This window comes from Catharus ustulatus, chromosome 3, assembly GCF_009819885.2.
Source record: "Catharus ustulatus isolate bCatUst1 chromosome 3, bCatUst1.pri.v2, whole genome shotgun sequence".
Taxonomy (NCBI): Eukaryota; Metazoa; Chordata; class Aves; order Passeriformes; family Turdidae; genus Catharus; species Catharus ustulatus.
This window is the reverse complement of record NC_046223.1, coordinates 114230254-114806969: the sequence shown is the minus strand read 5'-3', so window position 1 is coordinate 114806969 and position 576716 is coordinate 114230254. Positions and strand designations below refer to the sequence as shown.

Here is a 576716-nt window from a genome sequence, read left to right as displayed (position 1 = left end):
ACATAAAAGATGCTTTGTTTCCCTGAGCAGGACATGGGGAGTGCTCCAGCCTCCAGATCTGCCAACGGAGGATGATGCACTCCCCCCATGTGGGATCCATTTGAGCCTGAAAACTTGACAAGGAATGTCATGGCAGCACCAGGATGTTCCCCCATGCAGAAGCTGCTTGTTTGTTCAGCTCTCAGCTGCTGTGCTGTGCACGGGCTCTAAAGATGTGTGGGCAACCTCTGGCTGTGCTGAAAGGATGGGCCGTCCACAGGGAGCGCTTTTGGAGCCACACTCAGCATTGTTTAAGCTCCCAGGCATCTTGTCTGGCTCTCACAAGCCCTCATTCCTCCCAAGCACTTGTAAAACTTTCAAGCCCAGCCATTTCCACCCATTGGGGGTGGCTGCCCTGTTCAGTGGGAGTGCCCCAACCCAGATCTAGCAGTCTTCTTAACTGGGTTTAGGACCCAAAAGGTGATGCTGGATCTGGGCTGACACATCTGTGATTATCTGTTGCTCTTTATGGCTGCAGAGAGAGATACAAGCAATGCCTTTGGCAGTCTGGGAGCAGCCTGGAGCAATATTTCTGAGCAGCTGAGGCTGCTGCCTTCACCCAGGGAAGCAGACAGGCTCACCTTTGGAGAAGGATTTATCCAGGGCCCCTTTCAGCACACCTGTGCTGTGGCATGTGCATCCAGAGCAGCCACAGGTGGTTAACTCTATGTAGTTACCATAAATTTCGTTAAAATAAATTTGCCTTTACATTGAGAAGTTCAGTGTTTGGGGCTCTGTTAGAGGATGTGCATTGTAAATAAATGTGTATAAATAATTCAAATAATTTTAAAATGTATTGGAAATGGCAGAGATCTGTGTATCAGAATCTGATCTGGGTTTATATCAGAAAATGATCTGGTTTCCAGTGTCACTGCTTTATTCTGAAGAGGCACAGGGTGTGTTGTGAGATAATTCTGAAATATGGAATTACACCAAGAAATAATTTAAAACCATTTCTACACAGCCCTTTGCAATCTCTGGACATTGATACTGCTCTCTCTGATCTACACATCACTTCAGGGGGTATTTTCTGCATTCACTGAGGCTATCTGGTATCATTACTCATACTTTAGAAGTGGAAAAGCCCTGACAGGTGAAAAGGCCCACCTGAGTCAGGTAGCTGAAGAGTTCAGAACTGAATTTCAGGTTCTGGACTTAGGAGAAAACCCCCAAATCAAAAATATGTATTGACAGACTAAAGTGATATGTTTAGCTGCCTGATCCTTTCACCATGCCATCCATTCACTGTCTCTGCCACAGAGAGCCTGAAATGAGAAGTTTCTCTTATCTGCTGGAAGCAACTTTTCCTTTGGAAGAAGAGAAAAGGCTCTGTCATGTCACATGGCAGCCCCCAAGGGAACAGGCAAAAGAATAGCTTGGTGAGTGAAAACTCTGCTCAGAAATTACTCAGTCCATGCTGGAGAAGCCAGAACTGAGTTTCAGTGACTTCACTTTGCCATGTAATGCTCATTTGTCTCGGGATGTCATTTGGGATTTCAAGTTGGATGCAGCCCTGAGCAATCTGGTCCAGTGGAAGGTGTCCCTGGCCATGGCAGGGTCTGGAATGAGATGATCTCTACAATCCCTTCCAGCCCAGGACATTTTAGGATTCTGCATTTCTGTGATTTATCAGACTGGCCAGAGCCAAGGGCCATCCAAATCCTTCCTCCATCCTTGGTTCCAGGACAGCACCAGACACTGATGGGCAGAAGCATCCCAAAGGACGTCAGCCTTTCAGGATTTTGGTTCCTAGTGGAAAAGGAGCTGCTGTATTCCCATGGTTTCAGGATCACCAGCCATCACAGATGGTCCCAGCACCACTGGTGTTGATCCTTGGTCACGACTTATGTCACTGTCACCAAGGCTCTTTGTCCAAGCAGAAGGGTTTGGTTTTTTTCACAGAAAAATCCTTGTTGGTTGTGGCACTCCCTACACCTGCAGAGGGTCAAGCCCAGGCTCCAGCTGACCTCACCACGCCCATCTAGGTCATCCTGCAGCTCCCTTCCCTATGGATATTTCCAGAAACTGCCACCCTCTGACAAGCGGTGACTCAAATGACCTTCAATGACAAAGGGAAAACTCCCAGCTTTAAAAACACCTCTTTATTGTTGCTGTTTCCTTTAGTATTTGCATGTTCTGAAACTGGCAGCTGGTGCAGCCCAAGGATGCTGTGTGGCTGCCTGGAATGTGCTTAGCTCTCTGCAAGCACTGCCATTAACAACTAATAAATGTCAAGATAAACTCCATAATCGCCGATTGTTGCATCCAGACCTGAAAACTCCCCGGATTGCTTTACCTTTAAGCAAAACCACTGCCTAGATGGATTGACACATACTTTTGGGGCCGGGAGGCACTATTAGATTTTGAACTTCAACCCCAAGGGACAGATTTCAGGCAGAGCACATCTAATATGCGTGGCAGGTTTGATGGAAAGCGGCGAGGGCAGGGCTCCTGTGTTACTGTGAGCTGCCCATGCTCATGAGCTGATCCCCATCAGAAGGTGACTTTGGAATCTGGTCACCTGCTGGTCCTGCTAAATTATGGACATCTGCAAAATATAAGCCCAGAGACTCCCCACGTCCTTGTGGCACACCAGTTGTGTTTTATAATGATTCCAAAACAGCTCTGAGTGAAAATAAGCCACCCTGCGCAAGAGCTAACGCAGGCAGGGTGCAGAGCTGCAAAAGAACTGGAAAAAATTAACTTCTGGTATATATTTCCTATGGTTCCTTTCAGTTAACTCACCACAATGCTTGAAATGCTTCCTTGCCCTATGAATCTGCTGCGGTGTATTTAGCATATTACCAGAAGAAAATGATGCAAGTGCGAGTTTCTTTTATCAGCAAAGTCCAAACTACTTCCCTCCCTCTAAAGCAGGGATGGAGCTGAACCAAAACCACAGATCTGATCACTCCCTGAGCATTTGGGCAAGTCTGGATCTTCACCCTAGCATCATGTGCATTCTTAACTTGTTAACAGGCCCACACCTAAGTCCTCAATCCAAAAGTTGTTGGGAGTAGAGTTTGTTCTTTTTAACAAAAGCGATCCAAAAATTAATTTCTAGGAGACAGGCTATGAGGGAACTTGGTTTTGACAAGAAACTCATGAGTTTTTCTAAGCAAAACAGAAAGGAGACTGGAATTTTATTCCTTTTGTGTTTGGACGGAGATTTCCTTTTATTCCAAAATTCTCCTGGCAAACAACATTGTTTGGGGCAAACCAGCAAAATTTTACAAGCTGAGGAAATCATATACGTCTTTGGGGATTTGTCTTAAAAGGATTTTCTTTTTTTTTAATGAAGGAAATTGTACTAGGGTTGGGGCGTATTTTTGGCAGGTACAACTATTTTCTCTTGGTTTTGATATCAGCAGAGTGAGAACTAATGGGGAGGGATGAGCAGTCTCAGGACAGTTTGCTCTTTATCTTGGTCACATTAGGGACAACCAGGTCCTTGGGCAGATCTCCCTGATGGTGTTCCCTGCCAGAGTGGCCCTTGCCAGGCTGCCCTGTCCCTCCCACTGCTCCCAAGGATGGTGCAGGAGCAGGCACACTCCTGGGACCACTTCCAGAAGATGGTTGGATGCAGTTTTAAAGCTGACAGAGTTTTATAGGGTGGGGGTAACCAGAGTGTCACTTTCCAAGCACAGGAACAAATCCTGGCAGTGTTTGTTTTATTAATAGAGACATAACCTTTGAGGTCAATGAGACAAACTGGAGAGTTGAAGGCTGGAAGAAGATAAAAGTTTGATCTATAAATCCTCTGCTTTTTTGCTACATGGGAGTAACACAGCAGCATCACTTAATGCTATAGCACTAACCCAAAATCATAATTCTGAGCAACATGTTGAGTTTTCCCTCTGACAACACCTTTGGCTCCCAAACCCAGACATTTGCTCTTTTTTGCCAGTGCTGTCAATGAGACTCATCCAAAGCTCTAGAAATCCCTAAACTCTGAAAGGGAACAAGTCAAACATGTGCCACAGAGTCTGGCAGAAGAGGCACAGATCCCTTCTGTCTATCATGTCTTGTTATGATCACAGAGACATGGAATCATGGAATCATGGAATCATGGAATCATGGAGTCAGGGAATGGTTTCAGCTGGATGGGACCTGAAAGCTCATCTCATTCCACCTCCTGCCATGGGCAGGGACACCTTCCACTATCCCAGGGTGCTCCAAGCCCCATCCAGCCTGGCCTTGGACACTTCCAGGGATGGAGCAGTCACAGCTTCTCTGGGCACCCTGTGCCAGGGCCTCCCCACCCTGGGAACAATTTCTTCCTAAGATTTAATCTAAATCTCTCCTCTTTTACTTTAAAGCCATTCCCCCATGTCCTATACAATCTGTGTGAGTCAGTTTGTACTGACTCACCAAAATGAGCTGCTGAGAACAAGGACAGACAGCTGGAAGAGCAATATTTTAAACCTCCTTGCACAGCTTCCCAGAATAAGCTTATAAGACTCAAATCCTTTTGATTTAAAGCACAAAGTAACTTCTCACATCAGAACACCTTCTGCTCTTGTTTGCAGTACTCAGAACTGCTGTGGGTTTCCAGCAGGTTCCACAGAAACCAGAGAGCAGATTTTTTCCATCCCATGTTATTTCTGTGCATCTATTTAGCAGAAAGGACACACTCCCACAAATAAACTAACCTATGAGTGGAAATCAGGATTTTTTTAGCTCTTCTGGCTTCAAGCCTATGGGATTTTTGTGCATCCAGAGCCCACTGGAAGAGGATGTTCAGCTTCTGGTGGTGGATGGGACCCTCTTTGGATCCTCTAGGTGGAAGCCAGACCTCAGAGGGGTATCCTGACCCAATTTCAGAGTTTCTCCACATCTGTTCCATCTCAGATCTATAAGACTGAGGCAAAGAAGGGAAGAGACTTTAAAACTAACCCTGAGTAAGACAGCATTGCTGTATTTTCAGTTCCTCAGTGTGCTCCTCATGGTAAACCCTTCTGAGTCAATAAAATGTCACCAGCCTCCCCAGAGCCTGTACAAGCAGAGACATCTTGCTGTGTGAAGGTCACCAAGGCATTGCTGCTAATATTTCTGTCGGATTTTTTGGTTGTTCATTTTTTCCCCTCTGAGTTCCCCTCTTGTTTTAGACAGCTTTCATCTCCCTCTGTCTCTTGAGCACTGTCTCACTGTGCATCTGTTTTCCCTTTGCATGCTCTCCCTGCCCCCTCTGTTTACTTTTATAAGCAGACTGTTGTTTTTATTCAATTCCCCTTGGTTTTCTTTGAGTTTTCAGTTCTTCCAATCTCCTCTGCAGCTCTCCCATTCCCTCCACTTGCCTTCCAATCCAGAATGCTGCTGGGGGGGCTGTTTCCAATTAGGTCTGTTTTGTCTTGTTTACTGGAGTTTCCTTCTCCCCTGTGTTTTACAGGAGCCACCTTTTTTTTTATATATATACCTTTTTCCATTTGCTGATCAGAAGCCAGGACACTACTTCTTCACTGCTGTTGGTTTTATTCATTTAGGTGTTTTTCCTTCCCCAAGAAATAGAGTAGATGGTTGTCTAAAAATGTGTAGACTCTCATTGTAGCAACTGCTATGGAAATTACTTTCAAGCATATTAAATTGTGGTAAAAAAGCCCATCTTGACATCCTCTCATTTTCTTTATTACCTTAAAGAACCTCATCAAATACAGACCCAGTCCTATTTGCCACCAGATTTCCTTTCTGAAAGACCCACAGGCTGTGGTCACTGAGCACCACGGTCCTCATCAAACCTTCTTAAATCTGCAACTGAAAATTCAGAAGCATCCTTCTGAGCCAAAAGAAAATACACAAATTTCAAGTGCAATTTCTTGTTTAGGTCTCCTGCAGGACTTGCCAAAACCAAACCACCTCCAGGAGCTGTTCAGATGGGAGCAAACCTGCCTTTCCTAGCAGGAAAATGATCTGAGGAGAGAATTTCTCACTGGATCTGGTTCATAGTCAGTGTTACCTCGTCCTGGGTAGTGCAGCAGGGAAGAGTAAACTTCTCAAGGGAAGGAAAATTTCATTAAAAAGAAAAAACTCAGGGAGCAATGTGCATTTCATCTGCTCATTTCCTTTTATTTTCAAGGAAAAGGAAATAAAATCAAAGTTTCTGCACTTGGCAGCCTTCTGTCCCCTTAGAGCTTAAGGGCTCATTTCAGCCTTGGGGGCTGAAAGTGGGGCTGACCAAGATGCATGATGGCAACAGAATCAAATTCTACAGTAATAAAATTTGTGGGGAAAATTATCCACCAGCTTAGAGAATTCTAGAAGTACTCAAAGCCATAAATGTTTGGCAAGACAAAGCATTCAAGAAATCTGAATGGGTGATATTTGGCTTGGTTCTTTGAAAGCTTTCCTTCTCACTCCCCTTTGTTGTGTTCTTTTTGTGCTTTGTTCTTATGAGCAGAAGTGGTTAACTCAGGAGTTTATGAAACAAGAAACTTGGCTTCCATTCCTGGCTTTTGCATTCACTTTCTTCCTACTCTTGGAAAAGTCACTTAAAACTAGATCTGTGTGCAGGTTTGGGGTGTTCCAGGCACTCAGGGTCTCTGTAAACAGATTACATGAATGGATAGGATTAGCCCAAAACAGAAAGCAGAGCTTAAAAATACCTGAGGAACCTGGTAGAAAATAGGAAGATGGGCAAGACTCAAGACTCCAAGATTCCTGATCCTGGAAGAAGGGATGCAGGAAGACATGGTGTTCAAAAGCTAAGTGTTGAAAAAAAAAAATAAAATTTAGGTGTGGCATTTTGCGATGTGGTTTAGTGGTCCTGGTGGGATTTGGTTGAAGGTTGGACTTGCTGACCTTGGAGGTCTTTTCCAGCCTTAATGATTCAGTAATTCTATGGTTCTGTGGATATCTGGGAGTCTCTAGCTGGGATTTTCAGCTCTGAATCTTTTTTCTAGATTAGTACCTATGTCACCATAGCCCAATTTTATGGAAACCTGTGGGACCATGAATTGTTTTTTGACAGTGAGAGAGGAGTGTGGAGAGCTGTCTTCTCAGACATGCCCTACACTCCTTGGAGGAACTTAAACCCACAACTTGACTTTTGGGGTAGTTTTTTGAGCACCTCTTCAGTGGGGTAGGCAAATGAGCAGGAATTCCGTTCAGTTCAGCCACTGGCCTGTGGGATATGATGGGGCACACGTGGCAGCATCAGAAATCACTAGAAATTCCATCACTACCTTCTGGCTGGGGAGAAGCCAAGCATAACAACAGTGCTCAGAGAAGTACAATGAAAGTACAGCACTCCCTGGAGCAGGTCCTGGAGGAAGGAGCAGCCTGAGAGCTCTGCTTTGCCTCAGATGTGGCACAGGGGCTCAGCAGGATGACAGCTTCCAGGCTGGTGCAGTTTCTCTGGTGGAGACTCGAGGCCCACGGGGCTTTGCCAGCACTAATGTGAATGTTCATAGAGCTCAGCCACAGGAATTTGAAGGATCCCTGTAAAATACCAAGTTGGAAATAGCACTCAGGCCCTTGTGTAGCTTTAGCTCAGAAGCCTGATTTTGTGATCTGTCTGCACCCCTGACTGCTGGATTGCTTTATGGAAGATGTGGATATTCATACAATCCAGTTGTGTTGAGGAGGTGAGCTGGAGTCAGCCAATTGTGTAGTGTGTGTGTGTTTAAATATTTCCTCAGAAGTTTGTTTTGGAAAGCCAAGAAAGAACAGCTCAATGTTAATAAATAATCCTATCAAATGTTTATGATGCCAAAGCCATAATATAAATCAATATGTTTAGATTTGAGTGTGATAAATATACCCTAAAACAAATGAGTTGGAAATAATTTCCTTATTTCCTTACCTGCCAATTTTTCTGTAGAAAGGCCTTTGTTTCTCCAGCTACTCCTGATAACATCAGAGCCACCTGAAACAGCTCTTGGAGCAAACCTCAGGAGCAATCCAGACCTCATGAATCACGAAGACATGTGAGCACAGAGAGAGTGGGCTGTGCTAAAATGCTGTAAAATGCTGACTAGTCACAATCATTATTGTTTTTAACTGGTTAAAGAACAGGGACAAGTGAGTCATCCACAGTTGGGTGACAAGCACAAAATCTTGGCTACCAGCCATGCACAGCCTTGTTTATTCTGCTTGACCCCCTGCAATGGGATGAGGATCAAATGAGAAAAAAAAAAATTAAAAAAAAAAAAGAGAGAGAATGGAAAAAGCAAGTGTTTTCCAGTGACTGGTAAAATGATTAAAGGCAAAACAATTAAATCAAAATTAAATGGTGCCTTGCCTCAGCATTAGGGGCTAGGCATGGGTGTCTGATTTGCTGCTTTCTGACACAGTTTGCTTTTGTTTCTGAGGGCAGACCCAGGGCTCCAGGGCACCCACAGCCAAACTGTCCCCAGGTCACACCTGACATCTGCCAGGGCAGCAGTGGGAAGCAGAAGACACCACATGTACACCTCTGATTTGTGAAAAAACCTTCTACAATTGCATTTCTGGAGTCCACACCACAGCCCTGTCACATAATGCCGAGGCTGGAATTTCTTCCAGTCATCCCTGCCCTATGGCCATTGATTGCTTGGACCAGAGAGCTGCTCCTTCCTGTCTGAAAGCATTGCTAGACTAGAATGACTCCTGCTTTTCCAGGCTGAGAAGCAGATGAAGTTCATGTCCTAAAGCTATGATGGTTTTTCCTTGTTTTAAAAGCTTCCAAGGAACAGATATTTTGCTCACTGTGTATTTTAGCTACTGGCAAATGTCTCTAACCATGCTCAAGAGTTGATCATATCCCTCTCAAGCTTCCAATTTGGACGAAAAAAGCCCTAGTAACAGTTGCTAGCAAAACATTCTGGAATGGATTTGTTGATAGAAGACGACTGCTGTGCTTTCAGAAGGAAAATTAAACTGAAGAACAAGTATATTTAAGTATAATTGCTTTAAAAACAGAACACATGCTGTATTATAATCTGTGCTTCATTGGAAAATGGAATCATCCAGAAAGCTAAATTCTGTATGGGACTCTGGAAATGTTAATTTGCAATGAGTCCTGCTTGATGGTTTTTATCAGAATATGTACAGTAATTTCACGATTATAAGCTGCACGATTTTGACTAAAATTTTGGTCCGAACCCAAAGTGCGGCTTATAATCAGGTGTGGCTTATATATGGACAAAGAACAAAAAGTTGCTGTTTTAGTTTGGAGGACAGGAGTCTGCTGAGAAAGGCAGGAGCTTCTCTTTGAAATGGAGAATGTAAACCCCCTCCCTCCAAATTATTAGAATTTTGAAATCAAGGGGCTCTCAGGCAAAGATATGGGAATTAGGAATAACAGTTCTTTACTAGGGAAATTAAAATAGAAATACAGCACTACAAAGAACAAACCCCAAACCCTGACACAGTCAGAGTACAACCTGACACCCGTCAGGCAGGGTGTTGGCAGCAGTCCCATCCCATGGTGGCTGCATCCTCCTGCAGTGACAGATGTGGCTCAGTTGGAGCAGTGCTCCTGTACAAGGTGCAGTTTCCCTCCGGAGCTCCAGTGGGGATGTGGAGAAATCCGGTTTTCCTCTGGAGTGCAGTGGAGAAAGGGGCTCCCTTAGTGTCCCAAAACCTCTGTTTTATCTTGGTAAGAAATGTTGGGCTCTTCCCCCTGGCTGGAGCAACTCCCAATGGGATGCAGTAATTTTATCAGTGCCACAGTGGGACTCAATGGCCATGAGCAGAAAATGACTGGCTGGAGGAAGGATGGGTTGTGAAAAGATAAAGAACACTGCCCTGCCTGGTTTCAATGGATGGCCCATTAGCAGAATATCTGCCGTTGAGATAAGGATCACTGCCCCCACTCTCAGCAGATGGTGATAGAACAGATACCTTTTATCACACTCTGCATTGTAACCCCAGACAGTTGCCGACACCCAGGCGTGCGGCTTATAATCAGGTGTGGTTTATAATTGTGAAATTACTGTACATAAAACACCTCAGCACCACAGGAGAGCAATCTGCTTGGACTCTGATAGCGCAGTGCAGTAAGACTCAGACGCAATTTTCAAGAACATCACTTTGCAGATCAAGATAATCTTACCAAAACCTGCTTTTTTGCAGGATCCAATTCCTTTTGGTGGCTGGGTGACTAAAATGTGACAGGTGTGCTCCTGACTCAATACTATTGGCCTTGTCTGCGGTGCAGCCTTTCCTCGTTGGGCTACCTCACTATTAGAGTTGTAATAAATGCTAATCACAAATCTTCCCTGGTGAAGTTTTTATTTTCCATCTGATAGGAGATCATCTTTGAGTCACTACCAATTTTCTTCAATTCTGATACTCAAAAAGAGAGTTTTCATTTTGCAAAACTGCAGTTTCTCCACTTTGTACATGAAATGCAGGCAGACTCAAACAAATTCATTTGTACAGCAGGTCTGAGCCCTGAAGGTATCAATAAATGGCTCAGACATCCATGAGCCTAAATATTATTTCAAACCTCCAAATGCACACTGACTGAATAACCCAAAAATATTTACTTTAGCAAACAAATAAATAAACCATGTCAAACAACTCAACAGCTTTTTGCTTGCCTTTTCCAGTTACTTTTTTTACCCTTTCCTCTTACTCCTTATCCTTCATCAGATGGTTCTTGTGCAAAATGGGGCCACCTCACAGGAATGGACATTACAACAACTCTCAGTGCTCTTGTAGGTCAAAATTAGCACTTTCCAAACAGCAAAACCAGATGTAAAGCATGACAGCAGCAGCAAAGCCCATTCTGGACCCAAGTGCTGGAGATGCCAGCAGGTAAATGGGCCTGTGTTGGTCAGACTGCACCACACTGCAGCCTCACTGTGCTGAAAGCACTGAAATGTCAAAAGATACCAAATCATGAGCAACTCCAGCCTTCTCGTAGCTCTGAAGGAAGGAAATAATCCATCTCAAGATGCATGGAGCCTTCTTGTGTATAATAATCTATGTCAAGTCTCTTTGGAGCTTGTAAACCAGGGAAGAATAATAAACAAGGAGAGGCTGAAAGGGTTGGAAGGAACCTGGTGTATATAACAGGAATTCAGCTTTGCTGCCACCAGGGTTTCAGCAGGCCTCTCATGACAGCCTTACACTTACAGCTCATTTCTTCCCAGTCCAGTGAGTTTTGAACAATTTTCCAAAGTTCTCAGATGTAATTTTTGAAAGGTGTTTTAACAGAACATTGCACACTTCATGCTATTTGTTCCCACAAAGGACTGCAAATGTTCAAGGCAAGGCTGGAGGGGGTGTTGGACTAGTTGTCCCTTAGATATCCCTTCCAACTTAAGCTATTCTATGATTCTAACTGCATAGAAACATGGAAACATCCTGAGAAACTGAGGGAAATCAGTGCACTACCTATCTCAGGCAGGTCTGTCAGTGAAACTGGGACTGGTCCCTGGGGATTGAAAGGCTCCATCTGTGCTTAGGGACAGTGATGCTGGGCTGGCATTAGATGAGCTGTGCTCCTTTGGGACCACGATGGCTTGGGGACAGTGCTGAGCCCTTCCCTGGGGACATGTTTGACTCACAGCTTCCCCCAGGGTTGAATTTGGGTGTCAGCCATGTGTTCTGTGCTACATCCAAAGGCCAGCAGGTCAAGGAGAGGATTCTCCCTATCTATTACATTCTCCTGAGACCATGCCAAATCCAGCTCTGGGATCCCCAGAATGAGAAGGATCTGTTGGAGGGAGTCCAGAGGAGGCCACAAAGGTCTTCCAGGGGCTGGAGCAGGATGGGAGAGCTGGGGATGTTCACCTGGAGAAGAGAAGGCTTCAGGACGACCTCAGACCCCCTTCCAGAGTCTAAAGGGGCTCCAGGAGAGCTGGAGAAGGACTGGGGACAGGGGCTTCAAACTGGCAGGATAAGGGGAAATGGCTTCACACTGACAGGGTTAGATATAAGGAATAAATTCTTCCTTGTATGGGTGGTGAAGCACAGAGAATCTGTGGATATCCCATCCCTGGAAGTGTTCAAGGCCAGGCTGGACAGGGCTTGGAGCAGTCTGGAATATGTTCACACAGGAGGCTGGAATTAGATAGTCTTTAAGGTCTTTTCCAACTCAAACCATTCTGTGATTCTGTGATTCTAATCACATTTGGTGGAACTCCACCAAATTTTGTAAGCACTCAGAGATATTTAATCCAGAGCCTCAAGGTGTTCGCTGTGATGAGAAACTTTGTTCTGATCACCTGCTAAATAACATTCAAGACAATGAGGAAATGCATGAGATGAACTGCTTAGATATTCATTATCATGTTAATTAAACCCAGGAAGCTGTATGATTTGCATCTCATTACAGTGATGGATAAACTGAGCATGAACAGTGACTGGGCTTGCTGGTGCCTCTCAAGAGGCTGGATTTGCACCACAATCTTTTTGCAGTTGATCCCTGCTGCCTGGCCCTGCAAGTCATAGCAGGGAAGATCTCTGTAGCCAGCAGCAAATATCCCAAGGGTGATGTTTATTACTGTCAGACATCTCTTACAGTCCCTGTGTATGGAACCCCTGTCCAGCAAGACCAAGGATTATTTTGATAAGCAGATGGTCTCAGCCAATATTAGTTTGTGGGAAAGTTTCTTGGATGCAGCAAGTCTTCTCTACAAGGCTCATTAAATTGCATTTTGCTACATTTACTTCACGTGAGCAGTTTCCCTCATATGGGTTGACTGTTTATGCTCATTTCTCAGCTGTGTTTATTGGTTAAGTTCCATAGCCTTAATCACAAATGCATAACATCCCTAACCAATACAGAGCATCCACCATTTCTAATAACATATGGTCTGACCACTCGATAGTTTGGATGCCATGGTTCATTAATTCTCCACAGGAGTAATAAGCATTTGGTATCGTCTTGTGTTTTAAGTCAATTTATTGTTCCAGAGGGACAAGAAAAAAGGACCTGTTATAGTCTGAGTTTAAACAGCCCCTTGCTTGGTTTGTGCAGATCCGTGCTGCTGTGTGACAATGAAATCAGAGCCACAGGACTTTTGTCTTGGTTAAATAAATGTCACTCCCAATTGATTGAAAGCCTCCAGAGGCAGGACTCTGGTTAATCTCTAATGTCATTCTGATGTTGTTCTTCCCCTCATCCTATTTTGGAGATGCTCCACCCTTAGCATAAGGACACAGGAAAGAAAGAATTGTAAATTTAATAACACATTAATTTAGGACAAGTTAATTGCTGCACTACACCAAAATCTTGGAAAAATCCCACTGTTTGGAATAAAAAACTCAGAATGGTTGAACCTGAACTCACGAGCTCATCTGATTCCTAGACCTATGGAAGGAATATTTTTAATGGAGAGAAGCACTGACACATCAGTGGACTAAGGAAGGACTATAAATGTTATCTTTCTGGACTTTTGAAGTCTTGATGGTCTTACACTTTCTCTTATCAGTTCAGTGAGGTTTGAACAATTTTCCAAAGTTCTAGAACACCTGACTCCAGAAAGTAGTTTTCACAGAACTGATAACTCCTTTGCTACCACAAAAAAAAACCCTGCTGAACAGGAAACATTCAGGGAATGGTTTTAAACTGAAAGAGAATAGGTATAGACTAGAGAAGGAGAAATGAGGAAGAAATCCATCCCTGTGAGTTTATTGAGCCCCTGGGACAGGTTGCCCAGAGAAACTGTGGCTGCCCCATCCCTGGAAGTGTCCAAGGCCAGGCTGGACAGGGCTGGGAGCATCCTGGGACAGTGGAAGGTGTCCCTGCCATGGCAGGGGGGCATAGTGAGATGATTTTCAGGGTCCCTTCCAACCCAAACCATTCTGTGCTTCCATGATAGCAGGCTTCTTGAGGAAATATTTTCATTCTGGCAAATTTGAGGAGGCACTTCATGGCACAGCAATTATTACACAACCAACGAGGTGTCAGAGGGAGGGTTGTGTCCTCCTGTGAAGTTTTAGGGCCTGAGACTGAGCAGCCAACCTGACCCACTGGCAGTGGGATGGGTGCAAGCCATCAGCTGAGCTGTTCAGCACTTGGCTGGCTCATTCTCAGCTTTCTGCAGTCATTCCTCATCCTCCAAGGACATCCCCCACCACAACCCCAGAGGTGCAGCCTCCTTTGCAAATGCTTTCATGTGGGGAAGTTGATTCAGGCACAGACCAAGAGGATGAGACATTGTATGGGCTGTAGGCCACGCTTTGGGGTCAGCCCACAAGATATGCAGGACTGCAGCCAACTTATCCTTAAAGAGAATACTATTGTTTGGGTTTCCTAAATTAATTCCTGAAATGTAAAGTACCAGTAAAAATGTGGTGATGGAGAATGACGTCTGGTGGCTCCAGTCCACTGCAGTCTTTAATTGACTCCAGTCTGAGTCTTTCTCTGCTGGGCTTTGTTAAAATACCCACTTGTGCTGCCCCTGGTGGGAGCAGCAGTGAGATCAAACATTCAGTATTCAAACAAGTTACTCACAGCCACCAGGATGTTCAACCATGATGAGGTGGCCTAGGAAGGGAGGTAATGGGTGGCAGCAGGTTCATAGTGGTGCTCAGACCCCCAGTGTAAATTCAGTATTTCTTTCAAGTGATTCATAGGAATTCTTTAGAATTGTTGACCATAGATCTCTCAGCTATGGGGGTATGGTATTTTGCTTTTTTTTTTTCCCTTTATATATGAGGAAAGAGCTGGTAAAATTGAAGTCTATTTATTCTTCAGCCTTCCACTGGCATTGCTGACCAGAATGAAAAACATCCAAATGACAGCAGATCAGAACTGAGAGGACAAAAGACAAAGGAAGTTAATTTTTACTTCAAAACCTCTTGTCCAGCCTTAATTGGCATTTCTGAAAAAGTCATTTCTCTGTCTTGGCAACAGTTAAAAGCCCTTGTCTGAAAGTCAACTTTGTTTACTTAATTTGTCTTAGGTTCTGTTCCATCTGCTGTCTTCCCCTGAGAGTTGTGAATAAGGTGAGATGTTTGTCACTGTCTCTGTGCTGCAGGACTTGGGGGGATGCCTGAATCCTCTCTGAACTCTTTACCTGCACAACATCCCTCACCAGAGCAACATCTCAAATCTCTCATTTCCCCTCTCATGGCAAGTTTGAACTAGAAAAGCAACCTGGGCACATGGATGAAGGACTTGAGATATTGCACCCAAGCCTTGAGCCCACTGTGCCCCATTTCTGCTGTTAAATGATGGATGAGAATACAAAAATGAAATCATGGAATGGTTTGGGTTAGAAGGAATCTTAAGGATCATCTTGTTCCACTCCCCTGCCATGGCAGGGACACCTTCCACTATCCCAGGGTGCTCCAAGCCCTGTCCAATCTGGCCTTGGACACTGCCAGGGATGGGAATGCTTCTCTGGGCATTCTGTGCCAGGGCCTCCCTGCCCTCACAGTCAGAATTTCTTCCCAATATCCTGGCCAGGCTGACAGATGTTGACCTGCCTGTAGCATGACCTCTCAATCTTCTCCAGGGGATGTTGGAATGGTGCCTGATTTGGAATGATTCCAGGCCACAGAGGGACACTGGACACTGGCATTGGCCCCAGCCCAGAGCAGGCAGGGTGAGTTCCAGAAGGGCAATGAGGAGATGATTTCACTCCCAGGTGCCTTTGGGATGGCTGGCACCCTTGGGACACCAGGCTGTGGTGGGGTATACCCACCCTGCACTCTCCATATTGCCCCTAAAAATAAAAATAAAGACTAATAAAAATCAAAACTAATCACTTCTGTGGAAAATCCTTGAGGAAATAGGACTTTCCTGAAGTGATGAGTTTGTTCTTAGTGCATCATTTCTAGGGGCTGTGCTCAGTGCTGTGAGTTTGGATGCTTGGGAAATGTGTTTGGTTTGGCCTCCAACAAACTGCAACACTCAAGATCACCCTTGAAAACCCCAGCTACAGCTACAGCCACATTTTTTTCAGTTTTCAAATAGAGACTGAGTGGCTGTGGTAAAACCTGCACGGTGTGACCTCAAACAGGTTAAGATGGTATTCCACAAAGAAGCAGAAAGAAATGAGGGTAAACTACTATTGTTCTGTAACAATATACTAAAACAACTGAGAAAAGTTAAGGTTAAATTTCTGAGAAGATACTAAAAATTCTTACATGCCTTGGCATGACTCTACCATTCTATCACTCTGCAGCTTGTTGATCTTCCAATAGTGTGTTTCCAGATATTAATGCACATTGATTAGACTGCCAGTTCTTTTTTAAATGCTACATAGTGAACCACAGTGTATGGTTACCTTTCTAGACTATAGGTTTTGCATGGTGGCCATAGATTTTGAATTCCCATAATATTTGACCAATCTTCTTGACCAGTGAGAAGAAGTGTGTGATGTGTGCTGCTTCTTCACATGGACATTCAAGCCTTTAAAAATATCTCTCTGATCTTCTTCAACTCTACATCAACAATTTCCTGTGGCAGGGAATTCCTTGGGGTGATTATATGCTTTAAACAGAAGTATTTCTTTGACTTTGTTGCCTGTGAAAAGGACCCAGCAGACTCCTCTGGTTCTTGCTTTATGGGGTTGGTTGCAGAGAAACTTCCCGTTGGTTTTTCCACAAACCAGTCATTATTTTGTATTCCATTGCTATTTATATATAAATATAAACCCAAAAGAAGAAATGCACAACAATAACAACAACAAAACAACAACCACCCGCTTATATAAACAGGAAACATCCAAAAGCTTTTTCTAGAACCTTTCCAGTCACTTCCATGCAAGGAAGAAAGAAAACTCTAGAAAATACCTCAAAATGTTAGGTACACCCAGTGTACACAGTAAATGGACAAAACCCAGGGTTTTCCAGCTAGTTTTTTTTCCTCTTTCAGCTGAAAATGTGTTTGTTTGGGCACCTTACCCTGACACTGAGAGCTCTGGCTCCCAGGTCTCTTTTGCCTTCTGTGGGTCTCTCCCAAACCTTCTCCATCACCAGGTTGGAGTAACAGGCTTAGAGAGACCTCCAATAGCCCAGCTCTGAGATGTATTTTCAAGTCAAGATGGTGAAACAGGTCAGTGAACTGCTCAGCAGTGGAGTCACAAACAAAGCTGACAGCCTCCCCCCAGCCTGCTCTGAGTCTGGTGGCTCAGACTGTGATCAGCAGCTGTGTGATGAATTCCACTTCTGTAGGTGCAATGGAAGTCAGAGGGGTGAGAGAGGGTTGGATGGGTGGGAGATGGGCCAGGTACTGCATGGGAAAAGACCTGTGGGAAATGGGTCCTGCTTTACCTTTACTCAAGCTTCTAGCTTTAGTCCAGACCACAGGGGCTCCTTAAAGGAAATGCTGGAAATCTACTGAGGAAATAAAAATACAAAGCAGGAACATCTGACTTCCTCATCAGGAAACATGTAATCACATCCCTCCACGGGGCCACTCTGGAAGATCCATGGAGTTGTGGTGGAGAGGACTGGCCTGTTGTGCCAAACAGACACAGTAAACACTCAGTTACAGAATCTGAATGGGATGGGGTTTATTAAAGTACCACTAACTCCCAATTTACCTTTCAAGAAGGAAAATGTCTATGATCCCAAATCAGGGATTTCAAACGGCTTAACAACTGGGAAGTCTTTCTTCACAATCTCTTCCAAGCTGGTCTCGAAGGTTTTGTGTTTGAAAATCAGAGCTTTTACAGAAAAAAAAATATTTTTTAGCCTTATTCAGTAGCTCAGCTGAACAAGAACCCAACAGTTCTCTGAAGACCTCAGACCTTCAGGATCAGCCTTGTGTCAACCCTTGGGCTGCAGAAGCTTCCCAAAGGCCACCATGCCATACTTGCATCAGCATACATGTGTTTAATCAGGCTCTTGACAGGTAAAGGCTGTGAAAAGAGGACAGTTTGTTCTCCCAAACTGTTCGCTCTCTAAGCCCCCTGTTTATTTTGGAGGTGAATGAATAACATTGTGCTGGAAAAGGAAATTAAAAAAGCAGGGTTGTAATTTACAGTAGAGAAAAGAACAGATTTAGGGTCCTTTTTTTTTTACCCTCCTTCTCCCTCCTCTTTTCCCCCTCTATTCACTGCTCTAGTTCCAAACATCCAAACGTGCTACAGCTGAAAAGGAGGACCTCAAGCTTTCCTTTCTGCTGGCAACAAGAAGTGAGTTACAATTGCCAGTCTCTGTATTCTTGCCAAGAGAACAAACTGCTTCAAGGCAAAATAGAAAAAAAAAAGAAGAAAAAAAAAGGTTTATCAAAACCAAATGCCACTGGAAATCCTAACGCTGCGAAGCCCAATTCAAGATGTACATTGAAACCTATCCCCAGCCATTTAAGGAAAGAGAAGAAAATGGATTCTTTAATAGAATATTTAAAATATAACAATTGCTTTGGAGTGAGGAATTCTACTCTCTCTGGTTCTTATAAAAGCTCTAATTTTTTTTTTTCTTCATCTCTAAGTAAACTCCCAGCAGTTTTCTTTGAAAGTGGATCCTAGGCAGGCACCTCTTTTCCAAAGAGCTCAACATTGTTCTAATGAGATGTGATAGGTGGTTTGGAGCAGGAGCTGGGCCAAGGAGCGGAGGTATCGCTTTATTGTGTGTTTGTTTTTCTTTTAAAATTCAGTGATCTGGCTACTCTTCATTTTCACTTTAATGCTTCTTATTATTTTGTTTCTAACCTGTCCCCTGGATCCAAATCAGATCCAGTCTCCTTCCCCCTTCCAAGCATTCCCTGCAGAATGGAAAGGGGGAAAATTCAAGGCTTTTTATTTTTAGACTAGTGCCAGTTTTGAAGACCAGAGGGAATGAGCCTTTTGGACAATTTATTTAGATTGCTGGACACCACAGACCATAGGATTTCATGCAGTGATTTGTCCATTTTGTATGGGAACTGGAAAACACATTCTGAGAAACCACCCAAGCATCCAATCCTGCAGGAGCCATCACAGCCTTGGGCACACAGAGTTAATGGGTGAGTCTCACCCCTACAAGATGTGCCAAGTTTTTGCCCAGAACACTTTCAAGTCCCAATTCAGGACATTCTAGCTTGCCATAACTTTAGAAGATACATTGTGATGTGATGTGCTTGTCCTGAGTGATACTTGCAGACCATGGCTGGGGCTGTGGCTCCTAAATTTCATTTGAGAAAACATTTGATCTGCCCTGTTATCCTACGAGTGCACAGATGGCATTGCTCACAGGGACACAGCAATCACCAGCAGATGAGACCAGAGTCTGCAGCCAGACCAGCTGACAGAAACACCCCAAAACTGTGCACAGAGGCAGAAACTGCAGAGTCAGGCTCTGGTTTCAGGTGAGAAACGGGGAGTTCCTGGTGCTTCTCTACTGGAAACCTTTCCCACCTTACTCCTGGGGAGGAGTGTGTGATTGTAGCCCAGCCTCAGCCAACAGCACCATTCCCCACCAGGAGTTCTAGCTGGGAAAAGATACCTGGAAGAGGCAAAGCAGTGGGGAGTCCCTTCCTAGGCTGGCTGTGAGCTCAGAATCCACTGCCCATGTCACATGTTGGAGCTCAGGGCAACAGGCTGAACCTTCTGGGTGGATCCCAGGGCTTCCCAACGCTGGCCACAGGCATGGAGGTCTGACAGAGGACACCTGGCAAAACCCAGGGTGAGACAGGCCAGCTCTACCATGCAGACACAGTTTAAATCCCTCCCTAGCTTCTCCACAGGCAGAGTAAGCAGCTTCACTGTCACATCAATTTTTCAGATCCTGAATGACTTATATAATATTTTTCTGAATCTATTCACCCTGTGACTTCCTTGAAGTTCACCAGGTCTGCAAGGCAGCAACAGCCCCTCTAATACAAACAGAGATGCAAGGCCATCTGCTGTACACTGTTTTCCTGCTTATTGCTGGGAATTCCTGCTGATGGGTGCAGGCACTTTGTTTGTCTGTGGCATTTCAATTGATGCCCACTGTCCATGCAACATCTTCAATGTGTGGATGGGCTCATTCTTCCATTATCCCAGTGATGTTAATGGAGAAACAAATCACCTGTTTCAAAACCTTTTTTGACTGGTGCTGAAGTGTAATTTAGCCCAACCCTTCACCATACAAGTGAGTGTCTCCAGAGATCCCTCTGCACATGTTGCCTCTCCCAGCAGAAACACAATGAAGCAATCACAGTGCTTTCCATCACCCAGCCTCATGGCTCTGATGGGGAGAATGCAGTTGAGACCCAGAGAGGAGAGTGCCAGAAGAAATGAGAGGTTCTGGATGCAATCGTGGGGCCTCGTATGTTGACATGAGTTCCAAGTTTTGCTTCCTCTGTAATTGTTACCCTGATGTTTATATTTTCACTTATTAAATCTGTGTCACGTAATAAAATGTGCTATAAATTAAAGGCAGAGTAGGGCCTTTTTCATCTGCTCTCTGCTCCATGTCAGCATCAGGATGTTGCATTGTGGAGCCTTTCCTGGTTCACCAAGCCTCCTGCTCCATTATGTCAAAACTGAAACTGGTGAAACACTCCTTGTTATTAACTGTTAATGTCTGATTTTTTAGGACAAAAAAAAAATAATTAAAAGACACAATGCCCTGAAATGGAAATTGGAGCTGCAGCACATTAGCAGCTGTTAACACGTCTCCCTGAGCTTGTCCACCAGCCGTGGAGCACCAACCCCTTCTGCTCCGCAGCTGAGCCGCCCAGCTCTGTTTTGAATGAAAGCACAGCTCAACTTCAAAGGGGGCATCCAGAGCAAAGCTTCCACGGCACCAAAGGTGTGGACAGGCCCTCTCCAAGAGGCACATCAGCCTCGACATCCAGATCCCTGCGAGGTTTCCCTAGGAGCTGATCGGGATTTGCACAAAATCAGCAAATCAAGGGAAAGGCTTGCTGGGATTTATGTGCTGGATTTGAGAGTTATCTGTTGACCTAGCACAGATTTTCACCCTCAGGTCTTGTCTGGTTTCCCCCAGATTTATGGAGATAGGAGCTGAGGGGAGGACATGATGCTGTGTCAGGGGAGGTTTAGGTTGGATATTAGGAAAAGATTCTTCACCCAGAGGGTGATCAGGCACTGAACAAGTTCCCCAGGGGAGTGGTCATGACCCCAAACCTGCCAGGGTTCAAAAACTGATTGGAAAATGCTCTCAAGGCACAGGGTGGGATTCTTGGGGCTGTCCTGTGCAGGACCAGGAGTTGGACTCGATGATCCTTGTGAATCCTGTCCAAATCAGGATATTCTGTGATTCTGTGACCAACACAAACATTTCCCACGTCTGTGGGTGGAGGTGGTGTAGAAGGGTGGCTGGCTTGGGTGGCACCTTAGGATGGGAGCTGTCTCCTCAGGAACTTTCATAGTGAAGGCACTTGTTGATATTTGGGTGAGCACATATCCCCACTAGAATCTCTACAGAGTTTAAACAGGGTGCCAGCAGCAGAATTTCTTCAGGAGTTGAATGAAGTCATCAACTACCTTTAGGAAACTCAGGAGACCATGGAAACAAATATTAGGACATCCTTGGTGGCATCTCAATAGAGATTTTTATTTTTAAACTACATGTTTTGCCTGGATCCCAACTCAGATCTGAGTACTGATGAGGCTGTGGAAGTCCTAAATCCACACTGCAATAGGTCCCTGCCTTGGCTGAGAAACCCCTGAGCCCTTGGGAAAGTTGACTTGCTTCTCATGTTTAGTTTAAAGCACAGGTGCATTACCACTGAGAGGGGCTTGGGAAGATGCTGCTAATTACTTCTGGACTGCTGTCCCTCAGCTGATATCACATTCCAGGAATGATGGGCAGAGAAAAGGAAATTATCTTCTCTCCTCTTTGACCTGTTCTCAGTGTCCAACTTTAGGTGATGGTGATACCAAGACCTAGAAATGCAGGGGAGGAGGATGAGGATTTCTCTTTTCCTCATCTTTTGTGTCTCTGTGCTCTATTCCAGCAGCACAGCTGATGCCAGAAGCCAAGACTGCAGGGAGGTATAACCACAAGTGTAGGTCTGAGCTGGGCTGCTGGGACCTCTGCCTCACTGCACAGAAAGATCAGCAAATTTATTGATAACTAAATAGATTCACAGCGAGATTTGATACATAGAAAAGCTGTGTCCATTCCACACCACCTCTGAAGAGGCAGAGATCCACACCATCCCTGAAGGACAGTGTCATCCTTCTCTGCCTGGCCTTGAACACTTCCAGGGATGGAGCATCCACACTCAGCCTCACTACCCTAAAAAAAAAAAAAAAAATTCTTCCTAATATCCAATCTAAACTTGGTTGTGACCTGAAAAACCACCGAGCAGCAAAGGGGTCACAGGATTGCCTGTTCATTCAGCTGCAGTGTCCCATCACATACACACTGTGGACAAGGATTTTTTCCTTTTCCATCCCTGCAGATGTAGTTTTGGATCTGAGATGCAAGGAGTCGCCTCCTTTCCCATAGCATTATTTTCAAAGTGATCCTATAGAATAAATGATACCCTTATTTTCTACATACCTTACAGCCATGGAATGAAACATTCAGGGATGCATCCAGCTCATTAAACTCCAGTGGATTTGATTAGAAACAAGTGAAGGGAAAATGAATAATTTTATTGACTGCACAGGGAGTGAGAGGCAGCTGAGTCTGTCTTAAATATGCTTGTTCTGCAAGCCTTGGAAAACTGGAAGCCAGTGGCTCTGAATACGTACAGGGGGAGGAATTCAGGCTAAGAAAATGCCATTTCCTATTAGCTTTTCAGTGTAAGAATCACAGCATGGGAGAAAAATATCTGCCTCTAAATCAGCAGAAAGAATTCCATTGGAGCTTAAAATGAATCTGAGCTGTGAATCTGGGATGCTGGGTATGGAGGAAGAACAGGTTATATAAGAATTTATATTAAAGCCAGTTAAATGTGTCTTTCCAGTGCCCAGACAGTGATCAGGAATGCATGGTTTTAAATTTGTGAAGGAAAATTCAGCAGGTACTGCTATAATAGGGATCTGGGTTTAAGCACCCCTATATTTATGCACTAAAGAAATGTGGTGTTTCCAGGTAAAGCTTAATAAAATTTTTAAAAACAGGAGACAAAGCTGAGCAAAGTGAGGCTAGTATGAATTAGAGACACTAGTAGAGATGCAGAGAAGTCAAAGGCCTTTTTTTCTGTTGTTTTTGGTGAATTATTCTTCAACCATAAAAAATAATAGGGAAATTCCTCCTCTCAGGGAATTTTTATGGAGAAATCTGAATGTGGTCTTGAAAGAAACTCCAAGTTTCAAAAAAAATAAAATAAAAAACTGGGGAAACCTGAGAAGTTAAGGGCAGTAAATCAACAGGAGTTGATGATCTTCACCCAAGGGTATAGAAGGAAATGAAGTGTGAAATAGCAGAGATCTGAGTTTATGCAATAAGGGACCATTCCAGAAGCCACTGAAATCAATGGAAAGACTCTCCATATTTGTAGGAAAACTGGATCAGACCTTCCCAGATTAATTCAGAAAAGCAATGAGCGCCCACAGGAGGCTGAACATCACTCCCTCAGGTGATGGGATGCACAAGGAGGGCTGGGCTGGGCAGGACCAGCCAGACAAGGAGCACTCCTGACTGTATGCAAAGCTCCCTGTAATTACAGAACAGCTCTGTAATATCAGGAATGATGTGACAGAGTGAGCACCCAGCCAATCCTGCCACCCACGGGGCTCTGTGGATGCTCTCAGGTCCTGACCCATCCTGGTGGCATCACCAGATTCACAGCACCACGGGCAGCTCTTGCAGCTCGCCTGCGCTCCGCGCCTTGCAAGGTGGGGTAGATCTGAAAGCTGCTCTTTCTTCCCCAAAATCACCACTGGCAATCGTTTGTCACGGCTAAGGACAACATCTCCTGCTGCTTGGAGATAGGGCCCCAGCACAGGCGATGCCTTATGGACAACTTCGAGTTTCCAAAGCAGCGTGAGTGCGGAGCACGGCCAGAGCTCCCTTTGCAGGCACCGGGAAGCAAACACTCCCAGCTGCCAAGGATTTTACTTTATTGTCATTTGGGTTGGCTCCTTCGGCCCCAGTCGCTGGCGGTCTCACAGTAGCAGGAGTTGAGTAATAATAGTATTTCCAGTGTGCTCACCTCCAAGCAAGGCTTTAGACTGCTGGGAGAACAGGATGAGGACAGTTTGTATTGGCTGTTCCTTCTCTCTTTCTCATCAGACTGTGATTCAAACAAGCATCAAACTACAAACTCCATCACTCACGTCCCCCCTGTGGATTTTCCATGTTGGCTCCTCAGCAAGTGGGGCTGGACTGCCATTTATCAGCCCTCAGAGGTGCTGAGAGGGTCTTCTCATCTTGGAAATTTTGAAACAAAGTCATCCACCAGATTTCAACAGTCCCATGACTTTGCTACACAGGGGCTGGGAATTGATGTGTTTTTCTCTGAGAAGATTTTTTCAGGAAGCTTGCAAAACCTAGACTCACCAGGCTGCTCTCAGCTAACTACACGACACCCCCTCTTCCTGAAACTTTCCTCATGCTCTGAGATATGCAAAACAAATCAAGGCAAGTGTCTGGAAACAAAGTAAAGTTACAGAGTTCTAAAATCACTCCCAAAGTCATCAATGTACTGTCTGAAACAACCTCTAAGTGCACTGTTAATACAGCCCCTGACTGCAGAGATCTAGAATTTGCTATTTCAAGAATTCCAGGAGATCCTCACCCACCATGCTCTTCCTTAACATTGGCCTCCACATTTCCAAAATACTCCTTTTTCTAATTTGGAGGTAAAGTCATGCCATTGTGAAGCAAGATGTTTTCTTGCTTTTCTGGGAGCCAGGAGTCTTTACCTGGAATTAAATCAAGTTGTCTTGCATTTAGTTTCCTAGCCTGTTTTAAAAAGTGAGGAGAAAATGAGGCATTTCTTATGGTAAATAATACTTCAGTCAATACCTTACCCTGATTAGGCATCAATCCTCACAGCCTGAAGAGAACTTGGAGAGAAGGAAAGGACTTACCATTGCTGCCCCAGTTTTTTTCTTTTGTGGCTGGAAATAGTTTTACAAGACAGTGGAATGAGAGATCAGTTAATGCCTTGTTAGTTTGATGATGGTTTTCTACCTCATAACAAAAAAGGGTAATGAAAATTTACACCACTAGACACAGTCTTGAAGCTTCCAGGATTTCTTGGACTAAATTAGTGAGCCTGTTTGATGAGGAAGAAGCAGAGACTTCATGCAGTCCGCTGGGAATTAGGATGAAATCTTTACAGTGTTGTTTTGGGTCTGGCTGAGCTGCAGTTCATTTTCCCACAGCAGCCCTCACAGGGTTGGGCTTTGCATTGGGAGCTGGAAAGGCACTGAGAACACACCAGAGTTTGGCTACTGCTGGGCAGGGCTGGCTCAGCATCAGCTCTGTCTCCCCAGCATTCCTCCCATCAAGAGAATGGGATTGGGCAAGATCCTGGGGAGCACATCCAGTCCAGCGGACCCAAATAATCCAAAGGGATATCCCATACCATAGGACATCAGCTCAGATATAAAAGCTAAGAAAAGGAGGAAGGGGAGATGTTAATTTTTACAATGTTTGCCTTCCAGAGCACTGCTCCATGTGCTTCCCAGGAGGTGTCTGAACTTCACCCACTGATGGGAAGGGGAGAATAAAAATCTTGGGTTTTCCCTTTGCTTGTGCATGCTTAAAGTTTTGCTTTTGTTTCAGTAAATTGCCTTATCTCAACCTACCAGCCATTTTTATCTTATTTTCTCTCCCCTATCCAGCTTGGTGGGCCACAGTTCACTCACCCTGAGTGCTTTTCTGGATCTGCAGAAATTTCCTTTCCCCCTGGTTCGTAACAAGAGTGGGGTGCAGTGTGCAGCTGGCAGTGTGATGTTTCCCACCTGTGGAGTGGGATATCTGGATCTGACTACAATTTCAGTCTTTAGAGCTTCAGACCCCCCATTCCAGCTCCCAGAACAAATCCCTGCCTGCAGGCTCTCATCTGCACCGTGCCACAGAGATGAGCCACAGGCAGAGCCCTAAGACACACTGCCCAAGATTTCATGCACTGGCTCTTCTGGCACTAAAGATCCATTCAAATTCATCCAGAGAGCTTTCCAAGAGGGACAGCCCCCACACAGACCCACCAAGATCAAATGCTCATAGAAAGCTTTCCAGGTAGGACAGCCCCTGGATAGACCCACCAGGAAGATTTCCCCAAAGCCAAGGTCTTCAGCTTTACAGAGTCTGTAGCTGTAGGCTAGGGAGTGATGCCAAAATTTCCAGACAGTCTCTCCTGGAGCCAAGAGCCTGGAAGAGTAGATATAATCTGGGCTCAGCTCCCAGGTCCACAGCAGGGAGCCTGGAAGCTTGGAGCAGCCTGGCCAGAGCCAGAGCTCTCCAAGCACGCTGGTTCCTTGCTGCAAGGCTGTGACTCAGAGCCTGAGCAAGGGGGACAGTCTCTAAGGGTGGGGAAACATCCCAAATGCCAGCTGTCCTCACCTGGACCTAGCTGGACCAGACCATGACTTAGGGAGCTGTGTGCCAGCAGGATGGTGGCTCTTGTAGTAGCAGAGCTTCAAGTGGCCTCTTCTCTTAGCACTTGTTGGGACAAGGAAAATCTCTGTGTCAAAAAATCCCATTTCTGTTCAAAATCTCTGTGTCAACAAATCCCATTTCTGTTCAGAATCATTGTGTTTCAGGAGCCTTGAGAACAGAAATTTATTAGAATTTCAAAATACTCTTTGGGTTATGTCCAGCTTAGCCAGAAATCAAATTTAAAAGATATACAAATAGAAGTTGGAATTTAAAAAGTGAAAAAAGATCCCTAAAATTTTGAAACATCACCTTTTGCCAGAAGAGTATCTACTCTAGGCATTGATGGGAGGAATTGACTAATTTGAACAAAACAGCTTTTTCTCTACATGTTTTTAAATGAACTGATCTAGCAAGCCAAAGACACAAATGTGAGCTGGGTTCCTCACCAGTGTGTGAGTCCAGTTCCACTGACTTCTGGCAGGATTTCCTCAAAGCAAGTTATTCAAGAATGAGTGCAAAACCCACCAGCTGAATTATTCACAACTACAGTCCCTGCTTTATTAGACTTCATTGGGGAAAAAAAAATAAGAGAGAAAAAGAATAATTTATTTTGACTAATCACAAATTCTAATCACTTCTCTAGAAAATGATATGCAAATGGCTCTAGTCAGCTTAATAAGGTTTGGGAGGGAAGCCAGGCATTGATTTGGCCTCCTGGAGCTCTGATATCACACTGGCCACAGTGCAATGGCTAGGGGAGGCAGAGATGCAACAAACTGGATTTTTAGAAATCTCTGGTGGAGGCAGCTGTCTTTGGGAGTGACACCCCCTGAAGTCTCACTCACACAGAGAAGTGTGTATTCACTTGAGAAGTGGATGTGTTCACACTCTCCCCACGTTGTTGTGTGGACACAGTGCTCAGCAAACTGCAAGAAGTGCCTTTCAGACAAGGTGAGTCCTTGCCTGCTAAGCTCTGCATGGGTCTGGAAACTCTTCCCTTCACTCAGCAAGGAGGGATTGATGGTAGTGACTAATGCAAGGTGGGCAGGGCAGGCTTCCCTTTGTGTTTTTCTGTTTAGAAGTTTTTCCTTCCCACTCTTTGACAGGTCTCCATCATAGTGAAAATTTGTATATTTAATGGAAATGCAGGCTCCATCAGCAGAAAAGAAAGGAGATCTTGTGGGAAAAACACAATACTAGGAGGCAGGAGATGTTAGTTCAGGTTCTGGCTCTCCTACAACCTGCCTGTATGATCCCTAACAATTCATCCCATACCTCTGTGCTTCTGTTCTCCTGCTAAATGAGAAAAACAAATTGCAGACTTCCTTCCTCTCTTCAATTTGTTTAGCCTGCAAGACTCCTTGGAGCAGCCCATGTCTCCTGTTACACATTGAGGCAGGGCCTTCCCCAACAGGTTGCAGACTCAGAGAAGATTCCTAAGTGCTACCGTAATAATGAGTCATTTATCCCCAAACTCCCCTAGCAGGTTATTGTAGATAATAAATAAGGGAAAGACTGACCTTTACTGAAAGCTGGAAACTTTTTGAAGGTTTAAAAATCAGAGCATGCCAGGACAGGAATGTCAGTTCAGCTCCCTACAGAAAGAAAGACAATTATCTCCACTTCAGAGATCGAAAACTGGGCAGCAAGAACAAATTATCATTTCCCAGTTCCCAATCCCCTGTGGAGTTTCTGGGAATTAACCATAAATCTCTGTTACAGAGCTCTTACCAACTGCTTTTCTTCTTTGTACTTCAAAACAAAAAAACACTTCTCCCAGGTTCTCAGCAAAGTCGGAATGAGAGGGTGAAGTTTTTTTTTCCAGTCCTTCAATTATTTTCTGTTGAGAAATATTTACAAATTCTAAATCTAGTCAATCATGGGTCATTCTTTATTAAGAAAATGCTAATTTTCTTAATAGCATGCTTAGCCCAGCCACTGGGCTACTCTTCTGTTGCTCAATGAGATTGTGATTACCAGAAATGCAGTTTGAGGTCTCCTACCTCACAATTCAGGCTGGGCAGAGAATGGATTGAAACCAGCCCTGCCAAGATGGACTTGGTGGTGTTGGTGGATGATCTAGAATGTCCACTGGCAACCCAAAAGGTTCATCCTCTCCTGGGCTGTGCCAAAATCAGCAGGGCAAGGAAGGGGATTCTGCCCCTCTACTTGTCTAGGGTGAGATTCCACCTGGACTTCTGCATCCAGCTCTGGGGCCCCCAAAGCATGCACGACACACAGAGGAGTGCTCTGAGGGCTGGAGACAAACTGAGCTTTGGTGTTATTCAGGCTGGAGAAGAAAGGGCTCAGGCAAGATCTTAGAGCCCCTTCCAGTGCCTAAAGGGCTCCAGGGGGCTGGAGAGGGAATTTTGCAATGGTATGGGGAAAAAAGGGGAATGGTTTTCAGCTGACAGAGGGCAGGGTCAGATGAGAAATTAGGGAGAAATTCTTCCCTGTGAGGGTGGGCAGGCTCTGGCACAGGGTGCCCAGAGAAGCTGTGGCTGCCCCTGGATCCCTAGAAGTCTCCAAGGCCAGGTTGGATGGGGCTTGGAGCAACCTGGGATAGTGGAAGGTGTCCCTGCCCATGGCAGTGGGGGGAATGAAATGGCCTTTAAAGTCCCTTGCAACCAAACCCTTCTGTGATCCTGATTCTATAGTAGAATGTGTGTGTATTTCCATGCATGCCTATACATATACTGAAAAAGTTATATACTCTGAATTGTAAATGTTTGTCAAGCATGCTAAATATTGTAAATGGGAACAGCTACAGCATTCTTTCCAAATACATGAATAGCCCTTGCTGAATAATATACATGAATCTTGCCTGTGTGCTTAGGCTTCTCCTGTAGATTAATTTCCTGAATAGGGCATCATCTCTGTAGGAGTCACAAAGCATCTTTTACACTGCTAGGTTCCACCACTATGATGTGGTCAGGCGCTATGGATTTTTTGGGTACCATTCAGGGGGCATTTAAAATGCATATTTCATGAGAAGAGGAGGTGGGAAAAATGTTTTTGGCAGACATTTGCCGGGATATGCATGGGATTCAGGAGAAGATGACTTTTCATACAAGTAGTCAACTCCACTCAATTTAAACCATGGCTCCTGGGAAGCATTTAAAACACAGAGCTTTAATGGAGCTGCACTGTAAGCAGCACAGAGCAAACTGTCCAGAGTGTGTGTGTGTGTATATAAATATATATCTATATTTACATACAGCCAGATGCTCAAGGTCAAAGGCACAGAGGTAGCCCCTTGGGGACTGGAGCTATGAAAGAGTTTGCTGAGACAACTGGCTGTTCAGAGCTCTGCACCCCTGAGAGGCTGCTCCAAACTAGAATTTGTCCTTGGGGTGAACTACAGAATCTAAGACACTGCCACAGCCCCCATGGCAAGGCACATATGAGGAGCTCAGGCAGCAGATGCAGAGAAAACAAAGCTGCAAGTCAACTGGGGTTTAAAGTGTTGTCTTGGGTTACAATACAGAGTGTGATAAAAGGTATCTATTCTATCATCATCTGTTGAGGGTGGGGCAGTGATCCTGATCTCCACGGGAGATATTCTGCTAATGGGCCATCCATTGAAACCAGGCAGGGCATTGTTCTTTATCTTTTCACAACCCATCCTTCCTCCAGCCAGTCATTTTCTGCTCATGGCCATTGAGTCCCACTGTGGCACTGATAAAATTACTGCATCCCATTGGGAGTTGCTCCAGCCAGGGGGAAGAGCCCAACATTTCTTACCAAAATAAAAACAGAGGCTTTGGGACACTAAGGGAGCCCCTTTCTCCACTGGACTCCAGAGGAAAACCGGATTTCTCCACATCCCCACTGGAGCTTGGGAGGGAAACTGCACCTTGTACAGGAGCACTGCTCCAACTGAGCCACATCTGTCACTGCAGGAGGATGCAGCCACCATGGGATGGGACTGCTGCCAACACCCTGCCTGACGGGTGTCAGGTTGTACTCTGACTGTGTCAGGGTTTGGGGTTTGTTTCTTTGTAGTGCTGTATTTCTATTTTAATTTCCCTAGTAAAGAACTGTTATTCCTATTCCCATATCTTTGCCTGAGAGCCCCTTGATTTCAAAATTATAATAATTTGGAGGGAGGGGGTTTACATTCTCCATTTCAAAAAAAGGCTCCTGCCTTTCTCAGCAGACACCTGTCCTCCAAACTAGGACAAGTGTTAAGTCAGCTATCCCTGTACAGCTGCTCAGGACCTTTCACACCAGGACACCTCCTTCCCAAGGAGCTCTAATCAGAGCTCTGATCCTTCCAAATGGTGCACACACAACTACATGCTCAGCATAAGTGCAAAAATCCATCTGTGTCTCGAGGCAGCACCTTGTGAGCAAAACTGGGGGGAGAAAAAACCCTCATATAAAAAGGCACAGCGCAGAGTGAGAGCACTCAGCAGTATCTGGTGCATGGCATCAGACAGGATTTGGGGATGGCATCGAGAGCTGGGGAGCTCAGCCTGGAAAAAAAGAGGCTGAGGGGAGACTTCATTGCTCTCTACACCTCCCTGAGAGGAGGGTATGCTGAGGGTGGTTCTCTTCTTGCCTGTAACAAGTGACAGGATGAGAGGAAATGGCCTCGAGCTACACCAGGAGAGGCTTGGATTAAATATTAGGAAAAAAAACTCTTCATACAATGGGTTGGAAAGCATTGAAAAGGGCTGCCCAGGGCAGTGGTGGAGTCACCATCCCTGGAGCTGTAGGCCCTGAGATTGGCTTGGTTGGTCAGAGCATGGTGCTGATAGCACCAAGGCAAGGGGGCAATTCCCCCATGAATATCAATATATTGAATGTATTCATATTCACCTAAGAGTTGGACTCGATGACCCTTATGGGTCCCTTCCAACTCAGACTATTCTGTAATTCTGTGAAAAAATGTGTAGATGTGGCACTTTAGGATGTGATTTAATGGTGAATGATGGGGCTGCTGGTTTAACAGTGGTGCTGGGGGTAATTTCCAGCCTTGGGGGGGTCTGTGATTCCATGGAAGCTGAAATCAGTCTTGTCTTCTTAAGGAAGTCAGTGGAAACCAGAGGGATGGAGATGCGCACACATTTCATCACCAAAATGGAGGGAATGATTCCTCAGGACACTGCAAGGCTGCAGGAATTCTCATAATCCAATCCTGATGTCCAGACTGCTTCCTATCTGCCCCAGGCACTTGGCTTTTGGCCTGGCCCTGAGCAGACTTAGCTTTGCCTTTCAGAACATTTACTATGCAGTCAAAAGAAAGAAAGACATGAAAGAGCTTGGCAGTCTGAACACATTATTAACAGATTAATATGTTATTAACAGATTTTGGAAATAAGTAACCTGAATATAGTTCCAAAGCCTGTATTTTCTCTGCCTAACTTCAGGCACACAGTGGAGCCACAAAAATTAGTAGCATAATTGCTTTAAGCTTCTCTCTAATTGAAGAGACAAGCACAGACAGAGGTGATGTGACTCTTAACTGGAGGGTTTTGCTCTCTTCTTTTCTACAGTGGAGCATTTTGAATGATCTTTTCTCCTCATTTCAGCCTTCTTGAACTTCCCCAGCCCTGCCAGAAAGTACAGCATTGATGCTCTGGGCTGTTTCTTTAGAGATTCACCTCTTAAACACTTGGACTTATTTTCACCTCTTCTCCAACCATCACCTTTACTTCATTAATGCTCTAGATCCAACCCAGTGCTTTCCTAACTCTGACCAAATCCAGTTTAACCTCTGTTATCAAATCCAACAGTAATTTATGTGTGGTAATGGTTTAGCAAATCTACTTTGTCTGGGTGCCTTCCCTGAAAGAACTGAGAATTAAAATTCTCCATTACTTTAAGGTCAAATACATTGCAGGTCAGCCACAAAGCCCCTTGCTTTGTGGGGCTTTTTCTGTTTTTTCCCCCCCACAAATTCACTCTCAAAAGATGGTGAAAGCAAGTTCATGGGAAGAGAGCAGATAAGTGTATTATTAAAATGAGCTGTTAAGATTAGTCCTGTACAGCTTGAGCTGGTTGGTGAGAGCTCCCAGCAGCCCCCTCCAGGAGCAGCCAGAAACCAGAAAGCATCTGCCTTGGGACCAGCCAGTCGTGTCTCCATCCGCTGCTGGCGCCTGTCCTGCTGAGAAAGGGGCTTGTCTTCACTAATTTCATGATGTCACCATTAGGGGAGTGGGAAGCACCATGGCCATGAATAATAATATGCCATGAAGGGCAGTCTGTGCTCAAGAGCAACGTCCTTGATCACTGTCCAGCCAAGCAACCCAAAGAGCTCTCTCCTCATTGCCTAGGAAAAGGAGTTATTGATTTGCACATTGCTGCACAGGGCAGTTCTTAATCATAATTAAGCCACTGTGAAAAGTCAAAGCATTCAAATAATGCGAGGGCTTTCACCATTGCAATCTGGCATCCATATGTTCAATGGCAACTCAAACAGACTGCTTTAATTTTTCTGTAGGTTTTATTTTTTTTTTTTTCCTTCTGAAGACTCAATATCATTTACTCCTTTAAATATGTCAGTTCTGTGATTTTGGATATGCAGCCCCATATTGTCTTTCAGAAGGCTAAGTTAAAACACAACACTTTATTTTGATGCACTGTACAATAAGAAATCATTTCTTTAAGAAAAATAAGGCGTGACAGTCACCATTGTGCTGTGAGATATTCCCACAAACTTCCATATTTCAATCTCAATATGGGTTGCTTCAGAACCTGACCAAGTTGCTTAAGTAAATTCTGAATAAAAGTAAGAGGAGCCAAAAATACTCTGAGTTGATTGTTAATCTAGTGCACTGAATATACCCTTCAGATATTTCCAGGCATCGCTCAAATATTTCCAGCTGAAAGGTTTAGTGTTCATGTTCGTCTTGGGTTTGGTTAAGAAAATCAGAAAAAAAATAAATCTAACAAAAATCTGCCTTGAAGGGCATCTAAAAGCAGATGAATCTTGGCAGTGAAGATCAGTCCCTCTCATCAAGGAAAAAGAGCTAATGAGTGAGAGAGGGGGTTCAAGTGCAAATGGGTTTCTCTTGGCCTGGAGTGTATTTACTATAAAAATTATATGTATTTTTCAAATTTTCAGATAGCTGAGGTCTGAAATCATCTTACAGTGAGAATGGTAGCAAAATCCTTTGGTGGTTTCAAGGGGAAGGACAATCATTTTATGAAAGGGTTAAGACTCTTCCTGACAGAAGGAACAGGATCCCTGAAACTCTGCACCCCAGAGCCTCCATACACAGGCCATGGGAATGAAGGAACTCCTGGTCCTCCCAGCATAAAGGAATGTCTAAGCCAGGCCTCAGAAATCACTTCCTGGACACTCCAATCTCTTTCCAGTGTCTCTTAAGTGATCACAGTGTGTGTAGGTTAGATGGACAGAGCTATGCCAGAGCAGTTAGATGATCTGAATCCCATTAATGGGGCAATATTTAATTTCCCTTTATTGGAGACATCAACTTTTTATCCAAATCTAAAATTGGAATAAAAACTCCAGGAATTTTTTTCAGTGATTCTGGAGTACAAAGTAGAATTGAAGATGACATTGTGTATTGCATGTCTTACAGAGGAGGATGTGTCTTAACTTGTCTGAAAATCACTGGAACACATCAAATCCATCAGTTCTGCTTTGGGCCTTTCTGCCCTGCTTTCCTTCAGTTCCCAAATACCTCCCTAGGTGTCCTGCAGAGCACGTACCCCAGGTCCCTGGCTTGCAGAGCTAGCCAGCTTTTCCTCAGCAGCACATCACTCAGCAAATCCAGTAGGAAATAGGAAAACAAATGTCATTTTTTTGGTATGTACTCCTGAATCCCATCCCAATGAGGATCTTCTATTGCCTCGATGAGCTGTATAAGCAGGGCTGAAAATAAGGTCATTGAAAGGATAAGAAAATAGAAATTATTAACTTATGCCAGCCTAAAAGCCCCTCAAATGTTATTATTTAAAAATGCTAAAATGTGAGGAGATCAGGGACTCATTTTAAGTACAAGAGAATGTTTAGTGATAGAAAGTCTTAATTAACAACGAAGGGGAGAGTTTTAAATCATCTCAGACAACATTTGAATGGGTAAAATAATAAAAACTTGTCACATTCACCATCAGTTCCTTAGAAAGTAAAAGTGGGAAATTTCAGCAGTGTGAAACCCTGGGGCCACTTAGGGATTGAAGAGCCCTGAACTAAACCTAAAACCTAAAACTCAGTTGCTGGGGCAGGAGTCTGGCAGTGTCTGTTTAGGGAGTGATGCTACGTGACATCTCCTCATGGTGATGAACTTCACAAAACAAACCCCTCTCCCTGGCACAAAAAGGAGAGAGCACTTAACATAACCACACAAATCCCTGCATTTATGGTGGTGCCAGCCTGACTTAGATGATGTCTTCATGGCTCTCCAGCAGCTGTCAGAGCATGGGTTTCACCACAAGAGCCCTTTACAGCAGTGTATTGGCATGACAGAGTTTTCCAGGACAGATTGGAAGCACCACTTCTCCCATGAGGCCTCAGCCTTGCAAACATTGGACAGGCAAAGCTGAAAATGCCTTGTTCTCCTGAAATCCCTAAGCATATAACATTATGCACTGCTCCAGCATGGGTAACCAAACTGCATTTCTGATTTCCTCATGTGAAGCCCAGGCAACCCATGGAAAGGGAAAAGCATCCTCCTGTGTTTTCATAATGAACTACATTTGTTAAGCCTGCTTTAGCAAATTAATTGATTTGATATGACTTAGAAGGACAAAATTTTCCACTTTCTTTTGGCATTTTACTGCCAGGCTGCCACATCTAAAAAACTCGTGGAGGGCAGAGGAGTTAAAATGAAGGACAGCAGAACTGGCAGCTCCTCTGGCTTCCCACTCCCTGCAAAAACAAGAACCATTCTGCATGGCAGAGTCCCCTGTCTTTCCCCCAGCCCAAAATGCTATGAATAAGGACCACAGTTCTCTGTTCACTCAGGAATGCCAGATATGAAACCACAATCAAGCTTCGATCTCTTCAGCACAGCATGCTCCACATGCCAATCTACGTTTGTTGGGAAAAAAAAAGATTCTGCTGGAATAAGTTTCTATTATAAGCTCTCACTGTGTACATTTTTTGGAGTTAGTATATAATTCCTGCAGCAGAAACCAATATCTTTTCTGTTTTACAACTGCACATAAATACAACTGCCTTCCATCTTAAAAAAAAAATAAATATTCACAATGTCTGTTCAGTTTGCCTTCTCGCAGCATCTCTCTCCCTCTGCCCAAATATAATCACACTTTCTAACCCAAATCACTCATGGTGGGGGGAGAGCCAAACAAATCTCACATTCATAAACTCAGATGACAGCCACCCTGAGCCATAGGAATAGCACGGAATTTATTGGAGCTGTTAGCTCAGTACAAAGCAACCGGAGCAAACAGCGACTTCCAAAGCAGCAAAGTTATTTGGAGCAGCTCCAGCATGCAAATGGCAGAGACACTGATAGCTGAGGCAATTATTATTTCCTTTCCCCACACCCTTTTCCTTTTTGCAGCTTGGCCAAATGAGTTTTTCTGCAGATATTGGAGGCACTGGAATCTGATGAAAATTATGTTGTTTTCTATGGTCGCCCTCAAGTTGTCAATACAAGAATGGAAAAAATTTCCAGCTTGCCCATCACCATGAATTCACAGTGGGAACAGTGTTTACACCTATAATAAGTTCACTGGATCTTGGTTTCTTCTTGGAAATGGTGAAGCAGATTGTCTGACCAAGTGATTTAGCTGTGTGGAACAAAAAGGAAAAGGGTCACTTTGGAATTAATTTTTTGGAAAAGTAACTGAGCACCCATAAATGAGAGCTGAATCCCAATGAGTCCAAGTTTAAAGCTTAGACTTGAAAAATAAGATAATAATTAGTATTGGTGATATTGTTACTGTTCTTAGCAGCCTCACAGTTACAATGAAGAAGCTGTTACAATGAGAATTGTGTAAAAAATGAACAGAAAAATAGTCCCAAATAACACATAGTCTCATGCCAGAGACTAACAGGGAAAGTTCAGGGGCATAGGGAGCAGTTGGTAGCCTGAATGGGATGAAATAAGGGGGATTCCAGAGTCACCTTCTTTTTCTGCCTGCTTTCTTTCCCCTCTGTGTCAGCAGTCTCCCTTTCCATGCATTCACACAGCTCCAGGCACCAACTCTGCTCTGACTGCAGATTTGGGGAGGCTTTCAGCAAGTTTCTAAGTGAAAGGTATGCAAGTGGATGAGACAGACAGCCTGGCCTTATGTGTGCCCTTTATTCCTGTGCTGAATCCATGTGTACATGGGATTGTGCCATGTGTTTCCAGTCAATCCTCAGCCATGGGATTCTGCACAGGCAGGTTTCAGCAGCAAAGGGTGCTGCAGCTGATCCTCCTGGCTTCACTGCTGATAGTGCTGGGCTTCTTTTGTGCTGGGAAAAGGAGGAAAGCTGCCCTGGCAGGACAAGCTGAATAATTCTTTGGTTTGATGCTTTGGACACAAATCTGAGAGTGAACCAGTGGGCTGAGCACTGAGCCATGACCTGCCTGATGCTGTTTCAGTTTTTAGTTGGTATCTTTTAGGAAGTTTGGGAATACACATTCCCATGGAGTTTTACCCTTCTGCTTGTCATCACATTTTGTAGTTTTCCTGCAACCCAGACATCCCTAACCCAAGATCTGTTGCACAGGTGGAACATTCAAAGACTTTTGGGCCAGACACAGTTATGCAATTGCTTCACATCAAAGAGTTAATATGCATTTATTATTCCCTTTGTAATGCATTATTAATTGACAGCCTAAACATTGTCCCTCACACAACAGCAAAAGTCTCATTCCTAAAACCATCATAGAAGGTACATGACAACCCTGTAACACATTTATTTAATGCAATGTGAACTCACAAAGTAACTTAATGGACATTGTGGACATTGTTGGTAATTCCACAGCACTCTGCAGTGCCTGACCTGGTCTTGCATCAAAGATTTATAAAGACCAGACTTAAATTTTTCAAGGATAAAGGCCAATATTGTGCAATCCAGTACCTTACAGGGGTGATGCAGTTGATGGAGGCAGAACAGAAGATTTCTACATCAGAAGGGTTGTCAGCACCTGAGCAATTGTCATGCACTCAATTTCTTTTATAGTTTTTCCAGATCCAAATTTTATAATGTTTATCTGTTAGCAGGAGGTATTTCGACCACAAAATCAAATTGATCTCTTCTGAAGAGGTCAGCTAGGAATCCAGTTCAGCTTACCATCACTAACTGGTTTTATTTGCATTTTAAAACTGGACTTAAATGTATTCTGATAGCATTCATGACTTCAGGTTTTGGGAAGTTTTTCAGCATAGAAAGCTGCTGTCTGTAATTCTCAAAGCTCTTTATCAGCTAGATAAAAGCCAGAAATGTGACATGCAGTGTCATCTGGAGATGTTGGTATGTTGGAAATCTTCTGGAACCATATTTGTGGGTTGCAGCAATAGTTGATAGCAAAAGCCACAAAAAATCACCACCTAACAAGGAGAAAGAGTTACAGTGGCTGAAGAGTAAGTTCAGATGAGATTGTGCCTTTCAAGCACCTATTTTATCTCCCAGGGCTGCAGTGGGAACTTGGCTGGGATGCCAGTATTCCCACTGTGGAGAGAAAGAGATGAGATGAATTCCAGGATCAGGGTCAGGCTGTCTCACTGTTTGTCATGAGCAGCCCTGAGAGGTCTCTGGAGGCTGAGAGTCACCAGCCATAACAGTGTGGACTGCCATGAAACCATGAAATTCTCAGATGGATCCATGAGCCTTGACATCCTCAGCACACCCAGCAGCCCTGCATCCTCCCTGCACAGCCAAGCCTGTCCCTTCCTCATGCCTGGATGTTTTTTCCTTATATCTCCTGCACAGCCCCAGGCTACACTCCCAATAGTTTATGCCTCAGGCTCAAGACATTTCTAACTCCTTTCAGGGCTCTTGACCCATTTCCCTGAAAGTCACAGAATGAAATTCTTGGGTTGGAAGGGACCTTAAAAATCATCTCATTCCAACCCCCTGCCATGGGCAGGGACATCTTCCACTATCCCAGGTTGCTCCAAGCCCCATCCAGCCTGGCCTTGGACACTTCCAGGGATGGAGCAGCCATAGCTTCTCTGGGCACCCTGTGCCAGGGCCTCAGCACCCTCAAGTATCCACAGTTATGTTCCTGGGATGCCCTAAATCTTCTCAATCAGTAAGGTTCTGAATTTCTCTTCTCAGCTCCTCTACCTCTATATCTGGTTTGGAGCTTTTTAAAAGCTTTTACTCCTTCTTCCCCTGTCTTCATGTCAGATCCCCACTGCATCTCCAACTCAGTGCACTTATTCCATATCTAAAATTCCTGTACTCATCTATTCTTTATCCCTTCATTTGGCCCTAGATATGCTCTCTTTTCAGTTTTGCATGACAGCCTGAATTTCACACAAAAAAACCCAATTCCCCTCTCTACTTCCACTCTTCTCTATTTGCTTTCAGGAATACAAAAAAAAATTTTGACAAAACTTAAAATAGAGATTTCAGAATTTCAAGAGGTGAAGCATGAAAGAAGCACCATAAAGCAAGGCCATGAAGATCAGACAGCTTAGGACTGCGTTTAGTCGTGTTTATCTTGAATAATGCATCCCTAAGGATTGTAACACACATACACAGAGCCTGGCTTTGCTCAACAGGCTTAGAAAAGGTGGCTGAAAACAACCTGACTGGCTCTTGTCCTGCAGGTGTTCAGGCACTGTTTTAAAGCCACCTTTTACACACTTGCAAGAGGAACTTGTTTTAATCAGACCAATAATGCAAGAAATAAACACGTCCTTTAACCACTAAAAGGTGTCTGTGCAGTTTGTAAAAGTCACCAGCACCTTGAAACCATTTGAAACTCAGGCTTCATCATGTTTCCCCTTCAGCAAAGTACTTGCTGAGTTAATGGGCAAGATTGAATCCAGTCTGGCTTCAGGGTTCCAGCAAGTGGGGTGGGAAATATGAGGAGCTGCTCCTCAGTCAACAGGAGGCAGGTCTTCCAACTGTATTTAAGGTGAGACTTCTGCTGAAAATTCTAATCTCCACATTTACAATCCCCATGTGCTGTGAATCCATATACAAGTATTTAATTCTTCACTCATATTTAAAAAAAAATTGATTGCCTTCACAAACATCAATGTTTTTATCATAACTTTGTACTATTTTTATTGCCTTGTTCCAGTCACTAATGTCCCTTAACCTTAGAAGCCATTAAAATCTGCAAAATATATCAGTTTATCCTCACTTCAAGGGAAAATTCTTTCCAAAAGGAGTACAAAAGATAAACTGCACTTGTTTCCAGATTAATCTTTGCACTGGACTGTTAAGAAATTCTCTTCTTTTGTCATCATGCTCTGTCATTCCACCTTCCTTTCTCATTTCCAGGAGCCCATGACTTCTACTGATAAATTCCTCACAAGCACAAGTTTGGGCTCAGTGCAGGAATAACCAAGAAAAGTCCTGCAGATCCTTTATGCTGAGCTGTTCCTCAGGATTTCCACAGGAAGAGACAATGTGGAACAAACATGTTCTCATCTCTCAGCTTCAATACATATTTGGAGCCAAACTCTCCTGAACAATAAACTCCACAGCCAAATATTCCTTTAGATTGATTCTAACTGAATATCATCCCTACCTACTGCTTTACAGGCACCTCACCACAGTGTCACTGCTTCCACTTGTTCCCCATTTTTGTGTTGCTTTAGGAGAACTGGAAAAAGATCTTCCAGGTAAAACAAAGCAGAGCAGCAGGAGTTGGTTCTGCTCACATCCAGACTTCTGAAGCATCAGAAGCTATCAGATACCTTGCCTGTTGTAAAGATGCTTGGCATCCCAGGGAGTCAGGACCTGGCCTTAGATGACTTGGGGTGTCTTTACCTCTGGAGTTTTCTGTTGTGATTCCAGATGTGCATCTGATAAGCATTAGCTCATATTTTCATACCTGTCAGTCTCAAGACCTGGCAGTGAGTTGTGCCAGAAGAAAACTGTTCTGCACTTTTTTTCAGTCTAAGGGAGAGTTCTGGGGAGCACTGAAGGAAGAAGTCACCCTAAGAGTCCTTTGGCCTGAAAAGATGATGCTCCAAGTCCAAAATGCAGTTTGGGACAACACCCTTTGCTTAGTTTAATCCCAAGATCAGAACCTGTGATATTTTCCTATTATTTTGCAACAGCAAAAGCCTGGATCCACTTTTCCTCCTGCTGAACTAACAGCACTGAGGGTTCATCTCTGTAACTTAAACATTGCCAGGGGACACTCTCTGACCCTGAGATTGAGTGTCACACTCTGTCACACCCCTATTGCGAAATTGCTAAAACAGGGTGGTTGCCTCATCTTGCTTATAGGAAATGGATCACAGACACAAAGTCATAAGTCAAGAGGAGTAAAAAGGCATAAATCTTTCTTTTTTTACATGGTACATCTGTATGTACATTTTATACAGGTATAAAACAACCAAAATCAGGAGTCAAGGCTTTGGATACACCCAGCATTGCTGATGATGCAGCTGACTTCAGCAAGGGCCATTAACCTAATGCTGAGCACTTTTGCCTCAAATAAAACAGCTCAATACAACTATTTTGGGAGAAAATGCAGGAGTAGGACTCAGGCACTTTGGAAACCTATTCTGAGCTTCATCTCTTCCTGTGACAAGGAACAAATCAGAACATTATTTGATGGCACTACTTTTCCACTTAGCAAAGCACTATTAGTATAATAATCTACTAAAATATATAAAGAACAGGAAAAGCAGAAAGCATTGGCAATGCTATATGCTGTTGCTATTATTATTTTATTGTGTAGGTATTAATTTTGGATTTGATCCCCAGGAAATGAAATTTAGAAGCAAAGATAAAAATGGCAAGTTTGACCAGTTCATTCTGGAAAGTACAAGAGCAGTAAAGTGTGAGACAACAGCTATTAGGCATTATATCCAATAACTCCTGAAACATAGGTAATTTTATGGACAATTACATCAAATTCAGTGCCTATCTCCAAAAATAGGGGGAAAAAGAAGTCCTTGACACTTGGCCTGGGCTCAGCATAAAATCCCAGGACAGCTCCTAAAATCTTCATAAAATGATGCCTAAGAATGGTTGTATCTCAATTTGGAAATTCAAATAAAATTACAAAGGATATCTGAGAAGAATTAACAAGAACAACTCAAGACAAATTAAATATCTCTGTGTCATATCCAGTTTAATAAATTTTTGACATTGTTTTATCCGAGTTTCTCATGTATAACCTAAAATAACATGAACAGAGCTACAGTGAAGTGGTTCTGCTGCTGTTCATAATCACAAAGCAGTTAGTAACTGTCACAGTCAAAGTGGAAAAATATATCCAGTAGTTTTCCTCAAGTATCTGATCTGGCTCTGTACAATGTATTCATTAATGACCTGAGTCCTGAACCAGGACTGTAATTGCTAGAAAGTTTGTAGTTAATCCTGGTTTGAGTTTGGGAGTGGACAGATGACCAGCTTGCTAATCTTTGCTATTCATCTCTTTACTGTAATACATCCCAGATGATTATGGCAAGGAAAAAAAATTAAAAATAAGTTTCTTTTAAATAGAGTATGCAATGTTACCAAATGCAGGGTTTGGAGCTTATTCTGCAAAGTATTTGTTCTGTCCATTCGTTACATCCTGAATAAACACTACTGGTTTTCTCTGCTGCAATATTTCCCCCCTGAGAGTTACAGGGCACTCTTCAGAGCCAAGCAGTTTTGCAAACCCTTCATAGATTTTTAAAGCTGAAGGGAACCATTTTAATTATGTAGCCTTATCTCCAGTCTAATACACGAAATAGATGAATACATGAGAAACAGGTTCAAGACATCCCAATTTCTTTTAAAAGAGCAGTAATTATCTGGAACTGATGTATTCATCTTCCTCCCAGGCCACCACCCTGGAATCTTCTTCTGCCATTTCCAATTTACTGAGCTGGACATGGATTTAAGCCATTGCTGACCCTGGAAGAAAACCACAGCTACGCCACAGACTGGTTTAGATTTAGGCCAGGGAGTGCAGGCTCCAGCTTGAAATGCAGAGGTCAAACTTCAGTAACCAGAAATAATCCTCAGAGCTTTAAAATGGCAGGGATCCAAGGATCCAGCTCTCTCCTTGGCTTGATAAATGCTGCCCTGAATAAATCCTGGAGGATTTGTGTGCTTTTCACATCTTTGTCAGCTTCCAGCAGAAGCAAGCCCTCCCTGGCACTGAGGCTGCCAAGTGGGCATCTCTGGAGAGTGGAGATGGGATTTAGTGCCATGGAGCTGTGATGGACAGGAGGAACCAGAGCCCTGTCCCTCTCTCTGGATTGTTAGACACCAATCATGCTCTCACATTTCCCACGTGCAGCAAAGTGGAGAGGTGTGATGGTCCTCAGCTCTCACTCCCTTTTATATCCTTGTGATCACAACAGAGAAGCTAAAGAAGCAGCAAGAGAATTTTATGTTTTAAGTATGAAGGTGGGCAGCACTATCTTTTTTTGTAAAAAAGGGGAAAAAACTTCCTGGATGAATCCTGGTGGAGGGCAGCCTCCAGCAAGAGAAATCCCAGTTCCCCTCCATTCCTCATCATCCCTCCTGCCTTCCCACAAATTTCTCCCTGGTTAAAGCTCTCACTGCAGGCAAGCAGGGTCTCAAATTTATGTCTCATCTGAGCTGTGGCTCTTCTGAGCACGATAATGCTCAGTTAACACAATACCATAGCACTAGATCAGGTATCACCTGAGGGGGAAAGCGTGCCACCTCTGGAGGCACAAATACAACTTCCTCAGCACCTGGGTGTTCTTGGAGAGCTCTTAACTCACTAATTTGTTTTTTAATATGTGCAGCTATTCAATAATGGCAGAGGGGGAGGCTGGGTCTGGGAAGAAAATAAGAAACCTTAGCTGAGCAGAGACGTGGCTTCAGAATGGATATCCAGAGAGGCATGTCACACAAGGCTCACAAAACTCCAACCCTGCTGGGATTTGTTTTCCTCTCTAAATAAATTCTGTGACACAGAGGGAGTGTCCTGCAGGAAACCTAAGCAGGGGATTCCAACTTCAAGTCGAGGGGACAGCATGGGAAAACAAACACAAGTATGAGAACCCTCCTCTGTTTTCAGCTACAGGTTTGAAGACACCTTGGCTCTCCCCAGCCTCTGACATGAATTGGTTTGGTTTTCTGGCTTGCTTCAGAGCTTGATACGAGACAGTGCTTCTATCCCAAAGGAGAAGCTCTGCTTCCTGTTATTCTTGCCTCTCTCAAATCCTCATGCTGTGTGTCCACACACACTGCAGAACAGCAAATTCACTGCACTAACCCCAAGGCACCTTTTGGGAAGATATTGATTTTTTCTATTATCCATTTCCTCTCCAGGCTCAAACAAGGAAGTGAAAAACCAAGGAAAATACAAAAATCAGTCAGCCTTGCTGTGGATACACACCTGGGACTCCCCTAGCCTTAAGTGGGATGTGTCTGTGCATATCTGAAGCCATAATGAGATCCTTCAGTTGTTGTGAGATGAGCTTGCACTGCAGAGCTTTAATCCACAGCCAGTTTTGGGTGCAAACCATCAAATTATCCAAATACAAAATTTGTTTTGCTGTGGCTAATTACACAGCTAGGAAGCTGCTAGAAGGTTTCCAAGATCTGGAGGTGTTTGAGGCGAGGAGCTGCTTAGCTCAGTGCTGATGATGAGGGGAAAGGAAGGGAGAGCCTTGTTCTTGATTGCCTCTGGACTTCCCATTTTACCTGGGACTGCAGGCAGAAATGCCCTGCTGCAAAAAATGTTCTTCACATTCAATTCCCTCTTAAAATGAGATATACTAGCCCCCTCTAAAACACAGAGAAAAACTCAACTAAACACTTTCATCCCCCTTCAAGGTTCAGTTCAAGGTTTTGACAAAGACTTTGGGTCACTTCTGATTTCATCCAACTGTATTTGACCAGCCCTAATTGCACCAGCACATCTGGAAATGCTACACTAAGGCCCTGCCAGCACTTTCATTATAAACCCTCCTGTTTTCATGGGTTTGTAACTTTTCCTGAAGAAAAAAAATAAAGGAACAGCAGAAGGGATGAAACTTGATACAAAAACTTCTCAGCTGGGGAGCAATTTTTGTATGTGTGTTGCAATATTTCAAGGAAATCAAATCAGCCCATTTTGAAAATGACAAAAGAATTCCTAGGAAGGGGTGGGAAGGTAGAAGACCATTTTCTTGAGTTTGCTTTTTTCTTAATTTAAAGCACATAGGGAAAAATATTGTAGCTATAAACCATTTATGAACTCTGACCTGTGGCTTGGATTAGAGGCTTTGGATGACTCTTTCAATGGACAGCAAAGAAAAAGAATGTCTGCCCACAGCACCTGCTTAGAAATTCCTCTGAGAGACAAAAAGCATCAGCATGTCCCTATATTTTGGTGCAAGGTGATGCTGGAAACTCTGGGAGCAGCTGTGATCTCTACTGCTTAAAAAATAATATGGGCTTGTTTAGTAGCAGTATTTGACAGGGGAATTGCTGGAGTACAATCATTCCAGACATGGAGAGAAGCACCGAGCTCTCTTTCCAGACAATCCTTCCAAAGCCCCTGGCTGAGGGAGGGTCCCACTCAGCAAAGCCTGCATGTGGTGAACACAATATATCCACAGGGTGACACTAATTCTGAGGTGAAGATAAATACCAACACCTATGAATCACAGGATCACATTATGGGTGATGAAAATCGATTTTCACAGTCATGGATTGGCTAAACAAAAAAAACCCACAGGGGATGGGTCCTGCAGGACGTTAGGAGGGCACTGCTGAGATGTTCAGAGAATCATAAAATGGTTTGGGTTGGAAGGGACCTTAAATCTATTCCCAACCCCCTGCCAAGGGCAGGATACCTCAGGTGGCACTAAGCAGCTGAATCACACAATATTTATTGTGTGATATGTTGTGTTACTTATTTACTACTAACTGAAGGACTGACTGGACTTCAGTGTTTCCACAACAACTTTGTGCCCTCTAACTGCAGTGGGAACTCAGACACCTCCACCCAGCTACCCAAATTATCCAGAGCCTCCATCCAGCACTCTGCATCAGGAGCCACAGAGTCAAAGAACAATTCTCATTCCTTGGTCTCCTGAAGCAGGAGAAATGAGCACAGTATTTTTTCCTGAATCCACTACACTGACACAGCACTTAAAACAGTTAAAAACACTTGCAAAAGTTATTACTGCAGATCACCCTTGATCCATATATCAGGTTCAGCTTCAACAAAAACACTTGAAGGTATATTTGAATTCTTGCATTGCTCCAAGTTATGGGGCAGATTGTAACCCAGCTTGGCTGAAAATGTTATTTGTAAGTGACCCCCTCTCTCTATTGACTATTGACAGCCCCCTGCCTCAGAGATAAGGATGCAGTGAAGACATTCTTTATTCCATTCCTTCATAATTGTCCAGACACTGCCTGTAACAGAAACTTGAATGCCTGGGAGCACTAAATCTGGGTGTCTTAGCCTGGAGCTTATTAAAGTTAGTAATTTTATGGAGGTGACTCCCAATCCTCACCCACAGCATCCAACAGCTCCTGCAGCATGGCATCAGTCTCTGTGTTGCATTATATCACATTTGCAGCAAACACAGCCACAGGTCAGCTGGCACATGGCAGCTTGAAAAGCATCATAGTTCACTTGTGTCCTGAGTCACAACTCTTAAACAGCTCAGATGCAAATATGCAATTTGTGTTCTCATCAGTTCAAAGACAGTCAAATTCTAATGTAGGTTGATTAGAACTTGATGGAAGAACGTTTTTATTACAGTTTTTAAAGCCTGTGTCTTGTCTAGATGGAGCTGAAAGCACTGTGGAAGCACACTGGGAATTGTACTCATTACACAGACCAGCCTGGCTAAAATCAGAACCTCATTGACATATCTTCACTTGGGTGAGCCAAACTGGAAACTCTGGGTTTGGTGACAATCCTTGCACAGGTACAAAACTATTTCCTTCTGGAATAATAGTCACAGTTCAGGTCACCTGTGATGGGGAAAGATGAACTGGAAATCAGGAGGGTGCAGAGAAGAGCACTGGGATCATCTAAGGAATGTGGAACAGGAGGAGAGGCTTGTTTTAAGTATCAGAACAGAAGCAGAAAGTTGATATGACTATTTAAACTACAGGACAATTTTGGCATGAGGACAAAAGGGTACTAACTGTCCATGAATACACTTCAGATGGACATTAGAAAAGAGTTTCAAACTGTCAGAAGAGTGAGGGTTTGAAGCAGCCTTCCCATAGGGGTAGTTATGGCATGAAACCTAAGCCCTTTTATGAAGGAACACACCAAATTTATGAACAGATTATGTTACGTGGGAGGCTGAGGTAGCATGTGGTTGAATTGGTTGATCCGCAAGGCTCCGTTCAGGCTACCTCCAAGAAAATTTTAGAATTCAATTTTCAAATGTCCTTTATACTTTCTGCATGTAATACTGACTGCAGAAATATTTTCATGCTCAGCTAAGCCCTCTATTGTGTTACTTCCACCTTGGACAAATAAAGGAAGTAATTGGAAAACCACAGGAAAAGCTGATTTTGTGAAATTGCAGACACTATAATAGAATAATAAGGTAAAAGAAATCAGTCCATGTACATTCATGGGGTGATTAACACCCTCTGTAAGATTTTGGTGTTAGACCTTCAGGAACACCTCTGTTTGTCTACCTAGACCCTGACCAGTATGTGACTCTACCTAACTCACATGTTATACACAGGGAATGAGCACAAGAATTAATGCACAATTCAAAGCATGTCAGTGACAGGCAAAGCAACACAGAGGAGAAATACATGGTAAATTATCAAATAAGCTAGTTTCAGAAATGTTTTATATCTGCATTAGCCCAGGGTTGAGCTGTCTAGAATTAGCCATTCTGGAATGGGACCCAGTTCAGTTACATACTAATTTTGTGACAAACAACAAACCACTCAATTACAGTAATTTCATTATTATAAGCCACACCATTTTGACTAAAATTTTGGTCCGAACCTGAAGTGCGGCTTATAATCAGGTGTGGCTTATATATGGACAAAGAAGGAAAAGTTGCTGTTTTAGTTTGGAGGACAGGTGTGTGCTGAGAAAGGCAGGAACTTCTCTTTGAAATGGAGAATGTAAACCCCCTCCCTCCAAATTATTATAATTTTGAAATCAAGGGGCTTTCAGGCAAAGATATGGGAATTAGGAATAACAGTTCTTTACTAGGGAAATTAAAATAGAAATACAGTACTACAAAGGAACAAACCCCAAACCCTGACACAGTCAGAGTACAACCTGACACCCGTCAGGCAGGGTGTTGGCAGCAGTCCCATTCCATGGTGGCTGCATCCTCCTGCAGTGACAGATGTGGCTCAGCTGGAGCAGTGCTCCTGTACAAGGTGCAGTTTCCCTCCGGAGCTCCAGTGGGGATGTGGAGAAATCCGGTTTTCCTCTGGAGTCCAGTGGAGAAAGGGGCTCCCTTAGTGTCCCAAAGCCTCTGTTTTTATCTTGGTAAGAAATGTTGGGCTCTTCCCCCTGGCTGGAGCAACTCCCAATGGGATGCAGTAATTTTATCAGTGCCACAGTGGGACTCAATGGCCATGAGCAGAAAATGACTGGCTGGAGGAAGGATGGGTTGTGAAAAGATAAAGAACACTGCCCTGCCTGGTTTCAATGGATGGCCCATTAGCAGAATATCTCCCAGGGAGATAAGGATCACTGCCTCCACCCTCAACAGATGGTGCTAGAACAGATACCTTTTATCACGCTCTGTAACATGCGGCTTATAATCAGGTGCGCCTTATGTATGGACAAAGAATGAAAAGTTGCTGGCACCCGGAAGTGTGGCTTATACTCAGTGCGGCTTATAATCATGAAATTACTGTACTTTCCTGAACAGCTCATAAGTTCATTAAATGCACCTTAATTTAATCAGAAATTTTTCTGGACTCTTATATGTACCATTCAAATTCCGTTGTGGTCCAAGTTCTAACCTTTCCCAAGTCTGCATGACTTTGTCTTCACCAAAGTCTTTTCAAGAGGGCTTTAGAGTCAGAGGTAACAAAGATGAGGTGGTGTCTTCCTTCTAAGAATCTAAGAGCAGCAGTTCTAAAATCAGTTCTCTCTGTGGTTATGCTATGCACATCTCTTGGAGGAAGGTTCTGGAATTTTTAAGCAGGAAACACACAGACTGAGCTGACTGAATTTTGGGCTCACCACCTCCCAGGTGCTGCAGGTCCCTGGATCTGAGCTTTTATCTCTGCATAGCTCAGCAGCTCTCTCCACAGTAAAAAAAGTAATTTTCAGGCTACTTAGAGACCTCAGCTCAAAGAAAAAGACTGTCCTGGGCCTGAGCAACAAGGAAATTGACCCCTGTTAAAAAAAAAAAAAGAAAGGATGATGATCTAATTTGAAAGCATGAAAGTATGAAAATAGAATGGAAAAGACCATTCATATCTGATTTGGCTTCTGGTCACTGCTTTTCAGTTTTCCTCTAACAACTTTCCTGCCTCATCATTATTTAGGAACAAGATCCAGGAAGCAGCATAGTCAAACTGGGCTTTTCCATAAAAAACTTTTCCTTTTTCATCTGTCTCTTTCACGACTTTGGTCTTCTCTAGATTATGGTGTAAGGCTTCTATTTATTTCATGAAGATGTGCTCCACCATTTATCATACAAAGCTACATCCACTGCCTGGCAAAGTGCTAAGGACCATCATAAAATTGTGAAGAACTTAGAACTCATCCTGCCACTTCTCATCTGTCTCCAGAAATTCCATCCATTTTGTCAGACATGACTTTCTGTTCCAAAAACTTTCCCAATTCCTTTCTATCAGCTCATATTTTTCCAGATGTTTTGTGATCTCATCCTCTGCTAATGTCTCCAAGACCTTGCCTACTGTCAAAATCTAACTTTATTGCAAGCCTGCAACTCCCTGATTTCACCTTAGTCCTCTTCATATGGAATGGGTTTACATTTGCATTGTTCTTGTCCCTTAGTACTCTTTCCTGTTACAATAACTCCTAAGTTTTCTGTAGCTGACCAGTATCCTCTTCCATCATCTCTTTCATGAGATTCAGGTGTGGCCAGCTGAGCCCTACAGCTGTCTCTTCTTCCTGGTGATTTTTTTTTGTTGTATTTTTTTTTTTTTTTTAAGATTGATCCTCAAATTGCTTTGGCTTTCGGAATCTTTTGTTTTAATTTCTGGCGCTGTATTTGGTTTCTTCCAGGAGACCTACTTATCACTGATGGTAGAGGACTAAGGCTGAAGTAATGATGATACATTAGCTAAGACAATCCACAGACTGACCATTGTTTATAGAGCTTTTTATGTCCAGACAAGACTGGTAGTGATAAAAGATAATGAGTATCAGGTGTCTTATTCCTTTATGTGCCAGTGAAAAACTGCTCAGTTTAGTGAAATTTTTGTCTGGAATATCAGACCTGGCAAATTGTTCAGAAGTTCTGTGGTCATGTGTGCTAGCAGAGTGTGTTCATGTGGATGGGATGGTCACAACCAAGGGATGCAGGAGCTGAAAATCAGCTAATTTGTCTACCATGAATGTGTCCAGACCACAAAGAAATGGAATAACAGATTTGCACTGAGACATCCCCTCTTCTCAGCATGGAGGTGAGAGATTTGGGCCAGTCCTGGGGCTAGAGGAGTTATTTGAGTCCAGGCATCTTGCAGTCCTCTAGGATTCCCAAAAAGATGTCACTCACTTTGGAAACACCTTGCAGAATACAAAAGTAGTCAAATCCAAGGGGAGACATGATGACTTCAAAAATGCTTAACATTTAACAAATTGTATGGCCCATTTGTAATTTGTCCTGTCAGATTTTGTGGACAAGAAGCATTTCCATTTTAAGATGATGTATAGTTTTAAGAAACATAGTTACAATTACATAATTTTTTTTTTTTTAATAGAGGGGAAAAAATCATTTTAAAGGCAAAAGCTGAGAGTCTAGCTGTTGAGTAGCCTTACAATTCTTCAGCTCAGGCAAGGACCCTTTTTCATCAGGCCAAACAGAATCTTCATGCTATGAAAACAGTTTGACTGGGTGCAGGGATCCTTGCCTAAACAGGAACCAAGGATCTGCACAAAGCTCTGTTTTCTCTATACCCTTTCCTTAACTAACTAGAGTTTAGCTCTTCATGGGTTTAGTTTAGCATCTTTCCTGTGATTGCAAAGATGAGTAAGTGAAAGGTGAGGAGATTACCTTACAGTGAGGGAGCATAAATATTTTTAATATTCAAGCACTCGATTTATTTAATAAAACCTGATTCCTCCCTCCAAGCTTTCAGTCACACATGGGTGGTTACCACTGTCTTTGTCTCTGTTCTCACAGGTGAAGAGGCTTTTGGGTCACTGAGGTCCCATGGAGTCTGATGATGCAGATTCAAATCTACTTAGCAATAGACTTGGACAATTCCCAGGGGCTCAGGTCCTGCACCAGGGGATTTAGGGATCACAGCTCTCAGAGATGTAGGACTATGTTTGATTCATTGCTGCTCTGCTTTGTAGGAAATTTCCACAAGGACTTGCACAAGGACTTTTTGTTTCTTTGTTTACACTCCTCCTCTCCACCCAACAAGCATGAGCTTCCCAATATAGGTTTGACTCAGCTTCCTATTCCACCTGAAAAGTGGAGATAATGGCACTGTCCTCCTTAATTGGTGTGATTTAAAACAAATGCACTTTAAGCTGCCACTTAAGATAATGGAAGTTGGTGGCAATTTGGTACCAGTAGATATAAATAACCAGTAGATGGGACCCCACAGGCTTTGAGATTTTAGTAAATTATTTGAACAGTTTAGATTGTTCTACCACTCAAATCAGTGACAGAGCTTCCTTGGCTGGCAGTAGGATAAGAATTGTGTAACAGATAAATGTCCTTGAATAAGAGCCCCATACAAGCATTAGTCATTTCTAGCATGTGAGTTATACACAGAGCTGAAACTGGTGATAACTTCCCTTCTTGCTGAGTTTGTGCAAACATTTCCTGAGGCTTTCAGTTTTACCACAATAGAAGGCTTTTAAAGCTTGAATGGGGATAACTTGAATTATTAGCATGGGTCCCCCAGCCCAACCACAAGCATGTCTGAGCAGCTCTTACTGATAACACACTGCAACAACGACACTTGCCTCACACAGACCCATAAAATACGCTGATACTCGTGATCACCACCAAGGAGGAAACCACTGGTTTGATGGGACTGCTGCCCCCAAATAACCTTTCAGCTTCTTCCCTCCATTTTTAGCCTGACCATTTCAACACACAGTGCAAGCAAGTTCTCAGTGAAACCACAGGTTAACAGCTGCTAACCACTTTGTTAGCAGGTATTGAGGGCACCTGGGGCCGGTGGAGTCAGTGGCTCTCTGTGATGACTAACAGCAGCAGGTTTGGTGCTCTGTGACTGCTCTTCACATGGGAGGGTTTCCTCAACTTGTGGCATGCAGGAATGGCTCTGGAAGCCATCCCAGTGGTTTCACCCTGGCTGTCAGCATTGCACAGCCAGAGGGACCCCACAAGTACAGGAGAGCAAATCATAAAACAGAGATTCCATTTCCTTCCACATGTGAGCAGAGCAGTGCTCCATCCCAGCTGAAGGCCAGCAGCATGTTTATCACTCAGTGAACTTTATATTATTTTCTTTCTTGATACTGACTCTCCTCCAGTTTCTCAGTGGCCAGCCAAGGCATCCTCCTCCCATATGTGCACAGACCATCAGGAAATGCTGACTACTCCTTGAGGAACCTCAGTGCTAAACGCCCTCCTGGCCCAGCAGTTCCCTTTTTGGTGCTCAGTTATCTCCCATCACTTTTCCTGTCCAAATTCCTCCACCTGAGCTCACATCTGCTCACATGGCATGACATGAAAGGTGTCAACGAAGACTTGGCAGATTTCTCAGTTTAGGCTTGAGCCAAGCACAGAAATCTGCTCAAGGAACCACCCATACATTTATATTCACCTCTGTGTCCAGGCAGATGAGGACAACAAGGGACAGGTTGTAGCCACAAAAGTCACCCAAGATTTGTCATTCCTTTCCCACAGAGGTTTCCACATACAATTCCAGATTTCACAGGATCATTAAGGTTGGAGAAGACCTCTAAAATCTTGGAGTTCAACCGTTCACCACCATATTCACCACTAAATCATGTGCCCAAGCACCACATCCACCCACCTTTTGAACACCTTCATTGATGGTGATTCCCTGGGCAGCCTGTTCCAATGACTGACCAGGCTTTCAGTGAAGAATTTTTCTCCTGATATCTATTATAAACCTCTCCCAGTGCAGCTGGGAAAGTTGTCTTTCAATTTGACTGAGAAGGCTGAGAGGGGTTCAATATTCAAATATTTTTTATTTTAATTTTTTCTCATTCTTCTCCAAAGAAAGAAAAAAAGGGTTTTTAAAATCACTTTCTTCTTAAATATATTTCTTTTTCCCAAATAAACTCACTAATAATCATCATTATGATGAGCATTTTATTTCTGTCCTAAAGTAATATTTTTGCATTTACAAAAATTTCTGCAGTACTGGTGTAGAAACAGTGGGACTAACAGGAACAACTGAATGTTTGTTTAAGTCTCAGCAAAACATAGCATCCATAATGCAAAAAAGCACTGTAATGTTTAAGAATGAAAGCACATGAAAATGAGGAGGTCAGGAGCTTTTTTAAGAAATAGAAAGGCACACCTAAAAGGATCAAATGACAGCAGTGCCTATGGAGACTTTTAAAAATGAGGTGCCATAACGATTTAAAATATTGATCAACTAAAATTCTCCCTAAAATTTCCTCTGATTTTATCTCCTGTTAAAAGATCAGAAGGGTTTTTTAATATAAAAGGGAGGAAAAAGAGAAGAACATGCTGTATTCAGTTAAATATTAATGCATTAATAAAGCAGGACAAGAAATAATTTGAGGAAACCTCTGCCAAAACCAATAAAAAACACCTTAAGAAAATGTTCTAAATACTTTTATTTGAAAACGTACCTGTCAGAGAGAAATAAATAATGATTCAAAGAGTCCTCAGACAAGATAAGACACAGCAGAAAATCTCAACACTTCTTTGTCAAGAATCAGTGAAAAGTTCTTGCAACAAAATGTTCCTCTGTGTTGGATTAAGCTCAATGAGTGTTATTAGCAGAAATTTTAGAACATGCCAATAAAATTTAGCAGTAAGAAACGGCCAAGATCATTCACTCATGATAAGAAATTCCCATTAAAAACATAAAAATTATTAATTTTGATATGGGGTCCAACACTCACACGGGACCCTGTGCTAGAGAAGAGTACAGCAGCCATAAAGATATTTCCAAAAGCTCCAAACATCATCTTGGGGATGCCAAATAATATTCCATCTTCTCTTTAATGCATGTTGGTAGACATTGTATTAAATTTCCCTGGAAACATTCAAGGTCAGATTGGACAGGGCTCTGAGGAGCCTGATCTCATGGAAGGTGTTCCTGTTCATCACAGGGGTTTGGACTGGGTGACATTTAAAGGTCCCTTCCAATCCAAATAATTTTGTGATTCTGTGGAATAGCAGGATTAGTAAACAGTAGATCTGAATAAAGGAACACAGCACCACATTTCTCAAAAGTCAGGAGTCATAAATTTATTAAAAAACCTCTAAAGGAATAAAAGGGAATGTAGAGTTTGGGAAGCCAGTTGGACCACTCAGATTTTAAGAGATTAACCTTTCATGGTGCAACAAAAATTATCTTGATGCAAAATAATGGCTGAAAAGTTGGAAATGGGTTTGGTGGAGCTTTTTTTGTTTTTTTTTTTTTTGTTTTTTTTTAAATGGGGGAGGAATTTTTTCATGTGGATGAAATGAGAAGGCATCTGAACCTTGTTGCTTGCTTTGCCACTCCCTCAGCACCAGATTTTGCTTAAACTTCTCTGTGCTTTAGTTTCAGGGTACAAAATGAAGAGAACATTTCTTCCCTTTCCTTGGGGCTCCTTATCTCATTGCTCTGTGCAAAGCTGTTGTAAACCTGAATATTAAAAGTGCAAAGAATTAGAGCTCATTGATATTAGCTAATACTGCCTTCACCGCACGTAACAATTTGACTTTGGAAAATCAAGTTACATAAAAAAGAGAAACCCTTCTTTGTACTTGGTGTGGATGGATTATGATCATTCTAGGACTCTAGTTATGTTTGTTGGCATAAACTTAGAGAAGTTTCAAACAGCCAAAGTAAAAATAAATCTTATTATTGTACATTTATACTAAGCAGGGTTCACAGTTTCCTCTTTATTTTTTTTAGATTGCTATTTTGATTTTTTTTTCCCCTGAAAAACAAATACTGGAATATAATGTTATTTTAACTTTGAAATTTATGGTCTTCCTGACAACAGGTAGTCACAGATTGCATTCTTGCAAAAGAAAACAAAATTAAAAATATAGACACAGGAAATAAAATTAATTTTAAAATATATGAAAACATTTATTCTGTGCATCAGCCCAAGTGAACAGACAAGTCTCTGACTGATACCCACCACAGACTGCAGTTTCTTGAATTGATTGATTAATAGGACAGAAATGAGGAGGTGTGAATTTATTTTGGACTTCAACGGGGTTGAACAAGGTTTGGCACAGTTCAGCTGGACTTAATCTGCATTTTAAAGTCTATGAACAGTGACCACCTACTGGCACCCTTCAATGTGTTAGGTCCCATAGAAAGGAAACATTTTGCACCAGACTTCATTTCAGCTAATGTTCCTGGATTTATAAAGGTACTAAAAAGGCAACAGCAATCTGATTTCAAACTAACAAAATATCCCTTTTCCCTTAGCGGGATCGAAACTCAACAGAAGACTCAGGGAGGAAGGAGGAGGGTAGGTGGGATTGGAGAAACAATTTCTCATTGTTTAGAGGTAGATTGTTCTTTTGAGGGCAACATTACCCTGAAAATAAAATTAAATTCCTTTTGGGTGTTTTCACCATTAAGCATCGAGATTTTCATTTAACTGCGTGAAAGGTAGTAAAGAAGTAATAAATAACAGTTCAAATGGGAAAAAGCTGCAGAGGAGAAAAAAAATGCTGAAATGCCGAGAATTTTATCTGAACTAAAAAAAAAAAAAAGAAAGCAGAAAGATCTCACTGTATTTTGCAGCAAGGATAATTAAAAACAAAACCGTCTTTTAAGACAGAGCAAACATTCTCCACCATCTCCTTTTTCTGGCAAAGCCAAGAAACACCCTCTGAAGTAAAATAACCATAACAAGAAAAGGCATCTTCTTGAAGAAATTTTGACTCATAGTTTACTGCTTTATAAGCAGTTCAATAGAAAGATGTTCCACGCCAAGGCAACAAGTCAAGAATTCACATTTTTAATGCTAGTTTAGTCTCCTATGTGATTATTTTTACAACATCTGCAATTAAAGACAGATTTTTCAGCTCCCTGATTGTGACTGGCTAGAAAAGGGTTTGCACACACACAAACACAGAGCGAAGGAAAACACCACCTCTCTCTGTAATGGTCTTCATTAAAAACAGCTTTGCCCAGCTTCTGTTTTATTTCATTTTGATGATTTAAATTTTTCCTGTCTGGTAAGTGGTATTTTCTTTTTCTTCCTTACACTTCACTGATCCAAAGAGAAAATCTGATAGTCCAAACTCTGGCATTTTTAGTCCCTTTTTCAGAAAAGAGTTGTCAGGCTTGAAGGGGATGATGGGGCTGGGGTGGGAAGCAGAAATGGAAAACTTAAAACCTGCAGAATCTCTGCTCAAACTCCAGATCATTGACACTCACAGAGTTTTTGGGAGTTTCATGCAGGTCCCAGTAGCACCAGACACTGGGAGTGGTAAAACTGGTCACCCCTTTGCACCCTATTGCACCTGCTGGAGAGTCAGTGGCTCAAATTCACCTTTCAGGCTCCCTTAGCTGCCCACAAGCCTTTTCTACATTAATCTGAAAACTTTGTCCCTGTGTTTTTCTCAGTTCTCCAGCATGATTTTAAAATAAAAATACATCACTGGCCATAAAATTGCCTACTGTGCCTTTCACTGCTTTGGCACTTGAGTTGCCAGGACTTGCATCTGTCTTTGCAAACCAAAATTGCTTTGTAGAAGAAAAACAGCAGAAAAAAAAATCCAGGAATAATTTTGTCAATTCATTATAGCATTTTTGTAGACACTGATTTGGTTCCAGGTAAAATATGACCTCACAAGAAATTATCATTACTAGTAAACTACACTCCAGGTCAAAATTTCTGTGAATACAATCTAAAAGAGAGGGCAATAAAAGTTATATAGCTTTGAAGATTCCTTCTTTCATTGCCCTTTCTAGACAAATCTGACTCCGTTCAAGGGATGTGTTTGTTCCAGTGCTGGACAGGTGTGGACAGGAGCCCAACTTCGATTCTGTTGGAAACATCCATGGCACTTCAAGGTGTTCCAAATATATGGGGGCTAGGGAGGGGACACATTTGGAGTTCCCACCCTGGTTGCTTGCTAGGATGGGAATTACTCAGAAGTTTGGCGATGTGTCAGGTTATAATGAGGATTTTGGGGCTGGATGAAAAGGAGTAGGCATAGGCAGAAAACCTTCTGTTTCAGCCCCAGCACCCCTGAATGCCACCAAAGAGGAGCTTATCACGGTATTGTATTAGTGTCAGCTGGATCAGCTTTTAACTTGTTGGGCTGGCCCAGACTTCAGTGTTCAACACTTTAATTTGGTTATTTTTAAAAAATAAACCCAAACCACCAATTTCCCCCTTTCTTCTTTAACGCCAAAGTCTCGGAGCTGTAGGCAGCAGGAAGCAGGAGTGCCATGCTGCCCAGACCTCCCTTCTTGGGATGGGTTTGGATTTATAACTGGCCAGCCCACGTCCCAGTGGGAAGGTGGGAGGCTCTGTGTCCACGTCTGTGTGTGTGTGTGCGCACGTACGCGGGAAGCGCTGGAGCTCCTAGGGCTCTCCAGGACCCTTCGGAGGGGAAATCCAGACCTGGAGACAAAAAAGAAGGTAGCATTCATGGCCAAGCACACAGTGGGGTAAACATATTTTGTAAATGGAAGTTTGTTACTCACATTGTAGGACGGGAGCTGCTGTTTACCCACCACCGGTCAGATGCCGGCGTTGCCAGAGGCTGAACGATTCAGCGGCGATCGCTTATAAATAGTGCTGACCAGAAACAGAAACAGTGCAGAGTTTTCATAAAAAAAAAAAAAGAGAAGTCTTGACTATTTTTTTATTTTATTTTAGGTGCAGACTTAAAACTACATGCTTTTATTGATATTCCCTCTTTTTCCCTCTCCACACTTTTGTATCCCTCTTATAATTTTGTTTCGTGGTTTAATTAATTTTCTTTAATTTTATTTTTTAAATTTTCTTATTCTATTTTAATATTTTATTTTTTATTCTATTTTACCTTGTTTCACCACTGCAAAAACGCAGCAAGGGCAGGAGAAAATAGAATAAAAAGAAATAATGAAATGCAGGTAGATCCTAACATCTGGGTATATATTGAAAACTAAAATTCCCATTTTTAAATTAAAACAGATTTCAAATTAAAACTCCCATCTTGTCAGAGAAAAAATTTTGTCATTAAGAAAAAAACCCACATTTTTAAAATTCTTGATAGCAATAATTTCTGGGTGTGTCCTGGTAGATACGAAGCCTAATGTCCGATTTCCCTGGAGTGACAGAGTAGGTCAGGAAAACTAAAATCTAATGGAAAAGTAGATAACTCCTGTGTGCATGAACATTTTCTGAGAACTTCCCTTAAATTCCCCACTCTGCAGGTCAGCCCTGGATGCCATAAGAGAAAGAAAGAGGGTAAAGATGTGGGGAATCTGGATTCTGCAGTGTGTCTTCAGAAACCAGACAAAAGTCTGCCCTGAATCAGTGAGTGGGAGCTTTTCTTGACCAAGGACTTGGGACCACAAAGCACAAAAGCCAGGGCATCTTTCTTCTTGCTTCTTTCAGGAAATCCATGGAACTTTATGAAAATTACAAGTTTTGCTTGCAAGACAGTGGGAAGATGTCTGGTCCTTGGGAAAGAAAGAAAGAAAAAAAATTGAGTGCAGGGGATGGGAAATAAAAGAAGAAAATCAATGACATTTTACTTTTTTCTGAGAATGAGCAGTGGAGGTGTGGGCACTCCAATTCCAGCTCCTTCCCAGCACATCCTCAGCCCATCAGCCCCTTCCCTCCCGAGGCACAGGACTGTTCTTTCCAATCTGGCAGAAAGCACAAGGAGGGAAAGCTGGTAATTTTTTTTTCCCTGTAAAGGAACAGAGTTTTTTGTGTTCCACAAGGTGGCAACATCGCTTCAGAGCTTGCAGCATCCTGCAGGGTGCAAAGAGTGAGAAACTTGCTAACTTTTCAGCTATTTCAAACATGTTATTTTGGACGACTTAAAATTAAGAGCGTAAAAAACCCCATTGTTATAATTTCCACCATCTTTATGTTTTCCAAACATGTGATATAAAATTGTATCTACCATCTTTTGTACATTTTACTGTGTGTACTGCCTATAGGATCTCATTTGCTGCAGCTGTTTCTGTACGGCTCAGCACAGGGAAAAAAGGCTGGTTTAAGACTCTGAGTGGAGGCTCAAATCTTAAATCAAAATGGACAAAATAAGAAATGGAATAAAGCCAAACTTTGATCTTCAAGGTTGATAAGGAACCAAATTTTATTTAACATTTTTAGGCAGAGTTTAATTTCACATTTAAATAACTTCTTAGAAGTCAAACTCTGTGTCTCAGAGACTATCCTTTCATATCTCTCCTTCTTATGTTCCTAACCCCTATTACTTTTCCTAAACAATTAGTTCTGCTGTCTTACACAACGCCTCTGTATTTCACTAATGGCTACATGGCTATTTCTTCTGTGGAATTGAAAGGGAATCAAAGAATCCTGTCTTCCTAAAAAATATCTCTCCCCCTCTGCTTGGTCTGCACAGTAATAATGACATAAAAGTATTAAAGATGTGAAAAATAAAAGACAATGGAGGTTGTGAAGTTCAAGTCCCTTTATTTCCCACTCTGGATCATGCCAGCTCAGATATGAGGGGTGTGACCTAACATCCTATGAGCCCCCTAGATCAGAAGGAAAATGATTTGCAGCCATTCTTGGCATCCCCATTTGGTGAAGACCAGGAGAATCAATGCAAGGGTCCCACCACAATGACACAGTGTGCCCAGGTGGCCGAGAAGGCCAGTGGCACCTGGCCTGTAGCAGCAGTACCGTGGCCAAGAGGAGCAGAGCAGGGATTGTCCCTCTGGTGAGGGCTGTGTCCAGCTCTGGCCCTCAGCTCAGGAAGGACATTGAGGGGCTGGAGCGTGGCCAGGGAAGGGAACGGAGTTGGGGAAGGGTCTGGAGTGCAAATCAACGAGGAGCAGCTGAGGGAGGAGCTGGGAGTTTCCCAACCTTAATGACTCTGTGATTCTTTGATCCTCTATCTACTTGAGCTGTGACTCCAGTCGAGGCTCCTGTAACATTCCAACCACACTCCCTGCCTACTGCATCAGCAGCCTTTTCTTTTACAAGCTCTTCAAAGTCTTCAGGTGTGTCTGCAGCTGTTATCCAGCTCTGGATACTCCACTACTTCTGGGCATCTCCATGGCCAGCTCTAGAGCCAAATAAACATGTTTGGTCACCTCTGTGTACACTGCACTGCTGCCCTTCAACCACGGTATCAGGCACACTTAGGAACAGCTGTTCCCCAAAATTACACCATGCTCTCTGCTAGCAAGGCAAATGGGATCAATGGGAAAGCAAAACTCAAGTTGCTTTCATGCTCCTCATGAGTGCTTGGAACTAGATGAACTTTAAGGGCCCTTCCAGCCCAAATCATTCTGTATTTCTGTGGAGCATGGTACTGGCTCTAGAGAGCAATGTGGCAAATAATGTATTCAGAGATGAGGTTTGTTGTGGATACAGGCTCCAAGAGTGGGAACAGCCCTTCCAAACACATTGCCAGGCTTGTCCCACAGCACTGTTGGCAGTATCAGGCCTGGTGCTGGTGAGATGTTTGTACCTCTCCGTAGATCATTGCTGCTGACACACCCCTGAGATGAGAGCTGAGTGCAGACAATGTCTTTCATTAACCCCTCTGCAATCACCAAGTCTCCTGCTGCTCAGAAGAGGACTGGGAGTGGGGGCTTTCCTTTGGCTGTGCCTGCCTCTTCCCAAACCAAGTTTCTCCACCACTCTGTGAGACCAACCATATGTTTGTTTTTAGTTGGCTGCTGGGCCCAGGGATGCCTTAATAATGGACACTCATTTGATTTGTGTGTAAATGAGTAACTAGAGAGGGAAACTCAGCTCTTATTTTTTACAGCCCTGCCTTCTCCAAGGAAACCTTGGACACTGCTCTTGATTAACAGCACAGATTGGGGCTGGGAGTGCTGATACAAAGCTGCTCCACTGTTAGCAGCTGCACAGGCTTTAACTTTTCCTTTCTTCTTCCTCTCCTCCCCCCAATCTTTTTTCCATTGTAACTCAGAATGCATTTTTGCAAGATATCCCTGAAATTACTATTACTACATCGCAATATTAGATCAATGCAGTGGTAACACACTCCAGATTGTTATGGCATTCGCATCTTGATGCCTTCCATACTGTCTTGTGGAATCTAACCTAATACCACGATTAAAATGCCTTTTCCATTTCTCCAAGACACTCTGCCTGCTGCCATTACATAAACGTCTGCCTATCTCGGGTTTTGCACTGGCACCCAGCACCAGGGTCTTTGGGAGCCTGATGCAAAGGACCCCACTCATTAAAGGGAGATGGAGCTTCTTGCCAAGGCCTGGGATTAAATTAGAGTCTATTTGGTTTCCCTTCTCACTGACATCATTATGAATCAAGAAAAACACTCCATTCAAGTTGTCTTAGAGCAGTGCAAAGGCAGTGTGAGTTCAGAACCAAGGCTGTTCAGTTTAACACCAGCCTCCCTCCATCTCCTCTGGCAGCTTGTTCCCATCCTGCAGCTCACCTGCTGAAAACAGCAACCCTTGGTGCAATACAGCTCCTTCTCATGGGAAAGCAACAAGCTTCAGAGATGGGAACTTTTCAAAAGCCACCCTCAGGTGGGATGGGAGAAAGGAGAAAAATTACCAAAAGAATGTAAAAAGAAAAGGACACATCTGAGCCCCAACAGGGTTAGTGCCACAGTCTTTGAGGGTGGCAGAAAGAACCTTGGTGTCTGCCAAGAAAACTGGGGCTCCAGATATTATGTGACCTTGGGGTGCCTGCAGAAGGAGAAGCAGCAGCCCATCTTTTGCCAGAGAACTTGTGGACACTCCATCCCTGGAAGTGTCCAAGGCCAGGTTGGATGGGGTTTGGAGCAACCTGGTTTAGTGTAAGGAGTCCCTGCCCATGGCAGGGGTTAGAACAGGATGGTTGTGAAGATCCCTTCTTATCTAAAGCATTCCATGATTCCATTCCTTGCTGAGAGCTACAGCCCCAGCCTTTCACCCCTCTTCACATCCCTGTGAGGATTCAGAAAAGCAAAGCAGATGCACAGGGGAAGGCACCACTCACACCACCAGATTTTCCAAACCTTTTCTCCAAAGGACTGTACTCAAAATAGCTGGGAATTCTCACTCTTGTCCCACCATGAAAGCAGATGAGAGCAGCTGGCAGAGGAGCCTTCATTTTTCAGTATCTCTAGGAACAGGAATAAACTTGCTCTGAGATTAAATGTCTTTCAGGAGCTGTGTTTCTGTAGGCATGGCATCCACAGGCTGGTAAGAGCAGTTTGACACTATCTTGTTCAAGAAGCTCCCACCACATTGGGCCAAGGAAGGAAAAAGGAAGCCCTTGATGACAACCCAACAGGTCTTAAATCCATTTTCCACAAATGCGAAACTACTGGCTTCAGTGGGATCCCACAACACAGTTGGCATTCAACTGAGAAATCTTTCTTGGTGGTATAATCTCAAAGTTTCCTACACCACCAGTGAAGAAAAATAAATACTTTAAAGGGGCTGTTTGGGTCTTGGGTGGGAAAAAAGGTTGGGATGAAGCTGGGCCAAGGAGAACAAGCCATTTGGGAAATCAAGTGGAATTTAAAAGACTTGTCCATTAAAATGTTTGTATTTGTCCACAGATTTTCAAAAATCCCTTCCAGGAGGGACATACTATCATTCCACAAGCATCACAACAGCCATCTTGTGCCATTTTCATTTTAAAGCTGAAAAAAACACCTGATTTTCAGGATGACTCTATATTGTCTCCTGTCTGCTCTTCTGACATTATTAAATGAGGTCATGTTTCTTACTTTTTAAAATGAGGGTAGATTTCTGGGAGAATTTTCAGTTTGAGGGATGTTTGTACATCTACTGCCTATGGCAGCAGTGCTGGCTCACAGAATCTTGAATTATTGATTAAACTACAGTGTGGTTTTCCATGCTAGGTAATCTGGGAGTGTTCTCCAAGTGTAACAAAATGGAGTTGGGCACTCCCCTACTTTCTGTGTCTGTGAACCCTGCAGAGGAGCAGAATCTGTTTAATTTGGTTTATAGCAAACTGAAGCACTGGGCCTCACTTGTGCATTGATGTCTGGGCACTGGTGGTGGGCTCTGTTCCATGCATCAGCATCTCTGTGATGCAAATGTTGGTGCCAATCTTCCTTGCAGAGCCATAAGTAAAGCCATGAGATACAGCATAAAAAACAGGGATGTGAAAAAAAAAATCACTGCAATGATTAAAATTATTTATTATTATCTGTAAAGGGAAATTAATTCAGCTGTGTAAAATGAACAGATTTTATGAAATAGGTCTGCAAAAATCCACATCAAGCTCTGCTACGTCTCTCTTTTGTGATAAAGAAAATGGTTTGTTAGTTAGGAGAAAACAAAGAGTTCTCATAGCCACAGTAATATTAAGATCAGAGCTAATAATATAAATCATAATACAGATAATGATAATGATAATAGTAGCAATAATATTATTTCAATTGCATCTCAAATTGAGAAAACCCATAACAAACAATCAACCAGCAAATCATTCTCACTGATAATCTGCATGGACAGCTGCTGGCTAAGTCCTAATGGAATTCATTCCTGGTCCTACCTTGAGTCACTATGAATGCCAACATCTTGTCCTCAGTAATTAAGCATGTAGAAGAGAGAAGCTATTCTTGGCATCACCCACAGGCTACATGGAAGCACTTGGACACACTAGAAAGTCAAGGGGGGTGCAAGGCTGACATGTGTTGTAGATTCATCAGGCAGGGCAGGAAACTGAGGCAGAACTGAGTGGTGCATTGTAATCATGCTGCAATCCACAGCACTCCGACCTGCACGTTCTCCAGCACCAGCCCTTACAGCACAAGCATCACTCCTCATGCACAGCAGCATTTCCAAGTAAAAGCAAGAGATCAAAAGCAAAAGACAGCCTTTCAGAGATTCCATTTCATCTGTAAAGGCAAGCGTAGGAAGATTGAAATGATTATTTTTTTTCTTCTTGCCCATTCGATTAACATATGTTTGTCTGTGTTTCAGTATTTTACCACATATTTATATGAAATCCCTCTGCCTGTTTTTAAATTTTTTTTTCCCCTTGGCCTCTCACAGGCTTTCACTCATGCTGCACCATTCCAAGAAACTTGCCCACAGCACACCATCCTCATCTGCACAACCCCAACCCAGATCCTGCACTCAGTCAGGCAGCATCGAGTGCATCCTGGTCGTCTCCAAGAGGAGCAGATGCTTCTACTTTAAACAGCCCACAGATAATCCCCCATCTCCTCAGTGAGCCCAGGAGTGCTCAGAAGCATGTGCCACCCAGTTGCAGCCATGCCACTGCCTCTTTCCCCACTTGGGAAGGTGCTGTGAGTCACAGCAGATGACGCTCTGTTCTTCTGGCCAGCTCTCAGCATTGCGGTTTCCAGCGATAAATTCAGCCCCTGGGCAATTTACTGAGGAATTACATCGCGTCCTTCCACCACCATTCAAGCCCCAGGAACTGATGAGGTTCAGTGCAGAGCATTCAGATTTGGTTTCTTTTTAATAACACTTACTGAACGTGAACAGCGTTAATAATCCCCAGCAGTCATTAAAAGCTTTTCATCTTCAAAGTGCTCTACATATGCTAATTAATGCTCACAACCGTCCTGTGATGGTATTATTAGACCCATGTGGCAGCAAGGGAAATGGAAGCAATGAGGTTAAGTAATTTGCCTGAGGTCAGAGGGAGCTGCTGATGAAGCCACAGGCAGAACGCCTCATCCTCTGCTCACCGTGCATCTTCCTCCCACAGCCCTGGCTCTGGTTTGTGCTATGTGAGCATGAAACAGGTACCAGGAAAAGGGTGAGAAATGACATTTTGACTTGCATTCCCTCAGGCTCTGGCTGTGCCACCAAGCCTACATGTGTGCCAGCCTACATGCCACATTACTGTTTCATGAAATGCAGCAGCACAGGTCAATTTTCAGGTTAAAGTTACTGGTGCAGCCTCCTAAACCAACAGAGGATTAAAGACTTCCCTTCATATCCTCTAGACCTAGTGGCCCTGTAGTCAGGCATCCCACAACTTGTGCCACCAGCTAATGGCCCACATTGCCTCTTTTTAACCAGTCTGTGGAGTTTTACTTCATTATGTCTAATAACTAAACCTACCATTGAAACCAGCTGGGATAGTGGGGATGGACCTTTGCTTCAAGTCTCAACTCCTGAGTCATAGAATCAGAGAATCTCACAATGGTTTGGGTTGGAAGGGACCTCAAGGGCATCCTGTTCCACTCCCTGCCATGGGCAGGGACATCTTCCACTATCCCAGGTTGCTCCAAGCCCCATCCAACCCCTGAACCCTCCCAGAGATGGGGCAGCCACAGCTCCTCTGGACAACCTGTGCCAGGGCCTCACCACCCTCACAGTCAAGAATTTCTTCCTAACATCTAGTCTAAGTCTTGTCTATTTGTTAAAAACTGTTCCCTCTTGTCCTACCACCACCCGCCCGTGTAAAAAAGTCTCTTTCACTCCTTTTTTATAAGCACCCTTTAAATACTGACAGGACCCAAAATAAGGTTTCCCTGGGGTCTTCTCCAGTCTGAATGAACATGGTGACCCTATCCAAGATGCTCATAGGGAGTAGCCCCTGGCCTGGGCTCACTCCTTAACTGTGTCTGAAAATTGCTGATATACTTTTAGTCTAGGCCAAAAAAGTTTGCTGGAGGAAATTTTAACACTTTAATGGCACAGTCAACCAAGTCTAGTGCTGAGGCCAAGGCTTGATACCATTCAATTTTCCAGTCCATATGCAGCTGTGTGGCCAAAGTACAGCTAGAGCCAGCAATGTGGATACCTTGTCCTCAAGGATTTTCCGAGACAAGCTTCACTATCTCTCAATTGTCACCATATTAAAAAAAAATAAATAAAAGATTGAGAGTCATGATTTAGCCAGGATCATGCACTATGTTTATGCCACAAACATAAACCTCACTTTAACCCACTGGCCCAAAATTCAAGACCAGATTATTTGGTCAGCTTTGTCTTTCCAAAGCACAGGTACCATTAACCTGAGCACACCAGCTTGTTTTGCATCCAGCCCCTTTATGGTGGCTCCAGCTGCCAAGGATTTCCTTTTAGCCCACATGATTAGAAGCTAATGAACTTCTCCCTCTATTCTCTACCCATTGAAATAAACACAGAGCTGCATTTTATTTTTAAAATAAACAAAGGCAGGCTGGACTGAAACCATGGTGGGAATGGCCCTAATTCTGTTCTTGGCTGAACTGCCACTCGTAGAAGGTTGTTTTACGCTTATAGGGAGAAATGACTTATTACTATCAGAATAATAAACTCCTTCCTTTCATGCTTCAAATCAAACTGCAATCTGGCCTATGCAGAACACATTTCCCACTCCTCCTCCTCCTCATTCTCTTCTTCCTCTACCCTGGGCTTCAAACACAGAATCCAGATGCAAGCTATTTTTCCCCCAGCCGAAGGATCTGACTTTTTGGCAAGTTGTGCAAGCTGTTGTGTGGGTGGTTTAAAACTTCCCTCTGGGCCTGTCATGTGGTTAGGGCTGTCTGGGTTGCTCTGAACTTCTGGACACCATTTTCCTTTGACTCACCTTTTATTCCAGCAGAGGCTGGGACCAAGTGTGCATAGCAAATGGGACTGCTCTGTGGAGACAGCACTTGGACACTTTTTTTTGCTCATGTGAAGTCCTTTGGCTGGGTTTACTAGATGATGTTGTCAGGAGGAAATCCCTGCAAATAGCTCTCTCCCTGCCTTTGCTTTGAGCCACTTCCTACTCAGTTTCTGAGTGTCTCTTCCATGGAAATTCATCCTCTGTCATGTGCTACTAGTTAAGTCAGCAGCACAGTTTATTCTGAGTCTATCAGGAAGGTCGAGTCGCAGCCATCAGGGCTGCAGCTCTGCCTTTCCTCTGCACCAGCCTGCCTTTGTTAGATGGTGTGCAAGCAGTGGTTTGCTTCTGCATCTTGAAACAGATGGAGAGATGGCCCCAGTGACTCTACAGTACCATGAGTCAAACGACCATGCCAGAATTTATCTGTTTTCCTTTTCTTTCATTTAAATTATAATAGTGTTCTGCATCTTCCTGGTTAAGAGAAGATCCAGGTCTTGTAAAGCAGCCCCACATATCCAGATTTGCAAGCAGCGTGCTCCAAATTGAGCAAACCACCCTCTTCCATCTCACCTGGACTCCATTTGACATCAGCAAGCCAGAGCCTTGGTAGGATTGGTAGGTCCCCAGCACTGAGTGATATTGTTGATATTGATTTCAATAATACCATTTCATCACAGACCTCTGAGTGTGTGGATTTCTTACCTGCTGTCTTCCCAGCTTTACAAAGACAGACTCTATACAGCAATCTCTAGTCAGGATTATCTCCACTTTAACTGCTTCTGAAAGCAGAAGGAATTATTGCTCTGTGAGCAACCTTTGCCATTTCCCAGAGAAAAGCCCCTGGATAACCCAGGCTGCAGTGATAGGATGGCTGGCACTGCTCAGAGAGGGTGTCCCACATCTTGTGGCAGTTCTGATCCTGGGAGTTGTGATCCAGGGCAGGGCTGTCAGTGCTGATATGTTTGGTGTATAATTGGTAATATTGGCAGTGCTGAGTTAACAGCTGGACTTGATGATATTGGAGGTCTTTCCAGCCTTACAGATTCTGGAATTCTATGATTATATTTATGTAATGGATCACTAACTCACCAGTGAGAGTATTACAGGCAGTTCAAAGTAGATGTGGGTTGTATTTCATGATATACCTCTTCCCTGTGATGAACTGCCTCTAGACACTCACAAACCTCCCCACAGGTTCTTTTGAGGGCACTTCAAACCCTCAAATGTCCAAAATAATCAGAACTACTCCTTGTGATTCTTCCAATGGGGAAAGAACTGATTTAAAACCTTGAAACCAAACCCACAAGTGTTCTGTAACACTGAGGAGGGTACCTGAGTCTCTTCCTGAGCTTGCAAGCAGCATTTTTGGATAAGTTACCCAACCTATATATAGAGTACAGTCTTGCCTGGAAGGATCACAAAACAGCTTAGAGAGTCACTATAAACATTTTAAATAGTGAAATGTTTAAAACCTTCAAATTGATTTGTCCCTTCATGTGGAGAAAGATAATTTTCTAAGAGAGGCTGATGATGTGTGCTACAGAAATGAAAAAAGTCAAATTCACCAGATCACACAATCATTATAACATAAAAAAAATGTAAACACTGGCAAACAGGCCATGACAAGTTATTCCTCCAACATGCATGAGCAGGAAAAGTTGTTATGCTCTGGAGTAGCTCAGAAGCCATGGAAGTCAATTCAGGACATGAAATACAGAAATGAGCATCTTTCTCTCAAGTTATGTTCAAGTGAAGTACATAACTAACCACAAATCTTTGCCCAGAGCTACTTAAATGGTGCCAATCCTGGTTTTTAAAGCTCTTAAAATGATTAACTTCCCTCAGTCTTCAGAAAACACACTGATATCTGCGGTGCCAATCCTTGAGCTCTGGGCTCCCGGGAAGATGGTTATTCCCAGGTATTTCTACACAGTTCAGAAGCAAGGTGAGAGTCCAAGGGGATTTTTATTTCACTACAGAGATTTCCATGGCTGAGAGAACCTTCAAACACACACCTGTATACCAGAATTCAAATGCTTGACTGAGGCCATGCTGTTGGTCTCAGTCCATCTCTCCAGCCTGTTCAGATCAATATATCAATAATAATAGTTACACAGTTACAGAATAATAGAATGGGTCAGGATGGGAGGGACCACAGGGGGTCACCCAGTCCAACCTTCCTGCTCAAGTAGGGTCATCCTAGAGCCTATATTTTATAATAATGCTTTACATAGATATCTAATATTACATTAATTATATTGTATTTATAAAATATAGATTGCTTGACAGGAAGCCTGGGTTTGGCTAAGCACAGATCCATTCCCTTCACATCAGCATGAACTTGATAGATTGTGAACGTTTATTTCAATGCCTTGTTTTGGATTCAGAAGCTTAACTGGCAGCATTCAGGTTTGAAATCTGGCCACAGCTCCCTCAGTACTTCCATTTCATCACCTATAAAATGGAGGATACCATTTCCCTACAGGTGTTTTATAAGGCTTAACTCACTCATGCGTGCGGAGTGTTGAGATACTTGAATGAGCGGCACCGTACCTGAACAATGTCGTATTTTGTGAATACAACCTCCAAAACTTTTCACACCCTCTTAGGCCTTCCAATGCTTCCTGCTTCCCACCAGGCTGGGACAACTCCTTCCAGGACACTTATGTGCCCTATCCTAGCAGGTGGTGAAAGGAACAAAAATGAATAGAGGTGGGAGGAAAAGTTATCCAAATATAGTGGAACCTCAGAAAAAGCTTCAGCCAGGGGTGAAGCGAGATTGAAAAGGCATTTTCTTTTTTATTTTCTTCTTCTTGTTCTCCCATAGAAAGCTGGTTATCAATTCCCATCCACAGCAGTGGCATCTCGTTCCCCATGACCACATCATTTCACATTTTACGCAGGAAGAATCAGAGGACTGTCATCATATCTCTGGGAGTGGGGCAAGAGGGGTCTGCAGAGCTGCTGAGATTATTTTGTGCCTCTGCTCCCTCCTGGAGGCTCCAGGGCATGGAAAAGGGAGGTAATGGCTGAGGCCCTCCTGCCAAAAGTCTCTCTGGGTGTTTTAAAGCTCTGTTAGCTGGTGGAGGGTTAAACCAGCAAAACGACAGATGGGGAATTTGAAAGGCACGAATGTGGTTTCAATCTGGCTCATCCTCTCTGCTCGTCTTGCACCAAGAGCTTCTGGGGCACAACAGCAGCATCCCTCTGACTCCTCCCTGTGCCCAAAATCTTCTGATCCTTCTCCCCACTCAGACAATGTTGGAGCAAGGAGCAGGAGACAAGTGAGTGAATATAAGTACTTTCCCTCACCCCCCTTCCCAGCCCTGACATAATAACAAACAGCTCTCCAAAAAGCACTTAAATTTACGAACAGTTTATAAATTCACAGACGTTGATTTATAGACGTTGGCTTGACCCAATATTAGACACTTTGGTTTCTTTTCTGTTTTCAAAGTGCTGCTGTTATGGCTTGGGTTCCGAGCGCCGTCACACACCAGGAGCAGCCTCCAGGTCCTCCCTGGGGCTGGGGCTGGGGCTGGGCTCCCACCCTGCCCGGGGTGGCTCTTCCCTGCTCGGCAGGATGGCTCCCAGCTGGTTAGCAGCAGTGATGACAGCCTTTCCAGGCAGCTTCATTTCGGCTTCCCTGTCTGCAGGAATGGTGGCTGCGACATGGGGTGTGAGGAGCAGCCCCTGCCTCTGTGTGTGGCATTCCTTGCCTATGAGGCCCCAGTAAGAGCATGGAATTAACCACTGAAAAAAAAAAAACCAAACTCCCACACCCCCCCCAAAAAAAACCCCTCAAACAAAACCCCTCCATATCCTGCCTGGAGCCGCTGTTAATTGGCTAAAAGAAATAGAAGTGAGCAAATTTTTGCTCCAGGAATGTAAAAATTCCGCCCTGAAAAATCGCAGGGCTGGCGTGTCCAGATTTCTCCTCCTATGGCCACCCAGCATGAACAGAGAACCCCATGTGCAGCCCATGCCACCAGGTGAGAGGAGGGTGAGGGATAACCGCCTTCCACCCTGTGGAATTTCACAGTCATGTCTGGCTTGGAAACCCAAAATTTGTGGTAACATACGGAACTGTGGGCTTTGATGGGAGCAGTGAGGGCCTGGCTGGGGAACTGCAACATGTTGAAAGGCAAGAGAGACCAATCCCTCCCCACCCCCTCTACACACACACATGAGCACACAAATAAAAGATGTGATATCTATCAATCCCTGCCATTTCCTACTTTCTGCCTCTGGGCAGGTCACCCGAGTTAATCCAGCTGTGACAAAAAGAAGTGATGGTTCATCCTGCATCCTGAGCTCAGAGCTACTGATAGTGGAGAGAGTTGCCTTTCTTTATTGGAGAAAAAAGAGAGCAATTTTAATTACCTGAAAGGAGCCAGTAGCACTGTGGACACTGGTCTCTTCTTTAGGATAACAAATTGTAGGACAAGAAGAAACAGCCTCAAGTTCTGCCAGGAACATTTTAAATTAAATATAGAAAAAAAAAATCTTTTTTTTTTTTTTTACTGAAGGGGTGGTCAGGCATTGGATTGGAACATTGCCCAGGGAAGTGATGGAACCACCACCCCTGGAAGTGTTCAATAAATGAGTGGATGTGGTGCTTAGGGACATGGTTTAGTGGTGGCCTTGGCAGTGCTGGGCTCTTTGCCATTTTGCCTCACTCCTTACAGTGCCTCAAGTTCCTCACCTTGGTAAACATCCCCTCATTTCCTGATAGACACTTCTCCACCAGGAAGAAAATCTGGTGGGGTCACCAGATTGCTGTGTCATTTCAAACCTTTATCTTGGAGTATGGAGTCCATTTTACTTATTTTTTTCCTCCTCATATAGATCTTTTTACAAAAGGCTTCACTAGTAATAATTATTATTAGCATTTAAAGGCCTAGGGTTTACCATAAAAATAGAATTTTAATGTAAAAATAAAAATTAACATTAAGGAACCAGTTTACATTTTTCTTTGAGAAATCCATGCAATTTTATAAAAACTGAAAGAAAATCAGAACTCTTTTTTGTTTTACTTTTAATGACATAAGACCAGCTGCCACCAGGATTTCTATATCTTAGGGACCTTCTTTTCCTTGAGAAACAAAAAAAAAAGTACTGTGGAAACGGAACATTTAATTTCATCAACTGACCCCTGTACAAACATGGATATTTTGCAGTCAATTTTGCCTCTGAGTAGCCCTTCTCCACTGCCAATCCAGCCCCAGCCATGCTTTGAGGATATCTGTCACCCTGCTGCGTTTTGTAACCAGTATCCAACCAAGATGCACCATTTACCCACGTTAAAAGTGCATTTCAACTTGTGATTTAACACAGGCTCTGAATTCCAGTCCCCAGTTTCCTCAAGAGCCAATAGGCTTCAAACCTTCACTTTCCCAGCTTTGCCAACTCGTATTTACATCAAATACCATCCAGCCCACCTCAGGAACAGGATCTGTGGCCAAGACAATGGACTGGCTTCCAAGAGACCTGAAGGTTAAACCCAAAGGCACAAACTTCTTCAGATTAAATTTCAGTCCTGCTTGAACCTTAGGGAAAGCATCCCTTGGGAAGGGCAGTCCCACCCTGACATTTTTTCAGTGTGGGGAAGGATTCAGTGGAGCAGTATCCAATTGTCTCTGGAGATCCACCAGACCCACAGCAAAGAGAGGCAGGGGCAGAGGGGCTCACCCCAACACTTATTCAGGTGCCATGCACCCATGTGCCTTCCAGGAGAGGGGGGAAAAAGGAAAAAATCCTCATGAAAAAGTGGACATAAAATAAATTGCAGCAGCCTCCGTTCCTAATTGAAATAACTCAGCTCTTCTTTTCGTGTGTGCCTGTGTTTAAAGAGAAACCTGAAAGGCACAAATTCATATTATGGACTAATAGCCTGGAAAATTTCAGTTTAAAAAACAAAGCTGGCTTTGAGTTACACAGGAGAGGCCTGAAAAAAAGCATCTGAAACCACTAACTTCTATTTTTTCCTGCACTTTTTACAACATAATATGGGTGAATGGATTTTATTTTATTTTGTTTTATTTTATTTTATTTTATTTTATTTTATTTTATTTTATTTTATTTTAAAAACTCGGTTTAAAAAAATAATCAACACAAAAATCCTCTCTCTGGCCTTCATGTGCCAAGTTTCAGCCCAGGGCAAATTTTTTACAGCTGAATTATACACCATGAAAAATAAGGGGCTTATAATGACAACATTGAGGGTCCCCTAACTATAGTGGTATGAATGGGGAGGGAGGTATAATAAGAATGGTCCATAGTGTGTAGCAGCAGCAATAAGCGAAGGAGCCCTTACTCAGCATGAGGAATTCTATATATCTTGGAAGGCTTTCATGAACCTAAACATTATTGCTAAGAAAGGAATAAACAGTTTGAACTGCTGTTGCCATTCATCCAGCACTCACACACTGAGGAATACACAGAGTTGTTCTCTCAAAGCTGGAGTGAAATATTCCAGACATAATTCTTTCTTACTCCAGGGCTGGAGAGGATTTTGAGCTGCTTGAAGGGAAGTTGGAGAAATACTCCTGCTCTGGGAGAATTTATTTTAAAATTTTTTTATAGCAATGATGATAATAGACTGTGTGCCTACAGGACACAAAGGATCATTATTGGCAAGGGCTGATATCTGTAAGTGAAGTTAAACCTAAAGAAGGAGGAGAACAAAATCACTTTTGTTTGCTTTGGGCCATTCCATCTTGAACATGGACCAAAACTTATGGCCCAGAAAACATACAGAAAACAGTTTTAAAATTTTTTACCTTTTTAAGACTGCTACTTCCAAAATCAAATTATCCATCAAGTTGGAAGCAGAAGTGGGATTTAGGCAGACAAGGAAACAGGCTGTCTGTGCCAACACAGCTTGGGCATCTCCTTACAAAAGGAGATCAAATGCCAGGATATCCACATAAAGCAGATCCCTTCTCTGCACTTTAACTTCTGCTCTCTAATTACATCAGGTCAATCAAAGCATTGAGCTTCCCTCATTCATCTTTAATTTCAATTTCTGCTCATCTATGTATGAACAGACACACAGACTCTCACTTATAAACAGCTGTACCTACACACATCTCTATATTAAACATCTCCCCACTGTATTTTTATTTCCTGTTCCTTCATGTTTTTTATATTAGAGATCATATCAATATTCACATCAGAATTTTTATAATTTATGAAAGGAAAATTAACCTGAATATTTTTAAATTATGTCATTGACTCCACCCCTATTTAACAAAAGGACATGACTTTAACATGTGATTCTCCTCTCAAAGTGGACATCTAGAAAAGTTGTCTTAAAAATATATTTCAAGTTTTCCTGACTTCCCAAGAGCCTATGCCTTGCTAGCTCAACTACTTTGGAAACACCTATCATTAAATAAGAGAATTTCCACTTCAAAATAGTTTACTATGGTGTCTGTATCTCAAAACTGCTGCTGCCTTTACCCTCTCCCTCATTAAAAACCACAATTATCAGCAACTGCTGATAATCTGGATTTCACCACATTATCATACCAATATGATACAATTTCAGAGCTATTGTCAAGACTGTGATGGAAATTAAATTTATATCTCTTAGCACAGAAATTAAGATTATACTATACTTCTTTCTGTATCAGTTAATGAACCATTTCTCTTTTTTTTTTCTTTAATTTTTTTATTTACTTCTGCTGGAAATCAAGTCCATGAGCATAAATTGAACTTGCAAATAAGTATTTGAACAGAGAAACTAGTTCATAGTCTTAAATTCACACTGCTCAAGTAAACCCAGTCTTTAATCTCTGGAACCCATCTTGGACAAACGTTTCTAGAGTAAGTGTCAAGTTTCTGGCAGTAAATTTGGAATAATAAACAAAAACCTCAGGTGAAGAAACTTTCTAAGTCCCAAAACTGCATGAGTTACAAAGTTAATGTTATTAAGAAGAATTCCTGAGCATGATATTTTTTCCATACCTGTGAAAGAACTAAAGTTTAATGAGTTTGCAAAAAGTTTGGACATGGAAATAAGCAAAAATTACACATAGGTAGGATCCTGAAGGTTTGGACATGTAAATTAGCAAAAACTATACATCTGAATAATCCTAAAAGTAATTTCCTTGAAAGAGCAGTGAATGAGTAGCCAAGCATTTAATTCTTAATTTTGAGAATTTCCTCCCAAAATTTGCCCTAAGCTAGGGCAGAGATTTAACAAGATGCTGGAGAGCTAAACACCAACACATCTCTCTTGAAAGTTTTGGGAGTTACTTTTTTCCTTGTATCACTCTAAAAGACTATTAAAAGAAAATAAGACTGAAAAGGAAAAAAGGACTTTCAATGCATTATCAAAGACTTTTGTTATTTATTTTATGTTAGCAATCCCTTCTTTTTCATAGATCAACAGGCAGAGGTATACATTTGACAAAATAGTCCACCGTAGAGTTATTTGGGTATAAATTATTTTTATTTATATTTGTGCAGTAACCAGAAGATTGGTGGTACGAAATTTTTCTATAAAGATGGAAAGGCTGAAGGCTTGTAAAATTGTGCTGTATTGCTACTCTTCAAAATAGTGGCAAATTTTAGTAGCAGATATTTTGGGTTGAAATTTGTATGCTTAATAAAAAATATGGGGATTTCCCTTCTAAATGAAGTGGAGCAGGATATATGTGCATTGACAATATGTTCCAGGTTATATTTAACCAAAAAAAAAAAAAAAAGAAATTCAAAGCTTTTCAGTGAGGCAAAAATATTTTTCCTGAATGTCTGAAAAATCTTGGAAAGACATTTTGGAAGGGAAGGAAATGTGAATTGAAATGGTGAAAAATGTTTGGAAAGATCTAATGAACAGCACCCTGTCCATGTAAAGCCAAATGTCTTTGTGGAGGCTCAAGTGGAGCCTTGCACCAACCACAGAGAGAGTTTGGGGCAAGGGCTGCCCAAAACCTCTCACAGCTTTCTCTGAATGACTACTGCAGGAACTTTTAAAAGCCAGGTCAAGGACTCCATGAGTGCTGGGTACCCTCTGACCAGACTCCAAAATGACATCCAGCAGGCCAAAGTCAGCTTTCATCTGTCCACAGAAACAGGATGGAAGAGGGACATTAAACACACATAATTATGTTCACAATGAAAAGTCATTTTGCTAAATGTCGTCCATCGGGACATTGTGTCGCAAACCTTCTTGTTTGGGTTGTCCACCTTGCCTCGCTCTCCACATGGTATGGAGTATCCAATCCCAAAAAATCAGGTCTTCTTCACAAGCTGAATCTTTTCACAGTCTTGGCCTCATTTTGTAGCAGCGTGTGCCCACAGTAGCTCACAGGAGCTGCTCAATTTCGTTCAGCTCCTTTTCTTTACACAGGGACTTTGACTGGTCTCCTTCCTCTCCTTCACAAGAAAAGTGATTTTCCTAACGACACAGGCTAGACAGATGACAGATTGTCAGGACACAGCACATGTTTTCTTTAAGTGAGATTTTTATTTGTTATTTTAAGGTTATTTCCAGATCCCTGACACTTATTCCAAAAACCCAGGTAACAAAGACGGAGCTCAGAAACTGAAGTTATTCTTAGACTAATCAGCCTGTGATCTAAATCCACAACACTAATCTCATAATTTGGCACCACAGAGCTTAACCGGTCACATCTGGATAAGGTATTCTGAGCTAACAGCCATATTTAGGCCCCAATGTTTTCAGCTTGTTTACCCTGGGAAGTGAAACACTCAGGCTGTTTTATTCTGGACGCAGTGAGACCTGCCTGGGTGGAGAGAGGACAATAGTGACCCTCAATGAGACAGGGCTGAGATCACAGCTGCCCTTGGAACACACAGCTCTGTATTATTTTGTAGTTCCACATTATGTTGTAGGTTTTTGTAGACTAGATTTGTTTCTTAAAACCTATTGCACCCTTCAATTTTTGCCTGGAAAGGCTGACCTGGAACAGAGACTAGACAGAGTAAAAGGGATAAAATAAGTATTTGTTGAAAGGATACACCTTGGGTGGTGCAAGAGCCTGGCTGGGGCTACACCCAAATCAAATCCAAGATGGGTCCAGGTCACAAGTTTTACACTTTTATATGTTTTGGTTCATGTACTATTGGGGTCAATTGTCCAACCACAGCCCCAGGCTATGAAGTCTCAGTCCCTGGCTTGCCCCCTTTCCCTGTGCCATAATTTCTGTTTTTTGGGTACCAGGTGTCCTTGATTGTCTAGCTGGAAAGGAATTGTGAAGAGACCTTACTAACAACTAATACAAAGTTTCAGAGTTGCGCACTAAGCAGTAAAGATTTTGAAAAATAGAAAAGCTAAAACCCAAGGCATCACAATGAGGGGCTAAAGTAGACTGGTGTCTTCAGCCTCTGTTGGGTCCTCATGTTCAGCAGTTCTGTGCACGACATTGTCACTGACAGGTCCCACAGCAGAAGAAATTAAGCTCCTTCCTTTTGATTGCACCCACTGAAGACCCTAAAAGAAATCCCCTTGTACCACCCACTCCATCCTTTCAACACACAATCCTGAGAGAAAACACGATTACTCTGATTGTTGCCATTACAGTAGAGCAAGCCCAGGTCCCAGCCGTGTCAGTGCTGTGCAAACAAACACGGGGGGCATTCATGCTCCAGGCAGCAAGAGACAAAGGCAATATTATTACCGTGCCCATGAACTGAGGCACGCTGAGATTATCCAACTTGCCCAAGGTCATGCAGGAAGTAAGTGGCAGAGCTGGAAATTGAACCCAGATTTCTTGAATTGCAGGCCAGGATTTTAACCACAAGGCCATCTTTCGTCTCTCTCTCTTTCTCTTTCCATGCCCCTCCCCAATCTTTCTATTTTAGCACACTTTTCAAAAAAAATTGCTTTTAAAAATCCATTCGGCAATACTTTAGGTATGCTGTGGCCTCCACAACTGTATTTAGCACAATTATAGGCTAAAAGGAACTCTTGCAAATTATGTGCAAATAGATACGTCTTTATGTAAATCCAAGTTCTTGGAACAGAAATCTACAGCCAAAAAAATACAAAGGTTTAAGACAGGGAGGAATTAAGCTCCAATTTTTTTCCTCTTCGAAGGTCGGTAACTGAGGAACAGCACTCTCCAGCTGCAGAATGGAAGGCTGGATGCCTGGAGAGAAATTACACCAGCTCTAAAAAAACTGATCTCACCTATAGAAATGTGAAGGCAACAGACTGTTGGTCATTGTTTCAGGGGATTCTGCCATGAGTGTGATTTTTTATGTGCATGTGCCTCTTGTAAACCAGACTTGTGCAAGAACACTGAGAGCCAGGCAACTTCCTGTGCACAGCCCCATAGCAGGCAGGGGAGCTGAGCATTGGAGGGTTGTTGGGTCCAAACTATCCATCAGGAACAGTCCACGGCTTGTGAAAACTTCAGGAGGTGTTAGGTATCCACTACACATGCCAGGCACTGCACCTGGGTCTAAATGCCCAAACCTTTTTCTGGGCAGTGTCAGATTTACCAACTAGGAAGGAAAATTCTCCGAGACTATTTTTGAGTTTAATGTCTTCTGCTCAAAATCCTTAAGCTTGGTCCACTTTCTGGCCAATGTCAGTATATGAGAATTACTTCATTTATTCATCTAAACAGAGCTGGATTTGGTTGGGGTAGCACCAGAAGCAATGGGGGAAGAGGGAATACATGAGGTTAAACAGGGAATTTTGTAGGTGGAAGACAAAGAAGGGCCAACAGCTCATTCCCTGCCCAGGACACTTTCCCTGCCAGACTTATACTTGAATATATATGGTTTTCTGGAAAATGTCAAAAACTAAAGGAACAGGGGAATCAGTCTGGTTGGGAGCTAGGGAGAAATTGCATTCCAGGACCTCTTGTTGGGGGCAGCACTGGGAGTGCAGAGTCAATGGACCTACTCAATTAGCAACTTCTCTGCTTATACCAGCTCAAATGAGCACCATGGCCTGTGTGCACAGTGCACATGGCATCTGCAAACGGGACCAAATGTGAGTCAGCAGTGCCCTGGCAGCCAGGAGGGACTTCCATGTCCTGGGAGCATCAGGCACAGCTGGACAAGGGAGGGGATTGTCCTGCTCTGCCCTGGGCTGGGGCAGCCTCACCTGCAGTCAGTTTTGGCCACTGCAATATAAAAAAGATATTAAACTGCTGGAGAGCATCCAAAGGAGGACAACAAAGATGGTGAAGGGCTTTGAGGGGGAGCTGTGTGAGGAGCAGCTGAGGGCCTTTGGTCTGCTCAGCCTGGAGGAGAGGAGACTGAAGGGACACCTCATGGCAATTAAAACTCCTTCATCAGGGGAAGAGGAGGGGCAGGCACTGATCTCTGCTCTGCAGTGACCAGTGACAGTACCTGAGGCAAGGAAGGTGTGTCAGGGAGGTTTAGGTTGGATATCAGGAAAAGGTTCTTCATTCAGAGGGTGGGTGGGCATTGATCAGGATCTCCAGGGAATGGTCACCAAGTCTGACAGAGCTCAGTGAAGGTTTGGACAATGGTCAGGCACAGGGTGGGATTCCTGGGAATGGTGCTGAGCAGGACCATGAGCTGGACTCGATGGCCCCTGTGGGTCCTTTCCAGCTCAACATATTTTATGATTCTATGATTCTGTTCACAATGAGGATCACTCAGGAATGGCACTGGTGGCTGTAGCAGAGCAATCCAGCCCTGTAATAAGGTAACCTTTGGCAGTACTTGGACACAGGCACAGGCTGTGGAGTTTAATTTCACACTGATCCAGCAGCAGGCAGGAGTACCAGCAATGCTGGCTCAGCACTTCCACCAGGACTGGTGCAACTCGCTCTAACTCATTCCTTCTGGGCTCTTTTTTTAAAGTGCCAGCTGGGACCGTGCTGCTAAGCTGTCCTCTGAACAACAACACTGTTAATAATAATAACAATATTCAGGTCTTACATAGCATTTTTCACCTTTAGATCTTAAAGTGATTTACTATGGAAGGCTTTGGAGGGCTTTAAGAACAGATTATACAGACATCTGTCAGGAATAAACCAGATTTCCTGACCCTGCCACAAAGCAGTGGAATATTTCGATGCTCTTTCCAGCCCAGAATTTCTATGATTTCCCCCATTTTGTATAGAGAGGATGTTAACTCATGCAGCAGCAAGGTGACCTCTGTGGATAACACAGATGCTCCTTTCAAGCCCCCATGGCAGCCCAAGATATCATAAATGGTAAAAGAAAAGAATTTAAACTCTCCCCACCCTAAAATGTGCCCAACAACTGTGGGTGGTCTCTGTGGAAATGCACCAGTATACCTCAGATTGGGCAATTATAAAAAGATAACATTTCCAATGGTAGCAAACCAGATGTTGTGCAGGAGCCTTGAAGGAGGCATTTGCCAATGGCAAAAGTAGGATTCATCCTTTAGGATGGGGATGGACAACCCCCCACCCCTCTCTTCTGACAAAGGGGAGCTGGACCAAGTGATTAGACTGGACACTTGACTTTTTGGTTGCTGAAGATAGATAAGACACACCATGGCCAACGTGGGAAGAGGGAGCAGGATATTCTCCTGGTTTCTTTGCAGATAGACAGCTCCCATGAGCACCCAGACACCTCAAGGGCCTCATTTCAAAAGTCAGGCTACAACGACTCTGAAACGACACTTCACCTGCATTCTCATAAACACCAGGAGAGGCCAAAACTGCTGTCACATAAATTAGTGGAGAGGAGTTTAAAAAATGCACTTTGGCAATGGTAGAATGGAGATCAGGACAGCAGCCTATGCATCGCTGGTGATGGTTTTGTCACAGTGAGATCCTGATGATCTTCAGCTGCATCTCAAGGATCACATTATTCTGTTGCAGGGTTTTTTGGGGTTTTTGTTTTGGTTTGGTTTTGGTTGTTTATTTGTTTGGGGTTCTTTTGTTTGGTTTGGTATTTTTATTGTTGTTTGGGGGCTTTTGGATGTTTTTTTTTGGGGGGGAGGGTTGGGGTAGTTTTTGTGATTTTTTTGTTTTGGTTTTTTTTTAGGAGGGTGGTATTTTTTCCCCATCAAAGAACTTCACTCTTTTGCTTAAGTACAACAAAATTTGACTCCGGTTTAAGTTTATCTAGTGTGTAAAGTGGTGACATGGCCACTGAGCACTCTTAGGAGCAAGAGATCCAAGCACACTGAAGGTGCAAACCTGCCCTGTGCACACTCTGCAGAGCAGTGCATATTTAGTGACCCTCAGGGGACTGGAATTTCTTTGTAAACATCAGTCAAAGAAGCAAAAATCAGCAAGTGCCAACAAAAAGAGGAGCATTCTCAAGCCAAGCACGACTCATGTTCTTTTGCAAGGGACACAGAAAAGTGATGAGGAATGAGAACATTCTGAACTGTAGGGATAAACTCCTCATTGTCACCGTTCAGGGGTGGGGTTTAGTCATCATGTTCTTCCATACCTGTATGCACAGACCAGCGCCTAAAAGGCCCTTGGGAAAGTCAAACAGCAGAGGAGATCTTAGCTCAACAGCTGATCCATTCCAATTTCACAATTTTAAGAACAATTTTAGGAGATAGAAATTATTTAAAACTCTTTTTAGAATAATGAAAGTATTTTAAATGGCCTTTTAATTTTCATGTAAATTTTCTTGTTTTCTCAAATAAGGAAATATAAAAACAATAAACATCAATGTATTCCATTCTACAGTCCATTTTTCTGCTATTGGAAAAGCTTTTTTATAAAAAAGCTTTCAGTGCTCAGTAAATAAAGTCAATGCCTTCTTTAAAATCTTTTTTTTCCTTTTTTTCCCAGGGAAAATCGCCATTTGTGACAGAAGCCCACCATTTTGCCAAAATCAGGTTTTGGTGGAAAATTTTGAGCACCTGTAGAAATGAAATCTGCGAACAGCGCGTAATTTAGGAGTCGGATGAAGATAAATTCAATGGACTGGTTTTTAGTTTCTCGTGTTTCGGAGCCAGGCAGGGATCCAGCCCCTCCATGCCAGCACTTCCACGAGGCTGGGCTCTTATCAAAGCAGTTGGGGCTCTCACAGATCAGGGTTTCACTCAGAGAGAGCCCCACGACTTTGAAAGGAGCAGGAACAGCATCAACCCCAAGGAACACCAGGGCTATGGAGGGAGTTCGGAGTTTTCAAAAATGGCAAACAGAGAACCAGTCCTTATTTTCCCCATGGATATAGGGAAAAGACGTTCAGGCATAGTTTAAAGTTTTTTACCAGTTTAAAAAAAAAGCAACAAAACAACAGGAACAAAAAAACCCCTCCAACAAAACCCATGTGAACTTGTTCACTCATCACCTTGAATAAAAAAGGGCAAACTCTCCCCATTCCATGAAGCTATTCTTGGCCACTGTGAGCTGAAAAGCAGGGAGGGCAGTTTGAAGGGGGCAAATACAATTAATGCTCCCACTTTTGCCATATTTCTGGGCCCAGGGGACAAATCAGGAAACTTTATGTCAGCAGGAATGTGAACAATAAAGGCAAAGTGGGTTGCATGTTAGAAAACCGTTTCATTCCCTTTTTATACTTTTTTTTTATTTTATTTTTTTGCCCAGCAGTATGATGTGTTAACAATTTTGTTGGTTTAACAGTTCACACTTCCAGCACATTTATCCATTGGCACATGGGGGTTTTATGCATTTAACAGTTTTCTTCATTAAAGTGGGTTCCACTGTGTCTTAAAAATTGTTTTCCTTAGCCTGCGTGTTTGTTATTTTATATGGTGTGACTGAAAAGCAGGCCAAAATTTTGGCCTTGGAAAATGCACACTGCAGAGAGGAGCCCAGCGCGGGCAGCAGGATTAGCCTCCCTCAAAGCCCAGCACAAATTCTTTTAAGAACTGCTGATTGCACTTTGAAGCTTTTCTCCCCTAATTGCTGGAAGATTCTTAATTTGTCCTGAGCTTGGGAAAACGAATTGCAGATGTATGTGCTGCAATCAAAACCCTCTCTGCACAGGATCTGTGTGCCTTGGTGTGGAGACGTCCTTCACACAGCGCCTTCCAACCACCTGTTTTTTTACAAAAACAGTGCCAGCATTTAAATTCCTTTATTAATTTTTGAAGGGAGGGCAGGGGCTGGGGGAAGGGAGAGGGAGGCTGTTATTTCTACAGAAGCAGGACTGGTTCTTAGAGGCATGAGAGACACCCAGGTGTTTTCACAGCGAGCCCTGTGCAGGGCCCTTTTGGAGCCCAGCTCGATTCCTGTTTGCCAAACTACACTTTCAAGAGGTGTCAGATATCCAGAACCTGCTTCAAATGCCAAGTCAAGCAACGGAGGGGAAAAAAAAAAACAAGGGGAGGGAGGAGGGAAGAAGGGGGATGTGGGGAAAAAGGAAAGGGGAAAAATGTTCCTCCTCGAAGAAAAAGGTAGTTGTTCCAACTTGGCTGTTTCTTTTTAAAATAATTAGTTAAGCAGTGCATAAAAACAGGTAAGTCTGTTCTGCATTGCTCATGGCCTTGGCAGGCCCTGTCCTTCCCCACGTTGGAGGAATGCCTGTGAACCACGGCTGCACAGGAGAAGGGAGGGGAATTGTATCGCCGTGACCTAAGGCAACCCAGCTTGTAAGGTTAACCATAATTTTTTAAACTAACATGACCTCTGTTAACCCCTCCACTCCAATCTTGAAAAAAAAAATTAATAAAATAAAGAGGTAAGAGAGAGAAACATGTTTACAAAACCACTAGAAGAGTAAAGGGGGAGCAAGAAGCTGAACGCCTCGTTCCTTTGGTGTCCCCTCCATCCATCCCTCACTTGCTCCTTTGTCCCTGTGTGTCCCCAGCAGCAAATGGTGTTTACTGGGCCGTGATGCAGCATGTCTAGGGACTTTGCTTTTTCTAATGAGTCACAGAATCATAAAATTAAACCATTCTGGGAAGCCAAAAATATTCAGCTCCATGTGTGCATTCAGGGCTTCGCTGGAATGTTCATGTCTGGATGTCTGAGTCACATGCTCTCACGGTAAACGTGATACATCCTCTTTTTAATGACACCATTGGCCTGATTTATTTATTTTATTTCCCTCTACTCATCCCTCTCCCCTCATTCTGCAGAAGAACTCAGGCTATTTCCTCCAGCTGGGATGCCAGGTGAACCCACCTCAGGCACTCCTTGCCCTTCCCTCTGCTGTAGCTGCCTTAATTCAAGCAACCAAAGCCAATGCCAGCCCGGCTCTGGGCCAGCTGGAGGTGGCAGGGGGCCATGGTCTATGGTGTAGTCAGCTTTTGTGTCAACATTTGGATGCTGAGTTCATCTTTACCAGAATGTGCCAAGCTCAAAGGAAATCCAAGTCTGCCACAGAAAATGCATATGCAACGCACAGCCCACACATAGACATTGGCTCAGGGATGAGACAGACTTATTTCTGGGTCTCAACATTTTCTCTACAGCTTATTCCTACCTCTGTTCACTTCTGGTCAGTCAGAGTCAGATGTGGCACGAGGAAAAGGGTGCAGGTACAATATGGAGAGACCTGGTTTCATCTCCCACCAATGCACAAGCTGCAGATGCTGCCTGACTGCTCCTGAATGCTCACCTCCTCCATGCTCCACCAGCTCACACCAAACTGACTTCACATGGAAGCAAAGTTAGGCCCCTCTTAAAATATTTTTTCTTTGAAATGCTTCCTTCCCTGCTTAAACAAGCATAAACAAACACTCCTGCTTATGTATTTATAATTATTAAGCATGGAAAATCTACCAGTTAAGTAAAGCTAATGTACAAAGTAAGGGGGAAGAGGCCAAATTCTCAAATGGTATAAACTGGCAGAGGTTCAAGTCTTCACTGGAAAAAATAGGCTTGAACTACCACTCATGTAATATGTAGTGCAGCCCTCCATCCTCATTTACAACTGATTGCTTATATAGAAACATAGAAAGGCTAGGGTTGGAAGGAAGTTTAAAGACCATCTGGTTCCACCCTCCCAGGGCCAAGTGCAGATAAGGTTGCTCAGGCCCCATCCAACCTGGCCATGAACACTTCCAGGGATTTCTAGTCCTGCTGTGGTGCACCAAACAGAGGAAATACCATGTTTTTTGGTATCTACAATGGATCACTCACCCACCAGGACATGCACTGAGCTCTGCTCTCCCCAGACCCACTTTTTGAAGCCAGTAAAATATGGCTGATGTCACTGTCTGCTCTGGGTTGTTTTCCTTTGTAAAAGGTTCCTACCATCCAAGAGAAGACAAACACCTGCTCCCAAGGAGGAAGCTGAGCACCAAGTTTCAGCTTTCTGGAAGTACCTCCATCTACACCAAGTGAAAAGGAGATCTGCATCCTCATGAATTTAAATTAATTCCTCTCACCTCATAACTACTGTCAGTGGCATGAGGGAAGTGCAGGTCTGAGAGCCAGACTCCAGCCAAGGAGGAAGATGGGGAGTGGTGCTAGGGGTAGCAATTATCCCAGAGAAAGGTCTAGGTGTGATCTCACTTTTTGATCTGAGGACCCAAGGAAGGTGTCTCTAAAAGACTTGTAGATGTGATCACTGTGCTGCTCCTGTGTGTGCCAAGAGGGTCCCACCCAGATGTTGAACAGTTTGGAAGCAGCTGTGGCTGGACATAGGGACAGTGACTGAGAGAGCATCTTGGCCTTTGTCAGGTGTTGAACTGAGTCCTAGGAGCTCTCTGGGTGAGCAATGGTTGGCCTAAGCCCTGCTGGACTCTTCTAAGAGTTTACCAGTATAACCAGTCAAGCCTTAGCACCAGGCCTTAATGCAGAAATAGCACATCAGGCCACAGTTAAAATATCTCAGGAGGTCCCACTGGAGCACTTTGTAAGGCAGTTCCAAGGATGGAGCTCAGCCCATTCATCTGTACTTGAATGTCAGCAACTCTTCTCATGGACCATGTGCTTATGATTGCATTGTCTGATTTCTGGACACCAAGAAAACAAAATGTTGGAGACTCATTTTCTAAACTAAGCAAAGGGGAAGAGAAACTGCTGATGGAGAAGAGCAAATTTGTCTCACGCTGAGGACCGCAGTTCCTCCACAAAGGCATCACTGGCACGTGTGTATTTGTCCAAGTCTTCCAATTCCTACCCTTCCTCCAACCTTTTTCTATTCTAAAGCTGTTTGGAAAATACTGTAATTCTTATTCTTCACAAATATTTAGTGTCTCAGAGTTTGAATGAACTGTTTCTGCTTTTACAAATTCACTTTGAGTTGAAGAAAAAGAGATCAGTAACTTTTTCCTCCCTGATTCACTTACAATGATTATTGATTTATGGTGGTCTTGTGCAGTGGGGACTTGACTTCAGCATCTTAACTGGTGATGAGCAACAAGACATCTGTGAGATATCTGTGTTAACAGAGAAGAGTTCCTGAGGCTGTCATAGTAAAATAAAAACCCTGTTATCTGATATAGTTAATACAATGAATACATGAGCATCTATCTGAATATGACTTTCCAGTCTCAGGAAAAAGTTCTAATAATGAAGTTTCACCCAGGTTTGAATTGTTTTTCAAGGTTTGTTTTTTTGGGGTTTTTTATTATTCCCAGAAATTATTTACATTCTCATTCTACAGTTTGTGGGCTCCAGGAGACCTGGTGACTGAAGGAAGGAAAGTGATAGGCGAGGGGCTGGGATTTATATCATGTATTTATAATTATTAAGGATGGAAAGGAAAATGATAGGAAAGGAAAGTGATAGGCAAGGGGCTGGGAGACCTCATAACAGAACTCAGTGTCAGATTCTCATTTCTGGGCCACCCTCCCTGTCCCCTGCTTTCTAATGTCCTCACAGATTTCTTCTTAATTCACAGCCTTGTTCCTTGACATTGTCTCTTGAGGTTTTCTCAGGCAGAACAGACACCAGTGCATGTAAAATTCATTTGGTCTTAAAACAATTGCTGTAATGAAAAAATACTTTTTTTCCTCTCCCTTTCCTGGAACACCTTGAGATTACATCAGAGTCATGAGGGAAGTGAGAAAGAATCTGGGTCATCTTTCCTCACTCTCCCTTTTTGTACATTTTTGCCTGATGATTTAGGTGAAACATCAGTATGAATGTTGAGATTCTCATTCTTACTCCTCAGATTCCCAACTGATGAACAAAAAGCACTGTCATTTGTTTCAGTCCTTGATTTGGACTAGTATTGCATATACATATTTTGTATTTTTTTTTTTTGCACTAAAAGGACATAAAATAAAATTTGAGTAGCATTAAAAGTACCCAAAACTATTTTTAATTCTTCAAAACTTTAAGAGATTTTCTGAAGCCGATGAAATTATTTTATTGTTTCAATTTAAGTAATTTAAACATTAATTGACATCCTGTAATCCCTGCTAAACCAGGCCACAGGTATCAGTAACTGGGCATCTGAAATGATGATCTAATTTGAGGTAGGCTTTACCTTCGCTCTCATCACAGGAACATTGTAAAAAATTATAAAATACTTTAATGTTGAATAAATATGTGAGTACTAGTGTTGTGGATATCATGGAAGGTTCTGCAAGAGTGTGAAGTATTCACTCCCTGACTCTGAAATAAATAGAGCCTGATGTTGAACATCAGAGGAAACCAAAGAGTAGGAGCAGCCAAAGCACCCTGAATAATTCAGGCACAATTGTATCTACCACAGACCTGCTCCACATGTCACTGAGATGGATCCACATGGGAGGTGAGAAAATCAGGGTCCTCCACTGTAATTCTGAGCTGGATGATGGTCAGAGGCCCCTGGGAAAATCCATTGCTCCATCCTCATAAGGAGCCCTTAGATGAGATTTTCAGAGACATTTGCCAGATCTGGATGAATTTTCACTAGAACTGACAAATCCAAACTCTGAGTTCAGAGAAACCCATTCCAAATCTTTGCTCCACAGACCAAGTCTACTGAAAGTTTAAAAAAAAAATTTGCTTCCTTCTTTTTTTTCCCAAGATAACCTAAAAATATCTTTTTTTTCCCCTCTGAAATTATGAATAAATTTAGTTAAAATTTTTTATAAGAACTTTGCTTATGAAAAGAAACCAGTGATGGTCTATACACAACTGGAGGCAGGTATTGTGTTAGAGCATGTTGACCAAATAAACTTCAGAGTCTGATATTTCAATTAAGTTTGATTTATTTTATATTTAATGATCCAGAAGTGGATCATGATTGATCACAAACCCAGTGTGTTTCCCTGTGAATACACAGAATTTTCAGTTCTTTTCTGGGGCCCCAAGAAGCTGCTGTTAAAGACCTGGGGATAAAAAATTTCCCACTGAATTAGGTTGGTAGGAGGAGGAAGCAATCCCTATGGAAAACTAATGAAAATCAAGCTCTGATTCATCTGAATGGAACTCCAATTTGTGAAAAATGCAAAGGAAGGACATTGATTCCCTCCCCCCTCCACAGGAAAAGCAATCAGCAAACCCAAACAATTTCAGCTCACATTCTGCAGAAGCGAAGAAATAAATCTGCATAGCCACTAATAGGATTCCTCTGAATGAACTTGAGCCCAACAGTAGCGTATAGGCAGAAGCCTGCATCCCAAAATAGAAACTCTTGGAATCCACAGCTCATCTGGACAGGATTAGAGAAATGCTCCCTGAACATTTAGTGAGTTGAATTGAACCAATTTACAGCAGTCCTGGAACGTCCCAAACACAGAAGCTCTGAAAACAATGGGATAAGAAGGAATTCTTTGTCCACTGCAGCATAAAGCAACTATTTCAGGCAACAATATCAGTGATGTTAATGGCTGCAACACAATCTTTGGGTAGCTCTGAAGGCACTTTTGAAATCTGTGGCTGGCCCTTGGGTACAATTCTGGAATTGTACCCAACAGAATTTTTTTTCACTGGTTTCACAGTTTCAGGGGAGATTAGTCAGATTTGCCTCTGACTTGTTTTTTGGTCACCCTGAAGCAGAACAATGCATAACATGATGACAGTGAGGTTTGCTGTGGGGAAATTAGGGTTTTCTTTCAGTGGGGTATCTGGAAGGGAAGGGAGAGAGAATTGTCAATGCAGCTGAGTTGCTTGAGCCAAAAAGCTTCTGAAAAAGCCACTCAAATATGACAGGACCAAGATTTAAACACTGAGAAAGACCAAAGTAGCCCATGCCTGTAAAGCAACATAGAATGTTCCCTTTTTCCAAAGCATAATTCAGGCTCACTACCCAGATCCCAGTTGACATTCAGGGAAAGGGCTTGGAGGAGCTGGACTGCACAACCTGGAGGAGCAACACTGTTCTATCAGAGTTACTCCTTCAGAAATCATCCTCTGTTTGAGCAGACTGCAAGTGAAAAAGAGACTCATGACATAAGTATTGTTTCATCAAGGTGGTATTTGGCAACTTTACATCAACATGAAATAGTGAACTTCAACTCCTCTGTCTCCAGGGAAAGACAAGGAGCTCAGATTTGCTCCTGAACAGAACTCACAGGAGCCACACTATTAACATTTAGATCATGGGAATGAGCAGAGTATAAATGCCTAGAGAGGACAGATGAAAATATCAGGGATGTATTTGATCCCAGGTGGTGCAGTAATGTTCCAGATCACATCAAGTGAACAATCTGGTGTCTTCAACCTCCTCCTCCTCCTCTGCACTACCAGAGAGGCTGCAGCCACTCCATCCTGATCCCAATTAAAAGCTGTCCAGATTTATCTCCATCCCTGGTATTTTCAGATTGCATGCTCTTACCAAGAGCTCTTTGTAGCTGATGTTGAACAGAGTTACTCCTGGCTTATGTCAGAGCAGGGAAGAGTCAACCCCTGAGAGATTTGGAGGCTTTTTAAGCTTGTTTTGCTTAGGCTCTGGATGAGAAGCCAATTGCAGTGAGATCAAGAGAGCAACATGATAAACAGAATATCCAGAGTTTTCATAAAGGGGATTAGAAAAAATCAAATATTTTAGAGGGGTTAAAATTCATTTAGTTGGTAAAAAGGGGCAAGGGTTGCCACTTTTCAGATACCAAAAATCTGAAAGTGCAAGGCAGCACTTCATGTGAGTCTCTAGCTCAAAATGGGGGCCTGGATACAGGTACCTGCAATTTCAGTGGAAATCTTCCAGAATTGGGCTCAGCAGGCTGCAAAATGTCATAACTTATGCCATGAGAGATTTCCTCAGACGAAAACAATCCTCCCTTGGGAAAAGAGGCTCACTCAGACACACTGAGTCATTGTCTGTGTTTCCCTACTGACAAACTTCACATTGAGGGGTTTTAACCATTTCAATCAAGCTTTATCTCAAATTAGAAGTCTTAGATGTGTTGCATCCTTGCAGTTTTAAAAATAAAAATAGGTGGCTAGGTGCAGAAGGAAAGACCTCTTAATTCTTCCAGAGAAGAAAAGAATTCATTGTGAACCCAGTTTTTATTAGATTCCATGTAGGGGATGGTAGATGCAGAAATGCCAAATGTCAGGGGCTTCAGACACATCACTGGTTTGTTGTAGTGTGGATTCTCTGATGTCTGATGCAGGGTTAGTTTACATGCACCCTCAGTGCCATTGAGTTTAAAAGCCAACCAACATGAGATACAAACCCTTCAGAAATCAGGAGAAATCAGGGCAATCTGAGTGGGTGTCTAGTCTTAATGCAAATAATTGGACAGATAGATGATTGTTCCTAGAAGGTTTCCAGAGATACAAAAAAAACTCGTGGCAGAGAGGAATAACATTTACAAAACAAGCAAGATTTTCATGATTTTCAAGAATATTATTTCTGTTGAACTCAGTTATGGGGTAAGTACCTCAGCTAGCCTTACAAGTATTGACTCATACACCCTTAAAATATACAAATATGACTATAAAGTCACAATATTTAAAATTATAATTTCACTGAACAACTGTGAGACAAAGACACACATAATTTTCTGATGAGCCAGATAAAGTAGCCACGGCAAACACTAAAGATCATTAGAAACACATTGCAGCTTTGAGAAATCACTTCCTCCCTGGCATGAATAAGAGGTCACCAGACATGCATGCAGAAGGTGTGATGTATCATTTCTTCCATGGAAAAAAGGAAACCACCTCAGGGCTGAGTTGTGCATGACTCTATTTGGCAAACAGTTTAAATATTTTGAAGTATAGTGTTTCTGTGCAGAAATTTCAAGAGATGTGTGTTTATCTTCTTATTCTTTGCAGTCATCTTAGAGAAGGGAAAATATAATTTTCAGTGGAGAAGGTTTGATAGATATTACTAGTGCAATGGGTTATTTGTTGCAGTTTTGTTCAATGCTCAAAGATTTTCCATGATTAGTGGAAAATCCCTCACTTGTGCACTGCGTGGGGATGGCATTCATCTTGTCAAAAACACCTGCTCTGGCACTGATTTTGAGGGGAGGGATTTCATTTAGCTATTACCAGCACATTCTTCAGTATCCCCAGCTGTTCAGGGCCTACATTTCTTAGCTTGCAATATGGGATTTTTGACCAAAACACATCATTCTGAGGATGGTCTCATCTTGGGACTTTCCATGTGTCCTCTGCTCTTAGATTCACATGAACAACTGTTTGTTTTAGGATGAATCATGTCATGTTTTTACGGTTTCTGACACTTATAAATATTTTGCTTCCGCCTGGCGGTGAAGTCAGCCACTTACCGTTATTAAATGTCGTGCTGCATTATTCCCATTTCTGGGGGATGATCTCAGTGGAGCTCTGAGCAAATCCAGCTTCACTCTCAGGTCTCACAGAGATGCTGCTGGTGTGTCTCCCATTTGTAACACCCCTGGTTACCAGCTGCACTGAAAACCTGTGCTAACATGTTGGATTTTCTTGTCCTCTCGAGCTGATTCCAGACCTGTGGTTTATGGACTGCCTTTGTGGTTTGCTAAAGGTCAGGCCCTGGATGCCTCTAAATTTTCTTAAGTGGAATTCAAACACTGCAGATGTGTCTGTGTTCACAGTAGTTGTCTTGGGTGGTTTGGGCTCAGATTTGGTGCTCAGGGTTGGTGCCTCTCCTCTCCTTTGGGGCAGAGATCAGATGTGGGTGTCTCTATCTCTCAGTGCACCATCCATCCACCACCGTTTGTTCAGATCACAACTGCCCCCAAAATTTCAGGCTCAGGCTAGACCCCAGGTCACATTTCAGTTGTGCTCCCACCCCATCCCCAGGCTGGTGCCATCCCTGCCTTTGGCCTGACTCAGTAAATGTAATTCTCACTCTCTTTTTGCTGGCTCGCAGGCAGAGACTGCACCAGCCATAACTCAAAATTGTGAACAGATGAGTAGATTACTTACTTGAACTGTACTCAATCATTACATCACCCTTGTACTGAAAATCACAGAACTGGCTCCCCATAAGATTTTGCATCCACTTTTGGGTTTGGCTCCAGAGCTACTGGATTTACTCACTTGCTCCAGCTTACTTAAAAGAGCTACTTGTGCCTCTTAGACATCCTCAGACTCTGAGATCAGTCAGTGCCGATTTATTGATCATTCCAACACTCTGACTGAAAACTGCTGGTGTTGAAGGCTTGGCTCCTCCAAATGTATTTTGTGGAAATCCCTGCAACCTTCATCCAAGAAGGGGAAGGGAAATAAATCTGCAAAACTGTCCAAACACAAAGAGAAAACATCTTCTTGAAGCTGACAACAGCTTGGCCTCAGCAAAGGGAGAGCTCAGATAGTTTTTTTTTTCTTTTTCTTTCATGAAACCCTTTCCATGTAATCTTTGCATTCAGAAATTTTCCTGACTCAGGAATAGCTGTGGATGCTAGACAGGGTGCAGATAAGAGCAGTGAGGAGCCAGAGGGCTGTGGCACATGAGTCTGCCTGCCCAACCAGGATGGGTAAGCTCCTCAGGACAAGATAAAGGTGTGTAAATCATGAGTCAGGGCACCAGTGATGGTTTTCCAGCCCTGTCCCCGATGTGCAATGAGGAGCACTGCTGCCCACTCGATACAGAGTGAAATTATCCACGAATGCTGCAAGCTGAGCCAGCCTGGGGCTCACTGCAGCAGAAAAAAATCCACAAAATGAAAGCCAGCATTTACAACCAATTGGCACCTTCCTAAACAGGCTCACCTGATGGGTCAAAGTCTGTGCTCAGGTGGGGAGGAAGGGATGATGCCCACGAGTCAGGTCGGTTCAGGCTGATGGGTCTGTGTCTCATCTGTCAGCCCTTACTATCAGAGTCATACACCATAAATCCTACAGCCTAAGGGCCACTGAGGGCAGTAGAAGAAAAAGGAATGGAAGGACAGAAAAGGGAGAGGGAGAAGGAGAGGGAGAGGGAGAGGAGATATGGCTGACAACTATGTAATACACACCTGAACAAGAGAGCCAAGGGGGAGAGACCTCTGGCAGCAGCTCACAGGCAGGGGATGGAGCGGTTTCCATCACAGAAACACAGACCCATGATGGTTGTAAAACCTCTCTATGACCATTGAGCCCAACCATTAGCCCTCTCACCAGTCCCTGAGGACAGGGCTTGGCTCAGTCCTCAGGAGCATCAATGGCAGCAGTTTCACAATCCCAACCTTTGCTTTGCTTCTTCCCAGGCTGAGTTTCAGGGCTCACCAGCCTGGCACAGCTTTGGCACAAGCCATGTGTGGGTCTGGACCTACAGGTTGTCCACTCCTTTATTAGCTCTGCCCTCTTCCAAACTTTGCCACATGTGCTTTTATTTTCTCCCTTGAAGCTTTCCACACTAGGGCTGCAGGGAAGCCTCAGGAATGGCTTCACAAGTACAAGATGTCACACAACAAATGCCAAATGTTGTTATCAAACACAACTCCTATGCACATGCAGGATTGGCAGAGGTGCTGAACTTTAGGGAGGGCCCCCACACAGGTTCTGGACATGTTCAGCTGCAAGGCTCCAACCCTGCTTCACACAATCCTGGCAAAAACTGTGATACTGTCTCGGCTCACTCAGGGAAAGGCAGGTTTGAAGTGAAGGGCTTGGGGCTTGCTGTGAGCGTTCATGTGATCCCCAGCCCATCCAGATGTAGCTCCATTCATTCCCCCTCCACAGATGGCCAGAGCAATCCACTCCCTGTCATCTGTAATGAAGGGCAGGAAGGAGAGAGGATTTTTGACATGTTTAAATATTATCCAAAACAAAGAAATATCTCAAAAGCCAGGGATGCATTTAAATAAAATAAAGCTGCCAGCGAAATCCCATATTTGTTACAGCTCATTCCATTTCATCCTGAGAGCCATTCCCCTGCAAACATGGCAGCTCCAGTAGTTTGGTGTCCAGATGTTCCCTGTCATACACTCTGCACTGCATCAAGAGATTTTTCCTGATGTGACTCCTTAAAAACAGTGAACTCTGATTCCAGGACAACCTGAGTACACTTTTCCATAATGAGGGGCGATTGAAAAAACACGGCTGTTGACTTGGCTAGTGGAACACGGGCTTTTTTGTTCTTCTCTTCATCTTTTTTAATTCTCCAGCTGGCTGCTAATCCAGCATCATCAACATCTTTTTGCATTTTAGTCCTTAAGCCATTCATATTATACACATTCCTGTTTTTAAAATACAGATTTTAAAAGTGATTTGATGTGGCTTGGAATAGTGACATGCTTACACATTTATAAAAAATTCATTAACTTGGGGGAAGGAAAAGAAAAGATTGAATCTTTTATTTTCTTTCCTTTCCTTTCTTCATTTCCAGCATACAAAATTATTTGCTGGTCATTTAGGAACCGCAATGTCAAAATGTGGTTGCCCCATGGGGAGGAAAAAAGACAGTTCATCTTTGCAGTTCTCAAGTCAGTTGTTAAGGAGCAGTTTTGGCAAAGGCCAAAGCCAAATTGATCCTTGAGCTGCGATGTGTAAAGCCTATGTTAGCAATTCTGCTCAGTTATTGAGAACACCTCTTCCCACAGTCCTTAAATCTGCCAAATCCTCACCAGAAGATGATGCTCTACAGCGCCTTTGCTCCAGCCTTGTGAAATCCCAGTCTCCAAGTTACAGCAGCCAGTGATCCTGTCTCTAGGCTCAGCCATTCCTGGACTTCCAGTGAGATCAGCAAAAAAAAAATAGCCAATTTGGAACCCTTCTCAGGAGCACTAAAATACCTAATTCATCTAAGCCATAAGGTGATAACTTGGTGTTATCACCAATTCGTAGAGGGATTTAAGTGGCTCAACTCTCATTGAACTCAGCTGGAGTTTAGGCACCTAAAGGGGAAATCTGGAATGTAGAAGAGAGTTCAGTGTCCTGTGCTCTTATTTAAAAGTTCTGCATCAACTTTAGAGTGTCCTTCCACATCCCTGTGCCATCTCCCTCCTTGTGCTTTATTGTGCCTTACATGAAAACATGACAAAATAATATTTAAAGTTGTTGGGTGTTATTTTGTTGTTATTCCCAGGACACTTCACAAATTGACCAGTATTAAGCTTGAGAGAAAAGTTAGAAACCAAAAACATTAGTTCTGTTTAACTTATAATGTATGCAGACCTCTGGCAAAGATACCCTTAAAGTATGGGCCCAATCCCACTGGCAGGGGGGGAAACCCCATTCCAAGTTGATAGTTCCTATGGAAAAGCTTTTAGCAGCTTATCTTATTACCACTGTATTAAGCCCTATTCTCTCACCACTATGTAAGAAGTAAAAACTACTCCTCTCCACAGCAGAGGAAAATTTTTTCATCTTGGAAGCAATGAGTGATTGAATGTTCTGCCAGTTTCTTGATATGAAATATATTTTTATTATTTTCCAGGCTAATTTTGTCTTTAGACAAAAAGCCCTAAATTCCAGACTTTGTTCTCTAGAAATATTTGAACTTGACTCATATTTTTAATTAAGTTTATTTTATTTGTTATGAAATAATCACAAATCCCATGTGACACTCATATTTATATTCAAACTTATACTGAAAGGACAATCCACAGGATAAAAATGAAATGTTGTCTGAATTTCCCTGTTATTTTGAGTCTCTTGTTGGAATCCCTCTGTTCTAAACCTGTTATGACTGGATTTAAAGGGGAGTGGTATAGAAATTTAGCCTCAATCCATTTTGATACAGTGCTGCCTACAAGTCAGGTGTGCAAGACTGAGGAAGAATTCTGACTGCTTTGTCTCTGTGGCATGAATTTCATACCAACATCAACTTGAAGGCCAGGCAAACCATCACATCTATAAAATATTTACACACATGCTTCAGTTGAGGTGTCAGGATTTCTAGACTGAGCTGGCCTTCAAGACTTTAATGTGCTTTAGTTGTTTAGTAAATAATATAGCATTACAGATATGTCCCTTTTGCCCCTGCTGGTGCAGCTGTCAAAATCAAACCATGAAATATTGCACTGTCCTGTAAGATCTGTACCATCCCAGTTTCAGGTCTGAAGCAATATTTTATGCAAAGATTTGATCCCCAGCAGTTTGCCTCTAAAGTGACAGGGATATTGTGTGAAATACGACTTGCATTCAAGCAGTATGAGGGCTGAAAGAAAAGAATATAAAACAGTCGTGAAGTCTTATTTTTCATTCACACACAAGGCAGGGTTTTCAGCAATCAGTTATCACTAAAGTGTATAATTTAATATCCAGTGTTTGTAATGATTTCAAGCCAACCTGAAGTAGCAGGATCTGTCACTCGCTGGCTTTGAGCCCCTCAGTGAGATGGAGAGTCCATTGATTTGCTTCCAACCAGAGTCTGTGGTTGTCTCATGCCTGTCTTAGATTGTTCACAAGATGACAGTCTAACACCATAAGTTATTAATATCTGAACTATCAAAAACTCAGGGCTGTCAGTTTTTGTTTCAGCCTAAAGTTGCCTTTGAGATTTTTATTTTTCAGCCCATCCGAAGTCATCCAAAGATGACTTTGAAGATCATATGAAAGGGACACAGAAAGGACCAGCTTTGATCAGGGTAATACAATGAAGCTATTAAGGGCTGAGGACAGGGTGAGTGACCCACATGCCATATAGTAGCAGTAACTAATACAAACAATTAATAATAATAAAGTCAGAGAGCCAGTCGGTGGCTCAGTGACCTCACACAGGAGCAATCATCAGCTGGATTGACATTTTGGGCAGCCTGGAGTATAAAGGCTGAAAGAAGATTATCACTAGAGTCTTATAATTGTTTTATGAACCCCCTGGTGAATGCAAACAGGGACTGGAAAAGAGCCTTTCTTACATAAGTTGACAATTAAAGCCTTGGCAGGCCAAACAGTAGTTTCTAGTCTTTCAGCAATGAAGTTTAATGCTCAAAGCAGATCTCTTTTTTGTCTTTTTTTTTTTCACTATTTGGTCATGTTTTCTCCAGCTGGTAAACATGAGTCAGGGTTTGCTCCTGGGGGGAGGGAAGAACTGGCTGCTTGGAAAACAGTTCACCCTAAAGTGGGACCTCTTCACACAGATAAAGGTCAAGCAAAGCTCAGTCTATGTTAGCTATGTTACCTCTGACTTTTCAGACTGGAACGGGATGAAAACCCATCAAGCCAGACTGTAACTGCTGCCAAGTAACACCCTGAATGGTCACCTTTGCACCTGAGTGTCTCAGATGCTGCAGCCACAGAAGCCTGGACTTCATTGTGGATCACACAACTACAGGAAAGCTACTCCATCCCACCCCACCTGCCTACTTTTCTATATTTCCAACAAATAAGAGCTGGGAATTGCAGTGGGAAGTGCATACACTTCCTTCTTCTTCTTCGTCATCTTCCTCCAAATGGAGCACCTAAAACACTGAGTTTTTCTAATATGAAACTTTGTGTGGTCTTGTCTTACCTCATGACCTGAGCCTGCTCTGAGATCTTTTGAGGTCCCCTCCCACTGCAATTATTTATACTCCTATGAGATAAAGATAATTTGACCTTTTGTTGTTGACTAGAGAGTCCCAAAGCCACCACGAACTCCTGACTCCTCTTTGTCCTCCTGTAGCTGTTACACACATTTCTTACAACACCATAAGAGAAATGAGCCCTCAGGCAGTACCTGAAATAGGAGAAGATGATGTCTTTGTGATACAGCCACACCACTTTCAGGGTCATCTGTTTGCCAGACAAATTAGCAATGCTTCCTGGGCTCCCAAGGAACAGATTCAGGTTCTTCTGAAGGTTTCAGAGGAGGAGTTTGGCTTAAGGATGATCCATCAGTTCTTAGAGGAGTTTCTGTTAACTGTGGAAGCAGCATGGAAAGACATACTGGCTGACTTGGGAGACTAAAACTGGATAGGGAAGACATTTTACTTACTAAGTTTGCTGAGATCCTTTTCCAAAAATTATCTACAGGAAGGAAGAAGGGCTCACAGGCAGGAGTGGGAAGAGGAAATGAGAAAACATCTGACTAGGAGAGCTGCTGGAGGGAGGCAGTGGAAAAACATGACAAGAAATATGGGGGTATAAAGATAAGAGCTACAGATATGATGCAGATGGCCACATTTGTTATTTTCTTGAAGCACAGGGAAAGTTTAGAAAAATACTAAACTTTGGTTATTGGCTGATCTAGAATTAGCTAGACTCTTGAATGGTGGATTACACATTGGGAAAGAAATTTCAAGAGCATGAATACTGGGACAGCTTCCCCTAGCAAGGCTGTGTGAGATGAAGAGGAAATCTGGGGCTCTGCATCTTCTGAGCTGGTAAAACTCATGTTTGTACCACTGTGTCTGCATGAGCTCTGCCACAGAGAATGGCCAAGAGGATGTCTCATCTTTTGGGTCAACATCTCCTCACAAAACCCACTGCACAGGAAATATGAGAGGGACTGGGAACAGCTACAGTCTACTGGGATAGAGAGAGAGAGGAAACAAATGCCACCTACACTGTGGGGAGAGAGTTCCAGCAGGGCAGGTCTGACCTCTCCAGAGGGAGAGAAGGTGGCTGGGAGAGGACCAAGTCCTGCTCCTGAGGCAGGTGCCAAATTCAAAGAAACACTTCAAAGATAAAGTGAGTGAGTTTTGAATGCTCTGCCTCCAAAGGAACAGGAAGGCTTGGTGTCTGCTAATTGGGTGGAGGTGCTCTGCTCTTTTATTGGGCTGAAAATGAGATGAGTTTAAGAGGCTTTTACCTCAGCATGCCTGTGGCACTCTTTGTCCTTCTCAGCAGGGAATGCCAGTGGCTTGCAGGGAATTGGCAGGGAATGAGCATCGTTCTTGTCATTAGTTTTGTGAGCAGAACTGCAATTGATACAAACTCCCCAAGGGTGAGGCAACCTGGGCAGAGTTACAGGAGGATGGTGAATGCAGAGACCTGCAAGGGAACCTTCCAGTTTCTCATGGATTACAGGAGCTGAAGATACTGAGGTTTCTCTTCCACTGATTGCTGAGTTACCAAAGCAGACCGAAAAAAAAAAAAAAACAAAACCAAAACATAGCTATGATTTAGCCTGAGGCAAGCGTTAGGATAGGAAAAGAAGTTACAAAACGAACAAGGAGTTTGTGCACCCACCATGTCGTGTTCTACCATTAACCATGTCCCAAAAACTCTGGTCCCTCACAGCCTTTCCCCACTCTGATCACTCCAAGAAGCGTTCAGCCAGGCTGAGCTGAACAAAACCCTTCATTCATTACAGCCCAGTAGGATGCAAACAACTTCACAACTTGATAATCCCTTTCAGCCCTTATTAAATCAGCAACGCGCTGCAGGTGGGAAGTCAGCCTGGAAAGGAGAGACGGCCCTCTACGCACTTTGCAATAAAGCATGGTTTTAGTCACCAAAAAAGATTTCCAGGGCTTTCCCTGCCTGCCTCCCCTCCCAGGAGGCAGATTCCCAGTGTCCCGCAGCCGATTACGGCAGCATCGTGTTTGCATTACGCGGTGGTGATGATGTTTTTGTTCTTGGCACCGAGGGGCTCTGACTCCGCGCCGCTCCAGCAGTGACAGTGGAAATCTTTCAAGCCTGGAGCTGGATTTGCAGCTTCCCCCTCCCTGCTGCAACTCGGGCTCGCAGTGCAGAACACAAGACTCTTTTGTGGAAAAGGAAAAAATAAAAAAGAATCCCACTGAGATTTGTCTTCTGTCAAGAAAGAATGGATTTACAGCCCTCAGGACATGGCCCTGCTTTTCAAACACAGCCCCCAAGCAGTGGTCGGATGCTCGTATCAGAAGTCAGGCATGTATAGGCTGACTTTATGTCCACATTTGTAGATTTGATGTTCCATTAATGAGCCCAGCATATGGGAAGGTAGGAAAGGAACAACCCATGGCTGGTTTTATTGACAGTGCAAATTTTTCCCAGCGTGGTGCAGCTCCTGGAACCACCTACACAGCACTGCTACCCTGTCAGATGTGGCCAGATGTTCTACTGGTTGATCAAAATACGGCAATTAGTTTTAATTGAAGATATTATAATTTTAACATGTGCCTTTTTTTGTTTGCTTTCCTCTTTAAAGTTTTCTAACTTGAGTCTACTTACTACATTTTAGTATTTTCTTCCTTCCCAGTTAAAGGCTCTCAGAAAAATAAGCAGGTTCTTTTAAAAGCTGAAGTGCTAAAGGGAAATATTTAATTTGAAAAAATCTCAACAAGGGTTTTGATCTAAAGCCAGCATTTTTAGTAAGAATGTTTCCATGGTTGGCTTTTCACTTTTTTTCCCCTAAAATAAACAAAATTTCAGATTGAATTAAAAATTTCCATACTGGTTGGAAAGCCAGTCCTTTTCTGTTGGAAAAATACTTTGATGCATTAAAAGGAAGAATAAAAAAAAAGCCTTTTGAAAAACACCTGACTTCTATTTAGATGAAAACTTACCATCTGAAAATCTCAAACCCCCAAAGCATCAGATACTAACCCTATATGCAGTTTTCATTCACACTGGCAGGCAGAAATATCTTTTTCTTCCAAAATGCCCTCAGCTCTCTGCCTGTTTGCAGGCTTGCCTGCATATGGATTTAAGTTTCAGGGTTCTTAATTTATAGAGATATATATACATACACATATACATGTGTCTATGTGTATATATAAAAGTCACTGTGCCTTCATCATCAGACTGTACATAACTGTCTCCTCTCTTGTTCCTGGCATTGATATTTGGGTCCTGTTTGTATGGGGACATTGAGAAAAGGAGCTGGAATGAATTTGCCATGAAGTGTCTTGGGGCCTACAAACAACTACATATGTTTAAACTTGAATTATTTGTCATCTTGGGTCCAAAGAGGTAGCTCTGTCTGGAACAGAAGCAACTCTGTTTCGGGGTTGAAAAGGCACATTTGCACACCTTGTCGTTAATGTACCATGTTTAGTAAAGTTTATGTTTCATGAGGTAAATCAGGGAACAATGACATTTCATGATCTACAGAGATTTGAAGGACTCACGTGCCCCAAAGCACTTTTTCCCTCTCTCCACAATTTTATCAGATGAAATCAGTGAAGAGCAGATATTACTCTTTCCTGCAAAGTTGGCAGTTTTAAGGGCATTATGAAAGGATTTGGCTTTTAGGCAATGCTTTAAATTTCTTTTAATGTTGTATCCCATTTTTCCCTAACCTTTAAATGGCATAAAAGAGAAAAAAAAAGGAAAAACACTACTTTCTTTTAACTGTGATAATCCAAGGTGAAACAACTCTTAGAGGAATCCTACATCAGTGACCTTCTCTTTCCTTGTCACAGCAGCACAGGCAGAACACAAATGTCTGTATTCCCAATTTGCCTTTTGCCTTCTCAGAGTATTTTTAAATCATCACAGATTAACAGGATGGGTCAGATTGGAAGGGACCAAGGTGGATCATCTGATCCAAGCTCCCAGCTCCAGCAGGGCCATCCCAGAGCTCAGGGCACAGGGCTGTGCCCAGACCATTCTGGAATATCCCAGTGAGGAGACTCCAGACTCTCTCTGGTCTCTGTTCAGTGCTGGGTCACTGCCCAGTACAGAAGTTCTGCCTCCTGTGCAGGTGGAACTTGCTGGGATCAGTCCCTGCCCGTTCCTCTGGTGCCACTGCTGGGCCCTGGAGCAGAGCCTGGGCCCTGCTCTGCCCCTCCCTGCACACAGGGACACTCAGGGATGTCCAGGGACACTCAGGGACTTCCCAGGACCTATGGCTGTGGTTCTCCATCGTGTCCTTTTGGCATTTGGAGCATCTGAGAACAACAAGAGTCAGTCTTGCTGCAGCTGCTTCAGGAGCAGAATGCCCAGGTGGTTCAGAGCAGATGTTCATGTTTAACTTGGTCATAACTGGGTGAGGCAAGTTCCAGACATGGTGGTGATGCACCTGGAGTTGGACCAGAGCAGCAGTGATTGGAGCTGGAAGATCTTTAAGGTCTCTTCCAACACAAAACAGTCTATGATTCTATAACCCAATAATTCTTACAGATGCTGCTCATGGTTGATGGTTTGGTTCTGGGGTTGTTTGGCTGCCTAGGAGTTGATAATAAAATTAATTAATGTCACTTCCATTAACAGTTTGTTGGTTTGTTTCTTTCATGAAAATTGCAGCTCCTCTGTTCTCAGCCAGCACAGGGTTTGTGCATCTGTTTCCTCAGAAAGGTTGGAGCTGTCTGGATGGATGCTTTAACAAAACTTTAGTCCTTTCTGTTTGCTCACAGTTGGAAGAAAAGCTACATTAACATTGAGAAAGTTTCATTTAAAAACCCACAATCTTGGGGACTTGGGGATTTTCTTACCTGTTTTCTGCCCCTGCTGCTGTGCTGAGACTTTCCTCAGGGAGCTTAAGGACATTTTGCCCAGTGAGGTTTGAACTCCTAAAGCTGTTGGGAGCCTCTCAGGTGCCATTGCCCCAGGCTCTTTTGCTTAGAGCACTGAGTCAAGACACCAGGAAAATGAAAAGCATTTGCTGAATTTTAGGTGAAGATGGGCTGATTTTGTATCTGTATAAAACTTTTCCACAGAAATAAATATTTAATTTTTTTCACTGAAAGGTGTCCCTGCCCATGGCATGGGGGTTGGAACTAGACACCTTTGAGGTCCCATCAAATGCAAACCATTCTATGATTTTATGATTCTCTCACAAAAAACAAAACAAAACAAAACAACAACAATGAATTTAAATTCAGTCATTCCTCTAATAATTTAGGGAGGAATTTCTTCCATGCACAAACAGTTTAGCAAGTTTGCCTAAAAAATATGAGGTAGGATTATGCCCAGTGTGCATAGCACTGAGCTGGGCAGAGCAGCAGAGAGGTTCTTGGAATGTGTTGAGCAAGGCAGATATAAACCAGATGAGGAACTGTCCTGCTTTATTTTCTTCCCCTATACAGACTTCATTGATATGAGCTAAAATATAGTGATTGGAAAAGACATTTGCAGGGGAAACAGAATGCAAAAATTCGAACTGGGGCCAAGTAAGGGAGAAAAAAAAATCACCTGCCAATAAAACTGACCCACAATGGGAACAATTGCAAGTCTGGAGAGAAAAAAAACATTCTCACTCTGTTCTCCACAGCATGGTATGTTCTCTGAGAGCAGAATGACTGAATTTATTGAGGTCCTTTGGTAATTTGGCTACTGTAATATATTTCACAAGTGAGAGGGAAACAGCCTGATGAGACAGCATGTAGAATCCAGATCACTGGGGGAGGAGGTTTATCCAAATTTATAGCTGCCAGTAAGGATGTGGCTTTATAATTCACAGTTCTTCTTTTAGCATTGAGAAATCTGTCCTGTTAATAGCCTGAACTTAACATTCTGGTGCAAATTCAGATCTCAGTGGTGCTGGAGTAAAATCCTTTGAGATTGATGGACTTGGTCTGGAATAAAATAATGATTTTCTCTATATTTGAAAGCTATTTTGAATAAGCATGAGGTCTCACAGGCTGAGATGCTTTCTTAGAAATACCTAGAATATGAATGAGTGTGGATTAATCTAATGTAGACATTGTCAAGCTCACATTTGTATGAGTTATGCCATGTATGATTGAAATTTGGATAATCTGTCTTGCTTCTGCCTCTCCCTCTGGGCTGCCCCACACTGCACTGCCCTCACCATGGTCTGAATCCTCTTTGTCTTTTGCTTCTGTGTGGGTCCTCAGGTGGATTTCTCTTCTCCACTTCACACCTGAAATAAATGGATCACTGTTTTCCTTGTTTTGGGTCCTGACTCAAGCTGTCCAGCCATTCAGCTTCCATGGATGACAGGGTTTATTCTGTTTATTCTTGATTCCTGTGAGGAGAGCCTCCCTTACTGCCACTTCAGACCTCAAGATACCAAAATGTTCCTGAGATTAAGAGGTGCCACCACTTCCAACATCCAAGGCTAACACAAAGAAAATAGGAAGGGAGATCTATAAAAATGTTAGAGACAATAACAGAACTGATGGTACAGATATTAATTTTTGCAGTATTTAATGTAAGTTGTAAGAGCTTTTTGGTGTCAAAAAAGGAAAATTTTCTTTGCCCCAGGTTGAGAATATTCTTTTACAATTTGAATTCAATGCCATAAAAAAAAATTAAGAAAATAGATGCATAAGCCCTACAGAGCATACAGTCTTTTGGATTTACAGAGCATTTAGAGCAGAAAATGAAAATGAAAGCAAATCAAATAGAGATAAGTTGGATTTTTGCAAAATAAACCGCTCAAATTTTTCTTATTAAAATTATTCCCCAAAATATCACAGTATGAATGCCTTCCTATTAAATCCATTTTTCTTTCTTTTTTTCTTTTTTCTTTTTTCTTTTTTCTTTTTTCTTTTTTCTTTTTTCTTTTTTCTTTTTTCTTTTTTCTTTTTTTCAGTTAGAAGGGTCTGTTTCTGGCATCAATTACACAGGAAACCAGACAAAATTACAGTGGTGCTTTTTGGTCTTAAAATATCTATTTATTAAAGCTTTGATTTCCAGCCTGCACATCCCTCCTGCATGGCAACCTCTGCTTGATAAGATTATAACTATTAATTAAGTCATGCTAATGAGGACAGCAAGGAAGGGTTTCCCCAGCTCTCACACTATATTTCAAGCACTGCCAATGTCAGTTCCCTCTCCTATCTCCCTCCAGCTTTGTGTTTCTTTGGAGGGGAAAGAGAGTTTAAAGCAGCATGTCATAAATCACCAGACATCCTCGTTGTAACAGGATGATCCCCTGTTAGAAGAGGATTTCCCCTCGCCCTGTGAGTGGGAGTAATTGTTCTGTGGCTCCTGGTTTCCCTTTGAAGCACGTGGGAGAGGAGCATCCTCTTTGGAAGCCCAGCTGTGTGACAGGAGCAGCAGCAGAGGAGGGAGATGCTCCGTGGCCAGGGAAGTTGTGTGGGAGAGTTCCAAATGTCTGCTCTGTTGCTCCTCTGCTTGGATATCACCACTGGAGGAAAAAAACATGTGAAAAGACAGCCTGCTGTCTTCTGGAAAGGGGAATAAATGGGACAAAGAAAATGAGAATGAAAGGCGATACCCTGCCTTAAAACATGTGCCTCAGCTTCCCCAAAATTTCTAGGATAATGGCATGATCTAATGAGGTACTGATTGTAGAATCATAAAATCATAGAGTCACAGGATGATTTGGTTTGGAATGGACTTTAAAGATCATCTAGTTCAAACTCTCCTTCCATGGGCAGGGACACCTTCCACTATTCCAGGTTGCTCCAAGCCCCATCCAACCTTGACTTGGACACTTCCAGAAATGGGGCAACCACAACTTCTTTGTGCCAGGGCCTACCACCCTCACAGTAAAGAGTTCCTTCCTAATATCAACCTAAAATCACCCTCCTTCAACTTCAAGCCATCATTTCTTGCCCTATGAAACTAAAAAACCACAAGGTCTGGGTTAATCCATTGCCTTTTCTTCACGGTACCAGCAAAGCCACCACATTTTTCTACATTTCTTCCCTGTGTTGCTGCCCTGAAGCTGTCTGCTGGGTTGGGTTTGAGGCTCCTCAGACCAGCCCTCACATCTTTACAGAAGGGTGATGTCAGTGCCAGCCCCATCAGGCCCCCAGGTGCTGTCACATCACCAACACACATTCACAAATCCCCCTTTTTTCTCTTTTTTTCAGTCAGTCTGGTGGTCTGAGGTTTAATTCATTAATAAAAGAAGCTTGGATGGCAGCAATGGCAGAGCAGCTAGCCCTGGCCCTGTGGCAGGAAGCAACACACGTTTTTCCTTTCAAAAACAAACAAGCAAAACTGCGGAGAAAGTTCCCCTGGGCAGCAGTGGAACATTTGAGCAAGGTCTGTGGAGATTGCTGTCTCCAGCCCCGAGGGGTGGGAATGCTCTGAGGGCTCTCTGCTCTGTTTTTCCCTGTTCTGGCCAACTTCCTATGGATAGGATAAAAATAGGCCCCGAGTCCTCCTCCTTCCGTCCACTTCATTAGAGACATCCCTCTGTGCAATAACAAAACAGGCCCAGAGGAAGCGACACAGACCAAAATACAAGAATGATAATTTTCCTAACACAAATAAGCAGGCAGAGGAACTCATCTAAGGAAACAAGTGAGCGAAGGCAAAGCCACAGATGAGCAAGCAATGGAGCCAAGAGCTATGCTTAGGCAAGGCAAGCCTGCCTCTGGCTCAGCTCCTGAGCCATCCCCAGCTGGGAAAGGCTGAGCAGTCACCTGGGATGGACATCCCTGCAAGGGCTGACCTTCCCTGAGCCCACAACCCACCAGCAGACAGATCTGCAGTGACCCTGTCCTAGTTTGGAGGCCAGGTGTCTGCTGAGAAAGGCAGGAACTTCTCTTTGAAATGGAGAATGTAAACCCCCTCCCTCCAAATTATTATAATTTTGAAATCAAGGGGCTCTCAGGCAAAGATATGGGAATTAGGAATAACAGTTCTTTACTAGGGAAATTAAAATAGAAATACAGCACTACAAAGAAACAAACCCCAAACCCTGACACAGTCAGAGTACAACCTGACACCCGTCAGGCAGGGTGTTGGCAGCAGTCCCATTCCATGGTGGCTGCATCCTCCTGCAGTGACAGATGTGGCTCAGTTGGAGCAGTGCTCCTGTACAAGGTGCAGTTTCCCTCCGGAGCTCCAGTGGTGATGTGGAGAAATCCGGTTTTCCTCTGGAGTCCAGTGGAGAAAGGGGCTCCCTTAGTGTCCCAAAACCTCTGTTTTTATCTTGGTAAGAAATGTTGGGCTCTTCCCCCTGGCTGGAGCAACTCCCAATGGGATGCAGTAATTTTATCAGTCCCACAGTGGGACTCAATGGCCATGAGCAGAAAATGACTGGCTGGAGGAAGGATGGGTTGTGAAAAGATAAAGAACAATGCCCTGCCTGGTTTCAATGGATGGCCCATTAGCAGAATATCTCCCAGGGAGATCAGAATCAGTGCCCCACCCTCAACAGATGGTGATAGAACAGATACCTTTTATCACACTCTGTATTGTAACCCAAGACAGACCCTCACCACACTTCTGGGCACCGTGGCAATGGGAAAAGTCTCCTTTCCCTCAGGGTGGACCCTTAGCCAGCCCTAACTGTGCTTTTCCCAGTGCTTCAGAACCACCAAGAAAATCCATTAAATAGAGAGGCACAGGTTAACAGGAGGGATAGCAGTACTCCAGCTCCAGAAAAAAAAAAAAGAAACAAAAAAAAAGGCTGGGCTCAGCTCACTCTATTATTTGCCATTTGGAGGCACTGACACTGCTGTTCTTCAAAATAACCTCAGCCCAAGTGTTTATTTATCTAGAAATTCATCGTGGATGCTTGCCGTGTGTTGTAGTTCTGTTTGAAAAGCTTCAATCATCAAATCAAGGACAGGAAAAACAAAAGCAGATCTCTCAGCTGGCTGGTCCCCACTGCAAAAAGGAAGCAAAGAAAACAAACGGAGGCTGAATGTTTCTTGCTGTAAATGATCAGTGAATGTCTCTGAACACTAACTCCATCCAAGGAAGCCAAGATCAGTTTGTGAATGACTTGTTAGGTTAAAAAGAACCATATTCATAATAAATAGTCTTTGAAACCATTCTTTCATGCACGCTCCATTTTCACAAAGTCGTTTTTATAGGTAAACAGCCAAGCCCTCACTACCCAGGAAGTTAATGGCAAAGATAAGGAGACCTGAGGCTGTGTCTCTTTTAGAAAATTAAACACGGCCTGGACCTCGAGGCCAACTGGCACAGAAACGCTTGCATCCATTCATTAAACTCTCCCTCTTTCCAAAACAGAGCAGCTGTATCCAAGCTGCCAGCTGGGAATGGTCCCTGGCTGTGCCGGCTGCCGAGCGGTGCCTGGAAACTCTTTGGATGGATGTTAGAGAGCCCAGGCCAAAAGCGAGCAAGGGACCGGTCTAAGGACCAAAAGCAAACTAAAGCACCTGGGAATGCTCCTTTGCAACGTGCAAAGTGTGGATGTTGCCCAGGAATTTGATGTCATGCCTTGGAGCAGCACCACTGGGCCCGTTTAGACAGAAAGCTTTGCTCCTTCATTCATACATTGACTCCACACATCCACTTTGGGGAGGTGTTGGGAAACCAGCTGGAGCTTGGCAGGTCTGAAGGCTTCAGGGCTTCTTTCACATCTGTATTTTCCTTTACCAGTGGCCCCACTACCAAAAAGGGACACCAGGGACATGAGTGTTTCCAGGTAGGGGCTTAAACCTCACCTGTGCTAGAAAGTAAAATTTATAGTACTTGAAAACCACAAAAATTCAGGCACCCCTGGGATTTTAAGTCTGATGTGTCATCCTTGTTAGCTAGCATGTCAACAGGCAACAACACTCATACTTCACATTAAGGGTCCTCCTGGGGAACATCTCAGTGGCACAACCACCTATTAACAGGGGAAAGAATGGGAGGGGACTCAAAATACTTAACAACTACACAGGCATTTCCCACAACCATCATTAAATTAAACCATTGAAAAGCCCCTCTGGGGCTGGCCAGGGCTTTGTGAGATCCCTCGTTTCCTCTGGATTAATGAATTATGAAAGTCAAGAGAAGCTGGACAAAAAGGTGTGAATAAGAAGCTTACTTATTCCCCACAGTAATCACCTGCAAAAGTGTTTAGGAACAACATCTATCAGGCACTAAAAAAAGTAAGAGAAGGAGTAAAATATCTACAGCTCTTTGGTAAGAGACAAGGGGAGACCCAAGCCAGGGAAGTGTCACCTTGACATGAATCTACTGTGGGCACAGAGCACACAGCAGTCATCAAATTGCTCCTCGTGGTCCCAGGATTTGTTCTGCTCATATGGCAGGCACCTGCACTTAGCTGGAAACTCGTTTCCATTCATCTGAGAGAGTCCCAGCTTCAAAGCAAGCCTTGTGATTTTTGGTTCCTGTGTGTGAGAAGGGTATTAATAAATGCTGTATTAATAGATCATCTGCTTGCACGCTTCCCGTTTTAAATAAAGAAGATATTGGATCAATCCCCTTTTCCCAGCACCTCCAGGATTCTTGGATGCTTACAGCGTGAAGCAAATGCAAGACAGCAACAGCAGAAATGGACTTTGAAATCCAAATAAATAAAACCTCAGCCCTTAATGCAAGGAGAGTTCGAAGATCAGTTCATAACTGAGTTACAGAGCATGGATGGATAATTTCTCTTGAAACTGTCTGAATCCAAGCTCAAAATCTAATATTCATCCTTGCAGTTTGTGGAAGTTGGGAAACAGAGCCAAGATCCATTACTCTTCTGGGGTTAACACTCCTCCTGAGCCATTTGAGCAGGGAGGAAAACCTTATTTTGGTAAAAAGGGCTCTCTCCTCATCATCTTCCACAGGATTTTTCCAGAGGACAGCAGACAAGCAGTATCCCAAAGACTGGATCCAGCCATGTCTCCGTGGATGGTGTTCTCATTTTACTACAATCTACTGAAAAGCTAGCAATCCAACATCCTCCTTCTTCACAAAGCTTTGTCTGACTAAATTGAATAAAGACAATACTGGATATTTCATTTCATCATCCAGCTCTTATGTGCAGCATTTAACTGTTGTTGATGCTATCTTTTTGCTTCACATTGTTGTGAATCATTTTTTCATAAATACTAGAGTTGGTTGGAAATATTTAAATCGTTTTCCATAGCAAAAACACAATTCTTAGTAACCAAAACACTACAGGAAAACATTGGTTTCAGTCACTCTCCTGACTCAACATACGTCAAAAAAATAAATCACCTAAGTGCTTTATTGTGATATTAAAGAGAAATTAAGGAGGTTTTGAGAAAATTTGACTAAGTAGGGAGGAAAAAAAAGGAAAATTGCTAAAATTAAAATAAAATAAAATAAAATAAAATAAAATAAAATAAAATAAAATAAAATAAAATAAAATAAAATAAAATAAAATAAAATAAAATTTCTAATTAGTGACATCAAATATTTAATTTAGTGCAAATCAACATTTACAATTTTTGTCCAGAGAAGCTGTGGCTGTCCCATCCCTGGAAGTGTCCAAAGCCAGTTTGGATAGGGCTTGAAGCAACCTGGGATAGTGGAAGGTGTCTCTGCCCATGGCAAGGAAGGTGGAACTGGATGATCTTTAAGGTCCTTTCCAAGTGGAGCCATTCCATGTTTATCTGAAAATATGAATTTTATTTTCCCAAAGTTTAGGGTTTTTTATTAAAATCCTTGATGTTTGTGTCTTTGCTGGGGTGCTGTACTGCAGAGTGTCAAATACTCTAACAAAACAACAAAATTATTTTCTGCACAGCTGTAACATGGATCTACTTTAGGGCAGTGCTACCAACTCTGCTTATAACTACACCTCAGAGGAAAGCACAGGGAAGGCTTCAGGGGCAGGAAAAAGTGGTCTCAGAGAAAATAAATCTGTTTAGCTGACATTTGGCAGCGCACTCAGTGCTGTCTCATGTTGAGGGAAACTGCAGTTGTCACAGCACGCTGACTTTGGGGGGTTATTGCTATGCCTTGCCAGCAGGTTCAGCATGTTTTTAAGTCAGCCAGCTTTCCCTAATGCAGTAAAATTCATCACCAATCACAGATACGTGTGTCCTGCCGGTGTCTTTGATCCTCAGCTTCTCTATCCATTTTGCTCTCTCTGTTCATTGCTCACAGTGAGTTATGGCAGCTGCATCCTACATATTGTCCAAAGCTCTTTAGCTGTCCAGCACATCATGGAAAGTTCCCAGGAAAGCTCCCTGGTTGAAAAGTAACAACTCTGCAACATAATTCTCAGCGCCATGTGCAGTCATTCATCACCAACACTTCTTGTGCAGAATCCAGTGGGCAGATCAGTTACAGAGCAGGGCTGTAATGGGACCTGCCAGAGAGATGGGGATCCCCATGGAGAACTCTGACTGCACAAAAGAGCAGAAACTTCTCCAGGGTTTCTGCAAAGGGGAAGAGCTCAGCACTTGGATTAGTCTGGGCTGAGGGTAAGGGAGTCCCTCTCCACTCTGCACCACTCTGTCGCATAACCAGAGCTTCTAGAAATAAATGAGAAATAGAATTAAATCAAATTATTTTTTAAAAGGAGCTGTTTTCCTCTAGGAATTCCAGTGACATAGTAAAAGAAATAATTTATGCAGTCCTGGTATGTGCCTCAGATTTTGCTGTGCAATCACTCATTTTAACAGGAAAGTCCAGCCAGGATACAGCCTGACATCCACTTTCTGAAATAACACCCAAGACCAGCCTTTTGTTTGATTTTTGCATTCTGCCCAGAAATTTTCTCTTCTGAAAAACCAGTGTATTAAAGCACTGGTTAATTAACACCAGTGTATTATTTTTATTAATAAATTATTTAATAACTTATTATTAAAGTCTTCATTTTGAAAGGAATTATCCATTTTTCTAACTTTTAATATACTGTTTTTCCTTTTTAACTTTACGCTGTCACATCTCAAATTTTAACAGGTTGAAGTTGTGATGCCCAGATCTACTTGGTAAGGAGGTGCTTGAACTGACCCCAAAGCCATGAGTAAGAGGGATATATTGAGAAATATAGGATCTCTTTCTTATAATTTTGCTCTTTTCATAATTTCCCAGCCATGAGGTTGAGCCCAGATATTCATAAGGAAGTCACAATACACGTATGTTGGTGAGCATTTTGAAGGAAACAGTGTTGATATCAAGATTGGTTAATTCAGTGCACTTATGTTAAAAAAGGCTTTAAAAATAAACTGAAATCTCATCTTAATAACTGACTAAAAACAGAACTAAGAGTCAGTTTATGTAATAGAGGGAGGTCACATGAAGTTACATGCACATGAGTGTTGTTCAACATATTCATGAAATCTGGGAAACAGTGACTCATGAAATAACAGAGGTTGGAGATTATGGGATCTCATTTGGATCTTGTGACACTGAGTGATACTCCTTGTTGATGAGATATCATGGCACTGAAAGAAATTCAGTGTTGAGAGATGCAAAGTAATGACTGTGGGCTAAAAATAACCCTAATTACATGCATGTCACAATATTCTTAATTAGCTATGACTGTTCACAGGGAAAATGGGTTTTGTGGCTAATACTCTGAAAACATTAACCCAGTGCTCAACAATCATCAAAGGGCATGATAAAGCACAATGGATTATTAGAAAGAGAACAGAGAACAAACCAGAAAACCTCATTATCTCATAGTAGAAATCTGTGTGTATTTCTGTCTGTCCTGACTAAGCATGCCTGCCAGGCAGACTTCCTTGGAAAACTGCAAAGAACTGGAAACTGTGCAGAGGAAAATGAAGCACATGCTCTGCCTCACTGCCCTGTTGTGTCTCATGCTCTGGATTAACAGCACAAAGGGGGTCCCTGGAAAATGTTCTGGACCAAAATCAGAAAAACCAGGAGTTTTAGGATGTTAACTCTGGTGTTCTCCTGCCCCACACCTCTTGTTACCAGAACCTTTGCAGGACACATTCCTGTGCTGTGCAACTTGTGCTGGATTTCTCTTGTGCTGGGGTCACAACATGAACCAATCACTGCACAGGGCACAACAGAAATGTGACAAAATAATGTGGGTTTCAGAGCCAGAGGGTAGAGCTTTGTAAAGGGGAAATGTGAGATTTACAAAAAAACTGTGAATGGGACAAAGCTGCTGAAAAATATTTGCTAGGTCGTGTAACTAGTGAAAAAGCAGATAAAAATTTTCATATAAACAAAAATTTTCTCAACATTGTTCTCTGTTTTTCCTATCACCATCATAGAAACCTTTTTCATCTGTAGATGAAAATCTTTTTCAGATTTTTCAATTCAGATTTCTTAGCACATTTCTTCCAATCTGCTCCTTGCCATGATCCCCCTTTACACTGACTACAGTAGACACTGAGGGCTTGTTAGAGTAAAAATATCTTCTGTCAAGAATTTTGCTGACATTGGGCACAGACAAATTTTCTCTTAATCCAGTCAATCATGCTGCTCTTGCACCCAGACAAGGAAGATGGTACACATATGTTAAACTTGCTTCCAATGAGATCCTGCTTCCAACAAGTTTTGTGCTGAATTTCCTGCATTTCCAGAGATTTATGGTAAATGCATCAGGACTGTGTTAAAATCTAGAGGAGAAAGATGATGCAAAAAAGGTACATTCCCAAAAAACTTTAACATATGGGGAGACAGAGAGTAGAAGAGGGGGAATATATCAGAGCTCTGTAGGTAATAAGGATTGAGCAAAAATGAAAGGGATGCTCTCTCAGGGGTGCTTTAATCTCTTCAGGGATGAGTGCCAGGACCAGAACTAACACTTGTGAGATCGTCCTTGGCACTCTGCACCTGATGAAGAAATCTGGTGTAAATCTGGGAATGAGAGGGCTCCTCAGGCCATGGCATGCCCAGCATCAAGGAGAGCTCCCAAATTCAGGAGCAGCTGTCAGAGCTGTGTCCCACCCACCAGTGGAACTGGTGCCACCACAGGGTCCCGGTCAGCGTGGCCCCTCTGGCAGCACCAGGCTGATCCTGGACACAGTTTGTGCTCTGATAAACCCTGTCCCACCAGTGCAATCTACAGCAGGAAGGGACACGTGCTGGGCCATCCATCATCTCCAGCAGGATCCTCCTGCAGCTGGCACAGATCACTGCAGAGCAGATGGGACAGGTCAGTGCCTGCATCCTGCAGCCCGGAGCAAGAGAGGAATATTCAGATTAACAGAAAATTTTGCAGTCAACCTTTTTTCCAACACTGATTTTCCTCCAGGGAAGCATGTGGTCCAGTTCAGGGAAATGAGAAAGAGAGCAATTTTTTTTTCTTTAATTTTACATTTCAAGTAATAACAGTTTTCTGGCTTCTTGTGCAGGTCACTAACAATGCTCCCCAGTGAAAAAAGTTCGTAGTTCCCACGTCTCTGACTCACTTGGCTGTAATAAAACCTGGAGCAGAAAAGCTCTCAGACTTGATGTGCATTTATACTACAGCCCTTTCTTCCCCCTTTTTCAGTAGTATGAACTACCCTTCCTGCAGGCATCAATGTCAAATCTCACACGTTATAAAGGGATGTGAGTGTAAATAAGATCCAGCTTCATCCATGTGTATGTCACCACTGAGGGGAAGGACAGCAGAGTACTGACTTTGGGTAAGAAATGCAAGAGTTTCACACAACAGAGGCAGAAAGGAGAACTTGAATTAGGCAGAAATGGATCAGTGCCAAAGTAGAGCTGGGATGTGTGTGTTCCTGAGGGCACAGGGCTGAAATCCTGATTTAAAATTAGCACAATGCAACAACAGTGGAGTTTAAGAGAGTGAGTTTGGGACTGGGTGAAAGGAGTCATTGATGGGGACCCCTCACTCTTTGGGGGGACCCCTGAGGCTCTAAGGGAGGGCTCCAAGATTTGGTCCTTTCAGCATTTCCATCTGTGAACTTCGAAAATAAATTTTGCATCATTACTAAGAAAATGTGTTTGAGAATCAGTGCAGGGTAAACTAAGAGAAAAACAGGAGTATGACCAACAAATCACTTAATAAATCAGGTCAGGTTCAGGGAAAATGTTCAAATGAGCTGAATGTGAATGCAAGGGTTCAAGAACAAAGAATAGAGACCATCTTTTCAAATGGGGTTGTCTCCTGTCCCAGTAAAGGCTTCATTAAGACACAGGAGCTGCAGGTGTTTTGCCCCTGGGCAGAGAGTGATGGTGAATTTCATCACGGTCTCATCTTCACATGTGGTTGGGATGGAAAGAGCTATGTGTCACCTCTGAGCACCTGCAGAGTCACCCAGGCTGAGGGCCTTTTTTGCCTTGGTCTATCAGTGACCCAGAATTAAAGTGCTTGGCTCTGCTGAAGTGCCAAGTGTTTCCTTTTTCAGCACAGACCCCCAGGGAAATGTGGAGCACAACTGCTCAGTTCTGCCCTGGGCAAGAAACAGCAGTGAGAACCTGAGGCCCTTCTCAGCCCATGGCTTTTAGGAAAATAATCAAATATCATTGTACAGATAATGGCAGAAGGAATGGATAGTGGATACAAAGAAATTTTAGGAATTTTCACTGGGAGAGGGGTAACCAGTGAATGCCATGGAGACATGTGATGGCAACAAATTTGTAAATGATCTTGAAATTAGTAGTGAAGTGTTCACTCTTGCTGATGACACAGTATTTTGGAACAGAAAAACTTGTCTGTGAAGAAAAGCAAAAGGGGAGATTTCTACAGTTGTATAAGATGAATGATGTGGAGACAATGGTAGGATTCATTGTTCCCCTCTCTTCTGATGCAAAAATGATGGAATATCAAAGTTAGCAGCTGGCAAGTCTTTACAGAGACACAACATGTAGGACTTGCCAAGAGGATGCTGTGGATGCTGAAAATTCACATCAAGGAGAGACTGGACAAGGAATCCCATCTGCATTTCTAAAAAGAAAAAGAGAGCAATCTTTTGAGCCATAAATTGTTGGATTTTGGAAGAGCAACCTGAGGAAGTGTCAGTATGTGCTTAGCACAGTCTGCTCTTCTTTCTCTCTGCCAAACCATGCTCCTCTTGTTATTCATTCAAAAGAGGAACATTTATTCTTCAACACCTCCACAGCCCAATGCATCTTCATGACACAGAGATGAGGTTTCATCCCCTCAGGACCAGCATCCAGGTTTTCCATCTTCATGGCATGTTCTTTGCCTCTTAAAACTGCTGTGCCAAAGGTGGGCACAGGTCTCATCTTTAATTGTGCTGGCCTTCTCCAGAATTTCCCCTGCTGAAGCCTGGCGTGGTGCCACGTGCCAGAACAGACACCCCTGAGCATTTGTGTGGCTGGAGCTTTGAAGAAACTCCAAGATAAACTCAGAGATGCCTCCAGCATTAAACACCAAAGAGCCAATTCCACCCCAGGAGCCCAGGCTGATGAGCTCAGTGACAAAGAGTTTGAAAGAGATGATGTCATTGTAGCACATTAATACCTATGAGTGAAGAAATACCAGATACTACAAGGCTTTGTAGTTGAAAATGTGGAAAGCACAACAAGACCTGAAAGCCAGGGAAATTCTAATTAGAAATGAGGTACAAATTTCTAACAGGGATTGTGGTTAACCACTGGAACAAACCAGAAAAGGGAAGTGGTGGATTCTCCATCTCTTAATGTCTCCAAAGCAGAAGAGGGTGTCTTCCTGCAGCACAATATACTGTGCTCAGTTCAGGAAACCTGGATGTAATTCAAAGGCTTCACAGATTCCAAAACTCAGGTTAAGTTATCTTGTCCTTTCAGGCCTTTATCAGCTTTAGCTCCTGCAGAAGTCTTTTACAATGGACCTGCAGAGTGAGTTGAGGGTGATCAGGTATGGACAGGACTGGGTTTATTAAGACCTTTTCCTTCAGGAAACTCCCCCTAAAAATAACTAAAAGTGAAACTTTCAAAGACCAGCCTATCATAAAGTAAATCCAATAAAAGACTAGAACATCACACTGGAAAATCAGTTTGCAGAGATAAAAACACAGTTCATATTTCTCTAGTGCCCAGACCTCTGGGGCCATTTGTCCCCAACATCTTTACAGAAGTCTAGAAAACTGCAATTTCATGTTGTATGTTAATTTCCAATGCAAATGGGAAAAAAGAGAGAAAGCTTTTACATGGCTGGGAAACCAAGTCCTACCTCTCACTCTCAGCCCACCAACCCACACAAGCAGCTTCCCTCAAGACAGTGTTGCCACAATTTGCTTCTTCTGTCTCTTTCACTGTTCCACAGCAGTTGGGTTTTCCCATTGCAGATGTCACCTCAAAACATGCACCCACCACCCTTCAAACCACCAGAGCAGCACCAGGTTTTGTGCTTACCTTAGAGAAGGCTTCACACTGCTCAGGCCAAAGGATTCAGTGTAATTATATCTACAGTAAAGATCTGTGATGAATTATGCAGCTCTGGTATCTGCAGATGAATCACACCAATGGAACACAAGGATGTGGTGTCAGAGCCAAGCCTGGAAATGGAAAATGCCTAATCCAGTGTTTTAACGGTTTAATGCAGCCAAGATTTCAGAATTTCAAGTATTTCTTTTTAATCTTTGTTTAAGCCTGGATTTGGGGAGGGGACTGGTTATGGTATTTAGATTATTATTTTTGGTGTAACAGGATTATCCTTTTCAGTAACTGTTAAGTTGCCACTTTCTGCCTTTTCAGTGCAGGAATCAGTTAAGCATCACAGATAGAGGAATATTATTATAACCATTCTACAGCCCAAGAATGGGACCAGGAATGCTGACTCTCAGTCACCTGCTTTCACAAGAAAACTAATAAGTAAGGTAGAAATCTAATAAATGAAGGCACTGTGTACATTAACCCTCGTATAATAGTCCTTATCCCATGCTTGTGCTACACACAGGAGGTCAGAGATGAACAGAGAAGTCCCTGCTGGCCACAAAGCCAATGAACCTATTTTTAAACATGAGGCAACATTCAATAACCTGCATCAGCTTTGATTAACTGTTCTGCAAGATTGAAAGCAACACAAGCAGAACTAACATGCACAGTGGGCAAAAAAGACATGAAAAGCACAGTTGATGATGGCAAGGTTTTAGTGCAGAAATCCTGGATGGGAATCCAGGCTGTGCAGTTCATGCTGACCCTTCTGGAGAAGTTCATCATGTCCCCAGAACATTTTGGCCAAGGCTCTTACAGAAAGGCACTGACAACTGGGCACTGTAGCTTCCTTCAGGTTTCTAGCTAACCCCAGTTTCTACCTCTTAAATACATAAATACATATATATATATATAAGCAAATACTATATATGAGCTGCTATGAGGCAACTAATTTTTTAAACATGCAAACAAGCTTTGCATAAGGTCTATAAAAGAGCTCTGCTTTTTCTGGTATTGATTTTGCTTATTTTGAAGTTAAGCATATCCATAAATATGCTCTTTGGTCCCTTGAGGTAAGTCTCATAAGGTATTTAAAAAGGAAAAAAAAAGGACGAGGAGGAATTTTTTGGCAGCAATTACCATCTCAGATAACCTGCCTGGGGTTGGGAAAGTGTGCCAGCAATCTGCTCAGAAATAGCTTTCATTTGGGCTGTTTATTTTCATATGCTTTGTCTGACACTTTACTGCTGTGGCTGGGTACTTAACTGTCAGCTTCCATTAAACGCTTTGTCAGTTGTTTCCACTCCAGGCAGAAACCAAAATTATTATCTCCCATTATTCATTAAAGCCAACACACTGGCAGGAAGCAAGCAGGATGACAAAGGCACAATCATCTTTGTGCCAAATTGTGAGATTTCCTCAGGGTTCTTTGCTCAGTGCTCCTCTAGTTCCTTGTCCCTTCCTTCTCTTGACTTCTCTTGCCCCAGTCACCTGCCTTATTTCTCTTAAATAAGTGGGGCACTTGGGGAAAGCTGTTCCACTTTAAAGCAGTTCAAAATATTCAGATATTCTGAAAAAGATTAATGTGTTTGCTTCAAATTAATTTGGACTTTCACAGCATAATCATATGGGTGAGTATCCCTTGCTATGGCAAGATAGAGTATGAAATATGAATGGGATGTGAATAAAATATCTTTGGGAGTATCCATTGCATGGTTTTTTTGTTTTGCAGTTTTAGGGGGTGTGTGGATGGTTTAATTTTTTAATTATTTAAACTAAGTTTTTCATGTTCCTATACATGAAGAAAGGGGTGAGGAGGGGGGAAGGGGAGAGGTTAAGCAATTCCAGAAAACGCAAAACAAAAATGTCATTTCAGGCCAAGCAAAACTTTTTAAGATGACCCAGACAGATCCTCCCCCTTCCAAATCTGGTCCTTTCCAACCCAGTGCCATTGTTCCCTGACACTCTTGTTCACCCTGTGAACCAGAGAACCCATTACATGCAGTGCCCTAATTATGGTCTGGTTTCTTTTAATGAGCACATGTGGAACAGTACAAAGGTGGCCCCAGGGCACTGAAAGGGTGGACTCCAGCCTGGACCTGGACCTTGTATATAATTGCCCCGTGCCCTGCCAAGGTCCCAGACATGAGATGTCTCACACTCCTGAAGGAGATCCCATGGATTTTACCATTCCTTTTGGTGTTGTGCACCACCAAGCTGGCCCAGCTCAGGTAAAACCAGTGCACAGCTCCCTGCTGACTCTCCCCTGGTAAGAATTAGCAGAACTCAATAAAATTACCCAGTGGGCCTCCAATAAAAATTAAACCCCTTTCGCTCAAGATTGCAAAGTGCTCACCTCTTGAGCAACAAAAGCCCTACCAAACAAAGCCAAATGTTCCTCAACAGAGGATCTCTATTGCTGTCCTTCTTTCCTAAGGAAAACATTCAGTCTGAATGTATTTGTTCCCACTCAGGCTCCTGGGGTTTTCAATGGAAGTCTTGAAGCTGTGCAAGCAGCTCATAAACTGGAGCCCCTTTCTGATCCAAGTGTGCCCTCCTGTTCAGATTTTGGGAAATGGGATGATTAATTGATTTCCATCATCAGACTCCCCATAAGTCACAAGCCAAGCTGCTATTTCAAGTTTCCATTGACAAAGATTTCATTATAAGAAGCCATAATTTTTAACCAGCGCCGTGCAAACTTTTTTTAGTCTTCAGCCTGAATTAGGCCCATATGTTACAGAAAAACACAGTGAGGGCAAGTTGTGGGGGTGAAGTGGTGAGGGGAAGGGAGCAACTGGTCTATCTCAGTGGCTGAACAAACTTCCACCCACATCACAGCATAAAGGGGCTCTGAATTGGTCGTCTTAACCCTTATCTAAACAAAATAAATCAAAAATACAATTTTCCGATTGACGCCGAAGGATTTGCTTTCTTAGCCAAAAAGCAATTTTAAACTCCCTTGCTGAGTAAGCTCTGCCCAGATACTGAAATCTGCTGAGAGCTCCTGGAGTCCAAGGTGGAATCACTTAATTCCCCTTCTGGCGCTCTGCTGCTGGGATAGAAACGTCCTCAGACAGCACCTGCCACAGGGTGCAGATGAAACACAGCTGGGTGTGGAGTGCAAACCTGGAGCTGGGACACCCTCCCTCCAGAGGGCTTGACAAGGCAGTTGGAAAGACAGGAAAATGGGAAAGAGGCAGAGCTGCAGCCCTTATTCTGCAGAGTCAAACAGGCAAGGTGCATCCCAACAAAGCAAGCAGTTCGCTGTCAATAAAACACTGAGCTCCAAATCCTGCCAAGATCCCTGCACTGCTCAGGATGACAACAGTCTGTGGCCATGAGCAAGGCTCTGAGGCTCACTGCCACCCTGGTGAACTGCCTAGCAGGAAAACGATGGGTGTGAGGATGCAAAGCTCATTCAACCCAACCTGTTTTATTTAACTGCATAGAGCCTTCAGCAGAGCAGAGGTTCCATCTGCATCACCTCCAAACCAAGGACCTGGAGACAGAGGGATCTGGAGACTGAGCACCAACCTTGTATGATAAATGCATCCAGAAATGACCTGTGCTCCATTGTCAGGAGTGCTTGAGCTCTTTGGCAATGTCAGATTATTGTCTAATGGGATGGGAATTCTCTGGGTGACAGGAAAGGGGAACAGCAACATCACTGTAGGGGGGAACCAGAAGTACCAAGGAGCAAATTAAGGAGTTTACATTAAGTTGTGGGACTGATATGGTTAAATCAAAAACTACTGGACAGAGCAACTGGTAAGTCTCAGTCTCTCCTTCTCTCTGATTTGCAATACAGCCTCAGATGAGTCACTGCAATTTGGTTTTATCCCCTGCAAAACAGGGATAAATGATACCAACCTGCCCAAAACGTCCTCTGAGAGATGTAAACAGAACCTGATGAACAAGTGCTGTCTACTCATCATCCAGATTGCCAGGGCAGCTTCTTGGCCCAGTGCTGTCACACAGGGGGCTACAGCACTCAGCTTGGGAAAGCCAGACAGATTTTATATTCATGTTCCAGCAGAACAGAACTATGGCAACAGCACATGCCATGCCAGGATCTGGAAGGGCCAGAGGTTGATTTGAAATTTCCCCAGATAAAGAAAAGTATTTAACAGTCACTGAAAACAAACAGTGATTTTTTCTTCTCTGCCCTTTGAATGATAAATTTAATCAGAGCTCTGGGTCTTTCCTTATTTTCTTTCTTTTCTTATAGACTAACCCAGGCTGGATGGAAACCTCAGAACTAGTGCAAGTTCCTGTGCTTTGAGGAATTTGTCTCAATTCAGTTTGGATTGGTCAAACAGATGATGTTGCAATAAAGTTATGGCAGACTGAGAGTAATACCTACCCTGTATCTGACTTGTTTTCTCTCCTTGCTCAAACTGCAGTCTGCTCATGCAGGTTTTATCATAACAGCCAATTTCTTTTTTTACAAAAAAACATGAGTTTCTCTGTGTTTCAAAAAATTTTGCCAAAAATCTAGTTCTCATTTTGCTTCTGTCCTGATAGCAATATATTTGATGCCACAAAAATGTCATCAGCTTCAGTTGGCCTCAGTATTTTGGATAAAGTCAGGAAAGTTGGACATCAGAAGAGGCAGAGAGTTTTGGAGAATTTCAGAGAGCATGAAAGGTAGAAAAATTACATCTTTCACATACAGGTTTTGATAAGAAACTTCTGGTTTATGTCTCTTGGGCTTCAGAAAGAGGAGTAAGTCCACACAGAACAAACTACCTAACACAGACCTTCAAAGATGACCTTCCCCTCTTCTTGCTGTGACTTTAATGCCTTGTGCTCAAGTAAACCATTTCTTCAGGATGGTACACAGCCTGATTAAAAAGATGAGAGATGGAAAATCCCTCACTTGTCTCCCTAGTTGTGTTAATTATTAATCACCCCTGTAGTTAAAATGTGGCCCTTGTTTCTTGTCAGGATTTGAGCTCAGGTTCTGCTTTTGCTTCCAACCTTTGTTACACCTCTGTGTAGTTGACCAGGAGGTCTCTACTACTGCTGTTTATGAAGATGTTTCACCTGGCATAACCAAACCACCTCACAACATCGCTTTTCACCAATACAGAGCAAGCTCTTTCAAGTCTTCCACTGTGGATGATTAAATTCTTCCAAAACCATCTTCCCCTGGCCCCTGGAACTTGCTATAATAGATAAGGTATCCTAGATACCAAGGCTGAGCCAAATTCCTTAAGAATTTGGTCACTCTCCTAACACTTTGGAAGATAATTGGTTAGAAATTAGGATGTTTAATTGGTCATTCACCTTTAGAACTTCTCACTTAGATTGCATGCTGTTCTTTGTATAAACTTTTATTGGCTGTAGTTTGAATCCCCCCTGAACTTATAAATATGATTGTCTGCCCTTTGTTCTGAGAACCTGCTTGACCACCCTTGGCATGAAATAAAGATTCTTGTGGAACTCGTCAAGTAAGGCTTCCAGCCTTTCTCTGCTGGCTAAATGTGAGCTTCTGAGAGATGGCTGATCGATATTAGCACTCTCAGGTCCTGGTAAAAATACCACCAGGAACCAAAAGGAAGCTTACATTCCACTGCAGCACATTTTCTGTGTCCTTTAAAATTTTTTTGCCACTTTATGCACCTTAAAATAAAAGGTGTGCCTGAAACAGGATCTCTTGTCTCACAGCACGGCACAAGTCACTGGGCAGATCCATCATCTCAGGGATATTGAACCCAAGATGTCAGTTCACATCCCACCTCATAATTCAGATGTGGATCTGTGCTCTCCAGATCATGCTGACACAGGAATTGTGCATTTCTCCAATTTTCCATCAGGTTTCTCTTGAGTTGTGGTTCACGGGTAGTTTCATCTAAAAGCACATCTGAGCCCAAGGTTCAGCATCCCAACCTCAAGCAGACTGTGCTGATGTCTGAGTCTTGGGAATTGCACTCAGTCAGTAGCAAGAGGTGGCTTCAGCCAACCTTTTCAATTCTGGGCATTGGCCTTGCAGGACAAATCTCCACGGAGCTGTTTCTGCATCTCCGGTGCTGGCACACGTAATGTGGAATATGCCCTTCCCTGCGGGACACTCCTCCATGAGTTCATTCCTGGCTTACTTGGAGGAGCTGGATTTTACATTATTAGGTATTGAGTTGCAACATGAAATTACCAAAATGTAAAACATGGGAAAACATACTGTAAATCACTTATTGGCAGGTCTCTCACCTCTTTACAAGTGCACAACTGGATACATACGAGTCTTTTGGAATTTCCAAATTAGAGCCCAGAAGACTTTCCCAAAGAAAGGTATTTTCTACTGGCACCAAAACAATTTTATCTGAGCTAAACAACAGAGTTAATGTTTTAGCATTCACACAGCCATTTGCAGGCTACAAATCCAGACTTAATTTCACCTCCTTCTTGTACTGTAGCTCTATTATTATTGCGTTTTTAAATGAATGTTATTTTTCTTGTAACTCTCCTGCTTTGGCTTTTCAAAGGAATTATACAGAGACCCAAGGGACTGACAGTGAGAATGCAGAACCTTTCACATTCAGGGGAAAACACTGATATCTTGAATGGTCTTATCAGGAAATGACTTTACCTAAAATGAATGTTCTTACTCCTGTGACCTGCAGGTCTTCTGTCCCCACCACTTGTGACCCTCAGCTTGTGGTGACAAAGGATGCTCTGATGGGAGCAAGGAGAGATTTTGTGGTTAAGGCACTAAACTGGGAATCAGATGTCTGTGATTTAGTCCATGCTCTCAGTCTGACTGAATGCAAGTCACTTAATCCTTCTCTGCCTCAGTTTCCCATCTGATGGTATAAATAGAAATGTTTTATTTTTCAGTTCCTTGCCATTCTTGTCCTTGCAAAATTCTTCCTTCTGCATGAAGTTCACCACCAATTCACAGGGCCAGACAATCAGGACATGCTGCAACCTTTATCTGAGATAAAGTGGAGGCAGCGCCAGGAAAGGCTCCCAAAAACCAAAGGATAGTTTGTCCTGCAGCTCAGAACAGAGAAGACAAAACAGGTTTGTCAAATGCAAGTTCTGCCATGAGCTGAGGCAGGGTTTGGAACCCACCTGGCACCCAGCACTGCACGTGTCTGTGCTGGTCAGGGCACTCCACAGCCCTTGGAAAGGAGATGAACTGGAGCCTCCCATATCTCCATTCAGCTCAACACTCATCTGCTTTTTCCTCTCCTTGTTTAGCTCTTAGAACCTGGGGAGTTGTTGGCATGGAACCTGGGCCTCAGTTCTTACACCCCAGGTTTCTGCTCTCTGTGCTTCAAAGATCCCTCCTGAGCCCCCTTTTCCTGTAGGAGGAACTGGCTCACAGCATCTATAGAGAGGTGGGGGTGCTGGAAATGAACACAGCCTGATGGAAAGATATCCATTATCACAGGTTGTACCTCTCAATTCTGATCATCCTCATTTTTTTAAAAAGAAAGGTTATTTAAAATAAAAGGAGTGACCAGGTAGCTACACAGAGCTGGTTGCTTTCTTGCTGCTGCTAGTTATTTTCTCCCTAAGAGAGAGAGACACATCTGCTGGCCTTGCAGAGCACATCAGATCCCCTGGATTAGCAGGTCTTTCCATGGATAACTTGACGTGAGGCTGGCGTCCCACAGGAGCTCCCAGATCACAGCACTCATTATGGAGAACACTACACTTTAGTGCTCAACTTGGATGATGTTTTGAGAGATAAAATACAAAGTTATCCATAAACCATCAAATGTTTCAGGCCTTTCAGAATACTATTTGCTGATTCCCTCGGAAATTTATTAGCTCTACCAATATTTTCTTTCTTAGTTTTGTAAAGCAAGCTCCAAGTCAGCTAGCACTGACTATGCAGAGCCCTGAAACCACATGTTTATTTTCCTAAGTTATAAAAAGTTTATAAGGGTAGCTGGTATCCTTATGGGCCACTGTACAGTGATTTGCTACTGCATTCCACACTGATACAGAAGAGCTCTGTGTTTTATACCAGAGGGAAATCCTTGTGATACAGCTGTCCAGCGGCCAACAAGAGTGCAGACACCTTCAAAAATATACCCTGATAAAAAAAAAAAAAAAAAAAAGAATAGCTGAAAAGGCAGAAAACATCCCTTCTGAGAAAAATCAGTTTGAACAATGTGAAGACCTTGGGCACCATAATATCTGTGTTGTGATACCCCAGTGAACATCAGCAAAGTCCTTTCATCACAGATATAGATGGGGGTTTTATTGTTTTGTTGGGTTTTTTTTGTTTGGTTGGTTTTGTTTTGTTTTGTTTAAACTAGATCACCATTTTTACCTGAAAATGCTGCATGGTCACAATAATTTTCAAAAGTATGATGCAGTGGGTACCTTTTATTTCTCCATCTAACATTTAGCCCCAGACACTCAGTTTTCACAACTTCATGTCGCTTCATTGACATGAGGAGGCTTTGGTCAATTTACACAGCAGAACGGAGAGACTGTTATTCATTTCTCTCTTAAAATAGTGAGTACACAGCTGCACAACCTGAAGAATTAGGTCAGTACGTTGCTATGTCTGTCCTGGAATGAGAAATTCAGAGCAAACAAGGTAGATTTCAGGAGAGAGCCTGGAATGTGTGAAGAGTTAGCAAAACTGACACAGATTCAATAGCAAAAATAAGTAATTTTGCAAATCCCTAAACCACAATGGTTGGATTAGGGCCCTTGTCATACAATTCTTGGGCATGTGAACAATCCCTTTTTCACTTGAGTTCATTTCATTAGCTTCTCTCAGCTACATAAATACTCATACTCTCAATGGGACTACTCACATCAATAAAGTTCCTCAAGCGAGCAGGGATTGCAACCCAATTTTAGTGGAACAAACCCAACCCCTGACTTTGATTGCATCCCTCACTTTTCTAAAAAAACTTTGTTTCCAGCAAGAATGAGCCCACAATCCCTGTGGAGCTTTCTTTCACCACTTCCAAGCACAATCCCAGTTATTTTTCTTGTCAAAATACAAAGGGCAAACTGGGTTCTTCTGAACTCCCCAGCTTCACCTTCCTTCATGAAAACACTGCTGGGCCTTGAGCAGGCCAATTTGGATGTCTTTTAGAGCTCCTGGGTTTTGCTGTGCTCTGATTGATAGATCCCCAGTTGGGCTATCCTGCTCACATTGAATCCCCACGTGCCCCAGCCAGCCAGCAACCTCTGAAAGTCAAAATACTGCTCACTGTAATACCACAAGTAATGACAGCAGTATAAAAGCAGTAATTATTCAGATGTAAACTGCTTTCTGATGAAGTTTGTAGGGGTTTTTTTAAGGTTTTGACACTGTTGGATGGTGTTGACTGTGATTAATTCACTTACAGTCAGTACAAATGTCAAGGAAAACTGTCCCTTTACCTATCAGTTCCTATCATTATTCTGATGGAGTTTAGTTTAAGGTTTGCTTCAAGGGAGACAGCATGGGCAGTGCTGGAGTGAGAAGTGCATTGCACTGCTGGAGGAAGCAGCAAAACAGACAATTTTTGCCCCCAGTTGGCAACAACCACCACAGGGATCCCTAAATCTAAAAACAGCACATATTGAGTTGGACATTTCCTGTATATTTTTCAAGCAGGTTTTTAGTTAGTTCCATTCTGCCAAAAGCAGAGGAGGAATTTCTCTTTTGTCTCCAACTCTGCCTGATCATCCAAAAATACACATGAAGGACTGAACAGAGCAACAAGCAGAATTGAAATCAATAAATCGACTTGCTGGCTTCTTGTGTCAGTATTTATCATCTTATCCAAAATAGACAATAAAATCAGCACATCTAAACTCAGCCATTTCCTCTGTGATCTTGAAAACTGCTGACGTGCTTTGCTTCCACAAATACCCACCAGATGTGGCACATTTCAGGTAAAGGCTTCAGTGGAAGGGGTGAACTCTCCCCTCAGTGTTTTCTCTTCCCCTCAAGGTGGAAAAAAAGAAGTGGGAGGACAATGAGGAAGAAGATGAAGCAAAATTAACTCCTTCCCCTCCCTTTCCATTATGTTCCAAGACTACTAGGTATCTCTAAAAAGTTTTATAGATTCATGGAAAATAAACACACAGAGGTGTTTCAGTCCCAGAGTTAACAAACACAATTAAGTAAATAAACTCTGACTGCACAAAGAGATGGAGGGACCTGTCTCAAAGTGCAGTTATGTTGTACAAAGCACAGATTGCTGGAAATAATCTCAAGGTCAGCCAAGGGCAGGGAAAAAAAAAAAGACTTGGTAAAGCAGAATAGGCAATGGAGTATTTTGGGAGGTTTTATTGTTTTTTTAAGTTAAAAGATAGGAACATACAAAAATGATTTTATGGAGTACTGGGAACTCTGACCCACAGATTCCCTCAGAACCTGAGTTCAGCGTTGCAGCATTAATTCCAATGAAAAGGACACATTTTATCCAGAGCTAGGACTCACAGAAACCATCTGCAGGGTAAGAAAATTCCAGTAACATCCAAACCAGCTTGGCCTCCAAGATCTGTGTTTGTACAGGCTTGTTGTACACGAGCACATGAGTGTTGAGATTGTGTTTTCCAGGGAAAGGGAGAAACCCTTTACATTGTATTGTAGATGTAATGAAATGTAATTTAATATATATATAAATGTGGAACTAGTTTTTGCCATGACTTTCTTGCACAGAACAGCATCTTTACCATTCATACATTCAGATACATATGCAGCATATATATATTCACATACATAAACATGCTGTATTATTTAACTTAAAGCATAAACATGTGCTTAAGAGAGACAAGCCTGACAGCCCAGAGACCTAATCTTTCCATTAGCATCCTTCCATCTCTATTACCTTGTCTCACTGGATTTCCTCCTGTGCCCCAGTGAGAATGGCTTTTGCAGCAGAACAAGCAGAAGAACACTCAGATTTACATAAAGACCTCGCCTGATGTTCCAAGATGCAGCCACGCCGCCAGCCAAGGGATGGTTTCCTCATCCAGGAGGAATCTCAGCTGTAATCATCAGCCTTTCACAACAGATTCCTGGGAGTCTTTTACCTCCTTCACTTGCAATTTGTCCAGCTCCAGAGATTTACATGAAAAGGTTGAACTCAATATTGAGCTTCACGAGGAAATGCTTGATTGGAATATCAAAGGGTATCTCTGGAGTACAGTTATTTTGGACATGGCAAAAAATGAAATCTTTTTCTTCAGCCAAAATACCACTTACAAGAAGGTCACTCAAGCTTGTTACCACTACAATTTCTTGTTCTTTATCCCTTTTTACCTCAAGTGCCTTCAGGACAATTAATACGAATTATACTTTCAGCATTTTAGGAAGTGCTGTGCTAACAAATACAGGGGTCCCATGAGTGGATTCCACTGTCAGGACTGAAAACTGAATTTCACTGCCAGGAGCAAACTTAGATCATCAGCCTCGACTATTAGAAGTTATCACAGAGCAGAATGGAGTGCCAGCAGCTGTAGATTAATAATCCAGAAATGCAGATATAAAGTGAGAGGTGGAAGTGAGATGTGGGTCATCTTGAATGCTTAATACTGCAGATAATAAAAGTGTTTCTCTTTAGCCACATGGATGAAGAGAGAACACTGATAGAATTGTAGAGTCACAGACTCATAGAATATCCTGAGTTGGAAGGGACCCACAAGGATCATTGGCTCTGAATAGGACAACTCAAAAAAATCCCAACATGTGCCTGAGAGCATTTTCCAAGCATTTCTTAAACTCTGGATGAATGAAATAGAGAAAATATGAGGCACAGACAGACCAGAGAATGACTGAAAATTATTAGGATTAATAGGATATGAGGATTTTCCTTTTGTTTTCAGTGGTGATGATGAACATTCTTGGACTCCATGGGAGCAGAAGATTCCCAGGAAAAGCACATCCATTGTGGGTGACACCAAAGCCTCACCTGGGCCTTGCACCTTGCAGCTTGGCCAAGGGCTGGAGACTTTAGCAAGTTTGGGCTTCTGTGAGTTTTCCTACAGACTCTGAGTGACACAAAGGTCAGCCTGACAGATGCCAAGCCCTTCCTGCAAAGTACAGGGGGCAAAAGAGCCATTCACATACAGGTTGTCAGATTTTTTTATGCATATATTTTGTGATTTTGGCTGACATTTTCTAAAATGAATTCAGCCTGAGGCACACACTCAGCATGAAGAATTTAAATCCAAATGGTTAAAGCTTGGCAAAGCTCTGAACAACTGAAAACAGGATCTGGTAATGGGAAGTGTCAGACAACCTCAACAATGGGCAACCAGGGCTGTCTGCAGCGTGCATTGTAACACACTGCTGATGGATGATATCAGACTGGAAATTTCACAGTTAAGTAGCTGCAGCACCATTAATTCCTCCCTGGCAGAGGTCAGTGCTAAAGCCCATCTGGTCTGTGTGCACATCAGACTATGCCCATCACAACAAAATGAATTAAGGATGGAATTCAACATTCCTGTTAAAGTAAGGAGTAAAATTTGGGCACTGGTGATTGACTTGACCTTGCATACTTTGGTTTATTGACAAGTATGAGGTGTGGCAGCTCCCACATATATAAGTTGTTGAGTTTTGGATAATATTTTTTTATTAAGTAAATATTTCTTATGGGTTTTTTTTCCTAAGGAACTGGTTTCAGCTTCCATCTGGACATTCCTATGTCCTATTCCTATGTTCCAAAACATGCAAGGATGGGACATTTCAGGGGTCAATGGAAGAGCATCAAGAGGAACAGGACCTTAAATGTGCACCTGGATATTTGTACTGGAAGACACTGCAGCAATATTTCAATGAAATAGGCATGAAAAGCACCATGTGACTGGCTCGACCAACACATCTCAAATTTTCTTATTCATGAATAAGCCAGAGGGCAAAAAAGTTCATAATGATATTTGCCCAAGCAAGTACAGCATAGGAAACTGCACTTAGCTCAGAGCTATTCCCTCAGCAGGAAAAAAAGGCTACATTTGAATAAATTATTTGTGGTGAATTATTCCATTAGCTGTAGTCATCATAATTCCATCCTGAATTTTATGTAGCATACATAAGAGAATTCTCCTTTCCATATTGTATCTTCACTTAATTTGCTGTGGCTAGAAACAACAATTAAACATTACTTTTAATGAGTATGATTATCTGACAAACGCAGATCTTAGCTGATGTTTGCTCCAGAGATGCTGCAAACAAAAGCAAATCTTACAGTGAAACTGAATAATGGAAAATATTTTTAAAGTTATTCATGAATAGCTCTGTGGGAAAAACCAGAAATACAAGGAATAACACTATGCTGAGTGAGGCTCATCATTGTTAGAAGAGTTTTGTGATTTGTTATCTTGTGGAATATAACAACAGCAGTCTGCAGCAGTTTTCACAGAATCACAGAATGGTTTGGGTTGGAAGAGACCTTTAAAGAGCATCTCATTCCAACTCCCCACCAGGGCCAGGGACACTTTTCAGTAGATCAGGTTGTTCAAAGTCACATCCAGCCTAGCCTTGAACACCTCCAGGGATGGGGAATTTATTTTCTGAGTTCTTTAAAGAAAAACTCAGTTCTTCTCAGTTTAAAGACTTCTTTAAAGAAGGCTTGTGTGGAAGTTTAGACACAAATGCCTCTGCCATGTGCTGGCACCAGCAGTGCTGAGAGAATGCAGGAGGGTTTCTACAGCTTCTGTCCCCGTGCCAGACCAGAGCCAAGGTGTCAAGTGCTACAAAGATCAGAGCAGCAAAAGTGAGGAGGAACAGAGACACAGGCAGAGCAGAATGAGACTCAAAAAGCTACTTCACCTCTGGAGAAGCTGTTTGTATTCTTTTATCCAAGTCAGTGAAACCTCAAAGGGGAACACTTTGATGGCACATCCAGAAAGCCACCCCAGGGCTGGGAATGCCTGAGCTGAGGGAGGTGAGCTGTGGCTAACTCACCCAACAGGCAGGTTCAGCCTGCAGGCTCTCATGCAAATCACTGCTTCAGCTTTGGGTTGTGTGGGCTTATCCCCATATGGTTTTTGGTTTCCTCCAAACCCTGTAACCCAGCACAGCCAAAGCCAATGTGCTCTGCCTGGCTCCAGGTTCTGCCCAGTGCTCATCTGTAGCCATAAACTGGCCCACTCAAATCTTAGCCCACATCTGTTTTGAAAAAAAAATTTTTTTTCATCACAGCAGACCCAAACCAGATCCTAATGGAATCATCACAAGGGGAATAACTGGAAACCACATGTCCATTTCCTTGGCTTTAAGTAACTCTGGCACAATCTTCTAGAGAGAAAGGTACAGCAGGTTTGTCCCAGACACCTGGTTGGATGCAGCTACAATTTGGGATAATCTCCATATTATAGGGTAGAATTGTCCCCAGTTTCTTCTGCACAAACCTGGATGTAATGAAGGGAGGAATCAATCTGGTGACGACCCTTGGTCAATGCCAAAGGTTTACTCTTCCCCCACTCTTCACTCTCCCATTCTTTATTCTTCTTATGGCTGTGCTGATAACACCCTGGTATGAAAAATCCTGCAAATTATAGTGTGCAGATCTGTTTCTATTTGTATTTCTGTTTCTATTTGGTAACACACTGACTTCACAACCTTCTCCATGAACCAAGGCTCTGAGAAACAAATCTTATGAGTAGGGGGAGGGAGACATATTTTTCAGATTTTTTTTTCCCTAGATGTTGACGTTAATACCAATAGGACTGCAAACAACAACAGATGATAAAAGCATGATTGAAAGCCCAGATTTCCTGGTGTGAGTGCCCAGGTAAATCCTGACTCAATCTTTACACATTCAAATGAATAACATATTTATCCAACATGCTCAATGGCCATTGGTCTCAGACAGAGTTGTGGGATACTCTGCACTATAAAAAGAGGTCAGGTATCCTTCTTTGGGCTGGATTTAGTCTCATGTGTCTTTATAGGTGTATCTATTAACCACAGAATTAAATTCCAGTCATATTGGGCTCTCTCCTGTAGTCAATAACAGCACAACTAAGCTGCTTTAGATATTTACCAATATGGGATAGATTCCATGCTAAAAGTATATTTATTTGCTCTATGAAGAGATTTTACACATCCAGGTTACACCTAGACATGGATCATCTGTCAGATGCACCCTACCACAAATAAGATTAAACATGGCTTGAAGGGCAGCATTCATCTGATCAAGTGCAGACAGCTGCAACATGGACAGCTACATACACTCTCTTTTTGTACTCAGTACAAAGAACCAGACATCTTTTGACTGTAATTCATCTAATATTAGTCAGACAATTAAAATAGCTCAGACTGATCACTCCCTGAAAACATCTGAGTTACACTGGAAGGGGAGCCTGACAAGGAGCTGAGGTGGGAATGTTGTGTGGATGAACTCCACACTAAAATCTATTACCTCATTTTGGTTGGAATAAGGAACCAGAAGTAGCCAAAAATTAGAAAGTTCATGACATGATCAAACCTGAGCAGTGTGGGACAACCAAACTGTCAAATATTTCTTGGGAAAACACAGGTGAACCAGCTCAGCACAAACCCCTCCTCTTTTGCAGCAATATCATCTTACTTGGGGATCAGTACACAACCATTAGCTAAAGCTAATAACACAAACTTCTCTGATATTTTGTTGGCCAGGTAAGAATGTGCAGTTGTAGAAGCTGTAATGAGGATAAGCCCAATAATAATACAGTTGATTCTGTATGATATGATTGAGGAAATTAACCCAGCTAGAAACAATTTAAAACATTAAATCTCCAAACCCTCATGGGACCATAGTATTAGGCAATTCTTTAGCACAATGCACATCACCCAAAGCTTATGAAAATATTTTTGGGAAGAGCCACAGGAAGTATTACATCACTGAGGACAGCACAGCCTGTGACAAGTCAGGAAACGTGACTCTGAGCCCATCCCAGCCTCAGTCCCCTCGTTTGTCCCCTGCTCCTCTTCCACTCTGTGCTTGCCTTGCCTGGGGAACTGTGAGCTCCTCTCCCGTGTTTATCCAGGGCTGACCCTGTGACAGCACCTCTTGTACAAAGCAAGGGACTGAGGACCAACATGGATTCACAGTCTGTCCTCTGACAAAAAACCCTCAGCACCTTACTTTGTCTAAGGTGGCCAAAAGATGCACTGGGGACACACTGAAGTCCTTTCATTCTTGCTCCCACAGGAATTGCTGATTGTGGCAGGCAAACTGCTAAGGAAGTGTAAATAACTCTACTGCTGCCAAATCCTTGCTGGTTTCTGCTACCAGACACATTCTCTGCAAAAATAATTTTGCCTAATTATTTTTTTACATAATTTTGTCTGAACCACAATTCCTCCCTGATGTGTTTGAATGCAGGGAAAGGCAGTTGTGTCTCTTTGTAGCAGCTTCTTAGGGAGAAGGGAGCCAGAATTAAGATTTCCAGGTCAATCTCTTAAGTATAAAAGTCACTCTAGAGAGTGACATCCCCAGTGAAGAGCCACAACCAATTTGAATTCGACTCCTCCATAGCAAACACAATCTTATAATCACAGACTCAGTTTCTAAGTCAGACAACATCATTTATGGCCAGTGGCTCACCTTCATAGAGAAGGTTTTTTCTGTCTCATCCACAGTTTAGACTGGAAAAGAATTTCTATCAGGTTGAAAAAAAACCAAAGAAACAAAAAATAATCTACCAAGATACATAACCAGGGAAGCCACGTATCAGAAAAAAACATGATTTCCCATCTCCTATTCCAAATTTCCCTATTATTTCTGATTACCCCTCTTCAAGCATGCAATCTCCCTGAGCCCCCAGGTCTCCAGATGCATTGTAGATTTTGTCATGACAAAGATGTCAAACTGCTGATTCAGACTCCTGATTCAGACAAGTGTGATTACAGTGAAGATCTGAGTTCAATATTTGTCATGAAAGAAAACAGGAAAAATTACTCCAGACTCCAGCATGAAGCCTTAACATGTCAGAGCCTCATGATCCTGGGCTTATTAATTACAAAATAAGTACATTTTAATGCAGCAATGAGAAAATAGTCCCATGTTTTTGTCAAAAACAATGTTTAGGTGGAAATTACATTATAGCCACTGAGCTCTGGTAAAATCACACCTGGAGAAATGTAACATGAAGTTCTAACATTTTAATTCTGCTCTGTCTGGCTGCAGGTAGTGTCATGACAGCTTGGTAAAATGGCAATTTCAAGGAATAAGATGTGCTTAGCTTCAGTCTGCATTGCAAAGAGAAAAAGTTCTTTTTAGATGTACATTCATGGTACCCAACTAAAGAAACTGAAAACTCTTGAATAAAATAAGCTATGTATTTTTTCTATTTCTGCTCCTAGTTCTGTGGTGTGAAGTATCTCACGACCATCAGATTCAATCCTTATCTTTAAAGGATTTTAAATAATGTGACAGTTAAGTCTGTAAAGTTAAATCTGCCTTGGCCTAGGAAATAAAATCTTTTATTTATTTTAAAAATGGTAAAGAAACAACTAAATTACAGGCTATATGCACAGAATACTCATGATACTGTGGTAGGGGAACATAAATCATTTATCACTCAAAATTGACAAAATGCAGTGGTGGAGAAATGGGGATTAAACACAGTTAGAGGAAGGTTTAAATTTTGTACTGCTGCTTAGCACTTAGATGATTTATCCAGGCATAAAGTAATTTTTGCACATCTTACACCAAGATTAAGGTCTGTATAATCCCATACAAAATGGAAGGAGGAAGAATCATAGGGCTAGAATTAAAACTAATTATATATTTGATCATAGGAAATTCCCACAATGGTGTCCATCAACCTTAAACCTAACCCACAATAAAACTTTTATCCACAAGTAATGTCATCTTTTTATTCATTTTCCACACCTTATTCTTTACCTTTTAACCAACAAAGAACATCATTCTCTCTGTCCCCTCCTGTTTGGAATATTTCCTTTCCATCACTTTCATTTCCTTTCAAACCAAGTGTGACACTTACTGCTCCAACATTAATGTTGTTTTTGGCCTGCTCTCCTTCTCCAGTGTTGTTCCCTGTTACAGGAAGGTGAAAGCCTTGCTCCTGGATGCAGGAATGAATCTGCCAGAGGGACCTTGTGTGTTTTCCTCCTCCCCTGCAGAGCTAAAGTTTGGTGACAGAGATGATGCTTCAGGCCTCAAGTTTGCTACAACCCTTGGAGAAACAGCATTAAGGACTCTGTACTACAAAGCACTGAGCAGTTTGTGTGCCCCATTAGAGGGCAAATTATCTGATAAAGAACAGGATGGAATAAACTCTTGACAGGTGACAGCTCTGCAGGAAACAAGAGTAGAACCTGCACATGGTGACATGCCAGCACACCTCTGAATAGATTTTTTTACAGCCACTTCCAAAGGGAAAATGTATCCCTTGCTCCTATCCCTTATTTAACATCCCAGCTGCTTCCACAGGACTCCCACATCTCCCATCTTTTGGACAGAATCAGCACTGGTGCTAAACTCAGGCAGCCTTAACCATATTTAAGGAGTCACTTGTCTTTCTCACTAAGATCCTATAGGATTTGCTTTTCCCCTACTACAGCCTCTCCATAGCCCTGTTAAAAATAGGCTTGGTAATACTTTTCACATTTGTAGGCTGTCACAAATGGTTAGCAGGGAAGAAGTCATTCAAACACACATGACTTTATAATTAAGGCACCTAACTCTTATAAACCCCATTTTTCACAGAAGCAGTGACTTTTAATAAAGTGCAGTGGAGCTGTGGGGGATTCTGTGGTTTCTGTGTGCAGGCCTTGTGTGAGCATTTCGACCCTCAGCCCCGACCACAGAGACCACAGTCATCAGGAGGAATATTTATTTCCACCCCAGCACTTGTCTGGTCTGGTGGACAAGCCCCTGAGCATGGAGACAAGAATGGCAGTCATTTCCCTGGGCTGGCCTCAGTTTCTCCACCTATCAAACTGGGATGATGATTTCTTCACCTTTTGGGAGCTGCCTGGAGAGCAAGGGATGAGCCAGCAAGGTGGTTAAGTTTCCAGGTGGGGTCACTGAGGTGAGCAGAGGTGATGGTAACACTGATGATGGAAAAGAAGCTCAGGAGCCACTAATCCCATTCCCATGTGTGCTACAAGGGATAGAGCTCCTTTTAGTCCCTGGCTTTCTGAGGAGTAGGATGCAAGAAATGAAAACCTGGAAATGAAACTGATGCAGCTCTTTTATCTGGATCAGGAGGAGGATCACATGCTGAGAACACTCTGTGTCTCTCCATGCATGCAGCAACACACTCAAAGCTGAAAACCTGAGATAAAATTTAAAAAGCCATTAGATAATCACTATAAATTGATTTAACTTCACTGTCAGTGATATTCTTCCCAGTTCACCTGCTGGGCAAAGTCAGGGAAAATACCTGGTTATCAGCATGACAAAACCAGGTCATTCAGTGTGAATCAGGAAATCAGATGCTGCAAGTGCAGCCTGTCAGCATTCACTGACCTGTCACAGGTGTGAAAATTAAAAAATGGGATACTGGAAAGAAATGGTCCAGGTCTTGCAGGTCAGGGTGCCCCTCTCCATGACTCCAGCACCTCAGTGCTTCTGTTGCCCAGTTCACCACCAGGCTGAATAATCCTGGTTTTAAACTAATCCTTTGTCTACTCCTTGACTCCACACCAAGTGTGACTTTTGGTGGCCATTTGAACCCTTGTTGTGGGACATCTGTGACAGGTAACAAGCCTTAGGGTGAAGGAAAAGGCAATAGATTCATCACTGGCACTTGCAGACTTCTGACACTGTCTCATATTCACTTTCCTAATCAGGTGAGGGAAACATGGGTCTAGATAAAGTTGCTAGAGAGTGGGGACAAGGCTGCAGATATGTGCACCCAGAGAGCAGTTATCAATGGCTCATTGTCAAAACAGAGAGTGGTGCTGGAAAGCAGAAAGCACAGCCTGGGAGGACAGATTGATTGAGTTACGTTTATTAGCCAAAAGAGAGCCTTGGTGGGATGTAAGTGCCTTTGAGCACAGAAAAGGCTGATCCAGAGCACACTGGTACAATCTGTCCTCACTATTAGGATAAGAAAAGCCTTTACATCGCTAAAAAAAAAAAAGAAAAAAATTCAAACCAGATAGGAAAGAAATTTATGAGGATCTATAACATCAGTAGACTCAAGGCTGTGAAATCTCCATCCTTGGGGGTCTTTAAACACAGGCTGGATAAACCTTTGCCAGGAAAAACAGGTTTAAGGGACTCTGCTTAAGATAGGCAGGGCTGCTAAAGGCTTTCTGTGTGCATTTGAATAATGCCCTGAGGCTTGATGTGCTTCTGGCCAGGCTTTGTGCCTCGGCAGCCCTTGGGTATAGGCTGCTGGTAGCTCAGCACAGCACACAGAGATAATCCACTCTCAGGGTGCCTAAAAAATAGGAGCTTATTTTACATCAGGCAAGACTGGGGCTTTTCTACGAGATACTGTGGTTGTGTGATGCTGCTGAAATGGCACCCAGCAGAAAGCTGCAGTTTAGCCTGGATCATGTGCAGACCTGAGCCTCTTCTCTGGGATTTCCCCAAAGTCATCTCAAACCAGCTCTGGAACAAGAATATAAGTTGTGTGGACATGAGGCATGAAGGACTGGAAAACCACATAAAAAGGCATCAAATATTGCAACCCACCCTGTGTCTGATGTCACATCCCTGACCCAGCCCCTCTGCTTTCATCTTTTGGCAGGTGAGCTGATGTGGATTTCTGCAAAAGAATGATTTTGACTTTTGCTGGGCTGAATTAGAAATTTAAGTTGGGTCTTTGACTTACTAGGGCTGAGTGTAATGTTAGCAGGATTGGAGAGTGGAAAAGGAAAATTGAAAAATCCTCCCAAGAAACATTCAGAGGGCAGATAACACAGAAATCATAACATCAGAGAAGTGTGGAGTGGTTTGTGTTGGAAGGGACCTCAAAGACCATCTTGTTCCACCCCCTGCCATGGGCAGGGACACCTTCACTATCCCAGGATGCTCCAAGCCCCATCCACCCTGACCTTGGACACTGCCAGGGATCCAGGGGCATCCACAGCTTCTCTGGGCACCCTGTGCCAGGACCTGCACACCCTCATGGTTTGGGGGTTTTCAGATGAGTAAACTCAGAGTTTTGGCAACCATATGGGACTGAAATCACTGCACTGCCTTCACATGCACACACAAAACATTTAAGCCTCAGACTGAGGCTTAAGCCTCCATCTGCTCAGTCCAGAGCGTGACCTGGACCCTTGAACCTTGCACTGGCAGAGGGGAGCCCAGTGAGGAGGAACATGAGCCAAAGACTGCTCATCCCAGCAGTGCTGAGGGCTGGTGCTGCTTTGGGATAAACCCAGAGAGACACACAGGAAACACTGTGGACTCTGCTACAGCTCTTTGGAATTGTTTGGTCCACTCAACAGTGAGCTCACTACAAATAAAGCCACTGGGTTCATACATCACACTACAGGCAAAATTCACCCTAAATTGAATGTGTAATGTAAAATAGATTTAAATATAAAATAGACCCCAAACTGTAATTTCTTTGGTCTCTGCTTCAGTGGCCGCTCGGTAGCAGCTGACATCTTGGGGAAGGTGCTTTGCAGGGATTAACAGCCAGATGGGGGTTAACAGGCCACAGCTGCACTGTGATCCTCAACTCCACCCCCAATTAATGATCTTCTGAGGACATATCCTTAAATTAGAGGAAATGACAGGTTTAAATTGGCATGTGCCACACACAGAGCAGTGGCAAGCCCAACAGTTAGTATAATTTTTAATACGGCCATAGAAAACACCTTTTTATACTAATGGAATAAATCATGTTCTCAACACCTGGAGTTTACACTGGCCAACCTGTAATAACGTATTAATGCAGAGCAGTTGCACATCCTGTTCCAGAGCAGCAATAAAATGCTGAGGGACCCCAGGGTACAGGTATTAGCTGAGGCCACGATTCGCTGGCGGCTGCAGATCACCCTCCCAACAGTGCAGCTGCACCTTCTGCACCACACAACAGACCTCAAACTTATTTTGAGATGTTCACAGGCTTATTGTTTTTTCCCTTTTCTTTTTCTTTCTCTGGTTTCACAGTTTTCAGTTCAGGAGAACATTATTAGTTTCAGTCTTCCTTTAAGAGTGTGCTCTAATTACACCAAATATCAAGAGAGTTTCAGGTCAGATGGGTGGAAGATGCTGCTGCTGGTCCTCAAAAATGCAGCAATGGTGGCAAATGCCCCATCCCTGGAAGTGTTCAAGGCCAGGTTGGATGGAGTTTGGAGTAATCTTGGATAAGGGAAGGAGTCCCTGCCCATGGCAGGGGGTGGGAACTGGATGAGCTTTCAGGTCCCTTCCCACCCAAACCATCCCTTGATTCTATGACTCTGCACAATTTGCTATGTAAGGGTACCCCTGCTTAGACTTCATGGAGAAGTAGGTGGAAAAATGGGTCACTTTCTTCCCTCAGAGATGTTCTTCCAAGATGACAATGGTGCCAGGTAGATCTCAGTGAATTGGTTATGTACAGGTGTAAGTGGTGCTCTGAAAACAGCACCTTCTTTTCTTGAATGAAAACCTGAAATTCTGATTTCAGCCATGAAGCTGCTGCTTTCCAGGAGGAGGTGGTTGTACATTTACAAATATCATCAGCCAAGAAAACTCAAATATTACCTTATGTGTGGTGCCTTTACTGTTCAGCAAAAGATCACAGATCTGGAGAGATTAAACCAGAGTCTGTTTTGATAATTACGGAGGGTCTGCATGACATCACACTTTAATTTTTTTTTTTTCTATTGTATAGAATAGAAGAATTACATCCAAACCACAGTGGGAACTATAAGCCAGCAGCTGCCTTTATCAGGACTCAGTGTCTTGCTGAAACACTAAAACATTTGGGGTTTCCAAATCAGAAGAAGCAAACACAGCACTTGACAAAGCAGCTCCAGTGCTGGATTCATCTCTGTCTGTGCAAGAACAAAACTGGTTTTGCAAAGCTGTGGTGGTCAGTTTTTCAGCCACAGAGCTATTGCAGATTCCCTACCACCATTTTTTAATTTGGATTTTGGGACCTACAGTCTTCCTCTCACCATTATTATCAGTACTATTTTTAAAAGACTGGGTGTACAAATTAATTGATGCAGCCATAATTAATTGAGGCACCGAGAGGTCTGGATGGGAGCCCAGGCCTTCAGGAAACCATTTCAGTGCCTTCCCTTCAGCTGTGTTGGTTGAGGGGTTAGAGAAGCATCTGCTCTCCTTAAAAAATAAATGAATCAGTAAATGGGCCAAATCTGATCTGATGAAAAAATCAATCTAATACCAGAGGGAGCAGCAGCTAGTTAGGAAAAGCAGCAAACCCCTTCATTTCTAGACTTGGAGTGGTATCACCAATGGCACCTTTGACAAGGAGGTAAACAGGAAAAGCTGAGTTGGCTGAAAGTTTGTAAGGAACAGGGAGGGAAAAGTCCATGTTTACCACATGGAAAAGGATAGACAAAGGCAGCACAGAGCTGAATGTTATTTTCAACATTCCCAAAAGAGGATGAGACAGGAGAGAGGGTAAAGACACAACAACACTTTAAAAATACTTTAAACAAGTACTTACTAGTGTTTCTTTCTGAATGGATTTAGACTCTGGCTCCCTTTGTCTGCACAAGGCAAGGACAGAAAGAGCCACCAGATCATGGAAGTTGTTGCAGTGGAAAAATTTAGACAGGTTTTGTACCTTTTCTTATCCCTGTTGCCAACCTTTATCCACCCTGAGAGGGGTCTGATCTTGCTTGTGTCCCAAAGACATGTATTTAGGTTTCCTGTCCCCACAACCTGACTGTTTTCTTCCCCTGTACACACAGTAGGATTCCTCTCACAGTTATATAGACAGACTGAATTTGGATAAAACAATTGATCAGGAATTGACAGAAAGAGGGAGATTTATTGGTTATCTAGGACACAGTTCTGCAATCAAGATCAATAAGAAATTACTGAAATATTATAATAACTCTCTTGACAGGCTGAAAGAATTTGGGTTGTTCAGGCTGGAGAAGACTCCTGGGAGAGCTTTGAATCCCTTCTAGTAACTAGAGGGGCTCCAAGAGACCTGGAGAGAGACCTTTTACAAGTGCATGGAGAGATGGGAATGCCTTTGAACTGAAAGAGGGTAGAGTTAGATTAGGTATTAGGAAGAATTTTTTCCCTGTGAGGGTGGTGAGGCTCTGGCACAGGCTGCCCAGAGAAGCTGTGGATGCCCCTGGATCCCTGGAAGTGTCCAAGGCCAGGTTGGATGGGGCTTGGAGCAACCTGGGATAGAGGAAGGTGTCCATAGGGGGTGGAACTGGATGATCTTTGAGGTCCCTTCCCACCCAAACCATTCTATGATTCTATGATGGTTAATGGAACACAACCAGCAGGGCCCTGAATGGTATCCATGAAAAACCTTCAGTAAAAAAAAGACAAACAACTAAATAGCCAATCTAGAGCTTCTGAACAGAACCTGTGCCTCTTTTAATCTGACTGCCTTGGTAACTTGACCAGAGATTTCCTACACTGCTTCATCTGCTGGTGGCCAGATAAACCTGGGGCTGCAAGGTGGATTTGCTTGCCACAGCTGGTGCAGCACATGCAGTGAGGAGCCAGCTGCCTTCCCCAAACAGAGCATCAAAAAGTGTAACCTCAGACTGGGTTCCATGGGTCCCACTTGGCAAGGAATCCTTTCTACCACAAGAACAACAATTTACAGACCTGGGTGAGCAGAAAACACCTACACTCTGAGTTACAGACTGGAATAAATCATCCCATCGACTTCCAAAAGCTCCCAAGCTCTGCACCTGCAGGCTGTCAGTTGTTGACCTGGGAAATGCTCTGTTGGGTCTCCCTGCTTCTCCCACCTAAGCTTCAAGAGCTGTCATTCAAATCAAGTGAAAACAAGGTTTGACTCATGATTACATTTTTTAAAGAAAAAATAATATCTTCTTTTCTGATGTAATTTTGTATCATTAAAGGATTCAAAACATAGGAGATGATTTAAACTTTAAAAAAAAAATATATATATGTATAACATGCAAATTGAGGGACTATCTCTGACCTTCCCAGCAAAGTTAATAGTAATGGTTTTAGTATCCATAAATTTTTGGGTGTCACTTGCTAGTAAAACACTGGACAGGAAAAACAGGGAGAAATAGCCTATCCATATGAAAACAATAATCATGTAATATTTATTGTCTGGGATTGAAATGTTTCAAATATTCAAAGCAATAAAACGTCAGGAAAAGCTAGACTTCCTGATGTAAAAAGGCCATAAATTTCTTCTCTCATAAGACACAAGGAGAGGGGGAAATCGATGTGACATTTAAAGCTAAAGAAAGAAAGAGAAAAAGAAAGAATGAAAGAAAAGAAAAAAAAAACAAAAAACAAACCATACCACACTTAAATCTAAGTTGAAGCAGTGGAGAGCCCCCAGAGGGCACAATCCACTTACCTTTGGGAGGCTGCAGGAAGGAAATGGCAGCCAAGAGCACAACTCATGCACTGTAAAATACAAGGACATTTCAGAACAATTTAAGGGAGCAAAGAGGTATCTCTGCAGTGGCTGGCTCTGACAACTCTGCCCCAGCTCTTTGAGATCTCTCTCCCTCAAACCACATTCTGTTGGACTTAAAAAAACCCCAACAAACCATTACCAAAGGGAAAAAAACCCAACAATTTGTAGACTCAAAAATGCCTTTTTCATACAGGTGAAAGGTGGTTTTTCTAAAACTTCAGAAGGTTTCACAATTTCTTAAAGATTCACAGTATGACATTAAACTTTGAGCAAGAGAAGAATGACAGACAGCAAAGAAATCAAAGGTTACAATCAAATTAATTCCATGAAGTAAAAATATTTTATCTTTACAAGGATAAACCACTTTCACTGCAGAGAGAGGGAGGTATCAAAACAGGGTTATGTTTGCTTTTGGATTTAAAAAGCAGAAATGATTTTTGGAATTCAGGCCTCATGAAAAATATGACTACATATATATTCATATTTATTTAATATATATGCATATAAATTAATACATTTTCTACGCTCCTCCTGCTCACCTATGAATAAAGTTTTAATAACAGCCTCTTTAAGTGCTGCATTAATTTTGCCCTTCCTCCAAGACCACCAAAGAAACCAACCAAGATGCAAAATCCCTTCAGAGTATGCACCACAACTACATACCTAAGTGCAAATAAAACAAGCCTCAACAAAATAAAAATGAATCCAGCATCATCTACAAGCCCAACTTCAACACTGTAAAAAAAACACCTATAAAAACCAGTCATGGTAAAAACTGGGAAGGTTTGGACATTGGCCAAAAATTCAAAAGTTTGGCTGCTTATACCAATTTTTATATTCACTACCATAACTTTGGGAAGACTGTAACCTGCAAGGGTGGCAAATAGAGCAAGGTGGACTAGCTTAAATGGCTACACTTATTTATTTGGGAACTGTGAATAAAAGCAGTAATAACTCAGACTCAAAATACATGTGCCCTGAAATGTGAGGGTTTTAACCCACTAGTCAAAAACAACAGCTGCAGGAGGAGAGAGAGCTCTGAAAGTTGACTGCACATGAGAATTAACTATTCTCAACTATTTCACTGCCAAAGTTCTGATCACTGAAGTATGGAAATAATCATGATGTAATTATCAAATAGGAAAAAAAAAAAGAGTTTCTTCCTAAGCAACCTGCTGCTGAGCCCAAGGTTATTTTATTCTGCCTTACCTTGGAATATTCAGTGTTGTGGTTCTTGATCTTCCACTGGAAGAATCTACAATGTTTTTCCTCTTGGGCTTGAGCCTGATTTACACAGTGAGGAGACAAGTGGGATGCTCATGAGTTTGAGGGAGACCTCAAGGTTGACCTTAATTGTTTGTTGTACAAGTTCAAGCCTACAGGAGCCATGTATCAGTTCTGCCACCATGCCAGAGAAGATGAATAAAAGCAGCACCTTCCATGGAGAAACTGACTGTCAAAGACCCTTTCCAGGTGCTCAAAGCATTCCTTAATAATTATTTCCATTTATTTGTGTTCTGTCTACATGAAAATCTGCTGAGAGTGAAAATTTAGGACTATGTTGATACCATTCCAAAACAGAAGAGTATAAATTCTTTTCATATTAAAGTAAGGGCAAGCTGGCATGGAGAACATTGGACAGATCATGTCTAGTTTGCTGAAATCATTCAGTTGAAGCTACAATAAAATTTGTGCAGGAGCAGCAGATTTAGGCACTGCTGATGAGCAGATACTCAATGATCTGAGCAAGGGAGCTCAGGGGGAAGCTCAGGTGGAGCCTCTCTCCTCTAAACACCTTCTTTCTCCTTCTGCAGTGATTTTTCAGATTTGTTTTCACCTCAGCTTGACACACAGTTGCTGCCATTTCATTTGCAGATCTGAAGAAATCGTGTCAGTACAAGAAAGGCAATAGTTCCTTTGGAGTTTTTTTTTGTTTTGCAGATTAATTAAATACTTATGGAAATGAGAGCTAAACAGAACTGGTTTGAGCCAGTTATTGACTGCTGACTATCTGAATCTCACTACAGCTTCTGATATCTTACATCTTCTCTTCTTCCAGGTTTAGTTACAGGATGAGGATCAGCCACCACACTTCAGTGGCATTTTATCATTTTATCAGGTTTGGACCAAGTTCATCTACTAAAAATTAACATTTTACTTTATCTTTGTCAACACCCATTGCAGCTGCTGCCCCATTTGAAAGAGGGCATTTACCTTTGTTAATTGTGTTTCTCCTCTCATTTCTTTGTACTCTGATGCACTCTGCCAAGGCAGGTTGGGGAGATGAAGGTGAGAATGCTCTGGCACTGCCAAAGCAGGATTTTTGTAATGAGTACATCCTTCATGGTGATTTCAGAAGTCCAGCATAGTCTGGAGGAAGGAAGGTGTCACACAGTCCATGTTAAGATGAAAAGTTATCTTTTGTGTTTCTGCATGGGGTCACCAAGTGCCCATGGCACATCTCAGCCGGAAGTTTTCAGTCTTGAGCCCTGGATTTGATCCAGATTGAGTGGCTGCATTCTTCCATGTCCAGTTCCTCTGGTGGATCCAGCTGGATACTGCTTTTGTCCCTTTCTTCCCCAGCCCTGCTCTCTGACACACCTACTGCTTTCACTGCAGAGGGAAGATATTTCAGAACTGAGAGCATCATTATGGATTTGAGAAATCCAGGTTTCTGAACCACTCCAGGCTTCTCAACATGTGGCCCATCACTCACCTTTCCCCAGAAGAAATGCAGCTAACAACACATTATTTTAAAGCTGTGCTGTAGACATAAACACATGGAAACCCATGAGGCACTCAGATATTACAGTAATCAAACTTATACAAGGACCAAAGATTGACAGATCACATCTTCACTGAACCAGTAAGAAAAGTTTGCAAAGCATCTGGATGAAGACAAGTCCAGAAGTACACAGATATTGATATAAGATTCTTGTGCCAATGTTTCTGTCTGATAGGAATTAAGATGAATTATCAATCACAAATATTGAAGAGAACTATAAAATGTAAAATGAAACCGTATTATTATAATTTTAGTTCCTTATTTTCCTTATTTATCTTTCCATCTCTCACTACTAATCTATCTTGTTTAAGAAAAATAGTATATAAGTATAGTAGAGCTTGATTACTGAGAATAGCTATTAATGTAGTGTCTCAGAGCACTCTCTAGACAGTTGAAAAGGCTTTAACAGTAAAATATGAAGGCTTCCTTCAAATTTGCAGATATCTGCCTTCTAAAACTTTGTTTCAGTAGTTGCCAAGATTTCAGTGATTTATAGAAGCCAAAGAATCTGATTTTTGTCTCCCCACAAGAGATGAGAACTATTTTTCTTATTATTTTGTAAAGGCAATATCATTATCTCAAGAAAAAAAAAAAGAAAAATGTTGAGCTACATTAAAGATACAGCTTTCAAAATAATTTTTAAGGCATCTGGCCTTATTTAAACCATCAAATTTACATTCAATTCCTTCAGGGATGGCTTCACTGCTTTGTGCTGGCTCTGTGCCCTCTGAATAAACCTGGATTTAATGCATGCCACCACTGCATTTCCCTGGCTGCACTGCTGGGGTAGATATATTGCAGAGGTATAAAAAGTAGAGGAACAAAAAGCCCAACTTTGGACAAGATGATTCATTCAGGCAAAAATACCCCCAACTCTGTAACTGTTTAAGTTTCAGCTAGAGTTGGACTTGTGACTAATGTCATTATCTATTTCTTCTGAATTTATGATTAGAAGTGTTTATGTACCATGACACATTCTCTACAAGCTGGACAGGAAACTATAAACCATTTTATGAGATCTACACAGGGCTCATGGTAGAGCCTTAATGCAACACAAAGGTGCATCCACACCAAGAAATGCCAAAACACATTTTTTGTATTTGCCCCCTCAGTGAGATGGACACTTGTCAAAGAGAAGTGTGCCCTGAAAACCCAGGGAGGGTCCTGAGTGTCTCTGGAGAAATATCTGGAGCACTGTCAGCTTCTCCCAGTTTGCAGACAAAGACAGTAGTCTTAAATTTTTTTTGTTTTCTCAGAGGAAAGACTGACAGAGGATGGACCAGGAAATGAGATGAAGCCAAACTAGAAATTTGTGTTGTGGCTCCCTCACCTCTGATGAGTTTTAAGCTGAATTATTATCCCTGTTTTGTGGATGGCTGGAAGAAACACTGAAAAACCAAGTAGTATAACCACAAAACAAGGCAGGCACTGAGCTGAGAGCAAAACTCACACTCCTTGATATGATATACAGTCATATTCCTACTGAAACTGAAGTTTCCCTTCTTTAGATAACTAATGTGAAATCAACATAATCAACATAACCTCATTCAGTACCTATAAATCCTGGCTGAAATAGAAATGATTTGCAAGTTGAAATTACAGAAGTGTAAAGCTATTCATTAACTGCAGCCACTAACTGAATCTCAAGCTGAATTTTATAAATATAAATATAATAAAAATGTGTAGCACCAGCCTAAACATACATTCTGTTTCTACAGCATGGGAAGTAGTGCTAAGAAACACTCCAAGTGCAGCACAAGTATCACTGGTTGCATTTTTGTTTTAAACAGAGTTAAAGAAAACTCTGAAGATGAGGGAAAAAGTGATTACTTCCCAAAATAAGAATAAACTGGGTTAGACCAAGATAGGGAGACATAACATACCTTGTTTGACTCTAAATTCAGCTCCCTCACTTGTGCAGAGAAGTGAAAGGTTATTATATGGGTTTACTGGGCAAACCCAGATTTTATAAATAATTGCCTGTCAGGCTGTTCAAGATAGACAAACACACAGCAGACCAACAAAAACATGATCTGTCATATTTCTGAGAGAAATGTATGTTGAGTCTTCATTCTCTGGGACTTTAAGGAGACCAGTTAAAAATAAGTGCCAGTATTTTTCCTGCTTATGCATATTTTAAAATGTAAAATCTGGGAGAGAGACAGCAATAGAAGGAATTTTGATTCCAGTACCCAGTTCCTGAAATGGTTTCTTCTGTCTGTATCCCTACAGATCGAAACCAAATACAATAAATGCTGGTGTCCTTTTAAAAAAGTCTGGATGTTTACAGCAAGCATATAATTTTCCATGATTAAGGATGCCAACAAAAATAAAGAGTGATGATAAAAAGAAAAGTTTAATCATATATTTCAAGGAGCACAAATGGAACATCAGAAAACTTCCCTCTTCCCTCATTTAATACATTGTACACATTACTTTTAGCCCTTTACACACAGAAAATTTCCAGAAATCAGAAGCGTAAGCAGATAAAAAAGCAATTTATGAACGGCAGCAATATTGGACGTACGATGTTCACTTTTACAGTATTTTGATTGCAAAGAGACATTTTTCCATTTATTTAAAAAATATACATATATTTAAGGTTTTTGCAAGCAGGTCCACGAGAGCAGGATAACGAAACCACCTACAAATGACCACAAGAGCCCAGAGCAGGAGTGAAAATTAAGACCTCACATACTAAGCACAAAGGAGGATGGCTGCATTATATAAAATATTTTTCTGTTCTCCTCTTGATCCCTTGAGTGTTCTGGATTAACTTGAGGCTTAGGTTGGATTCCAAGCCTGAGCTCAGGGCAGCTGAAGAAGACCCCTGACCCGTGGGTACCACAGGGACACCAGCAGGATGTGCCAGCAGATCCTGGTCACGGGCTGCAGCAGGAGCCCTTTTCTCTGCTCCAGCATCATCGTGGTTAGCTCTATATTTGTACAGTTTTTATGGGAAGAAATGAATGAGTTTGTGAGGCCAGCAAAGGCTGGAGGAGCAAAGAGATGGGAACAAGCATAGAGGCAGGGACTGAGATTTAAAAAAAAAATAATCTCGTAAACAAACAACGTTAGCTAAAATATCAAAAAGGGCAAAAAGAGCTGGTTTCTTCTTCAACCAAATCCAACAGTAATGCTGCCTTTGTCAACAACAGGGACAACATCTGCTTCCTGCAGCAAGCACTGAGCAAGCACACAACATCAAGCCCTTGCCTAGAACCACTGAGACAGACACAGTTATTGAAACACTTTAGACTGTATTTTTCCAAACAGGGGTCCAGTCCAGTGCCAAGTCACTGCAAAGGCTTTCTCTGATTTTGGACAATGATGGCTCAAACCTTAGGAGATGGCAATATTGAAAATTTGGGTGTGAGCTCTTAGCCCATCTTTGGGTCTGCACAAAGCCAAGTCTCTAACTGGTCAAGTTTGGTTTACCTGAACTTTTCTGAATATGCTTGCATCCAAACTTGGTATGGCTGTCATGAAATTCCCATCACTGTACTAAAGTGGGTTATAATCTGTGAACACTTACATTAATTGAGAGAAACAAGTGGAAACTAGTGGAAAACAGTGGAAAATTTCTTTTTGTAAAAATTGCAAAGAAAACTACGTAACCTTTATACAACCTAATAAACCAACACAACCTAGTCTATCTCTGGCCTCTTCCTGCCCCATCCTGCTTTACAAAAAAAAACATCTTTTGGAGAACATACAGCCTTCCAGACACTTAAATAAAAATGACATGGCAGTCAGAAAGTCCCCTGCAAACTCCAGCATTGTCTGAGCTGCATTCTTGTCCACCTACACCCTATCCCAAACATCCTGCCATTAATTAGCTAAATGTTCCAGCTAGTAAACAAGAATAACGATTGAGGGGGCTGGAAAAAGAGACAGAGACAGCCAGCAGATAGTCACAACAAACCAGCCCACTCACTGGTACATGGAGACATTGGAGCTTGTATTTTTTTTCCTTCCATGGAGGGGAAAAGAAAATCACCTTAATATAATACTGTCTTTCCTGTTGCTGCAGCCACATCCACATCAGCAGGCGAGAAAAGTCATCCCATTCCTGCGGTAGGCACTCTGTCAGGGAAAGAGAAAATCTGCAGTGAATTATCACATCAGCTTAAACAAGGGAAGGAGGCAGAGAGAAAAGCAAGGCTTTCTTCCTGTTTTGTAGGATATTCTGGCTGCAATCTAATAGTGTGCCTAATCTGAACATTTCTGGTGGGGAAGCTGCAAGCAACCACTTTGCCTATTAAAAAATCAGTGTGGTTAACAAGTGGTTAGTGTCTCTATTTCAGGAGAGCAAGAGATAGGCAAAGATGTAACATCCTCCTTTGTTAATTGCCTGCAAAATAGAGGAGGCCAAAAATATACCATTATGCTGAATCTGTTTGTTCTTTTTAAGCACATATTCTCTACTCACCATGTTCAAGAATCATTTCTAAACTGCCTGAACACTCTGTAAATTATTGACTAATTGCAGTTTTCCAAACTTAATTTATAGTCTGAGTCTAAAGTTATATAAACAGACACTGGTATAATCCCCACCACTCCAAACCAAAATTAATCTTAAAGACTCTCTGGCCAGTAGGAAATAATTTGATATCCCATATATTGTAACCTGGGATGATGTGTTTCCAATGGTAAAGAAGCACAGGAGTCCAGTGGCACTTGAGAAAATAATTTTAAAAGATCCTGTGGTATGGTCTCCCTAAAATACCTTTCATGCATTTTTAACAGCTCTTTCTGAATCAATATAGGAAACTATACCTTTTAATGCCACTGGAAACCCTATAATGTAAGGAGATAGTCTCAGTTTAAAAAATACTTTTTTTTTCCTATTAACAATATCTTTAAAAAAGCAAAGGAATTTAAGTAGTTTTGCTTTATTTGGTTCACCTTCAGCAGCCATCCTGTTTTAAAAATGAAAATGTAGTCATCTACTTCATTGTTAGTGCTTCATCAGATTTATTTTGTACCTCTTCAGTCAAAGCACTTAGGAAGTGCCATATATAACCAGCATTTTTAGTGGCTCTACCAATTTCCTAATTAATTTCAGCCAGATCAATTTCTCCTCTCTGAAACTAGAATTAGAGTAACATTAGGAGTAAAGGATAACCTCAAACAACTTGGGATATAAATAGTATTTATACTGAGCTGCAAAGAAATAATTTCAAAACCAGCAAGGATGTATTCAGAGAGACATTTTACAGACAGTGAATATGCAAAAGGAAATATGTACAAGATGTTCATTACAGCATCCTTTACATTAACACCACACTTCAGTCTGGAGATCTAGCAGCATATGGCATTAAAGTCAAAGAGCAGAACATCAACTCTGGGATATACAGCCAAGGCATGACAGTATCACCACAAACAAAACACAAAATAAATCCAAAAGCTCTATACCCAAACATGAAATGCCCAAAACAGACTAGCCAATAATTTTGAAAGGATCCAATATATTCCCACAACCACAAGCAGAAAGTCCAAGGCAGTTTGGATATTCAGCTTGCCCAAACCATTATGGCTGGCATTTGCAAGTCAATGCTAAAGTAATGTTTTTAACTGCTTGACCCCAATAGTTTCACAGGGCTTTATAACCCAAGTGACAACCTTTAGCACATAAACAAAATATTCAGGACTACTGTGCAGTTTGCTCGGAGACAAATGATCCTGAGTACAAAGCTGGATCTACATGAAAGATAAAAGGTTGAATTTTGCAAAAGGAATTTTGGTTGTGAAGCAAAGTTGGGCTTGGCTGGGCTCACCTGGGAAATAATGAAGTTTAACATTTTCCAACATGGGCAGTGTTGCACAGACAGTTATAGCCCTGCAAAGGTCATTTCAGAAGCCAGTTTCATGGCAGGCAGGATAACACCTTTGGAGAGCTGGGCACACCCACTGGTCTATATTTAGTGATATATTATAACAAGTGTGGCTATAGTTAGGATTGAAAACTATTTCCTACTTCACTCCCCCTTTCACATACTTTCAACTTTCTGAAACATTTGCCCTTGGGCTGAAATTTCCTCTGCTTTAATCTCTGCCTGAAGTTCACTTTCTTTGGAAAGGACCAACAAAATTCCTGAAGCCATTATGAAGTTCACCAATAATGAAAACAACACATTTTTTCCTTCCCAATCCAGACAAAGTGATTCTGATATATGTGTATTTCGTTACGGAATTTAGCCATAATTGAACCATTTTACCCCAAAACCATCCGTACCTTCAACCTCAGGATAAAGGTGTTTTGAAAATCAGTATATCAGAGGAGGGAGTTTGATTCATCCCATTCCATAACAAGATAACACTTTGCTCTCATTTTGATACATTACTAGATAATAAAGGTTAACCTCCAAAATGCTTTTATGCAGAGCAAAAGTATTTTACAGACATCCCATCTTTCTGAGTTATACCAGATATCTTTAAGATCTATACAGCCGAATTTGGGATACTGAAAGACAGATCTTTACATGCCAAGAATCATGAAGAGAAATAGCAAGATGTTTTTCATAAAACTCACATGTGTATGTGCCCTTGCACGAGTTTAGATGGATGTGGCAGACATTTAATGTGGTTGGAGATAATTTAGAGGGTTTGGATGACACTTCTGGGTGCTTTATGCCACTTGGGCAGCATCCACATTTTAATTTTTTTTAAAATATGATTATTTGGCTCAGAATTACAGATAGAGGATGATGCAGGCTCTTGATGTGGGATTAAAATAGCTGTATCCATTTTGCTGGATATGTCTTGCTGTCAAGAGATAACATAAGCCCATGGTTCCTCCTGGACCCCTTTTTGGAAAAGTATCTACTACATCCAAATTTTCTGTGTGTTCTCTGTTAAAATTTACTACCAGGCTGTACTTTGACTTTTCCTGCTGTGGGCTGAGTCTCTGCTATGGTTGAAGTTCTGTCAGCCTCTTGCTGTACCCAATAGTACAAGGGGTGGTGAAGGCTGCAACTTCCAGACATGGGGAATCACCTAACCTGGCACAAATCAGACAGCTTGCCTTCCCAGAATGGCTTCCATGCCTTGAAAAGTTGATGCAACCTTATTTGGCTAATCTAGCTCTCAGAGAAACTCTTCCTGCTCCTTGATATCACACGACAGGATTCTTCTTCCTTTTCTCTGACCTCCTTGAAGGACAGATTGCCGCCAACCAGAGCCAGAGGCTGCACAGGCTGTGACGATGAAAAGCAGAAACACAATCTTCATCTGGCCCAGGCCACTCCTACCACCTGCTCCCATTTAGGGGAGGGTGGTGATGATTTTGCTTCTTAGTCCTCACTTCCCAGTCCTACCCTGACCTAGTGGGTCCATCCCTGCCCATGGCAGTGGGGCTGGAACCAGATCTTTAACACCTCTTCTAACCCCAACCATTCTACGATTCTACCCCATGGAGGCATCTTGTGAAAAACCTTCTCAGCATCCTCTATACAGGAATGTTCCCTTGGAAATGTTGCTCCTCCAAGTTGTCAAAGCACACTGGACTCTGACACAGGATCCTCTCTGGCAATGCTATCATTATTTAATCAGTGAAGGCAGGCTTTTTTCCAACAATCTGAAAGGAGGCACAATGAAGCAGTAAAGATGGGCAGTGTTCACTGCTGTCAGTTGCCTAAAAGCAACATCTTGCTTTGCCCTGTGTTTGGTGAAAGAAGGAAAAACTATCAGCTTAAAAAGCCAGCATGGCACAGGAAAACTTGGCCAAGGAAATCCTCAAATTTCATGAAAAATCATCCATTTTCTCCTCCTTTTGTTTCTGGTTCCATTTCTCTCCTGTAAAGGCAGTGTCATTAAGGAACAAAAAGCACTACTCCAAGAAAAGGGCAGCAAAATTCCTCACAGTAGATCCCATGAAATGGGACAGCTTACTGAAGAGCACATAAGACAATTTAAGGGACAGATAATTGGATAATTTAAGGGACAAGGAAAATGGGTTTAAATTGAAAGAGAGTAGGTTTAGATTGGATATTAGGAAGACACTGTTCCCTGTGGGGGTGCTGAGGCCTTGGCACAGGGTGCTGAGAGCAGCTGTGGTTGCTCCATTCCTGGGATTGTCCAGGGCCAGGCTGGATGGGGCTTGGAGCAACCTGGGATGGTGGAAGGAGTCCCTGGGCATGGCAGGGGGTGGGAACTGGATGATCTTTGAGGTCTCTTCCAACCCACACCAGCCTGTGATTCTGTGATTTACAGAAACAAGTCCCAGCCAACCATGAAGATGTGTGAGTACTCCTCAATGAGAGAACAGAGTAGATTAGAGTACCAAGACCTCTGAACAGGCACCTCAGCTAGAAATGGTTTCCAGTTTACAATTTACACTAGTGCATAATTTCACAGCTGTAGCATGATGAGAAAGAATAATTTTGGCAAGAGAAAGAAACAGCTGTGATTTTTGAGTGGGCTGAGGCTTAATTTTTATTTGGGATAAACTTTGGAAAGTCTGGGGTAGAACATCTCCAGCGGGCACCCGAGACACCAAAGTTTATTGAGCCAAATCCTACATTGGTTGAAGTCTGCAGTTCTCCTTGCATTAAAGTTAAGCACAATGTCACACTGCAGGCCTGTTGTATCACTTAGAGATGTTAAATCCTGAATTATAAGCCCTGTATAAGTGAGTTACAGAGCAGCATTTATAAAACTTGAAGTCTCTCTTTCTTGGTGTCCTCTTGTATGTGTGTGGGCAAGTGGTTTAATTACAGTGCATAAAGTGGAATGGCAGACAGAGACATCCAAATCAAAGAGCAAGCCCTGGCTGAACTTCATTAGCAAACATAAATGCAAATAGGCACATCTTGTTTGTGACATGCCACGGTCCTTTTCGCCTTGGGTAATTTTACTCTATTCTCTGACATTTGCATAAATGTAAATCAAACCATATGACTTGAGCAGGTTTGTGATAGGGGAATAATATGCAAAACTTCTTTCCATTAAATAATTCTCTTCATGCAGCCTTACAATGTTACTGTGAAAATCAGGGAGGGCTGGATCTCAGACAGTGAGAGGCTTTATTTAAGAACAGTGGAGGGAGCCCTGCCCTTTAAATAAGAGACATTCTTGGATCAGACACTGGCTGGCAGGATGGAAAAAAGGATGTAGCATTAACTTTCATTCCACTCCAAATAACCTGGAACCCATAAACCACCAAGATTCTCTAATTTTGAATCTGCTCCTTTTCTCCCTGTCTCTTCTTTCCATTTTATTTGGGAAATGTTAACTTTGAAATTTCATTAGCTTGCCATAACATCAAACAGGTCACCCTGGACAGATTCATAACTCTTTGTACATAAAAACATCTAGATTAAAACCTCTGTGATTAAAAGGTTACTCCTCTAATTTTTCCCAGCCTGAACAGACAAACCACATGCAAAGAAGTGTCAGCTTATTTAGAGATTAAAATAATAATTAGTTTAAGAGGCAAAGTATAAGCAACATTGTTTGGAAAAGAAAATCCATGTGTTGTTTAGAATTAGTTGCTTCTGTTTAAGTTTAAATAAACTTGTGTGGATATAAACTCTCTGTATTAAAAAGTGCATCCATGTTACAAAAGAAATATAATGGATCATTCTCCCTCCAATTTAAAACAATAGCACTGAAGGCTCTAATTCCACAAACCCATCTTTAATCAGTAGCCAAAGCACAGATGTCTGATATTACTCAAAGGATGAGGGAGTGCTTTATGTGTGTAATGTCTCATACATGGTCAGTAATGAATAACACACCCCAAACATGGATCTATGGACACCCAGGTTTAGCACATTACAGACTTCCCTGTATCATCTGCCCTGCTGTAGCCATGAAATCTCATGGATTTCATTTAAGAGGAGGCCAGGCCAATGTTCTGAGAGCTGCAGCATTCATTTATCCATACCTAACAGTCCCTCTGGAAGCACAACCACACTGGTGCTCGCTCTAGATCCCAGGAAAGCTCAGTCAGGTGTAAGAAACACCAACAGCTGCATTCCTCAGGTCTGTTCCCTGAGTCCTCAGCCTGGTGGGACACCAGGGACAGCAGCAGTGCCCATGCCAAGAGTATCTGTCCTCAGGAAGGGGCCAGAGATCACAGGAACACTTCATGTAGGTGCCCACACACATCACACACTGATAAAAACACTGCTCAAATAAACCACCCATCAACTGAATGCTTCCCAGCCAAGTCAGCTATGGGCTTTGGTTGACCTTTTATCTGCCAGTGGTATAAACTTTCAAAATAATTTTTGTAAAACTGGGCTGCTGTGTACAGTAGTGGGACATATCCAGGATATATAATCCAAGTCTGGTAAAGAACAAAGTCTAGATCTCAACTATCCAACTTTTTTATTGTTGTTCTCTGCTTCTGGGATAAATGACATTCTCAAGGCTGATGGAAATGCAGGATCACTGGAAAACAAGGACCAAATGAATTTCTCAGACACCCTGTGCAGTACCACCAGTGGATGGAGAACAAAATGTAGGGCTTGTACTGCTGTCCTCCAGTGTATTTGGCCAAAATTGCAATGCTGCAGTTAACCAGAAAATCTTGCTTTCAGGACTAGGCTGGTATTGTACAAAAGAAAAACAAGGCAAAAGGATCACAGCTTCTGTTGCAGCAAGAACTGGGGTGTGGGACTGGGGTACCAATGTCTGCCAAGAGAAAAAAAGAACAAAATTGGTGGGGGGAGAGGGATCATTTTAAGTCTCTCAGAGGGTACTGTAAACAGCGGAGAAAGAAGGGAAAAACGGAACTATAAAACAATACTTGGCAGCTAGCTTTGCAAAACAAACATATTTTCATGAAGTCTTTCCCATCACTGCCACCAGCTTTAATGGGCTTTATTTGTCTGAGAGCAAGAAACCCTTTTTAATTGTCAGAGGAACAGCAATGCTGCTTTGCACACTGATAGGAATTCCTGTTCTGAGCCCTGCTTCAACCACACACTGCTCTCCATTCCCAGTCAGGGAGAGGAATCCCTTCCCCTAGGCTGCAAAACCTGCAGCAGGGCTCCATCACCACTCTTCTCTGGACAGCATCAGCTGCTTCTCCTGTGTAGAAAGTTAAAATCCAGCAAGTTTCTCTTGCCATGGGTCTAATGGTCCATAACTCTGCCCAGGAGACAGTGCTGGCAAAGCACACAGCAGGTCTCCACGAGATCTTGAGGGATATGGCCTGCTGGAATCCAGCAGAACTGGGAAAGCTTAATCCCCTCATCACCTGGAAATGCAGTGGTTCCTGAGTGTCCCTGATCTCCTCATGAGCAGTGTCAAATAGTTCACTTTTATTTTTACTGCCTCTCCTCAAACTGGTCAAAACACTTGCAGTTGCTCAAGGGTCAAACTCTCCTGATGTGCCTCAACTCTTTGCCTTAGCTGCATGGCAACAATAATGTACACAGGGAACCTTATTATGTCTGAGAATTAAATTAAAACTGGAAGTCTTGAGACTTTAGGTATAATTGGACTCTCAAACCTCTGGTTTATGACTCAGGGCACTGCACAGTCACAGCATTCCCATGTGAAAATATACCACTAACAATAAAAACTCGTTCAGCCTGACAGCAATTCAGCACCAAACAACCTGGATGGCTCCCTGTCTCCAGGGATGACTTTATTTGACCTTTTAAGGTTTTCCTCTACTGCTGTAGAAGCTCAGGATTGTTTCTGCAGGAAGTGAAAGAAAAGGTTAAATTCCCCTCTGTGTCACCACTGCTCATGACCTCAGCATAGGAGCTAAAGAGCAAATTTATTTGGAAACAATATGGTGTGGTACAGTTGTCTGAGCACAAGGGCAGGAGCCAGGGCTGGGCTCTGCTCCCAGCTCTGACACTTACTTGCTGTGTGGCCTCAGACAAACCACTTAGTGTCTCTGTGCTTCCATTTCCCCTGCCTTTGAAACAGAAATACTATCACTCACTGAAAACCTTTTTTTGAGGATTGCTTGATTACAGAGCTCATACACAACACTGAATACACTGTATACTATGCCATAATTATTATTTTCATTGTTTTATATTTTCCATTGTAATGGCTAAAATATCAGATGTATAGAAAAGGATGCTGAAATTGGCAGCTATTGCATAGGAGGAGCAGGTATGAAATGTTGAAATTTGAAATTAAATTATTTGGCAAACCAACAGAGTTCACTTACACTTTTCCCTTTTTGTAATGAAACTGAAATTGTAACAAAAAGCAGCATCTAATGACATTTTTGCAACACACTTCTCCCCCACCTCCTGAAAGCATCCTGCAAACCCTCTCTGCGGAGGGCACAGCACCTCTGCTCTCTCTTTGATTCAACAGAGCATTTCAGTGGAGAAACAAGAGGCCAACCAACAGCTCAGGTCTGTGGAGAGGGGAATTTTCTCAACATTTGCTGGTGGCAGCACTGGGGTGCAGCCACTTCTCGCCCTGCTCAGCCCTGACTGATGTGCTCTGTCTGCAGAGGGGCGCCGGCGCACCGGAGCCGTGGGAGGTAAGAGGAATTAAGGTAATGCATCAGTGGTTGCCAGTGAAGGAGATGGGAAGAGGGGGGAAAGAAAAAAAAAAAAAAAGGAAAAAAAAAAAGAGGCAAAAGAAATATACTATTTCAATCAAAGTCTGAAATTTGTAGAAGTGGTTTTGGTCTCAATATAGAAAAAATATTTATCCAAGAAACTCCTACTCGGGTGCGAACATCCTACTTCTAGTGGGATTTTGTTTGGCAAAGTGCAGGGAAGGAGTGGAAGCTAATACAGAACATGTCTATAAACAAATATATTTATTTAGTACAGATTGACACATTCACTAGAGTATTTCAGTGATTACACGTGTAAAACTATTTCCTATAGTGGTTTCCTTTTGTGATTCTGCTAATTTATTCAATCCACCCCATTTTCATGCATTGAATGTTATGAGCCATTTCAGCCACCCAGACTGAAACACGTTTGGAGACTACATGCCTGTTTTTTCATTTCATCATCTACACATAATTATTTGGTGATATTAGGAATTTGAGCTCAAATGGAAGCCAACCAACATTTTAATAGCTTAAAAATCACACAAAATGAAGTCTGCCCTGAGGTTAATGAATAAGAGCCAAATCTTGAGGCTCTTGCTCAGTTTTTACTCACTCCTTATTCAGGCAAAAGTTGAATCAATTGTAGTTGGACTGATTAAAACCAGAAGAACATATATTTGGACCTTTCTCTCAGGTAAAACAGAATAAATTACCTAGGATTAGGCTGCAGAATGGCATCCAATCGATCTTTCACATGTATTTCTGCAACATGCTGGAGAAAAAATCCAAGTGCTGAGGTAGTTTAACCAGTTAAACCAATATTTTAGCAGCAGAATAAATTACTCTACACTACCAGGTTTTATGACATTTATATTAGAAATAGCCCTGAATCAAAATAGGTTTCCTGATCCCTCCTGGACTTCTGAAATTTGGGATCAAATCCAAACTTAAAAAATGGTTCACTAAGTATGAAAGCCAAATGCCCCTATCCTTCAAAACAAAGCTCCATCCTTAATTTGAACATTAATCCAGGCATGTATTGATACAGGTATTTGATTTTTGATGACAGCAAGCATTCATAATTTAGGAAACTAAAGGTTATTCTTTAATTACATGCAGGATGTCCTACTCCTTAGAGTAGGCAAAGAATGCAATATCCCTCTAAAAAACACAAAGCAGAGCAGTTAATTGCTTTGAACAGTTAACACTTCACTAGTAATTGGTGATAATCACAGAAGGATGCTTCTCCCTTAAGTCACAACTCATTTCAGTATTGGGCCACTCTCAGCGAAGTAATGACACATTTATCCCATTCAAGCCAGACTTAAGCATGAGGATTTGGAAAAGAAAGGAGTATGAATGACAGATTTCTTCAATATATGCAAAAGCAAATAGAAGAAGGAAAAAATGGGTACCAAGAATGAAGTGGTCAATGTGTAGATGTGGCAACTCGGGACTGGTTTAAGTGCTAGGCTTGGCAGTGCTGGGTTAATGGTTGGATTCAATGATCTTAGAGAGCTTTTCCAACCTAATTGATTCTATGATTTGTGAAAAACACCAGATCCCAACTGGGTCTGGGTGACAGTGGCCCTGCTCACTACCTCCTGTAACTCCATCTCAATGCTGAGCACGTGAGGAGCTGGATTTGGGGATGGCTCTGTTTGTAAAGGAGGGAGTTGGGATGTGTGAAGAGAGCAGTGCTCTCCTGGCCATCACTCACACTACAGGGCCAGGTCCTGCTCTCCCCAGCACTTCCTATCTGCAGGACAAACTCCTTCCTGTGTTCAGCAGAGTCTGGTGAGCACAAACCACGCCAGTGGCACACTGGGAGTGTTGGAACAGTGCCCAAAGCCTCACAGGTTCCTGCACTGGCAGCCTGCACACAGGAGAGCCTCACTGCACCTTGAGAGAGCTGCAGGCAAGTTAGGAGCTGCAAGAATGAGCCAAGGAACTTGGGATCCCAAGGAAGGGAAGGCTTTCTGTTACATTACACTTTTTAAACGAGATTATATCCACAATCATATATTGGAAAAGCCATGTCACAAGTGTACACAGACTTCAAGTCTCTCTAATGTACAGCTCAGGTTATCTTCACTCTTTCTAAGTGTCCTTCTGTCCCTCTGTTTCTTACCTGCCTAACATCTTGGCCAAATGGCTCATCCCAGGGACACTGGATAGTTGCTGAGAACAACAGGATTCAAAAATGTTCTTCCAAGAAGTGATTAAAAATTTCTTTTGATAGTTTCTGACTGATTGGCTGTGAGTGGGGGGTAGGCACATAATACTTACTTTGTGAAGCAAATGAAATAACTCCACAGACTGAGAACCTTCATGCTATACCCCCCTACACAGACCCAATTTTACATGTCACTTCCTATGGCACATGTTACTTAAATGAAACTTATTCTGAAATGTAAGGACAGACCAACGCCATCAACAATATCTCAGTGGTCTGACCCATCACATCAAACTCTCTTTTTTCTTCACCACATCTCATCTTTTTCCCTAGTATCCAGTTTAAGAGCAGACACACATTTACATGCACATCTATAAAAGTGATACTTGTCTGAAAACAAAGTGGGCAGGCCAAGAGATTCTCCTGGCTGATTGCCATTGTTCAGTCACTAAATATGGGTTTAGGAATAGGGAGATGGATTACTCGCTTGTAACTCCACCATGGGCTTTTCATGATATCACAGCCCATATTTTGTTAATAACACAGAGGAATATTTAAATCCTGTATGGAAGTTTTTTCATACGTACTTCTTTGATGTTAGAACATTTTGATTTGTGTGCATGCTGACACCAGAACATCTAGATTACTGCATGTTCATTTATCAGAGAGTGCTGGGTCCATCCTGTTTGGATGTGCAATTATTGCATCAAATAGATAGCATGGGCTAATCATGCTGACAGCCACATCCCCACATCCAGTGGCTGGAAATGAAAGAACACAAAAAAAATTACTGTAAATGAAGAGTTAGTCAAGTCACATTAAATGCTATTGCTAAGTAAAACAATAAAAGAGTTTGTATTTTTAAAAAGCAGAAAGGTGGTAGGGAAGTAACTGAGCCCCAAACCTAGAACACATTGCAGTTCCTGGATTTAAAGCTAATGGGACCCAGTGGGTCCAGGCTTTGGCAAAGAGAAAGCTGTTGTCTCCATCACATTATTTATTGTAATGGTGTAACTCCTTTTTCCTTTGTTTCTCCTTTTCCCCCCAGCAGAATGGTTGTTGCTAAGATGGGAATGTGAAATCCAGGTTTTCGTCTCTCCAGTAGCTCTGAATTTCCTGGCTTTGTGGACTGAAATCAGACCCTGAAGTCACTTATGTGCATTTTGTTTTGGGTAATTGACATTAATTTTTAGGTTGCATCACTGACATCAATCAGCACTGCCCTCAGAGGAGTTAAGGGGCCACAATAAAAGAGCATGATATTGTTTCTTTTGTTTTATTTTTGGAGCACTTTGACTACTCTATACTTTTCCAGTGGATGTTACATTCTTTTTGGGTGAGACAGTTTAAAACATTACTGACTGTCTCATTTAAAAGAATACTTTGGCATTACAGTGAATGCCTGGCTCCAGAGGCTGGGACAGCCAAGGCTGGTAAAAATTCAAGTTGATACCTTTTGTCTATGCAACACTTTGAAGAAACTATGAAATGACAACACATTTCTTTAGAGAGAGCCCTGCTGCCCATTACAGATGTTTCCCATATGGTAAGGGGAAGGTTGGTCCCTTCCCCCTCCACTCATCAGTGTTCTCACATCGTAGCAGGAATCTACAAAGACAACCAGGCTGTAAATGACACCGCACAGAAGCCTCCAGCAGCACGTACTGCCAAGGAAGGAGCTGATTTTCATTGTCAGGGCACGAATGCACTCCATCACAGCCCATTGATGGGAGACTCCTCAGCTTCCTGTTTCACCAGTGTATGGCACAAAAAACCCTGGAGTGAACGGCCAAGAGAAGCCAAACCAGGTTTCAGATGCTAAAATGATGAGATGGAGAAGACAGAATAAATCAGTAGAGATTACTGAAAATTATCATCCTGCATCAGCTGGTGAGCTCAACACCTTCTCCCTCAAATCCTCATGCATGGGAAGAAAAATTCTTTCTAACACAAGATCATAATTTTTAGGGAAAAAGAATCTGAGGCCCTTCAGTGGGACTGAAACCTATTTTTTGGGTGCTTGGACGTAATCACACACACAGGTTCACAGGTAGGTCTTGAAAGCAGACAGCCACTGGGTAGAGAATTGGCCTGTTGCCCCATATTTTGCCAAGGAGTTCATCACCCTAGCTCTACTCAAGATGTTAATAAATCCCAATACTTTTTGGATGCTGGAGCTATTCTAACACTCATGTCTTGAATGCAGGTGTGACTTTCTAAGACTTTAATGTGTAATTGAGACATTTTGTCATCTTGTCCACTTCTTTCCCAAACCACAAAACTGTCATCTTATTTCAACAGTAAACTTCAAGATAAATAAAAACCTGAACATACATAGAATTTGTGATGAAAAAAGAAAAATCCTGTTTGCCTATTTCCCTACACTTTTATTTTTAGACAAGGTATGGGACCATCTGGACTAGTCTATATTTAATTTATAATGGACCATTGTTTTTTCATGCCAACCAATCTTCTAATTGGTATATTTTGCTATTGGTTATTATATAATATTGTATAATAGTAATATGATATTCTACAAAATAAACTCTAATGCTGAGATTTTGAAAACCATTTACTGATCTCAGCTGGCCATTTCACCAGTAGCTATGTGGCTAAAACCTTACACAGATTAAGAAATAAAGCTTACATAATATCTAGTTAAATGTTTGGTTTTTCTTTTTCATTATTACTTCCTTCTTCATTCCCCAATAAACAGAATATTTTAAATTTTTTTATCTCATCATATTTTCCTGCTTACCTTTTCCTGTTCCTCACAACAGCATTTCTTCCTAGTTCTTTATTACCAACTCTACTCTGCTTAACTTCAAGGATAGAAATCTGTCCTTCTATTTACCTGTCTTTGCCCTCTAGTTCAGCTTATCTATCCTTCAGTTTCCAGCCCATTCTTCCATCTTTCTATAACTCATTATTTCTACTTCCTTTTGACCAGCCTATCTCTGTCTGCTGTTTTTCTTTCCAACCTGATTTCTGCAGGTGTCTTACCAACATTATCTCCTCTGTACAGAAGTGAAGGGCTTCTGTGTCTTAAAATAATTCCATCCAAAATTTACTTCATCCTCTCCCAACCACATTAAGGGTCTACAAGTGTATCTGCAGATGTAGAAACTAAAAAAACCAGATCTGCTGCTTGTTGTAGGACCCATGAAGAATTTTAGCAATACCAAAGAGGGCATTGACCACACAAGAGAGAAACTCAGTGTTTGTGAAGAGGGGCAGGAGAATCCTAAATACCAATTTGGAACAGCCACCAGCTGTCACTCAGGGCACAACAGAGCCCTCAAAGGCTTGGGGGAGCTTTCATACCTCCCACAAGCTAAAATCCAATCTTGGCTATTGAATATAAATGAAGCATGTATTTTAATATATTTTTTTTCTTTCCCTGTGATTATTCAGTTTGGTTAAGGAGAAAAAATTAAGAAAGAAAGAGAAAACAAAGGCCACTCACAACCTTGGTGTACAGAGAAGCCTGCTGGTGTCCAGTCCATTGAAGAAATTGCTCAAAACCATCTTTGTGGGAACATTCTCCTGATGAAAGGCTGAGGTTTCTATCCCAGAAATGGTGACATGAGGTTTGCTGAGACCGGATAAACTCTCATGCCATCTTTACCGCCAAACTTTTATTTATTCTTGATAAACTGGTGTCACTTAATGTCATTTAATTGCTCCATATTTCCTTCATTTGTCTTTAGCTGGGCATGGTTCAACTAGAAAGCATGGCTCAGTCTCACAGAGGCCTTAGCAAATGAAGAGATACTGCAGCAGAGGTGTTTTGGGGTGGTATTTATTCCTCCAAGGGTGCTGTTGATGGGGTGAATTATTGATTCTGACCCACTGTGAACCACTGATCTCTGTTGGGGAGGAAATTCCTTCATCCTCAAGTAAACAACCCTTTTTTGCTGTGTTCCATGTGGTACTTCCAACAGGTGTTACAGAGAAAAAAAAGGAGACAACAACATATAACAAATAAAGGAATAAATGGATAAAAAGATAGATGACAACAACAAATAACAAATAAAGGAATGAATGGATAAAAGATAGATGAGTAAAACAGCTTGGTCCTGATTGGAAGAGAAGACAGCTGCAGATTCAGCTCTGCCTTTTGAAATGACTGGGCCAGGGAGCCAAACAGGGGAATATTTTTGACTTGTGGGCAAATTTTATCAGGCAGCAGGCAGAGTCAACCAACCACTTACTCACTTGCCCAGTCTGAAAAGGGAACAATTTTCAGTCTTTGACAGATTGCACTTGAACAGGCACCAGAAGTGAAAGCATCTATTGTCCATTATCCATCCCAGCCCTGAGACTTCCAATTCCTCATTTACCATGTAGCCTGCTCAGAAAAGGTTTGTCAAGCAACAGCCTCTCTAAACAAATTACATTGAAATTCCTTATCCTGTGCCACATACTTGACTTGCTGTTCCAGAAAGAGCCACATAATATGTTTCTAACAAGGACACTGGTTATTAAAGCACTCTCAATTTTCTAGGTCAAAGAGGTGAAAAGCGAAGTCAAAATAATTGAAACAAAATATTCTATAAATCATGGGTGTTTACTTTCAAAAAAATAAGAAGAAAAAAGAAAAAAAGATATGAAGAGACCTGCTGTTGCACCAACCAAAATTCAGCTAGCTATTTTGAATTACCATGTTCTTGATGAAAGCAAATTTTAAGGCGCCAGAGTTGGCTTTTGGAAATACCCAAACAGTTCAAAACCAAACAGAGCTTAGCAGCAACTGGATCCTTCTTTCTTTTCCCACTTCTTCCTCAAAAATGTGTAAGACAGACATGGCAAAGAAATACACTGCTAATGCATGCTGTTCCTTTTTTATCCACTTAAATATGAAAAGTAGATGCTTTTTAAAACATGTATGTTTGCTGAGGTAACCCAGGGATTTAAACTGAGGTGCAAAAGTTCTTAATGCATTTTGTGAAGTGGAAATTTTTTAGAATTGCCATCTGTATCTCATACTTTCGAGAAACATTAAGATCTGAGCTTTCTGAAAATAACCTTGCATCATCTCAGTATATTTTGAGACATTTTTTCACAGTATTGCATCTTTATATTAGTACACAAAAAAATATTTTTTTGCTGCAGTTTTCTTCTTTAGGAGACACACCTTATTTATCAACTTCTCAAAGTGTTTGAATCCATGTTTACTGTGAAGACTAACACAGTTTATTCATTTTTTCAAGGAACATGCTTTTTCAAGAATACAGTTAGAAACATCTCCCATTTCTTAGTTTTCTATGTTTTTATCTGTGATAAAATCATAGAAGCATGGAATGGTTTGAGTTGGGAAGGACCTCAAAGATGATCTCATTACAACCCCTTGCCATGGGCAGGGACACCTTCCACTAGACCAGGTTGCTTGTTGATTTAGCAATAAAAAGAAAAAAATCAGGGGGCAGATTGAGAATCTAAAAGGAGGGAAAAGGAGTTGCAATCTGCTTTCTGATCTGAGGCATGGACCAGCCCAACACAAGTGACACAGTGAAATCAGAAGTGGGTAAGAAGAGCTGTGGATGGTCCCACCCAATCAAGACTCAGAGCAGTCACTGTTGGTGGGCTCCAGGGACCCCCAGATGTGATCCTGCCCCACCCCACACTTCCTGGCAAAAAAAGAAAAAAGAAAAAAACCAAAATAGTTGGGGTTGGCTGTGGTACCACTTGCCTTCCTCCTTCTGAATCCAGAGGAGGAAGGGATCAGGATAAATTATAGGTCCCTGCACAAGCTCTGTGTGTTTCTGTTGACGCCATCTGGAAGCAGTGATAATGCCACCATTAGTGGGGGCGTTACTACAGAGGATCTGCCGCCGCTATTGAAACCAGCCATGCTGGGTGCTGGCTCATCACGCATGTTTGCTCTAATTTCCTCCCTGACATGTCATTCCTAAAGCTGTCAATATCCCGTTAACCTTCCTGGCACTGAAACTCTACAACCAAGTCCTACTTCAGCTCTGATTTTGAATCTCAGTTGTGATAAGCAACACCAAAGGCTAAGTTTACAATACACCTAATCTAAATCATGCTATAGGTGGGGGGAATTTTTTTCTTGCTTTTACACATCATAAAGCATAACAATGTGATATCCTAAAACAAATTCCTTGATTTCATGGCAGAATAGCAAATGTTCTTTACTGGTAACTGACAGATCCTGCAGATTTCAAAGGCCAGAAGTGTCCTGTAATCAGGGGAATTGCTCACACTCAGTTCATACAGTTTAAAGTCAGAAGGGAAAATTAGATCATCTAGTCTGACCTCCCGCATACCACAGACCACAGAATTTCAGCCAGTTGCCCTTATTTTGGGCCAGTAACCAGCTTAACAAAAGCATATTTTCCAGAAATTCATTTGACCTCCACTTGGAGTCATCAAGAACGAGACAATGCAGAACTTGGTACTTTGTTCCACTGTTAATTGCCTCGTGCCTTATTTCTAAGTTGAATTTCTCTGGTATTACTTTTCTACATAAATACAAGTTACAAGAACAGCAATTACAACTGTCTCCACAATAATGGTGACATTAATGTGAAAAGAGCATGTCCAAGTGGGATGCTAAGAAGCATTTTGGCCACATGCACAGAAATATTTAAGTACCAGCTGATCCAGATGAGCCCATTATTGGATTTACTGAGATGGCTGAATTAGGTTAAAAAGGATCCATCTATGGGAATATTTTAGTTTGGATCAGGGGTATGCTTTTGAAACAAACCCTCCATCCATCCTCACTTACTGCACATCATTTTGTACTGTAGCATGATTTCAGAGCACCCTACCTGGTCTTTTTTTGAGTAAAAGCAAATCAAAATATGCACTCCAAACAGGCATTCAGTCAATGAGGCTAGATTGGACCTAGTGCTAGACTGAAAGTAAACCCCACTGAAATGCTCATTGTGTGCATGGAGGGTGAGCACCAACTATTTGTTTTCTACACATCTGCTCCTATTTGTACTGCTGGCAAAAGCAGAGAATCATGGAATCATAGACTGGCTTGGGTTGGACATGACCTTGAAGTTCCAAACCCTCTGCCATAGGCAAGGATACTTTCTACTAGATCAGATCACTCACTCACAGCCTGATTCCTAAAATCCCTAAAACAGTCTAATTCCCCTCAACTTCTTTAAGGAACCTCATGCCAGCAGCAGTAGAGAACAGAAAATTAAGATTTAGCAAATAATTTCAGAACAGTAATAGGTGGAATTTATTTAGTTGAACAATAGCTGGGTATTAATCCATAATCTGAAGAACAATGGCAGTGATCAAAAGCTGCTACAGTCAAGAGAGTTCCTTTTTATTTTTCCAGTGGTATCCTTACTTTTAGAAAATAATAAATATTGTAGACAAATTCACCTGGTTTATCCTGAAAAGATCAAGTCAAAAACTACAGGGTTCTAGGAGAACCACCAGGAGAAGATAATGGAAGACACTGACATGGAAAGAGGACAACAAATCTGACCTAATAAATCACGGAATTCATTATTCAGAAATGGCTATTCTGCAACATTTTAGAGAAAATTTGTTCTCTTTGTTACTGGTCAACGACCTTCAATATACTGTCCAAGGGAAGAACAAAGTAACATCTTCAGAACTTGCATCCATTTATCCAGCCCAGAGACACTGGCCAATTAAGTACTTCATGCTAGAGGAGGCTTAAAATGAGACATGCAATTCCACACAAGACCACTTAAAGAAGTTGTTTTTTGTGGCTGCCAGACCAGCAATGTCATTCTCAGCAATAAGTGTTCCTGCATGGGGCAGAAACTACCAAGAAATGAGCTAAGAGCAGCAAGCAGATGGACAGATCAATGTCTTCAAAATATTTTTTTATTTTTGTTTGCGAAACATCCTGGAAAGAGTGTAAAAGCCAATGCATGAGTGACCATGGCAAACCAAGTTTTATTATGGAGCTCTTGAGGGAAGTGATTGGCACAGCAGAAGTAAGTCTTAGTTCAACACAGCTTTCTCCATTTTTCAAATCACCATTCCTGTAAGTATTCCTTTGCAAAAGTTGAGAGTTAGAGGAGGTATCAGAGGGCCAGTATGACCCCTTTTATATCTCAATTCCTAATTATCCCATCTTTTCAGAACACAATAGTAGCATATAACTTCTACAAAGGGAATTAAGAGAAATTTCAGCCTGCATTTTCAGAAGAGCACAACCTCTGATTAGTTTTTCAATTAAAAAAGAAAAATCTTCTGTTTTCTTCGAATATTTGTAACTTTCCAGATGATTGATCTCTTTCTCATTTCTTTTTTATTTTTTTTTTTTTTTTAATTTCTCCTTTCTGGGATGAAGAAAAAAAAAGCATTGAAATATTCCAAAAACAATGAACGTACTTGTTCCAGCCAGGGCCAAGTACCAAGACAAAATACACAAAAGCTTTGCTCTCCCCCTTCCAGCAAAGGTCTGTCAATACCCAAGTCTGAAATGTACTTCATAAAAGTGCAAGTAGAGTTCATGTTGATCTAATCAAGGACTTTTCTGGATATCCAGGACAGGAAATAGGTGCTAATTTAAAATGAGATTTTAGGGTTTTGGATCGTCTGTGAAGATAATTAACATCCACAACTACTTTACAAAATATAAACTTGGCCTTTGAATACTGATACAACTGAAAGAAAAAAGAAACTCCCAACAAAATGGGGAATCTGAAAAGAATAACAAGGTGATTTTGAAATCCTTGTAAGGTTCCGAGAAGTCTCTTTGGTCTTTGACTCTTTGGCTGGTGATGCTGGATATATGCAAACAGTAATCAGTTCCAGGCCTGCAGTAGCAGTGCTCACTCATAATAGAATAAAATTATAGCTTACATAGGAACTCAGAATTGAGAGAAATCTCTGACTATTTGGCAAGGAAAAGTATCAGGAAAGCAGAGGGGTGGAGAAGAAACGTTGCAAGGAATAAAAGAAAATTATACTGTTCAGACTAATTATGCAACATAGAAGAGAAGAGGGGCAGAAGGACAGCAGCACCACAAGGATTACAAAGAAAGCTCAAGAATAAATGGACGTGGCACAAGTCAAAGAATTTGACAAGGGGGACATTCAGGGATCCTGGTCCACACATCATTATCCATGGAGCAATGTCCCTGCCACTGCAGTTATGTTTTCACCATCAGATCAAGACATTGTCTGATGGACTGGCACATGGAATGGCAGACTTCAAAATGAAATTCAATATAGTCCTGCTGCCACTGGAAACCTCACCTTCTTACCCAGTCCCTGCTAATGCAACCAGTTGGCCTGGAAGGATGCCATGTGTGATCATCTCCTGCATTACAGCTTTCTTTGTTAATGCTGGAAATGAAACCTCAGGCACGATAATACCAAGAGTTAACACACACCAGCACATCTATGCCAGCTCAAACCAGTTACATTTTTCTGACTCTGTGGTGGTTTTGAGTTTTCCTTCTCTCCTTCCACCTCCTCTGATCAAGGACACACATGGATACCCAAAAGCAGCAAAGCCTTTCTACCAAAATTACCCTCCTTAAGTAACGAGACCACAAAAGGCTGAAACACACAACACTGTCTGCCACCACCCTACTCTGCCTGATTGTCTTTTAATAGCTACAATAACGCTGTGCAAAGGAATAATATTCCACATCCTCAACTCACTGGTGAAGGGTCTGGAGCACAAGCCTGATGAGGAGCAGCTGAAGGAGCTGGGGGGGCTCAGCCTGGAGAAAAGGAGGTGCAAGGGGGACCCTGTGGCTCTGCACAACTCCCTGGCAGGAGAGTGGAGGGAGCCAGGTGAGGGTTGGGCTCTTCTCCCAGGTAGTAAGTGATAGGACAAGAGGAAATGGCCTTGAGTTGTACCAGCGAACATTTAGCTTGGACATCAGGAAAAAATTCTCTCTAGAAAGTGCAAAGTATTGGAACAGGCTGCCCAGGGCTGTGGTGGAGTCACCATCCCTGGAGGAATTTAAAAGATGTGTAGATGGGGCACTGAGGAACATGGTTTAGTGATGGATTGACAGTGCTGGGCTCCTGGTTGGACTCGATTATTTTTGGGGTCTTTTCCAACGGAAATGATTCTACGGCTCTCCCAGGCAGTACATGGACAATCCCAAAGGAAAGTGTGCCTTAGCTGAATCTGCTACTTTATGACTGAAACAGGAAGTTCAGTTCCTTTTTATCATACCTTTTTATTTTTGAAAGGCTGCCTAAACAGTTCCAAGTTGAGCTGAAGCAAAGTTATTGATGTCAAGAAGCCAAGATCTTTCGCCACGCCTTGCTGAATGAGGAAGGAAGAAACATTTTGTGCTCGGTTGTCCTTTGCCTCTCCAGGCTAACTTGGAGCCAAAGAAGCAGGAAGAGGAGAAAGATGAATAAGTGAAAAGGGATAATGTTTATCTTTTAACAAAATCACAGTGTTCTGCTCCTAGCTCTAGCAGCCAAGACTCACTGTTGCATCTTTAAGACAGATAGTCTCTTCTCTGAGAGACGACAGGCTAATTATAGCCCTCCTGCCAGAGGGAACTCACACATGCAAACCATTATGTAAAATATAATTTTTTTCTTTAAGAATACTCAAGATCATTAGACATGGTTTTTTCAATGCTAGAAAATCAAGCCAAAAATGAAAATAAACAGTTTCAAGTATTCGCAACATAATTCCCTCATGCATTTATGGAAATATAGTAAAAAGTGCCTTAAAAATGCGGTTTGACATTTCATGCTGCTCTGTTTTTCTGTTTTTCCAGTTCTCAACATTTGCCCTCTTGTCCTGTATCATTTCAGTTCCATGGCAGTTTGAAAGAGATGATGATGGCAGCCTTTGTTATTTCTACAGTGCTTTTCAGCCTTGTTTCCATGGGTGGGTGACAGGAAACATCCCAAGGATTTGGCATAGATGACAAAAATGCTTTATAAATTATACACTGCATAAACCAAATGTGAATTCATTGTATGCAAACACTGTAGCACCATTCACCAAGATAATTACAGGTACAGCATTGCTTCCCTAACAACGTGCCTTGGTAAATTCAGGTTAAAGAGATGATCAACTTAATTTAACAGGGAAATATCATACTTTTTTTTTTTTTTTCTGAGTTACCCTTCCTCCAGAAGGTTTTCTGAGTACACTATCTCCTTCAAGAGTACACTAAGATAAACATGGAAAAATATGGAAAAAAAATCCCCAAATCTGGCTATGATGATGTGACATCTCTTTTTTATGCAGGGAGAACTGAACTCCTGCCTATCTAAACTAGTTGGTATTTTAAAGGTTTTGTCCAGTTTATAAAGCATGGGACTATTGACAAACCAAACACCATGGTCTAATGGATTAAGCAAGCAATTGCATGCCACAGATTCCGAAATTTTAATCCAGACTCTCTTGGTGCTCACCTTCTTGTCCATAAAATTAAGATAATATTTATCCTCTACTTCATGAGGGTGTTGTAAGAGTGAGCAAATGTTTGGACAGCTCTTCAAAAGGTCAAGTCCTAACCAGGCACCTGTATTTTACTGAAGTAAACTGTTTCCTCAGATTCCCATGATATGATCACAGCACCTTCTCCAGAGCTTCTCAGATCACTTCAGAATAACCATCCACATTCATAACCATCCACATCCATAAATCACAGAACGGTTTGGGTTGGAAGGCACCTTAAAGATCATCTCATTCCAGTCACTCTGTCATGGGCAGAGGCAAAGTTATGCACTGATTTAGGGCTTAAGAGTGATCTCACCTGTAAACTCATGTATATAAATTATCCCCCTGCCACATGAGTAATTCAGAAAAACTTCAGCTAAGAAACTTTTAATTCATTTCTGAAGCAGAAGTGCCACGTCCCAAGGTGTTGCTAATGCCAGTTGATTTTAAAATTGTCATTCAATACCTGAAGTGCATAAAAATACAGAGTAGAAAAATAATTTATTTTTAAGAAAATCTTTTAAAAATCAATTTTCTTTAGATATGTCAGCAACTGATGCTCTGTAGAGGTTTAAAATAAAAGCTTTAAAAAATCCTCTGCTTTATTAGAAGGGCAATTCCAGAGACTCGACACACTGTATAATCCCATCAGTGGTTAGTTCTCAGCAAACAAGTCACACATACAGAAAAAATACTCTAGACCAAGGCAGGAGGCAAAAAGAGGTTAAATCGGTCACAAGCCAGGTTTTTCCTCAGTTTTAACTCATAAGTGATGACATAAAACCCAGAAAAAACCCAGCTCCAACTTGAAAATGATTTAAATTTGCCAGCTCCAGCCATTTCTGGAAACAAGCCAGCCTTAATTTGGATGTAGGCTTCTCAAAATTTGCACAGCTCTAACTTTAACCTGCTGCAGCCTGAAAAGTGGACCTGGTAAAGAAACACACAAAAAATATTCCACATAATTCTACACAAGTGATGGTCTGTTCTCTCCACGTACCCGAGCTCAGGATCGGCTGCTTCGTTCCAGGAGCGGACGGTGCTGTGTCTTTATGAGCAAAACTGTCCACCTTCAAAATTCCTTCTGCACCAATCTAATGCTGCATGAGGATAATGCTCACAAGAGGGAATAGGACTTGTTTTCCAGGAGGGAATATTTTCAGAGTCGAGCTTGTAATTTCTATTTGCAAATCTCCAAATTCAACAATTTCTCAGCCTCTATAAACTCCTAGATGGAAAGATCCTGTATTTGGAATAAATAATGTCTGAGCTTCACCTTCATTACAGGGCATTTTCTGTTAGAAGAGTGCTATATCCTGACTCCTGGAATACACAGGAGCCCTTTGTGGTAAAGCTATCACACTGGGCTACTCCAAGTGTGCAGCTAAGGAGGCTCACATTAGTAGTACCATGGAAGGATTGGGGGGAAAAGAAAAAAGGAAATATCATGACAAGCATCGATTGGAAATGCTGATAGCTCTCTTGGGATTGTGCCTAAAAATCAAGGGTATTTTTTTAATTTTAATATGTCAAAATAAACTTTTGTTCTTGTTAAAAAAATCTCAACTTTGAAACATAAGTACCTTTATCTTTTTACTATTTTTCCAGCCCTTTCCCCCAAATCTGCTGGTTATTAAAACACTGTTGCATAAATGAAAGTGGTTCTGCTTCATAACTTGCCTTCCCTTTTCCCTGTGTACATATGACCACACAATGAGGTCATTATTTGCTCATTATGCTCATTCTCACAGGGGCAGGCTTTGATGTCAAACAGCAAGTGCTGTCACTTCACTGTAGGTATCCAGACCACAGAAGGACTGTGTGAAAACTTTACCTGTCCACACAAGAGATACCCAGTGCCTGGACCAAAACCCAACAGGAGCTTTGGCGCAGGTCTCTGGCCATCAGGAACATGTAAGAAATATAGAGACCACACTGGGGCACACAAGGACATCCATTGCAGCCACACAATGTTTGATCAGAGGATCTCAAAGGACATCAATCCACCCATTCATGGAATCACAGAATAGTCTGGGTTTGAAGGGACCCTAAAGCTTATCTATTTCCAACCCTCTGCCAAAGACAGAGACACCTTTCACTAGATCAGGTTGCTTAGGGCTCCATTCAACCTGGCCTTTAATGAAATCAAAGAAGACAAACTATGTTCTTACAGGAAAGCAAAATAGAAAAAAAAAAAAAATGTCACCAAATCTGCAGTTCAGACAGCTCTGAGTTAAGCAGCCCTGATGTCTGCAGTGTGCAGTAACTACCATTATTAATAAGTATCATGTGGAAATGGACTCAAGCTGTGTCAGGAGAAGTTTAGATACTAGGAAAAAAACTCTTCACATAAAGTAAGGTAGTGGAACAATCTGCATTGTGGATGCAGCTACCATCCCTGGAGGGCTTCAAAAATGTGTGGCTATGGCACTTGAGGACATGGTTTAATGTTGAAAATGGTCATGGTTGGAAGGTGGACAGTTGGATTTGATGATCTTGAAGGTTTTTCCAACATCAACAATTCTGTGATTCTATATAACAAGATGCATCAGATACTGAATGCAGTTGAAGAGGATCTGACATGCCAGTTCTTCAAGACAACTGGATTTTCTATATTTCAGCAGTTAAGAATGACTTATTTATAAAATAGAATCGACTCCATAAAGCCACTGAGGCAAAGGTACCTTTTCTCAGTGCTCAGACACACGTGGTAACCCCATGAAACCATGCCTGTGGCTGCTCTGAGGGCCAGGGTTTAAGACTTCAGCTTTAGAGCAGCCAACTTATTAAGACTGGACCTCAAGGAATATTCCTGGACCTTCAAAAAACCCCTTCACACTTAAACCACTTTACTAGCCCCAGGAATGCTTTTGGCATGGGGCAACTACCATTTCCCAAGGCCAGGACACAGTTCAGAGGTATTTGGAGGCCAGAAGCAATTCTCAAAAGGCAGTCTGGAGATGGCCACCCTATATTGAAGAATAAGAAAATGGAATAATATAAGCATGGGTCATGCCATGCTTGTTAGCCTGAGTGTCAGAGAGCACAGACACAGTTTATCTCCTGGCACAGACACAGCTTTATGCATAGCTTTATGAAAAACCTCAGCCCAGATAGCTGGAGAATTGTCCTGAGCAGCTAATAATCACAGTGTCAGCCAGCAGACTTTCTACCTTAAAAGCTATTATTTTAATAGTCATGCTAGAAATGTGTTTTGGTGCAGGAGCTGAATGTGAGGCAAAACAGGTATCTTTGTGTTGCCATGCAGGCTGTGTTTTCTATGCTGATAAGGTCTTGTTTCACTAACGATGGGGAAAAAATAGCCTTCACTTCCAGAAAAGCTAAGGGCTTTATCTGACACAGCCTCCCAGGAAAGCAGTGTCCTTGTGCCTCAGGATGGGCAGCCAGCCAGCTTGGGCTAAACTGCCTACAAGGCAGAAGACATAATATTACAGCTAATATCAGAAAACACTGTAATTTGCTTTTTGCTTACAATTTTATCTGACAAAAACAAGGCAGTTGAGGAAAAAGAAACAACAGACAGTGTGCCTGGCTGCTGGCTACTCCTTTGGCCTGTTTAGCAAGGAATGCTGTGCTTGATTCAGAGCAAACTATCACAGGGCTGATAAGGACAGGAACAACAAAAACATTGGGCTGAGATAGCTGTTCATCAGGACAAGACAGAGAAGAGCCCAGCATGGCAGAGTGCAGAGGGAATAGCACCAAAAGTTAGAGAGAAGGTAAATAGGGATCTACTGTTTCATCTCTCATGTAAGAGAAGACATTGAAAAAAAAAATTGATAATGACATTTCACAGAAGCACAGAGTTGTTAGGGATGGAAGGAACCTCTGGAGATTAACCAGTCCAACACCCCTGTCACGGCAGGGTCACTTGGAGCAGGTGACACAGGAACACATCCAGGTGTGTTTGAAATGTTTCCAAAGGGAGACTCCACAACCACTCTGGGCAGCTGTCCCAGGGCTCTGCCACCCTCAATGGAAAGAAGTTCTTCCTCAGGTTGGAAGTAAAACTTTTTGTGTTTCACTCTATGGCCATTGCTCCTCATCCTGTTACTGAGCACCATGGAAAAGAGCCTGGCACCATCCTGTAACACCCTCCTTGGAGATATTTGAGGTTGTTGAGATTCCTCCCAGTCTTCTCTTCTCCAGACCAATCAGGCCCAGCTCCTGCAGTCTCTCCTCATAAGAGATGTTCCAGACCCCTTGCATCTTTGCATTATTTATTTAATCCTATCACTGAGAAAGTTTAATACATACATACTTAGATAGACAGAGTTCTGTTACAGGAAAACCTCTTCCTGAGAGAAAAATCACAGTGATGGTGGCAGACTTTTAGGCATTATTTATTCTTCCATTTTCTATGTTCAATCTCAAGTGCTGTGAGAGACATTCTTTACACTCCACTGCTATATTCACATCCCATATTTGAGTGTCTCAGAGCACAAGAGGCACTTCTGGGATGCAACACTGTGCTAAGTAATCAAATCCAAAAAGAAGGGAAAAGACAGGAAAGTCAAAGGTCATGACCATAAGATCACTAAACACAGAAGCAAACTACCAAGGGCATTTAGAAGCTATTCTGGATGGGTAGGCAAATTCTCTCTCTGGCTTGTGGAAGAGCATATTGAACTCCATATTTGGATTTCTTTTTTTTTTCTTTTTAAACATGCACATCATATAACCTGGTTAAATCATCTATTTTGAGTATATGTGTAATGTACTGAATATTTTGGTTTAAGCTGCAATTTGCAATAGGAAGGCATTTCTGGACAATTATAACATATCTCTGGTATCATTTTAAGGCATGAAGCCAAAAGGCTGGATGAGTTGAAATACCTGAGATGTGCAATAATCTCTTGGAAATGCTCTGGATTGTCTTACAGCTATTACACAATGTCATACTTACATTATGTGCATAAAACCCAAAAGTTTGGCTGTGTATTTATTAAGTTTTATTCACAGTATTCAGCTGCTTTGGATATGGTCATTTACATATGGGAACAAACTTTTTATGAGAGCCTGCTGTGATAGGACAAAACAAGCTGACCTATTTGTTTTAAAGTAAAAGAGGTTTGATTTAGATTAGATATGAGGCAGAAGTTTTTCACAATGAAGGCAATAAAACAATGCCACAGGTTGTCCAGAAGGATGATGGATGATCCATCCCTGTAAACACCCAGGGTCAGGTGTGAAAGGACTCAGAGTAACCTGATATTGTGGAAGGTGTCCCTGCTCATTGCAGGAAGTTTGGACTAGATAACCTTTAAAGGTTTCTTCCCACACAAAACTCTTCTATGATTCTGTACCCTTAAAACCCCAGCCTCCTTTAGCAGCCATGACTGTCTCCTCTCCCCCACTCACCATCCCCTTCTCATCATCCCTTTGGGATTTCTATTTTAAAAACTTGCTTCTTCAATTTTTTTTTCCTTGGTTTTACAGTAATTCAGTCTTCTTCTATGTATCTATTTTTAGGTAGTATCTGTGCTTGCTTTAGCTAGTGACATGAGTACCAATAGTGCTTACACCTGTCTTCAGACTGCTGGCTCCTCTCTCCTGCCTGAGCCTCCCTCTCCATCACTGTCCTTGGCAGCGCCAACCAAATATTTCTCCTTTTAACCCACTTCACACATCTCAGATGAGAGTTGCATTCACTCTGCTCAGCTCAGTGAGGCTTCAGGTTGTAACTAAGGGCTTTGGGGTGTGATTTTAACAACACATGAGAGAAATCACCAACAGTACCATGGATTTTCAAATACCACATTTTGCTATATTTGGGTAGTTGTGCAAGTAAATATCTGTCAATCCACAACACTGAATCCAATTCCTATAAAGCATACTACCTAATTTTTCTACCTATTTTTTATCTAATATTCTGTCTAAATTCTTGACATATAACTTGCTTAAAGGCCTTGGATGTAATAACATTACATAAGAAAAATTAAAAGGAATCCATAAAAAATACTTAGAAACCAAATATTCTGTCTGCATAGAGCTTTCAACAGTTGCTAGTAACATGAAATGGAAAAGCCCAACAGAAAAGAAATCAACTTTCACCTAAAAGTATTTTTTACTAATTACTTTTATAAGTGAGAGGTCCCATAACTGCAATTGAAAGAACATATATTCATGTAATTAACAAAATGGGATTATAAAATTGGTAAGGAAAACACAGAGCCACATTGGATACCAAAATCACTTTTCAAATTACTTACAAACACTGAGATATGAAACAAAAAAAGAGAAATTAGTATTCTAAATGTAAAAATTACTTGCATTATTAATACTTTAGGCTTCATAAACCAAAATTTGTACTGTATCTAGCCATCCTATCACCAACACATTACAGTGCTAACATCACCTTCTGTATCAAAGACATCTCAAAATCTTTTTCACTTATTTAATGGGCATTGATATAAATGAACTTTTTTCTCTTTTGACCACAGACATCTCTCATATTAAGCTAAATCACTCCCCTCCATTTACAGTCAGTGCTGAGAAATATCTTGTTTAGAAGGATGTGTAACTCTGAAAGCACCTTCTCCTACATGCCTGCATTTGGCAAGATCAAATCCAAACTCCTTTTTCTGGAAAATCTGAACTTCTTTATTTCAACCACATGAAACTCCACAATTTATTTGGTTATAGATGGTATTTGAATCCTGTTAGCCCTAAGGAGTTGAGCTTGCTGAAAAAAAGAGTGGCTAATCCTGAACACTTTCCTCAAATGATAACATTATTACTGTTTTCCTTTAAATATCAAGCCAGTTGTCAGCAAATCAGATTGCTAATGGGAACTCCTGGAATTGTAGTTCCTGTTTTTTCAATGACTGACAGAGGGCAGGTTTAGTTTAGGAATTAGATAAAAAATCCTTCCCTGTGAGGGTGGTGAGGCCCTGGCACAGGCTGCCCAGAGAAGCTGTGGCTGCCCCTGGATCCCTGGAAGTGTCCAGGGCCAGGTTGGATGGGGCTTGGAGCAGCCTGGGATAGTGGAAGGTGTCCCTGCCCATGGCAGGGGGTTGGGATGAGATGAAATTTAAGGTCCCTTCAAACACAAACCATCACAATACTCACAATTTTAGACTTCACAAACAGCCCTCCCATCTGCACTCATCTATTTTTACAGACAGGAGGAATTCAGGTCCCAGAGTATGAACTGTACTGAATTTACACTCCTTACAAACTGGAAAGTGAACAGTTCAGAAAAACAAACACCATTCAAATGTAGGATGACAAAATCATTAGATTTATAAAATCTGAGGCTATAATGAGGATTTAGAGAACCATTCTTGTGCCTTGCTTAGACCCCACTACCACAGTATATTCAATCTGAGGCACTGGACTGCATCCTCGGCAAGTGCATCCCACAATACTCACCCATCCCCAAATATTGTCGTATTTACAAACATATGTAAGACTTAAATGAGCTGCAGCAGTGCCCTCCTATACCAGGACACATCTGGTACAACCACAGCCACCTGGGTCCCTGCTGGCCCTGCAGCCTGGTCCAGGTTGGGACCACCTGGGGATGTGTCTTGTGCCTTTGCAGGATAAACAACACACCCTAAAGTCCCATTTTCAGCATCCTCCTCTGACAGTCCTAGCACTGGCATTAGTAGAGAATAAAGGGCCAAAACTAACCTGGCTTTGCAGCAGAGAAAAACAATGTTCAGATAGAATCAATAATAATATTAGTAATAGTAAGTAATAGTAATAGTAATTAATAGTAATAGGAATAGGAATAGGAATAGTAATAGTAATGAATCATTATTATAATTTAATAAATTTTAAAAATCCACTTTTCTGGGAAGGGTAGACACACAAGATTTATTTTATTAATGAACACTCTGCCCACAAAAGTGCACAACTAAGTGTTAAAGCCTTTCAGTTTAATTTAGAAAGAAGAGACAAGCAGATAACCAAATTGGTCCTGAAATATTTAATCCCGGAAATAGTATCTCAAAAAATAACCTTGAAGCCATAAAATAACTGTTTACCAGGGCTTGCTCTACTTTGTTATGAACATTTGAGTCGGTGCTAAATTAAGAAAGCGCCTCAACAAGGCGCAGTCCATAAGATACGTTATCGGGTTTTAGGGCAAAAACAGACATATCTCACCACCAGGGAAAAACCTCACATGAAACCCTCTCAGAAAAACACATCTCTAGCTTTTAGTTTTGTAAAGGTTTGTTTTCCTATGAAAGCCTCTCAGAAAAACACATCTCTAGCTTTTAGTTTTGTAAAGGTTTGTTTCCCTATGACAGTCTCTCAGAAAAACACGTCTCCAGCTTTTAGTTTTGTAAAGGTTACTTTCTGACTGGCCTTTTCTGAAGCACAAACTCCTGCAGAAGGGCCAACTAAACTCCTCACTGCCCATGGATCCCTGGGATTGAAATAACTGAAATTTTGTGCTGCCTCTACAGAAGCTACTTCATAAACATGGATGACATCCAGGACACCCCAGTAATTTGAAAAGCAGAATATGACAGCAAATTCTGCCTTTTGCACATTGATTCAAATTTCAGGCTTCATAAAAACCTACAGTTCTGGAAGGGGAGGAGGATCATCTTTAGTACGTTTTGAGAGCAGATGATGACAGACTGGCTGAGCTTCCGGAGAAGTCCTATCAACACTTTGGTGGCTGGCAGCACAGCTCCTGGGACCAATTAGGTTAATTAAAACTACATGGCATGCAAGCTCCATGTGCAACTCCTAACATGGTTAGAAGGGAGACAAATATGCTACAGCAAAATTTGGACTATAATGGGTACATCTATAAAGCCTTTGGAATACAGGTCTTGAATCCAGGGAATGGTGAGAAGACGAAAACCTGAACTTATACAATCCTAAAATAGGCACCCAACAGCACTGTGAATCTCAGACTCACTGGGGCTGGAAGGCCCATCTAGAGATTGTCTAATCCCACCTGAGCAGGCTGCTGAGCGATGTGTCCACTCAAACAAATGGTCAAACAGTGCCACAATAATTAGAATAAAACATAAAAACCCCTATGCAATCGTGTCTTCCTTCTATACCAAAATAATACCATACATCCCATATAGATAAATTATTTGGGGAGGGATATGTGTGTGTGTGAAACAGGCCTCTATTAATTCACTCCCATCATTGTCACACATTTGGTCTACACTTCATGCACATTTTTGTGACCATTAAAGGCTGCCATCAATGGAGGCGTGGAGTCTGAGGTTTGGTAACATCTTTGACGACTGGTCATCCACCTCAAATTATGGGAAATTTTGCAAATCACAGAATCATTTAGGTTGGAAAAATCCTTTTGGTTATACCAGTTCTGGGCTCCTCAGGACAAGAGAGCCATGGAGCTCCTGGAGTGTGTCCAGTGCTGGTGACAAAGATGATGAAGGGACTGGAGCATCTCCCTGCCCAGGAAAGGCTGAGGGGGCTGGGGCTGTTCAGCCTGGAGAGGAGATCCTGAGAGGGAACCTCATCCCTGAGTGTCCCTGTGTGCAGGGAGGGGCAGAGCAGGGCCCAGGCTCTGCTCCAGGGCCCAGCAATGGCACCAGAGGAACGGGCAGGGACTGATCCCAGCAAGTTCCACCTGCACAGGAGGCAGAACTTCTGTACTGGGCAGTGACCCAGCACTGAACAGAGACCAGAGAGGGTCTGGAGTCTCCTCACTGGGATATTCCAGAAGTGTCTGGACACAATCCCATGTCATGTGCTCTGGGTAATTCTGCTTTATCGGGGAGGTGGGATTAGATGATCTACTGTGGCTCCTCCAACCTGAACCATTCTGGGATTTTGTGATTTCCTGAAGCAGCCATGCACTATGCCACCTCAAAAAGCAGGTGCTTTAATTCCTCCTCCTCCTCCTCTGCTACTAAAAATCCATTCTAGCATGATTAGCATGAAGACAAAATGAGGTTTAAACTAAGACATTATCTTGTTACTGCTCCTTGTACAGAAATTCCTACCATTTGTGCAGAAACACAGCACATGACTGCTGATGTTGGAACTGAGTGTTGTTCATACCTGCACCTTAGATCCACCTCCTCAGTTTGTGTGTGTGGCTGCTGTCAGGATTTGGGCAAACACAGAGTAAAAATGCATGTATGTGCTCAGTATATTCATAATTTACATCTATTCATAAAATAATAACTTATACTAGAAAGTAATACTGAGCCAAAATGTTAATGTAGTCTCTTCCATGTGCCAACAACTCGTGTGGGTATGTACATAAAGAATGTACATACTCAGAGAGACACTAACATCTTGTAATTCAATATGTTTCTGTTATACACACTCCAGACTTCCTAACAGCTGCATATTTTAATATACATAAACCCATACTTGAAAAATAATAAAATGTATTAGTTTTCCACATTAGGCATTTATGACCTAATTTAGGAGAGTATTACATCTTTATAACTTTTAAAAGACCCATTTTGATAAAACATCCCCATAAACAGACTGAGAAAATTGGGGTAACAAGCATCTGTTGCTGCATTGTTTTCTTAATGGGGTAATAAACTAATAACACATTTTTATAACTTTTCACAAGAATATAAAGTATTAAAATTGAAACTGATATTGAAAATGTTCTCATGGTCCATTTTATTTTATTTTTCCACTATGTAAAGTTACAGTACTTACCAGATTAATATTAATATATCTTAATCATGTTGACACAATGGAAATTTGCCAAAGACATTCAAAGAATGGAAATAACTTGTTATTTCCACTACTCTAATTAAGGTGGTGTATTTAGCCCATTTTATTCATAATGCAGGAGTAATATGAATATTTATAAGAATGTATAGAGATACCACATACAGAAATAATGACCCAAACTTTTAGAGGCTCTAAAAAAGGGTTATTCCATTGACTTTTAAAAGCAATCATGATTTTTTTCTCTCAAATCTACCTGTTTTAACAAATAATTATCGAAACTTTATTTCTAAAAACAAATGACAAAAATTACAAAATCAATATCTACTTTCCAAAACCTTATGTTACATTGTTGTGATGTTTATTTTTCTTTTTAGAAAAAAGATCAGGCTATGTTGTGTAATACAAAACTAATGAAAAGGTATCAAAAATTGTAATCTGAAGTGAAACTGATCTATTTAAGAAGGCAAATTTTGAACTATTTCCTTTGAAACTACTAATGTGAACATCAGGAATTCAAACCGAACAAGCTGCTGACCTGCATTCAAAGTGGATTTTCACATTTACAGTTTACCAAAGCACCAGCAAACGATGATTCATAGCTCTTGGGGATGGAAATGACCATCTAACCTCACTGTGCTCATAACACAGCCCACACAATTTTCTTGAATTGGCTCTCCAGAACCAATAGCTGTGGTTGAACTTAAGCATGGCTTTTACAGAAACATCTCCTCTTGATTTTAAATTTTCCAGTCATGGATAATCTGTCACAATCATTGGCTAAGTTATTTCAGCACTTAGTTATGTTGTTATAAATATATATGCCTTATTTCTAGTTTGAATTTGTCTTGCTTAAATGTCAAGCTGCACTAGAAGGACTCCTCACACACATCATCCTGTCAAGGCAGAGAAAAAGGCACTTCCACAGCATGGTCCATTTGACCCCTCTTAAACAGCTACCTTAGGAAGAGATAAATTACAGCTCAGAAATGCTTGTTCCTCTCAATTGACTATAAAGGAAATCATAGGATCATGGAGTGGTTTGCATTGGAAGGGACCTTAAAAACCATCTCATTCCAACCTCTGCCACTGGCAGAGACACCTTCCGCTACCCCAGGCTGCTCCAAGCCCCATCCAACCTGGCTTTGAATCCTTCCAGGGATGGGACAGCCACAGCTTTTCTGGGCAACCTGTCTAGTTGTGCTCACAGGTGTTTGTGACTGGGCAGAGATACAAAAATTTGTGTCTATCCAGAGGAATCCCACCCCCAATATCCAGACAGGTTTGCATGCAAGGACTGAAAAATCCTAAGACATGAGATTTTTTATGGGTCCTTAATGACTGACTACACAACACATTCTTTAGTTTGATGCACTCTTGTTTCTGTGTTGGCATTTTCTAGTGTTTCACCCAATTGTTGAGATTCTCATTAAACACAAGCACACATTTTAGCTGTGCCTGTCCCAGTACAGCAGAAAACTCTTCTATTTCCTACTCCCCTTCCTACCTGCCCAAGGACTGCCCAAGGGCTGCCTCAGTCCCTTCAGATGCAGCACTGGATTGGCCCCACTGCATTCAAGTGATTCCTCAAGACTCAGGACACTTTCAAAATCCCTACTCTGCAAGATACAGCCCCAGAGACTGTAAACGTTGCCCATTTGCTTAATTTGCAGATGAAATACTTAACATCTGGCTCCTCTGGAATGAAAATAACTTGCTTACACTTCATTTATCACACAGTAACTCAGTAACTCTTTGTCACTACCTTGTCCTCTTCATTATTTTACAATCCTCAATTAAGTTCACTCCAAAAACATTTGACAAGGAAACTAGACCCTGAGTAAACTACTTTTGGAGAAATGGAAAGTTGAAGAGTTTGCAATGTAAATTTTCCAAACCTGCAACACTCACTGTGAATGCAGAGCTCCAGCCACTCTGCCTATATCATAAAATACACCAGCATAGGGGACTTCCCAGAGCAACCACCAAAGCCTCATTCATACAATCTAGGAATTATTTATGCTGGAAAAGACCCCTGAGATCATTGTGTCCAATCATTAACCCAGCACTGAACCGCGTCCCCAAGTGCCACATCCACACATTTATTCAACACTTCCAGGGATGGTGATTCCACCACTGCCCTGGGCAGTCCTTTCCAATGCCTGACCACACCTTCAGCAAAGGAATTTTTCCAATTTTCAATCTCCCCTGGTGCACTTTGAGGCCATTTCCTTTTGTCCTGTGACTTGTTACCTGGGAGAAGAGGCAGACCCCCACCTGGCCACAACCTCCTTTCAGGGAGTTTTACAGAGGGATAAAGTCCCCATTTGTTGCCTTTGCACTGGTGTTACAAAGTCAGCCTCAGTTATAATGGTGACAGGCAGAACTTCCCACTATCTAGGGCTGTTCTTGGGATTTATGTCAGTAAGTGCTAAAGCCAAACAGTTCCTGCTGACTTCAGGCAGCTGAATAGTGCCACATCACTTCAATGTGAAATATTACTTTTTTTGGAAAAAGACATTATTAGAAATTTTTAACCCACAATTTCTTGAAAATAAACTTTATGAAGCTGGGAATCAATTCTTTCCATGAAAAAATAATAAATAGAAGGGTTTGCTTCAGCAACCTAAAAGGAAATTGTGCTTTGATTAATTGGGAAGTATGTAATAAATTAGGGGAAACAAATAATACTCTGCATTGTAACCTTTGCTCACAGACATGGTTGTAAGTGTTCCTTACCCTAAAGTACAACCAATAGAGGTTCCAGGCTGAATAACCCAGGTCTGGTTAGATTTTTATGTCCCTCTGAGACCTCTCATGTCAAGCTGCCAACTCAGGCTGAATGTGGATAAACTGGAATTCCTCATCTCTCTCCTACTCCCAAACCTCTATTTCTGTTCATCAATAACTCTGTGTCCCCCATCATCATCAAAGTATGTAACATGGGTTTTATCTCTGAGACTGGATACTCTGTTCACTCCAGGACTGCAGCTCCATTCTATATTTTTGTTTCCTCATTACCATCCTAGTGGCACATAACAGCCTTCCTTACCCTTCATCCACATTCCAATCTGTGGAAGCCACAGAATCACTGAGGAATCTAGCTTTGAAAAACAACATTTTCTTGTTTGTACCAAGTCATAAGAATCCTGCCAAGCTCATTTCTCCCACACCTATCACTTTGATTTTCCTCTCAGCCACATGTGTTAGATGCTGCTTTCCTTTTCCCCTCATGTCACATCCTCCTCCTGTGCAGCAGCACATCTCCCATCAAATGTCAGATTCCAACCTGGATCACCTCACTTGCCACTCTGCTGTGCACACACCAAACATTCAAGCCAGCACCATATCCTGCAGCATCTTTTCAGTAGGAAAAACCAAACAGCAGATGAACAACAACACCCACTGTCCCTTCATTCTTAAAACTCTTCTGTGCTGTGACTCGTACAGGAAAAAATCTCTTACTGACTGGATAATTTATATACTGAGATCACTTCCTCACCAGCTAAACAACACTATCTCCTTTCACTCTTTTGTTTATCTTATCAAATCTTATCATTTGTCATGTCTCTCTATTGCAAAATCTATTGAGGCACCATCAACTTCTGTTCTGCACTTGTGTAAGATAAATAATACAGAAATACAGAGGAATCCTGGATCTTGACTCATGTTCTTACACTGGAAAGCATTACTAATGAGATTGTTTCCCCTCCTTTTTAAAGTTAAATGACAGTTTACTTCTGTTATGGAAGGTAAGACTAAAAGAAAAAAAAAGTCACTTTAAAGAAATGGCATCATGCACCTTCAAAAAACTACAATAAAACCCAATATTGTTCTATGTATTTCAGGTTAAGCATTCAAAATGTCTCATTACTTCTGAGGATTTTGCACTGGCTATAAAATTATGTCTCAAACTTAGTCTTTCTTGATCACATGAATGGCTTTCAGCATGTTGTAAAGAGCTGTAATTAGTAGGTTTTTATCTATTTGTTGCTCTATTTAATATCTCTCTTTTGTGCCTAGTTAACTATTTTTATCACCTAAATATGACTGTACTAAATTATGGACAAAGATGGGCTTCATCTACCCTGTGGGATATTAAATCCCAAGCTTCCTAACGTGGCAACAGCATATACCTTCCTTCTGTACCATCTGCTCTTCAAAAAAAAAAAACAAACACCTCTATGCACAATGGTAAGATTGTTTTAACTTTCTTGTTAACAGATGCAGAAACAGCTGAATGCTTTTTCTCAGAAGCACTTAATCCACACTCCAAACCTCCACTATATCTTCTGAGGGTAATTTAAGCATCATATCTAAACACCAATTAGAACTAGAGTTTTCTTGATGGCAAATATTAATAACCTGTCCTTCTTGCGGGGAAAATAATACCCAAACCCTTCACCACTGACAAAATTACCTCATGAAATTACTGTTTCTCACTTCCAGGCCGTTTGCATTGCAATAATTCTGCTTGCTTCCAGCAGTTTTAGCACCTTCTGCAGTAAAACTAACACATGTGGATCTCTGGAGAGCCTTATTTTTTTCCTGCTGTCCCAGTTCTTTGCCATCAAAAATGACAATCCTGTCAGCACATCAACACTTTTTAAGACTGACCTGTGCCAGTACACAGCCTGGAATATTGCATTAGTACAATTCCTCCAAGCTGGATAGAAACCTCTTCCCCACCAGCCAGTGTTAGCAACCCTATGCAAATATTTATTGTGTGATTTTTCTTATTTTTATTGGTTTTCTCCCCTTATTATTTCTTATTATTACTTGTTATTACTTGTTCTTATTTTTCTCCTAGCATTATTGGAATTTAAATTATGTGAAATTAGAGGTATGTAATTCTTAGGCAGAGCTCCTGGCTGTGGAATTAATTCAAAATTGCTAAAACAGAACTGGAGTCTTTTAATCACTCAGGTGTACTCCAGGTTCCATGGTGATTCTGCAATTGAAGCCTGAAGGAAACCATTTGTTTCATGCACATTCTCAGGGCTCTGCAGAAAAGCTCAGGGTCTTTATGAAAGCCCAATATCTTATATTTTCATCCATGTGCATATTAAGCAACACAAATACCCCCAGAAACAGAAAAGTGTCTTATCAAGGGAAACTCCCTTCTCATATCCCCTCTCCTGAGACTGTCATGGAGGAAAGGGTGTAACTATTATTCTACAAATAAGCAGCTAAAGAATTTAATTGCTGTGAAGGGAACTGAATTAAACCAGGGGGGTTTAACTGGGTGGAAGAGGCTTGGTTTAAAAGCAAGAAAACCATCTCAATTGGGAAATTTTGTCACTGTAGAACAGCACATACAAGGGATGTACCAGAAAGCCCTGGCTGAAGCTCCATCCTAAACTGGAAACCACAGTCACAAATATAAGTACAGCAGCACACAGCATGAGAAAAATGACTGGCACTTGTTTAACTGTTTTCATTTTCTGAAGTAGGATATCTCTTTCTAGAATTTTCCTTCACTTTGTGACTTGTTTTTTTCTGAGCTCTACTAACTCCAAAATATTGACGAGTGCTGTATCCTATTTAAGTTTAAGGTCTTTAAGTATCTTCCAAAACTTTCCAGTAAGCAAAGGTGAGAAAAAGAATCTGATCTTAATTTCATCCCATTTTTATGTCCTACAAGTATGCTTCTCTCCTTTTCTCCTATGTGCAATAAATTAGAAAAAAAACCAAAAAACCCACAACCCTGAAATAACAGATGAATCAAAACTTATATTATTAATAATAGTAGAATCCTCAATTTAGTCCATGCTTTTGTCAGACTGAAGGTATAGTTTAAAAATTAAGCAGATGACTGCTTTGCTGAATTGAGGTTTACACAACCTTGAAGCTAAAGTCAGAAAGCTGGAATAATACAAAACCTCAGGGAAGGAACACAAAAACCCCAAAATAAAATTCACAAAATGTGTTCGGTTGCCTCAAGCCTGATTTTGCTGGAGAAATATTTCCAAGCAGCACCAAGTGTGCAGCCTGAAATGGGTCTGGTTTGGAGAAAACTAAAACTTTAACGTTAAAGAGATTTTCTAGCAGCCAAATCAATGTTGCCTTCTGATGCCTGGAGGTGTATCAGAGGGATGAGGGGAGAATGAACATCTTTGCCTCAGGGCATGAACAGGACAGGGGACACAAATGTGAGGCAATCAAACATCATTTGTACTGCTGCACATTCAATAACTTTTTTTTGTTGTTAGTGGTATAAAAGATTTAAATGAGAAGTGACACCTCACTGAGTGGGACATGATAAATGGAGTGAAATGAAGTACAAAATCCCAGCTTTTATTCAGGCATCTTTTGCCTTTTCCTGTGCCAAGCCGAGCAAGCACTCAAAACTGAGTATTATTATAGGAGTTAAGGAACAACAGTAGGCAACTAAAATGGAAAATAATAGACAATAAGAGTTATAAAAAAATATCTCCACTTGGTTTTGGTGTTCTCATATTATTACCTGCCCCTTTCCAGATTTACTCTGCTATTCCAGAGGTTTTACATTCTTTATATGCAAAGTGACAAGTCAGGTGTGCCAGAGATGTCCATGGGTAAGAGCTTCTATCATGGAATCCCAGAATCCAGAATGGTTTGGGTTAGAAGGGACCTTTGAGACCATCTAGCTCCATCTCCACAGGCAGGGTCACCAGCCACTAGACCAGCCTGCTCCAAGCCCCATCCAGCCTGTCACTTGTATGAGCAGCACCTAAACTGAAGATCCTGCTCACAAGAAATTACAGTTAATGCAATTTTTCCTTCAACTGTAGGTTAATTCCAAGTCAAACAGCATTATTAAAGGATCCTAAAGTTCTCATAATGTTACAGCCAGACAGCTCACATCCTGTGCTACAGAGCTGGGCAGCTCTGCTGCAAGATCACAGCTGCTGCATCTCAGTCTGAGCTGGCTCAGAGCACTGAGAGTGAACTGACAACTACCAGCAGCTCCAGTTCATAAAGCACTTTCAAGGAGAAAAATATGAATGAATGCTCATGTTTAAGGGAAATCTGAAAGAACAGTATAAAATACAACTGCAACTGATCTTGCTTTATATAATGGTGTAAGTACATGGTATTGTCCATGATCTAACAAAAACAAAAGACATGAATCCTGCAGGGAGCAGTGCAAAGACAAGTAAAAAACCTACACTTTCCTTTTAAGATTGTTTCATTTTGTTCTCAGGATTCTTACACAACCAAGTTTCTATTTATTAACTCTGGTAGCAGAATGTACCTGCTGCATGGATGCAATGCCACTGTCTTTACAAAAATTCATGCAAATTATGGAAGAAGGACATACTTATTTTTGTGAAATATCTCAGAATACTTAATTAAGTTACCTTTCTCTCCCAGTATCTACTCTAGAATTATAGTTCTCACCTTACCCTTGAAATACATATTTATGTATTACATGTTAGATTGCCTTGAGCAAAGTACCAGAAGTCAGATTCTCATCCATACTGAGGTTTTTTTAAACCTCTCAGGAGGCACTTAGGAACATACACTTTTAGAAAGTAACATATTCCTACTCTTGGATACTCTTACATCAGTACAACAGTGCTTGAAATGCCTCTAGTACGTATTTGAGACTGGTCATACAGCCAGAAAAAAAAAATTATATAAGGTTTATGAGACTAGGAGTTCCTTTGGTTTATATGAGAGATTCAGCTGATTGCAAACCTTATAGTACACTTATCTTCTCACAGCTAACAAATTTATTTGACAAATCAGATTTTTTTTCAACCATTAGATATGAAAAATGATAAAATTTTGCAGTGTGAGCTCCTGTATTGAGCAAGACACAGGTTTTGTTCAGCACTCCCAGCCTAACAGGTTTGAACAGGCAGTGACACAATGGAGCACAACCCCTTGTGTGACTGCACAAACTGCATTAGCAGAGGCACTCCATGCCAGTGTCTCCACATCTATGCATCCTGAAAGCCTCAGGTGCTGCTTGCAACAATTCATGTGTTGTGTAGCAGGACACTGATCCAAGAATCCAAGAATTTTAAATATCCCCACAGGATATCAAATACTATCCAGACCGTTTGTAAATACTTTCCTACTGCTCTGCAGAAAGGGAGACAGTTCTCTTCCAATCTACTTCAATGACATTTTTGTCTTATCTAAAAATCTATGTTCCTGCTCAATAAAATCATCTGGTCAACTTACTGTTTCATCAGTACTGTGAGCTTGTGCCCCCATTAATAAATTCTGTTGGAGCATTAAAACTACCCCCAGTAGGGACAGCTGGGAAACTGCAATATAAAGTCAAGCAGCACATTTAATGACCAATGAACTTCTGGAAACTTACTCCAAAATGATACATCATTGTGTCAGACACTCTTAAGCATTATGCAGCTTGGTCTCCCTCTTTAGAAACATGAAACCCCCTGAAACTGCTACCACAAATTGGGAACCTTTTAAATTATTGCCAAGCCACCTGCTTTTCTCGAAGAAACTTCATAAAGCTCTCCAAATTAGTAGAGCCATTAGTTAAAGCTTACAGACCTGTTGTTATTCTGAAGGAGTATTAGCTGTTTAGCTTAAGGAAACCAACAGGGATTTCTATAATGGAAAGAACTGTCATATATATTATATAATCTATTCCAAATGAAATGCTTTAATATATACTTGAATATGCTATTCTTTAACATTTTAATCTTTCTGGGATAAAACATTATTAACCATGTTATCAGGATTAAATTTATCTAATGAAGAAGTTCAGGAGAGGAGATATGAAAGATTCTCAATCAGTTTATCGGTCTTCAGATGCTATTAAGAGCCATATAAATCAAATGTCCCATTTTACATTTCTGAAGAAATAGTGCTGGGATCGAAGAGGGAGCCCCATTTCCCTTGTTCCTTCTCCTTTCTGAATGGCCCTACAGAGAGCAGTGAGCATGGATTATAGGAATGCCTTCTGTTGAGGAGTTGGCCAAAACTGTGCCATCTCATCTTGGAGCAATTTATCCAATAAGATGATTTAGAGGACAGTTCAGTGGCACCATTTTTGGAGGCAAGAGCAGAAGGGAAGGAATATAAATCAAAGGTGACTGGCAGGTAAAGGATATATGCAGCAATCAGCCAAACCATGTGCACACTGGCACAAATTCAACAAGATCATTTATAAAAATTTTAAGTCAGGAGTACACAAAAGGGGGTCTGGTGCTAACTAAATCCACAGATAGATTACACGCCACTGAAATAAACACTTCCAGATGCTGGCATACAAAAACCTTTTACAGAAAGAAATGTTTTCTTTCATAAATCTGAAAGGAGGAACCTTGGGATGGGGGTTGGGAGAGAAGGGAACAAGACTTCCAAACTGAGATTTGACTTCCTACTGGTTTTATAGAATAATAACTCATCTTTTTCAAACACAAAGTGTTAACACTGTAGAATTACAAATAACTGCAGACAACAGCTTGAAGTATAGACAAAGACATCATAAATATGTAACTATTTATTCAAATAAAATGCCTTTTTTTGCTTTCAAAATGAGAAGAAAGCATGAAAATGTCAATTTGACTTTTTCTAGATCAGAAACTGAATGTGCAACAGAAGGGAAAGTTTTCAAATGCCTTTTGACATAAATACATACATTTCATTTTTGAGGAGTGATTAAGAATGAAATCCTGACTTCTTCAAAATCAGTATCAATTGATTCTGAATATCAATATGGGCAGTCTATACTTTACAGGACCCTAAGTATCAGAGATTTTTTATTTGGTTTCCATGTAACTAATTTCTTTCGGAAACAGCATTCAAAACTTTTTATGATTCAAGTGCCTTAGAAAAATTCAGCTGTACTTTATTCACATTGTGTCTATTGAAGCAATTATTGAAGATTATATTCCAGAACTTCTTCTCACTACTACTCTGATCTGAAACATGCAGAAAGAAATTTTTTTCAGTTAAGAGGACTAAGTAATCGACCAAATACTCTGGGCAACAATTCCAGGCTGTGGAGCCTCCTTCTCTGGAGATACTCAAAAGCCTCGTGAACATGACCCTGTGCTCTGGGGGACCCTGCTTGGGCAGGGAGCTTGGACCAAAAGACCTCCAATGGTCCCTTCCAACTGACCCATTCTGGGACTTGGTGAATGAGAAGCTGAATTTTTCTTGAAGTTTAAGGCACCTAAACCAAACTTGCTTTCCAAAATGTCCTCTTCCACAAACATCATACTGTCAAATTATCCTTCATATTTCAAAAGTTTCTCTTCTTTCTACCCCCTGAATCTGCTGGTTTAGTCTCTCTTAAGTACAGCTTTGCCAGGTCATCTGCTACTATTCCACAGATTTTTTTTTTTAGGGGAAATTAATAGAGTCAAAACCATCTTTATTATATTGAAATTATTAAAGATCTGTGATGAACCCCAGTGTTTTTCACCTCAGAAATTGATTAAAACATTTGCATAAAAGCTGAGCTCAATCAGGATCAATAAAAAGCATCAGAAGTAAAAGACCTTGACTAAGTGTATAATTTGATTGTGAAACTATAATTACCATATACATGTAAACTACTGCAGTCCACAAGGGATACTCTCATTTATTATTTAAGAACCTCTAAGAGTAGAAGCAGGGAGTTGTAAGGTCCCAATAATTCAAGTCTCTGCCAAATCACATTCTCTGGTGTTACATGTTCTTCGTGCAGGGAATGTCACAAGCAATATTATAAACACAGGTTTGTAAATATTCATTGTTGTATGCTGCATAGGCAATTTTATGAGACTGAAATACTCAACAAGAGAAGGTGTAGACTAGCAAGCCTTTTCATACTGGAGTGTCTGGGAGGCTGAAGGAACATTTTCCCCAAAACATCAATACCCAAGGAAATTTTGGTTATATCCTCTGTTCATTCAATACACTCCATTTACACATGTACAAGCTGCTGAACAATGACCACAGTCTGCCATAAGCCTCTGCAGGATTACAATTTACATTTGTGAACTCAGTTTCTCTTAACTAAACATCTGAAGCACTTCATTTCAGAGCTGGCATAAACTAAAGACAAAGAATCTGCTTTGGAAACATTTTCTTCTTCTTTTTGCCTGTGGTCTTCCACTATTGTAGTTGACTACTTTGCTTTTCATTTCAGGGCAAAGGATCTCAGCTGTCCTTTTTGCTAGAGCTGCTCTCATGGTCACAAGTACCACTTACAGACTGTTCATGCACCACTTACAGCTGCTCCTATCAAGATTCCAGGTAAGCACTGTATATTGTTCACAGAATAAATGCTCTTTAAAGAATTCTTTTTTTTGCTACTCCAACTGTCTGAAAAACAATCAATTCAAGTAACTTAAAATAATTTCTCTAGAGACATTATACTTGTGTTCATGGGAAGAAATATCCACCTAACATTTTTGTGAACACCTTGGCATAATAAATACTATTATTTAGACTATCACTTGGAAGCATGCTAGGATTATTCCTACAGGCCCAGTCAAGCCTGAACATAATTTCATTATGCACTTCCTTAACTTAAATGCACATAGAAATAGACACAGGTGCAGCATATGGAATTGCATTATCCCACATGATGGAGAGTTCCATACTTCCCATTCCTGTCTTACAAAATTACATAGTGCTATTGCTTAATATTTCTCTGATTTTCAAAAGTTTAGGCCATACTTTAAAGTAGGAAACACTGAGCACCACACAACACTGTTAATAGAAAATATTTGGATAAAACACATGTCTAAACTACCTTAAACATTATACAATGCAGAAGAATCCAGAGTACACTTGCTGCTTTCCATTGTGGCTTGCACTTTGAGACTAAACCTAAATGCTCTAATTATGTTAGTCATTCTGACATAGCTATTAAGGTCAAAATAAATGCAAACGGATCATTTTCACTGGTTTAATGTTAGTTCTCATTTACCATATGATTATAAAACTTTCAAAGTGTTGTTTCCATCCAAACCAACATTCATCAATTGCTGCTAATGAATAAATTGTATAGCTTAACTCTTCTTCCAAATCCAACCCCTTAGGAACACTTATCACCAAATCAGATGGAAGAGAGTGACAATCATGATGAAACAGCAAAAAAGGGAAAGATGGGAAAAAAATCACTGTTCATACTTTAAAAATACATATTTACTATCTTAAGAAAACAAAAGTATATGTACGTTTTAAAAACCAAAATATTATCCTATATTTTCTTTTTAAAGAAATTAAATCTAAAATCTATGTATGGGACTGAGCTATTCAGTAGCTTGAAAAGGCATGAAGCTTTTTCACACCTCAACTCTGTCTTTTTAAAAAAGTAGCTTTCCATAAGAACTGCTGGGATGCAATTGGTAGCTCTCTTTCCACATCATCCATCATTGTATAGACAACACAACAACAAAATTCCATTTTTCTTGTTAGAAAACTCATCTCCTGGTGTTTTGGGTTCAGATATGAACTTTCTGAATGCAGCAGCCCCTTGACAACTGCCAGTCTGTTGGTTATTATACTGATCCGTAAAAACATCCCTTCTAGCTGCTTCAAAGAGTTCAGGGCAGGGTTTAAATCCTTCTGATACAATTTTCCCCTCAGACACTCTCAGCAGAGAGCAGCTCAGACTTCTAATATTTTGCCAAGGTTTTGCACTGCCTACATGGGCTCTGTCACACAGGTCCTGCTGCTGAGACCTGAGGAAATGGCCATGCCTGATTATATAAAAATCTGCATCAGTTCTGTTGATTCATTTCCTCAGGTTTGGTTACACACACACCACCAGAGCTGGCCATCATTAAATTGTATTTGTTGTGGAAATCTGTATTAATGCAGATTGCAGAGGGTACTCAGTGCTTCATTCACATTTGTGCCAAATTAAGACCCAGTGTTTCTGTTTGTGCATGGACAAAAATTGTCACAGTCAGGTCCCTCTCCAAAACTCCAGTAAGGGCACTCAGAGGGGAAAGGACCTAAATGCAGACTCTGCAATACCTCTCAAAATACTTTTCCTGAGCCTTCTCATTAAAAGCAGAATCGTGTTACAGCTCTACAGCATCTGTAGGCATCCAGAAGCTGACCCAAGATTCCCTCTTATTCTTGGCTTGCACAGAGGGAACAAGATCTGCTCCTCTCATCAACCACGTTGACTGTAGGTAATGTTCACAAATTAAATTGTTCAGTTGCACTGTTTGGGAAGTTCACAAGAGTGGAGGACATAAAAAACCCCCAACCCAAACCAGGGTATTTTATTATACCTTGTGGTTGAAGAAAAAATTTGAACTTTGGTTAATAATTGACCAAACCACTTTTAGTGAGGGTCAGGGAGGGAAGATGCACCTTTCTGCAGCTGTTTAGTGAGCTCTCTACTTTTAAAAATAAATTTAAATACATTCTTTGCTTCCAGAAGCTATTGGCATATTCTTAACTACATCTCTTAGCAAACTTCTGTTTAAGACATTTTTCTGTTTCGGACTGGAAATTCTATCCAACACTTTACATGATATTAATCTAGCACTTTTGAGTGGCAAAAGAGAAAGGTGAAGTTACATAAAGACAATTCATTGCAATTGTGCATTGACTGTCATTAATAAATCAAATTTTCACTGCCATCTATAAAAGCAATGATTAGTTTTGGCACTAGGAAAATTTAAACTTCACCTTCTCATTTTCTCTTATTTTCTCTTGTTCCTTGCTTCTGAAGTCCCACTACTTCCTTTATATTTATGGCCTCCATATATTTCTGTATCACTTCCATGTAAATGAATTCATCCAAATTCAGAATAAATTTCCTTTCCTAAAATCTCTCAGAAACTGGACAATCTCTTCCTGATTTTTAGGAGCTGAGATCCTGATTGGTGGATTTTGTTTGTTTTTTCCTATAATGATTTCTTTGACATTTATTATTTTCTAAATGCTGATACTCTGAGATAAGCAGGATAAATGCCACACAGAACAGTAGATGAGAAGAGAATGACCCCAATTTATGACATTGGAGATGGACTACTTTCACATTTTCATCAGCTGAGAAAATTAAATAAAGAATTCGTTTGGCTGCTCTGAACAATGGATTTGCAATTTGCATAGAAAAAAAATGATGGCAAAACCTCAGAACCCATCAGTGTTTTACCACAAGTTCAGTTCTATTACATTTCAGTGGAGGTTCAAAGTTGTCTAAAAAAACCATTCTCTTCTTTCCTCAACTGTAAATGTGTCACTTGAGAGTTCAGCATCCAATAGGAGCAGTATCTGAAACAAAACTAATTTTGGAATATAAAGTGCTCTTCACCATATTGGAATACATATAATTTAAAATAACTGTAAACCTAAACTTTGGAAAAACAGAAAATTCAAGCACTAACAAAAAAGCATAATTTGTAATTGAAAGAAAATAATATTTGAAAGGAAAAAAACCCTTTTTTTTTTGTCTTTCCAAAAAGAGACAGAAATTACTAAGCTTTATTTCCCAAGAGAATTATGCCACTTTTATAAAGAAAATTACAGTCACCACAAATTGCTCTCAACAATTCCAAAGCTTCTTCATTTGACCACTTGAAAATCAGAGTTCTTTAAGATTATAAATATAACTTTTTATAACTCTGTTATTACGTACTGTGAATGGGGAAAGGGGGCCAATCTTGTGGCCGTAGCGTCGAATGGCCTCTCTGATGTGGCTGGGCTGGATGGCATCACTTTGAGCCTCCATCCCACAGGCTGCAGTGCTCTGCAACAGAAAAACACATAAATTGTTACTAAATCAAAAACACACAACAGACCTACAGTGCATAAAGTATGAAAATAAACCTTTATAAAACGGACCCTTTTTGTTTTGTTTTTTTTCCTGAGGATACACATCATTGGTGCCACACACTAGATCAGAGAAAAAAAGCCATTAACAAATTAAAGAGGACTTTTACATGAACTTTGCCTAAGAGACCCAAAGAACACCATGTTAGTCCATTTAAATCTTTCACCTCGTGCTGCTCTATTTTGCAATGGAAAAGAGAAGAAAATGCTTGAATTAAAATGAAAAGGTCATATAAGTCACACTGCAATAAACACACAAATTATTTTTAAAACATTTCAGGCTTTTATTGTGATGTCAAGGGGTGGGGAAAATATTGAACAAGCACCCAAAGTGGAAAGTAATTTGACACCAAAATCATTGAATAATATCAACTTGAAATTCGAAGCTGAAACATGTGACATAAGGGTGTTGGATGCAAAAACATTTTAATTACTTCAAACTGGAAAGTTTTAAAATTTCAAGTGACTTTTTGGATTATGGACCCTAAATAGGTAAAAATAAGAATTCACTGCTACTGGCCCACTGATTGGACAATAATTTTCCTGGGATTTTAAAAGAAAAAGTTATTATTTTCTCCTTGATGGTCAACCTGAAATGTTGGTTTAAGTTCCACCTAGACACAGCTGCTTGCCAGAATTCAGATGACTTATCTAATGATGGCTGCTTGGCAACAAATTCATGAAAATTGTAATAGTGAGTGCACTGAGAATGACAAAAACTTTAATTATACTCTGAAGTTTAATGTACACACATCCACGGCCCCCTCATACATTCACATCATATCCTATTACTCTCAAACTTGGGATATTTTGTACAAAATGTTTTATTTTCAAGAGTGCTGAGTCCACTGGAGCCTGTGAGTAAATACAGAATTATTCATAATATGATGGCAGATTCTTCTCCTGCTGATTGACATCCATAAAGGGAATATGAAACTCAAATATCTTCTGCTGGACTAGGACTTCATGGCCTAAAAATAGTATTTTTCACCAAGTTAACTTTTTTGCCTCATTTATATCCAGTAGATACCTAAGCAAATTGAGTAAGTGATGAGAACATTTAATTAAAACTGTGCACTTTTTGGAATAGAATTATTTTCAAAGGCATTTAGTCAAACACAAAGACCTTAAACTCACAGTATCAATAAAATGTAATGTATCAAAAACAACATCTTCAGCTAAATTTCTCCTTCTAGGAATTATAATGAAAATCAGCCACAGGAACAAAACATAATCAAATATAACATAAAAAAGGAAGAGCAAAAAGCAGAAGTCTTTCCAGGATTCACTAAAATTATACAGTGTATTAGAAGGACAGGAAGAAGTTGAACACTTTAGGACTATCAACAGCACTGATGACACCAGAAGGAGAAAATACATTTTTTTCTACCTTATCACTGTAGAAATCACCAGTTTTACCCTGAAGACTGAGTATTTTTTAATAACAAAACACTTGATAAAATCCCAAGTCATTCCATTGCTTTTCAGCAAAATGAGCTCTGCCATCACAATTCTTCAAAATAACCCCAAGTGACCAGCACAGGTTTTCCTATCCAGTTTATTTAATCACACTGATTTCTCTTGTGAGTTTTAGGAACATATATCCCTCTCAGAACACCAACAGCAGACAAGAATTTTAACACTTGCATTTCACACTCTAAATATGAGATGTCCCTGTTTTATGCAAAGTTAACAAATATTTAGCTTGAATGCAAACAACTGGTATAAAAATAAAGCAAGTCAGGCAAAGCTGTTAAAGGCAAGGGCTGCAGTTATCTCAGGCTGCTGGGATCAGGAAAATCACAAGCACCTCTTTGCCTATTCTGCTTACATTTTGACCCATAAAATTTGTGCTTGCTGCCCCTGTCAGAGAAGGGGACAATCATTTGGGGTGGTGACAATTGCTGTGCCTGTAGAGGAGTAGGTTATCTAAGAAACAGCAGTTGTCACCTTAAAAAAATTCAGTTTGTAGACATCATTACGAAAATTTGGCACAATTCTCATAGAGAAAAACACCAAAGCACACATTTGGCCTACAATAGCAATGGCCAATAATATATGATATAGGTTAATGATATAGGTTAAAATTAATATTTAAGATTATTTACTGTGAGAGAGGTGAGGCCCTGGCACAGGTTGCCCAGAGAAGCTGTGGGTATCCATCCCTGGAAGTGTTCAAGGCCAGGTTGGATGCGGGGCTTGTAACCATCAGGTCTAGTGGAAGGGGTCCCTGCTCATGGTAGGGAGTGGGAACTGCATGATCTTTAAGATCCCTTCCAACCCAAACCATTCTGTGAGTCTGTGAAGATTTCCTGAGGATGTTTTGGTTTATTTTTCTTTTATTTTTTTTTTTACTGCCAGGTTTGTGCACCAAATACCTTTTTTCTTTTCCTTTGTTTGGATTTGGTGGAGTCCTGTCCAATTCCACCATTCCCCAAGGCTCCTGAGGGGGTTTTCCCAAGGTGTTGCTGCCCTGCTGATGCTGGTGGGGTGGGTGTAGGGGGTGGTGTGTTCTCAGGGGAGTCAAGACTGGTCTTCACACTCGTAGACTGCCCTAAGAGATGTGGCTGTAAAAGCAAGATGTCAAACAGTCACAATATAATCAAATCACAAATATACCCCACCTCAATTATTTCCTTCTCAGATTCCCTGTTGGAAGAGGTACAATACAGAATTTATTTTTCTCATTCTAGAAGTTACTACAAATATCTGTAAAATATCAATGCATGCAACACAGTACTTAGTGCACTTGCCAGTTTTGAAAACTTTAATCTCCAAATCTGCAACAGAGCCTTGGACACAGAGAGAAGGAATTTTCACCCAAGAAAAGAGGCTTTTTATTTAATTATAAAAATGCTGCTATGAATTTGACATTCAGAACTATAATTTAATGTTTTTCCATCTAAATCCATAACTTCAAAGTTCATAAACTCCATAAGAGAAGTCTGTATCAATATCACATTCAATGATGACAACTTTGGAAGAAAACACATGTAAAAGCAAAACATAAAATGCATTAATATGTGAAAAAGCAAGTTTTACCTCAGTAGAGTTGTGGTACTGTATGAAGGTGGCAGATATGGCATGACTGAATGGGTCACCAGTTTTGGGAGTCATGTCCTGCTTAACCAAAAGGGCCAAGTCCACCAGCTGGAGGGGAAAAACAGGTGGGGTTACTGACATGGTGCTAAAAATGCCATTGTAACAATGGGAGAGTGAGCGTTGTGGGTTGAAGCAGAATATTCTCAGTGTTTCTCAGATGAAAATAAAGTTATTCAGACAGTTCAGCCTAAAGAGCCTTTCTTTTCCACTTCTGTAAATATATGGAGCAATCTATCTACCCACCAGGGCTCAGCTTGGCACTGAGGTAACATTTTGTTTTCCAGGAAATCCTTCTTTCTAATCCAGTTGTGCAATGGCATTGAATGAGCCTCAGTGCACTGCCAAAGGTCACATAGCAAAGTGTGTGGTTTCAGTTTGGACTTGAAAAAGGTTTGTGCTGCACTCCCCTCTCTTCTGCAGCCGTTATAAAACATTTGTTTGTGTGTCAGATGGATGAACACAGCACTGCACACATCTGTCACACAGCAAACTGAAAGGCAGGCTGGACTGATTTTTGAGCTGTTCTAGTGGAAGGTGTCCCTGCCCATGGCTGAGGGCTGGAACTGGATGAGCTTTAAGGTCCCTTCCAACCCAAACCACCCCACAAGTCCATGAATCCAGTTAGCTTGGAGAGCTGAAGCAGTGACTGGATTTCTGAAGGGGCTTACAACCCAGACACTGAGGCTGAAGTACCTCCAGGAGCAATTAATTCATTTCCACTAGAGTTCAATCAGTCTCTTACCTGGGCTACAGTCTCATATGCTAAATATGCCAAAATCTCCATTGCAACAGCATTTGGCTTTATTTCCATACTGCTGCAGTCCAGCCAGTCACGGAACTTGGATGCTTTCTTTGCTGTCAGTTAAAACCATGAGGGGAAAAAGAAAAGTTAATGACAGGTAGACCAAAATAATCCTTTTTTTTTTTGGGGGGGGGTCACAGAAAAACTGCAAAATTGAAGCAATTGGTGAGTGTGATTTGGTTGGCCAAAGAAGGAATTATCAAAATGGAACCAGTGGGGAAAGACTGTTATTTCATACATTTTGGAGACCCATAAGCACATGGAATAAAGAAAAAACACAAGATAATTGATCACACAAGAGATTTCAGAACAATGAAGGGTCAGCCTCCGAGAAATGTGGACTGGACAAACTTGCTTTAGAATGTATTACTATAAAATAAATAAAATTATTGCATCATATCTTTGATGAATTTAAAAAACAATAAAAGAAATCAATACAAATATGAGTCCAGAAAAAATTGATATAATTGCATTATCAATAGCAAAGACAAATGAAGGACAGAAGAGCTTGGAAGTCCTGGTGTTAAATTTATGGCCCTCAGGTGCTGACAAGAGAACCAAAATTTTTTGTACAAAAGTGTTTTTTAAGTGTGCTTTGGATATAAAGAAATAAGCATGGATGTATAAGAACATTCATACAAGAATTTCACACTGGCAATGGGTGAGACTGATTCAGAAAAAGGGCTGAGAAAAATATGGGACAATGAAATGTAATATTTGATCAGAGAGTAAAAGGAGGGAAAAAGAGGATGATCTTACTTAGGTCAGTGGTGGACAAGATGATCATAGAAATCTGTGGACAGAGAGAAGCTATTGAGACAGAGATCTTAATGAGGGCTGTTTGTGAGACAGGACAACCAAAAAGAAGTAAACACAAGGTAAAAAAATCATCTGAAGGAATTGGAAACAACTCTTTCAAAAAGAGATTTCATACAGGACTAAAAAGCTACCTAAAAGTCAGGTATTAAACAGACAAAAGGTCAAAATAGTGGTTATTTTTATTCAGGAGATAATAGAAGGCTACACTGCATCACAAGAAAGAAAAAGAAACAAACAAAAAAAAAAAAAAAAAAAACAAATAAATAAAAATGAGAAGTGTGATGGTGATAAAATGATCACAAAATGTTCCCTAGAATTTAAGTTTGCAATTCTGCAATATTTGATCCTTTGAGAGACATTTTCTTTTGCCTGTCATTAAAAGTGCAGAAATATCTGGAGCTGTGATTATTAATATATATTTTTAGAACAGGTTTCTTGAAGTCCATTCCAGGTTCATTCTCTTGTGACACAGTTTTTATGGGCTTATACTACAGCAGTACATTTCGTTAAACATAGTAACACAATCAATTTTTACTGAAATAAATAAGTAGAAAAAAGTCTTTGGACAAATGTTCTGCATGGCCTTTAGTACGTTCTGTCTAATTGAGCTCATTTTGTGCAATTGAATTTGTGCCCAAGTCTCTCTTGGTACTATTTTCTAACCACTGTAATTCTCTTATTCTTTAATGACATTAAATGTCAGTGAAAAAGAACTATATAGACATGGTCATTTAAAAAGACTGTGAAAATAACACTGAGATATTTTTATAGATCACAATCTCTTGGTCAGCAACATTCTATTTTATTTTGCAAATTTAAGATTTTTATTTGTTCTGTCTCCAGATGGCAATTTTGGGGTTTTAAAAATGACTTTATCACAAACCTCTCATTTCCTGAAGTCACCCTAATCTGAAGTATCATTTATCTAATGGTTCACAGATGTGTGATGCCAAATTATAACTAAATGTAAAAAACCATATTGAATTAGAAAAAGAAATGCTTACAAAACATGTTTTCCTACGTTTGCTGACATTTGCTGATGAAGAACAGTATCTCAAATGTGTCATTTATTTGCCATAAATGAGTCACTCTTTCTTTGAATTTAGAAGGAAGAAGGAGATAAGGTCTCTCCTTTAAAGACACCACTGTGCTCAAGTCTGTGTTGCAGGATCATGTGCCACTTTGTCATGATTTTTACTGGCTTCTTCACCTCCCTTTCTCTGACATTTGACCTAAAACCTTAGTCATCACTTAACTGCTTCTGTAATGATGTTTTGCTACATGATCAAGCCCATTAATTTACAGCTCATTATAGTCGTGGCCCACAAGTACTTCTAGTAAGCTGCTTTTCAGTGCTAGTGAAGCCCTAATTCTGTCATCATGTTATTAGTGTTGGAATGGCATATACTGATGAACTTGGCTAATGGTGAATAAATTCCACAGCAGGAGCTTACAGCTTAAAATAGAAAAGACTCTTTAGTAAGTTCTTTGTGTCTCTGCGGATCGGGAAATAAAAGCAAAACTCGCTGCTCTTCTCTAATTTTAGAGGCGTTCCAAAAATCCTGCAGCCATGAAACTTTGCTAATGTGCCTACTTGAGCACCACCATGACAGACTTCAGGCAAAACTCAGGTTTTAATCCATTAACTCCTCACCAGTTCTATCTTTGCAGTCATCCCCACCAACTCAGTATTTGAGCACACAGAAAACTTGGTAAATATTAAAATGAAACACTCTGCCCGACAGCCTGAAACTGTGCTAAATTAACTGGTCCCAGGAGTTACACAGACAAGTAATTTAATGTTTTATTATTGTGGATGAAACAAAAGTGCTTTCAAAAAACATGAGCTTCTGGCGTGCTCTCTGTTAAATGAAATAAAAATCAAACATCTTAACATAGTGCAGCCATTATGATACTCACAAAAACTCAGTTGCCGACTTTCACAGAATTCTGCATACTGGACTGAGTCCATGGTTCGTGTTTGTCTTTCTGCTCTCTGACAAAAGAGTAAAAGTACATGATGTACCTTATTCCAACAAGACTGCATTCCACAACGGAAATTATAGCACCAAAGCGCCCTCGCCACAACCTTGAAGCAACCCTCCCAAATTAAACAGGCATTGAACAAGTCAAGATGCAGAAATATAAACCACATTGGTTATTAGTCTTGTGAGTTAAATTTCCCAGAGGAGTGTGTCAATTCCTATTTTCAAAACCTGCCTGCTCACCCAGCCCAGTGGCGAGGGCTGAGAGCAGAGAGGTGCTGAGCACTGCTGCATGTTTAAACTGAAGCACATGAGTATTCTGCCTGCGTGTTTACAGAGGGCCAGAAAAGTAAAATGCTCTCCTGGATTGATGCCAACATGTTCTGCACCGAGTAGAACTGAACCTGGGTGCTTCTAAATTGTGAAATGAATAAATTCCATCACACTGGTGTGCCAGGCAAAGACTGGCATTGAAGTGACTCCACGCTCAATACACAGTAATAAATAAATGGTACATATGTATCCTTTTATTTCTCATTCTTAATTTATGCTTGAATTTTTATACTCCTGAACACTTCAGGAAAAGAAAGGAAATTAGATCGAATTAGAGCCTGTGGGAGAAAAAAGATCTTCAAATGTTCACTGCTGCATTTAAGAATGTATTTCACATGGTGTCCAGTGCCAACCAAAAGAATGAATCTCAAAAGAGTAAAGTTACAAAACCACAAACACTATGCACACCCTCCCCTCCACATATACAGGTCGCTGTAATTGAGTCATGTTGAAGCAGCACTGAAGTCCATGGTTAGGTCTGAGCAGGTGCTTGAGTTCTGTTCACTTCAACAGAGCAGGGGTGATTTTCACAAGGTAAGATCTGGTCCCCACAAGAGATTAAACTCTTCACATATCAAAGGCAGGAAGCAGTAGTAAGATTAAAAAGAAGGACTGTCTCTGACAGAAGCAGACAGCTTAGTCCAATCTCTCAATCAAGCAGAAACAACAAGGAAAGGAATATAAACCTAATTCAATGTATAAATCATCACACCTGTGCATCACTACAGATACAAAGTGGTGTCAGGAGGGGTTGATGGCACTGAGACTTGTGCACTGAGCCCATGAAGCTCAAAAGACCATCCACAAAGAATGAAAAGTACAGGTGTGCTCACACCAAGGAAAAAAAACAAGATAAAAACCACACACAGACATGAATTTTGCTCTGATGCCCTGAACAATTTTACATCTGATGAAATCAAAATCACAGAGTTCTTCAATCTGATTTAATAGAAGACAATAGAGCTATTGGTAATATATATGTGTATATCTGCATGCTATACAACTTGAATTTGGCTTTATCAGCTACCAAATCAGGAGGAAAAGCAATTAAATAAAGTTAGCACTTCAAATCCACAGTTTTTTCCTCTTCTGCGCCTTTTAGGTCACTCTATAACCATCCAACCCTTCACTTCTGAGATCTGCTTCACAGTCAACATGTTCAATGTAGCTGTAAACTAAACCACAAGCTGACCAGGAACACACCTGGAGAGTCCTTTCTTTTCCTCTCTACCCAGTCAATCATTTGGACTGTATTTGGACCCTTAGTCACCACAGCAGAAACTGCTCTACTCAGGCATTTTCCAGTTCTCCTATGCATGGCTCTGGCAATCTGATTACATTTTGAGAAGCTGCCATTTCATATCAGTAAAGATTTTCAGTTAATCCATTCCAACAAGATGTTAAGTCTAAATTGAGCTCGTATTCCTTTAAAAATAATTTTCATAATCCATGCTGCAACTTCAACCCTATACAGAACTCAACTTTGCCCCTGAATTATTTCAGCTATACTTTTGAAAACAGAAGGCATCACAGAGATAATCTAATCTGAACTTTTGCATAGTACAGGACACTTCTCACATAATACAGCCTAGAAACAGCAGTCCTAGAATTCCTTGTGCAATTTTACTTTGTGCTTTATAAAAGCCTGTAATTTGGGGTTTAATTTTTCACATATTTATGAGATGTCTTCTTCAAATAATTTTTTAAAGCTGGGGATTTTTGCAGTGTGGTTTAAATTCTATAATCCTTTTTTTTTCTTCTGTTGCCACCTGTATGTTAAGCCATTGGCTATTACTCTTCACATCCAGCCCTCCCAGGGTTTTAAAACCCCAGGAAATAACAAGGTATGGAAAAACAATATCATATGACATGGTAATGTGAGGGATTATTCTGCAAAATCCTACCTGAGATGATAAAAAAACCCAACATGTAGAAATTTGACAAGGATACTTTAACTCTCGAACTCTTACAGGCATCCCATAATGTAATATGGAAACTGCAAAACCAGATTAACCCCAAAAGCAGTTATGTTAAATTAATGATTTAGCAATGGCTACTCTCAGCAAATAGACCACAGGGCTCTGAAAATGTAGACTGTCAAAAGCTACAGGTTTCATTATAAGTATTTCAAGTTTCTTTGTAAGTGAAAAATCTCAAAGGTTTGTTAAAAGAAAGCTGCTGCTGAGGGATTTTTCCAATGGACTTAATTTCTCTCTAAAAATGCTCTACAACAGTTGTCTAAACACTGGATTTCATGCTGCTCATATACACTAAATAAATATTTTCAATTGCTTTGTCTCTGTACAAATATTTTTATTCAGCAAAATTACTTACATATATGTGAAAAAGAATTGTTTTCTTCCTTCAATTCTCTCTTTAAAATAATTCTTTCTTAAAGGTGGATTCCAACCTGATGCTCTTAACTGCCACCAAATAAAACAGTGTTTGTCATAAATAACTGGACTTTGCTTTTTTTTTCTAATACACTTTAACAAAAGAACCCTCACATGATGGCATAGAACCTCACAGTTTGAAGGACAAAGGCAGACATTCCTTCAGTCTTCCCACTTTTAGAACAGTTTATAAAGAGCCATCAAACGTAGCAGAAATGAACAGATGAGTGGCACAGCTGGGTCATCTTTAAGGAAACACCAACCCAAAGACATCATCTTTTTCCTCTTCACTTCTCAAGATCACAAACAATATTTTATTTTTTTTCTCCTATATCATCCCTGTTTTGAAAAAAACGTAATGTTCCTTTACTTTGGCATTCCTAAGGTATATTTCATAAACTCAAAATGAATCAGTGACATGAGATAAAAAGGGAGAAGAAAGAATGAGGACATTACTGTGAACATAGCATGACTCCAGGCCAAAAGAGTTCAAAGAAAATGGGATCCAGCGTTGGGGGTGTTACAGAAAATTTGTTAAAATAATTTTATCTGTAGGTCTAAAGGATACCTACTTATCATTTCTCACAGGTTTGTTATTTTTTTTTTTCTCTCTCAACTATTTTTTGAAAACAAGGAATTATACAGGATGTTTAAGAAACAACTTCAAATTTATACAAGTGAAATTTTCCAAATTTGGTTATTGGAAGGAGCAGCAAGTCACTCCAACAGGACAGAAGTCCTCTTTCACCAGAATAAAAGTCAGTTTGCTGGGAATCTTTCTGACATGAACAAACAGTGACACTTCTAATAAATCTCCACCTTGAAGCAACCTCAGCTTGAAAGCAGATACAACAAATGGCAGCAATGACACTGCTCAATTGGTTTATCAAAAGAATTAAATACAGATAGCTTTTCTCTAGTAGTACTAGTCACTCCAAGCAGTTAAGAAGCTGAGTTATGTGCTGTACAGCAGAGTTAAAATACTTTGCATGCTTTCCTTGGAACATGCTGAAGGATGCAGTAGATAGGACCTGGCACAGTAAATGTCTGCTTAGTCTTCCAAAAATGTGGTGCATTATATCTTTCTTTCAGCATAAAGAACTAAAAAGGGAAAGGAAAGAAAAAGGTAAAGGGTTGCACGTTGTCACCTACCATCCAGAATGAAAAATAATCTCAATTTTATTCCGTTCTGAAGCTTTCACACTTGACATACAAAGCTCTTTGTGTGGGGGGAAGAAGGCAGGAGGCCAAACGTTAACTTGCTCAGCGACTGCTCCGTGTTTGGAGGAAATGTGCCGAGGAGCTGCTAGGCTGGAACATTTGAAAAACGTATGAGGCACGGCTGGACACCCCTGTGCTTGGCAACAATGTTGGGATGAAGGCCCTGGCTTCCCAAACCCTCACATATTCATCTTGTGCCATGATTCCCTCTGCTCAAGAACTCTCACTGTGAGCCTATCACGATTTCAAAGGAGCCAGGTGGCCACTCCAGGGAAAGCCAAAGCTGCCCTGCAAGGGCTGATATTGCTAGAACAGAATGCTAAATAATTTATTTTTTATTTAGACTAGAGAATAACAGGGCACTGTGTGCTGTGCCTGACAGCTCTGGGGTGGGAAGACAAAAACTGCAGGGTGGTCAAGGACCAAATTGTAGGGTGGGTGTAGGGCAATGGAGATGCTCCAAGGGCTGGAGCACATTTCCTATGGAGCTGGGAGAGCTGGGGGTGCTCACCTGGAGAAGAGAAGGATCCAGGGAGAGCTCAGAGCCCTTTCCAGAGCCTAAAGGGGCTCCAGGAGAGCTGGAGAGGGACTGGGGACAAGGCATGGAGGGACAGGACACAGGGAATGGCTTCCCACTGCCAGAGTTAAGGGTTAGGTAAGATATTAGGATGGAATTGTTCCCTGGGAGGTCCTGGCACAGGGTGCCCAGAGAAGCTGTGGCTGCCCCTGGATCCCTGGAAGTGCCCAAGGCCAGGCTGAACAACCTGGGACAATGGAAGGTGTCCCTGCCCATGGCAGGGGTTGCAATGAGATGATATTTTAAGGCCTCTCCCAGCCCAAACCTTTCTGTGATTCTGTGAAAAATTACTAGATTAAAAAAAAAAAAAAATCCTGAGAAATCAAGCACAAGTTAGCTTAATATTGAAGTATTTACAGAATATGCTGAAAATACATTTTTAGTCTTCTGAATTTTGACATTATCTGAGGATTATCACTATCTGAAAACTTCTGTTACATAGAGGAAAAAGGTATTTACTGTTCTGAGAATCCCTTGAATTGGTAAGCAAAAAAAAAAAAAAAAGGGGGAGAGGTTTAAGATTGAGCATTTTCAAAGTCTAAGCTTACTCAGTTTTACACAGAAAATAAAAATGTCACTCAAAGAAAGATCAGTAGGTTTTGTAATATAATACTTGATTTGACTATAAAGTACACACATCCAGGGTTTTTTTACTCACCCCTTACAGAACATACCACACACTCTGCAGCAGCCATTAAGCTGAACAAATCTGCATAGCAAACTTAGGGCCTTTGATTTAATAAAGGATTTGAGTGCTCATGTGCTTAGAACATCATTCCCAATGTTAGAAGAAAAGATGAGGCCTTTTTCTGATAGACCAAGATGGTCTCAGTTATAATGCATTTTCACAGTAAAAATAGTTTTGCTTTTTTTCTCCACAGTATTATTAGCATCATTCCCTGCAATAAACAGAGCTTAAAATCTTTAAAACTTAAAAATCTCAACTGTTACAGAGATTTTAAGGATCTAAAACTGTAAATGACAAGAAAAAAAAGGGTGAATTATTAAATATTAAATATTAACTGAAGTAAACGTTAAAAATTATGATTTTCATTATAGAATTTTTGTCCAGAGACAAAAAATGCATTCACTTGAAGAACTGAAAACCTAATTAGTCACCTAGAGTCCTTTTATTGTAAAAAAAGACATTAGACAGTTTCAGTGAGAAACTTCATTCTGAACTCAGTGTTTAAAATGTCAAATGAACGATATCTATTAATTTGTCTGAAGTTCATCAGTGTGGCCATCAGCAATGCAGCCCAAGGGATGCTGGATTAGGTCAACTTTGCCCAGCTCAGGCATCCTCAGAAAGCCAAATGTTCCTCCTCTGATGAGTGAGAGGAGAGCACCACCAGCACCAACAGGGCAACAACTTCAATTTCAGGGCCAAGAGTAAAGAATGACTCAGTAAATTCGGTTCCTGCTCTGATCTCCAAGCAATTCAAGAATAAACAAAGGCAGCTTTGTGCCCTGCTGCAAGTTAACTCCATTCATCTCATGGAATTATGAAACATGTAATCCAGCAAAGTAGGTGCAGATAAGTAGGGGGAAGGGAGCTGGAAGGACTATTGAATATTATGCAAAAATTTCAAGGGAATTATGAAGAAAGAAAGAAAATAAAATTGCAGAGACAACAAAATGAATGGATTGATTCCCAGCAGTCATGATCTCATTGCTTAAGGAATAAATAAAACTGACCTCCTGATAGGGACTCACTGCCCCTGTAATACTTTGCCCTTGAACATACATACTGTATTTATTTGAACCAGTTCCATATCATATCCAAATTCCTTGTCTAAATTTATTACTGCTAGTCTGAAATGTGGGGCAGGAACCTGGAAACGAAACATTTCCATTTCATGGAATACCTTTGATTTCTACAGGAAAATATTTTTTTCTTCTATAATAAGCATCAGCATGAATTTTGCAAAACTATGTGTTAAATTTATGGCTATCTTCTATCAGTGCTTTCCAAAAAACATAAAATAATTTTGGATAAACTGTGCTACCAAATGAAAAAAGTTATGCGAGATATATTGATATATTAATATATCAAGACTACTGACTTCCCTCACTTTTCTGGTTGAGGACATGGTAGCATTTTCCTGTGGTTTCCATCTGGCTGTACATCAAAAACTTTACATACCATGTTAATATGAGGATACCTTTATATCTTCTGGATAGCATTCCTCTGAAAACTTACCCTGACTCTGTATCCATTCATGAATGAGGTTCATATAAACAGCTTTAGCACCTCACCAGTAAATCCTGCAGTCACCAAAACAGGGATCACTGCAAGGCGTGGGAGACACAGACAGCACAGCAGCCTCTTTTGCATCTTGAGCTTTAAATTTTTTCTCTTAGTGGCAGTCAAAATCAGATATCACACTCTATTTTTTAAGTATTTCTTTTAGCTGACACACTGTTTGGACTCGTGGCCAGAACTCAAGGAATGGCTTTTGCCCCAAGACTGTTTATGGGACAAAATACAGGTACAACACACCTCACACACTTTCTCACCATCCTGGGTGTGGGAGAGAGCTGGGAGATCCAGTCCTGCTCCTACTGATCCAAATGGAATGGCCCAAAGTTAACCTGGCAATCAATCCTAGACATACTCAGTTTAAATGAAACTCAATTCCCAAACATATTCTATCTATGCACCCAGCTACAACCTGGCCAGAATTACTCACTTGGGAGTCACAACTTGTTAAGAAACGCACTCAGTAAAGTTTGTAAACTCAGCAGTAGGGAAGTCTGGGAAGAGCTGGGGACCAGCCTTCTGTCACTCACTGTCTTTACCTGGTAAATGCAAATAAAAGGATAAACCTAACTAAAAATAAAAAAAAAAAAAATCCATTGCAAAACTCTGTCCTGTTAATAGCCACATCAATACATGGTTCTAAAAAGACCTGAGAGTTTTGAAAATGTTAAATGAGAAATGAAAGGAAGGGAAATGAACCCAAGGTATATACTGGTAAGAAACATTTGTGATGAAATTCATTGTCCTGAAACTTCACTTTCACAAGAGGATCATAAGAAGATGAAGGAAAATTTTGACTGGCAGAAAGCAGAGTAAGTTTCAGACCATATGAAAAATACATATTCTTTTGAATCCTCTTATTTTTAAAAATTATAATTCTGTCTTTTCCCTTGCTCTTAATAAAACAGACTTGTCTTGTATTCATTCCCAGTTGAACAGCCAGTTGTCACAGTACCTGCCTTTCTTTTGTCATCCCGCACAAGAGTAATTACCATTCTATACAGAAGATTCACAGGTAATATAATGCTATAGGCATATCCATGCAGGCATGCTTAGCAGGTGATGTTCTTTCAGTCAGAGAATGAAACAGGTTTATAATTAATGTTTTTTGGATTTTTTTTAGTTAGCTTACTTCTTGAAAAATTTAAAAAAAAAATACTTTTCAAAATAATGGTGAAACATACATGCACAAATTAAAAAGAGGAAATTTTTACTATATTTATAAGTAATTTGTTGTGAAATACGCCAATCCACTTGTTAAGTCAAGATCTCACAACTTAGAGGTGAAGTCCTGATTCTGTAATGTCCCCTGCAAAGCTTCAATTAATATCAATCATTGTAAGGTGCCACTCTACAAACAACTCTCCCAGTTTAAGTTTGCACTTAGAATACATGAATAAAACAGTTTAGCTCAGCGATTTTCCATGGCAAGTCCAAATCTGATGAAATTGTGTAAGTGTATTAATAAATGTCTGAAAGAAAAATTAAAATTAAAATTAATTAAAACTAAAGTACATGGTACTAAATACTCATAGATGTTCTCTCCTTGGCATATGACTGGAGAATGCAAAATTACTCAGCTTTATTTTGTCTGGTAGAGTCTGCTGTAACCAGAGAACAATACAGAGTGGCACTCAAAAATGTATTGCTTCCTTAACACCAGAAGCATACAGACATTTCTCAACTTGTGGTATTTACACCACTGACTCTAATTCTGTGGTTGGGGCTTTAGTCTTTTGGAAAAGCCTTTCTAATTTGATAATTGCAAGACATGGAACTCCAGATAAAAATCACATAATGAAATTCAGGGAATAAGTGAGTCATCCACTGACCTAAAGAGGAAATGCTTTCCTTAGAAAAACAGTGACCAGGAGGAATTGCCTCAGATGTGCATGTCCCCAATAAAAGGAGGATGTGGACTTGCTGGAACAGTTCCAGAGGGAGACATGAAGATGCTCAGAGGGCTGGAGCACCTTTCCTATGGAGCCAGGCTGGGAGAGCTGGGGGTGTCCAGCTTGGAGAAGACAAGGATTCAGGGAGAGCCTAAAGCCCCTTCCAGAGCCTAAAGGGGCTCCAGGAGAGCTGGAGAGGGGCTGGGGACAAGGCATGGAGGGACAGGACATGGGGGAATGGCTTCCACTGCCAGAGTTAGGGTTAGGTGGGATGTCAGGATGGAATTCTGAGGGTGTGAGGCCCTGGCACAGGGTGCCCAGAGGAGCTGTGGCTGCCCCTGGATCCCTGGAAGTGTCCAAGGCCAGGCTGGATGGGGCTTGAAGCAACCTGGGACAGTGGGAGATGTTCCTGTCATGGCAAGGGCTTGGGAATGGAAGATCTTTAAGATCCCTTCCAACCCAAATAATTCTATGATTCTATGATTTCTCAGAGCAATTTATAACAGAGAGATGTCTCAGCTCTACTGGCTGAAACTGGCTGCTCTTTGAACAGCCTTTGAACAGCCCAGACTTCCTGATCTGAAAGAGAACCAGACTCAAAATTCAGAACTGCTACCTGGGTTCTGCTACTAACCTGACATCTGTGCATGGCAGAGTGCAAATGAAGACTGAATTAATCATATTGAAGGCTCATTTCAAAAATTACGTTTTATTTGCATTGATTATAAAATAGTGCAAAGCTTGTGTGAGGTGATGCCATGATGCACCACAGCTGGGTACTCCCAGCTTGCACAGGCTGGAGGAGAAAAAAAGCACAATCAAATCTCACAATGTGCCAGGTATGAAGAGTAAGGAAAATACACACTAAAATTGCTGTCTGAAGTGACAGGTTTTGAACAAAAGCATTATGCTCTTTTTGCTTTTAACTGGGCCTTGCTTCACTGAGAACAGAACTTGGCCTGATGTGAATATTTCCTTTGTCAAAAGCTAATTGATTTATTTAATATTGTTATTTAGTTAACTATGCAAAAAATTCTCTGCTGCTATTCATTATTGTTTCTTAATTTCTTTAAATGCAAATTTGTCTTCATACTAGCCTTGTGAGAATTATCTCCACTATATACATGAGAAATAGAATTATAAAAAGATAATTTTCCCAAAGACAGTTTGTTTAATTGGCAAATGCTTCTTTTTTTTCACCCTACTTTCTCTTTTTTCTTTCTAATGTTAGAGAGGAAAAGGAAAACATGAAAATTCTGGGGTTTAACAATATGATTTCACATTCAGAATTAGACTAATTTAAACCATCAGCTAATTTGACTAATTTGGAACAATCTGTTTAGTTAGTCCCTTATACCATGCCCATTGATGAATACACCACAAAATTATTAAGCGTTTACATAAAACCAAAGAAACATATGCTGTCATTAATTCAAAACAATCCTCACCATCCATAGCTACTAGAGAGTTCTCTTATTAAACATCCCCATTCCTTTCTTTGGAAAAAAATACAGGAAAAACTAAAAATAATTTCTTCTTTAAATGTATAAAACTTTTACACCAATACTTAAGTCAGCTACATTCCATTTTGCATCAGAAGCAGAACTGAAGCTTTTCAATGAAACTTTACTGATATATCATTTAAAAGCAGAAAATTCAAGATTTTAAGCTAGGAACACAGGTTTTATTAGTTCAGCTAAGATTGGAGGATGAAAGCCAAAGTCAAACTCACTGACCAGATGAAAAGCTATGCAAGCATAGGCTGCCCCTTTTGTAACATAAATAGTAAAGTAGCAAGCACAGTCCTTTAATAGTGACCTCCCCATGAATTATCTCTTAAATATTCTCACCCATTTCATGGCAAAACAAACCAAGAAGTTGTTCTGCATATCCTAGTCTCATGCTCTGCCCCCCCAGCACCATTTCCTACTACAGACCCTCCATGCATTTATAAAAAATGAGGCACCACAACAATAGTTTGGATGGGAATTTCTTTTTTTTTAAGTGCTGAGATGAGGGGCAGGAGAGCAAAGAGCATCTACTGTATGTGGGTCCATTACCATTAGCTTCACTGATAGTTTATCCTGTTTCCTAGTGAAAGCAAAAAACCCCACCGTGTCTCTATTAAAAAGCCATCAGATTTGGTATCCTGGTGACACTTTAAAGAGCACATTATGTGGGAAAACAAAATAAACATTTACCCTGGCAAATGGAAGTGAATTTGGGTTTTGACATACTTGGCAGGAAGGTAGAATTATATTCATGTCAAGTATGCAGAAAAACTAATATAATATTTAAATATTTGCTTAAGTAATATAGAATTTAAACCAACACATTAGAAGTAAAATTTTTGTGAAATATTTTGAAGTTTTTTAGTATTGCACATGCCATGAAAGTAATACTTTCAGCTAAAATTTCAGCCTTCTGCAGCCTTTGTTACACACTCCTCCACTTGCAAGGTGGGAAAGAGTCCTCATCTTCCACTGACAAGTCTTTATTTATATTTCCAAGACAAAGGCAATTCTTGTGCTGATGGTTTAAACTGATAATGAACATATGCAGCTTTCCAAAGAAACAGCCCTGGAGAATCTGAATCTTACAAATATTGATATAATGAGCTAATGTTAACAGCACCTCAGCTAAACCCTACAGCAGACTTCTGCTGTTCCATAGATGTGTGTGATTATTTCAAACATCCTTTACTTTGCAACAGGACTTGTTTCAGTGAGGACACCTCTTCATATCCCTCACAAAGTACCTGAGTGCCAGTGACCTCTGAAAGTCTCAACTACACTCAATAACATAGCACTCATTAATAAATACAGATGGTTATGGGATGCTAGTTTTAGTTCCAAAAGTAAGGATTTTGATGTGCTGTCTAAATATACAAATAATGGGCTTTCCTTTTTCTAAATCTGAATTTATATTAGTTGCAAATACCCACAAAAATAACATTTACCACAACTTTATATCACAACTATAAGTAATTATGAAATTTCAGGTAGAACATTCCGATTTAGTAAGAGCATTTAAAAATATTTATTTATGATTCTACAATTTATTCTATTCCTTTTATTTATTCTATCTATGACTCCATGATTTAAGGAAAAGCTTTGACTAATTTTACCTCATTTGGAGACATGCATAATTAGAAAATATCTTGAAACATTTATAAATTGCCATAATAATATTGTAATAATTCAAAGCAACACCACCAATCTTCAGTGTAATTGCACACTGTAGAATTACATAAATTTAAATCACTTTAAAATAATTATTTTAAATGAAACCTGATTTGTAAATTTAATTATGAACTATTAAACTAACTGCTGGGGTTTTCAGTTTTTCTAAACCAGCACAGGCCCTCTGAGCCCCATCACAGGAAAGAAATCACTGGTTTATTTCTAATCAATTTAAAAGTGACATAAACAGTATTCAGACTGTTAGATATATTAAAAAAAAAAGCAAATTTGGGGAATTCTAGTTTTAATCTTCCTGATTTTCAGTGTCTGATCATTTTTTATGCTGTATTAATAATGGCTCTTGAATATAATCCTCATTCAATCAGTCTGTTACAGAAATAAACATCAGGACACAACTCCCTGCACACATTCTCAAAATTGCTCACAGTGAAAAGAATCCCTTCCAAAGGAGTTAGCACCTTTCAATTCAGTATGCAAAATATTTAGTCAATACCAGAAGGGGAAAACAGATACCATATAGAAAGAATTTTTTTTTCTACTTTTATGCTACAGTTGGTTTTTAAAAGGTAGACAGCTTTGAATTCAAGAGCTTTGAATACAAGAACTTTGCAAGAGTTCCTCCTGAAAGAAAAGCCTCAGCTTTAATTCCTCTTCAAAATCAGGTATATAAATATTAAATACATGCCATAGTTAAGATTGATACTCCTACTGCTTGTCCCTGAAAGCTTTGTAAATTTAATGTGAAAATGAAAAACATTTTGTTTTTAAATGTCAAAACCTTATCACATTTCTAGGGATTTCTCATATCTATTTAGATTTGTCCTGGAGGTCTAGGTTGACTGAAATGGAGGTGGAGAGGTTATAAAGTGAATCAAAGATCGATCAAAAAAAAAAAATAGTAACATAGCCATATCCAGAAAAAATGAGAAAAAATGTTTTCAGTTCAAAATATTAAAATTAATAATTTAACATCATTGGGATACAAAAACCAATATCTTTAATACCAAGATTCTGAGGCATAGCTTGGAAGGTTGAAGTATATTTATAATTAAAGGTGCAGTAACATAAATAGCCAGGGTCTGCCATCAATTACTTGACTGTGCTGGTAGAAGTTGCTATAGACTCTCATGCCATCACACATCCTGGAGAAAAATTACAGTAATTTCACGATTATAAGCCGCACCTGATTATAAGCCGCACCTTACAATACAGAGTGTGATAAAAGGTATCTGTTCTATCACCATCTGTTGAGGGTGGGGACAGTGATCCTTATCTCAACGGGAGATATTCTGCTAATGGGCCATCCATTGAAACCAGGCAGGGCATTGTTCTTTATCTTTTCACAACCCATCCTTCCTCCAGCCAGTCATTTTCTGCTCATGGCCATTGAGTCCCACTGTGTGACTGATAAAATTACTGCATCCCATTGGGAGTTGCTCCAGCCAGGGGGAAGAGCCCAACATTTCTTACCAAGATAAAAACAGAGGTTTTGGGACACTAAGGGACCCCCTTTCTCCACTGGACTCCAGAGGAAAACCGGATTTCTCCACATCCCCACTGGAGCTCCGGAGGGAAACTGCACCTTGTACAGGAGCACTGCTCCAACTGAGCCACATCTGTCACTGCAGGAGGATGCAGCCACCATGGAATGGGACTGCTACCAACACCCTGCCTGACAGGGAGTCAGGTTGTACTCTGACTGTGTCAGGGTTTGGGGTTTGTTTCTTTGTAGTGCTGTATTTCTATTTTAATTTCCCTGGAAAAGAACTGTTATTCCTAATTCCCATATTTTTGCCTGAGAGCCCCTTGATTTCAAAATTATAATAATTTGGAGGGAGGGGGTTTACATTCTCCATTTCAAAGAGAGGCTCCTGCCTTTCTCAGCAGACACCTGTCCTCCAAACTAAAACAGCAACTTTTCGTTATAAGCTGCACTTCTGGGTTCAGACCAAAATTTTAGTCAAAATGGTGTGGCTTATAATCGTGAAATTACCGTACTCTTCATTGGTGGTATCTTGAATTTCTCAGCGTTTCTGAATTCTTCTGAAATTTTTTGAGTCAAATTTAGCATTTCTCAAAGATGTCTCTGCAGCTTTTTTGTCTCTTTTTTTAAAGCACAGCTCAGGGTACCAAGGCTGGCAAGGCACAAAGCACATCTCACCAAAGCATTCCTATAAATTCTGGCAAGGCACAAAGCTCATCTCACCAAAGCATTCCTCTAAATTCTGGAACCAGAAATCACATCTCCAGCCTTGAGGTATGTTTAGAGTTAACTCCCCTTTTAAGAAGGGTGTGATTAGTAGCTGGAAATCTGCCTGCCTTTACTACATCTGAGGATGCCATTACAATTTTCAGATATAAAATAATTAGCTGATGATACGAGCTGACAGCTAATACATCTACAACAAACACAAAAAAAATTCTTTCCAAGCGGATGTAGGGAACGTGTTCCGCTTCCAGCCTGTTTGATATGGTCTGTGTAAGGAGCCAGGGCTCGATACCAGATGCTGGATGTTCTACAAGCTTTTTCTGCAGATGTCTGCAGCCTGAGAAAATCAACAGTGCTTTGAATAACACCCCCAGTAAAAGCATCTTCTTGTCAGAGTCGCTGTATGATATAGGATATGGATCCCACACAAGTGGATGAACTGATTTTAAATAATACCATCTGACAATGGGAGAAAAAACTCTCAGTAGGTCTGACAAAGTCCTGGAAATGGCTGTTAGCCTTGGGAAATAAAATCCAGCCCCCTGACAGAGACTACCCTTCCTTCTTTTGTTTGATCAAATGGAAACCCAAATTTAATGATTGCTTCCGAAGTGCTGGAGGCAAAGTTTCAACAGCAGTTAAATGCTGCTACCAAGGAGTCCCCATCCCTGCCCCTCACATGTGCCACTCAAAAGCAGAGTGTAGAAAAGATGCTAAGGAACTATCTGAGAATAAAATACATGCATCAGTGTATTTTTTTGTATGACCACTTTGTGTTGCTTTCTTGTCACTGCTCCTGTAGAAATGTCTAAAGAAACCAAAGAAAATCCTGTGTTCTTCCTTATGCCAAAGAAATTCCAAACCCCTGCCAATACCTGCATTAAACAGTTTAAAAAGCTACCTCTGAACACATAAACCCGCACACTGAACTGTGGCCCCTTACTTGACCAAGATCTTACTGAATTCACATGAATTATTACCTAAAATCTCTATCCAAAATCAGTATATTTGTAGTGACAGTATTATGGTTTTGTCCTCTGTGAAAATTTAGGTCTAGTTGTAGAGGTACTTTGTCAAGACAATGCAGGAGCAATGACTAATTTTTGTCATGTTTTAAAGTTATTTTAATGCAAATTCCAGATTATTAAAAGGTACAAATGCTGATTAGAAGGATGTCTGCGAGAATAACCTCTGCATATGCACTCCATGAGGACTTTATGTAAGGTAGCTACATTAAAATTAGAACTGCTATTGTTTTTCCTGATGATCCAAATTAAAAGAACCTTTTCTGACTCATTTAACAAAAGCATCTACCTGACTATGTATCCTCAATTTTTACAAAGATGGGAGAGCAGAAAGAAAGACTAGAGAAGACAAAATTTAAAGTTTGAGGGACTAAAGATAAAAATGAATCATGCTGCCTTGGGTCAAGTGAATAAACTCTGGCAGCACATTACCCATGCTGTAGGGGTGTTGTGGGTCCTTTTCCTGGTGCAGTGGGAGTGGATGCATCTCCCATTTTGCAACATGCAGAGCTTAATTGTACTTTACCATTTCAACAGACACTTAGGATGTTTAAATCTTGCTGCTCCTGGTTCCTTTGCTGCAGCAGATGTGTGAAGCTCTCCCCAAGTGCAATTTTGCACAGCAGCCAGATCATATTCTTACGGAAGAATACAGCAAGCAACATTATAGATAAAATAAACCACAGCGACCGAGACAAAATGAAAGACAGAAAACCCTGTTCCTTATGTACATAAAACATCTATTCCAGGAAATACCAGCAGCTACAGATTACAGAAAGTGCAGAAGCTGGAAAGTCCAATTATATGCTACCTAGATTTTTAAACAGTTTTTAGAAATCTGAGATGGTTTATCATCTATTTTCTTTATAAAAGCCCTTCTATTGCTACCCCACTTTAATATCTGAAATGAGAAACTTCAGTTCAGGATCACAGAATGGTAGAATAATCTAACCCAGAAAAGTTTTGGGTCTTACAGAGATCTCCAGTTTGACTCTTCTCAAAAAAGGTCCAATTAGATCAAATGGTTCAGCACCTTGCCCAGCCAAATTTGAGATGGAGACTTCCTCATCCTCTCTGGCTCCAATCTTTGATCAGAATTGTTTTTCTCCTATTAGGGATCAGTTCCAATTCTGCCCTTTACCAGGCACATCCAAGCAGAGTCTGGCTACATCTCCTCCTGTCATTAGCTGGAAACAGCAATGAAATTTCCCTTTTGCCTCCTCATTTTCAGGCTGAGCAAGCTTTGGCCTCTCAGCCTTTCATCACATGTACCCCCTATATTTCTTAGTGACCCTCTGCCTCAGTATTTCAAAGTCCTTCTTGTACTTGGGAGCACAAAATAGGCCACAGACTCCAGATGTGGTCTCACAAGTGCCAGATCATGGGGAATCATTGTTTCCCTTGACCTGCTGGTAACCCCTGCTGCCACAGCCCAGCACGTGGCTGCCCCACAAGCTGTACCCGTGCTTGGGGTTACATTTACTATTTTATTCCACATTTACTATTGCTGACCTTCGTGTCAGCCCATTTCTCCAGCCTGTCAACAAGGTCCTTGTGAATGCCAGGCCTGCTTTCCACACATTTGACTGCTCTGGATCGTGACTCAGTATTTGTTTGCCATGCAATGAATTACTGCTTTTATTTAGTTTGTAAGATCTAGCAGCTAATCATGGTTGAGTTTAATGCATAAAGAGAATCATAGAATCACAGAATAGTTTGGATTGAAAGGGACCTTAAAGATCATCTGGTTCCAATCCCCTGCCATGGGCAGGGACACCTTCCACTGTCCCAGGCTGCCCAGAGCCCCATCCAATCCAACCTGGCTTTGGACACATCCAGGAATAGAGATTACTTCTCTGGGCAACCTGTGCCAGGGTCTCACCACCCTCACAGTAAAGAATTTTCTTCCTCATATATGATCTTAATCTCCCCTCTGTCAGTTTATGCTTCAAGAAAATGCAGTACGAGGGGAGGCAACTACTCTGGTTCTGAAACGTCCTGCACTTAGTTTAGTTCCTTCTTGTTAACTTATATAGAAAACTGATGAAAGTAAAATCACATTAACCTGCATACCTTGTATTCTTCATTGAACTTGTGTTCTTATTCTTACTCTCAGTACTAAAATCACATCCCCCATGAAAAAAAATCTGCCATAGGGTCCTATCTCAGGGATAGACTGTCAGGCTAAAAATGCAGCTTGTAGTTACAAGTCCTATCAGAATGGGCTTTAAAACAAAAAAAACCTGGTATTTTTCATTCCCTGGGAAACAATTTGTTTACTATTGGATAACCTTATATATTGCTAACATGAAGGCTTAGCAAAAGATCCTTTTACTTTTCTCATTATATCTGAACTTGAGTGTGAATGTAGGTGGGAAGGTTTGGCCCCACACCAAATGCAAAATGCGAACAAAAAGTTACAATATTTGACCTTAGTAATTGGGCAATAGGTAATCAAATCTTGTGAAATTTTGCTTTCTGGTCTGCAATTTGCTCAAAGGAAGATGACAATGTGGAGACAGAGACTATTGAGTGAATCAAGTGATTCTCAATTTTTAGCTTCAATGCCTGCAGCAAAGGGTGACAAAATCCTCTCTGACTTCAATCAAATACAAAGGATCACAAAATCCTATGTGAATGAAATCAAATACTATGGACAATATACCCCAGGAACCAGCAGACTGACCTCTTTATTTCAGAGGAGAAAAGCTGCAGTAGTCCTGGCTAATCCTGTGGTCAGATGGAAAAACAAAAAACATAAAGGCAAACCAAAAAGTAAAAGCAGAAAAAGAAGAATTAAATATACAAAAGGAGAGACAGAACAAATCTCTGTTTTACCCAGGTTCCAGCAGCAGCAAGGCATGTTCAGTATAACTACAAGTCAAGCTTATGATGATTATTTTCCTCAACAGTCATACAGCACATAGTGATCTGTGGCTCAAGCACTTCTTTAACCAAATGCAACATCTTTGTATTCAATAACCCTCTATAGATTTGTTCCCCCTTTAAGTGGTACAGTTCAATAGATCTGAGGTCATTTGGGTTATATTTAGCTGGAGTGCAGCCTGAGAATTACTTCCAATGCTCCTCTATGTTGTCTGTGCTGCAGACTGGCTGGAGAGGCTCTGATGACACACAGCTTGCTCAGTCTGCTCTTAGAGGGCAAATTTTAGCTAGAAAGAAAAGGATTCTCAGTCATTTTGTAGGAGGTGTTTTCATGGTAAATCCATGGGCCTGATTCAAACCAGGTTTTAGTTTCTGGCTAGAGTTTATTTCTGGGGAAGACAGTGGATATACAGGGTAAGGAGAGGGAAAAGAGCTACCTGTGATGTCTAGAAATAACAGATAAATGAACCTTCATATACATGAGCCTGGCACAGCCTTAGGCCAAGGGTCTTACATCAGCCTATGGATGAAGCAGAAAAAAAATTCTTTCCTTAATACTGACTTGTGACTGTTCTTCCCTCTGTTAAACCCAGGACCTTGCCTGTTACACCTCAGACCCTTCTTTACTGCAACAATTGAAACAGAAGAACACCCTCAACTCCCTCTATTTCATTTTATTGTCTTCATTTGTTAGAAGATACTCTTTTCTTTCACAGAAAGAATTTTGTGATTTGAAACTTTAAATGGCAGGAAAGAGGAATTCAGGGGTGTCCTGGAGCTTGGTCACACAGTGCCTGACAACCCAAGGTGCTCTTGTCGATGGAGTTTTCCAGATGGGATTGAGAGAAGCAAGTGGTTGTGAAGATTTTTACCAAAAATACAGGGTCTCTGTGCTGAGATTTCAGTCTCACTCTTCACAACAGCGTCAGAAAATCTCTTCCTTGCAACAGATAAGAAGTGGGAATCTTACAGAGTAATACTGTGTTTGAAATTCTTACATCATTTTAACTTGAGTTACAGTTCCATGAGGTTTTGAGTTTTGTGAATCCTTAAAAAAACAGTGCAAAACCGTCTCAAAAATGGTTTGTGCAAGTGACAAATTCCCTCTGAAAAACTTGAGAGGACAGAACTGTTCTCAGCATAGACCTGGTTAACATCTTATCCTAAGAAATACACAATGTCGTTTTCTCTTCATTCAGAAAGAACTTCAATATTAGGCTTAAAAGAGCTTAAAAGATAACAATTTGCTACATAAAGGTTCAAATATCTGAAAAAATAACTTCCACCCAAAAGTATCTGAGTTATATCCTGTCTTGTAGACAAGACTTGCATTTTTGCACCTCTAAACAACCTCAAAATACAAATCCCTATTAGCACAAATTTAATTACTTTAAACTATGAGAGGAGTTTCAATAACCTTCTACCAATGAGACCTTTGTCAGACTTCAGCATCAGTCCTTGTTCCCAAATCTCCAAAGTTTATATAAAAAATAACTCTGTTGTGAGTACCAATACAGGGTGGTTAGCAGAGCTAAGCAACAAACATGTTAAACACATGTTAAAATACACTCAGAAGGAGAATGTTTTGTTAGTCTTGTATTTGGCTCCTAATCAAATGCTCCATGGAAATGCTGTTTATAAGCATGTGTGTCTACATTTAATCACACATATAAATAATATATATATAAAGTTTCCTTCCAAAATTTGAGACATAGTCAGTGTCAAAAATACAACACCCCCAAATTTTCCTTTTCCTCAGAGAAAGCAAACTGTGGCAAAAAAAAAAAAAAAAATACTCAGAGCTAAAAATCAGAAAAGCAAACACCTTGCCCTCCCAGCAAAGCTGCCTAGATTTGCAGTATGAGCAACATTCACTAAAATGCTCAAAAACCCCACAACTGAAGACCCAAACAAATAAGCCACTCTATGTAACCATAGCAAGCAACCCCAATGAGAGAAAAACCCAATAATGTTAGATTTTACAGTGTAAAAATTCTATTGATACTGGCTGTCACAAGGAATCTTTTCCACTCAAAGGTTTTTTCCCATTCCAAAAAGAATGACACAACATTTACAGCCATATAGATAATAATGAAAAACTGTTTCTGTTTATTTTCTGTTTACTTTTAACCAATTCAACCACTGCCCAAGAGCAACAGTGCTTCCCCACTATCCCAAACATTCCCAAGCAATGTGTAATCAGAAAAACCATTAATACCACCAAGCTTATTTTTATACCAAATAATGCTTACAGATACTTTGATGCCAAGACAGCAAATTTAGAGTTGCTACCAGTTGTGCTTTGCACTCATCTGGAAACACTGGGTGGACTGATGCAGTGGAATTAATTCCTTCTATATTTGCATTCCTAACTTCCATTTTGCAGTATTGAAAAAAAGACTCATTGCCTAGAGAATAAAGGTGTTTTTTTTGTTGATTGATGTTTCATCTAAGTTCTTTTTAATCTTGGCATCTGTGCAAATCAAAAGCAGTAGACAGTATATAGGGAGCTGGTGTGACCCTAAAGACAATTTTATATCATCATTACAGGGGTTTTTTGTATCATCAAGGTCCCACAGCACACACAGATCCTGAGTCTCCAAAGAGAGTCATCCCAGAGGCACTGGAAGCACTTTTTTTAACATCTGACGAACTACACTTGAATGTAATTTAGATGTTGATAGAAATAAAGAAAGAAAAAAAAAAAAAAAGAAAGAAAGATAATTTTTCCCTCTGATCTAAGAAATGAACTTCCCCCTGGATTGTTCCCCTCTCATTTCTGAGTACAGAAGCCAGACTAAGTTTCTGGGATGTTTAAACTTTTAGGCAGGTACCACTAAGTGAAATTCAGCCCAACTTGTGGAAGTGATGAACTGAGCTCCCAAAACAACTTCAGAGAGTGGGAAAATGAGACCCTGGTCTTGTTTTCATCAGTGTACCAGGACTCTCATGTCCTTGGGAAGGGACCTCCCCACTCCTCTTTGAGTACATTATTTAGCCACTATAAATCCTCTTCTACTCTTGCTTGGCCAAGACTCACAGGTGAGGATGATACTGGTTTGCATTTAGGGCTGCAATTATTTAGTCTATAAAGAATGTAAGATTTAAGGAATTTTATGGTATGGTTTGTCCTTCTGTCTTGTCACTGGCATCCCTTTGCCCGTATTTGAAAATGTTTGGTAAAGAACAGCACAAAAACCCCACAGGGATTACACTACCAAATCTTACCCAAGGATGCATTCTTTACTAAGGTGTAGCTGTTAAAATCAAAGAAGGTTTAAGGTTAAGAAACTGTGATTCTAAAAATTAATAATTTATTAGATTTGGGCACAATATTGTGAGGTAACAGAAGTCAGCACTCAACTAAACCCAAAGATTCTGTCCCAGAATATAGATTCTGTCAACAAGAAACTGATATCAGCAAGGAAGTAAAAAATAATTATTTGAAAAGAAAAACAGGTGTATTATCAAAATTAGAGAGGAAAAGAGACATGCACTGAGAATTGATGCTTAGTAAAAGAAAACTTCTTAGTTTGTCTTCCAGCATGCAATTTTTATTAAGTGTGTGTTGTCTCTACTTTCCACATGGGCTTTAAATCAAATTTCAGTTTGTTCCTGATACACCCTGCAGGAACAGATACTCCCTAAAAAATAATGACCCCCTCCCTCCCCAGCACTCACACTGGCATCATTTTGGCCAGTGAAATGAGCACAGTGGTACTAAAAGGTCTCAGACCTCTTCCTAAATCACTTCCTGCTTATTTTCTCTGTACATCTTTTCCAAATTTGTACAATGAATTTGAGAACTTCAACACCAACTTTCAGATCTACTGGGAAAAGAAGAGCTCACAGTTGTTTACTTCTGATTTATGCCCTCCAATTTTCACTCTCTCAGTTAAAAGATCCCGAGTCCATGCACTGTGTCCAATCACCACAGAGCAATCTCTGTCCATGCTAATGCTCTCCTAAGAGGGTGGCCACATCCAAACCGTGTGGTGGGGAGAGTTCCTGGCCTCTGCTGCCTCCCAGGAGTTTACAGTCAGAATGTTTTGGGTTGGAAGGGAAATTTAAAGACCACCTAGGCCCTCTGCCCTGCAGCGAACAGGGGTATTTTCCACCAGACCAGACTGCTCAGAACCCTGTCCAACCTCACACTGAATGTTTCTGGGCAACCTGTGTCAGTGCCTCACCACCCTCATTGTAAAAAGCTTCTTCCTTATGTCTAATCTAAATCAACCCTCCTTTAGTTTAAATCCATTCCCCTTGTCCTGCAAAGTCCCTCTCCAGCTCCTGAAGCCCTGGAAGGTTCTCTAAGGTCTCCCCAGAGCCTTCTCCAGGCTGGACACCCCCAGCTCTCCCAGCCTGGCTCCATAGGAAAGGTGCTCCAGCCCTCTGAGCATCCTCATGGTCTCCTCTGGACCTGCTCCAGCAGCTCCTTATTTTCCTGTGTGGAGGGTCCCAGACTTGGACATTGTTTGGGATGACATGACCTGGCTCAGGTCAAAGTGTGAACACTCAAAAGCTGCTGATGATACTCCAGCAGGAAGGAATCTTCTTGGTCACTGTCTAGTTTAATAATATATTCCAAGTCCACCATATTTCTAAGAGTGAAACAGAGTGAATTCCCAGAGCTCAATTCTTAGAGATAAGTAATTCTTCATTAAGTTTTGATTTCTTCCCATTGCAAGGCAGAAAGGAGCAGAAAGCAGACTGGGAATGCTGCACTTCTGAAAAGAGGCTCCATTAAGAAGAAAGTAGAATTACAACTAGCACAGGATATAAATTCCATTATTTCTTAGGATTTTCCACGAAATCCTGAAAGTGAAACGAAGCCCTAATAGCCAAATAACAAATACAAAAATATTACCAAACACATAAACCTTGAGATGTAGTTTGGTGTGTTCTGGGGTCTTGTGCAAATACAAACACACTGTGTCTCAACAAAGACAAAATTAAATAGGAGTAATTAAAAAAAATGTAAAAAACTATATATTCTACCAACATTTTAATGCAATCTACCATCAATTGCACAGGGGCCATTGCATTGCTGTGAGCTTTAGAGATTTTCCATTAAGTCAAGAATACTGGTGAGCAGCACTAAAAAATTTACATCCACAGTGAACCTCCTAGAATTAAAGTAGGTAGTTATAATTTTTAAATATCTAATTCATAAGACTAGACCTTCAATCATAGAATCACAGGATAGCTTGTGTTAGAAGGAACCTTAAAGATCATCTAGTTCCAACTCCCCTGCAAAAGAATCAGAAAATAGGGATTTAACTTCATTTTTTACCATTTTCCTGGCTTCAAGCCTGCTTTAAGGTAGTCTGTTCTTGTAGGGAAGCTATTTTCCCTCCACTGTTTATTCAAACTTGCAATGTACTGTGAAAGCATTATGGTAGCTACTGCAACTGAATTATTGCCATATAACATGTGAGTGTGGGAAATGTATCCCTAAACTAGCAGTCAGAGTGACAGATGAATGGTGTTTCTCCTAATCCTATGGGAACAGAAGTGAAACAGAGCATTCACAGCATGATGCTTTATGAATTTTTTTGTGTGTCAGTCCAGACTTCTGATGGGAAGACTTTTTCTTGGGGGGAGTCAGCATTAAGGCTTTAAAACAAATGATAAAAAATGGGTATTTGCAGAATGAGAGAGATGTCAGCTTTGCAGTGATGCTGACTAGAGTTTTTAAATAGCTACACTTGATTTAATTACATAACATGGAGAATGTGATGGTGGTTCTCACAGAAAAAAAAGCAGCAGAACTGAAGTTACCATTCATGAAATCACAGCCAAACCTGCAGTTGGTTTAACTATATTCAGGCACCTGAGAGGTTCAGAGAGCAACATAAGGACACAAGCACCCAAAACTCCAAGTCTACTCAAACTGCAAAATGAGGAAAAATTCAAAGATTTTGAACAAGAGCTTTTTTGCCCCACCAATTCAGCCACATTCCACAGGAATGCCACCTCTCCACTCTAAATGATGTTTAAGAGATAGAGGAAAGCCAAATTGCCATCCTCTTGCAAGGTGTCAGTGGATTGTGTCATACAACAGATAAAGGAAGGGAAGTCAAATTTCCAGCTCTGGCTTTTCACAGCCCAATGTGTGCAATAAAATAGGAGTGTGGGTAGACTGCTATCACATGTGATATTTTCAAAAGACTGGCACACATTATGAAGACCAGTTCTATGATCCATCTCTCCTTCCCATGCACAGTTCAGTTACATCCATCTATAAATGTTCTTCCTCTGAGGAGGAACTTTTCACTGGTGCTTTACTGCTGTCTCAGGAGAGCAGGGCAGTAACTGTTATGAAGTGAGACAGAGGTGCTATTCCAGCTTTTATTTTGATTTAATTTTGTCAATACAGTTGGCTGGTTTACCTCTACTTAATGTTATTACTGCAGTTTTTACAAAAAGTCATCTTATCACAATGTATTGATATAATAGTCGTGTGTTAAGGCTAAGTAGTGTGAAATTTGTTCTTAATTTTTGCTCTGTATCTAAAGAGTATTCCACCTTGGATCAATGTCCCTTTGCACATTGCTGGTATTACTGTTCCAGAGACAGTCCCTTTGCCTCAAATTAAACCATGGGAGACATCAGTAAATTCTATAGACAATCCTAGATGAGTGTCTTTTGCTTTTACCATGACAGTGCTGGTGGGTGAATTTCAGCCCAAGAAGTGTAGAATTGTTTGCTCTCCTTTGCTAATGTCCCAAATGGCTCAGAGCTTTCCTGAATCCTCCATGGTGCAGATATGGAATGGACCTCACAGCACTGCAGGCAATAACATGAAGGCTTAGCTCTAATTTTATGAAATGCTTTAAGATGAATGAGTATAAACAATATTTGCATTTTGTATCATAACTAAAACCATACTGCTAAACAATCATATCCTGTTTAGCCCACAATGACATCAGAAATATATGTTTATCATCTACTCTAGACAGCTTAGCATGATTTTGGCCCAAGGCAAAGTGGAACTGAAATCATTTATGGTTATCCAGACTAAGATAACCACACATTTCTGAGGTAATTGATACCTAAAAGGAACACTGCCCTTAGATTGCAGTTCATGATTTAAGTACACTAATTCCTTTAAAAACCCTGTTAAATTGTCTATTGGATTTCCTCCCCAGAATTTAGTGTGGATTAAACAATCTACTGAAGAAAGAAAATGGGATACAGGAGATTAGCCCATCCACTAACAACTCTTCCTTTAGGAATGGATCACATTCCATACTATCTTTGATTCCTTTCCATCCACCTCAAAGTGACAACAAAATCCCAAACAAAACAAAGCCAAAAGTACATTAAACATTTTGAGTATCATATTTCAAACAGTCTTTCATGTTTTGTCATTAGAGACTAATAAGAAAGCAAATAGAAAGTAGTGGCTTCATACCTGCATATAATTCATGAATGTATTCTAAAATAAGGTCTTGATTTTATTTTTTTCTTTTTTTTTAACATGGGAACAGACCAGGAGTTCACAAAAATGTAATGAAGTCAAGTAACAGAGAGAATTACTTTTTATATATATAATACATGCACACTACAGTTCATGAATTACAGTCTAGTGATAAAAAACAAAACATATAGTCAGATGAAAGGCAAATATCTGATTACAGACACACATAAATTCTCATTTGCCATTGTCTGCAACAGAGAACTTCATACTTTTATCAACTTCCATAGTTCTTTAGACCAGAAAAATATTATACAGGAAGAAAAGAAGAGAATGCAAAGTCAAGCACATAACCCATTCATTCAGAAGAATGCTGTTATCTATTTCTGTGTGTACAAACTCAAAGAATTTGCCTGCCTTTATGCAAAACATAACACTTTGTATAAATAAAGAAGTAAGAGGTTAAAGAAAAGAAAGCACCAGTTTCCAAAATACAAGCAGTGGTTGGATACAACTGTTCAATGACACAAATTCTCAGCTGGGGGGAAATGGGACTTGTTCCTAACCAAATTCTTAGAGAGGAGTAATTCTTCATTAAGTTTTGATTTCTTCCCATTGCAAGGCAGAAAGGAGCAGAAAGCAGACTGGGAATGTTGCACCTCTGCAAAGAGGCTCCATTAAGAAGAAAGCAGAATTGCAACTGCACAGGATAAAGATTCCATTACTTCTTAGAATTTTCCATAAAATCCTGAAAGTGAAATGAAGCCCTAATAGCCAAATAACAAATACAAAAATATTACCAAACACATAAACCACTCAGCATCAAAAGGGAACTCAAACTAAAGCCACCACCTTCCAGCACTGAAAGGGTACAGAAATCACTCTACAAATTTCCAACAGTCCTTTCCACTATGTTGATGTCTGAAAATGGATGGAAATTGGCTCAAACACTTCTCTGGAATTGTGAGTGTGCTCCCAGCACAATTTTGCCCTTGACACCCAGTTGTCTATGGAAAATATGAGGAAGAATTGAGCAACTGAGCATGAAGAAGGGTGAAGGACTCTGCTCTGCATTCACTGATTACCAAAACACGAGGGCAGTCCTGCCCACCCACAGAAAATTAGCCAAAAACACAGACTTCCATGCTAACACAGCTACACTCCTTCTCAATCCCTCCTAGCTTTATGGAAGTCATGTAGCACTGCATTTTTTAACGTAGACAAAATTTTTCATAACTACATAGAACAGAAAATAGGACTCAAAAGGATGGAGAGAAGAGTTTGTACTCAAGCATGATGGCACAGAATATTTTAATTTAATCTGTAAGTTCTGTTACATGAAAAGAATCCTCAAATGCTATTGAAACAATTTGCTAAGAAGATAAATAATGAAAAAGGAAAACACTGCTGTGAAAAATGTGCATGGAATGTTTATAAATAGAATTTGTTTTCTTCAGGAAAGAAATACAAATACACACCAGACTGAGAGATCCATAACTACCCTTCTGTAATCTTCCTTCTCAGCATGTGTGCTTAGATATCAAGAGACATTTGAAGGAATAGGAAAAATATGGAAATAGGATTTCTTTAGACCATCTGGGCAAAAGAAAAAACATGTAACAATGATTGAATGTGCAGCATGAAAAAGGCATCAGACCAGCATGATGTATTAAACCTTTCACAGTTTCTCTGCTGGGTATCAGTAAAAGGAAAGAATTACCTCCATCCGCTCCTGCTTGACATCATCAATCTCATCATCTTCAAACATGGCCAAGAGCTCTCCAGTCTGGTCAATGGAGTTGAGAAAGTCTTGGGCCAGCTTCTGCCGCTTGTTGGTGTTATTGCTGTTGAATTTGTCTTCAAAAGAAAAGCAAAGAACAAACTTAACCAAACATCAACTGACGTCCCTCAGGTTGGTTTTAGAACCAGCACTGAGCAGAAAAGGCCTGTTCTTACTGAGCCCCTCACACAAGCTGTGCTACCTGAACAAGGTGATGTCACTGCTCTGCTCCAGTAACAGCAAAACATCATCTTTAATATTTTTTAGTATAACCAAGTAGTTTTTCATAATCTAGAGAAAACTAATCTGCTGCCCATATATCATTACTTCTCACCAAAGACTCCAGAGTGGACACAGCTGCAGAGGAAACAACTCCACTTTGGTTAGAAAGAACTTGAGTCACAGAGCAGAATATATTGAGGAAATGTTCTTCCCTGAACACATGCAGAACTTTACTACAGCCTCAAGCAAACCCTAACACGTCCATTAAGAGGCAATTCCAGAGGTGATGGACCATTGCCCTGCAGTAAAACCTAGAGAATGCTGGCAAGATGATCTCTGTTGTTCTAAACAGCAAAGCAGCTATAAAGGCATTAAATTCACAAAAGAAAATTAATGGCTTTAATTATCAAAGCCAGCTAGAAAAGGCATTCTTGAATTCCAGGATAAACTTAGGAAGCATTTCATGAACATCTAAAAGGCTTAGGGGAATTGTTTATTTGCTTTAAGTATTGACACAAACTAAAGTATTAAAACCCCAAAGCTACCAGGTAAGAAGTTATACTGCCAGATTACTTGCACACATGAAACATGAAAATAAAATGTCACAGGCAAATTAAATCTCAAGTGAGCTGACAAAAACTTATCCACATCTTGATGAAGTCAAAGCAAGAAGTACAATGTTTACCTAGCATCAATGTGGATGCTCAGAGGAGCCAAACACAAGGAATTCATTGTATGGGAAAAAAGAATAAAAGGCTCTGAGAAAGGAAATAAGTTTAATACAGAAAGTTGGACATTGCTAGATGTTATAACAGTATGGTAAGGTTCAGATTTGCCACGATAAGTTTTAACTTAACTTTTTACAATGGAAGTGTTTGTTCTAATATCAATATAAATAAAAAAAAATTAAACAAGGAAACTATATGGCATAAATTAATTCAGTTTTATTTCTAAGAGCTTTTCCTTTAAATGTATTGGCTATAAAATCTGTGACTTTCTCATGGAATTCAGAAATAGAAGTGTTGCCCATTATTTAAACAACAGATCCAAAGTATAAAATGTTAAACCAGACTGAAAAAAACCACTGATGGTATTAGTGTTCAATAACTTCAGATGATAAGGGTTTTTCTTTGAAAATATGTCAAAACCTTTTGATAATAATTTAACAAATGTCCATTCAATTGCAGGTGGTGCATGTAAAATACAGATGCTGAAATAAATTAGCCTTTTAATCAACACAAATTTCTTAATTTAACAGAGCTCTGGCATTAGTCTTACTGTTCATCTTGATAGCAGATGCAAATGTTTACGTATTTCAAATTGAAAAATAGAGATTTTCAGCAAAATTCCACTAAAGAGACAATTCTTGTGTCTCTATCAAGCAAGACAGTAAGACTTTGCATTGAGCTGTTCAGCACTTTTACAAGATATCAAGCCTCTCCCAAATTAAGTAATTTATTTCTTTCTACCTTCAAGGAGGTCATCTTCTTCTATTCCTTTGACAATTTTAGACTTGTAGTCTCGAAAAAACATGTATTTAAGTAGCCTTCGAAGCTTCTTCTGTCAGAAAAAAATACATATATATCTATGACTATTACACAGTTATTTCTTATTTAATAAACTTTGAAACACACAAACATATAAATGCATAGCACATTACTCAGTAAATATAATTTCTAAAATATCTGTCATTTTAAATTCTGCAGAAAATCCATACATAGAAAGTACCTCATGACAGGAGCAAATCCATATTAAATATAATTTATTTGAGCTCCTTGGTACTTTGCTGTGAGACAGAAATGAGTTTCACTTTCAGAAAGGAGAAATTCATATACTGGGTTTCTTTATGGCACTCCAAAATGCTTACTTTGGAAACTCTAGGCTAGAAATGCACATTTCCATGAACTTTGACTCCATATCAACTGCTGTTTTCAGTACAGCCTATCAGCTTTTATCAGATAAAGAAACTGCAATTTATTTTCATGTTTTAGGGGGGGTTAATTTTGAAATGGTTTGGTCATTAGGCTTCACCTATCAAATGAAGAAACAAAAAAGAGAAAATTGTGAGAGAAAGAGGGAAACTAAGGAAGAAAAGTACATGAAGAACAAATAATGCAATTAAAAATAGTTTACAATTTCTTAAATAATTATTAAATTTGAGGAGAGAAAATTATTTTTTACCCTTATTGACTTGCTCTAGTTATTATCCAGAGAAAGCAAGGCCATAATCAAATTTAGAGATTTGAGTGGGATAAAACACAGGAAAAATATCATGAAATAAAATAGAGAGGATTTATGGACAGTCTAAATGACAAAACTATAATGGTCACATTCTTAAATGTCACATTGACACCCTCCATAACTGGGGGAAATTAGAATGATTGATTTTTAATTAAAGGGACATAAAGTACAGAGATCAATATTTATATCTTATTAAGAAATGACTTTGAGCTCTAGGGTACATTATCTCTCCTAAATATTTGTGAAAAAACAATCAATTGATAATTGAAGCTACAGGGAAAAAAACAATTATTATTTCAGACATTACAGAATGATTATAACACGCTCAATCAAATACAACTGCAGAGTAGCTATACTTTTAAATAAAGCTATTCATGATGGATTCCTTTACAAAGATTAAGAAAGCACTTGAAAACACAAAAAGCAGCTGACTACATAAAAGAAAAAATTTCTGTCTTACTGTACCTTATCTTTGCGCATTAAGAACAGGAGATCTTCAGCAGAGATGACTCGAGCTCCTCTCATCTGAGAAACTTCAGCTGCTTGCTGCAACTAAAATAAATTAATAAATTAGAATGGCCTTTTCAGTGTTAAAAATTTTATTCACTGGGGTTTGTTTTAAATAAATTCAGATGATATTTTGCATGGTCGTCCATAGCAAAACACAAGCTGTGCACTAAAACACAAGCTGGGACTCTCAAAGGTGTCACTCACTCGAGTCTTGTTTGCCAAGAAGTGAATAACAATTTTATGAAAAGCCTGAAAGACCTTTGACAAATCTCAAGAAAAAGCTTTTTTGTTTATATTTAAAATGATTGCTTTTAAAAAGTCCTGCTGCCCTTTTTTTTCCTTCTCTTAGCAGAGAAAATGAACATATAATTCTCTCAGGCAATGTAAAAATGCCAAATTCTTGCCATAGCACTTTATCTGCAACTGTGGAGGGGTGGCTGATCCCTCTCCCAATTTTTTAGAATAACAAATACTAATTTTAAACAGCTTACCTAAGTATTTTTTGAAAGAAACTCTACCCATACTTGACTTAGCATTAGTACAAATCAGACTCACACGAAAAACTTTTTCAGGAATGCTCTTATTTCATTTGGGAGAAAGAAAATGAATTGATAGGAAACACCAACTCTCATTAATGAAGGAATTGAAAAACCTCATTGAGCAGACCAGGCCATTCAGCTGTGAAAGTGATAAAGATGGGATTGAGCAAGGAATAACACAAAAATTGATAAGGGGTGGCCAAAGGAGTGTGAACCCACTGTGACAGTGCCTAGAGAGGCTCTGAACGCCTCAAATTGCGCTGTAAACAGCAAAAAATCTCTCTGTAAAAGACTAAGCACATCAGCTTTCAGTAGGTGCAGGAAATTGGGTTTTTTTACACAAAACCAGAAGAGGGTTAGAGACCTGGTAACCTGGGTTATCTGCACAGCTGATGCTTATCTAAATGCTGGGCTAAGGAGGTTCAACCCAAATGTGCACACGGAGTCAATGGGATTTGCCTTTGTTCTGGCAGATCATCATGGAATCACAGAATGGGTTGGAAGGAACTTTTAAAGGTCATCTAGTCCAACCCCCTGTAATGAGCAGGGACCCTCATCTAGACCAGATTGCTCAGAGCCCCATCCAGTCTGACCTTGAGTTTTCCCAGGATGGGGAATCCATCATTTCTGTGAACAAGCAGTTTCAGCATAAAACATAATACCGTAATGACTGAAATAGAAGGGATGTTTCACGCTTTATCCTCTAAATTAAAAGAACATAATCCAAAAAGCAAGATTTAATTGTAAAGTTTTTTGTCTCTAGCTTTGTTGACCCTCCGATGGAAAGCTGACAGTGAGCACAGCACAAAAATCATCAAAGAAGAGACACCTTCAAAAATTCTTGGTATTAAAATTCATACACACCTGTAACATGATCAATAAACAGCAATTTATGTTCAAATAGCTCTATATTCTTTAGAAATGCATTAATGCACCTGAAAATAATTTAAAGAAATCCTATCCTTCATACTCACACCAGCAATGGTTTCACTCAGTATCACTGGCTGAATAAGTATATTATTAATCTGAGCTCCCATGCTGCTATGACTTGAAATAGGCCTATTCAGAAGTTAAAAAGATCAACAAAAACAGTAGCTGTTTCTAATATCCAAAGAAGGGAAAGGGGTTGGGGGGGGGGGGGGGCGGGGGGGGAATTTTCATTTTGGCAAGTGTTCAGTGGGCAAAAGATTCAGTCCATAAATCATAATACTGGACTGCATTAATTTTTTTCCACACTAATCACATGCACACAAAACGTTAACTGTATCTGGTATGCACAACACAAAACATACTGCGTGAAGAGGTTCAGATGTTCCCCTTGGAACCCACTCCTGGCCTTGCAGTCACCGAGACCAGAGAGATTTCAGGAATTCAGAAGTCACAGTAACATAATCTCACTTGAAAAAATGTAAGAATGTGAAAAATGATAGCTCTCTTTTTTGGCATAAGCAAAACTGTTTCTTATTCTGATTAGTTTGAGGGCACGCAAGCTACTTATGTTTCTAACATAAAATATAAAGAGTTGGATAAAAAAAAAAAAATTACCAAGGACGAGCCAATATTCCTCTCTGGTGTAAATCTATTGCAGTTAATGGATTTATGCCAAGGCTGACTTTGGCCCCACTGAGCTTAAAAGTGTTAGAAAACCTGACCTTAGCATGGTGATAACACAACACAGCTTTCCCAAATATCATGTAAAACAATGGCAGAAATATCCAAAGGGAAAGCACTCCCTAGTTCCCAAACATGCACAAGGATGATCTCTTGGCCCCTTCCAATCCAAACCATTCCCTGACTCTCTAAGACATAAAGCTCAGGTATGTTAATTTCCATGTGTAGCTGGAATAGCTTATTTTGCCAAATGATAAACACGTGACAGTGACATTTATAGCAAAGGTTGTGTGTGAGCTCCTTGCAGGAGCTTTGTGCTGAAGGAAGGGAGAGCAAGGAGCAAAGGCCAAATTCACGTCCCATTTGCATCTAAGTAAATCCTGAATAACACTGTTTACTTTAATGGAGTTATTCTGGGCTAAACACAAGATCAAAATCTGGAATAATATTCTCAGTTTCTACCAAGACAATGAAAACTTTATTCTCGTTTTGCCTCAACTTCTGCATCTATTTTATTTTAAGGAATGGACACACAGCATTTAATTTCTTTGGCTTAAAGAAAGCAAAGTACAAAAATAATTACTTCCTGTACAGTTATAAAATATGGATTATTTATTCAAACAGACCATAATGAGTTCTGCATTGGTACACATATTTACCTGGGAAACCGGGGTATGCTCAGGTAAATATGTATCCAAGTAATTAAATAAAAATTACGTCCCACACAGCCGAGGCTGGGGGGAAGATGTATTTATAGTTTAACACACACATAATTGACTCATTGAAACCACAACGTGAGTGCTTTGCTATAATTAGTATTACAACAAACTGTCTCATTTGACTGTCCCAGAGTTGCCATTAATATGCAATAAGCCCCGATTCCCGAATTTCCGGAGCTGAAGGCTTGTTGAGCCATTACGTGATGAAGGGGGATTTCAGGAAGCTGTGCCACAGACCCCATCCATCCCTGAGCACCCCAGCATTTGTCATTCCAGAAAAGCCCTTCTCAGCTCCCCTGGTTGCAGGGGGAGCACGGGGGGCTGCACTCAGGGAGCAGCACTGACTCCAGGTGAGGGGTGCCATAGAAATGCTGCAGGAACTGTTCATCCACCAGTTACCACACGGCAGCCGAGCAGTTATGGCAGGAATTTCCCTCCATCTCCCTTCTCCAAGCCTCAGTGCCAGTCACGGAATTCGTGGCTGCAGCAGCTCCAGCGTGCTCACTCATCTTCTAATTTTTTTAGTTTTGAAATTATTAAGTCCACATTACAAAATATTTTGTTTGGGATGATATTGAAGAACAGCAAACAATCCAAATTACTCAGCTTTTTAAAGAAAAACAGGTTAAATTCCCTAATACCAGCAATGTCTGAGACCTCAGAGTCTGAATATATTTTTTATTACAGCAGAATTATGAACCCCTAAAAGTGAAGTTTAAATAACGGAAGTGTTGAAATGATTTTAACTATAGGAGCGCAAACAGCTCTGTTAATAATTAGGAGTTTATGAAAAATAAGTGCATTTTACAATTTTTCCCATTACAAAGAAGGTAGTATATACAGTAACTATATTTTAAAGCCTAAGAAGAAATGGCTGGGGAATAATATTTTAAAATGCAATCACAGGTTTAATGACTTTATGAAGTTAACTTTCTTGGCAGGATGAACTGAAGTATGTTAACAGTCACCTTACGGCTATTTTCTTTTTGCAACTTCTGCAAATTATAGATTTGTTGAAAGGAGTATTCATTCTCCTGTGACAGAAGCACAGTTACTTCAATGGGACTGTCTGATTTTTTTTCTTTCTTACAGAATTATTTTTTCTTCCACTACCTCCAAAGTCAACAATCACCGATACTTCTTCTACAAAACCATCTTGATGGACAAACAGACAAGAAGCTGGAAAACAAACATACGTGTTGTGACATAATCCTCCCAGTTAAACTGCAGGACGGAGTCGGAATGGTGATGTTTGCATGCCTTGGAACTGCTGGGAGCCAAGAATAATGCTGCAGGAGCTACAATTTTGTTTTCATTATACAAGAAAATTAGATCATAGTTCACCTGGGTGAATTTTTTTTTCAGAGGCAAGAAAGTTGCTGTGTTATTAAATATGCATTAAAATGTCCTATTTTATCACTTTTTCTAGGTAAAAACCACATTGCTGTAAAATTACCAAATAATATTCTGAATTAAGATAGAGTCTTGTAAATACACTCCAAACAGAGCATCCTGATACTTTTATGAAGGCAACTAAATAAAAAAGGTAAATGTAGGTTTTCACATCCATCTTTCCATGTAATATCTGACATGCTACTAATGGTGACACCCAAGCTTCTTGTTCTAACACAGAGAGAGGGAAAACACTGAATTTGCATCCACAAGTCAGCACAGGGATGTGCTTTATGCACTTAGCAGATCTGGGGAGATAATTACATTATGGAGCCCGTTAGAGCACTCAGACAGGTAATGAATGATTCAGGATCACTGCACAAGGGTTCACCAGCATGACTAAATCATCACAAGCTGTTCTCTGGTTTTCTAAATCAGAAAATGTCCATCTGCAGATTAGAAGACAATAAATTTTCTTCTTAACAGATATTAAGTTTCAAATGTAAATATTGTTTTACTAAAGACCATTTAATATAACACCAGTTGATTATGTGTGACCTCTAGACGAGGAAGTTCTGTGTCACATTTTGAGGCTTTAGAGAATCATGAAATCATAGAATCATTTTGGTAGGAAAATACCCTTAGGATCATCGAGTCAAATCAATCCCCCAAACACTGCAAGGCCACCACTAAACCCCATCCCCAAGTGCCACATCCACACATCTCCTAAACTTCTCCAGGGATGGTGACTTCACCACTTCCCTGAACAGTCTGTTCCAATGTTTGACCACTCTTTCACTGCAGAAATTTCTCCTAATATCCAATCCAAACCTATTTTGGCACAACTTGAGGCCATTTCCTCTTGTCCTATCACTTGTTACCTGAGAGAAGAGACCAATGCCCAGCTGGCTTCAACCTCATTTCAGGGAGCTGAGGAGACTGATATGAGCTCTTATTTTATGCTTGACATACAGTGAACCTCAGTCCATGCAGATCATGAGAATAAGAAAATATGAGCTCATACCCCACAGCCCAGGCATCTACTGAGATCCTGGTTCCAAGGACATAATTTACTGTATTTGTCTCTTTATGAAAATCATACTCTTAAGTCTCTGAAGCAAGATCAACTGCTTCAGCTCACCCTCTCTTGACTTCCAGTTCAGGCAGCCCAGAGAGCTGGATCTGGATACAGATCTGGACTCTGCAGCCAATTCCTCATAGCTGGAGAATTACTCCAAAAACTCCAAAAACTGTTGCAATAAGCAGGTTACCCAGGATTCTCTCCCTCTATCCTTCCCTCCCTCCAAAAGCATAAAGAACACATCTATATCCAATGCTCAATGGTTTCAATGTCAGGGGCCACAAGCAGCTGATATAAAATTAAGAACACAGGTTGTTCCAGTCACAGGAGGAAACAGCCCTTCCTTCAGCTGCCTTCAGATGGAAATTGGGTGAAAGTCATTCTCAGGAACTCCAAACAACAACCTCACACCTCAGTCTACATGGTTTTTACCACACCACTGCCATCCAAGAGCTCCACAGATCACTATGATGGATATATTTTCTGAATATTTCCATCTGTTAAACTGAACATCTAATATAAATTTAGATATCAGCATCTCTCCTCATTTGACTCACACCTCACGTACTTCTGATCATATAAAAGGTCGGAGAGGTTTTCTTGGTTTGTTCTTTATGTTTTTTAGCAACATATTCAGTACAGTCAGAGTAGAAAGAATGCAACAAAAGAAGCTACACACTTAGAGAGAGCAAAAACAACAAAGGAAGAACATGAACAGCTTGTATGAGTTTGTGTTCTTTATGTTACAAACAAGATCTTTCTTAAAATACCAAAGAAAAAGAAGAAAAATATCAGAAACATGTAAAACTACATGAAGTCAGCCTGTGTAATGGAATGGGCCAACAGGAAAATACACCTTGTTCATTGGGTTACTTTCTGCATCTATTGGAAACAGACTGATTTCTTTAAAATTATATTAAATAGATCACTAAGGAAAAAAATCCAAGTAAATAGTGAAATTAATACCTCTATTTTGCAAAAGATGAGCTTGAATAAAAATATTTTTTAAAAAAATCTCTTCTTTATAAATAATTTAAGCTTAACTTCTTAAATTAGAGCTTGTTTTTCCATTTTCTGTCACACAGGGAAAAGAATTTAATGCATTTATGAACAATGACTATATTTCAACTTTAGCTTCAGGCATGACTTTTTCCTATTTTTCCTTCTTTCAATTCAAATTCCAAAATCAACATTTTGGACCAACATTTTACAGCTGTAATTCTTCTACTCTCCAGGAAACAAAAGAAACCCTATTGCACACCTGACATTTATAGCAGGTAACACTGACCAAACTCAGTGAATTTATACCAACAACATTAAAACCATAAAGTCTCTAGGTACAGAAAAGTATTCAAACTCACTGAACTCAGTTTTAATGTGGTCAAATTATTCACTGGCTGCATAGGTGTTAATTTAAGATTTGGTGTGTCACTGGGGATGGCCATGCTGATGTTCTCTCCTGCTGCTGGTGGTAACAGCAGGCAAGAAAACAAACTTGGAAACTTCTACTGCGCCTATTATTATTACAAGGGAGGGGGGAAATGCTTGAAAAATATCATTCAATGGAAATGATGGAGTAGTGTTCTTTAGAACAAGCAAGAGACTGTGAAAAAAAAAGCTTTGTAGTGTGAACTTTATAGATATAAAAGATTCATTAGCCAACCTCAAACTGAAAAATTCTCACAGCCAAAAAGCCTCCAACCTCTGCAAACAGATTTCCCCACTTCTGAAGATGAGTGTAGATGTCCTCTGTTATTGATTGTCCCTGTTCTAGGATTGTCAGGATGGTCTAACTGCTGAGGTAAATGGTGCCATTCCATTGTAAATCACTGCCATAGATTTTCCTGTATCTAAACTATATAAACTATGAAGTTTTGGAGGAAATTATTGTAGAATCATTGAATAGTTGGAGCTGGAAAGGTCATCTGGACCAAATTAAAATAAAACTAAAAAGATTTGGTCTGAAACTTTCCCAGTTTTCACAGCAGTATCACTATAGATATTCCAAGTGGAGAATCTTAAAAATAACTACTATTTCCACCTAAGTTACAACTTTGATTGCCTTCATGCTACTAAATATTACTTTTAAAAAATAAGAACATGCAAACTATTTATTAATAAATGAATTCACATTTCCTTTAGTAAAATAAAATCAATTAGAATTTCTTAAGAAATTTTTAAGAACTGAAGATAATATCATTCCTGAATATTTAGTTTATTAACTCAGATTTATTTCCTATCCATCAATTATTTCTATTTCTTTTCTTTCTCCAATATTACTGTGGCATGCAAACCAGCAGAGGTTTACATTATCCCTCAGCTTCCTGTCCTTTGGTTTCAAATCCCAGAAGAAACCACCACTCAGGATTATTCTTACACAGCTTCCAAGGCTGCAAGCAGAAAAACCCCTGTTCTCTGTTGATTGAGAGACCATCTAATATAAACAGGTTCCTTTCTCCCATTGCTGTTGAGAGCACCATTTGTTTAAATCATGTATCCTTACATTGCTCACACAGGAAAATAATCATTGCCCTATATTAGTTTCACCAGAACACTAAATAAATACTCTTCCTTTCCATATGACAGCAAATTGGAATCAGGCGTCACTGTCTGACACAGAGAAAATAAGACATGTATTTACCCACTCCAAGCCCAGAGATAAAGTGCTTTTAGAGGAAGCCTCAGGGTAATGAAGTATTGCTATGAAGAGCTGGCAACCATTAGTGCTCTGAATACAGGGGACCTTGACAGGTTGGAGAGATGGGCAGAGGAGAATTGTCTCAAATTCAACAAAGGCAAATGCAGGGAGGAGGAAAAACCTCTGGAACTCGTACAGGCTGGGACTGACCTGCTGGAAAGCAGCTCTGCACAGAAGGACCTGGGGGTTCTGGGGAAGCACAAACTGTCCATGAGCCATTCTGTGCCCAGGGGCCAAGGCCAGTGGGGTCCTGGGGACATCAGGATGAACATTCCCAGCAGACCAGGGAGGGGATCCTGCCTCTGTGCTCAGCCCTGGAGGCACATCTGGAGTTCTGTGTCCAGTGCTGGGCTCCTCAGGACAAGAGAGCCATGGAGCTCCTGCAGTGTGTCCAGTGCTGGTGACAAAGATGATGAAGGGACTGGAGCATCTCCCTGCCCAGGAAAGGCTGAGGGGGCTGGGGCTGTGCAGCCTGGAGAGGAGATCCTGAGAGGGAACCTCATCCCTGAGTGTCCCTGTGTGCAGGGAGGGGCAGAGCAGGGCCCAGGCTCTGCTCCAGGGTGCAATGAAGGATAAAAACATACTTCAAAAACCCAATCTCAGAACATAAGCAAAACACTGCTCTAAAGTTTTAGAGTTGGAGACAAAAGGAGAAAAAAATTATTCAGGTTCAAACAAAAATACAAACATCAAAAGTACAAAATACAAAAATACCATCTTCTCTCAGCTCTAGAAATTTTTACGGCCCTGGAGAGAAATGCCATCATCTTCATGCTAGGAAATTCCATGGTAATGATGGAAGACTTAAAAGATTTTACTTGAAATTATTCGCATTGGACTTTCTTATTACTTTTTTATCATCTTCTACTCAAGTGCACATGCCAACCAAGTGGGATCTTCTCAGTCTGGATGGGGACTTCAAGTAAATGCTGTAGGATCTCTCAGATTAAACAAAGAGACATATAAGAGATGTAGAGGACTATGGGTTAAAATGGTTTTGGATGCCAGAGAGACCACACAGGTGTCTTGGTTCCAGGTACATAATATTGCCTACAGAATTCTGACACTCAGGTGTCACTTTGCAAGATGCATCCAAATTATCAGTAAAAAAAAAAAAAATCAAAATCATTTAGTTTTAATACTTTTTCAGCCACAAGATATGAAGTTTACATTATGACATTGGATAAAGGCTCATCCTGTCCTGTAATCTTTGATGTCAATGAGGACAAGGTAATAATCAGAATGCACCTCAATATAGGCAGTTCTATGAATTTTTTACAAGAAATGTCACAACAGTCCCAGTCTAAGGCATACCTGTTTTCATGTAAAAATGAGTTAAAGGAAGTCCAAATTTTTCTAAGTATGTGTTGCTTTGCTGCATTTTCTTGCAAATTATATTTCTCACAGCTTAAAAAAACCCAAGGTAAATTGCACAGATAACAGCATGAATGTGACAAATTTTGTCTTGGGAAAATCAAAGAAAGCAAAAAAGGAGGGAGCTTTGCTCAGAGAGAGAAAAGAAAGCACCATGAAGGAACATAAATGTAAAATCTGAACAACAGATATTTGTGTCTGAAAAAGGCCCTGATTTCCTAACTCCTATTTAATGTTCATTCTTTAATTAACATTCATTTCCCAAGGACATAAGTTTGAAAAGGCTGTTTCACATTACTTTAGCACGAAGAGAAAGAATCACTTTTAAGCCATGAAAAGGCTGGGGAAAAAAAATAAACATGCCTTCTGAACATAATTTCCTCTTTATTGCTACTGCAAAGTTATGAAATGAAATCTATTATTTAATTACATTGGATCAAGCAACAGGAAGGGAAGGGAGTGTTTGAGTCACAACATCCCTGTAAGGATAAATTACTACACTTCCTCTTACTAAAAGACAGTTTTAATGAAAATGTGAAAATGGTTAAAATCAAACTACTGGGAGGTAGAAAGATATTGCTAACATTAAAAAAACCCATAAAATGTACTCTGAAAATCTGAACAGAAATAGTGATAACAACATGGGGGAAGACTAGTAACATTTCTGCTAGAACACCAATAGCTTGAAAATTATTACATGTATTCAGATTCTGAAGATAGTTTAAAAACTATACAATAGCTTCTGGGTGTGCTTTGTTTAGTGCTTTGCATTGTATATATTTAGATTATGTACTACAAAAACTTCAAAATTTATCTCCTATTACTAATGACTCCTAAACTTTATTAGCTATGTGGGATTTGCCTTAGATCTGCTTCATAATGTTTACTAGATGCTTCAAATTGAATAAAACTTTTGGAATACTTAAAGCATTTTATTTCTTAAGTAGGTTCTTGACATCAAAATTTGGGAGGGCTTTAAACTAATGAACAGATAGACTGAATTCTAAAATCTTGGAATACTTCACCTGGTAGTGAATGAAAAGCCCACAATTGAGATATGAATGTGCAAATGCTGTGACCTTCAATATAATTTAAATTCATTTTGACTTGGGTGAAGATGCTCTGAAATTACCTTTTGTGGCTATACTATCTTTTCTCAACATTAGAATATACTAAAATATGAGGGAATTTCACAAATAATTTGAATAACAATGGAAAGCATCTTTGAAGTTGTTCAGAAAAGCTCCTTCTAAGCCCAAGGATGGTATGGGAGACAGACATTTCTTTAAAGAAGTTATCCTGGAGGCACCAGAATGATCTCCTGGTTCAGAGACTGGATTGACTTCTCAAGAGTGCAGGATGGATTACATGAAAGGGATGACTGTAAAACATGACAGTTTTTAGAGAAAGATGAAGAGAGGTTTTGAGACAGATAAAGGAAACAAGATAGAAAAATCTCTTTGCAAAAATTTTCTAGATGAAAGACATTCATAGAGTCCTCCTAGTATTTGGTCCATGGTCTACTTCCAAACTTCTAACAATCCATAGAAGTGGTCAAAAAAAAAGCTCTTTTAGACATGTGGAGTACTATAGAACGCCAGGACTCTTGTATTATTTAAAGAAGTTTAACCTTCAATGGAAAATTTAGGTGGTCAGTTGTTCTTAATGGGTAGAAATCACCTCTTGAAGGTAGGAAAACAGAAAATGGGCCGTGAACCTCCTTGAACATTGGGTGCACTACTCCTGTCTTGAAACTCAGGTTATTAGCCACTGTCAGACTGGAACTGACCATGAAGATATTTGGTCACATTCAATGAATTTTTGAATGTTTTACCTAGCAAGGCTTCATAATTTAAGCTTGCACATTCTCTAACTGGGTAGGAACTGGAAAGGCTTTGGCACACAGTCAGTCCAGTCAATCCAAACCACCACCAGCTGACTGAGCCAGGAGGTGATAAAATAGAGCAAGCAGAGATTCATGTCAAGGGATGGAACTACTCGATATTTTGTAAAAACCTCCAGAAACTGGCAACAGGTCCAAGCAGAGAAGACAAATAATTTCCCTGCCCTGAGGAGACTCTGCTTTGGGAATCCAACTGCACAGCTTTGTAATTAAGTGCAGCTCCACTGGAACTGCTCGCGTGCTAAGTTCCGAAGGCTGAGCACAAAGCCAGGATATCCATTACTGGTGCCAGAGGAGTCAGAAGATAATGACAATTATGCCAGTGAGGAGGAGGAAAAGTGTCTCCAGCCTTTATCTTGATCCCTTGGAAGGCACAAAGTGCCAGCACTACAGGTCTAAGTTCTAGAGAAACATCATTGAAATCTTCAAGGGAAGATGAGGCAAAAAAGCAAGGATGTAGAATAACACCCTGATTCTGTGATTCTGTCCATGGTAAAGTCTGAACCTTAGCACAACCACCAGGATTCTAAATGTTCAGCTCCTAGAAAAAGTGTAACACAGGTTTCTACAAGAAGAGATCTTTATGTTTCTGCATAAGAGGAAAGTTTAAAGGGAATGAAAAAAGGACATTCTTCTCTAATTATCAGAGATATTCTCTGCAGTTTACGGAAATAGAGGGAGAATTACAATGGGTAAAGTGCAACAAACAAAAAACCCATAAAACGAAAACACACCAAAACACACGACAAATAAATGTAAAAGTACCTTCATTCCTGCAAAACAATAGGACAATTCCATTTCTCTCAGGCATTTATAAGAAGATGAATGCCAATACTAGTCACAAACTGTTAACTATGTTTACTGAAAAGAGTGAGAAGAAGAGTGAGTGAAACCAACACAGCTGTTACAAAGATAGAAAGAAATCTCTGTTCTCACAATGACAGTGGATGATGCTTCTCTGAAGGACATGAGGAAGGAGTGATCCAAAGGGAAATGTAGAGCATTGGTCAAGAGGTAGCATAGAATAGATGAAGGCTGGGTAAAATTTTGGAAGAAACTTTGTTTATTGAGGGGATTTAACGGGTCAAGAAAGTAGGGGGTAATATTTTCAATAATCAAGACAAAATTGTCCATTAATACAGTTCACTCCCCTTCTGGGCTGCTGTCAAGGCTGGCTCCTTCACTGTGGAAAAGGTACTGTGGAAAAGGTAGGTAACCTATGTGAATTTTACATGTTCACATGAGAGTGGTATCTGCTCTACATCCACCTTACAAACAGGCCAGAGGAGGCATAGAAACACACCCAGCACGTGAGCAAAGACATTTGCTTTTGTTTGCCTCCCTCCTCATCCAAGGAGCAGCACTCCTTCACTGCTAATGATTCACCTCTCTGACAAAAGGAAAAAGCTGCAAAATAATGCAGAAATATATATAACAAATACCTAAACCAACCAAAGTTCTACTGAGCTTAAATTTAGAGTTTGCTGTATCTAAACTTGTGTGCACTCCTAAGCAAAAACTATAAATATTTCCAAGAAGCTAAAGCTGTGAAATGCAGAGGTGATTTAGCAGACATGCAGACCATAAAAACTGTGCCCGATACATTTCTCTTCTAATTTAGAGTAAGTGGACCAGTTTTATATCATATAGAATCGTAATTCTCAGTGACATTTAAACCAAAAACTAACTAAACATTTAAACTAAAGCCCTGCAAACCTCCATAAAGCTTTACAAACAGTATCAGTCATTTTAATATAAAGCTAAGAGACAGTAGCATAAACAATGTCAACACAGTAACTACTTTGCAGCTCAAAACCTGCACCTGGAATAGTAGAAAAGTAAACCCTTATATTCATAACAAGTTACTTTTCAATCAGTGGCTTTTTGAGGAGGAATAGGATCTGTAGCATACAAGAAATCCACACTATTAGAAGTCAAGAAGTATAGGAATGAAGGATTGCCAAAAGTAAGGCTTAATTAAGTTTTAAGTCAAATTAAGAAGCAAAGCAAAGGAGGCTTGAGACATAAACCAGTATTAAAAAAAGATAATCTGTGCTGAATGAAATAGAGATGGAAAATCTAAACATGGTTCCAAAACAGGAGAATAATTTCCACTGAGCATTGAGAAGAACTGAGGTTTTGAGAATGGGAGCAAAGGCTGCACAACTCATGGAAGAGATATATTGGAGAAAATTATTTCTATTGTACTGAATGGAAGTAAAACTCAAAGATTTTAATTCACTCCAGTCATCAGCACCGGATATCTCAGATGTGAATGAACTGTAAACATAACAACGTCTGCTGGCATTAATATTCAAATAAATCAGCTTTGTTTGGGGAAACTAAAGGGATCAAATAATTATAGGCTTCTGCCTATGAATTCTTGTTAATGTCAGATGATTTAATGAGGGATGACAGCAGCAAATTGCGATTTGGAAGAGTCTAGGAGGATGTTAGGAAAACCTTTCTCATGGGAGGACAGAGCAGCTCTGCAACAGTTAAACAGGAGAAGCTCTGAAAAAATTCCTCAGTGGAGTTTCCAAAGCATGAGCTGGACAAGGCCATGGCTGAGCAGATCTGGTAATGGTGACAGTCCTCATCTGAGTGGGTTGGGTCAGGTATCTCCAGAGTTTTTGAATAGAGAAAATTACTGCTGTTCCTAAAGGTTCCAGCACAAAACCCACCTTCTCCTCCATTTAGAACAGAGTGTGTTAACAAAGTTTAAGTGCAGAAAGTCAGAGCCTGAGGGCTCTGCAAGAGACAAAGAACACAGATAGAGGTGAGAGCAACCTCACAACATCTTTGAATTGCTGCTACAATTATCAATACCCCCAGTATCTACAGGAGGAAAAGCCTGCAATGGCACTGTTCATAAGGAGCCAAAGAAAGGTCTGCTCCTTCACCCCAGGCATCCCACTGTGCACTGAACAAGAGGTAGGACACAATGAAATTTGGTGACTCCTTCAGTAAGAACAAATAAATGCATAAAAATAACAGGCTTAGTCACAGCAAGTCATCGAGGTGGAGAATGGCAGTTGTGTGTAAAATGAGTTGAGCAAAGTTATTGGGGTTTCTTTTGATACAACTTGAATGAAAATCAGCTTCCATGATGGTGCAAGTATTCCCAGAGTAGCTTCCTTAATTATTTGCAGCCTTGGTTCATTCAGATAAATAGGCTGTGTTAATATGTGTTTGAGCTTCACTCAGAAAAAAAAAAAAAAAAAAAGTTATTTGTTACAGATGTGAGTATCTCTGTGCTGGGTACTCACCACATGCTGCAACCAACAATAAAATGCAGAGTGGTTCAGCTCGTGCCTCACAGTAAACTTCAGATTTTCATCTAGTTAAGATCTGCCTTCTTAAAACCCTGTAAGCTAAAGCCTTAAGACCCAATGCACAAAGCCTTTTTAATGGATTCATGTATGCAGTGATTTAGGGTCAAGTTACTATTGTTAATAAACTTAAGGCTGTTGGAGTTTTTACATTCTCTTTGGATAGATTTCCCTTTACAACTCACAGATGTAATAAACTGCAATACATCAGCTAATGAGTGAAAGAGATGTGTCTCATGAGATGGCAGCACCATAGAGAGTGTTTCTCCTTTGTAGAGATGCTTGCAGTGAAAATGGGGGCAGAGACAATGAACTGACAGAGATCCCCTCACCAGGACAGATTTCAGGTTGTAAATAAGCAGGGAACACCACAAAAAGTATATATTGCAGTGCCCTTTTTAGTAGTCTGGAAGTACTTTACAAGGAACATTATCCCCATTTTTCTAATTTAATACCTGATGCACAGAAACAAAAACCGATTCATCTACAGTCACTTTACATTTTACTGATTCTATGTCATCACTTCACTACTTGACCCTGTCTTGAGTATGACCCACTGGGGAATACTTATAATTTTTATCCACAACTTTTCAGTGTCAGGGACAAACTGTATTTTTGCTATGTCCCTCCAGTCATCTGCAATCTAATCAGTACAATGGCAATCTGCAAAGAATTACACAGAACACTCTGTGATGCCCACCTCTGGTTGTCCTATGCTAAGTTCAGTGGTATCTAATGTCAGTTGATGAGCATTGAATGATCTATTAAATGACATTTAATGTCAGAAACTGGATATAAAAAGGTAATTTCCTGTGCAGATTTCCCATCTCACAATGCACAGAAAATGCATCTGGGTGCTTCCCATTTATTCAGCCTTCAGTCAGTTGTAGAAGTCCAGGCTTCTACAGTCAATGAAAACAAAATCACCAGGAGATTTCACATACTGTGGCTCCAGGAAACGCACAATCCATCATGATATTGGTCTAAGATGCACATCAGATTTCTTAATGAATTTACATTCATTCTCTGGAAGACTTTATTAACCAAAGTCAAGACAAAGCTAAAGGATCTTTTGATAGATTTGGCCAAACACAAAGTTGAGTGCTGTAGCAGTGATGGGCAATTCTTTTGAAATACCTTATATCCAGACATGGGATGAAATAGTCTCTAGTTTGAAAATCTATCTGAATTTTAATGGATTTATATGCTTAAAAGATTGACAGACTTTTGTAAATATCCTCTTATAATGAAAGGGTTTTTAATTAAGTAGAAATAGTGCTATATTTTATCATCTACAGACTAAAGCAGTGCATCTGATCATTTAAGAAATATTATCTTAGCTGGACAGTGACAAATTCCACATCTAAATATTAACAAGTAGGTTCTACTACTAGCATTTTATCCATTGAGTGCATACAATGGCATTTCTGGCTGCAGTACAATCATGTGTATGTGAGTCCTAGAAAATAAATGTGTTCATACTCAAAATTTTCCTGTATTCCTGCTTCCAGTGCGTGAAGGCTAAGTATTAAATATTACTTTAATTTTTAGGCTTTATAATTAGATCAGAAGGAGCTTCCTACAAACCAGGAAGAGCAAAACATTTGAACTCACTGAGTACAAAGTGAATCTTCTTGATCTCACCAGAACTGTAATGATTTCTTGTCCTGGTACTCCATTTTGTTTTTTTCTGCCCCAATATTTTACACAAGTGTTATTTCTGAAAAAATACACTTCAGTGCAAGTTGGCTTTTTGAAATAATGGTGTAGTCAGCAGTGTGCTGGAACACCTACTTTATAATTACAGGTTGTAATTTCAAGTGTGCCATTCTTGCTACCCATCTGATCCAGAATAATAACGTGCCACAGTTTAGCTCTCTGTCATGGAAAATAATATAAACAGTGTTAATTTCCATGAGGGAACAGGGAATCACAGCACTCCCCCTTCAAAATATTTTTACATATCCTCTTCTCTTTCCTACCCATGTTCCCACCTCCCACATCAGTGGCTGTTTCAGCACTGAGCAGGGTTGGGGAAAACTGAATGGTGTACTTCCCTTCCACCACTGGGACCACAATTCAAACCTGATCTAAAGTACTAATTTACATCAGCACTGAATCTTTAGCTGCCATCAACCTCAAAAATGCCCTGTCCACAGCTGCATGTGAACACCACTGGGCTCAGGAGCAGACAAGCACAGCACAAATTACCAAGCCTAAATTTTACCTCCTGCTCTTCAGGTTTCTAACACAAAGTTTCCACAAAGCAGAGATACTAATTCTCTGAAGTTCATCTGTGTTTTACAATATTCTCAAAATTTTTTAGTATTTCCTCCACACATCTCTTCCAGTGACACCGGTACTGGCTAGTAAAACACAATCTCTCCTCAATATAATTGACTCCTGCTTTTTAAAGAAAAAAACAGCTATGTGTGACTGGATTTGTGATAGCTGAATTTGAATGTCCTATCAAGTTGGGTTTTTTCAACATTCTAAAACTCCTTACTTTTCAAAACGTACTGTTAAGTTTCTAAAAGCAAATTTTACTATAAATTCCTTTCTCATTTACTATTGTTTATCTGTAATTAGTCTTTCTTTTGTCATGTTCTATGCCCCATTTCACTTAAGGAAAACATTCTGGTTGAATATGTGAGAAAATATTGTACTTGGTAATTTTCAAGTTAGACAAGATGAAAATAAATTTCTTACTTCGAAAGGCATAAGCCTGGCTTATATATGTACTAGAATAAAGACTTCTGAAAAAAGTCAATCTTCAGTGAAAAATCATTACAAATACTTAATAAATGTTCCATCAAGTTAGAAATGAGCAAGATAATTAGTTAATCCAAGTTTAAAAGGTGTTTTCTACCATCTTACTTTTTCTGTTCTCCTGTTTTTCTCACGAGGTTAGAAAACAGTTACAGAGCAAATATTAAATATTGTTAAACTGAACGTAAATTTTGATCACAACACTAATATTCTCCTTGAACTTCAAAATGTTCACATCCTACTCTAAACATATAAAGGGGAACCTGCCCAGAGAAGTGGTGGAATCACCTCCCTAAAGTATCCAAAACCAATTTTGATGTGGCAATGAGGGACATGGTGCATTAATGGCCCTGGCAGTGCTGGGTTAACAGCTGGACTCGATCCTAGAGGGCTCTTCCAACCTTAATGATTCTGTGACTTTAAATTCAGCACAGTTTAGGAATGGCACAAAGGAAGATACAGAGAAAAAAATGGGCAGAAGGTTTCGGGGAACATTAGGGCTTTAAGTAACTCTAAGATTAAGGGAGGAAAGATAAGGAGCTTGGTTTATTCCTTCCTGAATTTCAGTGGATAAAAAAGTACTTCTAGGGAAACATGCCAAAATGCAGTCCTGAGTAAACACAGACGAGTTGAGAGCGGAGAGAGAAATATTCGAAACACCAGTGCTAAGATGATATTGAATCCTTGAAAGCAGATGAGGCTTGAAAGGCCACTGATGAAAAGGAAACAGGGTAAGAACAGAAATTTGTGGGATGCCCAAAGAAAGTAAGAAAATTTTGTTGAAAGATACATTGAATTACATAGTAGAGGGAGAGGAAGATTAGAAGAATATGGTGTTTCTCTCTGGGCTGAAAAAAACCCTTTCACTTTAAAGTAAGATTTAAAAATGATGTAACCACTGAGAGAAGAATCACTTCATAGAGGACTGGAGATCAAAAGAGCCTCAAAAGTAGTTTTTTGCAATGTTTTCCATTTCTAATGCATAGTATTTGCCACAGACTTGAGGCACTCCACGGTCAGTTGTCCTTTCTCTTTAACAGTAAAAGAGTAAGAGTAAGAGTAAGAGTAAGAGCAAGAGTAAGAGTAAGAGTAAGAGTTAAGCCCATTCATGAGTATGTGCACTTCTGATAGAAACCACCAATCCAGTCCCCTGCTTACAATGTTACACTTGTCAAAGAGTTGTACTAATATAAAGTTCCACATTACCTTTATCTTCTGTTCAAGTAGTACAGAGGCAAACTGTTTTGCACCTGCAGCTTTTATAAGGCTGGAGTGGGATTTTAAAGGAACTGCTGAAGTGGTTGAGCACTTTATGTGTGAGACCAGCCTGTGCTCTGCTACTTATATTTGCTTAACAAATCATTATCAGCTAAATTAAATTGAAGTGTGAAATATGGCACTCTGGAAAAATGACATATACCACTCTTGTCCACTGGTGGAAAGAATAAGGCAAGAAAATAGGAAAAGCTCTTGCGCCATTCACAGGATTTTGAGTGTTAAACGACCAGGCACAGAGATGCATAAAGGATTTTTTTTTTCTTTAGGGAAACAGCAGTATTTCTTCAGTAAAATAATGTTTAACTCTCTTAACTCTCTTAATCACACAGCTAATTGGATCAAGCACCTCCACCTTCAATCCATTCAGGAGTGGACATTCTCCTAATGCTTTGGCATGACCAATTCCCTCCTCGTTCATCTCTGTGGCCTCACCTCCAGTCCTGTGTGCACTTCTGGGTGCCACAATATAAGAAGGATGTAAAGCTATTAAAGAGCATCCAAAGGAGGGACGTGGAGATGGTGAAGGGGCTGGAAGAAATGCATCATGAAGGGCAGCTGTGGGATTAGGTTTGCTCAGTCTGGAAAAGAGAAGGATGAAGAGAGACTTCACTGGGGTCTTCAACATCCTCACAGGACGAGGGGAAGATGATGTGGTGACCAGAGATAGGACTTGAAGAAACAGCTGGAGCTGAGTCAGGGAAGTTTAGGTTGGCTATAAGGAAAAGGTTCCTCACCAAGAAGGTGGTCAAGCACTGGGACAGTGATCACAGGAGCAGCCCTGGTAGAGTTCAAGAAGTGTTTGGACATGGCTCTCAGGCACATGTGGAATTGTTCCAGTTGCCCTGTGCAGGGCCAGGAGTTGGACTTGATGATCCTCATGGGTCCCTTCCAACACAGGATATTCTTTGCTTCTATGACCTTCAATTCAGAATTGTCTACAAATAGAGATCTCCCTCCAGGCCATGTCAGGAAGTAGGAATGCAAAGGCAAATGCAAGGCTTTGATGAATTTATAAAGAATGGGAGCACCATGGCTAAGCACATGTATCACACCAGTGCCTGCTCCCAGCTGGGCTCATGATGTTCTGGAAAATTGCAACAACCAAGAGCTTTCCCATGAGGATGTACAAGTGCCACATGGAAGCAGAAAGGCCACATGTAAGTGGAATTTGCTACCAATTTTCTGACAAAATGCATTTTGTTTTGAAAATACTCATTCTCCAAAACTATTTTAGAGGAAATATATACCAGTGATTAATACCAGCTATTGCTGCTGAATGCCAAAAGCTGACCATGAAACACTAGCAATCTTTCTCACTCTCTCTTTGAGAATGAGAGAAATCTCTCTCACTATTTGTATCAGTACCTTCTCCTTTTTTATTTTTTTTCAGAAAAAAATATAATTTTTTTTTAAAGCATATCATACACGAATAGACATTTATTTTTCACAAAAAAGTGAAATTATTCACAAAGGTTAAAAAAAACCCAACCAACTAACCAACCAAACAAGAAAAACAGAAAACTCAACAAAAGAGAATGAGACTTTTATGGCTCTCATCTAGAAGACAGAAAACTGGAGCTAAATTCCCATGCCTGAACTGGGCAGGAACTTATGTATCAACCTCCTGTGTACTCCAGGGCACTAAGCCCTGGTGTAGAGGAGGTATTTCTTCTGTAAATACAAATGTAGAGCAGATTTCTTCTGTATTTCAAAGAAATCTTCAAAATATTTTAGTGTCATTCAAATGCAGTAAGGATCTCTTTTCAAGTTTTACAATAATTACTGTAAATAATGGTCACTGAGTGCCAGCAGATTAATTAATTTCTATTAGGTTAGTCACAGAAAATAAATAATTGACATACAGTCAGTTCAGTCAAAAATGAACATTGCTATAGTTCAAGACAACACAGACACCACATGCAATGCAATATTTTGCCTGAAAAAATTCATAAATCAGGCTGTAAGTCTTCTGTGCTAAGACAATGCCATACATAAGCAATGCACCCACATTCAGTCACATCTCAAGTTTTTTCAGCATCATCTTTCCCCACTAAGAGTCATCAAATGCACATTCAGCAAATCTGATAGTTAGAAATAAATGACACCCATAGGCACATGTCCCAAATCCCTCCATTTACCAGCATGGGTTGGAACATTCTCAAAACCTTCCTTGGGTTCTTAGAAATAACTGCCACCTTCAATTTTATTTTCTCAAGATCTTCACTACTTCTAGTTGCAGAGATGTGAACGATGAATCATTGAACTGACATCTCAAAAAGGACTGATCATCTCTCATCTGTTAAAATTACAAGCTGTGGAGGTAAGGATGTCTGCAGTTAAGCATACATCTGATTTCCTTTTCATAATTTTGATTTCTTTAAAACACTTGAGATAAAGCGCAGCAGAAATAGCTTAGCACTTTAGTAGTATTGTTTAAGTGAGTAAAAATAATAAATATTTAAAATCTCTGTGTTCATTTTTGAAGAATGATAAACATCTTTATTCTGCTGAATAAAATGTTGCACTCATTAGAAGGGTTTTGCAATACCTGAGAAAAATCAGGCACCAGATGTGGTTGATTGGAATCACAAAAAAATTGTATTTGCACATGCCAGTGGATAATTGTTTGGAATTCAGAAGCACAATCTACAAAGTTTCCATCTGCAGCAGCCAGAGGGCTGGAAATGGAACAGAATTTTCCCTACAATTTCTTCTCCTAAAAGCTCTCTGTGGCAGCTCTGTGTAGCACTGGCCATATGAAAAGAAAAGTGAATGAGGTTTTTTTCTTATGTTCACAATGCTTTCCCTTCTGACCCCTGAGCAGCCACGTGAGTGACAAGCCTGGTGGGAGAAACCTGTTAGGTGTCTCGTCCTACACGGATGCTCACCAATTAGCACTTACCTAGATCTTATTTATGGTTTCAAAGACATAGAAATACTCCTCTCCAAAGACAGAGAAATGCTGTTCAGAGGCACTGGGTAACTTGTGCATTCACACAATCAAAACCCAGTGCAAACATCAGGAAATTGGTTCTGTCTCCACATGTAGGAGACACAGCACCTTCCCATCAGTGGAGTAACAAAACTCAGAACATCTTTTCTTGTGATTTGTCATCCTATCCTGAGTATCCTGAGGGATTATCAGAACAGGCAGTGGAAGGCCAAGGATGAATTGTTCAAGACTTCAGCTAATTAATGGAAGGAAAAAAGATGGTCAGTTGACAAGGGAAAAGAACCAGCTATTGTTTTGATGATGAAAGATGCACTTCAATAGGCAGGCGAGTTGCCTCCACCCTCCATTATAGTTCAAATAGTTTTCCTGGTGGTTCTTTTATAAGAATTCAATTGTTCCAAAGATATAGAACTTCCAAGGAAAAACAAAGCAAAAAATTCCTACCTTAAGAATTTAAAATCTGAGAATTTTGATGCAGCATTTTGAAGCAAAACCAAAGTCTTTTCACCAGCCAACACTCGTCAATCAAACCAGAAATAATAAACAGGGACAATGGCAAAGGAGGGTGAACATAATGGGGAATTTCATGACAGAGAAAAAAAAAAAGTGAAAAAAAGTCTTAAAGTGGGGCTGAAGCATAGCATATGTGTAATAGCCTTCCTCTATTGAGGCCTGCACTGATTTTATTTTTCATTAAAAGCATTATTCATTTTAATTAGCACTCACGATTTGTAAGCAATGCTTTCTTTGAAAAACAGATAGAGCAATGACTCCAGACTATCCAGTTGGATTTGTGTGTGATATGGCTGCTATACAGTTCAGAAACAAAGAGATAAAAATGCCCTGTGAATGAAAAAATAAGGCAACCCCTCCCCAGCTAAAGCATAATATTAAAGTCATGTACAGAAATACAGCCATTTATGTTTTAATATTATTTTCACCCTGACAATGAGTACAGAAATTTTCAAATCATCATGGACATAGCCCAGTCCAGTTCCAAAAGATCTGATAAACAAAATCTGAACTTAAATTAATTCACTTTTAACAAGTTTGTAACCGTGGCATCTTTCAAGAAAAAAAAAAAAAAAAATCATCCATTGACCCATGCTGTTAAATTCAGGGTTCTAATCCAAAATCAATTGTGCCTCTGCCAGCTTTCTATCAGCTGAGTCTTTTTTTTGGCAAACACTCAACTCAAAATGAAGGGAATGCATTGGGGTGATAATTTGCTGCATGAGCACCTATAGGGTTGTTAAAATAAAGGTGCTGTGCCATATGCAGGTGTTCCAACATTCTTAAACAGTTCCTCCAGTATCCCCAATGCATTGCAATTACAAAGTAAGCAAAACCAGCAACAGCAATTCTTCATCTCGAATTTGGTTTGGAGCCCTGTCTGGCAAACAGCTCTGATTCCTGCTTTAAAGCACATCCCTCCTGTTCAAGCAGTGATGATGGACTGCAAGGAGCTGCATTAAGGTCTCAGACAAGTAAATTACTCTGGCTTCAAACTGTCAAGTAAACTTTGCAGCTTTGTACTTCACAGAGTAGAGTTGGTGATCAAGACACAGAAACCCCAGGCTGCTGGTTTTGGCCATAAAAACATCGATTGAAGTAATCACCCAGTACAGCATGTGATGAGGAATATCATTTACACAGCACAGACACACTCTTGGTGAACTGATACAGTTCCAAACACTCTGAAAATTGCTTTTCCTCACCTACCCCAAAGTCCTTCCTTTGAAGCCTTCACAGGACAGGAACATGAGACAATTTTGATGCTAAGATGCAATAACTATCTGATCACAACTTTGCCAAGTGTCTTTTTTTAAAATAAGTATCTGCTTACACTTAACACTTCTGCTAGTGCTTCAACAATCTTCCAAAATTATGAGACCAGGGAAACGAAGCTGATGGAGGGATCTTAATCACAGAACAGGAGAGGCAGGACCTGGGGATGTGCAGCTGCAGCCTCGCCTCCTCTCAGGCTACGAGATCAGTCAACTCCAAACTCCTCATGCAACAACACAGGCAAAAATATCAAGCTTTCAGTGAGCAAAAGAAATGATCACAAGACATGTTTTCTTAAGATACATTTAAAATAGAGCATTATTTGTTCTCAGTTATTTAATGGGCCACACTATCAGTGCTGAAACATCCATTGCCAAGCAGGGTAGTGACATAAACTCTGCAAATTTCACTACCAAGGCACAACACATCTTTTTATTTTTCAAAAGATAAAACACCTCATTGCCATTTCAGCACACAGATAAGATACCAGACACCTCTCAGGATGGATAAGGGCACTAATTGATGAAATGGAAACTGTTCATGTTATGCTGCTCTAAAAAATGTTTTTGTGCTGATCCAGTCTCCTTGAATAAAAATAACTCCATATACATACCACAGTGTTTGTTCCACTTGCAGTTTTTATGAACTTGGGTGAAAACATTTAAAAGCAAGTACTCAAACTGGATAAAACTGCTTTGGGTAGGAGTCTGCGTGTTAGAGATGAGAACTGCCCTTGGCCATTCAGCCTGCGTGGTATTTATGAACAACACTTCATTTTCACAATCTTAGAACACTTACAATAAACAATAATGATAATAGTTTTCAAAACACTTGCTGAATTTCAAAATATTTTTCCCAGAGAATAATGTTTGCCTCTCTCTGTTTTGATACGTGCCTTGGAGTCAGGCTGTTGCAGGGAACTGTGGAAAGGTAAGAATTTTCTGCTTATGATATTGAACAGTAAATCTTGAACATTAGACTCTTATATCTTTAAATAACATTTACTATTGTTATGTGCATGGCTTTATAGGCTATTTTAGAAAGTAATTTAGAATATGAAGAAACTATATAACCTTTTTCAGCTCAGCTCAGCTCTGAAATTACAATTGCTTTCTCACTCTAAATACATAAATAACACCTTTCTCTGTCAGTTCTGGGATGCACAAATCCTTCCTCTCCATAAAATTTACCAACCTAATAAATACTGACCTAGAATCAGCAATTTTGGTATTTACTAGGGACTCTAACTAAATTCATAAATCAACATAATACCTAAGTGGGCAGTACTACAATCATTTTATATATTCTATATAACTATTTCACATATTATATTTAATGGTCAGAAACATTACACATTTAGCTGGCAAGTCTCTCCTTTAGCATTCAATAAATGCCACATTTTTACATAAGAAAATGTATTTCAATCTAATGTTTATATTTTGACTGCACCTAAAATGTGCTTATTGTAGCATACTGCATCAATAAATGAACTATTATTTCTCAGTGGCATGTAAAACACATAGTGATGTCAGCAGCATTAAATTCTAGTGCCAAGTAGGGAAACAGTTAAATGTAGTTTAACTATAAAATTAATATTATACTAATTTTAATAAAAGGAAAAGATTTACCTTATTATTTTTAGTTCAGACATGCAGTCATGTGCAAGGTAATTCAATACCCACTGTATAAAATCTGAACTATGGAAATGCTTTACAGATGTTTCTAATCAGCTTCCTTTGTTTAACATTAGAGCTAACCTCCAGAAGATACATACAAGCTGCACATCCTACAGGTAATGCTATCCAGATGGGATGTTTTCCCTGAACATCAGGCTCACTAACACAAGGAATAAGGAATAACATAAGGGATATGCTGTGAAGAAAAAGCACCTTGGCAAAGCATTGCTAATGTCATTTCAGATTCAGTGCCACGACACATCTTTTCCAGCCTGCCTGCAGTACTTCTTGTGGAAAACTCCCAAAACATACAGCATAAAAATGTCTTGGGTTCGGACAGCTTTATGTTGACTGCTGGGCTTTAGCAAATACTAAATACAGCAGCGATAGCATCTTAATTTTTAACTTCTTCCTTTGGTTAAATTGTACAATTTCCCAGCTGTTGGGTGTGTAGAATATTTCTGCAGTCCTATCCTATACTGAATTTTCTCTGGATACACCAATTTCATCAGGAAGACAGTCTTGCAATGAATGATGCTAGCACGTCTTCCTCAGCAACAAAGAATGAGCTTCCCTTGCCTGGATGTTGGTTGGCAGGGCGAAGTAAAATATCCCAGCTCCTTAAATTCATTCTTCTCTCATGATTAAATGGCAGTGACTGAGAGAGGAGGTCTCCAGATGAGGCATCACAGAAAAGTGGTAATTTTTGTGTTAGACCACCTGATCCATCTGTGGAACATCATCACCTCAATGCTTTGTCCAGGTACTATAGACTTAGAAACGAAAAAGTTCTGAATTTCCCAGACAGCTCCAGGGATGCTTACAGGAGTGCACCCTGTAGCCCTTTGCTCTGGTGACCTGAGCAAAGGAAGGAAACAAAATCTTCCTTTAGCCCTCCAGAGAGACAACTCAGGCAGGGACCATCATCTGTCCAGGACTTACCCCACACCCACAAACATCTCAGGGGTTCTCAAGTGGAACATGGAGGAATTGAGGCACATAAATGCAGACTCTCTCTTGTCAACCAGGACATAAATATTTTTTTCAACTGCTCATCCACCAAACATAGGTTGTAACCACCAGGTCAGGTTTGCACAGTGAAAAAAAAAAAAAAAAAAAAGGAACAACGAGAGCACAGGAAAATCCACTGACACAAATACATTTTCAAAGAATAACCAGGGACATAAGAAACTCCATTTTCCACCAGGCAATTAGAAAATCATCCTGGTATCACTGTAAAAGCAGCTGTGTTCAGGATGGCTGTAGAAAGACGTAGATGTCTACAACAAATATGCTCTAGATCCTTTCCTTGAATGCATGAAATTCTGAGTCAACAGCCAGCAAAACACGAGATTCACAATCCAGGGCTCCTGAGCTGACTCCTGCCTACTTTAGAGGGATCACATCCCTCAGCAGAGCCTGGCTGGGAGTTCCAGCACATCTAATTACTAAGCACTAATAAACACTAATTAAAGTGTTTCCTGCCTCTGAGAAGGGCAGAACTCTTGTGCATGAACGCAGCCCTGTCTCCCATACTTGTATTACTGAAGCATTTGGAAGTTTAATAAAAATTTGGATTTCAAATGGCTTGTGACAGGTTAAGATTAACATCCTCCTACTGCAATTGCTTAGAAGCAGGGAACTGGCAAGACACAGGCTATATTTCAACCAGACGGGCATGTTTCTACTGACAGTGACAGAAACATTTCCACAAAATAGCCTCCTGCTGTCTCCAGCACTAATGAAACGCACGGCATACGGCAGCGGAACGGCACTGCATTTCCCTCAGAATATGAAATGTAAACTCTGCCTTAACCATCCTCCAGAAATCCACCAGAGCTACAACTTCTGTGTAACATTAAGTCTTTGTTAAATTAACTGCTGGAGTGCCTAACGGCTCATAAACAACCCCACCACCTCCAAAAAACACCCCCAGAATTATGTCATGAAGGACAACTTGAGACAGAAATCCAACCAGACGTAAATCTTACCCATCTCTTGTGCATATGGGGTAAAAAGGGCTGCAGAACTTGTAGTTGCAGGGAAGACCAAAATATCTAATTAAATCTGTGAACAAATATCCCAATCCTGCTCCCCAAAAGAGGTGTTTGTACATTTTCATGATTGCAAGAACACACATTATACACACAAAATGGATAATGGCGAGGTGTAAACCTTTCACTTCCATGATCCTGAAATGCTGATTCAAACACACAGTCCTGCAAGACAGCCTGAAGAAGCTTTGACAGCTTAGATAACTATATCTGTATCTCTATATATCTATATCTATCTATGATATACTAGACCACAGTTATGCCAAAACATCTTAATGAGGGTCTAGAGTCATTTGACGTCCTTAACTTGAAATTCTATTATCCTCAGAAACATGGAATTATTCAGTCAGTGCCTCTTTCATTTAATTAATAATTTTTGTTATATGTTTATTCCATTTTTTTTTGTTGTTTCTAGCATACAGCAATATGCTGATGACACTGGTGAGTCATGGAACTAGTGTTTGCCACCACACAGTCACAAAAGAAAGGACATTGTCACACAAGCTGAGAGTCCAGGTTGAGAGACAGCAAAAGAAACACAAAGAAAACATGCAATGTGGACAGTAAGAGTCACAAAAATTCAACTGGCATGTGCATTTTTGCTGATATCAAAATAGATGGGAAGTTTAGCAACTGCAGTTGGAATTTGGAAGAAGACAGTATTTGTTTCTGAAATTAAACAAAGTGCCTTCTCTTCATAAGGATGTATAGGAGAGAATAAAGTTTACAATACTGACTTTATTCTAACAGGGAAGATTGACATAAATTTTTTAATGGACGTCACCAATCCACCATGAGTTGGGTTGTACCTTCATGACTCTCCTAGGTCCCTTCCAGCTCAGGATGTTCTAGGAGTCTATGAAACAATACAGCAGAGAATTGTGACAAGGGATGCAAATGTGCAATATTAAAGTAACAAGTCCACTGACTTGGAAGTTTGAGTGTTTCTTTCTTTTTTTTTTTTCTTTTTTTTTTTAATAAAGAGCATTTACTTTTTTCCCTTCAGAATTAAATTCATAGAATCACAGAATGGTTTGAGTTAGAAGGGATCTCTGGAAAAAAAAAATTCCATCACTAAATCAGACTACAGATGGATATATGTAATGCTGAATTTGTTCACTTGGCTATGTTTGGTGTTGTATTATAATAATGTAACAGAGCTAAACCTGCAAAACATTTAAAATCATTTTTTGTAAATAATGAAGTTTACCACTAATATGAATTAATTACCATTAAAAATGAATAAACACAAAGCAGTCAAGCTTTTATGAGACCCTGCAGCTATAGCTGAAGCAATAGATTTATAAAAATTAAGCTGAATTTTTTAACTACAAATAATCACGATTAAGGATTATTTTGAATTAAATGCACATGTGAAATATATTAATACTTTAATGATGAGTGCTGGACAGAACCTCAAAATTAGGTATTTTCTTTCCATTGGGAAAATCATATCCCTTGAAATAAACAACTTCGCATGTAAGTACTGAGAAATATTTTAATTATCATATAGAAAAATAATAATAACAAAAGATGTATTCAAAAAGTTGTATTTTATGGCACTCTCTCTGCATATGAGACACTCAGGTTCAACTTTACATTCTTCCAGCAAGCAGAAACTTGAATATTGGTCTCCCCTCTCCAGGGCTGTTGTCCTACACACAGAACTGCTAGCTAGACAAGATTCCTCTTCATCTCAGTAGATTTTTTAAATTTTTAAAAATAAGCTTTTAGTTTTGTTTTGATAAAAAAACAGAGCAAATGTTGAAACCCCTAAATTTTTCAGGAAATGGAATTTTTATTTTCCAGCCAGACACAGTATTTACAGAGACCTCTGAGCTGGAGATGAACCCTGTAATGCTTGAGCAAGAGTCTGAATTTTAGGCTTGCAGTACTTCAGCTGAAAATCAGGCAGCATTTGAATCAAGTCTAACAGGAATATAACAGAAATGCCACCACCTCCTATTGTAACTGCTCCCATACTCACAGATTTGAAGGAGTTTCAAATGTATGGATAAATACTGGAAAAGGCCCAAAATGAACACAAAGGAAATTCAAGTCCTAAAAGCTGTACTGGAGCAATCTGAAAGGCTTGCTTTAAACCTGTTAAAGGAAGGAAATTCACAGTTAAGACTGAAAATCCTGGCTGGAACTCCAGCCTTCAAATACATACACTGCCTTGCAGAAACAGAAAGGGGTAGGCAAACCATACAAATCAAGACCACAGTGTCAGACTGGATTTCCAGTTTTAACTATGATTTGTGACATATTAGAGAACACTTTATTTCATTCTGTTTCCATAAAGTTGTAGCTCTCAAATGGACAGGCCAAGAATAGTCAAACTAGTTGAGGGTTTATTATAGCAGCAAAATCACCACCTTACTTGGGTAGAGAGTGGATTTCTTGCTACAGGTCCATAAAAAATAAGAAAAAGAAAATTAGAAGGAAAAAAGGAAAATAAAAACAAAGGAAGCAATACTTTCAGAAGGCACAGCACTAGATTTAACAATAATTACCCTTTCCAATATAAATCTCTTTGTTTTACCTCCCACAGCACTATCAATCATGATATTCTGTGCAAGTATTTTAAAGCAACTTCTGGTAGTTTACATCAAACTTTGATTAGGCAGTTACACATAATTTTTCCAGAAATTGGGCTTAATTTAATAAATAATTGTATATATACGCATGGATACACACCCATTTATATGTACATATTTAAGAGCTTTCCTGAACAAAGGCCAAAATTAGTTTGAGATCAGAGATATGGCTCAGATGACCTCTTGAGGCTCCTTCCAGCATAGTTCTTCCACATACTTCAGGATGGAAATTCCAGAGCAATCAGGGTAAAAAAATGTGTCATTAACCAAAAGGAAATGCTCAATTTATAACTGGCATGCCACAAACTCAGTTAGTGGAGAGGCCAAGGATCACCCTGGGTAGTGGGGACATGGAACAGGCAAAGTCCTAATACAGGTGTCAGAGTTATTTTACAATTTTAGGGAGGTCAGTGAGCTCACTTTTCACCTGTGAACAGGAATGACAGTGAAATTCAGAACCAATGTGAGGATTAACCAGTTCTTATTGCAAAGGGCTTTGAAGAAAACAGGTGCTGAGTAAAAACACTGTGTATTAGTGGGATGACTAATAAAAATGGTTAGTTACAAGGAGCAAGAACCTACAGCAAGGGGGGTACCACAGAAATCCAAGACATCTGGGGAGGAGAACAAACCAAACCCATGTTATTTGGCAATCCCACATGCAAACCACTTGAATTTTGCACTTCTGGAGATTATGTCATCATTGAGCTTCCACCTTTCACTCTGAAAAAGCAGCAGTTTGGAATACTAGTATTTTAAAGCATATATAAGGTGGCAATGGGGCAGCTGTTCAAGAAAGAAACTACCCTATTTAGTCAAGTCACTAACTGGGACATTGTTAAATTGTTTTACACCAGAAATGAATACACCTCTTCCAGTATTTATAAGAGGGGATGTAGAAAATCACAAATACTCCTTAAGATTTCAAGAACCTCTGGTACAGTTAGAGACTGCAAGTATATTGTGTATTAAACAAAGAAACTATCCACACTTTTAGAATATCATCCATAGCCCTCCATAAATCCTCAAACCCCTCCCACTAATGGTTACTGTGTGATTAATGTTTGTACTGGGCCATTTTAATTAGTGAGACAATTCAGGGTTCTACCTTAAAAAGCAGCTTTGTGAAACTGCAGTAGTTGCAGAATATTTCACTCCTGGGCTTGATAAAACACTAAACCAGAAACTGCTTTCAAATAACTGCCTGCCACAGCACTTTTAGCCAACTTTTGCACCTGGTGCCGAGAGAAAAAGCCAAGTGAACTTTCACTCACTTGTTGCACGTCAGCTTCAATGCAATGTCTTTCTTCTGTTGTGTTTGGGTTTCTAACTGGAAGAGACAAGTAAGCTAAACTAGCAGCCAATCAATCCCTAAATTCTAAGAATGCAATAAAATTTGATACCAATAAATCTTTTCTTTTAACAGCCAAAAGAGATTAACAAAGGTATTTGAAATTTTATCCTCCTCTGTACTTTCAATAGGACGATTACCTGACAACCCTGTTGAATCAAACAGCAAAATTAAAAGAGACACAATTAAGCTTGTATACACAAGGAACAGGATATGCATTTATGCATATCCCTAGTAGGTCCTCCATTATATATTAGCCTTGATGTATTTTTCTTCCTCTTACAATAAAAGTTATTACACCTTTGGACTGTCAAATAAAAATCCAATTGGCTGAGGCACAGACCGTCAGTATAAAATAGCTTCGCACAGCTTCCCTCTTGCTACAACCAGTCGACTTTTTTCAGCTTGTCATTAATTTATTTCATGACTTGGGGAAAATCCACTTTGTCTTCTTTCATTTCTCATCACTAAAGTGATCCATTTTTTTCCCAAATCTGGAATGCTGATGATGGCATAACATCATCAAAGACAAAAATGGTAAGCAATGTAAAAACATACTCAAGAATTCAAGATGCTAAAAAAATGTAATTGCTGAGTACGGTTGTTAGTAACAGTATCTGCTGAGTATATTGAAGTTGAAATACTGGCATCAGGCTGTGTGTCACTACAGAAGTGCTCATTATTGATCTATATATAAGATATATGCTTGCTTGTATGTGATGGTGCAGAGATGCCAGCATTCACAGCTCCACGTGTATGATACTGTACACAGAAGAAGCATTTGTCACAAGACTTCCCCTGTCACCATGAATTCTTTCCCAAAATGTAGAATCTCTTCCTTTCTTCCTCATTTTGTGCTCTCCTTCACACAGATACCAACACCACATTGCACCTGTTCCATCATTATCCACTTAGTTTCTCTGGCCCCATCCGAGATTCAATTTGAAAGTAACACATCTGCTGACTCTCACTCCATTTACCACTTCTTGATGACTTCTCTGTCATCAGCACTTAATGTCCTGTAAAGCTACTTCCCAAACTCGTTCTCCAGACCAGACATTCTGCAGGCTCCAATGCACCAGTCACAGTTTCTCTTTCAAACCCCTCTGCCTCTTATTTCAATTATTCCCATCCTCTTGCTACTGAACATTTGAGGAAGTGTCATGGGAAGTTCTTCCAAACACTTTCCACTACGAGCTTGTTTTCATCTTCCTCTCCCTCACTTCTTTAAACTTCTTTAAATCTTCTGAGATTCTTTGCTGAACCTGAGGCTTTGCATTCCTTATTCACAACCTGGGTTCCACTTCAAGCTCCATAATTCTTCTGCTAAAAGAGAGAAAATAAGCATTCCCACAAAGCAGCTCTTAGTTTTTGTTCCTGAATACCTTCTTTTGTCATAAATTTTTGGCCTTTTTCCCAACTCTGACCCACCTCAGTAGCTGCATCATATCCTCCCCACTTAGTTTTCAATTTTTCTTTGCTCTCTGATACTTTTCCCTCACTGTGTACAGATGTCCTCAGTCTATCCTCTCTTTTAAAGAAACTGTATCTCAATCCAGTCTGTCTTTCCAAATCTTTTCCCATTTCTTTTTTTTCTCTTCATCTATTAAAAAAAAACAGAGGCTATGGAGTTTTCAGCTAATGCACAGACTTCCCCTCTTCTAACTCCGTCTTGGATCAGCTCCAATATGACTTTTCATAAATCTCATCCCTTAAAACTGTTCGTTTTTGGGACACTGTGTGCCTCTTCCTAGCCAGAAACCTGGCCCTACACTATGTCTTTATTTTCTCTGACTTTTCTTCTGCTTTTAACACTGTTAACATCTCCGTCTGCCATCAGAGAAATTCTTGGTTTTCTCCTTTCCTCCTGCATTGCTTTAAGACTTCTGCCTTGGGGGAGGAGTTCTCTCTCAGCTGGCAGTTCTGACTGAACATAGAAATCTACATCTCAGCTGGTCACCCAAAGCATAATTTGTAGTCACTAGACAAAAATCACACTTCTGGTCCAAATGCACCTCACCCTGAAAACAAATCACAGAAACAATCATTGGTTTGGGTACGGGACCTTAAAGATCACCCAGTTCCACCCCCTGCCATGAACAGGGACACCTTCCACTATCCCAGGTTGCTCCAAGCCCCATCCAACCTTGCCTGGAACACTTCCAGGGGTCCAGGGGCAGCCACAGCTTCCCTGGGCACCCTGTGCCAGGGCCTCACCATCCTCACATTTAAATGCCTGAAAGAAGTCAAATAAACAGTATCCTACAAGTAACATTTCTCTCTGTTGTCACTGATTATTTCTCCAATAAGCAGACTCTGATTCACAGGAATATCAACTATTGACAATCAATAATGTTGAAGTACCTCATTTGCCATGTGCACACACAGAGATGCAATGTCTTTACCCAAGATATAACAAAATGGGCAGTGTGGGGATGCAGTGACAGGACATGAGGGCATGGCTTTAAATGGACAGAAGGTGGATTTAGATGGAAATAAATTCTTTACTGTGAGAGTGGAGAAGCACTGAAAAGGTGGCTCTTTGGTGCACTTAAAAGAAAAGTCTTAAAATCAAAAAGAGAAGAATCCTCAAATTAAAGTGAAGTTTAATATACTTTTTCTGTGCTTGGATAGCTTCCATTTTTCTATGGAAGCCATTAGTAAAAAAAAAATCATTCATACTTCTGGATACAGTTATACAAAATTCCTAATATATTATCTTAAACAGTGTAAAGTTCTTCTGCTAACACACAGCAAAATCACAGGTAAAACAGAGAGTTAATTTTACTCTCAGTTGTCATCTTTGTCAGGAATGGGTTACAGCCCATACTTGCTTTGCTCCGTTTATTTGCAAGTCTGAGATAAAAGACTGTTTGTGCAAGTTTTTGTGTGCAAGTTATTTTCTGTCTACTCAAGGACTGTGCAGCCATCAACACTCCTATCAGGTAGAACTCGTGGCTTGAAGATAAAAGAACACAGAAATAAAAAGCATCGACATCTCCCACAATTAAACAAATACTGATCTAAGGGTTTCTGCTTTTATCGCTGTTTTTCTTGGCCAGTGACACTTACAGACACAAAAGGGTTGCATTTGCCAAAACTAAAGCACTTAAATTTTAAGAAAACAGATTTTGCAGCGCTTCAAGAAGTAAAATAGCTTTTGCCAAGTTTTGCAGTAGCTGTTCACTATTTCTATTTCCAAAATAAAATTGTTTTGAATGATGGTAACACCTTTGCCTTCAGCTACTGTTTCCTTTTGCAGAAGAGCAGAACTGGAAGATGTTGACAAAGGTGGAGAACTTCAGTATCAACAGCTGTCTATTAATAACCAAGTGCAGTATTAGAAACTCAGGAGCTCTGAACACTAGGTGTCAGTGTAAGAAATGGAAAAATATCAAAAACCTGTTGTTTCCAATCAGGTGGATTAGCTATGAAACCAGAAGCAGCTGTGACCACATTTCCTTGTAACTCCGTAACACTGTTAACAAGCCAATCTTCCTAAAAAAAGTTACTCAGAAACTATCAGGTTTGCTTGAAATCAGATAAGGTGATCTAAAAATTACAATGAATTTGCTCTGTTAACCACTATGAGATGACCTTCAAGGTTTATGAGTTACACTTAAAGACCATGCAGAGTTTTACACTGCTCTTTTTCCATCACAGATATCCATAAATCAGTTTGTGTCTTTCACAACCTAAAGTTTACAGGTTGTGTTTGGTTTTTTCTTCTCAGAATCAATGACAAACTAAATATCTATAACAAAAATAACAGCTAGTGCCTGAAACCACAGAGGTGAGATGTCTCTCACTTCACTTCAGAAGTCCAGATTTTAAATGCATTGCCAAAATTTTAAATAAGTATGTTAGGACCTAAAGAATCACATCCTTGAAGTGCCCATTTATCTCTTGTGACACAAAAGCTGATCTGGCATTATTACCTCAGCTTTAGTAAAACATGTTTGTTATGTTAGTTTGCTTTTATTTTACCATTGATAAATTTGTGATTCTTTTCATTTCATGTATTAATTTATTTCAGAATCAGAACAATAAGCAAGATGGGTCTTTGTGTGCAGGATGGACTTTACACACCTTTTCATATAATATTCTATTTATACCATACAAAGAAGTTAAAGACAGAATGAAACCCTGAACATCAACTTTCCATTTGGCTTCTGGAGTTGGAATGTAATTATGATTCTCAAAACCATAATCAGAATATTGATTTACCAGAGTTCATCATATTGAGCAATACAAATCTAATGACTACTCTTAAATTTCTTAACTTCTTGATTTGTTAGTGACATCAGTAGAAGTAGGCAAAGACCCTGAACACTGAATCTGTACACTGAATGTCCCTGCTCATCTTATCCAAGGCCTCAACAGCTGTTCATCTCTACTATTCTCCTAAAATTTTACATAAAAATTAAATAAAAGACATATCTGTGTTTTGGAAACACGGGCTGGGTCCAGCTTATCAACTGTTCCATAAGAGCCCCAGAAGCCAAGGGAATTGAGTACATATATATTCAAGAATGCCACAGATTCCAAAGCCCCCATGAGTGAAATTTCATACCTACTTCTTTCCTCTAACCCAACAGCCTAAACAGGAATTTGGTGTGTGAAGGGTGTACATAGAGAAACATATATTCTTATACATTTACAGTAGTCATAAATCCATGAATTGTTATTAAAGGCCCAGTCTGATACAGAAAATCAGGAAATACTGGACTATTGATGCCTGCACTACCTTCAGTCTTTATATTTTATGTGTTACAACCCAACATTTAAGCACCAATAACTTTTTTTTCCTCCATTTAATCTAGTCAACACTTTGAATCTTGTTCTTCACTACCGAACATGCTGGTACAACTTTGTAGGTATGATTATTCATTTCTTTCTGTTTGATAATTTAGGGTTTTAATAACAGTATCTTAGTCTCTTTACATTTATAAGCTCAGTGAAGTTCATCACCACTGGATTCTGAGCAGCATCTCTGCATGGACAGGCAAAAAGCAGCAGCTCTGTGTTATAGCACATGCCAATCCTGCACAGAGATCCATGGAATCAAAAAATCTGATTAAGTCACTAAATCTTCAGTCTCAAAAGAAAGCAAAGAGAGAGCCCAGAATCCCTAACTGGGACTCCTGAATCATCTCCTGAAATAAATTCTGTATTTGAGAATAAATAGATCGGAATATGGTGAACTAGGGGCAGATAATGTTTAAAGTAGAAAACTCATTTCATATAAATTACCATATAAATCTATCATATAAATCTAAATACTGACCACATTGAAATGCTGCAAATGCACAGGGAACAATTAACCACTTGCTAGATGTTAAGCCCCATCTCTCCCTTTCCATCCTACATGGGAAACGTAGACAAACTCACAGTGCTGGTACACAGAGAAATTTTTATACTACAGTTATTTTCCAGTTTGATTTCTTCCAGGGCAGGTGTGCCATGTGTTTGCTGCAAATGTATGCATGTTGTTTATTCGACTCTACAGTAGGAATAGAATGAATAGGGGAAGGATTTCTCCCAGATGGTTTTTGTGAACTCCCTTTATCCCATCCATGTAAACACACAGCGTGTTCCGGCTTGCCGGGCTGTACATCCACCCTGTGACTTAGTACAAAGTCTGAATGTTTAGTTAGCCAGAAGATTGTTTCCATCCTGTGATTCATTAGGTCCCTGTGGTACCCTCGACTTCCTTTATTTTGTACAATCACAAATTATATTAGTTTGTCTTATTTTGATAACCCCTTTAATTAATGTCCTGCACAGGAAACTTTATAACTGTTTTAAAACAGACTCATAAAACAAGGACTTTTCCTGTTGCTGGGGTGGCATAAGTGACAATTGCACGTAACTTTGGGATCAAGAGGGAACAGTGCGTCACACTGTTGGTTTTTATCAGTGGGCAATTCCTGCTCATGAAGGAGCTGCTTTCAATTTTTTCCTTTTTAAAAGGAATGTCAGAAATGTTACAATTATGTATATAAAGGTTACAAGTCGAACAGTTCAAAAACATAGTAAACAAACCTGGAGCTGTGTGAGGTTACACACATTAAAGTGACTGATGCAGCTTGTGAACGAATAACAACTGGGATTTGATTTTAAAAATCCAGGAACCTCTACAAGCAAAAAACCTGTAAAGGACCAAGAAAGCTTTATCCTTGCTTCTGTTTAAATCCTCATTTTTCCTACTCGCCTCTCCCATTGTCATTATCTCCCATTGTCCCTTTTTCTCTGGAAGACAAGTGAAGGTGAGTTTTCCCTTCTCCTTCTTTTGTTTTAAACTGCAATAAAAAGAATAACAGCTGCAGGAACAAGGCTGGGAAGAGAAGAAAGTACACCATGTTGATACAGAAAATATACAGTCCTTTCAAAACATAAAATTAACGCTGTTTATGATAAATAACTTTGCATTTTGTATCAGTAAACTTTTACTTCTGCATTTTTCAGTATTTTCACCCTTCCTTTTACTAGGAAAAAGTGACAAATGACTACCCAATCTTTACTAAACTCACTATAAAAAGCAATTTATTCCTCAAGATGGATCCACCACAGATCTACTCAGGACTCAGGCACACTGCTGGATGTCTGCACCTCACTCTAAGTTTTCTACCTATGCATTACTGCTGCAATTTAATATAACCTACAAATACCAGTATAGACTATTCACCTCCTCACCTGTGCTTTGTGTCCTGGTTGAGACCAAAGGACTGATTCTGAATTAAATGTTATGTGTGTAAGAGAAAATTTATTTAAAATAATAAAAAAAACCCAACAAAAATTATCCCTGTGTACACGCAAAGAGTTCATTTAGCATATATGTAACTCAGGACCCAAATCACGCTCCTACACAGGAAGAGTGGAATATTAATAGCATTAGGTAGCAGCACAAGTTGTATGAAATTAAATACCAGAGGAAGATAAAAGTAACTTATGAAAGAAACTCCAACAGATATCATGTACAATATGATTTTGGGCAACTGAAGTTCCTTTAAGGTGACACTACTGAATTCTAAAAAAAGGCAGCCAAGTGGGTCTGACTTCAATCATTTGACATCAGTTGGAGAGATCAGAGTCCATCTTCCAGCAGACACACATTGGCTGACAGGGAGAAAACCACAATTCTATTAACATGAATTCTACCATTCATGACTGTCTCCATAAGGACTTATCACACATTACAAAGAATTACAGCAGATAAAACATTTAAGGGATGCAGTCCAAGGCTGTTGTGATGTGCTGTGGCCTTGCCTCTGAGCAGCCACTCCTTCATGGACAGACAGGGTTACTTACCTGTATTTTTTGGTGTGCATATGTGTAATTCACCTATTCCTTTGTTGAACTCTGTCCTACTGCTAAAATACCTTTAATTTTGCAAAAACAAATCTAATCTCTTCCCCAAAGCTAAATGAAACAAAATATAAAGGACTGAACTTCAAATCTAGTGCTACACTGAATAACCAAACTCTGTGAAAACAAGTGTCTGCACTACTCCTGCCCTACCCAGTGTGCCTAGAGAATAAACTGCTGGTATTTCATTCTGATAACAAACACCCAGCTGATACAGTACCAGCATAAGGAAAGTACTTCCTTACCAGCTCATCTGATCCAATTAGTGCATCATGATATTATTTTCTATTTGAACGTGACATCTGAAGCATGAACAAGGAGCTATGGTCCTATCAAGAGAAGATACTAATAATATTTAGCTTTTAATATTAGTCCGATGATGAATGGTTCTGGGGCTGGTTCAAAAGAAAAAAAAAATTGGAGAGAACTAGTGAAGGTGACAAGGGACTTTTCCTCTTTCTTAAGTATTATATTAAAAAAAAAGTCCAAATTGTTTTATATCTGTGTATGTGAAAGATTTAGGCTATTTTGATGACAAACCTCTCAACGGTAGTTTAATAAGGAGTAAAAGTTCCTACTCCAGTCCTCTTAATCACAGCTTTGTTTTTTTAATTTTTTTTAACACAAAGTGCTGAATGAATAATACACATTTGTCCTAAAGGAAGATCTTCAAGTTCCCTTTCTAAGGACCTGAATAGATATAAATAGGTTATTATAGAAGATGATGCTTCAAAACTTTCTTAGTGCACATGGAGATTGTATTGGAGATGATGGAAGAAGGAAATAAAAGAGGCCTCACTCCACTTCAAATGGTCAGTAATTGAAAGGCTTGCCCCCTTCTGATTAACACCTTTTTGCATTCCCTGTTGAACTGTTTTTGCAGGCACAACTTTCCTTGTACTACTTGTGCCTAACTATAAAGAAAACACAGCTTTGATTGGAACCTCTAGTCTTAGCCCGCATAAAGAAGTACAGTTTTAGGGTAAGATTTATAGATGAATGTATCTATAAATTCTTAAGCATTTACCTATAAATGAACATTTAGATCTGTACTAAATACTATCAGTCAACAGTGAACTTGATTTCAAATTAAAATTTAAATTCATTGTGCTTATCAAATACATTATGCTTAACCAAAAAATGTACAGAATGTTCTAGTTTAGGGGCTTTATGATTTTCTGTTGCTTGATACACAAAAAACAAAAGATATAATAATTACAATATAAGCATAAAAAATTCAAACTCATTACATAAATATGATGGAATTTATCTCTCACCTTTCATGCCTATCTCCTAGATATTCCAACACAAGCCAGCTGTCAAAGGATTCATTTCTTAGTCAGCTGAGAATATAAATTCCTTGAGAGATACAAGCCCATTCAACTCAGAAAGTAATTTTAGGATGAAATGCATCTTCCTCTGGAGATGCTCATTTCCTCCTATACATTGCTACATACTTCTAGTAGAATTTCCCTTTATGTAAAGCAGTGTGCATATTATTCAAAATACACCCAAAAAATTGATCATAAAATGTGATGCAGACTCTTAAAGACCTGCTTTCCAGGGATTTGCCTTGTTAGTGCACTCATCTGCTACAGCAGCCGAACTCCATGAAGCGCACAGTGGTTTGAAGCAGTGACTGTATAAATCTGCCCAAACCAGACCTTGATTTAATAGAGTTCAGATCAACTCTGAAAATAGGAAGCTGGAACTATAAAGCTGCAAGATATCAAAAGTCAACCAATCAAAGGTAATCATGCTGGAAACGTATTTTTTAATGCAGAGGCTCAAACCTGGACTTAATCAAGAAGAACAAGCTCTTCTTACAAATGCTTACTATGAAAGATGTGTGCAATGTGCCAGCTTTATTGCAGGTATAAAAGTAATTTCTACAATTTAGCTTTATACCTGTATTATGGATGGAAAAATGGACATGAATTAAACAAGAAATCATTAAATTACACAGTGAGAACTGCATACTCCATTAACATGAGCAATATGACAGAATCCAGGTGGTTAGCAATAAATTTACTTCTGCAGTCAGCTTCATTTATAAAAACAGCATTTCTCTAGTACTGGTCAATACCAGCAAAAATACCTACACAGAAAGTGAAAATTTCATGTAAGTGCACAGAACAGCTCAATAAGGATGTGCAGTTGAGGATGACAAATGTGCAAAATTCCCTATCAGAAGCCCGGGGCATGTAAAACGCTACTGATTTAAAGGTTCCGGCATGTGAGTGTCAGAGGTCAAAGCAATGAGCTATTAAAGATACTTTCACTTCCTCAGAAATAAAGTGCTGTCTTGGGCTGGGAGGGGAAAGGTTAGAAAAGCTGTTTATCTGCCTCTCCATTCCCATTCTTCCTTCTGTCAGGAAATTCTACAAGCTCCCGCACCCCACGCAGGGTTAACCCCGGGTCACATCCAGTCCCTGAGTAAGTTCCCGGATTTGATTAAAGTGCAAAGACCACATGGCCACAGGTTGCACTTTCTCACTGCAGGGTTTGGTAAAGCTCAGCTCAGAGAAGCCTCGGTGGGACAGAGCAGCCCAGACTCCAGCACGTTAATGCTGAGGGAAGAGCGAAGCCGCAGCCATCGGTTTGCATAAATTACAGGGGTCATTAACAAAGAGAAAATGTCACTTTGTCTGAGCTAAAGCTGGAATAAGAACTACAAATCCATGGTCAGAGCAGAGTGTTAAACCAGCGGGAAACCCGCAGAGAGGGGAGAGACGTTGTCCCCTCCAAGAGCCACGGGGCACGTTCAGGACAGCCCAAGATGAGTGTAATAAGGAAAGAATCCACAAAGATGCCAGGAGACTGTGGAGACAGGGATACTCTGTTGGGCTGCAGAGGTATGAGCAGAAAGGAACTGCCTGGAGCTGGAAGGGATGCCAAGGCATTTGCTGAGATGCAGGAAACTGCGAGCGGCTGCTGGATTAGGTGCAAAGCTGAAGGAAAACACCTGTTGCAGGCAAACAGTGGGCAAGGGAAGTCTAATTTTAGTATATTTCTATTAAAAATATTAATGTCTTATATGCATGAATATGTAGAAATATATATAAAAAATATATTTTATGCATACATAAATATTTACAATATGTGCTGTATCCCATTCTGAATTTCATCACTTAACAGAAGTTTTTAGTTCTAGTTAATGTAGTACCAGAACCTACCTCGAAACTTAAAAAGCCTTGTCATTGCTAAAAGGGCTCATTACAAAGAAGAGATATAGGAACTTGCAGCTGAAAGCTCTAGCTGATCCAAGGACTCATCAGATGTAAATATTAGTTATAACATGTATTAGCATAATCTATATACATTAGTTCTGTATAATGTCTCTTCCAACACGTGCTGGTAATTTCATTCAAATCACAGAATCATTAAGGTTGGAAAAGACCTCTGAGATTGAGTCCAACCATTAACCCAGCACTGCCAAGACCACCATTAAACCCTGTCCCTCAGTGCCACACCTACATGTCTTTTAATGGCTATAATTAAAAAAAAATACACTTTTATGAAAATAAAGGTGGCATTGTCATATTATACCTTTTTATACAAAGGTATAATAATTTGTCAGATGGCAAATTCATGCCATGATGTAAAATGCCATGATTTATTTCTTAATAGAGCTGTTGAACTTAAATAAAATAGAGAGGGGTTTAAATTTAGAATTGTGTCTGAAAGATGTCATTCAAAACAACCTCATTTATATAACACTTTCATTGGTTTTCAATATATTAAAATATTCCGTATTTTGGCATTATTTTTTTAAAGAAATCAAAACATCACATAGAAGGAATATTAAGACATAAATCCTAAGTAAATAACGCAATAACAAAAATAATAGAACATGAAAAAAAAAAAGACAGCAAGACAGCCTTTAGAAGAATAGCCATATCTTTTCTTTTTAACAACTTAGAGATTTTAACAAAGAACCCATCAGCTTTCTTCTCAGTTTTCTTAGGTGGGTTTGCACATCTGGTTCTACAGATCACTGAGGCCAGAGTATCAACCTCAGTTTCTATGTTTTATTTGTTCCTAAACCTTGGACAATCTGTTATTAGTCATTACATGACGAAAATATCATGTGGATTGAAGGAGTTTTAGAGTGCAGTCTATTTTGTCAGCTTGTTCTTACCAAATTTATCAGCTGAGTGTGGACAATGTCTTCCACCAGAATCGCAGTTTCATGGAGCGGCCTGCGAGCATCGCCCAGGGAAAACCTGAAACAAAGAGGTTATTGCAAGGTTATGGAAATCAGTTATAAAGAAAAGAAGTATTGGTCTCCTGAAAGATAAAAATAAGGAAATATGAGTAATAACAACAAGGTTAATACACCTGCATGTACAGAAATGGATCACTCAGCCTGGTGCAAGGATTATAAACCAAAGTGATGTGATTAGTGGAACAAAAAAGCTGTAAGAATGTACACTAAAGGATGTGTGGAGACAAACTGAAAGACTGAGGAAACAGAGAAAATCCAGTTTGTAGGAACATTTGTGTACAACACTCATCAATAAACTATGCTGGCGAACTTGCACAATGGATGGGGAAAAGACTGACATACTCCACTTTATTGCCTCAGTCTTCACTGACAACCTCTCTTCCCACACTTCTTTGGATGATGTTTAATGTCCTTTCCAACCCATCACATTCCATAATTCTGTGAGAAAATAATTTTTATACATAATAATGTATGTGAGGCTCCTAAAGTCTAGGTCATAAAGAGATTATAGTGTTCCTATAATAACACAAACAAAAGCCAAGGTGAGGACAGCAAGCAGCATTAAATGAACTGTGACAATGGGCTTTGCAAGGTACTTTTTCCTCTTCCTACTTCTCTTACACTTCTTTTTCAGCTATTTGTTCTTCTCTAAGAAATACCAGCCTTACATGATTCTAAAGACAACTCCTATGCTGTTTAGTATTTCCTCAGAACATTTCTGAGAATAAAACATTTTCTTTCCTCCTAAAGTTGAGTTTTTAAAATACAAAAACTTGTACATAAAATATATTCATTATAAATCACATAGCACAGGCCAACAATAACACTATAGATTCTTACAAAAAGAGTGAAAATTTATTTACAAGTAAGACTCAAATCATTATAGGTGACTTAATATATCAATTATTTCCTTACAAAAGTATTAGTCTGCCTTGCAATATAATAAACTAATATTTTATCTATAAACAACTAAAAAGCTCTATAATAGGGTTCTTTATCTAATCATGAAATTATGTCCAGTGTCCTGCAAAGAGCATTTAAAATTTTAATAATAAATTAATAAATTAATAAATAATTAAAGAGCACAACAAGAGCCACTCAGGCAAAATCTGAGCATAATCCACTGTACTACACTGGTCATAGCATGAGGAAATTACACTCTGCATTTGTCGCTTACATTTGTCTCTCTTGTTGGGACTATCAGCATCTTAAAGACAAAGTTGTGTTTTATAAAATGTTGTACATTTCTAAAAGGAGCACAACTCAAATATTTTTTTCTTCATTATGCAGGGCTGCACATGTGCATGGATTAGAATGTCAGGCACTTCCTAGGACTGTAAGGGCAATCCAGCAATCCATTCAGAGACTATTAAATAACTTAAATTGCAAATACATGCACACAATATAGGAAATACATAGAAATATAAATATTTATTATCATAGTACATTGAGAGATTAAAAAATATTTAAATCATCACAGATTCAAAAAAAGTGCTCATACACGATAAAGCTCAAGTTTTGTGGTTTTTTTTAACAGTAAGGTTTGCAAGCAAATGAAAACAACGATATTTGTTTCTAATCAAACAGGGTACATAAAACCAAGCAGAAGAGTTATCACAAGCATGATATACTATTCAATCTTAACTGCTGGTCCTCTATTTTTTTAAAAGTAATTATTCTTTCTTTTTAAGGCTTCAAATATAAAATAAAACAACTATGCAAGACAGTAGTAAACACCTGGTGTCCAACATTATCAGCTTGGATATACATTTCTCATGTTCACAATTTTACTCAACACCTCAAATACACAAATTAAAGGGCTTGGGGTGTCTTTTCCAAAGACAACAAGTGCAAGAACCAAAATCTGTTTTTGAGACAGGATGCTGCTTCTATGCTGAGCTCCCCTCCCCATCTGCATTCAGAAATCTCTCTCACTAGTAATTGTTCCCCAAACAGCAGGAGGGGCAGAGGAGCTGCGGTCATGGTGCAGCACATCGATGCAAAAGGAGACAAAGATCAAATCTCTTTGGTCCCTTTTGGTGGACCATTCAGGATAAAGGGCAATAGCTTCAAACTGAAGGAGGATAGATTCAGAACAGGTACTAAGAGGAAATTCTTCCCTTTGAGGGTGATGAGGCCCTGGCACAGGTTGCCCAGAGAAGCTGTGTCTGCCCTATCCCTGGCAGTGTCCAAGGTCAGGTTGGATGGGGCTTGGATCAACCTGGGACAGTGGGAGGTGTCCTTGCCCATGGCAGGGGCTTGGAACAAGATGATCTTTAAGGTCCTTTCCAACCCAAACCATCCTGTGATAGACCAGAGCTGATGCTGAGACATGAAGAAAGGTTAAAATCAACTGCACTTCTCGATTTAATAGAAAATCAAGTTCCAGATGCACCTATTTTCTCCTTCCCTCACTTCCATGCTCTCTACCTTTCAAAGCTACTTCTATCTCAATTTGCCTTCACTGTTTTCCCATGTAATTTCTGCCAGCTTCTTTCCCACACACAGAAAACTAGATACTGGCATGGTGGTTTCAGCAAAAAGTAAAAACCACCACACCCACCCACAGCCGCTTCCTTTCTCTTTGCAATGGATCCAGGATTTTCAGATACTAAAATAAAAGTAAAGCTTCTACATTCGTTAATTGTATTTGTACAGCATTTGATATGTCTCTTGATTCTAACATGCTTTTAGGACAACATTCTTTAAGATACCAAACACAGCCTTTTTTATGTCTTTCTGCTACCAGAAGTAACAATTAGAAATGCACAAGTAGCTTATTGCTTTAACTCTTACATTTTTTTCCTTCACTTTTGCATTGTACCGCTCCACAGCAGAATAAACACTAAACTACAAGTCAGATGGCTCAGATTTTCCCAAGTTGCAGAATACAAAGTAGTTTAAGAACTAAAAGAAAACCTCTTTTAAAAAAAGACCCCCAAATTTGGTGCCCTTGCTTCTGGGAAGTGAAGCTGAACTTGATGCTTTAATACAAGTTATGAATTTCATTTCACATGTGCTTTGCTTTTATGGTTCATAAGAGGCTTTTAAAGAAACTTCCATTCACTAGACATAAGTCTTCCTATGAAACACATAAAAATTCTGTTGAAAATAAAGAAAAAAAGAGCTGTTTCTCCACAGGTAAATACTGAAGAGGAAACATATCAAAATACAACATTAGCAGGGCATCAAGCAGTAAAGTATTATGGAAGACAGTACTGGTAATAGAAGCATCAACCCATTAGACATGTCCTACAATAACAAAGCCTTCTTAGAAGATCCTATTTCAAAGGTTTGTCTGTTTTAAGGAAACATTTTTACAAGGGGGGGATCAACTTACCCAGATTTTCACAGGAGGATTAAAATAGTAGCATGGAGAAAGAAAAGACTGCTGCAGCGCTTTTATTGTTTACTTTTAGCTTCTATTTCTAATTTATTTAAGTTCCTGTAATGATGTTTCCAGGCTCTTCAAAAGGGTAAATGTCCAAGCCACTAAGTGCCTACATGAAGTATCATGGTACTGTGTGTAAACACACGCTCATACTTGGCACATGCTAAGGTCTGCCTGCTGCTCATGGTGCAGGGACTGACATTTGTAAGAACTTCAAAATGGGCAGCTACAGAAATAGATAAAACACTTTTTGCTATATTTTCGGAGGTTTAAATGCCTGAGAAAGGTATTGGGGCAGGCAAGGCATAGGCTTGGTTCAAACACCCTGATGCAGAGCTCTCCAGGTGGCCAGACCACCAGGAGAGTAGACTGTGGAGACAGAGAGCTGCTGCAACCTCCCGTCCTCCACGGCCTTGAAAAGCTGTCCTGGCCAGAAAGGAACTATAACCAGGGTGGCTGGGAGTGCACTGAGCTAGAATAAACAATTTCCCTCACTGGGGTTTCTACTGAGTTCACACCATAACAAGGCTGCCCCAGCGCATTCAGAATTTACCACCTCAAATAAATGTGATGAATCCAGCCTAGGGAAAGTATAAAAGCAGCCAGGTAGTCTGGTGGGAAATATGTGCTGCTTTTTTTTTATTCTCTTCTAGAAATCCCTAACAATTCTCCTTTTCTGTTTCTAGATAAAGGATGAGCGTGTGCCCAGGTGGGCAGGAAGGCACCTGGGTTGTGTCAGCAGTGGTGTGGCAGCAGGGCCAGGGCAGTGACTGTCCCCTGTGCTGGCTCTGCTGGGACACCTCCAGTGCTGGGGACAGCTCTGGGACCCTCCTGACAAGAGGGACATTGAGGGGCTGGAGCGTGTCCAGGGAAGGGAACAGAGCTGGGGAAGGGTCTGGAGCACCAGGAGAGGCTGAGGGAGCTGGGAAGGGGCTCAGCCTGGAGAAAAGGAGGCTCAGGGGGAACCTTCTGGCTCTGCACAACTCCCTGACAGGAGGGGACAGCCAGGGGGGTCAGGCTCTGCTCCAGGGAGAGGATGTGAGGAAATGGCTTCATCTTGTGTCAGGGGAGGTATAGATCGACTATTAGAATAATTTTTTTTCACAGAAAGGTTGGTCAAGCACTGAAACAGGCTGCTCAGGGCAGTGGTGAAGAGATTTAAAAGGCTTGTAGAAGTGGTTCTGAGGGCCATGGTTTAGTGCTGGGTTAGTGGTTGGACTCAATGATGCTAGAGGTCTTTTCCAAGCTGAGTAAGTCCATGATTCCACGACCCAAACTGCCATGGGGCAAGCAAATGCTTCTGTCCTGAACACAGAGGTATTTACTTGCTGTGCCTACAGCCAGGCTGGGACTGTGGAGCACAGGGATCCATGTGCCTGTCATGGCACAGTGACCTGAGAGGGTGCACACAGTGTACAGGGGAGTGTAGCCCATGACTGGGATTGTAAGAGCCAAAATGAGGGATGTGGGGCTCCAGGTGGCTTTTTAAAATGCTGTTTATTGTATCCAAATGATACAGCAATTCATGGGTTGTGGGTGACAGGAGCCCAGCCCACAGCCTTTTCAGCCTCAGCTGTGGGTTCATCTGAAGCCAGCTCTAGTTCTGGTTACAATGCATTATATACTTTTCATTGCAAAGCATCTTAAAACATTACAACCAAATCAACACCTTTACTATTACCTATGGCCTATCGCAACTACTAACATTACCATATTCATGCTACTATTTTCCAATCACAAAAATTTAGTATGTTACAGTTTAATCTAAAAGTTGTTTTTCAGTTTTCTCATGGTGGAAAATTTTGAAATCTTTCTACTTGCAACATGGCATTTTTGTTTGCCTGTGAAAATCCATTTGCTTGGTAAAAACATCTTTTGTTAGAGGTGGATTAATCTTTTGCTCAGTCATAAGAGCCTCTTCCAACTCACTTGCTCTTTGCATTCTAGTTATCCAGTAAGACTGGCTCAGTAATTCTTTTCTTCTATATCAAAACTTGCTATCATTTCTATTCCTTCTTCAGATTCTACATTCAAAAAATCTTTCTGTTATACATATATATCTGTGAGACTTTCCTGTCAAATCCTTATTTTTTCCAACATTGCGCATGAGAGGTTTGGGATCCATGTAACAATCTGGACATAAATCTGGGCTGCATTTTGGAGAGATCAGGGGGTTTGTGAGTTGGCTGCTGGAGGGACCAGGAGGTCCCCAGCAGCTGCTGGGGAAGCTGTGGGATTTGTTTGGTCAGGCCCCTTAGATGACAGAAAATTAGGAGACTCCTCTGATGAGGAGTCTTGCAACAGACATTTCAACAGACAACCCAGAGGAAATAACAAAAGTATAATACCTTTTTCAAAGCTTCAAAAGCTAAAGATAACTCCTGTTTCTGCTTGCTTTTTTTTTTTTTTCCAGAAAATTGATCAGACACACACAGGAGGACACCCTGTATGGAGAGTGGAAGAGGAAAGAACAAAATCCAGGAAGAAAGTTACCTGAGTAAAAGGATGATAAATAGGGGAAAGAGAGATAAATAATGAAGTCTCAAAATAATTTCCATTTCATGCTAAGATACGTTATATCAGAGAGAGAGGGGTGAGGTTTATGTTTTGTAGACTTCAGTCCCTCCTAATACTGCCTGTAAACTTATTGAGACATTAATTTTAAAAATATATAATCTGGCTTGCTATATTGCCTAATCTTAAGGAAAAAGGGAACAATCTAAAGCACTGAGTTATGTTAACTAACCAGCAATGTCTACCAGCACTACCTGAAAAAGCACTGGAATTTATATTGCTGTTTATATGTTTGCTCATCAGGTCACTCCCACCAAAGCCCTTTTAGAAAGAAAAGGTAATATTCCATAAGAGTTCATAGCTAATATATTTATCTGCTTGGATTAATGAAATCAAGTATGCAGAGGTTTCATACAACATGCTGAGCATGGTTCTTTACCAGGATTTAATGCAAGTGTGATGAGTCAAACATCTCACCTTGATGATGTGAACAGCAGTAACTCCCCACTTTCCTGCTTCTACAAAGACTAGAGATGCTACAGGAAGTTATAAAAACTAATTACCACCTATTTATGCAGCAAGTGAAGACATCCTGCTGCCTTATTTAAATGCTATAATATTAACTCTAAGAATTTGATTATTAAATTATTGAATCATTACTAAAAGAAACTCAGCTAAAGGAAAACACTTTTCCTCAAGTGTGTAAAGCAGTGAGAAGGGCAAGTACAGGAAGAACCTGAAATGTCAGATACAAAATGAGGCTTTCTTCAGTCTAAAATTAAGCCATGATGATGTCTGCAGATATTGGAAAAGCATAAACAACAAGAAAAGAAACATTACATAATACCATTTAATTATTCAAAAGTACATAGTGACAAGTAAAAGGATAAAATTTAGAAAAGGAACATTTAGAACAAATTAGAAGGAAAATATCTGAAAACAAGAACCCTCTGTAGCCATCACAGAAGGAAGAGAATCTTCACTGTGGGAGACACAGAAACTAAACTTAGCCAAGAACCAGGGAGGGGTCTTGTGATGCTAAACAAGTACACAAAGGAAATCTTGATTATGTGAATTAAAATAATTACAAAAGAGGTATAACCCCATTCCATTATGGTATATCACCTGCAACTTTATGATTGAATCTGAAGTAAACTTCACTGATGCTTGTAATAATTAAAATTCTGAAATCTGGAAAAGACTTCATGATGAATAATTATTTTGAGCTCATTGAAAACTTTATAATGCTTTCTTAATAGTTCCCTGCAGATATGCCTTGATTACCAGGGTGGAAAGCATCATCCAAACGAATCACTGCTCCCCTGAGTTAAGACCTAAACAAGGCAAGACCTCTGTTAGAGCAACTTTGTTTACCTGAAAATAGAAGTAGTTTGTTTACACCCTGAGTTTTCAAATGGTGAGGTCTGCCAGGCAGCAGGATTAACAATGCCTAACATCCTGCCAAATGAAAAGTCCAATTCTTCTCACAAAAAGACAAACCCTGCCCTCAGTGACGCCACCATAAATCAAGAATAACACAAAATCCTCAGGGATAAATTTCAGAGATGCTGAAGTCTCCCAGCTCTATGGGAGGTCATTCTGTTTTGACTCAACAGTGTTTTAAGCATGAACCTTCTGAATCATCTTCTTAAGCTGATTTTAAATGCTTAAATAACTTGTGGAAACAAAATAATATCTTACATTTTTTCTTTAGAAATGGCAATTTTTGTTAACGTTCCTTTACATGCAGTATAAAGTAGGCAGTAAGAAATGTCTACCCAATTTTCTACTTAATTTACTCAGCTTCATGACTGCAAAATCAGTCTTGCAGGTCAGAAGAGGGGGAAAAAGGGGGAAAAAAGAAGATACCCCTATATCATTTTTACTCCATGAATCACAGATCAGCTGAGGCTGGAAGTGTGGAGATACCCACTTCAATTCCCCCACCCAAGTAATTTCCTTAGGGCTGCATCCACTTGACTTTTGACCTTCTTCAATGATGGATACTCCACACCCTCTTTGCACAAGGTTCCTATACCCTTGGCCACCCTCACAATATTTATTTTTAAGTGGAATCTCCAATATTTCAATCTGTGCTCAGTGGTTCCTGTCCAGTCACTGGTCATCACTGAAGGAAGCCTGGCATTGTCTGCTTTACTCCCTCCCACCAGGTATTTATAGACACTGATAAGAATTCCCTGATCCTTCTCTTCTCCAGGATGCACTGACCCAGCTCTCTCAAGCCTCTCTTGTATGAGATGCTCCAGTCCCTGAAGCATCTGAGTGACCCTCACTGGACTTGTTCCAGTATTTCTGTGTCTCTCTTGTACTGGGAATGCAGCAGTGGCCTCAGAGACCTAGATGGCACTGTCCAGTGCAGAAGAGAGGGATCACATCCCTCACCTGCCTCATGTTGCTGAAGGTGGTGTCCCAGAGCACACTGCTGCCACCTGTCCACCTGCACCAATGCCTCTGGCCTGTTCAGGTGCCTGGGGTTATTCCTCTCTTGGGGCATTACAGTAATTTCACGATTATAAACTGCACCTGATTATAAACCGCAGTTACAATACAGAGTGTGATAAAAGGTACCTGTTCAATCACCATCTGTTGAGGGTGAGGGCAGTGATCCTTATCTCCATGGGAGATATTCTGCTAATGGGCCATCCATTGAAACCAGGCAGGGCATTGTTCTTTATCTTTTCACAACCCATCCTTCCTCCAGCCAGTCATTTTCTGCTCATGGCCATTGAGTCCCACTGTGGCACTGATAAAATTACTGCATCCCATTGGGAGTTGCTCCAGCCAGGGGGAAGAGCCCAACATTTCTTACCAAGATAAAAACAGAGGGTTTGGGACACTAAGGGAGCCCCTTTCTCCACTGGACTCCAGAGGAAAACCGGATTTCTCCACATCACCACTGGAGCTCCGGAGGGAAACTGCACCTTGTACAGGAGCACTGCTCCAGCTGAGCCACATCTGTCACTGCAGGAGGATGCAGCCACCATGGAATGGGACTGCTGCCAACACCCTGCCTGACTGGGTGTCAGGTTGTACTCTGACTGTGTCAGGGTTTGCAGTTTGTTTCTTTGCAGTACTGTATTTCTATTTTAATTTCCCTGGTAAAGAACTGTTATTCCTAATTCCCATATCTTTGCCTGAAAGCCCCTTGATTTCAAAACTGTAATAATTTGGAGGGAGGGGGTTTACATTCTCCATTTCAAAGAGAAGTTCCTGCCTTTCTCAGCAGACACCTGTCCTCCAAACTAAAACAGCAACTTTTCCTTCTTTGTCCATATATGTAAGCCGCACGTGATTATAAGCTGCACTTCTGGGTTCAGACCAAAATTTTAGTCAAAAACGGTGCGGCTTATAATCATTAAATTACTGTACTTAGGATTCCCCTTTATGGGGATTCATGAGGCTCCTGTTGGAACATTTCTCCAGCCTGGTGAGAATGACAGCACCATGGCAGGGTCCATCAGCCACTCCTGGCTTTGCATCCTCATCAAACTGCTGTGGCTGCACTCGTGTCCCATCACCCAGGTCACTAATGAAGACATTACACAGTGCTGAGCCCAGGATCAACCCCTGGGATCATCAGAAGTAACAGCCCTCTAGAGGGACTTCACTCTGCCAGTACCAACACAGCCCTCCATCCATCCCTTCATCTATTCCATCAGCTTCAGAAGAGGATGTTACAGCAGAGAGGGACAAAAGCCTTGTTCAGATAAAGGCAAACAGCACTTCTGCCCATCCCTCATGCACTGCAGTTATTTCATCATAGAAAGCTGTTGGGTTGGCCACATATGATTTCCCCTTCGTAAATCTGACAACTCTAAACCACTTTCAAATCCTTAACAGGCTCAGAAATGACTTCTAGGATGACCTGCCCAGGGGTCAATGTGAGGATGACTGGTCTGTCATTTCCTAGATCCTCCTTCTTGTTCATTTTGGGGACAGAATTGGAATTTTCTTTCTTCCATGCCTCAGGAATTAACTTCCCCCAGTTGCCATGACTTCTCTTCACAAGCAATATCATACATAAAATCAAAGCAGAATCCTGTATATTATGTTACTGGAAGAGCAAATATGTAAATTAAAGTCTGATTTCAATCACAAAGTGTAGAAAGATTATCTGTACTTAAACTTTTATGACTACTATTAAGACATGAAAAATGATTTTGTGTATATAAAAACACAACATAGAAGATACATTTGAGTAAAAGGTTTTTTTAAGTACTTTTTCCTACCCCGTGGTCAATATGCAAAATGTTGTCAATTTTGATGGAAGATGCTATAGAGGTCTACATTCAACAGTCTATTTATAAGTAACCATTTCAGAGTGAATATGGAAAAATTCCATCCAAAACTAATTTTCTAAGTTTTGCTAAAAGCTCTGCAGAATAATCTTTCTACATATGGTCTTCACTGAACTAACTTGGTTATTCTTTGTAAACTGTGGGATGTACAAAATCCACTGGCTGAGGAGCAGTGTGATTTTGTAAAATAAGTAAATGCTTGAATTTGGACAATCACATCATGTAGGTGCTTTTAGAAGTCCTGTTATTAATGAAAAACAACAGACTTCACCCTCTGGGTTGTTGTTATTGTTGTTTTTTGGTTTTTGGTTTTTTTTAATATTATAGTAAACACTTTCTAACTGCAGAAAATCTGCAGATTTGTCCCAATGCAAAACTGTGCCAAGACCCATTTTCAGTGCAATCATGTACTCATCAAAATACACCAAACTCTTAACAGTTAAGTGTCTTAAACATAAATTAATTTTACAAATCCTTATGACTGGCCAAGGAAAAACATATTATTCCAGTTGTGTAACACAGTATGTTCCATTTGCTCATTCACAAAAAGTTTCAGATTTTCAGGAAACAAATGAGACAACTCTCTTCCTCGACTGTGCCGACTGGACTATGATCAGTCACTTCTGCTCTAGGAAAAAGTTCATCTCAACACAACTGGAATTTAGCAAAGCCAAGGGAGATGGATTCTCAGCCTGCTCTCAAGAGGACAGGGCAAAAACGTGATGAGGAGAGCAGGAAGTCAAAACATCATTTCACTGTATATATATATATATTGTAAGTGTTAAACAAATGTGGAAACCTCTTGGTATTTTAAATCTAGATTAAAACCACAAGACAATTTAAACTAATCCACAAGATACAAAACATAAATGAGGATGAATGCTTTATGCTAATTTTTAGAGAAATAATATTATTCTTTTTTACATTCTCCAAAACATCATGGCCATTTTTCATTGTTTTAAAAATTCACGTCACAATTTTATGAATGAGATGTGTGGGTGTTGAATGATGATAATTATATCCAATTCTCAAACAACACACTTCCTTATCAGATGGTAACATGTTTTATAACATCACTTTTCATATTTTACTACCCTCCCTGAAGTCAGTGCCTGGAAAGGGAAGCAACTTGTCCACAGTGGTCGGTGTCAGAAAAAGCAAGTTTTCCCCCTGGGCCTCCCACTGCCAGGGGGGTAACAAGTGCTCCACTGATAAATCAGGCCTTGCAAATTAGAGTTATTTTAATAGTAAATTAAATTTAATTTTAATAGTACAACAAAATGTTATGGAAAGTCCACCCATGTATGGAGGGAGCCTGTATTTTCATCATTCACCTTTGCAATGCTTGTGTGAGAGAACTGTTGCAGTTCTCATTGTAATAGTGAGGAGAAATAGCAAAAGGTGTCAAAAACCATAACCTATCTCAAAAATTTGGAAATGTTGAGACAAAAAGAGGCTTAAAAATACCAGAATTTCTCATGAAAACTGTAAAACTCAACTATGAAATGAATGTTTGCAGTATTTTATATTTACATTTAAAATATCTATTCTATAAATAACAAAACCACTTTAAAATAATTCATACAACTTTTGGATCAACAATACACCGAGATCCTAGCTTGGAAATCTGTGCTGTAAATGACAGATAACAAATTTTGAGGTAGAGCCTTTAGAGCTATGAAGCACCACAATTATCAAAAAATCAAATCCACTGTCAGTTTTTACAGAGGTTACTCTGAGTTACGAGTGAACCTGTGACTCAAAAATAGAAACTATTTTCCCAACAGTCACAGATAAACATATCCACTAAGAAGAAAAGAGACACAATAATTAACATATAGAATAATTATTTCAAATAGTTGGGTTTAATTTTGGTTTAACTTCAGGAATTTAAGTTTAACTTCTGGAAGTACTGAACACACCAACGATCTTACTTTTCTGAGAGTAAAATTCTACCATAAGATACATCAATGGATAGGACAATGTTTTAAAAATGTATTTTATTTCAGAAATTCAACTATGCAACCTTCTCCCTAGAGTAAGAAACTGGAAGTTCTCTGATAAAATCTTTTCTGGAAAGTCAGGGCAATTTCATATCAATGGTGTGCTCTTTTTCCTGCTTTCAAATGGATTACTCAGATATTTTAAAATGTTATAACCCACAATAATCTGTTCCAGGCACCAACGAAAAGGAAGAAAAAAATTACAGAAGTCAAGATGTCGCCTGGAAGCACTTTATGGCAAACATTATAAAGATAACACAGAGCAGAGAAGCTCTGGCTCAATCCATTATAAATAACCCATTCTTCTTAAAATCACAAAAATGTATTTATAGTAAAGAACTCTTACAGGCTTTTTCCTCTGAAGACTTCATTTAAGTACAATTTGGCAGAAATTTTGGAACAAGAAAAGAAGAGATTTATAAAATATTGATGTTTTACAGTCACCCTAGTCTTGATCTACTTGCTACAAAAACAAAAGCAAGGACTCTGGAAGATGACCACATCCGTGTCTACTAATTGCACTTTAGTTTTTCTATTTTGTCCAAAATGAGCTTTCTAGCAGCTAGACTGAGTAGGCACTAAATCATCACTTGGAAAACTAATGTCTCATTAAAAACAGAAATTATTCTTCTCATTTTGTTACTGGCACAACATATTTTTAAAATAAAAACATGTGATATTAAAAAAAAAAAAAAAATCAAAATAATAATAAAAAAAAGTAAAAAACCCAAAACACAAACCCAAATGGGCATACTGACAGAAGATATTCCTGTATACACAATGTGTAGATCAACCTTTTTTCCCCTATGTCCAAAGGACAGTGTAGACTTTTGCCCTGTCTGCTTCCACCCCAGGTTCCCTCCATGCCTTCAAGAAAAGGACATACACGGATTAAATAGGCTGCACTGACTGCCCTATTTTGCACTAAAATTATTAAATAATCACTTTGAGTGCAGGGATGAACAAAAGGAAATGAGAAACAGCTTTCTTGAGTTTCTCAAAATAAATAGTTTTTTTTTTTCAATGAAAAGTGGCTGAGTGGAAAGCAGGAAAGGGAAGATGTCAATATCTGGGCTTTAGAAATATTTTTGCGTAAACAAATTGGGATGAAGCAAGAGCACGTCACAACCTTCAGTAAAAATTGCATGTAAAGCATTTTACTAACAAAGTAAAGAAGCAAACCTGAAAGTACCAAATATTAACTGTTTAATAATAATATCATAACACTAAAAAGAAGGATGTGAAATTACAGTCCAAGTTTGCCATGAGTCAAGAATGAAAGAAAAAAAAAGGGGGACAAGTGGCATTCTTGTAGGGCTCAAAGGAACATCCCAGGGAAAAAATTCACTGTTAATTATTTCACTTTATTGATAGCAGTTTAGAAGGGGTCAGTGAAAAGCAAAATTATTTTTATTTAAATCCATTTAAACTTGCCTTTTAAAAAAGAGTATTTTCTGAGCTTTCTTATTAAAAAAAAAGACAAATATGAGCTGTGCTCTTTCAGGTAAAACATGCATGACTTGGTTTTTATTGACAAGTATTTAGATTTAAATAGCTGGAATCTGGAGAGAATTTACTATAAAATTACAGGTGGATTGAATTATTATTAATACACAAATTATTAATTTCAGAATTTCAGGTTGCTCAAAAAAAGGCAAAATCAGTAATCAAATATAGGAATTTTAAAAGTTGGAGCTTTTTGTTTGGATGTCTTTTTCCTAGATTTTTTAATACACAGTTCACTCAGCATTGCACCCAATACATGAGTTTCAGTAAAGGATTACTATGGATATTGTATTTTGCTTTCTTATCTTTATCTGCAAAATACAATGTGAAATGGTAACAGGTAAAATCCTAAATCACTTATTTATCAAAACAGACCAACCAGGCAAAATAATTTTGAAAAAAAACATACCACAGTCTAAAAGTCATTCCAAATAACACTTTTAATTACTTGTTGCACGTTTCTGTGACTGCAGAAGAAAAAAATCTTGAAAAGATAAAATACAAGATAAAAAGATAAAAAAAAAACCCACAGATGTTCAGTGTCAAAAAGCTTTTAAAAAGAACCAAACTTCCAAAATAAGAATTAATGTCTATGGACAAAAGTGAGGAGTGGAGTTTACATCCTCAAGGCAGTGACATCCAGCATCCCATCTCCCCTTTCTTCTTCTTCCTTAGGAGCCAAGGAAGCAGTGACTGGACTCAGAGAAAACAAATTCTCCAAGAGAAGCTGTGGTTTCACTGAATTAGACACTCCAGGTACAAAATCAAAAGTAATCTTTGGTATCAGAACAAACTGTTACAGGAGAATAATTAATGTCTCCATTCTGCAGTTATTGATCACTCCTCATTTCCTTCCTTTCAATTTCAGAGAGGAAAGAGCACGAGCTGCATTCCGGGGTATCCCAGGTGCCACAAAGGAGGCAGCCACAAAGCACTGAGCTACTCCCTGGTATTTTTCCTCTTTGAAACCTCCTGCCTGTGCTTCTATATCAAGGCACAGTCGTTGCTTCTCAGAGCTGCAGCTTGGCATCCCTGGCGAGCCCAGCGATGGCGCTCGTGGTCGGCATCTGTGTGGTCTAGGGAAGCTCTGCTTCCTTGGAAATGTGTGGCACCAACCAGAGTTTATTTAGAGCCCAGGTCTCTCGGGGACACTATGTAAGTTTATTGTTTATCCCTTGCCGGGGAAGTCTTCTGAGGTCAAGGTAAGAAGCAGGAGGTGATATTTGATATGAAAGTTCCAGCACACGTTATGTGGTCCATGGCTGCAGCCCCACGAGCACTTTGCTGGTGGTCCGTGGAGATCTGGCCCGTGGAAGGTGCTGGCTTGCCCTGTTTCCAGCTGCTATATCATATTTGATGTATTTTTAGCCTCACTTCATATTTTCCTAATATTCCTTTTCCATGTAAGCAATTAGTGTGGTTAGCAGGGATGGCAGCAGAAGTGGTGCTTGGCTGCCAGGGGGAGGAGAGGTGGTCCCTCAGCTGGGCACGGGGGGAGAAGCACAAGGTCCTCCTGAGGAGGTGGGGGAAACCCACCCAAGAACCACAGCCTTAACACCTCCATTGCTCCATTCACTGAACTGAACAATTCAATTCTTCTTTTTCAGAAAATTCTGCTGACACGTTTATTAATATCACTGAGGAGGAAGGAACAAATCAACAAGTTGCACTATTTAGCCTTACCAAAAAAAAAAAAAAAAAGGAATATAAGGTATAAATGGGTTTTAAAAATATGTGGCATTTCTGACCTTGAGTTTTGCAATTCATGCATTTCTTTAAAATCTTAGCACCTGGATGTAAAGTAAGATTTCTGTAGTTAATTTGCCAGTCTAAAAAGTGGAAAAAAATCTTTCGAAATACATTTGGTCATGACCTAGCAGAACTGTGCTATTTTAATGTTTATTTTTGAAAAAAAAAAAGATAAATTTCTAGTATTTAAATAAATTTCCCTCTTAGCAACCACTGCCTTTCTTCATATTTACTTGCTTTCATCTTGCCTTAGACTAATCGAAAGAGACTCATCAAATCAGTTGGAGACAATTTAAATAATACTATATAAAAATACTAAATGGTGAACATTTGCTGAACAAAGAAAAGTCGCTCTTTATACTTGAAAAATTTTCATTTTTATTTAATTGCCCATGAAACTCCACTGACTTCAGTTTGCTCATGAAGGTCCAGCTGAGAGCAGTCAGTCCCTAACTGTGCAAGCACAGTTCACATTACCTTTAAGGAAAAAAAAAAACCACCAAATATTTAGAAGTTACGAATTAAAGTATTCAGCTTCTGAATTCTCCTAACTAACAACGATGCTTATGAGTGAGTGACTCTTATTTAGGAAAACAGTCTCTGGAGACAGGGATTTTATGTCTTAAAAGGTGTCCTTTCCTCCCTTTGAAATGCAGCACAGCTCAGGTTCCTTAGTCTCTCGCCTCCTCTAAGTAAGGCAGGGGTATTTTTTACAATTCTCAAGAGCTTTTTCCTGATGCCTGGAAAACAACAAATCCCTTATTGGCTTTAGATGTCTGTAGGATTTCAGTAGAGCAGTCTCTCTGAATCTCTTTCCAAGACTTTGCAACTGAAGGCCTTCCTAAACCTCAGCTTAAGAAGGATTTACGGAGACTAAATTTGCTCATCAATGGCTGACAGAATAAAACACAAAATTGCATGAAACTGGATGAGGGTTTCCTCCCTTCTCTTCCCCAGAAGCTTAATCATCATCTAGTGGTTGCTTCCATCACTTTGACAGGGAGCAGACCATAATGCTTAAGAATTAAGCAACAAAAATAATAAGGTGAGGTGCTTTTTCTTTCTTTTCAAAATAACCCCACTGACTTGTATATGCATATCCTGACTGGCAGGAACTTTTTCTGGCATCTGTCCAGACAGTTAAAGGAAAGTAAGGAGTAGAAATATGATTTTAGAAGTACATGAAGATTTCTTTCTCTTTTTCCCCCTCTCCTTTCCCATAAAGGCATTATCTCTGAAGGTAGGTATGGAATAACACCAGTCTTGAAACCTCAGCCCATTAAGATAGAAGGAAATGCAAACTGCATGGAAAGCTGTTTTCAGGGACATACTGTGTGACCATGAGCCTGCTTTGTATGTTCAGGAAATTCTCATGAGTTTTCTTAATTAAAAAAAAAAAATACTAAAAAAAGATTTGCTGTAAATATCTCACAAGTCATGACAAAGTACCTTATAAAATATAACTATTCATAAACAGTCTAGCCTCTGGAACTAAAAAACACTGACACTTTCTATTAAAAGGTGCTTAGTCACAGTTCACTAAATATTTACAACGAATCATTTATTCTGTAATTTCATTGACTTTACTGTCGTTAGCAAAAGTCAAGAAAACTTCCTGCATGTGTGTGAATGGCTTGTGTATGTAAACCACAGCTCCCAAATTCTTTTTTTATGGAAGCAGAAAGATCTCCACATTATACAAGCAGGTCCTCCTCTTCTGTAGAAAACTATCTGCTTAAACTTCAATTGGATGCAACTATTCAAATGAATTGGAACCAGAAAGCACAAGAGTAATTGAACATCATCTCTTACAGCATAAAAGAGAAAATAAAAAGATACATTTCCCCAAGTTCTCCAGATCCTGATTTCTATCAGTAAAATTTCCAGTCAAATCCTGGCATCCTTTCTCTTTCTTTTTGTCTAAAGCCAGCCAAGGAAATAGAAGCTCAGGCAAGGAGAGGGCAAAAGAAAAGTGCATTATGCAGCATTACAGAGCTCATGTTATCACAAAGCAATGTCAAGATTTGAGCTATTGGTATTGCAGAAACTTCACCAAATGACAACAGCAGGTTTTCTGCTCCTGTTTGGGTGGGGATGGAATGGGAGACTTAGGGTTTCTTTTCTAGAAGTCCGACTGAGCTGCTGATCAAGCAACGGGAAGCCCAAAAGGCTTTGCAGGGAAATGGGGTGCTTATAAAAATAAACAGGTATCTGCAAAAAATTGCAGGATTTAACACTATCAGGAACAGACAACCTCCTCTACTCTGTGCTGACAAAACCATGATTCTTTTATGGGATTGTCAAAGACAAAAGACTGCAAAATGCCATGGTTTATCTTTACAGTGGAGGCTTACACTGACACTGCCTAATAGAGTTATGTGAACACCTACACCTGAATGGAGCCTCCTTGGGCTTATTTCCCCTAAGCCTCAAATCTTTCCATGGTTTGATATCATAACTTTGTATGGTAATAGCAAGGTTGCTGTTCTCCTCTTGCTGACACCACTTAGAAATCACAGAATCATTTCAGTAGGAAAGATTGAGTCCAACCATTAACCCAACAGTGCCAAGCTCACGACTAAACCATGTCCCCAGGTGCCACATCTACATATCTTTTAAACCCCACAGGGATGGTGATTCAATCACGTCCCTGGGTAGCCTGTGGCAATGCTTGACAGTCACTTCTGTGAAAAAATTTTTTCCTAAGATCCAATCTAAACCTCCCTCAACACAAGCTGAGGTCATTTATTCTTGTCTTATCACTTACATGAGAGAAGAGGTCAGCACCCACCTGGTTCCAATCTCCTTTCACCAGGAGTTGTAGAGAGCAAGAAGCTCTTTAAGTCCCTTTTTCTCCAGGCTGAGCACCCCCAGCTCCCTCAGCTGCTCCTCATCACACCTGTGCTCCAGACCCTTCCCAGCTCAGTTCCCTTCCCTGGACATGCTCCAGCCCCTCAGTGTCTGTTTGTCATGAGAGGCTCAGAACTGAACCCAGGATGTGAGGTGTGGCCTCAGCCATGCCCAGCACAGGGGACAGTCACTGCCCTGGCCCTGCTGCCTCACCATGGCTGGTACAGGCCAGGTGCCATTGGCCTTCTTGGCCACTCAAGCACACCTGGGTTCATATTCAGGCCCTGTCACCCCCAGGTCTTTTTCCACTGGCACTTCCCAGCCTCTCAGTCTGCAGAGGGTTGTTGTGACCCAAGTGCAGGACCCAACCCTTGGCCTTGTTGAACCTTACATAACTGGCCTCAGCCTGTTGATCCAGCCAGTCCAGATCCCTCTCTAGACTCTTCCTGCCCTCCAGCAGATCAACAGTCCCACCCAACTTGAGCTGTCTGCAAACTTGCTGGGTGTGCACTTGATCTCTTTGCCCCTGTTATCAATAATATTGAAACTGTTCATCTGACACCAAAAAGAAATCCTGCACCATGAATTTATGGCCTTCCTACTTATTCTTCCTCTTTTTATGGTAACATGGATAAGACAGAAAGACCAGAAAAAATCAGGAACACTTCTAGCTAGCACCCTAACCTCCAGCTGGTAAAGGGAGATGTTCCCCATAAACTCATATGCACAGGTGCCAATTTTGGAGCTCTGCTTCATAAAGACTTAGACTTATTTGACCACAAAGGTTAAGCAGATGAAGAGGCCACCACTGCTTCTCTCTGTTAAACTACTCCACTGACAATCTCACTGTTTAAAATACACTTTGGTTTTAATACTAATTTACCTTGCTTCAGTTTCCAACCAGTATCTCTCTGAATTTTTGGAGACTGTGTGACTCATCAAGAGGTTCAGTCAATGCAGCCACTGGAACCCTGACAGCAGCTCAGTTAACCAATATGGGTAGGGTCCATACCAGAGTGAAATGACCAGATCTTTAGGCTGCACAAACTCCAAAAGGATTTTAGACCCTCTACAGTATGAGAATTGAGCGCTGATTTTGAACTCTTTTTCTGTGAGGTTACAGACCTGAACTTGCCGTGTTAATGATGGCCAAGCACTTTCTGACATTCTACTTCACAAAAAACACAGTGAGAGAATAAAAAGAAATTATGTATGATTTGGAATCATTCCAGCCACTGTTTTCACAATACCCCTGTACTCCCAAAAGCCAGATAGGAGTATTTAGATTAAAACACAGTTCACATGAGTCCACCCATCAAAGGATCAAGATCTGCTACTGCCCCTGCCATTACTTTTGATTCAAAATAAATCTCATGTAATTAGTCTGTTACTTACACGTTAAGCTACTACACTTGACAAAAACGAACAGCATTTACTCTTTACTGTCCTTAAACACTATTTGAATTCTGAATTTTTTTGTATAATAAAAGAAGCAGGGGAACTTTACTTGGGAAAACACCATGTAGGAAACAGGGTTATATGACTTCAGATGGCTTTTCACCAACTAAAAAACCACAAGAGAACTGCTGGTGAGATTGATTAATGTGCACAATTAATATACAATCACATCCCTGTATTTCTACTGCAGTCCTATATTCTAATTAATGGAACAGCCACACAGGTAAGACTGAAAACCCAAAGCAAAGACTGGCATGGATTATCATGTTGAATGTGGGGAGCCATGAAATTTCAGTTCAATAAAAGAATGTTTTGAATCACCAATTAAACCTCTGATATATAAGGCTTTAAAAAAAAAAATCATTACCGATAAAGTTCTTGGCAAACAATGAAGGTGGTTATACTGGTTTTAGCTGGCATAGCAATAGTTCTAAAAAATTATTTCTCTACTTCCTATTTCTTCCATACTCAGTTGTCATATACCTTAAGTTCCCCTTCCTAAATTGCATCAGCTATTCTAAACATTGAGGGTACCCCCCTAAGTCAGTCACTTCAGATACTACTCTCAGTCTTTGCAATCTAAGATGGATAAGTTTCTACAATTCAAAAAATACACTCAGTTTGAAAATAGATCAACTCACATCTTCAAGCATATGCCCTCCACTGCAACTTCAAGCCATGCATATATAAATCCAGTGTTATTAAAATATGTATTAACTTGCTGTAGCCATACTTGAGTGTTAGATGTTTGTATACAACTTGGAAAAACTGGAATAGCAGCATTAATCTAGATTCAAAAATGCAGAAATCATCATTAAACATTGCCAAAAATATACTTTACTAAAATGAATGCAGGACAGGAGAAAAAAAAAAAAAACTGCCTCAATTATAGAAGTTTTGCATTACTGTTGTGGTTTCTCATGTTTATCAGAAACATGGCAGGCATGAGCTCCAAATATCACACACACCTTTTACAACAGGCAAAATCAAATCAGGTTAGATGAGGATACAAAGGGGACTGTTTAGCTCCTCTCTTGACTTGGTTTTCATCCAGCTGGTACACTCCAAAGGCCTTTAATCTCTTAACTGCTGTCTCATTAGCATCTCTACAGAGATCCAGGGTGTTTAGAATATCTGGGAGGCTTTCATGTGCTAAGAGTTGAAAAGCTCGATATGAGAAACCAACAAGCCCTAACAAAGTAAGCCTTGGCACAAAATACTGTATCATTTTGAGTTTATAACATGTGAGCACCTTGTTCCCATGCCTGGCACTGCAAAGTATTGTAAAAGAACCATCCCAACTTGCTGACCAAAGCCATAAAGAACAGATATTCAATACAGAGTGTAAATGCCTATAATCACTTCACCAGAGGAAACACACTGACAACCCACAGGCCTGAGCTCTGCTGGAGTACCAGGGAGGAACAGAGATTTGCAGCAAGTACAATTCAGGGGAGATGTTAAAAGTTCTTGAGAAACCTCTTTCAAAGCCCTCAGTGAGGAACACACCAAGTAAATATGAAGAGCATTTGTGTGTGCTTGGTCTTTACTCAGCACAGGAAGCTCCCCCTGCCCCTTTCAGCTTTCTGAAGACTCCCAAGATTATTCAAAATGATTGTTTTGCTTTAAAATACAACCTTTGCAAAGGAAAACCCATGTGGCATCACACATGTCCATCTGTAGAATGCTCACTGCTAAAACAAATGAGTTGTAACATGATTTTTAGGCAATGGTATCACTGAGGGTGAGACAACGGAGTCTGTGCTGCTCTCTCAGGAAATGCAGGAGAAAATTTGTAGTTTGGGAAAGGAAGTGGGAAATGCCACTGGAAAGCCCTCTGTGTGCCAGGCAGAGCTACAGGCTGCAATCCTGCCACCAAAATACCCTCTTGCACTGCTGGGACTCAGACACCATTCTCAGAAGGCAATCTATCAGCCAGCAGGGCTCACACTGCCAGCAAGGATTACACTTCTCAAAATCAGTGGTAAGGCAAAGCACAACTCATTATCTTCTTTTTTTTTTCCTTTTCCTTTCATATTTCAACTTTCTCTCCTTTCCACCTGAAACAGTGTTCAGAAATGTAATTGCTTTCATAAGCACCTACTCCACAAATCCAATTACATGGCATATAGTGAAAAAAACGCCATGAAAATGCCACTACAAATGCTCAAAACCTTTTTATGATCATTAAGAAGTTTACATACTGAATAGGAGAAAGAACAGTTTTTTCCTTACTACATTTAAGTTCTTCCACTCTAAAGCACTTTAGTAAAGAGTAATCAGAATAAAACTGCCTTCAAATATCAAACTGCTGAAATGGCAAGTGACTAGATATCTACTACAAATTTTGCCCTATATTAACTTATATTCTGGAAAAATGTCACTATAATTTTAGAAAAAGGTGTTTGAAGATGTTACAGAAGCATATTCCTTTTGTAACACAGTTAGTACTGATTAATTGTTAATAATGGACTCTTGAGAGACAACTACCTTGAATGTGAACGAAAAGAAAAATGTACTAAAAGCCAAGAGGTTGCTACTCGTAAGACAAAACTGATGAAAGACTTTAAGAAACGCCTCAAAACCAAGACTTTACACTTTCTCTTATAACCTGACCTAGAGAATTTACTTTTGGCCACCAACAGCACTGGCAATATTGAGTTGCCAGGTCACTGGAGGACAAGCCACAGAGGTCACCCAGCCCAAATGTATGCAAGGACCACAGGGTGACAAGAGCAGCCCCAGTGCCTGCCCAGTTTGCATACCCTGCCTGCTTCCCCTGCCTCCCATCCCACATCCTAACCCGCAGGCTGGCAGGCACCTGGGAGAACTCTTCACAAGGGTGACAAAGGGCTTTCAATTCACCAATGTCAGCTGGATATCCTCAACATTTGGATAGTGTTTTTAAATAATAAAATTACTATATCCTTCCTGGCCTTTCCTACAACAATGGCAATGCAAAAAAATTAAGTGACTCCTTCCCCAGCCCTCACCATCAAATTTGAAAAGGGAAACTGTCAAGGGGGGTAAAGGCACAAGTTTTGCCTACTCTGCTTCAGCATAGATTTAATGAAGACAAATGACCACTTCATGGTATCACTTCTCAATCTCTACATACTCTTTAAAACTCCATGATGCTCTAGAGCAAGGCCAGAGGAGGCCATGAAGATGATTCAAGGGATGGAACCCCTCTCCTGTTAGGACAGGCTGGCAGAGTTTGGGCTGTTCAGCATGGAGAGGGGAAGGCTCCATGGTGACCTTCCAGCACCTTCCAGTCCCTAAAGGGGGTACAAGAGAGCTGGGAAGAGACTCTGGGCAAGGGATGGAGTGACAGGACAAGGGGGAATGGCTTCAGAGAGCAGGTTTACATTAGATATGAAGGAGAAATTGTTCCCTGTGAAGGTGGTGAGGCCTGGCACAGGCTGCCCAGAGAAGCTGTGGCTGCTCCATCCCTGGAAATGTTCAAGGTCAGGCTGGATGGAGCTTGGAGCAACCTGGGACAGTGGAAGGTGTCCCTGCCCATGGAAGGAGAGGTTAGAACAAGTTCATCTTTTATTCTATTCATCCAGCTCTGCTCAAATAGCTAAGGGATGACTCTGAGTGTCCATGGATGACAAAAGGGTATTTAAAGGAGGAAATACCAATGAAATCTCCTTTCATCCTCAGATGCATCGGTTAAATTTACTATTAGGAGCACTCATGAGTGATTACAAATTATTCTTCATACCTAGCTCGAGAAATGACATAGCACAATCTTCTGCAAAGTAAAATATTTCTGCTACTGAAGTAGCTAATTTTTAACTGTTCTGTAACTTCTGAATTTATCTCCTTGCTCCTGAGAAGACACCAAAAAAATTAACATCACTGCTCTAAAGATGTAGAATTGGATCTTCCTTCAGTCAACAATGCACAGGGCAAGTATGTAGTAAGAAATATGCTTTTAATTGTCTTGATTGAAGAACTTTCGTAAATAAAGTATGTTATTAGTTCTTACTTCAAGGGCTATAAGCAGAAATTGCCAAAAATAGTCTTCAAGGTGGCAAATTCTGTCAGCTCTCACACATTTAACTGAAAAATATGTAGTATTTTGTTAACTTCCTTGCAAAAACAAAACGTGGCAAAGTGTCACGCTTTGTTACACAGTCAAAGAATCTGTTTCCAAGCCATTCAGGAAATCAAAGAGAGGTTGGATTTTATTTTACTTCAGGTCATTTGGGTCAGAGAGCCAATAATAATTTAGTAATAACAACAATTAAATGCATTGATTTGTTTCATGCTATCAAGTAACTTTCTCATTTGGCCTCTATAGGCCTTTCACTTTTATATTTGCCTTCAGAAAAGCTGTAAAATCTCTCAAGAATGAGACTTCTCCTTGGCAGAACTCACACTAGAGATGATATCTATCACTTCCTAACCAGACTAAATTTTAAATTTTTTCTCTGGAAACTGAAGGTTTGGAAGAGCATTAATCTGAGTTTGAAAATCAGAACTTACTAGGAATTGGAAATATTTGTAGAAATTAATTTGAAAAACTGCGCATACAAAACCCCAACTATTCAATGCTAAAATTGTTGTAAATCTAAATAAATATGAAGATTTGTTTGTCTGTGGTTTACTTTTAAGTAACAAACTGTACAGGCCTGTTAGTTATTTATCCTTGTGCTAAGCTTTGCTTCCCTTACCAGGAACGACCTGGTTAGCATAAATTCAGTTCTTGGTAGACTTAAAATTTAAGTAATTTTACATTTGTAGCAAAGACCAAATGTTCTAAGCCAATTGAGAAAAAGGAGAGCAAACTCATAAATCCAAGTATGCACTTTCAATCTACTCTAAATTCAGATTTCTATAAACAAAAGTCTTGATGTAAAGCATTTCTATAAAATGGATGAGAACAAAATTGGTGGGTTTTGCAGAGCATAGCAGAACTGGAAACTAAAAATATTATTTTAGGTGGTGAAAACAAAACTTTTTGCATATGTAAGTGAATTATGGTGGGTTTTCCTGTTGCCTGTAATTTAGCTTCAGTAATGAACATCTTTTTGGGTCTTTCTGTGTTCTGCTTCTTTTTCCCTGGGGAAGAGGGGATTTCAGCATTTCTTAGAAGTCAGATGAGAGGTTGAAAATTATCTGAAAAAGATAAATTATCTGAAAAATAACTACTGATAAAATAATTGATTCCTTTTCAGCACAGAAGCTATGGAAAAGCTATTGTAGAAAACAAGCCAAACATGTGTCTTTATTACAAACTCTAATCCTACATTTAATTGTTTGATTTCCACAAATCTCAAAAGTTCAAAGCACACTGCACAGAACTTTTTTAACTTATTATTTAAACTAAACCAGCCTATGAGCATATTGTTATGAATTCTGCAGTTTCTAAATGATGCTAATATTCTTATTTTTATATTGTCCATTTGTCATTATAGAGAGGGGCTTTTTTCAAACTCACAAGTCTTGGCAGCTACTACCTCTTACTAAAAAGACAATGTACTGAAAATAATTTTTTTCCCATTCTATAAAAGAACAGAAAATAGCAATGATTATAGCTAATATTTCATTTTTTTTAATAAAGCAATCACTTATTACAGGTGAGCAATAGTATAAGTACTTTAAATTATTTTTCAACAATCATGTAAAATAAGGAAAACAGAATAAATTGCTAGTAACATCAATTTTCCAAAACATTTTTCTTTTGCCAAATATGCATCGTGCAACACCAACAAGATTTTAGTGGCCTTTTTCACACTCTTATTTTCAGCAAAAGAGTTTGTGATGCATAATTGCTCATGAGAACATAAGAGCTCATCAGACCCCTCTCAACAGCTCATTTGATCACTGGCAATAGAAGTGCACAAATTGCATTGCAGCCCATGAGAGGCACCAGCACCAACAAAAGGCAATTCACTCTTCCCCCGCAGTTGCATCCTATAAACTCCTTTATTGCAAACTTCTACTGGTACATAATAAATATCACAGATTTAAACATCAAAGGGGGAGATTCTGTACCATCTTCAAGATTTGAGTAGTCTTGGTGGAAAGACTTGGTTGGAAAGTTCACATACGAAATGCAGTAAAAAGGTTGACTGCAAGTCAGATTCAATTTCCTTTTCTGATGAAGACACAATTTTAAAGAACATTAAGGAGCCATTAAGGTTCTAAAAACCAATCAATAATCAATGTACTTTTTTGTAAACAGAGGAAATAAAAATAAATCATAATGGTGAGCAATGACATTTGAGAGTGATATCACAGGTGTGATTTACTACAGAGGTGACATTTTGGTGCTCCTCAAAAACACTGTGTCTACCCCCAGTTTCAAGAATTATCTTTCTCAGTTACCATTTCCAATGCTATAGTTTTAGATCCATCCACTCTGTTCATTTTTATCTCACAGTGTATTTAAATTTGAATGCATTTTAAGTGCATTTCAATGTTTTCTTTAAAGTGACACTTTCTTCTCTAAGTAAACTTTCATTAAGAACCCTGTCATCACCCAAAGCCAACCTATACTTAGAGAGATGTGTTGATTGTACTCTTGGTGCTGCCCTGGTTGCCTGAAAATTACTCTGTGTATCCCCAGCAATGCATGACCATTCCAAATTTCAAAGTGGCAGTGCTTTTGTATTAAACTTTACCTGAGTAGCAAAATCCTTATAAAGCTAAAAGTATTATCTGCACACAGCTTAGAGCTAATCTACCTTTTCTTCCTCTCTTAATGTGTTTTGAAGTGACAGTTACTAAGGCTGGTGATTTCTGTGCAGTGAAGCAATTTTTTCTCTGGATTATTTCAGAAGCCATTGCAAGACTTCCAAGGAGTCAAGTTTTGAAGGGTATTTTCACAAAATCTCATAGATATTAGAAGTATTAATTAAATAATTTCCAGCAGAGGTATAAATCCTAAAAAGCCCATAAAAAATACAAAATACTTCTTATGAATACTTATCCTGATCAAATGCCCATATGCATCAAAACACAAAATTTCCCGGCTTGTCCACAGCCATCCTTATTGATTCTGATTGCTACAAGAGTGACAACAAATGATTCTGTTGAAGCTCTCACGCCTCAGTCATCTCAGATCCATTTCTGTATCTGGAGCAAATCTCTGCTGTGAAAGCAGAACTCCTCCTGAGCGGGGAAAGCAGCAAAACTGGAACAGTGGCAGGGTAGGAAGCAAAGCCACGGTCTTAGGGGAGGGTCATAAAGAAAGTGCTGGTGAGCTGTTCCAGGCACACAACCACAGCCAGGGCAGAACAGGAGCCTCAGCTCTGAGAGCTGCCCTAAAGAGCCTGTGAGATTTAGAAGCTCAGAGATGTAGATTTGGAGCAATTTTTCATAACTGTTTATGGTAACTCTTGATTTGTTAGAAGTTCATCTTGTAGATGCAGATCTGTAAAAATTGCTGCACCCTGAAGGAACAAGAATTATTAGAGCATCAAAATGTTTAGAGGGGGAAAGGGAGAAAAGAAGGGTAGAAGTCTCTTGCTCACATGCCTGATCCCAGACTGATAAACTCAGAACAGTTCTTCAAGGAGATCTTTATCCTCAGCCCATAATCTGCATCACTCATCATGTATCACCACCCAGAGAAGGCCTGAAGAAGAACTTAAACACTCAAAAGCTTCTCATTTGTAATGAGCTATGTTTCTGTAATAAATCACATCTCCATACAAATCATGCTTCACCTAAATCAATCTCTCTAAGTACTCAATGATCACTCAAGTCACCTAATTTATTTCAATCAAGGTTTTGGAAATGGGCCATTTGACTAATTGGTAAGGCTATTAGGGAATGCAAAAAAACCCCAAATTCAGTATAAAAATCACTAATGATTCTTAAGATTCCTTTTAGATTCCTGCTATGTAACCATTTTTTTTTTTATTTTTCACCCTCAGTAATGTTCTGGTTAAAAACATCAGTGCTACAAAGCAGATGAAAGGGATTCCCATCTTGCCAGCTCTGGTGCTCAGCAGTATCTGTTGCCATAGAGATCTTCTCAGAGATATGGAGCAAGACCCAATATTTGCACCCTTCCAAGTCCTACCCTGTCTCCTTAGCACAACTGAAATATGGTTAAAATATGGCAATGATTTAAGTTGCCATTACTAAGATAGTGTAGCTGCATAATCTCCACCTCCTAGCACACCATGCCAGAATGGAAAACCTTAGTTACAATCACCCTGCATGAAAGAGAATTTCAATGTTCAGTAATAATAGTAAATAATTATGTCCCTTAATCACCCTTTGATGCCTTCTGTAAATTATTAAGCATGACTGTCACATGCCATCTAATTTTTAAATAGTGCTTTTCATATACATATAAAATTATTTGAGAGATACAAGCAAACTGTGACAAGCACAGCTGAAAGATTTAATCAAATTTACACCAATCACCAGCAATGCTGAAAATGCCATCTTGACCTTTGTCACTACCTAATGATCTCAGTGTTTCAACTACCACCTATGTAAGGCTGCAGCCTGATCACCATGGGAAGCTGGGTGCAGGGTCAGGAGCCTGCACAAGGCACTTGGGGACACCAGTGACAAAGTTGGCAGTGCTGGGTTAGAGGTTGGACTGGGGATTTAAAGGTTTTTTCCAAGCTAAATGATTCTGTGATTTCTGCTCCTGCACTGCTGTACCAAACCACAAGCTGTGCTCAGGGGTGTTCACCAGTGAGATGTTTGGAGGGAGAGCTGGGCAGGAGGTTGCTTCATTTGCCTTTTAGAACTGAGGAAGACAGGACCCTATCTCACCTAATCTAATCACAAATCAAATTACAATTTGGTTTCAAACATTAAAACAAGGCTCTGATACAACTACAGAAACATTGCTGTGCTATAAAGGTTTCCCTCTTTTCTGCTGTTATCATACCAGGTACTCATTTAAGCCAAGAAGAATTGCTTGCTATGCAAAATGATCCTGAAACTCCCATTTATGACCAAGTATCTGGGTAAAAATTGCAAGTAACTACAAAGATGGGAATGGAAAAGGGATGTCTGTAGTTGCTATTTCTATTAAAAAAAAAAAAAAAAAAAAAAAAGGAAAAAGGCAAAGGGATTTTTTTTTTCTTGTTTTTTTTTTTTTTTTCCGAAACCCTCAGGCATCAGACCACACAAAGACATTTTAACTGGTCAAAGCTCAGAAATTTAAAGAGGAAGTCCTCTGGACCAAAGAAAACAGCATTCCTTCCAGAAGAAACGATGGTGGGTCTAACTGAGGTCCTTAAAGCTGCGACCCTTTCTAAGATGCAAGATTAAAATGATTCTTAAATACCTTTCAGAATTTAGAAATAAGTTTATTGACTTCATAGAATGCTTTGTATTTAATGAGTAGGGACCAACACAGGGCCATTAAAAAACCCTAAAGAACTGTGGTTAACTCCCCTACAAATTAGCATTCATCAGAGTGTGCCAAGAATAAACACATTTCTGAACCTACCCATTTGAATAGGAGGAAAGTCATACTACAGATCACAGAACAAATGCACAAATAAGGTCCACTTTAGAGCACCATGACTTGCTAGATCCAAACTTAAGATTCCCTAAAAATCTTAGCAATTACATTTTTTACAATTGCATTCCCTAAAAAGAAGCAATTTCTGTCCTAGGACACAATCCAGGATGTGAGATAAGGTTTGCTTCAATACTGAAAACCATGGGAATGTAACACATTATGGGATAACCAATTTTCAGACACTGCAAGAATTCTTATCTTTGCAAAGAGAGAAGTAGGGGCCAGCTTTGTGCCTAAACTGAAGGCAGACCCAGACCAAACCAGATGAGGTGAGTTATAGGATCAGAACATCTCACTGGCAAACACGGGGAGTCAAATTTAACACCTAATCCAAATAAAGGGTCACTGTCAGGATCACACATCTGGCAACCTGCTGAAATTCTGCCTTATCTGTAATTATGGGATAAAAGTCATTTGTCATAACCATTACCTCGACTAATAACTGATATTCACACATTAATCTAAAAGATACACATCCTATTAAGATACCAATTTTCTCTGACAGAAATCTAAATATGAGCTATGCAACTAATTGGCAATTATAATTAAGAGTAGAGAATATATTATGTAAACAGTACTAGAGTTTCTGCTGAGTTTGTGTAAATCTTTCTTTTGAAGCAGTGACATGATAAAACAATCAGATTTTCACAGAGTATGACATGACTTAAACCTTGTCAAATAGAATATAATACTACAGGAATGCCAGTTTGTTTTGCTATGTTAAAGTATATAATTTTTAATTTTTCTTCTAAACTAGAATTTACTGACATTTACTGAAAAATACAGTTAAGAGTTATTTTAAGTATCAATTAACAGCCATTCCTTTCACACAGGAGGAGCACTGCCATTTTTAAAAGACATTTCTAACTCAAGATCCAACTTGAGTTGTCGGTCCACAGGATTCAAGAATGTCTGGATTTTGGCATTCAAGTCTGAGTACAAATTAACATAATTCAAAGAGCAGCCAAAACACAGCTGTTCTGAAATTAATCTCCCCAAAACCTATATTTTTATATTTGACCATCTGAAAGGTCATGAAAATTGCATTAACACAACTTCCTGAAAAGACAGCAAAAACATTTTGTCAAAACCAGTTCTAAGGCTGGTACATAAAATACCTACTTGATACTAAACATGGTTTTCACTTTTATGGAAAACCATTATTGACACTAACTACTATCAAGAAGATTTTATGAAGCCTTTCACTATTTAATTTCTATTTGTGAATAATGTATATTCTCTTTTAATTAGACCATTCCTTATGTTCTATTTCTAATGTACTGTTACAACAACACTCTTCATTTAAAATTATTTACATCTAAGTAGCATGTATATATGTATTTGCATAGATACACCTATATACATAGATTATCTTGTGATAGATAGGACATACTTTAAAAAAATGAGAGCTTTCTTAATTTTAATCATTTTGGGACAACAATAAGGATTTAATGCACCTCATTCAGAGGGTTCATTGAAAAAGCAAATTCAACACAGAATTGTCAAGTTTATGTCTAAAATATTATTTTTGGCAGCAGAGTTCTTTGATAGGCAGAAGATGCAAAGAATATATGCACTGCCTGTAGAAAGAAACACTATTTTATCAGTATTTAATGGTGACGTGGGTAATAAAACTATGATGGAAACGAGACACTACCTAACCCTACTCACAGTTTATCCCTTTCTAGTTAAAACACTTTTGAACATAGAATTATTTCCTCCAAGAAAGTACTCAGGGAAACTTTTCAGAAAAGCAGTTTTATCAAAGTGCTGTATCTCAGACAAGGGAGTATTGTATCTTCCTCTTGTTCTTAAAGAGAAATCCTTTCATCTTGTATGGATAGAAAATATTCATTGAACACACAGCGTATTTCCTGGACCTGAGATGAAGTGCCATTCATAGTCTGAATATGAAACTAATATTAAATTGACCAAATATATATATATATTTTTTTTTTTTAATTACAGTATTTTGTATTTTATTAAGTAAGGTAATTCACAAGCTCAGAGAGTAACTGTCATATGCTTTTTACTCTTGTCTGAGTGTAATCATGCACATCACCATTTCAACACAATCACTACTTGCTATTTGTACATGTAAGTATAATTATGCTGTAAAATCTACTACATTTACTGGTGGATCCCAAAATATAACAAATAGATCATATGTCCAGATAAATTATTTATGTAGAACTTCAATTGAAATGCAAATATCCCACCCCTGGGATTGTCCAAGGCCAGGCTGGACAGGTCCAGTGGAAGACTGGACAAAATTATCTCTAAGGTCCCTTTCAACCCAAACCATCCTATAATGCTCACCTGAAATCAAAGCACAAAGGCTGCATCCAAAAGCCAACAACTTCACACAACTCAGGACTACAAACAAAAAAGTAAATAACCCCCAAGGCTGCAAGATCAGGGCAAAAAGTGCTCCCAGCAGCCAGCACAGCACAATGACAGGAACAGAACTCAGTGTCATCCCTGAGATTGGAAGTGTAACTGTATTTCTTCATTGGAAGTGATTTTGTAACATTTGAAATGGTTATACAGTTATAATTTGAGTTCTAGGAAGAATTGAACTTAAAAAACCTGTTGTAAGTCAGAATTCCTTTGATTTTCGATTTATATTAATTACACTTAACATCAATGAAAGGCAAGATCAAAAGCTCTGGGATCAACAACTAGCTGCAGCTTAAATCAAAAGTAGCAATTAATTAAATTAGCAAACCATGGTACACATTATGATTTAAGTTAGCAAATTCATCAGCCTCCACAAAGGGCTGCCACATTAGAAGGACACACTTATACAGAGGGTTAACCCATGTGATCATTTTGGATACTTTCCAGGTTTATAATCTAAACTAATTATGTAATTTAATTAATTACTTGGGTTGAGTAAAAGCAAAACTACTGCTATTTCTGAAATGTTGCAATACAAAAATATTAAAAGGTGGAGATTTTTTTTGTAAACTAAGAAAAACAGGAATGACTGGTTGTTTTCAGAGCACTATATCCAAAGAGTGGATATATCCAAACAGTGTATCCAAAACTATATCCAAACAGTGCTATCTGTGGCAGGACCACATTCACCATTCAAGTGGAAAAGAAATGCCACATACCTATTTTAATCAAATTACTGAATATTAATCATTGTTATAGCTGCATAAATAATTCACTATACAGGATACATTTAGGGAACAAATAGAACTGGCATGCCAATATTAACAAGAATTATAACAATGATTTTCTGTCTTCTACATCCTTTTATTACCTCTACAGATTAAGATTATAGCTAATGATCTATCTTGTGTAACATTTATAAGGAATACTTAACTGGATATACACAATATGATACAAGAACTGCTTAAAATCATTCAAATATCCATAGGGGTAGCATGAAAACAAAATGATGAGGTTATCCCTGGAAGTAACTCTATTTATCCCAGAGTCTGACTATCCCAGACAATGCAGCCCAAGGTGTGAAGTCAACACAATTTGGATTTTACCACCCCCTCTGCAGCCTTCCTGTGTGCAGAGACACAGTTACCAGTCTGTCTTCAGAAGGACTCCTACCATTCTAAAAATACTGTCCCACAGCTGTTTAAAATTTATTTTTTTAGACCATAGCACCACTGTTTGGTTGTTTCCAATTTCTGAAACCACAAATAGTAAAAGTGTACTCAGTCTACTGCAAACATAAATAGCAAATGCACGCTTCAGCACTTTTAAAAGGATATGGAAATTGGCAACAAAAATGCAGTTCATGTTGAAAATTTACGAGGGCCCTGCCATATTTCTTCAGAAATACAATCAGGTAAAAATTAGGAAGATCTCTACCAGCTGGGTGGCATTTTTGTGTTTTCTTTACTTACATTTTTTTTTAACTGAAAGACTTTCATTATGCAACTTCTGGCACTTGATAAAATAGAGCATGGTACCTTTGCTCAAACCACAGCTCCTTTGGTTATGTTTAGCATTACACAAACATCTTTCACCTTAGATATCCTCTTGCATTAGTGTGTTTCATTTCAAATACTCTAAAGCACATTACCTTTGGACAAAATTATTTTAATGGCGATCAGCAAATGAGATGTACAAATTATTCTTTCCCTCCCCCTATTTTCACAGGTCATTTCAAAATATTCCAAGCCTTCACAATTCTACTTTTGCATAGTTGAAACTTTATGCACATATTTCTATTAAAAGCTAAAGTAGTCCAATAATATCATATTTTTACATGGATTTCTTTCAAGAAACACAGCACATAATGACAAAGTATCATCTAGTTTAAGGTAACAGTAGACATGTTAGCAAATGTGATTACACTTTTTTTCAATGAACATCAAAAGTCTGGAAACCTGAAGGAAATGTCAATATTTTTTCGCCTGAAGTACACTTCTTGAAAGAATTCTGGATCCCAAGGAATTTGATGGGAGTTTAAAGTCACTGGAGCTGAGATTTCAGCCCTGGCCTGTGTAAATTCAAGTGAGCTCACTAAGAAAAATATCTATTTCAAGTGGTATTTGTGAACTATTTTATCCTGACATAAATGCAACTAAAAGTAGAAACAGGTAATAATTCCTTTTGATCAAGTATGATCCACAGCAATAGACTGTTTCTATCAGTGGCTTAACACTAGAAACCTGAACTTTTCCAATCTAACAGGCTTTTAAAAATTTATTATTATTATTATTAATAATAATAATAAGTAATCCATGAGTTCACATCATTTTTTAAGTGTATCTGCTTTATAAAGGATACAGGATGGAGAGAAAAAAAAATTATATTTTCTTTCCCTTGAAGCTAAAAACAAGATAAAAATATATACAACTTTTTTTGGGACATATACAACCCAGTTTGAGATTAATTTCTTTTGGTAAAGAGGTAACTTCCTACAAGCTTTATTAACCACGCAGTTTGGAGGCAGAATGGGCATATATTTATATATTTATATGTAAAATTCCTACGTATTTATATTTACTTATTACATATTTGTTTTTAAAACAGTTCCATATAGTTCTGTAGTTTTGCCTGTCTTGACATTTTGTGCATTTCCTGATAATTCTGAGTGAATCACTTATATGTACATATATTCATGATTTTGTCATGCACATTATATATAATAATATATATAAAAACAAGCTGAAGATAAGACAAACCCAGCCAGTCCATGAAATAAAAATTTGTCCAACAGGCAGTGTTGTCCATTGTGTTGGATGAAAGCTACACATTAAATACTCTCTTAGATACATTTTTCTGTTGACTTGGTAATATTTCTCTTTCCAATTTACTAGATCTGAAATACTGCATGTTTCTGACAGTGAGATACTGTATTTAAAGAGGACCCAGGATAATTTTTTTCAGCCCTCAAAAAAAACCTGGAAATAGGTAAAAGTGCTCTTGTACTGAATTCCCCACTGCTATATGACACAAGTAAGAATTCCCAGGCTTGGAGTTGAAGGCTCAGGAAGAAACAACAGCAAAATTGGGATCATGAGCTGTGAAGGCTCCTGGCTGCAGCCACGGGGACAGGTCACAACTCTTTCTTTGAGAAGGCATCACAGAAATTCTGCACTCTTGGTTTAAAATTAAATCACCAATTGGCACTTATCTCTGTTATTAAGCCTGACTTGAATATCTATTATATCAAGAGTTTATATCACAGTTTATTTTATTTTTTAGTGCTGATCTATGAGGCTAGTTTGGATTTTTTTTAAACTATCTAATATTTTCAAGCAAAAATTATTTCTTGCATAAATTAAAATAAATTACAGAACCTTTTCTTAATAATTAAGAATAAACTGATGTACACATCACATTTCTATAGAACTATCTGTAGTATTAGCAATTTTTTTGCTTGTGCGGGAGCAGCAGGGTCACTTGGCAATTGCTTTGCTTTAGAAACTTTATGTTACTCAGGTATTTTTCATTGGATGTTATGCTTTGTGATGGAAAAGTTTCCCAACTGCTCATTAGAAGAAAAATATTAGTTTAAAATTTAAACTGTTTGTAAAGTATAATTTTAACTAGGAAAACTCATGCTGTAAATATAGAACTGGAATACTCTGATGTGGTTAAATGCACCTGCCACCCAAAAGTGTTTTGCAATATTATGCACAGACTTTAAAGGGAAAAAAATTATTTGAGAGATGCAAATAATGGAAAGAGTACTAATAAATAGCAGCAATAGTTTAATTTTCTTTTTAAATAAGTCCTCCATTCAGCTTACAAATACCTGAATTTAAGTGCCTTTTGCACTTACATTAAGAATATTTAAATACATTGTTTTCTTGAAGGTCATCTTTGGGGCTAAGGCACACACAAAAAAAAGTTTAACACAGAATCAGTGGTTTGCTCATTCATTAATATTAGTTTAAAGGATGAACTGCATTTGTAAACCACAGTCTTGCACGTTATAAAAAAAATAAACTGAGACAGTAAAAGATACAGCCTAAGCCCACTGAACCCAGAGAAAGAGATGTTTGATCCTTCTAACCATAATGTACTGAACAAGAAAATGTTTTCATCTACAATCTGTATTTAAATAAGTTATACACTGAATCTGCACAGTGCAAAAATTTATACAATTGACACAAAACAATATCAAAATGTAAATAGGAAGCATCAAATCTTTATCTTAACTACAAAAATATTACTTAGAAGAAATAACATAGCAGAAGTGTAAAGTAGTAAGATACCAGTGGAAATATCACAAAGTAAGGAAAATGTTTCAAGTCTGCCTTATTTCTTAGCGGGAAGTTGAGGAGGAAATATGGTGTACAACTAGGGCAGTCATTGGCTTTCCCAGTCCATTTTTCTAGGAGGGTTTCCCAATGAAAAACATATTTAAAAAAAAAAAACTTCAGTCTTTTTTGTTATTTTTCTTGTTGGTTTTTTTTTCTGGTTTTTTTTTGCTGTTGTTGTTTGTTTGTTTGTTTTTTGGGGTTTTTTTTTTTTTAAGGAGGAAAATATTTAATTCAATTACTTCCTTCAAGTCACCCTAGACAATTAAAAAAAAAATGAAGAGAAATCTTAATTTGTATAGGAACAGTCAGACATTTTGCTTCTAGAAATATGCCTGCTTAAAAGCAGGAGTTGGTGCTTTCTCCGGATGCAATATCTGTCAGTAATATTTACAGTTTAGGAAAGTAAGCTGTATAGTTTTCCTTGAACACTTTTCAAAATTTCCTGAGCAGATTCCTGAGATGCAGCAGGACAGTTCTGCAGCTAAATCCAAAAAAGCTGAATAAATGAAATTCATACTTTGCACTGAAGAGCTTTTTGGTGCTGAACATCGCCGTAACTTCTACATAATAAATTATTTCCTTAATTTGATGCACTTGAAAGTGCATTCCCGGTATTGGTGATGTATGGCAGGAAACAGCACTGCCACTAACAACAGGCAGCAGGCATGGATTGCCTAATTTTAACAAGATGCTATCCTAAAAATGAAAAAGCTCTTCTTCCCTAGCAAACTTGGATGCAGAACACTTTGGGCTCCAGTCCTTCGAAGCCACCACAGGTCTGTAACAGCAAATAAGGAGAAGCCCATTAGAATTTACTGGCACAGCTCCAAGGGTTGAAGTTCAGCTCATTCTTAGGGACAAACCCCTGCTACCTCATCAGATTTTTCTCAATTTGAGCCATGTGAGCTCACCCACCCTCTCAAAAAGGAACTGCTTTTGTGTGTAACATTTGGTCCATGCCAGGGCTCAGGGTACAAACCTTGTGGAGCAGGGTCTGTCTTCTCATCTGCATAAAGCCACCATGGCCATGACTGGGTTCTTTAAATGCTACCACAACACAAACAAAACTACACACAAAAACTGCATTAACCAACATTTAGAGTTACAAAAAGCCTGCATTCATAACTTCGGAAATGTCAGGCTGAAGATGGGCTACTTGTCTTAAGATGACATCTATGTTTTCCTCTTTCAAAGTTCTCTGTACCAGCTGGGCCTTGATGCCATGCCATTGTTTTCCCATCTCAGTTTTATCCCCCTCATCCAGCAAAGTGTGGTCCTTGCCCCACCAATCCATGCCTCACCCCTTTCAGGCACTCTCCAGCTTTCACAAATAATCACAGCAAAAAAATTGTAAGAATCCAGAGTTAAGCCAAAATCCAGGGTTATTCCTTCATGTCATGGAGGGAAATATGTTCTGCTGCAAACAATTTCTTTTGGTCCAGCAACTTAATATATGGTCTTTGCTTTAGCACAGTCCCATTCCTCATACAGCAGATGCTTTCCCTCACTTTTGTTTAATGTTGTCTCTGCTTTAATCAAGGTAACCATTTTAACTTCCCTTCATGGTCCTGGAGCACCAAGAGGTGTCACAGGTTCTCTGAGCTGCCAGAAAAAGCCCCTGCAACATCCTTAGAGCCTCAAGCTCAAGAATCTCCACAGAGGCATTTCAATGCCCAGCTGAAACCCTTCCACTGGGTGGGTGCAATCAGCTGATTTCAGGACATCTCTTCATACGGGAAATATCAACTCAAATGGTTGGAGAGCGGCAGAGCTGCTGAACCAGAGGAACCACAGCAGGTTAAGGGACCTTAATTTGGGCAGCAGCGCTGATCCAACTCTTCTTGACACCATGGCTGGGTTATTTATATTAACACATGGATGTGTTCCTGCTGTTTCAGATCATTTAAGAAACACAATAAATCTCCTAAGTGAGGTTGAAGCACATATTTTTTAGGCCAGTAGGAACATGACAGAATATCCAACGTGAATGACAATAAATTAGCAAAATTAATGTTTGGCTGATTTTCTTGGTGGTTTCTTTTTTTAATCATAGGCATCTTTCTGCCACACAGGAAGAAGTGCCATGGAGATGTGGAATAAATGCAATAGCAGAAACACTCTGAAATAAGTATTTTGTTAAAATGTTGGTACAGTCAGTGAACTGTTGGGTTTGTTGTTTCCTTGAGGGTGGTAGAAATTGCAGGGCATATTTAATGCCTAATGCAGTGTGAAAGAATAGATCAGTTCTAATCAAGTAGAAGGTAGTGATTAAAAAGAGAGGAGTAATAAAGACATGCTATCACTTTACTATTTCTGTCTGGTTTTACAAAACACTTAGAGAAATGCCTAGATAATGTATGACAACATTTTGTATTATTTAAAAATCATAGTTTTAATGTAGTACACATTAAGTAAATTCTACTTTGACTAAATACTAGGTACGATGTAATCCATATTAAAATCTGTACTCAACTTATTCCTTATGCATTTACTCATTTCTTATTTATTCTCATTTATGCTAGTTTTTCTTTCAGTAATGAAGTAACACATCTCCCATTTCCCTTTTCCTATTTGTCTTTACAAATTCCATTAAAAATACTTACTCCTATTCAGCATATAAATTTTAAAAGTCAGAACTACTGCAAAAATGAGTTTTTGAAATCATACTTTCAAAGATCTGGTAAAAAATATGTTGCTCTAAGACCAAAGTCTTATTTATAAGAGTTTGTGGCTTAACTGACAACTATTTTTCTGTGACAAGTAGGGGCAGACAGTTTGTATCTTAAACACCATAATCCAGTTTTCAAACCATGTAGACGTCTGGAAGGGAATCAGTCAGTAAAGTAAATTACATTATATCCCACTGACAGTCCAGATACAATCCACGAGATTCATTACTTCTACCCAAGACAAAAGAGAAAAAAAAATATGGGAGAGGTGTGGGAGGGTCAAAAATATTTGCAGCTAACAAGATTGCTTAATCAAAGTAAACAGACTTCTATTTTTAAAAACACAAACAGCAGTTAGTCCTTGGCTTAAATGCAAAGGTGGGATATAAGCAATAACTTGCTGCATTTTTATGTGAGGCCATGGGCTAACTGTTTCTGTTTTACAAGCTGCCAGCAGTTTGACCTCTCTAATTTGCTGGGAGACAGGGAAACAGCACCTCGAAAATTATATTTTTTCACTAGGATGAGTATTTTCATTCTGTGTTTCTTTTGTATGAGTTTGTGCAGTATTTATTCACAACAGATTTTCCAGTTCTTAGATAGTGGTCTCTCACCCACGACAGCCTTCGTTGATGTAGTAGCCAAGAGGTACCGATAATTGCAGTCAAAGCTACAATTTACCCTTTTTAATTCAAAAGGAACATCTGAGAAGGAACATTTCTGCATGAATTAAAATCAGAAGCTAAACAGTACTTTCTTTTCCTTCAGGATTCTCTTCAGTTAACAACCCAAACTGGACATTTATAAATTGGATTTCACCTTTCCCTTAAGTGGTTTCATATAAATAAAGACAAATTCAGTGTCTTTTAGTCTTTTTTTAATAGGAATTATGAACATAGTGTAATTCCATTAGTTTATTCATAAGGTTAATTTTAAAAATAAAACTAAGCTAAACTTTGTGCATACAAAATATTATTTATCTTCTATAAGATGCAGTCAGTCCCTTCTTTCAGTTCCAAATGAGAAATCCAGAAAATGCCATTTTTAATGATAATAGTTGACTGAATTTCCACATTAAGGTCAAACGAGAAACTGGAAATGAGGGACTAAATATACAGGATTAATTTTGTGTCTTAACTATATTCTGACTCCAGTCTGTCAGCAATGTATCAGAAGTTACTGATGTCGTTGCGTTCTACAGAACTACTCATAGTTCAGAAATTTTACAAACAGATAATTTTCCACTGAGTTCTACTTTTTCCCTGAAAAAGCCCCCACAGCCATCATTTCACTTTGGTAGTTTTCATATATGTGCAGCAATGGGAAAAAGTTTCTTTGTTTTGACTGAAACTGGGAAGTGAGGACCTGGGTATGTCTTTGGAGCTCGTTACTCCTTCAAAAACGCTGTGAGCATCGCAGAACTTTCAGCAGTTAAACTGAAATTTATTTCCATAACACACAAAAATGTTCCGTTTTTGTGAAAGCAGGAGAAACCTCTTTATAAACCTGGTAGCTACAACTGTAAAAATATTTTAAGTTGATGCAGAAGAGAACATGTTTTTATTCCGTAGGCTTGTATTATGGAAAGCTTAAATACAGATTATCTCATTCAGTAACTCCCCACTTTACAGTAGTAGCAATTCATTCTAATTGCTTGGGTAGCACACTCAGGAAAAAGAGTATTTTTCCTTTTCACTGAATAATGTTTCATGTTCGGTTAAATGCAGGAAGTTGCACCACGGTTGGAATGTGATTGTCTGCAACGGCAGAGTTACTTCGTATTCATAGGTTTGTGTTTAGCTAAATATTAAAATGCTGGCCACTCGGCAGCACTTCTCTAAATATCTCTAACTCCCAACTAGCTAAACTAAAAAGACATCTATCTGCCTCAACCAGAATTGTTTTCAACCGTGCATAATCACTTTTCACAGAAATTTTTAGCCTCCTGTATGGAGTGGATTATAGCAAATGTAATTCACACATGCTGTTTCTTATTCAGAGGAAAACACAGACTAAGGATGTGGAGAATTTCTAGCCAAATCTTCATTCAGATCCAAGATCCACGGACGCCACTGTAATTGAGAGACATTCACAACCAGATAGCTGTAGACTTCATTTTTGTTTAAAGTAATACCTCTTCTACACGAGCTCCAACTAAAACATTAATGTTACTTAACTTCTAGCAAGCTGCCTTGAACTGAACGTCCAACAGATTACACGTTCCTGCTTTAATTCTGTTCAGAAAAGGACACTCCTTAAAACCATATATTACATCTAGATCATGTAAATGTGCTGCTGCTTTTCCGACTACTTTAAAATTACGTGTAACTAATAACATTCTTCTTTCGGAATTTGACTTGCCTGGCAGTTCACAATGGAAAACGAACTATTCCTCCCACACCTCAAAGTGAACACTTTACTCTGAAAGTTGATTGAGCTCACCATGCCCAGGCTAAAAATGCCTACTTATAGCACCCAGCCTCTCAGAAACCCCAGAGGAGGAATCTGCTGCCCAAAAAGCAGCTTTTTTGCCTTCAGATTTCAAAGAAGTCGTGATTTAGTTCTGCTGTTCTGACATCATGTTTTGTATCAAAAATTATTATTTCAAAAGCTGGGTTTAAAATTTGATAATGACAAGGAAAATAGTGTTTGAATTATATCACATTAAAATACAAAGTACAATAAAAAGCCCCAAGAAATACTAAAAGATGCAGACCTGCACAATGACTTTTACTAGGGCTCTTCATCTATATTAGATGCTTATTTCAGTTTTTAACGTTATCAATTACTTCTTATTTATAACTCTAGCCTACAAAAAAAAACCAAAAAACCAAACAAAAAATAAAAACAAAAACCACCAAAAACAACCCAAAAACTGATGAAAGCACAAGAATAAAATTATTTCCAAGGTGACTTTATTTTAAGATTAACTCTGAAAGAACAGAGCTGCTTCCTCAGGTATTCCATACACTCTCCTGTGCTGCTTCTCAGTTGAACCAAAGGACACTCCCCCAAACAGCTGCAGCTGCCTGAAGTCACTTCAGTCCTCTGATTTCTGATTTGAAAAATTTACACAACCCTTTACTAAGTTCAATAATATTACAACTTGAACAAATTTTTGTTACTATGTTGTGATTGGAAAATGCCCCTAAAGAGATTAACATTTTAAAATTATTTTATCCATTTATCCTGTTTCTGATATTGCACTCATAGGATCTTTATAAAATTTTATTTGCTAAATTTGCTTCTAATTTCAATTAGCCATGCCACTTTCTGTGTAACTTTTAAGCAACAGAACACACATTAAGCTGTTGTTCAGCTGCCAGAACAAGGGAGTATATATTAGGCAGTGACTTCTGTCCAGTTGCATTTGGAATTACAGACAGATCCTGCCTCTGAGAATCCACAAGAAAACCAGCCTAAAATCCAAACAGTGCTTTCAGATATTCAGCTTCGTGTATTTCCAACAGAATAGTATTTAGACTAACTAAACTAAACAGAATCACCAGCTTTTGACACACAGTACCCACACAACAGTATTTAATAATTGGAATTCTGTAAAAACAAATTAAGGTGACATCAATTTCTGTGGGCAGAAAGGCTGAGAACGGGTCAATGATGGAAGGATCAGTGAGTTCACATCTCTTCCTCATGACAACATTTATAGAAAATGAAAAATAGGCTGCTTAAGTACTAATTTTCCACAAAAATATTTTCCTGCTGTAATAAAAATAATATAAAATTTCTTTTCTGAATTTTAGCATTATGTTTAAGGTAGCAGTAGTTAATACTACCCTATAATCTTGGCAAATGTTCCAGCACATGTTTGAATTTGATTTATTAAAAATTATTTCATGGGTACTTTGCTGAGATAAATTAAATGAAGTCAAATCACTGAAAATTCCACATTGCTTAAACATTGAAATTCTGAAGAGTTACTCCAAGAAGCAGCCTTTTTTCCCAGTAATTTTAAGCTTTCAATAATTCCTTACAAATTATTAAATTATGACACTAATTAATATATAAATCCACAGTTAAGTAACAGAAAGAAACGCTACAACCTAATGCTAATTGACTGTCTTGTAATAGTCATTAAACAATTTTTTCCTCCATGAGTTACAAAATTAAAGTTGTGACTATTACTTTTTTAATTTGAATCTATAGACTCTTCTTCATAATCCATATTTAAACGATGTTTTTATCATGAAACAAAAAACTTCGGTTTTGTTATGAAGCCTCCTTTAAATGCTTTTTATCTACAAATACATGAAACCCAGAAGCAGCATTTCTGAACTAAACATTTAAATAAATAGAAAAGGAAAAAACTACTTGAAAGCAAAGAATAAAACAGCACTTGAAAAACCAGTTTCTTCTTTTGCACCTCTTAAGAGAGTTAAGCTGTAAAAATACCTACAGATATAATAAAATAACTAAAAATGTATTTAAAGTTATTTTCCACTGTGATCAGCAACTTTGAGAGTGAAAATAAATGATATTATCACGTGACAGGCCAGCACGAGACATGTAGCTTTAATATTGATTTGAAATGGCCATTTTCAAGGAACAGTTGAAATAACAGGGGCGAAACGCTCAATGTTTAAAGTAAGTACTGCTAGAAATGGCAAAAAAAGTGTCAATGGAAATTCAGCCACCACACAGTCTCTTCATTTTCCAACATCAATATACTGAAGAGAAGGTCTCAACTTCAATACTCACATTCAAAAATTATGTTAACAGCCCAGAAACCTATGCATTTTAAATCTCTGTATTTGTTAAATTTGTTTTACTTTCTCGGCAGTACATTGCCCAGGCAGGAAAATAGAATTGGTAAGCTCTCAGTACTTTAATTTATGATGCCACAATTCAAATCACAGCAAGTAAGATTTCACATAGTCAGCACTGAAGTAAGATCTGCAGACATTAAATGAAACATGCATTTAAAGAGAAAAGGAAAAAAAGAGATACCATGCACAAGGTAAACTTGTAAAATTAAATGAAAAAATACATGCTGTTATAAATCAGACTAAAAGCATTAATTACAGTATGTTTGACTATGAAACACACTACCCAATGATTTTTAAATTGTAGCATCTCAAAAGAAATTTGAGTTAACAACAACAGAGAAGCTTTTAGTAGGAGCCAGTACTCTACAGAGTATTAAACCACCAAAAAAAAAAAATCTTTATTCTTCACAGTGGTCTCCTGTCTTCCAGTGTCATACCAGCTCATTAAATTTATTCTGTCTTTGCCTCTAATAATTTTCTTTCATCTGATGATTCCACACCAGTAAGATAATACTATTCCCAACCCATGCCACCATAGATGTGGGGGACATTCAGGCAGGGGGGTACAAACTGGTTCCAAACCACCTCCTACCAAATCTAAGAATATCCACTTTCAAACCACAGTTGGATAAAAAAGAGGTCTATGAATAGGTACCACAACTCCAAAATTCCATAATTTCTGCACAAACACACATGCCATGAAGGGTCAGGTTCTCAGTTTGGTACTGAGGACTTCTGTACTTGGTGGCACCTTGGTCCAGCTCAGTAAGATCAAGGAACAGAGAGATTCCTAACAGCCTCTGGAGGCTGATCCCCATTCTGGGGATGCATGGCAAATCCCTGGGATACAACACCCATCCAGGGGGCTGCAGTCCAGGCTGCAACTGCTCCCAGAACTCCATGAGGGCATTCCTGAAAGAAATGGGCATTATTAACAAAATAGTTTGTTCTGCATTGAACTGTTATCTGGAATAGAGGTCCATAATTCCAGTGCCTCTTCCTAAACCTGTTTGTAGGTAGGAGACAGATGGGAGACAGATGTCCATGTCCAGAACAGGCGTTTTTGGGTGCATGTTAAGGAAGTGAAGCTAAGTATGCTATAAACCATCAATCTAACCACAACTATAGCACAATTTGAGTTGGAAGGCACCTCTGATCATCCTTCACTGTAAATTTCCACAGGGGATGATAAAGTATGCAACTTCTAAAAAAGACCAAGCAGTCTTCAGAAGTTTATAGGACTTTTTGCTGTCTGAGCCTTAGGTGGATTTCAGTGTCCAAATCTCAGTTCAGGATGATTAAATTCTGTCTAATATTGAGCTTAATTTTTCATTAATGAAATCCATAAGTTCAGATACATTGACATTTCCCTTTTTCTGCCTTAAGCATTCTGAATGAAGGCCATTAGTGGAAACCTCCTTTCTTGCACACTTGGGTGTCTTGCCATTGTAAATAAATATCAACTGTAAAGCCAGCTGCAATTTGAAATGCTCTACCTTCATTTCTAATAGAGCATAGCAACAACTTGTGTATTCCAAAATCCATCTGTCTTTATCCCTATAGCAAACCATATGCAGTTCATTTTCCACCTAGACTCCTTACATTTTTCTGGCGGGTTCTCTTCATCCAAGTTTTACAAGTGCTGATGAAACCACTGTACACTTCTATCACTTCAAAGCATCACAGGTATTGCAACTTTTCAGCAAAAGATTTGTCAGTGATTTACACTCACTTTCACATCCAAATTTTCTTTAACTGACTCTCACACTAACTATGCTCCTGCAAAAATTTGCTGCTCATTTCCTCCTGCTCAACACCTTTCTTCTGTCCTATTCTTTCTCTAGTATTTCATTTTTTATCACTTCCTTCCCTAGTCTGTTCTCACCTCACAATTTCCACGACAACTCCCATACAATACTCTCAGGTTCAAACTGTCTGTTCGTGAATTTTTTTAAAATTTTATTTGGAAGGCCAAGTACAGATGATTCAGCAAGACTGAGAAATCACAATCTCCTACCCATGGAATGCTACACTTCCAGTGAATGTCAGACTTACTCAACTTCCTCTTTGCTTTTATCACCTGTTTTGGACAATTTTTACTAGTTAACTATTTAAAATTACTATGTGAGTAACAGTAATAAATAACCAAAGCTGTAAGACAGAATGCTCCATGAAAATAATGATAGTATCTAAGACTTTTTACTTTGTTTTCTTTTAACTTCATTCAGGGGTTTAGTATTAATAGAAAAGGGTGATTCTCACCTTACCAAAGAGGTTTAAATATAAAAACATCCCAACATGTGCTAAACTAGAAGCCCTACATGTACCACAAAGAAGATCCTACCACAAATTTCAAAGTGTTTAGAAAAGCCAATAAATTTGTTATCCAGGGAAAACTGGTAATTCAAATACCAACCAAGGTGCCCCAGACCATCCACGTCCATCCTAGCAGGGAACAGAGCATGCAGGCAAGCCCAGGTCTTTTCAGAGTGGCTTTCAGACTACAGATCTACAAGCAGGAAAAAAGATGTATTTAAAATACCAATCTGATCTGCTGATGTCCTAAACAGCAGTGCAACATTTTTCTGAACCCTGCTAATCACTTGAAAATGATGGTTGATAAAAAGATGCTGCAAAAAGATGAATGAAAGACATACTGCCAACCATACAACCTAACAACATTTTTCTGAACTTTACCATATTTAAGCATGACAAGAACAAGAAACTTTATAAACCTAAAAAACTAAACCTCTGTAAACCAGCAAAAATGTCAATATAATGAGATCACTTAACGACAGGAAGAGATTTCAATCACTACTGCTCTGTATAAATGAGCAGCACAGCTCAAGGTGACAGTATCTGGCCACTCAACAATCACCCAAGTACAGGGGAGTTTAGAAGCATGTAAAGTATTTCCTACAACAACCTAAAAGTTTTCTGGCCACACACAGTCTGTATGGCAAAAATATTAAGAAAAATAGTTCTAAAAATTTAAGTAAATGGAAGTTTATAAATGTGTTTTATTAAAAAAGACTAATTGATAATATCCAAGAGCCTGAAATATGAGTAGAAAAAGGGGCATTAACATGAGGTTAAGATAAATTATTTCTCACTTTTTATTGAAATCTTCACTGAAAGTACTGGAATGTTAGAATGAAATTTAATTGCAAGTGAAATTAAAATCTGTCGTTTTTATATGCATTCTAACTACATGTCAGGCAGATCAACTTCAAAATACACTGCAGTAATGCTACACAGGTAGAGGTATCATACATAAAATACAGAAAGTTGAAAATCTGTTACATGAGAGACCTAAAACTGCATTTCCAAGTATGAATTATTTTCTATTAAGAGTAAGAACACAAGGACTTAGAGCAATCATAGAATGGTTGGGGTCAGAAGGGAGCTCTCAGTCATGGAATCATAGAATGGTTTGGAATGGAAGGGATCCTAAAGGTCATTTCTTTCCAGTCCCACTGCCACAGGACCTTTTACTAGAGCAGGTTCCTCCAAGCCCCAACACTTCCAGAGATGTGGCATTCAGAAATTCTCTGAACAACCTGTCCCAGGGCCCATCACCCTCATCATACAGCTCTTCCTTATATCTAATCTGAATCAACTCTCTTCCAGTCTAGAACCACTACCCCTTCTGCTATCACAAGAGGCCCTACTAAAGTCTGTTCTCACCTTCCTCATTAGCCTTTTTCAAATGCTGAAAGGACACAAAATAAGGTTTCTCTGGAGCCTTCTCTTCTCCAGGATGAACACCCCAACTCTCTCAGCTCTCAAAGGAGAGGTGCTCCAGCCCTTTGAGCCTCTTGGTGGCCTCCTCTGGACTGGCTCCAACAGACCCATGTGTGTCTGTGCTGAAGAGCCCAGAGCTGGACACAGCACTCCAGAATAGTGGAGTGGCAGAATCCCCTCCCTCACCCTCCTGCCCACACTGCCCTTGGAGCAGCCCAGGAAACCACTTGACCTTCTGGGCAAGAACAAAGGCAAACAGAGGCTTAGGATAAATCATAACAGGAAACACCCATAAAAGATGACAGACTGGTAGATGAGAATAATTGTAAAATAAGCAGATTTGTTAATATCAAGAAGTAATCACACCTTGTTACCTGCCTAATTACTTCCAGCAGTGGCCTATAGGTATTACAGCCAGGACAATTAAAAAAAATTAAATTCCCTAAGAGCTATGCTTAGAAAGGTATATGCTCCTCATCTTTTTTGCTGCTTTCGAGCACTTCAAAAGGCATCTTTTCTTTTGGGTTGTACATCTTGGAACATTTCTCTGTTTCACAAGGTACTTCTGTTCCTCTATCTACATTTCTTTCATTATGTAGAAGTAAGGCTCTTTGAATACCACAATTTCATTGACTGTTGTGATCAAGACTTCATCTTCCTTCATTTTCATAGGATGCCAAGCACTTAATGGCCAATACTGTATATCAATCTTTATTTCTCCAATGTTAAAATCTACATATTGCATTAAATTCAAACCTCTATGTGACAGGAGCAAACAAGTAAAATTGAAGGGTAGCATGAAGAAACTAGAGATTAAATTATCTTATACATACTATGATTAAATAGGAAGTCTTTAGCAAGCTCTAATTCTGACATACAATATACATGCCTGCTAGAATATATATTTATATACTTTAGTTATTTTTAATGCATAAATTAAGTACTCATTTTTTTACAGATTTACATAGTACTATGAAACAAAATACATCCATATTATATATATTGGATACTATTTGTTTCCAAAACATGGTACTGTAAATGTACTACAAAATACACCAAAGTTGGAGTTTCCTAATACTTTAATTACACAGATAATTTCTTCTTCTTTGTTGAGACTTGCAATTTGAAAGTTAGGACTATATTTATTTTCTTTTCCATCCATATATACACCCTATAACAATATTACACTCACTATATGCAAACGGATAATTTTATTTATATTTCAAGCCCATAAAAATATGTTTCTAGTTTAGAATTGGCTTTCTAATACACAGAAATGTCTTGTATTACCTGCAGTACACATTAAAATACACTTCTACTACTATAGCTCACATATGGTTTTCTGGATTGGCCAAGCCCCTCAGAAAGTGTGTAAAGATACCCTGGTTTTGTCAGCATTGTCTCTATGCTTGTAAGTGTTAATAAAAATTAAGCTGCAATGAAAAAAATCTCTACCTTCACAGGACAATGCCCTCCTTAAAACCACTAGAAGTGCAGGTGTCACAAAAGATCTCCACATATAAAAAATACTATGAATATTTAGCTTTCACCCATGAAAGTGCATTAAGGTATTGAAAATTGAAAGCATTTCCTATCTAATGTTTTACAGAAGTAAACTTGCCATAATTCATTTTTTACTTGTCATTTTCTCAAGTCTGCCAATGCTGATTCACTTAATTGGTTTCAAAAAAAAGCAACAATCAACACCGTTAAATCTGATTTTCCCTCTGAGCAGGTGTTTATACTCATCCTCACTTTGTGGTAAACATGCTGAAAAGAAAAACTATTATTTCAGATCACTTAAGCATTTGCTTAATTAAATACTAAGTCAAAACAATCTCCAGTCTTCCTAAACATGCCACAGAACTTTCAATTACTATATAATACTCTCTGCCATGGAGTATAATATTTCTGTCACGGAGAAGGTTACACATTAAAAACCAAATATTACCACACAATTCATCAGCAAGACTCATTTCACATCTTAAGAAGGAAACCTCTTAGGAAAGAAAAATCTCTTACTGTAGGATATTGTCTCTGTCTTAAAATCCACAATTTGATCAAAGAGATTTTTCCCTCAGCTATTGACCAACATATTCCTGTACTCAGCATCTAAAGGGGAAAAACTAACAACCTGTGGTGTATTATCCACTTAAACTTCAGCCTAGAAACAGGCAACACTGCTATAAAAATAAAGTAGCATTCTTGATTATCTCAGACTACCAAAATGAACAGAAAGCTTGAAAGTGCTTACAGGGTGGTTTCCAAATATCCTGATGGAAATTATTTACAGGTTAGTTAAGACTTTATTGAATGCCAAATTTTAAGGAATAGGAAAATGTAAATAACTGAAATGTAGCAATGGTTTTCCAGATAATGATCCAAGAATGGAAATTCTGAATAAGGCTTTAAACACCAACATGTTGATATGTATAAAATACAATGGTCTCTAACAGCCAGTGCAAAAAAGAATGGAAAAACGTAATCAAGCTATGCTAAATAAAGCCTCTGAAGTAAGCAAAACAAATTTTACACAGCCTTCAAAGGGAAGCATTGCAAGAAAGGATCTTTTATTCAGATTTTTTCAAATAAACTATGTCTGGTTAGAAAATTCAATCGAGCCTAAAGTTTTGTAGCAACTCCTCTACAGAGTAACTGCACAATATAAACATTTCTAGAGAGCCTGTGATAAGAGCTGATGATCACAAACAGGAATTTTCATTCAAATATTGAGAACACTGACCACTTATGACAAAAAACCAAATCCCCCCATATCTTGTGTGGAAGGACTGAAGGTCCCCAGTTTACATAAATGTCAATTCTGCATCTTCATTTGTGGTTTTCACCTGATGCAGCACAGCATCTTAATCAGTGATGTGTTAAAGATATAGCAGCCATTACTTTTTTATGGTTTTCCCCATAAGAAAGAATCAGGGTGATGGATTCCAGTTAGCAGATACAGTCTGTCAAAGTAAGATCTCTGCTGCTTTAGAAGAATTTGCTGTGGCCATGGATGGTCAATTCTTGTCAATAGATGCTGAGCAGAAAAAAACAACCAAGCACTATCAAAACTGGAAGAGGAACTTGGAAAACTACTAGCACCACTACTAGGACTGAGAGAATAAAATGTGCAGATAGATCTGCCCCTGACCAAGTATTTAAGTATTAAATACAAGGTATTAAGTATTACCAGAATAAAAGGTAGCTTTCTGAAGTCAGAAAGTGGGAGAGATGACAAGTCAGATACAAGAAGGGCAGCATTGTTTCTTAAAAAAAATCCCATTCCCATAGTTATTCTTGGTAGCTGTTTCTGGCAAAAGTTCAGTCTGGAGAACTAGAATAAATCCTCACTGTTTGCATGCTATGAGATAATAAGAACAAGTGCATTTCACAGTTTGGCACAGCACTTTAATGTAACGTGCCAGATTTGGCAGAACTGCATGAAACATGATTCCAGTAACTCACTGCTTGCAGATAGTTCACAAAATCCTTTGAGAGAGGAAGCCACATGTCGAGCTTATCAACAGTGGGACTGATCCCATAAATGGCCTCAGCAAAGGCCTGATGACTGGGTCAGTCAGTGAGATGGAATTATCAGTGCTAAGGAACTGCTCCAGATTTCCAGGGCATCATCCCCACAAAATAGAAGCAGCAATTAGTGTCAGCTCATTCTTCACTGCACAAGGATATAAATCACAGTTACAGAGATAACCTTACTGTATTATTTCATAATTTCTATGCTTCATTTTGCAAAACTGATGTTCTTTTAACATAGCATTAAAAAAATTTAGGAATTTTTTTCCAAAATAAAAACAAACACACATGTTAATCTCAAGGCAAAAAGCTCCTGCATGCATAAATCATGAGCAATTCTGGAATCTTTAGAGGTAAGAAATTATCACCTATCAATGATTTAATGCAGCTGCATGTAAAAATGAAAGGTCATTTATTACTTCTGAAGGTTTTTTTACAGATTTTTTTTAAGGATCCTTTACTACTTAAAAGAAAGCAAAGAAGTATTGAGACTCAGAGTTAATCTTACTTCCAAATTCATTAATGGAGATGCCCCAGTAATCAATTTATGCCTTTTTCTTCTAATCACCATTTCTGCTGTCCAAGAATGAAGGGGAAAAAAGCTTATAAAGGTACAAAACTTAGAAACCCATTGCTCATACCAGTCCAAAGGCCTGACACTCAATAATTGGCAGTTTGTTGCTCTTCCATTGTGCATTTTATGCAGCCATTCTACTAAACGACAAAGAATTTAAAATTCTGTTCTTTTGCAGGTTTTTCTGGCCTCCACACTAAATACTCTGCTGAAAAAGAAAACTTAAAAGCAAGTGTCATTCAACAGAGCAGGTGACAAATTATTTAAATTACTTTCTTGAATTTTAACAATGAAAAATTAGACTTACATAAGAAGCCCATAATGGTTTGGGTTGGAAGCAACTTTAGAGATCATCAAGTTCCAACCTCCTGCCAAAGGCAGGAACACCTCCCACTAGATCAGGTGACTGGATGAAGTTTGTAAGAGGCTCTATTTCACTTCATTCAAAATAAAAACTGGAAAGTTCTGCTGAAGAAAAAAATCCAACTTCAATCCAAAATTTTCTGCTCTTTGCATATATTAAGCATTTAACCCAGTCAATTAGACAATTCCTTCATTTCACTGTCTTTGAAGCTAAAGTACAGTAATTTCACGATTATAAGGCGCACATTACAATACAGAGTGTGATAAAACGTATTCTATCACCATCTGTTGAGGGTAGGGGCAGTGATCCTTATCTCCAAGGGAGATATTCTGCTAATGGGCCATCCACTGGAACCAGGCAGGGCATTGTTCTTTATCTTTTCACAACCCATCCTTCCTCCAACCAGTCATTTTCTGCTCATGGCCATTGAGTCCCACTGTGGGACTGATAAAATTACTGCATCCCATTGGGAGTTGCTCCAGCCAGGGGGAAGAGCCCAACATTTCTTACCAAGATAAAAACAGAGGTTTTGGGACACTAAGGGAGCCCCTTTCTCCACTGGACTCCAGAGGAAAACCGGATTTCTCCACATCACCACTGGAGCTCCGGAGGGAAACTGCACCTTGTACAGGAGCACTGCTCCAACTGAGCCACATCTGTCACTGCAGGAGGATGCAGCCACCATGGAATGGGACTGCTGCCAACACCCTGCCTGACGGGTGTCAGGTTGTACTCTGACTGTGTCAGGGTTTGGGGTTTGTTCTTTGTAGTACTGCATTTCTATTTTAATTTCCCTAGTAAAGAACTGTTATTCCTAATTCCCATATCTTTGCCTGAAAGCCCCTTGATTTCAAAATTATAATAATTTGTAGGGAGGGGGTTTACATTCTCCATTTCAAAGAGAAGTTCCTGCCTTTCTCAGCGGACACCTGTCCTCCAAACTAAAACAGCAACTTTTCATTCTTTGTCCATACATAAGCCGCACCTGATTATAAGCCGCACTTCCGGGTTCAGACCAAAATTTTAGTCAAAATGGTGCGGCTTATAATCGTGAAATTACTGTAAATTGAATTCTGTGCCACACACGAGATTAGCATTAACTTCCTCAAAATTCAGCCACATTCCATAAAGCCAACCACTGATAATACAGTGTCTTAAATTTCATTAGGGGAAGTAGATGGGCACTGAACAACTTCATAAGGCACTTGTAAAAGATTTGACTTTGTGCTTATAGTGGTACTTTCTTGTGTGCATGTCGGGTTTAAGGAACAGGTTAAAAGATAGGTTTTTTAATGCTAATTTTATTTTTAAAATAAACACTGAGCTTTACAGCATTACAGGTATTTTTAGGGAATTTGTATAATAAGAAGGTAAGAAGACCATATCCTAAGTGTAAAGTATTAAGCTCTTTTTCTTGGCTCACTGCCAACATCCTCCAATTTTTTAAAAATATGACTCAAGTGCTGATACAATTTGGATAATTTAAAATATCTATAAGATGACCCACAGACCCACTGTGAGAGTCATACTGTAATTTCTTCATGTGGTCAAAAACACTGAGTAGCTCTCAGAACACTTTCATCCATAGTTGATTGTTGTCAGAGTATACTCCTCTGGATTTAGCCTACTCAGTGTGAGCTTCATGACCTTTTCATCTTAAAAAAAAAAAAAAAAGGAAAGAGAAATAAAGTCATATTGACGTCAACAAGAGTAGAAAGTTATGCACTTATCTGCTCAAAGCAGGTGGGTATGAGTCAGTCCTGGTTCAGAAAACAGTCCTCAGCATTAACACACTAAGAGTCAGTATCAGGATATTACACTCATGGAAAAGTGACATAATTTGACTGGCATTCTGCACCTCATCAGCCACTGATGCAGGACAAGGCAAAATTGTTGGTTTTTTGTTGGTTTTTTTTTTTTTTTTTTGGTCTCACTCAAGTTCTGGTTGATTTATCCCACACCAAACAGATCAACTGCTGTTTCTGGACTGTCCTAAGAAATAACAGATAAACCCCATCAGTTCTTCCAACCATTCCCCCATCCAAAGATCATGAAATTTTTTTAACCATTACAAGCTATGCTGTATAAGAGGAAGGGGAGACCTACAGAAGTAAAGGGCTTGCTGCAAGCTACTCCTCAAATTTTAGATAGGTTCAAACAGCAGCTGGATAAACTCACCAAAGAAACATTCACTGACAGCTACTAAAAACAGACAGCTCTAGCTCAGGAAGTCTGAACTACACATAGTGAGAGGTTAGGAAAGCATCCTGTGGAAATATCCCTATATTTTTCTCATTTTCCTACTTTCCTTCCATGAGGACCACTGTTAGCCAGTACCAGAGATGATAACAGTTTAAATGAAGCTTTGGTCTGATCCCAGCACAAAGTTTAACAGTCTTAGTGTAGAATTAATTCACTCCAGTTCTGGACAAATAGTTTGAACTGACTTCTTCATACTAAATACAAAAATCCTTCTATATATTAGAAAAACAGTTAACAAAGGAGAGGTTAGTGATCCATTGTATCAATACAGGGTTTAGAACTGAGAGATTGAAAAATAAAACCTGATTCTCGTTTAGTCTAGCCTAAATTATTTCTCCTTGTTCTCCATACTTGTGGAGCAGGTTATGCCAACTGCAGCAGGAGCATGTTGATGTGATTGACCTCATTTTGCCTCTCCTTGTGCTCACATGAACCTGTAAAACAGCAGTCTCTGCTCTCACATGGCATTAACATGTCATAGAATCTTAAAATTGCTTTTAAAATAAGAAAAAAAAATTGACCCCTGAGAAAGTGGCTGTTATTTCTGAGAGAACTGTTCTCTCCCAAAGTTAAATTGAATTAACTCTAGCAAAAACAACTAATGATATATATAAAGCTGATGAGAAAACACCACTAAGGGCAAAGAAAAACATTTTAAGCTTCAACTCATGCTTGGGAGCTGCCACTTCAGAATACTTTCTTTCAAAGTACCATTTTTGGAGACAAATCACAAACCAAAGTTTTAGAGCTCACATATCAGTTAAATATTCATGTGTAACTGAGATTTTCACATTACTTTTAAAACACTGACTAGTATAACACCACAAAAATGAAGATTAAAAGATGGCTACTTGTTACTACATTTATTTTCACAAGACCATCACATTTAGTTTACTAGCTGGGTTCTTCCCTTCCTGATTATCTATGAAATAATTTTCCATCTCAGCTTCCCGTCCTCAAATCCTCTTTAGAAACAGTGAATTCCCTTACCAGGGGTAAACTCTGTAATAGTAAAAGATATAAACATGAGACATGTAACAGAAGTTCATAAATAAAGGTCCTTCTGTTGCTCTAGGTTGAGGTACGTCGGCAGGATTCACTACAAAAACCAAATGCGTGAAAAAGAATAAAGGACTGTTTTCCATGGGACTGAAACTATTCCAGAATTACGTTGACTCCAAGTTATTGAAGCAGTACTGGGACTAACATACCTTTGCTCTTCTCATTCTTAGCCCCGTTTCTCTCCCTTATCACACAATGATTTTCACATGTGATTTTCCAATACAGTGCCACATTTTCTGGCAATGTTCTGGATTATTCTCCCCACCACACTGAACCTCCAAGGAAGTTTGAAAGGATAACCCTAGCCATCAGGTTTCTGAACTGTTCATTTCAGCACTAAACTGCACAGAGAAGTGGGAAAACACTCAAAATTCTTTGAGTGGATATCCCAAATATCCTGAGAGTAACATAACCAGGAGATCAGGCACTGTTCATTTACACTGGTGTCCATCTCACCACGATCATGAGACCCACAGCAACAGGATCCATGTGTGCTTACCATTTACCCTGAAGTAACTAAATACAGGAAGGAAACCTGAAAATTAAATAAACAGGGAACCAAAAAGAAAGGAAAGACAAGCATATAAATGCTTCTTATTTTTGCTACAAAGGTTTCTCTCCATTTATGTGGTCAAGCAACAGTTTATAAAGATCCTGAGATTTTTGGCTTGTATTTGTACAGATTCATTTCACCTTCCCTCTATCCAATTACTTAATAGCCCTTACTTCTGTTAGAAAGGCATTTTAACTTTGCTTTTATCACTGACTCTCCCACACTAGGAATGCCATTTCTCTCCTGGCCACAGTGAGATGTGACTATCTGCTTAGCCAATAAGCACAGTAATAACTGGGATTTAAACATATGATTTACATGGAAATAGATGATGCCCCAAAACATTATTTACCCCATCACAGAAATTACTTAGGTTGAAATGGCATTCAAGTATTATTTATACACTAAAATGATCAATTAAAAAAATTATATTACATACTAGCAGTCAACAGCTTTCCTAATTAGTATTAATTTCACTTCCAGCTAATTCCCTATATTCACCAAGTTTCTGACTGCAAAGGAAAGCTCAGAAGTTAAACCTTTCCAGGCATGTATTGGTGATAGATCATTACACAATCACAGCTGGATAGGAGGAGAACACAACATCCAGTTCTAAGCCCATTAAGTCAAGTTCTGTCAGAAGAATGGGTGAAAAAATTGGGTCACTTCTTACAAATAAGAAAAAGCCTTAAACAGTATGAAGCAATAAAACATGTTAATGTTCATCTAATCATCAGTTCTATTCCCAAGTAGTTTCTTAATCAGAAGTAACTTCAAACATAACACATGCTGCTCTGTGTTTACCTCTGTTCACCTGAATTAGTATTTCTAGAAAGGGTGGCAAAGAACTGCTTCCAAATTACTAATGTAGCTGCAAAATGCTCCCTTCACATCATCATCTCTCCAATAATGAAGACAAAATCTGGTAATTTCTGCCTCGTAAGATTTATTGTCAGCTAAATCTAGTCACACCTGCACAACTATAGGAAACAAAACTGTCAATCAGAGGTATTGCTTATGAGCATTTTGGCAATTTTCTGCTTTATTTTTTGTTTTAATTGTTCCACACTGGGGTACGAGACAGTGCCTGACCACAAACCAGCCAAGCAGTGCAATTATTTGGACTATTGGTAATAATCACGTCTGCATAGCTGCAGTATAAATCTGTAATTACACAGACAGGATATCCCCAAGGCTTGGGAAACAGCATTAGTTTTACAATATGAATTTAACAAGACAAAACTTACTCATGATTGAAAAAAAAAATTCGAGGAAAGCTTAAACCTTACCAATTATAACTGAAGCACTAAAAATATATTGGGGACAAAGAACAGAATGTGAGGACAACGATGACAAACTGTTTTCAAGAACACAAGGCTACAGAGGTATCCAAGGGGTACAGACCTGGAGAGATGAGGTGTCCAGGAGAGCTCCTCCAAGTTGAAGAATGCCCCATCCCAGCCAGCAGCTAATCAAGCAAAGGAAGCAGAAAACCTGTTTGGATGAGCAAGGAACTCCTAACTTAAATAAAGGAAGGAAGCATAAGAATCATATAATGGCTTGGGAACCTTAAGATCATCTCATCCCAACCCTCCTGCCATGGGCACCTTCCACTAGAGCAGGCTGTCCAAAGCACAGGAGAGCTGGAAGTAAGGGGAGGTAACCCAGGAGGAATAGAGAGATATTGCTCAATCAACAAGCCAAAGCCCAGTGGGAGCCATCTGGTCACACAGTGGGCATGGGCTGAAATATAGGAAATTTCATTTAAACATAAGGAAAACAGATTTTTTCTTTTTCTTTTTTTTTTTTTTCTTTTTACTTGGAGGGTAGTCAACTTCTCTAAAAGGTTGCTAAGGACACAATGTCCACCCTTGCAGATATCACAAAACACTACTGGACACTGTCCTGAGAAACTCACTGCTCTGAACAGGCTGATTGAGCCAGATGATCACAGGAGATTCTTCCCAACCTCAGCTCCTTCGTGAACTCACTTGCACATGCTGTAAAAGTGGTGGGGTTTTGGTTTGTTGGTCTCTTTCCCCCCCTCAAATAATTATTTATCACACTCTATATCATATATACTGGGCAATAATGGTTACTTTGCAAAGTTCTCACAAATTTAACTAGTATTTAGGGTTATTAGTTACCCTAATTTGTGTCAACAAGGTCAAAAAATAAAATAAAAAAAAAAACTTTACTCACTAAGCTCTCTCAAGCACAGAAATCTTTGTAGGGAAAAAAAACAGAATACAGACCATTCAGTCTCCTCCTAGGCACAGAAAGTAGGATTTAAGAAAGTTTAACAATAAAGACAAGATCAAAAATATTCCTGTGCCAACAGCTGAGCGAAAGTTAGCCTAGGCAATTCAAGTATGTACAAAAATCATTGTGTTCATCTGTAAGTATTGCAATAACCCACCAGTGCCCAACAAAGGCTTATTAACCTAAATACCTCTATATACCTGCAATGAAAGTAATGGAGTAAGAGTTACACCTTGCACATATTTAAAAGGTATTTTACCAAATATCTATGACATGAGAAAAAGAGAGGGAACAAAAGCACAACACATTTGGTGCTAGCTTGGATCTAGAAAATCTAAATTAACCTTACACAGTCTTGCTCTTTTAACAGCAGCATCCTCAAAAGTTACCAAGTGCAGATGAACATAAAAAATATAGAAATGTATCACTCCTTCTAATGACAAATTCATAAAAGCTGTCCTTTTATCATCATCAGTATCTCCTCCCTGATTTGCAAAAATTCTATCCTATCTAAGTTGAAAAAATAGCAATGGTCAGAGTATTGTGAGTTAAAAAAAAAAAAAAAAAAAGAAATCCCAACAAAAATAACAACTTAACCCCATGGAGCATCTCAGCAAATATCCATAAGTTTCTCCAGGCTAACTGCTATAGCAGGTCTGTCTGATAACATCTCAAGAAGTGGAAATTAAAAAAATAATGTGTGATCATCTGGTGTTTGTTTCATCATCTGGTGGGTTTTTTTTTTTTAACAAGAAATTGGCATTTGGTATCAGCCTTTGTTAATAAAAACGGCCACACAAAGTTAAGGCATGGAAAATGAGTTCATTTCGGTTATTTCTTCCAGCAAACAGTATTTAAAAGATTCTAAAAGGATGATCCTTAAAAAAAAACCCAAAATCATAAAATTCAATGGAAAATGCAATGAAGTTAAAAAACTAAACTATCTTTAGCAGTATGTATTTGGTTCCTGATACAAACATGCTCTGCCCAAATTTGCAGTTTCTGCCTGGAGCTCAGGTGCTCAGTGTGCATTAAAAGGGATGGAAAGTCAGTGAACACCAAGGGTGTCTAAGCTGTGCATGGCCATAGGGACACCAGATCAAAAACATTTTTAAAGGAAACCAACTTCCATAAAACAGATTTTACAAGAATTTCTTTCTTGCAAAATTACACGTGTCATGTACAAAAAGAACAAATTGGTCTTAACAGACTCATTTCTGTTATATTTTTAAAACTACTACATTGACACATGAGTAGCTCCTGTCCATAGACTGACATTCTTCTGGGCACTATAAAGTGAACACAAAACTGCTGAAGAAGAATCATTTGTTATGATGGTTTTTTCATATTAATTCCTCTAATTTCTATTGAGAAGTTCAAAACACTTCAGAAATCTATAGACTATTCAGAGGGAAATTTATTTGTTATATGAGTTTTAAAGTATCTTCTGTATTGTTGAAAGTTGAGACACATATCAGAAATATTGGCAGTTATCTATGTTATTGAGTTTAGGTTTTTAAGGACTGAAGAGCTGTGGTTTGACAGATGTGAAAGGGACTCCTAAGATACCAAGCTCCACCTGACTACCACTTCCAAGCAGTGAAATAGAATCACAAAATCCCTTTTCTATCATTTAAGTCATAACTAAAATATTCAGGATAAAAGCAGTATAAACACAAGAAACTGTTAAATGATGGGGGAAGTGAGACCCTTAAACCCACAAGTTTAAGCTTCAGGATGCTATGCTGAATGTAAAGTAACAATTTACATGAACACAAATACACTCCTAAGTATTTCAACACTGATTCAAAAAATACTGAAGCAATACACAATTCCAAGTAGGCAATTCTGTCCTCTCTCCTTTATCTTCTCAGTCTGAGATGTGAGAGTGACTGTGAAAAATACTGCAGTTAAATCACATAAACAAACCAAACCAATTATAGGTTTTCTTCAGCTCCAAGTTATTTTTCCTGGCTTATGTATTCAATTTTTAACTTCTTTTACTATGACTACAAACTCCATCACACAGCAGATCAGCAGAAATGCTGCTGCTGCAGCTATGATACAATGGCTTTTTATGGAACTGGGCACTGCCCAATTCCATAAAAATGTAGAAATAGTGGTTTAGTAGACATAAAGCCCTTCTTATTAAGATGGAAATAGCCAAACATGGCAGGCGTCTTGCACAACTCTGTCCTAAACTCCAGAATGTGAAAATTTCTCTCATGGGAATTTTGAAGATTTAAGCATAAGGACAAAGAAATACTTTTCGATTACAAAATAAAAAAAAGGAAAAAAAAAATCCCACTATAATTATCCAAATGCAAAAAAATAAAATAAAATAACCTCAGAGCAGATTTGAGAACACCAAGGACTTTAAATAACACTGCAAATAAGGTGCTGATCCACACCTTTTAAATACTTGTGAATATGAACTCTACCCATTAAAAACTTGAAGAAAATAAAACCAAGATTTCAAAGCAGATTTTCAGAGAGCCCTAGGGTCAATATTGAGTTTTTATGGGGCCACCAGGCTCTGCCTCTGCATGTATGTGTGTGGCACAGAGGCGGGTAATAGAGAGTAATCTGTGGAACTAAATAGATTTCAGGTATCTTTAAATACTTATTTATGATCTCCAACTTCTGAGAAGTTGGGACTGTTGATACAGACGGGAGAAAAATGCTGGCTTCAGAGATGGAGTGGGATGGAGCTGTGATCAAAAGCACTACAGGATAAATATAAATATTTAATACTGCCTTCCTGAAATTAGCAGCAACTACCACCATAAACTTTCTGAAAGTGTTAGGGCAACAGTTAACCCAAAAGGTTTCACCTATGAATGCAGAAAACCAAATGAAAAAACATTAATATCAACTGGTAGTACCATTTTGGGTCAAAACACAAAGATACATTTGCTTTACAGGGAAAAACTCACTCTTTTTCCTTAGCCTGGTGATCCCAAAATATCAAAGATTAAAATGGACTTCTTGGTATGTCAGATAAATCTCAGCAGTTTACGCTGTTCTTCATATAAGTGATTATTTTCTCTCCAAATTCTGCATTTGAAATCCACCGCATGGGCCCATTGATCTGCCTACTCTAAAATCACCAATCCAGGTTGCTGTTGGTCCAAAGGTGGAGATACCACACACAAAATCTTTGCCATTTTAATACAGATTTTGTATAGTTAACACTTTGGCAAAGAAGTAATTTGTGGTGGTGATTGTTTGGTTTATGAAAAGAAAGTCTAAAGGAAACCTAATGATGAAATTGTATGCTTCTTGCTTTACTCTGCTGGGACCTAAGAATTTCTTCTTTCCAGGCTTTTCTCCTTCCATCAAGCTCGTTTTTTCTTAATCAGTGTTTTACAAAGCCAGTGGTCATCAACTGCCTCCAAGGGTTTGGCTTCAATTAACCTGCACTTCACACGCTGTGCAGAAAGAATGCAAATTGAGTATAAACATAATCATGTGCCTTTCCACTCTTTCATTCAGAGCTAAATTACTTAGAATCATAAAAAAAATCCAAAACGCTCCAAAAAATAACATGTCCAGCAAGCTTGCTTCCATTTTCAAATGCAACAATACTGTGTTACAGACTATTTCAGACCTCCATGGAAAACAAAGACTAGGAAGTCCTTGGAAAACGATACAGCCAAAGCCATTGCCCATTCAAGGGAACCAGATCATTCCCCCAGTGAATAAACTACTGAAAACATCCCTCAGGCACAGAGGATTAATGTGCCTGGAGTAGAAGAAATAAAATTACACACAGTGTGAACAAAGAAGGATGAGCTTCACTTTTCCTTGCTTTGCCCATTACTTCTAAAATATCACAGGTCACCATTCCAAAAAGAGGTACTTTTCTTGTCTTCCATTCCTGTATGGAACTGTCATTCAGTAGCTCATTTCTTTGCAATACATCAGAAGTTCTCCTATTTGAGATTTATTCAAATCAAGTCATAACAGACATTTTGATCATCTGATGCTAGCAACAAAAGGTGTCACCCTTAACTGACTCACAGAACCATTCATGGGCCAGTTTCTCCTCCTCTGTAAGGTCATTCACTGGCAAACATCCTAAGCAGCAGATGGGCAACCCTGAAACTTTAAATCATAAACAAAGAAAAAGCAAATTTCTATCTGTGCATCCAATTTAATTATCTCCCAATCTCTTCATAATTCATCTTTACAGACTGTAATACTGTCACAGCAGTAAAGCATCCCTACCATAAAACAGTTCTGGTGTCCTGAGTCTCAGAATGCTACAACCAGCATCAAAATCTGCCAGGTAAAAGCAAATTAACAATGTTAACAAACATTGAGATGCATCAAGCAACATCTTGGAATAAAAACTCAAATGAAGGGAGAAACTCAGAATATTTATTGAGAGACTGTATTTCCAGTGCAGTATCTGGAGATGAAACTGCTTTCTGCTACCATAACCCACATTGCTCTTAAATGGTAAACAGCAACTTCATGGGCAAATTGATCTCAACAAACTTCTATAGAGCTTGTAATCAGTGAAAATTTAAACTGTATCTCATGGCTTACTCCAAATGGATTTCACTTCACACACAGTTCTGTTTACAGTCTGATGATACCTGGCCAAGGCAGCTATCCCCAGAAAGGGGGATGTTTCAGGGAACATGCTGCTGCTTCAGAGCCTTATCAGAGGATCAGAGGATTATCTGCTTCCCCAAACTCCTGAGCTCTGAGTCCTTGGTGTCAGAATAAAACAAGGTCAGTACACAGAATCTACTCATAAAGCCAAGAATTAGCCAAACTAGAAGACAAGTTACAAGAAGTATTTTGGGCATTATAGAGGAATTTCAAAGTAAGGCCAAAAAACCCTGATATTCAGAAAATACTGACAGAGATCATGTCTAAAGATTTTGCTGCTTAGAAAGCATCAGAAGAGAGCAATTCCCTTCAGCAAGGAAAAGAAAGTCATGCTTAAGAGTCCTTTTTTTACACTCAAGAGACTTATCTCCACCACACTGTCTCACAGCAAGAGGTCACTCCAAATGTCTTCTCCAAGAGCTTGGTTTGCCCCTTGCTTTTGCTTCAGCATTCCATTAACATCAATAGTCTTCACATGCCTTTACACAGAAATGTCAGCACATGGAACTGGAAGCGTCAGTCTGAAATCCATTTCCATGTTAACCTACAGACACAACCTTTCATCATGTTAAGAACAAAATATTTTAAAGAGCCATAAATAAAGGTAATCACCTCTAGACAATAATTTCTCATCCTGTTCAAATGCAGCATCAGAAAGTATCCTCTCACTTGTACAAAATAAAAATGGAATAATTTAATTTTAGCCTGTACACTGCCTGAAGTCAACTTTCTGATCACAAAGAAACATTTATTTCCATGAACAAAAAAAATATAAAAAATTAAGATTTGTTGACCTTCTCCAGCAACGAGAAACCTGAAAATTAAATCTTTTCCTGACAGAAAGTTTGATATTAAGGCAGGTGGTCAGGATAGCTTATGATATTAGAGAATGCAGCTGTGATTTTTATGGAAATTTAAAGGAGTTGACTACAGACTTAACAGTGAATTTCACAGATACTTTAATCACACTCTCTTTTTCTGCTGCATTCCATTGCTGGGCCCTGGTTTAAAGTATGTGATGATCCTTAAGAAGAAACATTACTTAGATTTAACTACATAAAATGGATCCAGAGAATGTAAACAAAGTTCCCTTTATAGTAACCACAATTTGATTCTATTAAGCCCAGAAGCAATACATATGGGCATACATCTGAATAATTTACTTTGTCTTTGGAATTCCTGCACCACCTTGACCCCGAGGACCTCTCATGCAGTTCTACTTCTGACACAACTTAGCCCAGTTAAAAGAAGAAAAAGAGTTTTTTCCCAGTATCTCTGTTCACATCAGAGTTTTGAGGAATGCTGAAACTGAGACCTCATCACATTCTGGTCTGGTTTTTCTGAGAAATGAGGCAAAATGAGTAATGGTGTTCTTAGACCTTCCTTCTCCCCCTCTCTTTTATCACCTTCTTTTCCTTTGATATTTAATCAACCCCCTCCTTCCCATTCTTCCATTCTCCCATCAGCCTCTGCTGTCCTATAACCTCACTCTCCCCCTGCTCCATCTACACACATCTATGCACCTGCTTCAACCTTTGCCAAGGGTTCAAAGCTGGGAGACTGGAAAACCTGAAGATGTAGGATCCCAGCTGGCAACTAAAGATTCACACAGCTGCTCACTGCCTGAACTTCCCCATGTCCACACTGCCCCAACCATGGGATGCTTCTGTTCCTGCATCATCCAGAACAAGAAAGTCATTTAAAACAAGGTAGATTACATGGAAAAGAGGAAGGCATTAAAACAAAATCAGTTGGATATAGATCTCAAAGTGAAGCTATGTATTTCAGAGAAAAATACACATCATACCTGCAAAAATGGGTAACACTGAACAGAAGTTAGGATTTAGCACAGATAATTCAATTTATCTCCACCATACTAAGTCAAAAATGTTTGTGGTCATGAGCTCTAAGAGTTGAAAGTTATTTCACTTCTCTACACCCCATTCATGTAGTAGATATTAAAATCATTATCCCAGCCCCAGGATCCATCTTGAACAGACAGGAAAAATAGGTTAGTGAATACAAAATAAAGCCAAAGACAGAATCCAACTTTTACAACTTGGCAAAAAAAATCAAGAGATGACTCAATATCCTAATGAAAGTACTTTTCATAAATAATGGCACCTCAATGAAAGGGTGTGGCAAGTTCTGCTTTCTGTGGAGAAATTAAGAGATGATACAGACTGGCAATAGTGAGCAGTTGGAGGCCTCTATACAAGCAGCAGGGTATCTGACTGTAGTAATTGTACTGGAAACAGAAAAAGTATTGCAAACAGGAAACAGACTGCTTAGAAATCATTAAAAAAATAACAGCCAAATTAGTAGTATCTCTATTTAAATTATACATTTGATAGTTTTTGGGCATATGGAAAAATCTTAAGAAACAGCAATTTTCATACATTATTTTCCTCAAAAGACTAAGATTGAAGGGAGTTTTCATATAAATTCTAAGCAAGCAACAACATACATAGTTTCAGTGTGAAGCAAAACAACAAGCAAATTCAGTAAGAAAACATATTAGCAATATATATATATAAACAAAAGTTTCTAAAGTTCCCAGTACATTTATTAGAAACTGTTTTAGACTCAATCTAAAAGGATTCAGAAGGACCTTAAAGTATCTTCCAGTCGCTAAAGGGGGCTTGTAAGAACACTGGGAAGTCACTTGTAGGAGGGCATGGAGTGAAGCTGGAGGAAGAAATATTTAGATTTTATATCAGGAAGAAATTCCTTAACTGTGAGGGTGGTGAAACAATGGAATAAGTCAATGCAGAAGGTTGAGAAGTTTTGTCTGCCCCATCCCTGTGTTCAAAGTCAGGCTGGATAGGGCTTGGAGCACCCTGATCTAGTGGAAGGTGTCCCTGCCCATGCTAAGGGGTCCCTTCCAACGCAAACAATTCTATCATTCAAGGATTCAAAATTTCAGCAAGAATTAAATGTAACAAATTAAGCTATCTAAAAAACCCAACAGCTTCTATCCTTCAGGAAGTAGCTATTCTCATTCATATAACCCTCAATATCTGTAATTCTGATTTTTCAAATATTAGTGTCCATATTTAGAAACCTAAATGGACCTGCTCTCATTTGCAGAAGTGCTGAGAATTTGCAATTTGCCATGAGACATGTGACATTGCCAGAGCTCCACACCTATGAAAGTCTTACCACATTTCTGTGGATATCCAAATATGGATTTATCTCTTGAACTTCAGGCACCCACAACTGAAAAAATGTGGCTTTCATTTATACTTCTATTATTATATATTAATTTTTTATTGCTTTGATACTGTAATTGTAGTTATTACCTCAGCATCTCTCCTGCACTACGCTTTCCTAGGATAATGACTGGTTTAAATGTCAGTGGACCAAATTGTTTTCATTCATTCCAATATTCCTTTCACATGTTAATACTTTTTAAATTAAATCATTCCCCCTAAACTGACATCACAGATTTAACAGTTACTTCCTGATTAGAGAGGAGAGGAAGATGAATAACTCAGACTTTTCAGATATGTATGAGAAATTTTTTCAAAGTATACCTCTTGAACCCCAAAATCCCAACAGTTAAATAATTATAAACCAGACAGTTCTTTACACAGAAGCTTTATCATATAATTATGATGCTGATCATTTAGAACTATCCAAAATGTCTCCAGCATTTTTAAACAGCTAAGCACAGTTATTTTTAAAATCAAACATATGTGCTTTTTTTCTGTTTATGTCTTCGGAAAGAACATTCTGTATAATGAAAAACATGACCAAATTTTTCACAGTACATCACTATAAAACCCTATAATTGACTTTTTGGGTTGGTTTACTCTATATCTATTTTTGTCCATGTAGAAAACAGCAATGATGTGGTGAAAAGACCAAAATGTAGGTCCCATTGCAGGATAAGGCTCCATCCTGATTAGCGAAGTATCATGTTTTTCCTGGGAAACATGCCCATTTTGTAAAAGGGAATTCAGTCCACATGAACCTCCTCTTTAGAGGAGGAAAAAAAAAAGAAAGGAAGAAAACCATCCTTTTAAGCAGCACAGACTGTAGTGATTGCTCTCAGCTTTGGTTGAGCAGGACACACAGAGCCTTTCCATTAAACAGTAGGCAGCTCTGCTGATTATAGAGTTGTCCCAATATGAATTTTCTGCTTTTAAACAATATTATTCAAAGTTTAAGAGCTCAGATTTGCTTATATTTTTATTTTACTTCAACCTGAAATGAGAAAATTATTAACATCACCTACTTTCTTCTCCTGAGAAGAAATAAACTTTCTAAAGCCAACGTTAAGTGAGAATACATTCACTGTTTCAATTGTTAAAGAGGACAATAATGTAATTTCAATAAAAATCAGCTTGAAATAGCAACTCAGGAAAAAAAAAAAGCATCTGCACTAAAAGAATTTCCCATCTTAACTATAATCTACTCACAAAAATTAATTTAGATTGTGCATTTTATTTTGCAAACTATTCTCATTCTTCTTGGAATGGCCTTTAATTTTTATTATCACAAGATTACTTTCATGCCCCAATCACAGAGTACAAAGAAACTGTGCAGACACATTTCCAAAGGAGTTTCCATGCCAAAGAAAAAAATTATCTAAAATAATCAACTTCTTTCAGAGTTAATTAAAATAAATCACAAGACATTAAACTTTGACTTAAAAGTTCGAAGAAAATACTGTTATCTTGCAAATTGTTTAGCAGCAAGATATGCCATAATTGCTCTGAGGTAAATCCTGGAGAAATTGGAGATGACATCTAAATCACAAGCTTGGTAAAGGGGGAACATACCATGCAGAAATAGAGGAGAGGCTGACAAGGAAAGGTAAGCTATAGCCTTGGCTCAGAACTCAGTTAAACTGAAGCTGCAGTCACTAATGTCACCACTAATATCAGACTCCCCCAAGACTTAAAAAAAATAAGGTTCTGATCACAAAATCAGAAGTTTCAATACACTAAAAAATGCTGTAAGTCAGGTATAGTTTCTCTCTTGGGGCAAGAGTCTCCACAATGGGCTGCTCTTACATTTATAATACCTCAGGAGATTCCCTTCCCCAGCCAAGCCTCACTGAATTGCTTCCACAAGCAAGGATGCTCATTTACAAAAGTGACTGCAGGATCTGCTTCAGAGATGAAATGTGATGAATGTCTTAAGGCCTTAGGATTGACTGATGGATTATTATCATTTCTTTGGGGTTTTTCTCATTACCAAAGGAAAAAGAAAGATGACACAGATTACCCTAACAAAATTTAAAATTTTACTTAAGAAGCTTAAATGGTATAAACATGGTATGGAAATGTAACAGAATAAATTCAACTAAACTATAGGAAAAGTGGTTGTACCCTAAAAAAAAAATTCAGTCAGTGCATTTTAAAAACAGAAGGAAAACAAGTATGTCTGAGAGTAAGGTCTAGAAAATAAGCTTTGAAGTCAATAACACTATTTTTCACCTTTCACACAAACAAGTGGAAAAACAACTTTAAAGATGTGCTCCAAACACCACGTGATAACTACAGTGACAACACATTTATGGCAAAAAGTCTGATGGTAACATCCAAGTACCAAACTGCATTTCCTGGCCCTCAGTGCCAGTGTGAAATACAGACACTGTGGGTGATGTTTCTGGGTGGGGTGAAATACCTGTGTCTGAGTCAGCCTCTGCTTCCTTCTAAGGCAGGAGAGAAATTTGTTATGATTTATCTGATTGATTTTAGACCCCTCTTTTCAAAGGAATCACAACCTAAAAATCACTTGTTTCTCACTGCTGGCTATACAAAGAAGGTTATGCTTACTCGCTCAGGTGCATATGCTGACAACCAGAAATGTGAAGTTAATGAAATGAATCCCTCTTACAACTATTCAGCCATAAGTGAACAGGAAGAGGAGATTCATGCCTGGTTAACACCAGAAATAAAATGTACTTAAGAGCTACAACAGAAGTTTCTGCCATCAGTGAGAGATTTACCACCGAGGAGGGACATGGGCTTTAACAAGACCCATCCTCTAGTCCAGAGAACACTGTAATGAGAACCAGCAAGATTCAGACATCCACTGTCCTGGAACTGAAGGCAGCGAGCACAAAAAGACCCAAAAGGTTTTAGAACTAGAACTGCCCCAGTGTTTTTAAAACTCTGACTTTATGAGGTTAAAATATTCTGAGTAACAGAAGGGTTTGGAGGCAAAACACACTAGATATTCCTCTTCATCCAGTGGAAAGACTGCACTCAGTTTTGCTCTCACACAGGAGACATTTCTGTTGGAATTCACTGCAAAAACCATTGATCTGTGGATATTCTCAAACACTGAAAACAGCACAGGCAATGAAAGCAGATCTCTCCTAGTCAATATCCATGTGACACAAGTGTGTGGTGGATAAAATACCAAATCATTCAGTGAACATGGGATGGAAGGGCCATAAGTCAAAGCATTACAGAACAATTCCCTCTGTCACTGCAGAACCTTTTGGTAATGCCATCAAAACCATGAGATACAGTATTGTTGCTCATCAGCTGTATGTCCTGGTCCTGATGGAAAGCAGAGTTGAATTAAAGAATTCCTAAATTTCTGTTAAACATATGTTAAATACAACTCAGAAAATATGTCTGTATGTCAGAAACTTAAATCACTGACTGATGGTCAGGTGGGTTTTTCCCTCATATGAGGTGGCAATTGCACAGCTGTCCCCTAGCACAATTCTTACAGTTTATTCCTAAGCAACCAGTTCTGGTCCTGCTATAGGCAAAATCATGAAACACATGAACAACAGATTCAATATGGGTTTGTCATAACAAGAAAAAATTCCTCCCAATTAAACACTTTGCTTACATTTTAACAAAGTTATTTACTTGCTACTTCTAGGAAGAAAAACCCCAAACACATATTTGCATGACACTTATTTTGCACTACTAATGATGCTCCACATATGCCAATATTATGCCAATTGTCTGGCTCAACCCATACTCCAGGCTTTTCCAGCAATCAGCAGGCACATCTGGATAAAGTGCTTTCAGTTTTACATCCTTTCAAAATATTCACACTGCTACAACAATTAAGCAAATGAAAAATGTTAACATCTTCTGGCAAAATCAAAATTAATTTTCTGTTTAAGAGAGGGTTATATTTACTTTTAGTTCATACTACTACAGCAACATCAGACACTGAGAAAGTCCATAGTCTAGTCATCCAAAGAAATGTCATTTTCCTTTTCAACAAGAAAAAAAAAATTAAATGTCCTTCTCCACCATCTTCACAGATAAGCAGGCATGTACACTGAGTAGGCAGATAGTCAACAACACAAATTTCACCCTATCATCCAGCCCTGGAGCCCTTATCAAAATATAAAAAATACATTTGTGCTGATCTGAATTTTCCATGTCACTTGGAGCAAGAAAAACACTAATTTTTATTTTTTTTTAATTAAAAAGAAATGTCAGTGGACCATCTTCAAAACTTCTTTGGGTATAGGGTCATTCACAGGCAGGAGGAAGAGGAAGAGCCTACAGGTAAGCCTGTTTTACTTCAGATATTTCATTTTTAATCTAAGAACAACAGAAAAGAAAAGCAGCTCATTAGCACCTGACAGAGATGAGGCTTTTACACAATCACCTGGTGATGCAGAAATCAGTCAGACCACAGAACAGCCACTCTTTATTGGATGAGGAAGAGGAAGTTAGAAACTTTTACCTACTAACTCTGGAAATAACCAAGATTCAGGGAAAACAGCTCTGCATTTTATGCAATCATTAAAGAACCACTGACAATATGTGTGGTCCTTCTGCAATCCCCAAACATGGCACCAAAGTTTTTGAAGTGAGTTCTGAATATGCTTTAGATGAGACTAGTTACATTTGCACCAATCAATCTTTCAAAAGAAGTTACACTAGATTTATTAGTTTACTGTGTTGAAATGTCTGACAAAGCAAATACTAAGTGTTTGAATAGTATCATAAATCTGTGACAATATGAGGATAAATCAGTCCAGGTGGCAATGTGATAATTTTTTGTGTTTCTACTCCATAAAGAGATGTATAAAGTTCACCCTCAGGCATACATAAAAGAGTGTGGTTGAAATCTAAGATGATAAATGCTGGCTGCAAAACTAAAAGAAAAGAAAAATCTCAAATTAGGTGTTTAATAACAGATACATACATTATGATTTCAGTACATTTTGTCTGTCCAGCATGTTAAGACATTACAAACTATCATCTGATGTTATATTTTGAAATGCTACTGGAGTTTTTTCATTATTAAGCACACCTTAAGGCTTAATCTTTTTCATACCCAAGGATGACATGGAAATGAAAATTTATGCCCAAAGAGATTGATTAAAGCACACTTTTAGGGGAAAATAAAAAGGTATATACTAAACATAAAAATTAATCTTTCCCAAAAGTTAATCATTTTAGATGAATTCACAGAATTTTAGCAACCTTAATACTACTGGTATTGACACATCTTAAAATGGGGCTGAAGTCCCCAGAAAAGGACTTCAGAAAAGGACTGGCAGAGGTTGCCTAGAGAAGCTGTGGCTGCCCCATCCCTGGAAGTGTTCAAGGCCAAACTGGACAGGGCTTGGAGCAATGTGGGACAGTGGAAGTGTCCCTGCCCATGGCAGAGGTTGGAACAAGATGCTCTCCTAAGGTACCTTATAACCAAAACCATTCCATGATTCTGTAAGATTAAGGTTCAGATTATTTAAAACCAGCATTTTCCAGAGGTTTTGAAGTAGTAATTTGTCACATATGACTCCTTAGTTTTAGAACACAGAGGATAGTGACACTGTTGACAGTCATACAGCTTTCAGCAGGCCAATGCTTCCAGGAAGACCAGGCAAAGTCATTAAAAGATCAACAACTGGAGCACAAAGTATCACCAAAGAAACTGGCTTAAAAATGTTAACAAAATGAAAATGAGTTTAAACGGGAAAAACAGAAAAAATCAGAGTGATCCACCTGATAAAATGAAACTAGGAAACACCTTACTCTTTTAAAACTCACGGCTGAAATATTAATGCATGGATGATCAATAAATTACAAAGCTGGTGAATATTACTGAGGTTAAACACTTTGAAAACACTTCCACAGAAGCATAGCCCACTTACCTTTATAGGCAGAAGTAATTAAAGTGTTTATGTTCCTGTATCCTGATTTTACAGCACTTCCTCATTTATGCACTTAGATCAAATCTTTGAAGATCTGGTGACTTTCCCCAAGGTAACACCCTGGTACACAGTATGCAGCACTATAATCTCTGTGCTGTTATCAGCTTATCTATACACAAACCCTTCAGAACAGGGATCTGCACAGAGATCAAGTTCTCTCCATAAAGGCCAGTACTGAATGCTCAGGGAAAATCCCTCCTTGGTTTTCTCTCCAACAGACCTGAAGTGTTGCCTGAGGTTATGACTAGACAACTGTGTTTTATACCTATAGATAAACTTCACCTCCATGATCTTCTCTTAATCCTTTTTAAACTACAGTAATTTTTGGCTTCTTCAGTGCCTTGTTGATGAATGCAACACTTTAATTATGCACTGTTAAAAAAATACTTCCTTGTATTCATTTTAAGCCTGCCATCTGATAATTTAATTAGGTGCCCCTGGTTTTTGTTATGAAAAAGAGAAATAATTGTTTCCATTCACTTTTGCCACATTGCTCATAATTCCAGATTTCTATCACATTCCCCTCCCAGTTGTGTCTTCCCAGGCTTTTAGCACCCTGCCAGTTTAGTTTCTCCTCTTTGTACAGAATTCATTTAGTCCTAGAATATTGTTTTTAATAACTGGATTAACACAACAGCAGAACTATTGGTAACACTGTTTTGCTTAGATACTCTCACTTTCTCTAAAATCCAGTCAATTTTTGGCGACTACTAAGCCTCCCTTTTAGAGCTCTCCAGTATGAATCTTTTTCTATGACAATAAACAGCACAGAGTTGATGTGGGTTTATCAGCAAGAGATTTCACCTGTTTTGTCACCCACTCAATTCTGGGCAATTTTTGGGTGACTCCACACAATCACCATTTCACTTTTTCAATAACTTTGCCATTAGCTTTGTGGTTTCTCCAGGATGGGTAAGTGAGGATCTCTTGGGGCTGAACTGTGCAGGGCCAGTAATTGGATTTGATGATCCTTGTGGGCACCATTCAACTCAGGAGATTTTATGACTTTATGAAGATCCTTGGTGGACCTTGCAAATGACTTGGCTCTAGTGCAAAAATTAGATATTACTACCCTTAAATTTCTCATCTTTTATTTGGCTGGTGTCTCACAAAAAAGGATCTCTTCTTTATATCCGACTACATATTTTAAAGCTACTAAAAAGCCATTGAGCAATTTATCAGAAGATTGAAACTACCAAATTCCCTTAGCAATAAGACAGAAAATATTAATATAATAAACTGAATATGGATAGTAGGAATAAACTGAAAACATGTCAGTTTGCAGTTTGACAAGGATGTACAACAGCAATTATATACAATTTGTGTTGAAACAATGTCCTATATTGACATTTAATTGATAATCACTGATTTAGACATTCACTCGTTCTTCCAAGAAATCTAATTTTTAGTCAATAGCTGTGGTCATTAGTAAGTCCTTGCTTTGTGCTAGATGAGGAAAAAGCAGTAATAAACCACACTGAATGCTGTTTGAATAAATTAAGTGGCAACACTTGAAAATAATAAACATTTCTGCTCTTTGCTTTTTTTTTTAAATTCAAAGTACACAGAAAAGAGCCACATATCATGGATGGAGAACACCAAAAAAAAGGGGTGATCAACTCTCACATGACAACTCAATTTTGTGTTTAGTCATGAAAGCTCTGAACTGAAGTTACATGAACAGAAAACTAATGCCACTGGCAAACAGCCCTGGTCTGTAATGTTCTATTTGGGATTCACTGGTTAAAGCAGAGGAGACGCTGAGCTCTGACAAAGAACGATATGGGAGATGACATCAACTTCTTTCGGCAAATGAGCTCAGCGTGCCAGCGAGCTGACAAATTAGCTTCTAAAAACCACTAACAGTAGCTTACAAAGTCACAGCTGTTATCCTGTTTTGAACAACAAAATGTTGATCTCGCTTGAAATGTCTAGTTTTACACAAGATTTGTAAGTGCCCCGGTTTTTTGTTCTTAACAAAGAAATGAGTTATACTGAGAGAGGCACGAGGGACAGGCAGGGATTATACCCTGATGACTCCACGGTGATGTTTAATCGACAAGATTAAGTAGAATATTTGCTTATATTCTTGAAAAAACCCTTAGAGACACAGGCTCAGTATTAACATAAATTCACAGATACAACAGTATCACAACCACTAATAATTTCTTCAGCTAACTCAAGCATTTCCCAGGATATTAAGTCTGATACTGGGAAGAAATGCAGCAGAACACCTGGCATCAGAAAACTTGTAGAAGATTCCATTAAGAGATACTATTCACACAATCAGTGCTGATTGTGAACAAAATTTAAAAAAAATCATAGTACTACTTTGCTTTTAATCAATTTGTAAATAGTCACTTTCATGGCAAAGTATCAGGGAGACTTCTCTGTTCCTCAAAGGTACAGGGGACTAAAAACTGCATCAAATACAGAAGAGGCAAACTCAGTTGATCTTGGTACTCCTGTGACCCTTATCACTGGCAACTGAACAGCCCTCAAAAATAAATTTGTTGATGTTTAAGGAAAAAACCAAACTTTTTTACAATGACCAACTGAAAGAACAATTCACCTCAAAACCTGAGGGTTCAAACAGGAGTCTAATCTCCTCTCTCAAGCACCAGATTACAGTCCTTTATCACTAAAGCAGTCTGGTTTTTTACAGCTCTTACTTTCATAAAATTGCAATAACATCAGGATCATTCATGATTTATGGTAAATTAGGGGAATAATCAAGCCAGGTTCAAGTGACCAGCCAAAGCCAACAAAAACCACCAAATGACTGGTCAGAGCTTGGATGGAAATTTCTCTGATTATAAATTTAGACAACTATTAAAGGCCTTTATTTATTAATGCTACATAAGGCCTGTTTCTATCAACACCATTTTTGGGTTTTTTTTTAATCTTCACCTCAAATGGAGATGAGTGTAACAATGACTTGAGGAAGATTGTGGGCATGTGAAGAGCTGAACAAAACCATGTATTTTCAACAGGAACTTATCCAAAACCTACATGGTCAATTGTGTCAGGTGTTAAGGCCACTGACTGTGGTATTCAGGTGGAGGAGACTTGAAGCCTCACTCAACCACTTCCAGTATTGTGATGAAATCTGGTCTCCCCTAGAATCTATAAAAGGTTGCACAGACTCTTGATCATAATTGTGGGCATGCTGAGTTCCAAATTGCCAATTTTATGTTTGGAAAACACAAGCAATGAAGCTCATCTATGTACAGAAAACAGAAACATCAGAGTAGACCAGAACACCCCATTCAGCTGTGCCCCCTTTCAGAGGTGATCAATAACCACCCACTCCTTATTTAAGCCATGGTATTGGATTTGGGAGGTTCACACATCCATCACTGACAAAATGAACTGGATAAACTTACAAAGATGTAGAGACAAAGCCAAGCATTTTCACAAGTGCCCCAGCTGTGTGCTGTAGAATGACTGAGACATTTGGGGTTATATTTGTCATTTACTTCTTTAATTTTATTCTCTGCATAACCCCAACCAAGCTATATATCTGACACAGAGAGCAACATATTTCTCCCAAGAGTACTGTGAAGAGAAGAACATAATTAACATTTGTTAAGTATTCTCACAGTGTGACATGTGCCAGCAGAGCACATGAAAGTTAGTAATTCTTCATATTAGAGTTTGAATACTGTGCAGGAAAGATGGCAAACAGCCATGGAATGAGCAATCAGTAACGAGAAAATCTCTGAGTAACCAACTCTAAAGTGAGCAGCATTCCCTCCATGCAAAGAGTCAGGAGTTCTAGAGATGAACAAAAAAAATGCAATCAATTAACACCATTATAATGCACCAAACACATTTGGGCTGTAAGGAGGATCATTGGAAACCTCAATTCAAATTTTTTGTGCTAACTTCTTCAACTTAGTCTTTCTTAGTCTTCAACTTAGTTTTAGTTAAGCTTACTAGTTTAGCAGAGGAAGACAAATACAAGGAAAAGCAGGTAAACAAAAGAAAACAAAACAAACAAGGAAAAGACCCAAACCCACCCATCAGCTGGGAATAGTTCTATTTGCAAGTTCTTCAGAATCCACCTCTAAACAATTAGGGAATCTTGCAGAAAATCTATTATTTTCACTGTGCATCTGTCACATGTTCAATCTAGGAGTAGTTACTGATGAGAACAGAACAGAAAAGTACTCAAAAAGTAACTGTTCTGTAAAATTCATGAATTCCAAAAAAAAGTGGGCATAATAATGTCTGGCTTTTTAAGTTTATTTCAGTTATTCAAAAGGAAAAATAAAGCTTGAATTACTGTAGCTCCAATACACAGATAAAACAGATATTTTTTACCCACATCAGAAAATGAGAAGATTGAATTGCATTCAGTTATGAATTGGATTTGTTCTTCAATTAAGAGAGAAGAAAAATAAATCATGCAGAAGCTAAATGACAAACCAAAGGCTATTCCATTGTAATTTTGTCCAAAAGACAACTAAATTTGTTATTTCTTCAGCTCTTTGATCATTATGTTTAGCTTGTAAAGATGCCACTTACTACTGCAAATACTCCATTTCTGAACAGACTGGTATCATTTTTCCCAAAACTGAAATATAAACATTCAGCTGCAAAGCTGCGTCAAACTCTTACTGGGCAAAACTGGACTTAAAAAGCAAAGAAACATTTAAATGCTCATAAAAAGGGGGAAAAAAGCCATTCAAAACACTTTGAAGAAAGGAAAATTAGTAATTTTACAAAATGAACAGGATAATGATGACAAAATAAATTGAATATTCTGTGCTATTCCCAAATTCCAATTACAGAAGTTTGTTTTTAAAATTAGACATACTCTACTATGTAGACATGGAGGCACAAACTGTGAAAGATGGATTCTTTACATTTTACACTTTTCAGAGATTACAGTAATTTCTGAGGGCCCCAACCCAAAGCCCATGTCATGGGAATGAACTCTGGCTCACGAAAAGCCACATTTCCTTCAGCATCGGTTTTGGCAAAGCAGCAACTGCCCAGAGCACTGCTTGAGCTTAAAAAACAGTCTGGTAGCATCAAGCTTTACATCCCCATGGGTTCCCAAAATACACAAAGAGTCTGGCTACAGGGAGCTGCTCTGGCATCACAATTACAGACTATGGAAGCCAGAGGAGACGAGTGTCACAGAGGACAGAACTCTTACAGTCAACCCCATCTAATGGATTTTAGTACAAAATAAATGTCACAGAATATAAGCTAGAATGCAGATCCCATACGCCAAAAAAAGATTTCTTTGAAATGCCATGCTCAAATTATTCCATGCAAATATGAAACAATTAACATGATGTCTCATATGCAGGTATGTGAAACAGAAATTGCTCTGTTTCTTGAACCGATCTTCTGACAGTAATAACCTTGATTCCAAAGTTTTTTCAGGCCTAGAACAACGAAACACCACTCCAGAAGTAGAATGCTTGCAGGAGAGAAATCAGAACACACCAGCAAACACTCCATGTTTTTCAGGCTGGATCAACTTGTGACTACTCTGCAGAATTTTCCAACACCACTGGGTTTTAGTGCTCCTGTTCCAACATACTCCTATTCCACTCCCTAACAGATTTGGCCATTCATCTCCAAAAACAATTGAGGTGCTAAGTGCCCATTCATAGCTACAGCCTGTCCTTAAATAGACAATACCCAACAGTCCATCTGCATAATTTTATGCCAAAACAGAAAATTTCATTCTACTTAGCACCTCTGACCCCTCAGACTAAATCCAGCCAATCAGCAGACCCAGAACTTGTGTTCTGAAATGAAAATGTAACAATTTACTTTTATTATGGGCTGGGTCTCCAAATTTAAAGAATCCTGTTTATCCAACTGCCAATACTCCACAGAACTGATTTCTTTGATTGCTTACTAAACACTTTCCTCATGGCACCAACAAATATAGACAATGATTTATCTTCTTAAAACATAATTATTTATCCATCTCAAGAGAACAGAAATAAATGGTTAAAAGTGATAAAACAGCTAAGTATTAACAAGCAACACATATACTGTCCTATCCACCCAGAATATTTCCTCAAAGCTTGCATTATTTATCTTACAGGTCTGGATTCTGGCAACCAAACCACAGGGTCTCTCTAAAAACAGCGCAGCTTCCTCACTTTTGGGGTTGGAAGGTCAGGGGAGGAAGAGGTATGAGTGGAAGGAATGATTGCAATTCATTTTTATTTTTCTTCTCCATTACCACCCTTCAGTTACTAAGCAGTCTGTTACTCAGAGCATGACAAAAAATGTGTATTAAAAAGAACTGACACCTGCTTATCTGGCCAACATTGAACAGACTGTCTATAAATGTTCCTGATTTCTCCTCCTGGAGTGAAAAATCAAACAACTCCCCAGGACACATCAGGCACTGGAAACCTACACAAACAACTCCCACACTCTTCCCAACACCCCTTGGGTTCCAGTATCCTTTGGGCACATCTCCACAGGCCATTTTAAGTGCTATGCAGAGACAGCCCAGCTCTCCCCAAAGGAGCTCAATACCACACTGAGCACAGGCAGGCACTTCTGAACTGGCTATTCCAGAACAAATCGGGGTTCACATGGCCTTGGAGACCAGAGGACAATTTTCTCCAATGTTTGCTGTGCCCAGGAAAAGGGCTGCATCTTCTGGTTCTTCATCCTGTTTCAATGTCTTCATTTCTCCTCACCTTCAGCATCCCTTCACTACAAAAGGGGAGCTATATTGTTAGAGCTGAATAAAGGTGTTCTTATTAACTCTCCCCCTTCTAATTTTATTCTTTCCATTCTCTTTTCAACTCTATTTTCTCATGAATGATCTTCAGATCTCTCCAACAGAAAACCACACTACATTTTTAATTAGAAGGGAAAGCTTAGACTGTTGACAAGCTATGAAGAAGTAGCAAATCCAGGTATTAAATACTTTTTAAAAAAAGAATGAAAAAACATGAAGAGTAACAGAAGACAGTATGGAAGCACCTGATTTTGCTTTTTCTTTTTTTTCCTAAAAAATACTTTGTACAGGATTGAGGATTTCAAACTTAAGCAAGCAGAGAAATACCTCCCTATGAAATCACTGCATAGGGAAATGTTTTGGGGTTGGGTTTGGGTTTTTTTTCAAAATATAGAGAAGGAACCATGATGATCAGCCATCGTGCTCAAGTTCAAGCAGAAAACAAGACCAGCCAATTGCATACAAATTACTAATACTTTTCAAAATAGAATATGTGGAGAAAGCTAATAATAAAATTACAACTGAATTCTCGCCCTTCCCCATGAAGTTCTTCACTTATTTTTTTACTGTTGTTCATTATAATGGGGTTTTTCCCCTCCCTCTTTTTCATACTTTTCTTAAATGGCTGGCTACATATATTTAATTGTATATTCCTCAGGGCAGGGACTATTTCCTTAATTGTCTGTAAAGTCCAGTGCTATAAACAACGGTCCTATGCAATGTTTAGTAATAAAAAATGAGTAATGTTTTGTTGAGAAATAGTCACACATTAATTATGCAAGATAATCTGGAAAATACAGAACTAGGGAAAAACCACGTTCTGAATCCATAACTTTTAGGCATCACAACCCAATGAATGGTTTATGATATTCCTTTTCAGTATTATATTTAATTTCTCTTGGGGTATTTAAAAAACATCTGCTCTGAAAGTTAGCAAATGGGTATTGTTTACTCTGAAATTCTACAGGGTGCAACCCCCTTCTGCATTGTCAGTTAAACACACAATATTTTAAATACATTGTGGAGCCAACTATTGAAGCAGGCACTTAGAATGCAAAGAATATGCTACATATTAAAAGATACATGAAAAATACTATTCAGGAGTTATAACGTATATAAAATACAGAGGTTAAATTCACTACTTAATAAGTATGCAATTTAAGAAAAAAAAATAATTTTTACTACTTACTGAACTAATTTCATGTCCTAAATCTACATTTGCTGCAGACTTATACAAGCACAGAAGCTACTAAAATTGGTATAACTTTAAAACCAGAAGCAAATTTTTATTGCTGAACTATGCCCTTGAAAATGGGGTTGAATATAAAAACAGTGACACCAAATCTGAGGAGTGTAAATACTCTGCCTTAATATCTTTTAAAATCTGTTCTCTAATCTTGACTGAGGTTTGAAAGTAGCAAGTCTGTATTTTTCCAGTGTAAATGTTGTGCAAAAGCTTTACAAACAGATCTAAATCTGCAATTGCCATTACTAAAATAAATGAAAAATCTATAAGCAGCAGTGAAACTGGCATGCAAATAAAAGAACTGTCAAGACATATACTGCCTAAAAATAAGCTTACAATAACTATTTTAAAGACTGTGTGTGGTCTTACCCATATATTTTGGCAAGATGCACTTTCTCCAACCACAGCTAGATTCATCCAAAAGCAGTGGCACTGGAGAGTCTCTGTCTCACCTGTCAAACTTGAAGAACGTTGTTCAGCAGACCACCATGAGTCCATGGATAGGATCCACAGCACTACAGCAGCTGTTCTTGATAAGTGTTCTCTAACTAGAGAGGCAAGCGCTTCAAAAACCTTCTGTAAGAGGATCGCCCTTAATATACATGCATTTAAAAACAAACAGAAACAAGAATATATCCAGAACAAGATTTTCAAGACATTTTGTGGCACAGCATCAGTGACCTCATATGTATCTCTGTCTGATATTTGGAAATACTTGCAGAATATTTGAGTCTATTAAATTTATCTTAGAATTCAACCTAATTATTTACCTCTCACAAATTACTACGCTGTTCAAATTGCAGGCAATCAAATAAAACAACTGCAACTCCTAAATCTTCAGGGTTGAAGAAGGTGAACTTTCCTCTTTTCAGTTCCTTTCCCATGTATGACATAGAAAATATTTGCATAGTAACCTAAAAAGAGATTAAAAGTGGGAAGGAAAGGTAAAAGGCTGCTTGGCTACAGTAAAGGTAAGATTCAGTGAAAATGGGATGAAGCATGAAAAGTTGCCAGTTTTAAAACTACCTTAGAGCATATTTTGCCAACCAGAAAAACCTAAGAAGAAAACTTATCTGAATTTTGTCTGTATAAAAGAACTTTGACTGTTACTAAAAAGCACATAATCACTAATTTCCAGAGAAATATGAATATTTTCTAAAAATAGGTCACTGCTTTTAACTGCTGAGTTCTGCTCTGGTTTAACTACTAGTAGCATTGTACCCTAGGAGCAGGAAAGGCTCTAGAGAGATTACTTTCACTTTTCCCTAGATATATTTAGTGTACTAACTAGCATAGTTAGGATATTATTTTTCTTTGGTTTTGTCAGTAGCATGTTTGAAATAAATTTTATTAAGTGGCAGTGTATGTAACATTGCATTGTGGGTAGCAGTTTCCTGCCTTAACCTAGCCACATCCTCAGCTGTTATATGAGACAAGTTTCCCATATTTTCTGCAAGTTGACTTAAAAAAAAATACAGACAGGAGAAAATAACTAGGAGGTTAAGATCATCTTAAACACCATCTATTGACTGTTTAGAATGGGTGCATATCAGCTGCTGTACAGTCTACAAGATACAGGAACCCAAGAAAAGTATTGCTTGTCAAAAAAAAAAAAAGTCTGAGCAGGAAGAATCAAGATGAGTCACACCTGACCATTAAGATGTAGCCCCTTATTCAAAACCTGATCAGGGGTTAGATTATTCCACTGGAAAATAACTTTGTTATGCTATAAAGAAGTGAGAGAAGACGCAACTCAAAATGAATGAAAACAATTTTTGACTACTTGCTATTCCATGATGCACTCCCTGGTTAAGAGATGACCATTTCTTTAATTTAAACAACACTTCAGTTTAAGGTTTAATGCAATCTTCAGTAGCCTGGGTGACTGTAGAAAAAACAGACACCACCTGTTTACCCTAGAAAAGTAACTGTACCTTCCCCCCCCTCTACATGAGTGGTCCCAGGCACCACCCACTGTATCTTAGCTAGAGAAAGGTTCTAAAGTAGAGAAAGGCAGCAGTAACACTCAGATGCTCCCTGCTACTTTTGCAATAAGCACCATTTTAAAATGAGGAATGCTGAAATAACCTTGCTGTTGCTAATTTTTTTAATCAACAGGCAGTTTCAGTCTTTGCTTTAAAAGGTTAGTATAAAGTGGTATCAACACACTCTACTGTTGCAGAGATGATGGAAATGAGAAGTCTACAAAACATCCAAGTCTAACAACAGAAGTTTCCCAAAACATGCAAGTATCTGAACAAACAGTATTTTAAATGGCTGTGAACCTACAGAAAACACCGTTTTCTTCCTCTAAAAATTATAATTACTCCTCAGTTTGAAAAACAGTGCCAAGGTAAGACGTTTCATTTAAAGAAAAAAAAAAAACACAACCTGATTTAGTGGAAACAGATACATTAACAACACCAACAGTGAATACCTGCATCTAAAGCAACTGCACCAGGACTTTCTCATTTATAAAAATCAGCATCTTGTTATCGTATACACTGTAAAACTTGTAAGTAAATGTAAGCTAACGAGTTTGTCATCACTCTGCTCCAAGCAGAGTATTTATATCATTCCAGTTGTAGCATAGAAGCAAACATTTAAGTACAAATAAACTTTCAGCATTCAGGGTATCACACTGTTTATACACTGGATGAACTTTTGAGTGACATAAGGCAAAATGTTTGGAAATAAAGCATAGCATAAAAGTTCCAAAACACGTTTCAAGAACAGTGAAAGATGTAATTATCTTTTAGTGTTGCATTACAATTGACATTAAGATTTCATTTGTCATCAAAGATCAAGCTCATAGTTTACCAGAGAAATTCCTTAGCATAATACTTCCTTTGTAAGTGTAATTGGGACTCAAAGCATCCCCTGTGGAACTCAGAAGTGAACTTCCATTTCTGTAGATCTACCTTTTAAACAAGAGCCTGTCAAGCACTAGTCTACAATCAAGACACTGGTTTACACAGTGGATTTTCAGGATTCTTGCATCTGTGTCATTAGAAGTGCAAACCATACCAAAAAGAGCCCACCAGTTTTACAGGTATTTGGTCTCAAAGTTTGGCATTATAATGTTTCTATGTTAAAAAAACCTGCATTTTTATCAGTGACAGTTTTTACAAACTACATATCAATTACTGTTACAGTATTTGGTTTTCTGGTTTCAATGTCTTTTGCTTTACTAGATGAAGACTTCTTTGTAGTACTCTAGATTTTAACAGGTGAAGAAGTAAAAAAAAAAAAAAAAAAAAAATCTTAAAAGGTATCAGATCAAAGCACAGCAACAAAGTTAGAGAACAACTGCATGCACAAGTGAAAGCATGAAAAAGCCATTCTGGAGAAAGCCTGAAAACAGCATTTCAATGCAATTAATTTTTATATTCAGACTTCTGTAGGAAGCTCAATATTCTAATAGTAAAGATATAACTAAAAATAAAGCGCAGAGTTTTGAAAATCAAACAACTCTTTTCATATGAATGGAAATAAGTATTTAAGGTCAAGAGAACAGCTATTATTTAAAAATACTGCATCTACCTGCCATCAAATAGAACTTGATAAATACCTTCAATGTGTAACAGTAATTGAAAACTGAGCTTACATTTTAAGAGCTCCCCAAATAAGAGACAGCCACCTCCAAAAGCTATTCCTACAAGTTTTTTAAAACTTTAATGCATACAAATATAATCTGCATATTAAAAGATTAGTATTCTTTCTACTATTTTTATACCTTTAAGATTTTTTCATTAATGTTCTTAATGATACAGAGAAAACAATAATAAAAGCAATCCATGAATAGAAGAATTAAATATCACCCTTACTTTTAAGTGGAATGGGGTTTTTGTAGAATACTCCTTTTTCATTTTATAGCAGAATTCTCTGTGTTTGGCAACATGTAATAACTCTCAAATTATTGAATTAATAACAATGCAATTTACCTTACAATAATTATTACAAAGTAAGTTTTTATGAAGAAGAGATTTTGGGTTTTTTTTATAATTATATAACAAAAATCAAAACAATCTATTTTTACTGAAAAATCGTTTCTCATTTGTCCCATCTCCACAAAACAGAGAACCTGCTTTCCACACACACCTCCAGCTATTCATATCACACCATTCCTGGCCAATTTCTAAGCGAGAAAGCTCAAGACGAAGAGGAAAACAAAATAGGAGGGATGGCAGCATCAAAGAGACATATTTTATTTTACAAATAAAAGCCAAATGATATCTAGAAATTTTTTTACATGCTTCTTATACTCCCCTAAAAAAAAATTTTAAAAAAAGGAAAAAAAATGCATTCAGCTAAACTTAAAACTACAGTGCATCTGTGGTACAATCAGGATAATATGAAAAGTTCTAGATATAATGTCCAAAGAGGCAAAAAATGAGATACTTTCTCAAAGATGTTTCCAATTTTGTTCTGAATCTGAGTGAGCAAATCAAGACTACTAATACACACTGTCTGTGCACATTATTCCTTACTACAGACAGCACTTTGCAATTTATTTCAAAGCCTCTATTATAAACAAAAAAATACTGCTTTTGTTAACCCACTCCATACCGGTACAGTCAGGGTTTATGTTACACAATCAAAGTTACAATATGTTAAGTATATAAAAAATATCACACACACATGCACACAGATGATATTAAGTATTTGAACCTTACATATGCATCAAATTTATGTTTCATTTTAAAACTTAAGTGTTAACATTAACTGGCGAATGAAGTTATTTATAGTCTCCCCAAAAGTTTAAGACTGTTCTATTTCCCTTAAACACCAGAACTATAATAAGGAATTAATGTAAGCATAACCAAAACCTCCCATCCCTCCCAGCTCACTCTGTCACACAACATCCACGTTAAATCCTCCCAATGCCGGTGTTCCAAAGCATCACTCCCAGGCTGCAGCACACCAGCAGTTATGATATCCAAATGACATATTTTGCCCCAAATATAAAAGAAACATAATTGCCCTTAATTTGCATCACATAAAACTGCCAAGTAGTTTTGAAGGCATGTAAAGCAAGGCAGACATGATTTAAGATTTGCAAAGGAATCCCCAGACTAACACTTCTGTGACAGCCAATTACAGTGAAAAACACAACCCCAACAAGCAGCCTGCTACTAGACCTTAGCAAAGGTAAAGTTTCTTACAATGAGTTACAGATTCACAAGTATAAGACGACAAGGAGAAAAAGTAAAACAGAAGGATTCCAGCCACCCAGCAAATATGAAGCAGACCCAAGATCGTGATACAATCCAAAGATGTAAATTATTGCAAATCATCACTGTTGTTCAGAATTTCACACAGCCACTTGTGCCAATTTTGCTCACTTTTCCACAGACACAATAATAAAGGAGGGAGAGGGAATGGGAGGAGAAAAAAAAAAAGAAAAAAAAAAGGAGGGGGAAGAAGAGTGGGGGGAACCTGAACTGAGAGTACAAATAAAGTTCTGCTGTCCATATGCTTTAACTGTACAGAAGTTTGGGCTCTTACAGCATTTTGTACTCTCTCCAAAGCCTCATGAGTCACAAAAATTTAAAAGCTATGTCACTCTGAATGCCAGGAAGGGCCTTACACGAGCCTTTTGTCAAAATATAAAAAAAAAATTTAAAAAATTGAAAAGGAAAAAAAAAAAAGAAAAAGAAAAAAAAAAAAGAGAGAGAGAAAGAAAAAGCCACAGTGTAGGCAGTCCTACTTGGAGTCCTCTGATGTCACAGCCACATGACTCGCTCGCTCCAGTAACAGTGCTTGCAAAAAAAAGGAGTTTTAAAGCTTTTGCTTTTTTGGATTGTGTGAATGCTTCATTCGCCTCACAAACAACCACAGAACCACAAGTGCGGTGCAAACTTTCTCCAGGAGGACAGAAAGGAGTCTCTGGTTTTTAAATGGTTAATCTCCGCAGGTCACTACCAGCCACTGAGACCAACAGAGTCAGTAAGTGCTCTCTAACCACAGTCTATGCAGTAATAGTAGGTCCTTCAAATATTTGCTCATTCTCTATTTTTTTGTTTTGTTGCCTTCCTTTTCACATGTTACCAGCACTACACAATTTTTTGACAGAGAAAAAACCAACTGTAGAGTCTATGCAATCCAGGGACACAGTAAAACTAAAACAAGGTTTGGCTATGGTTTGTGTTTTCAGTTTGAGGATCCAAGAAGTATTTACACCAGAAGGTGAAAGCTCTGCGTGAACCGAGAGGGACTATGGCATCAAACAGCCTGTTCAGTTCAGTGACACCATGTCAGCAAAACTTCTTCTGGGGTAAGTGCTGCAATATTTGAGCTTCTGTTTTTGCGCTGTCGAGAGTTTTCTTACTTTGAACAATACTGGCTGTAGTTATCTAAGCAAAAAAATGCTGAATGGGATGTTAGACTGTTAAAACAGTGTACCTGGTTGGTTGGGGTTTTTTTGAGGGGGGAAGTAACTGCAAGTAACTTCTGCAGATTTAAGAATAAATTTGTTAGCTGGCAAGCTGAGCAAAGGGAAGTTGGTGGCTTAGTCCTTAGTGTTTGACAGCAGGTGTGCTCAGCTGTCACCGGGGTCAACGTGTAGCTGCACGAATCTGAAAGAGCCTGATGGGACCTAGCAAAATGTTTAATATTATCTTAGGGCAAAAGATAAAGTAATTAGTGAGTTAATCAACAGCAGCTCAGAAAATCTCGCTAAGAACTAACACTTTTAGATATATCCACCATGACTGGTTAACAAAAGATACTGTAAAAGACTTAAATCACAGAGTTCAGACTGCTTGCTCTCTAAACCTGATGAAAATGAATAGTGTGTAGCATACTTCAGCCTTCCCTATTCAAAACTGTCCTCATTTTCATATTCTATATATTAATATATGTATATTAAAAATAAGGTATCTTATTTTTACGCATATATCTCAGATGAAGTTATCAGTGTAAATCTGCAGTCTTCTAGTCCTCAGTTGCCCTCATTTCACAGCAAAGCTTGTTTGATAATATATTCAATTGTAAAAGCAAATTCTTCTCATTACACTTATTATGAACAAGGCAAAACATTCATGCATGAAAATATTAAGCTATGAAATAAAAAATACATGATCTAACATGCTGCTGAATTTTACGTTTAATTGAAAGTGGGATGCAAAAAACTGTAGAAGAGCACTGCCAAATATTTACTTCAATATTCTGAACTGTAAACACAGATTCCTTTAAGAAATCATATATGTATATACTGAAGTAATTATTTATATGCACTGTACATATAAATGCTCATAAAACTCATAAATACATTATAAAATTGCACCTCTATCTTTGCTTGCTTTGAAAACCTTCATCCTCTCAGACAGAAACTTAAAATCACTAGAGAGCATCTCACTCACAAATACTAAATAGAATCAAATAAGACTCAGCAATTTATCTGCAAGTAAAATGAAGTTATATTTTAAAGTGTACTGGAAAATGCTTTATTCTCGTCACACTTGATAACTGCAAGAAGTACAGTCACAAATTTTTTTCAAAGCATCTTTCACTGAGGCATTTCAGACAGACGAACTGAAAATTCTGAAAGTTTTAGGGGAAAAAAAAAAAGTGAAAACTTACAAGATTTTCTTAAAGGTGTCCATCATGTTGAAATTATGTTGGGACCGTAGCTAAACCTCTTTCTTTCCCTCCATTGCCCCCCTTCCATGAAAAATAACAATGCTAGAACTATGTCCAGTACATACATCCCCATTATTGTAGTGACCTGGTGACTGGGGTGCCTTTTACCCCTCCTACTTCACACGCTTTGACTGGTTCCCAGTTAAGCACATGAAGAAGCTCTGAGATCGGGTGTAGGAATAGGAATTAAGAAGCTGTTTCTTGCAGGAGGGTGACCAATTTAATATATGACCTATAGATAGCAGATGAGATAACATGACCTGTGGCTGTATTGCAGCTGTAATACCCCGAACGCTGAGCTGAAATGCAAACACAGACCCGGCAAAGCAGCTTTTCTACCCAAACTGGTGTCTGAGCAAAGCACAGCAGAAGCATAGCCAGACCACATTATCCCAGTGTTTACAACAGGAAATACAGTTTACATGTATAGGGACTTTCTTTTGCTTTTACTTCCAAAAGAGATTAGAAGAAATTTAGTTGGCTAAAATTATCAAAACACCCAGTCTGACTGCTTAATTCACCTACTTCTGATAATTCCTGAAGCCAGTGGGAAGCACTGTGATACTGCGCTTAATACTTTTCCTGAACTTCACTAAATAGGGTGGGATATCTGAATTTCACTTTGGACTCAAACAATAGATGCAAGGGACTACAAAATCTCATCAGCTCTGTCACTGTGTAGGCAATATATCCTGAGCTAAAACCAAATTTTGGAAAACCCACTTTTATAAAAAGGAGGCAGAATTTATTGTTAAAAAAAGCCAGAATACCCAAACTGCTCATGAATTTGCCACTCAATGATGCGGCAGCACCTCAGAATGCATGATCTGTTCTCCCTTTCTGTACTGTCCTTCTCTTCCCATCTCTACCTTATTCCTTTCAGGACTGTTGAGTTTAATTGTTTCTCTTCAAGACTGAACTGATGAAACAATGACGAGTCATAACAGGGCAGGAAAACAGAGCTATGATTAACCGGCATGGTTGTTAATCTGTGCCATTAACCATATTCCTGAAAGCTTTTATTCCACTCATTTTTGTCTATGTGTTTTTTGACTTCATATGAAAGGGAAAAGCAAGAGTAGCAAAGTGGAAGGATCCTTTCCTAGTTCATGCAAACATTTATATTCCTCTCCAATTCAGTATGTTTTAATTAACTGGATTCTGGGTTTCACACCCAAACGATCTCTACCTTGTGCCAGTTATACACAGGTTTTGACTGCATCAAGCCTGTGTAAACCTTCTCAGGCTTTTAAATCTAACTGGACTCATTTCAACCAGCAAAGGCTATTATATTTTTATATTTACCTCCATAGCACTGGAAGGGGAAAAAAAAACACTCTCCAAAAAAAAAAATCAAACTGCATATTTGGCATAAAATTGGGAAAGCATCATTTACTCAAAGTATTTCAGAGACCAAAAACCTTCCTAAATGCTTCTAACAACAGTTATAATTTTAAAATTGGAAAGGCATCTTCAACTATATTCTGTGTCTTCAGAGGAGGAGTTCAATGAAAGAAGGAAATAGGATCCCAGTTTAGTTGGTAATTTAATCAATTATTGCACACGTTATTTCTGGAAGCTGATCCCAATAAAGATATAGGAAACCTAAAGTCTTCAAGTTAATGACAAAAAAAATTACTCTGCTTATATTAAAATACTCAGTATCTTCTTCATCAAAAAAATCCCAAACCTTTTGTAAATTTCAATTCTCAACTGCTTTACTACCTGACAGGGAATCTTACAGTTTTTTATTTTAATTAGGAGACTGATATGGGAGAAACAAATCCTTTTTGATTACCTGTGTATAGAAAGCAGAAGTTTTCTGTATGTTCCAGCTGTTTAATGCATTCATACTATGATAAATGCTAAGCAAAATCTCAGGAATCACTGCTCTTTGCATAAAACAATTTAAAATACCATAATTTAAAAAAGAAATAATACTGAAAACTACGCAGGAATGAGAATTCTCACGTGCAGTAAGAAAGCTGCAGCTTCACACAGAGGCTCCGGTATCTGAAATCCCCAAACCCTGCGGGATTGCACTTCACCACTTACAAGGTCTGTAGGCAGCAAAATGCACTGATCTCAAATGAACTATTAATAGTTAACATTGTTTAAATCAACTACACCAATGTAAAATTCAGTAAGATCAAAATAATCCAGTTTGTTTGCAGAATATCAGAATATCTGATGGTTAAATAAACTGGGAGAGAAAAAAAAAATCCTATCTCATTAGGGGCACTAAGATTTTATCAAACATACAGGATTAATCTCTATTGAATAGGACCATTCACAAATCAAAACTCACTCCACTTCAATACTTTCATGCAGTGCTAATCAATTACAACCTTTTCTAGTTATTCAAAATCCATGTGCTTTTAATTTTATTCACTGGTGGTCTAAAATATAATATTCAGGCCAAGCTAAGTCATTTTGTATTGCAACTTTGCTTTTTTTCAATAAATATTCATCTAGAGGTTTTCTTAGAGAGAACTGCTCATATGAAGACTGTGGTAATATTTTTATACTGTACCTCCTTGTTGAAGCAAAAGGTTAGGGGTTACCTAAATACCTCAACTGTATATACAAAAAAAGGAAAAGGTAAGTATTCACATGAAAAATCCAAAGGGACTATATTATTTATTTTTGCATTTCCTATGATTAATGATGCACCAGTGCATACTTGAAAACTGAAGTCAAAATAGGGTAACACCTCAAATTCCTTTACAAACTGTACAAATATCAAACTTCCATGCAGTATTAACTACCAGAAATATTTAAAGGCTCTGCCACCCCACATTAAGAGCATAACAATAATACTGAAATTCCTCTCAAGCTGTGTGATTTCTTGGTCATGGTCAGACTAATATTAATCTTAAAATTGCACCTTATGCCTTTATTTTCCCAATTGCTTTCAGAAGAGAGTCGTACTTTTTAATGAGTAACAAGAAGCTCAGAGCAGCCGTAAGTAAATACCAAACATCTAATACTGCATCAATTTAAATAAAAGGGAAAAATAAAGAAGCTAACAATTCTGGCAAGAGATGTTAACTAAGCAGTGCAGACAGCTGAAGAGAGATAGTAATTGTCTGTCACAGACTGTCACACCTTGTGGAAAACACTATCAAGAAACAACACGAATAACAGCTAAGAAATACTTTCTAAAACTCTAACTTAATGCGAAAAAGCTGAAGATACAAGCAGAACCTGGCATTTTTTTACGCTCAAGTCAGGCACACTTGTGTGGAAATTGAATCAGAAAGGGAAGGAAGGAATTACCCCGTGCTTGCCAAGCTGCAAAGGTGCTGAGCACCAGCGTTTCTCCTGCTTGAATACAACAGGAGCCAAGGGCAGCTGTCAGTGCTGGGCACCTCCTGAAAATCAGACCATCTGCATGTTTCCCTCTGTGTACTCAATAAAAATCAACATTGTGTGTTGTAGGCGAAGGAGTTGGTTCTGAAAACTCATTAAATACACTCCATTAATAAGAATTACAATAAATTGCTATGTTTAATATGCCCTAGAGTATATAATATTTTAATTAAGGCAGCCTCAAGATAAATAGTGAGTTTAAGATGGTAAAACCTGAAGCATTTTAGGGTCTTAACTTCAGCACTGGGAGAACCCAAGTTTCATACAAACAGTTAAGAAAATGCAACAAGAAAAAATACAACTGTTATTTTCAAGATAAAAAATTAATTTGCCTAAATGGAATAAATGCAATACATAGTCTGGTAAGTGTACTCAAAAATAAATTAATAGACTGTGTGCCATTTCAATGAGATTTTCCGTGGAAATTTTGCCAGACTTAGGAATTAACCACAGATTTTCATCCGGAGACAGAAGTCACCCACAAAACACAGAAAACATCTACCTCCTCCGCCACAGAACCCCCACAAATATCTACTCTTATCGACAAAATTCATTTGTGCTCACATTACATACAATAGCTTCCACTTCTATTAGATATCTTCATTCCAGACTGCCTTCTAAAGTCTTATATGAAACAGGTTGAGGAGGTCTATCTTCTGCTCTCAGGTGTTTTTGTTTTTAAGTTAATAAAGCCCAAATCTAAGAGCACGTTTCCTTACATAAACATGCTCTCTTCTACAAATAAATATAAGACCTGCCACTTAACATACTGAAAAGCACAGCCTAAAGAGAATATTTTAAAGATGAGCACAAAGACAAAATAAACTCAGGTTACTGTATCGTAAAACAGTTTAACACTTCCAAATTAAAAAAAAAAAATCCATTATTCATGCATCTGTTTCCTGTATATATTTTTTTATTCTGCTTGTTACTATACTGTGTACTGTTCTAGCCTTCTTCATGTAGCTTTAAGTTTCCTATTTCATGTAGGAACTTGCCCCAGGAGGGAAAACTCAATAGGTTTTCTCCTGACTCTCTTGAAGTGCTGAAGTCATTTCAATCAGAGCAATTAAATTATTTTGCACAACCTACTTCCTTACTAAATGTTTTTATTTGTGAAAGATTAACTTGAGAATAGCAAAATATTAAAGGAAAAAGGGCTAAATTATCCTTTAAGTACATGGGGTGCTTTAAAAAGTCAGTATTTTTATATAATATCAACTGTATTCTCAATAGTTATCCTTGATATTTTCTCATCTCTAATAAAACTACCTTTATTTTTACACTAAAGGGTAGAAAAAATTTCTTCTACTGTCTGTCTCTTAAAAATGTCATATTCATTAAGGTCAGGCAGTTCTGGAATTAACAACAGTTTTAATAAGTTATAGCTAAAAACCCCGTTGCAAAATTTTTTGGCAGGAATTCATTCAAATATGATTACTGTATTTATGATAGACAGTTTATTTTACATATTATATTTCCTCAGAATTGTTAGCATTTCATAATGACTTTAAATTTATTATCATTCATTTTTTTGATTAAGGAAAGTTAAAAGCTGATGACCTTACATACATTTATTTTCCCCAGAATTTATTTGAACCGTAAGCGTGCCAAACCATTGTTTACTTATCCCTCATGGTCAGATATCTTAGATCTAAATCTACTCTGTGGTTTACTGAAACAGAAAGACAGAGCCACTGCCAGTTACATAATATAATACTGTTCAGAGGAACAGGATCCAGCCTTGATCACAATGAAAATTAACACTAACGAGATGCATTTGCATCTATATGCACAGACACACACATATACACAAAGCACCATATGCTGGGTGCAGTGGCTCTGCTGGAACAAATCGGAGCAGGGGAATGTTACAATTCATTAGTAATTACTGAACTGAATTTCTCTGTCAGACACATTTAATATATAGGACCCTACACACTTCAGCAAAAGAAAGAGTTGTTTATTTTTTCATTAAGAAAAACAATATAGATAAATAATTATGCTTAAGTACATTGCCCACCAGATAGTGTTAATCCCTCAAAAGACATGTAATTCACATAAATGCAAATCAGAAAAGACCGAGTTAAAAACGCACAATATTTCAATGTATTCATGTGTGGTATTAGAACAGGGTATTCTTTCTTTTAAGAAATGTTAATGAGCTGTGTATGTGCAAACACACACATGTATACAGTTCAAGTCTCTAATTCCTACTAACTCATACTTCTAAAATTGTGAAATTCCAGTTAAAGAAGTCAAACTAAAAGCAGTATCAATTTAGAAGATTTCTCTATTGGTACAGTATTTTCCACCCTAGCACTGAAGCTGTAAAGTAGAATGTGCTATTGCATTCAGATTTGCCAGCAGTACCCAAAAACATTTGCCACTCTTCACATAATCTTGCTTACACGCAGTGCAGGAACTTGCCAGGGTCCTGTCCTAGTATTTGTTAAGAACTATGCTTATTAACACTATCACAGTGCTCTACATAAATTGTGTTAGTGCTTGTAGTGAAATAACAGATGCCAGACGTACTGGTTTTAGAATACTTGGTAAAATTTATGAGAGATATGTCAGAGTCAGTCCCTTCGTACCTTCTTGCTCCTTTCCATAGTCCCATGACGAGAGAAACTGCTTTTGTGGGCATCAGACTGGCCACTCTTAACTCACCTCAACTTTCAAAGTGAAAAACATTTTAGCCAAAGTAGTCTTATTTGTAGGTCAGCTGGGGTTTTTGACACAGTGCAATATATTTCCACTGAAGGGCTCACAAAAAAAAGGACATTAACATGGAAAGATCCTCGATACAAACACAGAGTTGTTCTGCCTAGAGCTGATAACCATCCACAACTATATTTTTGAATTAACACAATGCATTAGTAATTCACTATGAGCACAAACCTTCATGCAGAATCAGCAGGAATTATTTTACATTAAACAGGATTCAATGGAAATTAAAAGGCATTTTAAGACATGACTTTAGAAAAAAAAATTCAAAGGACTGTGGTGTTAGAATTTGCTATTTTAATTTCACATGTCTCCAAAAGCCTTTCAGGTGAGCCATAACACTGAACTGCCATGATATTTATGTCCTTGCAGCATTTTCTGAATAAATTCCAGGAGTAACTTTCACTCGAATCATCTATTCACCTTTAAATAGAAAGCTTTTAGGGGAAAAAAAAAAAAAGAAGTGCCACATTTGCTCTGTAACACTGAAGGGACACATCTGGTCTAGCTTAGTGACTCAGTATTAACAAGAGTTTGATGAATTAATTCTACCAGCTATTGTACAATACCCGAGCACAGGAGCAGCTTTGTGACAGTACTTCCAGCCCGCAGTATATTTACTTCCTAACACAATCTGCAAAACTTATTTCCTCTAAGTAAGACCATCCATATAAATTCAGACTAAGAGTTCATCATCTGCATTTTTCCAATCAGTGGTATCAAAGTTTAACTCCGCAGGATTTGGGTATTTGTGGAATAACCAAGCCATAACAATGAATGGTTTATTTAAAACTGACACGACCAGAAAGCAGCAACTATTTACTTAGGCGCCGTACCTTAGTGTACACCAGTAAAAATGTTCTCCTTTCCCAAAAGGATTTTCTGCAAAAAGGGCATTCACTTTGCTTCCTTCCCACCCCTCTTACATCCAACTCTGTACATTCAAAACTAAGTGCTATATTTTTCTTGCTATTCAGTATATTTTTATTTCTCCCCTTTCTGATTAAACGGCATAAACAGGAACACTAAAATTCAGAAGTTACACTCTTTATACTGATATTTTATTAAAGAAATCAACATTCAGAAAAAAATGTACTCATTTCTGGATAAAAAAACAACATCTAAGTAACAAAAAAAATTAATTTAACATCAAATGGGAAGAAAGTTATCTTCCACAGTGCAAATCTTTTTCATACGGGAGCTAGAACAGTTTCATTCTAGTGCACCACTGTTTATTGCATATGCAAATACTAGAACAACTTTCAATTTGAGAACGTTTCAGGAACAGGACCTAAAATCATGCTCTGTTATTCTGGATGGCAATTAACTCAGTCATGACCTTGTAATAATTTGGAGTTCTATGCTCATTAAAGTAAAATTTTAATATTACACTTAAAAGCAAAAGCAAAATCTTAATTACAGCTGAGCTACCTGTGTATTAATCCATCTTAAAATAAATGAAGACTTGAGCTTGCCCAGATAAAAAGATAAATTATAATAATACTCATTAGGTACAAAACAAGGGCTTGAAAAAGTGTAATTTTATTATTTTGAATTATAGTATTAATTTACTAACTAATTTCAAGGCACATGTGTAGTGCACATGTGTAAAACCTACTCGAGGGAGCCAGCTCACATAGACACACACACGAGCTGGAATGTTCCAATTCCGATCAAAGATGCGTGTAGCCGGATGTGCGGTTAATTCACTGATCAAATTTTCACAACTGAAAAACATCTTGAGACATAAAGTGCCAGTTACCAGTAGTGTGGGCTCTGTGCTTTAGCATCAGAATTACTCTTTGTGATTTCACATTTTATGATATAATTCAAAAATAATATAATCTCTCTCACACTTAAAAAAAAATATTAAAAAGAAAGAAATAAAGATAAAAAGGTACTGGTGTTTAGCTCCAGCATTCTTAAAGGGCACAGCGAGACTTAGAGGAATAAATTTAAAATACCCATCGAATCTGAACTCTAATCTTAGTGACATGTTCTTACAGTAAGCTTGTGCTCCATAAAACCTATATAAAAATGTCAGGAGCGTAGATGCATAGCACATGCACTCACCGTAAGACACAAATCTGACCTGTAACAATAATACACAGTAGCTCCTCAACGTGCCTGAAAGATTTTAAAATGCACTAAATCTATAAAAACAGTCTACTGTCAGACTTAGCTCTGTCTACTAAATCAACCAGATGTATGGAATAAACACTATTTAGTAGCTACTAAATTTTTATCATCTTTATACAAAGTTACACAAATTTGAAGCAACAGTTGTTTGAAGTCTTCTACCATTACATTTCATAATCTTACTTGCTTACTGAACTGGCTAGATACAGTAAATATACATCACATAATGGCTATTCCCCTTCAGCAGATATGCATAAAAGACTAATCTAAACAAACTAATAAAAATACTTAAATGGGCAGCAATTTTACTAATCTTAACACTGATTTAAAAGATGTCTCTTTCTCTTCTTTACATACCTGGTTGTTACCAATTACTGATGTCTCTTCACCCCTTCTTGTTGCAAAACTTCCTTTAAAACTTACAGCACACACAGCACAACATTTGAGACCTCTACACATAAAAATGCTCTTTTTTTTTCAGTAGCAAAGAAAATCTGAAGGTTTTTTTAGGCTGACGATATCTTCACATAGAAACACAGAACGTCTGCAGACAGTAAGAAGCCTTTAGTAAGCCTTTTTGCTGCACCATAATAATCTGATCCAGAAATTCAAGGGTACCTTAAACAACGGGCTACCTGTTCTAGCCATGCTTAGGAATGTGCCCAAATCATTTTTATTGATTTAACCTTTATAGGAATGCTACATATCCTCAGAGCAAAACATTTCTAATGCATTTATAATATGATATACCTCTGAGAAGCTATGAAAAAAAAATCCTGTGACATAGGCTAGCCCCCCTCCACTATTCTGTTTTTCCCAATTTAGTAATCGATAGATATTCAAGTGTTAGAATATTTTCTGAGTTTACATATGTCTGTATTCATAGGATGAAGCCAGAAACTAACACAGAGGACAAGACTAATATCTGACCAGTCTTTGTTTAAGGAATAAGAACTGGTGAACTGATAGCCAAGACTCTAAATACTCCTTTCATTCTAGAGTTACACATCAATCATGTTACCTGCAAACATATCAAGTTAAAACTTCCAGAATTTACAGTCCTTTTTGAATAAACTGAGCAGCATGTTAGTTATATTCAGACAGCTTACAGAAGGAGGTTTGTGTATCTCACCAGAATTCTTAAAGAAGTATTTCTCAAATTCCCTCTTCATCCGAAATCTATTTCATACACATTTCAAACCAACATTTCCCAATGCCAGATCCATATTCTATTATTTTGAAGCTCAGGTTGGAAAAAATAGTGCATTTTAGTATTTGCTGGTTTTGGAATGCTACAAACCACACTTGAGCATTACCAGCAGTTAGTTGTTTTTTAGAAAGTAAACTGTTCTGAGCTGCTCATTATGGTAAACTTCAGTGTAAAGCAGAAGTGAATACAGTTTCTGAAGAGTCAGTCAAACAACAGCAAATACATTTATGTTACAAAACACATTTATCACACTTCTTATAAAAAATTACGTGAGAAGTGTTTAGTTAAAAAAAAAATGAAACAACAACAGAACTCAATCAAAACAGAAATGGCTCCTAGCATGAAATTCTAGTATGTTATTCTTCACAACAGCAAGAACCCCAGCCAGGCACAGTTTCAGCAGGCAACATGTTGTAACACAAATCACCAGGTTTAGGAAGATTTAGTTCTACATCTTTTCTGGAAACAGCAATGTCTAGACATCACTGAGATTCCCTATGATCAACAAAGAAATTTGACTTAATCCCACAAAGAATGAAAAAAACAATTCCTTCATGAGATAAGTGCCTATCTACACACATAAGGTGGACAAGTCAGTACATCAAAGCTGTGAACTGTAATTAATGTATGGCTTATGGAAAAAACATGTATCTGCCAATTCTCACAGACTGTTTGTTTCTTTATTCAATTAGTGATTATTACATCACTAATTTGATTGCAAAGTTTTACATCACTGTTTCTTCATCCACTTTTTCTAAGAAATATTCTAAAGATTAATCCAGATCCAAAGCTCACAACAACCACACATAAAATATCCCCTGGCACAAGTCTTACACTTCCTTTACCAGATAAAATCAAGCTTTTAATGTGAGGTGCAGCAGTGATTTCTCCAAGAGCAGAGTAGTTCTACTTTCATTCATGGTGCACATGATGAGTGTGACCAGATAAGTGCTTGCATTTATTCAAACCCAGTTTGCTTTGTACTGCCACAGTCTGAGAGCATTCAAGGAGTTACTACACACAGAAAAAGGGACAAGATCCATAAAGAAATAATAACTCCAGACCAAACGCCAGAAAGTTCATTGATGCATGTCAGATTATCATTACTTGATCTCAGTTTTATTACATGTAGGATAACAGTTCATGGAGTTAGAGGAAAACACAATTTTTTTTTTTTTAACTATTCTAGAAACCGTAAAAGTTGGATGATACATATTGCAACACCTTTGTAACTAACAGTCTGGTGCCCAGAGAAGTATCGCTCTTCCACTGGCCCCTTATAGAACTTGCTTTCATGCTGCACCTTATTTAAGGACCCAGGTAATGCTGAAAAGCAGTGGAATATGTTAGAAATACAATTTTTTACAGACAGTGATGATGAAGACCTAACTAAATGCAGGTACACCAATACAACTTACTGTAGCACTTCTTTTTATAACATAATAGATAAATTTGTACAAGAGGGTTTATTAGCAAAGTTAGTCTGCCAAACAATAATATCTTTTGATGCTACAGAAAAGCTGCTCTGTGTTCGCATGTGAGAAAGGTCAGATGGTGGAAAACTTGCTTCATGCTCTTAACCTGTAAACTCTTTCCTTTCCTGACTACTAACAAGTGTCCTAGCAGGGGAGATCCACAGCTTTTCCAAGAACTCACGTAGGGAACCTTTCGCTCTGTTCCGATGGAACAGAACTTGTGCACGTTCACCTCAGGAGCAGCTCTGAGTAACTCTGCCTACACAGGTCTGCCACAGAAAAATTGCCTCCAGATTTTCACTTCATTACAGATTTATATATACACAAGCGTATATCCATGCACGTCTGTAAAAAGCAGAAAACTTGACTGCTCCAGTCTGCATGCTATTAGAGAAGCAACTGTGATACTTCAGGAACCTCTAACTTGATTTCAGTGTTTGGAATAAGGGAAAACAAAGTCAGGAGACAGCAGCCTCTGGGAACATATTTTGCAAGGTTGTTTTATAAGGGACTCCAGCAGGAAAACTGTACACATAGGAAAAACTAGTTTAGACTGGGATTATACATGAAAGAGAGAAGCACTTCTCTCTTGAAAATACTTGTCCTTGATGACATGCACAGAGGCTCAGGGTGGCAGGAGCTCTAAGGCTCAGGCAATGCACACATTTTGGCAATGTGCAATTCATTGCAGTTGCAATTCATAACAGAGCTTGATTTCATGGCAATTCTAATGATTCTCTCTCATTTCCCTGTATTTATGGTTTTTTTAAAGATTCTCACACATTTTGGAATGCAAAAGTAGTAGGAGAATGCCATTTCACAGCTAAATATTTGACTCTGAAAAACTTGTATTTCACCACTCTGATCTTCTCAGTCTCAGGTGTTGAAAATAAGTAGTATAGATCTGGTCCCATTTTCAAATGCCAGTTCTTGGCCATTTGTCTTCCCTTTCAAGGGTGCTTCTCAGCATCATCACACTTGTCTATGTACCTATTTTCTGAAAGAACAGGGCATAGCTCCCACAAGAAGCTGATTCCAAACTTGGAGCTATTAAAATGATCATAAATCTGAGTCTTCTATTTTCAAAAAGAATATGAGCACCTTACTAAAAATTTTGCAACTGTCTGATTTTCACATGGCAATGGGTTATCTGGTATGCCTTTTAAAAGTCCTGGTCCCACACAGAAGTCAGAGTCACCTGAAAATTCTGGACATCTTAAGAACAAACCCTGAATCCCTCAATTTTTTTACAGGAATTCTGAAAGTTATGGTTTTGTCATACATTTGTTTAGTGGTTACCACAAAATACTGATCCATAGGTGTGACCTTTGAAAGACATCACAGATCAGTCACAATAAAACAGCATCATCAGTCCAGCCTTGCTGAGTATGTGTTTGTTCTAGCCTAAAGTAAAGTTGTCTCCAAGGTTAACTTATTTTGATGTATAACTGAGAAGACTGTCCTAAAAAAATAAATATTAAAAAGTCATACTTATGACTCACAACATCAGGACTTGGTAATTTTGGTTCTTGCTGGGAAAATGTTTAGCAAATATTGTCAGCAAAACACTTCCATTTTCTTTGTGTAAGCATATTTTAAATCTGAAAAAAGCAATGCTAACAATTGTGCCATCACCAAATATAGCTGTTTCCTATTTTGGGTCAAGACCTAAAGGTTTTGGCTACAACTAAAAATTAGAAAAATTCAAAGCACTTAAACTCACCAACTGCCCTGGTTATAGCAACAGTATCATACAGGATTCTAACAAAAAGAGTTGATTACTGTGATCTTCCTCAGCCAGCTTCTGAAAAGCAGAGCTTACATGGTATGCATGGTATTGTCCTGCATCTGGTCCTCATACACCAACACTTGACTGAAACTACTGGCAAACCTGAGACTCTGAACAGGTTGAAATATTCAACCCACGAAGATACAGTGCAGCAAGATGAAAACACAACCAAAATTTATTAATTAATAATAATTACATAATTACATATCAAACTGGTAGCAGGTGTTCAGTTCATCATCACAGATACTATCAGGCCTGACATATACAGAAATAAGTAAACAGTTTCTGCCTATCTAAATGATGAGAGCTCAAAAGTAACTTTTTAACTTTTTTTTCCCCTGTTGGACACCACCTTTCTAGGGAGAAGGTGGGAGGAGTGGGTGGAAAATTCCAAAACATAGCATTTTTGGCAGAAATGTTAGTAACAGTTTTAGAAACCATGATCAGTGTGAAAAGGTTGAAGGAACTGAGTAAGTCACTGTAAAGCAAATAGTGACCAACTCTTCCTCAGTAGTGTGGTGAAAGAAAAAAACAAATCAGAAGCACAGGAGTTCAGTATTCCACAGCAGATTTCAACTGTGGCATGTATGCTCAATAGAAGCTCCCACCTCAGATGATCTGGGTGCCTGTTAATCTGAACTCTACCAATGTATCTTCTAAAGCCTGTTTGTGTTTACAGATACACACTTTCTTTTTAAACAATGAGGAAGTGATAAAATACATCCTCCACATCCTATTTACTTCTACATTATAATCATTTGTTCACAGCGATCGTTTCTCTAAAGATACAAAGGGGTAACTACTCAAAATAAACTCAGTGGAAATTGCCCAAAAATCTCCTTCACTAGAGATTTTAAAGCAGATGAGACAGCAGGCTGTCAGGAAGGTTTCAGTAATACAGAATCCTGTCTCAGTGACTCAGACAGGAGTACAGTAATTTCACGATTATAAGCCGCACCATTTTGACCCGAACCCAAAGTGCGGCTTATAATCAGGTGCAGTTTATGTATGAACAAAGAATGAAAAGTTGCTGTTTTAGTTTGGAGGACAGGTGTCTGCTGAGAAAGGCAGGAGCTTCTTTGAAATGGAGAATGTAAACCCCCTCCCTACAAATTATTATAATTTTGAAATCAAGGGGCTCTCAGGCAAAGATATGGGAATTAGGAATAACAGTTCTTTACTAGGGAAATTAAAATAGAAATACAGCACTACAAAGAACCAAACTCCAAACCCTGACACAGTCAGTACAACCTGACACCCCATCAGGCAGGGTGTTGGCAGCAGTCCCATTCCATGGTGGCTGCATCCTCCTGCAGTGACAGATGTGATTCAGTTGGAGCAGTGCTCCTGTACAAGGTGCAGTTTTCCTCTAAAGGTCCAGTGGTGATGTGGAGAAATCCGGTTTTCCTCTGGAGTCCAGTGGAGAAAGGGCTCCCTTAGTGTCCCAAAACCTCTGTTTTTATCTTGGTAAGAAATGTTGGGCTCTTCCCCCTGGCTGGAGCAACTCCCAATGGGATGCAGTAATTTTATCAGTGCCACAGTGGGACTCAATGGCCATTAGCAGAAAATGACTGGCTGGAGGAAGGATGGGTTGTGAAAAGATAAAGAACAATGCCCTGCCTGGTTTCAATGGATGGCCCATTAGCAGAATATCTCCCGTGGAGATAAGGATCACTGCCTCCACCCTCAACATATGGTGATAGAATAGATACCTTTTATCACACTCTGTATTGTAATGTGTGGCTTATAATCAGGTGCGGCTTATGTATGGACAAAGAATGAAAAGTTGCTGGCACCCGGAAGTGCGGTTTATAATCGTGAAATTACTGTAAGTGGATTCTTTTAGTTCCCATCAAGTCCTACACCTCTTGTATTCAGTGACTAACAAGTTAACACTCACTGATAAAAGTAAGGGCTTTGGTACATAATCAGCTTCCCACATGAAAATGTACAATGGAAACCACAAACCCGCTGTGAGGGATGTCCTCAGGTGCACACATTTATTCTTCAGCTGGTTATAATACACTTGAATGAAAAAGGAATGAACAACTTGCCATTTAGTATGGGAAAATGCAGATATAAATCCAAGTATGACAGAGTGAAAAAGGCAGTACAAACTCACATCCCAGTTTATCTACAGGGAATCTCTCTGCATGCCCAAAATCTGGCAATGGCAAGTATGAGTCTTGTTATCCCTAGGCTTCGGTGACAGGTTTTATTTATCAAGAAAGAGGCCTTAATGCAGCAAAATGCTTAAGTAAATGCACAGTTATTTGTATCTCATTCCCAACAAAGTCAGTGCTAATATCCTTTTCAAATCCTTAAATAATCCAAATAATCTACTCACACAGTTCTCGCCATGCAAAGTACATATAAAATGCTTCCAGTTTCTATTACTGAATTTTGTAACAACTCATTTTTAATTTGCAATTGCAACAAAAAATTCATAGAATCATTTATTTTGGAAAAGATCCAAGTTTGAGTTAAACCATTAGTTTTCAAACAAGTCAAATAAGAATAGGAATCAGTTTGACTATTTTTTTTGTTGTTGAGAGTAATATTTAAGTGCCTGCAAGACAACTTCAGTCAAGTTTTAGAGCTCACAGATGTTGATTCCACAAACAAAAAGGGAAAGATTAATTTTAAAAACTAAAACTGCACATCCTAGTTGGAAGAATATATTGAATTTCTTGTTTGGGGTTTTTTTTAGACACAACACATGACTACAAAAGAAAATTCAAAACCTTAACTGAATTACTTGGTAGGCTCAGTCCTACCTCAGTAACATAATAACTGAACTGTCAGTTCAACTAACTAGGTAGGTCATGTTTACAGCTGGGTTCTTCTACAGTCAGATGTCAAAAATGGCTACAATACTCAAGTAATGGTTCTTGCTGCAAAGTGGTGTGTTCTGGTTCAAATAAATTTAAAAACTCCTAAAAAGTGTGCTTCATTTTGGTAAAGGACTATCCCTTACAAATTTTCACGAAGTAGTTCAGATTTCTGAAAAATGACACCTCTATAGATAAACTGCTTTCTAATGTTTCAACACTAAGTAGATTTGAATTTAGGTCACCTTATTTTGGATGATAAATCAAGTGAGTGACTTAAGGGTAGAGGTCCTGACTAAGACATAGAAGAAGTGATTCAAATTCTTCATCCAAGACTGATCATGCCAAGTCCTAGGGTTAAGAAGATACGAAGACAATCACACAGTTCCTTCTACCAATAGTCTCAAGAGATCACACCTGAGACATACTGCTGAAACCCATGATTACCCTTATGAAAAACATGCTTGACCTTTCCATTTGGCAAAAAAATAAAGACTACATACATATGTTGTTACATGAATTATAAGCAAGCATACCAGAATTACTTCAGTAATTTAAATTGTAACTACTGTACTCCACAAAACCTGAACTGCAGAGGTTTAAAAGTGTGCTGACACTTATTCCTTCAGTCCAAACACACTTAAAGCTTTTTGAAGTTTAAAACTGACTGCAATAATTTTTCCACCCTTTACTATAATAGGTGGACTACTTTTTGAATTTCTCAACTCTAGGAGTGGCAGTTATATTCTTACAATCAGCACTGAAATATCTCCAGCATCTTTGTTTTCAGCTCCAACAAAAAAGAAACGAGTCTTTCTCCGACCACAAATAAAAACACATGAATATTACCTCTCTTATAGGATTAAAGTAGCAGCAGCTGTTCTTCATGCTTTCATCACCCCACATTTAAAGCAACAAAAGACTACCAAAATAGCAGCAACAGCTCTCCTCAGCTGGAGAGGATGTTGGCTTTTCAGTGTAGGGCATGTGAACTGTTAGTGATAGAGCTACCAACACTTGTCTTTAATAGTAGATGCTTATACAAGAAACATGTGGCCCACATGGAAAGCCACATGTCAAGCTTACATGTAGCAAAGGATGATAGAAAAAAAAAAAAAGCCTAATTCCTACTTTATTTTTATTAAGACAACTATCTTCACTTGTGTGTGAACGGAGGAAACAGCATTGCCAACAGAAAAATCAGACGTCCTTACAGATAGCAAACACATTTCACTATCACCTACTTCAATCAGACTAGAAAAGCTTTATTAAAACAGATGAGAAGACAAAGAGCTTCATTTAAAACTAAATGATGTCCAGAAGTTTCTGCCCAGGGCCTTAATTTGAAATTGATAAAACAGTGTAATGACTTACCTGTTTCAAAAGGATCGTAATGATAAATCAATTAATAACTCTCCCTGGAACTGTGTATTGCTCTACAGAGAAGTCGTTTTGCAAAAGAAATTAAATGCCCCTTAAACAGTTCAATCAATCTGTGTTTAAATAAGCCATTTTCAAAATTTTGGTCTATTTTTCTAGATTAATTTAAACATTAAAGAAAAATAGCTGGTGGTTTGGGCTTTTGATTTTTATCTGTCTTAAGAATTCAAAGATAAATATTACCATCGCAATCCTGGCTCCAGAAAAATACTTGACTTGATTATTCAAACACTGCACTGCTTTTTCAAAAATAATTCTATAATTCATTAGAAAGAACCCCCAGAGTTTCATCTCTCCTTAACTTGATCACTTATCTTTTCAGTCATCTGAACCATAACAGGACGCAACAGATACCGAGTTGTCACTTTAAAGTCAGCGCTGGGCACACAACTGCAGCAGTATGTGATCGTACCTGGGCAGGCAGAGTGGGAGATCCTGCCAGTGCAAACTCAAAGGCAGAGCTTGTTTTAATATATTGCTTTCCAAAAGAGAGTTTCATTCTTGAAGGAATAAAACTGGCATTTAACAGGGAAACAGAGAATAGAGAAGTTTGCCAACCTCTACAGAGCCTTTCTCTTGAAGTCACCAGATATGCATCGAGCCCTGTTTAACTTGTATTAAAGCTGGTTCAGCTGAGTAGATTTTCAGTTTTCACTGCATAGGGCTATTTCCTTGTAATTCCATCGCAGTCGGCACAAACAGACCTCTAGAAGGGCCTAGTCCAGGACCAACACTATTTCTGCAACTCTCCTAACACATCCCATTCTATGACAGACAGCATTTATACCTCCACAGTTTTTAAAGTGAACTTACATACAGCTAAATTTAAGGGCATTATTTGTATTAATTATTTTAGATCTCCACAGATGTTGATTTCCACAACTGATCTATCAAAAGCAAAACTGGAATTACTGAGACTCTAAAGAGACTCAAAGTTGTCTGCCTTCAATGCTATTGACTGAACTGCCTTACCAAATTATTAGATAAAATGTAGGAGAAAGATCTGATTGCAGTGAATCTGCCACACATACATATTCAATTGGAAGTTACTAACCAGTAGAGGAGTAGAAGGATGTTAAGAAAATTATTTCCACAGATCATCCTCTTCCTGCCTCCTAATGTATTTATTCCCATGTTTCCTACCAGATTCAAGTAGGTTCAAATGAACTGTAAGTCAGCAAAGGGTTATGTTTGTATATAAGCCTCTGTATACACAAGCAGAGAAAGAAATTGACAAAATTTATTCCAAAGAAAACACAAATACCTTGTTTTGCTAAAGAGAGAGGAATAGAGGGATATTTTTTCATCCTTTCCAGTACTTCATTGAGTCTCCAGGTTTGCTCAAACTCCTTATTTTAAAAAATTCTTTCATAGTAACCTTTAGCACTATAGTGGCCATATAAAACTTACTCTGGTTTTAACAGTAACACAAAACGTTTTATCATAACTGAGAAACATGTCTGTACAATAATAATTGTCCCCTCTTTTGTGCAGGTTCTCCAAAAAATTAGAAACAGATAAGAGTGTTTGTGGGGGGAGGGGTGTGGGGGGATATTTAACATTGAATCATATTTTTTCAGGGAAATATGCAGAAATATTCCAATGTCTACATTATTCAATACATAATAGCAGGAGCTTTGCAGTCTAAAAGAAAAAGTAATCATAGGTATGGAGTCACATATTAAACCACACCAATACATACCTTCCATAAAGACTATGCATTTTCTCCTCTTAACTTGGCTGGTGAAAGGGGCTTTCCAGAAAATCAAAATCTAATTTTATTTCGTAATTGTAGACGTTGCTTAATATTAAAGTCTAGTCTACATTTAAAAATGTTTCCAGAATAATTACACTAGCTTGGCTATATTGGACAAAGCAGTCTACTACTGTAGCTATAGCAGTTAAACCAGGTAGACTATAAAATAGAAGTGCATTTTTCTCACATAGTTGTGGAGCAGTGAGACCTAAGGTTTGAATCTGGGAGGTTGGATCAAATGATGTCCAGAGATCCTTTCCAACCTTATTTTTCTATGATTCCATTTGATGGGATTATTATCTAAGTGATACAGGAATACTGGCAAGGCATTGGGAATGAGTGTGAATGTATCCATTTAAATGAAAATCCATACAATATAAGCACACAAAGCATCACAGGCTGACCTCTCAGGTTCTTGATTTCCTGTGAGTAATTCAGAAAATAAAAGCTACAAGTTTGGTTTAGAAGGGAACGACCTTATTTGCAGAATTAACAGAGATCTTTTACAATACACAAGTATTAACTACTTTAATAGGAAAAAAATAATTTACCATCAAATTCATTTGTTTTCTCCCACACTTAAAACAGCCAAACACATTTATTTACACTTTGTGGAATTCAAATTTGTTCCTGTAAGGCTTTTCTAATCAGTATTTACACATCAGCTGTTCATGCTATCTTGCTGTGCTTCACCAAAAGCACAGTAAGATAACAGCACTTAGACTTGTACTTGATATGCTAAAGGCTTTATACCCAAACAAGGAGTCAAATATAGACTGATACACAATGAAGTATTACTGTAGTTTCTAAATGGATAGTCATGCTTTATTTCAGGACCAAAATATACTCCCTCAGAATGTTTTATTCAAATGGCTCTGAATCATAGTAAAAACAAAACAAAGGACATCTGCTAGCAATATACCATTGGTACAAAATTAAATAAGTACTTAACACGCTGTCCTTTCCAGGGTCACAATGCAGTCTATTAAGGGTCTACAGATTTTCTGCTTTTTTTCAGAGGGTAAAACTGTCATGGCTGTTGCCTTTTTAAGTAAGAAAAAGACCCACTCACAAGCAATCCTGTGCTTCTTCAGAAATACTCATTCAGTCTAGAAACGGAGGATGATTCAAAACCACAACTACTCAATTTTCTAAAGGTTGTACAAATCATGTTGGGGGAAAGGGGAGAAAAACAATCTGAGCTAAAAATAAGTAACAAAGAAACATTATCGTTCAGAGAAGGGTACATTAGGTCAGAAGCTGCTGCTTTTTAACACCAGATAGTCCTCAGAGCTTTCTGTCTGAAAACTGAAGAAGCAAAAGAAGTCACCAAGTCAAGACAGCAAATAAGTTGTTCGCTCAGCATTTTTTACAAAAGCAAAAAGAACTTTAATCACAAACTACGTGTCCATGCTAGCGTTCTTTAAAACTAAAATCAGGTAATTGTTAACATCTTAACAAAATGGCCAATATTATTCTGTATAATAAACTAGCACGTATCATTAGACCATTCTCCATGCCCTTACTGCCATTTTTGTCATCCAATTTTATCACAACTGTGAAAATATTATTTGTCATTTCTAGAGTCAAACTAAAAGAAACACTATTCAGTTACTTCACAGCCCTGGGAGGAGAAGGTGGGTTACTTTCTAATCACTGCAATGCCTTCATGTATCATTCAAAAAGGTCATACAGGAACACATGAAAAAAATCAAATGCTGGTCTATGGCATTTAAAATGAAACTTCACAATATAAAGAGACAGTAACATTTAATACATTGTATAATATAAGATTTTACATATGATCTTGTACATGTAACAAAGTCAAATAATAAAATAAGATTAACCTGATGAAAATTAAGAGCACAATAAAGCTATTTATACATTTACATTTTAAAAAACTGATGGTGCTACATACTCAAAGTACTAGAATCTATTCAGGAGGATAAATATTCCATCTATCATTATTTAGCTGGTTCAGTGTAAGTCCCAGAGCCAGTGTGGGATTCAAGGATAAACTAATCACCTTCCTGACCAATTTAGGGAGAACGTCATAGTCTAAATTACTATGTTGAACTCACAGTGATAGAGAAAAACAAGCACATTTCTGTAACTGCTCAGGGCTGTCAGGCACCTCCAAAGAGACAGGCACGTACCAGGGGGACACACTTCAGCATCACTCCCGCAAAATCTGAGAAGGATAATACAGCTTTTGTGCTTTAGGAAAAAGTTTAAAAAAAAATGAAAAAGACAAGCGGCGGCCTCCAATGCCACAGAGCTGAGAGCTGAATGAGCCAGAAATAGCTCCTAGATGAGGAAGCTGCTCAGAGTTAGACACCTAGGACACAGAGCAACCAGCACTTTCCTTCTTCTAACTCTGGTCACCTACAGATATCCAAACTGTACAATTTCAGTTTCACCTACCCAACTGGAAATAATTCCATGGGGCAGAATGGCTTCAGAAGAAATGAAAAAGCCAAGCACAGCTATAATGTCCACCTTGCTGATGTTCTCTACAGATTAAAGATGTCCTGTGACAATGTTGCACACCAACACATACAATCTGTAGTGTCAAATTAAATGTGATTAAAACAAACAGGTTGCAAATGATGCAAGAAGCTGCAGTTTAAAAACTTCAGCAGCATCTGCCAGTTATGGTCGCAGTTACAGCTAAACTGGATTTTCAGGTTCAGTATGCTAGAACTAATGTATTACAATTTCTTACACTGGGGAAATAAAGTACAAAAATGCTGAATTTAATTATCATATTAATTTATGGCTTAATCAGTATTTGGTTACAACATATATGTCTTCACTCAAGTAGAGTAAATCGTTTCCAAATTTTATAATCTTTTACTTAGGTACTAGATGATACCTTATAGCAACCTGTCAAAACCTGAAACCAGAAAGTTTCATGAATCTAAGCTCAAAATCCTGGAACCATATATCTTAAAATATTTCAATTCAAAACAAAATTTCAAACACAGGAAGTTTGAGAAGCTGTATGTAACTCTGAACAAACTGAGTAGAACTGAGGACACAGTAAAATTAGAGAAACTCTCCTCATACTTAGCAAAACTGATTTCACAAATGAACTGCAAAACTTACATTAACTTTGAACTGACAAGAGAAAAATAAAGTACTAGTAGAGCAGAAACACAAGACACATAAAACCCAGACTAATGCTAAACTTCAGCTAACTTTGTTTATAGAAAAAGCTGTTACTCAGATTAATATCTCCAGTCTTCCCTCATAAAAACATCCTTCTTGTGTTTCTTTTTCAGACTGAGTACAAATGTAACTTTACAATTAGTCCCAGAAATGATCCTTCATAAGTCTGTACACTCAACAATTTCTTTGCTCTACGTGTGTGTACTACTCCCTATGTTAATTAAGATCCTCCATCACCTCTTCCTCTTTCATAAATAGGGACAGGATACTCGGCAACAACAAAGAAAAAGAAGCAAGAGATAAAATGAGTGTTTTTCAGACTGCTTGACACTAATAAGGTCAAGTTCAGGTTGTATTTCAAATGAACTCTGCTACTAAAAGGTAAAATGAAACTTCTGTATTACAAAAGGGAGGTCTAAAATAACTACACTTTAAATGAAGTACAGAAATGTGGAAGCCTGAAAAATGAATTTTCAAATAGCTTTTTTGAAACACACTCCATTTCAGCTCTTACATCTTTTATTAACAGTTCCGCAAACCCTATCAGGCCTCCTCAGCAAAATCCTGTTGATCTAAGTGCTGTGCAAAGAAGAGACTCTGCCTTTAAAAGCTTAAAAATGCCACATCCGCATCAGAAAAAGCTGTAGTAATTTCGCTCTAATGAATTTCCTTCCTGTATTCCATCCTACCTATAAAAGGAAACCTTAGTTCTGCCCGTAGTTTTCTATCTCATGCTACTCTTGCCTCATGTATTTAACGAGGTAGACAGGAACAGCCACACATGATCTGATAACCACGTACCACATCTGCCACTGCCCTCCTGGCGCCTCTTCCCAAGGGGGAAAGTGCTCCCTGCGTGTTTGCAGGGAAGGGTTTCAGCTCAGTAGGCTAAACTGGTTATTTATTTTTAAACAGTGCAATCTCAGCACAATTCTGGGTTCAAATATGGTAAACAAGTATGGGACAGAATAGAGAAATTCTTTACAGTCCCAAATTACAGTTTGGTTAACCAAAGCGCTCCCTCAGCCAGGTCATTACTGATGTTTTCTTCCACCATCATGCCAAACGAACTATCCGAAGTCAGATGATTTTACCCATCAACTTCAAAGCAAAGATGGATAAACACACAACCAAAAGAAGCCATAAGGTAACAGTCACAGCACCATATCTCATCATACAGTGTGATATAATAAATATTAACACATTCAGTTCAAGCACACGCTCATTCCATGCTAGATAAATTCTGGACCATTTTATTAAACACAATCATCTAGACTGTCTATTCAGCATAACTTCCTAGTCTCTATAATCATTTACTTGTTTCAAGTAGAACCAAGGTCTGCATGAGCTCAACATTCCGTGAAACCTAAGACATATGAGAGCCAACACTCTAAAAACTCTTTTTTCCCGGGGAAGAACTGAACCTGGCGTGAGGTGAAACCTCATGAGGAACCCAGTACGAGGGAAATGGCACTTCCCATATTTGTATCTGCCTCACAGGATGAGTCAAGCTGACACATTTAGATGAAATAGAAAAATTAAATAATAAAACCACAAAATAATCAAGGACATAGTTTAACAAATGTAAACTGGACTTGCAGCAACAAAACCCATTGACACAAGGAGATGTAAAAAAACCATCTGTGTTTTGAAGATCAGGATAACAAAATTAGATGTTTATAAAAAACCAAGTAGCTAGCTGACCATAACAGCTAGCAAGAATGGCAAAGATTTTGTACAATATCTAGAAATCAGACAGAGAATTTATCTTAAAAGTTCTCTTACTAAGTCACATAGTGAAATCCTTTAGGTAAGATGTTCAACAGTCCTGTGAACAGCACAAAAGGCATATTATTTTTTAGTTAGCATGTAGTGTGAGTAACTCGAAGCATTTGGGTGATTATGTTATTCACAACTGGATTAACACACAAACATGAACCAGAATCACAGTGTTTCTTTACTGCTACATGCAATGGACATTTCTTCAGCTCTGAGCAACAAGTTCCCTGAACGTTTCAACTGTAAGAAAACACCATTTTACCATACATAAGCAGTGATGTTATCAAACAGAATTTTCATTTCTGTATATAAAAATAAATTTAGCATCAGATATTAGAAGACAATGAGATCTTCCAGGGATTCAGTAGTGAACAAATTGACTCAAGTCAGCAGAGGTTATCCAAATACATCGACAGGAGAAGAGATCAGTTCAGAGACCACGCTTCATGTTACTTCACTGCACGTTCACAAATTCAGAATGATATCCCTCAAGATGTTGTCATCTCAGAATGGATGAGAAATCCTAAATAAGTAAAACCCCTAAAGACAAATTATTTGACTGACAAGTTTGCAACAGGTAATAAATAACAGATTTTACAGCTCATGCCGTATATAGGGGAAAAAAAATACCATGCAGTGTTTGCAAGTCTGATATAAAACTATGTTCCTTCTAGATACTTCTTGAGTGACCAGAGGTCTAGAACCACTCTTTATATCCAGTTTAAAATGGGAAATATAATTGACAATATAACAAAACTGTTCAAATACTTTAGTAACGGGGATCATGTAAATATCCCTAGAGTCAGGGAGACAGCTTCAAAGAGGCTTAATAAAGTAAAGATTTAAAAACTGGCCCCAATTCTTGCCAAGTCTCTCCCATAATTTGCTGAATGTTAAAAAGAGGAAAATTTATTATAAATAATATATTCATAAAGAAAAAGGGAGTATGAAGAATTTATTAGTACTCTCCATTACACACTAACAACACAGAAGGGTAACAGGTGAGTGTAAGCTACAAGTTGGAGGAAGTTGAGTAGGAACTGCATTTGAAATACCTGAACATATTTCACTGTCTGGAAAGACAATCAATTAGGAACAGCAAAAAATTTGCTAGAGCAATGCATACTATTGCTTTAATATTACATATTGTAAACAGAGTAAATAACCAGAAAGACTTAATTAAAACATTGTTTTCTTCACTACTTTCACCATTATAATCTTATACCATCCAATTTTGATTTTTGGTATGAAGCATACCACAACACCTAATTATGAAACTTCAGATCACAGTAATTAGAGTTTTTGTAAATAGCTAAAATAGCTTTGAAAAGTCAAGGCATTTTACTGAGGGGAGATAAAAACCTCCCTCTGTAGCTTCAAACTGCTCAATGTAAGTCTTTAGACTGTCAGGGTTTCCAGAAATTCATTCTGTAAGTGGTGCTTATATTAGAAAATAGATGATCTCCACCAAATTTTGAATTTTAATGACTACAGTGAAATCAGGATGGTTGTGAATCTACTGGGCAGAACTGTAATTTAAGTGCCACCTCATTTAACCCACCTAACATGAGCTGTTAGTTTGGAAACAAGCTACAGATCAGCCAAACAAAGTTAAGTAAAACAAACCTCAGCAAAATGCACTAGATGTGCTGAAAACTCTTTTTTAAATTACACAGTATTATGTAAGCATCATATAAACCAGATTCTTTCCCCAACATAAAAATTTCTTCAAATCCTAGAACATACCTTAAATATTCTTAATGGCAAAACAATCATTAGTAAAGTATGTACACAATAAAAAATTTGCACATGTTTTCAGACAGCTTTTTTTGCACTATTTTATGATTTCAAGACTTCTATACATTTCTTGCCTTCCCAAATAAATCAGAAAAACTTTTCTGAGCTTATCATAAAAACACAATTCTACAACTCAATACAGTTCATTCCTTTACAATGCCATGATTCAAAAGTAGCTGTAGTGCATGTAACAGATGTAGCATATGAATGACCTTAAATGTGATTACTCACAAGCTTAACGTTACACGTACATTTAAGCATTCTATGGAATCAAACACTGGCTCAACTTCTGTGCTGCAAATTATAAATTAATCAAAGATTCCACCTTCAGACCATGAGATACTCTTATCCAGAGACTTCCAGATCTTGCCACTGGGTTACAATAGGATTTGATATTCTCCAAAAACTGAGTCTCTCTCCCTTCCCTTTGCCTTTTAAATCCCTAAAATCCAACAGCCCATTTTTTAAAAAAACACAAACTACTACATGACATTCTGGATTAGCACTTAATGTCTCTATATGACTTATTTCTCAAAAGTTCATCCACTTGCTGCACATGTTTTGTTGAGAAAGGCAGGGCAAGTTGAAGTTACTCTTCATATTACTACATGAAAACTATAGCAAATAGGTGACCCTTCTCTTGACAATAAGGTACTAGGCAGAGATAGCCTCTATTTTCTTTTCTTTAAGATGATGTTACCTTTTTTGCACTGCATTGCTCCAGTCTTTGCTATTTCCCAGGATCTTAAGATGTCAGCAGGAATTTGTTATAAATCGCCTAAACAGGAGAATCCGTAACTTCCTAAATCACATCGTTTATAAAAAATGTCAGCTTCTGTCAGAGCACAGAAAGTTCTTTTAAAGGCATAACTTCATTTTATGGCCCTGGCCAAAGGAAACAGTTGTCTTTTTTTTTTCTGCTCAGTTCATCCCTGGCACTCTATCATTTTCAAAAGTCTCCTTTTTTTTCCACAGCAAACAATAAAAATTTAAGTTTCAATGTGCTCAAGGAATTTCCTCAGTTCCTACTAGTTTAATGAAGCTGTGAAATATGTTACTCTGGAGCACAGATGATCTGTTTGCACAGCTTTCAAAGGATAACTGCACCAGTACTGAAGCAAGAGGAAAATGTCTATTCCTTCCATTTATGTGGCCAACAATAACTTCTACATTCTGACAGAATCGTGTGTACACTGGCGAGGAAGGGGAGTTTCAAAACACTTTATCAGGAAGTCCACAATCCAATAAAATGCAGGCTCCCCAGATACTGATCCAAACTGATGCACAGGATTTGAGTCTGAAGTTTGTTTTTTAAACACAGCTACAGTTATTTTTCTCAACCAAGAACAACAGTTGTATTTTTCAGCACAGATAACCTTAATAGATGTGAACAATTAGCAAACAGAATTCTCTTGAAGGAAAAGGCAGTAATATTTTTCTATCCAAAGAAAACTCAATACAGTAAAACATTGCATCTGTAACAATGTACTCATCTACATTAGAAGATTCAATGCACAAGAAAAAATTCTTATTTACATTATAGTGAAAAAGACTCCAGTGGAATGTATCTCATTATCCACCTGACAACAATCTAGTGATCTCATAAGGACCCTTAACTGAAAACAAATTGCATCTGTCACTTTTGCAACAGGAACTCTTTGTAGAATTTAATGGAGACAAGTAACTCCTCATGCATCTACTGCCCATGTAGTAATTCAGGTGAGAAATTGTTATACAACAGTGAAGGTAAACTTACAACACATGATTAAAAGCAACACACCACCAAATTACAAAATCATATAATATCACAGCCTGGAACTGGGTTTCTAAGAATCCAGTGTTCATCTAAAAGAATAAGTAACTTATCTTTTTAACAACTTTACTTCCTGTCTGGCAAACCCCAGTTATTCACAAACATTTCATATCATAATTTCATCTGTAATATTATGATCTCAGCAGTTTATCTCTGTATTAGCACTGAAGAATGTTAATAGAAAGTATTTATTTTAAAATGCATCTATGACAACTGGAAGCTTAACTTTCTTTGATTAAGGGCTGAGAAATATAGGATTCTAAAGACTTCTAAAGTGTAGATTAAAAACACATTTCTTTACTCAGCAGCATTTACTCTCCTTTCAATAGAGGATGTGGGTTCTATTTACCCAAGTCATCTCTGAATGTTTTACAAATCAGAAGTACAACACTAACAGCTCCATCACTAACACCTGCTCCTCTTTCCCCCATCACACTTACTCACACATTCTAAGAAATCAGCTAAAAGATGAATATACCATGCAGATACTGCCAGATATTCTGATTGACTACTCACATCATACTCTGCAATTCAGGTGTAAAGCTTGTTGATTTTCTTCCACTGCTTGAAGAGGCAACTGCTGACATCGGGCTGGCCACAGTGCTGCTCATCTGGGCAAATAAAGAAATAACAGCACTTAAAATACTTGTATTTCATTTCCAAGAGAGCACATGTATGCTTCACACTAGATATTTTAAAGGAAGAAAAAGTATCTGGAGAAAAATGGAAGGTGAAGGTTCTGCATGCAAAAAATAAGCCTATGTGAGACACTAGAAAGTTTGAGTTGATGTTTACTGTAACCAAAGTATTGGAAACATACACTAATTATACTATTGAGGAGTATCCTAAAAAGTATTATTCTGGAATAGATGGTATTCACAGACACCAGAATCTCTGCTGCCCGATCATCCTCTTATATTCCTGCATATCCTAACCATCAGTAAATCACATCCACACCATGTCCAACAAGGCTAAGAGGAGTAAGAGAGTCTCACAAAAAGCCAGCTAAAACTTTCTGAGCACAGAGATCAGACACCTCCTTTATAAACATCCCCTTTCCACACACAACTTAAATTATTAAAACAGAAATGCATTAGAAAGAGTGAGACCCAACCACCATCATAATACTCATAGCACTGAAAGTACTATCTTTATACAAAGTATTTTACAGCTTTTCTATATAAGTATCTCATTCAAGGACTCCAGGACAAATTTACTCTTATTCTATGAAGTAATTAACAAATCTACATTTTCCTCTTTAATAAGATGCAAGTCAAATGGCTTTGAGCTATTTAATTTTAAGAAGCAATTTCATTTACTAAAGGACTGACTAAGCAAAATTTAATTATGGAAAACGCCATAAATATGTACAAGGGAGTTTCATATTTTCCTTCAAAAATTAATAAAAAACTGCATACTGTGAAAGCCCCCTGAGAAATAAGATATAGTCTCACTATATTTCTTGGTCTTCTAGTTTGTTACGCACTAGTAACGAGCTGTGCTGCTCATTTCTTGCACTACTGGCAGTAGCGACAACAAAAGCTTTTTGTTGGTATAGCTTGCTGTGCTGTAGGAGATCCTACCTCTCTCCATTTTAAAATTCAAAGGGTAAGACTGTTTTCTAGAATAGAAATCCACTCCACTTCCCAGGGCAGCCTGTTCCAATGCAGGATCACCCTTTCTGTGAAGAAGCTTTTCCCAATATCTGAACTCCCCTTGAGGCTGTTTCCTCCTCTCCTATAGCTTTGTACACAAGGGCAGAGCCCAATCCCACCTGGCTGCCCCTCCTGTCAGGGAGTTGTGCAGAGCCAGAAGATCCCCCTGAGCCTCCTTTTCTCCAGGCTGAGCCCCTTTCCAGCTCCCTCAGCCTCTCCTCATCACACCTGTGCTCCAGCCCCTTCCCCAGCTCCGTTCCCTTCCCTGGCCACGCTCCAGCCCCTCAATGTCCTCCCTGAGCTGAGGGCCCAGAGCTGGACACAGCCCCGAGGTGACCTCACCATGCCCAGCACAGTCACTGCCCTGCCCTGATGGCCACAGCACTCCTGGCACAGCCCAGGTGCCATTGGCCTCCTGCCCACCTGGGCACACCTGGCTCACGTTCAGCTGCTGTCACCAGCACCCCCAGGTGCTTTCCTACTGAGCAGCTCTTCAGCCACTCTGAAGCACTGCACGAGGTTATTGTGACTAAAGTGCAGCATCCAGGACTTGACCTTGCTGAACCTCATAAAACTGGCCTTGGTCAATTGATCCAGCCCTTCCAGATCCCTTTGTACAGCCTCCCTACCCCACCCAACCTGGTGTCGTCAGTTTAATTGTTTTTATTAATGCTTTCATGTAGATTATCAGACTTCAGTTCATCTTCAGGCAGATTCTAATTTAGGTCCCCATCTTGCAAGCACTTACACACATGTGTAACTTGAATCACAAGTTTGCTCCCACTCAAGTCTGATTTTAATCACATGAATAGTTACACACAAGGCTAAAGTGTTGTCAGGATCCTGCCATAATCAGTAGTTACTAGAATCATCTAACCCAAACAGTAAAGTAGTGAATTTAAAAAAAATTAATAAATTAAAAAATAAAACCCTCTTTAACAAAGAAAGGTGCCAGTATTTATAGGAAAGCTCTATTTATCCTTGGAAAGGAATTAAGAGGAAGCTGCCTTTGTACCCACCTTAGCAGAAACAGCCTAAAGATTTAGAAATTTTTATTTTATTGTTCATTATTTGATTGAGACTTATTAGGATTAGCTTTAGTAGCTATATTTTTATATCCAGTACCACAGTACCAACATTACTAAATAGAGAATTAACTGGGTATTCATTAAGAAGTGAATAACATTCAAAGATTTAAGGGTTGGGTTTTTTTTAATTTAGATTTTTTTTTAAACTAATTACATCACTTGAAGCATGTAAGCATTTTCTTTAAATATCCATGACAGACACTGTGCTTTATCTATGAGGTTCTGTGCTAATTTATGAAACAATCTCCCAAAATTCCCAAAAACCACGGGACCCAAATCCACAGTTGCCTCCTCAGCCTAAGATCTGTGATTCATGCATGTCCTATTCTAGAGCAAATCCTTTCTTAGCTTCCTGCCCTCCAAGTGGACAAGATCAGTTCAATAAAAAAATTTTGACAGGCTGTACCTCTCATGGCTTGAGAGCTGCAAGATTATCAGCTACTGCTTTACTACAAACTTGGGTTCTCCTATTGCAACCAAACTTTATTTAACTTTCAAATCAAGCAGGTGTACAGCATTTTCTTGACATAAAAAACCAACAGCTTGCCAGGCTTCATCAGACCCTTTGCAATAATTACTTCCACAGCCCACATTTTGTTTGATGGTTTAGAAAATTAACTTCTTTACACATCAAAGTCCCATCCTCCGTATGTTCTATTTCCTTTCTTCCGGACATTAAAAAACAAAAGTATTCAAAAGCAGAAGCACTCTCAAATCAATTTTCTTCAATAAGTACAGTTATCATGGAACTGAAAAGCCTACAGTGATCTTCAATGGATTGATATACTGTATTTGTTTTAGCTCCAAACTGAAATGCAGCTGTTTGCCATATTCTATAAAATGAATTCAGATGTTCAGATTAAGTCACAGATTATTTCAATGTGCTGCATTTTAATCATGAACTCTAGCAAGAAGATAACTTCTGATTAACACTATTTGGGCTGGCAATTTTGAGTTCCTATCCAAGTAGGTCCAGCTTTTATAAATTCTTTCCTCATAAGTAAAACACTGCAATCAAATGTATAGTAAAAAACACATTCAAATGTATTTATAATCACTAATATAAATGTTTTAAATCATCTACTGTAATCTCTAGGTATTTTACATTGAAGAGTCATAACAGAAAACACTCCTTCCATATGAATCAGCAGAACAAAAGTTATCAGTTGAGGGAAACAAATTTTAAGCCATTTCTCATCAGGTTTAGGCCCATCCCTCTCACCACAGTAAGATACCTGGGTAGATTTCTGTTTCATAACCTTCCTTCACATCCATATCCACTCAGAAATTACCAAGCAATATTAACTATGCTGACTTGTTTTTACAATCAATAAGTGATCTGTATAACCCATGTACTTATTCAAAATCCAGCTGAGAGACAAAAAAAATTGGAATTCCACTGTTCCTAAAGCATTATATAAGGGTTATCCATTTAGGCAATATCCTGTACTATATTTACATATAAATATATAAAATCATGTCTTCTAACCCAAAACATTCTGTAGTATCTTAAAACTGAAGGCCCCATCCAAGCTGGTCTTGAACACTTCCAGGGACAGGGTCGACAGCGCTCCTCTGTTCCAGTGCCTCACCACCTTCACAGCAAAGAACATCTCATTTTCTCATCTCAACCTCCCTGCTTTCAGCTTTAAGCCATTCCCCCTGTCCCATCAATGCACACCCTCTCCAGCTCCCTTGGAGCCCCTTTAGTTATGGAAGGTGCTGTGAACCCCTTCTCCAGGCTGAACAACAGAGACTCAGTCAAGGATTCTGAGATACTACTCAGCCACCTTCACCACTGCCCACTGCTGAAATGTCACACGAAGATTGAGGAGAAAGGTGCATCCAAACAGCCACTACAGAACACTCCTCTAATAGATGGTCTGACAGCTCTCAGGAAGAGCAAAAGTTAATAGTAACACAGTTTTCACTTCACCCCAACAAAAAAATACATCAGTCCGCACTGGGTCAGTTTAGAACAAATGTGGATTTGCAGAGATTCTCTCTGATGTCTCTGTTACAGGCTAAAAAAGGTACAGGACTACAAAAACTAGCAGTGTCCCTGCAAAAATGTTTACACTGAATAACACAGAGCAGAAGTTACCATTACAATGATTTAATTCATCAAGTATACATCTAACATGGCTATCATATCAGTCTTTCCATATATACATTTGCATATAACCTGAAACCATGCAAAAATGTAAAGACTGACAAATTTTCATTTATATAAACTCAAACAAAACAGGAAGGAAAGAAAAGTCAATATAACTATGAATTAACACAAAATTAAAATTAATGCTTTTTTTCCCCCACAACCTCTACTTCAGAGTAATTAGATTAACTACTCTGTTCCCACTGAGTATTTCATGGTCTCCACCAGCTGACAAGAGGATATAGGGTAACAGCCTTCCACGACTGGAGATATAAGAACTGAGTTAACTACAGGAAATACATATTTTTGTTACTGCATTTCTTTTAAAAAACAAAAACATACCATAACCCTGCTCAACACATGCAAGACTGGCTGAGTGTATGCTCCAAACTAGAAAAAAAATAAGAAACAGTTTAAAAGAAAACCAATACCCCATAACCAAATGCAAGAGCACATACACGGTTTTGCTCGTCACCCACTCTCCCAGTAGCACAAATTAACTGAAAATTAAAACACTAAGTGTGAAGTCCTTAAGTAGTCCTGAGCTGTTCAAGCAGACTGGAACTAGAAAAGGGTCTCTCTAAAGGGTCTCAGATAAGCATAATGCACGTATGACCTAGGATTCACAGCAAAATAATTACTGATAGTACACAATGAAATTACTTTATCATCCTCTAACCTGTTCAGATCAAAAACTACCAGCTTTTTGGGCAACAATTAAGAAATGTTTTTGCTTACAGGAAACAGGATTAATAACTTCCATACTCCCTAAGCACAGCATCTTAAAAAGCCAAGCAGATAAAGTAAAGGCACAAACTTTCAGGGAACAGTCAGACCAAACACAGGATTAGAAGCAATCTGTGGCCAGGCAGGGACACATCTGCACCAGGTCTGCACACAAGAATATTGTTCAAAGCCAAGGCTGCAATCTCAGCTTTCTTTCATTTTTAATTAATTAACAAAGTACCACAAAGCAGAATGCATGCACTATTCATTCTAAGGATAACACATTACATCTGCTTCTGCTGCTTCCATTTATTACTTGATAGACCAGATTCTTTGGGTAGTTTTATTTTAAACTGAATACCAGAAAGAAAAATTCATCTTATAGCTGTCAATGCACAGCCCAGCTTTCACCACCCAGACAAATAAGCATCTCATCTTTAACCATGACACTCTCTTGGAACAGAACATGCTTGGAAAGCCCACATGAAGACAAGGAATACAACTGAACATTATTTCCCCCTGTCCATTTAAAAAGCAATTCAGTCATTCACTCCCATGTAGAAGTTAGAGAAGAAACATGCATGGCTGATAAAGGTAAAACAAATTTGCTAATACATGTAGGCAAAGATTTTCACCCAAGTAACACACATCCTAATGGTTTTATCTTTAGAACTGTCCTGTTCAACATCCCTGAAGATAAAATAATCCTTCCTGTTCACTTCTACATCTCAGAGTGTCTCTGTGCATTACTTTTACTGAAGGCCTTACATGAAAGCAGCAAATAAGCACAACTCTCACTGACTTAGCAAGGAAAGAAAAGTCACTAAAGCAACCTCAGACTAAAATAAAACCTTCTGATTCCACTGTGTGCAGTAACTGCTTCTTTACTCAAAATTACCCTGCATGCCTTCATTTTTGAAGCTACTGTTTCTCCATCTCCAGGTTAGACATGGAAGTTACTTTAAGTTACTTTAAGTTACTTTAAGTTACTTTAAGTTACTTTAAGTTACTTTAAGTTACTTTAAGTTACTTTAAGTTACTTTAAGTTACTTTAAGTTACTTTAAGTTACTTTAAGTTACTTTAAGTTACTTTAAGTTACTTTAAGTTACTTTAAGTTACTTTAAGTTACTTTAAGTTACTTTAAGTTACTTTAAGTTACTTTAAGTTACTTTAAGTTACTTTAAGTTACTTTAAGTTACGTTTTCTTCTGAACCACACTACTGAATGGTCTGGACTACTGAAAGAACACTAATACACAGATCTGTTTTATTTGAGAGTGGGAAATATAGAGAATAATTTTACACGAGAGCTCTGCCTTCACATCTGGAGGTGTTTACAAACACTTCTCAGAGTTTTCAACTCCAGAGCTGTGTCTTTCCCCAGAAGGGATACATTTCTTTCTAACAAGGAAGCAGGCAAAATAGATCTAACATATATACCCATCTCCCTCTGAACTGAATGTGTCCACTTTTTTTGCAGAGCTTTATGCTTCACTGGCACTTAATAGCACTGCAAATTAAGCATAAATGACTTTTTCCTTCCTTCCTAAAAATGCTTTAAGAAAACAACATAAAGACCAAACAACCTGAAACCAACAGCCACTTTCTCACAGCTTCCAAAATCTGACTCCTATAGCCCTGAATTTATTTCAGCTAGCAATTGGTTTTTTTCTTAACACACTGGAATTGCAACCCTTCTGTATGAATTATTTAATAATTGTTTAGAGATGCAATTCCATGGTCATGACCTTCCTGTGGGAACCACTGGTGATCTTCAGGGAAGCAAACACAAGGTGTGCTCACAGGTCTGGTGATAAAAAAAAGCTTCCAAGTCATCAAGGACTTCCATACTTTATTCCAGCATGCAAAAATTAACAGGCCCCAGTTGTGACTTGCTCAGTATTTTGCTTTTTCTGACAAGTAAAGCATTCCTGTAATAATGTGCACAGGTCAGGTTGGCCCTGTCAATGTGTTTTACTGCTCATTGTCCAGCAAGCAACTCCTTTTGTGAGCATGGGTCCCCATCTGCCTTTAGTTCCACTTAAAGTCAATTAAAACTTAATGGTTTACTAATAGAAGTGGATTTTCTGTGAAGCATAACTCAGTTATCATTAGCTTTAAACTGCATTTTCATTGCTATAACTTTTCTCTCTAAACCTTCACCTGCCTTCATCTCCTTTCAAAATGGCATCTTCCCAACCAATCACACTGATTACATTGACCCTTCTCCTCTCATATCACCCTGAGCTGTGTTTGATTCACTACATGAAATACAACTAAAATATTTCATAATATAGTTCCACCCTGACCTTAACTGCATATTGTGGCATATCAGGAATACCATCAAGTTATGGTATCAACATATCTATCTAAAATTCCTCATCAAGGATGAGCAGCCAAATCTATAGCTAAGATTATAAAAAACAAACTTCAAATTCTTGTTGTGGGGCTGTTCCTGTTCCAGAAATCAGTGCTTGCTACCTTAAGTATAAAGTCTCTGCAGGAGAAAGTGTCTGCTTCCATTGTTGGTCATGTATGCAACATCTAATTCAAGTAAAACTACAGGAAAAACAGCCGTGGCTTTAACATAAAGTTAAAGCACAAAAATTAGCTCTTTAGAAGTTGGTCTAACAATATGTCAGTAACATTCAGACTACTCAACCCTTTTCAGGGATCTGGTAGTCACAGATTATATCCAGTAAGCTCCTGCTAAAATGCATTCTTGTTTACTCAAAAACACATATTTCTCCCACGTATACCTCAGTTCTGAGCTTAATCAAAAGAACTATCAATACAGCTCTTCATTGCTAAGTACCTTTAAAAATCATATGCTTAAGTGGCATTTTAAGTAAAAAAGTCTTCGTTTCAGCAAAAGTTCACTGGAAATCACATCTTCCAAACAAGCTCTTGTCCCCTTTTATCCATTACTGCTACTTCTGTGATGGCTTAAGGAGCTGTGTGAACTAGAAACTTTGCAGCTGACTCTGAAAGTCTGATTGTAATCAAACACGATACTTCAAACATATGCAAAATACCAGGGTAGAGAAAAGCCAAAGATTATTTATAAATAGAAATTTCACCTGTGATAGCTTGCAAAAGAACACTGACTAAGATTACTTAAAATTAATAACGACTCCACATAGCACTACAAATGCCAAGTACCTGAAACACAGATTGCAGATCAAATCAATACCATTTTCAGTAGCTTTGACAGGCAGATTTTTTTGATGAGCTGCAGATAAGCTTGTAACTGAGTCACCACTGCCTGCTTCCATGAGAACATAGGCCTAACTAATTTCCTTTTCTTTACATGCTTGTGTATCTACACATTTGGGTATTTCACAACTGCAACAAGAGCATTAACTCAGTTATTTTCTATGGTATAATTAAACTGCCTGGGTTTGGCCTCATGCCTTAGAACACCCTTGCAGTGATGACCTAGAAAGACACTGTCTAGCTGGTCCCACTGCTCCAGGGCAGCACAGCAGTAACAACACGAACAATGTTCACTGTTGCTCTACGCTGTTACATGTAGGCAATTCTTAAAACACTTGTAGCTCGCTAAATTACAACTTGCATACAGTCAAGTTACTAATTGACTAATCAACTCTCAAACAGCTCTCTTCAATGCCACCCAGAGCTGAGCCCAGGAGAGTAATTCAGCTGGTTATGACAGTCAGAGGCTCTAAAGGCCATAGAATTATGTGAAACCTCAAGCAGTGCCTTCAAATACATAGATTTGAAAATCACAAGTTAAATGCCCCTAAAGGATTTCTTGCTTACTTCTCAAAAACACAACTTGAGCTTTTCCTCCTGCAGTTTTAGTATATTCTGGTTAGACCTCAAGCTATTCCTCAGAATCATCCTAGCTAAGAAGCACTTTTTCTAACTGAAAACTTTTACAAGCAGAGATGGGGCTTTCAAAAAACATCATTTTATCCTGCTACACTTGGAAATTCTACTTTTGCCATTAACATTCCCACCTACACAGCAACAATACAAAGACAAAAAGGAACCAAAATAAAACAAAATGTGATTTGCATATTAATAACATGCAAATAGGAGCCTGTGTAAAGTCCACCAAAATTAACAGAAGGACTGACACTGCCTTCCACACCACTTGGATCAGGCCAACAGTGAAGAAAGATATGCAAAAATGGAGAGAGGGTGGGTACATTGCATGCTGCCAAGTAAGCACTGCTGCCTTAAGCCAAAGGGAAAGCGAGGCCTGTACCAAGAAAGAGATTGATGTGGGAGTTACAGAAAGGACTTCAAAAGCGAATTTTAGTGAAACACCAACACGGCCGCAAACCTTGAAACAGATTCACTTGTAGGAAAATAAATGTGTCACAATAAATCACTGACACTAATGCCATACAGCAAACTTGCATTGTCTGCAACATCAGGCTCCTGCTCCGTTTCATAAACACAGTAATATAAATTTCACACATATACGTGCTCTGCAGTCATCAACTGCAAATCATTTATCTGTGTAATTTCTAGGAACTTAGAACCACTTCATCTGTACACAGGAAGTACAAAAATATTCTCAAGTGGAAAAATCACTCACAGCTAACACAGACATTCTTCTGGACTGTCAATCTAGGCTTTTAACATTTACCAGTAACTTCTGTAAGGACTAATCCTTCTTATAAGGAACACTACAGACCTTATGAGAATGTTCCAGCATATCAAGAACACCATTAAGTTAGGGCATCAATGTATGCATCCAAAATTTCACATGAAGAATGAGCAGCCAAATGCATAGGATTCCAAACAAGGAATATCACAGGATTCCAGTTAGGGAATCACCACACCTGTTCTGCCAAAATCAGTAAAATCCATTTCCTCCAGGTGCAATTTACACACTAGTCCCATTTCACAACCGAGTGACACGAGGAAATTAATAACACCCAGCAGTGTACGGCAGGCCAAACCTCGGCCGCTGTCATATAATTTTAAAGAATATTTTAAAATATATATTTTTTTAAAAAACTCCTAGGAACACCTCCCAGATTAGTTGCAAGACGACAACACGACCAGGACAGGGCAGGGTCCAATGTAACACTAAAGGCCACCAGAAAACCCCGCGCCCCCGGGCCCAACCGCGCCCCCGCCCCGCAGGTACCGCGGGCAGGAACCGCCCCGTTAATGCTCCTGAAGGCCCCAACAACGAGCAACCTCCCTGAGTTAATTAATAGCAACACACTCTCTAATTGCGTGCCCTCTCTGGTGACTCACTCAAAGGCTCACCCCTGGGGATGGATGGATGGATGGATGGATGGATGAGGAGGCTGAGATGTGCAGGGGAGGAAGGATGGAAGGAAGGTGGGAGCAGCTTGTGGTGCCCGGTCCCCCCACCCCGTGTGCGGACAGCCGAGAGGGGAAAGCGAGGGGCAGGCACTGAACCTCGGTCCTTCCCCTCCACGCGCTGCCTGGACCGAGGCGAGAAACGAGGGGGACGGAAAAGCGGCGGCGGCTTCGCGCTGCTCCCCCCGCCCGCCACGGCCGCTGAGGGAGGAGGGGGGGTAAAATGGCGCCGCCCGCGCCGGGGAGGAGCCGGTTCCGCCACAGCGGCCGCCCCGCAGATGGAGGCGGGGGCGGCGGCGCCTCCCAGGGCGCGGGGAGGAGCCGGGGTGAGGCGGGGCCGCCGCGTCCTCCCGCCCTCGGCCCGCCGCTCCGGGATCGGCCGGGATCAATGCGTGTGAATGGCTCAGAGGCGGGTGCCTGGAGGTTGGTGCCGGGTTCTTTACAGGGCGAGAAGTGGCCGTAAAATGAAACACAGCAAGTTCCACCTAGACATGAGGACGAGCTTCTTGTGGAGGGTGACAGAGCACTGGAGCAGGCTGCCCAGGGATTTTGTGGGTTGTCCCTGTCTGGAGACATTCCAAACACACTGGAACGCGTTCCTGCGTCACCTGCTCCTGGTGATCCTGCCTCGGCTCGGGAGTTCGCCTGGATGGTCTCTAAAGGCCCCTTCCAGCCCTAACAATTCTGTGGTTCTGTGAATAACACAATCAGTTAGGTCAGAAAAGACCTCTGAGATTGTCGAGTCCAACCTATGACCAATCTGTGCCTTGTGAGCCAGCCCGTGTCCCTCAGGGTCACATCCAGTCTGTCCTTAAACACCTCTAGAGTTGATGCAGGTGCTGCCTGATCCTTGACCACCTTTTCCTTCCCCTTCAGCACCAGGCAGCAGGAAAGGGTTCCAGGGCTGCAGTGAGTCCATAGAGCCTGGGGATTCTGGGGAGAGACAGCTGGATCTCCCTGCAGCAGGGAGGTGCACACAGGTGTCTGGCCGCAGCACTGGTGCCAGCACGCCCTCATCTCTGCAGCCACAGCCTCGTACAGGTGTTCAAAAACAGCAATGCAGACAGCAGCAGCCTGTGTTCATCTGGAAACACCAAGGGATCCTACTACAGCAATACCCAGTTTATTTCAGCCGTGACATTCATAGTTCAAAGCTGAGCCGGGAGATTTAGGCTGGACATTAGGAACCCTCCCTTTACTGAGAGGGTGGTCAGACACTGGAAGAGGCTTATGGAGAGGTGGTTGGTGCTCTACTTCTCTCAGTGTATAAGAGGCATTGGGACAATATCATTATGCTTCAACCTTGGTCATGCTGTAACTTTGGGTCAGTCCTGACGTGGTCTGGATAATTGGACTGGATAATTGTTGTAGGTCCCTTCTAGCTGACACATTCTGGTTTTGCTGTGCTGATTCAGTGCATTGGTGTGGTTACATACCCACGTTTTCCTCTTGATTCCTGGCAATGGTGGCTTTCTTCTTCTTATATCCTGCCAGATCAACAGATTGATGGGGAAGGGCATGACTAGACAAGATGGAACTTTAACCCACTTTCCTTTCTTTAAATGTTTCCTTCCTCCTTTCAACCTTTTCTTCCATGGACACCTCTTAGTAGTAGGTTTCTGTGAGTTTAGTTTGGTCATTCTGCTCGTCACGTATGGGTTTTTTGGGAGACTGATGTGTACCATGGTATAAAGTGGAACTAATAAATGGGACCAACAGAGATAAATAGAGTAACCATTAGTGCTTTGAAAAAAAAAATCTTCGTTTTCTAAAAAAATGGTGGGGTGTATAGCTTCAAAAGTTATGCTCTTTTACTTTGCCCTCCTTAAGTCCCTTTTAATTCAAATTCCTGCCTACTCACCAAACAGGATTCGTATCAGTTTACTAGGATTCATTTTAAGAAACTGACAGCTTGGAGACTTTGTAATTTTACATAAATCTCAGCATTTTACTTCTTTGGGGGTCTGGATAAAAAAGAAAGAAGAAGAAAGCTCTGGCAACCACTGCAGTGATCTTAACACTCTAGGGACCAGCTGAATTCCAGTTTAGTAGAAAGTAATCTTATTTTCTTTTTCCCCTAGTTGATTCCTGTTGCCCTTACTTTTTTTTTCCCTTTTTTTTTTTTTTTGGCTACCACTCACTCCCAGTCCTTCTTTCCTTCTTGCTATTTCATATAAACATTCTGTCAGTCCCTCTGCATTGCTTCCTCCCTGTTCCCACCTCCCACATCAGCCTCAGAAAGACAAGGTGATTCTGCAACTCGCTGCCGAGTGCTGCCAGCCCCTCTCCCTTCTGCTGCTTCTGCTTACAATTATGGAAGTAAAACGGATACCAGCCTGAGCACTGACAGCAACAGGGCAAAACACCAAGATATTATCCTGGAGAATGGGAGGCCTCACTCTGCTGATTCTTGCCTGCACAGCAAAGTCTTAAGTCATTGCTATGAGGAGGATGGCCTGAGCAGTTCCTTCCTGTTACACATTTTAAAATATCTGGGCAACCCCAGCCAAAGCAGGATTATCAATAAGCATTTTCCTGGCAAAAAGGAGAATCAAAACATTCTGTCAGGTTATGAAAAGTACTGCAGAAAAACTCGAGGCAACTCAAGTTTTTAGCCAAATTCTGTGATTTGTCAGAACCCTACATTAAACTGAGGGAGGCAAGGCAGCATATTACTGACATCTCTATGCATATCTTTACATATCTCGGAATTGAGGACAGAATAATGTAAGAACATAGAAAAAATAGAGAATTTACTATGCCAGTTCCATATGGTAATTTTAATATGAGAATTACTGGGATTCGATGGTTGAGCATGTCCAGTGTGAACTACATAACTTCCAGGAGCTTGGATAGAGGCAGTGTGACTTGGTGAGGTGCCTGAAAAAGCACTGACAGAAACATTTCCTGACAAATTGTGTTGCTGTGCAGAACCCTTTTGCCTGCAGTGAGAGGTTACCAGTTCATGAGGGATTGAAGCTCCTGCCTGATGATGAGCTGGGCTGATGAGAGAACATTCCCCCTGTTGCCACTTCTGTAGGTGATAACTCCTGGCAGAATAATTGAACAAGACAGATACCTAGTGGCTACGAAATCCAAAGTCAGTATGAGAAAATCTGCTAGAAGACAGGAGGAAAGAGCACTGACATGTCCCTTCTAGTACTGTGCCTTTTTCTAGCTGTTAGAAGTGTAGAGGCTGCTCCCAGCTCCAGTCTGAATTCTTACAATACTTGCAAAGAGGGAAAAAAGAACATGATCAAGTTTTTGTTATGTATTATACAGAACCGAAAAAGGGCACAAAATTGTTTCCCCCTTCTCAGGTCACCTTTCAGATCATGAGGTCATTATGAACTGTCTCAGCACTTTCACAAGCTGGAGTCTGCTCAAACCATAATGCTTACAAAGTTTCACTTTGAATAGGCCTGATTTTCTCTGTCATTTGTTTTCACTTTTTATTTCTCTGCAGAACATAAAAAGTCAGAAAAAGATTTTATTTTCCCCCTACATAGCATATAATTTACATCAATCATCCCAGGAGGTCAGTACCACTGGGGTGTCATTTAAATACAATGAATATAAAGTAATGAAGCTCTTGCTGGAGTGGATGGCCACAATTCTCGGAGAGAGAGAGAGTTTCCAAAGCATGTGGAGAAAACACAACGGGAGACCGAGTGAATTCATCACACCACAAAAATGTCTCCATCCTGTCGACAAAGTCATTAAAGGAAAATGAACCATTGTTACTCTAGACGCTTGCATTCCTTCAGCATAATAACCTCAGTATAGAAGCATCGAGGCAAAGAGAATTTGCACACACAGGAGAAAAAAAATTCAATCTATTAAAAAAAAAAAAAATCCAGATTATGTAATGAAAGAAATCCTCCATGCTCCAAAGAGGAGACAGAGCCTCTGCAGAAGCCACAACTAATAAGGAACCTTATGCAGTGGTACAGGGCGGTTTCTTTTCCTCCTGCCAACAAGTCAAAGTAAATGCCAACCCGGACAACTTTTTTTCAGATAACCCACAAATTATGTTCTCCTTCAATTACACGAATGTTTCTACCCTTTGCTGATCCATAGCCATCCTGGTTTTTAAGATCCCTTGTTGAGATTTCTCCAGTACCATTTCCCTTTCCATATTCATTTACTTCCAATATTTTTTTCAGTTGCTGCTCAAGCAATCTGTGAGGAATGCAGGGATTAGAAAAGTTTACCGTGTTCATTTTTATTTACTTTTTTGGCAAAGGATGTCCAAATAAGAGAAACTGTCACATGTCTACCGTAAATCACAGCATATACCATTTATGAAAATAGATTGTACTTCTGTGGATCTCCCTCAAGGAAATACCACTTTAAAGCCAACCACCATGCAACCCCTGGTCAAAAAAGGTAGCATTAGAGAGCTGCAGCAGAAATCCCTCCTTTATTGTAAATTATTCCATGGTGTGGCAAAGGCCTCTTTACCATACTAATTAAAACAGAAACATGCTAACTAAATTACTACCTTTAATTGTGAAAACCATATAGCAATGTAATTGATAGATTGCTTTTTTTTTTTTTTTTTAAATACGAAAGGACTACCTTGTTTTAAGCAAATATTGAAAGGGAAATCTGTTCTTTATTTATTTTTAGTAACTGCATGGGAACAGGGAGCCTACTAAAAAGGGAGCAAGCTACTGAGGAAACACATGCCAGAAAACACCAACTCATACCTGTTAATTACAACAAATATGCTTGCAGACAACAGCAAGAATGCTATTTATCCATCATTTACAGCCACTGAAGCGCAGGGAAAGGAGTTGGTTTGCTGGCAAATATCCCAATTAATTGGGTGTGCTATTTATTAGGGTGCTGATTAAAGTGTTCTCTGCAATATAATAGTTGAGTATAAAGTTGCCAAGTCTTATTCACTCCTGGCTCGTCGGGATGAAAGCAGGAGAGCAGACTAGCACAATATGAAAATAATTATGTATTCCATGCCAGAATGGATTTGAAGCAATTCCAATGACTGGAAATTAAAGACCTGGAGAGACAGAATTAGGTAGCACCATGATGTTGGGGACAGAGCTTTGCTTTGTGTAATCCAGTCGTGACCGAGACCTTCAATCTGTAGTAGCCATTTTGCACCTGTATTAACACCTCTCAGAAGCCAACCCCATAGGCACGCCCTTAAGTAAGCAGTATGTGAATTAAACATAAAACAAGATAAAAGCAGAGTTTTGTTCCTGTCTGATCTGAATCAATGCACTTGAAGAAAAACTACTTTAGAGGGGCCAGCCACAGACTCCTTCAGCCTGTCCAGTCAGCTGCCCTAAGTGAGAATATGCCTTAAACAGTGCTTGTTTGCTGTGCCCCTTTCAAAACCATGGCTTCCACAGATGAGGCTGGGAGTTGCCACACACAGTCCAGGAGGCATGTGCTAATAGTTGTATATGTTATCTAAGTAATGCTTGAGGTTTGATCTCAACCAAGATAACCACCAGAGCAAACCAAAAACACGATTTGTAGCAGCGAAGAATTTCTTGCTCCTGTATCACTTTTAACTCACCTTGTTAGCACTGAGGCAAGACCTGAGTAGAGGGCCCAACTGGCCATGCTTATTAATGAGTTTAACATGTTTTTGTTCTTCCCAGAGGGGTCACAGCATTTTGACAATATTATGCATTGCACCTCTATAGACAGAAATATTCAAGCATGACCTCTGTGGTTAGAGGGCTCCAGAAAAAAAAGACTCTAAAAGCAGAAAGTGAGTTTTGGTGCAGAGTCTTTCTTACAAAACTCACTGTGCCCGAACAAATATGCAGCTTTGAAAAGAGCACTCCGGCAGTGTGCTGGATATCTTTGTCACCTAAAAATGAGAGCAGTAAAGAGCAGACAAAGCACCAATTCTCCCATGCAATGTAAAGAGCCAACACTTCGTAGCCAGAGACTTCTCTAGCTAAGGGCAGGTAGCAGTGTTGGCTAAATGTCCAAATGGATCTCAAGGAACTTCCTGAAGCACAACATCAGGAGAGGCTCATCACCACTGTAATCACACCTGCCTGTCACTCTGGCTGTCCTACCTGCCAGCATTTCACTGGAACCACTGTACTGCACAAAATGCACAGCCAAGGTAGCTTAAGCCTGACTGGACCAGAAGTGTACTGATTTCCCTAAAACCAGGATGTATTCCAGCAACTACGATATCAGGAGCAGGTTTCAATAGAAACCCCATGGCCAATGCAGGCAAGAAACCAGTTCCTCCAAAAGCAAATCTCTATGGTTTGGCCATTAGACTTGCTCTGTAGAAGCCACTGACTGCATTTGTGAGGGCTCAGCTCAGTTATCCCATATCAAGTTCTCTGGGCTGTGTTGTCTCCCTCCACCTGTCTTTCCAAAGCACCTCAGATCCTGACTCAGATGTGCCAGCTCCACGGTGGTTTTTTGGGTAGCCCAAGGCAGCTGTAATGGCAATGGAAGCTTATTTTTTGGCAAATGAATTGAGCCTTAGATCACTATTGAGTATCATGGTGGCTTAAAGAGCTAGCATAAAAATAAACAGTTACTTTTAGTCAACCAAATTTAGGTATCTGAACCTGCAACTCAGCTCTCTTCCAGCTGTCATTTGTCCAAGGAAAATAGGAGTTATATATAGTTAGTTTTCACTTATATTAGATACACAAATTGGAGTATTATGTTGCTTGAGTAAAATTTGCACGTTTCTGAATCCTTTGTATCCTTAGCAAAAACACATCTGGGTCATTTGCCAGGGAGAACAGGTGGGATCCTCAGGTTAACCATTTCCAAATGACATGGTTAGATTATTATGGACTCCAAACATAAGCCTTTGGAAGGCGAGAATGAGCCAGAACACGGAGCATTCTTCTGAAAAAAAAAAAAAAAAAAAAAAAGTAAGCAGAAGACATCAGTTTTTGCTGGACTGCATATTCATATAATGAAAGTTTCCAGAATCAGTCCATTCAAAACAGCAATTTCTTGAGATGTAGGAATAGCACCAGCAATTTGCATCAAATTACTTATGGACTGCAGAATAAATAACATCAGCCACAGGTTGCTAAAGATTTAATTTCCTTAATGTTCTGAAACAAATTCTTGTTATTTGACCATGCAGAGCAGGTAGAATGCTGAGTTTATGGTTCTTTAACACTTCTTATTTCTCAGGGTGGGTGCCCAGTGGTGGTAATCTGTGTACCTTAGATATGAGATACAAATATATCAGAGAAGCTTTTTTTTCCCTCTGAATAAATATTTAAATATTTAGGGCCAAATTCCATTGCTAAACATATGAACACAGCTCTCTTTGAGCTCATTGGACTGATGCATGTGTATCTAAGGGCAGAACTTGGCCCTTAGGTTTTAGATTTTAGCACCAAGCTTCCAATGTAAAATAGCGTGTGATCTGTAAAACACAGGAAAGCAGCAATTCCTGGTTTTAAAGGAAGGGTACAATTACATGTTTCCATCTTTCTTTTGGATAAGAAGTACTGTTTTCAACAGAGGTCCTGGGAATATCCTTTCCTCTCCCCCAGACAGTCTTCCTTTTGTATAAGGTGCTTCTCTGGCAGCTTTGGTCATTCCTGTAGCTGAAATGCAGAGCAGGATACTTTTTTATTTCTTTGCAACTTCTCTCCAATTTCCATTCTGCCAGTTTCATCTTAGTACCATGATGGAAAATACAGAGCCATTTTAAAATACGCTTACACTAATGATTTAGATATGGGTTTCAAATTATTGGAAAGTCAGGATGTTGATTTTAAACTGTAGGCAGTGTGTTCAGATCAGCTAGAGGACATACCCAGTCAACCTTTCCAATGAACCAATATTACAGCTGGGATCAGCTAAACCATTTTTACTGGGAAATGTCTAGAGTGCCAAACAGAATCAGGAGAGATTCTTACCCTATGCTTGCTACCTCTTTTATCCCTCCTTTTAAAAGTAAAGTGCTTAGATTATTGAGTTTTGTTGGGGGTTTTTTTGTTTGGTTGGTTGTTTTGTTTTTTGTTGGTTTTGGGGGGTTTTTTTAAGGCATACATTCATCTAACACCCAGGGCCAAGAAAGACATGGAATGACTGCATGGTACTCATGCAATATTGTGTGACAGGACATGCAGTGTGATAGAAACCTGTACCAATGCCAAAAAAAAAAAAAAAATAGTGACAATGACAAAAAAAAATCAATTTAAAAAAAAGAGAAAATAATCCTGCAAGTGTAAGTGTAGTGATTGACCCCTTTGAAATTTCTCAAGGGTTTCAAAGTTCTTCAAAAATTGCTCTCTCCAATCTACTAGAACTCTGGATTTTATTATTATCAAAAAATACTCAGATTGTTTTCAAGTCTGTGAGCCTACTGAACAGTTCATATATTTTTGTGGATTATGTGACAGTCAGGATCTTGTTGGGAATTAAAGTTTTTGAGGGATGGAAAGCTTTTGGAAGATTTCTTATGAAGTTCACTGTCTACCTTTGATTCCTTTCCTGTGGTAATATGCTAATGCTAATGGCATCCAGCACAGCAGAGAAAGATCTTGTACAGTTTTAAAGTTTTACAGATGCAATTATAAGTGAAAGTGGACTACTAGCTTCCTCCAGTCTTTTTTAAATCCTGCACAGATAGACAGACAGACAGACAGATTAAACATTAATCCTTCTAAAAATGTTGCTCCATTTGTGGTCAAAATAGTATTTTATGGCATTTATTGCAAAGGTCAACTAGAAGTTGTTCCGTACAAAATAGCATCTTCTTTTATCCACTTCAAAAATAACTTCTGCTTCAGTTTCCTTCCTCATATGCCAGCTTATTCTTTGCGTAATTGCAAAAATAAATACCACCTAAAAGGAAAACCTCTCATACAATCCACTTCTGTTATGATGCTTCCACAGAGCATTAGTGAATGTCTAAGAAACAGAGATATCCTACCCAGTCTAGTTTGGCAAAATAGTTTCTTATGTTTTTTCACATGGGCTCAGGAGAGTGAATAGTGTGTGAAGAGGCTGCAGGATTCAGCATGGTTTATTATGTCAGCAGCCTCACATTGTGAAAGCTCTGATCACTCACAGCATCTGTATTTTCTTCCACTAACTGTTCTTTAAATTAGCACAATCTTTGGCAATTGGCTTGTGGCCTTCAATTCTTTATTGATGTAGATGATAAGGGACTGTACATTGAAAGTCCTGCTCATCATCTGACATCCTGCATGTGTGCACCAGCACAGAAATTTGCAGGCCATGCTGTCAGAGGGGACTTTGCACTATCCCAGGTTTACTGATTTGGGCCTTTTAGAGCATGGGTATTTTGGTAGGCATGTACCTTCCCAGAGAAACAACGTGTTTTTGACAACTGCTGTCAAAACGCCCGCCCACTCTCCAAACATCTTGGAGCAGGGTTGAAAACAACTGCTCATCCACTGTGGGCAAAGTCAGTGAGTTCAACACCTATTGTAGCAAATTCTTCTGTGCACTCCAAGGCAAATCCCATGCAGGCGAGGTGTCCCATGAGCCCTCAACAGGGCTATGGTAAGCAATGAACTTATCTGACCTTGTCCACACCAGGGAGGCAGCTAATTCTACCTGTACTTGAGTGGATCTGAGGGTGGAAAACTATTTTTGACACTGCTCATCAAAAAGAGGTCATTCTTCTAGAGAAGGCAAAGCCCCAGGAACGTTACAGGCCCCACATGCTGAAGTGCAGTGGGATGAGTTAAGGACAAAGGATCATCACTCAGAAAGGCACTTTCTCATTTTAAATTCAGAATCCTTTTGTTGTGGAATGTGGAATTAATGAAGTTTGTATTGATCATTTCCATATAATAGAAGAAAATATGCATTGTATTCATGTATTAAATCAGGTAGACGTAGTAACAGCCCAGCTCCTCTTTCACACCAATGTAAATCAAGAGAGGTAGAGCTGAAAGCCACTGAGTTACTTGTACATGAGAAACACATATTTCTGTAATACCTTCTTCTTACGTCTTCTTCTCACTTAGTTCATATGATTGCCTTAAATAGTTATGTCTCTATTGGGCACAGAGCATAAAATGGGGAGAGGAAGGGGAGCATGGAGGAGCATGATGATGGGAATACAGGATGAGCAAAGTGTCTGTCCCATGCTCATTTACCCTGAGATACAGAGCAAACAGTTTCAGACTTACTAAACTTTCTGAACACACTGAGAGCTCTCTGTTTATTTCAGATGTGTAAAATGCCATAACTTGCCAGTAAATTGAGCTGGGCATGCAAGTACGTGCATGAAGATAACATATTAGTTACAAGAATTATAATTGTCCTGTCATTATCTTTTCTTTCTCTCCTGAACCAGAGTAAATGTGCCATAATCTAGCAAGAATCTCATGATAACTAATGTTAGAAATAGCTTTTTTTCTTCTTTTTTAGCTGCCAACTGTCTATTTTAGACATAACATCACCCTTTACTGTAGGCTTCCACATAAAAGCAACACGAACAGTAACGTCTCTAAGCAAGCATGAATGATTGGCTGCAGATTCTTTACCAAAAAGGGAGTTTATTTACTCCACACAGGTCATAAATTTCCTTAGAAAAACTATCAGTGGTAATCTACATGTGGTGTTTAGTAAATAGAGCTTTCCTCTGCTTTCCTCAGTCCATGTTCTTCAATTGTCAAAAACAGTGCAAGACGGTTATTTTGTGTCTAAAAATATAAATTATTCCAGCTCTTTAAAATGTGGTGGAAATAATGAGCTGAAAGACTTCAGCAAGATGGACATTTGGACATGGAAATGTGAAAGGATGAGGTGAGTAACTGGAAGCAGCAAGTTAGCTGAAGTCTTGCCTCTGCTTCTCTTACATGAAGCAGCATCTTATTCCACGAAGGCTCCCATTGAAATCAGTAGAGCTGCAGACAGAATAAGCATTTTCTTTCTTTTCTTAAGAAGTTAAAAAAAAAAAAAAAAGAAAAAAAGGAGGGTGGGATCTGTCTTTTCATGTAACGGGCTTTTATCTGCTCAAAAATCGCGCTAACCTCAGGGTGTCAAGCACAGGATCTTTGAAAGCATTCCAGGGATGGGAAAAGCTCCTCTATCTTCTCCACTACAAAGGAAAGCTTGGTAGTAATGAGAGCTGCCATGGTCTTCCAAGAAAGGCATTTCATCTGCTTTGCCCTTTCTGAGGACCTGTTGCTTGTTCCTCCTGGATACTTCCAGGTTATGTCATTCTTTTTATATTTCAAATAGGAGAACATCTAAGTGACTGTCTTTGTGATGAGTATTGTGAGAAGACAGGATTCTCCCTTGCTTTTCAATATGTGTATTTCATAAACTATATAAATATTTATATGGTAAACTAGAATAACAGGTTTTGGTATTGCATCACATAAGCTCCTAATATCATAATGTTCCTAATATCCCAAGGTCAGAGAACTTTGTTCACATTTGAATGTCTACTGTTAATGGTGAAGATTTTAATTATTCTTGATCCTTCTAGGGCCTGACCAGCATTTGAAACAAATAGTTTAGAACTTATCATGCTTATCATAACTGAATGATGAAGTGTGTTGTGAAAGAAATGTCCAGAATTTGTACGTGACTATTTTTCCTGTCACTTCAAAACAGACTACTGAAAAAAATCTGTAGAGAACTTTGACTTCTGAACTAGGAGTATAAGCCAGATCTCAGCCCATAAGGAATTTTTATGGTTGAATTACAGACTTCTAAAATATACAATTTAAAACTGAACTGCTGACAGTTGTTCTGATTATATTTTTTATAAGCTACTATTAACTAGGATGAGACCTTAAAGGAGGACTAGATCCCATCTCTATCTGCTGACTCAAGTGTTTCTTATCCTTTCCTCTAAAACAGTGCAGCCTACTGTCAGGGACAATATTGGTCAGACTTGACTGACTACAGATCCAATCCAGTCTAGCAAGCCCAGTCTGCTATGGAGGCTTTGCAAAATTCAGCTGCCAGCTCCTCCATCTGTACTGAGCACGCGCGAGAAAAACCTCAACAATTTTCAGCAGCTTCTAACTCAGCCAAGTTCGGGTGGATCCTTTTGGTCAGGGACAACAAAAGGAACTTATCTGCTTTTTCCTCCTTATTCCTCTCCTACTCAGTGAAACTTCCCATCCCAGCTCTGAAACAGATAGTGGGCTGAAATCTTAAAATGTTGTGAAACAATGTGTTTTCTCTTAATGTTGATCTTAGAAGCAGCAAAAGTATTTCTGCTGCGAGTTTCCAAAAATTTCAGCTTGAGGCAGACTCAGGATTGAAAAGATCATCCTGAACAGCTAAAAATTGGCAACATTATTTGAGTAAAAACAAGTTCTTATACTGGAAAGTGGTAGACAAGCTTAACTGCAGATACTGCTGGCAGCTTCACCTATAACATTTTTTCTGGCAGACCTTTGTCTTCTATTACTAGAGAGAATAATTCCTGTGATGTCTAATGTTTTGTCACCTGTCCTTACGGCTTGTTTTGGGACTGGCATTGTCGTCTCCTGTGACTTGGCTGCCAATTCCACAGCACTCAAGGGATTGCTCCTGTTCTGCCCCCCACATTCAGGGGCTGAAGGCCACACCTGATGTGGGGCACACACATATTTCTGCTAAAATGTATGCTCAGCATTTTCAGGGTTACATTATGTCACACCATAAACATGATTATTCTTGATGCCCTGGTCTGGCCAGAGTGAATTTTCAGGAAAGAAAAGACAAAAAAGTTTTAATGGTTCTCAAAGCTTTGGTTTGCTTTGCCCATTATGCTTGTTCAGCATTTGCCATTACCATATGCTTCCTTCAATTTCTCTCCTGTAGACTGCACCATCTCTTTCATAGTTGTGTTTTCATCCTTTTTAGAACAAGCCTGTCACTATTCAGTGCTTTTCTAATGCTTCAGATTCAAGTTTTGTGTTATTAACAATGAAATTTTTCCTGCCATCCATGCTATTGAAAATAGATTTACAATGGGAATCATCACCATTGCAACACTGAGAGAGTAAATGCAAGGATCTGTTGTTGTGCTTGTGGTTAGAAACACTAAAAATGCTTCTCCCACTCGAGACTGACTTACATCTTGTAGTATCTGCTGCATGAGCTTTATGGAGTTTGTAACTGGCCAGAGAGCACTTCATTAGACTCTTAAAAAATAGCATGCAAAATTTAGGGATTCTGCAAGGTTCCAGATGTATAAATCCTTTTTAATTACAGCTGTATCACCTACATTCCCCACCGTTAGTCAAGAGAACCAGTTTTCGCTAAGGTCAACAGAAAAAATAACTATGAATTTTCTGGCTCATGCTGCTTTACATATGCTGAAATAAGGAAAAAAAAATTAAGTTGTCATTTTTTAGCCTTTATATCTCTAACACAACATATTTATTTCATCTGAATTCATCCAAGGGAAAAAAAAAACAACCCACCTTTTCTTCACTCTGAAATGAGTTAAACTGAAGCTGGAAGGACAATTCATGGAAAGGGACTAAGCTGACCTTGCCATGAAACTATGAGGACCCTAGCAATTTCCTACAGCTAACTTTTAGTTTGCATTTTGCAACCGAAAAAAAGTTATTTGAGAAAGACAGGCCATACATTTTTCTAATGCTGCTACACATTCAGGTTTTTAGTGCCAGAAAGCACAGGTCATACTTTCTCTTTCCAGCACCATTAGAAGATGACAAGTAGGCCGACATTTCTTCCTCATCACGATGATGACATTGTCATTTGCTGCTTTAAACCTCTCTGAAATACGTGCAATCCCAATAAGACATAAGAGGCTGCAGACAGGGAGGGAAATGGGAGAACTCTACAGTAGGACCGACACCTAGGCTTGCAGTCTCTGCTTATTAGAGAAGCAGAAAATAAATCATTTAGGAAAAATACGGGAGCAGTAATTGTTTACTTTGTTGTTTGTACAGCCCGTGTTTTGCTGCATGCTGTGGAAAAGCCAACAGTTTTTCAGCTGGGACAGGGCATGTTTCCTACCAGATTTCCAGATTTCTTTTCATGGTATTACTGGATGCCGAGCCCTGCTCATCTTTGGACCTCTGAGAGTTGACCATATTTTTTTCTATCCCAAAATATATACATGTAGTAGTTAGGACCACATTCTATACTGAAGGAAAACTTGCTAAAAGTCTTGTCTAAGATCCCAGAGCATTCAGCATCAAATCCTGAGACAGAACACAAGTCTCAGCTCTTATTCCTCACTTCTTACTAAAAATGCTGGGGGAAACGTAAAATTCTCTAGTTCATTTTTTTAAGATGCAATCCTTTTCTATCCTGTCTATCCAATTGTTATGCTTTTGTTTGTATCAGGGACTATAAATGCTAAAAAGCAGTGCAGGATGCTGAAATATTAAATGTTTTCAACTAATTTCTGGACACAAAGAATCTTCTTTTATCTGGGCTGTGAATCAGTGGGGCAGGGACACAGTAGTTAAACAAACCATAGTAGTCCATAGTCTGAGCAAGAATGCTGCTGTTACAGAACTCATTACCACATGCCTACTTAGCAGACCGAATAACGTGCTAATCTAGAGTTACTATTTGTCATACTTAAGAAAAAGCAAAGAATAGCTGGGCAAACAGTCAACTTCCAACCAAAGTGAAAGTAAAACGCTGCCAAGAGACACTGGAGCTTATCTCGCCCCTGCTGAAATGAATGGAAGTTCGGGCAAAACCTGCTCTAGCATTAAGTTTACTTAAGTTCACATATTTTGGCTCGATGCACACTTCCATGAGTGAATAAAAAACTTCGGGAAGGTAGATGTTGGAAACAAGAATATTGGCAATTCTTTCACTATAGTAATAATTGCTGACATTGCTGTAGTTGCTCTGGCTAAAAATATCGAATACAATAACAAACCCAGTGAACCCATTCATTTATTCTCGCTTCGCGAAGGCTATTTACATACACAGAGAGGCTCAAAATAAATTCTGTGTTCATCGTATTTGCAGCACATTCCAGGCCAGCAAACTGGCATCGAAACTATTTATTTAGGCAACATCATCCAGGTTAGAATCTTTCATATCTGATAATTATTTTTCATCTTGAGCACCCAGTACTTATAACACGAGCGTACTGGGGCCTATGTTTTAGAAATGTGATGGTAAACAAACTCAGTGCTCTTTAAAACATTACCTTTTTGTCCAAAAGGAGTCAAATTATGGCTGTATTCATAACACAGTTAAAAGTGAAAAAGCTGAAAGACAATTAAAATTGCAGTGAGCACAGCCGTACTAATGAAAATTCGATATTATAAAGTGGATCTGAAGGTGTTTGTTAGATGTAAGTTGCAGCGCAAGCACATTTTTTCACCAACCTCCTACAATTCTCTAAGATCTTAAAATATGACCCATTTTGCAACCAGTGCTAAAATTCCGAGAAGTTCTGAAATAAAACCCGAGGAAAGCAGAGCAGCAGGGTTGCTCTCCACTCCAGACAAATCCAAGCCAACGTTCCAGATTATATATATCATAACATGAATGACTTCTTCTGAAAAATCCCATCCAGCTTTTATGTAGGTCCATAAACATTACTGGTACTTTTATTAATTTGTCCATAACCATTTAAATAAAATTCTAGAGCTCTGAGCCGTGATCTGTTCCAGACTGTAGTAAGTTCCTGCTAAATGTGTAAATGTTCAGCAGAAAGATATTTTTGCACGGAGACTGAAAATCAGCTGTGCCAGATACCTGAAACTTTGTTAGGGCACTCAGTGGAAAATTTTATTTCGACATTATAAATAACCCTGGACTATTTTAAGTGACCTTAAACTGGTAGCTTCCAATGACTTATTTTAGTTTATCCTAATTAACTTTTTATTTTATTTTAGTAGGAAGAGAGGTGACTGTAAAATTTTTAGTGTGACTAATTAAAAGTGGAAATGTATCTTCTTGTTTCAAATGAAATAAATCATGATTGTCAGGCCTATATAGCATTTGGATATAAAACAACCCTTTGCCTTCTTTCTAGCGCGTTTGGAATGGCGCTTTGGGAATGTATTAGAGCCAGCTAAAGAAGGCGGGGGAGGAAGCCAAAAGAATCTATGGACATAAATATTTTGCCAAAATAAGTATGAAAAAAAATATTTTCTGTATCACAACCACAGCAAACCAGAGCTTCTGCATATGTACTAATCCGTATAGGTGATGAGTAATTGTGCCTTGGAAACGCCTGTGGCCACTTTTGGGGAAAAGCAGATCCCTGTGCTTGTCGGGAGAAGCAGGGTGAGCTCGGGAGGGGCTTGCAGCGTTATGCGCATGGATCGCGTGTTCTCAACGGGATAGAAAACTTCCAGAGCCCTTCCAACCTTGGGCTGGGAAAAGAAAAAAAAATAATAATAATAAAAATAAAAATAAATTTTAAAAAATAAAGAAAGAAAGAAAAGGGAAAAAAACTACCTTGAGGAAATAAAAAAGCGGAGGGCATAGATCCCTGCGAGGCAGTGGGCCGGGGGTGCCGCTCCCCGCGGGAAGCGTGGGAAAGCCGCGGAGCGGAGGGAGGGATGCAGAGATGCAGGGATGCAGGGATGGAGGGATGCAGGGATTCAGGGATGGCTGCGGAGCCCGGGCTGGGTGGGCGCCCGGCGGGCGCGGAGCGGGGGCGGCAGCCGCAGCCGCAGCCGCGGTGCGCGGAGCGAGAGCTCTCCCCTGTGACCGATCGGCGGAGCTTGCGGGCTGTTCTCTGCTCCGGAGCCGAGCGGGGCAGGAGCCGCGGCCGCCTCTGCGCGCACCTTCCCCGGGCACGGCCGGGCTTTGCCCCGGGGGCAGAAACTGGGGCAGGACGGCGCGGGGGCAGCGGGGCCGCCCGGCAGGAGGAGGGCGCACAAAGAGCCCCGGAGTGCCGCAGCTCCGGCAGCCGCACACGGACACCCCGAGCCCGGCTGTGCGAGCTGCTCCGCCGGGCCGGCTCCGGCTCCTGGCGCAGGGTCCGGCGGGACTGACCCGGCTGGCTCGGGGTGCCGGGCTCGGGGCTCGGGGCAAGCCACATCCCCTGCACCCCCAGCGCAGACAGACACACACACACAGCGCCCCGAGTCACACACAGGCGGCGAGCAAGGAGCACACACGCAGCGCCGACTTTTTACAAGAAGGTGGAAGTAGCAAGTCGGAGTAAAGCCTTAGAAATTAGAGGGCGGGTTGTGATAGGCTGTTATCTGCGCGGGGAGGCGGTGACACTTTCATACCATTGGGTATGTAAATGGTTTTTAATAAGATCTGCCCTTTTTTTTTTTTTTTTTTTTTTTTAAGGGAGAAAACAAACCCGACTCCCTTTACCTTAATAGTCTGAAGGGGGTTTTATAGCTTTCATTCATTCAAGGAAATGGTTTAGGCTTTAGACTACCGGAGACTTAGCAAAAAACTCTTTGGCACCAGATTATTCTTACTTTTTTTTTCCAAACAAAATTTTTCAGGCGCTTTTTTTTTTTTTTTTTTTTTTTTTTTAAATTTAAACAAACAAGCCCAAAGTGTTAATGGAAAAAACCCGGAGAGAAGTGGAGATCGGAGACCGTCTCCTGCTCCCCCCCTTCCCTGTCCCTCTCCCCGTGGGTGAGAGTTTCTCCTCCTGGGGGGGATGCACATTGGTTTATTTATTTTGAAGGCTGCAAAAGTCTGAGGACTGAAGCACCACGTGCTGCTGACTCTCATCAGCATAATGATCGCCTTAGCCAGAGAGTCCTGTATATATAAACCACAAAAACCTAATCATTAGAAATCCCAGCCTCCAAAAACCACATTCAGGACAAAAAAACTGTGGCGTGGGTTTGTTATTTTTTTTCCGGCTCCTTCATCTTCCCCGACCTCAACTTCTTGGGACCCAAAAGAAGTTTGTAACTTTTGGTTGCTTTTTTTCGTAATTATTTTTTTAACCCGATTTTCCAGAAAGAAAAATAACTCAAACAAAACATTTTAATGATTTTTTGCTGCTGTTGTTCATCAAGGGCGGAAAAAAAAAAAGCAAGATTTTGTTCGCCTATTCAACTCAACGGACTTGGATCCAGCAGCGACTTCATGTGAAGGACCGGGCTGCACCGAGGCTGCCTTTTCCTAGAATTTGCTTGGTCATATTTTAGAAATCAGCCTAAGGAGGGGTGTTTTATTGCTGTGCTGATTGTTTTTTTTTTTTCTCAACTATGATCCCCGCTTCTTTTTCTCTGGGAATCCGAAAGTTCAACTCTTCTTAAGTCCTGATCCTCCGAAAGGAACTAGCTAAAAAGCCTCTTTTAATTATCAGCCCTGTGACTTTCCTCTTCACCCCAAAAACCCAGTAACTTTGTTTCCCCGCCGAAATCGCTTCGGGAGCGCCTTTTTTTTGGAGGGGGGGAGCCAATTTTCCCAAGCCCCTTCCCGAGCTCTCGCTTCCTGAAGCCAAAGGCAATAAGCGGGGGAACCCAGCGGCTCCTCGCCTCTGTCCCAGCGAGGCTTTTTGTTTGCTCCTTCTTTTTTTTTTTTTTTTTCCTCCTTTCTTTCTTTTTTTTTTTTTCTCTGTGTGTGTCCGGAGGAGGAAGATTTCTTCGGAGGAAACCGGGACGTTCCCCTGAACCCCCCCTCTCGTCTCCGCTCCTCTCCGGGGCTGAGTTACGCTACGATTCTGGCGGCCACCACCAGCAGCAGCCCAGGAAGCTGAACCAGCAGCGAGTTCTACTTCTCCCAAGACAATCTTTGGAAAATCCGAAAAGGAAAAGAAGACGGGGAGGGAGGGGAAGAAAAAAGGGAAGAAACTCGAGCACTTGAGGGAAGAAGCGGTGGCTAGAAGGAGGGAAAAGAGCAGAGAGACTGTGCGAGAAGGAAGGAAGGAAGGAGGAGGAGAAGCAGCAGCGCTTTGCAGCTGGGCAGAAGCCGGGACCATGCAGTTTCCAGCCGGGCTGTGCTGAGAGGGGCAGCCCCGGACCCACCGCCAGCCTCTGTCTCCTCGCTGCTCCAGGCTGCAGGCACCCCCAGACCGGCATCACCCCTCGCCCCGTCTATTTTTCTTTAAAAAAAAAGAACCAAAACAAACCAAAAACAGACTGAGATATTTTTTTTTCGTGCGTTTAATCCGCTCCTTTTTTTTTAATTTTTTTTGCCTAATTGCTTTTTTTGCCCCTTATCCTCACCCCTCCACTTTTTCATTCACCCCTTTTTTCGCTAGATATATTTTTTTACAACCCCCACCCCCCACTACACGCCTCCTCTACCAGCGATCCCCCTACCGCTCCCCCCCCCCCCGCCCCCCAATTCGCTAACTTGTGGCTGTTGTGATGCGTATTCCCGTAGATCCCAGCACCAGCCGGAGGTTCAGCCCCCCCTCCAGCAGCCTGCAGCCCGGCAAGATGAGCGAGGTCAGCCCGGTGGTGGTAGCCCAGCAGCAGCAGCAGCAGCAGCAGCAACAGGACGCGGCGGCCGCCGTGCCCCGGCTGCGCCCCCACGATAACCGCACCATGGTGGAGATCATCGCTGACCACCCCGCCGAGCTGGTCCGCACCGACAGCCCCAACTTCCTCTGCTCCGTCCTGCCCTCGCACTGGCGCTGCAACAAGACCCTCCCGGTGGCGTTCAAGGTGAGACACCCCCCTCCCGCACGGCCGCGGCCCGGGATGCTCCCCCCGTGCCCCCTGCCCTTCCTCCTGCTGCGGCTCCTGTGCCCCCCCAGCCCCGCCCGCAGTGTCTGCGGTGATTCCCGTCCTGCAGGAGCCTCTGTGCCCCGCAGCCCGGAGGGATTGCTCTCTGTGTGTCCCGCAGTTCCAGCCCCCAGCCCCGTCCTTCAGTGCCTGCTGTGCCCCCCGGCCCGCAGGGACTTTTGTGTCCTCCCCCGGCCCGCAGGGACTTCTGTGCCCTCCCGCCTCCCCTCCTGCAGCATCTCGGTGCCCCACAGGCCCGCAGGGGTTTCTGCGTGCCCCCGACCCCCCTCGCCTCCGAAATGTCTCCGGTGGTCCCTGGGCTGCAGTGCCTCCTGTGCCCCCCTCACATCCCCAGCTCTGCGATGCTCCCCGTGCACCCCCACCCTGCAACTCCTGCTGTGCCCCCGCGGGGCCCGGGGGGCTTCTCTGACCCCGAGTCCTGCAGTGACTCCTGTATTCCTCCCCCACCCCAAGTTCAAGTCTTGCAGTGACTTCTGTATCGTGTCCCCGTCCCGCTGTGCCTCCTGTGTCCCCGTCCCGCGATGTCTCGTGTGCAGCCCCCGCAGTGCCTCTCACCCCCTGTCCGGCTCCTGCCGTGCCCCTCGTCCTGCTGCGCTCCTGTGCCCCCCGTGTCCCCCAGCTCTGCCCCCTCACCCCGACTGTGCCCCCCGTGTCCCCCAGCTCTGCTCCTCTCCCTCAGTGTGTCCCTCAGCTCTGCCCCCTCACCCTGACTGTGCCCTCCGTGTCCCTCAGCTCTGCCCCCTCACCCTGGCTGTGCTCCCCGTGTCCCCCAGCTCTGCCCCCTCACCCTTTCTGTGCCCCCCAGCTCTGCCCACCCCCTGCACTGCCCGCAGCCCCGGAGCCATCCCGTTATCTCCATCCCCGCACACTGCCGGTGTGTGTCCCCCGCAGCCCAGGGGCACCCTGTGCCCCCTCCAGCATCCCTCCGGAGACACCCCCTGCTCCCCACAGTGTCTCCTTGGGCTTTTTTTTTTTAAGAAACCTGCTTTCCCTCCCTGGGGAAGGAGGGGTTCAGCCCTCGGCCGCAGCTCAGTGTGGTACCCCTGCACCTCGAGAAACCAGTCCCTGACCCACGGGGATGTCCCTTCCTCCTCTCCGCTCCCGGGAGCGGGGCTGGGGCATTTGGGGTGGCTCTGAAGCGTGCTGGAGACTGAGGGGTCAGGCTGGAGAGCAGGGTGGGATCGGGGCTTTGCCCTCCAGCAGCCCGGGCAGAGATGGGGCTGGGAAAGGGGGACACAGCACCTGGAGGGGGGGACACGGGGCCCCTTCACTTCTCCTGGTGGACAACCGAGGAAGTGGCTGCCCAGAGACGCTCTCCTTGGCAGGGTCGCACATTTCCATAATAAATCCCACCCCGCTCTGCACTGGGGATGCTGCTTTTAATTTTCTGTCTCTATCCCCACGGCGCGCTAATGAGAGGAAACGATTTTAGAAAAAAAACCTGTAATAATAACAACAGTAATTGCGTGCTTTAAAGCAAGCCCTTTTCCTCCTCTAGCAATATTTCCAAGTGTTCCCCCTGGAGTTTTCCTTCCCGTGGCTTTTGGTAGGGAGGGGGCAATGGCTGAGGTGTCCCCAAGTGCCTTCCTGAGCAGGGCATGGGTCAGAGTGAGGTGGGGTGGCCCTGCGAGGGTCTCAACATTTTCCTGTGAAAAATAACACACCTGGAAATCCCTGAAAAGACAGAAAAGTTTGGAAACAGAGTCACCCAGCACGTTCCAGACCATCGCCTTTTTCTCGTGTTTCCCGGCTGCCATCCGTGTTATCATGGCCGTTTGTCCGGGAAGAAATAGTAGAAGTGGTTAAATGAGCCCCTGGTACAGTGAGTGGTGATAGCGATGGAGGTTCGCTTTGAAGATGTCACGGGTGTGCGGGTGAGGCTTGGCTTAAGCGCTCGTGTGTGTGGGAACAGCTTGGAGAGGCTGGAATTGCAGGAGGAACCCTTTGCACAAGGCCTGCTCGTGCGGGACGCGATGGTCAGCCTGGGCAGAAATGGCAGGAAAATGGGGTGGCTTTTGACCCCATGGCTTGGTGTAGCACTCAGAGGCTCTCTACATGTGTGTCCCAGTGATTCTGATTCAGAGGGGCTGCGGGGTAAGAAGGAGGAGCTTTCGGAGGATTGTGATTATAATTTAATTGAGCGCTAGATTAAGTTGGGGTTATAGTTACTCTTTAAAGCAGGGACGCGGGAGCTGTTGCATTATCGTGCTGTTCTCATTTGAGGTGTCTGAGCCTTCTCCTACCTCACAGCAATTCAAAGGATGCGGTCGCATCTCATTAGAATAAGGGAAAGATCTAAACTAAATATTAAAGTCTTTAGAATACTATTACAATAAGAATGCTTACATGTGTCAAAAAGGTAGACAAAGGATTAGACTGCTCTCCAATCTTTTTGTGTTCATATATAGTGTATTTATATGTGTCTTATATGTGGGTCCTGTGTTTGATTGCTGACATGGAGGTGCAGATGTGACCGATTTTCACATTCAGCAGAGGCACGCCACGTTGCCCCTTGCACCCGGCTGCTGTGCGTGCAGCTGTGTTTTCATATGCAATATGCACTTCTTAAAATATGCCAAAATTATATATACCCTTCATTACCTGTAAATTAATTCAAAATTCACTTGAAATACTTATGACCATTTTAAAAAAATTCTATTTCATTTTTGAAATGCAACTTGCATGCAGCTGCCCAGTAGTTTTAGACCAAAGGAGCTGCATGTATCATACAGTGAAACACTTGATTGTGTTACAACAGAATGGGAATCAGCTCTGAAAGGGAAAAAAGAGACAGATATGAGCTATAGAAATCTCGGCTAAACAATAACTTGAAAATGAAATAGCTCACAGACAACACACTTTGTGAAGTTTTATTGGCAATAAATAGTATGTTGATGATAATGTTTTGAGTGGTGTGTTAAGTGTGTCATAATTCTCTTGCAGCAATCTCGAGCAAAAACGTACGCTGGATATAGCACTGTTTTAATTTAAAAAACAGATATAAATCATATGCAGGAGAGGAAGTATGTTATAAACAGTGCTGGGTTTGATTATAATTTTTTGAAATAGTGTTGGCTTAGCATTAGGTTTGAATTTTGAGTATTAATATTTGCACACACTAGGGAGGGAGTCCCTGTTGTGTGCTCACTAAGAAGATTGTTAATGCAGTCTGGTTTTGTGGGGAAGAGTATTAGATGAATACTTGTTAATACAGCTTTAGCTATTAATATTTAGAATAAAATAAATGGATATTGTGCACCTAGGTCCAAATCATGTTCACTTCTTAATCTCAGTAGCCAGCGATACTTTGAGTCGAGTCATCAGAATTTGGCCCCTCTGTGGGAGTTTTTACTGCAAGTCATAAAGACCCAGATTGTCATGTTAGAAGTGACTTCTGTATGATGCTAATAGCAGCAGAGAGTGTTAGTGGACCTAAAGGCAGGGGGGGAAATGGGATGTGGAGTCTAAAACATTTCCCCAGTAGCACCACAGTAGTTCAGGGTCTGTCAGCATTTCCCTCCAAACCCCAATTTTCGGAGTTTATAACTCAGCTGTTTTAAATAGCTTCAAGCTGAAACCTGCTGTATAAATTGTCAGCCCAGATGTAGATTTGAAACAAAAAGTAGCACAAATCAGTTATTCTGTTTTAAGTTACAGGACACTGAAATATTTTTAATAGTATCAGATGCTCTTTTGGCAATGTCTGGGAAAAGCATTCTCAATACAGAAGATTTTACATCCAGAGACTGAATTCAGTGTTTTGCAAGAAAGCTTTTGAAGTGGCACGTATCAATGTTTGAGAGGAACTGGTTAGCATGTACACTAGTGTTGGCCATTTTTTTTTTTCAGACAAGCATTTTACTCTGCAGAAAGTCTGAGTACCTGTTGCTGTATAGGAGTTTTGCTTTGTGCTTATAACTTCCGTCTTCAGGCTACATACTTTGGCCAGTTCAAATCCCACTGGACCGAAACTGGGCAAACAGGTTGCCTAACCAGAATTGTGTTATGCAAAAAACACATAGTTATTTTCAACTCATAAGAATTGGTTTGGTTTTATTTTGGGGATTCATGTACCTTTTTGAGCTCTAGCTGAAAGAAAAGAAAAGGGCGGGGGGGCAGGGAAATCAAAATATGTTGGGAGCTTAATTTGGAAAATAAAGATTTTCAAATAGTGATACTGAGTATTAAAGAATAGGTAAGGAATGTTCACTGTGGCTACTTCTAATCTTTAATTGTTAACACAGTCCTTACTCATTTCACAGTGCATTTACAATCCTCTTTCTAAGAATATGTAATAAATTTTGTATTGATACACGGCATAAAATTGCCAGCTCATGGTTTATGCCAACAGTCTTTCAGTATGTACAATTACTTTTGAAAATTCTCAAAATGACGGGTACTTCTCCAGGTTTCAAACTTGTTTTGCAGAGCTTTTTTCTACACAGCGCTTCTATGTACCTGTGCAATAGTCTTAGGCTGGTTTGTGGCAAGAAAATATTGAAGTAGAAAAGAATAAGCCTTTTGCTCCTGTTGCGTGGCAGTGGAGCTCCCCATGTTATAGGGTTTTATTTTATGAGGCAAGGTTTTTATTTTCATCTCTGATTTCAGTTTGTCTTGTCCTTTGGTCCTCTCTGAAGGAGATGAGCAGTGGTACTGCATCCAAGGTGCGGGTCTTGAAAAGTTGCGATCGCTCAGCGACAGCAGCGGCACGTGCAGCTCTGGGCTGGTGGCTAAGCTGACAAATTGAGCTGACATGAGTGGAAAGGGCAGGAAGGAAAGCTCTGAAAAGCAACAGAGGACAGAGGGAGCCTTTTAAAGGATTTTGCTCCCTCCTGCCAGGTGTTATAATCTGTACCTGGGTTTGGGGCCGTGATGGCGCTGCCTGTCCATGCTCTGCAGGTACCTGGGAGAAAGAGGTGAGCTGAGGCTTCAGGCACCTCACTGCCTCTTCCCAGGCCCCTGGCAGCCTTGTGCTTCCTGCTGTGCTCTCAGGTGCTTTGCATTTCTGGAGTTAATGTGATTTTTTGTTGTTGTTTTGTGAGGTATAAAAGGCGTTGGGTGCAACTCCCTGGGATGCTGATGGGCACGACAAGAGTGTCCAGAGATAACGTGGTCTCTTGCAGACTGGGAAGGGAGTGGTTTATAAGTAGTCTCAAGCCCCATGCTTCACAGTATAAGCCAGTATCCATTAGTTAATAGTTGGAGTCAGCTTTTTAATCTGTTTACCAGATTGGTATTTGTTGTTTGATTATTGTTTATTATTCCTTACACCTGGCTTTTAAGCCGTCATACCTGGTTGCTGCCAGACCCAAGACAGAGTTATTGGGACCTCAGATCTTAGCCACAGTGGTGGTTCCTCTGTTTTTATGTTCAGGGACTTTCATACGACTTTAAAGTAAAATCTTTGTTTAATACATTAAGACCTCACAGTAGTTTGTGGCAAAACTTTAGCTTTTAGTTTTGGGTGGTATTACCTGCTGTTTTATGCAAAAAAAGAAAAGCAGGTAAATTCTTTTCAAGCAGTGTTTAAGCTTCACTTGCTTCTCTCTCTCTTCAATATTTCTTTTAAATAAAATAAGCTGTAGTTCTCGGTAATGTGGCCTATTTCTATATTATTGTAATTCCTCTTTATTGTTTTAGAGAAACATTGTACAGTTCACTGGACCACATAATGTTCTCCCTATATATCCAGAACTCCTCATTCTTTCCAGTGAATTAATATCACCTGCAACCTGCAATTATTAGTTTCAACCAGGATCATTTATGGAAAAGACATTTCAGGAAGGCCATATGACAAAATGTATTATATATTTCAGGAGACAGAATAAATTACTCTGAATAATATAAAAACTCATATCTGACCATGTAAATTGGTAGCAACTGCGAGGGGAGAGACTTTGTAGCTTAAGATATTTTTTCAAGTTCTGGCTCAGCCATGCAATATTTCTGAATCTCTTCTTGTTATAAATTTAATTTCAGCATCAGAATTAGCCAACTGGGGAAAAGGAGGTTATTTTATTAATACTTTTGTGGACATTTTTTCCCTGTGTGTATATTTTCTTCCTAGTAACTTAGCATTCCTGTTTAACTTTATTTTTGCTTTAAGAAGCCACAGAGCACTAACACTGTAGGTATTCCTGGTGTTTTCGAACCAGAAGCTGTCTGCTCCATGACATTTATTTAATCAGATGTTGGAGCACTGCACAACCACTGAAGCATGAAAGGGAGACTATCAGGTAGCTGGAACGTAAGAAGAAATGAAATACTTTAATATCTTCTGTTCACCCATCCTGGAATTTGAGGGAGGTATCAGCACTAACCACTTGCTCTTGCAAGCGCTATGAAAATTTACATGCCTGCAAGGAAATACAGCTTTGTTTTATTTTGCACATGAGGAGTTTGAATTCCAGCCATAAAGTGCTCCATTGTAGAGCGTGTTGGGCATAGAGCTTTGCCAGCTGGTGCCCCGAGTGCCACTCCTGGGATGGGTGGATACATGGATCCCTCTGGCTGAGGTGCTCAGGGGTCAGGGTGATGGGTACAACCAGAACAGAACCAAATCTGAGTGATAAGGCTGCTAATACTAATTTCTAGCTTTCCATTTTAAATGCTTTCCCATGCATAATTTACAGATACAAGCCTTGCCTCCTGTTCTCTCACTGCTCCCTGCTTGCTAAGAACAAAGTTGTCCTTCGGAAAGCATTAAAGTGTGCACTCAACATAAGGATGTTGAGCGTTTCTGAAGAAATGCAACAATGAAGAAGCTCTGGGAAACGGAGACAACACATGATGTTTCTGTGTTTGATGTGGCACTTTGTTCTGTGCACAGCAAGTACCAGACTGCTCGCCACAGAGCTTCTTCACGAGCATGGCAGCCTGCAGAGCTGGGAGGGGAGCACACACCTCCAAAGTGTGGCTTCACCATGGTGATTGTCTCCCTGTTTTCGCAGGTGGTGGCCTTGGGAGAAGTGCCCGATGGCACAGTGGTGACTGTCATGGCTGGAAACGATGAGAACTACTCTGCAGAGCTGCGAAACGCTTCTGCTGTGATGAAGAACCAGGTGGCCAGATTTAATGACTTGCGATTTGTGGGCAGAAGTGGAAGAGGTAGGCCACTGCCTTTTACATGTTCATAACGATGTGAAAAACGATGCCTAGATGTCAAACTTACTTCATAATGAAATATTGATTAACCCACAATCCATTCATAGAATCACAGAAAAGTTTGATGTGTAAGAAACCTTAAAGCTCATCTAATTCCAACCCCTTGCCATAAGCAGGGACACCTTCCACAAACCACATTGTTCAAGTTGTCAGTCTTTTTTTTTTGGAGTGATGTGCACGCATTTTATTGTCAAACTTCAGCATTTGCACAAAGCAAGTTAGGAGTCTGTAGCTTTTTATCAGACAGAAGTGTTGAAAAATGATTCAGGGAGTACCTGCTTCCCTGTTTGAATCACACAGGAAGGGTGGAAGGAAAAGGGAATATCTGTGATCCAGGTTCTGCAGAGTCAGGGGAGTGTATTTCAGGCCATGGCAGTGAGAGGTGAAGAATTCCCTTTAGCAGCAGAGCTGCTTCTGAAGTTGTTGCAGTAAACCTGTAATTAGGGGGACTTTGCATATCACATGTTCTATAGGTTGTATTCTTTAGGGACTTAAATCTTTCAAGGCTTAACAGCTGTTGGTGAAAAGCTTTCTAGTGGCTTCTCTGCCCTTTAGACCAAACTGTTGATAACCTGTGAAAATCACCCCCACTTTTCTTTTTAGTAAACTGGTTGACTTTTTATGAATTGCTGGTAAGCTTAGGCATGAACTAAATTTAACCTTTACTTTAAATGACAGGGTAACTTTCAATTTTTTTCATTCTTTTTTTTTTAAGATGTTGAGTGCTGTCATTGTCTTCCAGCTCTTTAGGAGTTTCCTATAATCTGAAAACTGCACTGCACTTATAGAAAGCTTTTGTAATCATTGCAAATTTGCAAAAATTCCTCTTTAAGGGTCACACAACAACTTTCAAACTTCAGGTAACGATTGAAAGGATAGCTGGTACTGCAGTTCTTGTTGCAGAAGTTTTCAGAGGGGTGTTGTATCAATCATCAGTCAGATCCAGCCTACGTATTTTTTTTCCTTTGTGTATTTGGAGTAATTATTCCTTTTTTTTTTTTTTCCTAAATCAACCCTGTATGGGGCAAAACAATGCAAAAGAAGAAGAATAATTGTGCTGGGAAAATAGCAATAAGCAGATTTTACAGTAATGTTCTTTAGAAAGCAGTTGCAGTTCATCTTACAGAAGGAAAGAGTTTTTGTCCAAAAAAAAGTAAATTATACATATGACAGAGTCCCAGATAGTCCAATACAGTCAGCACATTTTTACGAGTGCTTTGTGAAAGTGAGTCCAAAAGCATGACTTGGTGACTATTCTTTATTTTAATTACCTAGCCAAAAATTATCTTTATAATTTTAGAACTTAAAAAGTATTAATAATAGAGAATAACTTGAAAGAAACAATTATTTTACCAACAGTAATACAACACAAATATGGAGTCTATTCCCCCTGTGAACAAGGTGTTGCCTGTCTCTTCCATTTGTCTTCTTTTCTTCAAGTAATCAGTTTGCTTTGTTATTCTGCTGATGGATTAAGTTTGAAAGTACTCTGGCTCCATCACTGCTACCGCCTTACAGTAGAAGTTCAGTAGTGTATCAGCCTTTTAGTAGTGCTGAAAAAGGACTGAAATGTGATGCACTACCTCTGATCTGAGGATTTAATTTCAAACCTATGATATATACTTTTTATTAAAGCATAGGAAATGAAATAGACAGCCTAAAGCCTCAATAGATACAGATACAGACACAAACACAGGGCTCCTAAAATTTGGTTCCAGTAGTTTAATTTATATTTTTATCTAGCAGACTTGGAATAGGCTTTTTCTCTGATCAATCTGGGTAGAATCTATGGAAAAGTGATAGTATACTTTTCAAACCCTCAACATATTTATTTAAGAGACTTCAAAGAAAAACAAAGGGTGTGCACTGTTTTACTATATTGGCTTTCTGAGTTTTGGCTAGTTTCCCAAATAGCAATTTTTATATTTAAAAAAAAAAAAAAAAAAAAAAGTTAAAAAAAAAAGGAAGAAAAAAGACAGACTTAACTGCTTGCAGACTTTTCACGCATGGAAGATGAAGAAAGCTTCTTTTGATGAAGTGTAATTATGTCCAAACAGAGCTGACCCCCTCCCCCTATATTTCTTATGATCTTAACGGAAGAAAGTAGGGCTTTTCCTTTGAAGCAGCCGGGACTCGGTGGAGGATCTGAAATGCTGCATTCTCCTGCCAGAGGCAGGATGGAGAAATTGGTCCAGACTTGTCTCCCAGACTTAGAACAGAGAGGGGGGGAGAGAGAGAGAGAGAAGGAGAGAAGTAGAAAGAGTTATCATCAATGATAGATTTTTAGAACTATGCTTAAAATAGCAGGAAAAGAAATCAGTAGTTGCAAACAGAAGTGAGAAAGCTCCTTGCATAGACAAATATCAGTGAATACAAGTCCTGAAGCAGAACAGGAAAAAATAAACTAATAAAGAAATCATTTTTCGGTGGCAAGAAACTAATCCACACCTGTTCCTGACTTGAGATTTACATCTTTCTAAGCAGCTCGTGCTTTGATCTCTGTATCTCTAAATTTGATTGTGAAGTCTGAATCATCAACTTACCACTTCACCTCCTCTCCCACGTTTTTACTCGCTTCCCATGGCTCAATGGAGAAACCCGATTTTTATACATATTCATTTTGTTTGCCTGACAGAAGCTTCACGTTTCTGTTTGCATAATTTCTCTTAAACACCTTTTTTGGATTCATAAGAGTAAGTACCAGGAGTGTTTGATGCGAATGCAGCAGTTGTTTGTATGTGGTTTTCGGGCGGTAGCTCACTTTTACAAGCCCGATCCACAGCCCAGAGAAGAAAGAATTCCTGTCTTCAATAAGCAAAGGATCATAACCTTAATTTTGTTGTGTCCCGATACTTTAATCACATTAGCATGTAACTGAAAAAATATGCAACACACACACACAAGCTGCCGAGTCTCTTTCCAGGCTCTTTTCTGGGGTTTGCCTTGTGCTTGAGCATATGTCCATCTCGTCCTCCTCTGTGTCAGCTCAGCTCACATGTGTGAATAACAAAGAATGCACAGTTTAGACACACTGAAGCAATAGTGCCAGATGACTGCTTGGCTGGGGAATTTAATAAAAGAGAGCTACAATTAGTCTGTAGCCTCTGAAAGTGGATAGTTGAAATGACTAAGGGCAATAAAGAAAGGTGATAAAAAGTGCATTAAAGGATTTTGCAGCTGAGGAGGGATAGCTGTGAAATAACTGTGGAAGGCATCAGCATCACTGAAACAGGGGACCTTAAAAATTTATTTCATTCTTAATCCTGTAATATGTAAATCATCTCTTGAAAGCTCTGGAGTGCCCTGGCAGGGCCGTGCAGCTCCCCACAATGAAGGACTCTGTGGTTTATGGAGTGTGCGGGGGCTTCGTCAGTGTTACTTCAGCCACACTTCGGTTTGTAAAATACCAGTCAGGGAACAAAACCAGTTTCTCTCTTAGATTAGCTGCTTACCTCTTCAGCTCAGGCTGGCTGAGAGGTGTCAGTTCAGAAATTCTCACTGTCAAGGTCAAAATTTAGCTCTTTTTATTGAGGAATGCATTTTTTCCTGGCCACTGTATCCTGTTGAGATATATTTAGTGTAGAAAATATCGCAGTGCTTTTCTACAGAACGATTTTGTAGGTTCTTAAAATAGTATATTTTGTTGAGTTAATTTTTTTTGTCATAAGGGACATTTATAGGGATTTGGTGTATAAAGAGAACAGTATCATAGAAGGCCAAATTCTTCCTTCAAAGGTGTATGGAAAAGCTCCTTTAGTATCTTTGTTACCAGTAGTATTCTACTGATCATCTAGGGGTTACTGTGACCTGAATGTCATCAGCATACAATCTATTAGTAAAAACTTTTTGACATGGTAAGCTGGTGCCAAAGGAAGCTTTAAACCTGGAGAACTGTATTTGTGCAGTGGACTGGATTCCTCTTTGGAGAGGGATAAGGGCACGGACACTTCTCAGCCCTAAACGAGCAGTGTGGAGGCACTGTAGGGCTGCTGCTGTGTGTGTGTGAGCACTGCCCATGCCCTGTGCTGGCAGGACACACAGCTCACCTCTGGGACAGCAGGTGGGCAGGACTGGAGAAAGACTGGACATCCTAAATACACCTAACTCTGCTCCTGTGATGATTGAGGAAATAATCCTTTTCCCAGTGAAAATGGAAAAAACCACCTTCAGCCATGCCACTGGGACAGAATTCAGCATCCTGAGATTTTTGCATGCTTAAACTGACAGAGGGCAGGTTTAGATTGGATATTAGGAAGAAATAGCGAGGGTGGTGACTCACTGGCACGGGTTGCCCAGAGGAGCTGTGGATGCTCCATCTCTGAAAGTGTTTAAGGTCAGCTTGGATGGGGATTAGAGAAACTTTGTCTAGTGGAAGGTGTCCCTGTCCATGGCAGGAGGGTTGGAACAAGATGGTTTTTAAGGTCCCTTCCAAACCAAACCATTCTATAATTCTATTTGCCAGGGTCCTGACCTTCCCTCTAACCTGCATCTCCCAGAGAGCTGGGCACAGCTGGAGCACAGCTTCACCTGGAAAATCATTTTACTCTAAATGACAGCTATATTTCCTTTAAAAAAAATTCATGTCACATTCTAGTTCATGAAAATTATAGCCAAGACAGTTTGAAGTTGCACTCCTGATAATAAATGATGCATGTCTCAGGCAGGTTTGGGGGATATACAACTTGGACCAGAAAGAAAGACCAATTACTGGATTTGACAGCCAAAGCTCTGTTCTGTATTATGCCTTATATATAAGCTGTTCTATATTAGGCCTGAAAAAACTGCATTAAGTTTGTGCTGTTACATATCATTTAAGATTTGTGCCTTGATTGAATGCCTTCAGAGTTCAGCGAGAGGAAAAGCCCTAGCAGCAAAAATGCACAAATACACCCAGGGAGGAGGGGAAAAAAAAAAAAAAAAGAAAAAAAGAGCTTTAAGTGTCTGGTAAAGTAGCAGCTTAAATGAGCATGAAGGCCAAAGATTGCTGACTGTTTTATTGAGTCACTGTTGTACGCCCACCTTTTCCTGTCTTGAAACAGTTTTCAGTTTTGACTATCTGACATGAGTAACCGTTGCATATCTAACAGATTACAACTGTCAGTGAGTCTCCCAAACGGGGGCCAGCGCCTGTGAGAATGTGTGCTCAGATGCAGGCAGCTCCCTTTATTTATTTCTTTTTAACGTTTTCATTCAGCTGAAGGCTGTGGATGTCTTGTGCAATCTCTGCCTGAATTCAAGTTTTGAAAAGTAAAAAAAAAAAAACCCCAACAATGCAGACTGACGATAGCAAAGTACGTGCACACAGACATTTCTCACCCTCACAGGAAAGTTGGGGGCTTTCTTGGTATTTCATAGATGGAATATGTGTAGGAAAAAAAGGCGTGTTCCATAGTGATATCATCATATTACCCCTGCATATGAAGGACAGAGGCACTGACTCCCTGTTAAAACATCTCCCAGGAGGAAAATATATTCTTTCCTCATCTTATTGTAGTCAAGTCAAACAAATGAAATGATAAAACTGTGTGAAGTAAATAACATGTGGTCACATTCTGCTCTCTGTCACACAGCTGCGAAACTGGAGTAAATTTTTAAATAATCTGACTTGCTTTGGATTTACACCACTTTCAATACAGCAAAGAATTTGGCTTGTCCTCAGCAGTGAATCACTTTTGTTCTGTCATTGTATGATGACCCATTATTAAATAAGAAACATTTAGATTGTCAACACATGGACGTATTCTTGACATAGAGTAAAACTGAAGGGGAAGAAAACTCCTATGGTCAGTTATGTTTTTAATTTTCACGATTGTGGTAACGACAGGGAATAATTTTAAACTGATTCTTTACTGAACATGCATGTGACTGTTTTCATGTTGTAATCACTCATTCCTTGTTGTTTTTTCCCTTTGTAGGGAAGAGCTTTACTTTGACAATAACTGTCCTGACAAATCCCCCCCAAGTCGCTACATACCACAGAGCTATAAAGGTTACAGTGGATGGGCCAAGAGAGCCAAGAAGTGAGTATTATATTCTTCTTTTTGCTCTTATGCCTGCTTAATTTTGTTTAACAGAAACCTGTAGATGAAATATGTATATCTTTGTCAAACACTGGTTTTTGCTCAGCAAAATATGTGAGTGCATGCTTAATTTGGAATCTATTGGACCACACACATACTTGAATTAAACACTCACTTAAGTGCTTGGCTGAATTTGGGCAATCCCAAACCTGATTCTCATTCACATCAAGGTCTTGATACATTATCTGCGAGTATAAATGAGAACTAAGTGTATTTATATATAATCCAGTATAACCAGTGTATTTATATATGAGCTGATTTAGACACAGTAGATACAATCCTGCAACATGCTGCATTGCCTGAACTCCTGTAAACTTCCAACTGAAGACATTTAGAACAAAACAGGAGCCTGATCTTTCAGGATCAGTCCTAGCATAGAGAGGAAACATATAATATAGTGCCTTTTTGTTTGCCCTTAAATTCTTTTGCCATCAGATAATTAATGCACCTGGTTAATCTCATCATACCTGAAGATGGTTTTCAGCTATGGACTCATCGTAGACCCCCAGGGGCCAAAGAAAGATAAAAAAAGCAGTATATCAACAGAATAGTCTTTGTTTCTTATTTGTGCACAGAAAATATATTTTTTTAAACATAGTCCAGCAGATTTTTACCCAGCACATTTATCTCATAGTCGTGCGAGCTCACTAAGAACCTATTTGCCATGATTTATCTATTTTGCAATGGCTGTACTTTTATGACAATTGTGTTTTGTCATGTTCTAGCAGTTTTATGGGTAGCACTTATTTTTAGATACAGTCAAGCCTGGTTAATCCATCAGGATTTATCTGGCTGTCTCCCTGTCTAGCACATTTAGCTGGTAACCAGTCTCACATCATATGGGTATCACTGATGAGCCAGTTCTGGAGTTTTTTCTTAATCTAACTATAAATGACTCTAAATTGATTGGATTAGCCAGGTATAGCGTTATTTAAATTACACATAGAGATTAAGAATTATTTGATGAATAACCACATTAAAAGAATCCCTATAATGGAAGCATCTCAAATAATTATTTTGCCTTTGATCTGCACATACAAACGCGACCTTCAAGGAGCTTTCATGGTGTTTTGTTTAAAATACCACAAAGACAGAAGTAGAAAGATGTAGACAGAATTCATGCAGTTAAGTGTTTCTCGTGCCAACACACGCTACAGAGTCACCTCCTCTTACACCGAGGTGGGAACTGGAATGCTCCCTGTAAGAACTGTCCGGGCTGTAGAGTTTCACCTGGAAAAACAGCTAACAAAAAGCAAATAGCTCTGGATACATTTCATTAGGAACATACTTGTGGTGCTACCTGCTACAGCTGAGGTGTCCTGATGTCACAGCAGGGGGATTTTTGTTCTGTCTTCCCTCTGTGAGTCAGTTCCCATTTTTAATTTTCACTTGCAGCTGGTGCCCCATGTAACTTACTTGAAGGACACTGGGGAAGCTGCATTCATAGAGTGAAAAGCAGGGAATAAGTTATATATCATTTAGCCATTCCCATCTGGAGGCTGCTTCCATGTATTGATGCATCTGCAAAAGAGGAAATCTCCTGGCAGAGGACAAAACTGTGGTGAAAGAGCAGAGAGGTTTGAAAATGGTGTATGGAGAACAGTGTGTATTACCCTGCACAGCACAGAAAGGGACCCTGCTGGCATGGGGATGTTTTGTTGATCAGTGGATTGAAAGTGAGTCTGTGTTCATAGAATATAACAATTCTATGTTGTTCCTGTAACTATTCTCCTAGTTCTGCTGGAATTTTTTACATTAGACCTAAGAGGCCTCTGTATGTGATACCTGTCTGCTGGTGTCTTTGAATAGCTGAGCCTAGAAATTCTCTGTTAACTGAGTTCTTATGACCTACATGGAGTTATTTTGTCCTTCTTCATCTTTTTCTTTTCTTTCTTTTTTCTATCCCTTTTTTTCTTTTTTTTTTCTTTTTTTTTTTTTTTTAAGAAAGTAAAATTTGAACTTGAATGCCCATTTGTATTTTAATGTTTTGGTGGAATACTGCAATCTTATACTTTCAAGTCATTCTGATACATCTCTGGAATGACTCATTGTTAAACTTGAATTTGTAGGGAAAGAGTATCTCCAGTGAGCTCTGGGAGTTTCATTGAAGTTTTGCTTCCTTCTTAGAGATGCTGCACTTGTGTACATGTATTAGTTTGGTAATAATCGTTGGATGAATGTATCTGGCATTTATGTTACATAAGGAAAATCAGGTGGTTGGGGGCAATAAGGAATTCAAGGAGCAGCTCTGATACCAAATGTGTTTGTCTTTAAAAATTATGTATCTGCAAATAGTGCCCCTCTCTGCCAGGATCTGTATTTCACTTCAACATTTCAAGCATGTTATCCTAGTTTTCCTCTCTCTGGCAGCTCAACCAGAGCTGTCACATCACAAACAACTTTTTTCTTAATATACACATCTGGCGTTGGCAGTTGGAGCAACTTCATAAGAGCACATGATCATCATTCATTACAAGATTAAAAAGTACCCCATGGCATCATTGATGTTTTTTAACTTTGATCTTTTGCAGTTGTGATTCATCTCAGTTATAAAACTTCCCTTTAAAGGAACACAACCAATGACTTATTAGAACCTTCATTCTAAGGAGTGTAAACATAAAATTATGCACATCTTTACGAAATGTCATTTACTTCGCTGCCAGCTTATCATTTTAAGACATGACATCATGCTTTAGATCGTGAATTTGTAAGGCTTGTTTATAGGCAAGGCACTCTGACCTTCTGTTGGCAAGTTGACTCGAGCAGACGAAAGCTGCGAGGTTCCCAGCAGCGGCAGGAGCAGCAAAGCCATGACAGACATCACAGACATTTAGAGCCCGACTTCAGGAGTGCTGAACAGTCGTGGCATGCAGGGACTCCAGTTGGTGTTTTAGAAGCTCAGCACTTCAGAAAGTCGGGTTCTTAAATGTAAGTGCCATTTAGTCGTATTAAACGCCTGCTTGTAGAAGCTTGCTGCCTTGCCTCTCTGTTATTATTTGAAAATATTTTAATAGAGACAGTGATGTCAGGTTGCTCTGTTAAGAAAACTTGCCCATTTCTATGCAAGAAAAGACCTTCTGATGATTTTTTTCTCAGAAAAGATTTATTTAGTTTTGCCTAACCTCTTCCAGTCTATCTAGGGACATCTACTGTGTTGCAGAGTTTCTGTGCTGAATTGAGACAGTGCTTTGCACTCTGAGTGATTCAGTCTAGAGACGGGGTTGTATAAGATCTTTGGGAATCATTAGGAAAACCTGGAGATATTTTTTCTCTCCTCCTATCCAGGATAAAAGCTCTGCCATACACACGTCTTAGCCAGCAGAGCTGCCTTCCAGCTGGGCGGGCTGAAAGAAGTTTTCCGGAGAAGCTTTCATGAGGTCATAACTGACCAACAGATAGCCAGAGATTACTGTAAAGGAAGTCAAAGAAAAAAAAAAAAAATGAGCAAAGAAACCACCCAAATCTTTACCTAAGCACCCCTTTAATGCCTTTGCCTTACCTCATTACAACTACAGAAATAATGATTTGCCCTTCCATAGTGGTACCTTCAGAACAGGAGGCACATCCTCTTTTCTGGCCACTTTTGGGACAAACCCAATGATGGGGGAATCATGAGGAAGGGGGGAGGAGAAGTCTATATAATTTTATATTTTGCCTGACTTCCAAAGACTTTAGTTTCTCTCTAATCAAAGGTAGGCTCCCAAGTCACCCACCCCGACTTTCTTGATGGGTGTGGATGGAAAGGCAGCTCTGAGCTTTGAGCTGAGGTGTTTCAGGGGAGCAAAGTGCTGTGCTTCATTCAGCTCCCGAGCGTTTCTCTGCTGCTGCAGCTTGCAAGGTGCACACGTGATGAAAGGTATGAGCAAACATCACATCGCCTTTCTGTCTGTGCACGCTGCCAGAGCCAGCCAGGGGTTCTGCTCAGCCCCCACATTAACTGTTTGGCCGACCCGGCTTATAAAACGCAGAGAAGCGATTGAGATTTTTGAGATTCCTTGACTTAAAACCATAACAGTTTTTAGGAAGTTCTCCCTCTTTTCTTTCAAAGGCAGAGAGGGTGGAGGGATAAGTCTGAGGCGAGTGGAATGTGCTTTGGAGTAGAACAGCTTTAAATCTTTCAGTTTGCCTTTCCTTTTGAAAATTTTTCTGTTTTTCTATATTTATTTTCTTTTCTTTTTTTCCTTTTTTGTTTTTTCTTTTTTTTTCTTTTTTTCTTTTTTTCTCTTTTTTTTTTTTTTTTTTTTTGTTGACTGCCTGTCAGGAGCTGGGCTGGTGGCCAAGCAGGAAATGACACATCGAGAGGCATTTGTGTTGTGCAACATTTTGTGGAACTGATGCAAGGATACATTGTCTGTTTACGCATTCCTCGGCTAACAGCCTGCATGGCAGTAATTTTATTCAGGGACACATGGCATGCTACAGCAAGGAGCTAGAGCCTTAACATCTCTTTATACAGAATTATCACAGCAGTTAAAACACTCAGTGTGTCCCCCTTTTCAAACAGTCTCTGGCCTGCCTTCAAAAACCACTCTACCAGCCCCCCTTCCTTCCCAAGAATATATTTGTTTGACTGTAGGGTTGTTTTTTTTTTTTTTTTTACACTGTGGTAAATTGGGGCAGTGCAGAGAGAGAGAGAGAGAGAGAGAGAGACTTTGCAGAACAAGAGGAAATTTAGCAGGCAGGTCTCCACTTCATGCATCTCCCTCAGACTGAGTGGAGCAGAGCAGCTTTTTTGGGCGATGCTTTGCCGACGCTGAAGGCGTCGGTTTGCATCTGCATGTGGTTTGGCACGGGGAGGTTTTTAATTAAAGTCAATGCTAAATACCCCGAGATGTGATGAGCGAGTCTTGGGGTTTCATCCAAACCGAAGTTAGAAAATCTGTGGCTCTCTCTGGTGTCTTTCAGAGTGACAGATCTCTGCTGAGGTTGGCTGAGTAGGTCTGGGTTTATCCCAGTGGCTGTGGGAGCAGAGGAAGGTGGAGTGGGCGGCCCAGGGTTCAAAAGTTGCTCTAAATGACTTTGTAGAGCTTAATGTGTGCACTCTAATGGTCCTTTATAAGAAATGAGGCAAAATATGATTGTGCAGCCTGAGAAATGTTCAGCAGGGCCGTGGTTTGGAGAGGTTTAGGTTCTTTTCTGTGACCATCATTAGTGTATTTGAGCGTGAGCACAGTCCTCTTACAGGCTGGGACATGACATCCTCGTCACCAGGTCCCCAGTGAGGAGTCACAGTGTTTCTGTTTCTGTTTCCAGTGGTACAACACCAGGTCCTTACTGCAGTGTAAAAGGCAAGACAGAGTTTTGCTCACCATCATTTGCTGCTGATTTATTTTTTTGCAAATGTGTAATTTCACAGAACTGTTCTAGTTGGGGACTGGAGGTCCTGAGCGTTCCCGGAGGTTCTAAGAGGCTGGTGTGATGATTCAAGTGTTCCCACCAAAGGTGACAGACATTGCATATGCCAGTGGTTTAGGTTTACTTTTGAGATGAGTGTGCAACCCACAGAGCAGAGCTCCTCACAGTTACCTCAATCAGTAGTGAGGCACAGACACAGGGTGCCCAGAGAAACTGTGGCTGCCCCATCCCTGGAAGTGTCCCAGGCTTGGAACAACCTGGAATAGTGGAAAGTCTCTCTGCCCATGGCAGGGGCATTGGAACCAGATGTTTTGTAAGGTCCTTCCCAACCCAAACTATTCTATAATTCTATAATTCCATGATTCCATGGCTCCATGATTCCATGATTCCATGGTTCCATGGTTCCATGATTCTATGATGCATGGTGCTGTGACAAGGTGACCTGGGACTGTTGGGTGGTAGCTGCATCCCAAAGACCAGGTGGTTCTTATTTCTTCCACTATGGCTAGAGAGGGTCTCATGCATAAAATCTCATTGTTTGAGAAGCAGATTTTGAGACAAAAATAATTTCTGGTGATTGTGACTTTTTTCTGCTGGTGTAGTGCGTAAAGTGAGTCAAAAGCAAAACCTACTTAGTTCACTCATGGCTTGAATTCATGCACTGTAAGAGCTCAGAACTGCTGTAATTCTGCATTCTGGAATCTTAGCAATCTGGATGAGAGCATTGTGGGTCTCCCCATAGGAGGACACTGCTACCCAGAGAGGTGACAGAGTGACCATGTTCACTGTTATGGTGACAAGATTATGTAAAACAAATGCACAAGTCTGAGCATAAAACCATTCTGTAAGATGTACTCACCAACAGCAATGCTGTCTTGGTTTGTATTTGTCAACAGAACAAATTGTTTCCATCCCATTGTAGAGGGAACACTCGCTTCCAAGCAAATCTATTCCTAGTACATTTGGCATGTAATTTGGCCATCACAGTGATTTTTTCATATTGCAGCTATTGCTGTTTGTATTCACAGTGTCCCTCCAAGCTACAAATAAAATCATGGCCCCTGTGTGTAGTTGTGTTGGTTGGTTGTACGATAAGAGAGTTTTGCCCTGAATAGCTCATAACTTCCATTTAATGCACAGATGGGGAAAAGGGGTTATGGCCAAACAAATGAAGTAACAGTGGAAGTGAGTTCATTCTGTATCTCCATGGAGCATGAGTAGGAGGAGAGGAAAAGGGATGACCATCTCACAGAGTCAGTTAGGTTGGGAAAGACCTCTGAGTTCATCAAGTCCAGCCTATAAACAGCCAGCTCTATGTCAGGCAGACCATGGCACTGAGTGCCACATCCAGGCTTTCCTTAAACACCTCCAGGAACAGTGACTTTTTATCACTTTGTGACTCTACTCCATGTTGGTTCTGTGGAGGAAGATGGTATTTTAAAAGGCATTAGAGTAGCTTCCCACAGACCATTTTGTTCCATAGTTTTCTCCCAAAAGAACTGTTGGACATTGTCACTTTTAAAATGCATTTAGCTTGTAGCTACTAATATCAGCATTTCTTTTCTCACTCCTCAGTGTAGCACCTCTTATACACCTCCCTTCACTTTCCAAAGTGGTTTGGGAAATAAGGAACAGTGTGAATATATTTGGGAGACACCGCATCAGAATAGTGTAAGTGAAGTACTTAGGTAGCACTTGCTTACTGTCTACTCCAAATTTCTGTTTAAAGTTTTTATAAAATTTATTTTTATTCTCCATATAAACTTTGTTCTCCACTGAAACATGGTCATCCCAGACGTGAAACACAGATGCTGATTTAACCAGACAAGGAATACAGAAGAGGAAATGAGGATGAATATCATACTTAATTGAAACTTCAGGGGAAGAAACTGAGTAATGATCTCATGCTGCAGTATGTTTGGGATGCCAGAATCCTTGCTCAGATAAAGAGCTGGGCTCCTTAGTGCCTGTATCTGTTCAGATCCCCTGTTATAAATCTCATCTACAGTAGACCAGCTTACTCAGCACAATAGTGGCTCTCTGTGTGCTGAGGGTGGCTTTCAGCTCCAAAAATCAGACTTGTAGGGTAGGTTTCTTCTGAAGTGAATGAAGAGACTCAGGCCCTTGCAGAGTGATTCATATGTTAATGCTTGTCTTAGAGAGCAATGAAGTGCCCTTTGGACTCTCATCCCTTTCCATTGATACTAAATGGAGGCTTGATGACTAGCCTAGACTAGACACCCTGGTTTGGAGATGGCTGGAATCAGATAAGATTAGCAGATATTATAGTCCCAGAGTGTACTAAACCTGCTGTGTAGCTCAGAGAGTTAGCTGTAGGTAGCCCAGGGTGCAGTCACAGGGAGCAGGAGCTCAGTGTTGGATTAATCCAGTGTTCACTTACCTTCTTGTGAGGGGGCTTTGTCTGGTGTTGAACAGTGAACAGTCCCTGCTGCCTTTCTGACAGCATAAGGAATTGTTTAAAGCTGACTTTGAAGTGTGTCTACAGCTGCCATAATGAGTGCAGTGTATACATACCTTGGAAATGATGCTATCTACTGAGGCATCATTATCACCTCCTGCAGGATTTCAGTAGTCAGGCTCTGCTCAGGTCCCACTCAGCTTGGGTTGTGTGAACTGCTGAGATTAATACTCTTGCTATTTAGCTGTAGGCAGAGTGAGGTTCTCACACTGCAGTTGCAGCTACATAGGAAACATTACAAAGGTGACAATTCACTTTACAGGTATTGCCTAAAGGTGAAAAATATTGGGGAACACATTTAGAGATTTTCCTAACACTGGGAAGTACTCCACGATTCCAATGTTTCTTCTTCATGACAGAACATATTAATTGTTCCTCCCTTATCCAAACTTAACATGCTGCCCATTCTCCTGTGGTTCTGAGATGTAATCTTTCCCACAGCGTGGGAAGACAAACCCTTTCACCTGATTATTGCCAGCATGAATGTTTAATGCTTCCATCGCTCTTCAAACTCTCCCACTGCATTTTGTGAACTTTACTCCCACTTTATAATGCCCTGCTTCTTTAGTATCCCTGCTCATTTAAATTCAGGGTGCCAAAGGAGGTATTAATCAGGGTGCTTACAAGTGCAGAATCTGCTTCCTGCCTGTCTGTGATCCATGTGAGTAATGCCAATTAGTTGTCTGCTTCCTTAAATCCTCATGCACTTTCTCATTCTTGCATTCCTGCAGCAGGAGACATGGTCTTCAGTGCAGTCAGAGGCACTTGGTGGTGTTTTGTTTCATTGCTCTTAGAGCTCAACAGGAAAATAATCACCTCTGAAGCACCACAGAGTTGGGGGAAGAAATGGATGAGTCCAGCTTTTGCATTTTTACTTTAATTTGCTAGACACAGGGGTCTAACTAATTTTATTCCAGAGTATCACTTCAGCTGTCATGAGACAAGTAGACAATTATTTTTCAATTTCAGCAGTTTCACATTGGTGTAGTTTTTTCTTGGAAAGGAGTAGGCATATGCTTCTTTCACATGCTTCACATGCAGTCATCATCGTAGTCACAAGTCTGTTTTTGTTTCTATATCTGAAATCCCAGACTAAATTTGCAAAGAAGCCAGATTTTAAATGATTGCATTAGAATGGATCAGAAAGCTAGAGATTACTCATTGAAAAGGAGTGGTGTTCACTATCATTTTTGGTATTTTGAAAATTCAGACCTGTATTTCTCAGCAGCATGGAAGCTGGAAAGGAATAGAGACCGGGAAATACAATGTAGGGCTGCTGTGTGATACAAACCACAGGTCAAAAGTACTGTAGACATGTGAAGTTTAATAGAGTTGGTTCCACATTTCTAGGATGTCAATTAAATCAAGAATAATTTAGTTTAATAATTTAGTGTGTCATTCCTTGGGTCTCTTATCACCATGGACTCTAGATTGGTGGAACAAATTTTTTCTTTCATACTGGACACCTTTTGGCTTTGATGATCTGCACTATGGGCCCCCTTCCACTTTTGTCCTTTTTTGATGTCTTTGAACAATAGTTTGTAAAACCAGCACTGCAGTAAAATCATCACCTCTGTAGACGGAAGTGTTGACTACAGAAGAGGGCTCAGCAATAGAGTTGTGAATGTAAATAATTCAGTGTTTCAGTTCATCAGCTAAGCAGTCCAAATAAAAATCCTTTTTGCAAAGGGACATATGGATAACATTTTCAGAGATGCTGGCTGGATTGACTCAACTACAGCTGCCTAAAAGTTTGATGTGGTGTCTCAATGACTCACCTGTCCACTGAGGTCAAGGAGGAGTTGTATGTGTGAGTTAGAGGCTGGTTTATCCCACCCTAACCCTCCAAAGGTGTCAGTGGAGGTGAGTGAGGGAGAGGGCAATGAAACAGCCCAGACCACTGGACTGGCACTGGCTGCTCTGCAGGTGATTGGGCTGGGTTTAAGCAAACTACCTGGCTTACCAGCAACTGCAGTAGCACACAGCTCTGAAGAACTTTTTTTTACTCCTTTTTATTGTTATTTAAACCTTTTAAAAGGGAAATTTAGTGTCTGCTTTCTCAACAGCCACAGTGAAGGGCCACTCTCCGCTTTAGAATTTGGTGTGTTGGTGGACCCCTCCTTGTCAGACATAAGTAACCACTGTGTGGTTTACAAATGTTGTATTTTCCCCTTCTGACCCTGCTTGGTTAAAACTCTCAGGCACTCAGGGCAGAAGTGTCTGCCCTGCTTTAAAACATCTTTTTCCATGCTGATGGTGCTCTCCTCTCCCAAAAGCTGTGTCCCCTGCAGCTCAGCAGCAGTCTGGCTCTTATACGTGATCCTCATCAGCTCCACGGCAGAGTCAGACAGTTTAATTAGCCTTTATCTTCTGCTGTGCAAGAGTGAGCCCAGGGTATGTCTGTGAGTGCCCTGAAGAAGGCTCACACAGCAATATTCATCGCCTGCAGTGTGAACACAGCCATAAACTTCCCTGGGAATCAGGGCAGCAGGATTACAGCACACCAAGGATACTCCAGCTCAGGATTCAGGCAGGGTCTGCTCTTTGCATCTGTGCAGACTTACTGATCTGTGTTATTAGTTTCACTCTTCTCCTGTTTGCTATTCCTGAAAGATGGCAGCAAAAGAGAAACCTGATAGCAGTTGGCTTGTAGAGATAGTCTTTATCACAGGAGAGAGCAGGAAGGTCTTGGTGCTTCCAAAATCCAGATAACAATGACTGTTCTTTAGTCCCAGCTCAAAGATGAAGGAAGTTTTTTGGGAAGTGTGTTTACATCCATGTGGGATAAAAAGTAAACATCTCACTAACTGCATATGTGCCATGCAAATTAAATGAGAGCTGCTTTCCTCTGGTGACTTGGTGTAAAAGGGAATAACCAGTAGATTTAAGGTAGTGACAAAGGGGATACTTATGCATCAGATAAATAATAACTTGTTGATGTAAAACAAATAGATTTTTTTTTTAACTGAAGAGCAGGTACCTCTAGCTCTGCATCTTACTTTATGCATATGCTGCAGACAAAACTTACAGTAGGAAAAGTCCACATCTGAGCACTCAGAACTGGGACATGTCAATGGCTTATCAGTGTGCTTTAATTCATGCCTGTTGTGTGTGAGAGACAGAAAAAATCCTTCACTGCAGGAGCATGTGCTGGTTTATCCGCAGGACAGCAACATCCTGTGGGATGGAATACACCCACTTACTCTTATTTTTCACTCAGAGAATATGATCTAAGAACACTTTGTTTTAAGCAACTTAACTCCAGTCACTACAAAAAATTGTGTGGCAGAAGCATAAATCTGGGTCAGCCATCAGCTTTGCCAAGCTGTAAACAAAGCTTTTAACTGATAAAATCTAAGGAATTTTTATTTGATGAAATTTTAGTTTTCATAGTTGCATAATTTTACCAAACCTGGATGGATTTCCATGGAAGTTATGAAAAAAAGGAGCCAATTTGCTGAGCCAGGTTTCAAAACTCCACTCCAAAACAGAGTGACAAAAAAAGCTCCTTCAAGAAAAGATTGCCAAAAATGTTTTTCGAGGTGCTAGGTTTTCCCTGAGCTAACTAATTTCCAGGAACGTTGGAGCATTTTGGTTGAAATTGAAGAAGTGTGTTCAATACTCATGCAAGAAGAAATGGAATGCAAACAGTCAAAGTTCAGTAAAGTTGGGAGCAACTGAAAATTGGGTTTTGTAATGGGAAGTGTTGGGCAACAAGAGTGATAGGCTGTTCTACCAGCTCCAACTCTAACATATCCAATCTAGGGTGTTATTCATTTGAATTGAAACATAACCCACAAGCTTCAGTGGAAATCCTGCATAGGAAATTTAGCTGGCAGCTGGCAGGGGATCCTCGTGGGCAACTCTGGAGTCAACAGGTCAGGTTGTTGACAGGCAAGGGATGGCTAAGGTGCCATCTCCAGCAGCCCTGGAGAGCAGGACGTGACTCCTGCCTGTGCACTGGGGACGTGCTGGAGGAGGCAACAACCTTTGCAGAAGATGGAACTGGGGCCACAGCAGCCAGCAGGGCCTCTGGAGGCGTTGTGGGTTAGGAGGCAGCATGGCCCCAGGCACCAGGGCTTGGCAGGGCTCTGCCTCCCCACCCTCAGCCTCTCCAGAGGGGTAATTTGGGGTGCGTACTCTCCAACTGAGTTGGCACAGTCTGCACAGGCACTGCAGGCTGTAACACACACACACACGGGGTGTGAGCCCAGAGAGGTTTGGGCTTTATTTTGGGACTCTTCAACGTGTCCAAGGTGCAGAGCTTCCCCACTGCCAACCCTCCTGCAGCTCAGTGCCCCTTTGCCTCTTTGACAGAGCCAGTGAGGGCAGTGCTGCTGCTGATAAGGAGTATTTTTAGGCAAAACACCCCTAAGTGTTTAGGAACCACAACCACAGGAAATAAGCATTGATAAAACCTCCCCAGACTGTACCCTGAAAGCTCCCTGGGCTGGCTTTGCACCCTGCCTGAGTTCCCTTCAGCTCAGGGAAGAGGCAGCCACAGCCTGTGCCAGGCACCATCCAAGTCCCATGGTGGGTACGGTCCAGACTCATTCTCATTGCTGAGCTGCAGCTGGAGCCACTCATTGTGGAAAGGTGCAAAAAGGCTCTTCAGTCTCCTAAGAACCTCCTGGCAAGGGTGTGGAGCCTTGTAAAACCTGTGATAAATGACTGGTCCTTCTGCAAAAATGGTCTGGGTGAAGTTGACCCAGGGGCACCTTCTGTGGGGGGGTCAGGTACTCTTGTTGTGACCTTCTCCTCTTTTATATGACTCAGAGCTGCTGAAGAATCACAGAACCATTAAAATTGGAAAAGACCTCTGAGATCATAAAGTCCAATGGTTAACCCAGCCCTGCCAGGCCCACCCCCAAACTATATCCTGAAGTGCCATATCCATATGTTTTCCAAATGCTTCCAGGAACAGTGATCTCACCACTTTCCTGGGCATCCTTTTCCAGTGCTTGACCCAAGGTGTTGGGTCCATTTAAAACCAGCAACCAAAGTTTTAACAGTTTTGAAAGCTGTTGAGAACACTGTTGGCAGTGTTGCAAGTCATACCTGAGATGTGCTTCTGTACAGAAATCTTTCCCTCCTTCTGTGCAAAACACGCTCTTATTTGAATCTGCCCCCTGAAATCAGGCTGCAGTTTTCCTTGTTGACTCCTTAACCATTCACTGGAATGAGACCCAGGGATGAGTGTGCTGCTGCCTGGGTTTTTATTAAGTTAAAACAAATTTTCTTTGGAGACAGATTTGAGTGCTGGGCAAGAGGAACTTTCACAGTTTTATTCCCCTCGCTACTACAACTCCATTTAAGCTTTTCCCCATGTCTTTTACTCTCACGGTGTTCCCATCCTTGGGAGCCAAGCAGCTTGAGAGCTGAAAGAGAAGTGTTGTCAGGAGGGTGATTAAAACAGGGATTGATGCAGCTGGGAGCCAGGGTTCAGTCACCTCCCTGGGCCCCTGCATTAGTGTTATGTCAGACACAGTAGCTTTACCCTACGCCGCGAGTTTATGCGTTTTTTATTGTCTGATGCTGCCAGAACATGCTGACCCCGGAGTAGCTGGGCTGTGCAAGCACTCAGTGGTGGAGGGCAGTGAGCTCTGAAAGCCACTCACGTTGCCCCTTTAATTTGTCACCTATTATATTTTTTACATTTACATTTTTTAATTAGTTCAGCTTGTCCTGATCTTCAGTTCCAGAATCCACGCTGAAAATTTCCCAACTTTACGAGTTCTTAAAAAAATTCCAAAATCCTTCACTTAATTGACATTCAGTATGCAGAACAACTTACAGTTATGGGAAGGCTTCACGTTTTTATAAGGACACAAGCTTGGGGAGAGATTAGATTTTAGGGCTCATGTGCAGCATGCAACAGTTGTGTCTACTTGGTAATCTCTTTAAAGAGGAAAGTGAAATTTGGCCCAAAATTAAATTAAAAAAAAAAAAAAAAGGCATAAAAGTTGCACTGGTCAAAATAAAATTGTTCCTCCAACATAAATTCCATTAAATGTAAAGCCAGACTCAGCAAATGTTTGAGATCTCCCATATGGACTGAAAACAGTTTTACATTGGAGTACAATACACTGTTTTGGAGTGCATCTGAGACTGCTCCCGTTTTGGAAACCTGCTCAGGTCTTGGAATGATGATTTAGGCTGTATGTAGCAAAAAGCAGCGTTAGCATATTTGGACCATCAGCATAAAGGCTCTTTGTTAGAATAAATGTTTCTTTTTAAAAAGAACAAAACAATCCTAACCTTTGCCAGTTTTCTATCCTTTAATCTCATGTCAGGAAATTTGGAAGACCAGCTCTCCATGGCCACATGAGTAAGGCAGGGGTGTAGGAGGGTGGTTCAGTGGCTGACACATTTGGACGTGAGTCCTTTAGGTCTGTCGTCTGTTGTCTCTGACGTCTTTTTGACGTTAGTGCATTTGAAAATCCTTCCAAACTTGCTGATATCAGAGGAAACTGGGTACCTCTTTCTCTTGGCTTCAGTTCTGTGTGAAATATGAATAATGGCATTACCCTTCTCCAGGAATGACATGAATGTGAGAACATGGTGAAGACCAAGGTGTTTGTTTACTCAAGCTGTCTTTTTAAGGCATATTCCCATCCAAAGTACATCACAATATGAGTCAGAAAGCTTCACTTTCCTTTCATAAATGGAAACATCTTTACATATATATTTTTCATTTCATAGACAGGAAGAAATGGGTTTTGTTTTTCCTTTTCTGGTAGCTGTGAGTTCTCACCATACACTGCTGTTCCATATTGCTGTGTCAGACAAATGTCATTTTCTTAGGCTCCAGATCCTAATTCCTTTAACTCCTTGGAGACATTGCTGGAGGTAAAGGTGGCTTGTAGGAGCAAATCTGTCATTAAACCAGCCTTAATCAGAGGTAAATACCTGGTGCTGCTTTCAGAGAGTGGCAGGTACCAGGCTCTTGTAGTGCCTCCTTAGGAGCTTTCCAGCCTGGAGAGGTGAAAACCAGACAAGATAGAAAGTCTGGAAAGTGGAAACTCCTGGATGGATAGATATTCTTTTTACATTTGTCTCATACCACTGCCCGTTGAACGACTGCGCTCAGGTGCACAAGCTTTTACCAACCGAAGGTTTTGTGACTTTGGGGAAGTGAATCAGCCACTTTTGTGCAGCTGAGGGGAGGAAGCTCCACAGCCAGCCCCAGCACGCGTGTCTTGAGGGGTGGGGAGGGCAGCCATCCTTAACCAAACATTTGCAACCTGCTGTTTTAGCTGGAATAGGAAAACCAGCTTGACAAGAATGAACGGCTTCGCCAAGCGACATTCGGGGGAGGTTGGTGGGATTTTAAACAAATCTCCTTAAGCAAGCATGAAAACAAGCTATTTAGCACTCATTAATGTCTCAGGTTAAACTCTTGAATAATTTGTCATGGTTTGGCTCTTTTGGTTTCGTTGGTGTTTTTCTAGTGACTAACGAGATGACAGCTACACATGCTTCTTGGTATGCCACTGTTCACAATAGGGTTTAAAGTTGTGTATTTGTTATTGATGTCATTAAAGTGATGGATTTGAGCTTGGTTTCTGAGGCAGCTGACTGGGTGGTTGGGACTAATTTCTAGCAATGGTTTTGGAGGTTGAAACCAAAGTGTGTATAAAAGGAAATGTTTCTTCTTTTAAGCAAATAATTTGAACCCAGATGAATGAAATTTAAGCAAGTGGGCATCAACTCTGAGTTAATTTTGACATAGTTGTCTGGAAATCATCACCAATTAAAATATTTTTATGAGCTCAAATGTAGTATTGTCTTTCGGTGCTTATGTAAGAGAGGAACAAACTGCTTGTTTAACCCCAGCCTTGAGACTACTGGGCAGAATATCTGCCTGAAGTCTTTGCCATATGGAGCTGGGAGGGCATGAACCTTGGCAAACCTCACACTGCAGGGGAAGGCAATTTCCCCACCTGAAATGAAAAAAAGTCATACATTTGAATAGATCTTCCACCCTGCAGAAGTCATTGTGAGTCTTGGACATTCAAAGAGGGAAGAAGGAGCTCTGTGGCCCAGGAATCCTAGTTGAGAGTGAAGATGAATCACCTGGATTGTCATAATGGGGTTCTTTCATGTACTCCTACAGACTGAATAGCCAGGGAGATATTCCTTCATTTGTACACACCTTTCACACCTGCACATAAAGAAAACCTTTGATCCAGTGATGAATGGAACAACAAGATGAGTGTATGCAGAATTAAAAGGATGCACACCACGCTGAGATATTTTTATATCTTCTAAGACACAGCACATGTGAAATAATAATGAGTATCCTGCCTGGTGGGGAGAAACACTCTCTGCAGTTTGAATTTGGCCTTTTCATGAAAGTACCATTTTTTTCCCTGGTTTTTATGTTGCAAAGAGAGTTGAAATGTTGAAGTCTTGTATAAACGCCTCTTGCTGTACTTCCAACCGCAGTTTCACTTACTCAATGAGACAGACTTTTAACATTTAAATTTTTCTTATTGGGTTTCTATTGAGTTTTTTGCATTTTCTCTTCTTATGTTATTTTCCCACATATGCATATATATACATAATAGTACAGCATGCTTATGAACCTGCCTATCACCAGTTTTTGTTGTCCATTGTGTGATTATCATCCTTTCATTCCTGTACAGTAGTGTGCCTATTCAGACTCCCAACCCTGTAGATAGATGTTGAAATATTTCAACAAAAACAAAGCTGTTTATATTATATTTAACTTACAGAATCATTATAGCTTTGGTATGTATGTATGGAATTTGCCTCACTGTGAAGTGTTAACACCAGACCTGTGCCCCACTTCACTCTGGTAGACCTGAAACTGTGCTTAATTTCAGCTTCCAGTTGAGTCCATACCAAGAAAATTTCAGGGGCTTGGTCACACAATTGAGTTACAGGGGATGTCTCTGTTTTCTGAGCTGCAGCAGCTGCCTGGAAGGTGTTCTTGGGCCCCCCCATAAATGTAAGTTGATTTGATTTAGTTTAGCCCTCAATAAAAATGGCTTAAATAAGTAGAATCACTGCACATTCACCACATGCAGATCTTCACCATCCAGGATCAGGACTTGGGAACCCATTCCATTCTGGGATGTGGCTGTGTGTCTGTATGGTCCAGTACTGGTGATTGCCAAGCCAATTTTTGGATTTATATTAACATTCTCTTTTAAAAATTACCTATTGAATCCCCTTAATCCCTGGGTTTGTTGTTTGCATAAACCCAGTTTGTGAGTTCTCTCTGCAGCCCACAACACTACTCCTCACAGGAAAGGGTGTTTTGAGGTCTCATTTGAAACAGAAATTATTTTATTCCTCAGCCTAGTTTGGAACAGACTTCTTTAGAGAGACTTTGGCAGATATTTTAGACCCTAAATTTTAAGTGTCTTTTCTGCTTAGATATTCTGGATACAGAAAAATAGCTTACCTTTGGTTACCTTCAACTCTGTAATTCTCACAGTATTTAATATTAAGAACAGAGCAACCAACAGCTGGTTTAAGACATTTTCCTTTAAATCCCCTGTGGCCTCTTTTGCTTGCTGAGGAGGGTGAATTTGCAACACTTCTCCAGGATACAGGCAATGAGCAGGATCTTGAGCTCTGTGTGTGAGGGCAGACTGTGGACCTGGCTCCTGACTTCTGGTGTGAATGAGAACTCATTCAGTTGTTTCAAGTACGAGTGAGTTATCTAAACTTGTACCTCTGGATTTATAGAAACATACCCTTTAGCTGCTATTCCTTAACAGGTTTTGACCCTCTTTAGACAAGGGATATGAGAAAGTAATGAATTTGAATCTTCCACTTAGAATTTCCACTGCTGGGATTGTTTGGTTTGGAAGCATCCTTAAAGGTCATCTAGTTCCAGGCCCTCTATAGTGGCTTTCTGCACTTTGTGCAGCTCCTTTGAACAATCAGGATTTCCAGTTCCCTACCTCTCAGTCCTCAGGGTATTTTCTCTACTCTGTGGTTGTCTAGGAAGTGGTGTCTGTCCCTGTAATGATTTTTGGTGTCCTGAATGACATTTGGTTCTTATTATATGTAAATATGGGCAGTCCATGGTTGTTTATAAATATGCATGTCCATGGGAAAGCTCACAACTTTTCCTGTGGGTGAAGATGAGATGTTTATAAGGGAGAAAAACCAGAAGAAGGTAATCCAACTCCTTCCTGAGCTCAGGTGGACTTTGCATTTAGGATTTCTCAATGCCATGCCCAGTGGGAGAAGCTGACATTGGAAATTAATGCAAATACAATAGGAAAGGCAGAGAGGGTCATAAGTGCCTCAGGGTCCCCACTTCAGCTCTTCAGGGAAATTGGAATATTTGTGAGCCCTGCAGACTGGCATGACAATAAATCTATGCTGGGAGAGGGCACATGGCTTTGCAGGAGGAATCCCAGGGGCAGGGGGACATGAGGGCTGCTTGGGTGTTTGCTTCCAGCCGTGACTGTGCTGTCTGTGGATGGAGGACAACACTCCCCAGGGCTCTTCCCATCAGCAGCACACCACTGCCCAGTGCCCCTCTGAGCAGCATCAGTCCAAACAAGCTGGCTTAGCAGAGTCCTGCTCCAGACCAGCAGTAGCTGTGGTGGAGGATGAGCAGTGAGAGCAGGGTGTGATAACCCAGCAGTGGCACAGCTGCAGCCTGGAGAAGCCACGTGAGCACAGCCCTGGCTGTGCTGGACTCTGTCACCCCCCAGGCTGACGGAATGTCCGAGCTGTGTGATGGATAGCAGGGCCTGTGGAGTGGACACTGACCAGGTTTCCATTAAACATCCTGCTGAGATCGGCTTCTGCTTTGGGAATGGAAAGTGGGCTCCAAAAAAGTCGGTTCCCATTAGCTGAGTGCCTAAGCAAGATTTATTTTTTAAAGCATTATTTAAAAATTTATAGAGATTGTTAGGCAAAGAAAAATTTTAGTCTGAGTGACTACTGCAACAGTGTCAGAAATCTCCAAAAAGAGAGGCTGTTCTTGGAAAAGTTGACAGTGTGCTGACCATAAACCTGCTGCTTCAAGACCTTGTTGGTCATTGATCCCTTATGGGGGAAAAATAATTGAGATCTATTAGAGGGCAGAAAGGCTCCAGGCTCTTTTAATCTGGAATTCTGCAGCCTGACATTAACGAGAAAAACTTTTTTTTTTTTAAGACAGTATTTGGACACTTCATTTCTGTGTTGCAGACAGTAATAAATCATCAAGTTGTTTGTGAAAAGTTTGGCTCGATGCATTTCTAAATGCAAGGTACCAGTGTGACCACTGTGAAATCCCAGTTCACTGTGGCTCACAGTATTGCAATTACCTTTTTTGTTGTCTTTTGTAATTAATAGCTTAGTTTTCTGTCACTTCTCTATGCTGCCTATATAAATATTTCTGAAATGGAACCTCTCATATTTGCTAACCTTGTCATTCATTAGCAGCAGTGAACACATGGGAGTAATTTGGGATGCCAGGTGTGTTGCTCTCTGTGTTACTGTCCAGAACATCCCTCCTGTTCACTCAAATTGTGTAGAAAAGCTCACATTGAAGAGAAAAACATGGAAATGGGGAATTCTCTCCTGCTGCTCCACATTTGTTGGCCAGGATACAACCATAAAGAGTACCTGGTACAGCCAGCAGTAACTGATGTCTCTACATCCCCATCACTAAAGGCTTAGAGTTCACAGACAAGCAGAACAAATTATTAAAATTGTAATTTTTGAGAAAGTAGATTTAAATGTCTAGTGCTGTTATGGCTAGGGCAGTGGAAGGTTAGTAAATGGGAAGGAGAAGGAGAGAAAATTGAGATAAATGAAAAACATCAAAGAACTAATGTTTCTAGTCTCTCTTGGTTTGTTTTCTGCAGGAAGACACCAGAAAATAAAATAGAGGAAGAACTAAAATGGATTAGGTTTGTAAGGAATCAAGTGTAGAAAAAGCAGGAAAAGGATATGTGGGCATTATTTATTTGTGCTTCTAACTGTTAAATTGTTTCTTTCTTAGCTGATCCATTAAAAGCCAAGGATCCAGCATGCTTTGATCACATTGTTATGAGTTCAGTCATTTCTAAGACAAGGGACAGAGCAGAACCTGAAGTGCTCTAGAACCTACCAATAAATTGTGAGCAGTGCTGATGGAAAGAGACTGATACCTAACAAGCCCATTATTTCAAAATTATTTGATGAAATGTTCAATTAAATTGGTTTTTTCAGCACTGATAATATTCTGTAGACCTCAGTACAGAGCAGATAAACACTTTTCCTTGCTTGAGAGGATTTTGTTTTTCCAGAAGTCTTAACCAGAATATTGAAGTCATGTAGCTCATGACAGACTTCCAGAAAGCTTCAGACAATACTCTTTGGCAGATGGTTGGACTCAGTGATCCTTGTGGGTCCCTTCCAACTCACATCAGTCTGTGATTCTGTGATTCTGTGATGTAGGAAGAAATTCTTCTTAGTGAGGCCCTGGCACAGGGTGCCCAGAGAAGCTCTGTCTGCCCCATTCCTGGAAGTGCTCAATGCCAGGCTGGATGGGGCTTGGAGCAGCCTGGGATAGTGGAAGGTGTCCCTGCCCATGGTAGGAGTTTGGAATGAGATGAGCTATAAGGGCCTTTCCAACCCAAACAATTCTGTGATTCCATGTCTTTAACACAGTCTCCTTATGATCTGACATGGACAAGAAAATCCAAACCTACATATAATACCTCAGGTAAACGGGGCATCCCGTGTGTTCAAGTGTGGTAAGAAAGCTTCAGGGGTTCCATCTTAAAGAACCAGGAAGAATGGAAATCCCCATCAAGATAAGGAGCCAACGGACTGTGCCATTACACAAAAGACAGAGGGAACACTGGCATTTCACAGACTTTTGCCTCCAGGACATGGCAAAAGCTGAGGCTGTTATCATTTGTGGTCAGAGATCTCATTGTACTTTCACCAGCATGTTGGGCGGTGAATGCCAGCCAGTACAACCTTACATGGAGGAGTTTTCACTGCTGCTTCATGTGAGCAGCACGTTTTGATCTGATTGATGAGTTCCTGATTTCTGTGCAAAGCCCCCAAATTACCTGATGTGATTCATTGGTGAGGACAACAATTCTTGTTGGCGGTTTTTAAATCACAAGTGTTTGTTTTTTTGCCAAACTAAGACTGAATTTCTTTAGATAGTCGTGGTCTTGCCTATTGAGCAAGTCTCAGGTTTGGTCTTACTTTTCTATGTCAGACTTAGAGAAAGTGCATGAAATACATTAACTCATAATACTGCAAAATTAATGAGTTACGCATTTGGAGAGCTAAAATCATCTCAAGGAAGAAGGTGATATTTCATAGAATGGCTGCTGTTAGAAGGGACCTTTTTTAGTTAAATAATTTCAAAGCGGACCTGCCTCTTGATAAACCAGGTTGAATCTTTGAATGAGTTAAATCAATTTGTAGAGCAAATCAGTGCACTTTTGGAGTGCACTTTTCCCTTCTTTTTTTTTTTTTTGGTCTTTCCTTAAAACCTCAAAACCACGATGGGTAATTCCCCCAAGATTCACTTTAGACATTTGTGGTGTGTAGTGTGAAGAGTAGGTGCAGCTGGCCAAACCCTGGCACTCTTATCCTTTCAAACATTTTCCTCCTGTTTTGGCGAATAACACAAGCTGCTGCCCTTCTCCCCACAAAACCAAAGGCCAACTGGAATAGCTGTATCAGCCTAAATCTTGCTTCTCTTGAAGTGGGAGTTTTGCCATAAACTCAGAGGAGAACTGGATCTGGCCATTCCTGCTGGGTGAAAACCCTGTCTCCAGTTGCCACAGCTCAGTTGACAGCAATTCTTCCGCTACAGAGCCGAGAGACCTTATCAAGCATGAAAAACTGACAAATAGTGTTTAACCACAATGATCACCACAGGAAACGTTGGCCTGAAATTTCGGTTTTGTTTTGAAAACAGAGGATTTGGGGGAGAGAGAGCATTGTTAAATCCAGCTTGGATCAAAATACGTTTGTAGCTTTTTTTAGTGTGCCACAGAAAGACAATGCAGTCGCTGACGTCTTCAGTGGTTCCTTGCAGTGTTGAGAGGCTCAGTCAGACCTAGAGAGTCTGTGAGCTTAACAAACCAACCTTATTTGGTTGTATTATCAAGGTCAGTTTGATAATGGTCAGAACACTTCTGTTATTTTATCAGAGGTGCAGCAGCTTTGTAGTAAGGTGTGTGACTCTGGTGGACAAACAGCTGGACATGAACCAACAATGTGCACTCAGAGCCCAGAAACCCTGCTGTGTCCTGGGGAGGAGTGGGCAGCAGGAGAAGGAGAGGATTCTTCTTCTCTACTCTGCTCCTGTGAGACATCACCTGGGATACTGCATCCAGCTAGGAGGGCACAGCATAAGAAGGGCATGGACATGTTGAGGGCTCTCAGAGGGCTGAGCACCTCTGATGTGAGGACAGGATGAGTTGTTGATCCTGGAGAAGAGAAGGCTCCAGGGAGACCTCACTGCAATCTAGCACTTAAAGGGGGGCTGTAAAAAAGAGGGAGAGGGACTATTTTACACAAGCACATAGTGACAGGACAAGGCATTCAGTTTTAAACGGAAAGAGAGGAGATGTAGATTGCATGTTAGGAAGAAATTCTTTACTCAGAAGGTAGTGAGGCACTGACACAGGTTGCCCAGAGGAGCTGTGGCTGCCTCATCCCTGGAAGTGTTCAAGACCAGACTACATGGAGCTTGGAGCAACCTGGGATAGTGGAAGGTGTTCCTGCCCATAGCAGAAATGATAGAACTGGGTGATTTTTCCAACTCAAATCATCCTGTGATTCTGTGACTCCGTGGCTGGGAAGGGATTTTTCAGTACCATGTTCCCCAGACTTGAAACAGGAGAAAATTCCCCAGAGCTTACAGCACAAAGGGATAAAACATGGCATGGAAAGCAGAGAGGAGGCTCCCCTACAAATGGCACTGTCAAGAGCTGAGACAAAACCTCTGCCCCACAGCAGAGCGTCCTCTGCCCATCCCGCCTGCGGAAACCTGAGGTAGCTGCAGGCACCGAGCCGAAGAACTGAGAAATGGATTTTACTATTTACATTACCATAATTTATCTGCAGCATAATGTTGAAATTGCCACTAGAAAAAGATTAGAACCATGTTTCCTGCTGGGTTTCCTCGCTGCTCAGGCCACACACACGCAGCGTGTGCCATTAACCGTTGCAGAGCTCCCGTGCCTGGCGCAGGAAGGTGCTCGTGCAGTGGCCTCCAGCAGTAGCAAGATTTGCAAACCATCAAGAAAACAACCCCCTGCACCATTCAGTCATGCCCTGTGGTTTGCTGCTGGTATTTACCTGATTTCTGCTCTGTTCTCGTTGCCCTTGTTGATTATTTCTCTGCATTTACCTTTTTCGATCTGTCACGATCAGCATTTTGCATTATGAAAAATCCTGCGATCCAGTGAAAAAGTTCTTCCCCTTCTCTCACCCCCCTTGCTGCCTGGAATTGTGTCTTTCTGACACCATAGACGAATTGGCACACTAAAAATATGTGTGTTCTTTCTTCTGATTTAATTGGATTTGCTTGTCTGAAATGTAGTATGTTTGCTAATTCCATAAATGAGCTACTGTGACTAAAATCAGACACAGTTGCCCAAAAAAAAACCCACCAAAAAACCCCCCAAAAAACAACAGATTGCATTTTAGTCCAAAAGGGATATTTCCATGCTTTAAGGGTGGTCTCCCTTCTCCCTTTAAAATGTTCTTTAATCACTGTATGTCTTGGTTAACATCCCTGTTTTTACAGTATTCCTGTGGTTTACATTCAGAGTTGGATAGGTGATGCTTTAATACACATTTTATTGTTTTGAGTCGAAGCAGTTTCATTTTCCCTGGATTCTTTACCCACCGTTGATTGAAAGATTGGAAGTTTTTTACTGCGATCTCACTAGCTGAGGGAAAAGATCTGCATACCAGGGTGGCTCTGAAAAAAACATTCTCAGAAAACTCTGTGTTGTGCTTGTAGCACAACCCCACACTGAAATTTAAAGCCATATTTCCATTTCCTTGTACTTGATGTGGGGCACCCAATTGTACTCATGTCCTGTGCTATTTCAGGGTCAAATGTGGGAGGTAAAAAAATTGTGTAGGAAACCTCAGCAAGGGGAGAAATTTCCCTCCATAGAGATATGGTTGATTCTTTGCTGTATTCTGGAGGCTTCAGTCACATTTTTGCTGTCTACCAACCAAAGGAATTCATACAGCAGTCAGATGCAAGCCTTATGCAACACGACAGGTGCTAATCTTCCAGGAAATTCATCCTACATCCCACCCATTAAGGGAATTTTATTTAAAAATGGTTTAATGTCTCTTTAAAGGTGTCAGCAAGCATGTGAGGACCACACAGCTTGGGTTCCACTGCAAGTAATGGAGTGAAATTGTCTGCATAATTATTTTGGTTGGATTGAGAATCTGCAGCCCTCTCTTGCTGCAGGAAATAAACCTCTGTTAAAACCATATGGCAGAATTCTCAGAAGAGACGTGAGTACAGGGCCACTTCTCTTTCACATCTCTAGGCAGAGCTGGAGAAAGTTGTTGCGTTTGTGCATAAATAATCCTTCTTTTTCCTTGTGAGCAGGCACAAAAATGTCATTTTTAGCACGTGTGAGGGTGCTGGTGTGTTTGTTTGCACACACACACATGTACTCGTGCTTTCAGTGTACTGAAGCAGCAAGAATTGGGGCTGCCTCGGAACAAAATTAGAGCCACGGAAGGAATGTACAGTCATGTGTACACAGCAAACCTGCATGGCTGAGAAACGCCGTCAGAATGAGTTATGCTTAAATTTGGGATAGGCAACGGGACTTTCAGAGCCCACAGCCAATGGAAGGGATGTTGCCTGGCTTTAAATGAGGCCACTTAATGCACACACAAAGGGAAATGCAAAGGGCAGGTTTTAATTACAGTGCACATTGGAGCACAAGTCCTGTGAGGAGCAGCTGAGGGAGCTGGGGGAGCTCAGCCTGGAGAAAAGGAGGCTCAGGGGGGACCTTACTGTTCTCCACAACCCCCTGACAGGAGGGGGCAGCCAGCTGGGGGTCAGTGTTTTCTCCCAGGAAACCAGAGACAGGACAACAGGACACAATTTTAAGCTGTGCCAGGGGAGGTTTAGGCTGGAGATTAGGAAGAATTTCTTCACAGAACGAGTGATTGGGCATTGGAATGGGCTGCCCAGGGAGGTGATGGAGTCACTGTCATTCAAGGTGTTTAAGGAAAGACTGGATGTGGCACTTAGTGCCATGGTCTACTTGACAAGGGGGTGCTAGGTCGTAGTTTGGACTCAATGATCTCAAAAGTCTTTTCCAACTGAATTGATTTTGTGATTCTGTAAATGCCAAGGTGTGAAAATCTCAGTTTGGTAGCAGTTCAGTTGTCTTTACTGTCAAGTGAACGAGCTGTGACCTTCACTTTAAATTTGCCAGCAACGGTGTGCATCTATTGATTTTAGTGAGGATTTATACCCCAATCAACAAGAAAGCAAGAAACATAATCAAAATGTTAGCAAGCAGTAATGCCAACCATTCTCAGATGCATATCAAGAAACTTTATCACAGAAAAGCAAAACAGGAAAAAACACTTTTCAGCCTCAAATCTGAGTGACGTGCTGGAAGCAAATTACCCCCACACCTGGTGAGAGAGTGAGGGTAGGGATGGATGTCCTGTCCAAGTGATGCCATGAAATATCAACATCATGGAGAAGGGAGTGTATATCACAAGATATGTAGTTTTAAAGCAGTCTCATGTCAGAAATGCTGCCTCTTGCTGGGGTTAGCCTTGACAGCAGATACCCTTGGCAGTAGTTTGGCCATCTAAATCCATCAGGCATTAGAAACTGGGTTCAGTCCTAGTCTAATATAGGTCCTTTGATGAATGGGGATTGTTAGCACGTGGAATCTTTTGTCAAGGGAGGAATAACTTCTTTTGATTTCAAAACTGGTCAAGGATGGGGACACAGACAGCCAAACTCCCTTGTGCTGCCAAAAGGAGAATAATCCCATGGACCTTGTGAAAGCTGTAATGAAAGGACAAGAAATGATCCATCCTACCTGGAGAAGAGTTAAAAACCAGATTTCTTCCTTTTACGCAGTGCTGAGCTGTCTGCAGACTTTTAGTGAAAAAATCACTTTCTTTTTTTATGTTTTGACTTCCTCAGAGTTTGTGTTGAAGCTGGAAAAAGTTTTCCATCCCTCTTTTCTGTTGTTGCCTTTTTACTTCATTTAAATTGGTTAAGACAGATGAGTTTTGCTTATTAAAAAAACCAAGGCAAGGCACCACTAGAAGATATCCAATTTCTTCAACATCACCAGGGTTGCTCGTTTTACTTTTCTTGGACAACAGGGAAGAGCACTTTGCCTTCTATTTTCCGTCATTCTTTGATGGAATTAAATCAGGGCTGTACTTACAGAAGAAGGAAACTCTCCTATGTAAGTGTTGTCCTCTAATCCATGGAGCCAATGGCTGGAGTGTGCCTTATTTTCTTTGCGCAAAAAAAGCAAACAGTGGAGCTAAAAGGTAGACTAGAGAGCTCATACCTAAATTCCATAACTGAGGGATCAAGTTTTGGTCCTGCAGAGACAGAACTGTACCTATTACAGTGGAAGCAGCTATATTATTCCTTAAAATGAGTCATATGACATTAAAATCAAAGCAAATACTAATATCTGAAGCTGTAGAAGCTGTAAAGTCTTAAAGACCAGGCTGTCTTCCACTGAAGATGGTGGCAAAGCCTCTGTTCATGGCTCTGGCAGATGGCTGGGGCCCCAGACAATCCCACATTTCCAATTGTAGGGTCATACATTTTTATCCTCTGAATTAAATGAGGGTTTGCCACCCGCACAATAAAACCCAAAGAAAGAAACTTGCTTTAAATAGAACACGCTATTGAGGTGATATTAATAGCACAGGGATAATGAGTATTTCCAGAATTTAAGTACTTCAATGTTATTTCTGCCTGCTTTAGTAGAGCAGAATAAAATATCCTTGCCACTCTTGCATTGCAGGGATGGTTTCCATTGGTGCTCTGCAGTGGGCGTCCAAACTTAATGACGCACCAAAATATTAATAAAATAGAAATTATTCAAAACACCTGCCAGTGATGATCCAATATGTTCTAACATCTTTCCAAGCTGGAAGTGCATATATATGTATATATATATATATACATATATATACACACAGCTGTATGTATGTGCTTGTGTACCCCTTGAAAACCATCAACTACACAGCTGCCCTTTTGGAAATTTGTGCTTTTTATAACTAGGCATTTATAGCTCCTGTTTATTAGATTTTGCCATTTTTTCCCAGAGGATTGCACCCACAGCTTCATAGAATCACTGAATGGTTTTTGGGTTGGAAGGGACCTTAAAGATCATCTCATTCCAAGCCCCTGCCATGGACAGGGACATCTTCCACTATCCCAGGTTGCTCCAAGCCCCATCCAACCTGGCCTTGGACATTTCCAGGGATGAGGCAGCCACAGCTTCTCTGGCCACCCTGTGCCAGGGCTTCACCACCCTCACAGGGAAGAATTTCTCCCTCAAATATAATTTAACTCTCCTCTCTTTCAGTTTAAAGCTATTTCCCCTTGTCCTATCACTCCAGGCCCTTGTCTAAAGTTCCTTTTCAGTCATGTCCAAGCAGAATCCTGTATATCAGTGGAAACATGAAATCGGTAAAGCAGGGTAAAAGTAAAACCTGTGAACTCTATTCTACTTTTAAAAATCCAGCTGGGATTTTGTAGGTCAGGGACCTGGTGACAAATCAGTGGTTTCAGTGGTTTCCTTGTCTCAAATGCTGTGTCCTGCCTGACGACCAAAAGTTAATGTCCTCTGAGTTCTCCTGGTGTGTGGGCAAGGGAGACTAGTGAATTCATAAATAAAACTCAGGTCCTTCTTGGACTGATCTCCTCTGCCATGCTTAGAGGACACCCTCACTTTCTGCTCCATCTGGTATGGCTGGCAGCAGAAGGGGCATTTGGGGTTTCTGTGGGGTGAGCTCCTGAGCAGCTCCCTGCTCCTGTCAGAGTGCACATCTTCCCTGCCGTAGCTGCAGCCTTTCCCAGGCTTTTCCCGGTGTTCTCCGCTCTGTGAATGGCATCACCCGCTGCTTGTGTTGGCCACCCTCCAGCTGCAGCAGGAGCATCCCCCACCGCCCGCATTCCTGGGGATTTGTTACCTTCTGGTAGCCAAACGCGCAGGCAGCCGGGGCAGGGGGCGAGATTCATTCTCCAGGACTCTGTTTTCCTATTGTTTTTAAGTTCGTGGGAGGCTCCCCGTCACTAAACAAACTTTAACAACTGTCGGCAGAAGGGTCAGCCCCCTGCCAGAGCCCTTCACAAAAATCTCACATTCCTCTCAGCCAAATGTGGCTGTGTCATTCTCCCCCCTCCCCTCTGCCCCCCTGGGGCTTTTGTCGGAGCCATCACCCCTGAGCAGGTTGAACACCTGGCTGAGACACTGAATTAACACCTGCAGAGCCCACAAGGACAGGCTTAACTTAGACCAGCAACGGGCATCTCACTGGCATCATTTTTGGGCATCTCATCAGCATCATTTTTGGGCATGGTGCTAATAAACAGCTGGTCTGGGGTAAAGGCAGCTGTCCTTAGGGCTCAGGAGGTTGGTGTGAGATGAATGTATGCAGGGATGGAGTTTCTGTAGCAAATATGGGATTTGGGTTTGTGCAGCTCACAGCAGAAAGGTGCTTTCCTTTCCACCAAAAAAACCCGAAACCAAACCTCAAAACTCCAACAGAGCTAATTATGAATTAAGCACTTTCAGGAAGAAGTAATGAGGCTGTCTTGTTGGAACACCCCAGGATTTTATAGTCCACTGCATTGAGGAATTCCCTCTCACAGAAGACATATCTTGTCCAAAACCTTTGCTTCTGAGTTTAGTGTTTGGGGGTTTTCCCCAAGAAATTTGTCATTCTGGTGTCTCTTGTTCTTCCCACTGGCATGGAGAGAAGTTGTGGGACCATCTCTCTTTGAGTAACCAGCAGACACACAGATAAGAAAGCAACAACCAAAATCAATCATGGATTAAGATCTGGACCTTCACTGGGGGTTGCAGGAATATTCTCAAGTATTGGGTGTGAAATTCGAGTTTTACTTTGTTGTGTGTTCCTGAAAAACTAGTGGACACTCGGAGTCCTGCTCTCTAAATTAATGTCAATTTTGTAATATCCAAAGAAATCCAAAGAAATGCTAATTTCTGAATTTAAAATGATAGTTTCTGAAGTTAGAGCTGTAGGAAACCCTGGAACAGAGGGTTTAAGACCAGCATTTCCAAACCCCCACGAGTTCTCTGTAGTCAGGAATAGCTGAGCAGGCACTGCCTGCATTTTGCTGTTCCCTTTCAGGGCAGCTCGAGGTGCTGAGCTCTTTGCAGCATCAGGCCCTCAGTCAGCAGGAGCTGCTGAGTGCATGGACTCATGTTCAAAGTATTGTGTACGTGACTTCACCAGGCACAATCACTCAGCCCCAGAACAGTAGGGCTAAAAGAAACCTCAGGCGACCTAGTCCATTTTTCCTCAGAGGAAGTATTAGATATACTTAGATCATCACTGACATCTGTCCAAATTTTCAAATCCTCCACTACTGAGCCTTCCACTTACTTACCAAGTCTGGAGTTTGTGTTTTTTTTTCCCTTTATACTTAAAAAGGAATTTGCTAATACTGTACATTAATCTCTTAAATCTCTACCTCAGCTGAAGGCAGCTTTTTCTTGTGCTATTCTCAACTGACACAGAGATCAATCGATTACAATTTTCTGTAGAAAACATTTTACTCTTATCATGTCTTTTCCTGCTCGTCTCTTTTCTAGACTAAACAAATGTATTTCCTTCAACTTTTCCATGTTGCTCATGCTTTCTGAATCTGTTATCGCTCCTGTTGCTCTCCTCTGGATTCTCTCTCATCTGTCTGCATCTTTCTTAGAGGGTGGTGTCCCATGCTGGATAAAGCAGTCCAGCTGATGTCTCACCACTTCTGAGCAGCCTGTAATAGATACCTTCCATGTCTTGTATGCAACATGACCATTAATCTTTCCCAGAAATGCATTTACTTCATTTTTTTGAAAAAAAAAAAAAAAAAAGAAAAAAAAAAAAAGCCAGAATGCCATTATTGACTCATATTCAACTTGTAACTCCCTGCCACCCCCAGATCTCCTCTGCAGTGCTGCTGGTTAATAGGTTTGTCATTGTGGTGCATTTGGCTTCTTGCTCCAAAGTGTAACACAAAGCACTTAACTTTTACTGCATGTCATCTTACTAATGACATGTCAAGCACAATTTCTCTTCCTTGCTAAGTTTGTTCTGAATTCTGACCTATTTCTCCAAGTCTGAAGACTCTGCCTTACTGGAAGTCCTCTAAAGATTTTATAATTGTGCCTTGTATTGCATCATCCAAGTTATTAAAGGAAGTATCAGCTATTAATTGATTGAAGATGCATAAAATGCCTTCCATTTCACTATCAGTAGTGATAGTCAGCAGGCAACTTTGTCACACCAACCCCCAACCATTCATCCTCTATGTCTGCATTTTATCTTTTATATCATAGAATGGTTCTGATTCAAAAGGACCTTAAAAACCTAAAAACATCTCCATCCAACAGCCCCTGGCATGGGCAGGAACACATTCCTCTAGGTTGCTCCAAGCCCCATCCAACCTGGTTTTTAACACTTCCAGGGTTGGGACAGCCACAGCTTCTCTAGGAAACTTTTCCTAGTCTCTCACCACCCCCACAGTAAAGAATTTCTTCTTAATATCTAATCTAAAGCTACCCTTTTTCTTTCTCCTGAAGACCTGAAAGCAGAAGTTAATCCATCTCAGCCTCCTCCTGAGCCAGAAATGCTGGCATTGGCAGGGAAAGGTGGAGCACAACAAGGGTTAAAATCTGCGACTCACCTGCAGGATTGTTGGCAACTTCTTCGGGCCAACCTTTCTTCTCTTAAACCCAGCTGCAGTGTTTATGTGCTGCTTAAGGCTGTCCTTCCTCAGAGCTTGCACATCATGTAGGTGCTTGTGCAAGAGCTCTGAGTACACAGAAAGTTGAATGCCTTGTGTAGCACGAAAGTTGCCCCCTAAACCCACTCATTGCCAGCAGCACCAGACATTTTATGCACTTGGGAGTAAAAATAAGAGCAAAGAATGGCGTTAAGTGTAATTTTTATTGGGAAACCACCAATTCCTTATACCTTTCAGGAGGAAGAAAGGGAGGCATCCATCAAACTGTCATTACAAATTTGATGCCACAAACCTAAGCTCATGGAGCCGCCAGGAATCTGTAAACCTTTTAAAGGATACGCCTGTTTTTGACATTCAAAATAAAAAATCTTTATAGATTTTTGTGGAAAACACTGATGGGCCAGCAGCTAAATGACATTTTTCAGCAGTCAGACAGACTCCACACAAACTGAATAGATGTCCAGTTTTAGAAGGACAGGTAATTACTTTCTGTGCTATGCCCAGGAACAGAAAATACTTGGCCTGTTTTACTTACTGAGTAGGAAAAGATGTTTGAGGGTGGTTGGTTAGGTGTTTTTTTTTTTTATTTTCCTAAAGGCTGCTACATCCTGGCTTCTGCCTCCATATAGCCTGAGTGTAGGTGCCCTTTATATAACAATAACTTGATACTACTCAAAATACTTGGCACTGCAAGCAGGGGAGTGGAATGCAGTAAGAACACTTTAGCAGGTCTGAGGGTGAGTAAACTCCAGTAGTTTTGGAAGGAGAGGACAGAGTTTTCAGTGTACCTCTCTCCCTTACTTGGCATTTGCCGACAATAAGAACACAAGGATTAACATAGCAGACTCCGTTTATTACACTTGGGTGGATAAAGCAATTATCTGTCTATCACGGCTGTAGTAAATTATGCAACAGCATTAACATGGGTGGATACGTGGATAAATGCTACTCTGCCACAGAGGGTGCTGATACACAAGATAATCCTTCAAGCTGAACTTGTAAAGACTGTTTTCTTTCAGAGTTTAGATCATGTTACCCACCAGTGTAGATTGAAATGGCATCTTTTTTTATTTTTTAACCACGTTTTCAGGTTTCTTTAGCCATCTGAATTGTATTAGCAAGGTTATTTTAGAAATATCCCTCTTTATTCAAGTTTAAACAGTCTGCTTGAAACCTGCTGCATGGATATAAACACAGTAGTTTTCTAACTCAGCAAAACAATCTGTTGAAAGATAGCAAACACACACATCCATCCATTGTTGCTTAACTGTTGTGTCTTCCATGCCTGAATTCCCGCTGTAACCACAGCGTTCAGCGTGCAGTGAGCTCCTGGTTTTGGGGGTGTAAAACAAAACCAGAAATGAAAATGCACCTATTGATGTCTAGAGAGCAGTGCAGCATCCGAGAGCTCTACACTAGATTTAAACTAAGCGCCTTAAGTCTGGTTTAATGGCTGTGTTTACATCATCCCCCCCACCCCTTCTCATTCTTTTAAAGTAATCAGGTTTCACAAGCGTTAAGAAAACCATCCCCTTCTGCCAGCTGGAGGGAAGCCAGTTCAAGGAGATTTTTTTTCTCTCCCCCTCTTTACCCCCTTCTTCACGATGATCTTTACTGCCTGGTGCTGCAGCAAGCAGTAGAAATTGGTGGGATATTTTCAGGATAGCTACCTCCTTGGCAGGGTAGGGGGGAACCTTACTCCTCAAAGGTTTTGCTGCATTCATTAAGATGATAAATCAGAATGAGGAGCTCTTGAGCTTTTTGGGACAGCCTTTGCTCTCCCTCATCCCTGCTTCTGATGAAAAAAGGGGGAGGAGGAGGGGGAGGGTGTAACAGATACCAGCATGCAAAGGGAGCTGAGGCAGGGACCGAGACTTGCGTGACAGTCTCTGTTTATATGAGTTGTCTTTAATGTCTCCAAGCAGCCGTGCCAGCAATGTTTAGCTGGTTTCCTGGCACATGTGAACACAGATTCCTTTATGTTCATCAAGGATGGATAAAGGTGAAGGCAGAGCATCGTCCCACCTGCTCCTTCCCTGACCTGGCCTATTTGGGCTGATGATCCTACGGTGTGTTGCTCAAATTTGCAGAACAAGCTTCAAAATGCTGATTAGAATTGGAAAGCTTTTCAAAAAGAGAAGAGAAAGAGACAACCCCACCACTGCAGCAAGGGGGGACCTGGCTCATTCACCTGCAGCACAGAGTCAGAGCAGAGGGCTGCATGAGTCCTGCAGCACTGGGATGAGTTGGGGGGTAGGAGGGAACTGGTGCAAAAGCAAGCCCACTCGAGCTCTTTCCTGCTCAGCCTGACCTTTTTCTCAAAGTACTGTTTTGGTTTCATTTGTTAAAACTTCAGATTCTCCTGCTTTAACACACCTTTCCCTTTGCAGTGCTATGCCAGCCTGGCCTCTGCCACCTGCCCCCATCAGTCCCTCAGCTGCCAAACGAGCAGCCTGGAGCCCTGCTCCAAGGGGCATGTTCCACCTCTCTGTACAGAGAAATCCTGTGAGCAGGAGGCTCCTTTGCAGCTGTTGCAGTTTGCTGAAAACCCCCAGCCTCTGGGTCCACCTTTCAGCTTGGTCCATGCTCTTTGTGGCCTCAGCTGAATTTTAGAAAGCACTTTGTATCCTCAAAAACTTTAGAGTCATTCCTAGAGGTACAAAGGGACACAGGTTACACCCCCATGGGTCATTTCTTCTCACCCTTCCTTCCCCTTCCTCCCTCCCACCCACTCTTTTTGTCCTGGGCTGGGCAGGCTGCCCATGGGATGAGCTGAGAGGACTTTTCCTTTGCTCCCAGTAAATCAGTGGGGACATGACACTGACTCCAGTGATGCTCCAAGGCTTGGCATCAGCACTCAGGTTCCAATCTCCCTTTGCCTCTGCTCACCCAGGGTAGGAGCCACAGCTCTGGGATGGTGGTAATGTCACTGGTTCCTCCAGGATCTGGACTGGCCCTTTTGGACCCATAGCAGTATCTACAGAGCAGGGGGCAGGGAGGAGAGGCTCATTAGGATTTTGGCGAATGGATACACATTAGATCTGTTTCACAGGAGCTGAGCCCCTCCACAGTGTGCATTCGTCTGTATTTATTTCCTTTTCTCTGCAGTAGTTTAAGGTACAGGCCTTAGCTGCTTTGGGTAAAAAATTATGCCTTTTTTAAGAACAAAAAGAGACAGGAGCTTTTTTTTCTGCCTGCGCCTGAGTGACTCCTGTTGGCATGGACAGGGCTCTGTGTACAGTCAGGAGAATAAGCTCCTAGTCTAATGCAAACTGGTACCCTCAGCTATTTAAAAAACAAACTTTTTTTTTTTTCTTCATTGAGTGAATTAACTACAGTTACTGCACCTATGTAGCTCCTTGTTTTATGAACTATAAGAACCTTTCCTATGCACAGCCTATGGCCTAATTATGTAATTATGTCTCTTGGGTGGATTATATTTTTCTTCTCATAATTGTGTCTTTACCTAAGAGACTGGAAGGGTTCCAAGCTTTCTCCTTTCCTGGGCAAAAATTGTTTGGCTCTTGTGTTTTGGGTTTTTTTCCATGAACTTTGGATTGGGTGCATTCAGTAGGATTGGGTGGGGAGAAACCAGCTCTGGATGACAATTTGTCACAAGACAAGGGACACGAGAGAGACCCTCACAACTTTCTTCAGAGGTTTTTTTCCCTGCAAAGAGCTAATGTGAATCTTCTGGGCTTCTGGTTTATGGCTCCCTTATTTTTACCTCCAGTGCATTGGCTGACACTGCTTTGGAGTGACATCTTGCTGCAGTACTGTCTGAAATTTGTAACAGAACAGTGAATATTTTTGCTTCATGCTGAATGCTCAGCATTATTCAGTCCTGCACAACAGCTGCTAGGAAGCCTTAGCCTCAGGTCTCAACTCTCTTTGACATAAATGTGAGTCCCTTGACTTCAGCTTTATCAGCCTGTAGCTGAATTCAGTCAAGTCCATATCAGCACCATTCCAACCAATTCCAGTTACCCCTGATCCACAGGACCACACAGGATGAAATGCAGCTAGGCCTGCAAAGAGAATTTATGGAAAGTTTGTGATGAAATTCAGAGGACATGTAGTTTGTCTTTTCTTGTGATGTGAAATTGTCTTCTACAATGTGTATGCAGAAGAGCACACACTTACACACTACAATGTACCCTGGAACGCTGCTGGTGTTTCAGTATTAAAAGAGACAAAATCAGAGGGCTTGTCTCAAAGACATATAGGTTAGTAGGAAAAAATGTCCCCACTCTACCTTTTTAAAAATATTTCACCTATGGAGAACAGTGGGGATAATCAAAACTTGGATTCTCGATCTTCGTTGTGTTTCTCTTGGAGTCAAGAGACAGAGGTGCACAGACTACGAATTTGCAGAACCAGGTGATTCTTCTTCTTTCTGCCATCCCTTAGCCTGAAGAAAAGTCCCTTCTCCAGTGGGTTCACTGAACCCAGAGCTGTAGAAATCCTTGGTTACTAGCCCTTGAGTTCAAAGAATTTTTGTCTGCGTTTTCCAGCAGTAGTCACTCCATGGAATGAATCCAAACTTCACTGTCTGGTGCTGAGGCATAGAGCACACAGAAGCCATGGTGGCATTTCACAATGGGTGAAATCATCACCTTTTATTCTGCTTGGGATGTCCCAGAAAATGACTCTCCTGCAGGTGACAGCCCAGGCTCTCACTGCCATGACCTTTCTGCCATCCCTTGGCTCATTTATGGAGACACCTGACTCCCACGACACTTCTCCCTGTTAAGGCAAAAGCAGAAAATGATAGAACTGGGTGATGACTGAAAATAGCTAACCCAGTGGAGAGTGATAAAAGCATCTGCTGAAAATCTGGTAACCAGATCTCCTGGGTACCAGGAAAAAAAAAAAACCACACAAAAAAGCTGGTGGGTGGTGTACACGGTACAAAGAAAGGGAGTCCCTGAGTGTCAGCATCTGGCAAGGCCACGTGTAGCATAATCTGATTAGTTTTCAGTTCCACACCCACAAGCTGAAAGATAAAAACGCACACTCCTCCTCCCTGAGGAGGTAGAAATCTTCAAGCATCAACACCACATTTACATTCTGCAAGTCAGCCTCTTCCCCAGCCCAATTTGCATCTTGCCTTCTCCAGCAGAGCGGTGGAAGTTCAGTGGTGAGAGACGAGCTCACGTCCCTTTCCAGTTACCACATCCAGCAGACTCGAGATTGCCTTGCTTTGATCTGGGAGACAGTCCTTTGCTTAGTTTAAACTGAAATGATTAAGCTGGAGAGGAAGACTCCTCACATCTCCTGCCATGCCTGGGATGTGATAATTGAATGTCAGCTTCCATGGGCCACACAATCTCTGTTCTGGGGCTGTGCTGGGCTGGCCAGCAGAAGCAGCAGCACAGGGCTGACTGGCTGGCTGCAGCTTTCACTGACCTTACAGCACTCTCAGTAATGATTTCTGCTTTGATTCATGTAAAATGGCCAAAATTGGCACTGGAGAGGATTAATGACAATGCTTCTGTCTCCAGAAACATACTCAGGTTGGTGTTTGGCTTTAAACAGCTGAGTAGTGGTGAAGAATGTGAATATTTCTTGTTATTTTGGAGGAAACACTGGATTTCTGATATCCAGCATGTTCTGTACTGTGCCAGCAGACAAATCAGAACAGCTTGTTTAGCTCTTGACTATGAACTCTCAGTTTTTCTCATCTCCTTCCCATCTCCTCACCCATGGCTGGATCTTTTCCAGTGGCCACTGGGTCCCATCCTTAGTCAGAGACTCAGGGGTCACCTTCCATTTATTTTTGACAACATTTCACATCCAAGACTGCTGATGTCCACAAGCATATTTTTTTTTCCTCCAAACCAAATCCATTCTCCAAATTCATCTTTGCAACAGAGCAACAGGCACTAAATGCAGTGTTGCAGGCATTGGAGTAGCTGCAACACTATTTTATTCTACTCTTCACATAGCTTTTATATTGCTTTTTAATGTACTCACTGCTGCAGCAGATCATGGATTCTCCCTCAGCTATCCACACTTGCTACCCTAATCTTTTTTCCTGAAATAAAATTACGCCTCAGTACTGAGACTGAGGAATACAGCTTTTCTTAGCACGCTCCCCTGGGATCAGGAATTTCTCTGTCAACGGACACATATATCAATGAGAGATGAAAAGCAGCTTGTGGAATGAGTTTTAAACATGTATCACATATTTCATTGCTGCTGCTTATGTGCTACTCAGAAGGTCTTTTTAGAGTGTTTTCAGCCCATACCTCATGGCTCCTCCATACTTAACAGGATTTTTTTTTTCCTGCACAGAAATCAAGGCAGGACATTTATTTAAGTTGCCCACACGTGAGCACCTCCTGAATATAAAAGTTTGGTTGAGTTTCCTGCTTATTTTCAGTGTGAGCACGTCTCAGCCTTTATCAAAGCAGAGTAACCCATAATGTGCAAAGCTGCAATGTCATCTTGTCTCCCTGGGATATTTCACTCAGGGACTGTGGCTCCTTCTGTGGATCCCTTTGTCACAACATGACTCCGTGTTACAACCCTAAATTTTAAATGTCCAGAAGGGGAAGGCAAGTCTGCCTTTGGCCCCTTGCTGGTTTCTGGGGACTTACAGTTCCATTGATGCCTGGGGTCTTCCAGATGTGCATAGAGCTCTCTCTTCCCCACTTTTTTTTTTTCCTTTGGGCGGGTGGGGGGAAGTGGCAACACCCAAACCCACATATCTATAGATCATTTCAATTCAGCCAGATGTGGAAATCTTTTTTCTTCTTTCTGTATAGCCCTTCTTTTTTTCCTCACTTTTTTTCCTTTTTTCCCCCTGCCTATCCTAAAGTGCTCTGTTATTCAGAGCTTTGCTATAATACACAGAATTAAGTATAAACTCTTTCCTAACAAAGCTACATATGGCCAAACAGAATGTGATGAAAACAAGGCTTAGGGTTATCTGGTTAGTGCAGGAGTGGTGGTGACCTGTGTAATAACTTATTTATTGAGTTACCTGAGGACAGTTGAAATAGATTATGCACCAGTTTGTTAGTGATTCTTTAGCTAAAAGGTCACTACATGGACACAGCATAGGGTTTTTTCTACAGAAATTCGAAATAAAATTCACTTTGGGAGTGAATTCATTCCCTGCTAAAATCAACTCTGGTGTGTGAGACTGGAGATGGGCTGATCACATTTGCTTTATTTTGAGACCTCTTGAATTTCACAGAATCCCAGAATGGTTTAGGTTGAAAGGGGACTTAAAGATCACCTCATTCCAATCCCCTGCTATGGGAAGGGTCACCTTCCACTATCCCAGGTTGCTCAATTTGCCAAGTATAATCAGGAGTGAGCAGAAGAGAAAAAGGGAGGGGAAGGAGATGTCTTTAAAAAACAGAATGGAAAATATGACTGGCAAAGGGAAAAGCAAATTCATAAAAATTGTGGAGGAAAAGAAAAGGGAGAAATCCCAAGGGAATACTGACTGTATATGTATGTGAAAGTAATTTCTTCAGATTTAGCAGCACCCAACTTGTACAAACCTTAGTTTAAATGGATTGAGAATATAATGCTGAAGAGTAGAGCCTGTTAATTAAGCTGGTATTATGGAGTTTTTACAAGCCCACCAAAAAGCATTCCCTATTTAAATTGACTGATACTTTCTGAAGAGAGGAGTAGTCACCCTTGGCAGCTCTAACATGGAGCAGCACTTTCTCCCTAGGGAGAAGGCTCCCGCCTACCCCGTGCTTTTAGACTGAGTCATTACGGGGGAAAAAACCCAGACTTCAAAGTACCAAATTATGGGTCAACTAATTAATTTTTTTAAATTGCTAGAGAAGTTTCTTGAGAGTTAAATCCCATCAAGTTTCCCCTCACTCCCAGCCTGAATCCTTCTCTGTCTAGAGCTATGATTTCTGAATCCAGTTTGGATTTATTTAGTTTGGATATTGCATTGCCTGTGTGTCATGTTGGCACTGTGGTACCAGTTAGATGGTGTGAACCCCTGTGCCCAGTACAGTGGTGAGAATTAGTATTAAAAAGCATTTTTTTTTTACCAGTGGTAGCCTGATAGCTCAATCTCAAGACTCAGTGGCCTCATTTCTGCTTCTAAAATAAATTTAACAGTATTGTGTTTGGTTCTAAAGACTGATGGGATTATCTTCCCATGTCTGCAGAGCTGAGCTCTTGTAGACTCCAGATAGATGGCTATATTCATACTGCTGTGGGACAACACAGATTATCTCAACCCACTGGTGATTATTTGGAAGGGTTCAAACCCAAACCTAACCAGGGATCCTTCCTATTGTTAAAAGCATTAAAATATCCCCCCCAGTTATTGCTTGTGCCCCAGCACTGCCTACAGGGATGGAGGCTGATGTGGTTCTGGGTTGAAATCAGGGGGTCTGGGCCCCCCTTTTAGCTCTGCCAGAGGCTTTTTGTGTGACCTTGATCTGTAACTTAGGGTAAGCTTCATTCCATTTAACGTTGACTAATGGCGAGGGTGTCTAATTAAACCAGTCATGTGTGCTCCCTCTCTGATCAGAGAAGGAAGAGAAAGCAAATTCAGGAGGTGAATCATGCTGTTTTAAGGCAAGTGTCAGAGACAAATGAGATGAATTGCCCTCTGGAAGTAGCTATTTCTTTCCATTAACCGAAGAGGAAGTCTACATTAGAAGAGTTTAGACTAGATGCCTGATTTATGAATGGCTGAAGTTAAGTAAAATTAGTCCTGTTCTTAATCTCTGTGCATGCCTGTTTCTCTGTGTGCTGAATGATAGAAATAACACCTTCTGCACCTTGTGTTTGAAGGCACCATTGGACAAGGAGCATCCTTTGGGAAGAAATTAAACCTAGGAGCAAAAATACAACCATTAGAGAAGCAAAGCCCTTGCCCCTGAAACATCTCAATGACAACCAGACAGGACCATTTGGGGCATCCCAGTGCTTTTGCCATTTACCCCCTTCATATTTTGACAGCAAAACACCCCTAAATGAGTGTTCCAAATATATCCAGGGGCAGTTGGCAGTTTTGGGTGAATGCAGTAGGAGTACTGAGGAAGGCTGACCATGCCAGGGTGTTCCTGTCCAGCAGCCTTGCAGGTTTTCCTTGGATACTGATCTTCTCAACTGACAGGGACTAATTACTTTTTGGAAAATCTCCCAGAGGAATGAAAGCTAACGACTAACTATAACAGATTTAAAGGGGAAAAAAAAACAAAATAAGGGAGAAGAAAAGCTTGCATTTTCTTAGCAAAAATCCACAACATAGCAAAAAATCTGCAATATAAACCAGGCATGGAGTAATTGTCCCAGTTGATAAGTTGTATGTACATATGAGCCTTGCTTTTGGAAGGGAAAGTTTACCTCTTTAACTACCTTGGGTAGTTGAAGCAGAAAAAAAAAAAAAGACAAAGACAAAAAGACAAAAAGACCTTGTGTGGGTGTCCTGATAAGTGCTTATTTTGATCCAAATTGTAGATGTTACACATGTATGGGCACAGCTGTACTCGATAAGGCTTTCACCAGCCCAACCACGTCCAAAACCCCCTCACAATGTTTCTGTGTTATTGGGGGTAGCTGAGATACCTGTAAATCCATTAAATCTAATAACAGGTCCTTAGAGATCATTTTGGGGTTTTTTTGGGGGGTGTGTTAAATTACTAAATCTTGTTATTAACGCTTTTATTTTATGATTTGCTGTTTCCAGGGCACAGACAGAAGCTTGATGACTCTAAACCTAGTTTGTTCTCTGAACGCCTCAGTGATTTAGGGCGCATTCCTCATCCCAGTATGAGAGTAGGGGTCCCGACCCAGAGCCCACGGCCCTCTCTGAACTCTGCACCAAGTCCTTTTAATCCACAAGGACAGAGTCAGATTACAGGTAAGAGACAGAACCATAGGTTTGACTTGCACAGGCATTGGTAGTAATTGCTTATGGATATTTGTGTCTCAGCTGTAGTCAAAGAGGCTGTTACAGAGTGGGGGATGTTCTCCAAGCAAAGCTAGGTGGGAAGTGGATTTTTCTATAGTGCTTGAAGCTGAAAATGTAATTTCTTTTTTTTCTTTTCTTTTCTTTCTTCTTATCTTCTTTTTTTTTTTTTTTAAATATATTTTTGCCATAAATCTAAAATAGGCAATCAAGGTCATTTGAGTAGGGATCTGGTGAAATTCTAACTGCCACGTTGTTCTGCCTTAGTTGCAATAGCACCTTTAGTACAATAGAATGAGTATTTTGATTCAGCCTTGTTATTTTGCACTCATGTTAAGGGAAGCAACCAGCACTTAATGGTCTTTTTATCAGAATAATAATACAATCTTCTCACACGGTGGTTCCCTTCCACCACCAGTGCTGACCATGGTTACAATAAATGAACTGGATTATGGAGAAATCTCCAAAGGTTGCTCCTGAGGGTTGTATGCAACATTTATGATTGCATGCTGAGAGACAGATTTCATTGTGCTGAGAGAAATCATAAAGCACCCACCATGTGTCACAGATTAGAAGGCTGAAGTAAGATGTTTAACTGCAGCTATGCCAGAAGTTTGCAGCAATACTGTGAAGCCTACAGAATAAACCAATATAGTTTTTTCTAAAGTCAGAACTGGTTAAATTTTTCAAAAGAGTTTCAAAACAACTTCTATCTAATTTTGGGCGTTTCTAGATTCTAAATTTGTGCTGACATGTTTGTGTCTATCCAGGATGTAAAGAGGTGTTACCCCTGACCAATTGTTAGAATTGTTGGAGAACTTCACCTAGATGCAAGTCTGTCAACAAAGCTCTTGGCTCAATTCCCCAGACAGATTTAATGCTCACTTCTGCTGCTACAGTTCCATCCACAGCAGAGTCCTCTGCCAGCATTATACACCAGCATTCCTCTCCTGGTAAAGCACTCCTAGTATAGACATAGTCTTTGAGTCAACCTAGGAAGATTTCTAGTTTCATGTTTCAAGTGGTTTTGACATGATACCAGCTGAAACTCAGCGGTTTTAACAAAGTGTTGTGGCTTTCTTCTTCTTTCTTTTCCTTCTTTTTTTTAAGTTCAACCGGTTTATTAATTTGCAGTAAGAAAGAGAAGTGAGTTAATTTGAACCCAAAGCGCTCAAGGAATTGCAACAAAAAAATGTTCCCATGAGCTGTGGCAAAATTCTCCCAGATCTAGAAGTCTAACTTTAAATAGAGCTAAATATTTATAATATATTAAATATCTTGATTGTACCCATTACATGGTACCTGCTGCCCCCCAGCTTCCCAGAGCAGGTTTTTTTGGTTAGGTTTCACGTTTTGTTCATTGGACATGTGAAGTCAGGGCTCTTGTGCATATCATTTTCTGGGTAAGAACTGCTGAACTCAAACACAGTATTTTTTTCTAGCTAAGTCTTCTGTCTGGTAGTGTTTGTAGATATAATTCCCAAGAAAGGAGGGGGGAAATCCAGGCTATGAACAGTTTCTTTCCCTCTTCCTTGTACCTCCATAGTTTACCTACTGTGCAATACTATATCTAGGAACGAAAGAGGGTGAAATTCTTCCTGACCCCATCTGGTGATCAGCTTATGCCCTGAAGCACAAGAACTGAGATCCCCTTGTAATTTTCTTCCTAACTAAGTGTAACCTCATATGCTGCTCTCCTTCACATAAATGCCTCCTGTAGAAAATGTTCTGCTGGCTTTGATTAATAGACTACTTCTCTGCCTCATTATGAGGCAGCAGCAGCATTTACAGATCTGGGAGATGAAAACTTCAGATGAGCTTTCAATAAGCCTGACTGGAAGCAAAACTGTGTGGCATTCCCTGCCTTCTCTGCAAATCTAAGGCAGCAGCTCAAAGCACCAGCTGAGACTTCATTGAGAGAGGGAAGGTGTGGTGCTGGTAGGGCAGAGGGAAGTGAGCTGAGCTGAGCTGAGCTGAGCTGAGGGATGCAGGCTGGATTTCCCATCTCTTGTGGATTATATGCTTTTATTATTGGATAAATTCAAGGTTATGGGATACATTAGAATCCCAAATTGTTTTCATTTCCCCCAAAAAGGTGAGGACTCTGTAGAGAACAAGTGCTCTGGTACAGTATTTCTGATGTTGTTTCCCACCCTTGCCTCTCCCTCGGTTTAGAAAAGTCCAGCAGCCAGCTCTCCATTTGCTCTCTGGTGGCCATCCTATTTAATTATGTGGTTGGTGTGAGCATGTTACATGGGTACAGGCTCTGGGAATTGCACTGGCTTTCCACCAGGCTTTTGGATGCTCTTTGGAACCTTGATTGTAATCTGTAAAGCTCAACGTGCTCTAATGTTCCACCAAAGTCAGTTCAGTCAGTCCCTATTCTGGGATCCTTCTTGTGGGATGAGTGGGTACTCTTTGCTACACAAACCACCTGAAGGAGAGATGGAGGTGATGCCATGGATGAGGCACCCTTTGATCGGGTGTTGAGTGGGAAATTGCTGAACATCCCCTGCTCAGTGTGGTTGTAGGGAGTGAGGTGCTTGGGCTGTCCTACACCAGGTTCCTTGTTGTAGTGGAATACTCAGAGAGCCACTGGCTTCTTAAATTAAGCACTGCCTTGGGTATACATTACCTTCTGTCTGAAAAACAGGATTTTTAAAATTACCTTAATTGCAATTAACCAAACATTCCTTTAGAAACACCATGGTTTCATTATCTCTTTACCTAGTTATTATTTAGGGAATATAATAAATTTCTAATAACTGGAACAGTAAATACTGGTTTCCTACACAAAATCCATATTATTGCTAGTAAGCACATAAACGTTTTGCTTCATTCCACTTGAGGTCTTGCATAGCTATTGCATGATTAAACAGACATATTATTTAAAGCCTGGCTGACCCACACCTGAGTCTGAAAGAACTCAGCACTTTAGGGTTCACTCTTATATTTCTTTTCTCTGTCTAGGTTGTGTTTATTTTCCTGGAGTATCAGAGTACAGGTTGTACAAATCATAGCACAGTCCTTAACCTACCACAGGACCAGGCTGTGGCAGGACAAGGCACAGAGTTGTCCTTATTCAACATGGCATTTTAACTAGGGTTCAGCAAAAGCTACATCGAAGGGTGATTAAAAAACAAATGGTCCAATAAGCAGCTGCCTTTGCTGAGGCAGTGCAGATCCAATTTGAACCCTGCTTGCTGCCCGTAAATCAGGAATCCTGTCCATTCACATTTGGTCACTGGTATATTTGCTTTTTTATTTTTTTCCCCTTTCCCTAACAGGCTCGTGCAACTTGTTCATGTATCCGATTACATTCCCGTTCAGACACTGAGCTGTTGCATCAGTGTTCCAGTATGAGGAGAGGAAAACTTGTTTTTTTTAAGATGCAACTGGTGAGGATTAGCTCCTGTAGGCCAGGAAAAGCCATGGGTGTAATGGCAGGAATGTGGTTGGTGTGAGGACCCCGTGGGCTGGGCTGTGGGGACACAAAGTGGGAGTTAAGTGAGGTTTCATGCTCCATCACCACTGTGGCACTGGCTGATCTATAGGCAACCTGTGACTTTCATCACTGAAATAACAACCCTCAAAGGCAAGTCCTGTGAAACCTTCATTTTTTCCCTTCTCCTCCCCTTGTCCATGCACTTCAGGGATGTTATGCTTCCATTTCTCATCATTTTTTAAGCAGATTTAAAGTATTCAGAGCTGGCTTAACAGGAAGGTAGCGAGGGGATACGTCTTCACTAGCAGACAGGGACTGATTTCAGGAACAGTGCAAACTGAATCTGCAGCCTGCTGTATTTTATGCAAATTGATTGCATCCTCTGGTTGACTGGCAAGTGGCCATTGTGGACCTCCATTTCAAAGCTTGCACCCCTCCTATTATTTTTTAAACTTTATTTCCCTCTACCCTCCTTTTAAAACTTAGCTGCCCACTGGCATGATTTGTTGAGTTTATTTTTTTTATTATTATTTTAAAAATGTGGCTATTGGAGGGAAGGAGAAATGGATTTAGAGGTTCTTCAGGCCAAAATGTGGTCTCAATTACTTTTCTGTACATTGGGGTGTAACTCCACTGGATTTGACTTTGTTGATCGAACTGAGCAATTCAGATGAAGCCTTGGGCTTTCAAAAATGCCGAAGAAAGAGTTAGAGGAGGAGGCTGTGTTTTGCTGTTGTTGTTTTGCTGAGGGGGTTGGTGTTACAACAATAGTTGGGTTACTCATGCAGAAAGTCATCTTGGCTTTGTTAAGATCAGAAGTGAGGATATTTGCTCGAAGTGTTTACCAAAGATAGCTCCAGACAGCTTGTTTTTTACTATTGGCAGTAGCACTAATCCAACCAGCAGCAGCCAGAGCTAGAGCTGATGGCTGGGTTTAAACGAGAGTGTGAGGCATGGGACGTCTGGGTATTATAGACAGCACACCAAGGAGCTGCCAGCCTCTGATCATGCTCTGATCATGTAACTCAGCTTGGAAAAGGAAAATTGTTTTTTTTCCTATAGAAAATCAGTGTGCTTCACAAACCAACGCCAAAGTAGTGGAAAAACTTGTTCTTCAGTGATATTTGAGGGTTTTTTCTTCTCTCCATTGCCACTTTAGAACATGGAAGGTGTCCCTCCCCATGTCAGGGGGTTTGGAACTAGGTGATCTTTAAGGCTCCTTCCAACCCAAACTGTTGTATGATCCTTTGATGATTTCTGTTGGAAGAAGAGAAGTTGTAATACTGGAAAGCCAATGTCACTGGTGGGACAATGGGTCACTAGATGGGGTTTTTCTTTCTTTCCTTTATGATTTTAATTTTATATGGTGCATCTAGTCTTGGGCTAATTTTTAACAACTCTTATTGCCCATTAAACATCAATATCCATTTAATGCAATCAGTCAAAGACAACAAAGGTCAAGAACCCTGCGTATGTCCCATGGCCATAAATGTGACAGCAAAACCTACACACAAAACAATATGCAATACCCAATATTTCCTTCTTTGTGGAGGTTCACCTGGAAGTGCAAACAGGATGGAGCTGTTTGCACATTAGTTTAGGCCTCGCCCCGTTGATTTGTTTCAGCTGAGCTGTGCCCAGGCTGTCTCAGCATACCCACAATGTGCCCTGCTGGGAAGGAATACGCTGAGAGCCGCACTTCCCCTCACACCCACGCAGGCGTAACAGAAATGTTTACAAAAGGAGGACTGCTCTTAGTAATCACTCCAAAGTTTTTGAGTGTAAATGCCAGCTCGGAGTGGCCCTCTGATTCCTTCACTGTTGTTGAATGCTCTGTTAGCCCTTCCCCATGGCTGTCATATGGAAATGCAAGTGGCTTTCTCCTGGGCAGGTCATTTTATTTTTATATTAAGTATTTTTCCTTGTTTTGGAGGGCTTCCTTTAGGGAGGAATCCACATGCACTCTGCCTCAAGAGCTTTAAGGTTTCTCATCTGTTCTGGGCTTTTTGTGATGGGAAGATGCAGAGCATGTGGTGCTTTGGGTGATGCTGCAAAGTCCCTGGCTAGCAGGGATCCTGCAGCCGGAGACAGCAGGGAAGCTGGCCTGTGGTGTAGGAAAACTGCTCACAAATCACCTCATAGCTTTTTCCCCAATAGTATGTGTTAAATTGTTATCCCACCCCTTCTGGCCCAGAACAAGGAGGAGGGAGATCTTCCTAAGATCAGAAGCATTTTGCTTTTGCTCAGAAGCACTTTGCTTCAGAAGCATCTGTGTGGGTCTGCCCTGGAAGTGCTGTTGTGGCAACTGGCACATCCCTGTGGTGCCCCCAGCACCCTCCTTCCCCCAGGAGGTTTGGCGATGTGTGGGGCCAGAAGGGATGGTCTGGTGAGCCTCAGTGGCCAAAGCCCTGTTCCAGCACCATTGCAGGAACCATCTCCCTGTGAACCAGAGGGTTCACATGAGCTGCATGCTCACCTTCAGGGACTCTCTGGGGCGGTGTTGGGCTCTGCCTCGTGCCGTTTTTCACTGGAAATTGGGCAATGCTGCTGAGCAGTGACGTTTGCCCTGTGGGCTCATAGGTCACCTTTGACTTGGCAAGGCAGCAGTGTTTCACCACTCTCAGGTCCATGCAAACCTTGACCGCCATCAGGCAGCGAGGGTTGGCTTTAGGGCACTTGCTCTGGGATCTGGTGAAACTTGTATTTTCACTTTCCGGTTTCCTAACGGGTCAGAGATACCTTGAGCCAGTCAGCCCCAGGGCAGTGTTTCCCACCCTGCCTCGACCATGACCTCAGCCGTGCCTTGGTGTGGAGGAATGGCAGTAACCCTCTGGCCTGAGGTACTGTGACCTCCTCCTCAGTCACTGAGCTCTGATGAATCATCTAATGTTCAATTGGTTAAAGATTTTCCTCTTTGTTATTTCCTATTCCCTGGGAAGACTGATGTATTTGAGGTAGATACTGAAACAATATGTGGCATGTTTTGGGGTCAAGTGAAAGTCCATCCTGCCCCATATCCTGCTTCTGACAGTGCAGTATGAGAGAAAGTTTTGAAATAAGATGTGAGCCCTTGAAAGACCACTTTTTGCTCTTTATCATTCTTGTGTCCACACAGACATTCATAGCTGCTGGATTAAAGGTGTTAAGTGTAAAACCAAGTCTACCATGGGTGTTCAAAGTGATGAGAGTGCCAGAGATGCTCAAGAAGTTCTTGTGCCATGAAGATTACACTACTGGAGTGGCATGAGCCTCCAGAAAGACACCAGTTTTTCTGAGTTTTCTTAGACCAAAATGATGTAAAAACATCCTCTACTATGATTTTTTTTCCCAGTCTTTACCTGCTATGTTATTTCCTTCTAGCATTGGAGCTGACCTAAACCCAAAACTTTAGGGGCTCTGTTTTCGATTCAGAAGCAGAGATTGAAAAGGTCTTGGAGTTTGAAGGATCTTGGATTTGAGACTGTGCTCCTAACACACCATTAATTTTAAGATTGTTTTTCCAGCAAGCCTAAGCTTTCTGTTCCCACTTGAAGATCATTTACCATTGACTGTATGGTGCATTATTGTAGTGGAATGAGGCAGAGAAATATGTCAATATCAGATGTAACAATGAGCAGTCAGTCAGATTTGAACCTGTGCCAATCTATACAACCCTGGCCTTGAAATTGTTAAAACAAAGAAGTTCATTACATTTAATGATCAAGTGTCCTTCGGATTTCTGAGAAGTTTATGTTAACCATTTATATTACTCAGCTCTAATATAAATGGCAAACTCCGGGAAAATCCTCTTAAAATTAAATTGGAAGGTTGTTTTTTTTTATATATATCTATATAGTTATTTTGCTTCAAGGAAGTATCTGCTTTCCAGACATTTCTTCAAACAAATCATGTCTGAAGAGAAATAATAAACAAGAAGTAGCTGAAACTACAAGGTTTTGCTGTGTGGAAGAGCAGGGAAAAGAGTTTAAAAAAAAAAAAAAAGTTGAATTTTCTGAAAAAGAGCCTTTGCTTATGCCATGTGGCTGTCACATTGCTGTCTGCAGAGCAGGGCTTTAGCACAGCGTTCTGATAGAGCAGGTTCTCCAAATTAAATAGACTTGAGGTACTTCCCTGAAAAATACTGGGTAGGATTTGAAGGGATGTGCTACAATTTCTGTGAGCTGGTTCAGAGATCGTTTTGAAAGTGCTTTGTTTTTGTCAATGTAAGGAAATAAAAATCATAATTTATGAGGTATTCAGTGGTACCTTTATCACCAGATATTAACTGAGAGCAAATGGTTTATAAATCCAAACATCAGTGTGTAAAACTAGGTCCCTTTCTACCAGTGCTTCAGGAAAAATTGAACAATGTTTATCCTAAAAATAATTTCCTCCATAGTGAGCTGTTACAAATACATGGAAAGGTATCATTAGCTTCCGATAGTTATCCCAAACCATTTGGTTTCCTATTTTGCAATTGAGGGTACTGTAAGTAATTGGGCCAGCATCCAAATGTGACATTTTTTTGATGGATGCTGATAAGATTAATGACATTTTTCTCCTTGGCTAGTATTTTCAGTACTGAAAACTCTATTGTGTGATGTTTGAACTGGATAACAGCTTGACGTGCATGCCAAGTGCTGACTGTAGAGTCTACCCACCTCTGAAGGAAACAGCCTTAGGTTGTGCCAGGAGAGATTTAGATTGGATCTTATGAAAATTTTCTTCACTGAAAGGTTGCTTAGGCTTTGGAACAGGCTGCCCAGGGAGGTGGTGGAGTCACCATCCCTGGAAGTGTTTAAAGATCTTGTAGCTGTGACAGTGGACCTGGCAGTGCTGGGCTCAGTGGCCTTAGAGCTCTCTTCCAACTGTAATGATTCTATCATTCCATGAAGTCCACTTCCTAAGATCAGACCTGGGGCTCATCCTTGTTATCTGCTTCTCTTTCTGATTCCTTGAGGACTGGCAACTCTTGGTATAACATGTTGGAAGACAGACACCAGGAATTTGCATCACAGTTTCTAGATCTTTTAAAACTCTGCTCTCTGGTCTGTTCATTTCCCACAGAAATTGTTCTGGGGAGGGAAAAGCACAGACCAAGACCTGAAAAGGCTGAGGGTTGAGGAGCAAATTGTGTTTCATTACATTCTCACTCCTCATAGTAGTGATGTGTGTATGTTCACTAATCCCACTTCTTTCAATTAGGCTGTTGATATCCTAAAACTTTTCTTCCTTTAAAAAAAAAAATCTCTTTTTTTTTGTTTGTTTTTATTTTCCCCCTAGACCCCAGGCAGGCGCAGTCATCCCCGCCATGGTCCTATGACCAGTCTTACCCATCCTACTTGAGCCAGATGACTTCACCGTCCATTCACTCCACAACTCCCCTGTCCTCCACTCGAGGCACGGGACTTCCAGCCATTACCGATGTGCCCAGACGCCTCTCAGGTAAAGAATCTCTTTTGCCTAAAACAATTATGCAGAGAGAAACAGGACTGGCAGCAGCTGCCTCCGTGGCCTCAGACAAACCTTGGCAAGGAGAGCAAACCTCAGCAGTGGTACCAGGGTTCCTGCATGGCAGGCAGGATTCAAAATCCCTTTTTTTTTTCCAAAGTGGAAGAGCTGCTGTGTTGCTCTGAGGATGCCTCACTTGAATAACTTTAGGTCCATTTCAGATCAGATTAATTTTAATTTGTGAACCTGATTCTTTGAACAAATTCTCTCTCTCTTTTTTTTTTATTAATTTCATATTTCCCCTACAAAAGGATGTTTACTTGCATGTAATTAGGTACTGGCATAGGTTGCCCAGAAAAGCTGTGGCTGCCCCATCCTGGAAGTGTTCAAGGCCAGGTTGGATGGGGCTTGAAGCAAGTTGGTCCAGTAAAAGGTGTCCCTGCACATGGCAGGGGGGTTGGAACAAGATGATCTTAAGGTCCCTTCCAACCCAAACCATTCTGTGATTCTGTGTTTCAAAGCAAATGTTATGCTCTCTATTTTTTGGTGCTATACCTTTGTGGTCTGTGTGTTGTTAGGCATCCTGACAGATAGATGCCTTTATTTCTTCAGTAGTTAAGGCTGAGGTTCATTCTCCTGCATTTCAATCCAGTAGCTCAAGAAAGACTGTTTCCTTAGTTAATATGTACTTAAGAGGCCTATCAGAAACAAGCTGAGTCACTTAAAGGTAAAGATTGGACAAATTGTGCTTTGGAATGATGCAGGAGAGAGGAAATACGTTTAGGAACATAGACAAGACAGTAGTAAGGAACTGAGACTTTTTTTTGCCAAACGCACATTTATATATTGTGCAATTCACCTCTAATGGTCTCAGTGATAAAACCATCTGTGTAAAGTAATCTGATTGCCCCAAAGTAAGAGAGAGCCTGTCATGGCACACAGTCACCTTGTACCTCTTGCCAAAAATGAGGAACCTTAGGGGAGGGAGGCTCAGTCTTAAAAACTCCAACCTTGCAAGTGTGGAAATATTAGCAGCGTATGCCAAAAAAGCATGTGTAATGTAAAGAGAGCCTTTATGATTCATTAATGAAAACCAAAGAATCAGTCTTATTACATCTATTTTTTGCATGTTTGCAAGATATTATTATAATCTTGGATGCTGCTGCCATACACCTGTTTGATTCCCAGCCAGGTGAATTTCTTGCTGTTATGTTTTCCCCTTCCACCAAGCTCATAGCACTGGAAATGTGGATCACTGCACTGAGCTGCATCCCTGACGAGCTGAACTGCAGCCAGCAGGCGTGGAGGATTTGATTAGCATAGACTCCTTGATTTCTTTCATCTTGGAGGAGGGAAGCTTTGTTTCTCAAACAAACAGCTGCAAACCCCTCTGCAGCCCTAGTGCACTCTGCCTTCACAGAGATGCCGAAGATCTCCATGTGGGCCGAGGGCTGGAGGGTTTTGGAGCAGGTTCCTGCGGGCTCTCCATGCAACGCCCTGACTTGGGTCAAAAAACTCGATCGGCTTGATGCTGAGGAAATGCTTTGTTTGGCCTGAAACAGGTTCCCTTTGAGTCAGAGCCTCCTGATGGTCTGTGCTGTCGAATGGGTTATTTTTGCAATCCTGCCCGTGGCAATACCTGCAGGAGAGGCTCGGCTGGGACCTGGCAGCTGCACGCCGCATGCTTGCCCTGCAGCCCTTGCTTGTCTGTGTGTATTCAGACGTGAGCGCCTGGCATGTGGGCACAGGCACAGTGACTAAAAGACCTGACTGTGTACGTTGTGTGGCCGTGGACTGAACTTTCCTGCCGTGCTCTATGGCCAGATGCCTTCGCGCTTCTTGTCCTTCATCTTCCCAGGGCTTGAGAGATGCCCCTGCCCTGCCCTGACCTTTTCCCAGCGTGAGCATCTTGCTTCCAGTTAGATTCGAGAGTGAAAAAGGGGACTTTGATCTTTCACAAGTGCCAGAGGTTGCGTGCAGTGTTTGCTGTCAGAAATAGAAATTCAGAATAGAAAAGCTCTACTCAGAACTAGAGAGAGGCATTCCTGGCTGAAGGACCCACTCGGATGCTCAGGTTGCAAGGAGGCACATTGCAGCCTCAGATGCAAACCTGACAGTGCCTCTCAAGGTTTCTCTGGCAGTGCCACAGGGAGGGAGGACAGCATCCAACCCCTCCTGTATCTGAAGAGAGAGAAAAGCAAGTTTTAAGTTGCCTGGTACAGTTTATCCCTCACACTCAAAGAAATGCAAATCTCCACTCAGTTACTTATGCATATTTAGGAAGAGAACAGAACTTTGAAAAGGGTAGAAAATTACTGCAAAGAAACACTAAAATCCTTAGAAAACTTCAGGCATCTTTAAAGCATGAGGGAGAAATTAGAATTTTATAAGACCTTGAATAAAAAAGTCACTTTCCAATACAGTGGCAGAAATCTGATTATCGAGGCTATTAAAAGTATACAAGGTCATTTTAATGAATGCCATATTTACTGCCTGTTGCTTAACATCATGCAGGAGGAAAAATGAGTAAAACCTCCCCCTTAGGCCTTGGCTGTCACACCTACAGGCACAGAACTTCCTATCTGCCCTAATTTCACATCACCCAGCCTTTCCACGCGCCTCCCTGGCTTTACCTGGACAACTGCTAAAGTTGTTCTCACCCAGAAGTTGAAAATAGTCCATCCAATAAGGAAGGAGTGGCTCCTGGTTTTATTGTCAGTGGCAGCCCTCAAGAGCTACTTTTAATAATTTTCCTTTGTCCAAAAACACACTCATCCTGTGGCCAAAGTTGTGGTGTTCTTCCCCATCTTGGGATGGATACATGAGCCAGCAGTGTGCCCAGGTGGCCAAGAAGGCCAAAGGTACCTGGCTTGTATCAAAAGTAGTGTGGCAGCAGGACCAGAACTGTGACCATCCCCTTGTGCTGGGCACTGGTGAGGCCACACCTTGAATCCTCTGCTCAGTTTTGGGACTCTCATAACAAGGAAGAGATTGAGGGGCTGGAGTGTGTTCAGAGAAGGGAACGGAGCTGGGGAAGGGTCTGGAGCACAAATCTGATGAGGAGCATCTGAGGAAACTGGGTGGGCTCAGCCTGGAGAAAAGGAGGCTCAGGAGGGACCTTGTGGCTCTGCACAACTCCCTGACAGGAGGGGCAGCCAGGTGGGATCGGGCTCTGCTCCCAGGGAACAAGGACAGGATGTGAGGAAATGGCCTCAAGTTGCACCAGGAGGTTTGGATTGGATATTAGGGAAAAATACTCTGCTGAAATGGTGGTCAGGCATTGAAACAGGCTTCCCAAGGCAGTGGTAGAGTCACTATCCCTGGGAGAGTTCAAAAGGCACATGGATATGTCCCTTAGGGACACAGTTTAATGTTGAACATGGTGCTGCTGGGTTGGACCTGATGGTGTTTTCCAACATTAATGAATCCATGATTCTTGGTGATGAGGTTGCTTGTGTTTCAACCCCAGATTAGGCTGAGCATCAGAAGAGCTTTGGGGCTGCAGGACAGACGTGGCTGGGCACTGCCATAGCAGTGCATGCAGTTTCTCATCCCATGGGGAAGGAGAAAAGGGCAGCAGGCTGCAACCCCGAGGAGTTCCCCAGGCAGCTGCTGCAATGCAGCTGAACTGGTCGTGTCAGTGTCTGGGATGAGTTCTTTGCACTGCTGGCAGGTTTGCATGCGTGCTGCAGGCACGTGCACCTGTGTGCCCATGGCTGCCAAACTGCAAGTGTTCATCTTCTGCTCTCCAAATGGGGGTCAGTGCTCTGCCTGCACTGCTCTGCAACTAATCAGGGATATATCCCAGGTATCTGGGCAGTATTCGACAGCATGAGCTGAAAAGCAAAGCAAAAAAAAAATATTATCTGGCATCACTCATGCAACTTTTGAAACAATGGTCCAGAATTTTCTCATTCATATCAAGAATAAATAAAGAAACAAGTGCATGAGTCCATGAAATTGCCCTACCTTAATGTTCCAATCATAAAAAGAGCAGGATTCCCCATATTTTATTAAAATGTCTGTCTGTTCAGACTTCCCCAGAAGACAGTGAAAGTTGGTGGCCCAGCAGATTAATATTCTTAATTAAATAATATTGTAGTGGAAACCATGGGAATATAAGAAAAGGGTCATTTTAGAGAGAGTTTGCCTGAGGGATGTAGTCTTATTGCATGATTCATAGTGAATGCACTCAGTCTTTGTGTCCTATGCATAACCAAAGTGCATGTGGGATGGGGAGCATGGGTGACTATTATGTAATTAATGTATATGATTCACATAAATATACACATCACAGCCATTTTACATAACACTTTGGGGCTGATCCAGCAAGCCCTCCCCACATGGAAGGTTCAGAGCAGGGAGTGCAGGTCAGGTTGTTCTTGCAGCCACACCAGGGCTGCTCCCAGGCAGGTGAAGGAGGGGTGGGTATAGATGTCCCCAGGGCAGACAACTCCCTCAACTCCCTTTAGAGTCAGTGGGGACAAACTGGCATTTTCAGGATTTGCAGGTGATCTGTGCTGGTCCCTGGCAGTGCCTGGGAAGAGCCTGCTTGTCTCTGAAGCAAGCCTAGGTGAGTAGTTCAAGTACAGGCACGTATGATCTGATAGTCTCCCTTTGCTAAGGTGATTTAAGAGACAGTTTAACTGTCCCATAAACATATCCATATCACAGCCTAATTACAGTCTAGTCCTGGTTTAACCCTACCTCACCCTGACCTCGACCTTCTCCACTGTTGCAGGGTTTGAGCTTGATTTTAATTTTATTGAGAATCCTGAGAAGGGAAAGGTGAGGAGACTTTTTCTCCCCCTACACTTTTCCTACCCACCCTTCTGCCTAAACACGAGTCTCTTGCTTTTTGCTTCACCACTGAGAGAGACTTGCAGGGTCAAGATCTTCAGATGCTGGAGGACCTGTCCTACAGGTGTACCACAAACACAGTGCTGACTGTGGAAGATCCTGTCTGTGTTTGACAGATTCCACATGACAAATGAGAAAATTAAAACTGAATCTAAATAGAAGGACTAATTACCAAACCTAGCTTTTCCAGGCCTGGACTGGACCCTTTTTAGATATTTGTCAGTTGAGGATGTCCCACCATGCCCAGACATTGCTGTCCCACTAGCTGGAGTCCCCACAGGGTGCAGGGTGGACTTTGCTGTATATTTACTGTGTCATTGAGTAGGGGCATGCTGAGATAGATGAGGGAGATGAGAAGTCTGCAGACCCATTCCTCTGAACTAAAATGGCCAGAAAGTGGCATTTTCACCAATAAACTGCACAGTGGTAAGGCTGGACTGTTAAATGCCAGCACTGTTAAGCTGTCAGCAAGGCTGGTTTTGAGTGGGCTTGGCCAGCATGGTCGCAGACAGGTCCCAGCTGTGGTTTGGAAATGAGCAGAGTCCCGAACCTGCTCCTGTGGGCAGCTCAGAGTCAGCTTCCCCATTATGGAGTCAGGATTTAACATTACATCTGTGGCCAGACCATCCTGACTGGATTTAGAGCCAGAGAATGTGCCCTGACCCTGTTTGCTAGCTCATGTATAGCCAAACTTTCCCATTAATTTGTCTCGCTCTGTAGATAAATCACCACAATGTTTGGGCCATCCTGGACCCTCATCTCAAATTGAAATTTAAGAAACCTTCCTGTTCTCCCAGCTCACTGACAGCTGGCAAGTATAAATGCAATGCCAGCCATGCCCTAATCAGGGACAATACTGGTTTTTTACACAATTTAATCTTCATTCTTGTTAGTCTAAAAATCATATTGTAGAAAGCCACATGGAATGGAAGCAGGTCCAGCTGAACCTCTGGATTTAGTATTTGTGTGTCAATAGGAAAGGAACTGACTGTGATGGGCTTTTTTGTCTTGGGGTCCTATACTGGTTGTCATCTTGGGTTTCTCACCCTGTGTATGAATTACCTTGGATTTTGCTAGTGTCATGTACTCACATGCTTTTTGTAACTAGGATTTTTCTTTTTTGGAAGAATTTGGTCATTGAAACAACTTTTAGAAATAAAGGTTGTTTCTTCTCCTAAGGAGCTCAGAAAACTTTACAGCAGCTAAGTAAAAACTGTGGCCATGGAAGTAACTGTGCTTTCATCCCTTAATTCCTGCTAACTTGATTAAATGTTGTGGGCAATAAGCACATTTCAGGATGGGACCTTTCATAAGGGAAGGCATTAGTGCTGTCTCCAAAACACAATTCTTTTCTTTATGTGCTGTGGGAAGCAGAGAAACAGTTAATGCTGTGGCTATTGCCAGCATGGCCCTGGTGTGAGCAGCCCTGCAATGAATGAGCAGTTCACGCTTCAGCAATATTGTCTCAGGCTCTTGGCAAACCCAAGAAACCAGCTCGGTTTCTGGTGTGCTCGCTATGCTGGGATGTTTTTCTTGGTGACTGTAACAATTTTCAGTCTGTCTTCTTCTTCTTCTTCTTCCTTTTTTTTTTTTTTAATTAAATGGAAGGCGAAAGACTCAAGGTTGTCTCTGTCTCTCCTTGCTAATGTTCAGTGCTTTCCTGCGAGGTGAAACTGAGTCAAGGCAAAGTAAAGAAGTTGGGGGAGCTCAGCTCTTCAGAAACAACCCGCTCATTTTGCTGCCTTCCCTAAACTTGTAACTCGCCTTCCTTTTTTTTCTCTTTTTTTTTTTTTTATTATTTTTCAGTGGTTCTATTTATTTTGTTTACCACAGGTTTTCCATTTTTAGTCTCCTGCCCACTTGGTGCCACCTGGGAATCTCAGCACCTTGGCACTCGTCTGTGGGCTTTCAGTAACAGCCTCTCCACTGGGCTGAATCTCTCATTGGAGTAATTGTCCAGAAGATGCATTGCATGATCCCTACCTCAAATTTTTCTAGCGTGGGTGGCCTCAAATTGGGCACCTATGCCCATATTTAGGTGGCAAAACAAGCGGGCTGATTTTCAGATGTTTGAATGTTGCAATGTGTGTCTTTAAGCCCTTTTCATTTACTTAAAATGGTTGTTGGGAGAGGAAATAAACAGGAAAAATGAAGGCAGAGGGAAAGAGTTTATTCCTGAAATAAGGGATTTTTAAAAGTACTGAAAAGAAACAAGTGGAATGTTTTGAAATGGAATAAATTTGTTGCTGATACAGGCAGGAAATAGCACACTCAAATATATGTGGATGTATAGATATATTTTTATCTGAGCTTTTTTTGCAATGTGTTTTATATTTAGGACACATATCAAGATTTGCATCTGTTTCCAGAACTTGCTGCTAACAGTTAGTAATGATGCCAAAACATACTTTAGTTCCAGCTTGAGACCAAATGATATTCAGGGCTTTTTTTTATTACTAATTTAGGGTCTGATATTAATTAAGGAAATTTTCCATAAGTGCCAGGCTTTTTCTGAAGAACTCATTAAAATTATATTAACTTAAACCGGAATCACAGTCTGAGCATGTTTTGTAATGATTATTCTTACTGACTCTGCTGGGTTTTGTAAACAGAATGCTAATTGTTAGTGGGGCAACCGGGTCCTCAGTTCCAGACTTCCAAAGGGACAGATTCTGAGCCACTACCTAGATGTGTGTTCCCAATAAAGTCAATAAGCCTCTAACAGGAAGGCTGTGGGATCGAGCTCTTTGTTTCATCCTTCTGCAAAGGCGTTTGATGATTTCTCCCTTCCCTTTGTGGAATTGCTGTTAATTTTCTACCTAGGACGGAGCCAGCAATGGCTGCTGAGGCAGGATCACATGTGTGCTGATGTGGAGAGGAAATGGATCTTCATGTGTGAAGCTCTCCAGTACATACAGGGTGGTCAGGACTTATCCACCCCTCTCCCCTCACGGGCCCAGAAGGAAGCTGGGGAGAGACTTCTGGCAAGAGCATGGAGCGACAATCCATGGAGTGACTTTAAACTCAAAGAGTTGATTTAGATCAGACGTGGAGAAATCATCACTGTGAGGATGGCAAAATAGTGGCACAGGCTGCCCAGAGGGGTGGTGGGTGACCCACCTCTGGAAACATCCAAGGTTGAATGGAGCTCTGAGCAGCCTGATCTAGTTGAAGATGACACTGCCCATGGAGGGTTGGAGTAGAACACCTTGAAAAGGTTCTTTCCAACCCAAACCATTCTGTTATTCTGTGATGTTGCCCTTAAGTCTTTGTGGCCTTGTGCCTTTGTTGCATTGAATTGGGTTTGATTAATTGGCCAATATGGATTTATTAACTGGTTCCATAAAATGCAGGAGAGTTTGGTCCTCCTCAGACTGCGACTGTGTTTGGTAGGAGGTGAGGTAAAGGAGTGTGCCCTTCAGGAGCTGAATGGTTTACATTCTGCAAATTTTACACTAAAAAAATACAATTCAAGAGGTAAAAACTGCTGCTGGGAGAAACAGCTGGAGCTGCCTTGGTTTCCATTGAAATTTCCTTTCATTTCTGGCCACGCAGCATTTGACCACACTGAATTTGGTCAGCAAGGGAGTGTTAGATCCCAGCAGAGCTTCAAAAACACCTTCTTGAAGTGGTTTTATAATGGTTGCTGGCCCCCATTTTACACATGACCAAATCTCCTCCCCTCTTGATGGATGTTTTAGCAGAAAAGAACCTGGTGTCCTGCCAGCTTGGCTGTCAGATTTCAAAGAGCTTTGATACTGGTGATACTGGGCTGATACTGGTGACCAAAAGGGAAGGCAAGAGCCATGCAAGTAGCTCAGGTTTTCTGTGGTTGTACAAAAGCAAACAATGTAGGCAGTGAAGGAGAGGGAGATGGATGAGATAAAATGAGGGAGCACCTTCACGTGGCTCACGGAGGATGTTATTAAGGGAGAAGGAACTGTTTCATATGCATTAAGGGAGTGTATTTGGGGACACTAATCTGGAAATCTCTTAATATTCGCTTTCAGACTGGCTCAAAAGAGGGTGAGGGAAAGGATCAAAAGCAGGAGGTGCCTTCCTGAGCTCAGGACAGTTTCCCCCTCCACAGGAGCAGTGTCCAGGTGGTGGAGTGGCCCCCCAGGGAGAACCCAACCCTGAACCCACCTGGTGCTTGATGGTGCTGCTGTGTCCAGGAGCTTTTGTGGAGTGTGAGGATTTTTAGCAATGGTGAAGCTTCATCTGTGAGGCACAGGGAAGAACAATTTAATATAAGCAAATCTCCACAGATGTGTAAATTTATCAATTATTGTACAGTGAAGCCCGTGTGAACATCTGCTTTGAACCCAGGTGTAAAATTTCCCCAAATTAGCTCTCATTTGAACTTGAGGGCAACCTCTGAGAAAAAAAGCAAGCCCAAACACTCAGTTCATTTAAAAATTTCCAGGGAAGCAAAACCCACCACAACCTTTGGTTGCAGATGCTAATTAATTTCACTTTGAAATTTGGGTCGTATTACCAGTCTGAATTTGTCTAACTTTAGTTTCCACTCATTTGAACTTGCTATGACTTTACTATAACTTTGTCTGCCAGAACGTAGCACTGATTTTGATTTCTGAGGTTCTTGTGGGTTCCTGTGTTGGTGGCAGGTACAGAGAGGTGGGTAGGGCAGGAGGTGGCTGTGGTGGGTCTCAGGGAGGTGGCAGAAGCCACAGGGAACTGGCTGGTGCGGGACAGAACTGATTTGACTTGCAAGGCATCTGAAGAGGGACTGTGAAAAAATATTTTGGCCAATTCAGTTTGCTGTAGATTATATTTGGACATCATCTATCATATCATGGAAGTTCCCTTTTCTAATCAGCCACACTCCTACTGTATCCACTGAAAAGGTGTTATTTTTGGTTGAATTACTTGTGGCACTCTATTTTTCCAACCCACCTGAAAAAATGTACTCAGAAAGCATTTTTCGCTGACTTTGTGGGCTTCTGCAATTCCTTTAGGAATTTTTCTGCCTTTGTGTTTGCCCAATTGCAAAGTCCTAACAAAATGAATTTGATTTCTCACACACTACCCTAGATGGAGATAAAGGAATAAAACAGTGTTCCCCCTTAGTTTTCCTGCACTGTTTAATATTCCATTTTAAGAAACACAACTCCCTGATTTAGCTTGCATCTCCAGTGTCAAAAGCAAAGCTCAGAGCTGAGTTTGTGGCCCTGTTGGGGAGCAGACACCCAGCCAGGGCAGCCTCTTTGCTCTCTACAATCCTAATTATTCCAGAGGAAAATTTGCAAACAGACAGTTGAAACTGTGTTAATCTCTTGGGATTACTTGGACAATGTTTTCACTGTGTGAAGAGGTTTAGTTCTGTCAAAAGAGGTATCATACACTTAATGCAGGGGATTTTGTGGTGGTTTAAAGGTGCATTTGGAGGAGGAGAGGAGTCAATGTGCTGTGTGCTCAGCCCTGTCTGGGCCAGTCATCTCCAAACTTCCCAGTTCTTGTTCCCAAAGGTCTCTCTAATCATCCATTTGATCTTTTATCCCGTGGTAGCCAGGAGTGCTAGCTGTAATATGTTTCTTTGTAATTTGGGAGTGCTGGGATAGGCAGCTAGAAGAAGCCTCCTTGGGCTTGTGTGAGAAAGAGAAGCAACCCTGCTGAGAAAGGGGAGCACCAGCAGGGAAAAACAGCCTGAAGGATTTAAACCAAGGATCAATTCTGAAAGCAAAATGGAAAGCTAGTGCATCTCATGGCAATCTTTCCATCTCTTAACATCAGAAATCTCTGGCAGTGAGCAGTGAAAGGTGGTGTGCTTGGGTTAGGAGCAATACCACAAAGCCTCTTTCATTTAGCTGAGATGAAAAGCCCCTACACAAGCTCCAGTGATGCCACATGTGTGGTTTCCACTCGTTATTTTTAATGTTTAACTGGGCTATCACTGTCTGATCCATAGGCATGACTGCTTTTTAATGCCCTTTTCTATTAAACAGATACTGGTTAGAATTGGCAGAATATTATAAAGCTAGCAGCTAAAGGTATGTCCATCTTGGTTAAGTTTATTAATTAGGCTGCACAATGGGCTTGGTTGGAAAACCAGTTTGAAGCACAGGTACAGGATCAAATCTATGAACCACATCATTTTTATTGGATAGAAGTCTGTAAAAACACAGCTTGCCATATTTAATTTTGCACTGAAATGATGTTTTGTGTTGTGTTGAAAGCTGAAAGTGGGATTGAAAAATTTCCACAAACTGGAGATCAGTCCCCTTGTCAAGGCATCAGTTGAGGTTTTGGCTTTAGCTGGAGCATCCAGGTTTGGCTCCTGCAGGCAGTGCAGTTCAGTGATCAAAGCAATAGTTGTATTTGGGAATAGCTAATGGACCTCTGCTGGAATCACTGCTGGCTGCTGAGAGTGTTTGTATTGTGATGGTGTCTGGAGGTCTCATCCCCCTTGTGCTAAGTTCTATGCAGTGAGAGAAGAGAAGGAAAAAAGGGAAATCAGCCTGTCCCCATGAATTTGCACTTTTAGTACAGTACAGTTGGTTACAAGATGTGCAGTGGAGCACAAGAGGGAATCCTGAAGGGCACCAGCGAGGTGGTGGCAGTGGCTGCAGCCTTACTAGATCCAGGTAGTGAGTGTGGGTCAGAAGGGACGGCAAAAATGAAATTGTAAGGAGGTACTGAGGTAGCTCTGTGGCTCTTCACCTCCTTGCAGGCTTCAAGCAGGAAAGAGATGATAAAGCTGTTTGTAACATCTTGTAATAAGAAACAAATGGTGTCAGTCAGGTTAGGCCAAGGGACCATCCAGGACCTTCTCATCCTGACCAAAAGTGGTCACTCAGTTCCCCTGGAGTTCAAAATCAGAATATGTACATATCTGAAGGTTTTTATCTGAATCACTGTATTTAATAGCTGTTGACACAGCTCTGTGAATCTGGTTGCCCTTAGGTAGATGGGAATAACCCCAGAGGAGCTGCTTGACCAATTGTATTTCCTATAGGTCTATAGTGTCACAGTCTTATAGGAGTGACAGAGACCTTGGGAGATCATATGATTTGTGCTCCTATTTGGAGAAATAGGATCAAACATCTGCCAATTATTCCTGTTGAGTGGAGCCAACGGGTTATGCATGTTGTCGCCACTGAAAACAAAAATAAAACTATGTCCCAAAGAAGGAATCCAAGTCAAAAAAATTAATTACAGTTGAAATAACTAACTTGAGTGCAGTTAGAAAACTAGAGCTGGATAGGGTTTGTCAGCTTTGAAAGTATAGAGACCTCTGTGAAAAAGCTGTATAGCATTTAGATACCCTCAAGGGTGCAAAATGCGAGGCCTGGGATCCAGTCTAGGGACTGACCACTGAAAAATAGACCTTCTGCAAAGGTAACTGACTGGCCAAAGAGGAAGGGAAGCAAGTGCCTCAAAAACACCAGGAAGGCTGCTGACCTGAAATCTCTGCAACATAAGACCAGGATGAAATGGCTCATTGGAAGAGGCATCTCACAGCAGCTGCTCAGAGGAAGTCCCCGGGAACTGTGATGTGGATGCTGGCATGGCCAGAGGAGCCACAGAGGAATCCTGGCAATGGCAAAAAGGCACCTCTCTTTCTCCTTTCTTCCCTCTTCCTCTCTCAAATATCTCCCTCCAAAGGGATTTTTTGTTTGTTTTCGTTTTCATTTTGATTCCTGCTAAAAGCCAGCCCGTGTTGTTTTCCTTTTTATGGGTGAAGAGGAGCGCAGGGAGGATCTAAGCAGCACCGGAGCCGAATTGGGAGCCACTGTATTAGATTCCAAAATTAGATAGGAAGCTGGGTTTAAGGGTAGTCCAAACCCAACCAGTTCCTCGTTTGGCCTGGCCCACGTAGGTGGGCCAGACTGGTTTGGAGCTGTTTTTTGGGCAGGCTCTTTGCCCATTGCAGCCGCAGTGGGGCTGGAGCCGGCGCCTGGTGCTCAGCCGGGCCAGCTCCTGCTCTCGCTGGCCTGTGCTGCAGATGCACTGGGGGTTTGGTTTAAAGCAGTTCTGCTGCTGCTTTCTCAAGCACATGAGGACAACTGAAGGTGCTAATTCAGGCTGATTTGTATGCATCTTTTTTATCTCAGAAATCGGGATTGCATATGAAAGTTTATTTCAAGTCAAATTCTCTTTGCTCTGACTTCCACTTTTTCTGTGTCTTCACCCATTGAAGAGCTCATAAAAATGTTGGGTTTTGCCTTTAGTCTTTGAAACTTTACAGCATTTTCCAACAAAGGATTTAATAGTATTTTCTAAACTGTACTACTAACTTTTGTCACTTGGCTAATATGAAGTATTGAAATATAGATTGTATAGTAAGCAAAATTTACACAGGAAAAAATCAAATTATTTGCCCAAATTCACAAAATAAATCAATAGCAAAAACCAGAAAGCATTGTATCACATTTTCCCTTGTAACAGCTTTAATGGTTAATGGGCTTTCTATTTCTATTCTTAATCACTGTTGATGATCTGAACTTAAAATCCAAGATACCATATCTGAGGTAAATCTACTGATGGTCTAAAGAGCTGCTAGTGGTATAGCCTAAGGGGCTGTACATCAAACAGCCTCAAGCATGTTTATGATGTGAGCTGTTACAGACTCAAGTCTGTTTCTTTTTCTCATCACCACCTTCCTGGGAGGATAAAACCCATATTCAGACTTTGCACTATGGAGAAGAAGCATTTATTTAGAGGTGTTCAAAGTTGGGCTGGTTTAAGCTTCAGCTCAGCTGATGAATGGGGATGCTGTGTAGACCATCTTATAATGGATTGAAACTTTGCTTACAGTAGTTCGCCTTAATTTAGTAGGAAGCTCAGGTTAGGTCTGAAAGGAATGAAAAAAATATACAGACGGATTTACACAGCTTTTATTAAACGAGATTGAAAATTGTAGGTTGTTGAAGTGAATATAAGAAGGGATACAGTGCCTCTAGCCCTGCTTTATGGCTATGTTTAGCTGTGTTCTGCTGAATTTTGTGGCAGCTTAGTGTCTAAACAGACACTGAGTGCCTAAATCCATGGACTGAAACCTCTGTAGATCTTTACAGAGCTCAGTATTTTTGACTCTTAGCTATGAGAGCAGCAGCTCCAGCAAAAACAGCCCAGCAGTTGTGTGCAAGGTTTTCCTCCATCTTCCTGAAGCTCATGGTGATGGTGGCAAGTCCTGCTCTGTGGCTAGAGAGCCACAACTTTGCTCCTGCCATGCCAAGGGTTGTGACATCCCCAAGCTGTTCTGACTCTGCCCCATGACATGGGAGCAGGATTTGGCTTGGTGTTCACCCATGGCTCTCCCCACAGGGCTCCCTCTCACCCTCAACCTCCTGAAATTTCCTTGGACAGTGAGTCTCGAGTCATGCTGATGTGTTTGACCATTTTATCACAGTTATTACTGTTTGTGTTACTTGGGGGAAATGTGTTCTCACTGTAAGGGAAAAAACTCTGGCCGTCACTGGGTGAGTTATTTTCCACTGTTTTCACTCCAACAGCATTATTGCGCCTGCTGCTAAAATCCCTAACCTAAGATGGAAATGCCTCCGTGGTATCCCCCCTCTTCTTTCTCCAGTAGCCAGAAGTCCTGTGGGTTAAATGCCCTCATTGCCTGGGAACAGCTGCTCCTGTGCAGCCCCAGCTCCCAACACAAGCAGCTGCCTTCCTGTGCCTCTGCAGGACGAGGTGTGGCTGTTCCCCCTCTGGGGACACGGGACTGCGTGCTGGGGACGACTAGAAATCAGCATCATGGCCCTGCTTGTGGACAGGGACCCAGGCTGAAAATGTCCTTTGAAGGGAGAAGTTATTTTGGAGGAGAAAAGTATGGTTTTAATTGTTTAGATGAGGGGGTTTGTGTTTTATGGATGTCTGGGGGCTGGGGAGGTGCTCTTCTTTCTCTGTGTACGATATTGTTCAGGGCAAAAAGAAATGGATTATCTACATTTGTGAATTTAAGTTTTTTTGGCCAGAAGTGTAACGATTTGTAGGGTTTGATTTTTCTCTGGGAAAAAAAAAAGAAAGCAGAGCGTTTTGAGAAACAAGGCCGAGTAACCAAAATATGTTTGTTTTTGTTTAAATCGCTCAGCAGAGAAATCGTCTCTTGTCTATTGTTAAGAGCGAGGTTTAAATCAAAGGCAAGTTCTACATATTCTAAAATATACAGACAACTCTTTGAAAGCAAAGCCAAGCCAAACTTTAAAAGAGACCTTCTCCTTGATGCAGAAGTTTTCAGTTAGTTACTGTGCTGGGGCTTGAGTGGAAAGAACCAGCCTGAGAAACAAATGGCAAATCCCCATTTCGGCGGCGGAAGCCGGGAAGAGCATCATATTAATAGCACACGAGACCTTTCCACAGCCATCCCAGTCCAGGGCTTTTCCAGCAGCAGTGAGGAAAAGCCTTTGCAGTCCGTGGGTATTTTTTTGTGTTCATGTTTGGCTGTGGAAGTTTGAAGCGAGCGGCAGAGCGAGGGAGTGGAGGGCCTGATCCTCTCATGTTGGGTGGTCCCTCCCACCGCAAATAACCCTATTGGAAACAGAGGGACTATTTGTGGAGTCATTTGTTTGTCAGGAAAAGTAGGGTTTGTAGGATACGGCCCCAATTAGCAGCCAAGTCCTGGTTATTTTCTCGTGATAAAAAGGCAGGTATCTGTGGCAGAGATGCACGTAGCATCTCTCCCATTCCCATTTGAACTCCTGCCACTCGAGCTGTACTTCTTCCCACTTCCTCAGCCATGCAAAGATTATTCCAGCACCACAGTAGCTCTGGTGAGCTGGGTGCTTCCCTCCTGCCTGGCCTCCAGCCCTTTTCTGTGCTGTTTGGGATTGCTCCTTCTCTCTGGTACCCATCAGGGAGGGCACCTGGCAGCTGCTCTGGAGCTTTGGCTACAAGCAGGGAGGTGATATCCACCCCCTGCCTGGCAAACCAAATACACCATCCCACAATAAACCCTGCTTTTACTATGGCTTGGGTACAGCCAGCATATCCCCTCCTGAGTCTGGCATTTTCCAGAAATGTAACTTAATGGACAGTTTATCGCCGAGTTGCAGCTTTTGGAAGGGCAAGAAGGAAAAGAAGGAAAATTTGTAAAGGAAAGACAAAATTGCTCTCACAGGTTACCAGACAGTGGGCACCTGCCCAACCCATGCAGGCTGGCACAGGCAGGGCCACAGCTCTGCCGACCCCATGTGAGCTTGGTAGATGCCAGGAGAGCTTTCTGGGAGCTGCAGGAATGCTGATAGCAGTATCCTTATTTGGGGGAGGAGGAGTGTTCTTGTCAGTTGTATTATTTTGTGATTCTCTGTTTTGGTAGCCATAAGTCATTAGTTGGTTTTAATTTTATAATTTTCTTTTTTTTTTTCCTTTTTCTCTTCCCTTGAAATTGAAATAAGGACTGAAAGGGAAGAATTTTCCTTCTTTTTTTCCCCTCACTTTTTTTTTTTCCTTTTTTCCCCCCTTTTTTCCTCTTTTTAAAAATTTTTATTTTTTTTATTCTGGCTAATCTGAGGCACACTGCCACATCTGAAGCCACTTGGCTTATTATGGATTTCATGGAAACTGATTCCCTGAAAGTGTTTCCATATGTGTGTTCCCAGTATATCCCATCCTTTTCTAAATGGGAGTACAAACTCGCACACGAGCTGGAAATGGCTTCAGGATGTGACAGAGAAGTCATATGACTGGAGTGGCACTGTGTGTGGCCCTCTCTGAAAGACACGGTGTCCTGTGTGCTGGCTCCTATCCTACAGTAGATCCAGTTTCAAAGAATATCTTCCTTCACGGCTTCTTAAAAACTCTTAATCAAGAACCAGCAAGGAATCCTCTGTCCTCAGGAGAGATGTCCATTAGTTGAATAAGATGCAAAAGGAAAATTTGGATGGGGAGGGAAAAGGAGGGGTTTAAAGGACGAAATAGCAGAGCAATGCCAAGGGCTTCCCCCCCTTCCCTGTCCCTGCAAAACATAGTTCCTTTGTGTCTGCTTGAGGATCAGATGGTATTTCTGAGTTAGTAGCATGCAGTGGAAAAGTACAATTCATGACAACATTGGAAACAAATATTTATACTGGACAGTTAAGGCACATTTTTCTGAAAAGAAGAAAAAAAAGAAAAAGAAGGAATAAAGTAGCCTGTGAGCCATGATGTATATTATCTTCCCATTCACTGGATTTACTCAGGATTCCTGTCCTGCTGCTCTCCATCGCCGTGCCTGCTTCACAGCCCTGTGGTTTCACCCCCTTGCTGTATACAACACTCTGAGGTTGCTCTCCAAGAAAAGCCTCAAGTGCTCCTGCTGATGCCTTTCGGCTGGCGAGAAGCAGCGATGGCTGAAATTCAGGCAGGAGAATTTGGGGAGAAGCGCGCGGAGAGCGCCGCGCTCTCGTGTGCGTGTTTGTGCCATGCGGTGTCACAGAGCTCCTGGACGTATTTCCAGGAAATTTTATTTACTGTGTGGTTCCAGTGCAGCGTGTAGATGGCCTGAGACTTTAAACAAGCAGGGGCTTTTGGTACACTGCCAGTTCCTTTCCACCCGAATCACCCATGACAGCTCCAGACTGGAGTCACTGAGATGAGATAGCAAAGGCTGAGAAGTTCCAAGGCTCCCCATCCCACCAGGTCAACAGGCACCCACGGGTGGCAGGTCATAACCACCAACCCAGGATCTTTTTCTCTAATGTGACCGTTTGTCCCCCTCCTGTGGTTCTCATTAAGAAGGTTTATAAATCCTGTGTAAGTGAGGCAACTTCTATAAATGAGATGGTGATGGCTGAAGCTTCCACAGCTTCATTTCTGCTCCCAACAGACCATCTAGGAGAGGTTGGTTGTTGCGTTTTTCTTCCTACTGATGTTCCCTAAATTATAGATGAGCTATCTCTGGGACTGCAGAGAGCAGTCACCTGTGTTTCAGTGCATAATGTCACCCAGCAGGAGCTCAGTGCCTTAAGAAAAGCAGCTTCATCCTGCAGAAAAGTGCTATGGAGGGAGCAGGACAGGTAATGACAGAGCCCAGGCTGAAGAAATGCAGAGAGACTCCAATTTTGGTGTTAAGCAATATAACATCTCTGTTTGAGAAACGCTCTCCTTTCTTTGCACGAGTGGTACTTTAATGATCACTACTAACTATGTTATTTATGGGGTGTTTCTCCCAGCAAAGGGCTTAGGTGCAGCACCATAAATTCAGTGAAAACATCTATCTGCAAATTAATCCGTGGTATTTTAGGTGCCAAAGACCTGTTACCTAAATACCAGGAGGCACCAGCATGCAGTTTACGGTGTGAAATGGGGTACTGAGGAACTGTGAGAAGGGATGCACTGGAATTAGGGTCTTGCCTGTTGTGTGTGAGGCTCAGAAAGAGTTAAGTGTTCCTTCCTCCCTCTGACTTTTGTGAGACTGCTGTGCTTAATAATGTTGCAGTTTAAATGGTCCCAACTAGGCCTTGAAGTTAACACCTTGTTGAGGTGAAGAAAATAGGAGGGGGGGCCCAGTTCACACCTTTTCTGCAGCTATTGTTTGCCAGGAGACCTTTTTGGGGTGACCTGGGGGAAGGGAGTGTGGAAATTGAGAAAAAAAAAAATAATGTCAAATGCTTTTTAACTTTTTTTTCCCTCCTGAACTAAAGGGAGGGAAGAGAGCATTTAAAAACATATCATTTCCTATGATAAATGGTTCCAAACATCCAGATGACACATGCTCACCCAGAAAGTGAGCCAGAGAGGAGGAAGCCCAGTGCATTATTTCTGCGGTGCTGCATGGCCCTCACCCCAGCACGTAGACACTCACTGCTGGATGTGTGGGAGGAATGTCCCTGAGCTCCAACATGAAGCTGAGCACCAGGGTGGGTTTGTGGGGTCAGGACCTAACAGCTACAGCAAGGAGTACATACAGGAGTTTTGGGATCCCTGGGGATTGCAGTCCCAGGCTCCACTCTGCAGTGGCATCCAGAGGGAAGGTGGTACAGCAGCTTTGGAAAGACAGGCTTGCCTGGGAGAAAGCAGAAAGATGATGCTGTCTGTGATTCAATAAACACTTATTAGCAGACACAGGGAATGAGAATTTAACAAAATGAAGAGCAAAATAACACTGTCTCCCTGATATGGAAGAATGCTGGGGGAAAACCCAAAGAGTTCCAGATGGAAAATAATCACTCCCCCATTAAAACGCACTGCAAAGAATCCTTCAGACTGGCAAAACCAGGAGCTCAGAAATTAGGAAATCTCAGTACTTACATTGCCTGTGCAACTTTAAATCAGCCTCATTCTGCTTATGCATTATATTAAAAATTTTAATTACAGCATCACATGATACTTTTCCCACGGGATTCCTGTCTCATTCAGTGCACAGGATGGACAGTGCTAACTTAATGAGCAGCTCTTCAATATTTTGTTTGCTTCTTGTTCTTTGCATTTCCTCAGGCCTTGCTTATTGCAGAGCATTAAGTGCTGCTCTGAAGAAGGAATCTTTAATTTCTTGCTTGGCTTTGCTCTAATATTTCTGCCATAGCATTTGTATACAGTTCACTGCGATATTCCCAAGGAAAAAAGAACCTGCTTTAGAAAGAAAAATGAGATTGACCTTAAGGTCTTGTGTCGTTCAGTGCACCCTCTGTGTGTCACCTACAGCACAATTTCAGTTGTGTCTGTATCCTTGTGCTCAGACCTGTGATCCCGTTGGCTTCAGCTGCAGCTGGGAATGTTTAGCACACGTGCAAATCAGAAGCCAACATCTTAGCTGCACACAGAAAATGAGGGAAGTGAAAATGGGATTTGGAGACATTTCAACTGAGTCATGTAGGAGCCATGTGGCAGAAACACATATAAAATGCAGTTAACTCAGGAAATAATTGGGTCTCTCTCACCTTGTTCACTTCACCCCTTCTGATTTCTTGGAGCAGTGGATCTGGGGAATATGTAGACAACAGTCTTCTCTATTCCTCAACTGAGAGACATCTCCAGAGGTGGCTACTTTGGGCAGGTTAATGAGAAAGGAATACCATCTTGTGTAGCTGAATGCTTTGTCATAGTGCACTTGGAGAAGTAACTTGAATGCTGGTGTTTCCAAAGTTTCTCACTCTTCACATGGTAACCTTAATAATATTCCTTTGTTTGCCTCTGGTTATGTTTATCGTTTCTCAGATTTCTAAAAAAAAAAGCAAACCCCAAATAACCCCACCTTTCCAAATTTTGCTTTGCGATGTTATTGGAACACCCACATGGTCTCTTTTCACTCAGGGTCTACCATCTCAAAGAATGGAGCCATCGATGGACTGATCCTCTGTTAGGCTGGCATGGGGACAGGTGGCAATGTCCCTGTGTTTCAGCAATGTCTGCAGAAAAATTGCTAGGACTTGTGACTCTGGATTTCATTCCAGTCTCTAGACAAGTGTCTTTGTAGGGGCACAGACTCTTCTGCCCATTTTTAGTCAGAGTGCTTATGATTTGTTCATATTTGGCTGGATTTTCATGGCAACATCTCTCACAAAAAAAGCCACTCCTATTCCAAAGTTCAAGTCCTTACTTCAAAGCATGGAACTGGTACAACTTTTCAAAGGAAGGCTCCTCGCAGTTTAAGATTGGTAAAACAATGTATTTTTCCCAGCAGAAGAGTTTCAGCTGAAATTTTAAAAACAAATAAATGCATAAATCAAAATTTAGCCTGAGACAGACGCCCAGCATGGACAATTTCAGCCAGAACATTTAAAGTTTGGCAAAGCTGTAAGAGACTGAAATCGTCTCATCATGTGAAGTGTGTGGCATGTTTCATCCAAGGCGATATTATCAGCTGTAAGTAATCCAGGCTGCACTTATAATTCAGAGACGTAGATGTTGGGGAAGGAAAAAACTATTTTAATAGGTCAATTAGTACAATGTCCCAGCCTGAATTGAACTGTTGAACAAAACCTCACAAAACCTAGTTTCGACTTCAGCAAATGTCTTAACGCTGAAGTTCTCTGAAACACAAGGGAATAATTTAGCTACTGGTAAATAAATTTAACTATATGTTGCTGAATTTCCTTGAGACAGACTGTTCAGTGAATGCAGCATTACTCTGGTTTCATGCATTGAAAGATTCTGCATTGACTTGATGGGCTAGAAATTTCCCTATGAACCGTATGTGATAAACCAAGGGAACTTTTTTTTGTAAGTGACCTTATCGCATTAAATAACAAAACAAATGGTAATATTTTTAAGTTATGAAAATATCCTGTAACTCTTTAAAGTAGATGTCAGCTGGCTGTACCTACAAGGAGTTAATCTGTCCACAGTACATTATGATCTTTAATAATTGGAAATGATTGGCCAAAGTGCTGTAAACCTGACAGAAATTTGTTGCCTGATTTTCTGCAAACCACAAGGGCAGCTTATTAATTGAGACCTGAGCATTAATTGGCACTAGCTGGCATCTGTAAACTGCAAAAGAGAAATTACCCTGGCAAACATGCAGCTGTGAATGGCAGAGCTGCAAAGCTGCAACAGGTAAAATTGGGTTTTAAGCGTGAATGCAAAACAATTTGAGCTGGCTGCTGGCAAATGCCCAGGTCTAGGGTTTTTAATGAGGCTTCTGCATCAAAATAAGTGAAACCACATGGAATTTTAATTGTTCTTATTCTAAATATGAAACACACTGGAGCAGTATTCTTGAATCTGGGATGTTAGCATATATATTGGCATATTAACATGACCACTTTTCTGTTCTAAACATTTAGCTCTCAGAACACTGGAGTGCCAGGTATGTTAGGAAGGAATCAGACTAGAAAATTTAAAAATAGTTTAACCTGGGCTCATTTAGATGTAAAGTGTGTTGTTTTTGGTTTTTTTTTTTCCAAAAATTCGCCTTTTTCTGATTTTCTTTTTTATTGTTAAACCCAGTCAGCTGATGAGACTGTATAGGAGAAGATCACTTGCTGTGCTCTTTGACGTGTCTCTCTTTCTGGTGACACAAAAGAAAGTCTCTTCCCATTATACAAGTGTTTTTCTGCAATGTGGCCATGATGTAGGGCAGAGGGTCTGTGCTTCACCCATTTAGTGCAAGTTATCACGAGAGTGGGAATTCACAGATGCAAATGGTTTTCTTGCTCTGACGGAGGAAAAATTAGCATAAAACTTTAATCCTCCTGGGGAGAGGAATAAATAAATTATTATAATTTTATAGTTATTATATTATGAATTCTATACTTGCACTGTCATGTTATTATATTCCTGATCCACATCACTATTTCTGCACAGCTAGATCTACAAAGATGGGTGCTATACCCAATAGAACTATTTCTCTTCCCAACCCAGCAAGGAGCTTAACATGTATAAATGAATCAGCACCTGGGGTTTCCAAGTTAGAACCAAAATCAACCTTAACATAAGGACATAGCACAGGGAAAGGGGGAGGAGGAGAGTGAAAATGCATCAGCAAATTGAACAGCAGTGAGGGTGGCAAGAAGCTGAGGTTTAGAGCTGACTTTTTAGTAAGTTTCCCTTAGAAATGAAACTTTAGAACAGAGAGCTTTTCCTGGTCTTTAAAAATATCTTTACACAATGGAGATACAATAAAGCTGGGAACAAATCACAGCCCTGTGCAGGGAGTTTTGGAGACAGCAAAAGGCACTTGGGCACAAGGGGAGTTGGAGAAGTGAGTGGGCAGGAGCTGTGCAGACACAGCCATGAGTGAGATAAGACAGGGTTATGGGTGTTTGGCCTTTGGGTAAATACGATTGTGCTTTACAAGCAACAGTAAAAACAAACAAGTGTGGATTTACTAGGGTACATAAGGAGGTCTGCAGCCTCACATTTGAAATGCCTACGTGTGGTGTGCACATTCCCAGTCATTCCACACAGACACGACCTCTTGGCAGCACCCATGCAGATAATATTTGGATCCAGTTCTGAAAGGGAGATTGCCTTTTAATGTGTAAAACTGTGTGGAGACCTTTGTATTAAGTAAAAAAAGTATTGGTTGCAAAGAAACAAAAAATACCAATGTTCTTCTATACCCTTAGACTCACACCAATTCCACCTTTGATTGTAGAAGTCTTGTTTAGCTTCCATCAGGGTAAACTAAGAGCAACTCTGTTCATGCTGGGAGAGTTGCAATAACAATAAATAAAAAAAAATTAAAAAAAAAAAAAAAAGAATAAGCAGTAGCAGATTGTATTTTGAGCAGCTGGGGAAATTATGTTCTAACCTTATATTTCCAGATACGTATCAGACCTTTTCACAATATAAAGGATAGTGTTCCAAAATTACAGCTTTGAATCTGGGTGGTATTGCCTCTGGCTATTGTTTGCAGTTGGGAACGAAAGAAGTTGCATAAAGTAGTAGAGTGTTTGCTATAAAGGTACAAGTTATATTACATTCCAGGGCGCTGTGGTTGCAGGGCTTGATGATGGAGACAGACCCATTCACCCATGGGTCACTGATTCAGTCCCAGATAAAGATAATAGTAATCACATTGACATCAGAGTTTAGAATGGGCTTTTACTGCCCACTTAAATCTCTGTGCTCAGTAGTGTTAGAGATGGAGGATTATAATCCCCAGGTTTCAGACTGATTTGGAGGCTTGGCTGGCTGTGGGCCAGGTCCTCCAGCCTGAACCCAAACTGTGCCTGAGCTTTGCCCCACTGCTGCTTTTAGATATCATTGTAGGCATGGGTTCACTGAGCTGGGAGAACAGGCAAGAATAGTGATCTAAATCCCAAAATGTGCCACACAAGGTGGCAGAGGCTGTTGAGTCTGTTGTTTACAGCACAGTGGACCAGGAGGGCTGGAGAGACCTTTTTTTTACATAGCAGTGTCAGCAGGGCAGGTCTGAAGCCTGTCTGCAAGAAGATAATTCCTTCATCTTAAACTGAGGATACACAGAGCATTTCAGTGTTTAGCATGTCAGTTTGGCATCTAGAAGATGCAATATTTTCCTTTTAGTTAGGTTCAGCAGACTGACAAAGAGGTGAGTGAACCCCTGGATCTGGAGGGCTGTAAAGCTATAGAAGAGTCAGCTGGGAAGTGCAGGGAGGGTCCATTTGATTTCATCATTTTCCCCTTTATTTGTACCCTGCTCTTTTCAGCCTTCTATAAATATATGTGTCTGCTGCATACTGGCCATTGCATTTGCTTCCTCCTGCTCTGTACTTCTTTAGGCTTTCCCTCTTTCTCCTGTCCTTTTCCCACACCCTCGTTGTTTCCCACTCTTCTGTCTCTCAGTACAAGCTTTCACCATCTTTGTCTTCTGCTCCTGTCCATCCCACAATCTCCTAAGCACATCACCAAGCTAACGTTTGCTTTCCAGTTCTGCTCCAAAGCTTTGGGTGTTTGATGTGGGATTAGAAATTAGGCAAAATGAGTTTACCCATCCCTGTTTTGCGTTAGACTCCAATTCTCAGCGTTACCATCCAGACGTTCACAGTAGTCATAAACTGTGTGGTCTTTTTTTTTTTTTTTTTTTTTTCAACCAGACTGCAGAGACTACATGCGAAAACAAATTTTTTTTTTTCAATGGCAAAAAGAGTGTTGGGCTTGTAATTTTCCATCAACTACTCTGAAGAGCAAAATCTGCATCTTTACTATCAGCTCAATGGCCTTGTCCATCCTTCAGATGCAGCAAACTGGTTTTTTTAGCCAAAGAAGCAGCTGAGGAGATTCTCACCTAAATAAATTGATTTAAGGCAAGAAGTGGGTCTTAGTCACCCCCAGTGTAACTCCCCTGGTGTCAGTGGTGCAGTTAACTTGATGTTGCCAGCTCTTGTAGCTTTACTACAAGTTGCACAGTGATTTCTGCTTTTCTGGAAATCCCAGCTCCTGACGGCCTATGCTGAGGTGGGAATCTCAGCTTTCATGTGCAACCAGACCTGAGTTTCTCAAGAGACTTGAGCAGAAAACAGAGACACATAACCCTCAAAACTCTGAAACCAGAAGGCAAATCAACTCCAAGTCCACCTTTCTTTTTTTGGCTTGTTTTAAATATCTTGATTTTAACAGTATTTTTTTTTCCCCCTTTCTTTTTTTTTTTTTTTGGCTCTTTTTCAAGGTCTTGATTTTTGAAATTTTTTTTCCCCCAACCTGACTCAGGACCTTTGAACACTTCAGGTTGGCAATACTGCTCCCTCCATTGGCATCAGTGGAGTTAGACCAGGGATGAGTTTGGCCCAGCGCTTCTAGAAGACAGATGTATGACTCTGTTCCTTGCAATGTGTTGCTTGATATGATCTGCTGTTCTCTTGGGGGCCAAAAGAAGTGGGTAATCTTAGAAAAATAAAATTCTATCATCACGTGATACAAAAAATGGTATTTACAGAATTGTTTTCCCCCGTCTTTTGTTATAATTTTTTAGGTGCTTCAGAGCTGGGCCCATTTTCAGATCCCAGGCAGTTCACAAGCATTTCATCCCTCACTGAGAGCCGCTTCTCCAACCCACGAATGCACTATCCAGCCACCTTTACCTATACACCGCCAGTCACCTCAGGCATGTCACTGGGTATGTCCGCAACCACTCACTACCACACCTACCTACCACCACCCTACCCCGGCTCTTCCCAAAACCAAAGTGGACCTTTCCAGACCAGCAGCACTCCATATCTCTACTATGGCACTTCGTCAGGATCATACCAGTTCCCCATGGTGCCGGGAGGGGACCGCTCCCCTTCCAGGATGCTCCCGCCGTGCACCACCACGTCCAACGGCAGCACACTGCTAAACCCTAACTTGCCCACCCAGAGTGACGGGGTGGAGGCGGATGGCAGCCACAGCAGCTCCCCAACCGTCTTGAATTCTAGTGGCAGGATGGATGAGTCCGTTTGGAGGCCGTACTGAGATTTCTTCCGTAGCCGGCCCGACCTCCGCAAGCCAAAAAAAAAAACAAAACAAAACAAAAACACCAAACCACCAAACGGTCGACTAACTACGAAGTGCCTGTTTTTTGTTTTATTTTTTTTTTAAAACAGATTTTACCAATATGTGCAACTGTGTAGATGGGATGATAATGGCCATAAATAATACAAGAGTTACCAACACACCACAACCCATGTTTCAGATTATGTGAATCAAAGCACATATTTGCTTTTTTTTTCCCTTGGAACCATTTTACCTTGTTTTATATTTAAAATGTACTTTCTACACACACACACAAAGAAATTCGCCCCCTTCTTTTTATTTTTCTTTCTTTTTTTTTGGAATTTTTTCCTTCTTTTTTTTTCCCCCTAGAGTTTTGTAATAACTAGTGAGTACTTTTGCCAACAAGGAGAGAACGGACTCCCCGGCTATCAGGAGAAACATGGTGATGCAAGGCAAAGGCTGCATTCCCTTTTATTTTAATAAAAAACCAAAACTAACCATGAACTCCAGATACAGTTGCAATCATACAACGTATGGGACCCTCTCCACACCTGTAGTGCAATTCACCTGGTTTGTATTGGTGCACATAAAAAGCAAAGAGCAAGTTGCTTCCATTTTTCTATGACCCATTCAGACGAAAACAGCTGTCCCAAAAAACTCTGTCTGAGCCTTGCTGGGAATAACGGTTGGAATTTCTCTGTGTTCATTGCTTTTTTGGTTTGTTTTTGGGTAATTAAAGAGAATGAGTTTTCAAGTTAGGTGAGCCAACCCCGGGGTTTCCTTTTTGCTTTTGTATCCGTTCGTTTTGCCTTCGATTAGCCAAAAACCAAAAATAACAACCAAAACCTTGAAAAACAAAAAAACAAAATGTTATTACTTATGCAAAATATGAGAATGGCAATATATATTACTAGAACCAAAATGGTATACATAGTATTTGTGTTCGGCTATGTTCTTTTTTTATTTTTTTTTAAATTATAAATGTGTAAAATTTGAGGTTGTTTGCTAACATGAATCATCATTTAAGTTTAAAAGAATATTTATAATTATTTAATGACATTTGGACCCTTTAAACGTTTCTTAATGTAATGATATATTGACTTCGGTCTCTAAAAGTGTTTTTTGTTGGTTTTTTTTAATTATTACATTTCTGCAATAGTGTAAACCTCAGACCTTTACCCAACTCTGAAAAGCAGTTCATGTGTGAACCAGTTTACAATGTGACTTAAAAACAACAAACCCAACCTAAATGCATCCACATCAAATGATTTTGGATGTAGGATCTTTTTTTATATAACTTATGAAGGAAATATTGTGTTTAAAATATTTTTATTAGCTGTCTGGTTGCCTTCAACACAGTCTTGCCTTTTAATCAGTAGTTGTGGAGACACTGGAAAAATGGTAGGAAGGATGAAATATTTTCCACCCTTCCCCTAATTTCTTCTTCTCCAAGGATTTTTTTCTCAGAACTTCAAAATTTGAAAAGATTAATATTTAAAATGGTCTATTTTGACAGCATAATTTAGATTTCAACAGGGTTTTTTTTGTTTTTGTTTTCCCAAAGAAAAATCAAAACCATTTCAAAGCCCGTATTTTGCAAATGATGAATTGTTAAATATCTTAGAAATGGGATTAAGGGAGAAATGGTGAAACATTTTCCCCTCCCCTTGCAATTTCAGCCCACTCGGTGGAATTAAAAGGTTTCAAACTTGAGACAGAAACTGCCTGGTAGCGAGTCACCACCCGTTAGCATTAAATGCGGGAGCCGTGCGGATGCTGTGGCGGCTCTGAAGCTGATGTGGCTGTTGCCGTGTTGCAGGGACACAAGGGCAGCAATACTCACCTCTGCCCACACAGAAGACACAAACTCACCTTCAAAGCCACCCTGGGGCTCCCAGGGGTGGCACAAGCAGAGCAGGTTGCACCCAAACCCCAACCTGTCTGTGGCCAAAGTATCCCTCAGAGAGGCCCCAGTTTTGGCCAGCCCAGGGCTGCCATGGCCAGCAGGGAGGTGACATGGCAGTGGCTGGACGTGGTGGGAGCTGAGCCATGCTCCCCACGCTCCCCCCAGGCAGGTGTTAAGCCTGGCTTAGCGGGATGTTTGGCACGTGCCAGTGGGCTTGGCCAAAGCTCCCTCCTTCCACTCCCTCAGTCACTGCTGCCCGCAGCCTCCTCCAAGCTGCTCCTTGGGTGATCTTTGGCTACCTCCAAAGTATGGCAGTAAATCAACGCTGGGCACAGCCACACAGAGCCGGACACCACCCTCACTGCTCGTTAGCAGCAAAGCTGTTAAACGAGCTGCCATTAGCATGGTACGTCCCTCCAATCTGCGTGATAACGTGCTCTTAAAAATAATAAATTAATAAAGTCTTTGCCTTCTAAAGGTTGTATACCAAGTATGCTTAAAGTATAAGTAAGACACTTTGTTTTTCTTCTAATACTTAGTTTTCCTTCAAAGATGGAAGCTGTAATTGATTCTATTTATTGTTGGTTTGTGGTAGCTTGAAGCATACCACTGTCCATTTATTTGTAACTGTAAAGTAACGTTTGTTAGTCTCAGCAGCACTTAAAAAACCAGTGTCTGGTTACACATTTCAGTTTTGTGTTTTGTTTAGTAAGCAAGAGAAAAAGAGATGTACTGCCAGTGCAAGCTGTTTCCTATTTAATAAAAGGTACTATATTTGTACATTATTTGTTATTGCTGAGAAGGGCTTTTTAAGGTTTACTGTATGCATATTAAGTAATTTTTAGGGTGCTTTTGTGTTGAAATGTTGTTAAGAGTGGCTGCAGGCAGCAACCCAGATTTTCTTTTTTTTTTTTTTTCCTTAAGACTTTGTTGTAAAATTCAAGCACTTGGTTTTTGTTTCTGGATAAATCCAGCACAGACCAGACTTTTGTTTTGCCCAATACCGACAGGACTCTGTTTGTGTCCCCGCGGTTTTTCAACTGGACCTTTAGGGACAAACGTTGAAAACGTTTTCTCCGCCCCGTCGAGGTGCATGTGCCTGATCCAGTCGATCCGTGCCCTCGTCTGACCTGGCTCTGCCTGCTTGATAGGAAGGATAAGGATTTTCTAAGTACCTGTGGACAGAGGAGCACCAGCCCCTTGACTTTCAGTAGACCCCCGTGCTCCTGAGCCCTCCTGGTGCCTTTGGAAAATCTGTCCTGGTACATCAGGCTGGTCATGGAGGGAGTCGTACAGGCTGAGGCAGAGATGCTCATCAGAGCTTTCAGAAAATGCTCTCAAGTTCACTTGGAAATGCTCTTGAATCAGATTTTCAGACCCAACCGGTGCTATGTAGTGAATCATATCAATTTATCTGAGCTTTTGTGAGGTACTTGGCATCCCAGAATGGAGTTTTCTCAAAGGTACGACAGCCCTTCCCTTCGGGCAGTGGCAATCTTTGGCACTGGTCACAGATTTAAAGAAAAGAAATTGCCTTTTTTTTTTACCTTCCAGCTGTCTTATCCTACCAAAGACTTACTTCCAGCACAAGAGGCACAATGTCCCTTTTGCCAAACGGAGGATTAAATCCTCCCCTCTTTCCTAAGGGTAACCAGATCGGGTGCAGTGGGTCGGGACAGAAGAGTAAAGCAAATTATTTATCCGACAGCATCATTCACCTGGCATTTATCGTTTCCTTTAAAAACCCAGCTGCTGTGTCTTTCTTAGCATTGAACCTTTGTTGCCAGCAGTCCCCTGAGCAAAGATTTACCAGTTTCCACAGGTACCAGCTGGAGTGGGGAGAATTTTGCACTTTCACCCTGAGCAAAGCAAGGCTCAGCCCCGTGCTGGGCTGCAGCAGCAGCAAGCCATGAGCAAAAGCAATAATTAAACCTGGATCAGCCATGAGCTCAAAGAAGCCCCATTCTATGCCCCCCTGAATTTCTTGTTGTTTTTAAATAGAATGCATTTCAGTTTAACATTTTCTGAGAACTTTTTTAGATGTTTGTTTACTTCCATGTTTACAGATAACTCTTTGCTTTTTTTTTTAATGCAGTACTTTTAAGTATATCAGCCAAAAACCATACTTTTACAGTAACTTTAGGTAATATGAGTGACATTCCAATTTTTTTTGTTGTTAAATATGCTTTACCAACCTTGAATTTCTGCTGGAACAAAATATTTGTAGCATTTTGTGTAAATACAAGCTTTAATTTTTTATTTTTTCAAATGCTGTCACCCAAGATTTGCTTTTCATGCACATATTGTACAAACACACTCTGCTTTATGCCACAGACGATGATTGTGGATCAGTTTACTTCAACTTCAAAGGGACTATTTGTATTGTATGTTGCAACTGTAAATTGAATTGTTTGGCATTTTCTCATGATTGTAATATTAATTTGAAGTTTTAATTTCATTTTCAATAAAATGGCTTTTTTTTTTTTTTTGTTAATGTTCTTCTAAGCTTCTTTTTCTTCCTCGTCTCTTCTTGGCACCAGGCAGGGTAAAGCAAGCACATGGTAGGAGATGGGACCAGGCTGTCTGTGGCTGGCCCATTAATTTCTGCAGTGCTTGAGTTTTCAAGTAATTATTAAAAGCAAGTTTCCAGGTGGTGAAAGACACCTCCTAAAGCTGGTCTAAAATGCCGCTTCTTTCCCTGAGACTGAAAATTATCAAAAGCTGTGTTTCTTAGAGGAGTGCAAACTGCTCTTGTTCATCTTGCTAAGTCATTAACTCTGGAGCAGAACAGCTGGCATTAGCCAGGACATTCACAGGGAAAACTGGGATAGATTTCTAAACTGGGAGGAGGGATTTGGATTTGTGATGCTTTTCCATTATGGGGGTTGAATTATCCCCACCTCTTCCTGGTCAGACCTGAGGAATGCAGTCACAGATAATCTTGTGATTTGCATGGCCTGAGGCAAGAATAGTTTTCAGGCAGCAAAAGATGTATGGATTGGGAGGGTACTGAAGGAGGAGGCTATTTTTCCTCCAGCTTAGTGTTAGGTGTAGGAGGAGATGCAGCTAATGAAGGTGAGGTTAAGTTCACCCAAGGCTGTCTGCAGGAGGAGAGGACAAGAGTTGTGTGCAAGGTTATGCTGGCTTTCATAGTAAAGTTCTCCTTCTTAGCTATTTCTTGAGAAGTAGTAGCACAGAAAGGTGTGAAGTTCTGATCGTTTAGAGAAACCTTTTAAATGTCACTGCTACTGATTTTGGGAGCTCTTGTTGGCTTTACCAAGGACCTACACATTTCTTGTGTGGCGGTTAAAGCTTGAGGGCTCTTTCATTCCATCTCATTATCCAAGTCCTGATCGTAGGGAAGCTTGATCCAAGAGCAAGGAACCAGGCAAACCAATATTCCGTGGTGTAGTTACTATAGAAATTCTTTTGTGGGGGATTCATGCTACAAGCACTAGTGCTAAGACTTTCTGCTGCCCTCTGGCACATAGATTAACCCATCTCAGCTACTCACTGCCCAGAGGGACCCTCATTATCATCTCACTTTCATGGTCACTTAATCCAGATTCTCATCAATGGAAATAAACATTTTTTCTCCATTTTGTGTGGTGAAGTGCTGGAACAGGTGCTGTGGGAGATTGTGGCACTTCTGTTCCTGGAGATTTACAGGACCCAACTGGTAAAGCATGGAACAACCTGGTCTGACCTCCAAGCTGAGGCTGCTTGAGCAGGAGGTTGATCTGGAGACCTCCCACGATCCTTTCCAAATTATCCCATGGCCCTGTGAGGCAGGCTGGTTGTTGTCTGAGATAAAAAACTGCTTGTGTGACTGTATAGAGAACACATATTGAGCTAAATGAAATCTGAATAAAGAGGTTGGACAAGATTAAAGTCATACGTAGGCAGATTACTGAGGAGTTGTACAGTGATCTCTCTTTTCATAGAATCATAGAATGGTTTGGGTTGAAAGAGACCTTAAGGATCAGTTTTGTTGGCCTCTGCACATTTCTCTGGGATATGTGCAGCAGACATGGTCAGCACAAGGGCTGACAGAGCCAAACCATCCCTCCGATCCAGTACAGTGGTTCCCACTGAACTTCATGCTGGGGATGTTGGTTTTGATTTTTTTTTTAGTTGTTTACCCTGCAGCTTAAGAAGGCAACTCTTTTGCCTTAGAAAAGAAATCAGTCACTCAGGAGGCAAGTTACCAGCACTGGTGGACATGGAGGACAGCCTTGTACAGAGACATGAGGAGTGGTGGGGCAAATAAGACTCAAACTGCTTTAGGAGACAAGAGTAGGGATGTTTCCTGCAAGGGTGGTGACTGTTGTTTTCCCTATCTTTTGCTGTCAAAAAATAGTATCTTGGGTTTGGGTTGTGAGGGTTGAACATCAACTCTGAATCACTGCAGTCTGGCCTTGCTGGTCCCACACAATCCTACACTGCCTCTCCCTGCTGGCTTTAACTTTTTAATTTCCGGTGGCTGTGAGCAACACTGGAAGGGCTTAGAGCAACCAAAGGCCTAAATTAGCCTTTTCTGTGCCTAAAACAAGCTCTTTGGGAGAGGTGGGTGTGAGAAGAAGCAGGGTCTGACTTTATGGTTCAGCACCAAACCCTGCGCTGACACCAAATAAAACATTCATCAAACTGTTTATTGGGGACAAGAAGGAAATAGCCTCAACTATATATCCAAGGATTGACATGAACTGCACAGTTACCTTCTGCATCATCAGGAGGAAATATATTGATACTTTGGGGTGAAATTGCTCCCCTTGGGTAACCTCTGACAGATGACCAGTGTTCTGCAAAACAGAACATGTTTTGGGTAGGGGTGCAGTGGCGGTGTCCAGCTCAGACACTCACCACTTGGATGAATGCTTGCAGAGGACAGCCCAAGAGCTTTATTCATAGAAACATTTGTTGGATGGGTTAACAAATCTGTTAGAAATGCATAATCCTTGGACAGGTGATGGGGACAACTGTGACATAAAATACTGGGAGCGGGTTTAGCATTTCCACTCAACGTCTTGAAAAAAAAGTTTTAACACAAGCTTAAAGCAAAAAATTAAATATTTAGCTTGGGCCTTCTGTGATTATGTTTTGTCTTTAGATCTATTGGTGCAATGTCAGTCTGGGATGTGTGGAGATGTTCCCATGAGGACTCTTTGTGATACTTGTATGACTTTGGAGGGGGCAATCTCAGCATTTACCCCTCCGGGAATAGGAAACTGTTGGCGCCAGTAGCAGATAAAACCATGAGATAGAAAGAGAGCAAAGCTCAAACTTCCAAAAGCTTCTGGTGATCTGATGCAGTGCAAACAAATAACTTGGGATGTGCAATATAATTTAAAATTGAAGTTCTCAGGCCTGCCCTGCTACTCCTGTGCACATTTATTGCATATGTTACTTAGTGTAGATGCAACTTGCATTTCAAATGTTGACTGTGTTGAACTTGAATTTCCTTACTCCAGATGTGTGAGAGTTTAAAAAATTCCTATATTTGTACGAACTTCAAAATATGAGACAAATTAATTTTATTCCTGTAGCTGAGAAATTTCAGAATCATCTTGATTCTCCAGACAGCTTGGGACTCCTCTTTCAATACCTCAGTTTCCTTAATTATAGATCAGGGGTTTTGTTATTTCCCTACTGTGTCAGGGTGTCTTATGGGCTCCGTGTTTACAAAGATAGTTGAACTTTGATTGTTACTGTTGTTGTTGTTGTTTAGCTTTATTTACTACAAATCCTGTGCTTGTTCTCACACCATTGGATAGTGTCCTTTGAAGCAGCACAATTCTAAACCACATGTTTAGAAAAAAATGACCCAGTTTCCAGACTGCTGATCTGGTCAAATAACAATGCAGAGCTAAGGCCAAGTTGTGCTGCCTCAACAGATTTACTCAGGATTTGTGGTGGGGCAGGAAGCAAAGCAGAGATCTCTGCAGTGTGTGGAGGCAGCCCTTGGCCGCTCCCTCCCAGCAGCTCGCTCGGGATGAGCAGCTGGATCTTGTGGGATGTCCCAACACTTAGAGAAAAGCAAACAGCCCATGTTAAAGTTGATACACCGCAGCAACTTGCCAGTGATTAATGCTTGCCACGAGGCCAAATTCAGCTGGTGATTACGCCAGGAGAGATCAGCTGAAGTCTCTCTATTAATATCCCGCGGTTTTGGACGCAGCATTTTCCTACCCGTAAGTGTGGGTGTAATCAATGAAGGGTCACTGAAGTGCTGGTTGAGTGAAGTGAAGGAGTCTCCGTTGGTCTCCTGGCTCGAGGGAGGCTCCGTGCAGGACCACAGCCACCACATCCTCTAATCAGGGCTGTGGCCAGCAAGTTTTGGTATCTTCTAAGCATGGAGATGAAGCCAGGGCTGCAGAGGAGCATTCTATCCCCAAGCTTCTCCAGATGTTCACCTCCAACCTTCCAAAGTGCAGTTGATGACTTTTTTCCCCAGCATCTGCATTAGGGTTTGGCTTGCCCCTGCCTCTGACTTAGGGCACACAAGGTGCAATGAGGATTTAAAACCTTGTTGCACATCTCTAGCTCCAGTGCTTAGTGACCTCTCCTTTCCCCCTCAGCTGTATTCACAGAATCACAGAATGGTTTGTGCTGGAAGAGACCCTAAAGATCATGTTGTTCCACAGCAAAGAATCTGTTCCTAGTATCTCATCTAACCCTGCCCCCTGGCAATGGGAAGCCACTCATCCATGTCCTGTCATTCCATGCCCTTGTCCAAAGTTGCTCTCCATCTCTCTTGGAGCCCCTTTAGGTACTGGAAGGTGTTGTGATTATTCCTCTAGCCTGTGACTTTAGGGCACTATCAAATGTAAAACAAAGCCTAAACACTAACAACCCCCCACATCTTGTTTACTTTTTGATTTCCAAAGAAGTCCTTGGTAGCTGAAAATAATGCTGCTACATCCAAACACTCTGAGACAGCTTCTTCCAGGAAAACACAATTTTTATCCCTGCTCCAGGATATGTGAGGCTGGTTGGCAAATGTGAGGAAATAGGAAGGACAGGCTGCAGCAGAAGGGATAAAAAGCCCAGATAATCCAGACAGATCTCAGAAAACCTGGATGCAAAGGATCTTTGTCTGTTTATTACCAGTAGTGGTGTTCTCCTAAAAGAGCAGGATGCTCTCATCTTTTAATAATAGTCAGGCCAGATGCTAAAGTCTCTTCTGCAAACACTGTAAAAGTGAGGAAAACAGCTGATTTCTGTTAAGATGAACACACCAGGAGAATAGCCAAAAAAAGTATGAGAAATCTCCAGAGGTCTGTCTTTGCAATGCCACTTGGCAGCTGGATCTTAAAGTCAGGACTGAAAATCCAGCCTGTGCTTCTGTCCCTGCACTGATCAGTCACTGTGTGTGGAGAAGGAATTCCTGCACTGTCTGGGGATTTGGAACAGTGCTGGCAGGGATCTCACCCTCTGTTTTACTGAGCTGCAAAATTCACAGATTTTGGGGAGCTGTATAAAATACCAATTCAACAAGGAATTTCCTTGACTTGCCCCTTGCCATAGAAAATGGTTCCATGCTGAGTAGGGGCCAGTGGTTTAAAATGGCATTTTTGTTCCGTCTTTTTTTGTACTTTCCCCTCTGCCCTGTTTTTGTTCTCAGTATTTTTATTTGCCTGGAAGACATTAATTCAAAGTACTAGATAAAGACAGGATTGGGGTTTCATAAGGCATTGTATTGAGCATTAAGAAAGATGCCTGTGCCTCACTTCACACTGCCCCTTCAATCCTCTTTTCCTTATTTTCAGCACAGGACTGTTTTTCCTTCTGGGCAGTGATCTTTGAAATCATAATAAAATCACTCATGTTTGTAATGTGCTTATAGGTATTGGATGGAAAGTGTTAGAGAAAAGTAGAGTACATGGTGACATGATATTTTTATTTCTGCAATGGGGCAATGCCCAAGAAAATGCATTAACTGTGTATCACGGCCACACATTTTTCTCAGATGCTGAGTGGCAGTCCTCACAAACAGTTCCTAGAAACCAGAAAAAAACCTATTGTGAAATGATGGGAAGAACTCATTCAGTGTTTAGGATTGCTGCCTAATGACTGCAGATAAAATTGTTTATGAAGAACTTGTGCAACTCCTTTCCTTGCCAACGAGGGTAGGTCTGGTACGTGCTGTTTCAAACCTCCCTGTCTCTGCCTGGCAAAAAGGATCCCCCAGTTGTTATTTTCACAAGTTTTCAACCAGGAACTTATTTTGATTGTTCCATTTTACAGGGCACAGGGACCTTTTTTTCCCCTGTGCCCTGCTTTTGTTTGTAAAGGATGTTTTTCTGGGGATGGTCATATCATGACTGGCAATTTATTGTGGGCATCTACCCTAGAGCAGAGCATGAGCTCCTCCATGCCAGAAAATACCAACATTTAATGTGCTGATGTTCTGCAGCATTACCTGATTATTGTGGGTTTACAGAGCCAGGTGTGTGTGGCACAGAGGGACAGATCTAGCACCCACCCTGTGTTGGCAGCACCTCTAGTGAAGGATGGAAAGAGGATCCTCCACTCATGGCTGAGGCACATCCTCCTGCTCAGAGACACCTGCCTCCAGGAGGTCTCACCATCTAGAGAAAATTTAAAATAGAGAGAGATAATTTACGTCACCTGCAGTGTGACAACCAAAAGACAGGAAAACACAAACCATCGGTGTTTGAACTGACCATGGTGTGCAGGAGGTGGCACCTCCCCAGGGCTGTTCAGGTCTGTCAGGGACTTGGGTCCTTCCCTTGCTGTGGGACTGAGGGGTGGGTGAAGATGGACAAATGAAGGCACACCATAAACAGAAGTCATCTCAGATGCAGGTCATCATGCTCAGATCCTGGCTTTGCACTGGAAGTGTTAGGGCCCTGAAACCTCTCCCACTTCCAGCTCCCCAAGCAGGTATTGAATGTAGGGTCAGTGTGCAGATCTCACATTTGGCTCTGTCAAAAAGCAGAGCTAAAACTGGAACCAGTTTGCTCATTGAGAAAGTGTAGATTTGCTGACGTCACTGCCAGATTTAATGTCACTATTGGCCCTTTGGCATTTCAGTTACTGTCCAAAAGGTGCACCCAACAGAGACAAGGATAACACTCAATTTGCAAAGGTTTGGTGCTAAAGATGAGAATGACCACAGACCTCAGGCCTTGCAAATAAAGTGTCAAAGTCATTTCTCCAGTGCTTCTTTGCCACAACAACTGCAAATAAGAAAACAAACCTCAGAGACGGAAGACGTGAAGTTCAGAAACACATCCACACCCATGTGCAATATGAGAAAGGGGGCAACCAAAATTGCAGCTGTCTCCCAGAATGAGAAGGAGTTCACTTCTGAGAATGTTTTCTTAAACTCCCTCTCTTCTCAAGGGTCCAGAACATATGGGCACTCAATAAAATTTGTGTAATGCTTTAGATCAGCACTGGTGAAAACACGGGATATGAACATGGATATGAATATGATTTTTCCTCTGTATTTGCCACCTTGTTGAGTCAATACTATTCAATAGGAAATAGTATTGAAAATGGGTAAAAGTAAGTATGGAACAAGGGAGTTGATCTTGCTATGAATCCTGCAGTTCCTGGTTTATTTAGTTGCTTTTTTATAGCTTAAAATGGAGTAACCGTTTTTCTTCCAAGGCTTTTTGGCTGCCTTACAGTTTTTGTTAAGAAATCAGTATTTCTTCGTAAAATATGTATCCATTTGTTAATATTTGTGATGAGGAAAATTCCAAAGAATTGAAAGTCTGTGATGCCATTTTTCCAGAAAAGTCCAGTACCTTGTCAGTAAACACTTTTCTCCTTAGCAGGTCAATACCAATCCAAATTAAAAGGAAAAGAAGGGTTGCAGTTTGAGATTTTTTTCTGCTACAACTGCTGTAGTTGTGGACTCTACTTTGCTCTCTCTGGGTTCACAGTAAAAGTTTAAAAAGCATTTTTAACGAAGTAATTTCTTGCTTCAGTTAATAAATGGTAGAATTTCATCCTGCTGGTTCTCCTTTTGTAGTCACTAAAGCCATCTGAATGTTTGAGGCAAAGCTAGCAGTGGGAAGCAGAGCCTTGAATACTGTGACTTGTGACTTCTCACCTGGTGACTGCTCATAGTTCCCGGTGAGCTAAGGTCTAGGGACAATGGCTAAATCATTCCTAAAGCAGGAGCTTAATGCCTACATTGTCACCAAAAGGCTTCACAGACTATACAAGAAGTGTTACACAGACTGCAAATTCAGAACCTGGAGCTGGATATCTGAAGGGATATCCCCCACCATGCAGATAACCAAGAGAAAACAGTTTGGCCAAAGATGTTCTCAAACATGATCTCCCAAAGTCAGAAGCTAATTCCCTGAGATTTAAAGGTTAGGGCAAATAGTTTATTGAGGGTTTTGGTGGGGTTTTTTTGGTTTTGTTTGGTGGGTTTTTTTGTTGTTTTTTTTTTGTTTCCTGATATATGTATTTATGCACTATTGTTGTATTACGTAATATTTAAATATTTGAAAGGGGGACATAAGAAAATTCCAGCTCCCTTGCTGGGAAAAGCACTCTTAAATGCTCCTTTTGGCTTTGGGGATCTTTGCTTTCTGTGCATGTGAGCAGATCAGCACCTTGTACCTGGGTGTGTTTGTGTGAGCCGGGGCAAATTGGCCCTCCCAAGGAAAATAGAAGATGAGAGAATGCCAGTGAAAAGGTGGGATTTGCCTCTGGTTTGGCATGGGAAAACCCATTCACTGTGCTGAAAGGATTTCTGTTTCTTAGGAAAATCAAGAATTTTGGCTGCTGGATTTGAAGGTCATCTGGATAGCTCAGTAAAAGCAATGATGAGGGTTGTAAATTTTTTTAGTCTTTGTTGCTCAGTGGGTTGCTCCTGTATGCAGACCCCCAGCTACACCATATTCCCTGGCCCCAAAATTGTGTGTGTGATTGGTCTGAAGGTTTTCATATAGTTCTGAAGACTTCAGAAGATGGTGAAAGACTTCTCCTTTCATCAGTGCTTTGGTCATTTGAGCTGTAACAGGTCTCACTGTCCCTCTGTAACTCCAGTGCTGGTGCTAGAGATCAATCCACTGCATATGAGACAACGCAGTATCTTTCCTTGACCATCCAACACAGATGGAAAAAGTGAGAAGTTCTTGGCTAAGTCATTCTTAAGACTATAAATAAATAATTTTTAAAAATTTCAAAAACCAACTTGGAGAAGCTGGGAAAAATTGCTCTAAGTTTCCTGTAATCTTATAAATTATCTGAGACAGTAGAGCGAAGAAGGACCTTGCAGTGGGAGAGATGAGGGACAAGATTAAGTGTTATAAAACCAGTATTGTATCCATAAAGATTGCTATCTGGTACACTTAATATTTTCAGTTCTCAAATTCACCTTGCATAGGTTTTCTTCTTACAAAGACATAACTGGTGCCTTGATCATTATTGACAAGTGGTTGGTTTTTGTTTATTTTTTTTTTCCTGGAGTGAAAGAAATGGTGCATGGGCTGTTGCTCAAGGCAGAAAAGCACCCAGCGAAAATGAGATTTCCCAGGTTTTGAAACGTATGAAAGTGTGTGATGTGTTGTTGTACAGATGTTGTGCAGCCAGCACCTCTCAGTTGCACCTGAATAAAGTTTAGCCACTCTCTGGGTTGGGCTTAGCCATGAGAAAACTGGGAGATGTTGCTTTTCATATTTGATGTGAAGGAAACAAGCCCTGTTTTCTTGACACTTTGACCCCCTGTTTTCTTATCAACCATCACCATGGTGTTGCAAATACGCTGAAGATGCAGAGGAAAAGGGCTGAACCACATGAATCTAGTTTCACTATTTGCATTTAACTTTTTCTGACTTTGTCTGGGCTGTCACATCCTGATTGCAGTGTGCCTAGGTGGCCAAGATGGCCAATGGCTCCTGGCTTGTACGAGCAATAGTGAGAACCAGGGCAGGGATTGTCCTTCTGCCTCATCAGGACACTGGTGAGGCCACACCTTGAATCCTGTGCTCAGTTTTGTACCCCTCATGTGAGAAAGACATTGAGGGGCTGGACTGTGTCCAGAGAAGGGCAGTGGAGCTGGGAAAGTGTCTGCAGCACAAGTCCAGGAAGTTGGGGGTGTTTAGCCTAGAGAAAAGGAGCCTCAGGATAGACCTTTTTGCTCTTTATAAGTCCCTGAAAGGAGATTGTAGCCAGGCTTGGTCTTTTCTCCTGAATTACAAGGGTCAGAATGAGAGGAAACAGCCTCAAATTGTGGTGGGAAGGTTTACATTGGATATTGGGAAAAATTTATTCACTGAAAGCATAATCAAGCATTGCAACATGCTAGTCCTGGAAGTGGTAGGGTCACCATCCCTGGAGAGATTTAGAAGATGTGATGCTGAAAGACATGGTTTAGTGGTGAGTTCACAGAATTGAGTTAATTACTGGACTCAATGATCTTGGAGGCCTCTTCCAACCTTAATGTTTCTATGGTTCTATGCCCTGCTTTGTTTGACTCATGTAGGAGCAACTCCTAGGAGCAGCCACTGCTGCTTGGAGCTGTTCCATGGATGAGGTGGCTCTGTGAACAAGAACCCCAGGGTAGACAAAGTGAGTGATTTTCCAAGTGTCTTTATTTTGTTTAAGGATTTTCCTAGGCTTTTGGGGGGCATTTAACTTTAATTTTCAGCCTCCTTTTGAATGAGACAGAGCTACTGGGATTGTGCTGTGTGTGGAGATGAGGACAACATTTGTCTGTAGCATTTCAGTCTCATGGTCAGTCAGTGGAGCTCAGTAATTTCAGAAATCCCGAATGACTGAATATATTTGGAGATGACATCTCCATGGATAGCAGAGATGTTTCTGTCCAAGCACTGGTTCAAATGGTACCTTTATTGTGTAGACCCTTCTTAATACTTCTAGAAATGTTCTTGTGTAGAAAACTACGAGTTTGTGAAGAGGTTTGTTCTCACAAACACTGAAATACTGCAACTCAAATGGTGACTGTTGGCAAACATCACATAAAATGCATTTGCTGAAAACCCAGTGAAAGAGGTTTCAAGCTGAAGTCTTTGGCCTCACCTTTGAGGCTTGGCCTTCATGGCCTGTTGGTGATGTGGTGTCAGTCATTGACCTGCAGTGACACAACCAAGTGCCTGAGCCCTCTGAGTCTGCACAGCAAAGGATGACATGTTTATCAGATTTGACCTAGATTTGGCCCTGATTTTTAAAGGCAGGCTTGTTGCTCTATGAATAAACTCAGGATGTTGAACATAAACATCTAAAAAATAGGAGGATGAGTCTTCTCCCTCAAGCCCTAGAAACCAGAAAAGGAGAAAATGGAGATTTTAAAAGAAAAGTCTCAGCAGTGTGGAAGCAAGATAGGCAGATGCTCCATTTAAAACAATATGGGTCCCCACTTTCCATATCCTTGGGAATGTGATACTCCTGGACCAGCAACAGCCACGTTGTGAATCCATGCACAGCCTGCCCTACTCCTGGGGCTATGCCTCAGATCTTCTGCAGGCCAGAGATAACACTGGAGTCGTGAGCCTGCACCCTCGGTAAGAGGCAGCCACTGTAGAAATCAGAGTTCAGCCTCTTCCAGGAACCCTGAGCAGGGGGTGCTTTCAGAGAAAAGGTCAAGTTCTCTTTTTCCATCCACAAAAACAACTGACAGCAACGTTTGCTTGGCTGTTTTCTGAAAGGGCTGTAGCCCAGACTTCTAGATAGGAGAATAATATAGAACGAGAGCAGACCTTTCCTCCTGGCTCTGCTATGTGTTTGCAGGTGGCTTTTCCCTTATCAGGATTGTCTGTCTGGGTGTTTCTACACTTCAGGCTTATTTTGGCCTGTCCTTTACACTTTTGACATCTACCTGGACCCCCACCCTGGTGCACTGACCTCCTAACTCAGAGCTCATTTTGTCTTAGCAAAGCTGAGCTTGTATAAATCTGCTTTTCCCCTTCCAGCTGAGAAAATGGGGGCATTTATACCTGATGTTGGGTGGTAGAAAGGAGAGTGAGAGTTATGAAGCCTGGAAGAAAATAAAATGGAAAGAGAGCAGATGTACCAAGAGTGATGTGCCCTTGGAAAGAGGCAGGAGTGCATTTTCATCTTGGTTTTCCCAGGTGTGAATCTTTTCAGGACCTGACTAATTAATGCTTACACATATCGGCCATCCCACCCAAAGCTCAGCCCAAGGTGGGCATGAGCTATTTGGGAAGAGCAGCTGCAAATGGAACAGTGCAAATGGAGCCCAAAGAAGCAGGTTAGGGCTTATCTCACCTAAACTGGATTTCCACACCTGGGATAGTTACCCTATTTTTGCTTCCTTTAGGGCCAATAGAGGGAAAATAGTGCTTTGATCTGAACCAGTTGAGTTGCCCACTTTAGGATGAGATGCCCTAAAAAGATATTTTTCCTTCCTTCCTGCAAAGGAAGCTCAGAAGCATCTGCCCTTGGATCTGGATCATGAAGAGGTGCAAAAATCTGTGTCCTTGGAGCCAGTTTGCCAGCAGATTTCATATGCCTCATGGGTGGAATATAGTTCTGGGTGTGGAAGTCTGAATTTTTCAGCTCTTTAGATTGACAGTTGTGCAGAAAATTAGCGAGAACACTACACTTTTGAACAAAAAATTGGATTTTTGCCAAAAATTGTCAGCTCCATGCACTACCACAGAAGCTAATCTCACTATTAATACTGAAAGACTTTGAATTGGTCTCAGTGGCTGACAGAAGTGAGCAACACCTGAGACCTGATGCACTGTCTGCTGGCCTTTGAGTTGGGTTTTCTAGTTTTGCTCTTAGTGGCAAACTGAAAAAAGTTCCAAGAATCAAAGGAAAAAGAAGGAGAAGGCCATTTCATCCCTGTTTGGAACGGGTGGTAATCTTGTTTCTCTGGTACATAAATTGGATGCAAATTCACTAACATCACTGCACATGGTGACTGACCTGAGGAGACAATCCTACCTTGAAAAAGCTTCAAGGCTCCTTCAGGCAAGGAGCCATGGACTTGGATACTTTCCCAAAGTGTAGCTAAACATTTTGCCTTTACAAAAAAAAAAAAAAATTGGAAACGGCCCAACAAGCTTTTCAGAAGAGGACTTTTCTGCTCTCATGGGGATAAAATCACTCCAGGATTTTAGCTCTCATTCATGTTGGTGGAATTGGAGGGCATCCAATGGCAGGTGGCAGCAGGGTATGAACTGAGACAAAAAAAACCTGAGGATGAGTCTTCTGCATTTCAGCCACAACATCCCCAGAGCGAGGGAATCTAAAAAATAACCAGAAAAGATTGAAGTGCTGGCAGCAGTAACAGCCACAGCTGGGGTACAGGTGGCATCCACCCAAGGGCTCTGGCCAGGCTGAATGTTTCCATCAGCACTGGGAAGGGCATCCACCAGCTGTGCAGAGTCCCACTGGACGTGGGGTAATGACTACCTGTCCCCAGCTGTGTTGTGTAGTAGCTCCTGGTTGCCAAGCAGGTGTCTGTATGGGCTGGCTGTGTCACACACCCAGGTCCCCACCACCCAGGGCAGTGTGTGTGCCTTCCAGGAAAAGCTTTTCTTCCATCTAAGCTCAGAAATAAGCTGAGGTGGTGCTGGTGGAGATGTGGACGGGATAACTCTGATTTTGGGGAACTAGTGAACCTTCACAACTGGTTCTGCCTCCAGTCTGACCTTGCATTTTCTCCAACCTCCAAATACTGCAGACATTGACTCCCACAGTCCCCAGCAAAAAATGTCTTATTTTGCTTGCAGATTTTTTGTTTGTTTGTTTATTGGAGCTTTTTGGTAGTGTTATCCTGATTTCTCCTTGGGCTAAGAGCCCAGTAGTGGACATGTAAGCTCCGGCTTTACTTTCCCACTTCCTCTCCCGCTGCACACCAAGCATTTGCTCCCTCTGTGGAAGCAGATTTCTCCCTGAGGAGCAGGTTGCTCCAACCTTCTTTCAGTCAGGTGCAGGGTTTTCACCAGGCATCCCTTTGCAAAATAAAACCATCATCAAAGCGACCCACACAGAGTCTGGATCACAGAAATCAGGTGGCAGGTCAGGAAATGGCATACCCAAGATATCCATGGTAGGTTTGACCACTGTGGTTGTATGAAGCAAACCATGCCTGGGTTCACACTCTGGTCCTGAAGCCACTTGCCTTTTTTTCATTAGGTATACACCACTAAGTATCCTGAGCCCCTAAAAGGGAAGAGCCACATCCAAAATGCCTATTCAGAGTGGTTTTGGCTTTGCTAACACATGATCTGTGCTTGTAGTTGGTTTGGGAGAGTGCTACTTGACTGTGCCCATGCTAAAAATTTTGCAGCATGGATATGTTCTTGTGCCCATTCCTGCATGCCAGGACTGTTTAATTTACTATATATAGTCACAGCATATGTGTACTGGAATATATTCTCTCTCCAGCCTGGTTCAGTGTAGAGGTTTCATGTAGCATACACTATAAAAAGTTTCTCTTTTGGATTTTCATCTTGACATGAAAGTGCATTACAACATTTGCCATCAATAAAACACAATTCCTTCCATGTGAAAAGCATTACAGCCTCAGTATGGTTATTGAGTGATGATACCTGGATGATGGAAATACAAGAACAGGAAAGTGTACATAGAGAAACTTCAGAAATGATGCCAAGTTTTTTTTTTAAGAACAATGTCTGATAGCAATGCAGATGAATTTGGAGAATTTAGTTCATTTGTACCAAAGAAAAAAAAAAAAAAGAGAAATGAAACAGGCTGAGATGACACAGAAATAAAATAATAAAAGCAAGGAAGGGAGAAGCTTTGCAAATAACTGAAGAGGTTGGGCAGGCTGGGAAGACACTTGTGAAGAGCAGATTTTTTGCCTCTTGCTCTGTGGTTCAATCTTGGGCCAAGCCAGTCACAACTAGGCATCAGGATTCTCAGGAGCTGCCTCTCCTCTCAGCCTGTTGCTCATGCCCAGTACATCATCCAGTTCTGGGAAATCAGGGACTGAAGGTACCATTATTATTATTGTTGACTTAGAATCCTAGAGAAAGACGCTCAAGGTCAGGCTTGAGGTCACTGAGAACCCTAAGTGGGAGTTGGCCTCTCTTCTACAATTTACACCTAAACTGAGCAGCTAACTCCAAACTTGCTGAAACAGGGAAAATTACTTTGTAAAGAGCCTTGCATCAAGCCCTTCTTTTGAAACTGTGCTGAGCCAGGATCCTTCTACTGGCTCTAAATTTGGAGTTTATGAAAATGTTCCCATTAGCACCAAAATAAAAGCTAGCTGTTTTGATTTTAGGAGAAGTTCAAGAACAAAAACTCAAAAAACCATGCTAATTAACTTGTTAACTGAAGCCATTAAATACACATCTCCAAATCTTCCTGAAAGCAACACAGATCCCCAGCTCTGGGTTCCCAAGATGCAAGGCCACTCACTCAGCTTTGGAATGCATAAACATTTAGTGGAAGAAATTGCGACTTCAGAGAAAGTCCAAACAGAGCAGCCTGTTTGTTTGTGTGGCTGCTTTCTCGCGGGAGAGCAACCAGGAAGCATGGAAAGGCTGGAGTGTCCACCATGGGCTGTGCCTGTGATGCAAAAGAACAAAGACTTTCCTATTTATAGCAGAGTGACCGAAAGCAAAAGCACTCGAGTGATGAAAAGGCACAGTCTGCCATTGTCGAGGCTCCTGCAGAGAGCACAAGCCATGGCTTATCAAAGAGCAGGAAGAAAAAGGATTTTGCTGGGTGGAAAATAAATTATGATTTTCCATTGAGCCCACCATCCCACACTGTATTTCGTTTCTGTATTGGTCACACTTCATCAGGGCAGTGATTACAGAGAGCGGGGAGATAGGAGGGGAAACATGTGTCTACATGTGTGTGGAGGAAGTGCTCAGCAAAACCCACACTCTTATTATTTCCATTTAGCAGGAAATGCCAATACCACGCGTCAGAGTCAAACTGTAGTATGACATCACCAAAAGGCTAGAGTTTGATTTAAGGAATAAGATAAGTTCTGCTGTTTATGCTAACAGCTGCTTCTAACGTTTGGGGAGTTGTCTTGTGGACTTTTTTTTTTAAATGAAATTATAATAAACAAGTAGGTTATTTCATCTACTTATACTGGGTCTTATTTGACATCTTGCCACAATATCAAATGACTTCATCTCTCTGCTGTGTTATATTTACACCATTAGGCATTAGGAAATCAGTTACCCAAATACATTATTGAGAAAAGAGCAGATGTAGTATGACATAAAGTTATTTTATTTTGCCTTCTGAAAGAGACATTTCTGATAGAAATTCTTTTGTTTCTTTTGTTTCTTTTTGTTTTCATCAAAGTCTTGTCAGTAATTTAAAAAAGTCTAAGTCTATTTGAACCACAGTTTCTGAGAGGAAGACATTTTCATGGGATTTTGTTCCAGTTCTGCTTCTACCTTAGGGTTTCCTACTACTATGACAAAACTGCTGACCAATGTCACCTCATCCTAGAAATCAAATGGAAATTCTTCTAATCAAATATTTATACCAGAGTGTCCAGCACAGGGCATGTATAAGGAGCTCAATGCATTTACATTCAACAAGCAAACGAATTCGAAAGAAAATTAAGAAGAAACAGAATTCCAGGTCTCAACCTCATTTACACTTTCTGTGATGTTGAATATTGGAACAAATAAGGTTAAAATTTGTCTTGTCCCTGCACAAGCCATTAGGTGTCTGTGACAAAGATGTGGATGGGGCAGGTGTGAAGAATGTGGCTTGCTCTGGGGCTGGGCTGTGAACTGGCTCAGTCCTGGGGCTCCCAAAATCAGAAGGGCAGACTTAAAGCTCCTCACTGCTTCCACAGGCCACAGTGGTACAGACTTTTGCCCCTCCCTCAAAGCAGATCTCAATTCTTCTGGTTTTATCCCATCTCACCATGATCAGGTGGAGCAAACCTGTGCACAGGTCTCAGATCCTCTACTGAAAATCACTCTTGCTTTCCTTTGATCAGGGAAGGAGGTGGGGTGAAGGGAAAAGGAGGTGGTCCATCAGGGAGGGAAAGTGAAGATTACAAAAAGTAATTGATACCATATGAGCACAAAGCTTCATTTTGTTGCAAATGCCCATAGCACAAAGCAATGATGGGCAATGAAAAGATGACAATGGAGGTGTTATCCAAAGGAAAGGAATTTCAAGAGTGAAAGCCAGTCTGAAAGAGGACATTTATACTAATAAATTAAACAATTCTGTGGACACATTGATTATTGTTATTAGCATGGACTTGCCCTGGCAGAATCATTAGGAGAGGCTGGAACAAGCTTTTGGCTGAGGCTCTTCCATAAAATGCTTGGCAGCACTCAGGAGGTAGGACAGGGCAGGGACTGTTCCCAGTGGACAGTTTGGATATGATCACAGTGATTTGGAGATAAATTGAATAAGGTGGACATGGCCAAGCCATGCCTGTTGGCCTTCTGTCCAAAAAATGGGCTCCAGTCCTTTTTATTTTTTTTTCTGTGTCCAAGCATATTCATTTTGTTATCCTTCCAAAGCATTTAGCTGCACCCTATCCTCAGCATGTCTGCTTGCTTCCCAATCTGTGATGTATTTATCTTTGCAGCCCATCTGGCAGGGAGGAGAGAGCCATTAACATTATTGAAGGGAGAGGAATGGAGGTGGATGAAAGTGTCTGCACACCAACACACAGCAGCACGCTCAGACCCAACCGGCTCCAGGAAAGTTAACGAGGTTGAACATTGTGAAGATGAGGCACTGACCTTGAAAATGTAGTGTTTGGAGGTTTTTTGAATCAGGACAGTGTGACAGCAGTGTCACATCTTCAGTGTGGGTCTCACCCGTGCTAAGCACTGCAGATGCATCACCCATGCTACAACCACACCAGTGCTCATCTGGGAGTGTGGGCACACTAAAAAGTTGCTGCAGGCCAAACAAGGGTGTGATCTATCTCCTCCTCATCTGTACCTGTGTGTGCTTGTTACCCTCAAGTACTGACAGTGTGTTGGGGACTGTGTCCTCATGCCCTCTGCTGCAAGGAGCTGCCTGCTCCCAGAGTGTTGGTAGACCAAGGGATGGCAAAAAATTATTTATTATGATTTCATTTGCCACTTAGGATGGCAAAGATGACTCAGTTGGAGCTCCCCACATAGCCCACCCTGTGGGGAGTTGTTTATACAAAGAGACTTGCCCCTGGATCACCCCAGGAAGCTGCAGCAGAGGCAAGGCCAGAGCTGTTCTCCAATCTTAACAACCAAGCTGCCCTTTAATGCTCATCACTTATTAACAAGCACATTTCTTAAGCGCCAGTAGTATGTTCATAGCTATTAAAAATATAAAGGAGCCATAAGCTTTTCCCTGCCCTCTGTTCCACCCGTGTCAGATAGCCACTGAAATGAAGAGGTGTTTATTTGCCTGGAAGTGTGGAGTCCTATGTCAGCTCCCAGTATAGGAAGTAATTTTGCTGGGGGTCTGATCCTGCCACAGGGGAACGGACTGGTGCTTTTGTTTCTGTTTTACTCTGAGCGTGGTGCCTGTGCTTTTGACATACCTGGAAAATTATCCCAGCTTTGCAGCCAGAGCCAGTTCCTGGCCACCCCTGCTACACAACCAGGCTAAATTGGGAAACTAAACTTTTTTTTTTTCCCCAGCGTATGGCTGGCCTCCCCACCTTGCCACTCATGAATGCCTTGCTGAGTTAGCTGTGATTTGGAAAATTAATTGACTCGGAGCCTACTGCTGAAGCAGCCTCAAATGCAGAACACCCAAGACGCAGTGGTAGCAAGGTCAGAGGAGGTGGGAAATTTTGCAAGACAGGTAGCGAGCAATAAGCAGAGCAGAATACGGGCACTGGCAGGAAAGTGTAAAAGGAAACCATTCAGATTAGACACAGCCATGGGAGACAGGGCAATGGGACCTTGGGAGGCTTTGGTATTTATGGGGGGAGCTGCAATGCCTGTGGCTGGGAATGCCCCTGGCTTGCTGTGGGAGGTGGGGGGTCTCCAGGGGCCCCTTGCCTCAAGCCAGAACATGAAAAAGCACCCTAAGGACCATCTTCTGTGACTGCAGAGGGCAACATCTTTGCTCTGCAAAGAAATCTTAAATAATGTAGTTTATCTCAGGCATGCCATCTGCTTGGGAGTCAGTCCCTTGAGAAAAAATGGAAGGAGGGCTAGGAACAGCTCCATCATGTCTTTTCTCTTATGGCTTCGATGCTTTTGTCCTCATTTTATGAATCTTTGCAGAAAAAAAAAAATAGGTCTCAGAGTATGCCTGTAGTCAGAGATGCCAAAACTTCATCCTACCCTGATATATCAAGGTTCCGTTTTTTAAAAGTATCTGGGGACTGACATCCCATGGCAATTCCTTAGTTACTGAAATGCTTCTGTGGAGCTGCTCTTCAGGCCCTGTCTTGGTGTAAGCCTGGTTGTGCAGAGGGATGGTTCAGACATGCAATCCAGTGCTGGCAGCATAACCCTTCCCATTCAAAGCTGGCTGGTGGATGGGAATGATCCCTGAGTGCCCTTCCATCTGGCCTGGCTTGTATGGTGAGGAGATGGAGCCTCAACACACAGTGAATTAATTGATTAAATTAATTCACATTAATTCACATTAACACACTAAATCCCATTAATTCCCCTCCAAGGTGGCCCAGGGGCACATGCACAGACAATTACAGAGCCTCAGCTGACAGAGAGGCGATTTGTTAAGCCACTGTCCCTCCTGTACATCTGAACCTTTCCTGCCTGCACCATGGGCAGGATGCTGACATTTCCTAGAGGAAAGGCATTTCTGGGGGTTGAGCAGCTGATATTTGTGAATGCCAGTGCTTGTCTTTAGCCATGCTGCAGGTACCAAGGGGAACAAAGAAGCACCATATACAAAAGCTGTTGTCATATACTCAGCTTATTTGTGACCAGGAGCCAGAATTACTGTCTCAGGAACTGCAGAATAGGGTGGTGTGGGCTAATCCTGAGGCTGGGAAAAGGATACTTGCACAGTGGGGAAAAAAGAATCCCAAATAGGTCTGAGTTAGTGACAGTTTTGTGTGGCTTTGTCACCAAGCAAGGGTCAACCAGCTTGTCCTTAAAACACCTTGCTATGGAGAAATACACATCTTTCCCTCCAGGGCAGGAATACCAAACCAACCTGCTTTGGATAATCCTGGGAATATGCAAAGATAGGAGCAGCAAAGACAGGACCAGCCTTCTACTCTCTCCAGGTCAGAAGGTGGTCTGGGATGGGAGCAGTTAGGAAAAGCAACATTTCCACTCATCATGACTTTGTCTGCACCAATTCTTCTCCTTTTTCCCCAGATGTGAGGGAAACTGAGGCACGGGACTCTTGTCAGTGCCTCAGTTGGTAATTTCTGCTGATGTTCACCTTGCTCTTCCTGGAGCTTTGTGGCATGTTTTAAAGCTAAATTGTGTAAATGAGTGTGGTGGTTATTATCATGCAAAAGGAGGAGGGTTTGTACGCGGCTCGCTGAACCGCAGCGGCGCGAGGCTGCGGAGCAGGGCTGTGACAATGCTGGCAGTCCAGCCCCGCTGCTCGGCTCCCCACCTCGTTCCTATTCATTGCTTCTTTAGGGTAATGAAGAGCAGACTGAGGGATTGGGGCTGTTTGCTTCGAGAGGCTGTTATGAAAACCCTACTGCAGTCTAATTCCGGCCTGGGCAGTGAGGGGCAGGTTTTCTGAGCATCTCTGCCTTGCAAACATCCCCAAATCCACAGTGTTATACAGGTTCCTATTTTATTTCTAATTTTTTGAGTGAGTCATATCAAGGCAATAGGCATTAGACACATTTTTCTGAGCTGTTGTGCCTGTAGTCTCTGCAGTAGATCTCATCCTGGTGAATCTGAAGGGGTAGGCAGGGACAAATACCTGTTCAAATGCTCAGGAGCATCATCTTTTTCCCTTTCCCAATTGATTTCCTCATAAACAGCCTGTGCCAAAGCCTTTATGAAATTCAAGTCCGGCTTCACATTTCATTGAAAAACCTTTAAGAAAAGCCATTTTTCATACTTAAGACTTTTTCAAATCTCCTCTAACCAGTTACACTCTGCATTGTATCTTTTGAATCTGGCCATTGTCCAACGACAATCCTTAAAATCCCTTTACAGTTTTAAATGAAAATACAAGCCCTCATTTACCACTGGATCCAGCCTGAAAATAAAAGCTTAATGCCTTGACAGGCCTGGATATTTTTTTGGGTCCTAAGTCTGATTTATGGTGGTAGCCAGCAAACCAGGCTGGTGAAATATTTGCTGCTGCTCGCAGGGATCTGGAAAAATGAAGTGTGAAGTTCTGAAGAGAGCAGGCAACAGTTCTCCAGTCACTAAACACTTCCAACGAGTTGGCAGCGGAACAGAGCTGTGGTCTGAAAGATGAACCTCAAAGGAATAGGGGAGGGGAGCAATACTGTGCGCAGTGTCAAAATACTGCTGCAGCCTAAAGCTTTCCATACATTCCTGACATTGAGAGGGAAAGAGAAACATTTTCTTCATTATTTATTTATTCTTTCTCTCTTTTTATTTTTTTTTTCATCCCCCTGCAGGGGTTTCACCCAAAATCGTGAAAAAAATTAAAAGTAACAACAGGAGCATAGGAAGCTGCTTAAATCCACCATAAAAATGTGCTGGTTAAAAATATATATATGTGATCTGGTTAAGGGAAAGCATTGCTGGTGCTTTACTCATTGCAGAGAGATCTCAATGAGCAAGGCTGTGGTGAAGCATCTCTTGCCTTTCGAAGTGCCAAAGCCCTGCGATCTGTGGGCGTGGGAGCTGCGATTTTCATTCCCATGAAAAGGGAATTTCCTAGAGGTAAAAGTGAGGTGGGGATTTTTCAGAGCGTTCTTGGAATGAATCACCCCTGCATATGTTTGCCAGGTAAAACATGTGGCTGCTTCGCTTTATTTTCTTCAAAGGAAGTTAATATTCATCCCTATCGTGTAGATCATACAGAGACAGAGATAGGCTGATTAATGAGGCGTATTTCAGTGCTCAGGTTTTCAGTGATCTGTATTAGCTCCTATGAATTAACTCGATTTCTCGATTTCCCAGTTTATTCATTGCGAATAAAAGGGCCAGCATTGGGAGGGTTTGCTGGGGATAAGCCATCCCTGAAAAGCTTGCTATGCCCACTTGTATCTCAGAGCTGTTGCCCATCTCTTTATTCATCTCAATCCCATCCCAACAGGTGGGCACTCTCTGAAATTAAAGATTTCCTCCCTTTCCCCTTGCTGAGCAGAGGCAGCAGAGGTTTTATTGCCCTCAGGCCCAGGAGAGGCAAGCTTAACTTCACCCATCAATTGTGCATGTCCAAGGAACTCTCTTGGCTTTGACATTTCCATGAAAATTACAGCAGGCAGAAGTGGGGAAAATATATTCTTCACATTCATGGAAATGAGGATAAGATGATTTGTTTGATTTTTTTTCACTAAAAAAGAAAAAAAAAAAAAGGCACACTGACTAATTTGCTTTAAAGCTGTCTGAGGTCAGAAGCTGAGATGATATAACAAAGCGCTGCCTGTTTCCAAACACAAGCTTTTGGTTTTGGGGAGGAACAACTGCACGTCCAGGTCATCTTTATGGCTGGGGAAGGTTCTGCCTCTGCAGCAGCACAGTCTGGGCTGGGGAGCACCTGGGCCTGAAGCGTCAGCAGACAACACTTGTTATTATTGTTTACTTATTTTCTTGGTGCTACAAAACGGTTCCCTCGAACAGTGGAGGCATTTACGGGACATGCTCGCAGACAAGGCCGCCCGTGGCCCAGCCGCAGGAGCCCACGCAGTCTGTCACACAGGCACTCTGTGCCACCCACGCTCCCGCGGAGCCTCTGCGCAAGCAGGGCCTGGAGCAGGCCGGGCTCACACAAACCGAAACCCACCGCGGCCGCCGCCGCCCGCCCACGCGGATGCAGCCAAAACAGGTCCCTTCGGTGTCACACGTCCTCGCCCCGCCACCACGACCTGCCAACATCCCGGCATCAAAGGGGAGAAAAGCACAGCCTGAGCTGCTCGGGGTTTTGCAGGGCTGGTCTCCTCCAGGAGCTGCTGGCGAGGTCGGCCTTTACAGCTCTGTCTGAGGATTGGTTGTTTTTATTTCACAAAATCTCAGCAAAATGCTGGATAAATCCCATCCATCTACACCTGGTTTTGCAGGATTGTTAAAATGCTGGTGGTCACCCTTTGCAATTTTAGCAGCTGGATAAAGAGACTGTTTTTAAAGCCAGACCTATATATATCAATCATGGCAATAAAAATCCCCCCTGTTTGTCTGGGGGGACAGTCCTGTGAACTTTGTGCCAGAGGATGCTTGTTGCAGATTCTGCAGCGCATGTGGTGGAGCAATGCTGTCCTGTTTTGTGCCCACCCTACTCTTTCCTCAGGATAGTCGTCTCCTTTTCCAGCCACTTCACTCAGAAAACACTGCTGGTGCCAGTGATCAGCAGAGCACTGCAGTGCAAACTGCTGTGGTGTCTCTGAGGGAGCAGCCCGAGGTGGGGTATGGAGTCTGAATCCCTCTGGATGCATCCTTACTGCCACACCCCTGAGGAGCCACATCAGGGCATAGCATTGTCACCAGGGTGTCCCCATCCCACCAGCATTACCTGCCTGAAGGGTCCCTCAGGAGACTCGGTTGCTTACAGATATCCATCCCCAACGCTCACATATACAGTGGGTTTGCCTTTCAGTTTTGCTTTTCTCTCCTCTCCCCCCTTGCCAGGGCTTTGGGGCCCCTTTCCCCCTCCATTTACAGCTTCTGGCCTGTGGTGTGGTGGTTGCTGGCTCTGGGAGGGCTCCAGCAGAGGGTTCAGCTCGTGGTTAGTGAACTTCCCACAGCAGCGGGAGCAGGAACCCACTTCCCTCAGGCTGCCCTCAGAGCCCAGCGTTAGTGGAGGTGGGGAGCTAACCCCAGTGGCATCAAAGGGAGACAGGTGTTTTCTGTACTAGACAACCTCAGCAGACACCTAAACACCTCCAAAAGTGGAATTCTGGGTTTCAGCAAAGTACCAATTATAGCTGAAAGGGTGCTGCAAACACCCAGGAGGCTGTGCAGTGCCTCGCTGTGTGGGGAATGGGGGCACATCCATCCCTGAACTGCAGAGGATTCAGATCCAAGCCATCCACTTCCCACACCCTCACATGCCTGTAAAGCATTTCTGCAGTGCTCCATGGGCTCCAGATGCATGGCAAGGACAGCCCCCCGAAGTTCATGCCCCAAATGGCAAAAAACACACACAAAATGTATTACATGTGCTTTAAGTGTCCGTCTCCACTGGCACTTTCAAAGGTGCCTTACAAGCTTTACAAATCAAGTTTAATTTCTTTTTCCTGCAGAGGGGTACCCATCATGGGGGCAGGAAGTAGCCAAAATTGATGCCCATAAGAGGAAAGGCAGCTTCTACTTAATTGAATTAAGTCTGGATGGAAATTCAGATATGAAAACTATGGAATTCCTGTTTTTGCCTTGTACTGCTGAACTGTATTTTTATCTCAATTGGTTTGGGGTTTTATTTCAGTCACTTTAAATGTTGGGATGACACTCTCTGCTTGCTGTGCTAGAGGTAACCTGGATTTAGAATGGACTACAGAGGTTTTATGCTGATAGCAGACATGATATGATTGATATGATATGATATATATGATATGATACATATGATATATATTATATTATATATATTATATGAGTTGGTAGTGCATGTTGAACAACCCAAAAAGCTAATCATACCCTAGGTTGCATCCAAAGTAGGTGACCAACAGGTCCAGGGAGGGGATTCTATTCCTCTGCTCTGCTCTGGTGGCACTTCCCCATCTGCAGTGCTGCATCCAGTCCTGGAGTTCCAGCACAGGAAGGACACTGTGCTGTTGGAGCTGGACAAGATGAGGGCCAAGGAAATGATCAGAGGAACTGGACACTTGTCTTATAAGAACAGTCTGAGAGAATTGAGGTTGTTCAGCCTGGGAAAGAGAAGGGTCTTATTGCAGCCTTTCATTACTTGAAGGACATATAAGAAATATGGAAATGGATTTTTCATCAGGGCCTGTAGAAGTAAAACAAGAAATAACGGTTCCAAACTGAGAGTTGATTCAGACTAGATATAAGGAGAAAATTATTCTACAATTGTGGTTTTGATTGTTGTGGATAGAGAAGTTGTGGACACCCCATCCCTAAAAGTGTTCCAGGCCAGGTTGGATGGGGCTCTGAACCACCTGATCTAGTGGAAGACATCCCTGCCCATGGCAGGGAGGTTGGACAAGATGACCTTTTAAAAGGTTTTTTTTCCAACCCAGATCATTTGGTGATTCTGTTCTATGCTAGCTCATACCATGCCAGGGTGACACAAGTGAAACTCTCCTGATTTTTACTAGAATTGTTGTATTTTAGTTCTGTTATATATGGTAATATTATCAACAGGGCTGGAGAAACTGCTTTGCTGTGCATCTACTCAACACACTCTGTCACCACATGCATGAAAACCTCAGTAAACCACGAAACTTTGTATGTGGAGGAACATCAATTCACTTTTTTCTCATGGAGCCCTTGGGGCTTTCAAACCTCTGAAGTACCTGGCTCTGAGTGGATGGGAAATTAAATGCTGACCTTGAGTTTGGGTTTTTTTTCGGAGAAGTTTGAAGGAAACTTTTTTACCGTGAGAAATCTGGAAAAAGTCTTTTTCCTGTAAACAATTTCCAGTGGAAGTGCTTCTGGCCTCCCTTCATCAGGACTACCATTCTGAGCCTCGCCCCAAAGAAAGACTCTTTTGTTGGGCAGAACAATGTGGCCGCACAGGGAAGCAGGATCAGCTCCCACACGCAGGGTAGGGTTTCTCTCACCTAACCTAAGCTGTCTAAAGCCAAGGTGTCTGGTCTAAAACCATCACTCGACCTTCCACTAACGACCCCGGGGAGATGGAGGCACCTTCTTGGGGCCATTCGCTCCGTCTTCGGGCAAAACAAACCGCTCTCCAGAGGTACTCGGCTCTCCCGTGGCTGGGGGGAGCTGCAGACAGGGGTCTGTGCAGACTGTTGGCGTGGGGAGGCTAATTAGGTGAGATGAATCCCACCCTGAGGAAATCGAGGTAGCTAACGAGTTGCTGGAGTATGTGTTTGCGGAGAGCTTGGCCGCGCGGAGCGTGACCGCACCGGGGTCTCTTTGGGTCGATCTGAAAGATGAGGACTGAAAAGCTGAGTGCTACAAGCAAGTCTTCAAAAAAATTATTTATTATCATTATTATTGTTATTGTTATAGTAATTCCATGCAGCTTTGCTGTTGATCATCCTCTGAATCAGATTGTTGCATCTTGTTTTGTAACTAAATGGTAAGACATTGGGGAATGTTAAGAGATGTGAGAAATCAACTTGTTCTCTGGCTCAGTTTTTCACCTCCTGCTCTAACTTGGTTCTTTTAACATCATAATGATTAAAATTAAACAATAACCAATTTTTTCTTCCTAACTTCCACAGTCAATAATGATTTTGTACCTAATCCCAAATAAAATAGTTAAATTTTGCTAATGGTACCAATAGGCAAAAATCTCATTGTAAGTAGAAAATTACTCGATCAAGGTTTTTATTATTTAATTTTCCTCTAAAATCGCATAATCCCCATACTTCTCGTTGAAACAAGATTAAACACTGTGGCAGAGATGTGTTTCTTCATTGTCTTTCATTCTTTGCTCCCCAAACACGTGTTAATCTGATCTAATCACACAGGCTGGCCTCAGACCCACGTCTGTGTTCTCACCACATCGGAAGCTCTGTCTTTAACAAGCAGCTTGTTGAGCATTTGTTAGTTCTTCTAAAAGGTGATTATTGCCAAATGAACATTCTCAGTGGCTCATTAAATGCATTCACGTGACAAATTCATGCAGCATTTTGTGTGGACTAATCCGAGGCTGTCACTATTTAGAACAAAATGCTAAATATTTACTGGCAAGGCAAGCTAAAAGTATAAATATTTATACCAATGTACAATAAAAAAGTACCATAAAACTGATATGTTATAAGGAATTTATGTGTTGAAATGGCCAAGGCCATTACAAAAGATGTGCTATTTCACCATTCTATTACATGCAGAGATCACAGTGTTTAGGTGTTTAATTTACTGCTATCTGGCCTTTGCTGTTCAACTCATTAATCTGTCAGGTAAAGGAGTCCTAATTATATTTCTTGTAACCTGGCAAGCTACAGAGACTCATGCTCATGTGGGGAATAGATCTTGTAGATTTACTGCTCTGTTACTAATGGTCCCACAGGGAAAAAAATATACACAAGTGCAGAAAATGTTTACAACAGAAATCTGTCTTCCTAATTATTGCATTGGATGTATCCTATTGTGCTGAGATATGAGAATAAGCAGCAGTTTATGTAAAACTACTCACAGGACTCTTTTGAGGCAGTAATTGATTTGGATTTGTGCATGAGGCTACACACATCCTGAAATTCAATGTCCAGTCCAGGTGACAAGAATCTTATCTCACCTTGGCTGCTGCCCTCACCTGTGATCTGCCAGGTCCCAGCCAGCACTTCCAGTATGCCCTGGTCTAGTGGAAATTGTCCCTGCCAATGGCAAGGGGGTTGGAACTGGATGATCTTCCAGCCCAAACCATTTTTTAGTTCTATGACTGTGCTTTTATAGAGAACAGGCTTATCAGGGACATAGACACCCAGTTTGATGAGATGCCATGAAAGTAAGCATGACTGGAAAAAAAGAGTTCCTGCCTGTTAGGCTCCTTGCACCTCTTATTTTCTTCCTGTTGATGCATTGCATTTGTGGGTTTTATTCTATATTTTAGGTTTTGGGGAAATGCCCTGTGGTCTGGGACAGTGAGGGATGGTGAGAACAGCAGCTGGGTGAATGCAGGTGCTTGTGAGCTGGTGAGATCAGCAAAATCTCAGGCGATCCTCGAAGCAGACCATGCCACTTACCACAAAGTAAGAGAAAAAAAGCCCCATCATTGTGACCTCTGGGAAATTCCTCTCCAGCCACAGCTCTGATGCAGAGTTTCACTCTGAGGAGCCCAGAGTTGTGTTTTTACAGTCAGCGATGAGCACATCGCGCTGAGAGCACAATGGAAAACAGGTGCAGGGACTCTTCAGAAAGAATGACCCTTTTGGGGGAGGGAAAACCTCCTTCTCCTCCAATGTATGGATGTTACATATTCAAACAGCCTGTGGTAGACAGCTAGGGAAATCTTTGCCTCAGAGAACTTGCTGTCTGAATCTTTTACTACGATGTGAATAGAAAAGTGAAAATACACAGTGTCTAATACAGAGATTTTTTCAAAATAGTTGTCGGCGTAAAGCCTGCAGACTAGACATTCAGCCAATATAAACTGAGATACAGATACTGAATTATTCCCTTTTACACCACTGAAGGGTCTGACTCTATTATTCTCTAAAAGAGTTTGATCAATGTTTTCCTCTGGCTCAGCTTTTGATTAATATCACGGACCAGCCCATAAAGCAGACTTTGGGAACTGCAAGATGTGATCCGTTTAATCAGTTTGTCAGTTTTATTTTGGAGGCTTAATGGAAAAACAAACCCCTCTGCATAGCTGTTGATTTAATAGGCTTTGCCTTATATTCCCATGAAGGCAAATGAATAAATATTTCTGATGCATATGGTGCTGGAAGAGCATTATCGCTGTGTTCAGGAACAATTCATGTGGGAGGACTGTAATGTGCACTATCAGTGTACCATTAAGTCCTTTTGAATGCTAGTAATGAAATAGATACTAAAATACCATTAATATGAAAACAAATGTAGAAACACATGCTTGCATTTACACAACTATATCTCTTTTGTGAGTCTTTTGTGTTGTGTTTGGTTTTGGAGTTATTTAAAAATAGTGTTGTTGCCCCAAAACCAGCTTTTCTCTCCTGGGTTGATTTGAAACTGGCAGTGTTAGGTTGAGGCTGTGCCCAGGTGGGCACAGCTGAGCTGGTGATCCCAGGCTGCCTGAATAGTCTGTGGAATAAAGCAATCACTTTAAGATGGAATATTCTACCTAATGTAGGTATCTGCTTTAGGATAAGGTAAATTGGGCATTGCCAGCTTCTCTCCACTATCTGAACAAAGACTCTAAGATGACTGAGGGTAAAGATTGCACTGCAGTGAGATGACATTTACACTACCAGCATGTCCAGAGAAGAGCAGTGGAGCTGGTGGAGTGTCTGGAACACCAGGAACAGCTGAGGGAGCTGGGGGGGGCTCAGCCTAGAGAAAAGGAGGCTCAGGGATGACTTTTATCAGTCTCTACAACCCCCTGACAGAAGAGTGCAGCCAGGTATAGGTCAAGCTCTGCTTCCAGGTAAGAAGAAATAAATAAAAGAAAATGGTGTCATGTTGCACCAGGAGAGGTTTAAATTGCATATTTTTGCATATAGGAAAAATGTGCTCATGAAAAGTGGGCAGGCACTGGCACAGGCTGGCCAGGGAAATGTTTGAGTTACCATCCCTGGAGGCATTAAAAAGGTATTTATATGTGGGACCTGGGGACATGGTTTAGGTGTGGATGGACATGGCAGGGATAATCATTGGACTTGATTATCTTAGGGGCTTTTCCAACTTTGATGACCCTCTAACTCTGTGATGCTAGGATTTGTTACCATGAAATTTATAATACTACTGTTAAGGTTCATACCTTAGTAGCACCCAGGCATTGAGCTCCAGTTATATCAATTGGGATCTAAATGGGAATTAGGTGCCCACATAATTCTGGATCTGGTCCTATGCAGCTTCTGAAACTTCAAAGGCAGTATATCTTAAGATTAAAAATTATGATGTGTATTTGTAAATAACCTTGTGTAACTCTGACTGGAACATGCTGGAGCAAACACCCTACATGGCAGCCAGATCTTGCATCTTATGCATTTTTAATGGATTCTCCTGAACAGTCACAGTGAATTCAATGTGCAAATGAGAATTTGTATGCACAGTAGTGCAAGCCAGCTGCAATTGCTCTAGAGTGTAAAATTTTGGTGTGTCTCAATTTATAATTTTAACCCTGCCTTTTGCCAAAGGGAGTCAGGAATAAAGAAAAGAGCAGGAAATTCTGTATAAAATTGTGTGTTCACACGCTTCCTTACATTTCCTTACAGTGAGAAGAGGTCCAGGCAGTGTTCTGGTTAAAGAAATCCAATTTCCTCTCGTTGGGCTGTTGATTGAACAGGACACAACTTTTCTGTCTGAATAACCTTTTCATTTTGGATGGTTTGGGTGTCCCTGGCGTCCCCACTTACTTGCTGGGGCATAGCAGTGAATTTCTTCTGGCTTTAGGAAAAGCTATTTTACCTTCTCTCCACACAACTGCATGGGCCCTTTCACACACATCTGTATCTCACTTTGCATGACCTGAATTAAAGAAGTGGACTTGTCCACGACTCCCTGCACAAAGCATTCACATTCTGCAAACAATTTGGCATGGAAGAAAACCATATCCCTGGCAGATGGGCAGCAGGAAATGCTTCCTTTTGCCAGTGGTTAAAACACTGTTGTTTGTCACACCTGTGTACTGGCCTGTTTAAACAGAAAAACACCAGAAAACACAGGAAACGCTTACTCATTTTGCCCTGCCTGCCCAGCCCTGGTGTCTGTCCTAATGCAAACAAATACTTTTGCATCTAAACTCCACAGCAGTTTCACTCCTGAAGAGCTGTTGTTGTGCCCATCACAGATAGCAGCACAGCAAACCGTAGCCACAACCTCGTACTATGCAAAAACACAACAAAATGTTTCTCTGTGCTCTCGGCACTCGATGTTTCAGCATCCCAGGGTGGGCTGAGTGAGTGGCTTGCTCCCTTGGCACATTTAATCATCAGGTAATTGGAAGCAGTTGCCAGGCAGGTGAAAGAGCCTCTGGAATTCAGGCAGACTTAACACTTTTCTCTCACAGGCAGTTTCAATACCTAAAATTATGAAAGAAACAATTTACCTTCTTTTTTTTTTTAATTGTTGCTCAGCATTGTGAACAAAGTAAATATTTAAAGATAAAAATTATTATTTAATTCGTAAGACATCATGCCCAGTCCAAAAGCACTGAGCTATCAGAGGCACCATTCTGGGGTGCACAAAAGCTCCTTGCAGACTCCAGAGGATGAGTGCCCCTTCCTACATAAGTGGGGTAAGGATTTCTAGTGAAGTTGAGTAGCGTGGCACTCCAGTCCCTGGGATCTGATGTTGTCACAGCACAGGATCTGCAAGCAGACAGATGGCCTGACACTGTAAAAGAAATAAGGACTGATTCAAGCAGTGCATGTGTGAATTGTGGAGTCCGACCTGCTGCAGGAAACTTAGTGATAAATTATCATTTTTTTAAAATTGTTGTGCTAAAATTCATTATATTTAATCCCTGTAGCTCTGTACTCAGTAATTTTGAAGTTTTAGTAAAGAAATTCGTATGTTCTCTGTCTGAAATTATATCTTTCATAGCTCATATTTTTATTATCCCCTTTTCAAACTTAGGCTCTGCTACCTATCCTGCTCTTTTGCTTTTCTGTTCAGACTTGCTCATTATAACCATAATTACAATATCTGAGCAGTGAATTGTAAGTTCTTCAAATTGCTATTTTTAATTAAAAACAGAAAATAATTGCAATATTTTCCCCTCCTATTACCACCTATGAATGACCTATAACTTCTATTTCCCATAACTGTTCAAAACTGAACTCCCAGTGCTTTGGTAAGCTGCTGAGCCAATTCCTTTAAAATTCATCAGTGTATTCAACTTAAGAGCTAAAGATGTGTGTACACTCAGCTATAATTTCACTTGATATTCTCTTTAAGTGCTTTTTGTTACCTGTTGTCCAGACAAAGTGAAATTCCATTACCTAATTCCATTACCTAATACACTTCTTTATTTCACTCACATTTGTTAAATGATTTCTTGAGTAAAATGGGCTTGGGGACACAGATATTTCTGCAAGAGCAGGTTTGGGTATTTCAAAGCAAAACAGATGCTTTCTTTTCCCTTTTTTCTACTGCATTCAATGGATTTTTTTTGGAGCCCATTTCTTACTTAATCAGGATTACACTTGAGAAAGAGAAAAGTTTCTTCTAATGGAAACTGATCTGCAGGAGTCAAGATGTCAACTAACATCCATCCCAGTTAACTGTTGTCATTGGATGGGCTTTTCTCACTTGCTTTATCCCCATTGTTCCCACTGGATTTGTCAGGACTTTTGGAGGCTTGTTATCCTACACACAAGGTTGGGACATTTCTCTGGTTTAGTCGATGAATTCAGAGTTCTTGCAGCTGCAACAAACAGTTTAGAAAACTGCTACACCTCATGCTTCACGGATTAAAACAGTCTTTGCTATTTGAAGTCTCTTGAATCCCTACAAGTAGGATTAGGGAAGCTTTCAGGAGCTGGGCTAGCTCTGTGTGCTTCAGGAGAGCATCACCCCATCCCAGAGGTACATGATGCTGGCCACTCTCTGAGGCAGGATTTTGAGCTTCTTGGACCTCAGCTCTTCAGTTTGGTGGGGCAACACCTATGTTCCTGTGCATGCCACACATCTAGACACGCACAGGGGGAATAGGATGCTTTCCTGAGGAGGAAGCCTGGATGGAAAGAACCTATCCTGCCTTTCTTCCAATCTTCTTCTTGGTGTAGATGCCCAGAAATGACAGAAGCCCTCAGTGAATTGCCTGTTCCAGCCCAGGATTTTTTTATATTCATCTTTACCAGCTCATCACAGATCCTAGCATCAAGCAGAGGGGCTCTGAAATTCTCCTTCTTTTAGTTCATGTCTGGATAGGGGATTATTTCTTACCGGAAATAGTTATGTGGGAACAAAGAGTATCTCCCCTCTGCCAATGACTGCTATTCCTGTTGTGCACTGGCTGGTGGAGCAGCTCTTGGGATAATATATAGTTCCTCCCACAAGTATGTGGTCTCTGGCACTGCCAGACCAGTGCATCAGGCAAACCTCTGCTAAAGGACATGGCAGGATGCAGAGAGGGATCACATTTCTCTCCATTGGTCCATTTGGATTCCTTGATAAAGGAATGACTTTGAGTGACATCATCAGCCCTTGTTCCACCTCCTTCCACACTTGACATTTCTTCCCTTTTTTCCTCACGCAGAGCTAGCGACACAATTCAAACAGAACAGCTTTAGCTTGGAAAGTGTGTTTGCCCGTGACAAATGGTGCTCATGATGGATGGCTGTGGTCTTGAGGATGATGGAGGTGAACAGCAGGGTGCTTCATGGATTTGTACTACCAGCAACATTATTTAATACTTTTATTAATGGTCTGGAAGGAGGTGTAACCAAGTACATTAACTGGATCTGCACATGACACTGTGCTGGAAAGAACTGTAAACCAAGTGAAGACAGAGAAATAACACTAATGGAACCAGGGGTTAGAAATATGAGCAGGAAACAGAATGAGATTCTGTCTGGGAAAAGGCAAACTAATAATTCTGAGAAGAATAATCCAAAACACAGATATTTAATAGGAGCGTTAGAGATTGGAAAAAAACCTCACTTATGATCTAAAAGAGCGAACAGCAATGGTTAAGAGTGACTAGGCAATGGCTGTACACCATGAAATGATGGAAAAAGACATTTTTAGTTTGCTGAGTAAATGAAAAAGTGCAAAATGCCCCTGGTACAAGGGCTTGTCCCTCCATGTCAAGGTCTGACCTGCTACAGCACTTTGAGTCCTCACCTCCAGGCTTCATCTGTGAGTAAAGCCCAGAAGAAGAAAAATGTCTTCATAGCTGGCTCTTCACAGAAACACAGACCTGGAGGGCATCTTAACCACCCAGTCCTGAGTCTTCATATTCAGGGACAAATATTGGTCCATGTCACTTCCCTGTCCTCTCTTCCCAGCCCTTCTACACCCCTGCTGGGAAGGTAAACCAAAGCTTCTTTGATGGTAATTTTGACACTAAGAGCAGAGAAATGTGAAGAAGAGCAATTCTAACTAAATTATATGAATGGGTAGGGAGGCAAAGACTTTTTCTGCATAAAAAATACGAACAAGGTAATGGATATGCAGTGAGGTCATTCCTATTCCTTTCACTCAATGTAATTAGGTTGTAGGTACCTTTTCTGACACCTGTAATACTTGTGTCAATTGGCACAAATTGAAATCAATAGGCAGTGACATGTGGAAGTGGATATTTTCCAAAGGAGGACTTAGAAACACTGTAGGAATCCTCAGGTGGAACTAACCAAACAAAAATATTACTAAATATCGAGGCTTCCCCTGAAGTGATTTGTGCTGAAGGGTCTTAAAAGCATGTGGCCATGGCAGTCACCCATCCAGCAGGATGCTGATGTGTGTGCAGACTCTGGGGTGTGATGAATTACAAAGGGAGTTGCAGCAAGCTGGAAATCTGTCCCATATGTACTCACTCGAGAGCAAACATCCCTCACCAGTGAGAGCTTAGTCCCATAGGGAAGGGATGCTGCAAAACACTTGCTGAGATTCCAAGTGCAATGCAACCATGGGAGTCACTGCCTACTGCTCCCAAGAAATCCTTCCTGCTGGGCAGCTCTGAAAAAGGGAATGAAATTATTTAAAGTGGCAACTTGTTCTTGCTATTGATTATAAGATGGATGCGTGTGTGTGTGTGTGTGTGTGTGTGTGTGTGTGTGTGTAAGAAGAGGCTGCTATGAGCTGCCTCTCCAGGGAAATTCTCTGTCAGTGCTGCAGAGCTGGTACAAGATAGGAGTTACTGGTTTTTGTAATGAAAACATATGATCATTTCTACTTCAGGCCCTAATTAGCAGGAGAACTGGTTGCACACTTGGCCAGCGGCATTATTCCTGGTGGAAAGGTTGTCTTCCTGTGCTGGAGCCAATATGGGTTGCTCTCAACCATTCAGCAACCTGAGGCACAAGGAAAAAGAGAGAAGGAATCCATGAACTCACACCCTCCACTTACACAAACATCCCTCAGACTTTGTAGTATCTTGGAGATTTGGAGATTTCTGGTTTATTTTGTTTTGTTTTTCTTTTAAATGCTGATTATTAAGCAAGCTGTGAGAATAAGAGGATGGGTACATTTTATTCACAAAAAGTTCTCATACCATTCATCCATCTTGTCACCATCCTGAGGACTGAGGAAGAATTATGAAAATACCCTGTTTAACAGAGAAACTGAAGAACTAGGCTGCAGGATATATATCTATATAAAATTATATGTATTCATTAAGTCAAGAGAAAAGTCCTTTACTCACTGTGAGCCACGTACTCTCCTGTACTCTCTGGTACCACCACTGCAGGCTGAGGAATTCCTCTGACCTTATAAGAGTGAAAAATAAACCCATCTAGCCCTGAATATGTATCATCCACTTAGTCACTGAGTGGAAATGCAGCTACCTCCAGGGTAGAATGGAGAAACCACCCTGTGAGCTTCCCTACAATATTAGTTCTCCAGGCTGGAGCTTTCCTTAGCTTTGCTCACAAACTCATTATTAAAAATGTTAAACTATAAGGAGCTGTGTTAGTGTCAGAGGGAACTGCCTGTACAGGAAAACCTTTGTTAGAACACTTTCCTTCAGTGAAATCTCTTTATTCTTCAAAGTTCTCAGATACAGATTTTCAACCATTTCAGTGCTGTTTGTAGTAACATAATAATTACAGGGGAAAATATCTGGCCACTGTATGAAACACCTGGGTGTATCATATGTTACTATTTTAATTAACTATTTCAGTCTGTTGTAAACAAGAAGGCCAGTGAGAAACAAGCAATGTAAGTGGTCCAGCATTGGAGCTCAGTTGTTAAAATAATCCCCTATCTGCTTATCCCGGGATGATCTTTCAAAATGGAAAAATATTCTAAATGAGAATGTGAAATTTAAGAGGAAAGTGAGCAGGACCTTGTATTATTCTCCTGGCATGAATAGGGAGGGTGAAAGTGATTGGCAGGACTGTGTTTATAGCTCCAACATGGGAACCACTAATCCCTGTTAAATCTCCTGAGAAACGGCCAATCCTCACAGCATCACACAGGTCAGTGAAATCTGGGAAGCTGCGGGATGTGAAAATCTTGAACCATGTCCTGTTAACTGATAAAATCCTGATTCAGGCAGCTGGCCCCCACAGAACTCCATTTTTCCTACTGAAAAAGGAGTATATCTGAGGTACAGCTTGGCAGGGGGTGTGGTCCCTGTAAACCCAGGAGCACTGGTCACTTCCCGTGTGGTGAGATCAGGAGTGTCTGTTCCTGCTACAGCCCATGGGAACTGGAGCAGCCCATTCCAAAATTCTCAGAGCACTGCAGGAGGACTGCTAGGTGCACATAATTATGCATGTGAGCATGTACTTTCAGGATCAAGGCTTAGCCTTGTAGCTACTGGGCATTCCTCCTTATTCTTATTCTTATTAAAAGCAATGATTTTATTAAAGGAGCATTCTGGCACCTGCTGTACCAGACATCTACAATTACCTTACCATGGCACAGTCCCATATGGGGAAAGACCCTGGTGTGCACCAGCCACTTCCCTGTCTCTACCCAAGCCAGAAAGCAGCTGGAGCTGTTCTGGCAGGTCCCCAGTATGCCAGGGACCAGTATGCCACAGAGCACTCACTTTTCAGAATAAGAGTAGCCTAGAGACAAAAATAAAATCTCATCCCTAAGCTTTCAAACAGAAGTGAGGCCGAGGCACATGGATTTAATGCTTCCTAAAAACCATGAGAATTTCACAAAACCTGAAGTTTTTTAGCCACTTATTTTAGGAAAGTTGAGTTACACCCTAAATGTTCATGTTTCTTCCCACTGACTGTAAACCTGAGCTAGAGCCTGCTACAGCTGCACTGCAGATCTCCACTGTTCGTTGTATTAAACTCACTGGCTGCAAGAAGCAGCACCTGGAACATCACAAACAGAATCATGGAATCACTGTAAAGGTTGGAAGAGATCTTAAAGATCATCCAGTCCAACTGTCAACCCATCACCCTCATAATCCCCCCAAAGCCAAATCCCCAAATGCCATATCTCTTGAAAAATTCCAGAGACACTGATTCTACCACCTCCTGGGGTAACTTATTCCAATGTCCAACCACTCTTCCAGGGAATTTTTTTTTAATTGAGTTGCCTGGTGTCCTTCAGCAGTGGAACAATGAGCTACTTTTTCTGACATCTTCAGATTTTTTGTTGAGATGTCCACTGGCATGCTACTCCCTCCTCACAGATTACAGATGGTTCATGGTGGACACAAGGCTCTTCATTTCTGGGCTCTAAGGTGGAGGTTCTGCTTTTGGGCTTCTGGATGATTTAAAAGTTTATGAGGTAATCAGTGCAGAAAAGGGAATCCTACAATGGGCTAAAATGTGAAATAATTAATGGCTGGTGCATGGATTGAACCCAGCCTCTTGTTCCTGCTGCATGTCATAGAATTGCAAAATTGCTGGGGTTAGAAGGGACCTTAAAGATCATTCAGCTCCAAGCAGTGCTGTGGCCTTCCACATCATGCAGCCCAACATGCACCTCAGCACATTCCGTGGTAGTAACAATGCCTAGCATGCCTATGGCTGTAGAGGGGATTGTTTGGGTAAAATATGACCTTTGGTAACCATTAGTATAAAAAAAACTCCAAAATTTTGTCTTGCTGGCCTCTGCCTGTAATCTGCCTCCTGCCTCTGTCCAAAGAAAATCTGTTTTACTGACTCTCAGGCTTAAACTACTCATTTCCTGGAACTTGTTTGGAAATTCAGCTACATCTAAAATAAGTATGCTCATGGCATGAAAATGGGAAAATTCTAGCCAAAATCAATTGGCATTTGCTAAATCCTACTGCAATTTATGATAGCAGAATTTGGCCCTGATCAGGAGAACAATAGTCCCAAGGACCACCAAAACAGCCGTTTCTCAAGGCAGGTCTTACATTTTGCCTATATTCTCAGACATGCCAGGTGGCTTGCAAATCTATTTGGCATCAGGACTTAGTGATCCACACCCAGGTCATACACATTACAGAAACCCAGGATTGATTGTCTACTGCCCCCAACAGCTGCAGGGAAAAACAACATCTTAATCCACAGCCCCAAGCAGACACCCTGGGGAGCCCCAGGCTGTGCTTCCCAAAAGATTCCTTTGGCATTGTGTGACCCACCCCTGTGTTTGGGAGGAGCCACAGATCACAGAATATTCTGAGCTAGCCCACTGTTGTGAACATACAGAAAATAAAAGTTAAGAGAGCAATTTATATTTGTAAACTTATACCTTCTCTTCCTAACATTTCCCTTCCACTGCTCAATTTGATATGAGAGGACGGAGAAATCATCTCTTGCTTCCCACGAGATGGCTGTGTCAGGAAGGATCTTTGTAGCTTGCCATCAAAGGGGGCAGACAGACAGCTGGGGAACATCCACATCTGGGTGCACTGGTGTTTTTATTGCATGTTGCATTCCGTATAAATTCCATATGGAGTCAAAATAATTTTGGACTCAATACCTCCTCCGAGCCAATACCTTAATTAGGAGTGTTTTGTTTTGTTGTTTTCCTGAAGGAGAGCTGCCATCCAAGCACCTTATTATGGGTTTACACATCACTGTGCTCTTAATATCAAAGCTTTCGTTTGGCTGGAGGCTTCCTTCCCTGTGGGGGAAGGGTTTCTGGGTGAGTGTTGGAGGTTGCACAATCTTTTCCCAACAGAAAAGTGAAGCACAAGTTAGAGTCTGTTGTGATAATGCGCGGGAGGAAGTCAAGAGCAAGTCTGTGTGGTGCGAGTGAGATAACAGGCAGAGTCTACTGTACCCCAACCGTGTCAGATTGCAGCCTGATGGCAAATTCCTGTGTGTCTGTTAGAGCAAGAAGTGGGAAATCAGATAAAACAGAAGCATTTGCAAGATACCCATTTACACTTACAAGATGGTCACTTTGATGACAGAAATGTTCTTGGTCAGATTCAAGTGGCCAGGCTGTCCAGAGAGGATGTGCAGTTTCCCTCACTGGGGATATTCCAAACTGTCTGGACACAATCCTGTGCCATGGGCTCTGGGATGACCCTGCTTGAGCAGGGATGTTGGACCAGATGACTCACTGTGGTTCCTTCCAATCTGACCCATCCTGTGATTCTGTGATCTCTTTGGATTAGTTGCTCACCCCCGAGTTGCACTGGGCAGTCTGAACTCTGGATGTTGTGCCTGCATGAAGTCAAAAGAAGACTCTGCCCAGAAATGATGGCAACCTGATAGTTTACCTGAGTAAACAAGACTGATGCAAAATGGAGAATAAATTACTATTTTTGTTTTGATGGTTGGAGATGGTAAAGATTGACTGTGTGGGTCTGTCTTGGTTACGCGAAGCTGGAAAACAAATCCAACCTGTCCCAGCCTCAGCTTGCTGTGTTATTCTCTTGTCTGGAAAGTGAGGGTTCCTACCACAAGAAGGTCCCTAACAGTGGGTTTTAATTAGCTGGTGGGATAGTTGTCAAAGGAAGTAAGAATCCATCAGCAGGGACCTCTATTAACTCAAAATTTTGCTGTTCCCTATACAGACACAATAACACACACCAAATTCCTCCCAATTTTTAGTCTAACAATATTTATGCTAAATGGATATATTAAATATTGGTAGGAAGGAAAATTTGCATGAAGCAGTCCTAACGATCAAAGTTATGAGCAGCAGAGGAAACCTTTCTCTTTTCTCTTGCTCTTTCACCACTGGCACAGGAATCCTGCATCTACCCACATCTTTGCCTTTGTTCTACAGGGCAGAAAAGGGATGCAAGGAAGTCTTGAAAAACAGGCAAACATCCTCCACCAAAAAGGCAGTGCTGAGCTATTGGTTGTGTTCCTATTTAAATGTGCCATGCACGCGTTCTGCACCACACATTTCCTTACCGCCCTCATCCCAAGAGTGGAAAATCTGACAAGTCATTTTCTGTGGGGACATAAAAAAAGCAGGATGGAAACCTCTAAGTTGCATGGTCTTTAAGGAGCAATCATCCATTGAACTAAAGCTATATCCAATATTACAGTATCTTGCTGATAGATGACATAAACCAAATTTGTTACTTAGAGAGGCATGTTGATTGGCTTCACGCTGGGCACGCATGGAGAAAGACATCTAGGCTCTCTTTTATCCAGATGGAATTCCTAAGTCAATCAAATAAACATCATAATAATAAGGTTAATCTGGTCTTTGCTCATTCAATAGAGAAAAGCAGAGATGTGGATCTAATTACGTAAATATTGTAAAATCAGTTTGCATTTATCTCTTTCCACATGTCCTTGGTACAGCCCTGGTTCAGCATGCTTAACACGGCCCTTTTTGGTCTGAATGATTTAATTCTGGGGCTAAAGCCATTCAAGATTTGTTTGAGCAGGAAAATCTTGTTTTCTTTGGAGCATTTTGAAGTAGGCATAATTACAGTGTTGCAAATGCGATGCTCTGCTTTAAGCTGTCAGCATTTCCATATTAAACCACTATTTTCAGGGGTTAACAGAATTGCCAGAAAAAGAAAAAATTAAAAGAGTGGAAAAGAAGGGTCCATTATGGGATGAAACTTGGTGTTTAGGGTTTTAATCCAGGAGGGTGGTTTCAAAATCAAATTGTGCAAAATTAATTTACACTGTATGCTTGCAAAACTGCTCGTGTCACTTTTTTCATACTTTTTTTTTAAAATCAGCCCACAATAAAGCCCACTTATTTTGCTTGTTTCTACTGTACACTGCTCTTTAAAGTTAATGTCATTTCCATACAATACCCCCAATGTAATATGCCTTAGAGGCAGCATAGATTGAATAAGTGACTTGGAGCCAGGGACTCCCAAGTTTATAATTTAGCCGCTGACTCACTGTGTGGCCTCAGGCAAACCACGTAACTCCTATGTCCTCATCTATGGTATGGTCTCAATTTTCCATTGTGTTGCACAACATGTAAGGAGCTCTGCTCATGTTCAATAGGAGCTTAACCCAATGGTGAGTGGGTTACTGGAGCCGTGTCAGGGATATGAGGCTTCACACAACTCGCGCTCAGCAGGTTTTGTCTATTCAGATAATCTGCAGAGACAAGACTTCATTGAGCTGGTCCAGGTGGACACTTGGTGTGTGCATCTCCACCTGTGATGTCTGTGTCATGGGGGAAAGTCTTGGTTCTGGCACTGAAGTAAATTATGTTCTTCAAAACCCAGTAGAGGAACTGGGATGTTGTTTTGAAATGTGTAGGCTTGCTTTGTTCTGGACCTGCAGGATACTCAGCTCATGTTGTCCCTTTCTGTACTTCTTCAGTTTTCCAAAACTGAAAGAAAGTTGAAAGTGGGTTTTCTACACTGTCCCTTCATGGCTGAGTTTTTCCTCTATTATAAAGCCATTTGCTTTTGCATACAGTAGAGTCAAACTTCTGTTCCATATTATTTGAGTCACATGGGGAGGAAAACACAGACAGCTTGTGTAGACGGTGGATGAGGGAACAGTGAGATTTTTTTTCCCTGAAAAACAACATCCCCTAGGAAGTAGGTCCTTCAGCATTTAGCCAGGCCTGAGAAAGGCCCTTTTTCAGCAAGTACTGCCCTGATGTGGACCTCTGTGAATGATACTGCGTTTGTGGGGTCAGGAGAGTAGAAATATAAATTTAGAAGAGAGTGTTTTAGTCATCACTTCCAGTCCTCCATATCACAGGCAAATGTACACTGCTGGTAAGTTCAAATGCGTCTGCAGAATGTTTGCAGCCCAGGCCACAACACATCTTCTCTCCCAGCCCCCTACAGCCATCCACAGACCTGTAATTAAAGATCAAGAGTAGCAGATGAAACATGCCACAGATGAAGAAAGACTCAATGGTCTGCCAGTGGCCTGGGTCAAGAACAGCACAGAAGTGGTGAGACTGGGCAGATCTAGAGAGATGGGATTCTCAGACAGCCTTCCCCTCTCTGAAGGGTTCCTTGTACAGACAGAGGATCATGAAGAACATCCTGGTTTTAAAAATTGTCCCCCCTCTTCTTCATCCCCTGCCCACACAAGCTGCCAATATCTGATCACTTTCTGACCTCATGCAAAATTTCCTGTTGTGCAGCATCTCTTTGCACAAGCCCCACAGGTTGACCACATATTTCATGAAGAACCATGTCTTTCCTTTACTATTTTTAAATTTTTCACTTTGTAGATTCAGGTGGTGCCTTTGTGGTCTTGTTCTGGAAGACAGCTTAACTCCAAAGGAGTTTTTCTTCATTGGTTTTCAGTTCTAATAGTTAGAGACCCTCCAATGTCCTCACCCTGTTTTCTGTGTTGCTCATGTAGCAGTGCTCACACAGTCCCAGTTTCCTGTCTGTGGAATGGGAATGATAGTGTATGATATCTTAAAATACATATGGAATTATGAAGCACAGCAAATCCCACCATTCTCTGCCAGTTAACAAAATAGTTTTATGTCTCTGAGCAGACATGTCCCTACAAAGATCTAGATTAAACATTCATTTTCGTCTTGGATTTGGATCCCATCTGAACTGTTGGAAACTTCCAGTACAATGAGATACTTGTAGAAAAATCTTTTATTGTGAATGCGGGAAGCATTTTGAAATATTTTGGGGTTTTGGGCAGTTTCGACACTCAGCTGTATTTACGGGTTTTCTCCATTCACCTTGTGAAGTTGTTTTCTTCCTGTTGTTTTCTTGCTGGCTGGCTTCCCTTGTTAGAGAGAATCTCCATTGCTTCACAACAGATATGCAGATCCCAACATGTATGTGTAACTCCAGCTAAAGCAGATCCATGTCAGGCTGACTTGACCTACAATAGTTTTTATTGGTTTAGACCTGACCTGAACAATTTTCAGATCATGTTGACCCTGAGTTAAATGTTTTGCTTCAGCTTTCCTGAGGGAAAATGGAGACAATTCAGGAAAAGCAAGTTTTTCCTGGGGGCAACTCTGTCCTTGTAAAAAACAAATTTGGTATTAAAAAAGAAACAAATAAAATGGAAATTTTTTCAGTGGCTCTACTTGCTACACTACTATATCTAAAAGGATATGATTTCAATCCACAGAATCAGCAGTGTTTGAATTCAGCATTACACTAATAAAGACATTTGTCTTCCAACACCTAGTCAATATTAGCCAGCTGCCAGCTAGTCTAGCGTGGTGTGAGACAAACCTTGTAAAATTGGAGAGCTTTACAAAAATCAGAGTGGGTGATGACCCTAGAAATTAATACTTACGAGGCACTGCACAGCTGAGAGACTGGTAGAAACAAAAAACATGGATCTTTCTGTGGGAAGACACGTAAAATTGACACTGTGTGATTTTATAGTGGTTTGCAGGATTTACAAGACATACTGCAAGTAGCACTTGCTAAAACTACAGCTCAAGATGTCTGGAAAGAAAAATATCTGCAGGAAAGGGGAAGAGCAGCGTCAGCTGTTTGGGAACAGCTCTCTGGGATGCCTTGGTGGGGTGAATAAGCGGTGATGTGGTTTGGTTGTCAAATGAAGCAGTAGAGGCAGAAGGTTGGGGTGGTTTTTAACTTAATTCATCTTTGGAGGAGAAAGACTTCACTTTTATACTTGAAGCATGGATGTAATGTTAAGAAGAATGTCTACAAAGCTCAGTAGACATTCTGAAGTGTTAGCTGAAGTGACTGCCACATTTGTGTGCTGCTGAATGGCTTTCACTGGAGACATCTGGACAGTGACATCCATGTCAGTACAGCTGAGCTGACTTTTCAAACCTGCTATTTTGAATCTATTCCTTTTTTCTAAAGGCTTTCCCAAAGAGGATACTGAACCCTTCCCTTATGCCATTTTTGCACACAATTAAATTCAATCTTCCTCTTCCCTGGAGACATGGGGAGCCATGGTGCTCCTTGGGAACCAGTTGGTAGAGGATGCTGGTACTGGACAAAAGTATATTCCACCAACAGTGCTCCATCATTCTGCCCTTTGTTAAGCCCAAATCCCACCAACCCAGCAATGTGAAGGACCAGAAGAGCTTCTGGATGAGAGCTCTTCTCATCACCACATGGGTGTTTCCAAACCACCTGGCCCACTAGGAAAAAGAAGACTTTCTCTTTAATAACAGATGGTGGTAGTGAGACATGAAAATTAGGACATATTTTCATTTGATATTGGAATATCATGAGCATCAGTTATTTTGGGAAGGAGTCCAAAAAATACTTGGAGAGAGTCTAAAACTGCAGATGAATCCGCAGGTTTATTTTATTGGGTGATTTCAGTTCTGCCAAATATTTGTAGTGTAAAGAAATCATAAAAATTGCTGGTGGTCCTCGCCTGGCGGGTACTTCTCACATATTTGAGACAGTTGTACGAACTGTGACAAGAATGTTTGATCTATTAGCTTAAAAACAAATTAGAGTCTTCAAGAGAAATAAATGAACTATAGATGGTAGAAATACATTTCTCTTATCTTAGAGAGACCAGGAATTTTTGCCCCCAGGCTTTATTTGCATTTAATTATCACAGTTTGGATTTCCTCTACTGCATGCATGGAGGTTTAGTCTGTCTCGTTCCATCCTCTGTTCTGAAATAACATTAGTACCTGTTAATGATTATCATTGTCAATTATATATTCTGGTTATATGCACATTATGAGAAATATCCATTTGTTTTAATAAATCTTCAAAAGGCAGCCTAAACCTGTGCCTTATCTCATTTCTGCTTTGTATTTTATTTATTTTTACGGTTATGATATATGAAAGATTCTGCATGCTCCCAGGGACTGTGAATGGGTGTCTGCCCAGCACTTGAGCACTGAGATGACAGGCAAAAAAGGTTTTATTTAACATAACTTTCCAAATGAAGCAATGGGTCATGTATCTCAAAGATAAGGAAAGAAGTGAGGAATACAGGTCTAGAAATCCAAAAACTCTGTTATATGCATAAAAGAGAGAGAATTGGTGAACCCACAGGTTGTTTAACTTGACACATACTAAGCTTCAGAACAGCTTGTGCTCAGATTGTAACGATTATTCCTTTTCTAACTTAGATTATTTTTCGCTAGGATAATAATTTCGCTGTAGTCCTGACCTGGCAAAGGACTGATCACCTCACTCCTCATTGGTCTGTAGGCATAAGGATGGTTCCATATAAAAAGATTTTCGCTGCATTTTTAAGGAGAATTTTGTTTTGAGTTGTGCAAACTTGATAGTTATGCCATTTGCCCATGCGGATTATTTTCATTCGCTGGACCAGCACTGAAATGTCCACTCCAAGAGGAACACTTTAACCAAGCATTCTTTATGTGGTCTTCAATTAATAAACAGGAATACGCCTTTCTAAACCTGTGGGTAACGATTTTTCTGCTTGCTGCTACTGTATGTCACCTAAATGAATGGGGCATTTGTGTACTGTCTTTTCATCTGGGATATCAAAGCACTTTATAAATATGGACCAGTGGCTCTGATGTGCAACCACTGAGCTGTGGCTGCCTTGGAGGTGGCATGCGGTTGACATTTTGGCTAGCAAAGCACATTTGAACATCAGAAACAGTTGGTTTCCTCAGAAAGGCTCGGAGGTGTGGGGGGTTGAGACTATCTGAGTTAACCTCTAACACATACCTGCCCCAACAAGGGAAAGCAACACCACTGCCCACCTTCCAGTGAGGTAAAATACAGTCTTGGCTAAGAGCATGACCAAAGCAGCTTCCATCACTGGATCACTGATTTCATTCCAGCCCAAGACCATGACTGTCAAAAATTATTACCATATGGGAAGCTGGTAAATTGCCACAAGAAAATGAGCTTGGTGGTCCCAGATTAGTTTCACATGGACAGGTGTCTGCACCACAAAACCACAGTCACAACTGCTGCCAGCTGCTGGTGGGTCCAAAAGGGAGGTCCAGCACTGCCTGGCAGTGATAGCACAAGTGGTGGTTCTAGGGGTGGCATCTCAGAGCTAGAGAGATGAGGCTGTTTGTGTCTCTTTAGGTGTTTCTTGACCCCTCCCATTTCCTGAGCTGTCAGTGAGCTTGCATGGTGCTCTCCACAGTGTTGTGGCAGGTGCTTTCTCTCACCTTCACACAGAGGCCCAGTACCAGCCCTGCTTCCACCCTCCCACAAGGATGCAACAAAAAATTTCAACGGGGCTTGTGTGCTGAAGGTGTTAAGTTCAGACCACACAAATAGGCTTTAACATCTTTGGTACAGCTTGGAAAATCCTCCACAGGACTGGAAGGGCCTTCTGGGTCACTAATCCCAACCTCCTGCTGCTGCAGGCTTTCACTTTGCATAATCTTGTAGAAAAGCTGACTAATCTTCAAAAACATGGACAATCACAGGAAACCTCAAAAGCTCTCTATATAAAAAAGGTGTCAAATCAGTTTTGCACCCCTCTAACACCTTTCATCCAAAACTTGTAATGAGTTTTGCAAACATGCAGTTAAGACTTGCCATACCAGTGGGAGGGGAAAATTATCAATTATCATTACTTTATTTGAAAGGAAGAATTTGAAAGACAGTGAAATTATGAAGCAAATCCCCATTCTCATTCAGACAAAGCTCTTAGTGGCTTGAGGACGTTGGCTCCAATGGAGATACCCAAGACCATCCAACCAAATCAATTAGACAGCCGGGAATTAAAATCTCTGTTCCCGACTGTCTTTTTATCTGAATTTTAAGCACTGAAGTGTACAATAGCTCAAGATTTTCCACCTGTCAGCCTCACTATTTCTTCCAGAAAAAAATGGATGCTACATCCTCCTTCTTCTGTGAAATAACATGAACATCATGCCATCCCTGAAGCATTCAAGGTCAGTTTGGACAGGGCTCTGGGCAACCTCACCTGGTGAGGATGTCCATGCTCATTGTAGGAGGATTGGACCAGATAACCTTTAAAAGGCACATTTCAAATCAAATTATTCTATAATTCTATAATTCTTTAATTCTATGATGTACCATGGAAAAGTGTACTCCAAGTGGGCAGGAGGTTCTGTTGTAACAAAGAAGAGTATCAACAGCAGATTTTTAGGATTTCTTGTAACCCATAGAAAATACAAGTGAACAACATAGAGAAATGACCTTTCTGCATTTCCACATCATCAGAAAGATGAAACTGAGTTTATCCTCAAACTCATGAAAACACACATTCAGAGAGAGTGAATCCTGGGCAATGCACTTTGCTATGAGGAAATGTTTTGCCTTCATCTTGAAGCCAAATGCAGCCCTCAGTCTCATCAACTCTTGGTTGAATTTGTCCTTTCTGATTTTCTAGTACATTTTTTTAATTTCTAAGTGCAGTTGATGGCTAAGTATGACCCTGGAGCTATTTATCAATCAGCAGATTGATATGGCAGAATTTTCAGGAATATTAACATAATTATTAAGTGGAGAAACTAGTCCCCACAACCTTGAAGCACCACTGTTTCAGGTTATTTGTGCTAATATAATTGTTTGGGTCCACCTTTGATCAATACATCTTTTAAGATTTTTTAAAAATTTGTTACTTTAGCAGCTGATCCCACTCCTACAGTACAGTGGATAAAAATCTGTACAGTGGATTTTACTAAGCATTTAAATTGACTTGCGAGTTCTCTGAATGAATCTAATTTAACAGTGAAAGAGGGAATGCATGCTCCACTTATCTCCTGTGCAGATTCTATATTGACAAAAGTTATTAAAATGTGCTTGCAAATTTGTCCATAAAAGAGTGGGAGTTGAGGGTTCAAAGGAGGAGGCAAAATTCAGGATAAAGAAATGCAAGGGCCAAATGCTGATGTACCTGCTTGCACTGAGAAGCATCAAACCCAAAGATTTGCTAGACCTGGAATAAGAAGCTGGGAAGTTTGAACCAGGACATCAGATGACAATTCAAAACTCACTTTCAACTCATGCTGATGTTCAGGGAATACTCCAGCAACATGAAAAAGGAAGTTGTTAATACATTATGTGCTCAACAGGACTGGCAGATCTTACTTCAAAATGCTTGGTTTCACTGGCATCTGTCCTGGTGCAGCCATGTATTTTTAAATCACTTTAAGCAATTTCCTCTTTGAGATTTTTGTTTACTGTTTGATTGTTTGGGTTTTTTTTTCTGTGACACATTAACTTTCCTTCTCTGATCAGAGCCATTCAAGTCAGAGATAGACATGGACCTTCGATTATGTTTTATTAAGGACAAGTTAGGGACGGTTTAATTAGGGTCATGTGCTCATTTCAGGTGTCCTACAAATTAAGGTCCATCTCTATTTTGGAAAGCTCAATTTCAGGCACCTTTTTCCCAGGGGCAGCTCCCAAAATTCCATGTCTCCCAGCAATGTTTTTGAGCAATTTACTGACTTTGGGCCTTGGAGAGCTGAGTACCAAATTTGGGGTATTCACTCCACTAAATTGTGAATGCCCGGAAGATTGCAGTCTTGAAATTTTTTATAAATTACAGAATTCAGGATAATGACAATGTTGGTGGACATAACTGACTCACAGCACCACTCCACATTTGGATGCTGATTCAAGTCTCATCTCTAATTATAATGTCACAAGGACTGGCCAAGTGCAGTACCTCTTTCTGATGTTGTACACAGTGTGTTGGGCTGTATAATTCAGTCCAAGCCTCTGCTGCTGTTACAGTGACAGCATTAGCTGTAGTGTGAGCTGTGCAGGGATGATTTGGGGCTCCTCTGGTCATTTCTGATGGCATAACCACTTTCCCAAGGCCCAGAAAGACTGAGCAGAGATGCTGTCTTGAAATGGGTTTCTTTTTCTGCGATGATTCAGTTCAGCCTATGGAACAGATGTATAGTTGGACACACAGTGGTTTTGTGTTGGTTTGTTGTAGGTTTTTTCCCTCGCAAGACAATGCTTTCCCTTGTAAGTCAGGATCCTGCATGAGTTTGTTTCCCTGTTGAGTCATTTATGAATTTCAGCAACTGCACCTTGGCTCCTCCACAGCCCCCCTTCACCACCCTGTCTGTCCTCACATTCCTGCTGGCATCCAGGCTCTTCTGACCTTGGTCTCCCAAAAGTGCTGGTGTAGCTCAGACTGCCCAGGTGGCTGTGCTCCAGTTTGAGTCTGTGTTAAAGTCAAAATGCTGTCTTTTTACAGCTCAGTTTCTTTCCATAAATTTAATCAAGAAGCCTTCCTTTTACAAGGCAGCAGACCCTTTGGCATTTCTTCCCTTCGGCATGTTAAAGATTCCCAATGCTGCCAGGTTTTCTCCAGGATAGAGAGAAGCTTCTTGGCCTGGAGAAGAGCTGTTCCCTAACAAGGTACATGTATTGTGTCCTTGGAACACTTCCCATTTAAACATGTTGCTGGGGATATCTGTGTATTTCTGTTAGGGATGAGTCCAAGCCATGAGGCTGGATTTAAACTTAGTCGAGCTCTGAGGTTTCTTACAGTAGGGAGTACGAACTCGATGTGTGCTTTTTGGCTGGAGCTGCTCTCCTGTCTGCACAGCCTAACACAAAAAGCATCGCTGGGCTGTTGGGGAAGCTGCTGACACAACTGAGAAACTGAGTGGTAAAGGCTTGTCATCAAAATCAACAAACCTGAAGGCAAATGGGAACCGGTGGTGTGAGTAATCGTGAGTTACCCCTCGCCCAACCACTTGGAGCAAACTTTCTCTTCTCAGTAATCACCAGGTTTTATGAAAGAAAAAAACGAATTGCAGATGAAGCACAGAGCAAAATGTCCCTGCATTCCTCTTACTGGGGAAAAAGAAAAAAATCTCCTTCTTTGGGCTTAGTTTGTGCATGCCTTTGCTCTGTAGTGAGCTGCAAATGGTGGCTTCTCAGTTCATTAATTGACAAACATCATCCCCATAACATTGCCAGGCACAGTCATTTTCTTTTCTCAGGTTTACTCAGTGGTTCTTACTTAAGCTTACATTTTTCCACGCATGTGCTGAGAATAAACTTGCATCTACAATCTCATCTCTTCTGCTCTGAGAAATTTTGATAACGTAATGCATAAGCAGCTTTATTTTCTGCATCTCTTTTTGCAACTCTTCTGTCTTTGGCTGTTTACTACTCCTTTTACAGCAAACTGCCCCATTTCCCAAATACCACAGGACTTTCTGAACTGCAGCATTTCATTCCATTTGTCTCTCTTTTTAAGAGGCTGATCTGTCTTAAAGAAATTTTTCTCATTTAAAAATAATTTTGCTGTGGTTTTACAGTCAGCATGGTTCCCCCAAAAGAAACAAAAAATCCCTGCAGGCCTATTTCTTCTCCTTCTCCCATGATTACACTGGTGTAAATGACACTGGTGCCAATGGAATTATTCCTGTTTTACACCAGTATAAAAGAGACCGAGTTCTGAAAGATGGGACATAATCAACATCTTCACACAGTCGTATCAGGGGCTGGGCAGAAGGGTATCTCCATGTATCCAAAGGGATCTCAAACTGCTCTTTCATCTTCAATGTCTCAAATAGAGGAATATAATCATCCACCATCAGGACAAAACAACCCCCAGGGTGAAATCTAGCAATGCATTTAACATGAAGAAAAGGCACAGGCAGCACAACACGGCCCCTTAGGAATGGGCCCAAGGAATACAGTGTCCAGCTGAAATTAGCGTTACTATTTGCCTCGTGGAAATGCTTGGGAAGCCCAGCCAAATTCAGGGCTCCAGCCTACTAGAGCAGCTGCAGTGAGGGCAGTCTCTGTTCCCCAGTGCTCTCAGTCCCAGTGACAAACAGCAATCAGACTGCGGGCCAGCAAGAAGTGGAGCCAGGCAGAACTAAAATATCCCTGCTGGAGTGCGGTCCCATGAGGACAGTGTTATGTCTTACCAGAAACAAAGAGAAGAGCACATTTCCAGTCTCAAAGACTTCTCTGTCCCATTAAGGAAAGCTTCAGACTACAATTAGAAAAAAAACAAGAAAAAGAGACATAGCCACAGCGTGCCAGTTTGCATCCAAATGCAGCCTAGAAAAAGCAGTTGTGCTCCCAGGAGAGGGTTGCTCGCACCCTCTTAGACTGGTGGCTCAAGCCACCTCACTCAGGAGGGTGGGAATGTGACCCTGGAGGGAGATCATCCCTCCCCCAAACCCAGAGCCACTGGGTAAATATTGACTCAGAGCAAGGAGTGGCTGAATCACTCCTTCCTGTCCTAAGAAGGTGTTTCCCTCCGCCCAGCGAGTGAACAAGCCCACCCTGCACTGCCCAAAATATCAGAGAGGAGTTGGTGTCCATGGTGATCAAATGGGCTCAGACAGACAGAGCACCTCTGTTTGGGCAGGACTGACGTGTTTGTTTGCTCTCAGAGTGGGCAAACGCCTCCCCCATTTAGTTATTCAGGAGGACACATGGTGGCAATGATGGATAAATGGAGGGTTGAGGAACTTGGAACCTTCTGGTGCAGCTCTTCTGTTGTTATCACATGCAACACCCCTCAAATTCTCTGACTGCTGTTCCACTGGTTTCATATACCAGTTAATGGTACAGCAAGGGCTTGTGTTCATTAAACCTCTACCCCAAGATGCACTGAAGTAACAGTGAACTTGTAGAAAGGGGTAGGAAAAAGTCCAACTGTCTCAGTTGTCCGGTTGTTTCCAGCTCAGGATTCAACCTGGGTTGGGTGGTTTGGATCATAACTCTAAATCTCTTCAATTCATAATCTAAGGGTGTTAAAGTAAAGCCCTGTGAAGACCTGGGAGCCAAATGGTGACCACTGGCTGTAGCTGTGAGTGGGTGTCATGAACTTTTGGGTGGCTCCTAGCTTGTGTAATCCAACTGGATACAAGGGAAGGCTGAGTTCATTGTTGCAAGCACAGGTCTGGATTTCATTTCATGTCTGCTACAGATTTCCTAACTGGGTCACCATGCTAGCCTGGAACACAGGCATGATATGTTCCTCCTCCACTGAGAAGTTACAGAGTTCAGGATTTGATGGTTTAAAAACTGCTTGATGATCTCCCAGAAAAAGGATGTGTAAGAAAAAGCATATGCTATGGATCTCTTTATATACGCTACGTTACCAAAAGTGTTGTATTTATGTATTTCAAAACTGGGCACTGGGTTACATTTTCATTCCCCAGTACAAAGGCAAATACATTCCAAACAAAGCAATGTTGTTTCAACAAAGCAAGGGTTGAAATCTCTCCAGGGCTTCATTCTGTCTCATTTAGATCGGGCATAAGATCTTAAAGCAGAGTTTAGTGGTCGGCCGATCATGCTCCTCTGGGAAATGACAGAGTGGTAATTCAAAAGGGGTAGTGAAGTACAGCATTGTCTTGGTCTGCAGGACTGTTCTTCAATAAAACCAGCGTCTCACCCGGCTTACAGGAGAACATTTTGTTCCAAAGGAGCTGTGGCTCTTCAATAAACAAAAGAATTCACCTCCGGCTAGACTTGGGTGTAAAATGAAAATGTTATTGGAGACAAAATGTCTTTGTGAAGACAGCATTTCCATGATGCCTGCCACAATTGCCTGGGCATATCGAGCAGTTGAAGTGAAAGAGGATAAAAGGTACATCTCCAAGGCATTGACTCCATGGGCGTTTAAAACTTCTTTCAGGCTTGGGAAGTGGTTTCAGTCCAGGCTGGGAGCCCTGAGGAGGGGATAAGCAGCCTGGGCCCTGTCTGGCCATGGGCTGACACTCACCCTTTTTGTAGTAAGGACTCAGATTTGATCACGAGTGAGTTGAATCTTTCAGGGCTTTCCTTGGAATAAACAAGTTCTCCCACATCTGACACAAGAGATTGGGAAAGCATCCCAGAGTACCTAAACACAAAAATCTATGAGATATTCCTCCTCCAGTCTGAAACTCCTGGTACACTCGGGCAAGTTCACAAACAGCAAAGGAGTTGTAGGGCCATTCAGGGAAATAATTCATGTCCAGACTGGCATAACTCAGGTGTTCAGATATGGCTGTCTCCCACCCAGATTAACTCTGCAGAAAAGATATGGTCTCTGTGGTTCCTTGGTGTATGAAGATGATAAAAATCACCTCAGGCTGTGCACTTTCAGGGGATTTTTGTTACAAGATTATTTTCCTAAAAAATGGCACCATGCCTCTGGGGATGAAACATACTGGGAAATGTATGAAAATTTAATCAATTACAGGAGTTAGTTCCGACTTTTCTTGCATACTTATGGCAAGATCATTCCCTTGTCATCCTCAGATCACTGAGGGGTTCTTTATTGTACAGTCAAGGTACCCACTTTTAGCTTGACAAGCAGGTTTTGGCCTTCAAACTCTTAAGCAGAACAGCCAAGTTCATCTTGCAGAGACAGTCTTTTGTGGTGTGTTTAATCATGGCCTCCTACTCAGCCTTTATTTCACCTAAAAGTTGCTCACTGAAGAGAACCAACAACCTTGGTTCTTCTCTAGGTGGGACGGAGGATTTTCTTCACTCTTTTCCACCTTCTCTTCCATTTAAGTAATGGATTTAGCTTGAAAGATGGTACAAGATAAGGACTGCTAGACCACTGCTCTCCTGTGTAGACTCTAAGGCTTAGCAGAAGCCTTGTGCTTGGGCAGTTGGATGGTAAATACCCAGGAAAATGTAGAATGGGGAGCACAGTGTTTGAGAGAGACAAACCATCCAAAAGCACAGCATGGAAGAGGTTCAAGGTAACCCGGCCTGGATGTAGATTGTTTCATTAATCAGCCCAAGAAAAGCCATATGGTGTCTGCAAAAGAGGCCTGTCCACAGTTGGCTGGACATTGTCCTTGCTGGACTCTCTGCAGCAACCTGAAATCTCATTGACTCCTGTGAGCCAAATTTCCAGACTTGACTCACTGGCTACTAAAACCATAAGATTGCATGGTGTGTCTCATATTTTTCCTGGGAAAAAATCCAGCAGGAAAATATAACTATCTTTGGTTAATTAACATCTGAATCTGCTTTGAAGCCTTCAGAGAATATATGTTAAGAAATTAAACTAATCTCAAACCAGCAAAGAAAAATAAACCTGAAATATCTGGACCATCAAGATTTGTTTCAATAAATGTTTCTGGTTGCCTCAGCCTGAGATGCTGGAGCATGTCCAGGGTAGGACAACAGAGATGGGGAAGGGTCTGGAGCACCAGTCTGATGAGGAGCAGCTGAGGGAGCTGGGGGGACTGAGCCTGGAGAAAAGGAGGCTCAGGGAGGACCTTCTCATTCTCTACAACCATCTGGAATAGTTTGTAGTCAAATGAGTGTTGGCTTCCTCTTCCAGGTAACAAGGAGTAAGATGAGATGAAATGGCCTCAAGTTCTACCAGGGGAGGTTTAGGTTGGATATTAAGAAAAATTGCTTTACTGAAAGGGTTGTCCAACATTGGAAGATTGTCCAGGGAAGTGGTGGAATCATCATCCCTGGAAGCAAACAAAAAATGTTTAGATGTGGCCCTTGGGACATGTTTTAGTGATGGACCAGGCACTCTTGGGTTAATGGTTGGACTTGATGATCTTGGATGTCTTTTCTAACCTTAGTCATTCTATGATCCTTTGGTTTAAAGGTAAAAGATAAACATCCTGTCTACTCTCTTTTGTATCTCTTAGTACTTGCTGAATGTTATGGGATCATGGATTTATTCTAGGGCCATGTGTGGCAGGAAGTGCAACTGAGAAAGGTACAAAGGGTAGGTACACAGGTGGTTTTAGAGAAAATGCTCCTGGCTGATCAGTATCAAAAATTCCCTTCATAAATGGAAAAATTTCCTCACATACTGCAAAACTAAATGGAGAAACTCATTGCTGTAGGAGTTTATTGGCAAAACCTTGCCAAAGGATGAGAAACACAAAAAGGAAACAAAAAGAAAAAGGAAAAAATAAACAGGAAAAAGAAAAATAATAAAAAAATTATGTGATGTTTACAATGCCAATAAGACCATAATAGGGGCATTTAGAAAGACAATAGTACTTATTAGGAAAAGAAAACAAGAGTCTCAGAAGAATTACACGTGTTGGAAAAGCTGTCTGTTTCAAAACAGGAAAAACCCTTTGGTGTAGCTAATGGCCAGATCCAGAGAGGTAATTATACACAAGCTCTTTCAGCTGCAGTCCATGCAGTTGCAGTTCATTTTGAGCCTGATCTTAAATCAAATCTGTTGGCCTCCATCAAAGGTGATTGTTGATAGTGTAAATATCTGTCTTGGGCCAAAAACCTGATTCATTAATGGAACATCAGGGAAATTTCCTACAATGGACTAAGGTATAGCTGTTATTGAAGATTTTTTGATACTTCCTTGGAGACATCATTTACTGACCATTGACAGAGGCAAAATACAAGGCAGTCTGAAAAAAAGGTTCTGAACAATTATACCACTTTCTTCTTCTTCTTCCTGTTTCTTTTGGCTCTCCAGAAGTAGTTGTCAGTCTTATTTTAGTTTCAGAGGACCTAAAAAGTCTCCCAAGCCACTTTGCCATCCTCACTAAGTTGCTGAGAAGGGAACATATGTGGGTGGAGGAGATGTTCTTGTGTGGCCACGGGAGGGCTGGGCTGGCAGTCTCCTTACGCACAACAGATTTTTCTGCCGTGCCTTTTTTCTGCATTGCAAAGGGGAGGGAAAGAATCTTTCCCCAATTTAAGAAGTTGTGTTAATAGAGGCATAGGGCAAAGGAGCCATCAAAGGGCTGAATTGGCAATGCTGATTGATGGGGAAGAGGAGAGTGGCCTTTGCTCCTGGCTCCATGATGGACTTCTGTCAAGGCATTTCATTTTTCATGTGCTTCAGTCTGGCCCCCAAAAAGTGCAGCCAGTGTGGGACTCGTCTGTGCTTTGAGCACAGCAGGACAAATGTGTTAGGCAATGAGCACTGTCATGAGGAATTGCCTGCTGCCCAACAATATTACCTCTCCAACGTGCCTACCTCCTCTTTTCCCATTCCCTCCCCACACTGAGATGTCAGGGCATCCTCAGGGACTCTTCTCTTTTCAGAAATAGCAGGAGCTGCAGAGCACTTCAAAAAATCTGGCTCTGTCCCTTAGGTGTCAAAGAAGGACCTCAGGTTCCTGGCAAATCTGGTCCCAAGTGAGTGTAAAAACACACATTTTGTCAGGAAGTGAATAAAATCTCACTGAAATTAAGCCAGGGACAAAGATGAAAAAGCAGATGGCCCATGACAAACTGTGAGAACGAATTTGTTCGCATGACATGGGAATAAGTATGTACTCATAACAGACTATTACTCAAGAAATTTTGAAAGAGCACAACTCCACAGGAGTCATAATGGGATTAGTCACATAAAGCTCAGTCCAGCTAAGCCTGGTGTACTGTACCTGAAAGAAGAGAAACAGATCCCAAAACAGACCACAATTGGGAAAAAAAAGAAAAAAAGAAATAAATTCCAAAGAGATGCAGAAGTTTATGAAGTCAGAAAAACTTTTAAGTGAATTAAAATCTGTAGAGTAGGTCGTGGATTGTTGTTAGGCTGCTTAAAAAGCAAGAGGTCAGAGGAAGCAGCCTTGCTGAAATGACTTAACCACTTTGACAGCAAAGAGACAGAGTTGGGGTGTTTTTGGTGAAATGTCATGGACCCTGGAAGAGACTTTGCCACGTGCTCCATTAGAGCATTGTTCTTGCAACCTACAATTATTTGCAATTATTTTCAATTATTTGCAAAATCCCTCTAAAAATAAGCCACGAACCGGAGGAATAGGGTTGATTTGGAATACTCTGATTGATTTTTTTTTTCAAATCAATATTTTGCACAAACCTTGAACACACATATTTAATCTTGATATATAAAATAATTTGGGATTTTTCAACCTATGAAAAGAGGACTGGGTTCCTAGGACACATATGTGATTTGCTTTACATAAAAAATAATTAACAATAAGCTTGCCTAATGCTTTTATGAATTTTCTATGCATTTCTAAGCTGCTCACCCAAAAGCAAGTGTTAAGAGCTAGATTAGATTGATTAATTAAAGGCTAGACTAGAACCAAAATAATATCTAGAACCAAATTCTATTTCTGAAATCACATGTATGCAAACACCAGTCCTGGAGTGCTCACTGATGCTTCTCTTCAGACCTACTCCACTGTCATCTCTCGTGGTCTCTTCACCCAAGCTGGTGCTTAATCCCTTCTAAACTTGCTTGAAATCCTTCTAAGCTTGACTGAGTCTGGCAGTGGGAAGCAATGCCACTCCATCTGACTCAAACCTGGGCAGCACAGGAGGGCTGGCTTCAGATTCAGGTCCCCAAGATGGATTTTGTCCGTGCAAGAGCAGCACCGCCCTCAGTGACGCACATGCTGCTCTTGGGCTTTCGTTTACCACAAGCTGTTGGGACTTGAGTTTCACTTCTCACCAGAAAGCGGAGGCAGGCGTATATTTAGACTTTCTTGGGAAGCAGCTGTGAAGTGCAGGGGGAGCGCACACGCACTCACACACACAGACAGCGACAGCTTTAGAGCAGCTGCACAAACCTGAGCAGAGAGGACACAGCACAGAAACCTGATGCAGGTCACCAAAGAGGCTCATTTCCTCATCTCAATATCCTTGTCATGGAATCACAGTATCACAGGATCATAGAGCAGTTTGGGATGGAAGGAATGTTAAAGATTTTCGCATTCCAACCTCTCTGCTCATTGCAGGGACACCTTCCACCAACCCTTCCACCAGCCACATCCAGTCTGGCTTTGAACATTTCCAGGGAAAGCCCATTTTCTCTGGGCAACCTGTTCCAGTGCCTCACTACCCTCTGAGTAAAAACTTTCTTTTGGTGCTGACACTGAATCTCTCTTTAGGTTAAAATCATTCCCCCTTTTTCCTATCACTATCTTCTCTTTGTAAAAGTTGTTCTCCCTCACTTTTATAGGCCTCCTTGAAGTACTGGTTATTTAAATAAAGTACTGGCACTATTGAAATAGATTTCTTGTTCAGTCCTGACTCACTTGAAATATCATCAACTTCTCAACCACAATCTCATTCCTTGAAGAACTCTAGGGGCTTCAGGTTCTACTCATGTGCATCTTAAACCTTATCTCTGTGGTTTTGTGCTTTCCACGGGGACACACAGGCAGCATGACTCATCTGCTGTTGAGGTTTGTGAGGAAATTGGTGGTGCCAAGAGGATGGAGCCAAGCTCTAATCTGTGATGTCCAGCAATAGGACAAATGGCAATGGGCAGAAACTGATGCCCAAGAAGTTCCACCTGACCATGAGGAAGAACTTATTTCCTGGGCAGTGACCAAGCACTGGAACAGATTGTCCAAAGAGGGTGAGGAGTCTGCCTCATTGGGGATATTCCAGAAATGACCCACTGTGGTCCCTTCCAACCTGACCCAATCTGTGATTCTGTGAAATTGCTTGCTATGTCTACCTATAAAGTGAGGAATCCAGCTCACCCAGCTTCAGCCATTTAGAGGATACTCAGCCCATCTAAGGCAGTTGATTTACCGGAAGTTCTGGGAGGGGAGGGACACTTCAGAGCATGATCCTTCACCCCACTTAGGGACTTGATAGCTTGGAATGGCTTTACCCCAGAGGTGCTTCTTTCTTGACTGGAGCCAAGACGACTGCTTCATGCCAGATGCCAGATAAAGGGCTAATGTTAGATGAGCTGAATCTGTGGAAAGTCATGCTCTTGCTTTTCCCTCAAGGTTTCTTCTTCCCAGACCTTTCCCTTGTTAGTTGACAATAGACTAAGAAATCAGAGTTTGCAGCAATTTGGCTGCAAGGCAGATAAAATCAGTAGTCAAACAAAAGCAGCTTAGATAGCCAAAGCTGACTCTAAAGTTAAATACATGATCTTCTCATACAGCTGAATGCATTTAAAATAACTTTAGTGTGCCATTCTCACAGGGCAGACCATTAATCTTTTGGTAACATCTATCATCATGTGCAGGACAAGTACCAGGAAATCCCCTACTGGAGGTGCTCCTCTGGTCACTCTCATTACTGAATTACCAGCCCTATTTACAGTCCCATGAGTTTTGGACACCCTGAGATCCTATCAGAGGTGGCAGAGCAGAAGTGTTCCCTCCTATTTTCAAATAGGTAAAATAAGGATGTACAATGGCTTTCCCTTTGGGAGATCCATAGTAGATCAGGAGGGTAGAGAATGTTTTTATGCACTGGTACAATTCTCTTTTGCAATGTAGGCATTTTCAGATCATGACATCCACATCCAAGTTCACTATCCAGCATTATTGCCAGCAAAGTGATGAGGACAAATCTCTCATTCTAGCAATAAAGAGGTTCAACTTATTTATTCCACTGGATGCCTAGAAAGGCTTGGGAATTAGATAAGATGTAGACAACTATGCTGTAGACTGTGGCTGTGCATAGATAGACAAGCCAAAGGTGACTTAAGGGAATGGCATGAAGCTGTATCAGAGGAGGTTTATGTTGAATATTAGGAAAGGTTTCTTCACCCAGAGGGTGGCTGGGCACTGGAACAAGTTCCCCAGGGAAGTGGTCATGGCACCAAGCCTGGTAGATCTCAAGAAAAACTGCAATACACTCTCAGAGACATTGTGTGATTTTTTGGGTGGACCTGTAAAGGACCAGGATTTGGACTCAACAAGCATTGTAAGTCCCTTCCAACTATGGATATTCTGTGATTCTGTGACTGGAATCTCGTCTCAGTAAAGCAATCCTCCTGAAGGATGAGGCAAAGGTGCCTGTGCACTCAGTATAAAAGAAGTGACTCTTGAGGCTGCTCAGAGAGATGCCTCTTATGTGTCTGAGCCTTAATTTAGGAGACTTTCCCTCTAGACACAACATGGAAAATTCAGGAACCTCCAAGGAATTTCATCACCAAGCACTTTTAGTTCAGGTGTTTAGATGAAGCTGATCCCAACCCATGTTTTCTGAGCTCTGGATTCACTTCCCCAAGTGGTCATATAAATTTTCTTCTAAGCTAAAACTTGCCTTGTCTTTGCGTGTGGGACTAGGCTACAGCATCCACCCAGCTTCTGTAGACTGGGTGTACTGGGAGCTGCTGAATCACCAGGAACAGGTGGGCTGATATCTTTAGGGAAGGTAACTATACTTGTCTGAGCACTCTGAGTTCATCATCTCTCTTCTCTGCAGGCATCCATCCAACCCCACTTAGCTCCAGCTCTGTCTTGATGTGGATTGAACACCCCCAGCAGTGATAGTACACCTGGATGTGCCAGTTAAGCCTCTTTCTGTAAGAGCTGTACAAAAAATGTGGAACTAACCAAGCACTAAAGTTGTGATGAGTTGCAATGAGATTAAAAAAAAAAAAAAAGAACAGCATTAGAGAGGAAGGAAATAAAGAGAATCATCCTGTTGTATCTGATACACAGCAGAAGTTGCTTACTCCACACTTCATCCTACTCAGAACTCCCATATAACTGGGCTTTCTCAAACAGATCCCAGCAATTTTGGCCTTGGAGAAAAAAAATTGATGCTGCTTTGGTAGGGTTTGTGACTAGGCAGCCTGCAGAGATCCCTCCCAGCCTCAGTGATGCTGTGATTCTGCAGTCTTTGGATGCTGAGCAGCTGGGCCAGACCCATCCCAACCATCAGTCACTCTGGGTTCTGTGATCTGAGCATTGCAACAGCTCCCACATGTCCTGGATACACAAGGATCTGTGTGCAGGTGTCCAGACACCCATGTGGAATTTCTTAGATGGAAGTATAGGAGCCTGATCAAGCTGAGCAAGTTGTGCTTAAAGGCTGCATGGCATAAATAAATCTTAAAGGGGATTAGGGGAATGACAAAGCTGTGGCTTCTGATATAGAAACCACACTGTTTGGAAAGGTTTCAGCTAAATGGAAGAGCCTTTGGTGTCCAGATTTTTGCCTCTATTTTTGTCTATATAAGTTGTATATTAACTCCAGTATCTCTGACTATTTCAGAATCATTTGTGACAGTTATTTGCCACAGTGCTAAACCAGATAACATCAAGGTTTGTCGAGCTTCCTCTACTCTCTAATGTATGGAAAAACATTACATTTAATTTGGTTTGCTCAGGCAGTGTGGACAGGGATTAGCCACGCTATATATGGACCATAAACACTGTTCTGGTTAACACCACGGGGCAGCCAAACCTGAAACTTTCATCTCAGTCCTTGCAAACTCTGGTGGTTTGGATGGAAAAGGAACCTGTAGTTGAGCTGTGCTTTATTTTTGTTTTTGTTTTGAAAAACCAAAGGCAAATCAATAGAACTTTGGAAGATCGAAATCCAGCATCCTCAACCCACCTCCAGTGCACAGGGGTCGAGTGCCTTTGTAGGCAGGGACTTTGTGTTGGGAAGAAAGCCAATACACAAAGGAAGGAAACCATTTCAAGGAACCTGCAGTAACTCTCCATAAAAATCTCAGGAACATAAAGGCAGACTCAATTTTGTGTCATAATCCTCTCCAAGCAACATGTGTGTCTGGTTAAGAGCAACATAGTAGACCCATGTGGGACAAAGATGGACTTTTTTCTGGCTGCATGTTCAGCTGATTTGGTATTAGGAATGACAGGGAAAAACCTTTGCTTTTGAGTCAGAATTTCAGTTTGCTATCTGGAATACCAAAGCAGCCAGTAATGAAAATGGATTTCTCACATCAGATTTTTTAGATGCCAGAAATAATAATAACATAGTGTTAACACCTCAGTACTTGGCTTTCTCTAGGTTGTTTTAACTTAGATAAATTTATTAATCTGTGTCTTTGTATCCACAGCAGTGCCTTAAAATTTTCAGTTAATTGCAGCAAAAGTTGTTCTAAAATCCATCTGTCTTACACTGTCCACTCCTGTAGCATCTCACCACCTTTTGTATAATGTTTCCCAATGCTAAAATAAAGATGTACAGAATGATATAGTAATTCCACCTAAGAAAATGTTTGAAGCTGCTGAAAAGGTAAAATTTCTAATTCTATTTCTGGCTTTCAGCATGATTGTGAAAACAGCCTTACCACACGGTATTTAACAACTGGGCACAGTGGGTACAGCACCTTAGACCATCATGTGGCTCTCCAAGCTTCTTTATATGGTCCAGAGGCTGCTCTTTCTTCCTATGCTGTATCTGATGGACTCAGTCCAAGCAAGAATGACCTTAATGGACATCAGATGAGATCCAGGGCACAAATGTCAGGCTGGGATGCACAGTGTCAACAATTTCTTTCTGTCTCCTTTTTTGATTTTCATATCTGAAGTTGCTGAAGGGATCTAGGCAGGGATATATATCAAATTTTGATTGTGTGAACTCTGCCATGTTTCCACACATTAAAAAAAAAAATTGAAGAGTCTAAGCCGCCAGGTAGCTCTTATTGTGTCTGGTGTTTAGTTGTCTGTTCAAACCAAAACACTGAAAACTAGGACCCTCTGTATAGCAGCAATTTAGCTCTGGCAGAAGCTGTCCAGCCCTCCCATCTACACAGGACATCTGAGTCACTTAGAACATTACCATGGTTCCATGGCTGGCCAGGAAAACAAGTAGGTAATTCACCAGCTTGTTCATAGCTATGAGATGCCAGCCAGAAAAATGTTCAGGCCTGTCCACAGGCTTTATGAAGAATGAGAGTGGAAAGATAATTTACTTTTATAATATTTAGTTCATGCTTACCCACAATAGGCTCTTGTCTTAAATTACATCTGTTCTTTTCTAATGGGCCTACAGAGAGTATCACTGCAAGCTGGTGAAATTTCCCCTTTTATCAAAGAAGGATTGGTCCCATGGAGGGGACAGCAGGCAACTGTCTGTATGTAAGTTCATGTGTGAGTCAAGGCTCATGGTGTATCTTCCTTGCAGATTCAGATCCTTGCACTCCTGATGCTCCACCTGCTGCCACTTCACCACCAACTTCTGAAGATCCTGGACCTTTCACAGCTCCAGCATCACCCTCCTGTTCCTCTGACACCGGTACTGCATCATTTTCACCGCCATTACCCGCATGTGTTGCAGCCTTACATCCAAAACCACCTCCTATTTCACCATCAACATCCACTTCTGCTGCCACTGTTCACCCTGGACTTCCTTCTCTTCCTGCCCCACCTGCCTCTACTCCATCCCTGCACCCTGGGATTTACCTGCCAGTTGTCCCACCCAGTGGTGCCACCCACCTCATCAACTGGCTGCCCTTCCTCGCCTCGGCAACGCTCGCCACCATTCAAGGCAAGGAGGAGGACCAGCCACCCATAAGCACAGGCTCCCTGGAAGGCATGAAGCCCTGCAGCAGCCCAGCCCCACTCCCCTCCCAAGAGGAAAATCTGCAGGCAGCCCCCATGGGAAGCAGCGCTCAGGGAGCTGCGTCCCCTCCTCCAGCTACCCAGGCGCTGCCCGCGGGCTCCGAGGCGTCAGCGAACGTGAGCGACATCCTGGCCGAGCTGCGGACCATGAACAGCCACCTCTCCACCATTGCCCGAGCCCTGACCCAGCTGGCATCGTCCCTGGCACCCCAGCAGGATGCTGGTGGCACCCCACCTCCTTAGTGCCAGGTTTCACTGGGAATGGTGCTGACCAGAGGAAAGGGACCCTCCCCAAACCTGCCCACACCACTGGAGCAGATTCGCTGTGGCCACAGGCACCAACCACGTCTCCCCAGTGGGTTTTTCTGTTTGTTTGTTTGTTTGCCCCTTGTAAATGGCTGCACATATTAAAAAATAGTTTTGTGGTCTTGTTAATAAAATTGTTTATGTTTCTCGCGTTCCTTTCAGATGCGCTCGCTCCCCTCCTCTCACCCATTCACCACATGAGCACTGGTAGGAGCCGGTGAGGTCTCACTCAGAAAATGCTGGGAATCTGAAGTGGTGAGAAGTTACCCACGAGAAAATGCTCGAGGAGATGACAAAACCACTCTGGCCAATGTGGGGGGACACAGAAAGGAAAGGACACAATGAAACTCTGAAAAATTTCCATGTTTATCCCCATCTATGTTGAATGGCACAGCTCTGTTGAAATTGGAGCCCTTCCCAGTGCACTAAATCTCAGGGGGAATTGTAAGTACCAGCACAGGTACAAGCCATGATAAATTGTTCAG

At 40.6% G+C, this 576716-nt stretch overlaps 2 protein-coding genes across 7 annotated transcripts; one reads left to right on the top strand and one right to left on the bottom strand.

Moving 5' to 3' along the window:
* Positions 1 to 146840: 146840 nt before the first annotated feature.
* SUPT3H (SPT3 homolog, SAGA and STAGA complex component) lies at positions 146841 to 401316 on the bottom strand. The gene is made up of 12 exons (XM_033056187.2): positions 401180 to 401316; positions 390663 to 390757; positions 275503 to 275587; positions 232831 to 232917; positions 231594 to 231684; positions 229843 to 229979; positions 202636 to 202711; positions 199837 to 199949; positions 199035 to 199142; positions 198371 to 198559; positions 195799 to 195909; positions 146841 to 148589 (listed from the first exon to the last, which is right to left on the bottom strand). Exons 2-12 carry the CDS (start codon positions 390755 to 390757, stop codon positions 148548 to 148550), a joined length of 1134 nt encoding a protein of 377 aa, XP_032912078.1. The 5' UTR covers positions 401180 to 401316; the 3' UTR covers positions 146841 to 148547.
* Positions 401317 to 420279: 18963 nt separating this feature from the next.
* Positions 420280 to 576306, top strand: RUNX2 (RUNX family transcription factor 2). 6 transcript variants are annotated; one of them, XM_033056181.1, is made up of 7 exons: positions 420280 to 420594; positions 427626 to 427782; positions 433755 to 433859; positions 474402 to 474575; positions 483331 to 483492; positions 575489 to 575599; positions 575774 to 576306. In XM_033056181.1, exons 1-7 carry the CDS (start codon positions 420295 to 420297, stop codon positions 576166 to 576168), a joined length of 1404 nt encoding a protein of 467 aa, XP_032912072.1. In that variant the 5' UTR covers positions 420280 to 420294; the 3' UTR covers positions 576169 to 576306. The 6 variants fall into 6 exon arrangements, with proteins under 6 accessions (XP_032912072.1, XP_032912071.1, XP_032912075.1 ...); XM_033056180.1 differs by having other exon boundaries at positions 575489 to 576306; XM_033056184.1 differs by lacking the exons at positions 575489 to 575599; positions 575774 to 576306 and adding an exon at positions 508646 to 509124.
* The last annotated feature ends 410 nt before the right edge of the window (positions 576307 to 576716 follow it).

Coding starts and splice junctions, on each gene's coding strand:
- RUNX2 (XM_033056180.1), top strand. CDS start 420,295: ATGCGTATTCCCGTAGATCCCAGCACCAGCCGGAGGTTCAGCCCCCCC. Junction 420,595..427,625: donor CCCTCCCGGTGGCGTTCAAG/GTGAGACACCCC, acceptor CTGTTTTCGCAG/GTGGTGGCCTTGGGAGAAGT. Junction 474,576..483,330: donor AGGACAGAGTCAGATTACAG/GTAAGAGACAGA, acceptor TTTTCCCCCTAG/ACCCCAGGCAGGCGCAGTCA.
- SUPT3H (XM_033056187.2), bottom strand. CDS start 390,757: ATGAGCAGCACTGTGGCCAGCCCGATGTCAGCAGTTGCCTCTTCAAGC. Junction 199,950..202,635: donor AAGTCGGCAACTGAGTTTTT/GTGAGTATCATA, acceptor TTTAACTGACAG/CAAAGAAAGCATCCAAGTTC. Junction 199,143..199,836: donor CATATGAGACTGTAGCCCAG/GTAAGAGACTGA, acceptor TTTCCCCTCCAG/CTGGTGGACTTGGCCCTTTT.